The sequence below is a fragment of the Vanacampus margaritifer genome, chromosome 5 (genome assembly GCF_051991255.1).
Source record: "Vanacampus margaritifer isolate UIUO_Vmar chromosome 5, RoL_Vmar_1.0, whole genome shotgun sequence".
NCBI classification, from domain to species: Eukaryota; Metazoa; Chordata; class Actinopteri; order Syngnathiformes; family Syngnathidae; genus Vanacampus; species Vanacampus margaritifer.
The window spans coordinates 25,076,714-25,549,824 of record NC_135436.1 but is presented as its reverse complement, the minus strand read 5'-3'; the positions used below and the strand labels follow the sequence as shown (position 1 = coordinate 25,549,824).

The 473,111-nt window shown below is 40.1% G+C and overlaps 10 protein-coding genes and 1 long non-coding RNA gene across 23 annotated transcripts in view; 8 read left to right on the top strand and 3 right to left on the bottom strand.

Moving 5' to 3' along the window:
* Positions 1–4,219: 4,219 nt before the first annotated feature.
* On the top strand, positions 4,220–245,495 carry dph1 (diphthamide biosynthesis 1). 4 transcript variants are annotated; one of them, XM_077566298.1, is made up of 18 exons: positions 4,220–4,416; positions 61,844–61,978; positions 91,815–92,151; positions 92,656–92,843; positions 111,042–111,245; positions 164,921–165,039; positions 170,310–170,477; positions 172,444–172,593; positions 186,660–186,723; positions 209,091–209,212; positions 216,655–216,809; positions 219,973–220,094; positions 226,947–227,015; positions 228,836–228,992; positions 230,628–230,728; positions 242,131–242,209; positions 243,934–244,068; positions 244,221–245,495. In XM_077566298.1, the coding sequence occupies exons 5-18, from the start codon at positions 111,172–111,174 to the stop codon at positions 244,293–244,295; spliced, it is 1,590 nt and encodes a 529-aa protein (XP_077422424.1). In that variant the 5' UTR covers positions 4,220–4,416; positions 61,844–61,978; positions 91,815–92,151; positions 92,656–92,843; positions 111,042–111,171; the 3' UTR covers positions 244,296–245,495. The 4 variants fall into 4 exon arrangements, with proteins under 4 accessions (XP_077422424.1, XP_077422425.1, XP_077422426.1 ...); XM_077566299.1 differs by having other exon boundaries at positions 61,840–61,978; XM_077566300.1 differs by lacking the exons at positions 4,220–4,416; positions 61,844–61,978; positions 91,815–92,151; ... (1 more) ...; positions 111,042–111,245; positions 164,921–165,039 and adding an exon at positions 159,766–159,820 and having other exon boundaries at positions 244,221–245,488.
* On the bottom strand, positions 9,858–169,925 carry rtn4rl1b (reticulon 4 receptor-like 1b). Its single transcript, XM_077566303.1, has 3 exons — positions 169,375–169,925; positions 14,405–14,856; positions 9,858–12,185 (listed from the first exon to the last, which is right to left on the bottom strand). The coding sequence occupies exons 1-3, from the start codon at positions 169,385–169,387 to the stop codon at positions 11,298–11,300; spliced, it is 1,353 nt and encodes a 450-aa protein (XP_077422429.1). The 5' UTR covers positions 169,388–169,925; the 3' UTR covers positions 9,858–11,297.
* Positions 245,496–253,332: 7,837 nt separating the features above from the next.
* On the top strand, positions 253,333–308,383 carry LOC144052677 (uncharacterized). Of its 5 annotated transcripts, none has more exons than XR_013294265.1 (8): positions 253,333–254,320; positions 256,650–256,779; positions 269,093–269,197; positions 273,208–273,298; positions 290,001–290,136; positions 304,390–304,519; positions 305,977–306,075; positions 307,397–308,383. It is a non-coding gene; the product is annotated as an uncharacterized LOC144052677 (long non-coding RNA). The 5 variants fall into 5 exon arrangements; XR_013294269.1 differs by having other exon boundaries at positions 269,000–269,197; XR_013294267.1 differs by lacking the exon at positions 290,001–290,136.
* Positions 308,384–321,907: 13,524 nt separating this feature from the next.
* On the top strand, positions 321,908–359,375 carry LOC144051724 (uncharacterized). Its single transcript, XM_077565093.1, has 5 exons — positions 321,908–323,032; positions 323,361–323,525; positions 328,133–328,265; positions 352,398–352,576; positions 359,295–359,375. Exons 2-5 carry the CDS (start codon positions 323,460–323,462, stop codon positions 359,373–359,375), a joined length of 459 nt encoding a protein of 152 aa, XP_077421219.1. The 5' UTR covers positions 321,908–323,032; positions 323,361–323,459.
* Positions 359,376–370,090: 10,715 nt separating this feature from the next.
* On the bottom strand, positions 370,091–380,337 carry hic1 (hypermethylated in cancer 1). The gene is made up of 2 exons (XM_077564985.1): positions 379,902–380,337; positions 370,091–373,644 (listed from the first exon to the last, which is right to left on the bottom strand). The coding sequence occupies exons 1-2, from the start codon at positions 379,951–379,953 to the stop codon at positions 371,429–371,431; spliced, it is 2,268 nt and encodes a 755-aa protein (XP_077421111.1). The 5' UTR covers positions 379,954–380,337; the 3' UTR covers positions 370,091–371,428.
* A 10,379-nt stretch (positions 380,338–390,716) lies between these two features.
* tsr1 (TSR1 ribosome maturation factor) lies at positions 390,717–400,582 on the bottom strand. Its single transcript, XM_077566820.1, has 15 exons — positions 400,390–400,582; positions 399,944–400,047; positions 399,497–399,725; positions 398,350–398,484; positions 397,804–398,255; positions 397,577–397,721; positions 396,866–397,041; positions 395,607–395,830; positions 394,600–394,759; positions 394,423–394,533; positions 394,202–394,334; positions 393,996–394,112; positions 392,728–392,868; positions 392,574–392,648; positions 390,717–391,773 (listed from the first exon to the last, which is right to left on the bottom strand). Exons 1-15 carry the CDS (start codon positions 400,505–400,507, stop codon positions 391,595–391,597), a joined length of 2,499 nt encoding a protein of 832 aa, XP_077422946.1. The 5' UTR covers positions 400,508–400,582; the 3' UTR covers positions 390,717–391,594.
* Positions 400,583–402,123: 1,541 nt separating this feature from the next.
* taok1a (TAO kinase 1a) lies at positions 402,124–421,728 on the top strand. 4 transcript variants are annotated; one of them, XM_077566816.1, is made up of 20 exons: positions 402,124–402,475; positions 406,316–406,572; positions 408,514–408,585; positions 408,673–408,774; positions 408,851–408,896; positions 409,002–409,098; positions 409,206–409,319; positions 409,402–409,493; positions 409,574–409,667; positions 409,756–409,837; positions 409,912–410,079; positions 410,170–410,370; positions 410,571–410,699; positions 411,805–412,041; positions 412,129–412,257; positions 412,707–412,910; positions 412,991–413,230; positions 414,102–414,314; positions 414,755–414,937; positions 417,658–421,728. In XM_077566816.1, the coding sequence occupies exons 2-20, from the start codon at positions 406,441–406,443 to the stop codon at positions 418,207–418,209; spliced, it is 3,087 nt and encodes a 1,028-aa protein (XP_077422942.1). In that variant the 5' UTR covers positions 402,124–402,475; positions 406,316–406,440; the 3' UTR covers positions 418,210–421,728. The 4 variants fall into 4 exon arrangements, with proteins under 4 accessions (XP_077422942.1, XP_077422944.1, XP_077422943.1 ...); XM_077566818.1 differs by having other exon boundaries at positions 402,124–402,594; XM_077566817.1 differs by having other exon boundaries at positions 402,124–402,715.
* Positions 421,729–424,811: 3,083 nt separating this feature from the next.
* On the top strand, positions 424,812–431,219 carry paf1 (PAF1 homolog, Paf1/RNA polymerase II complex component). Its single transcript, XM_077566821.1, has 14 exons — positions 424,812–425,192; positions 425,952–425,984; positions 426,063–426,155; positions 426,235–426,356; positions 427,035–427,101; positions 427,196–427,297; positions 427,452–427,557; positions 428,035–428,103; positions 428,210–428,313; positions 428,394–428,510; positions 428,586–428,714; positions 429,611–429,716; positions 429,811–429,880; positions 429,978–431,219. Exons 1-14 carry the CDS (start codon positions 425,146–425,148, stop codon positions 430,436–430,438), a joined length of 1,626 nt encoding a protein of 541 aa, XP_077422947.1. The 5' UTR covers positions 424,812–425,145; the 3' UTR covers positions 430,439–431,219.
* A 1,596-nt stretch (positions 431,220–432,815) lies between these two features.
* On the top strand, positions 432,816–452,327 carry samd4b (sterile alpha motif domain containing 4B). The gene is made up of 14 exons (XM_077566053.1): positions 432,816–433,103; positions 435,232–435,377; positions 435,518–435,723; positions 437,285–437,761; positions 437,840–438,076; positions 438,148–438,257; positions 439,693–439,779; positions 440,575–440,842; positions 442,521–442,606; positions 444,409–444,524; positions 444,643–444,841; positions 444,978–445,104; positions 447,460–447,543; positions 447,644–452,327. Coding segments are annotated over exons 2-14 (2,028 nt in total). The 5' UTR covers positions 432,816–433,103; positions 435,232–435,375; the 3' UTR covers positions 447,673–452,327.
* Positions 452,328–452,784: 457 nt separating this feature from the next.
* socs9 (suppressor of cytokine signaling 9) lies at positions 452,785–455,370 on the top strand. Its single transcript, XM_077566952.1, has 2 exons — positions 452,785–452,914; positions 453,637–455,370. Exon 2 carries the CDS (start codon positions 453,643–453,645, stop codon positions 455,149–455,151), a length of 1,509 nt encoding a protein of 502 aa, XP_077423078.1. The 5' UTR covers positions 452,785–452,914; positions 453,637–453,642; the 3' UTR covers positions 455,152–455,370.
* A 6,723-nt stretch (positions 455,371–462,093) lies between these two features.
* Positions 462,094–473,111, top strand: part of lrfn1 (leucine rich repeat and fibronectin type III domain containing 1) — a 240,293-nt gene continuing 229,275 nt past the window's right edge. For all 3 annotated transcript variants that reach the window (XR_013294218.1, XM_077566515.1, XM_077566514.1), the window contains exon 1: positions 462,094–462,218. The gene's annotated coding sequence lies outside the window, so the exon portion shown is untranslated. The remainder of the gene's footprint in view (positions 462,219–473,111) is intronic.

Genomic DNA, 473,111 nt, shown 5'->3' with positions numbered 1-473,111 from the left:
TGCGGGAAAATGGCCAAAGCCAGAACGAGATTTAACTTTCCAAGGCGCATCACGGAGAACTGAACTGACGACTCCAGGTGACATCACACCATGATTTGATAGTTGATGATCGCAAATCCATAACTGCAGGGCTTCGTTTCTCCAAACAAAGCCTTAGACCGGTGCTTGCGTGGGCGCCACAAACCACCTTGGAAGCCGTTCAGGCGCACGCGCACGCTCAAAAAACACACACTAGGGTCACGGGCATTACATGTAAAATATGTGTTTTTATCGCACGAATTACTGTAGTGCGAAGGGCAGCATGTTTGTGTGTGTGTGTGTGTGTTTATGTGAGTAATGCCACACCGCGGGGCAGCAACACTCGCAGTGAGGGAGTGAGACAAGTTTGAACTCAACCGCTGACGCCCTGCAGCTTCCTGACTGTTGAGTGCGTGATTGGTGGTGCTCTGCAGAGTGTGAGCAAGCTTCTGATGCACCTTTCAAGTCCCTGTGAAAAGACAGGAAGACGTAGGACTTGTACCGACATGTTTGTTGACCTATTTTTGTGTTTTCTTGTATATACTGTCTTAATGGATATATAGGGGTTGCGTTACTTTTGAGTTACAGTAATTTATTTTGAGTTACAGTAATTTAAAGTTCCGTTAACGACACTCTTCTGTTTTATGCACGACCACCCCTTACTTGGAAAGCCTGTACGGGGGTAATTCCAGGCGCAATGCAGCAGACGCGTCCTCGTCAAAATTGAGCAGAAATAAATTTAATAATAATGCATAGATTTGTGGGGACTAGGGTCAAGTTGTATTTTATAATTTTAAAAATGTGCATAATTTCACAAGTTACTTTATGTTAAAGATGAGAGTTCTGAATATGAAAAGAAAAATTTACTAAAATGTACATTTTATTGTACATTTAGAGCAGATATAGAATTATTAATTAATTATCAATTGAGTTAACTGTTGAAGTCATGCGATTAATTACGATTACATTTTTTCATTAAGCTTATATGTAACATTTTTGACCACCATGAACACCATGCAAATCAACTTGCCATTGTGAGTGGTTAGCTAGTAGGGGTGTGCCAAAAATCGATTCTCATTTAGTACGATTCAGAATCGATTTTAAATGTCCCAAAATCGATTTTTTTTAAATTATTTTATACTGTCTTCCCTTTGTTTGTGTGTGCCTTTATTGGGAGCGCTGTTCATGTTGTACCCGATTTGGCCACTTAGGGGCAGTGTGGTTCCACGCGGTCTAATACACTGTTAAGTTGTAGCCACATTAGAGAGTAGAAGGAAAAAGTCACGATCAAGTTATTCCAATAAAAGTTGTTTTTTTTTGCAGTGTGGAGTGATAAAAGTTCCGCGAGTAGCGCGCTAATTAGCATTAGCGAGTCAGACTGGAGTAGATCATTACCATTGAACATCTATAAATTGAAGCAAAAACCATTGTCAATCAAATCATTTTGAATCAAAAAATCGATTCTGAATCAAATCGCACACCCAAAAATCCCCTATTAGCTAGGATACAATCATCAACCAGAAGTGTTGACATCATCCAAATCATGCGTTTTTATTGGTTTAGACGCGCAAATATGTCATGTCCACTGCAATCATATATGAACGTTTGAACATTGGAAGTGTGTAAACAAGAAAGAAATTTGAGAAAATGTTCATGCCTGTATGAGAAAAGTGCATAAAGTGTGTGAGGGGTTTTAGAGCCTTGAAACATACAATAAATGTAAAAAAATAATAAAGCTGACTATTTCGCGCATTTCATCTATTGCATTTTTTTGTTGTCAATGTGGCACTGAAAAAAAAATAAAAGTTGTGGCACTGATATGGAAAGAGAATACGACCTGCGAATTAAAGACTTTGAGGTTGTGTGTGAAAGTCTTCATTCCACTCGAAGCGGCAGGGCGTCAGCAGCTGCAGCGAGGCGAGGCGGGAGTTTTCAAGCGGGCTGGGAGGCCTTTAGATGTCTGTCCTCGGAGCGGCAGATGAGATTAAGTGGCCGGTGTTGCCGGCTCACCACAAGGTGAGTGACAAAATCAGCAGCACATCAGCATAACGTCTTCTCTTTGTAGCCGGCGGTAAGAAAGCTTCTTTGACAGGCGATAGCAGGCACTTTTTCATTTAAATAAAAAAAAAAAGAGGAAGATATCTGGACATGGTGGCCCAAATTGATAATGTGCGAAGAAGAAAAAAAGTCGTCTTTGATGAAGCAGGGCCGCTTAATGTCCCTCAGAATACTTTTAGGATGGATTTCATTTAAAAGATCATTTAACCACAGAGAACAGTCCTATAAAATAAGTCATTACTTCTCTAAATGGATGCTTATTGCTTAATTTCAAGAGATAACGTTTTGTTGTTGTTTTTTGCCCCGAGGAAAATTCTGCCTTTTCTCTTATCGGACAAAATGGAGTATCTGCAATGTCAAATTATTAACTATGGCCGTTGTGAAGTAAAATACATACCAGGGACGTTCAGTATCGCTTTTTTTTTCAGACTGATGCTCGAACTCCACTCTTGAGTAGTCACCAATACCACTCGTTCCTTTGATACATAAAATATTCCCCTTGCGAGTACCGATACCTTTTAAATAAAGCCGGATATCGGCATGATGCTCATACCTGGTAATGGTACTTGCCCATTTGTGATAAATACATATAAAATATCTACATTAACGCTCAAACTAGAGGTCGCTTAAAGCAATGGTAGTTATTATAAAAAAACGGCCAGCAGGTGGCAGCGGAGTATAAGAGATCAGCCTTTTTCCTAGTGTTTTCAATAGGTTTGTGAATGATGATGAAACTTGGCTATATTCTAATGCCAATTGCTGCAAAACAGAAACAGATACAAATATTTTTTTTTCCTCATGAAAGAAGAGACTAATCTTTCTTTTGGTAGGTTTTATAGCAATAGAAAACAATATTCTGTGGGCCTTACAAAATCAGTCAAAGTCCAGTAAAATAGGGAGTGAAGGGGGTTGCTTCAGTGAAAATGACTGGGAGTGAATGAGTTCAGACCACAAAGATCCAAACGGCCCGTTTTTCTTCAGATGTTTGCAGTACACGTTCTAGGTGGGTCGGTGTTGCTATATTTATCCAGACTCCAGACTTGGCATGAACGTGATAGGCAGTGATGTCGGTCACGTCCCTGACAACGTGCGGCTCGCCGAGCAGCAAATAAAGACAGACAGCGTGCAGGAGTGGCGAAATCCAGTAATCAAAAGACAGCCAAGCAGAGCCACCAAGTATCCGCCGCACATCAGTCATCGGCGAGACGCACGCTGAGTTCACTGTGCTGGGGAAAGACAAAATATTTTCAGATCCTTTACAGAATTGTGAAAAGCTGACTTCCAATGGATGCTCGCGCTGTCGTCAATACGTGACAACTGGGCACAATTTCAAGGTGTTCGCTCATTTTTTCAAATGAACTCCAATTATCTGTCATGAATGCATGCAATCATGTTTTCTGAGATTGTACTGCAAGATTATAAACATAAGAAATGCTAAAAATACAAACTAACAGAAAGGTCTGTTCACTATGTTCTATGTTGCCCTTCTAGCCTAAATACAGTATTCTGATTAATATTGCGTTAGTGGAATATGAGTTAAGAAGCACAATACAGCAGTTATTTATCAATATCAGAGGGCGGCCATTTTGCCACTTGCTGTCACATATCACAGTTTCTCAGGTAACAACCAATCACAACTCAGCTTCAGAAAACAGGTCAGCTGTGATTGGTCATTACCTGAGCCCTGAACAACTGTAATGTCATCTTCAGTCGACAGCAAGTCGAAAAATGGCCGCCCCTTGACATGGATAAAACCGGCAGGATTTTGTTTCATAACTCATATTCCACAAATGTAATGTAAATCAGAATGTCATGTTTAGACTAGTGAGGACACATATAACATATTACTGTCAAAAAAATGTTTAAGGTTGACTTCCACTTCAAAACAATAACCAAACATATGTGCCGCCGTTACTTGATCAGATTACAATTTTTTTTTTTTAACTGTTCCATTACAGTTACAGGAAAAAACATGTAATCAGATTGCAGGTACATTTATAAAAAATGGGGAATTACTTCGAGGGATTACAATTTCTAAAATGAGAGAGAGAGCGAGAGAGAGAGAGAGAGCGAGCACGCGCGAAAGAGAGAGAGAGAGAGAGCTCGCGCACGCCCGCGCGAGTGGGAAAGTTGCTACACGTCGGGGAGGTGGGGACAAACGAATTGACTAGTCGTGTCCTCCACACGCGGGCAGTTTGAAAAAGCTTCACGGACGGGAGGAGGAAATGACGACCGATATTCACTGGAACTTACTCGGAGCGAAAGTTTGAGCTGAGAGTCCAGCTGCATGCTACGCGCTGTAGCTTCTTGCTAGCTAGCCCGCTAGCCTACAACCATAATGTGAGTTACACCTTCCAAACAAATCTTCCTCCCACCAATTCACTATTTAAACATCATGCACAACATATACACGGCTGAACTTGTGACTGTGATAAAAGTTCATTTTGCACTTCTATCAATCTATCTATCTATCTATCTATCTATCTATCTATCTATCTATCTATCTATCTATCTATCTATGAGATGTGGTTGCTTTCAGTGACAGTTCGAAAACAGCAAATGGCCTTCAATCAATCAATCAATCAATCAATAGCCTACATGCTTTTTAATTACACGAGGATTTTTGCTATTTGTAGGCTGCCCGGGTCCCTATCACCCGCAAATAGCAAGGGCACATTGTATAGGATATATATAGTGGTGATATTTATTTTTATTTTGTCATCATGAGCATACTCAATATTGGAGTAATCCAGTTACATTACATTAAAATTATGGTACTTGGATTACGTTACTAACTACATTTTTTAGCAGGTAATCTAACTAATGGATTACATTTTAAAAGTAATCCTCCCAACCCTGCATATGTACAGTACAATAGAGATAGTTCTTTAGGTAAGCAGTTGTACTAATATGGTACAGTATGTAGTCATGAATGAGTGAATTTTTATCTTTGTTGTTGTTGTGATTACCACTTGTAGGCATACTGGCACACTTTCTAGTTCTATTGTCATCAATCCGTCCAATTGTAAGATGCTCATCCACTGTCGCGTTATCTTTACAAACGCTACGGATCTTCCAGTAATCCAACTTTTTTTCCATCATAAAGTCATTGGAACTTTTAGCTAAAAGCGAAGACCACTGCGAACGCACTGGAAGTTGCTCAAAAAACTCTCTTTTGAAATGAAGATATCGCAGGATTGCAAGCACCTCATTTGCGACGTGGCACATCCAAACTCTCATCTGGGTGGAGAAATGAAACTTTAAAGGGGGACGAAGTAGCGCTGTGCTGTCTGTCTTTGGCTCACGGCTGGAGTCTGGCGCAGCTAAGCAAAGCGGCGGAACGGCTCAATTAACTTTGATTACACGTGACGAGAGCGGTGACATAAATAGCTCAGGAGGGGAAAAAAATAATAAATCTGAAGCAGAGTGGAGGAAAAAGCTCCTCACGGTGGCACGTAAGAGCCAGCGTTGGCTGTTTTGACTGGTGAAAAGATGCATTGCACTTAGCCAGCCCGCCCTTCTTACATCTTGACAAGAGAGCCGACGTTAAACCGAGATGCATTGTCACACGGGCACACGCGACGGCGACTCTCAGTTATTTCATTTCACCCCCTCGCGTAATCTGTCTGATTCTCGAGGTGAGAGACGAGCGGATTAGCGGGCCTCTAATCCATGCAGGTGCCGTCAAGGCCTCGGGCGTCCACTTTAACGGGAGCGTAATATGCAGCCCCGACTTGCTCGCTAGAAATGGAGCACGCCGCCGCTCTTGGGGGGAATTTCAGTCGCCGTAAATAGACCCCAAAATAACCCAGCTGGGATGACAAAGTGTTTTTGTGGCGATGACAACTTTGTGATTAAATCGGGAAAATAGGTGCTAAGCATTTTGTGATTTTTGTTTTGAAAGGATTTTTCGTGGCTATTAATCACTGTGTCTGGTGTCACTCCGTCTTCGTTCCCACCTCTCGGCCTTTCCGTTTTTCTAATAGCTTGCTTTTAATCAAATGCCCCACAGCAGTGACAGTAAAGCAATTAAAAGCCAAATGGAAACCGATAGTCCGAGCGAATGTTATTTTAGTGGCTCTGCCATAAAGTGTAATGGACAATTTAATGTGGTGCTTATATAAAAGAAGCCTTCGACCACTGGCGCTAATATGTGAGCTCAAATAAACTGTCAACTATTTATATTTAGTAGCGCTGTGCAAAAATGGCTGGCGACTCGGATTGATGCTGCATTCAAGGGAAGTGGGAAGTCGGAAATCCCACTTTCGAAGGACCTCGACTTCACCGACCGATTACAGTGTGACGTCACTTTACAATGGCGACCTCTTTAGAAGCACAGACCGTGAATGGTAAAACACAATTTACTCGAGTACACAACTAAATAGCTTTCTTTATTTATAAATATTCAAGATAACTTTATGTAACACAACGTACGTGGCAGTATGCCGCTAACTTCCTGCATGAAATTTTACGGTGAACTACTGAACTGTATGAAATGCTTATGAAATAAGGTAAATGCGTAAATGAAGCAAAATTGGGACAAGGCAAGTTTGCTGGAGGTCAAATGTGTGTTAACCAAAAAAACAGTTTATCACTATCCGCCATTTTGATGTACCGCACAGATGCTATTTTTAGACCGCAAGGTCACGTGACTTCAGCTTATGAAATAAGGTAAATGCATAAATGAAGCAAAATTGGGAGAAGGCAAGTTTGCTGGAGGTCAAATGTGTGTTAACCAAAAAAAACAGTTTATCACTATCCGCCATTTTGATGTACCGCACAGATGCTATTTTTAGACCGCAAGGTCACGTGACTTCAGCTTATGAAATAAGGTAAATGCATAAATGAAGCAAAATTGGGAGAAGGCAAGTTTGCTGGAGGTCAAATGTGTGTTAACCAAAAAAAACAGTTTATCACTATCCGCCATTTTGATGTACCGCACAGATGCTATTTTTAGACCGCAAGGTCACGTGACCTCAGCAGCTTGAAACCGGAAGGAGGTAAAAAAATGAAGCCGTCTCGTTGACGACCTATGCTAGTAGTGCTTGTTTGGTTCTCGTTTATTTCAATTTGAAACTTTTTGGGCTTGGCGTTCAAGTGCGTTTTTTGTTTTGTTTGTGGCAATTTGTGACAGAGCTCAGCCCCTTTTATTAATCTCCGGGTGATTTATTCCATAAATGGCAGTCTGACTGCGATTCGCCCTCCTCAAGCGTTTCACGAGGCGCCGCGTGTGCCGAGAAAACCAGGTGAGCAGGGACGTCGTGGAGCGAGCGGCTCTGTAATTAGGAAAATCACAGCTGCATTTACGGCGGGGGGCCGCCGTGTTTGCAACACGGCAGAGCGGAGCCATCCAAACAAGTAAACAGTGTCTTGGCGGATTGGCCCTGCAGGGGAACGCGACGACACTTTGACTGAAATGTACACGACAAACACGTCGTTTTGTTTCAACGTTAATAGACACGATTTGAATATTTCAAAGGTGACTACAGTCATCCCTCGCTATAGATGTGCTTCAGTGTATTGCAGATTATTATTATTTTTTATTCTACCTGGGTACTCAAGGGTTATACTATAATAGTTTGGGAAGTTTCATTATAGTGAATATTTTTTTTTATTTCGTTTTGAGTTCATTTTTTTAATATAGAATTTTCATAGTTTTCAGGGCAGGTTTGTTCGTTTTTATTGGTTTTAATTATTTCGAAAAGACTTTGCTCATCTTTTGTATTGGCTGCCGCTCGATGACATGGTAACGCAAAAGCACCAAAACTTCCAGATGACTTCTTTCTTCGTGCTGCCGAATTAAATATAAATTAGGGGTGTCAGGCGATTACATTTTTTTCAATCGTAATTAATCGCATTACTTCAATAGTTAACTCCCGATTAATCGCAAATTTCTCCCAGTACAGGCTTTCCGAGTAATAAGGGGTTGAACAAACTTTGAATTAACTCAAAATTAACTCACTCATTTTGACACCCCTAACACATTTAAAATCAAGCCCAAAGGCTCAAGTACGAAATGAATTGCCGAAAATGAAAACAAATGACATTTTTGCCATAATTATACTTCGTTTTTGTTAATTTTGTAAACGTAAAATGTTAGTTATTTTGTTCCTTGTTCCACACTGACTGTTAGTTTACAGATTAATTTATTGGTTGTTTGTTTTAAAAATACATGGGAAGAGGATCTTGAAAAAATAATTACGTTCGATCACAATTGCAATATCGAGGAGGAGGAAAAAAATTGCAATTAGCTTCTTTTTCAAATATGTTCAGCCCTAATGTAAAGCGTGATATCATATTTGTCTCACTTGAAAATAATCTTGACAGCACAAGTTTTTTCTTTTTTTTCTTTTTTAAGGAGCGTGATGGATGTTTGCATGCGTGCTAACAAGCTTGTTAGCGACTCCCACACGTGAGCGCTCGCAAACAAATACAAATGGTTGCGAGCGTGCTCACTGCTGTTCCCATTTATCATTTAACAGCTTGCTTATACATCAACGCAGACAAGAGATAATTCTTCACCACTTTGTGGGAGGGCAGTGTTTATATTTATATTGCATCAAATCCAACAACATCTGGCTGCTAATATGTTGCTAGCTGGGTGGGTTGTGCTAACGCTTAGAAGATGGTTGTTCACTGAATAATGTAATTAAACGAGGGGTGTCAAAATTAATGCGTTAATTTAAAGTTCTTTTAACACCACAAATTTTTTTTTTAACGTGTGATTAATGACTGAATGGGAATTCCAGTCGCAACGCAGCAGACACGTCCATGTCAAAATTTAGCAGTAATAAATTTAATAATAATGCATAGATTTGTGGAGACTGGGGTCAATTTTTTATTTTACTTTATTTTTACTATTTTAATTTAAAAAAATGTGCAGAATTTCAAAAGTTACTTCATGTTAAAGATTAAAGAGGAAAATGCACTGAGCAGTCACCAACATCTTACAAATGCAGTTATGCCATCTAGTGGCAGAATAATGACCAACACGAATCAATACCATACGTTTTTTTACAGTACATTTTACAATTTTAACTCAATTTTATAAATTATTATGAAATTACTGTATCAATGACTAGAAGATGCAGCAATATTTCTATTAGTTTAACATTTTTGTCCCACTTTTATGTTAACAAAAGTATGAAAACTTATATAAATAAGATATAGATATAAAAATATAGATATAAAAATTGCGATCGTAAGTTAACTATTGAAGTCATGCGATTAATTTTAATCGCTTGACACCCCTAAAAATAATTTCAGGCATTTGTGCCCATTCATCATCTGACAGAATGTGTTAATTTAAAAGGTAGTAAAAGTGAATCTCAAGCATATTATTGAAAATAAAATATTTTCCAAATTGCACTAAAGTACTTTTCAGGTGGTTTATGGAACTGTGTCAGATCTTTTTTTCCCCCCTCTTGACTCTGCTAATGATTCTGAACGTCCTTTGAGGTTTCTCGTGTATTTGAGCAAAGATCATTCTTCACTGTGTGCATTAGAACGATTTCTTTGTTTGCATTCTGTGGCTGTACTTCCATAGGGGGAGCTTGACTGCAAGTGAGAGCGAGAGCAAAAGATGAAAAACCTGAAAAAAAAGAGCCACATTTGCTGACAGAGCACTTTCTTGTTTACCTGGAGAAAAAATACATGAATTGAGCAGCAATAAAATGAGAGCGACATTGATTTATCTCCAAACAAGCTTATAAAACATAACAGCATCAATAAACAGACCCAGGCTGCCACTGTGAGACATAAGAAGATATAGATTTTAATATCTTTATAAATTTTTTTTCGGAGTCTTGGAATGACGCCACGCCTAACGCACTGGCAACATAAAGAATACACAAATGCAAAATCATAGAACAAGAGAAGATGCAGGTCGACAACTTTGTGCGTTAACAAATGAAGGTTCTGAAAAAAAATACCATGAAAAAAAAATGAGCTTGATAAAATAAAAACATCTCCCGATTTAAGGAGCCAGAACCCTGTTATCATAAATTGATGCCACTGATATTTTTTTCCCCTCATATTTTGACAGTAAATGTATAATATCAGCACTATTGTCCGTTCCATAGTTACATCATCAATACAAACACCATTGAAGTCCAACAGAGGGAGGCACATAAGCTCCAGAAGCTTGCCGGCACATCACAAACATGTCAGTCAGTCAGTGTGTGCTTTGCAGAATTCCGTCAATTGTCCTGGATCGCGACCGATCCCAGAAAGAGGGCAAAAGTCTTTCCCTGTTTGCCATGCTCCTTCCAAATTGTTTGTATTGGGTTGAAATCACACAAGTCCGTTCAGATGTGCAAATGTTTTTTTTTTTTTTTGCCTCGAGTCTTGTATGCCACTGACCAAGTAATTCAGGAAAAACATGTCTTCCTCAGTAAGTGAACCCGACACAGCCCTATTTGACATGTCCTGCTGGCCATGCAGCACGGGATCATCGCTAGCTAGGTCCACTCTGTGTCTTGGAAAGTAAAAAAAACATACGAGCACGACGTACAGACACGCTCGCGGTTTCGTCTGAAGACGGAAGCGACAGTTCCAGCACATGGCAGTCCACAGGATCCCGACACAATTAGCAGCTTCACATCCAGTGGGTTCAGGAGCGAAAGTGTAAATGAGAAGGCAGGCTCGCATGTTGGAGAGGGGCGATTGCTAGCTTACTGTGTGGCGTTAGTTGTAGCGGTTTCTTGCCGTAAATAAGCTTGTTATCCGTGCTATTTATGGCCTTGAATCAACAGTGGCTATAAATTCCATTTTGTCGGAGGAATATTTACATTCCCAGGTCTGTTAATGAATATTTTGGCTCTTTTTTGGATCTGCTGCTAGCAAGAGATTAACTGGAGCGTGACGGTCAGTCAGTTAAACTCTCTCGCGATAGAACATGTTCAAGAAGACCAAATTTATGCTTACATGTTCGCCTCTGCTCAATATTTGGTTTGTTGGGGGTCCAGAGCTGAAGATAAAGACACATGAACATGAAACCTGGCTTTAGCTGGCAGTGCACGCTTGGTCTGCATGAACCTTTTGAGTCGGGGGGGGGGGGACTCCCTGCAAGTCCTTCTGATGTTTTGTGCTCATCGGAATGGTTACGGTTCCTGTACAACACTTACACATAATCACACTCACACACATAAAAGACACAGGGGCCAGGAGCGATAGTGTGTTGAGGACTGTGTTCTTTTCAATTTCACCAGAGCTGCCGCAGATCAGCGCAGAATAACATTAGTGTTTGTTGTCGTCAAGGCAACCACAAGGACGTAGACGTATGATAAAGGTCGGAATAAGTTTGCCCTGTTGTTGGCTTGCTGAACCCCACTCGGGGGTCGAACAGTGGTCCGCGGAACACACTTGTGCTTCCTTCTCGTGACGGTGCCGTCTGGGGACGTGTGATCGTGTTTCCCTCCGTCGGAGAAATCCGGAGAGGAATCCTCCTTGTCCGCCATGACCTCCTTGGAGTGGTGGACCTCGTTGTCACCCTTCCCCTTGCTCCCCCGACTGCGGTTCTTCGAGCAGTTACGAGGCCGGCCGGCCCTGGAGGGGTTCACCACGTTGCTCTGGCCCCCAGAGCCCGCCACAACCCCGCGATTCATGGACGGCGGGCTGACCGTGCCAGATAAGTTGTTGGTCTGGGCTCTGGATTCAGAATTTGGAGAACAGTTGGCGAAGTCCTCCTTGCGCAGTTCCTTCAGGTCTTTGCCAACCATGTCCACAGGCGCCTGGCAGCCCACAGTGGACGTTGAGCCCCTAAAGCGTTTCAACCACTCCCAGAGCGTGAGGGCCTTGCAGTCACATGACCAGGGGTTGTCATTGAGACGCAGGTATTCAAGAGCGGGCAGCGTGTCCAGGCTGTCCCCTGACAGTTGCACGAGGGAGTTGTTGAACAGATAGAGGGTGGTGAGACGTTTGAGGTCATGGAACGCCAGGTGGTGAACCCACTCGATCTGGTTTTGGTGCAGGAGGAGACGATCCAGGGCACGAAGACCTCGAAAAGTGTTCTGGTTGAGTCTCCACAGGTGATTTCCGTGCAGGAACAGGTGGCTCAGATTGTGGAGGTCAGCGAACGTGTCATCCTGCAGGAACTTCAGATGATTTTGCTGAGGAGACAAGATGACAAAGTAATGTTGTTAATTGCACTACGGCTGAAAGGTTACACTGGCTGTATAAAAATCTCTTACTGTTTTGGGAATATTTTCAACAATCTGAGAATGATTTTGAGGTCTGTGTTGTTGGATAAGGGACCTTGGTTTTCAGAGGTGGGCACTTCCGTCTCTTCGTTGGCCTTGTTGTTGACAGATGCCCACATTTTCGGCAAGTGCTTTATTAGGGATGGCTACCTTTCACGTTTAAACCGGTACTGTTCCAATTCACGGTACCTGGGAATCAATACCGGTACTCAGCGCCGGTACCAATTTTCGGTACTTTTGTACTCTCTCTCTTTAAAAAAAATTATATTATATTGGTAATAAATGTTCACTATTGTTTGTTTATTTAACAGTAAAATATTTTTAAAAATCAATTTAACAATCACTTTTCAATACATTGATACCTCGCTATAACGCGGTTCACTTTTTGCTGCCTCGCTGTATTGCGGATTTTTTTTTTTTACAGTATTGTACCTGTTTTATTAAATTTATGAAGGTTTGAACATTGAGAATGTTTAAACAAGAGAGGAATGTGAGAAAATATAAATGCCTCGATGAGATGAGTGTGTGGTGAGGGGTTTTAGAGCCTTAAAACATTTACTGTATAATAAATGTAAAACATAAAGCTAACTACTTCGCGGATTTCATTTATTGCGGGTATTTTTTGGAACCTAACCCCAGCGAAAAACAATGGAACAGTGTATATAAAACTTGACAAATAACAAAGATTTTGAATTTAAAATAAATGAGCCAGAGAGGAATAGTAAAAAATAAAGGTGTAACGTTTTACAATTACTTGAAGTATAATTAATTGAAGTGTAATAAGTGTGAAGCACAGTTTTGTGCAATGAACAACACAAAGAAGTTGTTTTGGACGTAAAGCCTGCCACGTGAGTTACAAATTCAAACCCACGTTGGACTCAAATATAGCAACAAAAGCAAAAAACGATTCAGTGGGGGAAGACAGACCTCTTAGCGGCTGTGGCGAGGGCCGCGGGCGCCGCTGACACCTCCCTCTCACTGATTGCGGGGAACCGGGGACATTGCCAGCCTGCGGCCGGCACGGAGGCTGTCGTATTTCATAAACTGTATTTGTTTGGATTGGTGCCGCAAAAGTCTCGTTCGTTTGCAAACCTGGAAATGTATTCTTAGCGTGTGAAATCCTGCGCGAGTGGGTGACGTAAGTACGTAAACGTTGCGTTCAAGTGCGCCATGGAAAATCGCTGACTGTTCTACTCCCGCACACACAACTTAAGAAGTGCGTGCTTCAGAACCGAAACATCGCACCGTTTAATTTTACGTGAATCGTTGCTCGGAAGTACCCAAATCGTTCCATACCACAAACAGTACCGTCATCGGTACCCATCCCTATACTTTATGATGCAAAAAAAAGTACACGGACTGAGAAGGACCATCTATACAACTACTGACCCAGATCGACGAACAAACCTGCTTAAATCAGTGCTCAGTCCATGTTTTTCTTCAAAGGTCATGTCACAAAGCACTCGCCGAAACTCTGTGGGCATCCTTCAACAACGGGGCAGACAGAAAGGTGTGCCCACCACTGTTGGTTTTCCCAAAGGTAATTGATTTGCTTAAGTCAGGGTTTCAGTCATGTCTGATTAACAAAAACAGCCTTGCCAAAACTGTTTCTCCATTCCCAGACTGGTTTAAAATGTTGTTTTTAAAGATTTAAGGGGTGGGCGAAGGTGACCAAGTCCATCCAAAATCTATTAGGTAAATAATTAAGAAGTGTGTCTTTAATATTCTCCCCATACGGTTTAAGTGTAACTGGTTGTTCTTGCCCTGTGCGGGTGACCCGTTGCATGCCCCGTTGGCCCCAATAAACCGGCTTTTGATCTTAACTCATGCAAAATGTAGAAAACTAATGAGCCGTGCCCGATGAATAATAATGACTCGTAGCCTGTCGGAGGGAGAAAAATCAGAGAAAACATCTTTGCCCAGGCGCCTTAAAACACGGGTGGAAATGTTGTGCTGACTTCGTAAAATGCCACCTCCTCACTTATGTTGTCTTGACCCTCAAGCAAAGAAGCGGAGGCACTGCAGATGAACCGATTTAAGATTATTTAAGGAAGTGGGTTGCATTTGAGTAAATTAATATGTTGTTTCCAATTAACTCAAAGTGTATATTAGGAAAGCCTTTGGATTACCTGCAAGTGCAGATACTGCAGGCTCTTTAGTCCTTGGAAGATGTTATTCGGAAGCGAACTAAGTCCACAGCGGTACAGGTGCAGAGCAGTGAGCCGGTTCAACCCGTGGAATGTGTCTTCAGCCAGGGAGCGCAGGTGGCGATTATCTCCCAAATCCAGCTCCTCCAGCAGCGTGAAGCCGTGGAAGGTTGATGGCTCGATGTATGTGATGTTGTTGGAGTATATCCAGAGGGTCACCGTATTGGAGCTGAAGTGACCTCGGAGTAGCCGGTGGATCTTGTTGTTCTGCAGGAAGATCCGTTCGCTGTCAGGCGGGATCCCTTCGGGGACCGTCAGGAAATTGTGCGCTTGGCAGGAGACGGTGCTGGGTGCCGTGTAGCAGATGCAGTGACGGGGGCAGGACCAGGAAAACTCCAAGCCGCAGAGAACCAGCAGGAACTCCAGCCCGCAGCCTGCCATGAACATGAAAGGAAGCACATTAGAATGAGACTTTCTTGTTGATAAAGTCGAAACTAAACGAGAATCAAGAGGGAATGCTTTCCAATTTGCCAATAATTTGTACACAAACATAAGGATTGTCTCCGTTGCCCCATACAGCCCGAAGCCACTGTGTTTAGGCCCATGGCACTGCGCAGAACAAACAACAACAACAAGCTCCCCATTGAGCAACACAAATGGAGCCATTTCATACAGCCGGTGTGGCACCTTATGAGGATGCTCCATTACGAGCCCATTGCCCTCTATTCCGTTGGCGCTACTTGTCAGCCAGAGTACGTAGGCTGTGATCGGCCCATTTGCCAGTTAAATTGGCCATGGAGCGCTTATTTAAACTTGTGGTAAGAAGCTCCGAGGCACTTCCTGATCGGTGACATGATTTGCTGTCTCCTGGGGGACCGGAGATGTGACTTCCCCACATTTCTTCGCGTCCTAAATGAGCCCGGCGCACGGCAAGCTCCATCTGACAAACCCCTGGCTGGTTTCTACTCAGTTTATTATTCACCGCACAGAAGAGGCCTGATTCACTGCCTCTAATCGATACGCCTCCGTTGCCTTTTAACTAACCCTATAATCCCGGGTTTTTTATGCCGGGATCTCTGTGCCAAAGAGACAAGCATATTTCTTCTGCACATTCTCAGCGAGCTGCGACCAAATTGTGACATTGAGCGTCCGATTTCACCGACCTTTAACAGTAATTCTGCACACTGTTGTGCCACTTGAACAGGCGTATGCTCTCCTGGGCCCGGCTCTAATCCGGGTTGCTAAACCCTGCCAGTGGGCAACACACCGCATGCAGGCATCCTCCTGAACCTGCAACATTTTTCACGCTGTTGAGCACTGTCGGAATGTGTCTACCAAAAATATTTTGACCTCTATCAAAACATGGATACCATGTTTTACCCGTTCTGTTTTTCTCAGTCATCCAGAAAGCAGCTTCCGCCTTGTTGACGCCCCGTTCTCAATCTCAATCTTTTGCCATTTCTGGAGAGACGTATCATGCCTCGGCTTCGGCTGACTGAGTAAATAGGTTTGCCTGGCTCTTGGGAAATAAAGGTTTGCTTTATTTATTCGACAAGAAACATTTTTATTCTCAGCTCTTGAGCTCAGTGTGGTAATTGAGATGGATCTTTCTCATCTTGGTCCGTTTAACATAAAACAAATACAACAAACATTGGTGCAAAGTTTTAGTTTTACATTTAAATAGTTGTCATTACAGTCTCCTGACTCTCCAACGAGTCATCCATCCAGGAGATCCCATTATTCAGAAAATGATCTCGCTCTCTTTTCACTAATTATATTTCTTTTATACTATTTCCATTAACGCTTTGCTTCATGCATGTCCTCGGTAGAATTAAATAGATGTCAAAGGGTGAGAATGATCTGAGCCGGCAGGAGGAAGACGGGCAGACGGCGATAAGCGTGATACAAAAGGAGTGTGAGGGAATGCGAATGTAGATGCGGTTGAAATTGTGACACACTTTTGAGTTGCTGACGTGCATCTCGTCTTACGCACGCAGGGAGGCACATACCCCACCCCCACCCCCACCCCCCCTTCCACTCCCCTCGCTCCACTGTCTCTTCAGAATCTCCTGACAGATGCCTTGTTTTTTCCTGGCCTCAAAAACATGATATAGCATTGTAGATCAAATAGCAACATGCTTTGTATGTCTAAATCCACCTATTCATACATTTTCAATAGCGCTTATTGTCATTTGGGTCACAAGTGAGCTGGAGCCTATCCCAGCTGACATTGGGTGAGAGTCAGGGTTGACCCTGAGCTGGCCATCAGCTAATCCCAGGGCAGCTTTTCAACATTTGGTTGATAACCAATCGGTAGGGAGTCAAACTGAGTAGCCAATTGGCAATTGAAAACATACGTCGAATCAGAATTTTCGGAATGACATCAGAACGGGTTAAAGCATATTGTTGCCAGAGAGGAGAGGACTCTTTAGATGGCCGTCAGTTAGTCAATAAAGTCTAACTGACCAGGGTTAGGGAACTCCGGCCCTCATGAGCGGTGTTCTGCCTGTTTTAGATGTTTCCCTTCTCCAATACACCCGATGATGATCAGGATCGTTACCAGACTTCTACAGAGCTTGCTGATGAGCTCATCATTAGAATCGGGTGTGTTGGAGGCGGGAGATATCTGAAACAGGAGGACAGCGGCTCTCGAAGACCGGAGTGCCTTACCCCTGAGCTTGGCAGTGTGCTTCGCTGTTGGCTTTCACACCGTCCTAGCAAGGAACGAAAAAGGAATTTGTAAAGTTAGGGTTGAGCCTGAGGGATGAACTAGCTTAGCGCTAGCTAGGACGAGGCAACAGGGACGGATTTAAAATGCAACCAAAGGAAAGAAAAAAACATCCTGGCCTGGGTTGTGACGTTGGCCAAGGCATGCGTAGGATCCTGGAGATTAAAGTAAGAAAGGAAAACCTTTCCATGGTTTGATGCGCTGCGATACTTTTGAATGAGGCAAGTGAATAGGACTGTAAACGTCTGATGAAGGTATAAGGTTTTAGGTACACTCCATTTGCCATTTAATTTTGATAGAATTGATTTTTTCTTTCTTTTTTTTCTTTGGAAAAGCGCAAAATGCAAATTGATTTGATCGTTATTCGCTGATATTAATACAAATGGCGAGTGGAGATTTTGGGTACAAAGCCAAGCGCTAATGAAAACAAAGTAACGGCCATCAGTTGAGATTTTGTGAGACAGTGTTGTGACTGATCAAAAGTATATAATGAATGGCCTAAAAAAAAGACAATTCTGGCAGCTATTGGGAATACTTAGTACATGAAGGAGAACACAGAGAATCTCATTACAGCTTGCAAGGTTATCATTTAACAATACTACACAAGTTCTGAAAGAAGATTATTGTTCCTGGGTTGTGTTAGCTCATTACAAGCCGTAACCTCTCCTTACTGGCCGGACATGATAGACACACTCGATTTCTTTTTACTCGCGGAAGGTTGTTTTATCCCCTTTCACCCCTTCATCATCAAGCTCCCCTTTTCCCTGCGAGGCCGAGCAATGGAAATAGATAAAGGAACCAAATGGGATGGATATAGTCCCTTGATAGACAATGAGAAGCTATTGTGCGGAATACAAATGCAACAAGGTTCACACCGGATTTGCCCTCATGAATAAAGCATGTGTGCTAATATGAGGGACCGCTGAGCTGCATGACTGTGGCACTCATTAGACGGGACAAACGCCATTTCCTGTTTCTCTCCAAAGACCACGACTGGACTGGACCCTTCCGTATTTCCACTGGTAGATGATTGGAAAGTGTCATACCACACCACTCGAGTGTTTAAAACCGTGCTGGATGATATCTGAGCAAAATGCTGCTTTATTCATCAAGCGCAGCGCGTGTCATGAAATAAGGCTTTCAAATTAGTGTTTAAATGAGGCTTCTTTATATTTAATAGAGTGGACTGTTGGGCTGCCAAGAAAAAAGTTACATGAATATGATCATACCCTCTGATGACTGGAAGTACAGAGTATTAGCGAGTAGCTTTGTTGAATTTGCAGAATCTTACAAAATGTCTAGACAGAATGTTCAATAAAAGACCATTTGACACGTATCTCGATACAATAGAGATCCTGATGTCACGTGACTTTCTCTGAACACGCCCCCCTGCGGCAGGAAAGTATGGGCGCAGCTTTAATGGGCTACAATGGAGTGGAGGCGCGAAAATTAGCATCTATGCTGCCAAAATGGTTGCGCTAACGGCCATTTTGGGACACGTGACGTCAACATCAGGATCCCTATTCAAGGGCGTTTCGATTTTAAAGTACAATGATTCGATTTGGTTACATTTACTTGGATTACAATTTGATTTGCTAGTACGGCTCAGGTCAAGATAAGGTGATGAAGAAAGTTTCTTGTTATCGTTTTACGTACTGTACATATGAATGAACTTGTCAGCAGGGCTGTAGTTTGGACTTGACTTGGACTCACTTGCGCCACAACTTAGACCTGCTTTTAGCTGGTTTAATGTTTAGTCTACTTCCTGTCACTAAGTTGTCAGGCGCATTCACGAAAATGACGATGTGCATGTTTTTACTGTATGAAATGTATTATAGGTAAAAGCAGACTTTAGAAAAGATTATATTCTCCCTCAAAAATGCCACTTGTACACGATGCAAATCTCGCTGTGTGTCTGCAGAGGAGATTGCGGTAGTGTTGGCATCTCCTATGAATGACAAGGAAACAATCAGCGCGCAGGGATCAGATGGCTTTGTGTGTCAACATCATACAACATGCATGAACACACTGTTGTTGATCCTACTGTTGTAAACACAAGGCCTCGTCATACATAATGGCTTATGGAAAATTCTGCCTGGCACGCTGAATTAAGGCCGGAATCTGTGCGCCATCACTACCTTATCTAGCAAGCTTGTTTACATGTAGCTTATTTGGCTTTCTGTTCCCTGTGACAAACGAGCACAGGCACGCGGGCAGAATGCTAAAACAATTAGCGTAAGTGACATCAGATGATGTTGTAGTCTGTGTCAATGGAGGAATTGATGGAGGGCAGCTTAAGCATCTTAACATGTATTATTAATGGGACTTGTTCCCTTTGTGTCACAACACGCTATGCGAGTCTCTTCAAGTGCAATTAACTGTCACGGGCACAGACGCAAGTCGAGTTGGCAACTGACCCAACGCTTCGCATCAGCAGAATGAGCGTGGAGATAAAGAAGAGACCACAGTGGTGGAGCTCGGGACGCAGCTCTAGTGGGTCGTGCGTTTGATCAACAACTCTTGTCTGTTCCAGGGTTGTAATCGTGTGGATTTTTGTTTTTATTTCCTTTTGACTTTTGTTTTTTAAATTCAGTTTTTAGAGCAATTTTGTTAGTTTGTAATGTAGTATTATTATTATTATTATTCTTATTTTAAATGCTTCATTTTAGTTTACTTATTTATTTATTTATGTTAAATATATGGAGCATTAAAAAAAAAAAGTCTTGAGTATTGTGTGTTCTTTTTTTAGTTAGTTTTATAAACAGAAGATGTAGTTTCGGTTAGTTTTCATTCTTAATGCATTTTCCTTTTATTACATTTTGTTTGTTGTGTTATGTTGATTTTAGTTAGTTAGTTAATTTGTTAATTTTCATTAATTTAAATAACCTTGGTCTGTTCTGGACGAAGAAAATACAGCTGTGCCATATTGTATATGGTAAAAAAAAAATCTAGAGCAGTTAAACACCAACCGACCAACCACCAGTACCAATCTTACCATCAAAGTGTGCAGTTTGAGTGTAAACAAACAACTGCAATTGTTTTTTTTTGTTTTTGTTTTTCTGGAGAGCTCAGTAGTGTTCATTTGGTAATTTTACCGATTTGACATGTCATCATCATTGCTCTCTTTTTATTTATTTTATTTTTTTAAATTAATTTTTATTTTGTATGTGTGTGTGCGTGCGTGAGTGTGTATTCATTAGTTCACCTAACACCTATTAAAAATCCCATACCGTTCACCTAAACCGAATACTTCAGAATCCAGCTAGAGTCGTGAGGTTGCAGTTTTCTAACAGCTGATAGTTCGTACTAGTTGTAGTTTTCACCTGCCATCTTAATGAGGACAAGTGGTATAAACAATGGATAGATGGATGATGTTCCATTGCGCCGTTTTGTTGAACACAAACTGAATGATAATTCCCAAAAATGGTCAACAAAATTCTGTGTCCGCACTATTAGCATAGAGCATTTGCATCAACATTATTCGAGTTCTACTTTGTCCCATAGCACACCAACCTGAAAAAAAAAGGCATAATAATGAAAATGCAGCATGACCTGGCTCAAATTACATGACCTTATATGGCCATGGATTGAATCAAGGTGTTCCCATGGGTACGTAGAGCTTAGATTCTGCCCCACCTTGTACAATGAGAGTGCACAATTCAACAGTGGTCATTTTGGATCCTCAAGCTGTGGCTTGCATCATCTCATTTTATTGCGTTTGGAAGGTAAAATTGGACCAAGAGGATAATAAGATGCGACATCTATAAGGTTTACATAGAAACACGCTCTAAATATATGAGTTTATATAAGCCGGCGCTTCCCAGCGGGGAATACGCTCCTGAATAAAACATCCTCTTCTAAGGTTTTCCAGTGTGAGTCAGTGATTGCATATTTATTCTAATTAAGCAGCGCGCAACAGAAGAAGGGCGACCATTTGCTCGCAGGGCTTCGAAAACACCAATCATCATTTCACGTTGACATTTCCAAATGTTTATGATGATGTTAGAAGTGCTGATTGCCGCCATTAAGCTCGAGCCCGCATACGGGCACGGTGGAGACACTTGCCCCCGACGCCATATTTGTCTGCGCGATAGTGTGGATTTTTCTCTCATTTGTCATTGGCGGGGGCACAAAGACGTTTCAGATTTGAAGACTGCTCGTCCGTACACAGAAGTGAGGGAAGTGAAAGGGAAATGGCAGCCATCGGTGACACTGTGCAGCAATGGAACGAACATTCTAGAAAAGTATAATTGTGTTTTTGTTGCAAAGGCATTGACATAGCAAGTGGCTGCCTTCAATTAAACGCGCGGCCGTCAATTGTTGTTGTCTGCTTTTGCCAACGCTTAAACAGCCTCATTAGGGACCCTTTTCCCGATAACAAGTAAAAGACCCATTAAAAAAAAATTGCCTTAGCTTTGTCAAACAATGTCTCATTTTGTGTATCCCCCCCCCCCCCCCCCCCCCTATGGTTGTTGTTGTGGTCGAGCAGCGAGCTCCTCTGTGATTGCGTCAGCTTCGCTTGCAAATGATATGCTCAGAAACGCGGCATTAGAAGCCTAATGGTGTTGTGCTGCTTTTCAATTTAATCAGTCCCTGCGGTGGGAGGACGCAGGCCCCGCCCACGTCTACATCGTACCATGGATTTCTTGTCAGTCACTGGGAGCCTATTGAAAACCTGCGAAGGTGATGGCCATATCAACACATTAACGCTCAAATGTCATTTGTATTAGTACGTTCCTTGTCACTTCTCTACCCAATCACGATTTAGATTATATTGATGGCTAAAATGCAAAACCTCCTTCCTTTATATGCAGGAATTTCTGATTGGTGGATTTCATTTTAGATGATAAGAATGAGGAAGGATTTTCATGTTGAGTCTGTCTACATTGTTTGAAAAGTCACCTGACCAGAGCCTCCAATCAGGTACGCTGGAAAATGGCTATTTTGTCAACCTTGTTTTTTTTTTATTAAAAAGAAGAAGAGTTAAACTGTGTAAAAACATACAGGAGTTATAACGTGATTAAATATAATGTAAAGAATTAAGCCGTTGTAAAATTATTGGTTTAATTTAATAGACGTTTGGCTGCACCTTCTGGTTTGTGCACTTTGGCCACCAGGGGTCAGTATCGCTACACTTTCACCAGAGCCTAATCTAGAGAGAACTCAACCAACTCAGCAGTTGACCAACCACAGCGTGTTGGTCAACTGCTGGTCACATGACATCGGATACCATCTTTAAGTTTTTACCCTGCTGAAACTGAGTTGGCCAAACTCTCTCTATATACGGCTCTGACTTTCACATTTTAAAATATTAGTTCTTCAAAGGTTTCTAACTACTGCAATATTGATTTATAGTTTGGTGGGCCCATCTATGGTTTTTGGCATTACGTTAGCATTAAGTTGACAGACTTTCGTAAGAAAGTTGTGCGGTTTCATTGAATACCTATTGTTCAATTCTCTTCATCATCACGGTAGACTTTAACTGTAAGTGGCAATTAACAACTGGAAGCAAGCACACTTGGCCTCTTTTTTGCCAAACTGAACATGTCATGCTCAGAGAGAGCAGAATAGACAGCTGACTTTGAAAACCAACCCAAACTTGTCAATTGGTGCACTCATAAATCAAGGTACGACTATAAAATGTTTGAGTTAATCTAAAAAAAGATGAATGGATAAGGCCAGTCACCAAGTCACGATTAAAAGAGACAAATATTAAACAACATACCAAACAGTAAAAAAAAAAAAAAAAAAAAGTACACTTTTTTTTTTCATTTACTGTGATTTTAAATTTGTAAAAAATAAATGCCTTTTCCTCTATGGAAATGAGTAAACAATCACTGCCCCCCATTCGGCTGTCTTGTTCTTGTTGTTCCCTTTTGCAAGGAGAGATGGGTGATAAAGTAAGAGTAACATTGTTTGTGCGTGGGAAAACAATAAGAGTCAGCTGAAGGGTGCAGCCACACAGATGAAGATCTAATTTGTTCAAAGTACTTATCAACAAACACTAAACAAAAGCAAGCAAGATAAAACCAGAGGGATGCTGAACGTTAAAAAAGATAAGAAAAGTGGCTCAGGCGAGTGACAGCCAAATTTTTCAGAAAATAAGCTAAAAATACGCGCGGAACGATGGCGCTTTCAAAGGCGGAATTGAGGGAAGTTTATTATGCACATTGGATTAAATGACGACATCGTCGCTAATTCACCTGCCCACTTTGACAGGCGCTTCTTCGCTCTCCAGGCTCTCGTGTTCTCTTCATAGAAAAGTCTCTGCGGCCAAATCAGCAGCGCCGAAGGCAATCACTTTCACTCATCACGGAAACAAACTGGAAAAACGATGCACAAACATTGCGGGGCCCTCGGTGCGGTATGGCGCCGCGCTGGTGCGAGCCCCACTAATGGCTTCTTTCAACTAACATAAATCATCCAAAGTGTGCCTATAGTTCACATGCTGTAGTGCCATTACATTGATGGAAAGCATTCCAAATGCAATTGTCGCCACTTCAAAAGCCGATAAACAACTGTTGAGGCTTGTAATATGTGGTAATGTGCGCCCTAACTCAAAACCTTAACTCTGCAAATACGTCGTTTACGACCGAGTTCCGTTCGCTGCGGTCAATCACTAACCCACGCAAACAGGGTAGTGAAGTCATAATTACAGGAACTAATAAAACACACTCACATAAGCCAAAAATTGAAAATAATCCAATGGAAAAAAGAAAAGAAAAGAGTACAACTCAGTTCATGGCTGCGCAAACTAGGTCTTTGTGCATAATTTGTACATTTTAAAGTGGAAGTCAACGTTCTTGACAATAATATGCTACATGTGACCTCACTAGTCGAAACATGACATTCTGATTAATATTAAATTCAGGGAATATGATTTATGCAGTAAAATCCAGTCGTTTTTATCCATCTCAGGGGGCGGCCATTTTGCCACTTGCTGTTGAGTGAAATTGACATCACAGTTGCTCGGGGCTTAGGCAATGACCAATCACAAATCTGAGCAACTGTGATGTCAATTTCACTCAACAGCAAGTGGCAAAATGGCCGCCTTCTGATACTGATAAAAACTGCTGGATTTTGCTAACGCACTATTAACGGAAATACCACTTTAGACTAGTAGGACTGCATATAACATATTATCAAGAATTTTTTATTTTTTTGGGGGCTTACCTTTTAAGTTGTAATAACACCATTCACCACTAGATGGCAGACATCACTTAATAGCACTTCTACATCTTCATTAGAGAAGAAAAACATAGAAATGCTGTCAGCCATGAATGATTGAGGCATTCTTGAGTCACTCAAGTTAATGGAGATTCTCTCAAAAACAGAAAAGGGTTTCAATAGAATTAATCGGGATTTCATGCTAACGTGTGAACTAAATTTAACGCAACGTTTAACACAAACTCATTTTAAACTATGATGATTAAATGACCTTATGGTGGAAGAAGTCAGGTACAAAAGTACACAAACCGTTGACAGTTCGTAGTAAAGTGTGTTAAATTGTCCATCCCTAGCTTATATTACTGCTAATACCACTACTACTACTACTACTGTTCATTTCTTTAAACTGTATTCCTTATAATAGTGGGCCCTTTTAAAAGCATTCAACAGTCTGCACCCTTACATGTAAACAAAAACGTACGGATATACCTTTGCTAGCCACAACCACTGCTTATTTGCACCTAAGGGTTCAGTTTTGAACACTGTAGGATACATCGCAAAGTCTTATCTTGTAAAATGAAATCTTGTACGTTGGGACCATCGTAAAGTGATGAGTGCCTGTACTGTAGTTCATTGACTTGAAAGGACGAAAAGGTAAGATCTAGTGTGCTTGCGGTCTGTAGCAGCAGCAGCAGCAGCAGCACTGTGATCTTTCCATTATGAGTAAGTGGACCTGCACTTACTTTGAGCGCCGGATTTCAAACCTGCCAGCATATGTTTGATAAAGCTGTTGAATGCTTACCGGCGGTAAGGTCAAACTCAAGGGTTTAAGTATGAGAATGTGTCCGAAGGGGGTTTCCATTAGCGTAACACGGAGCAAGCAAGGTTCTGAAATCTCTTTCCTAACATTAGTCTTCCTGTAGGATACAACATTCTGTGGCCCCTTAATCGGCTGTAACATGATCTTTGTAATGGCCTAGTGCTTTGTCAATGTGAACGCAGTCGTTTCAAGGTACACGACAAATGTCACATTTCTCCATATGTTGCTGCCACACTATGAACAAGAACATGTTCATTCCCATTGTCGCTATTTTCCCGGCGTGGCCTTTTTAAGAAGTCCACAACCCCGAGGTGACGCAACGTGACGCTCTTGAGCCTCGAAGACAAGCGCTCAGATCGCATTCTCCGCGACAGTGAATGCCGCTAAAAGCTTTTCGTGGTTTAATATTTAGCACTGGCACGGTTGCACTTTGGGACCATCAGGTCTGTGTGAAACTGTACCTGCTTGAAAAATAAAGTGGGAGGGTGTTTCCACTTGAGCAACCCCCCCCTTCCCCCCCCCCTCCACCAGCTCGTTGCTCTAAAACAAACAGTAAGGCATCTCCCTGCTGCAGCTGCTGCCTCCTTGCATATGAAGCGCACTAGTTTCAAACATCAATTATTCATAGCAGGTGAGAGACGGACATGCACTGAGTTACGACAGTCTTGAGTAATGGCTTCAAAGAGGCAAGAAGAAACAGGAAATCAAGCAGAAAAGTGAGCGCGTGAGGCAGCGGTTATGTGTTGTGACTCATTAGTTTGAGCCATGGTCGGATGACCCGGCGACCAAGAGCACGCTCGCTCGAGTTGAAAGACGGACCTTGAAGGAGGTGCCAATGACGCACAAGTACAGCAACGCCCCCTCAATCGCGGGTTTTAGCGGATTTTTTTGCACATTTTGTAACTATTGTTTTGACACCTGTATATTTTGGGTGTAACTCCTCTATAGGCCACTCGATGGCAACACTCTGTTTTGTTTGAAAGAAGAAGAAATAAAACAGGAAGTATTTCAGCTCAGCCTGTTGTTGCTGAGGATTATTGAATATCGAATCGTCGTCAAGCAACGGCTGTAAGGTCTTTTTTATAACGTACGGCTTTCGGCATGATGATTGTTTTATATTGTTAGATGATATATTTGTTAGTTTGGGGAAAAATAAAATATTTTTGTATTATTTATTGCTTTTTCTCTGTTGATAGATTATGTGTTTAACTGTGTTTAACCATTATTTTAATGGTGTGTTTAAAGACCTTAACTCTTTGACTGCCAGACGTTTTCAGAAACGGGTTGTCGCCAGTGCCAGCCGATTTAAGCATTTTGACTGATCTTTCAAGGTCCACAGAAAATGTTGTGTTTGGACTATGGAAACACACATACTACCAAATGAAAGATTGGACTCTCATCTTTCATCAGAAAAAAAGTTTGTTTCTACCTTATTTCGTTCACCGAAATTCTCTGTTTTGAAACAAAAAGCGGAGAAAAAGAGCTTTTTGTGAAACGATGTTATTTCATGCACTCTAGTGAATTGTACACTTCTTTTTGTCCATGAATGATGCCACAAACACCTAAATAGTGCTTTACTTCTGTAAAACGCTTTCACCAACAATGAAAAAGTGTTTTTAGTTTGCAAAATACGTTTATTTCCATTCAACTGTGTAACAATTTGACAAAACAATTTCGCAAACTATTTACAAATGTGTGCAACTGTGGTACTACTTACAATTATGTGGATGTTTCAAATACAGTTTTTCTTTTTATAACGCTCTCCTGCGTGCAAGGAGAGGGAGCAGGATTCGCACAACAGATTAGTTTCACTTTCGCTTTGTCCGTTTCGCGTGCAGACGTTACACTTTCTTGACGGCCTTTTTTTCCGGGGAATAAATAGCAGACTGTACACACTCCTCCGATGAATATGCGTTGGACTCGGGGCACTCTTCGTCGTCCGATTGAACGTCCGCCTGAGCGTTGTGCTCCGTGTTTTCCGGTGTCAGCATCGCTCGCCCGTGAACCTTTATAACGTCGTCATAGCCGCCGCGTCAGCGCTTCCAACTTCGGCGTCAACCTCGGAGTCACCATCATCATCATCGATGATGATCATCGTCGTCATCAATGTGCTCTTTATCGTTGGTCGATGTCTTTGAAAAAAACGGCTCGACCGTGAGCTGCTTGCAAGCGGCCGCCATTATGGCTTCTTCAGCCAATGTCCCCTCAACACTCTAGCCCCGCCTCACGTCTTCTACTGACGCCCACCCAATCTTGTCAAAAGAGAGTCATCGCTGCCCTCTAGGGGCCAAAAATAGTCATTAGGCACAACAGACTTGCTGGAAACTTTCACCACAGATGCGGAAGGGTTCCCTCTACCCGTTTCAAAAAAAAAAAAAAATAAATAAAAAAATGGGTGGAAGTCTTTTAACGTCTTTGGCGCTCCTCCGTAGGTTTTTGCAGAACGTCATTTAACGTCTTTGGCAGTAAAAGAGTTAAAAGTGTCATAAATGCTATAAAAACATTTCTGGAATATTTAAAAGGGATATTTCTATATTGTGGATTTCACTTATTGCAGGGGTGTTCTGGAACACCAACGATGGAGAAAATGTTTTTATGAAAGGATATGACTGACTGTCATCTGGTCTTTCAGTATATAAATTAAACGTTTGGGCACGGGATGCATTCTGACATGAATGATCGGAGTGGAAAGCTGCCCAGAAGGTTAGCTAACCCTAACCCTAACCCTAACCCAACATTATCCACCCATAGATGTTCTGCTTGCAGTTCCATGTTCGATATTTTACATGGACTCCAGTGAGTCTATACTTGACAAGTTGCCCCATTCATTCGGAGACTCCTGAATTTCAACCCTATCTGTAATTGTTATTTCAATTATCAGGCCGGTAACCAGTTCAGGTGTAGTGCATTAACAGCATTTAGGCTGTATGGACCATGTTCCTGTTAGACGAGTCACTCGCATGATTTGTCTGGCACAGTTTTGCCCTTCCTGAAGCAAGCTACCCAAGAACCTGTGCAGTCTGCATGAAATGCAGCATCACGTACGACTACACTACAGTGCACTTGGAATATAAACACATAGAAGCACTTGTTTGGGGATTTTAGGGTCTGTAGTCTAAGTCCAGTGATACCCAGCCAATGTGTGAGAGCAAAAGGTGTCCAAAGCTGATTGCTTTCTGATAGGCAGAACAATGAAAGGCCTTTCACTAGTTCGTAGAAGGTACAGAGTATTTGGATATGTTTTGTAACGTTTTTATTTGGTAGAGTGTCGTGTGTTTTTTCCGATGTGTAAAATATGTGTTTGAGACACACTAGTCAAGTCTGTCCAGAGGCATCAGCTCTTTGGCACTATGAAGTTTGAGGGTACTATCAGCGTGACGGAATGGCACCTGGGAATTCTGCAATGCAGAGGCAGGGGTGTGAAGTTTAAGACCCGACACTCACTCTTTCTGCCCTGTTGATGCTGTCAACAAGTATTTATAGGTCACATGACAAACCGGCAAAGGCTGGTAAAGGCCGTGTCTTTAGTTATGTCTCTGATGAGTCCAATTTTATAATATTTTTTTCTACTTTGCCCTTTATGATTGTCTTTTCAGAACATAAAACTTGGCAGTGATTGAAAATTCCATTCAGGGCAATTCCTTCTGCCTTTCCAATCATCTGTTTGGTTAAACGGAATAAAAAGATGAAGTGTCATTTCTTTTATAAGACCGTTAGAACTCCACAGTGCGCTCTAGCAGTCTGCGCTCGCTCTCAAAGACACTCCACACTTGGCCTCCTGCTCACAATGAAACGACAGACTTTACATTCAATTCATTATCTCGCCACATCCTGAATGGATACCATCTTGAGATGTTTTATTTCATCGTTCCATCTCCATCTCGGGTTTCATGGAGTCCATCTTGCCAGGAGGATGACGTCATTTCATTTTGTGCAGTATATGAAATGTACCCTTCAGACATTTTGCAAACGTTTATACCTGCACATGCTTATTGAATGCGGTGCCTCCATTACGGATTTTTTTTCAATTTTCTGGTAACTAGGCCTTCAGTGGGGATTCGCTTCCTGATAATAGAACTATTTTATAGTACTTGTATATTATTTATTCATTTACAAATTTTCCAAACCGCTTAATGTATTTTTAAGCTTATAGGCCACTCCTCTTGTCTGACGTATGGCCTAGCGTAGCGTAATTCATTTCCATTTCCAGTTCTGTTTACTAAGTAGATTTTAGCTCTGTAGTCCAAACACTTAATAATTTGCCTGCTTTTTTTTTTCTTGTGCAAAAATGAATGTTCGTTTCTTTAAAGCGGTTCCAGCCAGATGTCTGTTAAAAGTGGATTTAATGATGCCACAAAGCACTTAATGTCAGTGTCCGTTTCAGTCTTGGGTTAGCTTAGCAATTAGCATGGCTTCTCCATCTTTACGTTAACACTATACTATTATACATTTTCAATATACCCGTATGCAACTGCTCCATGTGCATCTGAAACCGTTCAGAATCAATATTTAACTGAGATGCTGATTATTAAATGTTTTAATGTGTTCAGATTGCGACAGATGTGTTTTGCTCGTCGAAACTGTCTTGTTCTAACCAACCCAATGGAAGAGGATGGAAAAATGATGATGTCACTGTGGGCCAGCCAGCAATCTCATTGCTCAAATAGTTGACTGGATTCACATGAGCTTGACATGGCAGAAGATAGAGGCTAAAATCTGATTGGACAACAAAATTAAACATGCCCTGACATGGACGCAGTGCAGCAAAGAGAAATGCTACAACATGAGGAGAATGGACCGTTGAGAGTCCTAGGTAGTGAATGTTAGATTTCTAAAATGGATAGACACTTTCAAATGGGTCCAGCCTGCACGTCTCCCTTTTGCCACTTTATCCTCGCACAATTTAATTGATTCCGTTGCTGTTTCCCAAAAATACAAAGCGCCATGCTTTGCTGCATGAGACGCGGTCGCTGTCTAGCGGCGATTAAAGGAAACACGGCCTGGCTGCGAGAGATACCGCGCCGGTTTACGGGATTTAGTGAGACGCGCACAAGGCACAATACGCCCAACCCAAGATTCACTTCAAAGGGCTCTATCTCAAAACCTTTCAACATCCGGGACACCTCTTCACGTTCTTTGGCCCGAGTGGCCGCGTCGGAGGATGATGACAAATCACTTGCTTTGTGGCGACAGCTGCAGGGCTGCCGTTTGCGAGTTTCTGTTTTGCATTTGTCACGACAAACCCTCTAAGGGACTCAGACGCGCCTCCTCCTCGTCTTCCCTCGACGACACTGCTCTCTCGGTGAGTGCTCCCAAACGCCAGGCTCCCATTCATAAGTGCTCGATTTTCTTCTTACGGTCTAATTGCGCTAGCCTGATTTGGACTTTTCTGGACCAAAAAGGACAACATCATGAGTCCTAAATGGCGTCCCGAGAGATGTCACGCTCCATCTTATTAGGCCACATGATGAAATATTGTTCTGTCTCAAAGCCCCTGGAGGCCAAATAATGAGACGAACAGTCAAAAATGGGAAGAGAGAGGTGGTTTGTTTATATATTGGTGTGTGTGTGTGTGTTTTTATATATATATATATATATATATATATATATATATATATATATATATATATATATATAATATAAATAAAACTGTTTCCACATTTTTTTTTTAAGTTCCAAAGCTTGTACTGAAATTGTGTTGTTTTTGTTTTGTCAAGAGGAAAAGCAAGCTCCACTCGGACATGCGCCGACAAAAGCGCAAAAATGTCAAGCCTCCTCTGCAGTGCTGGTTGACACCAATACGGGGATCCACAAATAACAAACCCACATTGGCTCTTTTCATTAACAAAACAACACTCGGCTGCCTCTGAGGCTCTTGACTGTATTCTCTGCCACACTGGCAGCGTTCAATATTGACTGGAGGAAGAAATGGCTGCGAAAACAGTATTAGATCAGGTCACCGCCTGAAGAGAAGAATATTATAGTGTTTTTTTTAAAGCGGCATTTGGCTTAAGATAAAAGTAAAGTATGTATTCTCCTGGCATCACTCAGAATGTCTTTGCGAGTACACCAGATTTGTTTTGAGAGATGTCGGGTCTTCAGTGCATATTGTGACAAAATAGAGAATTACACACACAGTTCCAGTCCGGAGTTATGTACTGTATATAATATATAATGTATGACATGATGAGACGGTGTTTAACTGCACAGGAAAAAAAGAGAAACCCAAAAAGTTTAACATCGTTGAGGTTGTACTATTTTGGGTTTCATCCATCATCGTTATGACATCTTGCAAAGCTTTGGCAAATCGCGTGAACCCCCCCCCCCCCCACCCCTAAAAACAAGTTAAAGTTGACTGTTTGTCTTTCAGCATGCAATTCAGAACTCCTTCACAGGAGAGCAGCCAAGCCTCCGATGTGGCGAGTGTTGCACTGCACGCGCCCCATCGGGACCATTATCTTCACACCTCTGTGCCTTCGGCACCGCACCCCGACTCACCGCCAACCTCCCATGGCCGTTGCTGGGGTCTTCTCAGAAGTCAAACGAGGCCCCAGTCAACCATGGGGGAGCCGTAATGGCCAAAAAGCCCAAACTCAAACATGCCGCGTTTGCAAATCTGATTCTTTCTGTTGAACTTGACAAATGGCACTTTTGCGTGTGTGTCATGAAGGGATCATGGTGAATGTACTTTCTGCTTAGCAAGTAAGTTCATTGATGAATAGCAAATAAATTCATTAATTGATTGAAATGCAACATGAAAAATGTACTACGGTAACTTACCATTGCAGCACAGTTGGGGCTGAATGGTTTGGGAAGATTGCAATCCCGCTCCCTCAATATTGTGATAGTGATTCTGTTCTTTTCTTTTTGTTTTGTCCTCTTTGCTTGCCAATTAATGTTGAATGTTGAGTTTTCTATACTGCCACTATGGCGATTATTTCCTTTTTTTTATTTTTTATTTTATTTTATTTTATTTTATTTTTTTCAGGAGAGCTCAGTATTGTTCATTCGATTTGACATCATCATTGCTCTCCTTTTTTTTTTTTTTTTTTTAAAAAAACAAACAAATCAATTAAAAAAAATTAATAAATGGTATGGCGATTATTTCCAAGGTCCTCTTCTCATTTACAGTATTTGAAAAAATAAACGAATACTTTATTTTGGTAAATTTAAAAAATTATTTTTATTGCTGAAACTTTACTCATGAGTATTGTTTTCTTTTGCTGCCCTGTATTCTTTGCAAATAGTTTTTTTTATGGCAATGTTTGTTTAACTGGTCCATCCAATTCTATTCAATAATATTTTTATTTATTTATCTATTTATTTATTTATTACAATATAGTTCAACTTGTACAGTTTAGTTGTTGTTGGGGGAGAGATCGAGGGGTAGCGAGGGGGAGAGGGAGGGAGGGAGAGAGTGAGTGAGTGAGAAGGAAAGAGAGAGAGGGAGACAGAGAGAAATGGTGCTAGAGAGAGAGATAGAGAGAGAGAGAGAGAGAGACAAGGGGGGGCAGAGAAAGAGAGATAGGGGTGAGAGGTGGGGGGGGGGTGCTTAGAAGTGAGAGAAGTCTTGTGTCCTGGTTAGGGCAGTTTCCCCCCCTAATTTCAATGAAGCATCTCATCCCTACTCAGTCGTGAGGTTTGTGATTCAAATCTCCAACATGCATCTCCACACAGTACAACCTGGGCTGAGATTCAAACCCAGAACCTCTTGACGGCGAGACTGCGCCACTAGCGCATTGTTACCCGCAATCAAGACATTGATTTTTCCATGACGTCCTCTTGACCGTTAAACTGTATGTCAATATGAAAATGATGCTGATGGCTGTTAATGCTAATTGCCATCTATTTAATGTTTAATTTACCGACAACAAATCCCATTAGACAATCCCAATCATCTCACTGTGATTCTCATAAAAAATGTAAATAAATCATTACATAAAGCCATTTTGCGGCTTATGCCGAACGCTGTGTTGCCCTTTGCAACACAATGCTGCTTTCTCAGCAGAGCACTAAACGCCCATTAATCCTCCGCCGTACGCAACAAGTCAACTGTATTCCGCGCTCCCCTGGACATTAAACAATCATTTCAAATACTTCTTTTGTTGGGTCCCTTGCAGATTTTCTGCTCTGCTCCAACCAGCCCACCAGTTTGTTTTGCCCACCGCCACAGAAAGAGGACGTGTGGGCGGCCGGGAGACGGTACGCAAAGGAAGAGGTGGGCGGTCCGTACGGTGGTAGTTCAGCCGGGGGCACGTTAATATGCGGTATGCAAGTTATCTCGTCTGGAGAAGCAAAGGGAGGGAGGGGGGCGGGGGGGGGGGGGGTAGTATCATGTTAATGATAATTAAGAGGTAAAGACAATGAGTGCATTTCATGGTGGGATAATGGAGCGAGAATATCATTCATGATGCAAACGCTTGGCTCGGCTTTTTATGCACGGTAAAGGCTTCACGTCAAGTTTTAAAGCCGAGAGTTTTTTGGAGGGTTTTTGCAAGGTGTTAAATAATTAAACAGCGGCGCTGAAGAAAACGGCGTAAATAATCAGGCTTATTCTTAAATCATTTCTATGATGTCTATACTACTAGTGTTATAATGATCATACATTCCAAAACTAACTTCAATTTTTTTTATGCACTAATGACTCCATTCGGCATAAAATTTGTTTTTTTCTTACCTTCCCATTCGTTACACTCAGGAGATGTGTCATACAAATTCAGCGTTGTCAGGCTGGCTTAGTACAATTCAAGACCATGTTTCAGTCATTCTAAAAAAAAAAACAACTAAATAATGTAAAATTAAATTAACTTAAAAAAAATCAGTCCGGCATATTTGTTTAGTACATTTCAGTTGCATTTAACTTAAGTACAATACATGTGCATTCAATCATTTAGAATTTGTTTTATTTTAGGTAATTTTTAGTGAGCATTCCAGTAGATTTAAGTGCATTTAGGTAACTTTTAGCAAGTATTGAGTATTTCTATGAGTATTTAGATTACATTTAGCCAATATTTTGTGTAATTTTCGGTAACTTTTAAGAAGTATTTGACTGTATCTGAGTATTTAAATTATATTTAGTATTTCAGTAGATTTAAGAGTGTTTTTGATAACTTTTAGGAAGTATCTTAGTACATTTATGAGTATTTAAATCACCCTTGGTGAGCATTTCAGTAGATTTAAAAGTATTTCAGTAACCTTTAGGAAGTATTTGAGTACATCTAGAGTATTTAGATTACTCTTGGTGGGCATTTCAGTAATTTTAAGAGTATTTTGGCAACTTTTAGGAAATATCTGAGTTAATTCATGAGTATTTAGATTACTCTTCATGGGCATTTCATTAGATTTGAATGAGTATAATCGTTTAAAAAGAAGCGTTTGACAAAGAACGCTCCGCTCTCCTCTCACTTTGCAAACACCTATGAGCCATCTGCATATCGGTTGTCGAGTTTGAAAAGATTGCATGCTGTTTTCTTCTTCAAATGGTTGATAAAATCAGAAAATGTTTACCGGTTGTCAGTTTCATAACGGTGTCACTGTTAGCCTCAGAAGAATACACGTGCAAACATAAACCGGGCTATATCGTGTGTGATGTGCTCGAAAAGCAAACACACGCACACATCTTGGGTATGTTTTAATTTGCACAATATTGCATCTTTTGTAGATTGTTTTCAAAGTATGAATGTGTGATAGTCAAGGCTTATTTCCACACTGGCAACCATGCGGTGCTGCGATATGATCATGTGCAGAGGAAAAAGACTAACAAGTGGCACAACAGTTGCAGTGTGGCAGCGCAATCACTCTATCGCCTCTTTTGCTTCACGCCAAATTTCCATGCGAGAGCCGGAACAAAAGATTCAGTATTTACCCACTTTTGCCTTGTCTGCACAACCCAACTAGTTGGGTATTGTTTCAACTGGCTGCAATCAGATCATGAGATGACATCAGCAGCACACACTTTCACACTACACCAGTGCTTCCTAACCTTGTTGGAGTTTCCGAACCGTACCAGTTTCTTTATTAAAAACGTTTTGTTGTTGTTTTTTTACATCCAAGACATAAGTATTGGTTTTAGTGGTGAACTTAATGAACAGGGAGAGTAACCTTTTCATTGAATCTGGCTCTCTTCACCTTGAATTCAGAAAGTGTTGTGTTCTTGTATTGTATGAAAACAGCAGAGGCCCCAGAATTGATCCCTGTGGAACACCATATGTTCTGTTACACTTGTGAATTCATATTGCACGTATTTGTCCAACCTTAAGCACCTGCCTGGAAGTTGCATGTCAGGTTGGTACAGGGGTATGTTTTTTATTTAGTAGAGTAGAATACAGATATACGGTATTGATATTGGTGCCAGAGCCTCCCTAGTTTTAAGGCGGTAGATAGGAAAGGTTGGGGTTAGGTTTAGAGTGGATCTAGAGGGCTTAGTATTTACTAGGCAGAGTTTGGTTAAAAAAATCTTGTAGAAGCTCAGGTTAAGGATTTGAGTTAGGAGGAATGCTAAAGTTTGGCAGTCCTCGGACCTTGCGGACTTGCGTACTTATGTCCTTCACTGTTTCACTTTTCTGGCAGTAGGGTTTTGACTTGCTCTATTTCCCCATTTTGGTGTACCAGATTTCCAATGTTACTGCAGCCATCTTTCGAAAGCTAGCTACAAAGCAATTTATCCTTTTTTTTCTTTTAACCTACATACTTTATAAACTAATGATGATGAACAGTGATGTAGTTACAGCCTCTCAATCAAGAATAATTATTTGTTTTATGAATATTAGATTTGGGACTTTTTTTTTTTTCCTCCGGGAGAAAGTTAGCTACTCTGGGAAGAACTCCATCCGATTGCCCCAGTTTGAAAATGACAAAATAGAAAATGAAAGCGTCTCTTTTTCTCATCAACAAAGAAAATGTGTCGGGTTTCACGATCCACCTGCCCCAAAGACATTATCGTATTAGCGCTGATGTGCACATTTGCTTTTCAGCAGCCATAAAAGCAGCGGGAGTGCTTTTATTCCACTCGTAGTTGGTGAAATAGAATCTGTGCGGAATCAATAATTTGATATTGCATGCTGTGTGTTTGTGTGAACGCCATACTTTTCATCAGGAAATCAATATTTTGAAGCATCAATAAGAATGGCAGGCAAAACCCAGAGGAAGCTTCACTTCAGAACAAGAGCTTTCATTTCTTATAGAGAAAAAAGGGGAGACATAGTAAACAGAAAGTTTTACTTCTAATCCTGGGCAAACTCAATAACACTTAACAGTGTTTATGTTTATGTTATGTTCAAGTTTATGATCACAATCGAATATGTCAACAGATTTCCCTTAAGTGTGCACTGATGATGGCAATTAGCTTATATGATGACTGGTGTCTTACTTCCTGGTTGGGTTCTTAAACCAGAAGCAATCCATTTTGTATTTGTTTAAATATTAACAGCAGTTAAAGACCCTGTGAAGTGTTTTTAGTAATTTGTGTGTAAATACAAAAATATGGTTGAGGATTAGTGCTGCAAACATGTGCAAAGACTGAAAACAATTTAGCACTGAATTGTGGAGATATAGCATTAAACTCTTCACCATTTCAATTGTTTATATATTCCACTATATAGTACTCAGCGCCTTCATTCTTTGTGGTGTGCCAAATTTATAATAGTCTTTATTTTCACTTTAAAACAACTTAAAATGATTTTTACTCATCTATGTCTTGTTAATTTATATGTATGTGCGTAGCGTGATTTCTTGGAGCCAGCGTATCATCACGAATCATTTGAGTCGGGTGTGTGTCTTGACCTCCGCCGAAGCCCTGAGAAAGACTAACTGAACCTCTGTGGTTCGATCATACCCTGAAATCTTATTATATTATTTGTTAAAAATTGTGCATTCTATAACGATTTGTTTACATCATTAGCAATTATTTTTGCATTCATGTATACGTTTTCAAATAAGCTACAATTAAACCAAGGCAAGCTGAACATTTGTAAATTGCAATTCCCTCTATTATACTTTATTTCATATCAATAATGCTTGTTGAAATGTTATCGTTAATTGCCATTGATGCTGCTCTCATAAAACATAAATTAGATTTAGAAGCCCACGTCTTCATTCTCTTTTAAAATTGCAGTTAGATAACAAAACAAAAAAAACAACAACCCCAAAACAATAGTTTTATTATGTCTGCTTGTTAAAGGCTGGATGATAAGAAGGCGGTGAGAAAACTAGGAAACCAGAGAAAATACATGCCAGAGTTTAGTCAACATTTTACTTTGACACTTATTAAAGCCCTCAACTTCAAGAATTCCATTTCGAAACGCTTGACAAGCTCAAATGTGATGGCCTAATGCAGTGAGAAATGCAATGCAATGCAAAGTTGCTACTGTGAGGGAGAACACCCTGCATGACATTGAGGTAATAAACTTGTAGCTGGAATTTAAATGTCCCATCTGATGCAATGTCATGCATGAGTTATTGCAGGTACTGGCTGCTGGGCTTGGACTAGAATTTTCCCCCGGTTACAAAGGCTCACCTCGCAGAGCTCGGCTATGCAAGCCAGCGGTCGGAGCTCTCGCCGAGTGACAGTGGAAGAATATTTATTTGAACGGCTGTTACGAAGAAAAGCGACCGTGCTTGAGGCCCATTCGCACACCAAACAATCTTCTCAATGGCTGTCCCAACATACGACAGGCGCTCATTATCTCAGGACAGCAGCTTTTCTTTTACCCAGCTAATGATTTTCCCTCCAGAAAAAACACAAAAAGCCCAAATGATTTTTTTTTTTCTCTCTCATTCCCGTGGCCTCGCACGAACTCCTAACGGCGTCTCATAGCTCTGATCTGGTGCCATAAATTAGACGTTTAATCGTATCATTAGTAATCAACACAAGACGCGTCTCTCCCGCGCTCTCTCTGGCGCGTGTGATGAAAGCCGACGAATGCAAAGCGCTGTGATGTTTCCTCTGCGAACCTACATTTGTATTTGCAACTGCAAATTAGGCTGTCGGAGCAAGAGAAGGTACGAACACAAATAGTTTAATACTTTCTTGCTTGCAGTGGAAGGGAAATAATGAAGCAGAGCACTCAGCTCATGCATGTACTCTAGGTACTTACTGATGTTCTAATCGGGTGATGAAGAAAGTTCGGCGAGGTTTCGGACTGGACCACGATACAGTAACGTGCTATTGAAAAAGTAATTAACATAATTATAATATTCATCAATTTCAAAACGTATTATTTACTACACAAATCTGACATTGTTCATTCAAAACAGCTTAATATATTGTTTATGTTAAAAAAAATTTGGGGATAAAACGTATAAATACGTTCTATTTTAAATATTACCATGGTCCCATTTATTTATTTTTTTATGCTAGAGCATACAGAAAGCTTTGATGTAGCCTCTGAACTGAAAAGAATGCTTGAAGCAATGGTAGTTATTACACAAACGCCCAGCAGGTGGCAGCAGAGTATAAGAGATCAAACAGGGCCATGTTGCAAAAAGCTCTTTCCCCCACTGTTTTAAACAGATTTGTGAATAATGATGAAACTTAGCTTTATTCTAATGCTAATTGCTGCAAAACGGAAACAGAAATATTTTTATTATTATTAGTTTTAAATGTATTCTTTAAATATTTATTTTTCTTGATGAAAGAAGTGAGTCTAATCTTTCTTTTGGTAGGTTCTATATTTTTTATAGCAATAGAACACAATATTCTGTGGGCCTTGCAAAATCAGTCAAAATCCAGTAAAACAGCCGGGAGCGAAGGGGGTTGCTTCAGTGAAAATGGCTAGAAGTGAATGAGTTAAAGCTATTGAATGCAGAATATTCGATATACATTTCATGCAAAACTGTTGATCGGCTGTTAATGTCTTAATTTGACTAATCAATCAATTACATCATTTATTACATCCATGAAATAAGACAATACATGAATTATGTACACTTTTTTCCCCATGCATTCCAATTGATGTCAATTATACATGGGTTTTCGCTATTTGTAGATCAGTCCCTACCCCCCTCAAGTGGCGGTCGACTGTAAAGTAAATATATATATATTTTTTTTTAATAGATACATTGCTCCATCTTCTAGTCGAATCAGTGATCGGTTATTTATTTATTTTTCAAACTTATTGATCGCTGATGGGCTGAAAAATCCTGATTTGTGTAAAGCCTAGAAAAAAAAGATGAATTTATATTGGTACGTGAGCCCCGTGCCTTTAAAACATCTTACATTAGATTGCTAATAGACAGACGAGACGAGAACATACTGTCTTGACAGGCAAGAAAACATTGATGAATCTGAGCCAGAATTAATGATAACGTACTCTCTCATGCATCTTTAACTTGATTTGCTGCAATGATGTTCCTTGATGATACCAATATTTTCATATGAGCTATGGCAGGCTGTCAAGCAATGTAAAGTTCTTAAATAGGGAGACAAGCAACAAAACAAAAAGTTGAAAGGGAATGTCTGTTGTTCAGTTGTTTGCACTAACTCGCTTAGAACTTGTAATTTTCTGACTGGGCCCATCTAAATCTTTTCTGAACCTGCCAGCCCGGCTTGCAAATCTCCTGCAAATAAATCTCCTTTTTTTTTTGGAGCGCATCTCCCCTGTTTAAGATCTAAGACAAGCAATCTGGCAACAGGCAGAACTTCTCCAGTGCCAGACATTAATGGAACCCCTTTAATAGCATCTTTACGGCACTGTTGGGAAATGTTCCACTTTGTTCTCATGTTCTTGTGGACCCATTTGTCATCTCGCCGATGAATTTTTAATAACGACCACGGGAGTTGAAGATCAAAACTCGGCGGCATACGCAACAACTAAGTTTCTTGGAAGATACATAGTGAGGGGGAAAAAAAAAAAATCATCTTAAGTCGAAGCGCTCTGCACTTTTCTCCTCCGAGGCTTGATTGACTGCTGGAGGATCTTCACGCTCCAACATCGCCAGTAATTACACGTTTCTTCAAGCATCCCCGTGTTAACACGTGTTGTGGCTTCATGCGAGCTCGCATCCTTCAATTACAGTTCTCCACTTATTGGGAAAAAAGGAGCTGTTAATATTCTTTGTTGTTAACTGCTATCTTATCTTTAACTCTTTTACTGCCAAAGACGTTAAATGACGTTCTGCAAAAACCTACGGAGGAGCGCCAAAGACGTTAAAAGACGTCCACCCATTTTATTTTTTTTTTGAAACGAGTGCAGGGAAGCCTTGCGGAGCTGTGCTGAAAGTTTCAAGCAGGTCTAGTGAGCCTAATGACTATTTTTGGCCCCTAGAGGGCAGCGATGACTTTTTTTTGACAAGATCGGGTGGGCGTCAGCAGAGGACGTGAGGCGGGGCTAGAGTGTTGAGGGGACAATGGCTGAAGAAGCCATAATGGCGGTTGCAAGCAGCTCACGCTAGAGCCGTTTTTTTCAAAGACGAAAAGCATTGACCAACGATAAAGAGCACATTGATGACGACGATGATCATCATCGATGATGATGATGATGGTGACTCCGTGGTTGGAAGCATTGACGCGGCAGCAGAATACGTTAGGCGGAGCTAGATGGAGGAGGAAGCGGACAATGTTGCAAGCAGCTCACAGGAATTTTCAACGCTAAAGAGCACATTGATGACGACGATGATCATCATCGATGATGATGATGGTGACTCCGACGTTGACGGCGAAGTTGGAAGCGTTGACGCGGCGGCTATGACGACGTTATAAAGGTTCACGGGCGAGCGATGCTGACACCGGAAAACGCGGAGCACAAGCGAGCACGCTCAGGCGGACGTTCAATCGGACGACGAAGAGTGCCCCGAGTCCAATGCATATTCATCGGAGGAGTGGGTACAGTCTGCTACTTGCTATTCCCCGGAAAAAAAGGCCGTCAAGAAAGTGTAACGTCTGCACGCGAAACGGACAATGAAAGTGAAAGTAATCTGTTGTGCAAATCCTGCTCCCTCTCCTTGCACGCAGGAGAGTGTTACAAAAAGAAAAACTGTATTTGAAACATCCACATAATTGTAAGTAGTACCACAGTTGCACACATTTGTAAATAGTTTGCGAAATTGTTTTGTCAAATTGTTACACTGTTGAATGGAAATAAACGTATTTTGCAATCAAAAAACACTTTTTCATTGTTGGTGAAAGCGTTTTACAGAAGTAAAGCACTATTTAGGTGTTTGTGGCATCATTCATGGACAAAAAGAAGTGTAGAATTCACTAGAGTGCATGAAATAACATTGTTTCACAAAAAAACTCTTTTTCTCCGATTTGTTTCAAAACAGAGCATTTGGGTGAAACTAACCATTTTCAATTGTTGATTACTGAAGAACGGAATAAGGTAGAAACAAACTTTTTTTTCTGATGAAAGATGAGCGTTCAATCTTTAATTTGGTAGTATGTGTGTTTCCATAGTCCAAACACAACATTTTCTGTGGACCTTGAAAGATCAGTCAAAATGCTTAAATCGGCTGGCACTGGCGACATACCGTTTCTGAAAACGTCTGGCAGTCAAAGAGTTAACACCCGTACCATCCATCCTAGCCATCTACAGTACATATGGTATAGCATATACTGTTTTTCGAAATAATATTTTTCACCATCCATACATCTATCCGTCCATCCATCCGTCCATCTGTCCATCCATCCATCCGTCCATCCATCCATCCCATTTCTCTTTTTAATAAGCGCACATAGTGTAGCTGACAGATCACTATGGCTGAAGGGGGACAGCCTTCGCAGGGCAGGACTTGCCGCTGAGTGGCAGCTCACACAGATGTGTTCACCCTGACTGACTGCTGGCTGAACTCCATGACAACTAGACTCACTCACTCATACCTGAAATGCAAGCACCTGCAGAATATTCCATATTCAGGGCAAAGCAGGGATTTTGCCCTGTAATACATGCGTAACCTTAAAAAGGGGTCAGTATGTAAACCTCAGCATATTGTCCAAAAAAAGCAGAAATTCCATCCAAAACGCCATCCAATTAAATTTTGCATCAAAAAATGGGACCCGAGTAATTTGTGACAACATTATTAGCAAAGGTCAGCAACCCTTATTACGCTCTCAAGCTCGCTGTTTATGCAAAGCAAGAAATGTTCATTCGTGTTTGAAATTATTTCTGGAGAGATTGTAGTCTCTCAAAGCGCAATTGCTTCCTTCCTAAATGTGTCGCTGCCATGATTAATACAGTATCTAGCACACATACAGTAGCTTTCACATCACATTTCACAGTCTTGATTCTGCCTGCCGGCACTGCAAAAAAACTAAACAGTAAACAGGCCGAAAGAGAGCTTTAAGAAAATCTATTGTACTGCAGCACAATACTGTATACTGCATAGTTGAACTGATGGCAGTGCAAGAAGCGTCTTCTATCCCCTACCACTTTAAATTTAAATAGCGTTGTAGATGATTGTTTTATGATCTTTCTGATTTGATGCTAAGTTTAGCATTGGTTGTTAGTGGAAGTTATGATAAGTACACAACTATGGTTACAACCATTTATATAGGCAGTTCTATAAAGTTTTTGGGGTGTGTCATTTGCTGACTATTTGCAGGAGGGTTCCGTCCCAATCTCCTCATCAATTGTGGGGTAATGCAAACTGAAGACCTGTTGTTTCCTCCAATGTTCTTGATTTCAGATTGTACTTTCAATGCACACACTCACATTTTGTTACACGTGATGAACACTTTCTAAGCTTCCGACACTCAACATACATCATCAGAAATAATAGCCATTTCATGGATTATTGTTTCACCTCCAATTGTCTTCCCCTCATTTCTCTTCAAGCCAACATTTTAATCATTTCTTAGTTGAACCACTCATGCGGTTTGTTTTATCTGAAGCGTAAAATGACGCTCATTTATTGACTGTGGAAAAGACATTTTAGGTTTTACGTCATAGTGATAGAAAGATGAGTTCTTCCAATGCTGTCTTATTTTCTGAATTCCTGTTCATTATTTTGTTCACCTGTGGCGTGTTTGTTTGTCTGCCCTCGTCCTGTTTCCGTTGATTGTTCCAGTTCACATTCTGGTTTTGAGGGTATTGAGTCTAGGTGCTCTTTTTTGTTGTTGTTGTTGTTGTTAGTTCACAAAACCAGGACAACAAACCATTACTATCATAAGACAAGGCTTGGCTCAATTAATGAGGTACACACAGGCCGATAAACAGAATGAATTTGGAGAATAGTTTAAACTCTGTTATCGTTGTTGAAGAAGAGGTGGGTAAAGGCCTTGATACTTCCTATGATAACAACACCCCCCCCCCCCCCCCCACACACACACACACACTTTTTTTTGTCTTGCTTATCGCTTCAAGCTGTTTTTAAGCTTTATACTGCATCACCCCCTGTGCACACCCGCTTATGTTTTCTGTCTCAGCACTGTCTGTTTCACTCGCCTCTAAATTGATTTGTTGGGGAGGGATTTAAGTCGGATATATCAGCGAGAGCCCCCCTCTGTCCCCTTCTCTCCCCCTCTGCCGGTGTGCATGACATGAATAGTCTCCCGAGGAAAAGAGTCGCCGGTGAGCTCAGCACTTTGTCATATAATGAGATTGTGAGTGATTTAAGCAGAAGATAATTATAGATTAAACATGTAATCCTAATGCTCCAAAGGCGGACAGAGATACTCGGCAAGATTAGCTTGTCGGTAGCAGGACGATTGGGGACACCTGTGCTGCTTTGTCTTCCATATCAACGTGACCGGGAGATTGGATATATACATTTTTTTTGTTTGCTATTGTTTTGGATGAATTGGAATGGTAGGCAAGGGGGGCAGGGGAAAAGGACCCATTGGAGGACAGGCTTTGTCTGAATTGTTGTTTAGTTCCTAATTTGACTGCTGTGAGTTTAGTTGATTGATGCTTGTGTATTTTCGCCAAGGATGGTTGTTTTGGGGTTTACCGATGAGAGCTCCCAATTATAAATGACCCTACTGAAGTAGACCGCATGCATTTCGCTTTGTTACATCGTAGAAATGGGATACAAAATAACATTGGGGTCCCTTTTTGGGGCTCCAACCACCGGTAGAAGACCGATGTCTGTGACAACAATACGTCTTTGTATAATATAATCGTCCGTTTTTGTTATCACTGCTTTCAATTTTCACCAAAAAAAGGCATAACTGGACCACAAAGATGTTTGAAAACTGCAAAATCACTGAGCAGAGGTGCCAAATATAGGTCCAGAAAGTCACAGTTTGGCTTTAGCCTCAGCTAATAGTTAGCTAGCTCGCTAGTTAGCTTACATGTTGTTCGTTTACCTGCTAGGGAGATAACTGACTGTGGCAGGGTTTTTACTTTTTGGACCTGGATTTGCCACCTTTCTCGCTGAGTAAACAGACCAGACCAAATTTGGAGTTCTAAAAATTTGAACAATAAATTACAACCTGGCCTGATAAGATTTAACAGTAACTAGATTTACAGTGTGATGTGCAAAAATGTCAGTTTCAGGATTAGGATATAAAGTTGGTTGCACTGAGAGAAAAGTAATAAAATGTACAATAATTTTTTCCCCCCTAAATTTTCATACTCTTAACATAAAAGTGTAAAAAATGTTAAATAGAAATATGGCTGCATCTTTTAGTCATTGATAAAGTAATTTTATAATTCATAACATTTTATTAAAATTAAAAATATGTACTGTACTGTAAAAAAACGAGTGTTGTATTGATTTGTGTTGAGGTCATTTTTCTGCCACTAGAGGGCATAATTGCATTTGTAAGACATTGGTGACAGCTCATTGCATTTTTCCTATTTTAAGAGCTATGTAATCTTTAACATGAAGTAGCTTGTGAATTCCTGCACATTTTTGAAATAGTAAAATACAACTTGACCCCAGCCTCCACAAATATATGCACATATATATATATATATATATATATATATATATATATATATATATATATATATATATATATATATATATATATATATATATGTTTTTCTGCTGCGTTGTGACTGGAATTTCCCCAGTACAGGCTTTCCAAGTAAGGGGCAGTCATTAATTGTGTGTTTAAAAAAATTGTTGCGTGAAAGGAACTTTAAATTAACACACTCATTTTGACACCCCTAGTTTAAATTTCATTCCACTTAACTCCTTAACCTTAAGGTTCATTTAAATGAGGCAATGTTTGACAAAAATACGATGTGGTTGATTGATGTTTCGTGTAGCGTCTGACTTTGGGCGAGACGTGAGGCACTCTCTGGACTGGTCTAAAAAACATAGCCAAGAAATTGTGCAAAAAAAAAAAAATGCAGATGACAACAAAAATACCCCCAAACCCTCAGAGGCGTTAGAAAATGTGCACCCCAACAACAACCACTGATGAGAAACAATCCCTCTGCCTTGTCAGCACGGTCCACGAGGAGCCGTTTGCGCCGAGGAGAGATACTCGGCCATCGTAAATATGCATTTGTTGTTGCGCTCTCACTTTTGATTGATTTTCTGGCAGCGTTCACGCTCTGTGCGGAGTCGCGCCGCCAGCTCGCGCTGCATTGATCAACACAAGTCCAGCTGCAATTCCATACAAATCCATCATGACACTTTGACTGCCGTACAAGCTGCCTGACAAAACAGGTAACGGCAATGCAAAACTGCAAATGCTAAATGACTGCCAGAGAGACTTTTGCCATCACGAATCATCTTCATTCTCTCTAGCTTTTTGTCGTAATTAGATTTGCGAGTAAGCTGGAGCCTACCACAGCTGTACTGCATTGTGGACTGAGCATAGGCAAATCATTCCCACCTATAAATTAAGAGTCCAAGGTGAACCTAACATTCATCGCCCTTTATAGTAGCAGTTAGAGGAACGCGTAAACAATGGTGAGAGATTAGCACCAATATGGACATAGTGGCAGTTTAATCAGAACGGGAGGTTCTTACAGTTAATGAAAATAAATTGAATAACTAAAATAGTTTTGTTAAAAAATAAAATGAAACTCTTTTAAAAAATGAAAACTAACTAAGACTACATCTTAGGTTTAGAAAACTAACTATAGTCATGTACAGTATATTTACATTATTACACAATACTTTAAAACTACTTAAAAAAAAAAAGTAAAACAATCTTGCAAGTACGCCATATACAATATATCGCTGGCGTCGGGCTAAACCTTGTACCTCCAAAATCGTCACTTTTCAGGAATTTTCAGTTTGCATTATCAAAGAGAGCAAGCCATTTTTTCTTTCTTTCTTTTTTTTTTTCTTTCTCAACACTTTAGATTGGTCAGTAATTCGGAAAAACAAGCCCCACACGTGCGGACTGACCATAAGTATAGATTTTTGAAAAAATATGAAGTTTGACTAACTGTGATTTGGCCCAACGCCAGCGATATAGAAAAAAAGAAATAAAACTAAAACTAATAAAAACTAAAATGAAGATTAAAAAAAAAGAAACAAACTTGGTAAATAAAAAATAATAATTCAAACAACAAAAGTCAAAATGAAATAAAAACAAACTACGGTATAATAAAAAAAAATCCAAAACCATAATAACTCTGAACTGGACACAAGGACACTAAGATGACATAAAGGATGAGCATGGTGTGATAGTGGTTCGCACGTCTGCCTCTCAGTTCTGGTTCAAATCTTGGTTCCGCTTTTTGTGTGCGGTGCGCTCCTCATGAATTTCTTACAGGGTCTCCAGCTTCGTTCCAAAATTGTGTTACAGGCATTACAGACTCTAAATAGTTTTTTGCCTATTTGTGTTCTTTGATTGGCTGGCGGTCAGTAGTGGCGTGCAAAAGGTGGGGCTAATGTGGGCGTCAATCCCCCCGCTTACCCCAACCGAGTCCTAAAAAATGTATTTTGCTGGGCAATACACCAGACAACCACAAAACCACAACCACAAAAATGATCCCACCGCAGCGCATCCATCATTCATTATCCATCAACTGTTTTAGCCCTCAAGCACAGCGAGCATGTCAGTTTTGTATCATTTGATGACCATCAAATGTTGGAGCAGTTGGATGTAATGCACTTACAGTACGAATGCATGCACGGGCTGTTTTTAAGCAGGGCAGTGCCAGTTCCTCACTGCGAGAGTGACGAGTCCACCGGGAGTGCAGAGATGGATCGAAATCCACTAATTGATCTGAGGGTGCAGCAGGGCTTTCAAAGGAGCCGGACTATTTTTGCTTGAGTTATGTAATGGATCCTCTTTGTGTGTGTGTGTGTCTGTGTGTGCATTTGCGCCCGTCTGCGCTAGCACATTTGTACGTTTATTAATGACACTGCAGTCTGTCAGGGCCGATGACAAAGCACTGGTGGAGGGGCGTGTGTTTTTCTTTTCGCAGCGAAGACAGAACGCCTTGATTGAGATTTCCCTTTGTTGCTGCCGATTGTTTTTGACAGGCCTCGCCTCGCCATTGACAGCTCCTACTTTTAGTCAGTGTATCATTACTTTGGCTGTTTATCATCCGCAGCAAATGCTGACTTTATGAGGTCTCTTACAGCAATCTGTCCACAAGAATATTTTCCTGACTCTTGAGGTAAAAACAAGAACTGAACAATCTTAAGGCTCACAAGTTAAAACACCAGGTGGCACTATAATACCTAACAATTACTGTAGGATCATTTTTAGATAATTAGAATCAGTAAGGAAGGAATTTCTGGAAAATGCACTAGCGCTGGACAATGAATCACTCTTAACCCCTTCAGACCCGCATTTTTTTTCTGCTGGACCAATTATTTCTTTATTTATTTTGCTGATTTGGACTCTTTTCCCACATAAGAACGAGGATTTTTTTCTTTGAGGTTATCTCATGTTTTTATTTGTTTTAGTGGACGCCATGATAATATGTCTGTAACGTGTTGTAAATTTACCAAGCTTATAAGCAACATTTTTAACATAAACATCATGCAAATCAACGATTCTGATTGGTTAGCTAGGATCCAATCATGAACCAGAAGTGTTGACATCATCCAAATTATGCATTTTATTGGTTTAGACACGTAAATAAGTAAAAAAAAAAAAATCTGACCCAACTTTGGGTTGTTTATTGGTCATTTGTAACAAAATGGGTTGTTTTTTCCAAAAGAATGCAATTTTGGTAATAAACTGGACCAACCTTGGGTCACAATCTGACATAATGTGTTCATAACCCCCCAAAATTGAGTTGTTTTGATACAAAACAACCCAAAGTAGCAAATCAATCCATTTTTGACCAACACCACCAGCCCGGGTCGGAATTTGTCATTTTTTTTTAGCTCTAAATATTTACGTTTTCTCAGTTTAGCCATGTGACTTACTCGTTCCTGCCTTATTATTTCTCCATAGTAGCCTTTTTAATTTGGTTTAAAAATCGAATTTCCCTTGACAAAAAAACTACTTATCTAATATTACTGCAGCTCACTGAGCAGATGTGACCGTCTTCTTTGTGTATATCCCTAGCGAGAATTCCAACACTCATACTGTAAGCAAGTTATATAGTACTTTGTGTAATATGTACCACTGAATTGGCCCACATAGCCGACTGCTATTCACAGATACAACTTTTCCCCCCACCCCCACCCACTACTGCAGTGCTTTGACAGGTTGATGAATCTTTTATGTGTTTATCCATTTTAACTCCATGGCTAGTGTATTATTCAAGTGCTGGTGTGCAGCGTGCATTAACCCTCTTAGACTGAGACCAGACAGGCTCGGACAGGGCAAAGCGCCCTCTATTTCCCCCCGCGCCTCGACCCCCCCCGTCTCCGTTCGCCGTATCAGGCCGTCCATCATCTATCATCATCTGTTCATGTGTCGCGCTCTGTTTACTCTGCTTTCTCGATGCATCCCGTCGCCACCGCCTCCATTTTCAGCACGCTGTCACCGTCCCCCCTTCTGCTTGTTCACCAGCTGTCAATCAACTTCAAACTGCCCGTCTGTCTTTCAGTTGCTCGTCCTTTTGTGTAGGCTTCGACTTTTGGACGGCAAAGGGCCGACCAGAGGCGGAGAGCTGCTTTGAATTCACGACGAGGATGCGAGAGGGATCTTCGGGGTGCCCGTCTGCAGAGACGCTTATGATCTGTGACGGTGGCGAAACAACACGGGCAAGGGATGAAAGAGCGCCCGTGTGCATATGCTCGCCCGTTTGCCGAGGGATAAAACAAATAGAAGGTGCCGTAGCTGTGAAAAAGACACGGCCGACTTCGCCTTGGAAATCCACCGTGTGCGCGAGTCAGCATGACAGGCGGTGCGGTCCGTGTGACAGGATACGCCGGACAAGAGCTGCCTCATTATAGCCTCGGCTGAACCTCCTTCCAATGCCGCTTCTTGTAATCTACCCTGCCTGGCGCGAGGCTTCTAGTTACAGCTCTGCCGTTCCACTTGGAGCACGGTATTCCCCCCACGGACAGGCCCTATTGATCGCTGGGTCACAGGCTATATTATCCCGTGGCCTGGCAGGACTGGCTGAGGTTTGGCTTGATGTGGCTCAGGCCTTTTTGTACGGCCAAATAATCATGGTCAGACGCTACGAAAGTAGACATGATGATGATTTTTTTTGCTGTATCGCCCAGCCTTACCCAATGCCCAAATCTGTGAGTACCTTATGCACCTTATGATACGACTCCAGCATATTTCATCTGCACTAAAATATACATGGAATGGAATCAAAGTTGTCTTTGCTTTCTTATACTCTGATGCCACCTGCTGGCCGTTTTTATAATAACTCCTATTGCTTTAAGCGACCTCTTCAGGTTAGAGGCTGCAGCAAAGCCTTCTGTTTGCTCTATCATAAAAAAAAAACATAAACGTATGAATATGCTTTTGGGACCATGGCAATATTTAAAATAGAATGTTTTTATATGTTTTTGGAAGCAAATGAGTTAACAAATGCACATCATTATGTGTTTCTAGTGCAACACATTTTTGGCAAAATACTACCATGTTACGAAAGCAGAATCCTCTTAATTATCAAAATATGCAAAACAAAAATATATGTTGTTGCTTATTAACCATATGACTGGAAATCCACCCTGTAATTAAGCTTTTCGGTGCGTCCTTCTGAGCCCTGTCCATCTTTTTGTAAGCGATACAGAAGCCAGGTCTAAAACGCTACTTTTTAGTTTTTGTACGATCCTGCTGACTGACAAACACAAACAGCAGAAGCTTTTACTGACTACCCCCAAAAAAGCACTTGATTTATCGTAGATGTGTTTTACACGGAACATAAAAGGTCATGATCGTGTTCACAAACCCCTGCTGGGCCTGGGTGGACCTTTTCAGCCAAAACACTTGACGGGCAATCCCTGGTGAACAAGCATGTCAGACGCTGACATGCTCGCCTCCACAGTCAAGTGCGCCTGCTCATTACAATCTCATTTACAGTAATAAAAAAAGAAAGAAATCAGCCGTTATCATCATGCGATAAATGGCCCATTTTAGACCGGACACTTTGTGAAAACAGAGAAGTGCAAGCTTTTTGGAAGGAAAGAACTCATCTGCTGTTAAAACTAATTGAGGTTGTGCGTGTAAATCAATTCATCACACTTAATTGGCAACATAAAATTAAGCAGGCATAATGATTTGATTTTAATTTGTGTAACTGTTGTTTTCCCTGGCTCATATTTGTCCATATATTAGTCACTGACCTTTCCGAATTGATTTTACTTGCTGCAGTTTTTCGGAATCATTCGCCCACACTTTCCTTTGTTCACGCTCAAGCAGCTTGTCCATATTTTCTTTCATCAAGGTACTTAAATCGAACACAGGCAAATGCTCCTCGTTTTGCCAGACATGCCGGTCGAAACCCCAGATTTGACAGATTCTAACATTTCTCTGTATACATTTAGAAGCAGTTCCATTTACACAACGTAGTGTTACGACACGGTTTATGCATATAATTATCCCTTTTGGACAAATTCACAGTGCGTCATGTTCTGTCACCTACAGGATTCCCACCGGGGTGTGTTTTGCACCTCCTATTCAACACCTCATAGGGAAGGTATTTTCTCGTCTTAGCAACACCTCAACGGACATCACCATGACAGTTTCAGCTACTTAAAAAGGGTTATACAATCCTTTTGAACACATACTTAACTTAATGACTCTGTAGGTGATGAAAGGGTCCTAAAGGCAAATGCAGAAGAGGTTTCTTATATACTGAACAACATATATTAATGAGGAACTTGTTTTTGTGTGTGTGTGTGTTGACCTCAGATATTAATCGAACCTAACAGTCGGCAAGACAATTCATGTTCACGCAGACATGCAAAAACAATAAAAGCTGCCATTTGCATTCCAGGCCAGTAGTTGGCGATGTTACAAACACAATGCCTATGTGCACCAATGACTTCTGTTACCAGGACTTTTTCAGAATCATCTTTGGAATTCCGTTTTCAAGTGTGTGTGGGGGGGAGAATTGTAAAACAGTAAAATACAATTCTTGAGATATGATTCCCAGCATGCTTCGCGGCACGCTTTTTTAAATAGATGCAGTAAATCATGCTAAATATTGCATCATTTTGTTATAATCGCCTGGCGATTGGATGAATGTGGATTCAGTTACCACACATGTAAATAAAGCAACGAGTAGAGCCTCAGTTACTGCTAACAGTTAGCATCAATAGTTGCAATAATAATCTAGTAATAGATATTTTTAACACACATAGTCGAAAAACACATATAGACATAATATCCTCTATGAAAACTAAATAATAATACAGTAACATATTGAGTTTATTTGTAGAAGTAGAAGACGTCCCTGATAGTAGCTTGCCTCCACCCAGAAATGTCCCGGACAGGCCAAAACAAATCCTTCTGACTACACATTTAATTGTTGGAATAAAAGCAATGAGCGTGATGCAGGATAGATGTTCAGTAAGTACAATAGAGGGAGATAGGCTCAATAGCGGACCAAACATTAGCCATCTGGAGACGGTCCTCACATCACCTTCAAGGGACGGGACATTAAAAGGAAGATGAACAGGATTCATGAATGGTGTAGCACTTCAGCTCTTCCTCGCCCAATCATGTCCCTCGCTAACCGAGCTGGGGGCTAATAAGCCGGCAGGAAAACGGATGGAGAAGAGAGAGGGTGCTAAATGAAAAAGCAGCTTCGGTTTAACATCATCTCTTTCTGGGGCACCGCTAAGCTTTATTGGATTCCAACTCTGGTCTCTTCGTCCTGCTTCCCTTCAAATCAGGCAGAATTTTCTCATAACCTTTAGCATACGCACAATGTCAAATGTAATCACCCTCCATTTTGAAGTACCGCTGTACATGATATTAGAATAAATGCAAAGACGGGGAGGCAAATTTAGCATTCCTCTAATGCGCTTCTGCATGCTACTTTTCATCACTAATGTCGTGAACAGTGGACAACCAGCATTGCATAGTTGGAGTAAGTTAGACTCAAGTCTGTAATACTGTTTAAGAAAGTTAGCTGGCCATATTTATCAACAAAACCAGACAAATTACCAGTTTTAAGGAAACTTATTATGCATTCCCCCCTACCCCCCAAAAATCCTAAAACACTGGCCAGGGCTTGACTATATAGGCAATTAGCCATTCCACATACTGCGATGCTAATAGCGAGTCCGGTTAATTGTTACCTTGAGGCTAAACAGAGAGCCCAGAATCTGAAGGATTCTGAAGCCATTTTCACTGAAGCAACCCACTTCGCTCCTGGTTGTTTTACTGGATTTTGACTGATTTTTGCAAGGCCCACGGAATATTGTGTTCTATTGCTATAAAAACATAGAATCTACCAAAAGAAAGATTAGAGTCTCTTCTTTCATCAGGAAAAAAGTATTTGTATCTGTTTTGCAGCAATTAGCATTAGAATACCACCGCTGGCCATTATTGTAATGATTACCATTGCTTTAAGTGTTCTCTTCAGGTCAGAGGCTGCATCAAAGCCTTGTGTATGCTCTTGCATAAAAAAAAACACATAGAAAACATATACAGTAAATATGTTTTTGGGACCATGGCAATATTTAAAATAGAATGTTTTAATACGTTTTTGGGAGCAAATTAGTTAAAGGGGAAGTCAACAACCCAAACAATTCTCAAAGATAATATGTTCTATGTAACCACACTAGTCTAAATCCAGTAATCTGGTTAATATTGTGTTAGTGGAATATGAGTTAAGCAGCAAAATCCAGCAGTTTTTATCCATATCTGAAGGTGGCCATTTTGCCATTTGCTGTCAAGTGAAAATGACATCACAGTTGCTCAGGTTTCAGGTCCAATCACAGCTCAGCTTTGGAAAACAGGTGAGATGTGATTGGTCGTTGCCTGAGCAACTGTGATGTCATCTTCAGTTGACAGCAAGTGGCAAAATGGCCGCCCCCTGAGATGGATTAAAAAACGGCTGGATTTTACTTCATAATTCATATTCCACCAATGTAATATTAATCGGATGTCATGTTTAGACTAGTGAAGTCACATTGAACACATTATTGTCAAGAAATGTTTAAGGTTGACTTGGCAAACCAGTGTTGAATTTCTAGCAGTTGAATTTCCCTCCCTAAACAACTTAGTCACTGAAATCAGTACAGTGCAAAAGGAGCTAGGTCGATCAGTTGTAAATGGCCGGGCCGAAGTGATTTGTGTGGATTAGGAAAAAACATGTTAAGCCGGTTGGGCACAATTTGCCTCCAGGTTGCATTTCACTGCTTCCGCTGTTGCCAACTCGCATTAAGTCAAACGTCTCGATAAATAAATAAAGAACTGACGACAAGAGTGGGGCCAACAAAATGCATTAGGCATGCACTCCACTTCTGTTCAGCGCTTTTGATGCAAAGATGCCTTTGAGTCCAGTTTTTATGTTCAGGCCTGTCTGTTGACCAACATATTAAACAGTGAAGGAGTGGATGCCTGAGAGAGAAAAAAAAGATGACACTCAGTGGCAAAGATAATTTATTCAGCTTGTTTTTTTCCATCTCAATTTGTTCCATAAACAGCATTTTTAACATTTGAGAAATTCTATAAGGAAAAAAAAGGAAAAAGAAATAGAGAAGTTTGGCCTATTTCTAAGCAACGTTTTGTCTTTGAGCATGTTTGAGATCTAAAAGCACAGCTGGAGCAAGTTGTCTATTGAGTGGAGGCTGTTATTTGTAAACACTTTAAAACAAAGTAAAAGTAAACAATATTACTGTTATACAGGGTTCCCCACTATATAATTTTCCCCCATGTGATCTGCACTTATCTAATTTGCTCCCAAAAACGTATAAATACATCCTATTTTAAATATTACCAAAAAAACGTATTTGTATGTTGTTAAAAAAAAGAAAAGTTTTTTATGCTCGTGCATACAGAAGGGCATTGATGCAGCCTCTGAACTGAAGAGAATGCTTGAAGCAATGGTAGTTATTACAAAAATGGCCAGCAGGTGACAACAGAGTATAAGAGATCAACCAGGGCCATGTTGCAGAAAGTTCTTTTTGCCAGTGTTTTAAACAGGTTCGTGAATAATGATGAAACTTAGCTATATTTTAATGCCAATTGCTGCAAAACGGAAATTGATAGAAATATATGTTTTTTTTCCTGATGAAAGAAGAGACTCTAATCTTTCTTTTGGTAGGTTCCATGTTTTTATAGCGATTGAACACAATATTATGTGAGCCTTGCAAAATCAGTCAAAATCCAGAGCAAAGGGGGTTGCTTCAGTGAAAATGAGTTTTCTAATGTGTACAAAGGCGAGTTGTACTAAATTTAGGTGTATTTTTAATGATATTTAAGTGTGTAAAGCATCCTCTGTAGGCGCTGCTGTTTTGGTTGGCCGCATTCAATTCAGAACTCTCTGATGTCCATGTGAACAATATCATCCAAGATTATTGCGGACCATGGTGGCCTAGTGGGTTAGCACTTGTGCTTCACAGTTCAAAGGCTTGGGTTTGAATTTCTCTGGGTATTCTGACTTCCTCCCTTTTAAAAACATGCATGTTATATTAATTGAAGATCTTTTTGTCTATAGGTGTAACTATGAGCGTTAGTGCTTGTTTATCTATATCGACCAGTCCAGGGGTGTACCTTGCCTTTCACCCGAAGTCAGCTGGCATAAACTCCAGCCACACTAACGAAGACCAGAAAAGGGAAGGACGGGGATGGTGTGCCCTGCGAGAGCATCTGTTAGAATTGTCTCTTTATGTGACATATCCGCTGCGGGCTGAAATCCAAGCCTAATCTTATCAGTGCATGAAAAGCAGAGCGGCCCTGCCTCTCACTGTATCTGTTTGACTGGCTTTGCCTGAGATTTTCCTCATTCAATTCCCTCCTAAAGTCTCTGCTACATGCATGAGAGAATGAAAGAGAGAGGCACACACAGGGAGGGATTTTGCAGATGCTTCCCAGCTCGCTAACCCTACTTTAAGTCAGGCCTCGTGTTGGTCCTTTCAGTAACTTAAAGGGGGTAGCGACTAACGGGCCAAATTTGAGCATTTGGCCCCACCCACCCCACCTTCCTCGTAAGATTACCCTTAGCGATTGTCCCGTGGTGTTTGGGTGCGTTAAGGGTGATTCCCCAGCTGGGAAAATGATTAGGCCGAGAAACGTATACGCCCCACTTCCGATCAAAGTCAGCATGCAGAAGCCCAATTATCAGATGGAAATAATCCGAGCGATTCTGCGGTGGAATGCGGTGCGTTAAAAGTGGCCGAACGGTTTTGAAAAATAGTCCAATAGCAATTTCTTTTCCCCTCCGTGTTGCAATTCTGATTTAATATGTGAATATTTTTTCAAGGTTCTATACTGCATCGAGTAGACTACTAGACTCTTATTCTCTATTTTTCTCTACATTCTAAAATGAGAATTGTTGAACCAATTTAAGATTACAAATTGAATTGTTGACTAACTTAAAAAAAATGGCTTCAATTGGTAACGCGCGATTAAATTAAGTTAATCCAGAGTGAATATATTAAGTTTAATTCATTATGAGTTCATTAAACTTAATATATTCATTTTGAATTAATTTTGGTTTAATTTAATGGGGTCTGCCAAATTCCCAAACACAGTAAACTAGACTTGCCCCGGCACAAAAATGAAGATGTGCCATTTTTATGCCGTTTTGCACCTGTCTACAAAAATAGAGAATTAAGTACACTCTAAAAAGAGAATTGAATTGTTGACCAACTAAATTTTTTTCCCGCTTCAATCAGTAACACACAATTGAATTAAGTTAATCAAAAGGGAATGTATTAAGTTTATTTAATTATGAGTTCATTAAGCTTTATATATTCACTTTGGATTAATTTAATTCAATCGATTTTTTAAAAATTGTTCAACAATTCAATTTATAATCTTAAATTAGTTCAACAATTTTTTTTTTTTTAGAGTGTACTTTATTCTCTATTTTTGTAGACAGGCACAAAAATAGCGTAAAAATGGCATATCTTCATTGTCGTGCCAGCAAGTCTAGTGTACCGTGTTTGGGAATTTGGCAGAACACGCTGCGCAATGCTGGGTGTTCTGGCAGACCAATGGCGTTTTATTTTACACACCCCTAGCGCACCTGACAATTTTGGTGACAGAAAGTAGATTTTAGACCAGGTGAAACCAGGTCTAAGTTGTGGTGCATGTGGTGTAATGTGATTCTGAAAATGAGCGGAACCGCTTCCACTGATTGTGAAAGGAGCCGACTGTGTTCACTCCCACAATGGCGCCCGTCTACGAAAATACCAAAAGAAAGGAAACTCCATCCATGCATACAGTTAGATTGCACTTTAGGCTAGACTACATTGCAATATTGATTTTGAATTTGAGTAAATGTCCAGCTTTATCATCGATAAAAAGTCAGCAAAGGCCTAATTATCGGATGTCCCTAAAAGTTTATCGTGTGGTGTGCTCGTAAATTAGTCAGGGCTGACAACCGTAAATGTTAAACCTGTCCAATATTTCCGATTCCAAATCCACTAACACTGCTTTTGCTGAAGCCTGAAGGCGGAGTCATTTGGCTGGCCTGAGCCACAGTAAGGAGAAGTGATAAGTTCTGAGACGATACTCCGAGGGAGGAAACGTCCACCGTCCCTCGGACTAGCGCGATAAACATCGGGATTCTATCGTGCCGGAATGTTTCAATAGCGTGAAAGTTAAAATGGAATCACTGATATGCTGAACGAAGGGAATATGCTGACTTTGTGAAGTGCCAGCTCTTGCTCGTTGTAACTGTGAGTAAAGGACTTCCTCCCCTCCCACGGCGCCGCGGAAGATGTAAAAGGAAGATAGGTTGGCATTTTAAAATGTCTACACCTTAGTTCTGACTCCCCCCCCCCCCCCCCGTTCTCTTAGCTGCAACTTTTAAAATATGCATCCATGGATGTCTTATTCAGTAAGAGAGCACATTTCTTCTTCGCTGCAAATAAATAAATGACTGCCTTGATCTATTTTCAGAACGTTTATCCTAAACAATCGGTGATGAAAATCAATCAGTGGACCTCTGACAGAGCTTTCACGGGCAAACGTGAAGAGAAATGAAATATCATAAATGCAGTTGTATGGCAGCGCGCTGAGACTGATGAAAATTCATGGATTCATCTGCTTAATTCTTATTCCAGAAATGTAATATTAATCACAATACTGCGTTTAAACGAGTGAGGACACATAGCATGTATTAATGCAAATATTTTTTTTTGCCTTGAGTTTCCATTAGCCCGTATTATGTTAGCATTAAGCTAAAGAATATTTAAAAATTGTGTTTGTAATAATGATGCATCAGATTTATACAGCGCTTTTCTAGACACTTTTACAATACTCACATATTCACACTGCGGTGGCGGTAAGCTACTTAAGTAGCCACAGCTGCCCTGGGGCAGGCAGACGGAAGCGTGGCTGCCAGTGTGCTCCTACGGCCCCGCCGACCACCACCAAACTTTCGCACCTTCCATACACCAGTGTGATTGGCACTGGAGGCAATGTGTGTTAAGTGCCTTGCCAAAGGACACAACGACACATGACTTGGGGAGAGCGGGGATCGAACAGCCGAATTTTTATATATATATATATATATATATATATATATATATATATATATATATATATATATATATATATATATTTTAATAGGTGTAAATGCATTTAAACCCTTAAAAAAAAACATCTCTATATTATAGGTTATCACTTAACTCTTTGACTGCCAGACGTTTTCAGAAAAGGGATGCCGTGGGTGCCAGCCGATTTAAGCATTTTGACTGATATTTTGACTGATCTTTCAAGGTCCACAGAAAATTATGTGTTTGGACTATGGAAACACACATTCTACCAAATGAAAGATTGGACTGTCATCTTTCATCAGAAAAAAAAGTTTGTTTCTACCTTATTCCGTTTTTGAGTAATCAACAATAGAAAATGGTTTGTTTCACCTCTGTTTTGAAACAAACGTCTTTTAACGTCTTTGGCACTCCTCCATAGGATTTTACTAAACGTTATTTAACGTTTTTGGCAGTCAAAGAGTTAATGTGTCTGGAATATATCCTTTGCAACTCACTGTAATTAGCTTTACTACTTTGGTGCTAATGAGCTGTGAATGTACAACAACGCCTGTGCAAGAAAAGAACTACGCATCAAGGTTGCATTTGTTATTAAAACGCTAAAAAACAAACCGGGCCGACTCGCTGGCACAACCGTGACCTATCAAAGTGCTCACCTTTGAAGAATCAGAAACTATTTCCTTCCTCTTATCTTGTCCGCTAATGAAGATTTATGGCTGACGGTGTCAGATCAGCGATAATTTACATATCACAACCAGCAGCCTGCCGGCGGTTGGGGGCGGAGAAAAGGGGAACAGGGGGGAGGCCACTAACAGCTTGGAGGGTCTCTTGCGGGAACCATGAGCCACCATTAGTATGCATGCACGATATTAATACGCACGCACGTGTGCGTGGACTCATTTCAGGCAGGCGGTCATATCTGTCAGCACACGTGATTAGGAGGCATTCATTCAAATGGAATGAACTCGTAATTAATAATGACACAATTAATGGTGTGGCGGCTTGAAAATTGGCCTAAAAACGTCCTTGGTTCTCATTTGCATGTTTGCAGGTATAACGTGATAAGACTTGATCTAATTTCTTTTAGAGACAACCGTCAACAAGGCTGACTTTGATCTCAAGAAACGAAAATGCTTAAATTTGGACCGATTGTTGGTATGCGTTTAGCTAGGGAGCAAAGTTAGCTTTTGCTAAGTTATAGCTAGCAAGATATAACTTATTGAACAGAATATGCTGATAGATATAACTAACCCTGGCTTCACGTGCTGTGGGAATTGGACCTTACCAAACCTCACAAGCTCCTAATTACGGCTGAGTTCTGTTCATGTGCTTTAAAAATACACATAGCAGCTGATGTACTCTTTGCTCGTAAATCCGAACAATTAGGCAAATAATGAGTTGTAAAGGACAGGACATTGAATTGTGTATGCTACATAATTGTGTAGATTCTACAACAACCTGTTAGCGGGTGTTAACACCCTTATAAGTGTTAATATTTCTTGCCATTCACAAATCCTTTGGCGCTTTCCATCATGTTGAAACATGAAAATGTCTCTGTTCGGAGACTTGGGTATCAAAAAAATTCCCTAGTTGTCCAGTAGAAAATACGACATGAGGGGGCCTTCACGTTCAATTTTCTACTCAACATGTGGTATTTAGTATAATTTCGATACCACATGGAGGCAGCTTAAGTTATAGCTACATAGCGAGCTAGCTATATCCAGCTACCTAGCTAGCTAGCAAGCTATATCTAGCTAGTGAGCTAGCTATCACTACTTAAAATTATACTGACTGCGAAGATATGCCACTATATGACGTTATTCAGTTAAATGTATGAAATGCTTATAAGATCAATCTTAATTACGTAGCATTTTTATTTTAATATTTAATTATTTTGCACTTGTTTGACAGTTAAAACGGTTAAAAGTGTGACCCAGTATTACAAATCCCTTTCATTTTTTACGGGTAAAAATTCAATACAATTATGAAGAAATCGGAAGTCGGCACTGCAACAGTCTTAAATGTAAATGAAATTACAGTTAAGACACATGATCACTATTAAACATGATAATAAAGTAAAGCCCTTGGCTTGTATACAAAATCCTCATGTCGTTTTCAAAAGACTGCCGAGTATTCCATAGGCTAATGCTCGGAGGATAAATCGTGTGCGTTGTGCTTTTGCTCAGGTTAGCTTTAATCACAGCTGATCCCCACAGCTACCATTCACAAGCCGGCTGCGCCTCATCCTGCCCTGAGAGCTTTTGAAATGGATCGGTGTAAAACGCAGCACCACCAGCACATTCGTCATCCAAGTCATTCAGGTGGCAGTCTTCCTTTTGTGCGCCGAATGCTATGCCTCTTTTGCGCTTTTATTTGTTGTCTAGGTAGTATTTTTTTGGTTCCGTCTTCTGACGTAAACAAGCTGCCATTAAATCAATTGATCATATTTGGGCATTACTTGAAAGTGTCTTATCTCATGGATGTTAGGAAAATGACAACACAATTATTCCCATAGGAAATACAAAAAAAAAATCATGAAACCTTTGGTAAACATACAGGCAATAATCATTTTAACATTCTTAACTGTCAAAAATAATGCGGTAAATGTGTGGCTCAACAGTCTTCATTGTTGCAAGCAGGGGGCGGGTTCTAAGATCCGAAGTTTTGGGGTGCTGCCAATTTTGACACCTTGCCTAACAACACATTAGCATGCCAAAATATGCTTCTCTCATTGCAATTGCAGTGGGTCTGAGCACCTGGAATGTTTCTTGGCTCAAAAAATTGTCAGCCAACTCTGACCTTGCAACATAAAGAGTGACCTGTGGACACACGTGGCAGAAATTAGGCCTGTTAATAATAACAGCAATGTGTTGAAATTTGAGTGGATGAAGTTCTGAAATTTGCCTCTTGGCTGCCGACACGCACGATTTGGAGTACCAAATCATTTTGAAGGCAACTGGAATGGGAGGTATTTTTGTTGATAAAGTATTAAGTATTACCTAGAATGTATGGTTTTAACACTTTGAGCTTGACAAAAAAGGACATACAGTAAATAAAATTTTGGGAGCTCTCAAATTTTGGGGGGTGCTTGGATTTACCTTAAAGGGCTTGACAACCAATTTAATCAATGTGAAACTTCCCGTTACATTTGCTTCATTGGATCAGCAAAAGCATTTGGTCTGCAGTTTCAGAAATAGTAAAAAAAAAATACAAATAAAAAAATGAAACAAATTGTATCCATATCGCATGATTAACTATCACTAACTAACCATGTCACTGAAAATATTTTAAACCATTTGTATTAATATGTTGTTTTGGTCGGTATGCACTTTTTTCTGCTTTAAATTATTATTATTTTTAATGATAAACAAACCCTAGTTGTTCAACAGCAACCCTAAATCTGTGTGAGGTGACAGCTGTGTACAGTATTGCGAGTACAAGGTACAGTCCTGGGGTGTTTATTTATCACACTCAGTCTCCAGTGGGCCATTCCGGCGCGGTGCTCATCCTGCCTCTAGGGGCGAGCGCTGTGCTACAGGTGCAAGGTCACATTAGTGAAGTGTATATCAGCATGATCTGCACTCTATCGCACTGTGATGATACGTCGAGATGACATCTCTTGTGGCTTCCTAGCGTTTTTTATTATTATTATTATTTTCCCCTACCGTTTGGAGTTGGAAGAGAGCTATGAATAATTATGTCGATGTGACAAAAGTTGCAGCATTGCTTTTAATGTGTGTGTGTTTTTACTTCACCACCATCAACTGTCAAGACGTCTGCCTCCTCCATCCCCACCCCTGCCCCGTCTAGACAGGCGGTTCACCGATCCATGGATCACCCGCGGTGACACGCGCCGCGCAGAGGGGAGCCGTTGGCAAACACAAAGCAAGCAAACGAGCGCAGCCCTCGATGGAGCCGACTTGCTTCCAGTCACGGGTCACAACATTAGGTACGCTGCACGCCGAGCGTCGCCGCTGAGCACCGCTGAACAGTCCAGTCACGTCGTGCCGAATGCCTGCAACTACTTGAGCTGTGATTCCAAATGTCAAATTGCGAGTGACAGATAATCAAAATGCCAAGTTATATCACATGATCTTTGACACTAAAAATGACGCTTGAGTGCCATATATATATATATATATATATATATATATATATATATACTGTGTATTTATATATATATATATATATATATATATATACTGTGTATTTATATATATATATATATATATATATATATATATATTAGGGGTGTTAGAAAAAATCGATTAGGCAATATATTGCGATATTACAGCACGCAATTCTCAAATCGATTCAATATGCGACCGAATCGATATTTTAACATAAATTTTTTATGAGAATATTCAACAAAACGTCTTGCTTGGGGTTAGGATTTACACATTAAGCATGGAAGAATGTTCTATTAATGGAACGTTAAGCCTTAATATTTGATTTCAGTGCTGTTCAAACATGAAACAGACTGCAACCTGAATTTTCATATAAATAAATACATTTTCATACAAATCTTACAGTACATGTACAAGTTTACTGATTAGTAGTTTCTAAATTTGAGTTAAAAAAAATCTAAATGATCAATTCATAGATTCGTATCGGGATTAATCGGTATCGAATCGTGACCTATGAATCGTGATACGAATCGCCAGGTACTAGGCAATTCACACCCCTAATATATATATATATATATATATATATATATATATATATATATATATATATATATATATATATATATATATAATAGTGGTGTCAAAATAAGTGCGTTAATTTTAAGTTCCTTTAACGCCACAAATTTTTTTAACGAGCTATTAATGACCGCCCCTTACATGGAAAGCCTGTACTGGAGGGAGTTCCAGTCGCAATGCAGCAAACACGTCCACGTCAAAAAGCAGTAATAAATGTAATAATAGTGCATATATTTGTGATGACTGGGGTCAAGTTGTATTTTACAATTTTAAAAACGTGCAGAATTTCACAAGTACTACATGTTAAAGATTCGATAGCTCTTAATATGAAAAGAAACATTTACTGAGCTTTCACCAACATCTTACAAATGCAATTATTCCATTTAGTGGCAGAAAGAAGACCAACAAAAATCAATATCACACTAAATTTTTACAGTACATCTTTAATTTTAACTCGATTTTATGAATTATTATGACATTACTATATCAATGACTAAAAGATGCAGCCATATTTCTATTAGTTTTCCACTTTTATGTTAAGAGTATGATTGATGACTTAGAAAAAAACATTTTATTATACTTTTTATTGTACAGTTAGAACAGATTAATTGTGAGTTAACTATTGATTCATTATTTAATTTAATTCCGATTTAAAAAATTTAATCGCCTGTCACCCCCATATATATATATATATATAAACAAGTGCCGTTTCAAACATTACCCAGCAGCTGCACAGCAGGTTCAAATCTAGCAAACAAGGCACGTGATTGGAGAGCCGCCCAGGCTGCAATCAACTGTTGGTTCAAAAGGGCCCCTGCCCTTCCTCTGACCAATCCCGTGGTTGTAATCAGGCAGAGCCAATCAATCAGCACGTCAAAACACTGACACGGTGTCACAACATACACGGGGCAAACAAATATGCGTTATTTAAGCCCTTAGGCATTTACACACAATAATAAGTAACGGCAAAATAGATTACACTGACTTTTAATATCTGAATTGGAAGGGAAGCAAACAAAACGGGACATCTCACATGCAGAAAAAAAACCACCATCTTTGATTTAAAGCCAACAACATTAATAGAAAAATGCCACACAAGATGTGTTTGTGCGAATTGGATACACAAATGTTGACGTTACGCTTTCACTGGTGTTATCATACATTTGATTGAATCTCATTCAGTGGTGTATCTAATGAAGTGAGCACAGTGCAAATGAATGTACTGTACGACATCCCTGTAGGTGTGCCTGCTCTTTAATCAAAGCACATACGGCACATTCCTTCTTGTGAAGAGCAAGGACGGCATTCCAAGGAAAAAGAAAAAAGGGCACTCGAAGGGCAGCCATGTCCCAAGAGATACAAAGACAACACATGAATTAGTGATAGTGTAGACACACACACACATATGCCCAACCTCTCTCGCCGCCGCGTGTGTGTGTGTGTGTGTTGTCACATGACCCCAGACACACTTCAGTCTCAATTCGGGGGGTGGGGTGTCTTGGCTGAGCGCAGACACATGTTGGCACGCAATTAAAACTGGAAACAGAGATGTCGTTTTAAATTTTTCATTTTGCCGCGTGGTTGGGAAGAGGTTTGGTGGTGCGTGTGATGCACAAACACATGTTTTTGTGTGTGCAGGGAGGGGATGTAATGTGAGGATGATCTCGCAGATGCGTACAATAGAGCGTGAATACAAGGAGCATGTCGATATGTTTTGATTTTTCTCAAGCCGGATGGACAAAACATGCCTGGAGGAACACTGTCAGAAAAAAAATAAATACTGTAGGAGTGAATTTTTCTTCTCCAAATGCACTCCACTAAGATCTGCTGTTACCTGGTGTCTCCCCCAGTACATGTCAGTGTGCCCTTCCTGGTAATTAATTACATGATAGACCCGCTTTTACCTCTGTTGGAAGAGTCTCCATTAACCTGATCCTGTCGCAGTGAGATGCCATTGGGACCCTTCAAAGTATAACTTACGCACCTTTTTTTTTCCCTGACAGTGTAGATAGAAAGAAACTGTTTTGTTGGATGTGTGACTGCAGCTGCTGTCTTGTTCCCATTGAAATATTTAGGAAGAAAAACACAATTCACAGATGGAATTGCTCAAGGTCATAACATTGCACCTTGCGTCATGCGCTGTTGAATCAAAGCTATCTCCCTCACGCTAGCCTCGCATGATGATGATGATGATGCTGTTGTCGTGATTTTTGCACAAATGCCAAACATTCCTTCAAAAAATCAATAGCGCTCCTGACATCAAATAGATTCTCCTGATTTACCAACACGGCCAATCGACAGTTCCGTGATCATACCCTGAGTGCTCAAGTTAGATGGCTGCCATATTTGCAAGGGTCCTCTTTGCCTTCTTTTTTTGACTTAGGGCATGTACTACATACATTATGTCTGCCATAATGTGCTGCGTACACTCACAATAAATTATACAGTACGTTTGGGTAGTATTCACGGTCTCCATGATTGCAATGTGAAACAGAATAATGGCTATTTAGGAAGCAAACTGACATCTGCATTATTTTAATTGTTAAGTTTGAATTTCCAACTCCGACTATATGTTTTAATTGTCCGAGATGTCGTGTTTTTTTGAGCATTGGCTGTCTCCTCTTGGCCGATTTCATTGTTTTTGTTGTTGTTGTTTTCCTGGAGAGCTCAGTATTATTAATTCGGTAATTTTACCGATTTGACATGTCATCATCATTGCGTTCTCTTTTTTTTTTATTATTTTTTTTTTTTGTATGTGGATGAGTATGTGTATGTGCATGTGCGTGCGTGTGAGTGTGTTATTCATTAGTTCACCTAAAACCTATTCAAAAATCCCATACCGTTCACCTAAACCGAACACCAACCCCGGAAACATCCAAATTCCAACAACTCAGGGAGACATTGTTTTGTTACGCAGGTCCCGTCCTGCATGGCATCCCTTTTCTTTGCCATGTATATGCCAATTTATATGATAAACCCATCTCAAAAGAGAATTTAACTGTGAGATTCCTTTCTATTTACTTCCAAATTGAATGTTTGCGTTCTCATTCGAATCCGCATCGAATTGGTAGGAGGCGTGTTTTCGTTATGACGGAACTAGCAATACTTCCTGCTTCTGTGTCAAAGAATCATGGGAAATGAAGTCCTACTGCTGCAGTAGTGGGTGCTTGCCTGGCGATATATTTTCAATGTGGGACCGGCGCGATATAAACTACACAGCCAGCTTACAATAGCTGTCGAGACCAAGGTTATGTTTAGTTAACTAAAGCTAACGAAATAAAAAAACTAAAACTCAAAAAACGCTTACGTTGAAATAAAATAAAACCCAAAATGCTTTTAAAAAAAACTAACTGAAACTACATTTACAATACTAACCAAAAATAACGATAATTATAGTGAAAATGTCCTTAGTTTTTGTCTTTGGTAATTTATTTAATACATAAGCCTTTGAGGTTGATTTTAAATGTGATTTAAGTAAATTTATTTCAATATTGACTAGGATAATGACGTTCGAAAGTGTGTCACACAGAAGTGACGTCATCTAGCAGCAGCCAAAAGAAAAGCACCTTCAGATGACATTGCTTCAAGGTGACAATTTTGCGTGTTTGACTTTTGGCTTTTTTTTTTCATTTAATTCAGCCGGAATGCAACGCTATAGGTAAGAAGTGTAGAAGTAATACACATTTTTTTAAACAAAAAAATCATCCTAAAACTAAGCATTTTTGAAACAACTAAAACTAATAAAAACTAACAGCAAAACTAATTAAAAAACAACTCAAAACGAAATAAAAACTAACTATAATGAAATTTCCACTACTATAATAACCCTGGTTGAGACCGAGCGAAATAGGTTGCATAACGGTGACTGCCTTTTAGCACTGTTGAGCAGTCAACTAAGATAGCATTTAGCATTAGCTTAAGTAATAATATCCCACCTCCCCCAATCCTCACGTCGACAAAGATTGACTAGCGAGTAGCGATTAGATTATAATTGGTGAGAAACGATTGTATATTTGATTTTCACTTAAACTGTAGCGTCCCATTTTCATTTTTAAAATCAGTGCTTTGAGATTTCCTCCAAATATTAAAAAAAAAAAAACATGAACAAAGCAATATGCTTCTCTTAATTTTGCCAAAAGCTCAAAGGAGGGGATACAGCCACATAACACCATTCGTAGCTACTACAAATAGGCCAATGCTACAACGTAGCATGAGTTTAGCTATCTGTTGACTTTGGGAATATTAGGAAAATCAGTCGCAACTCTGCTCCAAATGTTATGTGAATGAGGTTTTCGGTAGACGTTGAACTTCCTCCAAATCGACGCCAGCATAACGATTTCCTCCGTGTTTTGTAATCTCATGTTATTTTTAGCCCATTCCTCACAACGCTGCCAGCCGTTGCGTAAGCGCACCTTGAAAGGCAGAACAGAACTACCCGATTCAGATCAACTTTCCTTTTGGATGTCTTTGATCGCTCACTTTTTTTTTTGGGTGGTTCCATAAAAAAAAAGAAAAAAAAGTCATTATTAATAATTGCTGGAGCGCTCAGGTTTCTCAGGAGTAGCTTTGAGCATAAAGCAATGCAATAAGATGGGCTCTGCACACACAGTCTACATTTCCTCCTCTCTTGTGCTGTGACGGCTTGGCCCAATTCAACCTAGTGCGGATAACCAGTCAAAACCCAGCTCAATGAAGCAATAGTTTTTACTACAAAACATTAAAATGCCACAAGCTTAAGAAATGACCAGATTGGAGTATTTACACCCCCCCACCCCCACAGCACTACTGGAAGATAGCATCCCCCTCTTGACCTTGCCTGAAGAGCAAGCGCTCAAGAGCTCTGTAATCATGCTCATATTCTTCGGAGTGATCAAGCTGGATGGGTCAAGAGTCCTGTGTGTGCTTTTCTTCGCTCAGAACTGGACTATTGGCTCATCTCCTCGCCATCTGCTACCTCAGGTATAACATCGCTACGCAGTATTTCTAAAGTTCACTACTGCTAAAAAGTGGGACAGCGCCGCTGTCAGACCCAAGCAGCTCATCCTGCAGCACTGCGTGTTTTATTAAAAGGTCAAGAAGCGAGATAGATACATAAATATTCACATATTTCCATACATGCGACACGTCACTGAGAATTCTACACAAATATGTGTCTGGATGAGTTTTAAAATAGAGCTAGAGATTCTTGACAATATGTTCTATCCAGCCCTACTTGTGAGGTCACACATAACATATTATTGCCAAGAAATATCAGCGCTTGTTTGTCTACATGTGCCTTCGATTGACTCCAGCTCATTCGGGACAAACTCAATAAAAAAAATAGATACATTTGTGCCTAGTTTGTCACAAAACATTACTGCTTGTAAATTCTCACAAATTCCGAGCATGTCTGCAAGGACGGGAGTCAATACTGAGCAAATAACATGCAGGTAAATACAGTGTAAACATATTGCAGTGTGTTCGTGTGGCTGACTGACTTGAGATGTGGCGACAAAAGCTCATTTTCAAGCATTGACTCACCGCCATCAAAAGGCTGAGCTCACGCAATCACTGGCTGTCAACACAGGGCCAGTCGATTGTTGCGGAATAAAATTAGCTGGTAAAGCAGCCCCGCAGTGACAAATGTTCACTTTTTTTCTCCTCCCTTCTCCCTCTGCCACACAGTGTTTTGTTGAGCTCTTTATATCTACAAGGCTTTTTGCTGCTAAATAAAGATCAAGACAAAACAAAAGATCCATGCAGATACAAGGACTCGGGGACGGTCACTCTTGTAAACCATTGCTGTCTTGTGGAAAGCATGTGGTACGTTTTGGGGGTGTCTGAGACTGAGGGGCTCTAAAAATGTTTTTATTATTTTTTTACAAAGACCAAACACCAAAAATGACTTATTTTTTTAATTTTTTTATTTATTTTATTATTATTTTTTATTTTTTTATTATTATTTATTATTTTTTTTATTTTATTTTATTTTAAAAAAAATAATAATAATAATTATTTTTTTTACACATTGTCACTAGAAACATACAGCTATTGTATTTTTCACTGGGTTACTTCTGGCTGGTGCAAATATGTCTCTATGATGAACAGATGCTTATTATTATTACATCAATGCTCGTCTTCTGCTAATGACAATGTGTAGTAAAGTCAAATGTTGCCTATGAATTTTTGAAGATGTGTAATTTTACCTGGCAGTGTTTCAATCTAAAATAATATTCAGATTAAAATTGTGGAATGCGAGTGAGGCAACAAAATCCACGTTTTCATCCATCTCAGACGGTGACAATTTTGCCACTTGCTGTCGAGTGAAAATGACATCACTATTGCTCAGGGCTCAGGTAATGACCAATCACAGCTCAGCTTCAGAAATGAGGTGAGCCGTGATTGGTCGAATCGTTAAGTGGCAAAATGACGCATACATACACTATATTGTCAAGAATTTTTTTGGGCTTGACTTCAACTTTAAAGCGGAAGTCAACCTTAAACATTTCTTGACAATAATATGTTATATGTGACCTCACTAGTCTAAAAATTACATTCTGATTAATATTACATTTGTGGAATATGAGTTATGACGCAAAATCCAGCTGTTTTTATCCATCTCAGGGGGCGGCCATTTTGCCACTTGCTGTTTTCTGAAGCTGAGCTGTGATTGGTCGTTACCTGAGACCTGAGCAACTGTGATGTCATTTTCACTTTCAAGTGGCAAAATGGCCGCCTAACTTCACGATCACCACACAGCAACAGGTAGGTCACATAAAACACTTGTAACAAAATATTGTGGTGAAAACAGACTACGGCTAATGCTAACAAAGCGCTAATGATGACTTGTCTTGATTAAGATATTGCTAAACAAACTCACGAAAGTTCACGCTACCCTCAGACGTTTGACGTAGTTGTAACGAGAAGGGTGATATCACAGCCAGGACTATTGAAGGCATTTTCTTTGTAGGAAGGCCGTAAAAATTGGATTTACGGGCAGGAATAGCATTCCATAAACCAGGCCGGTTAACTGAGAATTTTCCCAGAGCTCCAGATTGGCCATTCCGGGCTTCAGTCCACTTCACTTGTAACCCTAATATATATAAAAATGGATGGCTGGATGCGTTTAAGGACAGTTATGCCAGCCAGTGGGGTTCATGTTGTAAAATGGTGTTACTTAATAAAGCTTGTTCTCATTGGTTGATGGGCCACATTTAGAGAGCATGCAGGAGAGGAAAAGGGAATCTCATTGTTAAAAAGTCGCAATCATCATAAACTGGCTCTACTGGGTAAGGCTCCCATTCCACCCCTTAACAATTGTGCTTTACATCTGCTGCTTTTCTGCTGACTGCGCCTTGCGTAGCATGTGCTAGCATTTGACTTTATCACCCCTCCTCTGTGGACCAGCTAATTGAATTAATTGGTTTTCACCTTTTTTTATTTCCTGCTTAAATGAGCGCCTTTGCGTCGTTTCCATTTATTTCCCCGCTCGTCTTTGTCCAAGTAAATAACCAGACAACTGCTTGCTCTGCATGTGCGAAATGGTGACAAAGCGAAAGAAGGGTTCCAGTTAATCACACTTTATCAACTGCCGGCGTTGCCTCCTGCCGCGCCCGTTCCCCAATCACCCCATCACAGCCACCGAGCTGCTGCTAATAGCGTGGCACGTACAAACAAAATTAAACTTGAAAGGAACGGCACACGCATCACGGTGGAGGGATGCACATAATCGATTTAACGCTGAAAAAGCGCACCCAGGCACAAAGCAATATTCAGCATTAAGATGATCGTCACCAACATGATCCGATTATGTCGATTGTGCGGGCGCCATCTTGGATTCTGAATCCCAAAATGGCCGTAATGTCCAAGCTCTTTGGTTCATGCAGAAGCATTGTGATGTGCACACAATAGATCGCGATTGTGCCAAAGCTTTTTTTGGGACGGAGAGATTTTCTTTTGAATTACACGAGCCAGCCAGTATGGTGGAATAGTGATTTGCCTCGCAGTTCAGAAGTTCTTTGTTTGAATCGCAATTCTGTTGTGGGGTTTGCATGTGTGTGATTTTGTCATTCACATAATGAACGGTTGTAGCCCACCTCTAGTACACTGTTAGCTGGGATATGCTCGAGCTGACCCGTGACCCCAATCAGGGGCGATGACCACCGACCATAACAAACCATGTCTTTAAAATATGCATTATACTTATTTAGGGATAAACTAGGTCATTATTACACCTGCTAGCGTGTCTCTACGAACGCTATGATTTGGTTATGTGCCTCAATAGTGACCTTTCAACTATTCCAGATTTTTTTTTTTTAAAGCATCGTCTTTACCGAATTTATGTTTGCGATTTAAAGTGATTTTAAAAAAGAACTTCCACAAAAAAAATTATACGTTGCGTATACGTCATTGGGAGCTATCTAGAATTTGCTTCTTTTTTTTTTTGCACCCTTTCCTGGGGTCGCCCTCTGGACTGGCCTTACAATTGAGCTCACTCTTTCTATCTGGAACACTATTTGTTTCAAGTTTTCCATCTCATTGTACCTCTGCAATTTTGAAGGTAAGTTTGCTAACGCTGGTTGGTTAGCTAGCGGCTAGCTTCTAGCGCTATCCGACAGTCTTGTTTACTTTACATTCACACAGTCAGAGTTATTGTTGTACCAATATTTTTTAGCTGTTTGTGTGCTTATTTTAAACCTTGTAATAGCCTTGTAAATTTGTCAGCAAGGGTAAATACGACGACATATTAGGGCCACATATAAATATCTATATTTTTTAGAGAGAGGTGTAATATTCAGAGAAAAAACACACACATTTGCCAGAATAAACTAAAATATTTGCGACATTATAAAGTGGCAAATTTGCAAGACAATAACTCACAAATTTACGAGAAAAAGTAAAATATTTGCAACATTATAAAGTGACAAATTTGCAAGTAAAAAACCTCCTAAATTTACGAGAAAAAGTCAAATATTTATGACATTATAGAGTGGCAAATTTGTGAGAAAAAAACTCGTCCAGACTACTGTGATTTTTCCTCCGAAAAAGGCCAAGGTTCTTGCAGTACCTTTTCAAAATGTGAATGCTTTATATGATAAGGTTAATCTCTGTTCAAAAAATTACAATCTTTTTATTTGTAAACCTGACCGAAAAGTATCATTTAATGAGTTTTTCCACCAAAGGCATTTTGCAAACTTGGGAATTGTGACTTGGCACAAAGATCTGAGTAGGCTACGTGTATTTCTTGCAGGTTTCTGAATTTTATTTCTCGTAAATTGGTGAGTTTTTCCTTGCAAATTTGCCACTTTATAACATCACAAATATTAAAAGTTTTTTCTAGTAAATGTGTGAGTTTTTTCTCGGAATATTAGCTTCCCTAAAAAATTTTTTATGTATTTATACGGGGCCCTAATACGTCGTCGTAGGTAAATAACAGTGGTAGAGCAGAGAAATGCCTTTCAGAAATTAAATGTCAGATAATAATTTCTCTAAACGATATATAAATAATGAAACTGGGGGTGAGGGGATGCCATCAAGGGATCTCACGCCTGGCGCTATTCAAGCTCGCACCGCTACGGACTCTATGAGGGCAAGCGTTTTACAAAATGGATGGATTGTCAATACTGGCCTGACACACAGATAGACTACGCACACACACACTGTGATTTTAGTGTTCTGATTCTTTTGTCCTAGCGCTTGTGTACCAGTTAGCTTGCTGGGACTTTTCACAAATGCCTGGCATCAATGCAACGGTAATCCAGTCAAGTTATTCGAGGCACCCTGAGGATCTGTTTACTAGTGATACCATTGGTTAAAAATGGATTCAAACGTGACTAAACCCCCCCGCAAATCTCAAAAGGTTCAATACTCCCTTTGACAACCGATGCAGGTTTTAGCAGGCAAGGTAGGAGCTTTTATAGATTTAAACCGGGACATGCCTGCGCAAAGCGTTTCCTCTTCTCAACAGGTACGCAAACGTGAGGCGTGAAATGGTCTTACTGGTCGATATCAATGAGCTGTCCTGGATGATAAAGGCTTATAGCAGCAACTTTTCAATTTGAAGGCTTCCTCTACGGCTGGATGGAGCTTCCAGGCAGCTCTAATAAAATAAACTGCATCAGATGAGCGCGACAATAGAAATGCAGAAACCAGCCGCTTATCCCGATTGGTTGATGTCAGGTGGAGTTCTTTCATGGCCGACGTTGTAGAATAAATGCCCTACATTCACCAAATGTGTTCTTAAATCCTACTTTTGCGCTTTTATAAGACAGCTGTGGCATTCACGATATTCCACTGGGGATTTGGGAATTCTACAAACAGTGGCGCTGTGGAGCGTTCTCCGCATAGTGACATCAGAAGGGCCGTTTACCGTTTTGAACTGAAAAAGGCTTCAAATCGGGGTCGTTTTGAGTGAATGAAAATGGTGTTTACCACATACAAATGCAAAGATATGGGAAATGAAATGGGTTTCAAAGCTGTGTTACCTTTGCCATGTAAATACTAAAAACGGTGCATGTTGAAAAAAAACCCCCCCACCAACAATAACAGAGCACGGCGCTGTTGTATTGCCTTATTTCAATAAAACGATCATCCAGCAAGTGGGTACAATTGCTGCCCTGCTATTGTGTGCAACAAAGGGTATCCAAAAGATAGTTTCGTCTAGGACATTATTCTTTCATATCTTTGTGACTTGGTGAAATGTCATCAGTCTCGGCCTTAGTACTGTTACAATGGGAAGTACGTAAACAGTAAGAACGCATGGCATACCCGGATGTTGTCGCTTTCAAACGTTAAACTCGCTAACCAGCTAGCTCAAACCAAGAATGCATCAATTGAAGTATCACACTTAGGAAGAACGTTGTCGACTTTTCATACAGAGAAACGGCAAATAGCTAGGCTGTGCTGAAATACATCCTGTTTTGTTCTTTCGAATTTGGCGCCTCAAACTAAGTGTCCCGCCATCTAGTGGTAAAAAGTGGAATTACAGTGCACCCAATTACAGGAGAGTTTGACCAAAAGTTCATGTTAAATGTACCCACAAAAAAAAAAAATCTGTGAAATACCTGTGATAGAGTGGGGCTTGCTATATTTAAATGGATACAAAAAAGCTATAATTTTCACCATTGCTTGAAAAGTCTTCTCAGAATACACTTGAAACAAGCAAAGTACTCTGCAATCTCAATCTTATGCAGCTTTCTCTTGTTTTGAAGCATTTTTTTTCTTACTGATATTACACTCTTATGTAGTGAATGTTCCTAAAAATGAAAAACACAAAATACCATTGCAAAAAATCCCGCCTAAGGAATTGTAAGTGTGGACTCAGCACTGATATTCAATCAGCACCAGGGGGGAGACGTATGGATGGGGCTAAGCCAGTGGGGGGGGGTCAGTTGGGTCATAACTATTGATTGATATACGCAAGCGGGTACACAATGCAAACACATAAACCCGTCTTCCTCTCCATGGGATAGACGCTAGGTTTTGAGAAATGAGTCATTCCACAGACACAGCCAAGTCAGGTCATTACGTCTGACGACTTGTGTCGGGCTCCTCAGCGAAAGTGGCGCTATCTCGAGAAAAGCGAGAAGCACATCAAGCGAGTCAATCCCATGTTTGCCTCTGACGTGCCCATAAAAAGGCGAACGGCGTCTGCAGGATGGTTACTGTGGCGATAAAGAGATGAAGGGGCCCCCATTAGGCGTAACGCCGCCCCCCCTTCACTACAAGTTGAAAGCAATGACCGCAATGGCTTGCATTCACAACCGTGGGTGGCGGTCCGTCTTCATTTACATCCGTGATAAAAATGAACTTTAACTGCGTGGAGAGTGGAGACCATTTTATTTTACATCAAGAATAATAGACAGTGGCTTTAAAGGCAGAAGGTTTGACATATCCCCCGAGGTGGCAAAGGCCAGAAGGAGCAGCACAATGTCCATTGAACTGAAGCAAACAATTGTTCAATTCTTTATATTCTTAATTGTGTCATTATTGTGTTTTTTATGAAGTATGGAGTACAATATTATAGAGTGTTATTTTGATTATTAAAATGCACATTACAACATTTTTGTTGGCATTATTTTTCAGAGGTTGAGGGTTTTCCATTCCACATTTGTTCAGCATAATTTTGTGAAGTCGGTGAATGCTTAAATGACTTTAAGTGTTTGGTAAGTTAACAACTGTAATTCAAGATAAATAGACTGTCTTTCATATTAATTCTTGACGCATTTGCTTTTATTCTTATGTAAACGTAACCTACCTAAGACATTTATGCATAATAACTGAATTTATTGCTTAAAAAATACATTGGTAGAGAACCTTGAAAAAAGAATTGCATATTAACTCTTTTACTGCCAAAGACGTTAAATGACGTTCTGCAAAAACCTACGGAGGAGCGCCAAAGACGTTAAAAGACGTCCTCCCATTTTTTTTTTTTTTTTTTTGAAACGGGTGCTGGGAAGGCTTGCGGAGCTCTCCTGAAAGTTTTAAGCAGGTTTTTTGAGCCTAATGACTATTTTTGGCCCCTAGAGGGCAGCGATGACTCTCTTTTGACAAGATCGGGTGGGCGTCAGTAGAGGCGGAGCTAGAGCGTTGAGCAGGAGATCAGAATGGAAAACAAAGGAAAAATGGCGGCCGGTCGCGAGGAGCTAACGCCAGAGCCGTTTTTTTCAAAGACCAAAAGCATCGCTAAAAAAGCACATTGTTGATGACGATCATCATCATCGATAATGAAGATGATGGTGACTCCGTGGTTGGAAAGCATTGACGCGGCAGTAGAAGACGTTAGATGGAGCTAGATGGAGGAGGGAACGGGCAATGGCGAGCGTTTGCAAGCAGCTCTACACTTACAAGACGAAAGGCATCGACCAACGCTAAAATAGTACATTGATATCCATGATGATGAAGGTGAATCCGAGCTTGACGGCGAAATTGGAACCGCTGACGCGGCGGCTATGACGGTGTCGTAACGCGGAGCGCAGCCGAGCACGCACAGGCGGACGTTCGATCGGACGACGGAGAGTGCCCCGAGTCCAATGCATATTCATCGGAGGAAGTGTGTACAGTCTGCTACTTGCTTTTTATTCCCCGGAAAAAAAGGCCGTCAAGAAAGTGTAATGTTTGCACGCAAAAGGGACCAATGTGAAAGTGAAAGTAAACTGTTGTGCGAGTCCTGGCGTCTCCTTGCACGCAGGAGAGCGTTACAAAAAGAAAAACTGTATTTGAAACATCCACATAATTGTAAGTAGTACCACAGTTGCACACATTTGTAAATAGTTTGTGAAATTGTTTTGTCAAATTGTTACACTGTTGAATGGAAATAAACATATCTTGCAATCAAAAAACACTTTTTCATTGTTGGTGAAAGCGTTTTACAGAAGTAAAGCACTATTTAGGTGTTTGTGGCATCATTCATGGACAAAAAGAAGTGTACAATTCACTAGAGTGCATGAAATAACATCGTTTCACAAAAAGCTCTTTTTCTCCGTTTTTTGTTTCAAAAGAGAGAATTTCGGTGAAAGTAACCATTTTCTATTGTTGATTACTGAAGAACGGAATAAGGTAGAAACAAACTTTTTTTTCTGATGAAAGCTGAGAGTCCAATCTTTCATTTGGTAGTATGTGTGTTTCCATAGTCTAAACACAACATTTTCTGTGGACCTTGAAAGATCACTCAAAATGCTTAAATCGGCTGGCACTGGCGACATCCCGTTTTTGAAAACGTCTGGCAGTCAAAGAGTTAAATTGAAATCACTAATATATATATATATATATATATATATATATATATATATATATATAAATATAGATGACATTTAAATAATTTTTCAAATCTCTCACCCCTAATTCTTCATTATTTTGGTAGTTCGACAAAAGACCCTTTAAATTGTTTTAAAAAAAAACACTTAAAAGAGGAATATTTTTTAATAGTAGTCAGCATTTAACTGTTGGATAATCAATTAAAAAGATAAACCTTGGAAAATATGTTTAATAGCTACATCAAGTATTTCATCTCGACCTCAACAAAGACGTAAAAGAAACGATCTGGCGGTGTTCTGGTTCCATTCCCACTTGGCTTCTGCATGCAAATAACGTCTTTCTCTGGGCCCAATTAACGTCTATTTATTGAACAACGACTTCTGGATTGGAGTCCAGTACGTTCTCAGTAATGAGTCACGGCTGTAATTAGGTCAATGAATAATTCATACGTTGGTTGGTTTGTCCAAATAAAATGCACGTGACACATGCGTGGTTGGTCCTCGCGCTGCGTTTAAACGATAAGAGAAATGATGAATGAGTGATGAAGCGAGAGTGCTAATCGTCAGCTTTTGAACGGGACCACATGGAGAGAACAACTCTTTCCTGGTTTCCTTCTTGTTTTTCTGAGATGATGAAAAACGCAGTTGTAGAACTGCAGTACAGTTGGCTGGTACAAACAAGCTTCTTGTTTGAGGACCAAATGCGGTTTATATAAACAACCTTAAAAGTTGTTAAGTCACTCACTCCCAGCCATTTTCACTGAAGCAACCCCATTCGCTCCCGGCTGTTTTACTTGATTTTGTTTGATTTTGCAAGGCCCACATAAAATTGTGTTCTATTGCTATAAAAACTTAGAACCTACCAAAAGAACGATTAGACTCTCTACAAGTATATTTGTATATGTTTCGCAGCAATTAGTATTAGACTATAGCTAAGTTTTATCATTATTCACAAACCTATTCAAAACAATGGGGAAAAGAGCTTGTTGCCACCTGGTTGATCTCTTATACTCTACTGCCACCTGCTGGCTGTTTTGTAATAACTACCATTGCTTTAAAGCGACCTTCATGTCAGAAGCTGTATCAAAGCCTTCTGTATGCTCTAGCATAAAAAAAACCCCATAAATACGTTATTGGGAGTGCAGGACAAAGTATTAAAAAACATATTTGTACATTTTTGGGTTTGAATGAGTTAATGAGAATTTTTGTTGTCACGATTTGTCTGTGAAATGCTTTCAGTAAAAAAAAATCAATTGTTATACCTTTTGAAATGACTGTTTTTATTTTAGTCTCACAAAAGTGGCCATATAATTCGCCCCTTATCCTATTGGGCCATTGGTGGGTCTAGTTTTTGTTGCCATGACGACGGGGTTTATACTTGCCAAAGTCCAGATTGGGGGTAATAAAAATAATTTCTACTTGTGGAGCCAGTGTGTGTATGTGGTGCATCATCTAGTATGCTGCACTGGCAACCTCACAGAGTAATCAACTTTTTTGGTTTGACTTGCGAGCGCAGACTTGAGATACGAGCGTTGTATGCTGGCAGTGACTCAATGACTTTCAATAAAGCAACACTGGAGTGATCCAGTTCAGCGGTCCAAGAGACCTCGCAAACAACACGAAACATGCACGGGCGGAACTTCTTGTCTCGTGTGCCCTTTGCTCCCCTCATTTTGCAGCTGTCTCTGATCCATGCGCCTCTTTTACATTTCCATCCGCCGCCAGTCTGCTCGTCCTGACGGGAGAGAGAGAGCGAGTCGGGGAGTCGTCCCCTTTGAGTAGTGAAGCGATTAACGTTTGAAAGATCCAATCCCTTGCATCACACCTCGCAAAACCTCCTCCGTGGGAACCCGCCCCTCCTCATCCGCCGCCCTGCGCTCCTCGCTTTTTCCTTATCCTTTCATTCTGCTCGCACGTTGCCGCCCTCAATCCGGCCACAATGAGACGTTCAATGCATGCGCGGCGGTTACTTGGAATAGACATTTCCTCGATTGCTCATGAAGGATCAATACAGTTTTTATTCCAAGAATAAATTCAAATCCAAATGTATTCAGATCAAACTTTGTTTATAGAAAAGAAACCCATTGTGTGCTGAATAAATTCCTTGAGCGACAGTTTTGGAATTTTCAATGTAGTTATTGTTCATTTTGTTTAGGGTTTAAAATTTTTTTTTATTTAGTTATTTTTAATTAGTTTTAAGAGCAGCTTTATTAGTGTTTATTAGTTTTTATTTATTTGTTTATTTTGAAAAGGCTTAATTTTACAATTAGTGTTTATTAGTTTTAGTATTAGTTTTAGTTTTTAAAAATGTATATTTCCTGTGCGCATGATTACGAAAATATCATTTAAAACAACAAACTTTATAAATGAACCAAAAAGGAGATTTGTTACCTTGTGTCCCATTTCGGGCTGATCTAGTGGCACTTTTTTATTGGCTGCCCCAAATGCTCATGTATGAATTAATTGCCAACAAAGGTGGCAAATTCAGGTCCAGAAAGCAAAAACCCTGCCACAGTTTGGCTTTAGCCCCAAGTGCTAGCTAGCTAGCCTCCTTGCTAGCTCCCTTGGTGCTCATTTACCTGTTAGGGAGCTAGCTAGCTAGCATCAGGGGCTAAAGCCAAACTGTGGCATGATTTTTACTTTCAGGTGCTAGCTAACTAGCTCCCAAGCTAGCTCCCATCGTGCTCGTTTACCTGTTAGGGAGCCAAAGCCAAACTGTGGAAGGGTTTTTACTTTCTGGACCTGGATTTGCCACCTCTGATTGCCAAAGTCAAAAACTAAAGAAATTCTGGTCATAATAATAGATTTATATATTTTTTTTTATTTAACTAGATTTTATTTTATTTTGTGAACAATAAATATAATTTCAGTTAGTTTTCATTTATTTTTTAAAGCATTTTCAGTATTATTTTACTGCATTGATAAAAATGTTTTCCCACTTTTAATTATTTAGCAATTTTTCGATAAGTAAACCTAACCTTGTTCGGAGTTCTCCTCACAATGTTTCCATTAACTTCAAAAGTCCGCTTTGGAAATACATTTTTAATCATGTCATCTTCTGTTCAGTCACCTATTCATACAGTCATGATCAACCAATCAGAGGTCGGGAAAAAAGTGACGCTATGAGTAGTGAATCTGAAATCTGAGAAACACGGCGATTTCCATCTAGAAGAAGAATACATTTGCATGGCAACACATAGAAACTGAAATCTGATTGGACCTTAAAAAAAAATGATAGTGTTTAGAGCGGTAGAGAAGGGACTGACCGCCCGCCACTGCTGTGTGTTCACAAGAGCATATAGCATGTTATGCTAGCATCGTGCTTCGAAAGCTTCCTCTTCCAGTCTTATCAGGCTAAGGGTTCGACTGGTCCCAAAGCACAAGTAGAGCCCGGCGCTTAAGTGGCAAAGGACTAATCCGCCTTGTCCAAGTCCACTCCAGTAAACAACCTGCACATCCGAGCCGATATGTGCAGGCCACGTGCAACATAGGTTACGTCCACACTGTGTGTGTGTGTGTGTGTGTGTGTTTGTGGGAGGATTTATTGTTGACTTGCTGTCATTAAAGAGTGGAGGGGAGAAAAGAGGCTTTCTCACATATCAGCACAGCGCAGGAGAATTTGAGAGTAGGTAGAGTCCGCGTGCACTTACTGCATGAATACAAAAAAAGATAAGAAAGATGGCACAAAGATGTCATTATCCTTCATCTCCCAGATGAAGGGAGAGCGATACTGTGCTGCAATTCGAACCGCAGGCGGAAGCTCCAGAATCTGCAGCCATCAACAGTTGGAAAAGAGGAATGACGGTCATTGGGTTTGTTTTTTACTCCCCCATTTCAATCTGCATTCTATCTTTTTAGCCCGATTCAATTTCTTTTAAAAGACATTTTCTTAAATTACATCTGGAATTAAATTTTTTTTATTTTATTTACCACCAAATTAGAATTAGATGAAAGACAATTAAAGGGATGCCATTAGTGCTGGCTTGATCATAATGGGTTTTTATCTGGTTAAATTGACCACAATATTAGGTACACCTTCAAAATGTAATGAGGTCCATTACAAGAGCTCAGCAATTTAAGAAGGTCAAACAGCATCTACTGTAGAGACATGTTTGTCAAGGATATTCCAAGATGTTTGGGGAAAAAAGTCACGATCAAGTTATTCCAATACAAGTTTTTTTTTGGCAGCGTGGAGACGTTTTTTTGAGTCATAAAAGTGCCCCGAGTAGCGCATTAATTAGCATTAGCGAGTCAGACTGGTTAGATCATTACGATTCCTTGAACATCTATAAATTGAAGCAAAAATCATTTTAAATCAAAAATCTGTCTTAATCGAAAATCGACTGAATCGAATCGCGCACCAACAAATCGGAATCGAATCGAATCATGACATATTTAAAGATTCCCACCCCTAATAATCAGTCTTCTTTCATCAAGGGCTACAGAAATCAGTGAACAATCACTTTTGATATGCTTATATCAGGAGATTTGGACAATTTAAAAAAAAAAAAAAAAGATTACTCGATTATAACATATACATCTCTAGTTGGGTCGACGCAAAAATGCATGTGTCGAAACTATTTTAACTCTTTCACTGCCACTGACGTTAAAAGACGTCAAGTAAAAACCTACGGAGGGCTGCCAATGACGTTAAATGACGTCATCCAATTATTTATTTATTTATTTATTTTTTGAAACGGGTCCAGGCAAGCCTTCCAGAGCTGTGGTGAAAGTTTCAATTAGGTCTGTTGTGCCTAATGACTATTTTTGGCCCCTAGAGGGCAGCGATGACTCTCTTTTGACAAGATTGGGTGGGCGTCGGTAGAAGACGTGAGGCGGGGCTAGAGTGTTGAGGGGACATTGGCTGAAGAAGCCATAATGGCGGCCGCTTACAAGCAGCTCACGGTCGAGCCGTTTTTTTCAAAGACATCGACCAACGATAAAGAGCACATTGATGACGACGATGATCATCATCGATGATGATGATGATGACTCCGAGGTTGACGCCGAAGTTGGAAGCGCTGACGCGGCGGCTATGACGACATTATAAAGGTTCACGGGCGAGCGATGCTGACACCGGAAAACACGGAGCACAACCGAGCACGCTCAGGCGGACGGACGTTCAATCGGACGACGAAGAGTGCTCCGAGTCCAATGCATATTCATCGGAGGAGTGTGTACAGTCTGCTACTTGCTATTTATTCCACGGAAAAAAGGCCGTCAAGAAAGTGTAACGTTTGCACGCGAAACAGACAAATGCGAAAGTGAAAGTAAACTGTTGTGCGAGTCCAGCGGCGTCTCCTTGCACGTAGGAGAGCGTTACAAAAAGAAAAACTGTATTTGAAACATCCACATAATTGTAAGTAGTACCACAGTTGCACACATTTGTAAATAGTTTGCGAAATTGTTTTGTCAAATTGTTACACTGTTGAATGGAAATAAACGTATTTTGCAAACTAAAAACACTTTTTCATTGTTGGTGAAAGCGTTTTACAGAAGTAAAGCACTATTTAGGTGTTTGTGGCATCATTCATGGACAAAAAGAAGTGTACAATTCACTAGAGTGCATGAAATAACATTGTTTCACAAAAAGCTCTTTTTCTCCGCTTTTTGTTTCAAAACAGAGAATTTCAGTGAAAGTAACCATTTTCTATTGGCGACAACCCGTTTCTGAAAACGTCTGGCAGTCAAAGAGTTAATAATAATTAAAAAAAAAAACATATTTGCGGCACCTGGAAGTTGCCGGAACCTATACTTCATGTTTCCGCACGGACACGTATTGCTGACGGACTCCGACTGGCCATCACCAATACAACTACTAAGACGCTTCCTAGGGTTTGTGGTCCTTTTAGATCGATAAGGGAGAAAATGATCACCGCTACATGTCTGATGTTTGTAACAAAACAATCCGTGTCAAAATCGCTAAAGAAATAAAAGAGTTGTGATGAATTTATTGGAGACAAACACACGTAAGACGGCGGCCCTAAGTGCGTCAGCAACAAGACAAGGCGCTATCTACTATATATGTTAAACATAGAGCAAGACTCACTCTTCCAAGTAGCATGCAGGCTAAGCCATCCAGATTAATCGATGCAATAATCAATAGTCGATATTAATATCGATTTTCTTTTTTTTTTAGTGACAGTACTATTCGTCACATTGTCATCCCTTTTCCAGGTAGATGCTTTATTAAAATTCCACTTCCACGCCGCATTCCTTCATGTGCGCCGGCAAGTGACCCGCATCATCCATTTCTTCTCATGTAACGTAGTATGTGTCACCCTTTACGTTAAGGTCAACGTGTCGTTATAGAGCAACTATTCTGCTATCGTGGTGTGAAAATGTGCTCGTTACTGAAGGACATCGCTAGCAGAGGCTCAGGTTTTTGATGCTTTGCTTTGCCGTGTTAATTCGTTTTTTTACTCCCCACATCCAAAGTATTTCAACAGGTGTGAAGTCAGCATGACTGAATTCCGTTCCTTGTAAAGACGGACCAATGTGACATCAGCTATGTAGGAAGAGAGAATATAAACACTTTGAATCACATTATTGAGCAAATGGTCATCAATTATAGTAAACACAAGCACATTCTTAAATGACAATCAACACGCATTCAGAGGTGGCAAATCCAGGAACAGAAAGTAAAAACCCTGCCACAGCTTGGCTTTAGCCCGATGCTAGCTAGCTAGCTCCCTAATCGGTAAACGAGCACCATGAGAGCTAGCTAGGGAGCTAGTTAGCTAGCACCTGAAAGTAAAAATCATTCCACAGTTTGGCTTTAGACCCTGATGCTAGCTAGCTCCCGAATAGGTAAACGAGCACCAAGGGAGCTAGCAAGGAAGCTAGCTAGCTAGCTAGCACCTGGGGCTAAAGCCAAACTGTGGCAGAATTTTTACTTTCTGGACTTGGATTTGCCACCTCTGCACGCATTCAATGTCACAGATACTACAGTTTACAACATGATGACCACCTTAAGTGGGCAAAAATAATAATAAAATAACACCTAACACGCATATCGTCGGTGTCCTGTGAAAAAGACTTATGTCCATTAAAAAAAAAAGTGTTCTTTACAGGACAGTGACGATATATTTTTGTATTATATGCATGACGATTTTAAACATAATTAAATAGTAAAACAAGTACACAATCTGATCATTGGATCGAGATTGGGCGATATTTAGAATTTCATGCAAAATCGGTGATCGGCTGATCGATCAATGACATCAAAAGAGCTTGTGGCAACATGGCCATGGCTGATCACTTATACTCTGCTGCCACCTGCTGGCCGTTTTTGTAATAACTAACATTGCTTTAAACCACCTCTTCAGGTCAGTAGCTGCATCAAAGCCTTCTGTATGCTCAAAAACCCATTAAAAAACATATAAATACGTTTTTGGGAGTGAAGAACAAATGATTAAAAAAAACTTTGTACCAGTGTCGGTGACTACTCAAGAGTTGTATGATGTGTAAAAAAAAATAAATTGGTATGGAACATCCCCATTCAAATTTCCAAAGTGAGCATACAAGACTAACATTGCCAATCATTTCCCGTGTCAACAATTCACAGGAGAGATCAGCAAAAAATTTCTGCAAGTCTCTTCTCAAAGCCCTCCGTGGTGACCTTTCTCCGCTTGAATTAGGGTTAATCAAAGTTTAAACCTGTTCACATCCCTCAAGGAGTCACTGGGGGGAGACGGGATCAAAGTTGGAATAATGATGTGAGACGAGGAGATGCTGCCAGAGGACGAAAAGAGAGACGATGCATTGAATCTCAGACGGACAAAAGTATTGGGAGACAGGGTCACTACGTCGAGTAAAATAAAAAAGTGAAGGACTTAAGTATGTTCCGTTTTTTTTTTTTTGTGTGGAATACTTTATTGACCCTGAGAGAGGTCCCGTTTTTTTCCGCACCAAACTTACTCAATGTCTTTGTAAGGCTAGACAAAGTGCAATTTCTGCAGAAATTTCGTGGGAATGCTAAAAAGCTCAATGCTAAGATTTGGATGTGTGTTCTTATGAAGTAAATTAAAAGATAAATTATGTGAAAATTACACATTTTTAATTGTAGTTAAATGACAAATGAATAAAAAAGAAAACTTGAACTGGAATCTGTCTAAAATGGGATTTAATCATTTCATAGAAATTATAATCAATTTCTTAACCTGATAGTCAGTTGGTATCGAACCATCAAATGTACTAAAATGTGGTCCAAGCGAGGTTTGAACCCAGGTTCTCCGTGGTGGAAGGCAATTAGCACTGACCTAACTTGACTTGTTCAAATCCGTGGCTAATGGCGTATTTTTGGGGAAAAGTGTCATCCGATGTCCAATTTCAATGTCTTAAAAAATGAATTGAGAAAAATTTAACATTGAATTGTGCGAATATTGTAAGTAATGTGGAATCAGACGGTAGGCGTGAATTTTCAAAGCAAATGGAAATTTGAGCGGAGTCAATGTTGTTACACAGCAAAAGAGTGCGGAGGAGTAAAAATCACCGTAACATATGCGTGAATGCTGAAGCATTCACACTGTGCAGAATTAAAAGCTCAGGAGTTGGGAAACTTTTTGTCTATATCGTGTACATCTGTTGAGTCAGGAGTCTGGCTGTTCCATTAGCAGTTCCTGCACTTTTCAAGACCTCTTCACACCGCCTGCCTGCTCATCCATATTTTATAACTCAGAGGGGGGAGGGGCTCCGGAGCTGCCTTGCTCATATTCTTCTGTCCTAACGCGGAATATGAAACCTCCCGTCAACTGTGAACAAGACCGTTTCATACCGCTTATCCAAACTATTCCTGTTATTTTTGTTCCAAGGAGTTCCAAATTCAAGACTATACTTCCCATAGGAAATAATGGAAAGGGAATTAATCTGTTCCAGCCTCTTCATTGGTAACCATGATAAAACCTTTTTAGCTGTGCGATTTTAACATTCCTAATTATTGTACAGCTTTAAAGGGGAGTAAACTACTACATAATACATTTAAAAGCCACTTCCCATTAAAGGACGGCACAAAACTACTAAACAGCAAACCAACATTAAGTGCAAGATCTTAATCAACTCACATTCAAATATTTATTCCCGTATGTTTGTCCTGCATGTCATTCAACGTCCTCCAATATAATCGCTTGACTCGCTCACCTGTATAACACTTACTATAAGGTAGTAAAGTTTGTCCCCATCGCTTTGCAGGCACACCATCTGTCACGACAGCCGCTTGTCCAATTAAGCCACCGTTGTTTGTAAACCTGTTTAGCGTTGAATAAATCCATGTTTTTAGGAACTCCTTTTGCACCACACGAACTGTCAACGGTTCTTGCTTTTTGTAGGCTGTTTTGTTATATCGTGATTTTTTTTAATGGCTCATAGCACCTCTAAGCCAACTAACCAGACAGGCTTTTGTTGAAATTCGGTTTTACTTCTTATTTTAGCTGAAGGACAACTTTTTCTCGATTTTTTTTTTTTTTTAATTTTTTTTCAGACACGCTTCCTTCCGTCTTGGATTTGGAGGTTCTTCAGCAATTTCTGCTAGTGCCTTAATGTAGGGCTGTGCAATGAATCGAAATTCAATTACAATTTCAATTATTACACTCCACAATTACAAAATCAGCATAATCGTAAACAAAAATAAAATATTATTAATACTAATTTTGAGTTGTTGTTATTCATTTATTTTGCACCTTTTTTATTTTAAAATGACAAATTTAATGAATCTTGCTTAATTATAGTGATTCAAATAAATGTATTTGTATTAATAATTTTTTTTACATGTTTAAACATTTCCTTGTTTTGTACCAAAAAACATGTCAATTATTACCAAATAAATCATGGTTAACATTTTCTTCACAATCAAGCAACCCTGGGCTAATGTTCCTAAAACTTAAAAACTGTTTATATTTTCCTTACTTGAAAACTTTGAGGCAGAGTTCTCCACGATTTCCAAAAGTAGCTCACCAGCATTGTGATTTTCTAGGAATGTTGTATAAGTGGTTTGAAAATGTCAACAATGAAAGAGATTTATAGAAATAACGGGTTGCTAATATGGTATTTATCTGTTTTCTAATTATTGTGATAATTAACATGTTCCGTGTCTTCAAATAAAAGAATATAATTAATTATTAATAATAACTGTGACTCTCACTAATATTTTTAGAATTTATTATCCTATCAACAATTATTTGATCAATTATTAAGTAATCTCCACACCTCTATTTCAAGGTCTAAATATTTGTGTCGAGCAATTTTTCGCCCCCAGCCCTAATAATCACATATAATAAAAACAACATATGATTAAACATAATTTGAGCAAATTTGTCATTTCAGAAGTGCGTATCAAATTGGTAGCTCTTTGCGCTAATCAATAGCCAAGAAGTAGCTCTCAGCTTCAAAAAAGTTAGCCACCCTTAAGTACATGTGCTTGTTTGATAACCGTGCCACACTCGTCGCAACATAGGATAAGCGCTCAGGATCATCTTTTCGAGACATCCCACAGGCTTGTGCCTACGCATGCTTGGATGACTTTAAGTTGAAGAACGCCATCAAACCGCTTCGGAATGAGCGTCCTGTCATTTTCACTTCCAAGCCCCTTTTTTCACTCAAAAATGCTTTGAAGTGTTCATCGATGGCGTTCATCAGGTTTAGATCTAATTTACAATTCCAAACACTCGCTTAGAAATAAAGTAGTGCATAAACTGTAGCTGTAAAAGCCCAATTAGAGATTTGGGAGGCAGACAAAAACAAATACAACCTCAAGAGAAATGCAACGGAGTCACTTTAGAAACACTATCAATGTAAATAATTGGCTCTTCTCTTCCTTTTGGGCGCAGTTAAAAACAAGTTGTTTGTTCTAAGTGAAGCTGACGTTTAAATTGGTGTTGCAGGCTGACTACAATCATGTCATCATCAAGAGAAGCGCCCGCCGTACTGACAGGTGCAGACCACCACCGTTGCGAGAGCAGGAATGCGGACGCCTGTTTTGGGGCCAACCATGGCAATGTTTTCCCGTCTTTTTAAAATAATACAAAAGGAGGTCAATCACAACAGGCAAACACGCAAGCTATGCTCCCTTTTCTCAGTGGTGTATGTATTGACAAATGATGTTAATTTGTTCCTTAAGTACCTGGGGAACAACAGCGTATTAGGGCCACGTATAAATATAATTTTTTAGAGGGTAGGGGCAATATTCAGAGAAAAAATAAAGTGGCAGATTTGTGAGAAAAAAAACTAAAACTTACGAGAAACTTACACGTAGCATAGCTATAGTTTAATCATTTGAGGATTTGTTGGTGGTTAATGGTGGGACACTGTTTATAAAATGAAAAGGCAGGATGGAGGCGGATTCATTCTTTGACTGCCAAAAACGTTAAATAACGTTTCGTAAAATCCTATGGAGGAGTGCCAAAGACGTTTTTTTCAAAACAGGTGAAACTAACCATTTTCTATTGTTGATTACTCAAAAACGGAATAAGGTAGAAACAAACTTCTTTTTTTCTGATGGAAGATGAGAGTCCAATCTTGTTTTGGCAGTATGTGTGTTTCCATAGTCCAAACACATAATTTTCTATGGACCTTGAAAGATCAGTCAAAATGCTTAAAATCGGCTGGCACCCACGGCATCCCTTTTCTGAAAACGTCTGGCAGTCAAAGAGTTAATTGAAACTTTACTCGTCATACACGGCAGCTAGAGCGACAACACTTCCTGATCCCCTTATCAGCTGACTAACACTAACCAATCAGAAGCTTGCATACTTTTGGTAAATGCAAGTGAATGACGCAGAGCAGCAGATTCGACACATCTACTTGTACAAAAAAAAATACCAAAATGTATGAATGTGTAAATAATAATTCTGGAAACATAAATGTACAAGCAAATATTTATTTTAACCCATTCACTGCCATTGACGGCTATTGGCGTCAAAAATTCATTTGAACTATTTCTATTAGTTTTAATTTTTTGTATGAAAACCTTTATTGTACATTTTGAACAGATATAAAATGTATGATTAATCGTGAGTTAACTATTGAAGTCATGTGATTAATTATAATTCAAAATTAGCAGCGTCGGGCACTTAAAATCGTAATTAATTGCATGAGTTAACTCACGATTAATCACACATTTGTTATATTTTCTAAATGTTCAATAAAAAAAATTCTAGGTTTTCATACTCTAAAAAATGTTAAACTAATAGAAATAGTTCAAATGAATTTTTGACGTCTTTAACCGTCAATGGCAGTGAATTAGTTAATTTAAATGCTTGATCAAAACTTATAACTCATTCTCCAGTACTGGATTAGGCATTGTATATAAAGAATAAAAGTGAAAATATCTCTGGCATCTAATTCCCTCAATTTTCTTTTAAACCGATTAAGTATCAAAATATGAACATACCGTGGTGAACGCCATTATCCTGGTCACGTGATTGTGATGACGTATCTCGTTATAAAGTCTTAGATTTGCCACTTTATTAAGTCGCAAATTTACGATTTTTTTCTAATAAATTTGACACTTTATAAAGTAAAAAAACTATATTTATACACGGCCCTAATACGCTGTCGTTAAAACTAGTGCTGAATATTTTTTAGAATCGATTAATCAATCGATTAATTGGATTCATTTTAATTTACAAAAGCATTTTTCCCTGATTACCGTTTATTTACCAGTGATTGGTGTTTATTTCATACTTTGTATTCATATAGTGATAAAATAAGAAGGGGAACTGATGTGCTATGTTAGCCGGTCGGTCATTGTAGTAAAAACATGTTTGCAAATGTCTTATTTTGATTAAACACAGAAGATAATCAGTCTTCTTTCATTAATGACTACAGAAATCAGTGAACGATTACTGTTGATATACTGAAATCAGAAGATTTGGCCAATTTTAAATTAAAAAAATGGCTCCAAACGATTACTCGACTATTAAAATAATGAATTTGATAATCGATTACTTGTCAATCAATCGATTCATTTTGACAACTCTATTTAAAACAAATGCAAATTGGCCAAGACAGACATGCGAATATACTGTACTGGAGCCAAAGTAAGGCAAACATTGAGATGAAACTTGAAAGAATTGACAGCAAAGGTCGAATCTAACTATGATGAATCATCAGGAGAAAACCATTTAAAACCAGCCAGCAAAGCAGAAGAATGTCACTAATGGTGTGTGGCGGTATCAATTAAAGGCGTCAAGTGGATACGGAGGAGTGCAGGAAGGTGTGCCAGGGCACAGAAGGATAAAAAAAGAAAGAAAAAAAAAAGTGGTGAAAAATGACGAGAGGACGTTTAGAATTTTAAACTCCGCTTGAACCCAAAGGTGGGCTGTTTAAAGAAACATTATGCATTCATTTTTCCTCACTAGTGAAAACAGTTCCCGGGTGTCATCAAAAAGATGTGAATTCATGATTCATGAAACAATGATATGTAAACAAGTAAATAAAGAACGGTAGGGAGTTATAATGCAGCCCTTTGAACTCTACCTAGCAACAAGTGGCCGTGCAGGACAATTAGCTAGGCTAAAAAAAAACAAAAAACTAATCTAATTAATTAAGCAAAGAAAACTAATTTCCCTATTGTAGTGCTTCCTAAAGTTAAGGGCCCACAGCTACAGTTTGTGCGTGCGTGCCAGGTTTGATTCCCCTAATCTCTTTATCTCCTTTTGCAGTGTTAATGCGCAATGAGCTGCTGAATTAATTTTCACACCATCAGCGACAGAACTGGGCGGCGAGTGGCAGCAGACGGCCATCTTTAAAGAGGGTGGGTGAGGGGGCGACTGGTCCAGCTGCAGCTAAGTGCTGGGAAAAGTGAATGTGTGTGTGTGTGTGTGAATGTGTGTTAATGCAGTAGCCTGTCACATGGCTTGTATTATAAATGAGCGCGGCCCACAGAGGGCAGCTGGACCGAGCCAGGGGCAGCTGGATAATTTAGAGAGTTCTGCGGGCCGCTTTGTCGCTCCCGCTGTGTTAGCTGAGCTGGCAAAGTGACTCTGTGTCGCATGATAACGCGCGTGGGTGCAAACACGGGGCGTGTGCTCACATGTGTTTGCACACTCCCGCAAAAATAAATAATATAGCGTCCTGTCCTGCATGAGGGAACAGATCGTCGCGACGGAGACGACACGTGTCGATAAGACTTTATTTCTGATAGTTTGCCGAGTTGGAAAGTTTTGCATAATGCATCGTGACGGCCTCGGTGTTGACGCCTCATCTTATAGGATGCTATTATGTTGAATAAATAAAGAGAAACGTAGAGGGGGGATGTGGCAGCGGACCGCAAACAAATACATTATTCAACCTGCAATCAAACACATTATAGGTGGCCAGTTGAGTCCGGGATAAAATGGTAGCGATCGTTCTTCCTTCCTCTTTTCAAGAGTATACGTTACTTTAGGTAAACTTTTGGATGTTGTTCAATGCTGGTAATAGATAGATAGATAGAATTTTGTACAGTATTTACATCTATAATCGATCTACTTAGCTAGCTAGCTAACTAACTAGACAGATAGAGTAGTTAGCTAACTTGACAGAGTAGTTAGCTAGCTAGGTAACTGAATAAACAGAGATAGTAGATAGTAGCTAGCTAACTAGCTAAGTAGATAGACAGGCTCACTAGCTAGATAGTGTAGCTAGCTAGCTAACTAGACAGTAGCTAGTTAGCTAGCTAACTAGACAAAAAGTAGCTAGCTAGCTAACAAACTAGACAGATAGAGTGGTTAGCTAGCTAGGTAACTGAATAGATAGAGTAGTTAGCTAGCTAGGTAACTGAATAGATAGATAGAGTAGGTAGCTAACTGGCTAAGTAGATAGACTGGCTCACTAGCTAGATAGTGTAGCTAGCTAGCTAACTAGACAGACAGAGTAGCTAGTTAGCTAGCTAACTAAGTAGATAGATGTAATACTGTACAAAATTCTGAGACACCTATTGAAGCAAGTTACTTTTAGGAGACATTTTATCTCCTCATACATATACTGTATATATATATAAAAAAAGGCTTTCATAATAACTAGAACTACAGTATATCCATTTAATATACTGATGTAATGGCATAATTCATGTGGTTGTGCTTTTCTTATAGATCATCACATTTTAATGTGTACAACTGATTCACCATTTAATGATTTTTTTTCACAACTCTAGGTTAAGTTACCAATAATATTCCGCACCCAACAGCTACCACAATAAGTGTATAACCCATGATCCATCTGACTCTGAGGTTTTCTGTAGATGTCCCCCCTTTACAAGGAGTAAAATTTCATAGTACAGTCATATCATGTAGTCAGTTATGCTGAAATGCTTTATCACTGTGTCATTGTCAAAATCATTACACTGACTGTGTGCTTATTACTGTGTCTGCAGATGCTGATAGAAGACATCCCTATTGGCCACCTCCGCCGTTCTCCGGGGTGATCTCCATCTGTGGGCGTACCCGTGTGCCACTTTATACTGCAATTCGTGTCAAAATCTCTTATGTCCTCCAGAAATAAAAAAGTTTCCCTTCTGCCAGGGAATTAAGACCCTTGGAAAAGACAGAGGCATTCTTTAATATTTATTTTTAACTCTCTGCCTGTCACGACTCATGAGTCAAGACAATATGAGCGGAATGTTAATACCAGGCTGCGAGGAAGGAGCAGACGAGACGGGAGGGTGTCCCGCAATCTGAGCCCACACAGCGCCGCCACCGCCGCCAGTAAAGGTAAACGGGTCTTAATCTAGAAAGATGGGGGCGATGATAAGTGGGAATGTGTAAAAGTGACAGCTGGGCTGACATGCAGTTAATAAAAAGGTAATTTTAAAGTGATTCTGTGTGCAAAAAGCATCAACAAGCTCAATCAAAATGCAAATGTGGGAGCTAAGTGCAATGTAAGTAATGACTTTTGAACACACGTAATTACAATGGCTCTGCATACTTCTGATTTGATTGAACCTATCCTCTGTTATTTGCTTTAAAAAATAATTGGTGTTATTTTATTAAAGCCTTTCACAGTCTGAGGGGGATGCATTCATCCATCAGATGAAATTGGCTCCTGTTGAGGTATTGAAACACAATTCAAATAAAACTAAAACTCCACTGTATTGTGATGAGATACAATGAATCAGGGATCTTTTGCCTTTTTATTTTTTGATCGTTAGGAACAAAACAGCACAGTCCCATTCCTTAAAAAAAAATCCCATTTTCATTTTGTGGCTCTCACTGCAGAGCGAGAAGAAATGGCGCAACGATGATATGACGTGATTGATGATTTGGATGAAGCCCAGACGAGGAGAAGGCCAATCCTCTGCAGATTCATTTAAGCAGAGAATGTCAGTGGCGACGTGACGATCAACAGAGTTGAAAAGAGAGAAAATTATTCCTGAAAATTGGAAGACGGAGATCATGCGGAACTTGTGAGTGCTCAACTTTGACTGTCTTTTCGCCGATAACTTTGGAAAATTGGATATTGTTAATTCTGACTTTTAGAACTCAATTAGGATGGATTTACACTACAGGTCCAAGTGTTCCATTTTGGTATAATGCCTCTTTATGTATCTAATTAGCATAACCTTTAAGGAACTGAACACAAACCATGCAACAACACATACAAAAAGACAATATAACAGTACTCAGTCATATATCCTTTATCCTCTGCGAAGAATAACTAATATTAGTGCTGTGCTGATGGACTAGAGGAGTAGAGACATCACAAACAACAGTATATCTGGTGCCCGAGATGCACTTTTTTTTTTAAAAGTGAAGGCTGGAACCGATTAATAGCATTTCCATTTATTTCAATGGGAAAACGTGATTTGAGATGTGCATGTTCACAGAACAAATGTAGTTCTTATCTCAAAGTACCGCTGTAGCTGAATTTGTGATTAGTGAACGGCAAGCGCATTCAATCTGTTTGTTTATTCTTACGTGTATGTTGTTTATCGGGTATTTATCCTCATTTGTGAAAAAGGTCTGATTCCCATCTGGAGAAATCCGATTCCATGTGTTATTTTCTGCCAACACTGGCGTTACGCATATTCCAATTGAGAGCAAAAACATTGCAATTGTATTATTTCAGGCATGCAGTGTAATTCCAGCCTGCGTGAAGCCTCACCGTTTAACTTTCATCAGTGCCTCTTTGCTCTTTAGGTTAAACATGACCAAGATCCTATTTAAATTAATGAGCAGATTGTTAACTTATCTTAAGTACAGTAGTCCGGCCGCATCTCCTCTGTGTTTAACAGCACAATTAGCTTAATGCAATACGAGGTTGCAAGAGAATAGACAGGATTGTTTGGAGGATTATCCGCCTGCGGTAAAAAAGAACATGATGATTTTTCAGTTGGGTGTCATTTTGAGCCGCTGTTGGGTTGAATTGGAATGTAATATAGGCCACACAGAGTGACAACTCAAGTGTCAAGTGTGCCCCTTTCAAAACCATGAAGGAGAATATTACAGCGCTCCCGTTTGAAGCCTTTCAAAAAATGTTGAGACTTACTAAAAAGTGGGGCTACTAAATCAAATAACTCGGGATTGTAACTTTGCTACTATGTGACAGCTCGTCAAATGATGGGTGATGTTGTTCCACTCCGAGCCTCTAGGTAGCCATACTAGCGCCTCAACGATCGGTTGGTTGATTTAATCGGACGATATTCACTCTTTTAAAAAAAAGTACGTGTACCGATGCCTTACAGTAAAGAAATCCTGTTGTTTTTCATACAAACACATTTAACTTATCATCTCACAATATACAGTACATTTACTCATTTGCTCCCAAAAACATATTAAAATGTTCTATTTTAAATATTGCCATAGTCCCAAAAACAAATGTATGCGTTTTAAATTTTTTAATTTTATACTAGAGCATACAGAAGGCTTTGATGCAGCCTCTGACCTGAAGAGGTCGCTTAAAGCAATGGCAGTTATTACAAAAAACGACCAGCAGGTGGCAGCAGAGTATAAGAGATCAACCAGGGCTATGTTGCAAAGAAAGCTCCCCCCCCCCATTGTTTTAACAGATTTCATTCATTGTTCATTTATTTCAGGCAGCAATCAAAATCAACAATTTATCAGTTTCTCCAGACAATACTCAACTAAACCTAGTCTGAAAAGGAGTAGGAGGAAGAAAAACTTCAAAAACAACAACTTACATTTGTGAATAATGGATGAATAATGAAATGATAAAACTTAGCTATATTCTAATGCTAATTGATGCAAAACGGAAACAGGTAGAAAAATACTTTTTTTTTTCCTGATGAAAGAAGAGGCTCTAATCTTTCTTTTGCTAGGTTCCATGTTTCTATAGCAATAGAACACAATATTCTGTGGCCTTGAAAAATCTGTCAAAATCCAGTAAAACACCTGTGAGCGAAGGGGGTTGCTTCAGTGAAAATGGCTAGGAGTGAATGAGTTAATAATCTTGCCCCAACATGAACATTACAAAATAAATCCACTTTCTGTAGGCGGTAAAAGCAGGATGACAGCACATGACATTCAATAATTCCTGTCCGTTCTAATGTTCTTGTCATCTTGTGAAATGTCATCCATTGCGGACCAAGTACTGTAACAAAAACAAAACCGCAAAAAAAACAACTAGACTGTGCTGAAATACTTCCTGTTTTGTTCTTCTTCTTTCAAATGTACACCATCTCAAACTAAATAACCGTGCTGCCATCTAGTGGTACACAGTGGAATTACGCCAAATATAAACGAGTTATTAATTTGAAACCCCAAAAAATCTGCGAATTAGCAGGATCAGTTTAGTGTGTAGTCTTAGTTTTGAAAGGTCATATAGTATCACATTACATGGGTGTGATTTAAATGGTCCTCCAATTCACTTTTGAGCAAAATTAAATATATTGCACCACTGTTTAAAAAGCAGAACGAGAGTGTGACTCTCAACAATGCTCTTTTTCAAAAGGCTCGTGAACTCCTCAACTTCGCTCACGTGCCGTTGACAGAAATCCATTTGAAATCCCAAAACAAGAAGGTATTAAGTATGAAATCAGAGCAGTTCAGCTGTTGGTTAATTACTCCTCTCGTGTTTCTATGACGTTAAGAGCGCGGGGAGGGGGGGTGGGGGGGCATCAAATATTCAGAGCTTTTTCAAACCGTCTCGCCGCGATCTGCAGGGACAGGCCCTCCTTAAAAAGTGAGGTCATCCATCAGCGATCCGCCTGACACCTGTCCCAACAATTTTGATTCATTAATACACAACTTTGAACTTCCTGTCTGGCCATGCGCTATACATGATAAAAACGACAACGCTGTAAGAATTATGTAACCGATTTTTTAATGTCAGAGTATCCATTATAGGTTGCCGACCGTGCATGCATTTTAATTCCACAAGGCGATATGTAATGTTAGGCTGGTAAAATGGAACGCGGTCACATTTTCGTCAGCATCCTGTCTGTAAAAAAAATTGTCATAAAGATTCATTGTGAATAATCCATCCGATTCAATAACAGTTATTAAATTCCATAACAATCGAGACATAATAACAAGAAGGTTGGTGGTGATTGGACTCCCAAATGAAAGATTTGAAGATCAAGACCCCTATAATGAGACTTAGTCAGAAATGGAGGAATAAATTTCTTAAGGAAAATAAGTTTTCTTTTGTTGCCTTTATACGAAGAAAAAGATAGAAGTGGAACCCTGTTTGAGTTCAAGCAGGAGAATTTATACAACATATTGTTTATGTGAAGGCTTTGTGTGATGTGTCATGTGTACTTTGTCAAGGAGTCAGAAGTTAATGTGTTGTCATAACAACAAGACACCTGAGTACACGGCCTTGTGGATTTTAGCAATGGAACCTTTATCTTAAAACGTGAAATGAATACAGTGTATAGTAAATAATATAACAAATACAATCATCTCTGTAGCCACTAAATAACCTGACAATAATGATTTCGATAAATAAATAAACACGGGTGCGATTAAGTGCATGTGTGGTGACGGCAGTAATCCAGTTTGATGGGGCGCACGTCACAAAGACACAAGGCATGTTTTTTAATAAGGCAAGCAATTAAGGATGTGATTTCGGGGGTCCGTGAGTAAGAGATGGTTCATTTTAATTACACCAACAGCAGACACCTCGCTGTCATCTGAGAGGGAAGTCAAAATTGTTCCAGCGGAAAAATTGTTTCCTGGATGGTAGGTCCATGCACGAGTGTACTTTTCATGCTCACTAGTAATCCAATTCAATGTACTAATTGTGGAAAAAAAAGGGAAATGTAATTATAAAAAAAAAGAGAATGGATTAAATAGATTGTATACTAATAGACAAATTATATTTTAATAAGACCATATGAGTTTTTAAGGTATGTGTGAGTTTTGTGAAATTACATATCGTACCGCCAAAACTTTTCAGGAGACCCCAAAACGACATATTTTGTTATTGTTTAATGTTAGGACATTAACATTGCATCATCAAAGAGAGAGCAAGCCATTTTTAATATTTTTTTGATTAGTCAATAAATTGTAAAAATAACACGGTGGACTGACCAACAATATAGATTTTTTTATTTTATTTTAAATTTACCAAATTGTGACTTATGAGGTTCAGTCCCGACGTCAGTGATATATTTTTTTAATGCTGATTTTTCCTTTTTTTTGTCCCAACATTAAATTTTTGAACATATGGAAATAGCTTGAAGTGAATTTGGATATAGTCGCTGTGAATGAATGAATAAATCACATTTGGTCTTTCTCCTGCCCCCTTAAATAAATAAACAAACAAATAAATAAATAACAAGAATACTTACATAATTGCATCATTTGATGCTGTTAGATTACTTTGTCTTCAGTAGTTGTGACAGGAAATTATTTTTTCAGACTTATGGGCTCGACACACGGCAGGTGACAAACGACAGCGAAATACGTCCCTCGTCGCCTCCCAGTAAACACACGCCACAGCGACAAAAGTTGACCATTTTTCAACTTTCTAGTATCGCGTCACGGGCCTACGCGCGCACGTCTACTTGTACGAGCGTGAATTTTCACACGCACGAGTGTCGCGAGGGGGAGGGCGAGAAGGCGTTTTTCGTCTTGTCGCCCTGCTTCCATAGGAAATGAATTGAGAGCGAGCGGCATCGCCTCCTGTGTGCACAGCCCTTTATGCTGCATTCGAGGATGGTCGGAAGACTTTTCTCAGTTCAAACCAGGAAGTGTGTACGGGAACTCGGAAATTCCACTTGCGAAGTCGGAATAAAAAAAAAAAAAGGACCCCGACTTCAGGAAGTGACATGTGACGTCACTCTACAATGGCGACCCCTTTGGGGAAACAGACCGTGATTTACAATTTACTTCATTCTTAAATATTTGACATAACTCCACGCAACACAACGTATGTGACAGTATGCATGCATGAAATTATACGGTGAAATACCGAACTGTATGGAATGCTTATGAAATCAAATAAAAACAATAAATGAAGCAAAATTGCGAGAAGGTAGGTTCGCTGGAGGTCAACATGAGTTTTGAGGACCAAAATAAAAAACAATTGATCATTATGTGCCATTTTAGTTGTTTACTTTCGCCTCGAACGCTTTCAGGTCGAAACTGGGGAAAAAACAAGTTGGATATATCCGATTTCCGACCATCCTCGAATGCAGCATTAGTCTTTTTCAACATCCCTTGTGAAGGTGAAGGCAACTGTGTCTCAAATCAACTGTAATTTGGAATTGAAACTGTAATTTGAAAACTGTAATTTGTAATTTCTTTTTCAACATCCCTTGTAAAGGTGAAGGCAAGTGTGTCTCAAATCAAGTGTAATTTGGAATTGAAACTGTAATTTGAAAACTGTAATTTGTAATTTCTTTTTCAACATCCCTTGTAAAGGTGAAGGCAAGTGTGTCTCAAATCAAGTGTAATTTGCTGGGCTGGCCAATAACAAACATTAAGTAGACATTACATGTAAGTAGTAAAAACATTTTATTTCCGCCTCTATAAGTTTGTTTTGTCTATTCATGTTGGCAGCCATTTTGTGAAGCTGTTAGCATTTTAGCATAGCCTTGTATTGAAGAATTTTCTTAGAATCTTTATTGTCATAATCGCTGCACAGTGTGATTTAGTGTTTCGATCACAATTTTTCTTCCACACTTGTGGTGTTACGTACGTCATTATATGCACTTTCTTGTGCTAGCCTGTGTGCTTTTACTATCCTTGAACTGGATGCAGTTAGTGTTAAGTGCCGTGTTGACTTCATGGCTCATCATCGCTTATGTCCACTGGGCTCCATTACAAGCATCGACGGTGAGTTTCTAAGCGGCGACATCATGAAAATGTGCACTTTTCTGCTCCCTCCATGCGTTTCCAAAGCGATAAGAAGAAGGATCACGTGGTCAACGCTACACTTATTGCAGCTTTTGATACCGTAGTTGGAGAGATATTGTTTGGCTTTATGTACGTTGTCAGATTTTGTTTTGGAGCGAAAAATTGAAATGGTAGTAACAGTGTGAGGTCAGTGCGAATGAAAAGATAAGCAAATCAGCGGGAAGGACTCCAGCAGAGTTCTCGAAGGGAAGTACACACGCCGCACTGCCGCACAACAATTCTGAACCAGATAAGTGGATACAAGGATGTAAATAGCTGATGCTGCCTGTAAAGACACATCCACAGGAAGACACAGTACAAAGAAATGCACTTAAAAGCCCCATGGCGCTAATGCCTTAAAAAAAGAGGTAAGAAATAACTTTTCCCCCCCACCCTCGTCAGAGAATTTTGGTTGGTGGTATATTTTATACTATAGAAAAACTGCACAGAGCTTTGAACAGTAAAATGAGTGCCAATGCCAAAACTGGTGTCCTGGCTGGTCCACCATCATAATTAGGGTTAGGCTAAGTATGGCCTAGGGTTCACATATGGCCCGGTTTTAAATCCGGCCCACTGAGCATTTATATGATCTAAAGTAGGGGTGGGAATCTTTGTCTCATGATTCGATTCAATTTCGATTTTAGGGTCTGCGATACGATTCAGAATCGATTTTTGATTCAGAACGAGTTTTGATTCAAAATGATTTGATTGACAATGATTTCTGCTTCAATTTATAAATGTGCAAAGTATTGTCATGATCCAGTCCAGTCTGACTCGCTAATGCTAATAAGCATGCTACTCGTGGAACTTTTATCACTCAAAATGACGGCTATCCATACAAAACGCTTTCAAGAATGTACACAGAGAAGGCATTTGCTCTTCTTACGCAGCAAACAAAACAACTTTTATTGGCATAACTTGATCGTGACTTTTTCCTTCTACTCTCTAATATGGCTACAACTTAACTGTGTATCAGAACACGCGGAACCACACTGCCCCTAAGTGGCCAAATCGTGTACAACATGAACGACAAAGGCACACACAAACAAGGGCAAGACAGTATAAAATAATTTTAATAATATAAATTCAGAATTGTACTAAATGAGAATGGTGATTCTTATGAGAATCAATTTTTTTTTTGTACACTTAAGTCCTTTGATATTTGTGGCATTTTACTCCTTTTCTCTGAAGTTGGTCAGTTAAAATTTGTTTATATATATAAATATATATATATATATATAGTCTGATTTAATAATTGGTTAATTCATTGATTTATTGTAAAGAAGAATAAAACAACAGTAAAAATAGAGTTGTGCAATTATAATAATTTTGTATATAGTATATAGTATTAAAATAAAGTTGACAGATCAAAATATTAATTCTGAAAATATTCACATTTATTTATTTGTTTGTAATCTTAACAGAAATGAATGCACATTTTTTACATGAAATTAATTGCAGCCAAATTTAAAAAAATGCAGTTTATGTTCTATCCTCACGGACCAAATTGGACCCCTGGTGGCCCATTTCTGGCCCACGGGTTGTATGTTTGGGACCCTTGGTATAAAGAACTTAAAATAATCAAGAAATCACACTACGTACCATCACACCAGCCCAGCAGACCATGAATGGTGTTATTTTGATGTTTTCTCAGTCGTGCCAATGCTGGTGTGTCTTGGCCGGTCTACCAATGTCGTAAACCGCTGAAACAGGTGACCTGCAGGCGTCACACTAACAACGTTTGTAATACTGTTATTATTGCCGGCACGGTGTCAGCTCCAAAGCCACGATACGGCACATCAGTGTGTTTACATTCAGACGGGGCACGAGCGAGAGGGAAACAGAAATTAATCTAACGAGCTTTGGCTTGTTAAGTACGCCGTCTGTCTCCGGCTGAATGACAATGACGAGCATCCGCTTACCGCACAACGTATTCCATTGTGACTTCATGACGAGGCGAGCGGCGGGCAAAACAAAAGGATGGGGGAATTAATTCAATGACATGAAAAGCCTGCTTTGTCGGATAAGCCAAGGATGCGTCACAGACGAGGTATGAAATATGATGTGGATTGGTCGAGGTCCACTGTTGCGGCTTTGTTGCTTCCCGCATCAATAATTCAGCATCTCCCCAGCGTTGTGTTTTTGGATAAGCGCAATGTAAATGCCAGGACTTTTGAAAGGTCAGAGAGCAGCCTGAACAGGAGACAAATTAAAAAATTGATCTCCGTCTTGCAGCGTCTAGTGCGGATGATACAGCAGTGATTCATTAAGACTAGTGGTAATCAAGCTCCCACTAGTGGTGTGTGAGAGAATCACTGAATTGACCGAAACGTTTTTTTCAAAATGTCTTAAAAGATTTTTCATCGACAACAAGCACGAACGAGAAGCATGCTGGTCTAAATAAAGATTATACAATTTATCTGCATGTCCTACAAAATAATTGAGTTGCAGTTTTCCCAGTTAATCTTTCATTACACTATTTTGTAAAGTAAATTTTACTCTGAAAAAGATTTTGATTTGATTGAAATCTTTTGAAAGATTTTGTCCCAGTCTACACAGAGTAAACTGTATATTTGCAGGGAGTAATATATATATATATATATATATATATATATATAGCAAGTGGCAGCATAGAGTATAAGAGATCAGCCAGGGCTATGTTGCAAAACGCACTTTTTGCCAGTGTTTTCAACAGTATCTGCAAAATGGAAAACAGTTAGAAATATACTTTTTTTCCTGATGAAAGAAGAGACTCAAATTTTTCTTTTGGTAGGTTTCATGTTTTTATAGCAATAGAACATAATACTCTGTGGGCCTTGCAAAATCAGTCCAAATCCAGTAAAACAGCTGGGAGCGAAGGGGGTTACTTCAGTGAAAATGGCTGAGAGTGAATGAGTTAAAAAAAAAAAAAAGGGGTGGGGATTGATGTTGTACTATGTTACTAGTTCGGTCATTGTTTTCCAAAGTAAAAAGTGATGTTTGCATTGTCCTATTTTCATAAACACATAGCATAATGAGTCTTCTTTAATGAAGGACTAGAGAAATATGTGAACAATTAGAAGATTTAGACAATTTTAAATAAAAAAAAAAGAGTCCAAAACGATTACTTGATCATTACAGTAGTGGTAGATTAATTTGATCATCGATTGATTTAAACAGTCTCTAAAATTTACTGTGTAACGTCCTATCTTCCCTCTAAAATGTCCGAGGCCACCCTCGAAGCCCGGATTATAGCTCTGGGGTTTGGTGTTTGGGGGGGGGGGGGGGGGTAAGAGTTTGTGGCTGCATGTCCAGCTCCAATGAGGCCACCGGGCTATCAGGGCAGCTAAAACAGGCTTCTTTGGCAGCCGGCCCGCCTGAGCCGGCAGGCGCGCTTGTATTTGATGAGGATGTGATAAAGACGGAGCTCCGCGTTGCCAACTTCCTCTGAGTCATGAGGCGTGGACCTAGGCTAGCGCTCGCTATGTGGCCTCAAGGAAAGAAAAAAAAAACAAACAAGAAACAAATAAAATGGCAGCAAAACAGGAGATATGTGATGCTTTGAGCTGCGATCGCTGGCTGGGATGAATGAGAGGAGAGCTTTTAATGAGCGTGAGGCTATTCTGGTCACAGCTGGGGGAAAATATCATACAGCGCCGCACTCAAGTCGTTTCCCACTCCAACTATATTCCGCTGCGGATGATGAGCAGGGCAGTAGGGCGGCATCTCTGCCGTATTTTCATATTGTAACTTCCAGGGGGGGATGCGTTATGCTTTCGCGTGGGGTCCGCTGCGTGACCTTGACACTTCGGAGGCACGAAAATAGATGCACTCAGCTGACAGGAAGTGAAGAGAGAGATGAGTAATGACTGTAAAAGGTATTTGTTGTAAGGACACTTGCTGGCCTCCATAACTATGCGTACTCCTGCACAATCAAATGGTTCAAAGAGTTACGGCACATCCGCTACTCTGCTTTTATGACATAATGTCAACAAGAGACGCCTTCATCTACAGTTTTATAGCGCGTGGCTAAAAATAGGACGCTGTACGTTAGGAAAAAAAAAATGTCAGTAGGCTGCAGTGTAGTAAAACCACAATTCACCAATACACAAAAAGGACAGTCATGTTTATGGGTGCACGTGAATAATTAATAGGATAATGGAGAAACTGGAATTTACATTCCTTGTACATGAAATGTGCATGCTAAGTAACAATATGCGAATTCAAATTGACATCTCAGTGTGTCTCTGCTTTCATTTTGATCAGTCGGTAGGCTTTATTTATATATATATATATATATATATATATATATATATATATATATATATATATATATATACCGTATTTTTGGGGTTATAAGTCGCTAACCACTAAAAGAAAATGGAACAAGAAACTAAAGAGATAGAAGTAGTAGTAGTAGTTGTCATGGCAACTAATGTTTTGCTAGTTTAGCATGCAGCTTTCGCCACAACAAAGAATTACTATTACAGCACAAAAAGGCCCAATAACCAACCAGGATTCTACCTTTAGTCCAAATACGACACAGGATTCTAGTTAAGATAAGCCATTTTAAACTAAAAACAAAAACTTTACTGCAGTTATAAACGCAAGGTTCGAATCCAACCCGGAACTCGTTCACTAAGGAACAGGAATTGTAGGTGCTCGTCCGATCGATAATTTGTCATTTTTTTTAAACATTTTTATGTTATTGGGATATAACGGAATGCTGACACGCCAAAAACGTAACAATGTTAAAAATGGGGGGGATTTATGGAAAAAACTTACCCTATAGTCAGGTGTGACTTGCATATCGTCGGTGCTATGTGAAAAAACACTTATGGTATGTCTATTTATTTTTATTTATTTATTTATTTCCATTTTTATGGTTTTGGGATGAAACTGAATGTTGACACCCCAAAAACTTAAAAATGTAACAAATGAGAAAAAAAAAGAAAAGGAAAATGTTTTACCCTTTAGTCAGGTGCTATTTGAAAAACACTTATGTCCAATTTTGTCTTTTTTTTGTCAAACTGAATGCAGACATCCCAAAAACATATAATATAAAATGTAAAAAATGGACACATAAGCATCACATAGCAGTGATGATATGCAACTCACACCTGACTATAGGGTCATTTTTTTTTTAAATTTTGTTTTTACATATTAAGTTTTTGCGATGTCTGCATTAAATGTTTACATTTTCTAATAAATGTGTATGTTTTTGTGATGAAACTGAATGCAGACATCCCCAAAACGTTAAAAAAAAAAAAAGGACATAAGTATTTTTCACATAGCTGTGTCGATATGCAAGTTGCACCTGACTGTAGGGTAAGTTGCAGGACCAACCAAACTATTGGGGAAGGAAGGGGGGGTGTGTGTGACTTAGTTTTAAAATACAGTACAGACCAAAAAATATTTTGGGTCAAAACATGACTTCAGACATGATTTTAAGAGGGTGACAAAATGACTTCAAGCCTTGTGTGGCTAATACTTGAAGTCAACTGCAATATGGAGCGGCTGCCCCGTGCCCTCTTCGAGTGCCTGCCTAATAAAGGCGACTTGTGTAGGCAAGTTATTTCAGCACGTCGGTGGAGACGGAATTAGTAAAAGCCCAAGAATACGGCTGTCAAAAATCCCTTCTGCCCGCGGGCCACCTTGAATGCTGTAAATAAATGGATGAACACGTGCTGCGGGCGATAGAAATATTTACATTCAGATGCACACAAAAGCGTCTCGAGTGTTTCACAATCTCGTGTGATGAACAAAATCTTTTCAAGGGATGTTTCCGTCTAGCAAAGGTTTCAGAAATAATTCAGCGAGACGTTTTTCAATGATTAATTCACAAAGGAGATTTTTTTTATTTTTTTTTGGGCTAGGTATTCTGACACCTCTTGATTCTGAAACCACCCACTTAAAGTGGGGAGATGTCTAGACTTGGTTGCCGTGGTGACAACATAAAAAAAAAAGACATTCTTTTCTCCTTCCCTGTTACATGGTATTAAAAAAACACTCAAGTTGCAGTCGTGTCAAACAAAGACGCAATGAGTCATAAAGTTCCCGCGATTATTGATGCGCTTCCATGTGGGGACGTCCCCAAAAATAGCTTTTCGTTTGTTGTTGTTTTAATAAAGTTACGTGTTTTTGTGTTGAACACAAAAGACACTGATGCTTTATTATTTATTATGTTCTATTGCTATAAAAATATGTAACCTAGCAAAAGAAAGGTTAGAGTTTCTTCTTTCATCAGGAAAAAAGTACATTTATATCTGTTGCCGATTTGCAGCAATTAGCATCAATATTCACAAACCTGTTGAAAACACTGCGGAAAAAATGATAGTTTTATCCTGTCCATACGGAGCCGGTAAAGTGACATGGGGGAGGGAAAAAAAAGTGACATGTCTCTCATCCTAATGAGAAATGAGAAAATTCTCTCATTTGATTGAGAAATGTTCTCGTTAGTATGATAAACATCTTGACCTGCGTGCGCTAGCTTATTTAGCAGGCTACTTTTAACTCATTCACTGTAAAAAATAATCTTTGACGTCTAAAGCCGTCTATGGCAGTGAATGTGTGAAAGGGGACATTCAGTGATACCTAGCACCATCTAGTGGTCAAAGAATAGCATTAGAAGCACGCAGAAGCATGCAAACGAGCATCTCGGCGAGCGATGGCGACTTGGCAGCCGTCGTGAAGCCCGGCGAGCGAGCCGGAATTAGCCGGAGCAGCTAACAAGGGCGGCTAGCGGGAGTTTAATCAGAGCCATAAGCTGGAGCGGCTAACGAGAGCGGCTAGTGGGAGGAGCTAGTAATTATTTTTATTTTTTTAAAAAAAGCTTGCAAGAGCAAAGCAGGAAGTGACAAGCGACCGGCACGAATCACTGGAGTTAGTGACGACCACCTGCAGGCCCCAGCTGCGGAAGATTAGCGGCGGTCGACCCATTGGGTCCCACACGCGATGCAATACCACCCGGGCCAACTACATTCGCGAAGTTGTCCTTTGGACTACCGTAGCAGGAAGATGGCGGCTCTAGTAAGGTAAGACTACGGCCATGTAAAATAATTCATCATTGCTAGACCTACGATTCTATTTTAGAAAAATACCTTAATGCGGCACAAAATATATTTTTTTGGACACTTATTAACGTCTGTTTTTAAAAATGACTAAATTATTAGCTGACCACTAGATGGCGGTAGGGATCACTTTAAATGTCTCTCAGACAACATAATGGCGCCGACTTGAAAGTCAACTCCGCAGCCCGAGTCAAAGCTGCACTAGATCACATTCTTGTCACTATTTCACTTTGAGTGCAGCAGTCGCCCGAGTCGTCTTTGTCCACAGGCCGGAACATCATGTCTCCATTATGGATGTCTTGAATTTACCCCGACGCCGCCTCGCATCGGGGCGAGCCAGAGTGGAAGGACATGGAGGGAGGGGGAGCGGGTACGATATATATAAGCTGTGTGACTTGGATCCAGTGTGAAGCCGCAGATCACAAGTGATGTCGACTGGCCTACTTCTTTTTCTGGCCATCCATCACTGATGTGTGGCCACGCTGCATGATTTATGTTGTCTGCACAACACTGCAGAGAGGAGCATGGCAGGCCACACCCCCCCACACCCCCCCCCTGTTCCACCCTGCTCTAATGCAACGTATCCGTTTTCATTTAGAGAACAAAGAAGGGAGATTGGATGCCTTGCATTTTGTTTCTTTTGTTTTGTTTCCCATCCATTTAATGAGGTTAAATATGATCACGACGCCCAGAAAATCTGACAAAGCAACGCCTTCTTTGTATGGAAATAACAAAAATGCTTTCCAATATTAGGCTCATCTACAAAAGCTGGGCTGTTAGGCAAAATAATTGGTGCTGAAATGGGAGTTGAGCAAAGTAAGGCCTGGGGGGCTACAGATGGCCCACTCTGTTCTTTAATCTGGCCCACATTTATTTACTTATCAAGAGTCCCGTAATGTTTAAATTAATTTAGCTATTTTACCCCTCAAGTGTTAAAATAAAATTTTGGTTTTATTTATTTTTTTAAAAATCACATTTTTTAAATTTTAATTCATGACTGATACAATTAAAACTATTAGACTAAACAATATACATCAATGTAAATAAACATGTTTTTTTAGAGGTGCAACAATTAACTAATTGAGTACCAAATTAATTCATAATTATTTTTGCTAAGCGATGAATGGTTTAGACATCTTTGAAATCATACTGTTTTAGCAGGTGGTTCTATCTTGTGCAAATGTCAAATATGACTTTCATGACCAAACAAGCTCAGTGTTGACAACCCCCCCCCCCCCAAAAAAAAATAAATAAATAAAAAATAAATAAAATAAAAACAAAACAAAAAAAACATCGAGCATCAAATCTAGTGACATTTTTTGAGCTATTGAATCCTTCTTGGGACTCTGAACAGTTGATGCTCACCTCTCCATGTCCAAACTGCAAACGAATGGCGCTTGCTCAAAAAGATTAACTTGCTCATTTAACTCGTTCACTACCAGCCATTTTCTCTGAAGCAACCTCCTTCGCTCCCGGCTGTTTGACTGATTTTGCAAGGGCCAGAATATTGTGTTTTATTGCTATAAAAACATGGAACATACCAAAAGAAAGATGACAGTCTCTTCTTTCATCAGGAAAAAAACGACTACCTGTGTTTGTTTTTGCAGCAATTAGCATTAGAATATAGCTACGTTTCATCATTATTCACAACCTGCTGAAAACACTGGGGAAAATAAGTTGTTGCAACATGGCCCTTCCTGATCTCTTATACTCTGTGGCCACCTGTTGGCCATTTTTGTAATCCCTACCATTGCTTTAAGCCACCTCTTCGGGTCAGAAGCTGCATCTAAGCCTTCTGTATGCTCTAGCACACCCCCCCCCCCCCCATAAAAAACATATAAAAACATTTTGGGAGTGAAGAACAAAATATATAAAAAAAACCTTATTTATACAATTTGGGGTTTGAATTTGTTAATTTTGTTGGATTATGGCTCTTAATAATTCAATAGCTGACTTGAGCTAGGCCGTTGTGTCACTATGATCTGACCTGGCTTGGCGCCTTTCTATCTATCTGCATGCACTCTGGCACACTTATCCAGTTGAAACCAGTTAAGACCATCAGGTCACACATTTTCACATGGGCTAGGCTGAGCCGTCCTCTGTGTGGGTGGGCGGCCAAGACAGTATACGAGTAGGGACTATTTTGAATAGATTAGACCTTCTTCCATATTCAGTAGATAAGGCTCCACAGCTGTGTACTCGATATTTCTGTCATCCAGTAAATAGTTCAACTGAGAATATGCAGTCTTCTGGTTGTTGTTATTAGTTTAGCGAGCATTTTAGATAAAAGAACCGATATTTCATATGTGATAGTTGGAAGGCACTCTAGAGACTCAGCTGTTTGTGTATAAGCAATTGAAAAGTCAATTTTCATTATGTCCCCTTTTCTGGCCTTGTCCAAACAGTTTGAATGGGCTCTGTTGCTAAATGTGGAGCATTAAGGTTAACGTCCCAAAACTCCCGCGTTCAAATATAAATTTAAACAATTTTTGCTCGTCAACACCTCGGTGTGAAATTACAGATCCCAACTGCATTTGCAATGTGTTCATCTAATCAGAGTTGTGTATTTTGTATACTCCAAACACAATCAAAGTTCAGTTACCAACATTTACTTTGTGTCACGTATACAATTAACAAGACGACAGAACACGAGTTTGATATCAATGAGATTGCAGTGAAGACGTGTTACAATCTTTCTTTTCTTTTAGTCTTATACTGCACACAGTCAAAGACTTTTATCATTAGCGGAACAATCTGTGTGTGCGTTCCAAGATGGAGGCGAGCTGTTGATGACAGAGAGCGGGCGAAAGGGAGAAAAAACAAAACCCCGACAGAGGTGCATGTCTCCATGACCTCTTCACACAATCCTGTGCATTGATTGATTCCCAAGACCTCAACCCACAGCCAAGGACACGCACACACACACGCACACGCACACATAGATATGCTTTCTCCCCACAAAATGTCTCTGAAGTCAACTTAAATAAGAAAAGGAATGTGCCATTCATTTGGATGTTTCGTGGTTCTTTTCTCCGTTGTTATTATTTGCACAAGTGATACAAATCAAACATAATCGGAGTGAGGAGCTGCTGCCGTGTTTGTATACTCACTCGCTTAGATGCAAACACAAGTCAAACGGAAATCATGTCACAGTCTCATTTTGACCTATTTTATACATAAAAAAAACATTGGGGGAAAATGGATTTTGGATGGCATGGGAGCCTTCAGAGAACAATGGAAATTCCATGCAGTCCCCATTTTGTTCCTCCTGTACAGTGCACCTTTGTACTCCCCTTAACTCTTTTACTGCCACACGCTATCCAAAGAACAACCCCAACAGTGCCTGCAGAATTCGAGCATTTTAACACATCTTTCAAGGCAAAACAGACTTTTGTGTGCTATGACTACATAAACATGGCAGGTACCACATGAAAGATCGCGTTCCATTCTTTCATTAGAAAAAAAAAAGTATGTTTCTACCTTATTCCGTTCTTTAGTAATGAACATTAGAAAATAGGTAATTTTGAGTGACATTGAGCGAAAATTGAAAAAATAAGGAGAAAACAAGCTTTTTGTGACATTGACTTTGACTTTGGCACTAATATTTTGGTTTAGTGACGCTCTGTGAATTAGATTTAATGTGACAAAGGCTTTAATCATTCACGTCATCTTTGAAAACGTTCTATTTCATCAGATTTGTCATGTTTCATTGTAATTTCATACTACCGGGAGCCCATTGAAAAGAGATGCAATGCTGCCATCTGCTGGCCATAGTTAGTGGGTGTTTTTGATTTCACAAGCCTATTGACTAGGCAGCGCTGCGCAACAAGTTGCAATAACCACTGAGAACCCCCCCCCCTAGTAAACGTCAATTAACGTTTTTGGCAGCATTCATTTGGATTTTAGTACAGTATGTCATAAAACGTTTTCGGCGGTAAAAGTAAAAGGCAGTGGTTCTTAACCTGGGTTCGATTGAACCTCAAGTCAATCACAACCGAGCCGCACTGCTTGCAAGTGGCGCACATGCAGTCATCGGGGTTGGAATAACAGGGCAAACGGCATCAGGGGACGAGCGAAGGGTGATGCTGGCGGTGAGTCAGGATGCCACCGAGCAGCTGTGCTCTGAACATGATGTGAAGTAGGTCAGCATTTCTCTGACTGTCACCTCAATGTGTAGGCAGGTAACGGTTTCCAGTAGTAGTGTGTCACACTCGTTATCATTTTTTCGTTCCAGAGCAAGCCTAGTTACTAATGATACTGAAGATGTGAGTATCGGTATCGGTGTCAAAAAAAAGTCTCATCGAACATCACTATCGAAAATACTTTAATAGCAACCCGTTGACCGCGCATCACAACTAAGGGTGCAGACAGAGGGGACATAAAGATCCACAATTAGGGTGCAAGGCGGTCTGCAACTACCCACTTAACGTGCATGTGTGCGATTCCACCACCCTGATTTTTGGGAATGAAAGGAGCTGCTTCAATTGGCCGGGAGTCGGCTGCATTCCATCCCAAAACTGCGCATTCACCCCTCGCGCACAATTCTACTTGTGCAAAGTCGAGGAAAATACCAAAAGAAAGAAAACTCCACCCATGTGCACAGTTTATAAGATGCAAAAAAGCACCAGTACAGACTCTGAAGTGTTAAGTTAGTTAAGTACAAAATGCATTACCCACAATTATCCAAGATCCATTTTGAGAACCCAGCTCAATGAAAAAAGAAATCAAAACTTCAAATGCATTTCCTGCTGAGTCATCAGCCTTCGCTCGAACAACTGCATGTTCTTGACTTTTTTTTTTTTTTTTTTTTAAACATTTCAATGTCTCTCTTGGGCTCAGTCACAATTGCCATGTTGATGGCTGCAGCAGCGGCGGCGGGGCCTGGGGCTTTATTCACACAGCCTGGTTGCTAGGATACCACATTTCGATGCAATGAAAAAAGTACCTGTGTGTGGGGACTTGCACCTGCCACATGAATGAAGGCGACGCCAGCATCCCTCTGTGAAATCCCACTCGCGATTTGATGGACAGTCTTGTCACTCTCGGAGCTGCTTCATTTGAATTCCTACGGCCTCACTCGGGGGGGAAAAGCCAGAATCTTCGTCTTTCTATTCAAACGCACTTGCGCCGAATTTAAGTCACTGCAACAATTCTCTCGCAGCTGTTTGTTTTTCAGAAATGTCTTCTTTTTACAGGCCCTCCCCTTCTCGGTAATAAGCCTCACTTTCTGCTCATTTACTTTCCCACCCACAGGCCTTCCTTCCGCACAATGCAATACTTGCACATCGGCCTCGAGGAGGGAATAGAACCTTTGAGAGATGAAAGGTAGCAGCGCTCAATATCAACAACAGTTGACTGGAAAAATGGCTACGAGGAGCGAGAAATGTCACCGATGCCGCATTCCTCGAATGTAAGAGATCCATCCATCCATCCATCCATCCATCATTACGGTCACAGGTGAGCTGGAGCCCCAATAGGTTAATATTAAGCATATGAAGCATTATATTGCATTGTTTTTAATGGCCTACTACAGTATACTGTAGTACTGTATATGTTGTAATTTGGGGAAAAAAATACAGAAAAAAAAACACGAAAAAAAAGCTGTAACATTACAATCATATCTTTATATGTTAAATGATCACATCTCAATTCACACAAAACTCAACTCTAAACTTGACTTATACAAAATAATGTCACTTTTGAGCTCCAACTAATTCATACTGTGCTGAAATTCTACCTGAAAACTGAATAGCCCAACTTTATCTGAGTAGTGTACAATGAATATAAAAAGTCTACACACCCATGTTCAAAGGCCATTTTGCAGCATTTAGCATAAGAATATAGATAAGTTTCAACATGATTCACATTCCTGGTGAAAAAAAAAACGACCAAAAAAGCTTGTTGCAACATTGCCCTGGCTGATCGCTTATACTCTTATACTGCCACCTGCTGGCTGTTTTTTTGTAATAACTACCATTGCTTTAAGCCACCTCTTTGTCAGAAGCTGCATCAAAGCCTTATGTTCTGCTCTTGCATAAAAAAAAAAAACACGAAAAAAAAGCTGTAACATTACAATCATATCTTTATATGTTAAATGATCACATCTCAATTCACACAAAACTCAACTCTAAACTTGACTTATACAAAATAATGTCACTTTTGAGCTCCAACTAATTCATACTGTGCTGAAATTCTACCTGAAAACCGAATAGCTCAACTTTATGTGAGTAGTGTACAATGAATATAAAAAGTCTACACACCCATGTTCAAAGGCCATTTTGCAGCACTTAGCATAAGAATATAGATAAGTTTCAACATGATTCACATTCCTGGTGAAAAAAAAAAACGACCAAAAAAGCTTGTTGCAACATTGCCCTGGCTGATCGCTTATACTCTTATACTGCCACCTGCTGGCTGTTTTTTTGTAATAACTACCATTGCTTTAAGCCACCTCTTTGTCAGAAGCTGCATCAAAGCCTTATGTTCTGCTCTTGCATAAAAAAAAAAAACACATAAAAAAACTGTGAAAATTGTGTAAACGAAACATAAAAACTGTGTAAATACGTTTTGGGCGAGTAAAGGACAAAGTATTAAAAAACATGTTTACACGTCTTTGGGTTTGAATGAATTAAAGAGAGTAAATAAAATAAAAATCAGCAAATAGTGTGGTTGCACAAGTGTGCACACCCACTTGCTAGTGGGATTTGTATGTAACCAATCACATTCGAAGTGCCTGATTAACCCCAAAGAAATTTCAGATGTTTCAGTTGGCTTTTTCTGCCATTTTTTCTTCTTTCTAGCTGAAGCTTAAAGGTTTGGTACTAACACTGACTCCTATTTCAGTATTCATAATTCCTTCCACCTTGGAAGCTTTTGTTACAATGCAAAACAAAGTCAGTTATAGCCTACGAAGAGATAACAAAAAAATAATCATCCATTTTTGGATGAAAAAAAAAAAATGGGGCATCTAGCCTAAAAGCTGGCGACTATATAGCGGACAGGAAGCCGTCTTTTGCTAAATGCAATGGAATCTTAATTACTGACACCGCCAGCAAGGGTGCAATATAGCTCTAACTGACAACAAAGCTGACACTTGTGCACAACACTCTATATACGTACATCATGTATCCAGTATTTATCTGATTTATTCTTTTACGGTTTGTCAGCATGACAGTGAGTCCATGGAGCAAAATGAAAAGCAATAGTGTAGTAAAGACCTAGTGGAGCTGCAGGGAGCACATGAATGCCAGCGACAGAAGCACAAAGCGCGGCACTCGTGTGACGCCCGTCCCATTGGACCGACACTCCTCGCTGACATTTACTTACTGGGTGGATGTGCAACCTCCTCCTCCTCCTCCTCCTCCTCCTCCTCTCATAAGAAGACATGCCCATCTGTCACTTTCTTCATCTTTCTTCATCTCCTAAAGGATTTTTTTTTTTTTTTTATAACCTTGAGTTGTTGTTGCTTTGTGTCTTGTATTTCCTGTCATAATATTTATGACACCACACTTGAGCGTTGTTTCTTTTCTCATAGGACTCTTTTGGCCACCGAGCTAATGATATAATAGTGTTTGAATCAAGGTTATTTAAGTTAACGAAAACTAGCGGAAAAACTAAAACAACAATTCAAAACACAATTTCGCTAAGGAAATTAAATAAAAACAAAAATTAACAAACTGAAACTACATTTTATGTTTACAAAACTAAAACTAAAAATGTCATTTGTTTTAGTCTTTGGTCATTAATTTAATGCATGAGCCTTTGGGGATGATTTTAAGTGTGTTTATTTAACCGGAATGAGGACGTTTGAAAGTGTATCACACTGTAGTGACGTCATCGAGCAGCTGCCAATAGAAAAGCACCTTCAGATGACGTTTCATTTAACTCAGCCGAATTGCAACGCTCGGTAAAAATTAGTTAATAAAACAATAAAAAAAAGAAGAAAGAAAACTAAATACGAAAAATACTGAAATTAAAACTAAGCATTTTTTAAAATAACTAAAACTAATCAAAACTAACAGAACCAGCCTGAAAACTAATTAAAACTAACTAAATTAAAAAAACAAAACAAAACAAAATAAAAACTAAAATGAAAATTCCAAAACTATAATAACCCTGATTTGAATAGATTATTATTTTTTTTTTCATATTTCAATTAATGGGAGGTACAGTAATTCAATTAAATGTTTAATAAATTAATGTCTTTATGAAGCTTTGCAGAATTTATGATATTATGAGTAGTAATTAATTTATTTTATATTTCGTTTTTTTATATTTTTTCAACTTTTATTTATTTATTTATTTTTTAAAGAGGCTTCAAATTATTGATTGCCACTCTTAGCTGAAGGTTACTGTCAAACTTAAACGTAAAGGAGAATCACACGTTGAGTATTTAAATATAACATCCGCTAGCTTAATGCTAGCATCAATGGGCACATCGGCTAACAATTAGCATCCACGTGGCAGTGTTGTTAGGAATGCTTATCAGAAAATAAAGCGCAGCAACACGGGCAGACGGATAATCTAATAATAGTCACAGGTTATACTCTGTGAAGAATAATTTACTGCTTACTGTACGTAGTACAGTACAGTATACCTTTGTGTCTATGCTGTTCCCAGGGGCTAATATATGCTAATATCATGCTAATATACTGTATTAGCTGCACCAGCTAGGCAAAATATTACAAATGGCACTCAGTGTGATATATACATACAGTAGAGTAACATATTGTGAAAGTATTCTTCATGCAGTACTTTGTGAAGAGGAATCACATTTCCCTCTTCTTAAACCCACTGACCGCACGTGCACGTGCACACGCAGCGTTACATATAGAACGCCACGCTTGTCTCTATTCAGTACCATGGACCGCTCCCCCGAGACGTTCCCTGCCTCCTTTTGCAGTCGCGAATCCGCGTTTGCGAAGCTTCCGTCTTCGTTTCCCTACGCCGGCGACGAAGCGGAGATGACAGAAGTATGAGCGCACAAAAGGGCGAAACCAGCTGTGGCCTGAATGTGTCACGTTCAAACGTCACTTTGTGCACCGGCTGCGGGATTGAACATAAGCGGGGAAGAGCACCGGAACGCTTTACGGGGGCGCCATCAGCCTTAATGGAGTCTGAGAGGCAGCTCGAGAATCCATGCTTCTTCTGTTTTCTTCCCAACATTTGAGTCCAAAAACATTTTTTTAGCTGTTGGAAAACAACGTTTGGGCCCCAAAAATATTTCTACTTGACACATCCACGACGCTTGCTACCATTTTCCATGCTGTCAACATTAGAGTGATTTCAGTTTTGCTGTATATTCATTGTGGATGTTTACCCCTTTGGGTGTTTCATGACTTGTAGCGCAATCCTTAATATGTTTTCTAAAGTTTGGTTGTTCTTTCAAACTTCCTCCAACCTTCATTTTACCTCCACGAAAATTCCTAACATTTATGGACTGTAAAGGGCGACATTTGTAACTGTTGTAGTCAGAAATTGAAATGAAAGAAAAGTTAAGTCAAACATTTTATTTCAGGGTATTGTGATTAATATTGCCTTTGTGGATTATGAATTAAGCAGAAAAATCCACCCAGGGGGGCGGCCATTTTATCTTGTACTGACACTTGCTGTCGACTGAAAATAGCATCACATTTGCGCAAGGCTCAAGTAATGACCAATCACGGCTCAGCTTGTAAATGTCACATGACCAAACTCAGAAATCAAGTTGTGATGTTATTTTCAGTCGACAGCAAGTGCGCAGGACAAAATGGCCGCCTCTGAAATGGGGGCCCATTTGTGCTAATTCCCTAGGAGGCGTCACTGATCTGAATATATGACTGGATAGTCGATTGCCCCTACACGCCCGTTAAAGTCACAGGGCGGCCATCTTGCTCCTCCCATCTTGCGAGCAGACTACTGTATAAACTATATGGTATACGTAAAGATTAGACATATAGTAGGCAGTTAGTATAGGGACGGGGTGGTCACAATTTTTTAACAATTTATATATTTTTATAAATTAACAAGTGGACGGTATGTGCTGCTTTGAAGACCTCCTTTTTCTTTTATCGCTCAGTTCCTTAACTCTTTGACTGCCAGACGTTTTCAGAAAAGGGATGCCGTGGGTGCCAGCTGATTTAAGCATTTTGACTGATCTTTCAAGGTCCACAGAAAATTATGTGTTTGGACTATGGAAACACACATACTACCAAATGAAAGATTGGACTCTCATCTTTCATCAGAAAAAAAAGTTTGTTTCTACCTTATTCCGTTTTTCAGTAATCAACAATAGAAAATGGTTAGTTTCGCCTCTGTTTTGAAACAAACGTCTTTTAACGTCTTTGGTACTCCATAGTATTTTACTAAACGTTATTTAACGTTTTTGGCAGTCAAAGAGTTAAGCACCAATATTAGATTTGGCAGAGGCTACTGTCTCAAATGTTCTCCAATTTCAATACCGTAAATGTAAAGGATCGTATGCTGAGAAACGTTTCTTGGGAGGAGCAATATGGCGGCCTCGCGACTTCAAAAGTCTTGGCCTATCGGCAATCCAGTCGAACATTCAGATCAGTGGTAGGAGTTCAACAAAGTACGAACCCTGGAATTACTCTAAAATGGCTGCTTCAACTCAAAATGGCTGACACAATTATTTTAAAAAAATTTGTGCGCATGCTGACACCATGGGTTAAACAGTTGCCGGGGCTAATACTTTATAACTTTCTAGAGGGCGCTACAGAGTAAGCTTTGAGGGGGTTCGAATTTTAAAATGAACACTTTTTTTTTCACATTTTGTAAATATTTGTGACATTTTAGGACCACAATTATTTAGTTATTTGGAGAAGAATAAACAGCAATTCTGAAAGGAATCCAATTTTTTTTTTTAAATAAGCTTTTTTGATATGCCAAAGCAGCTGTCCTTCCTGGCCCAAAATAGTTTGTCTATCTCGGTGTGTCGGTGTCTGTGTGAGTGGACAATAATAAAAAGAAAATAAGCTCATCCTTAAGCAGTTGAACCATGCGTCACCCCCTGCGTCACAAAAATAGTAGTCCCCTGCACATTGTTGATAGCCGTACAAATCTGCATGGCATGCAGTCACTTCCTTACAAATGCCACTGAGCTTAATATAAAGTACACACAAAATGGAAAACATGCAAAGTTTTTTTTTTTTTTTTTTGGGGGGGGGTGGTGGTGAACAAATGCCATTGCTGCCTTGGAGGCATTTCAAGAGAGCAAAGTGTGAAATTAACAATGGAAAAAGCAAAAACAAACACGGGCGACAGTGAAGGAATTTATCGCCGACGCTGTCCAGCGACAGGAACATTTTTGGCAGCGCTTGCGTCAGCTCGGTGCAGTTATAAAGAACCCAGGAATATTTCTAAAGAATAAAATGAATATACAATCCGGAGTGCTTTGAGGATATAGTGCCTTTGATGCGTTCAGGGTTGATGCAAATGAGAATAGATCATTGCCGGCGCCATTTTTTTTTTTTTTTTCTGCTCCCGTCTCGTGAAAGTGATGAGTTCAGACAGACGGGAAGACGAGCGAGCGTCGGTTCCAAAAAGAGCTTGGAAACAATATTGGCTTCAGTCAATGTAAGCAGCGTGACGCTTATTAGAAGCTTATCTGAATACTCTGCACAGGACGCCGAGTAGAAAAATAGGATGTGCTCAAATTACGTGCGGCAACGTCTGCTGCAAATATCACCGCGAAATGCAGTCGAACCTGCAATTTACGCTGGGAAAGTAGAAGTTACACTTTTATTTCCTGCAAGGTCGGGATAATAAAAAAAAAGCATACAATTGTTTGCAGTTTCTTGGAACAGTTGTAGACGAATGGGAAAGAGCCGCATGCTGCTTCATGTCTCGTAAATTCCCAAAGAAAAGAGGAGAAATTGCATAGAGCATCTGGAATGCAGTATACGCGGTCTTCATAATAACAAGTGAGCTACCTCGTGATCACGGACATACAATTGCTTACTTGAACTAGAACATATAAGAATCAATTTGGACAATTAGCCACATGCTGCGTCACTTCACTGAATGCAACTTTTGCACTTTTCTGAATGCAACTTTTGATGAACAAACGCAAAAGTGTGCGTTTGTGTGCGCGCTTGTGAATTGCAACAAAAAGGGCAAAGGTGGAGCCAGATGGAAGATGACCTGATGAGCCATGTGGACTTAACTCGCTCATCTGTTGCCACCTACGACGGCTCCCTCGTGGGCCGCTTTCACTCCTAAAACTGCCAAAATGCTAAAATGCTAAAATCCAAAATGGTGCATTGGACTTCAAATTCGATTATCGGTCAGAAGTGTGAAGTAAAGTCTTATCGCATTTACTTATGAGATTGTGCCCAGGTCTTAATTAGACGAGGGGGGGGGGGGGATGAGGTTAGCTACTTGAGATTAGCAATGGTGAGGTGCTGCGATACTGGACATCCCAATTGGATATGACGCATGTCTCAATGCTAAAGAGGGCTCATAAGAGTCAAAATGTATGTGAGGGGATTCTTTCATGTCCACACGTCACGGTAAGAAACTGAAAAGTTACTTTCAGAAAAACTGTCCTTGGTGAAGTCTAACTGGATAAGTCCAGAGGTGGGCAATCTCGGTCCTCGAGGGCCGGAGTCCTGCAGGTTTTGGAGGTTTCTCGCTTCCAACACAAGCTGATTCCAATCAACAGGATCGTTATCGGGCTTATGCAGAGCTTGCTGATGAGTTGATCATATATCAGCTGTGTTGGAGAAGGGCAACATGCAAAACCTGCAGTACTCCGGTCCTCGATGCCCACCTCTGGGATAGACTATCAACCTATAGCCTAATGGTGAGCTAATGCTAAATGCTATCTCGGTTGGCAGTTCAACAGCGCTAAAACAAGTCGATTCACCATTGTCCAACCTTTTCTTCTTCTTTGTCCTGACAGCTTTTGGAAGTTAGCTGCGCCGTTTACCTCACTCATTGTAACATTGGAAATAAACCGCTACGAGGCTCAGCTTGCGTTGTCTGATCAGCGAAGGGCAACTGCAGTGGATAGCGGGACTACATTTCGCATTAAAAGCAGGAAGTAGTTGTAGTTCCGGTCAATGCCCGCAACCGATTAGATTGCGGATGAGAGCGCAAATGTGAATTTGGAAGTCCATTTAACAGTTAAATTCCCTAAATGGGTTGATCGTATGAATCTCAATCTCTATGATTTACATACGCGACGGAGACTCCGAATAAATGTAGCTAGCCGACCGCGTAAAAGCTTCCTAGTAGTATGCATGCCTTCCATCATTTGACCTCTGAGCGGTCCGAGCCGCTATCCGCTACAGATGGCCAGCGAGTCCGTTTGCTGCTCATTGCTCACCCAGGTACCGTTGCAGTCACCTTGCACGCACAGGCACACACATGCACACACAGACGAGTGGCGCTGGCAGCTGACATTGCTCGGAGAGTGCCAAAGGGCCTCGGGCGCGTCCCAGTGCTGCCGGCCAAGATCTCGCACAACTCACTAGAGAGAGCTCTCGTTGTGTAAACTAATGCCCTCCTCGAGAGCTAACTAGCGTCACTCAATGTTTATTATTCATGAGATGGGCACAGCAGTGGTGAAAAAATTTGGCCTGTGACCAACGACGGGTTCAATACCGATGAACGGCGCTGTTGCTGCTTGTAGTTACATCCGCTAACCGGTGGGCCAGTTGGCTAACTAGGTTCAGTATTAAACCTTTTGAACTTTGTGAGCCAATGAAGTCAAAGCCCAAAATAAGTCAGTAGCCCCTTTCACACAAATTGCAAATTGACGCAGAGCAAGTGTGCATTTACATACAGAGCCACAGTGGCTGATGTCTCGAACCACGGTGACGTCAAGGCCAGAGTCTGAGACTGCGAAAGTGGACTGAATCTCAGGTGTTAAACTATTGTATGTCAAAGAAAACCACCAATCAACAAAAACTTGGGTGGACAAAAGTCTCAAGGAACCATGCACCAAATTGAACAGGAGGTCAGCCATTTTGGTTTGGCAGCCATTTTGGGGGAATTCCAGGGTTCATACATTCATACCATCTTAATTTTGTACTTACTCTTACTAGGGAATTTGCCGAAATTAGACCTAATCAGAAGCAGGTATCGTAGACAGATGGCCGACGTTATCCAAATAGCTCCAAAGTCTTTCACGCAATACCGTAATCTGAGATTATACTAAATTGTGGGTGCTCGTGTCTATGTTCGATTTTACCGGAGCATCACTCAGTGGCACTGCCTGGAATGTTGGAAAAACTCCTTGAGACCAGTTTCACCGATCAACAAGAAATTGTGTGGAAATGTCTGTTATGACACAAACAAACCAGGCACAAAATAGAAGTCCGCCATTTTGGTTTGACGTAGCCATTTTGGGTGAATTTCAGGGCTCCTACTTTCATACAAACATACTTACTTTCCTACCTGCATAGAAATTCCTCCTAGGGATTCTGCCTAAATGATTCCTAATCAAAAACTGGGATCCTAGACAGATGGCCGACACTTGCTTATTGGCCTATGGCGCCATCTATTGTGGGCAGAGGGTATCTTCAAAGTCTCTCTCTCGCAGTACCGTAATCTGGGGGTAATAAGGGATGATAATGAATTGGGTGGACATGTCTCATGCCTGAAATTGCATTGGTTTGAAGCAGTCATTTTGGGTGAATTCCAGGGCTCGTGTCTTGACGAACTTCAGTTTTACCAGAGCATAGCGTCAAAGTCTCTCACTCCGTAGTTTAAAAAAAGAGAGAGAAAAAAAGTCGCCCCTATCACCAATTTCACAATCGACACAAAATTAGTTAGACGTGTCTATCATAACAGGATGCATGGGAAAAAGCACCCATGCCTGAAATTAAACAGGAAGTTGGTCGTTTTAATAGGAAGCATTAATTTCTGGACAATTCCAGGCCTGATCAAGCCCAAACGAGCCCCCGATCGGAAGCAGGTATCCAACACAGATGGGCGACGCTAATTTGCCAAGATTTTTTATTTTTTTTTGTGCCTACGCCAAACGTTGGTAGACCATGGCGTCCAAGTTTGATGATCTTTTCAAGGACTTTCCAATAAAAATGTGGCATTTAATTTTGCTTGAGTCACACTTGCCCTTCACGAGCCAAGCCATCAATAACATGACGAGACAACACGAGAGCCGCCGACATGTTTTGCCAGCTGTCGTTTCAAGGCTTGTAAACACGCTCCACCTGTACGAGCACATGCGTGCCGTGTCAGTTATTAACAGCGTCCTTGTTGACATTGTGCCACGCAAAGGGCACTTTGCGTGTTTGCACAGGGTGTGTGCGCTTTTCAGATCTTTTGACTTGCCGCGTTAAGAGTGTTAATGCGTTCCGAGTGCTGCGCGTTCTCTTTGAAGACTTTGAAGTAGTCAGACAGATGAAAGCGTTTTCGCTCACGGATGCCCCCCCCCCCCGACCCCCACCACCACCACCGCACCCTCGTCCTATAACCCCCACTCTCCACCTCGCTTTCCCACCGTAATCCGACGGCGTGCCAGGCAGGCTCCGCCTTCCGCCCTCGCCGTCACGTTGACGCGCGCCACGCTGCTCATTTTCTTTTTGAAGGGAAATGGATTTAAGAGAAGCGCTTCGGAGCACTTTTGTCAGGTGAATGTCCCTCGGAGGAGTGCACGGATGGCTACATCCTTGCTAAGAGCTGGTAGAAAGAAAAGACACCACACTTTTTAAAGCTTCCCATCGGATCCACTTCCTACCTTAAATATTTGCAAAATAGGGTACCAGTTAAAATGATGAGTAATGACCATATAAACGGAAATACAACCATGAATAAAAGCAGATGTGGGCATTCCATCAATATTGACGGAAGGACCGTCAATGCGTCAATAACTGATGCCCATTTTGTTGATGACTGACGGGAAACTTTGAAATATTGACGAACTTAGCATTGACGGAAAAGAATTTTCGTCCATCAATATAATCGTCAATTTGTCAATAAATTCAATGACGGGCATCCCATTTTGCTGATGGATTGATGGAACATTGACAAATGCCCACTTTGAATGATGGAATAATTGAAGGACGGAATCATTTTGCTGAACAAATGATGAATGACGGATTGATGGTTCGGCTTGAAATATTGACGGATTGACGATGATAGAAGCGTGTCCCGACTGTTGACGATTGCCAAATGATGGACGCTCAAAATTCATTGACACACCCACCTCTGAATAAAAGTAGCATAGACTGTACATGTCTCTATCCTGGCTGCTTAGTACAATACAGCAAAAAAATCAGCTTCATTTTTAGTCTTGATAAGAAAATACTTGACTCCCGTACACATTGCGAGTTGTCAAATCACAGGTTTTCCTTTTAAGTTTAAAATGGCTTACCTTAACTCATTCACTGCCATTGACGGCTATAGACGTCAAAAATCATTATAACTATTTCTACTAATTCAAAAAAAAAAAAACAAGTGTATGAAAACCTAGAAAAAAAATTCTTGTAAATTTAGAACGGATATAAAATTTGTAATTAATCGTGAGTTAACTAGTAAAGTCATGTGATTAATTACAATTTAAAAAAATTAATCACCTGACGGGCCTAATTAAAAATATATATATTAAAAATAAGGGGCGTTTAATCATAATTAATCGCATGATAATTTTATATCTGTTATTAATGTACATAAAAAAAGTATTTTCATTAAAAATGAAATGAAAAATTGTTAAACTAATAGAAATAGTTCACATGAATTTTTGACGTCTATAGTCGTCAATGGCAGTGAATGAGTTAACTAGAATCCCACGTCACATTGTGGCCAAAAGTAGAATCCTGGTCGTTTATTGTGCCTTTCGTTGCTTTAAATCCTTGTTGTGGCGTAAGGAAGTCGCATGCAAAACTAGCGATATGTCACACATGAGTTGCCATGAGTACTGCTTCTTTTTCTACTTTCCTCTGGTGGTTGAGGTTTCTCCTTCTGCTTTCTTTCGACATTTGGCAAATATATTTGGTACCTTATTGCGACTTTCTGGCCACCAAAGGTATTTGGCGACCACCAGTACAATTCGGGAACGGGGATTGTGTGCGCCAGTCCAAGTTATAATTTCAATATAAACAAGTGGCATGATCAGCCAAATTAAGAAAATACAATAGCTACAATGTTGACCTTAGATCAATCTGGTATTGACCAAAACCGTCTTTTTCCATCTAATTCCTGAAGGATTGATCAAATAAAGCCCTTAAAAGAAACCTCTGCAGATTAAGGACTGAGAACCAATCTTATGTTATACTACCAGGTAGGGTTTTTAAGGATTCTTACCCTGTTCCTGTACGTGAAAAATTTGATTATAAAAGCTTGGAGTAAGCACACAAACATTTATTCACAGAGCTCATGATCGCCTTGCTAACATGCTAACGTCTGTGCAGCCACACGTGATAATTTGTTCAAATTAGTGCTGATAACGCTGAGCCAAGTGAAGATCGAAGCGCTCCTCCCGAGTGCGTCATTGAAATATGCACTTTTCATAGTTAGTTGACTGCCTAATTTGCTGCTACCTAGCGCTTAGGTCAATCTACTCCCAGCAAGTCCTGTGCAACGACGGAGACAGCAGACGGCATTAGAAAGTGGAATGAGAAGTTACGTGTGCGTGGGGGCGGGGGAGGGGGTTGAAGATGGGCCATGGCGTCCCGCATTCATCAGCGTGAATGTCAGACGTTAGAGATTAGCGTGCCGACGAACTTGGTGGAGGTTAATTCGAGAGCGGGCCAAGCATTTGTAACCCGGGAAAAAAAGGGAGATTAATTACTGTGACGGCGTCCGCGCGTGGAGCTCGCCGCTCCTGTTTGCACTCGTTTTCATGCTTGGAAATGTACGCGGTGGTACGGAACAACCCTTGCTTAGCTCATGTTCGCTTCAAAGCAGCTTTTGTTCCTGTTAGAAAGGGCAGGACAATTTATTGAAGAGAAAAAAGGTTGTGAAATGTATGTTGTTAAAGACACCATGAGGACAATGTGCGAGAGGAGAACTGGAGGACAACAAAATTCAAACCAGTAGTGACAAGCATATGGAAGCTAGCCAGTAGACCAACAGTCCACTTCTTCACTCGGTGCCTCTTCTTGTCAAACGGATGGACGATACAAGTTACTGGCGATTCAAATCAAAGTCCTTTGTTTACAAAATGTTCTGACCAAGAGTCATGAACGTGTCTTATTAATTCATATGACAATTGAAGTAAATATTCTGTTTCAATTTAATTATAACTGTTTTGATTTAGTTATAACTATTTAGAATTGGACAAAATTGCTTTGATTTACTCAGTATAGTTTTGTGTGAGAATTCAAATGATGTGAGGGGCTTGATTTTCTCTTTGTTCTCTCCTGAGAACATATGGTGGGGGCAAGCGAAAGTGTAAATTAGACCCCCTTTGTTTATAAGACGGCTCCTCAGAGTCTCTCAGTCTCTTCTGTAAACAACGTCAACCCTTATCTGATTGTCTGTGTTCCATCATGTGACTATGAGTGGGAAGAAAAGAAGGAGGTACCATGTGACTCTGGGAGGGACTTTTGTAGGACAAAGGATACTACCCACAAGCGGAGCGGGAAACGACACAGTTGAGAATCAAAGATGGCGCGAGTGGCGGCTATTCTCATCTGTCCACAAATTTGTGTAATAAAATCCTTAGGTAATGCCTGAATTCACTGATCTCATTGTATGTTTTGATAATCAACATCATGAACACGGAAGAGTAAGTATTCATCTTACTACACAATATAGCAATTCACCACTCTGTGGCTACCCCGAGAAGCTAACCGAGCAGAATATGTTTTCACCCGGCACTCCTGGTCAAAACATCACAAGTGGATGATTTCAGAGAACAAAAACCCTCCAACAAGTTTTAGCAAGCACATTGGCATTTTTTCTTCTTCATATATTTGGTCTCATTAAGTTGAGTATGACTTGGGCAGTTATGCTATTAAGCTAACTATAGGGCAGCTTGCCAGTCACTGGCTAGCTCGATAAGCTAACTTCGATAAGCTAAGTCAAATATGGACTCCATGCTCAATCTTCTCAATGCATAACAAGCAGATCAAGTCAGATGCTATTTGAAACCTTTAAGTCCTCAGTGGGGCGCTTAAGCATTTGACAGATGATGTCATGATTTTGAATATATATAAAAAAAAAAATCATTTTGGAAAGAAGGACGTTATTATTATTACTGCTCTCTCACAGACACACAAAAAAGTGTGAACTGGCATTACAAATGCATATTGCTGCAAATGTTGTTTTTGGCAGGATGCTTTCAGTTTGCATGTCACCCTTTTATCTCCCCTGTGAACGAGCACATGATGGACAAATCCAAATTCAAGCATATTAAGATGTGCAAAAACGTTCCAGCAGGAAATCCGCAACACAGGATCATCATAAAAGGCATAATAATGATTGGTTTTGAGTGTAATGTTGCTTGTTTTGACTTTACACTGTACTACTTTTTTATCATCAAATGCTGCATTTCAGTAAATAATAATCCCTTTTTTCAATAAAATATTGATTCCCCAATTGGCAAAGGTCATTTAAAAAACACTAAAACAACTGCAAAGTGGCTACTAAATTGGCAAAAGGAAAATGTTTTTCTTTCACCACAGTACAATCACGGTAGCTCCATTCGTCCATTTTCTTTCACTCGAAACTTGGACTACCCTTAATGATAACTTCTTCCCTAGATTCTGGTGACTCATCGTGCTATTTTCACACACAAATTGGTCATCAAAACGAGCCTCAAAGTGGTTGAATAAGTCTGTTAGAATGTGGCGTGGCGCGGTCCTAATTCAAGCTCAGCGAGGAAGGATCCCAGGCCTCAAAGACAACAAAACAAATGTTCACGGGTTATTCCTCACCATCGGAAGCCTCCCAGCCAAGTGAGCAAATATCAGCCGTCTAATTGAGGGAATGACTTTTCACTGGCTGGCTGATGACAGGCAGGCTACAGGCCATTTTCAATTACCCGCAGAGCAAAGCTGTGTTTGAATGCCATTGAATTGAGCAATGGGCCGGCTTTGGGCTTTGCTGATGTGCGTTAACCTCTTTATTCTCGGGGAAATGGAGTGCGTAGTTGAAGTGAACTTTTCAGAAAGTGTGATAACTTGCGGATGAGTAATGAAGAAGAAAGGAGGAGGAGCAAGAATAGAAATGTAGAGGTTGTGGCAAGGGGAGGAATACTTTGGAATTTGATTTAATGGATTTATGTCAACGCTTTTGGCATGTCGATCATTAAATTAGTCACCTCGCCCCAACTTTTTTTTTTTTATCTAGTTTCATGAAATCTCAAAAAGATTTCCCTCAGGTCTTGTTTTCACAGCAGTATGACATATTTGAGCTCATCTCAAACAATTTCTTTTTGCGCGCGCTGCAGGAATGTTTTGAAACCTGACACTCAAATGAGTACCATCCAATTATTTATTTTTTTGCTATAAAAGATTTGAAGATCAATAAAAACGCTTGTCTTCAATGTCAGAAGCAGGCACCGCAGTTTCTTTAGTTGAAGCCAATTCTACACTTTAAATAATACAGGAGAGGATTAGGGCCAGTGAAGAGAGAGAACAAAAAGTTTTATTCTCAGTATTCACACTTTAAAGTCAAAATTATGTTGCATTTTTTTTTTTACTATCGAGGGATAAGCCCCTAGAGATGCAACATCTCGTTTGCAAGGGGGTCGCCACACAAAAAAATACAACAAGGCAATCATGATGACACAGCAGACATAAAAGAAGGAAAAATAATACAATAACAGTTAACAACTTTATTCTCAGAATTCTGACTTTAAAGTGAGAATAATAATAGCATTCTGAGAATGAAATCAGATTTTTTTTTAGATTTAAGTCAGAATCTTGCCAACCTTTTTTTCCCCTCCCTCTTCACTGGTCCTAATCCTCTTCCGTGAAATAATAATAATAATAAAAAACGAATAAAACCTTTTTCCCGCAGGAACAAAAACAGCGGCGTTCAAACAGAGATATTGAAAAGACCACTACGTTGCTAACCAAAACAGCAGCACATACGGCGTAAGCTGAACAATTATGAAATAATAAATAATAATAATAATAATAAAAGACTCAAATTTGCCTTCAGATATTAACAGGGTAAGAATAGGGCAACCGCCATCCGCATTTGCAACCTTCCGCTGAGCTTCATCCCACTTCCACAGCAGCTCCTAAAAAGCAATTTACCTTATTAGCGCTGCTACTGTAAAACGCACCTGAGTGGGATTGTCAACGTGCACAATGGGCTTTAAATCCAAGCGTTCCCCGCGGACACAGAGGCGGCTTAAGAAAAAAAAAAGAGAGAAAAAAAAAAAAACGCGCCAGCCCGAGGCTCGGATTTGTCTATGTCGCTCTTAAAAAATACACCTAAAGAGCATTAAGGGAAAAGCAATGTGCACAGTCACCCTTCAGGAGGGAGAAATACAGCTCAATATTCTAAACGAAGAACTCATTTGCATACATCAGCGTTTTTTTTTTTTTTTTTCATTTTTTGTTGCATGCGCTGTGGGGAGTGTTTACTTCATTATCTCGCAAAGACGGCCAGTGTTTCTGTTCCTTGATAGCTCACAATGGAGGATGAAGGGAGGGAAAAAAAACAGAATGTAGAGCGTGGAGCTTTGGAAGGAGAACACGGGAGCGAGGAGGTCCGATCCTCTGGGGGGAAAGCGTTCCCGTCACACGGACGTGGATCGGGAACGCTCTCCGTGCGAAATTAATTGACTTTCCTCTTCTCTTAATTACTTTTTTTTTTTTTTTTTGGACAAAAAAAAAAGAGCAAAGTGAAAAGGGGAGAGAGTTCATTTTTTTTCCAATTTGTCACAAGGGATGGATGGATCGTTGGGAGGGAATGGTGATGAATCCTGGAAAAGCGGCTGAATCACACGCCAGGGAACAAGCAGGGGAATAAAAGGCCGCTCTATCTGAGACTGTAATCACTGTATTGCGGCGCTCCAGGCGAAGCCAACTCTGATCCGTCATGATAAGATCGCGGCAATGTCAACCTGTAAACTCATTCAAAAGATGCTCGCGTGGGCCTACCATTTCTTATCCGGTTCAAGTTCAATTAATCAAAAAGGAAACGGCCGTGTCAAATATTTGCCGTGGTGTTATCGACGCCTCTCACAAAGGATGCTGGATTTGCCTCTGGTTCCGCTTGGTCACATTATAACACTACTAACAAAGTGATTTACAGCAAGTGCGTGGTCATGTGACCAAACCCGGTTAGCGGACTTCCTGTGCATGCTGCCATAACTAGCCTAACTTGAGGTGGGTAGTAATGAGTTGCATTTACTCCATTACATTTATGTGAGTATTTTTTCTAAGAGTAGTTGTACCACACAATACTTTTTACTTTTACTTAGTAGATGTATGAAGAAGAAATGCTACTCTTACGGAGCTATTTTGGGCTACACTAGAGTCATTACCGCTATTCCATACGTTAGATTTACCGTATTTTTACGGCCATAAGGCGCACTTAACTCTTTGACTGCCAGACGTTTTCAGAAACGGGATGTCGCCAGTGCCAGCCGATTTAAGCATTTTGACTGATCTTTCAAGGTCCACAGAAAATGTTGTGTTTGGACTATGGAAACACACATACTACCAAATGAAAGATTGGACTCTCAGCTTTCATCAAAAAAAAAAGTTTGTTTCTACCTTATTCCGTTCTTCAGTAATCAACAATAGAAAATGGTTACTTTCACCGAAATTCTCTCTTTTGAAACAAAAAACGGAGAAAAAGAGCTTTTTGTGAAACGATGTTATTTCATGCTCTCTATTGAATTCTACACTTCTTTTTGTCCATGAATGATGCCACAAACACCTAAATAGTGCTTTACTTCTGTAAAACGCTTTCACCAACAATGAAAAAGTGTTTTTAGTTTGCAAAATACGTTTATTTCCATTCAACAGTGTAACAATTTGACAAAAGAATTTCGCAAACTATTTACAAATGTGTGCAACTGTGGTACTACTTACAATTATGTGGATGTTTCAAATACAGTTTTTCTTTTTGTAACGCTCCCATGCGTGCAAGGAGAGGGAGCAGGATTTGCACAACAGATTACTTTCACTTTCCATTGTCCGTTTCGCGTACAGACGTTACACTTTCTTGACGGCCTTTTTTTCCGGGGAATAGCAAGTAGCAGACACACTCCTCCGATGAATATGCATTGGACTCGGGGCACTCTTCGTCGTCCGATTGAACGTCCGCCTGAGCGTTGTGCTCCGTGTTTTCCGGTGTCAGTATCGCTCGCCCGTGAACCTTTATGACGTCGTCATAGCCGCCGCGTCAGCGCTTCCAACTTCGCCGTCAACCTCGGAGTCACCATCATCATCATCGATGATGATCATCGTCGTCATCAATGTGCTCTTTATCGTTGGTCGATGTCTTTGAAAAAAACGGCTCGACCGTGAGCTGCTTGCAAGCGGCCGCCATTATGGCTTCTTCAGCCAATGTCCCCTCAACACTCTAGCCCCGCCTCACGTCTTCTACTGACGCCCACCCAATCTTGTCAAAAGAGAGTCATCGCTGCCCTCTAGGGGCCAAAAATAGTCATTAGGCTCAATAGACCTGCTTGAAACTTTCACCACAGCTGCGGAAGGCTTGCCTGCACCCGTTTAAAAAAAAAATAAAAAATAAATTGGATGACGTCTTTTAACGTCATTGGCGGCCCTCCGAAGGTTTTTACTTGACGTATTTTAACGTCAGTGGCAGTGAAAGTGTTAAAAGTCTTAAATTTTCTCAAAAATCGACGACACACCTAATAATAAATGCACCTCTTGTGTGCACCAAGTTCCAAAATCTGTAAATGTTCCGCTTGACTGCCTGTGAGATCATTCCCGCGTACACATTGCTTATATACAGGAAATGTGGCCCTGGTTGAGGACTGGCAGGCATGATGAAACTGCCACCTGTGGTGATTAGACTGGGAGGCAGCGCAAAGGGAGTTACGCCACAATTTGTGAATGGATTGCGCAAGCTTGGGCTAATGTGTCTGCCTGCACTGTTGTTCGAGCTCCAAATTATTATTTTTTTTTTAGTAATTTGAAGATGCCAGAATTTGCACATTGTATGAATTTTATATATTTGTCCGTCTGATGACATTGTTTTTAAAAATAAATCAGACTTTTACTTGAGTAATATCGTTTTGAAATAACCCTACTTGAGTACAATTTTTGGCTACTCTACCCACCTCTGATTGTAACGAACCCAGGATTCACCAACCTTTCAGAAACAGAGCTACTTCTTGGTAGGGCTGAACGATTTTGAAAAATTGTTATTTTCCTCAAGATTGGGATTGCGAGTTAATATGCGATTATCTTTGTTTAAGGTTCTCTTCCGGTGTATTTTTAACAAGCACAAGAATCAGTCAATCACTTTTCGCAAGTGTTACGCTCCACGCCCACTACGGTGAATTCCCGCCAAGTAGAGGACATAAAATTTAAAAAAGTAGAAAAAAAATTGGGAGCTTTTTGGGGGCGAGTCACCACTGAGCCACCACACAGTTCGCACCCTTCAAAACACGTGTCAACTTTGTAAATTTAACTCTTTGACTGCCAAAAACGTTAAATAACGTTTAGTAAAATCCTACGGAGGAGCGCCAAAGACGTTAAAAGACGTTCACCAAGTTTTTTTGGGGGGGAAACGGGTGGAGGAAAGCCTTGGCCAGCTGTGCTGAAAGTATCAAGCGGATCTAGTTAGTATAGTTAGCATCGCTAGCCGGTGAGGCTTTATGACGAGTCCAATGCATATTCATCGGAGGAGTGGGTACAGTCTGATCACGGAGAAGACACGGGTTCTGGACTACGATGCCACCATGAATGGAGCGGATAAGATGGATCAGAACATCTCTTACCACCCGGTATAGGAACTAAGAAAACTAGCAGCATAAATAAAGAATACAGTAAATCCGGAACGGGTGGGGTTGTATGAATTTTGGACCCAAATACAAAACTGCGATAAAGTGAATCCGTGGGAAGTGAACCACTGTATAAGTATATACAGTAAATGTTTTGTTCTTATAGGTTAGATCAACACAAAAATAAAGGCAAATGAATATGAAAGAGAAATACATGTATATTGTATATTGCTCCCTAAAGAGGTATCACTCATTGCCGCTGAAGTTTGTCAGTGAAACTTGAACCCTGAGAATCGAACAAGGCTCAGACTTTCGAAAGAAATGCGGCATCAGCAGTTTTTTCGAAATCCTAGGAAGGCAACATTTCATCCAAAACAACATCAAAACCGAGGTATAGATTGTCACATTGATTAGCGTTAGCCAAAAGTACAGCAAGCGAGGGAGAGGTTACCGTATTTGTGTTGATCTTTTCAGATTAGAAAAACGCTTATTGGCTGGAATTCGCGTCGGTGCTGCACCGCCGCCATCCGCAGTTAGCGTTAGCCGCGATTGCTTTGCTTCCCCCTCCCCCGACAGTCTGACAAGCCGCCACTCACAACCTTAGCCCCGTTTGCACTTCCAAACCAATTAGTCCGCCCTCGGTCGCGAGAGGCCACGCTCCGCTCGCGCCCCCGCACGCGGCACCACGCAGTCGGCTGAATCTGCTAGCATAAGTTCATTTCATTTCTGCGCTGACAATGTCGCATACACAAACACACACAAAGCCCAGAATGGGAAAAGGATATGGAGCCATAATGGATCAGCCCCGACGGGGTGGCCTTTTTTCACGAGCTTGTTGTGAGACCGCACTGGCCACATTTCTTTACAGCTGATATTTTTCCTCCCGGAATGACTCGGATGTTACAATAAATCAGCAGAAACTGCAGGGAAGGAGAGGCAAAAAAAAAAAAAAAAAAGAAGACAGAGCGCCCTTGTGTCGTTTCCGAGCTGTCACGCAGCAAAAGTCGGAGTGGAGATGTGAGGCGTTTTGAAGTTCATTAGTGCACAAGCAAGTCTGGATTGTGGCGAGAACAGCGGCGCATCGGGGATTTTTGTGTTTCCTGCTCCTCCTCGCAGGGCTTCTAATTCGCCTTCAATCGCACGTTGTCAGAGTGCGCAGGGCAGGCCAAGCAAAATGCGGGATATTTATAGAATGTTTTATGACATGGCACACACAATGTTTGCCTATTCTTAGGAAGTCTACATCCTTCGGAACCATCTTCCAGTCTCCTATCCGAGGCTCTTACAGACTGAGCCGTTGCCGCTCAAATGTTACAATTTATCCATCAATATCAACCAAAAGTCGTTTAACTTTTATCCAGCCCTGTGGCTTTCGGTTTGATCCAGCTTTTATAATGCTCAATGGACTATAAAAAGAAGTGTCCTCAGTCCTCGTGCTTTATGGTGGTCAGCGGGGGCCCGTGCTGCAATATTTGCTACAGCATTTTCCTTATGAGCTTATAAACCTGAATTACTGTTCCACTTTTTGGCAATTTGATGACTTGTTCAGTCAATTACGGCATTGAGCAGATAAAACTTTAATTTGCAAGTCCTGTTACCACAGCAACCTGTCCATCACTTCAATGCATCCGGAATGCTGAAGTCAAGGAAATAGAGGGTCACCTATAGAAAATTAATTACGTTTTATCTGAAGAATTTGCTGTGGGCCATTAACAAACAGCAAGACGTTGGGACATCCTTGAAAGCGTCAACATTTTTATTCCGCAGACCTGTTCTCTGCGTCCATATCCACCTCCCTGTAGGTTTGTATGCGGTTCACTACATCTATATTTAATCTATAGGTGTGCCATTTTTTTTAAAATTTCATTTAGTACGATCCAAAATCGATTTTAAATGTCCCAAAATCGATTATATTGAAATTATTTCATACTATCTTCCCTTTGTTTGTGTGTGCCTTTATTGGGAGCGCTGTTCATGTTGTACCCGATTTGACCACTTAGGGGCAGTGTGGTTCCACGCGGTCTGATACACTGTTAAGTTGTAGCCACATTAGAGAGTAGAAGGTAAAAGTCACGATCATCGATTGGGTTTTTTTTGCAGTGTGGAGCCGTTCTTTTGAGTGATAAAAGTGCCGCGAGTAGCGCGCTAATTAGCATCAGCGATTCAGACTGGAGTAGATCATTACCATTCCTTGAACATCTATAAATTGAAGCAAAAATCATTGTCAATCAAATCATTTTTAATTAAAAATCGTTCTTAATTGGAAATCAATTCTTAATCGAATCGCACACCTACAAATTGGAATCGAATCCAATCGTGAGACATTCAAAGATTCCCACCCCTAATTTAATCCACTATTTACTTTGTTTTGGACCACTAAAAGGAAAATAAAAACATGGAGAATCTTGGAGATTCAGTACAGAACACATTATTTTTTACATCAAATAACAATGATGTATTCCCTGTGGAATCAAGAGTCTCAATCATTTCACAGTTTATCTTGGCTACAGGTGCCCCGTTTTATGGCCGACTTCCATCTAGCTTGTCTATGCAAACGCTTCCTCTTAGTAACCAGTTTGTTTTTCTGCTGCGTTTCCACTTTGACCCTCTGTGGTTTTTACAACCAGACATGGAGTTGGCCACTGCTGAATCCCATCTGGTCCTATTGGAGCCTCAAGCTTGATAATGGACCTCAGACATGTTGGTTAGTTGTTAGAACCACACATGAATGGATCCAATTGAAAGACCCATGAGATTCAGCAACGCTTTAAAAATAGAAAAAATGCTGTGTGCACTCAAAATATGGCCCACATTCAGTAAATGCAGAGAATTAGAAGATTTGAATTATTTTTAGAAAGTAGTCAGCCCAGAAATTTCATATAAAAATACATACAAACACGATCGGCGATTAATTGACTTCAAACTGTTACCATCAATGCGGAAGGGTAAAGTCGATGCATTGACTCGCTACTTTCAGTCTCAGTTTGTATTATTCCGTTTTTCAAGCGTAAAACCGGTGAAAATAAGACCTTAAGTCATTTGCGCCCAAAAACGTGTAAATATTTTCTATTTTAAATATTACCATGCTCCCTAAGACATTTTTTTTAATGTTTTTTTTTTTTGTAATGCTAGAGCAGTTCAGAGGCTTTGATGCAGCCTCTGAACTGAAGAGAATGGTAGTTATAACAAAAACGGCCAGCAGCTAGCAGCAGAGTATAAGAGATCAACCAGGGCCATGTTGGAAGAAAAAAACCCTCTTTCCACACTGTTTTAAACAAATTTGCGAATAATGATGAAACTTTGCTATATTCTAATGCTAATTGCTGCAAAACGGAAACCAATAGAAATACACATATTTCCCTGGTAAAAAAAAAAAGAGATTTTAATCTTTCTTTTGGTAGGCTCCATGTTTTTATAGCAATAGAACACAATATCCCGTGGGCCATGCAAAATCAGTCAAAATCCAGTAAAACAGCCGGGAGCGAAGGGGGTTGCTTCAGTGAAAATGACTGTGAATAAATAATTAATAATAATAATAATAATTAATAAACAAGACCTGGGTCGTTGGCCAATGTAAGAAAGAACACAGCGATTGTGGAAATTCACACTGCAGCATCTAGAGTGAAGGCATGTTAGTATGTATGTGTATTAGGGTCATTTGTAGCCACGCATCCTCACAATGTTAATTTTGCAGTGATTAGACCCCCACCAGTGTGTAGTAATGGTTAAGGTCATACAGTTCTGTATGCGCTTGGAATGGTTTGAACCCCAGCTGACACTATTTCTAGCATCTGATCAGTCAAGTAGCTACTAAAAATAGTAAGTAATAGTAAGTTGAACTTAACATGGTATACGGAATGGGTTGCCCATAACCGGGTAAATTGGCGACCCAAAAACATCAAACATCATTTGTCTTGTATTGACAACTGCTCGCTAATGATACACTGCAAACGGGCCATCGTGTCGGTAAACACTTGTTATAACCGCCACCAACGGACAAAATATCTCATTTGCAGATTGTCGTGTTGATAAACTGCAGCCCTTGACTACTTTACAGTTGCAAATCAGTTACTAATGGAATGGAAGAGACCTCACCTCAGAGAGAGAGAGAGAGAGAGAGAGGAAAAAAAAAAAACAACCTTCAGCGTGACCATTGTTCAATATTTATAGACCTCGGCCTTAGACGAGTTTGTTTAAATCACGCTGTGACCTTCACAGGTGGCGCAGGGAATTAGGAACGTACAGTTGACGACCAGGTAACGCTTTTGTGACGGCTTCCAAGTAATGAATGTGCCCCGATACAATATCTCCGCTGTATCAAAGGCTGGCTTCTCCGTCTGTTTGTGTGTGCGCGCGTGTCGACGCGAGCGACTCTTCAAGGACCATTTGCTTTTCACTTCCATCTTCCCTCCCTGCATGCCAGCTCGTTATGTGGTCTTAGTTTTATGGCCGTAAAATACAACCGAATACCGCCGTCACGAGGTGAGTGAATCGAAAGAAGACTTAGTGCAGTAATTAGTGCTAAATCGGATCGCTATTTTTTTACATCTTACCATCAGGTTGCCATTCGGTATATATTAGGGAAGCAGTATGTTAACTCTTTCACTGCCACTGACGTTAAAAGACGTCAAGTAAAAACCTACGGAGGGCCGCCAATGACGTTAAAAGACATCATCCAATTTTTTTTATTTTATTTTTTTTGAAACAGGTGGAGGAAAGCCTTCCCCAGCTGTGTTGAAAGTTTCAAGCAGGTCTAGTGAGCCTAATGACTATTTTTGGCCCCTAGATGGCAGCAATGACTCTCTTTTGACAAGATTGGGTAGACGTCAGCAGAAGACGTGAGGCGGGGCTAGAGTGTTGAGACACTGGCTGAAGAAGACATAATGGCGACCGGTTTGCAAGCAGCTCACGGTCGAGCCGTTTTTTTCAAAGACGAAAAGCATCGACCAACGCTATAAAGAGCACATTGATGACGACGATGATCATCATCGATGATGATGATGGTGACTCCGAGGTTGACGGCGAAGTTGGAAGCGTTGACGCGGCGGCTATGACGACGTCATAAAAGGTTCACGGGCTAGCGATGCCAACACCGGAAAACGCGGAGCACAACCGAGCACGCTCAGCGCGACGTTCAATCGGACGACGAAGAGTGCCCCGAGTCCAACGCATATTCATCGGAGGAGTGGGTACAGTCTGCTACTTGCTATTCCCCGGAAAAAAAGGCCGTCTGCACCCGAAACGGACAATGGAAAGTGAAACTAATCTGTTGTGCAAATCCTGCTGCGTCTCCTTGCACGCATGGGAGCGTTACAAAAAGAAAAACTGTATTTGAAACAGCCACATAATTGTAAGTAGTACCACAGTTGCACACATTTGTAAATAGTTTGCGAAATTGTTTTGTCAAATTGTTACACTGTTGAATGGAAAAAAACGTATTTTGCAATCTAAAAACACTTTTTCATTGTTGGTGGTGGTGTATTACAGAAGTAAAGCACTGTTTAGGTGTTTGTGGCATCATTCATGGACAAAAATAAGTGTAGAATTCACTAGAGTGCATGAAATAACATTGTTTCACAAAAAGCTCTTTTTTTCCGCTTTTTGTTTCAAAACAGAGCATTTCAACGAAAGTAACCATTTTCAATTGTTGATTACTGAAAAACGGAATAAGGTAGAAACAAACTTTTTTTTCTGATGAAAGATGAGAGTCCAATCTTTCATTTGGTAGTATGTGTGTTTCCATAGTCCAAACACAACATTTTCTGTGGACCTTGAAAGATCAGTCAAAATGCTTAAATCGGCTGGCACTGGCGACATCCCGTTTCTGAAAACGTCTGGCAGTCAAAGAGTTAACTAGTGGATTTAAAAAAAATTTTTTTAAAAAAAAGAGCAATGATGATGACATGTCAAATCGGTAAAATTACCGAATGAACAATACCGAGCTCTCCAGAATAAGAAAAAAAAAATAGTGTTTTTTTTTAATGTCACTAGTCACGAGGACTGGATTGTCTTACTAGTGAGGAGAGAGCGTACTAGCCACTTTCTGACGAGCAGATGACACGACGACGCAAAAGTGATGGTGTTTATGGCAACAGGCATTTAGTGAGTGAATAATGCATCGCGTTTGTCTTTCCTGTTTAACTCCCGTGGGACGTGTACGCAAGAGGGTGCATTTTAAACAGCTATTATCCACGTACAGGAGGAAGTTTGACTTTGTAGCGCTTGTGATGGAGTGCTTTTTTATTATTATCAGTTTTTTACTCTTGCCATAGTTTTGAATAGAAGAATACATTTAAGGAAGCAGAGAGGGAGCAAGTGGGTGAGGAAATTGGCATGTATGGGAAAAATTCAAAAAGATGACCTCATGTGTTTTGGGATTCTTATCTACATCACTACCAGTCATTTAAATGTAAAAATAGGTCGACACTGATCAGCCATCCATTTTGGATAGCACTTGCTGAGCTGGAAACGCAACCCTGTGTGACCGTTTTATTGTTTTGGATTATTATTTTTATTTGTCTATTCCACTGCACTAGACACTTTAAAGCGCTGGGTTTGGTTCGACAGCACTAATGGTACCCATGCATTACGCAAAGACTTATTTGGTATCATGTCTTTGTCATAGATGCTCGTTACCGTAATATTAGCTCACTAGCTAGCGCTAGGACAAATTCCTTGCGTTTTTACATACGCTGCCAATGAAGATGGTTCTGATTCTGAATACACCTGATAAACAACCGTTCACACCTATGGATATTTAGTTTTAAATGAACATAGCATGCATGTTAGCATGGGTCAAAAATAAACCAAATTTTGGTGAAGTAGCTAACCCAGCGCTGGGTTATTTATACCCAGCAAATTGGGTTGACGGGTCACCAAATTATCAGCAGAGTTGGGCACTTGCGTCGGCCCGTCGTTGACGGATGCCCACCTTTTCGGTGAACTGCTTTATTGCGCAAAGCCTGAAAGAGGCTAATTATTTGTCCTCTTTTGCGTGTTCCAAAAATTTGAAGACAGATTTCTTGTAAGAAAAAAACACCTTGCAAGGATGATTTATTAAACAGAGAATTCTCCGGTCACCGGCAACAATTTACATCACGTAAAAAGGTGGAATTAAAGAGTGCCCAATGTGCCCCCTCCCTTGGGGAATCCAGCTTTTAAAGAATCGAGTTTTGAAAGTAAACGCCCCTTCTCCTCCTCTCATGGTTAAGTAAATATGTTATATAAGAGACGAAAACAGATTACAAAAACAGAATTCTCAGTTGCACCTGTGTTCATTCTTTTTAGACAAAATATACTTTCAGGGCACTTCTCGTACTTCTTCCCATAACAAAATCTCACAAACAAGTTGAACTGGACAGCTCCTAATGTAGTAGAGTTGTGGGAGTGCGCGCGCTCTCTCACGAAAGAATGTGTTTTCGCACAGAACGCTGAGAAGGAACTTCTAGACCAAACAATGTGTACCAGCTTAGTTTAAGGTCAAATTATACTGAGTTCAAACACTATTTTACCTACTTCACATCTATAAAACATTTCAACATGGTTAATATATAAAATAAAGAATTAAAACGTTAATAATGTCTAACAAGCCTCGTAAAAATATACAGAATCAGAAGAACCAAATCTGGTGACCAACTTCAGATCTTCAGCCTGCCCAAATCTTCTTAGTCAAAATGAAGCCAGTCTGCTCAAAATCCACTACCACTACCCAGCAAGTGTGTTACGAAAACAATCCAGCATTTTATTTATTTTTTTATTGTGTAAAGGGGGTTATCCCATAATGACAACGTGGAAAGCAAGTTTAAGGACTGGTGCAAAATGTTCAATATGATTATGAAAATAGAATAGAATAACCTTAGTACAATTTATTAATATAATAATTTAACTTTTTCAATATTCTGCTACAATTCCTTGACGACTGAGTAGTGGAGTTTTCATCCACCCATTTTTATTAGAATTTTCCAGAAATGCAAAAATAAAACTGAATGGAAATGCTAGAAATTCGAAAAAAAAGGGCCCAAAATTTGCCCCAAAAATTTTACACTTGAAGGGGGTGGATTTGGAAGCATATCGAAAGAAGGAAAATGCTAATTTTGGCTATGGAAACTGGTTTTGCCAATAAACACTGACAAGATCGGATACACGGCGCACGTTTTGACCAGATATTACGTCACACGTGCGTTTGTAGTCACAAAGCAATGGCGGACGATAAAGAAGGTATGTTTTGGGGGGACGACCAAACAGAAATATTTTGGGATTTAATTAAAGAAGCAAATATTAATGCAATTTTAGATGGAAAAGAGCAAAGAAATGCTACATTTTATCGAGAATTACAAAAGCAAACTCATTTGACGCCATTGCATGGCACAGTCGCTTCCTGTTTTTCTTCTTTTCAATTACTGGTGGATCACATCTCTTAATGGTGTATAGCGCCACCTACAGCAGCGGAGTCCCCTCTCAATATTCGCAAAATAGAGCAGATGGAAACTGGCGAAAGTTTCCAGTAAATTCCCTTAAAATAATTTAAGACAACTGGATGGAAACCTGATGAGTGATTCCGATGAGGACGTCAAAGGAAATTCCGTGATATAAACCCATGTATGTTTTCGGAATGTGGAACGAAGCTGGCCTACTCTTAAAAACCAAGAAAAGAACTTCACACGCCACTAAGGGCGGGAGCAGCGTGTATCAGGAAAATAAAATTCCACACCTGACACAGCCCCTCTTGTCGATGTATGACATGTTGTCAGTTTCACCCGTCAAAACAAGTGTTTTCTCCCCAAAGTGCAGTATCTTAGGGAAGTGGTGGATAGAATGCTAATGGCTAACTGGAATCGCATTGAAAAAACCAACAAGCTTCTTGGCGCTCTCCGGTTTCTCTTGAGCGAGGCTGATCACAAGGTGCCTCCACTGCGGACACATGAGGCCCTTAGACACGCCCCTGGGGAGGAGAGGGAGATCTTATTCCAGCGTCCCATTCTCGCGCTCCAAATTGCAGTTCCTGCGGGGGTGTGATTGGCTGCAATTAGGCAGCCTGTATTTACCCAACACGCCGTTGGCAAGCCAGCGCGGACAGATAATATCGCGACCAGCCGTGTCTGAGAGCCTCGTGAACAAAAAGCCAAACAAGGCTCCTTATGTCGTCAAGTGCGGTTGGTCGGCTAACCGCGGCGGCAGCGCAGGTGATATGCACGGGTGGCACGTACACTCTGGCCTTAAAGTAAAAAATGGGGGGAAAATGACTAGCAAAAATACAAGTACTGATTCAACTACTTTCGGAAAAAAAGTAGTGTTCATTTCAATGAAAAAATAAAAAATATATTTTGTCAACACACATTTTTCACCGGACTAAAAGTAGATTAGACTAAAACCCTCATTAATGAACAATATACTGGGACTAAATCAGTCTGTATTTTTGTCGACTAATGAAAACGAGACGAAAATGTACTTCACTTAAATAAAAACTGGACTAAAATCTATGGACCTTTTAGTTAATTGGCAAAAACTAGACGTAAATTATATGATTTTGTAAAATCTTGTCATGTGACACACACCCTTTCAAATCTGCAGCTAGCGAGTGCAACATGCATAAAAACATGGGACAGACAACAGGTAGATTCAAAGTGAACGGTTAAAAAAAAAAGAACTAAATTATAGTTATAATGTAACATTAATCCAATGGTTTTAACGTTCCGTCAATAATGTTAATTCAACCGCTAACTAATGCTGGCTAATTTACTAGCTTATAGCATGGAGCCATAGTAGCCACTTGTTGATGTACTATAATTGTGTGTCGAGTTGTTTTTCATAAATCAATAAAAAAAATTGTTTTAATGGGAAATAGTTTTAGCTCTGAAATGTTCAACATTATCTGCTGACAAAAAATATACGCGGGTAAAATGATTGTGCTGACTAAAACGTTGGCAGTTTTCCGTTGACTAAAAGTAGACGAATAAAATTATGTTTTCTTAGACTAAAATAAAGACTAAAATGTTAGATTTATAGTCGACTAAATAAAAAAAAAATTAAAAAAAGTTGACTGACTGTTAAAAACTAACATGCCTGATTGAAACTGGACTGTCTAAAACAGACTCAATTTTAAAACGGCTGGTAAAATGAACACTAAAAACAAGTACAAATGTATAAAGGATTTTTGTCATTTATCTCCAATGGACAGCCGATCAAAATTCACGAGCTTCCACGCGCATGTTTCTAGGTTTTAAGCTAGCAAGACCCAGCTAGCCTCTGCGCTACCGACAAGCCATACAAATACATTTTGTACACCATATTATCATTTACAGCAATACTTAACTCTATAATTTCATACCGTATGCACCTGCGGAGGTTGCAGTTTTCCGTCGCAGTGTGTCGACAGATCAAATAAAACAAAGTTAAAACGTCATAATGGAATACTCAAAAGTGCATATATAATCGACCTGAAATATTACAAAGCCTACTTGGTTACTTTCCACCACTGTTAAAAAGCAGCACTACAAGGAGAGTCGCCTTCTTCCCTTCAACAGCGTTAGTGTGCCGTCCCATTTCTGAAGCCCTTTTAACTCAAAACACACACACACAAAAAAAATCCAATGTTCTCATTTTCCGTCCCCCCTCTCTTCGGACAATCCCTACCGCTCGCTCATTAGCACACATTGATCCTAATAAAAGGACTCCACACCAAGACTCTCCGGGCGTCACGGTCCCACGACATCCACCTCCTCGTTTTTAATTAAAGCGCAATACATCCTCCCTACGGGCTGTCAGTACAAATCCATGGCTTCTGTGTTTTTTTTGGGGAATCTACTCTTCATTAACGACAATTGAGTAAGATAACCAAATGTGATTTTCACGGTTGTGATGGCTCAATCTCTTCGCATTTGAGTTTCGGAGTTTCAGGCCCTGAAATAACCGTATCTCTAATCATAACGAAAACATTTGAGTCGGGTGTGTGTCTTTGCAGCACACTTTGAATGACGTGCTTCAGAACCGAAACATGGCACCGTTTGATTTGGTCTCAATTTAAATAGTCAAATATTTTGTGTACGAAATAATGTTTTTGGTTTCCTTTTGGTGGAAGTAGAACAGTAGAAGTGACATAGCTCAGGTAGAGTGGGCCCTCTCCCAAGATGAAGGTTTTGTGAGTCTGTTCCTCAACACTTCTGTAACTTAAAAATGAATAAATAAAACTAATAAAATGAATAAAAGCGTATTGCATTCATTTAAAAAATAATAATAATAATTGAATTTTTATTGAATATTTTTTCCCTGTTTTTTTGAGTATTTTTTTGTAATTTTCTGAATATTTTTTTCTGTTTTACTTAATATTTTATTTCTGTCAAAAAAATATAATCAATTATTCAGAAAAACAGAAAAAAAACTTTTTTCAAAAAACTGAAAAAAAAATATTCCAAAAAACTGAAAAAAAATATTTAAAAAAAAAAAAGGGGAAAAATATTTAATAAATAAAATACATAAAACAATTTTTTTTTTTTTACATCTGAACTCCAAGTGACACGCTAATAGCGGAAGCGGACACTTTATTATTCAGAAACACAGAGGAAAATATATATTTTTTAAAAACAGAAAAAAATTACTCCGAAAAATGGAAACAAATATTCAATAAAACTGAAAAAAACAAAAAAAACAAAGCGCCCCAGAAAAACAGAACTTCTGTAAAAATGTACTCCAAAAAATCCTTATAAAATTTACTTAGATTTTCTGAGGGAAAAAAAAAACTTCACTAGGTTTTTGTCATTGGATAGGCCAATCTTCTCATACACAGTAAAAATACTTTGAGTAAAAATATTTCACTCTCTCCCAAGTGTAATTTTTACTCTTCTTAGAGTAGGACCAAATAGACTCTTTTTAGAGTCAAATGTACTCTACAAAATCTACTGTGACAATAAAAAATTAAATCAACCTGCACATAAACTGTCGAAAAATTCAATCAAACACACTCTTTCCGATGGATTACTCCAACTGATTATTGAGCTTTATGTAACCTAAATGACGTTCAAAGGCTCATTATGAAAGCAACAGTGGACATTTATTATGTATTCGGCGCCTGCAAAATAACATGCGAGTTTGAAGTGCTTGAAGAAGTACGGCTCGGCAAGCTACAGAGACCTTGCGAGTCATCGTGTCTTCTTCAATCACGCTCTCCGTGGATGCAGCTCATGTTTTCCTCACTGGCTTATTAGAGTGTACATTCAGCCAGGGCCATATTCAAATCCCTACTAGCTCTTTTTTTTTTTTTTTTTACAGAGTAGTTTTATCCAGCTCCAACATCACTGCACTACATTAATATTCACCCACAGATCATAGACAAAAGAGCCTCGGACCGTTATTTGTTGCACTGACCGGTTTGTTGCGCATTAACCAGAGAGGCACGGAGGAGGAGCATAAATGCTGGATGCATGAATTTTTCATCTGCCAGCAGCTGTTTTTGTAACCTTTTCACAGGACGGCCATTGCTGGCGCATCAACGTTGGCATCACTGGGTTGTTTTCTTTTGGCCATTTGGGGAGAGTGAGAGTGGGAGGACTCCCTCTTTCAAGTATTTGCTTAAAGTTGCACTAAGGAACTTTTCAACCATAATATTTTCAAAACTCTTCTGATGACACATTGACTTCAAACTAATTGAATGGTACCTTTGCCGTGGCCTGAGGGGGTCTGTCTCATTTTTACTGGCACTAAGCAACTTTGAGGAGGAACACTGGCCACACAAAAAACTACAAATGTGCTGACTGCTTTATGGCATACGTCACTTCCCCCTTTCCCCAATCGTTACAAAGACGGAAGTCAATCTGAATGTTGATGCACAATTATTGCTTTTCTGGCAAAAGCTGCAAAACAACGGAAAGAAAAAAGAGAGAAAAAAGAAAAAGGAAAGCTATCTGGATAAAGGACCATGGTAATATTTAAAATAAAACGTATTTATATGTTTTTGGGAGCAAACGACTGAAATCACTTTTTTTTTTTTTTTCACACTCTAGCAGTGTATTTCCATAATTTTATTTGGCCAAAACTGCAACTGTGATCAAGCGAGATTTGGACGAGCATCCCGAAGCGGGTTTGGTGCGACCTTGGAGATTCCACTGCATGTTTGGGAAGGAAAGCAAGCATGTGTGTTGTGTTGAACGGCCGCCGCTGGCAGCTTTTCCCTCTTGGGGGAGGCAGCGGGGGCGTCTGGGGCTCCGAGACAGGAAGCGTATCCCCTAAGAAACCGCCCGAGCCTTCGTGTGTGCCAATTTGGGTCCCACTGGTGCAGGTGCATGATGGGAAAAATGAAAAATATCCACCCGCTCTTACCTCCTTGTCCCCTTGTGGAAAGTACTCTGACCTGAATACAGATCCAAATGAATAATATTCACACTTAAGAGTTTTTTTTATTTATTTATTTTTTTTAAGTCCTAATCATTCTGCTTTTGGACGTTTGGCGGTTGCGGAGGACTGCTGCATCCTGGCTTGAGGTGAATGGAATAAGGAGTGATGGGCAAAGAACGGCGTGAATAGAAGAAAAACAAGCATTCCAAAAAAAAAAAAAAAAAGTTAAGAGCCCCAGATTCACAATCATACTGGGATTCACAACATGTTTTAATAATTCAAGATGAAGAGCCAAAGTCTGCAGCGAGCGAGGGAAGCCAGAGAAATGAGAGTTTGGGAGGAGAAAAAAAAAGAATCCAACAAACAACGGCGTGTGCCAAATCTCTCGTATGTGGGGCCTGTCGGAGCCGCGTGCTACAAGGCTAAGCTATTCGTCAGTTCACGTTGGAGCGCGGAGAATCCATCTGCTTCTTGTTGTTTACGACCTTGACTTGCTCAAACGCTTTTGAGCGGCGAGTCCGCATCACTTCCATGTCATCATCTTCCCATGATGCTTTTAACCAAATGGACACATCTTGCATCATGTCCTGCCACTTTGGTGTAAATTTGGCACGGTTAAGCGCAAGCAGCAAACTCCATTTTAGAGAGCTCGGCTTCGTTTGTTAAGCTTTGGGGAACTGGCATGCCTTTGAAGGTGATCATATTAAGGTGACATAATGAAATCCAGATTGAGATAACTCAATAATCAATGCAACTGTTCATTTTGTATAGCGGTGACGGGTATTGCGTTTGGCACCTGCATGGTTCTGACTTAATCCAACACTTGATACCACCAATATCACATCTAATTATAGAAACTAGGATCCCAATATGGATTTTTTGAACACATTTCTAATATATGGCAGAGGAGAATTCCAATAGGCAATTAATTAAAAATATATATATCATGAATAAAATAACTTTGTTGATTTTACAACAAAAATGATATAAATTACAGGTAGAACATTTGACTCTTCTCCAACACTCTGTCCTTTAGTATTTTTGTAAAATTTTACAACAGAAAAGAGAAAAGTTATTTTTTATTTGGTGGGCGTAATATTTAGATGTCATTATGTTTAATGCGTTAAAAAATATTACCAACATTTTGAAAATGCTAATATTGTGTGAAAAAATCAGCAAAAATTGGCCAATTTTTTTCAGATTTTTTTTTTTTTATGTGGCCATCATATTTGGATGTCATTATCTTAAATGTGTTAAAAAAAATACCAAAATTTAGAAAATGCTAACATTGTATGAAAAAATCGGGAAAAAATTGCCAATTTTTTTCAGAAAATTTCTTTTTTTTTTTGAGGTGGGCGTCATAGTATTTGGTTGTCATTACCTTAAATGCGTTAAAAAAAATTACCAACATTTTGAAAATGCTAATATTGTATGAAAAAATCGGCAAAATATTTGCCAATTATTTTCTGAATAATTTTTTTTTTTTGAGGTGGGCGTCATATTTGGATGTCATTATCTTAAATGTGTTTAAAAAAAATACAAAAAATTTGAAAATGCTAACATTGTATGAAAAAATCGGCAAAAATTTGCCAATTTTTTTCTGAATAATTTTTTTTTTTGAGGAGGGTGTCATATTTGGATGTCATTATCTTAAATGTGTTAAAAAAAATTACCAACATTTTGAAAATGCTAATATTGTATGAAAATGATCTACTCCAGTCTGACTCGCTAATGCTAATTAGCGCGCTACTCTCTGCACTTTTATCACTCAAAACAACGGCTCCACACTGCAAAAAAACAACTTTTATTGGAATAACTTGATTGTGACTTTTTCCTTCTACTCTCTACAACTTAACAGTGTATTAGACCACGTGGAACCACACTGCCCCTAAGTGGCCAAATTGGGTACAACATGAACAGCGCTCCAAATAAAGGCACACACAAACAAAGGCAAGACTGTATAAAATAATTTAAATAAAATCGATTCTGAATCGTATTAAATGAGAATCGATTTTTTTGGCACACCCCTAGTAGTTAGCATGTTGAATTGCATTCTAACTGAATCGACGGTCTTCTATTAACTTGGTTGCTCCACTTCATCCCAATTCTGGCCTAAACTTCATCTCATTATGTTGCACTAATTTTCATTTCTTACCACAGGCAACAAGGTATGAGCAGAAGTGAGGAAAATAACACCACCCCCCCGTCCTCCCAAAAAAAAAAAACATTTGTCAATTAGCATGAGTCCTTGCGATTTCTCCTCTCTTGCCAACACTTCCAATTTACATGAATTATTCATTATTTGCGATTGAGTGTCTGCCAGGGAGGCTTGAAAGAGCGGAAGCTGCTGAGGTGAGATCTTTGCGTTGTTATTACACCACTTGACATCCCATCTTTCTTATCTTTTTGTTTGTTCCGTGTGACTAATGCGTGCATCATGCTCAAATCGGTGATGTTTTGTTTCTAATTGCATTAGCGCGCAGCCGGCTAATTGCCGGATGATTCTTTTTCTGTCGGCACGACAGGCTCACGGGTTTCGATGATGTCGCCGCGGGTCACAACGTCAGGGACGCCTAATTGCACCAATCAGGTGGCTCAATATGAGAAACCGATTTTAGTGGGGTGTAGTGCAGATGTACGCCACGTGAAAGTAACACTTACAGCCGAGAAAAGGACAAAAAAATCATCACCATTACAATTGTTATTATCGTCACGATTATCAGCATTGGCATTATCATTATTTTCATTATTATCATTTTTTTGACTATTTTTGTATTTTCATCCAGATCTTGTATTAGATGTCATTAAATTGCCCCTTGGAAATATGATCTTGCACTTCTCTACAAAATATTGGATGATGTTCAGTAGGTGAATTTCTATAAATTTTGTAGTTTTTTTTTTTTTGTTACATATTCTATTCATATATATATTTTTTATATTTAAATATGTTGGCCAAAATTGAGTTTTCACATCCAATATAATATTCCCCATAGCGTGTAAACTTGTACGTTTAATTTACAGTAATGTTATAATAACAATAATAATAATAATATTTATTATTATTATTATTATACATAAGAAAGTCTTGTGACTTCTTCCCACTCCCTTTTGAACATAGAAAATCCATGTTAGGTGCACTTTGTTGACTTTTGTTTGTTTTGTAGCATTTTTTATTTTATTTTTGTTGTTGTATATTTATTACTGTTATTTATTTTTTTTTTTTACGTTTCATGTTCCAAATAAACTCAAACTCAATAATAATAATAACAATAGCAATAACAATCACAAAACTAATAATAACAATAATAATAATAAATAATAATAATAATAATAATAAAAATTGTATTTGTAATGCACTTTACACGTCAAGTGCTACAGTGGCAAATTAATTATGATTTTGTTGCTATTACGTTTCGGTGTTGACAAAGCCGCCATTTTGGCAAATGTAGAAACATCGAAATAAGTATAATTTGGAACTGAAATCAATCCCCTCCAATTAAAACTTGCCATTAAGTTTAAAGGGAAAAAGGAAACTTCAATGTAAAAACCATAAAGTATTTTTTTTCTTTTTGAAAAATCTATGCCATTAGAAAAAAAAAAAAAAAAAAGCACCGTCAATGAAAAATGACGAAGACATCTGAAGACTGACATTGAGAAAGACATCAGCATGAAAACAAATCTGCGTAGCACATTTTTGAATGTCTGTTTTACTTTTCAGCGCGATCTGTTTCACCGTCAATATATCTTTTCTCAAACGCCAACATTTATTTTCCGCGGCAAAACTCAACAGCTCCGTTCTGTAACCTCACGTTGCTTGTAAATAAATGGCCTTCAGTCGCCGGCAAGTTTTTCCTTACAAACCAGCGTTCACACTAACACAAAGCGATCACCTACTGTATATCTGCTTTCCACAATGCGCCCGCGAGATAAAACGGAGCCCCTGCAAATGTTTACAACGCGGCGGGGACCCAACGCGCTGACCCGCGGCGCCACCGTCTTTGTGATGAACACATAAACGGAAACCTGTGGCTTTTGAGCAGCGCAAACCACGAGCGCACTCCCAAGGATACACGCAGCATGTCGTGTCGATTAGGGCCTGACTGATTTGGAATTTTGAGGCCCATTCTGATATTTTGCAGAAAAAATGACCATGCACTGTAAAGTGGACGATTATTTAAAATATTTTTTAAAAAAAACAACATTCAATTAGATTTGATGTTACCTGCAGAAACTTGTACTTGTAGTGGCATCGCTCTGAAAACAAAAAAAAGTGGTCTCAAACATCCCTACCATTAAATCACATGCCAAACAAAAGTGGCGAGAGTTTGCATATATAGGGCTGCTAGATTATGGGAAAAAAAAAATAAGCACGATTATTTTGGCAAAGATTGAAATCACGATTATTCAAACGATTGTTTATTTTTTGGTACCAAACAAGAAAATGTTTAAACATTTAAAAATATTAAGACCAACTAAAAAAATTGAAAGTTCCTTTTGGATCAAACTGGATTTTATTTATTCATTTATTTATTATTTTATTTATTTATCTATTTATAATGAAGTTGGAGTGCAGCTTGTGCACTGTGCAGTAGGACGATCGTTTATTTTTTGGGCACAAAACAAAAAAAATGTTTAAACGTTAAAAAAAAAAATGAAGGCAAATAAAACAATTTGAAACACTATAATTTTCTAAGTTCCTTTTGGATGAAACAAAATTGATCAAATATGTTATTTTAAAATTATAAAACTGAAAATTAAAAAAAATGTAAACACAAAAATTTGTTTTAACTCTTTGACTGCCAGACGTTTTCAGAAAAGGGATGCCGTGGGTGCCAGCCGATTTTAAGCATTTTGACTGATCTTTCAAGGTCCACAGAAAATTATGTGTTTGGACTATGGAAACACACATACTACCAAATGAAAGATTGGACTCTCATCTTTCATCAGAAAAAAAGTTTGTTTCTACCTTATTCCGTTTTTCAGTAATCAACAATAGAAAATGGTTAGTTTCACCTCTGTTTTGAAACAAACGTCTTTTAACGTCTTTGGCACTCCTCCATAGGATTTTACTAAACGTTATTTAACGTTTTTGGCAGTCAAAGAGTTAATAATCTTTTTTTTTTTTTTTTTTTTTTTACCATTATGCTGATTTTGTAAATGTGGAGTGTAGTAATTGAATTTCAATGAAATTGCACAGCCTTATGCAGCTGTGATGCCGAATAGAAAAAGAACCCGTGACCGTGACTAAGCATTATAATGCACTGAAGCCGCATTGATGATTGACTGCTCCTCTTCAATGGTGACCAATTGGACGAAACAACAGTGGAAAAGGTCTGCGGGTTCATTAGGGAGAATTGGAAACTCTGAGTCAGAACCCCAAACTCAATTCGTTTAATTTATTAACTCACTAAAGGTTGTCACTCTCACTCTGGACTAATCCTGAGTTTTTGTGAGGACTGAATGAAGGTTAAATGGAGTGTATGACATAGCCGCTACTAGCAAGGCGCTATTCACATTCATTTCAATGACTTAACTCATTCACTCTTAGACATTTTCACTGAAGTAATCCCCCTTCACTCCCGGCTGTTTGACTGGATTTTGACTGATTTTGCAAAGCCCTCAGAATATTGTGTTCTATTGCTATAAAAACATGAAACCTACCAAAACAAAGATAAGAGTCTCTTCTTCCATCAGGAAAAAAAAAAAGTATATTTTTTTCTGTTTCCGTTTTGCAGCAATTAGCATATTGCTAAGTTTCATCATTATTCACAAATCTATTTAGAAATGTGAGTAAATGAGCTTTTTTTCAACATGGCTCTGGTTGATCTTTTTTGCTCTGCTGCCACCTGCTGGCCGTAAAAACTACAATTTCTTCAACTGTCCTTTTCAGTTGAGAGGCTGCATCAAAGCAAAACGTTTAAAATAGAACGTATTTATACGTTTTTGGGAGCAAATGCGATCATTGAGACCACAAAGCAAATTCATACAAGCTCCTGAAAAGTAATTTCGCCCCAATATGTCTCCGAAAACGATAGCGCTCAAAGACAACTTGCCAGTGGCCACAAACTCATCGGAGGGTACGAGAGTCGTTTGTTTCATTTAGCCGGCGGTTCTTAACGTGGGCTCACTGCTGCCGGCAAACGTTTTAAAGTTTTCATTTGGACTCATCAGCACCTTCAAAGTTGTAGAAAGAAGCTAACTGGAGCCGTTTTGATCAAGAAGGAAGACAACAAATGTCAAAGTAAATTAAGTGTACGGCTTCTCAGGTCAATAGTTTGTGATTATTGCTCACTTTAGCTCCCATCACCATCCAATTCCCATCCCCCCCCCCATTTGCTTTTAATGAAGTCAGAAAATCGATTGACCTCCCTCTGACCATACGTGAACCTTTTGCCTGCTTTTAATGGGAATCTTACAAAAGACTCCGATGCCTTTATTTGAATTTGGACGGCTGCGTTCGCCGTCAACACGGCAGACATTTTGCACGCCACGCTGTAAACAACATTTCATTTTGTTGATCACACTGATTGGTTTGCAGCTCGTTGGCAGCGGTGGGCGGGGCTCTGCCTGACAATCTCGAGACAAAAACATTGAAACAAAACAAAAAAAAAATATCATTCTTCCATTAGAGCCCTGACATATTGTGTCCTTGGACGCTCTCTCTCTCTGGCCTCGTACCGCACGATGTTACAATGATGAAGTCCTCTGCCTCCATTTGTGCTCTACTAGGCGAGGCACTAAACATTATTATTATTTTTTTTATATTTTTTTTTATTATTGCCCCCAACCAAATGCCCTTGGATGAGAAATGAGGACAGCGGTAGTAGTAATATTTTAACTTCTTGCGCATACAATGTGAATGCGATGATGTCCTTCAAAGACCAATCTCACGTTAAGATCACCCGGAGGACTCATTTATCGTATTATCCTTTCTGCAGGGTCAAAAAAAAAAAGTACAGGTTGGGAGGAAAAGAGAAGTAGCATGGATGCGAGCGCCTGACCGATTAATCAGACAATATTGGCTCTTTTAAAATCAGCCGATTTCTTTATTATTATTTTTAAACTCATTTAATTACAACATAAGAAAAAATTATGAAATTCAAACATCCACCTCACCCAAAAAAAATCTGTTTATTTTTACTGATTTTCCCACCTGTTGTAAAGTTAGCAGTCAAATGTTCTTTCTGCCTATAATTCATAGCTTTTCTTTTTTTTGTAACCTTATTTTATTCATTATAGCTATTTTTTAATGAATCCGCCGATTAATCGGTTATTGGAATTTTGTATAAAAAAAAAATGTAGAATTGGCATCGGCCTAAAAAAAATAAATCCAAATGGGTCAGGCGCTAATAAATACAGTTTCGTATCCCACTGAGGGATGAATGTTTGCGATGCTATCGAATGTTGATTTCACGTCAGGTTTCGCTCATGATTGCAATATTTCCTAAACGTTCTCTAACATTCCCTAAACAGTTTTAATGGTTCTCTAAACAGTCTTAACTCATTCACTCCCAGCCATTTTCACTGAAGCAACCCCCTTCGCTCCGGGCTGTTTTACTGGATTTTGACTGATTTTTGCATGGCCCACAGAATATTGTGTTCAATTGCTATAAAAACATGGAACCTACCAAAAGAAAGATTAGAGTCTCTTCTTTCATCAGGAAATTTTTTTTTGTTGTTGCAGAAATTAGCATTACAATATAGCAGAGTTTCATCATTATTCACAAATCTGTTTAAAACAGTGGTGAAAAAAAAAGCTTTTTGCAACATGGCCCTGGTTGATCTCTTATACTCTGCTGGCCGTTTTTGTAATAACTACCATTGCTTCAACTATTTTCATCAGTTCAGAGGCTGCATCAAAGCCTTCTGTATGCTCATATGCGATTAAAAAAGAAGAAAAACACAATAAAAAACATAAATACGTCTTTGGGAGCATGGTGATATTTAAAATAGAACATATTTATACGTTTTTGGGAGCAAATTATTTAATGGTCTTTCTTGTTGCAAGGACATTTTTAACTTTTTTTTTTAAACACAATTTCCATTAAAAACCATTAAGATCGATCAAATTTAGGAAACACTATGACCTTGAATGTACCCTGACGCGAACTTAACATTTGTTAGCATCGCAAATGATCGGCCTTACCATATTGTAGGTCATCGTTGAGCACAGAACGAATGCCTAACCCGGTTCTTTGGCTACATACGCAGCAGAGGTGGGCACGTTAATGAATTTTGCGCATCCGTTAATCGTCTACAATCGGGACACGCTTCCACCATCGTCACTCCGTCAATATTTCAAGCCAAACCGCAATGTAGTCGTCAATCCGAAATGGGCGTTCCATCATTGACGAATTTGTACTGTCTCGGTTATTGATGATTACGTTGACAAACAAGAGGCCACTTTAGGCAATGCTTTAGTTTATCGTCAACAAAATGGACATTAGTGTGCCTTGAGAAATCAATTCCCACTTGTCGCTGTTACAGTCCATTTGCATTGGGGTCAAGTTAATTTGAGGATACGACCAACGAAAGCTACAATCCAGTGATGTGATGATCTTTTTCGCGTAGCATCAGTGAGCACATAATCGCCATTTTAGGACTGAAAGGAAAAAAACGAACTGGCTTGTGGCGCTGTTTTAAATAATTGACAGAGCTGCTCCGGTGGAGACGGGGACAAATCGGTCCGAGTTAGCGTCTCAGTCCGGAAGGGATTTAGCACCGAGGCTCTATCAATCCCGCCTCCCGCAACGGTTTATAAATCTTATTTAACCCCAGCTCGGCCATATATATAACAAGTCAATAATCCGCCGGCGTGTACTGTTTATTGTTTGACAGGAGAGCCGGCAGTGGACGACATCCGCTTTTTTACCCTCTAGATGACTTTCCGCTCCCGAGCATTCTTTGAACATGGAGCGGCGCGACTGCATGGAGTTGGGGACGTATTAGCGCCGTTGCTGGAGGCAAACTGACTGTCGGGTCCGGGCTGTCTGGGGAAGGGGAAAAGTATTGATATGGGGGGGGGGGGGGGGTGCGCACACTGTGATTGGGCGGTCCTTCCTTTCAGCGCCGACCGCCTGCGGGAATTGAACTGCGCTAGATTGAGGCCTTGAGAGGAGCAGCCACAATGCACGACCGCTTATCTATTCACTCTGCGCATTTATTTATATTATATTCACTCTCTCGCGCTCCCGGACTGCAGGCGAGGCAAGATGCGGCTTTCTCTTCAAGGTTCCTCGCCAAAGCAAAGCAGATGGAAATCTCTCGTTGGAATGAAAACAGCTCAAAGCTTTTTTTCTTTTGCTCACTATTGAAATCATGACCCCTTAAAAGACATCATCCAATTTTTTTTGTATTTTTTTTTAAACGGGTGGAGGAAAGCCTTGGCCAGCTGTGGTGAAAGTTTCAAGCAGATCTAGTTAGCCTAATGACTATTTTTGGCCCCTAGATGGCAGCAATGACTCTCTTTTGACAAGATTGGGTGGGCGTCAGTAGAAGACGTGGGGCGGAGCTAGATGGCTGAAGAAGCGAACAATGGCGACTGGCTGCAAGCAGCTCACACTTGGGAATTTTTTTCAAAGACGAACGGCATCGACCAACGCTAAAGAGCACATTGATGACGACGATGATCATCATCGAATGGTGACTCCCGTTTCTGAAAACGTCTTGCAGTCAAAGAGTTACCAAAGTTTTTTTTTTCTCTCTGTACTTGTGTATGATACAGTCACCCGATTTGTTGGTCTCCTTTATTATCAGAAAACAGGGTTCCCTTGTTTTCCGCTGGGGTTAGGTTTAGGGGTGTGCCCCAAAAAAATCGATTCTCATAATAATCTCGATTCTCATTTAGTACGATTCAGAATCAATTTTAAATGTCACAAAATTGATTTTATTTCAATTATTTTTTTTCTTAATTTTGTTTTTTTTTAATGTGTGCCTTTATTGGGAGCGCTGTTCATGTTGTACCCAATTTGGCCACTTAGGGGCAGTGTGGTTCCACGCGGTCTGATACACTGTTTTGTCGTAGCCACATTAGAGAGTAGAAGGTAAAAGTCACGATCAAGTTATTCCAATAAAAGTTTTTTTTTTTTTTGCAGCGTGCAGCCGTTCTTTTGAGTGATACAAGTGTAGTGCGCTAATTAGCATTAGCGGGTCAGACTGGAGTAGATCATTACGATTCCTTGAATATCTTTAAATTGAAGCAAAAATCAGTCAATCAAATCCTTCTTAATCGAAAATCGATTCTGAATCGAATCGCACACCCAAAAATCGGAATCGAATCCAATCGTGAGACATTCAAAGATTCCCACCCCTAAGTTAGGTTCCAAAAAATACCCGCGAAAAATGAAATCCGCAAAGTGTTTTACATTTATTTTAAATGTTTTAAGGCTCTAAAACCCCTCACCACACTTTTCTCATCAATGCATTTGCTTTTTCTCACATTTCTCTCTCGTTTAAACATTCTCAATGTTCAAACCTTCATAAATGTTATAAAATAGATACATTACTGTAAAAAAAAAAATAATACATGCAAAATTGCACACACAAAAATCCGCAATAGAGCGCAAAGAGGACACAGTTTTCCTACCCGCACTCGACGAATAACTGTCAGCGGCAGTGAATGAGTTAACAACGTTTTTGGGATGGCTTCGGCGTGACCCTGCAACAAATGATCAAACTTTTCTCGTGAAAGACAAATGACCTTCCAGAGGTTCCGCTGCAATCTTTCTTCAAAGTACTTTCCGAGCATGGACGCGTGGATTTTAAGCTGAGCCAGGTGGGAGGAGAAGCCTGTCATTGGGATGCAAGCGCCAATCCCTGCAGGGGCGAAGCTGGATGGAATGTAAAGCAAGCAGCTGCCGGCTTCGCTGCCCCTCACTTACGCGTTCCGCCCCGGAATCGGAGGACAGGATCCTCCCCCCCCCCCCCCACCGCCGCCGCTGTAACAGCCAGGATGCGAGCGACGCGGCAAAAACGCGTTGACGTCGTTCCCTCGTCTTGTTAAAAACGGCGAGGCCGCCATGTTGTTGATCAATTAGCGCCGTTATCTCCGGAAACGACACCTTGCGCGTCAGGAAAGTCTTTAAGATGCAAGGACTTCAATACTTCCTACATGCGCTTCCTTGGTGGGGAGGGAGGGAGGGGGGGAGGGTGTTTTTCAAGGACTTTAGCCATCGGCGAGCGCACGAGAGGTGTAGATCTGCTGTTTGCGGGAAAATAGATTCCAATTACCACAAAGGCGGCGACCTTGCGCACAGCGGCGTTTTTCTACCTCAAATTTCATTAGAAAAATGACGGAGGGTGAATTAAAAAAGGGCTAATTCCACTTATCCGTATTCTTATCCGCCTCATACAAAGCCTTAATAAGGTCAAAACATGCGTCTGCCGCTGTAAATAAGTGGCTTTAAAAGCCTTCTAAGACAATTGAGAGGGATTTGCATAAACCGTGTGACTGGGGAAAGGATCTTGGCCCGCATTCCGTAATTACTGCATCCCCATCTGTCTGCGGGTTCTGCATTTTGAAATAATAGTCGCCCACTCCAAAATGAAAAATCCTCTTATGCGTGATACACACATGCCAGATTTTAAAAATGCGAAGGGGACGAGGGGGGGGGGGGGAAATCGGAAGTGTATCAATCACACTTTTTTCATTGTTTGGCTGTTTAAGATTACGAATGGAATTGTTGACCAATTCTCAAACTCTGAATATCGACGAATGGTCTAACCTCCTCATAAATCACATTTTAATGGAAAAAATATCTGCCTCAAATAAAAACCAAATACCAAAATTTATAGAAACATGGTCTACGTATATAGAATTTTTTTAACCTAATTCTGGTTACTTAATTCTGTCTGTTAGCGAGAGCCACCACATCGTGATAACTTAAATTGATGTTTCTGCATTTGGCAATTTATAATTATATATATATTAATATATATGTATATGTATATATATATATATATATATATATATGTGTGTATATGTATATATATGTATATATATTTAAAAAAAAGAAAAAAAAACATTTTTATTAATTTTTTTTAAATTTATTTGTTTTTTAAAAAAAGGAGAGCAATGATGATGTCAAATCGAATGAACAATACTGAGCTCTCCTGAAAAAAAAAAAAGGAATTGTTGACCAATTAAAAAATAAATCACTAAAATCGCTTCGACACGATTGAATTAAGTTACTCCGAAATGAATATATTAAGTTTAATTAATTACGAGTTCATTTAGGTTAATACTTTGGATTAACGTATAATTCAGGTGAATAAATTAAGTTTAATGAGCTCATGATTCATTCAATTTAACATATTCACTTTGGACTCACTTCATTCAATCGTGTTGCCAATTGAAGCGATTCTTCAAAGTTGGTCAACAAATTCAATTTGTAATCTTAAATCGGTTCAACAATGATCTTTTTAGAGTGTACGACTTGCTTGGTCTCATCAGACCATAAAAACTTTATCCCAAAACTTTTGTGGCTCATTTCTGTAAATCTTTGTAGAATCCAATCCGACCTTCTGATGAGCGGCGTGCGTGTTTCTTCTTTCCAATTCTTTATTGATGATGTAACTCACGAAGGCCGCACACACAAAACCATTGTGTCTGACAATTTACAGAAAGACGCATCCAAGCTAATCGAGAAAAGCTTCTTCGTGCAAGCGGATAATGAGCCGAAACACAACTGCCAATAAAAGACTTCATCTGGGGAGAAATGGCCAAGTCAGTCACTAGACCTAAACCCAATAGTGCATGCATTTTACCTTCCGGAAGAGGATAGTAAAGGGCGAAACTCCCAGAAACAAACAAGAACTGAAAGAGGCTGCAGTAAAGGCCTGTAATTATTTTTTTTTTAATGAAGAATGCCACCAAAATTTTAAATGTTATTCACTTGAAATTAACTAAATAATATCCGTTGCTCACTTGAAAAGTGGGTGGCTTCAAAAACTATCTTGAAGTCTCATATTCAATATTGATCCTTTTGATCTGAAACCAAATCTCTTCAGTGAACAACAAAAACACAGGAAGTGACCTTTCCGTTCCAATACTTTTGGAAAGGACTGCATATTAACATTCCGGAACACGCCGGTTAAGCAATTACCGTGAATGTGATTGCTGCTGAACCTCGGCGCGAGTCGCAGAAGACGCACGCGGGTCGCCGAAAACGCCGCAGATGCTACCGGCTCAGGTGACAGCAGGATGGCTCATTAAAGTGTGAGCGGGGAGGACCACTTTGACGGCGAGGAGACCTCGGATAGCGGATCGGCGATGATTACCCGCCACGCGCGTACAAAGCCAGAGGGATTTGATTGACGGCTGAGATCGGGATGAAAGTGCAGGTCAAGGAATTCCTTTCCCCTTGACAGCTGGCATCGGGTCCCAGTGGGGAGGAGCTGTGGTGGGAAAAGATGCGCTTTCTAATGCGCATTACCTCCACCTACTGGACAGGAATGGAACACGACTTATTTGAAAGACTATTTTTAATCCCCAAAAACGTGTCAAATGTTTTTCAATACTTTTTCCAAAAACGTGTTTACATGTTTGTTTGTTTTTTATGCAAGAGCATACAGATGGCTTTGATGCAGCTTCTGACATGAAGTGGTGGCTTAAGGCAATGGTAGTTATTAGAAAAACAGACAGCAGGTGGCAACAGAGTGTAAGAGATCAACCAGGGCCATGTTGCAAAAAGCTCTTTTTCTTAAGTGTTTTCAGCAGGAATGTGAATGATGATGAAACTTAGCTATATTCTAATGGCAATTGCTGCAAAACGTAAACAGATACAAATATATATTTTTTTCCTAATGAAAGAAGAGACTCTAATCTTTCTTTTGGTAGGTTCCACGTTTTTATAGCAATAGAACACAATATTCTGTGGACCTTGCAAAATCGGTCAAAATCCAGTAAAACAGCCGGGAGCGAAGGCGGTTGCTTCAGTGAAAATGGCTGTGCGTGAATGAATTATAAATATGGTTGATTTAAAATGTATATATATCAAATCATCTGTTAACCTTTTTGTCTAATTTAGTATTTTTAAGATGGTCACTTTATCTTTGCTCTCAGCTCACCATGCATACCACTACCCGCACTCTCCATTCCAGCAGTTCTATTAACCTCTCCATTCCCAAAGTCCACCTTTGGCATACTATTTGCTTATGTTTTGACTCTTGCCTATTGATAAAGACAATATTGTAAATATTTGTAGGACGTTGTCGACCCTGTGCAAATGTTTTCCCCGCCTTTCACGGTAGTGCAATTTTGTATTGTTAATTCAAACATGGTCCTCAACTGAGCCTCCACAGTCGTCCGAGTGTATTTCACACCCTTGAGATAATATAGCGTGAAGTGAGATCAACTTCCGAGATGAACCCGTGTTGTTGTTTTCCAACAGTGTGTTTTCATTTCCAGCCCACTGGAAAACTTTCATTTCGGAATCCTCCATAAATCCGCACGTACTCTCGGGAGCGAATTAGCCGCCGTCGGAATGAGTTCTTCTGACTCGGACGTGAATGGAGTGCGGGATTAATGGGATGCCAGATAAACAAGCGCAATCGGCGGCACGCGCCGTGGAGGATGTCTCACGGAATACCCGGGAAAACTTGGGATGATTATGAGCAGCGTGGATGACCGCGCCTCACGTTCCTTTCGCTCCGGAATGTCAATCGTCGCCCTGGAGGACACTCTTAAGTTTCAATGGCAAAAGGGCAGACGTCCAGGTGTTGGTGCCGCTGAATTGCTTTGCTCAGCACACTGAAGACATTGTCTCCGTGGACGGCTCGGGAAGGGGGACGGTGGCGGGAGAGTAACAGGATAGCATCTGGGATTCCTGTCAACTTCTGGATGCTCACTTCCCAACCACGCCATTGATCTTTGCCTTTAAACTCCAATTAGCCACTTCATCAGAAATTCATTATGAACTCATTTGCGCCCAAAAACGTATAAAAAGTTCTATTTAAAATATTGCCATCGTCCCAAAAACGTTTTTATACGTTTTTTTAATGTGTGTGTGTTTTTTTTTTTATTTATGCTAGAGCACACCGAACGCCTGAAGAGGTTGCTTAAAGCAATGGTAGTTATTACAAAAAAAAACGGCCAGCAGGTGGCAGCAGGGTATAAGAGATCAGCCAGTGCCATGTTGCAAAAAGCTCTTTTCCCCACTGTTTTAAACAGATTTGTAAATAATGATGAAACTTAGCTATATTCTAATGCTGCAAAACAAAAACAGATACAAATATACTGACTCCGTGTTTTATCAATTGAGCACAGTATTCTGCGGGCCTTGCAAAGTCAGTCGAAATCCAGTAAGACGGTCGGGAGCGGAGGGGGTTGCTTCAGTGAAAATGGCTGGGAGTGAATGAGTTAATAATCATAAGAATAAAGAAACACAAAGCTCATAGGTTGTTTGTCGCTTTCACCTCATTATCGTCTGCTAATGACAGGCCTTGCACATGATTTCCACAACAATGGCAGATGTAGGCGGCAAGAAAATGGCGGTAAAAAATGGTCAAAAGGGCACATATACAACACAGGTGCTTCCTTTGTCCACATATAAAGTAAACCCAAAATATTAACAGAGGAAAATGACAAATAGCAAAAAAAAGTGAGTAATTGAGCAGCATCACTGAACGGCTTTTGCTCAAAGGATCCACAAGCCACAAAATAAATGCGGTTTGCTTTTGAATCTCTTATGCGCAAATACGATGTTTGTGATGCGCAAACACGCCTCACCGTGTATTATGTGTAAGCAATAGCAAAAGCAATGTGTTTTTTTCTTTTCTTTTCTCCAGCATGAGTAAATGTCAGACATCCAATTATGGGAGATGCTCTTCAGTAAATTACTGTTGACGCCACACGCACCAGGTGAGATCTTCAGACTACCAATACATCAATTTGGTTACACTTTTTCATCGCTTCCTTGTTCTAGTAAGAACATATTCCCTCCAGTTGGCTTTTTTCTTGGCTCTTTTGATTGGCCTAATCTTTCTAAACGGACACATTTGGTAACAAGGCAGGAAACGCATCCCCCCTCCCGTCCTGATTTGCTTCTCATTTTTTCAGTCGGCTTATAGACAGCTTTAGCAGATTGCTTTGGGGGTTTATATTTTTGCTCCGCTCTCTACATTATCCTCCTCTTCCGAGCCCTCTGTCACCGGTCCGAAACACAAGTCCGACAATGGCGAGTTGACATGGAGTGACACTGAGAGGATTAGACAAGCCGGGAATCCATTCTCTTTAAATAGGAGGCTCGCTGGGCCTCGACGGCGGCTGAGAGCTTGCGACATAGTTAAGTGACAGATGGACATTTATTGCTCTCGTGCAAATTCATGTCATCGTACTTAATCGCGCGCCTGCTCGGGGCTCGCGTTCCGCTTCTCCGGCAAAGCGGCTGTTTGTCCTTTGTTAATGAGCACAGACCTGCTGCTTTTATTGCCGCCATCTTTTACCGTGTTCTCGTAAACATTTGACGTCTGCGAGTCATATCCGCAACCTGGAGGAAGAAGAGAGAACTCCCGGTGGGGGCGCTCGCCTCAGGCATCCACCTGACGTGCTCGGGGCATTCAATCCAAATTTCCAATGAGGTCAATTGTTCCAAATAAAAACTAAGTCGAAAATTAAATGATGTTAAGCTGGTGTTAGTATGGTAATCAAAATGCTAACCATATAATACATAGCTTAGCTGGCTAAGCTATAAAGGCCAGCTACGAGGCCCTGATTACAACGTTAAGCCCGTATCCCACTGAGGGACAAACATTTGCAATGCTAACCAATGTCAATTTCACGTCAGTGTTTGTTAAAGGTCGCATCGTTTCCTAAACATTCTCTAATCAGTCTTAATGGTTCGCTAAGGTTCTCTAAACAATCTTAATGGTCTTTCTTGATGCAAGGAACAAAATTTCCTTGTGACAAGAAAGACCATTAAGAATGTTTAGAGAGGCCCGTATCCCACTGAGGGACAAACATGTGCAATGCTAACCAATGTCAATTTCACGTCAGTGTTCGTTAAAGGTCGCAGCGTTTCCTAAACACTCTCTAATCAGTCTTAATGGTTCTCTAAGGTTCTCTAAACAATCTTAATGGTCTTTCTTGATGCAAGGAACAACATTTCCTTGTGACAAGAAAGACCATTAAGAATGTTTAGAGAGGCCCGTATCCCACTGAGGGACAAACATTTGCAATGCTAACGAATGTCAATTTCACGTCAGTGTTTGTTAAAGGTCGCATCGTTTCCTAAACATTCTCTAATCAGTCTTAAAGGTTCTCTAAACAATCTTAATGGTTACAAGAAAGACCATTAAGACTGTTTAGAGAACCTTTAAGATTGTTTCTTTCAAGTTGGAGCATTTCCTAAATGTTCTCCAAAGAGTCTTAATGGCTCTCTAAGGTTCTCTATACTTTCTTAAAGGTCTTTCTTGTCACAAGGACATTGTTAACATGTTTGAAAGAACCATTAAGTCTGCTTACGACACAATCTTGACCGAATTCTGACGAACCACAACATGAAATCACATTTGCTAGCGTCAGCATCCCTCAGTGGGATACGGGCTTCAGAAAAACGGAGCCTCACAATAACAAAGTAGCACCACATAACCTTTTTTTTTCTGTCTCAGAATCCTTGAAATGGTCATCAAACTTTAACGCCACGCTTTTCCCGCATTAAATTATATAGGCAAAAAAAAATGTCAACATATGAGCCCTGACATGGGTGCTTCAAACCAAAATGTCCCACTTCCTGTTTGTGGTAAACTATTCACTCATTGATAGAAAAACACACAATTTCAGAAATTTTGAAGCATGTTGAGTCTCCCAAAGAGGTGATTTCGTCATTAAAAGAATACACACCGCCTTGTGCTCGGTTCATTATAATAATGATGACAATAATATTTTGATTCTGTAAGTAGTAACTTGATGGGGTACCCGAACTATTTTCTCCTTTATGAAGCAGTGCAATTCACGTCAACACTCAAATGACTCCTTTGACCAAATGTAGTTTATGTTACAATTAGGTTACATTCATGGAGATTGTAGAGAGTAATTCTAAATTAATTATAATTTAATTGGCATTCACAGGCAAAGTCAAGCATACGATGCAGCCTGCAAAAACTTAATAACAACAAGACAAGGCTGTAGTTTTTTTTTGTTTTTTTTTTGTAACACTGCTTTGTTGTCTTTCTTGAAGATCACACTCATAGAAGCTCTCACATGCATTTCCAATTAGTAGAATACTGAAAAGCTCAGTTTGTGAACATTTTCTATGGCTTGGTGCATGGTTTAGTGTTTACTGCAACTCATCTCCAATCTGACAGCAAACGTGTTTTTATTGTCTATTAAGTTTTTTTTTTTTTTGCTACAGATTTGGATGTATTGTGGGCTATGACGTTTGTGGTCCGTTTATCGGTTGTTGAAAATTCCGGATGTTGTCGGGATCCAGTTTTATTTTTATACCGAGCTTGTGTCTGAGGAATTCCAAAACGGTGCGCGCCCCCAAACTTTTTCTGCGTCCCATCTTATAGGGCTGGCGAATTACTTCTTAATTAATCAATATGTGAAAATATCCGCTTACGCCACAGAACCTCAGTCCATCAATCTTCACTTTGTAGTTTTTGTATTAATATGAAGGACAGTTTATTTACTTCAATCAAAGTTAACTTACTAAACACTGACTTAAAGTCTTTTACGCGTTCACTACGACTACTTGACAAAATTCTACCAAACAAGTTTGGTGTACATGTAAATCAGGAAGTCATAAATTAGATTACACCAGTAATGCAAACAAACGTGTGGCTTTACCACTTAAACTTGTTTCATGAATCATTAACTCATTCACTGCCATTGACGACTATAGACGTCAAAAATTCATGTGAACTATTTCTATTAGTTTAACATTTTTTTCATTTCATTTTTTATGAAAACCTAAAAAAATAAAATTATTGTACATTTATAACAGATATAAAATTTGTGATTAATCGTGGGTCAACTATTGAAGTGATGCGATTAATTAAAAAATCGAATCGTCTGACGCCCTTTTTTTTAAATTAGGGGCGTCAGGCGATTACATTTTTTTAATTGTAACTAATCACATTACTTCACTAGTTAACTAACGATTAATCATACATCTTATATCTGTTCTAAATTTACAATAAAATAATCTAGGTTTTTGTACTCTTGTTAGCAAAAGTGGAAAAAAATGTTAAACTAATAGAAATAGTTCAAATGAATTTTTGACGTCTATAGTTTAACATTTTTTTCGTTAATTTTTTTATGAAAACCTAAAAAAAATGTTTTATTGTACATTTATAACAGATATAAAATGTGTGATTAATTGTGGGTCAACTATTGAAGTGATGCGATTAATTATGATTAAAAATTGTAATCGTCTGACGCCCCTTTTTTTAAAATAGGGGCGTCAGGCGATTACATTTTTTTAATTGTAACTAATCACATTACTTCACTAGTTAACTAACGATTAATGATACATCTTATATCGTCTGACGCCCCTTTTTTCAAATTACGGGTGTCAGGCGCTTACATTTTTTTTAATTGTAACTAAGAACATGACTTCACTAGTAAACGATTAATCATAAATTTTATATCTGTTCTAAATTTACAATAAAAAAAATTCTAAGTTTTCGTACTCTTGTTAGCAAAAGTAGAAAAAAATGTGAAACTAATAGAAATAGTTCAAATGAATTTTTGACGTCTATAGTCGTCATTGGCAGTGAATGAGTTAATATGTAAGTCGTGGACTGCACTTCTTAAGCACTGATATTATGGTATACTGGTGATGTACAGAATTCATAAAAGCCTTTATCGACCAGTTCTCACAAGGCTAAGGGGCATTTCGCAGGAACGAAAGCCTTCACTGACCCCGCCTCCATTTATCCTACAGAACACGTCGCCGGAATTACAGCGTGTGTGGCTTCATGGTACCGTACATACAAACGCTGGACATCTTGTACTTTGTGCTGCTGTCAGATCCTCCCATGTGCTTTCTTTACGGATCGCTGCTCTTAAGAGGAATGTGTGTGGTTGTGAAAAAGGATCTGATGGAGTTAAGCCGACATTCATGCTTGCATGGTTGCAAACCCCTCATGAACATGTTATAAGGTGTACATACAGACAGTATATATAGTACATGCTTGTATAAGCTATATTTGTACAGTGGAACCTCTGAAGTCGAAGGAATCGGGATTCAACGACACACTAAACTTTGGAGTTCGAAAACCTCACGAAACCTCAAATAAGGGAACGTCCAGGAATTAACTTTGCATGTTTTGCTTTTTCTTTGGCTTTTTTTGTTTTTGGTTTTGCAACAGTCATTCTAAAAGCAGCAACATTAGCAAAAACAATGTGAGAACGCTGGAAAATACCACTGTATGGAGGACCAAAACTGCCAAAATTAAAAATAAATAAATTACTAAATAAATGAATAAAAATGAAAATAAAAACTGATCTAAAAAAAAATTTATACAAAAAATATATAAATAAAATAAAAACAACCATATATATATCCCTAAATAAATAAAAGTACAAATAAATTAAAAAATATATAAATAAATGTAAAAAGCGAAAATGTATGCATAAATAGAATAAAATATCAATCTATAAATAAAAACGCTCTGCTCTCACATTTATTTATTTCATGCCGCAGACGCTCGGTCAGTTCGAAATGTTATTCAAATGAGGGGGCGGTCCTAAAACTGCCTTTCATTGGTCGAGTGAGCCGTCTTGCATGGAGAGAGCTCCAGCAGTGGACGACTGTCTTTATCTTGTCCACTGTCACCACAACAAGTCGTACATTACACATTGGTTTGCTTCTTGAAATACTTGCGCGATAATCAAGTGTGCTAAAAATGAACCTAATCTAATAGAAGGATGATTGACTGCTGACCAGTAATATTAAATTGCCTGTACAGGTCATGCTGATTCGATTGTGGCACTAATTGTTTCCACTTTCATTAGTTTCCCAGGGGAACCAATCAAAACATCCAAATCAGAGGTGGACCAGCGTTCCAAAGTCTCAAGTACGAGATCTCACCCACCTTGTCACAGCCGTGATCCGCCACCAATGAACAAAACCAGTGAGCAGTCCGACGTCATGCGAAGGCAAAATCGACTTTTTTTTTCCCACTTGATTAGCATGATAATTAGCCACAAGCAGCCTCCATGAAAAGTCACACTGAGCGCCGCCGCCGCCGCCACGCATGAATCATGGAAGACATTTCTTTTTTTTCCCCCTTTCCAATGTATGCGTTTGTGAATGGTGGATGTGTCACAGGACAGCGCCGGGCCCTCATGCATTAACCAGTCTCCCTGCAATGTGTTATTCTAGGTGCAAAGTCATTCACATTCATCACACAACTTGTTCGATGTTCCTGCCAAAGCTGACACATCTCTGCCTCGCCGCCGACTCAAGACATGCTGCAGTACGCTTGCGTTTTTGGCACGGGAGTGAATTCTCCTCAAATTAATTTGTCTCAAATTAAGTGGGATTTTTTTTTTTTTTTTTTTTTTGCCCCTTCCTGCATCTAGCAATGGCATAAAAATGGTAGGGCTGAATGACTTTCAAAAATAAATAGTTGCAATTCAATGAACTCATTCACTGCCATTGACGGCTATAGACATCAAAAATTCATTTAAACTATTTCTATTAGCTATAACATTTTTTCCACTTTGGTTAACAAGAGTGTGAAAACCTATAAAAAAATATTGTACATTTAGAACGGATATAAAATTTGTGATTAATCGTGAGTTAACTAGTGAAGTCATGCGATTAATTAAGATTACAAATTTTAATCACCTGACGCCCCTAATTTTCAATAATCTTTCCCTTTTTTTTAAATCGTGAGTTAACGAGTGAAGTCACACGATTAGTTACAATTAAAAATTGTAATCACCTGACGCCCCCTAATTTTTAATAATCTTTTTCTTCTTTTTTTTTTTTTAAAGAAAAGATTCAAAGGCGTCAGGCGATTATATTTATAATTATAATCATAATTAATCGCATGACTTCACTCGTCAAATGTTATATCTGTTCTAAATGTACAATAAAAAAAATTCTAGGTTTTAATAGAAATAGTTCAAATGCATTTTTGACGTTTATAGCCGTCAATGGCAGTGAATGAATTAAAAAGAAAAAATTTAGAGCATCAGGCGATTAAAATTCTAATCGTAATTAATCGCATGACTTCAATAGTTAACTCACAATGAATCACAAATTTTATATCTGTTCTAAATGTACAATAAAAAAAAATCTAGGTTTTCATACTCTTGATAACAAAAGTGGGAAAAAAATTAAACTAATAGAAATGATGTCATCTTCAGTCGACAGCAAGTGGACAAGTTTGTATTTTAATGTATTAATTGTACATAAAAACAAATTAAGTTACCAAATCAATTCTGGACAAAATATTGACTTTTTGCTGCTGAAAACGGCTCAATGAGTCAAGTTTCCCTCGAAAAAGATATTGCAGCTGATCACTGATTTTGCATTAAACGCAAAGCAAAATATCGGCCAATCAGATTGATGTCAAAAACGTTGGCATATTTTTGCTCCCGCGATGCAACCACCCCTGCTTCCAACCCCAGCCAGTCAAATGTGAAATGAATGACTGTTGCGGGGCATGTTTACACCCCCCCATGATAGTTTTTTTTACAGCGTGTCCATTAGTATGACAGGACATGCATGCTTGCTTGCGCATCAAACTCCAAAGAGAAAGAGCGCGTTCCTATATATGCATCGTGACTCACGTCGGTTCCGGCAGACAATTGGGAACCTTGTGCCGCTTCTTTTTAAACGATATGGCAGCACTTCTTGCACTAAGCTGTCAGAAGGCAGTTTTCCCGACAATGGTCCTCCCCTCCAAGCTGTTCCGGCTATAAGCGCTCATCGCCGCGGTGTGTTTCATCTCGACTCTTGGAACGGCAATAATCGATGTGGTGGCAAAGGAAAACAGGCTGTTTCTCTCGCCGCCCCTGAGGCGCACTACACACACGCGCATCCAAAACAGATTGGGTCTGACAAAGCAGACTTAAAGCGGCGAGCAGTGGTATCTATCTATACAGTGTTCTGGTGCCAGCGTGACCCGCGGCGGAGAGAAGAGACGGCGCCGTGTGTAAAAGGCCACCAGTAGATGCCTTGTTGTGGCGATGCTATAATGAGCGTTTATAACGACTCCTCAGACGACTCTTTGCATAATTCGCCCGACGTGGCAGGCTAGTTGTCAATTCTGCGGCCGGCGATTGGTGCATGTCAGAAGATCGTTTCTGCCCCGTGTTTGCTCGTGTTACAAGAATCAGGATGGCTCGTGTTAGGGGTGTGAATTGCGATTCGATTCGATTAATCCCGATACGAATCTATGAATTGATTATTGCGATTTTTTTTTTTGTTTTACACAAATTTAGAAAATACTAATCAGTAAACTTGTACATGTACACTGTAAGATTTGTATGAAAATGTATTTATTTATCTGAAAATTCAGGTTGCAGTCTGTTTCATGTTTGAACAGCACTGAAATCAAATATTAAGGCTTAATGTTCCATTAACATAACATTCTTCCATGCTTAATGTGCGAATCCAAACCCTAAGTAAGACATTTTGTTGAATGTTCCCCCCAAAAATGGATGTTTAAAAATTGAATCGATTTGAGAATTGCGCGCTGTAACATCGCGTTATATTGCCGAATCGATTTTTTCTAACACCCCTAGATTGTGTTGATACGATTGGAGAAGTCGGCGCCGCTCACATAAAAGGCGCCGAGACAACTCCGAACAGTATCTTGACATTCATTGCAAGATATCACGTCTGAATGTGAATATCCACTATGTGCCAAATATTTGATATTACTTTTTTTTTTTTATACTACCCTCATGCTAGTCAACCACAGACTTATATATGACTGGACTGTCAATAGGACCCTCGCGGCTAAAGCTCGAGGGCAGCCATCTTACGTTGCCACTTTTAGTGACAATCGGTTCTTTTTTGGGGGGCTGAAAACACTGTTATCAGAGTGTGTTTTGCGCTAGGATCCCTGTACGGCGTCACGAGAGCCTCGCAAAGAGCGAACTTCACTATTCGGAGAATATTATCTCAATATTGTGACTCACAAAAATTGGGTTTACATTTCGCAGCAGTTTTTTTTTTTTTTTTCCTGACGGGCTTTACTTTCACTTAGTTGTCGATGTCTCTGGACAACATGATGCAACCGAATCTTTGTTATTATTTTTCTTAGCAATGAAATGGGCATGTAGTGCTTCTTCCAGACTTATTGGTACAACTTTGTGTCATACACGGATTAATTTTCTCCTGAGAGGCAAAAAAAATAAATAACGCGATAACCCCGCAGAGAAACCCATGTATTCAAGTTAGGGAATGTCAACGTAAGATGGCCGCCAGTGGCGTCACTTCGGCATTGACTGTATAGTCAACAGCACGCTTGGGTTGTCAGCCATGTTGGCGTGCTAAGTCGTGAGGTGAGCTTGTTATCTTGAATCTGCGCACCAAAACAAGGAAGGATTCACATGTGTTTTTTTGTTTTGTAATCGATGTAAGGCTATCTCTTCATTAGTAAAATTACAAGGGGGAAAAAAACAGCTTAAAAGCTTATTATGTGGTAGCTACTTTTAGTATGACCTCAATGAAATCTGCATAATTAATTGTATTGCTAATCCCTGCATCTGTATACTGTTTACAGCATAATGTTGGAATATTTTGAAAACGTCGTTAGAAGAACTCAGCTAGTGGTCGCCTGTAGTTGTGCAATGATTCCTCAAGTGGGGGGGAAAAAGGGGGCGGGGGGGGGGGGGGTGGAGGGGTCTAGTTGAATTAATTCCCTTTTTGTTTAGCATCAGCATGGATTCCACTGACCGATAGACAGATGAGAGGACATATGGGTATTAATGTCTTGCTGCTGTCATCCATCTTCTGCAGACAAGCCCTTTAAGTGACTCGACAAGCACTTGCCCCCCAAAATAAAACAATAAAACAGGCATATTTTTCTACCCCACAGAAACTTGATATTAAAGTATTGTTTTGGTTGGGCTTGGTCACATATGAGGTCTTATATGAGGCCCATCATTTCGTGTGTGTGTGTGTGGGGGGGGGGGGGGGGTGACTCACCTTGTGGACCACCAAGCCCAATAATAATCACGATAACAACAATTCTTAAGCCTTGCGATCCGGCCACAGGTCATATAAACTGCAGTGCGGCATCAGTTGTGTTACAACAAGCACAGATTGTCGCGCAAAGACATGAATATTGCACTCGAACCGAGCCAGGCGGGCAGGACAGCGTCACTTGCGAAATGAAAAGGAACACGCATCGACTGCACGCGTGTGCACGTGCGCGTCAGGCATTTAGCACGATCCGGACATGAAATAAGCAAAATATGCTCATTAAAAGTTCAATGCCACTCACCCCTTTTGAACATGTTGCCGATTAAGTGAATCTGCTGCTCTGCCCGCTGGAAATCATCGATTCAAATATTCCAGACTTTCGGAAGTTGATCCGGTGACTCTCCTTGTTTTTTTTCTCTCTTCTTTCTCTAAGAGTCACTTAATTGTCACTCCCGTTGCGCAAGTGTTGCTATTTTCCGCAGAGTTCAACATTGGCAGCTTTGACACCGGGTGGCGACCATCGCGAAACGCGCAGAAATCCCTTCAGTCAGAAACAATGCTGATAACTCCAGGGAAGAGGTTTGGCGACTGAATGCTTCTCCAAATAAAAAAATGAAAAAAAAAAATCAAATCAATCCTCCTTCCGACCAGTCAGAGTCGCTCCAACTGCATCTCCCTCCAAAAATGAATAATTAATTGTTGGGAGTAAAAGCAGCCAAATTCCATGGATGCATCCTTAAAATAAAAAAATTAAAAACATACTCTGATGACATTTAGCCGTTGTGTGTGTGTGTGTGTGTGTGTGTGTGCAGAAGTCTGTGGTCTGTGCGGGTGCATTAGCGCAGCACGCCGTGGCGCTCAAGGAGGGAGAAAGTGATGTTGTGCCACCTCCTCCTCCTCCTCCTCCTCCGCCTCCTCCCCCCTCCTCCTCCGGGCACAGCCTCTCTCACTGGAGAGAGCCAGACAGACACACCAGCAGGGAAACCCACTCATGCGTGGCGCAAAAACTATATTTAAACATCAGCAGAGCGATAATAAGACACCAAGAAAGACACTTAAGGTGTCACGGAAACGGCAAGAAAACTTTTCCAAAAGCAATTACAAATCGATCGGATTTGGAATATGGAATGATTGGTTATTAAAAGCAATATTTGTTTTGTATTTTGTATATTTACAGCTAAATTAATATGGTAATGTTGATGAATTAGGGTAACCGTTGTGTCTATTCAACCGTAGATTTTCTCTTCGCTGGCCGCTTCTGCTCATCGATGCTCGACTCAGTCCAATCCGATGCTCTGTCATCGATTGCTTTGGCCTGGCTGTTTCCTGTTTTGGATTGTAGAGAAAACATGGCGGCGCCCGCGTGTGACGTGCAGCTTGCTCCTGTCAAAAAGACCCCAGCAGGTAATTGCCAAGTTTTTCTTTTGACATTAATAACACGAATGGCGGATACATGTTTAGGGTGTTTAAAGTGCCTCGTATGTAGACGACGGAGTTTACGCAAAACCGATACATGACGTAACGCAAGGTAAACATTCGACTCTGGAGTGTTTAAAATGTATCTGGGAGGTAATTGTGAATAACTGTTTCTTTTTAAAAGATGAGTATACCGTTGGAGACATATATGAGCGTTGGCTGGCATTTAGTTCTAAGCGCTCCAAAATAGCTTTTGTTAACGAGACATTGACAAAAAGGAAACTCGGCGGATTTTAACGTCACACTTTGGTTTCATACCATGTAGAAATAAACAAAATAGGAATGTCTCAAAGTCACGATTTGTTTTAGTTCCCGAGTTCTTGTCATTTGGAGCATCTGCTGATGCTGCTGTAGTTAAGAAAAAAAAGCTCTACGTCCAAAATGTCTCAGTTGTCTTGTTGTGAAACCAAATAAACAGCATTTTTTTTAATAGCACACCAATGGTGAAGCACAAAGTAGTGACACAAACAAATTACATTTTAATTTCCTGTGTTGAATGAACAGTCTTAAATATAAAATTACAGAAACGCCACTATAGTGTAGTAACCAAATACAAATCTTAAACGGTCAATAAAATCATTTTCACACAGTGTGCCAGTGTGACATATCAAAATAAAAGTAGCTCCTTAATTCCACTATTTTCACATAAAGTCACAAGTTAAACCATCCCATCTCAGGGTAGTATGCAATAAAATATATAAACCAACCTCGTCAAGTATTAAAATGAACAACAGATATTTCACATCCACGCAAAATGCCCGATGTAAGACATTACAAGTCGCTGTTGTCACTGTCCCCGTGAACAAGTAGGTGCACGACAAACTGCTTAATAAATAGTAGCTTGAATAAATTAAAACAAATTCATCATAATAATAAGTAATAAACATTTTTGTGGAATCCCAGCATCCGTGTGTTTGTAGTTCTCTTTTTCACTCCACCACACAAACTCAAAACTTTGCATTGTGTAATATAAAACTTCCCGACATTCCATTTGGCCATATATCTGAGTACCTCAAGATTTTGTCGGTTTCGAACCTTTAAAATGAAAAGAAACCCCGACTGTCATGACAAGTTTGCTCTATATTATCTATTTGCTTGTTACTAACATAACATTGAGATTCATTTTTCAAAAATCATTTCCAGTTTAATACATTTTGTAAAAACTTTATTTGGATGTACGCCGCGTAGTGACGTAGAATGGCGTTCCTAATGTAAACAACATGCGATCGGTAGAGTCACCCCCCCCCCCCCCCACCGTGCTCTGTCATTCAACAGACGCATTCAAGAGTTTTGATCGTTTCTTTAGGAACGCTACAGACTTGCTTTTTTAAATTTATTTTTTAAATTTTTTTTATTTGTTTTTATTTTTTTATTTGTATTTATTTTTTATAGCCATTCTACACACATATATATATATATATATATATATATTTTATTTATTTAATTTTTATTTCTTTTAACTAGAAACTTGTTCGTACCTATTGCGTGTATACTGTGGTGTGTGTTTATTCTTTTTGGTAGGACTAATTGAGGCTACTGCGCACAAAGATTACCTCGGGGATCAATAACTTGTTCTGTTTTTTAAACTGTGCTTTTCATGCATTGGGCTACACATCTTTCTCAAGTCAATTAAACACGCAGGCAATTAACAATAACTGTTCAGTGAACAGATGGAAAGACACACAAAGCATTTGATCTGAACAAAACGGCAGCAGCGGGCTTATCAGAAACAGCAATAATCATTCTTTAACTTTTAGCATACGTATAATCAGGTGAAAATTATGAAAGATTTTATTAGTGGCGAGGGTTTGTAAGCTCATACATGAAACTTGAGACACATTTTGTTTTTGTTTTTTCACCAGATTGACTGTTCTTGTAATGAAATGTTCTTTAGTGCGAGGACCTCGGCGGGTAGCCAATCAGATTCCAGATGAAATCCTGCAGGATCCTGAGCTGCAGGAAGCCATGAAAGCCTTACCTGCCAACTACAACTTTGAAATCCCCAAGACGGTGTGGCGAGTGAGACAAGCCAAGGCGACCAGAGGTGAGCTCAGCTGCACTGACGCCATCCTTAACGCTTGGCATGTATTGTGCCCGTTACAAGCTTGTTGTGATGGGACAAGTCACAAGCCGCTACAGTAAACTTGCCGATTTGAAACCAGCCATTCAAAAACTCACCTGCTTCAAGTTTGTCACTTTTTTTTTTTTTTTTAGTTTTCAGTTCACCTTGCATGCCTGTTTTGAGGATGTGGGAGGAAGCTGGAATTGCACAGATGGCAATGCAGTTGCTTTCAAAAGGCTGCTACCCCGTAACCGCTTTTGCTGTGTGTCTTGTTTTTTTTCTCTTTAAATCAAACTTCAACTTCCCTCTCTGAAGCAAGACAACTCGTCACCTCTGTTTCCTTCTGTTCCTCTTTACGTCCATCTGTTCCTCTGGCAGCCGTGGAGATAAACCCCCATACTGTTCTTTTCAAGTGGCAAAAGACCACAAGTGACTTTTATTTTGGCTTTCACCTTACTGTATGTGTATAATAACCACGGGCAGGATAAAGTCAAGCCTGTGAATCACATTTTATTTTAATTGTGTCTTGTTTTATCACCTCTGACCGGGTTTTCATTTTCAATTTCCTGGTTGCTTTTAGAGCCTGCCTTTTGGGTGAGAGGTGAGGTACACCCTGGACTGGTCACCCGTCAATCGCAGGGCTCACATAAGCAAAAACCATCGACACTAGGGCTGCACAATATATCGGAAAAAATATCGATATCGCGATATTGGAACATGTAATATGCATATCGCAAAGAAATGAAACACGTTTCATATGGAACTTTATGCTTTTATCTGAATTTGACCAGTCAGCCACTAACTAAAATGTCCACCGCAATCCAATAGTTAAACATTATCGAGAGGTAATTACAACTAATTAAACAAGATTATATTGAGTTTGCTTATTTTGCTGCATGGAAAAAACATTTTTTCCATTAGATAATAAAAATGTCATTTCTTTAGGCACATGTTAAATATCGCAATAATATCAATATCACTATATTCAGCAACTATATCGTATGATTTTCCAATATCATGCAGCCCTAATCGACACTCATGTTCGCACCAATTGGCAATTCACTTGAGGCTTCAGTAGGGCTGTCTCTATATTCAATATTTTTAAAATCGACTACTGTAGCCATTATTCCATCAAATAATCATACACAAATACATTTTTAGGGATAACTATTTACTAGCCAATTAGTGTTGTTTATTTAGTATCGTTTACTCACTAATAGTGTTGTTCCGATACCATTTTTTTGGCCCCCCAATACCAATTCCAATACCCAGCTTTACTGTATCGGCCGATACCGTATCGATGCCTTGGGGTTTTTTTCAACGTGAAAAAGCTGCCCTGCCATTGGTTCAGAGCATTCAAGGGCCAATAGGATATCTTGGCTCGGCATGCAGTGAACACGTCACACATGCTGCATCCAAAGTCCTATATTAGCGTCGAAAATAGTGGTATCGGCATGCTACTTGTTAGCACTTGCCGATGCCGATACCACTGTTTTAATGCAGTATCGGGTACGGTATCAGAACAACACCACTGATTAAACAAAACCAAATAAACAATGAGTAAGCAAGAGGAGAGGGAATGATATCTCGAGCGCCACTTGGGGGCGGATTCATGCAAAGTTTCTGAGGCTGCATGTTAAACAGGTTATTCATAATGCGGTTGCAAATAAAGTTTTATTTTTTCATAATAGATTAAACTGATGATTCAGTTACTGGTTTGGTCCAATAAATGTCAGAAAGTAGGGAAAAATGTTGATCTTTGTTTTCCAAAGTTAACCTTTTCTGATTAAAAACAAAATACTATATAAATATTTATTTAATAAATATTTACTTTTTAGAGGCCGAAATAGTAGGATTTGGACAATTTTAAGTTAAACAATGGCTCTAAATGTCAAAATTATTGTAATTAGATCATCAATTACAGTCATTTCCGGACTATAAGCCGCTACTTTTTTTTTTTACTTGCATCGACCCTGCGGCTAATACAAAGGTGGGGCTTATTCCATCAGATCACAAGGGGGAGCACTATAAAGGAAGCGCAAGAGCGTCAGGCAGAGCAAAACAAACCAAGTGAGCAGCAGGAGAGACAGAACGAGAGCGAGACAATTTGCGCCCTCATTATGGAAAAGAAAGTAGCGGGAACCATCGGTGCGGTCACATTAAAACAAATGCGGCTTCCAGTTGGGGTGCGCCTTATAGTCCAGAAATTACTGTAGTTGTCTATTAATCTGTTGATCGTTGCAGCTCTTCCTGTGAGCATAATGAGGATTAGTGCCTTTGAAAATGGATGACTGTGTGTCACAAAAATATATTTCCATGGCCCTGCTGTGCTTAAGAATAAGAAAATAACCGAGCAGAAATATCATAATTTACTTGATGTGTAGAGGCAATATTGCAGCTAAATCAATATAGGAGAGGAGTGATTGCCTATTTGAGAATTTTTTTTGCTGGCGGACCCTGTAATAGCTATTTGCATTGCCGCAGGTTTCCAAGGGACGAAATCTTTCATAAAATTGTTATGTTCTTCCAAAAATCCCATCCGACCTTTCCATTTTAGTGTTAGATATATAAACCGTTACCACCACGTTATGGACATCTATTATTGAAGGTGTCTTGGTTTTGGGGTATCTAGCAGATCACAGTTTTATTTGGATTTTGTAATATTAACATTTGTGTCTTTTATGGCCGTTTGGATCTAAAACGGATTCAGGGTTGAGTGAGCAAAAATGTCATCGTGCTTCATGCATGCGAAACATCGAGTGTGCCTTAAAAAATAGGACTATCAAATCAGACAGGCAGAGAAAAAACAATGAACTCATCTAAAAAAGACATGGGTGGGGCCCAAAGATGGCCAAAAAGCGGAAGCGGCCCTGAAGTGTCTCGGCATCCTTGAAAACCTGCCGTCTTTCCCAGGGAGACTTGTGGAACGCGCTGGGAGTTGCTCACTTTTCCAAGGTCCTCGCGTGCGCTACTCAGGCAGCCAAAATGATAAGCTCGCTTGGCAGTCTGGTCTTAAATCATTCCTAAGGCTAAAACACAAGCAGTGTGATGTGGAGTTGTTTTTTTTTTGGGGGGGTGCTTTTTAGTTGCTTTTCTTTTCCTTTCTGTGATACATTTACTTTCATGCTCCGTTGGGCAAAACATGGCAGGAAAGAATAGCTGCGATGATGAGATTGTTTTCATCTTAAAATGTTTCCGACGACGTTTGAATGTGGGCAGCAAAAATCCCAAAGGCTGTTTTTACAGATTTTCTTAAGATTTCCCAGCCTATTAAACAAAAACATGTTTTGAATCTCGATTGGCATTTTGGCATGTCACATTTGTGAGTTCTCTCTGTGTGATGTTCATTTAGTCACGCATGCTGCAAAAATGGCACAATCAAGCAGTGTCTCCATGTTGTTTATGTTTCTTTTTTTTTTTCTACTCACCATGCTCTTGTGTTACATACCATAGTTTCATTTGTTGTGCGAGAAATTCGAGAATATAGTCAAACTTGGTCTCTTATATGTGATTCCATATTATTATTTATTAGATATTTAGCCACTTAGCTTTGAACTATGGGTTGTGTAAGTGGAAGGGCACCAGCGACCTCTCATCCAGTATGTACAATAGATGTGACACAACGTCTCCCCCCCCCCCCCCACCACAGAGAATCCTCAAAACAACCATCAACTTTGACTTTGACACAGGTTTTTTTAGTTTGTCCTTCACTCCCCATAACGTATTTATACATTTTTTTAAATGTTTTTTTTTATGCAGCCTCTGACCTGAAGAGGTCGCTTAAAGCAATGGTAGTCATTAAAATGATGGCCAACGGGTGGCAGCAGAGTATAAGAGATCAGCCACGGCCATGTTGCAACAAGCTCTTTTCTCACCAGGAATGTGAATATTGATGAAACTTAGCTATATTCTAATGCTAATTGTTGCAAAACGGAAACAGATACAAATATACTTTTTTTTCCTTTTGAAAGAAGAGGCTCTAATCTTCCTTTTGCTAGGTTCCATGTTTTATAGCAATCGAACATAATATTCTGTGGGCCTTGCAAAATCTGTCAAAATCCAGTAAAACAGCCGAGAGCGAAGGGAGTTGCTTCAGGGAAAATGGCTGGGAGTGAATGAGTTAAAGGGCTTAGGATACTTCATTTAGTTAAATTCCAATTCCAATTCTTTAGCATGTTGTATAAAACCACACACACAAATTCATGCCAGTTGGGGCTTTTACATTTTTGAATGAATTTCTGATTAATATTACATCTATCTGAAGGAGCCGCCATTTGTCTGCTGTAGAATGAATCTAGCCCAGCTGCCCTCGAGCTCGCATTTCGAACATCGTGACCAAACCGGAAAGTGGATTTACCGTGTGTGGTACGATGACTAGCATAACTACAGGTTCATGAAATGATTAGGGATGAGCGTGTACCGATACCAGGCATCGGCCTTATTTCAATGTATCAGTACTCGCCACCCTCTTGTGACCGTTTTACGATCAGGAGCTAGAAATGAGAAGGATAGAAAATTGCCATTAATTTCATGCGGTTTTATGGAAAAATTGTCATTTTAAAAATGATCTGTCATTGTTTTTTGGGAACATTTTATGTAGGTGCTAGTAGACTGGTATCAGTACAAGTGACTATACTAAAAAGTTGAGTACTTGGTCTGGTACTAGTCTGAAAAAAAATGGTATTGATGAGCATCCCTAGAAATGATGGTTTGAACCAAAAACGAGCTAACTTTAGTTAAACTAAAATGCTAAATGCCAAAATGGCGGCCCCGAGAGGGCATATACATCATATTATTGCAAAACAACAACAATAAATAAACTGTTTAATACCCCTTTAACCAGGATCAGCTTTTAGGTGTTTTGGGGGTATGTTGCCCCCCCATCCCCCCCAAAAAAGATTAACATGTTTGAGTGATGATAATAAATGCTTTCCAAGAGGAAAGTTTTGAAATTTGTCACTTGATCGGAGTCCTGCTAAAGTCTTCTGAAACCCGAATCCACCAGCATCCCCTTCAGCCTTTTTTGTTGAAGGATGCAAAGAGACGGCGGCGGCTCTCTGCCTCCGTCAGCTGCAGCGAGGGTGCGTTCGGAAACCTTTCCCCACTAATAAAACCGCCCTTTCCCGTGTAATGACCTGTCTCTCACTGTCGGCCTGCGACCCCGAAACCTTTCCAGCGCTACGCCGCGCTCTCCCCACTGCTTTCAGCTCGGCTCCATCCATCACGCCATCTATCGCTCCATCTCATTCTTTCCTGGTTTAATGCTGCCGCAGCCAGAGTGGTGGCGATTCTTACTTTGGCGTGCGACAACAACGGCGCACTGCGGTGGCTGTCGCTCATTTGCAAGTATTCAAGTATAACAGAGGCGACGGGAATTTTTTTTTTTTTATGCATCGCCTTCGGAAAGGCTGTTTTAAAGTCATTGCTTCGTGTTTGAGTCCCTGCTAATGTGTTTTTTTTTTTTTTTGTAGCCACTTGAAAACCAACAAACTCCAAAAATCTTCTGACGTAGTAGAGTACTCGACAACAAATACAGATTGCTCTTTAAACAATCCCAAATCCTGTTGTGAATGGATTTCGAGAGCTTTCTGTTCAGCTTTGTAACACAGTGCATAATGTTAGCTCGAAATCACAGGACGAGCCTCCTTTTGCTATCATTTTCATTGTATTTATTTATTTATTTATTTTACCAAATCCAGTGCACAGTAATGAGTGGAAAACCGAATACAGTACATGTTCAAGGTACTTTAAAAAAAAACACGCTGTAAACAAATTGTATAAAACTCACAGTAATACCGTAATTAAATAGAACTGAAATACTGCTTTTCCTTAACTGCTCATTTTTTTTCCATTTCACTTTCACCGAACTTCATCTTCACCTTTTTTCGCCTCACTTTCAGCAACTTCTCCATCTTTTCACATACATTGTTCGGTATCTTAAGTATTGTTTTAAACTCTTTGGATTCAAATAATTATAATTGTTGTATTTTTACACCGTACCTGCTGTTATAGCCTTTGTTGACTCCTTCTCCTTCACCCGTCGTACATATCGTATAATTGCTATACACATTCTGCTTCACCAAGTTGACTACATGCACACCTCACTCGTGTTTCTATGACTTTAAGATGTAATTCGCTGAATATCATCTGCATCTTGTTCTCAGCACTCACTTTCTTAGGACCCGTGGATAGAAAATATAAATTGCTCAAAAAGCAAAAAAAAAAACACAATCATATACAGTACTGTAGTTTCACTGCTAAGTTAACCATATAAACTGATGGTGGCTGGATGTTTTTTCCCACCATCTAGTGCTCATTCATTGTATTGCTCGCAATACGAGTCAGCAAATTGACAAAACGCTAGCTCACAACTTGAAAAATACAAGTTGGGGCACTCCTAAGTCAAGGTACCTCTGTAAGAAGATTAGGGATGGGAATTGATAAGATAATTCCGATTCCGTTTTCGATTCTGCTTAACGATTTGATTCTTTATCGATTCTCCAATCAATTCTTTTTTGGAAAAAAGGTGAATAAACATAGATTAGCATTCACTTTTTTAATGTCTTAGTTGTATCTGTAAACAAGAAACATGTTTAAAAGTAACATGGCCTTACAAACCCAACAGTGAAGTTTTAAGAGGTCCGCATTCGAGGACTCCTCAATGGGGTGCCATGGGGTCTCCATGCAAAAAAAAAGAAAGAAAGAAAAAAGATTTGAAAATATAACATAACGACATTTTTTTATGATTATTTTATGACAATAATGTCCAAATCAGTAACATTTCAACACTCATATGAACTGAGCACTCAAAAGCGTCTCCTCTCTGCCTCAGTCAAAACGGACGCAGCCAGTAGACTGAATGAACCCTGATGAAAAAAAACAACACTCGCGGGCCGCTGCGTTTACCTTCGCAAGCCGGCGCTGTTTAGTTCAATACGGGCTTTAACATTAACCGTTACTAACGGCACGTTTCACAAAAAGGCAATCTGGCGCTAATATAGTTACTAGCAGTACCTGGAGTGTTGATGGGAGAGAGCGCTTGCATTGCTGGCGGCCGTTGCTGCTGGGTTGATCCCTCCCGGACTCCGCAGCGCTCACAAACACGACAGATGGTAATCGCATGCTGTGCGCGCAAATGCTTTTGCATGGAGTTTCCTCCCTTAGACGAAATATCCAATTTGCTAATATTGCAAGTTGTCCTGTTGTTAGCTTTTCTTGGAAGATGTCAACAAACTTTGGAACGTGGCGCCATGTTTGTTGCTCGACGCGCGCGGAAATGTTGCGCGCGTGGTGACGTCGTCGTCCCACGCGGAACCGTTAAGGGAATCATTAGCAAAAACGGCAAACGATGCCAAGGAATTGAAACACTGGGAGCCGGTTCTCAACAAGAACCGGTTTTCGATGCACTTGTAAAGTCGGTTCTTCTAGCAAAATGGATCAGTTCCACTTGGCCCCTGATAGCCAGGATTTGCTCAAGGGCGTTGATAAGAACTGTACATATTTGATGATTCGTTGACCTCTTTGTGCACAGCTGTTCTACTCGTATGAGTGAATAGCGCTGTCCTCCGTTTGCTTTGAACAAGGCCACCCCTTGTCCGAGGTGAGGACACGGTCCACGGGCCTAAAACGCCTAACTCAATGTTGGCGAGTGGACAGGTGATACATCGGAATTGCTGCAATCTTTTGAGTGTGAGGCAAACCATGAAGTCTGCGCCATGTGACACATCCATTGATCACACTGCTTACTCGTGTTTTGCCATCAACAATCCAGCAGGCCAGCAGCTTGTAAAGCACCTTCAGTCAATAGTCTGCCCTGTTTCCTGATAGTTGCGCCTGAGCAGAAGTGGGGAAATATGTCGGTTGCCAGGAATTATTAGAAAGTTCTCTTCAGGGTGGAGTTCATCTTCTCTGATACGATTTGTGACTCATAAGAGAGCATCATCATCGATGAAAGGATCCAAGGCTTTGAGATTGCATTTTTTTGAGAGCCTTCCACCTTTCTCGATAGAGGCATGCGCTGAACAATTGATGGTCCTTTCAGCTTGTGCAAGTTTCTCAACAGCAATTGCTTTGTGGCAGTGACGCCAGCCTCTGCAGCGATTAGCTTTTACTGCAAGATTCTTCTGAAACATGGGTGCGACATGAGGGAGACGAGCGATGGCACGTTCCTGAGATGGGAATGTATTCATAACTTCACTTTTGTTTGAGGCGTTTTTTGTGTATCCTCAAGTTTGTGTCTAACGGAACTTTTTGTGTACTCTCGGGTACCTCTAATGTGGCCTTAACGGAGGGAAGTAAATTTAACCTATCTGCGTAAAAGTCACGGTTGGCGAACTGCCTGACACCAAGCTCAACATTCTTCACTGGCTGATTTAGATAACGGACGGCCACTTTGTTATCAGGGAACTTGGGATGTGGAGTCTTGCTCTTGTTATTTTCCAAATTTCTCTCCATCATTTGCAGGATTGTGATTCTATCAATTGATGGACGTACTGCGTTGTCTCTTGTCTGCTCTAACATTGTAGAGCCCTGGCCATCGCCTTCCATACTGTATCCCTTTGAGAAGGTTCCATTTGGATGATAAGAAGTGGGGACCTGGCTGTATGCCTCCTTTAAATGAATGAGCTTTAGGCAGGGCTTCAAGACTGTGGTACACTTTTGTTCTGTAGTAACGGTGTAGAACACATTCAGTGTGGCAGGCTTGTGAACGCCTCCAAAACAAGTATTTCCAACAATCACCCATCCAAGGTCCAGTTTCTGAGCATAGGGCGCATCACGTGGACCATCCACTTGCTTGCGCACTTTGTGGACTGAGATGATGTCTCTGCCGAGAAGAAGCATGATGGATGCATTTGGATCCAGCTCTGGGATGAGGAAAGCAACCGATTTAAGGTGCGCATGGTTAGCTGCAGCGCTTGGTGTTGGAATTTCGGATCTGTTGTTCGGGATACCCTCGCATTCCAGCATAGTCGGTAAGGAGAGGCACACTTTTCCATCCATAGATTCAATTTTGTAGCTTAAAGCGCATCTCCCGGTGGTTTCTGTCACCCCAGAGCAGGTTTGGATGGTGTAAGGAAGAGAAGGGCCTTTAATGTTAAAGACATCAAAGAACTCTGATCGAGCGAGGGATCGATTGCTCTGCTCGTCGATGATTGCATACACTTTCAAAGCTCTCTCAGGACAGCCACTTGGATAGACTTTAACAAGGCAGATTTTTGAGCAGGATCTGTTGCTCTGATAACCAGCCCATACCTCTGTACGACGAGTACTAACTTCTGCACAAGGTTCCGGTATTTTCTCTCCACCATGCTGTGTAGGAGGGCTTGGTTGCCGGATCCTTGCTGCAGGTTCAGGATGAAGCGCCGAGATGTGCTTGTCACTCTCACACTCTGTGCACTTCATAATGAATTTACAATTCTTTGCATTGTGTTGGGCAGATGTGCACTTGAAACACAAGCCGTTCTCTTTCAGGAAGGCCTTGCGTTGCTCCAATGGCGTTTTACGGAAGGCCCTGCAATTTCGGAGCAGGTGAGGCTTTTTGTGAATAAGGCACCGTTTCTCAGGATCATCTGCCCGGAAGCGTGCTTTGGCAGGAGTAGGAGAAGCAGAAGACAGAACGTCAGTCTTGTGAACTGAGACTTCATTGTGCCAAATCGGCTTTTGTTGGGTTTTGTGTGGTTTAGTGTCAAGTTGAGCTGTGAATTTGAAGCCTGGGTCATTTCTAATCCTAGCTTGTTTTTCAATGAAGTCAACGAAAACATCAAAAGGGGGAAAGGATACACGGTGTTGTAATTTGTAGTTTGTTCCTACAGTGAGCCATTTTTCTTGCAGGTTGAATGGTAACTTTCGAACCAATGCGTTAAGACCTCGTGCTGTGTCTAGATATGTAAGACCAGGCAGGTCTCCATCTTCTTTGGCTGCCTTCAATTCTATGAGGAAGTCACTCAGCTCATGGAGCTTTAAATAGTCTCTGTTGGAGATTTGGGGGAAGCTACTGATTCGCTGAAACAATGAGTCCTCCACCATTTCAGGTGCGCCGTAACAGCTTTCCAGTCTCTCCCATATTCGTCTTAGTCCTCTGTCTGCCGAGTTGACATGAACAGCCCTGATGCGTTTGGCGTGCTCGGCTGACTCCTTCCCCAGCCACACAACCAACAAATCCATCTCCTCACTGGACGTCATGTTGAGGCCCTTGATCGTGTTCATAAAGGACTGTTTCCATGCCCTGTATCTGCATGGCTGATCATTGAACTTTATCAGGCTTGTCGAGACGAGCTCACGACGGGCAAAATATCTTGCAAAGTCAATCACTTTGGCTTGGTCAGGAATAGGCTGATTAGCTGTATGGCTGGAGGGCAGGTGATAAGGGCTGTCGCTTGATCTGTAAGCTTGATGACTGTCTTGCATGTTGTTTGAATATGGGCGGGTGACAGGAGTGTCCCGTGACTGCGCAGGTGTTTTGTTTGTGGAATCAAAGCCATCTCGAGGTTCACTGTGCCCTTTCTCGAGATGCGGGCGATGGCCGGAGTACACATCTGGTGATTCGTAACGCTGCGTTTCATTCCATATCAACGGCTGTTGGAGTGGCGTTTCAACCTGCTTGGCTACGTATTCTTTTGTGCGCTCTAATGTGTCGACTGGAGGTTCAAATAACTGCTGGAGGTGGAGATTGGTGCTGCTTCGAACGCTGCCTTCGACAGCAGCTTCCAGGACATCTGCTTCGGCCACAGCGGCTGCTGCTTCCTGCTGCATTGAGAGCACATCCATCTTGGCCTCAACTTGCGCTTTCTCTAACTTGAGTGTCATTTCTTTTTGTGCAAAAGACAGACGTGCTTTCGCTGCCTCTGCTTTTGCACGAGCTTTGGCGGCTGCGGCCTCGGTGGAGGAAGCTTTTGACCTCGCTGAAGCATGTGATATAGAAGATTTTGTCCGTATTGAGCCTACTTTGCTGTCCATTTTCTATCTTATTTGTGATTTTTTTTGTTGCTAGTGCGCCACCCTTGGTTAGTGCTAATATCGTGGATTCATCCCAACACTTTTCTTTGATTTAACACTCTGTGAGCTTCTTTCTTGTCCACAGGTTTATTGACCAGAAAGGGGTAAAACTGCAAACACACAAGCACAAATAATGGTTTAACTATTATTATGGACAGAAGTTGCAGACACACACATATTGACTTTTACTACTTGTGGATTGTCAATTGAGGTATTTTGTTGTATTTGGTATTTCGTCTATAAATGGCTTAGGTCTTAAATACGTTAAGAAATGCTAGTGGGGCTCTGAGATGCAGACTCTGGTCAATTAGTGGAGTCCAGAGTTCAATGCAAGCACGGTGAAGCAACACTTAGCTTTTAGGCTGCACGCAAGTGGAATAACCTACCAACAAAAGTGAAGTCAGTCCTTAGTGTGAATGTTTTTAAATATAGGTCACTCTCAACCACTCTCCACCATTGTGGATTTTAAAATGTTATATTTGCCAACAAAATGTCAGGGAAATGTAATGTCAACAACAATGTTTTTTTAAAAGTAGGAATTTAAACTTGCTGAATGCTTCAATAGGTGATGGCGTTATTGCACTTTCGACTGCACCGACACTGAACGGCGGGCGCAGCAGTCGTGGTTGCAGTTTAAATGGCAAGGCAGATTACAAGGAGATTTGCATGTGGTGAGAAAAACAATGTATTTTATATTTGTATTCATTATGTCGACACCGCGCGGATACTTTGATTTGAGAATTCAGGAGATTGTATTCCCAGCCCTAAAGCATGTTCTCCATTTCTTGATGGAATGAGATCAGACGGTTCATCTGTTAATGCTATTGATAACTGCGTTAGCGTTGCTGCTGTTGCAATTAAAACATGACAAATACCGAGATGTGGCTGTGGTTTGAGTAGAGCTCTGACTACAAAAATTCAGATGATGACTTTGCTTTTGTTTGTTTGCTTTGTGTAACCTTTTCGTCAGGGAAATTAGTTGTAAGGTTAGGAAGAAGTCATTGAAAGTAATTGCTATAAAAAAAAAAAAAAAGAATCCTGAAGTTGCTGAAGATCAGTCAATGTGATACATTTCACTTATTAATATTCCCATCTGTCGCAAGAAAAAAAAAGTTGCAAAAGAAGTGAAACATCTGGACTTTATGACGTTCATTAAGTTATTTTATTATTACTGTTGTTGCTCATCCAGGATTAGTCTCATTTACCGCTTCCCTATTTCATAAAAATGTAACATTTCCGGTTGTTGCCACCCCATGTCTCCACGGGGACAGCCCTGGTACCCGTCTGTGGTGTGGAGAACACACTTGTGGATTTACTCTTTCAGATGCTCACTGGTGGTTTTGCATGACTGCGGTTTAACTTTCAAGGTTATTTAATCATGGCTTAGTTCAGTTTCCTGTGTAATTATTAATTGAAGTTTAGTAACTCCCATTGTCCCCCGGTGTTGCAAATGCCGAGTGCTTCATAGGCGTTAGGTTTATTAAACTCTTAACTGCTTTATAAGTATTTCTTCTCAAGGTGCCTGCTGGCTTTTAGAAGTAGCACCCCTTTCATGCATCACTGGCCCCCGCATTTACATGAGCAAATCTTGCAGAATTTGCACCCAGTCATCATTTGTGTAATCCTTCCTTAAATTAGTATGCATGCGGAAAGATCAGCCTTTCACCGCCTGCTGTCAGGATGCAGAGGATGATGACAGCCAAGTTGGTTTGGCTGCTTTATTAAAATTTGTCTCTTGACGCTAACATGAAACCAGGAATAATGTTTTTCATTATTGGTTCCTCTCAGTCTGGGCGGCGCATCAGGAGATTGGATGGCCCTCATTTGTAAACATGTGAAACCATCAGTTGGACCATCAGTAGTTTATCAATCAGTTCATCCATATTTTATGTTTGCTTTGGGCCTTGTTGGCTGCATTGAAGAGCAAAAATGTGGAATGTAGATCGTATTCACATGACGTCATGTGACCCCACATTGTGCGCCATTCACAAAATGGACAAAGGAGTGTCCGGAGACTCTGAGAGAATTGCAAAATTATTTTGATTAGATAGATTGTGACTAAGGTAGTTGTCATTGTAAGATGGTAAAAATGATTTTTACCATGATGCGATCGTGATATATGTGAGCCGCTAGCCGTGGCTAAAAATAGTGGTCAAGATGTTTGATCTATTTTCCTTTCCCAACAGCCCAAAAGTTGAAATTGTTGTTAAAGTGTACGAAAATAAGTGATGAGTCCACAATGTTTTTGTTGTAACAGTCGGGGAACTAGCTAACTTGGTTTTAAAATATACCGAGATTCTTCGCCTCTAATTCACAAATGATAAATACACATAGCAACCAATAGAAGCCGAAAATACAGAAGACGCAAGAATGTGTTTTTGAAATCGAGCCATCATACCTCAGAGCATTCTTGATATTGCCATGTAGTTCGGTCTGGGCAGTCACATCTGCAAATGTTTGTAATCCAATCGATTCTACTAATCAAATGTTTCAACGACAACCGCTGCAAGGAGAGTTGAGCTCAACATTCCGCATACGTCTTACTACACGAGTAACGTTGGAGGAAGCTGGGGGTGACATTCCTCAATAACAAAAGAACATTTGGTGTAAACACAATAGAAACGCAGCTGAGACCGCTGGAAAGTTGACCGCGATCCCGTGGCGTCAATGAATACTATCTATATTTGCAAAGTCAGTGAAAGGCCTAATCCCGCCTATGGATGCGAACAAAACGCGAGCAATTATGATTGGCCGGATGCATAAAAAGCGTAGTAGTTATCAGGCACCGAGTGACGGGGGAAGTCGACGACTTGAGATAAAGCGGTGGCTATTGGTTCACACTATATTTCCAACAGCCCATCAGCCTGTAAAATAAACCAACATCGCTAGTGTGGCAGAGGGGAAATTGCCCTGAAATGTCATTATTCCCTGCCAGTGGTGCACACTGGCCTATGAATAGCTTTGCCGCCTCACACTTATTTGATATCGGGTTGCCATCCCTCAAAACACAAGTACATCATTTCTTTTTTGTTTGCCTCTTCTTCTCATTCCAGTGGCTCTGCAGCTTCCGGAGGGCCTGCAGTTATTTGCCTGTGTCATCGCAGACATCATCGAGAGGTACGTCGCAGCTGGGGAAATTTCCTATTTAGATGGCTTTTAGATAGTTGAGTGCCTGCCAGCGATGGGAAAGAGCAAAAGTCAAGCCAGCGGCTTTCAAACTTGAACTGCGGCGGGGCCCGCTCTGCGCTCATTAGTCGAGCGAGAGCGTTATCATGACTCAATGCGGGTTTCTGCACAAAATGAGGCGTGATTATGCCGGTCTGGGACGGACCTTCATATCACGCACTCTCGCGCTAAGAGTCGCAGAACAGAGAAGATATTATTCTTGTTAATTACATCTGGTTTCAGTCGGTGTGCGCCCGTGTTGCACAGCAGCACTCCATCACTCGGGCAGCCCAAAGTTTTTTTTTGCCTTTCTTCAGTGAGAGCCGCCTCAATATTAATGTCCTCCATGCATAATAGTTTGTCTTCTCTGTTACCCTGTGGTTTGGCCTACATAGTTGCCGAATGAAAATGGCTGTAAAAAGAGGCACACGTTGTGTAACGCACTCACCTCAGGCCCACGATGGAATACGGAGACAAAAACTGCCCGGTTGTCCTTTTTCTTGTCGTCCCTTTGGTCTTCTGTCTGCCGACGCTTCCCAGGAAGGCTGCCTGCTAAGTGTCCCCTTTAAGAAAATGCCTTCTGTCATCAAACACCCAGAGTGGGTTCCATTTATAGATGTTAAGTCGATACTAACGTGTTTATTAGATGGACCGGATAGGGGATCTAATGGCCAGTGCGTCCATGAACTTTTAAGGCTTAGTGGATATTAGATCTCACACAGGAAAGTTGGATAACAACCATTTGACTTCATTACTGCGCTTCAGTCAGAAAACGATGACAAATTATGAAATAATTAACTTCATTTGAATGTGGGTTTAGATGGTCTCATGTTTCATCTTGATGTATCACACACCTGTCACTCTATATCTATGACTCATTTCCTCACTGTATAACTTTCCCTAACGTGGAAAAAAAGGGAAGCTCTGATGATCAGACTTTGGTCTTATCAGTCCCGTTTCCATTTGACTGAGAGCTTGTCACTGCGCCGTCCGTGCCTTTAGAATCGCACACCTGCACAGTCCACATTAATGGCTCTGAATTTAACCTTTTATAAAGTCTGCTACATCAACTCTGTTTCCTCTAATGAGATCAGTAAAAAAAAAACAAATGACTTGAGTCATTTAATGCTCAGTCTTCCGCTGAATTTCTCCCGGAGATTGCTAAGATGTTTTTTTGTGACGACAATAGCAGAGAACAGATGGGTTTTGCCACTTCAGCCTCATTCAATCATTCGACAGGCTATAATCAAGACAATTTTAATAGGATATCTAAACCTCCACAGGTCAGTAAAGTGTGATGGGAGCTCGCTATCACTTTTAAATAAGAGGCCAATTCATCTTCTTTGTCCTTTTTTAGCAAAGTCATCATGCCCGGAGATCTAACACATAACAATGCAAGTATTTATCCACTAGTGTGATAAGTGGAAAGTGTTTAAATAAGATGCAAATGCTGATAAACCGTGATCCCTCTTTACTCTTCATCTCGCTCACTAAGTAGTCTGTACGATAATGGCTGTCTCAGGAAGCAGGGTCAGAAAGACCCTCATAAAAAGGGAGTGCAAGTTTTTAATTAAGATTTACACATTGAGGCTAAATGTTGTCCAAGATCTGAAAAACCTGCATTTAATGCCTCTGGTTGTCTAAATATTGAATTGGGGAAAGGTCTATCACTTTAATAGTTAATTGGCAAGAAGGATTAAAACTTTTAATTGACGGTCGCATCCTTGTAATTAAGAATTTCAGGACTAACAGCGGCGCTGAGGTCATCATGATCTCAGCTGATCTTGCGTGCAAATTAAACTGGAAGACGAATGCCATGGAAAAGTAGAGATATTGGTTCCAAACTGTTTCCCTTTGAACTGTTAACACATTATAGTACCAGGGTTGGAATCTTGTACGAGAATCGTTTATTTATCTCATTGTAATTTATCCAATTATGACAAGAACCCAAGATAATCTCGGAGTAAGTTTCCTCGAACCTATGTTTTTTTTGTCTCAAACTAACTAGGTAGGTCAAGTCACCAAAAACCAGCATTGTCAACCTGGGTGAAATGGTCTCACTAGGCATATTTTTTGCCATCCTCTATTGTCAACCTCTTTCTACTAATGGAGCAAGGCAGCGATGTAACCTTTGGGTGTTGGCCCAGCACAGGCAGACCGTCTTTTGTCACCCGGCTTATGAGCTGACGAGCTCTAGTCTTCTCAATGGGGTAGAGGTCTCCACAGCAGCCAGTGGAGATCAAAATGGCTAAGCTGCCCTCAGAGTAAGAAGCTTCTATGGGATGGTCAGCTTATTCCTACTCAGGACAAATTGGCAGCTGCAGTTGATACACTTAAAAAAAAACACAATAGCGCGACACAATGAAGCTATGTACTCGAAAATGCGAGGCCACACACACACACACACACACAAAAAGTTGACTCTTATTTATACAGGGCTACCTGGGTGGAAAATTTTCACCCAGGCTGTCTGACTTTTTTAGGTCTCAGACTCACCAAAAGACCAAAATGTTTTTAGTAGCAATGTGACAGGATTTCCTCAAATGAAAATCTGTTAAAATGCTAAGTCTGGTTGGAAAGGCCACTTTGAAAATCGGACGAAGAGTTGCAAAGAAATGTAGCTTTTTCTGTGGGGAAAAAGGACCTTTTTGGGGAATGTTTCTGTGGTATCAACTTTACAAATCTGGACAAAAAAAACTATGGCTTCATTATTTCTCAGTGTTCTCCTTGATTCTTTCATTTGGAATTCTAATCAGGATACCTCCTCAGATTTGCTGGCAATTTTTTATATAAAATAGCCACCAATTTTTCAGGCAGGTAAAAATTTGTGTCACTTGTCAAACGCCGACAATTGCCCTAAAAACTGTTTTAGCGTTTACAAGGGCAATGGAAAATTATTGGTGAGAAAAGCAGTGTGGACAGTAAATAAGGTCATGTACGTAAGCAGTTGTTTTTGTGTGAATGTATTTTTTATGGGGGATTTAAAAGGCATTTGAAGTGGTTTTTTTTTTGAAAATTCCACAATGAAGGCGGCTACTTCTCACATTGCTATTGAATGCCTGAGGCTGCGAAAATTTGCTCGGGGAAGTTCGTCGGTAAATTGACTGCCCAGTGATGGGGAATCACTTAATAGACATTAAGGTAGTGTCTAGACTACGGGAATGATGCAACGTTTGGGTGTTGGCCCAGCAGGCAGAGACGCTCTTTTGTCACCCGGCTTATGAGCTGACGAGCTCTAACTCTTACTTCTAGTATCAACGGGGCAGAGGTCCACGGTCGCCAGTGGAAATAAAAAGGGCTAAGCTGCCCTCGGAGTAAGGGGCTTCTGTGGAACGGTCAACTAATTCCTACTGAGGACAAGCTGGCAGCTGCAGTTGGTAGACTTAACACACACAGTATATTATGCACATGAAACTACAGTATGTGTTGTGCCGGGAAATTTCAGCTGGTATCGTGACACTGCGAATGTTGCTGATGGATTTCTTCGATGTTGGTGTTGTTACACTTGCCGTGTCCGTTGTTTTGCCTCTAGTGGCTGATTCCTGTCTCTCATCTTAAATCAGACTGATGTACCATGAATCGTACACTAAACTCCCAGGATCGATTGAAGCCTAAATAATCTTGTCACCATAAAGTGAATAGCAAAAAAATGATTTATGACCACACAAACACTGCTTATCTGATTTTCTCTGTGTTTTTTTTTTCCATTCGTTTGTTGATCTTGACATTGTCAGCGAGTCGAAGATGTAAACAAAAAGCTTTCAGGATAAACGATAGCCTGTGCCGACGGGCAGTGATTCATGTGCTGTCACCGCACCATATGTTTGATTACTTTTGATGGTGTCAGCTGTCTCGTAGCTTTGAAAGACACTTCTGTGAACATACTTGTGCCGCTGCTTGGGTGACAGCAAGGAAAGGAGAGCAACAGCGAGCAAGCCGCTTGAATGCTGCCGCCACCATGCCCAAATCCTGGGGACAGCCATGGCATTTAATAGTGACTTTTTTTCCTGGCATAAAATCCATTGGGTGCTACCCAAATGTATGCTTGGAACTTAATCCAAGGTCTGCTTCAAGACAAACACATCAGAAATCAATACATTGAGCATACAATCCCAAAGGTTTTTTCTAAGTGAAAAGTGGTTGTGAGTAAGGGACTATTCTTTCCATTGGCAGGTCAGCAATTCTAGAACCTATGCAACCAGAAATTGAGGATTTCATGATAGTGTATTACATAAACATCTAAACTAAGTAAAGACATTTAACTAAATGCCGGTGATCGACCATGGGGAACATTTATAATCATCTTTTTATATTATCTTCTTGGTGAGTCGTGATTTTGTTTTAAATCTGAATGTTCTGAACTCCAGTGCCTACTTGTGCTTCATGACGAGGTTAAACACGCCGCAGCGCAAATTAGTTCATTGCGTGTTCACAACCTCAAAACATGGTATCTCTGGAATCTCGTAAATCGAGGTCTCTCTATTAGTGTTGTTCCGATACCGGTATCGGCAGAGGCCCCGATACTGCATAAAAACAGTGGTATCGGCATCGGCAGGTACTAACAAGTAACATGCCGATACTATTATTTCCAATGCTAATATAGGACTTTGGATGCAGCATCTTGTGTTTTACTTGTGCACAACATTCACTGATGTGTGACGTGTTCACTGCATGCCAAGCTAGGATATCTTATTGGCCCTTGAATGCTCTGAACCAATAGCGGGGCAGCTTTTTGAGGTTGAAAAAAAAACAACAGCCCAGGTATCGGCATCAGCCATTACTACAAAACTGGGTATCGGAATCGGTATCGGGGGTCAAAAAACGGTATCGGAACAACAATATTCTCTATACCAGAGGTGGGCTGGAGAGCCGGAGTCCTGCAGGTTTTGCATGTTGCCCTTCTCCAACACAGCTGATACATGATTAGCTCATCAGCAAGCTCTGCATAAGCCTGATAACGATCCTGTTGATTGGAATCAGTTTGTGTTGGAAGCGGGAACCCTCCAAAACCTGCAGGACTCCGGCCTTCGGGGAACAAGATTGCCCACCTCTGCTCTATGCGCTGTCTTCATTTTGCCCCAATTGCTTCAGGACACGATTAATCAACACTCAATTCCACAACAATCAACACTTTAATGTTAATTGATTGTGCTGCTCATAAAAATAGATTATTTTGAGGTGAACTGATGACTCATTTACTAGATTTTAGCGTTTATAACCTTTATAATACAAATGTAATCACAGCACGGGGCTATAAGTGACACATTTATATTACTCGTGGGATGTAAAAAAAAAAAAAAAAAGCCGTCTCATCTCGTTTTTGTCTAGTTTGTTAACCAAGACCCACATTTTTTTTTATTAAAATAGAACAAGAGTAGGAAGGAGAAAAAAAGGCCCTCGAATAAGATAGACGTGTAACTAAGCCCACACAGACATGTCCTCCAGCCCCGGCTTTCAATCTTCAGCAACATTTCAGGCATTTGCAATTTGTATCCGTTGCAAAGCCCCATTATAAATAGCGTTTAAAATGCAAAAGAGTCAGAGCTGATAGAGTCACACCAAATCTCCATAATAATTGTAAATAGTGGCCAAAAGCAACACACGTTGACTCAAAGCTAGATTTGTTACCGTTTTTGTATTTGCTTGACAAATCTTTGTCGTTTCATCATCCACTCAGACTCAATCTTCCTCAACTGACCTGCAAGCTGTTAAAACGCGCGCACACACGCACACACTCTTGGCAGCTTTGTTTTACCGTATCCCGCCGGTCCTGAACCCATTTTCATCCTGTACAGGGTATTGCCTTATGGGATGTGATGCTTCAGTGTCAGATGGATTCAAGTGCCAAGAAAGGTGCAAAATCCTGCAGGAAAAAATGCAATGCCAGGTCCGCAGAGACTGTTGATATTTTTAAGAGGAGGCTCAAAACAACTTTTAAATGATCCTTTTAACCCGTTTTTACTCCTTTTCTTAGTTCCCGGTTCCTTTTATCATATTGTATTATGGACGTTTTAATTGTTTAGCACCTTGAGTTGCTTTTTATATGAATAAAGTTTGATTGATTGATTGAACTTACAAGTGAGATGACCTTTGTTGTCGAGTCCGTTAGAGACGTTGCGTACTTTGACAAAATACATCAAACGGGCTCCACGGTTCAATTGACCTACTGTACCTGTTCTTCTTTGTCCCTCTCCATCATGTACAAGTCTAGACGGCTGTCAAAACATGGGCACGAGAAGGCTCAAAGTAACACACCTGTCAGAGGAAATGTGTTGGTAAATCAAGGTACCGACGGCCCACACAGCCCCAAGGCATCTGCGGGGTCCTTCGCCATCGTCTTCTCTCTCCATCAAAATAGATCCATCTGTATTCTGGACAGCCTGTTGAATCATTTCTGTGGGAGCGGCAGCCACAGCGTAAAGTCTCCCAGGGTAAATGTCAAGACGACCATTAGGAAATGAGACTTGTTGGACCTGGGACTTGTTGTTGCCTGCGACGAATGCCTTCATATCGTCACAGCAGCCCCCTTTTATGCTGGTTGTAAGCACAGATCACTAAAGGGACTAAATGGGCCACGTGCCAGCATGGCATGTATTGATTTGCCGGCTTGTATATGACCGGTGTTGTTTCTCAATCATTTTGAAAATGGGGTGGGGGTGATGTTGTAAAGTATCAAAAAAAAAATTTGATCTCTTGTTGCCATGGTTGAGTCGCAGTTGTGCCACGAAAAAGTCTGGTTTCGGAACAATCCCAACCAGTGTTATACTGACATTTGCTGACTGAAAATTTGTTCAGCAACAAAAGGCTTTGACATAAAACAAAAAAAAAGTGATGTTTTTTTTCCTTTCTTTTTTTCTTTCTTTTTTTCTTATGCTTACTCTGTCCTGGCCGGGGTCGACGGCTCCCCTCTTTGGTGGAGGTTTTCATGCATGCTAGATCCACCACACCAGCATCTATCGAAATTCAAACACAATCTGCTTCTTCCTCTGGTCGTTGAATCGGTGGAGGCTGATGTCTGTGGATCTCACTCTGCTTCATCTATCTTTCCTTCCCTTCCTCAGTCTCGCCTTTGAGCTTTCCCTAGTTTGTTGGAATTTAGATGTTTCTGGTGTTGGTGAAAGACTCTGGTTGGTAACCCGGTGGGTAGTAGGTCAGTGCTGGATTTCACTTTCCTTTCTTTTCTTTGATCCTTCCTCGGGTCTCCTGACAACCTCACGACTCTAGCTGGATTCTGAAGTATTCGGTTTAGGTGAACGGTATGGGATTTTTAATGGGTTTTAGGTGAACTAATTAGTACACACTCACACGCACGCACACTTGCACATGCACATACTCACCCACATACAAAATAAATAATTAAAAAAATAAAATAAAAAGAAAGAGAGCGCAATGATGATGACATGTCAAATCGGTAAAATTACCGAATGAACAATACTGAGCTCTTAAGAAAAAAAAAATATATAAGAATTTTTTTTTTTAAAAAAGTGATATTTTGGATACCGTGATTAAGCTTATGTCATAGAAAGAGTGTCAACTGTGTTACTAGGAGCAATGATCCCATGGGGCTCTGAATTGAATAGTCTGCTGATTGCGTGGAATTGATTTTGAAATAATCAAATCAAAACGGGGGGAAAAAAAATGGTAACCTGGCAAAAGCCAGAATGATAATTGTGATTCAGTCAAGGGAGTTCTTCACAATAGCAATCTGGGACTGCTCCACTATAATTTGCTCGGAAAAGGCGGGACATGCTGTACAATACGTCGAGCTGATTGGACGATGCGTAAACTTGTGCGCGCCTACCAAACTTTTGTTTTGGCAACGGATTTGAATGTTGTCTTTGTCAAAGGAGAACAAAACGCATGAAGCGCCTCTCGCTGTTCTTAAAAATAGGAAACTGTGAGTAATTCTGCAAGAACAGAATTAATTGCAGTGTCCATTCGTCCATGTTAGGTTTGTTTGTTTCACCCAGGCTCGGTGCTTCCTGGTTTCGTCACAGCTTCATGTCCCACCCCAAACAACGCCTGATTGGTCCGACCTAAAAACGGTCTGTTGCGAAAAGATCAGTGAGAGCAGCAGTACAAGATGGATTCTCGTGATGTTTGTGAACAAATACCACGAGAATTCAGCTTGCTGGCAAGGTTAACAAAATGGATTGCACGATAGATTGCTCGAATATCTCGAATAGGGTACGTGACCCGGAATTAATGGTAAAAGTTGGCTGCATTTTGCCTCCATTTTCCCAAACTAATGATAAGTACTTTAAAGGTGTTTAACTTCTATAACTGTGGAATCATTTTGCTCTCTGGTCATAGTTTAGCACTCAAGTCTTTTTGAGTGACATCTTTTCTTATTACTTACGTCGACTATTCTTTAATATTTTTGACAATATAATGCTGAAATAAAGCAAGTTAATGCCCTGTTAAACATTACCCCCCCCCCCCCCCCAAAAAAAAATCGCTCCTTCGTTTGCTGGAACTCACAATGTCCACATCCTGACAAAGTGGCAAGACCAGGTATTTTTCCTTTTGTTCTTTAGGGTGAAATTGATGATATAGTTAGCTACAGTAGCAGGACAGCTGGGTGTTAAGTGAATCAGCGGCACCTTTATCCCACTGAGGCTCTTGGACAAAGTGCACCAAGGAACTCGCTTAGCTCAAATCACATCTCATCTAGGAGGACATGATGTCCAAACAGACTTGGAAACCCAATTGGTTCTGACACAGTATAATACCCTATCTTCTTGGCAGCTCACACTTGGAAATTACCCGAGCTGTCACGACGCTAAAGTAGATTCATTCCATACCGAGATACACATCGGGGAATAACACTTCTTGTTTAACTTGGACGAAGACGTAGAAAAAAGCGTGACGATTATGTTTGTTTTTTTCCTAATGCGTGCCCCGCGGCTTCCAAATGAGAAGTGGCAATTGTAATGAGTGCACGCAGGTGGCGGCAGCGGTTGCTTATTCCACTTGTGAAGATGGCATCTGGGTTAGAAGATTGAATCCTCATTTATGAAGCAATGATATTAACGCGTTTTACTCTCTTTCTCAGCAGTGTGAGCAATAAGTAGTGTTCAGTGCTGAAGGTTATGCCGCTCTCTCGCTCGCTCTCTCTCCTACACCACCGCTCCACGTGGCCTCGTACACTATCACTTGTATAACACCGTCCCTCATGTCCTTGCAATTGTGGATAGATGAGAAATCATTTGCACGGCCCGTAAAATGTATTGGACTTCATTCAGCATATGCTTGGAAAAACATCCCGTCATCGCAGTTCTGCTGACAACGCACGTGCAGTTGAAGAACAAGTTTGGGTAGGACACAAAAGCACGGCTATCTATTTTTATTTTACAGGAAAAGCAGAGAAGCTGCGATTGATCGTTTCACACGGTACGTTTGCTATTGAGAGAAGAAGGGGGGGGGGGGGGGACGGCGGCGGCAGAGCGTAAATAAAGGACAACTTCATCAAGCGGGGGCGAAAATTCCAGCTGAGTGGCCGTTTGCAAACATTAAACGATGGATGAAATGATAGACGGCAGCTCAGAGAAATTGTGACAAGCAGCATAAGAGGAGGAAAAAATGACGCGGCGGAGGCCGGAATGACTTGAACTAGCAGAGTGACAGATGACGGGTGTCGGCCTCGGGGATGAGCGAAAGAGGAATTAGATGGATGGGGCCTCATCAATTGCAACCAGAAAGGCCTTTCATAATCATTAGCGTTATTTATCATCTTTCATGCCATGAGGAGCGTGGCTTAAAAGGCAGTGGAGCACCGTGCTTGGTAAATAATGTTGTCAGAGCGTGAACGCAAAGTAGTAAGTCCATTATTTTCATGTTAAGACATCTTATAAATTGTTGCCAACAGTGGTATCGAGTGGCCACCCAAAAATGTTCTTTACATTATCTACGCAGCCATACTAGTCTAAACACGGTTTGTGGAATAGGAGTAAAGCGGCACAATCCACTCGTTTTTATCCATCTCAGGGGGGCGGCCATTTTGCCATTTAGCCTACTGTTGACCGAAAATGACATCACATTTACTCAGGGCGCAAGTAATGACCAATCACGGCTCTGCTTGCAAAGGTCACATGACGAAATTGAGAAAACCGGTGAGCTGCGATGGATGGTTACCAGAGCCCTGAGCTACTGTTAATTTTCATTTTCATTTTCAGTCGACAGCAAGTGGCAAAATGGCCGCCCCCGCCTTGAGAAGGACGAAAATGGTGGTTTTGCTACTTAATTCATACTCCACAATTTAAATACCCCCCCCCACCACACACACACACACACACACACACACACACATACACACATTATTAGTAGGGGTGTCAAAATAAGTGCATTAATTTAAAGTTCCTTTAATGCCACACATTTTTAAATGCGCGATTAATGACCGCCCCTTACTTGGAAAGCGTGTGTGTGCGCGCACGCACATGTGCAATTTAATACAATAGAATAATGGTCAGATGAATTCCAGCCGTTGGTAAGCATAAGAGTGGCTTACTCATAAGCAATAGTTAGCAGCTTCTAGTGGTGACTTTTCCAACAAGCTAGTTGGTTGCCATTTTCATTCTCTTATCTGACTCGTGCAACAGTTGGCCTTACCCCTTTACAATTATTTTTGTGTTTTCTCTGAGCCTATTGTGAGAGTAATTCACCGAGGGCTGCAGAAGACATAAGACAATGGTTAAAACCATCTTTTGTTCTTTTCATGGCATTACAATACTAACACGTTTTACCTTTTCATTCCGATTACTTTGTGCGGTCAAATCTCTCCCGGGGTTCATCTCTGACCTTTCATGGCGTGCCAAAATGCACTGGCAAAGTTCTAACGACGATTGCTTTTTCGCTCCCTTGTTTTGTTTAGCAAGCTTTAAAGATCTTTTGCTGTGTAGTTTGTGGTCAATGTTGTTGAAAGATGTCATCTTTCTAATGATGATCCCTGCACCATTCTGCTAAACAAATGTCACGGCAAATAAAATACGCTCACAGGAACGACGGTAATGTTCTTGTTTTTTTGGAAAGTTAAAGGATTATCGAATAGCATCAGCGCAAACATCTGTCCAAGCGTCATCCTGCACTAGCTGCCTCGCATCCCGCTCTTTATCATGCAGCATCCCTGGCAGATGTTCAGTTATTGCTGCGAGACATGTTCCACATTTACATATGTAAATATTCACTCTGGAAAGACGTGCGTCGTCACTCTCAGGGTGACAATAAAATGAAAGGGAAAGTAGCGCTTGACAAGGGAAACACTTAATCGGTAATTGTCCACATTGTGCTAACAGGAAGCAGAATATAAATATCAGTTTTGTTAAGGTAATACATCCATCACCGTCATCCTCACCCGATCTCTCCCTCTTTCTTTGTCATGTGGAAGACAAGACGCACGACAAGTTTTGCCTTTTTTTTTTTTTGCAGCAGATGTTTTAGCACCGAGCCCGACCGCATCTGTTCCCTCCTAAATGACTGCACCCTTGTCGCCAGGTGCGGAAATCACCCTCTAATGCTCGATATCACAGTACGTGTCCCTTGGTGGCGATAGCATCACAATGCAGCAAGACAGCACAATAGTAGCATAACAGGTTGTGATGTCGCTCTTAGCGGCGCCATTCTGATGTTATCGAATGTCAAATTGAATCACATGGTTATTTCCGGATTTATTAAAGATTGTGTCAAGGAGTTAGGGTGAGGTGAAAGTTGAATCTTTTGACGGCCGTTGGATGGATAAGTACCCATCATCAGTGTGTCACTCAGGAAAGCTCTTGTAGTTGAACTAGTGGCCGGTGAATGTGTTAATGTCAAGTAGAGCTGTGCATTTTTTTTTGTATTCCTATATAGTAGGCCTTAATAATATAAACCATTATTCATTCATTATGGGACTGCTGAGCGTAGCAAGCAAGCAGCACATATTACTATCCTAGAAAAATGGGGTTATTATTACGAATTTTAGCTCATTTTGTAGGAATTTTTCCCATCTTTAGCTCAGTGTCGAAATCTTTTTTAAGGAATGAAAGCTCTCCCCCCTGTGCGGGTTCAAAGACAGTGAGTGATAGAGCATTTTAACACACTCTGTTTAGAGTGGCGGGAACAAAGAAAAGTCTACTTCTATTTGGAAAAGCTTCACTTTCACACCATGGCCACAATCTTTGCTCACTAGACATCAAATTCTCACATTTTGTAGTCACGAGTGTCTTCTTTCATACAAACTAACTTTTATTTGGCTAAGGTGTCATTTAGTACCTTTATTTTCACCTTAAGCAAGAGAAGTCGGACTAATTCGCCTGTCTTTTACATGTTAATTTCAGGCGCCTTCCTCTCTCCATTTCTGATAAATCATTAGTTTTCAACCTGCTCTCATTTGGTCATTTTTTATCCGATTAAGAAAATGAGAACATGCTCGTGTTCCCCAAACCCCTGCCGTTTTAACGAGCCATTTCTTGAATCTGTATCTTCAACCGTTAAGTCGTGAGAGGCTTTTGTTCAAGGGGTGCTTCTCTCACGCAATCTCAATGGAATGTGGGGCGCGTGACGGCTCCAAGTCAAAAATGGGTGTGCGCTCTTAAAGTGACAGTGACATATTTTTAGATTATGGTTAACTTCCACATTTCTTGACCGATTCCAGTCATTTAAATTTTAAACTGTTCAGCTCATTTACATTTTTTGAAATACATTTTCAGGGACAGTGAGATACTTTTAGTTGATGTTCATTATGGTTAACTTCCACATTTCTTGACCGATTCCAGTCGTTTAAATTTTAAACTGTTCAGCTCATTACCAAAGAGTCAGCAGTCCCATTCAAAATTTCCGCGGGAATTTTTCTAGTTTCAAAATGTTATATTATTTCAAATGGCAAATCTCAACTTGGCATATAACAACCACAAAATAAATTTGCAACAAGTAATAATGCACTACAATAATATTGATAAGAAAAAAAGAAAAAGAAACGATAAATACAAATAAATACTTGTTTTTTCTTGCTCTGCGTGTCATGGCCTCTAAGGGGAAGTGTGCATTCATGGAGATACACATTGACATCGATTTTTAAAAAGGACCACAAGAGGATAGTCACAATGGGGTACCGCACGAATGCTATTTTTAGACCGCAAGGCCATGCGACTTCAGCAGTTTGAATGGAGGTCAAAAAGAAACCATGCGAGAAGTGGTTGTTTTGTTTGCGTTTGCCGAGTAAACGCAGCTGTTATGGAACTTGCAGAAACGACCCCAGCCACTACGAGCGTCCACATATGAAGGATTATTATATCGTGCGGTACCCCATTGAACTTAATAGAACTCAATAGAACTCGTTATCTTGTACATGTATAACCTGTCTTTATGTTGCGACATTTGTGTGTGAATATTAGTTATTTGAAGGAACTCAATGCTAATTCCATTCACTGCTAGCATTAGCACTGGCGATGTGTCTAAAAATGAAATATGTGTTGTATTTAAACGTACAAGGTGTGTCATTTTTAAGTTGAGTGTTTAGTGTACAGTAATCTCCCACCGGGTGTCATTAAATAACTTAATAACACGCACACTATACACGCTTGTGGCAAACAACACGGTGCATTCAGGGTCCTTTCACAACACAGGAATTTGCAGATACACAGCGCCGTTCGGCACATTATTTGTCTTTTATATGTTTTTAATGATGACGAGAAGCAAAATCAAAAATAACTCTAAAAGGATCTTAAATGAAAATAGATAAATGGTTGGCCACCCCAGGTAATTTTAAATAATATGTATTATCTTCTCTCCATTTGTTCATAAAATACATATTTTCATAAAAATAAAAGGAATGACCATTGGCCAAAGGAATTCCATTCAAATATCTGGTAGTAATAGATTTGTTCTTATTGTATTTCCTCAAATATCCACTCTACTGGACTTCACATGTGTTAGACAGACAGACAGACAGACAGGCATGGGTAAGTACTAGTAGAAGTTATTATTCGGGGAAAATCAGTATTATCATGACATGATTTCTCCCAACCTCCCATACCACAGTAACTTATCCAAAGGTGAACTGATGGTGGCTCTACCCTGCTCCAGATCCATTTCTGCTTGGGTCCGGTTCCAAAAGCCCACTCAGGGACACAATATAGACTGATGGTTACTGATACCTGAAATGTAATGGAATAAAAGATGAGCCGGGGGGGTGGTTCGTCCGTGACTCGGTATGCAAATGGTACCGCACATGCTTATTTGAGCTGTCAGCCCGCAAAGTACTAGTGGCAACTGTGCCAAGAGCAGTGCTGCTGCACCTCTTCGCACCTCCCTGACCTGCTTGTATTGTTGCTTCAGAGGAGAGCTGCCTTCCACCTCTGCTTTCTTTTGGTACTTTCCTTTTTTTTTAATGTCACCAGCAGTCCAGCACTGATTGCAACCTTACCTTGACCGACCACTGGGATGTTAGCAACAAGCACATGGTTGCTATTACAAATGAGTCCCTCTTGCCTGAATATGCTAATATAAGCTAATGCAGGATAAATGCTAAAAAAAAAAAAATAATTGCATAGGAAATAATTTGTTCCAGGTTTGAAATATTAAATCAAAAAACACTCCATCTAAACTAATTATCATTTGAAAACATTTGATAGATGCATAACTAACAGCAAGGACCTTTTTTTTTTTTATGTCACACACGATGATGGAATGAAGTCTATAAATTGTACCACTTTTAGGAGATGACTTTGGAGCTTCCAACTAGCACAAAAAAGGGTTCAATTGACCTAAAATTACTTTTGAGCCATAATTATTCAAGCGCTTGGGTAATTGCGAGGTTTGGCAAAGAAAATTGGAACCTTCATTAGCATGTATCTTCTTAACTCATTCACTCCCAGCCATTTTCACTGAAGTAACCCCCCTCACTCCCAATTCTTTTACTGGATTTTGACAGATTTTGCAAGGTCCACAGAATATTGTGTTCTATTGCTATAAAAACATGGAACCTACCAAAAAAGAGTCTCTTCTTTCGTCAGGAAAAAAGTACATTTGTATCTGTTTCCGTTTTGCAACAATTAGCATTAGAATATAGCTAAGTTTCATCATTATTCACAAACCTGTTGAAAACACTGGAGAAAAGGGCTTGTTGCAACATGGACCTGGCTGATCTCTTATACTCTGCTGCCACCCATTGGCCGTTTATTTTTGTACTACCATTGCTTTACGTGACCTTTTCATGTCAGAAGATGTATCAAAGCCTTCTGTATGCCCTAGCATAAAAAAAGACAAAAACATGTACATACGTTTTAGGGAGTGCAAGATAAAGTATAAAAAAACGTATTTAGACATTTTTGGGTTTGAATGAGTTACAAATCACAAATTTTAATTTTAATGTCTGGTGTCTTTATTGCTGTTGATCAGTGACTTGCTAAGTTTTATCATGGGTCCTCAAAATGAAGCCAGAACTCCAAATGTATAGGCATATTTTTTTTGTCTCAAAATACTACACATTCTTGCTGAAAATTACAGAATGCCATTTTCTGAATGATTCAGTGTTTTTCATTTTCCACCTAGTTTACCACCATAATGACCAACATTAAAATGCAGTATTTGCCCAAGTAGGCCCAAGGTATATTTGTCGTAACAAACCACTGTAACATTATGCACTGTTTAAACATTTATTATAGATATATATTTTTGTATACCACTTAAGGCGGCCCATGTAGTTGTAGTAGTTACTGTCTGGTACTTGTAGCACTCTTTGTTTGTAAAGCAATTGGACGCATAAATGGTTGGTTTGTCGATGCAACACATTCTAGCAATGGATTGTACCATCTGCTTAACGTATGCTGGAGTCCATCCCAGCATGCAGTGAGTGAAAGGCTGATGGATTTCCAATTGTTCAAACATTTGCCGTTTTACAATTTGCATTCGTTTGGAGTACAAGGGAGCTCCCGGAGGAAAGTCTCACCCCTACTGGGAGAACATGCTAAGCCAACAAAAGTGCCTTTGACTGATTTGTAAGCACACTGAGCAAATATTTTGTTGCTGCCAAAACATGAGGTTGTTGTGAGGGGATCTATACATCAGCATTACTTTAAAGGTCAGACTAATTATGCTGTAATGTTACATACATTAAATCTCCTAATTAGAAATGAATCCAGCGATTGGCTGGCAACGAGTTCAGGGTGTACCCCGCCTACTGACCGAAGGCAGCTGGGATAGGCTCCAGCATCCCCGCCACCCTTTTGAGGAATAAGCGGTCACGAAAATGGATGGATGGGTAGAAATGAGTGACATTTGTTGCATTGATTCATATTTAAGGAGTTGGCGCAGAGGTTTTCTTCAGTATATGTAGCATTGTGGTTGGAATTGGCAATGATATTAACAATGGCTCGACTGATAGGGATTTTTTTTTTTGTTGCCCGATTTGGATTCTGATGTTTGGCAGAATACAATTTTGATAGTGATTAATCAGCCAACTAGTTATGTTTTCATCAAATTTTACAATAGCAGTTGACTCTCATGTTGCTCGAATTAATGGCACAGTTGCTCTCTTTTGACGAAGAAATGGATTGCGTGCTGTAGTGCTGATGCTAGCAAGCATCTTATATTTTGCCAAATTGCTAAAAATAAATAATATATATATATATATATATATGAGATATATCGTGTCGCAACCCCAAAACAACACACCATCGTTTTTTATTTTGTCAGTCGTAGTCACTTTCTGTCACCTAGAAGTACCCTGGTTTCGACCTTTATTATTATAATTTTTACAAACATGATGAACATTTCAAGCTAAAAGAGTTAAGGATTTGATGGATATGTTGTTTAAGAACCCAAAGAATAGATTATTTGTCCAATCAGTTTTGTACCAAGTAAGTAACAAAAGATTTCAATGACATTTGCTGTGTAGCTGCAGAATATGACTCGAGGCTATATTGCAATAACTTTTGACTGATCAGGAAGTGGAAAACTGGTGTTGATCCAAATTTGGATTGTTTTGAAAAAATTCCATAGTCTACTGAATAAGTTTCAGTGTTGTTAGTGTTCCCCACAAGCGTCAATTGTGTTTAGTTTGTGAAGAGATTGGTTTGTTGAATAACAAGATTACGCAAAAACAATAGCGGGGTTTCCATCCACCCATTTCAAACAAATTTTCAAAAATGCAAAAATAGAACTGAATGGAAATGCTAGAAATTCGAAAAAGGGCCCAAAATTCGCAAAAAAAGTTTTGGATTTTGAAGCGTATCTAAAAAAAGGAAAATGCGAATTTTGGCTATGGGAATAGATTTTTCGATGAGACCAGATACACGTTGCACGTTTTGACCGAATATTATGTCACACGTACGTTTGTAGTCACAAAGCAATGTCGGAAGATAAAGCAAGGTATGTTTGGGGCGACGACGAAACAGAAATCTTTTTGGAATTAAAGCAGCCAATATTTTTGCAATTTTAGATGAAAAACAGCAACGAAATGCTACAGTATATCAAGAATGGAAAAAAAGTAAACTCATACCATGTCATCGCACGGCGCAGTTGCTTCCTGTTTTTCTTCTTCTTCTTTTCAATTGCTGGTGGATCACATCTCAATGTGTATATATATTTATTTTTTTTCAATATTTTCAAAAGCAGAAAAAAACTGATGGAAACAGGCATAAGTCGCATGTCCATTTTGCGCATATCGAAGAATTTTTATTATCCCTTTGACTCAAAATGGCGCCATTCATCCTTGCGTTGCACGCTCGGCCGTCCATCCTTGAAATGGGAATTAGCATTCCTAACAAACAAACAGATGGACAAAGAAACACAAATACATGCTAGCATCCCCGCAGTGTGGCCTTGGCGGAGCTCTGCGCCACCGAGCGCCATTCCAGGTATCTTTGTGAAGGCGGAATTATGCATACTGCTCTTCTGCTGGATGAGATTTCAAGGAAGGCATTTGTGCCTATTGTGCTATTGCCAAGTGTTAGGTGTCATTGATGAGAGTAGTTTGTGTGCCCGTGGGATGGTCTCAAGTGTCCCCCCCCCCCCCTCCCCTTTTCTCTCCCCCTGCTGTGACATCTTGGAGTGTAACAGGCAATGCCAACAAGTTTCAGCTTTTTCCAAATCATTACTCTGCTTTCATTGCATCTCCTGCCACGCTAAAATAATAACAACGCCAGAGGCTATTTTTGGCAAGCCTATTAATTTCTTTAACTGTGGTTCAAACAGTTGGATGGTACAATCCGCTCATACTGAAATCTTTGCGCGTGGGAGCGCATGTGCATCCGCGGAATACAGCCGTTCTCGACTTATGTTTTTGCGGCAGTTGGAGTTTATTACAGATTCAAATCGTTTGGTAGTTTCTCATCCGTATTGAGACTAACACTGAAGACCTAATTAGGAAGAGCTGTTATGCGGTTCACAAGCTTCTCTGACATCTTAATTAGATCTTAATGACATTTCAGTTGGCACGGAAATGAGTAGAACCATACGTAAAACTGGAAAGCATCAGACATCGGAGATAAGGAAAAGATTATGACGTTTTCATCGAATTTGTTCCTTATACGTATAAAAACTGTCGTGCAGTATTTCCTGCGTGAGAAGTAATATGACGGGGATTTGATTAACACCAATGCTCTTTCCATTCCGTCTCTCGCAGTCTTTCACTCCATCTCCTCGCCTCCGCCGCCCCTTTGGGATGCAGGACCAAGCACGGCTCGGTAATTACCCCGCCATGTCCGAGTGGCATCGCATGTCTCGTATCGGCTTCATCATCGAAATTCCGAGCGTTTATTACTGTGACAGTTTAGTATACCGGTTATGGTAATGATGAGATAGGCAGTGCCAGTTGAGATGATGTGAGAACGGTATATCTTGCAGATAGATGGCTGATTAGATACGATGCTCCCTAGCGCATTGTGCATTGTTCTGCATACTCTGCAGTGGATTATCAATCCATTTTCTTTATGAATAGAGTGCAAACTGTGTTTCCACAAATAGTAAGAATGTCAACTGCATCGACTACAATTGGGGTAGTCATCTATTAACTAGGTAGTAGTAGAGCGTACTACAGTTTACAGCTTCACTGTATTGTGGTATTTTCATTTGTGACCATAACTTCATTTATGGCGGGCTTACCTCGCTACGTTGCGGCTATTTTTCTTTCTTCTTTGTCGGCGTAAGATTAGGCCTCTTAATGATTCCGGATTCACCAGAAAAGGCTCCACAGCTGTGTACTCGATCTTTCTGGCATCCATTAAATAGCTCAACTGAGAATATGCAGTCTCCTGGTTGTTATTATTAGCTTAGCGAGCATAATTAGCATAGCGAGCAACCTGAATGTTGTGGGCCCAATCCTGACCTTCCAAGTAGTGATGGACAAATGAAGCTTCATGAAGCACTTGTGATATTTTTTTTACTCCTCTAGGTGACACTGTTGCTTTAAAGCTGCAGTGGAAATTTAAACAATTTCCATTGCACTAGCTATTATCTTTCAAACAAACATCACCATCTAGAGAAGTAAAACAAATATTGCAAGTGCTTCATGACGCTTCATTTTCACATCACTACTTCCAAGACTGCTCAACAGTTGGTGAATGAGGAAACTGTTACTACAATTGAATAATGTACTACTGTTATACTAACAATTTATTTTTAAACTACTAACTTCCCCTTTAAAGCTTGTTTATGTGTGAGAAGAGTGTATGCATACTCTTTTTGTTCTTCATGGAAAAAGTATAGCATTTTTTTTTGGCGGAGGCATATTTTTCAAGACGTACTTGACGACTAAATGAGCATCTATTGAATGGCCAGCCATTATTTGAGTACTTTTTGCATGGTGCTTGCTTATGCCAGCAGTCAGATGTCAGAACAATAGATGGCAGCGAATGAGAATGTTTGGTGAGTGTAATTATCCCCCGCAGTAGGCTTGATGCACACAACACAGACAAAACCTTGACAATAGAGAGGGTAAGTGATTCTGATTTTGAAGGCAAATATTTATTCTCCTCAGATGAGTCGCTGCATCTGTGTGTGTGTGTGTGTGTGTGTGTGTGTGTGTGTGTGTGTGTGTGTGCGTGTGTGTGTGTGTGTGTGTGTGTGTGTGTGTGTGTTGCAGGGCTCAGCTGCTACCGCCCTTGACTTGAGAGCAGCCATTAGGGGGAGAAGGGACACTGAAAATAGGCAGCGAAAACTCTGGCATGATGAGGACGATCCCCGAGAGGCTGCAAACCAGATTACATCAGAGAGAGGGAGAGATGGAACGCTAAATAGAAACTTTGACTGAAGCCCCTTGTGAGCAGCCGAACCGGGGATAAACACATCGAGTGGATGCGGGTGTGAAAGATTGGGCAGCAGGAGGCTTATTATCAACTGTCCGTCGGTATCTACAAATTGTTCAGTCTGTTTATCGCTTGCCTTCGTTCCCTAAGACTCCTTGTCTCATCTCTCCTACTGTTCTCTTACCTAAATCTGCCAGAATGAAGCCACAAATACCAGAGAACTATCGCTACCTCCATTTACAGCCACCCCCTCATCTACCTCCCTAACAAGGCCTCAGGCTCGCTCCCGCTCCCCTACCGCGTCCTCTCAGACTTTATTCATTTTACTTAACCTTTACGGTCTGTCTCAGCATTTTATTTGCCTCCAAAGAGTGATGAAAGTAGGCTCTGGTTTTTCTGTAGTGGGATGGACTATTTACAACCTTATGTAGATTTATAATCACATCATGTTTGGTTTTGTTTACCCAAAAGATGTGACGCATGCGATTTGCACAAACTGTAAAGCCTCCAAGCAATCAAGCAAGTCTGAATAGTTTCTTGTATTACTGAATGCAATAGCGTTCAGTATTCTCTTTACAGCGACATGTTTTGTTGATTCATACAATTAGTATATTCGCTAATAGGCCATTACATAAATTGCTTACATGTACATGCCACGTCTTCTTCTTTCTTTATTGCTGGGGACTTAACTGTGTTGTAAAATGGCAAGAGGAAAGTGCAAGTCATCCTTCCATGACCTGTCGTGCATAAAAACAGTGCCCCGTTTGTTGGCATAGTACCGTGATCAATTCAACTCGACTTCATTTCAAAAGTATTCCTTTATTTATGAAATTTATAGTCCACTCCCAAAAACGTATTTAGTCATTTTTTATGTTTTTGTATGCTAGAGCATACAGAAGGCTTTGATGCAGCGTCTGACCTGAAGAAGTCGCTTAAAGCAATGGTGGTTATTATTGCCAACAGGTGGCAGTAGAGTATAAGAGATAACAAGCTCTTTTTGTCAGTGTTTTCAACAGGAATGTGAATAATGATACGTAGCTATATTCTAATGCTCATTGCTGCAAAATGGAAACGGATACAAATATACTTTTTTTTCTCCTGCTGAAATAAGAGACTAATCTTTCTTTTGGTAGGTTCCATGTTTTTATAGCGATGGAACACAATATTCTGTGGGCCTTGCAAAATCAGTCAAAATCTAGTAAAACAGCTGGGAGCAAAGGGGGTTGCTTCAGTGAAAGTGTCTGGGAGTGAATGAGTTCATGTTGGACAATGACGGACCATGGAGAATAACTTTTTAACGTAAAAAGAAATGAAACCCCGTTAAAGTGTGAAAATGATAACGCTTTTTCTTTAATAACTTTCAGTAAGTGAATCAATCCATATGACGGAGTATGGAGAAAATTAGCAATGAATTAATTGATTGTCGGTTACACCAAATGAAACATTCATTAGCTATAGATTGGTCTAATTTTTCCATGCAGACTAATCATTTTTAATACTTATTAAAAAAAAATAACACAACAAACATCTACCTGTCATCCTTCAACAAATTTGACTGAATCAACAGCGCCTCAGTTTTATTTGTAGCGCTTTTCATATTGCATCCATCGCTTCAAGGTACGATTGATCAATTAATTGACGTATCGATCATTATGCCTATCCAATTTAGATGCATGTATATTCGATAGCACAGCACAAGATTTAATACATCCAACTTCAACATTAATGTGAGGAAGCACTTTATTGATTAGAACTAGAATGAATGAGTGGAATGTTAATGAACAAAATTGCAGTACTACCCAAGAGCCTCTCTTGATATAGTGGACTTGTGGAATCTAACCAGCAGACAGCTTGTCTCACACATGCCATCGCCTGCTAGAAAAATGCTCCTGATATGCTGTGACTCAGCCATTGATTGATGTCACATACTATTTGGTGATTTCTGCCCACTCGTAAGCGAATGGCAATTGATCTTATTCAACTCTCTCCTTATCACATGCCGCGAGAATCGATTCGCGCGGCGGTCAGCAGGCAAGAGGGGGGTGCGCTAGGGTTCTGCGGGCCTGCACTAATTAGTGTTCACGTGTGCATTCGCCGCAGGTTCACAGAAGCGGATACCATAGTGATGGGGGACGTAACGTACGGGGCGTGCTGCCTGGACGACTTCACCGCCCGAGCCTTGGGAGCCGACTTCATGGTGCACTATGGCCACAGTTGTCTCGGTGAGTCTTTTGTATTGTCTATATACATGTTTATCGCATATTGAGGACCAAAAATGCCCCGAAATAAATACATTGTGACAGTAAAAACGGATATAAAAGATATACGGGTCATTCAAACGGGTCATTGAAAAATTTATGACAAAAAAATAAATATAAATGGAAATAAAAACAATTCTATTATTAATTATTAGTGTTGTAAAAATTAGTGTGTTCATTTTGAATTAATTAAAATTTCCATTAATGCCACAAATTTTTTTAACGTGCAATGAATAATCGCCTTACAGGCTGACACCCATATTAATTATATATATATAGAGAGAGCGAGAGCAGAGCCGTTTTATTTATTGGTATTTCAATCTATTTATATATTTACTTTTTTATTTATTTCCACATTTATTTTTAAATTTATATTTTTTGTCTCGTTTTATTTTTCTATTTATTTTTACTTGTATTTATTTATATATTTATTTTACTTCCATTTACATTTATTTGTATTTCATTTTTGAATTATATTTTCATATCCACTTTTATTCATTTATTATTTTTTTAGTTTGACATTTTCAGTCCTCCATAGTTTATGGTATGTTTGGTATGAATTTGACTTCAACTTCAGTACACAACAAAACTGTCCAAATTGGTGATCAGCTTCAGTTCTTTTGTAGTGCTTCAAACTACTGTAGTAGAATCAACTCAGCTTCGCCGCTATTGCTTCAAGACACAGATGAATCATTATCATACAAATGGGACGGCTTACAAGATGGCTGAGTGCAGACTGAAAGAAGTATTGATCAACTGGAACATACATTGGTAGGCACATCAGACCTTTTGGAATCTAGACATGGCATTAACCCAGCAGATCAATGAGGAACATGCATTAGGTGTGTCCTCCACCTTCTCTCGGACCTTCACCCTCCGCCCGACTTGCCGTCTTTTACCGAACAAGCGAGGAAACCCAAATCGATCCCTCTGCTACATCGCTGCCTCTTCCAAATACCAGCAATAGTCTGCGGAATTTTAATGCCCTCCACTTGTTGAGATGATGTGTTACTGATGCATTTGTATGTTTACATCTCAGATAGGACACAATTGTTTATGGAGAATCCAATAAAAGCAAATGCACCTATTAAGAGCATCAATTATAAAAAAAAGTATTTCAAACTCATAATCTCCACAGTTCTGTTGAAAAGACTTAAAAGTGGCCAAGTGCCTTTATTGACTCTTCTGGGAAAGGAGTCCATCATTATTGCATATTTTCTGGACTTGCAATGCTCTCATCTCTTTCAATAGAATTTAGTTTTGGGCAGAGGCTGTGTCATTCAAAAAAGAAAAAAAAATCACATTGCTTCTGGTAAAGTAATTCATTTTCATTTATTAGGACATTAGTATTTTTTGACTAAAGCCAGTGTGTATTAAATATAAATTTTCATGTGCGTTTTGTCTTGACCTTCCCCACCCCTCGATCACAAGGACGTCACATTCGCATCGTGTCAGGCACCTGTGACGGATCAAAAGAGTTGTTGTGACTCGTAGAGGAACTGTCTTCTACTTTCATGTTCATGCTCGTGTTTCTCCTTTTGTGTGCCGCTGTCATCTTTTGTGTTTTGTCATCATGAAGCTCAACTCGCTATAGACCCTGATTCTAAAAAAAAAAAACAACAAAAAAACACCAAATCAAAATAGAATGCTTTGTAACCCTAACACAAATGTTCACGCGTCCTTTTCAATCATCGCTCAATATAAAATGATTCCAAGAGGCGCTAGTTCAAATCCAAACTAAAAGTGATACCACCTTTTTCAAGCTACATTCAGTATAAAGCAATACAAAAATGACAATTCTATATAATAACTAGTGTGGGAATGTTTGGCATTTGTTTATTTTTTTGATTGACCATAGAGAAAATGAACATTTGTTTTAGTTGCCCTGTACTACTACTAACCCATTTAAACACGGAATTATTTTTATCTTACCCAAGACAAACATGCAACAGCAGACTGAAAGACAGTCTAGCATCCTGTGTTCTTCTTTAGGCCAAAAACTAACATAAATGTAGTCAACAGCGCCTCTGCTGTTTGTAGCCCACCCCCCCAATCAATATACTTTTGTACCTTTCAAAAATCCAAAGATCTTATTTCTTGTTTGTACCAAGTAAATTAGGACATTTCAAATCCCCTTGATCAAATATTAGTTAATGTCAGTATAAACTAAGCCTTGGCTTTGTGTTAATATTTCATATAAACGTGTGTTTTTTTTATTTTTTAGTTTGGTGACAAGATAGTGAGGTGGCCAAAACAACCCATTTTGAATAAGATAATCAACTTTAGCTGCATGTTCATCTACGATATATTAACGCTCCCAATTACAGATGTTGGGAATGAGATTGACCTATCAGTTAACTCATTGATTTCCTTCATCAATAAGGATAATTAGCATCAACAACCTGCTGGAGTCCAAACAGAATTTTGAACCCCTTTATCTTCAGATCGTTCGACTACGTTAACTTTAATTACGACAGGAATTGGATTCTTTCGTCATGATTAAATAACAATGTAGGAGATTTACTTTTACTTACTTTGTAACCAAAGATTTTCCTAAATGTTTTAATGAGATGCATTCAAGCTGGAATTGGCTCTGACAAGTTGGACAACAATGAAATTATGCCGTCTGTTTAAAGGGACGTTATGTATTCCCTTAGTCCAATTCCCAGTCATTGATGTTGTGCATTGACCTAATTGCTATTGCCAACAATAATGGAGAGGGATGACACCCTCGACGACAGCGTTTTAAAAAATATTTATGAGTGCTGGAATGTTTCAATTAGACAAGATTTCTGTAGTTGTGTTACATTGAACTCATTTCATAAATGGATTAGCGCATCAAAATCTTCTAAACATTTTGACGAGATAAAACCATTCCACCCTGCCAAAGGAGCTTTTGTCATCTAAAGACAGAATTGCTGAGTCTGGCATCTCTTGATTATAAGGAATTGTATTAGCATAGCTTTTTTTACACCATGAATGCCTTGTCGGACAGTTATCATTTCAATTTTATTATTAGCGATAGAATTTGCCAATCATATTGCCAAGTTTATTCATCTTGATCAAAACTAAGCAGAATGTTTGTCCTCAGATTTTCATACTTATTCAGTAGTAGAGTGATTAACGCATTTTTATTCTATAATGCTTCATGAAAAATTTCCACAATTAGCATAATCAAATTATTTTTAAATGTTTTGTACAGATCAATTGGAAGCCTGGCATTTTTCCTGATTTTGTACCATCAATAGTGTTTTCAATTTCTCTAGCACCAATTTCTGTTTCCAGTTCTTCACAATATCCATTTGAAATATGTGGTATGTCAAATTTATGTTTAATAAAGAGAAAAAAAGTTACATTTAGTAGCCTAATCAAAGTTGTTGAGCTGACAGGTTTCTCAATGCATTATTGATTTTCATGTGATCTCTTACATTCTACAGAATTTTTGTAATTTTCAGTTTCGGTTCCAATTTGGTATTCATTAAAATGTTTGTAGTCTTAATAGACTGGCAGTAGCTCTAAATGCCGATAATTCTTCATTATCTGCTCTTAAAGTTGACTGGTTCCTTTTGGTTATTTACCTCAAAGAATTTCTTAAAACACTTGTAACCGCTCGGCACGACGTTTCTTTGACATTGAACTTTATATTTACAAATAAAGGCTTTTGAAAACTTCCTTTCATACATGGCCTAGTGTTGAATTCAAAGAATTCATCTCCGTGCCTTCCTATATAGCTTACAAATTCTTCATGTACTCTTATGTTGTGAATGCTATTGAGATGGGTCTCTAACCAATTTTTTCTTTACATCACTAACAAAAATGGTACACGGTCTAAAGTCACATTCAGGTAGTAAAATGTCTTGTGTTTTAAATATGAGGGAATTAGATCATTGTTGACTTGGAACTGTTTGAAAGTTGATAATCCGCAGGAGCATGCCTTCCTTCACCTTGGCGTTCCTCTTTCTCCATTGTCATTCAGATTCAAATTCTTTGATAAATTGTTTTATAACTCTTCTCCTCTTGTTATGTGATCAGCACCTGTTGGCCTATCCACACCAGAGTCAAAAGTGCAATGACATTTCTCACAATTGCAAATTGCCCATTTAACTCGGTGACTAACAATTATATGAAGAATTTTGAATCATCTTTATTAGGTCCATACGCATTTGGATGACCTCCTCCAAAGGTGAGTTTCTTTAAAGAAAACCTCACCTGTTTAAACTTTATAAGTTCCAAAAAACAAAGTTGGCTTTACTTCTCGAGTCATTTAAAAAGATGAAGACATAAAAGTGTAAACTTAAGCAAGCTGAGCCATAACTCAGTTGCTCAAGTTAAGCATGTAGAGGAGCAATACAAACACTAACACTAGAAAGTGTAAAAACAAAAAAAACACAAAAAACATGAATCAACATTCCCCCTCTATTCCCCCCACACCCATGAGCGCACTACATTTGTCCAACTGACTCATGTTGTGCTGAAAACTGGTCCACCTAATGAGGATGAGTCCGCCCACCATAGACTAAAGAGGGGGAAAAAAGTACCCAAAAAAGCTCCATCGCTCTTTGGAAAGAAGTTACCAAAAAAAAAAAGCTCCATCGCTCTCTGCTAGTTAGAGCAATTTCCATGCTCATGTTTGATATGAATTTTGTAAGAAGCTCAGTGATACATTTTAATTCAAACTTGCACTCATTCACGATTCCTCACAATTTGAGACCAGTTATACACTCAGGTTTGTGCTTTTACTTCCACGAACTTTTGAGCAATTCAGTGTCCAAGGTTGCGTCGCTCTTGGCTTTTAGGGTGCAATTGTTTCTTCATCTGATGCGTTCTGGTCCCAAGGTCTGGAAAGACCCCTACATTTTACCCCTAATGGCCGATTTCTTTCTTGGTCCGGCCAGTTAAGGTGACTGCCATCTTGTCCTTGTAGTTTAAAAACCTCATTATTGGTATCTTGTGTGATGTCCAGATGACCCTCATTGCTCCAATGCAGTGTTCCCTCTTCAGAACCAAAGGACATGGCAAGGGTAAGTTCAGAACCTTTGGAATGAATTGGAACAATGCTGTCAAATCTAGCAACAAAAAAAAAAGTCAGTTTCTCTTGATGCAATTATTTAATTCCCTTTCCTCCGCTAAGTTTAGCGTTGTCCCTATCTTTTGGCCGTTCACCACTGATGCAAAACTCCCGTTGGTTTCCGCTGCTTAAATTAGTGGTTCTCAACTGCAGAGCCTTTTTTCCATGTCTCCCTCAGCCAACACAGGTGTTTCAAGTAATCAGCTAATCAGCCAGCTCCGCATGAAGCCTGATACCCGGTAACGATCCTCAGCTGTGTTGGCTGAAGGAGACGTGGAAAACAGACTGGGTATGGGGTACTCGAGGACCGGGGTTGAGAACCACTCGCTTAGACGAACTTTTGACATTTTTAGGAGGACAACATGTAGCACTTGTCTTTCTACAGGTTACGACAACGCTACAGTAAAATAGTGAGCTCATTTTACTTCACTTGCTCCAAGAGCATACATCCAGGTTATAGTCCATTTTTTTTGCCCAAAGACAAGTGCGTCTAATGAGGATAGGCGCTGTAGAAAATGGATGGATAGACGAATGCTTCAAGACCCAATTAATCAAGAATCTTATTGCCACAATTGTACAATTTTGCAATTGATAAGACTACAAGTAATCTGGTATGGCCATCCCCAATAAAGAAGCCATGTTTGTCTATGTCAATGTCCATAGAATTAACTCACTTAAACTTGAAAGTGGTCTCATAAGGTAGGTATTAAAAAAAGACAAGTTGAAGGTTTGGTTAATCACAGACAATCGTTAAGTTAACGTGCACATTTTGCAGCCTCAATAAGCACATTGATGAGGTCAGTGAGTTCTGTCCATCTCATTGACTGCGTCTCTAATTGTAGCGTCTTAAAAGCCGGCTGCCATCCTCACTTCAGCGCAAATCGATTGTTTGCCCTTTACCTTTTGAGAGGACCCATAAACAATTGACAGCTGCAAGCTTGATTGTAGATTCTACTCAACTTCTCCAACCGCCCATCCCCTCTCATGATATATTAAAGTCCTGGGAGATAGCCCACTTGTTCAAATCCCAATTCCCAATCCATTCCTTTCCAGCTCGGACCGGATGTCATGAATCACTTCTGTTGTCAAGTAACTGACAACCTTCAAACACATACACTTGGTTTATAACTCTTGTAGCCCTTGTATCATACGGAATGTATACACTATGGTATTAAATGTTCTACCGCCATCTCCTAAATTTAACTCTGGCATTTTCCATCTCCCTTTAACTCATTCACTCCCAGCCATTTTCACTGAAGCAAGACCCTTCGCTCCCGGCTGTTTTACTGTATTTGACTGATTTTGCAGGGCCCAAAGAATATTGTGTTCTATTGCTATGAAAACATGGAACCTACCAAAAGAAAGAAGAGAGTTTTTTTCTTTCATCAGGAAAATAAAAACTATATTTCTATAGCATTAGAATATAGCTAAGTTTCATCATTATTCACAAATCAGTTTAAAACACTGGGGAAAAGAGCCTTTTTGCAACATGGCCGTGGTTGATCTCTTATACTCTGCTGCCACCTGCTGGCCGTTTTTTGTAATAACGACCATTGCTTTGAGTGTCCTCTTCTGGTCAGAGGCTGCATCAAAACCTTCTGTTAGCTCTAGTATTAAAACAAGCAAACGTGTATATATAAGTTTTTGGGACCGTGGTAATATTTAAAATAGAACATATTTATACGTTTTTGGGAGCAAATGAGTTAAAAGAAGAATGTCACCTTCCTCGACTACCATCCCAGCTGCTTTCGGTCCCAGTGTAGGGACGAGTCATATCTCACAGCCCTGCTGGTCTCCTCTCCCCTTTGTCACACTTCGCTCTCATCCCTTTTCCATGTTGCGCTAATCTAGGCCATGAAATACCGGCTTATACGACATGCAGCGTAATGGGCCGTTGGCTCTGTGCTAACAACAACTCCATCTGCAAAATCAGTGTAGCGCAAAAACAAGACTAATTGTGATAATTAATGCTAATGGTGATAGCCTAGCCTTCTTCCGTTTTCTTGGACTTTGCTCAACATTTAAGTCATCAGGAGTGTGTCAACATACAGTAGCTCTCCTCAAGGCGCGACTGCTTCCCAAATGGCCCGTGAAATGAGTGACATCAATAATTACCACGTGCATCTCTGCCTTACCTAAATAATAAAGCCCCTAGCATCGGCTTCACACACACACACACACAGCGAGGTTGGTCTATATCACAAGGGCGCCTATGTACTCATGATCATGTCCCGTGCACTCGTGTTTGAGGCGCCATCAATAGTGCATGTGCCAAAGGCTCACCTGACACGGCCATTTCAATTATTCATCCGCTTTCCTTTTGTCTGCATCTCCACAGTCCCCATAGACTCCACTGCCGGAATTAAGATGCTCTACGTGTTTGTGGACATCCAGATGGACAACGCGCACTTCCTGGACACGGTCAAGTTCAACTTCACTCCCGGACAGTCTCTGGCGCTGGTCAGCACCATTCAGTTTGTGGCTGCGCTACAGGTAATGCAGCGCTAGCGTGGCATCGCGCGTAGCTTTTTGTTGTGGGAGAATTTGAATCGCTTGCGGTTTATTATGCCTCCACTGGCAAGTGGATTGGCTTCACGCTGGGGATGGGCATCGCAAGACAGTTTCTTAATTCATGCAGCTGATCGTGTATTGTTGTTCTTTAAGTCCATGTCTGTTGTAATTAGTAGTTGTTTGACTAAAAATGTAGCTTTCTTAAAGACAGATTTGGATGTGAACTATTTTTTGGGGAGAGAATGTTATTATTTTCAAGTCATTTGGTCATGCAAGAACGAGGCATGATTGATCCAGAAGAATTTCTGCTGAGTTTTGAAATTTTGCTGACTTCAGCTAACCGACATTTAACAGCCACAACTTGAAAGTGCAACATGTGCAAGTCAGGTCATTGCTTGACCGCACTTTGAATTTCCATCTTAGATGGTTAACTCATGTCAGGTAGAATACAAATGCCCTTCTAAAATCCAATATATGCCCGTCTTAAAATAAAACTAATGAAGTGTCTTGAGGCTAATAAGCAAGTGTGTTTTGCGCAATGAAATCTTTATCCAGGGAAGACATTATATTCCAACAAGGCTCTTAACAATTAAACATGAACTGTTCGTTTAAAAAAAAAAAGTAATTTAATAGCACACTGCTGCTGCCTCTTTACATTGAAATGCACAAGCTAGCTCGGAGTCGTAACTCTTGATTTCTACAGCAGCCCATCTAGACAGGATTAGGCCTAAAGGATTTTTCTCAATTTGGTATCTACACACATGGGAAACATTCTATACTCAATACTACCCCTCTTAATGAAAGAAAAGCCCACGGTGATCACAGAAATAACTTGAAATGTAACAATATACAGTACAGGCCAAAAGTTTGGACACCTCATGCAATGCATTTTCTTTATTTTCATGACTATTTACATTGTAGATTCTCACTGAAGGCATCAAAACTGAATGAGCGCACTTTAAAAAAGGTGAAATAATTCCAAACATGTTTTATATTCTAGTTTCTTCAAAATAGTCATTCTTTGCTCTGATTTTTTTTTTTTTTGCACACTCTTGCCATTCCCTCGATGAGCTTCAAGACCTGAAAGTCACCTGAAATGGTTTTCCAACAGTATTGAAGGATTTCCCAGAGTTGAGAATGCCAAGAGTGTGCAAAGCAGTAATCAGAGCAAAGGGTCGCTATTTTGAAGAAACTAGAATCTAAAACATGTATTCAGTTATTTCACCTTTTTTTGTTAAGTACTTAACTCCACGTGTCCATTCTTAGTTTTGGTGCATTTAGTGAGAATCTACAATGTAAATAGTAATAAGAATAAAGCAAGCACATTGAATGAGTTGTGTGTCCGAACAATTTGGCCTGTACTGCAATTGGGGGTTCAGTAATTTGCTCAAGAACACTTTGACATGGATCGAACCCACAACCTCTACATTTGGAGACGACCAGTCTTTCCTCTGAGTCATGCCGCCTCACAATAATAAACCAATAAAAAACAGGCATTGCTTTTGACTCATGGTTCAACAGAATCATATTAAAAAAACAAACTTATGTAACTGATCTGGACAAAAAATGTTGATGGTACATAACTCAACTTCATATAGCGCTTTCATAACAACTGATAGAAAAGTGAGAATGCACAATGAATTCTTACTTGATGCCATTCTTCTTGCGAGCACCATATCACAGGAACACATTGAGAGAATAATAGTAGTAGAGTATTTCTCATCCAAAATAGTCAACGTAATTATGCACGTTTTATGTTAATGTCGCTAAAGCAAAGGCTTTTTAGAAAGTCTCCTCCGCTGTGAAACAGTGTAAGCTAAACTAGTAAGCGGAGGCATAAACCAATGATGCAATCATTGCGTTTTTCATTTCATTAATACTATGAAGTATTTGTATCTTCACTGCATAGGCACACATAAATATTTCTGCGTATTTTTCTATTTCATGATTTTCTATCCCTGCAGCCAAGTTCAGCTCAAGTGTGGGTTTGAGAAATCCGTCACGAGTTATTTTGGATTTGAAGGCTGCCGTGAACTCTGAAGCCCGCTCAGCTCCTTGCTGACATCGACTATAGAATTTTTTTTTCACTTTATTAAATTAGTTCTTTAAGTCTTAATGCCTTGTACAGACTCATAAGGTTTCCCCTAATGTAATTGCTGTTAAACTGAAACCGCGCTCTCCCATGCAGGTCACTTTTTTCCACAAGTTTGAAAGCGCCCGTGTGCGTATTTAGCTGCACCGTATGAACTTCGCCTCCAACTCGCGCAGTGTAGGCTGCCAAAAAGGTCCCGCAGTATGGGCGGCAGAAGCTCCGAGTTCGCCCTCACTCCCTGTTGACTGCCTTAAATTAGCTTTTAATCGTTCAATTCATCCGTCATCCTCCATGCGCTGTAGCTAATTTGTTCTCGGCGCTCTCATCTCTTCACTTTGCCTCAATTAATATACAGTCCAAGCGGCTGAGAAGAGGCCGTTTATTCCATGACGCGTCGGCGCTCTCAAATCAAGTTGGCAGTCGTGTGACGGAGAGGAGCGAAGTCGTTAATGACCGAGCGAGGACGACTTTGGGATCTCCAGTGTAATCTTTCCTGACCTCTTTCTCCGTCTTTTGCATCACTGCCCTATTTTAATCCCGACATTCATCCCCCTGTATAATTTTGCATACATATCCCACTTTGCCTGCTTTTGGATTCACTCTGCCTCCTGCTCTTTTTTTTTTTTTTTTTTTTTCCTTCTTTTCGGTATGGAATACAAAGAGAAAGGGTTGGTGGGCTGTCAACTGCAAAAACATGAGGAAATATGTGCAATGAACAAGGCAATCAGGGGCTTCGATGAACAATGATAATAGCCCGCTGGCGTGTGCGAAGAAATATGAACAATGTTTGCAAGCCAAGCGGCTTGATGAATATGACAGCATAAACGCCAGCGTAACATTAATGGGATGTGCGAGCTAATGAAAAAGTGATCGCCTGGCGTTGCCACGACAACATTATTGCGCACGCTTTCGCAAGGGGAGGACAGTGAACGATGATATGTTCAGCGTTGCAAATTATTCCCAGCAGAGGTTAGAGGCTGAGCGAAACAAAAAGTATGATTTTTCTTAAAATATTTTTTTTCCCCGTCTTTCCTTTTTGTTTGTGCTGTACAGGCTGTCAGCGCAGCTCTCAAGCCAGAGTACGACGTGCTGGTGCCACAGTGTCGACCTCTGTCACCCGGAGAAATTCTGGGCTGCACCTCTCCTCGCTTGGACCGCAACGTCAATGCCATAATGTAAGAAATCTTGTTTCACCTCCACATTGTTTTGGCCCCATCCGTCAGCAGATCAATTTGCATAACCCAAGATAGTAGTCCTCCTCTGCACTCCCGTTATTACCTCTGCCATCGCCATGGCCTTGTTACTCAAGGAATAATCAGCGTGACATCACACCAGTCATAGCAAGCTGTGACAAGTAGATATGACGTGTGTGCCTATTTTATTTTATGGGCGGCCAGAAGCAGGCAAAGCTAAAAATAACATCACGCCGCACGCTGCAATGGATTCAGACAAGCGCACGCGAGCACTTGTGGCTGCAACCAGCCCACATCAACTTTTCAATTATTTTTTTTATTACTTGTAATAAATTACCTTCAACGAGGAGGTGTATGACATTACTGTATTTTTTTTTTCTTACAATTTACAAACAGTTCCCAGTCTTACATGCTTCTGTCAAAATACCTGAAGAATCAATAATTATCAGATGCTTTTGTTTTTTCGCGCTACTCTATTTCTTGTCTTGCTGAAATTAGCCCCGTTTTTGGAGGGCGGCGATGCTAACGAGCAGGCCCTCGCCCCGCCTTGTATACTGCCTGGCCAATGGCAAGTCTGGCTTTCGTTACTATGATGACCGGGGGCGGAGCCTGAGCTTTGCTACTAAAGAGCCTTGTCATCACAAGTTATGAACACTACTGTAAATGTAGAAAAGCTAAACATCACTTCATGACACAAAAATTCTATGAATCGTCACCAAAATTAAACCAATTTATACCAATTTATAAAGGCCCACCCTGCACTGATTTTTTTTTTTTTTTATAAAATTAACTACTACAGGCTGTTATGTGGTTGTTACACATGTAAGTCATTGTATTTTATGTTTACTTATTTTTTTACTTATTTTAAATTTACTTAATTATTTTATGTTTTTATGTTTGTTTTATTTATTTATTTTGTTGTTCTTTGTGTGTGTGTGTGTGTGTGTGCTATTGTGTTAGTATGTTTATTTTATGTTTGTTTATGTTTATGTAAACTTAAAATGTACTAATTTTATCTGACGGCGCTCTCTTAAGTCAAAGCAAAAAATCGTCCAAACAACAGCTCATATTACAAACTCAATCTACAAAAGGGGCTTCAGCAGAAAGGGCCCATTTCTCATTAGGGGTTAAAGGGTAGATGCTTGAGCACTGCTTGGGTTCTTTCTACCTATGCACGTACCTGCTGGCCTGTGCAACAATGGGTTGTATCTCTCCGGAAAATGTGCTCTGCATGCACTGTAAAAACAAATCGTATTTTCACTTGTGGAGGCAGCAGTTCACCGTTTTGCATGGACACATCCACCTGTCTGGTGCTATTTGCTGCCCAATGGTATCGCGGGTCATTCCCCGGATGAACGAATGCAGAAGTGCATCGCCTGGTCTTTGTCGGTCCATGTGATTTTAAACCCTCCCGGAGCATGAGATTATACTGACGGGACAAGGCCAAGCTGGGCTCTATATGCGTAAGCCAGGCCCCACGGGGGGAGCGCTACAAAGGTGTGTGGCAAAGCGCGCGCGTGTGCGTTAGTATATGCTCGCCCCCCGTGCCTTTGGGGCGTGACGGAAAAAGAAAGCGAAAGGGTTAGGGTGCGTCACCTACTAATCCAATGTGCGTTTGCTTTGATGTGCGGAGGGGCTGTGATGAGAAGGAGAATCGATCGGTTTGTCTGAGATTTGGTATGCTCTGCTGTCTCCGGCTTTCCCACTGCCGAGCTCGCTCTCTGCTCACACTCATACCTGCACATCCAGTAAACGCTGACAACACGTCTTTCAAAGGCTGCATAATTGCTTTAGTAACAAAGATATTTGATACAAATCCCCATTGTTGATGATGGCTGAACATTGTGAACATTAAAACTGTGTCTGATTTGAACCAATTAGTCATGACAAGTCAATGAAGACAAACTTTCCGACTCAAAGCAGCACATTTCTCCCCAGATTGCTTTAATAGTCTTGAGATTTTACTGTATCCTGCACAGATTTAAAGCGTCCGATGTCTGTGTAGCAAAGCAGCCCAAGAGCAGAATCAAGCCGCCGCCGTGTTTTACGGCACAATGTTCTCTTCTTTTTTTACACGGTACAGACATAATTGTTGGTACCCTTTTGTTCGTCAAAAGAAAACCCAACAATTGTCACTGAAGGAAATTAAAGTCAAACTGGAATTTGTTTTATTTTGGTATGTAACGATTCACTTAAACCCCGATTCCATTTTCAGTTCCGGATTTTTATTTATTTATCTTTAATGAAAACGAATAACTGATTTTATAACCAAAGATGTTTTTTTATTTTAACACCTGCATTTTGCCATTGTTACAAGCAGTAACGTTTTGTAACTTTACCACAACACCCACCCCCCCACAAACATTATTTTATTTGTTACATCCGTACTGATGTTCATGAGTTAATCTCGAGCACATTTTTAAAATCAGTTCATTTTGTCAGTTTCACATCATTTCAATGTAAAGTGTGGGATTTTATTTTTCTTAATGGAAGACGACCAATAATTTTGTGTATAAATGCCTCTCACCAATAGACACCTGTCACTTTTTGCACAAATGTAAAGAGAGCCACCATCTGTACAACTATGGTTTATGATCTGCAGAGAAGTCGTGCGCCGATCGATCGGCCACTGATTGCCATTGACCGTTTTCTATAGAAATCTGTCCTTGATGGACATATGCCGGTCACAAAAAAGCGATCACCTGTAGCTCGTACTTGCAGCCTTGTGTGCGTAGCAGCGTTGTCCCGAGGTAGGTGGACGGATGGCTAGATAAACTTCATGAACCTCATGAGGAAATGATTCTGTCAGCATGCATCCATTTAGGTAATGAATGCAATTTAGAGCTTTCACCTCATTGATGTCTCATCCTTTCTCAAGCCGTATTCTGGCTGCTAATAGACCAATATGCAGATGTGAATGCAAAGATGGGAGCGTTGCATAATGTAACGGCGAATAACGTTATACTAAGAGCACACTTAATAAGAATATTTCATAATTGATGACGGGGGCTGTGATCGACGGCAGAGCGAGTTTTTTTGGCAAAAGCGGCCTCTGAAAGCGAGCGAGAAGTGAGGACATCTGTCACACAAGTGCAGCCGGCTTATTGTTCACCGTATAATCATACCGAGGGCCTTGGATGTTTTCAAGCAAAGAGGAGCAGTGGAACAAAGAGACCGTTGGAGTGCATTTTACAATCAATAGTCTGTGTGATGTAACGCATGCACAGAGAGCTCTTAGTGTGTGCTTTTAACACACACACACGCTCATGAAGCTATAAAATCTTGGCGGGACATGTTTGCAGGTAGACTACACAGCAAAGCATCAAAAGCTCTTTCCCAGCAGCTATAAATATTCAACAATTAGTCATCTTAATTGCACATCCTACTGTACAGAAATGAGAGGGGACATTGACCTTAGACCCTAGCCCTCTTAAAAGACAATTATTCTAAGTGTGAACCTTCAAACCTTGATTGAAGACTAGAGAATGGACTCTCCATGCATGATCATCTTTTAGTCTTAGTTTCAATCGAACACTAGTTTATTTCACCCCCTTGGCATTGTTCATTTGGTCATGTGTGTGAACATATATCAGGGATGTGATTTTTCCGCTAATTCGCGGAATTCCGCTTTTTTTATCCCCCCCCCCCCCAAAAAAAAAGTCTGATTTCTTTTTTTTTCTTTTTTTTATAGTAGTTTATTGTGTATGCACATGACTCCGACAGATAACATCTTCTGCTATAACAAAGACATTTGTGGTATGCTCTAATATGAGTTACTTTTCATTTGGTCATGATACAATTATTTGTTCATGAAATTTGAACCCCTCAACATTATTTATGTTAACTTAGTAATCACATTAGTTAGATATGATGATATTCTCAGTGATAGTTTTTAAAAGCAAAGGCAGTCCAATGTTTTTGAATGTGACTGATTTTGAGTTGACTAAAACTGCCATTTTATATGGGATAGTTCAATATACGTTGAAAATTTATGCTGTTGTTTTGTCTATTTCTTTGTCATGTGAGTACATTGAAAGTACTTAAAAACACAGAAAACCCATGAGCTCCGGGGGGCCCCCAGACCCCCGGCTAAATTTTCAGATAATTTCACTTTGGTCAAATCACATCCCTGATATATGGAGTTGCGTCAATAACATTGTGTTATTGTGACAATATGTAATTAACTAACCAAACACACTTTTGGTTACAGGGAGTTCCCAAGTTACGTCGTACGCAACCTACGTTTAAAGTTGTGTTGTTGTTACCTCAAGCAACGGACCATTCGCCATCAGGCGCGTCACATTTCGTCCGTTTGCAATGAATGTCCGTGCGGAAACACGAAATATTGGTTCCGGCGTCTTCCAAGTTGCGCAAATATGTTTAAAAAAAATTACTGTACAAAGTATTCGGATGTAAATATTGACTTTAACGGGAAAATCGGACTTAAGTCGAAATTCGTGTTACATCACCAGCATAGGAATGGAACTCCGCCGTTACTTGAGGGACTCCCTGTGCAGTGTTCCCTCATTTTCCGCTGGGGTTAGGTTAAAAAAAATACCCGCGATAAATGAAATCCGCGAAGTAGCGAGCTTTATGTTTTACATTTATTATAAATGTTTTAAGGCTCTAACACCCTCACCACACAGTTTGTACACTTTTCTCAGCGAGGCATTTACTTTTTCTCACATTTAGCGTTCAAACATTCTCAGTGTTCAAACATTCATCAATTTTATAAAATAGGTGCATTACTGTAAAAAAAATAATAATAATCTGCGAGACCGCGAAAAGTCAACCGCGTTAGCAAGGGAACACTTTTTATCGTTTATAATTACAAATATACTGAAGTTCAAATAGTACCGGTAACATTAACCTCAGTGTACGCTAATAACACTTACTAAGGCACTCACTTGCCAATTCACACACACACATTGTGAATCGAGTCAATTTGTGCAGGAACTCTAACGTGTTACGTTCCCCTTAACCTGCCCATTATGTGGGTCTTTATGGCCAAAACATGCCCAATTCAAATTAAACTGCACTAATAAACTAACCACCACAGGGTGCTAGAACTAAACAAATAGAAAACAACCTGGGCTTTTTAAGAGATACGCTGCTTTTAATATCGTAACATGACGACAATATGGTAGCAATTGTAATGCCACAAAATCGTGATACCGCGCTTATCGTTACATCCCTACTAGTATTATAGCAACTATGACAAAGACTTGTTATAAGTGTAGCGACTCTTTATGTAATGTAAGGGGTACCATTAGTGTTAGAATGCCAACCAATGACAGCTGTGCAAACGATGTGGAGTCATCAAGCAGCACAGCCATTGTTCCATTTAATATTTTTAAATTGATTGAAGCAGTCCTATAAACAAAAGTCTTAAACTTGAATACCAGATAGCCTACATTAACTCATTCATTACCAGCCATTTTCACTGAAGCAATCTCTTTCCCTCCCGGCTGTTTTACTGGATTTCGACTGATTTTGCGAGGCCCACAGAATATTGTGTTCTATTGCTATACAAACATGAAACTTACCAAAATAAAGATAAGAGTCTTTTATTTCATCAGGGAAAAAAAGTATGTTTGTATCTGTTTCCACTTTGCAGCAATTAGCATTAGAATATAGCTAAATTTCATCATTATTCACAAATCTGTTGCGAACACTGGCAAAAAGAGGTTGTTGCAACATGGCTCTGGCTGATCTCTTATACTCTGCTGCCACGTGCTGGCTGTTTTTTGTAATAACTGCCATTGCTTTCAGCCACCTCTTCATATCAGAAGTTGCATCAAAGCCTTCTGTATGCTCCTGCATTAAAAACAAAACATATAAATATGTTTTGGGGAGTAAAAGATAAAGTATAAAAAAATTATTTACACGTTTTTGGGTTTGAATGAGTTAAGCAAAGAGAACATTTTGACATGTTCTGTTGTGACTGCTCGGACTTTTCTTCTAGTTGGCAACCGCATCATGACGGGGTTTCGACAACACCTGCCGGCATAGCTCGGTTAAAAAGCTGCATGGAGCTTTTTTTTTTTTTTTCTTCTTCTTTTTTCAAGCACCTTTCCTGTGTGGCACACACAACTCAGGGAGTTGCCACCTCAGGCTATGTCCTGGCTCAAGCCAAGAATGTGTTCAATCCTTGTCCAAGCCCGGTCGCACTGTGCAAATGCTTCCTCCAAACACTCTTTTAGCACTCCACAGTGCGAGGAGTGGACTAATAAATGTCAATCCGTGGACAGAGTCAACCAACCTCTCTCTCCAGGGAGGCAATAACTGAAAACCTCTCAGTATGTGAAAGAAAAAAGCTTGAGTTTTTGTAATTAGCATTTTTCTACGTGCTCTGCGTTTGGTACTTTTCACTACATATTTTTTATTTCCATTGCTATATGCTGTGTGAAGCACTTCCTTTTCTCTCTGGAGAGAATTGTGGTATATAAATAGATATGCCTTGCCTCGTCTTTTCAGGTACCTCCATGCCTCAGTGTTCTTTCTGTTTGTACACACCACCTACGCTCGGAGTCTGCTGAATCCCCAGTAGAAGGCCAAGGGTTAATTGAAAGGGCTTGCATTCTCTGTAAACAGCATGCTCCAATCGTTGGGGGTCATGTTCCCCGGACAACATAGCTAGGTTGATCCTTCGCTTCAGCCTCGGGGCCCGAGGCCTGCTAAGTCTTCTGTTACAAGGTGGCCTACAGGGAAGGGAGAGAGAGATTTAAATTGCTTATTGGATTTACATTTGCACAAATTGTTTTCCCCTCATTTTCTGTCATAATTAATCTTAAAAAAAATATATATATATATATATATATTTATTTTTTTTAGCTATTTGGGAGATGGAAGATTTCACCTGGAGTCCATCATGATCGCAAATCCAGATATTCCTGCCTACAGGTATGCTAAATGACACGTAGCATGAACTGTGTTCTTTATTCTTAAATGTAGGAATCATATATTTGTCAATAGGAGTAAAAGCAGTAATTTGAATATATATATCAGGCATGAATCCTGCTTTAAAAAAAAATCTGCCTTTTCATAATTTCACATTGATCATGAAAATATATACTGTAAAATCTTGTGAGGAGCAATTATTATTACTTACGTTACTGCCAAACGTTATCCAAAAAAACAACCCCAGACAGTGCCAGCCGATTTCGAGCATTTTCACTCATCTTTCGAGGCAAACAGAATATTGTGCTATGACTACGTAAACATTGTGGGTACCGTATGAAAGATTGGATTCCATTCTCTCCTTAGAAAAAAAGGTATGATTCTACCTTATTCCGTTCTTTAGTAAGCACCATTTGAAAATAGTTAATTTGAGTGAAAAGATACATTTTCTGCTCAACATTGACACAAGTCTTTTTTTGCTTAGTGACGCTCTGTGAATTAGATTTAATGTGACCAACGCTTTGATCAATCACGTCGTCCTTGAAAATGTATTTCCTAAGATCCGCCATGTTGTTATGTCATTTGATCCACGGGATACCATTGAAAAGAGATACAATGCAGTCATCTGCTGGCCGTAGTTAGTGTGTGTCATTTATGAAACCCGAGCTGCCCAAAGACGTTGCGCTGCCCATTAAAAACAAAACAAAAAAAACAATGTAGTTGTCGTCAATTAACATAGGTGGCGGTGCTCGTTGAGATTTCCGTTAACGTCAATTAACATTAACGGCAGGAAAAGAGTTAATGATCCCAAATCGAAGGTGGGTAGTTTACATGGGGGTTAATAAGAAACGGAAATTGTTCATTGTTTAGACCCGGGTTGCTCAAGTTCGGTCCTCGGGAGCCTCTATCCAGCCTGTTTTCCATGTTTCCCTCCTGCAGCACAGCTGAATCTAATGATCAGATAATCAGCAAGTTTTGCAGAAGCCTAATAACGATCCTGATCATGAATCAGGTGTGTTAGTGGAGAGAAACATGGAAAACAGGCTTGATAGGGGCTCTCGAGGACCGAACTTGAGCACCCCTGGTTTAGACCAAACCTTTTCCTCCGAGGTACACATACCGAAAAATAACAGGATTCCAGGGCTGTACTTTATCAAGCACACCAAAAATCAGTCAATCAAGAAATTGCATGTTGTTTGGATATTAGTGTTTTTTCAAAACTTATACCTGAACAATTTTCTATAAGGCAAATAGTTAAGCGTTTTACAAAATTTTGGTGTGGTCGAGACCCTGTTAGCCACGGAAAATATCCGCCCCTGCACTGAACGCCAGTCGAATCCCATATTTTCCGTTCATTATATATGGGCTTACGTTATTACACAAGATTTTACGTTAACGTTCCCCATCAAAAAAAAAACAATAACAAACATGCATTAGATAAATGAAAGTCAACCAAAACTGTGATGTTTTGCTGTAGTGTCCTGATAACACCTGACGAGGACAAAATATATTTTTTATGACTTGCTGTTTATATGCAAAATGAAATTGTGTTATAGGTCTATGCACAGCTGCACAGCTCACCGTTCTCTGACACAAACAAGATTCTAATCTCAAGTGACGGCCCCTGTATCCAAGGAAAGCAGATTAGATAGTCTGAAGTGGCTCGAGTTTACACCAACTCCTGTCATACTTGATGTGTTTCCATGATTGGATTTTTAATCTTGTCTTGCATTTCGGTCCTTGGGACGGATACCTGAACAATAGTCGCTTGGATTGCGTTTGATGATGACTGTTAGGAGAATGTGTGTCGTTTTCCCGTCCAGGTACGACCCTTACAGTAAAGTTTTCTCCCGGGAGTACTACGACCACGAGGCCATGCGCGCCTTGAGGCTGGAGGCCATCGACAAGGCTCGCTCAGCCCAGAGATGGGGGCTCATTTTGGGCACGCTCGGACGTCAGGGAAACCCAAAAGTTCTGGAGGTGAGAGTGTGTGTTTTGTTTTAGCACTGTTTGTGTCCTTAGGCCTGCTTTGCAATAGCTTGTAATATTTTTCAGTTTGACATTTTTAGTAACAAGCCGTTCCAGCACTAGAAATCTTCACAATGCAAAAGCCAATGTTGTTTTTAAACAATGCTAATCATTATTACATAAACCATCACATGGACACAGAATGTTTACAGTGTTTTAAAAAATACATATAAAATGTAAATATATTATGATTAGGGATAAATTATTTTTATTTAAATTAGCCAATAGTGATTTTTTTTCTACAATATTGTGTGTATTTTTTTCAAAGTCCTCTTCCAGTGTATTTTATTAAAAACACAAGCAATAATCATCTGTATTACAATTAACATTATCAGATTTATTATACGTAAATGTTTTGGTCTTAAAGGTTAGGCATAAAATAGAGCTAAGATTGCAAGATATGTCAATATTTTGACTGCATTTCTTAAGCACTGAACATATCTAGAAACTTTATAAATAAATTTAATTTAAAAAAAATATAAAAATAGTCTACCGACTGAAATTAAACTTTTTTTTTTCCTACAGCCTTTGTAATTTGAAAAGTGCATTCTACTACATTGTGATGCCATTTGAATTTGATTAATCCCTAATTATTCTTTGACCATTTGTACAATTTATCTAAAATGTTATTTGTTCTAAAAATAGCACCAGGTCCTCCTTCCTGCTGTAAATGGCCCACAGACTTCAGGTTATATATTTTAACTATCATGAAAATCAATAGGACAGTGTGAACTTTACATGTAAAGAATTCATTCATATAAAGTACTCCCGTATGCATATTCTGATTCATTATAAATGCAAAGATTTCATCCTGGTCCGTCATTATCAAATGATCCGCGGGACTTCTGCCTTGCATGTTTTCCACATCTCAGTGCTCTAATGCCCTCACTTTAAACGTTGCTACCATTATCAAACTTTGCAGGGCTTGATAGTATCTGGAACCTTCATGCTTGAGATACTCCAAGACCACGCTTGACACTCAACGTATGATTTGCTTTAGCTCGTATGCTAATCCACTACGTGAAGCACATATAAATGTCATCGGTGTGCACTGAAAGACATATGGTGGCAGTCTTTCTGCCCGCCAGTGAGGGAGAGGTTATATTTTAGCATAAACGAGGAGGAGGAGGATTGAAAGGGGATTTACAAAGGCCGAACTTCTCTGCCATATTGATCTGTAGAGATTAAGAAGTGGAGTGCCAGATAATGTTTTAAGTATTGTCTGATTAGAAGAAGAAAAAAAAAGGTATTCACATGGACAGACAGATGTTTTTATCTTACTAAACTAACATTTTTGAGATTTCTAAATATCTGCTCAGCATATGTGTTATTCCCGTATATGCCCTTTTAAAAATTCAATTGATTGTGGAACCTCTGCGCCCTTCATTTTTGAGGAATTCAACTTGACATTTTTCCTGTTTTGGAAACATTCCCTCTCTGGATCATGCGTGGAAAAAAAAAAAAAAACGACTCCAACTGGCAAAACAGTTGAAGAAACGCGTGCTTGTATGAACGTCTTCGTTGGTTGGCTGCAAAGCAAGCGGGCTAGGTGCCGCAACCTCTCGAGAAAATCTGTTCTCTCTGCAGCACCTGGAATCAAGGCTACAGTCGCTGGGCAGGCGCTTCACCCGAGTTCTTCTGTCTGAGATTTTCCCCAGCAAGTTGGATCTGCTGCCTGATGTCGACGCGTGAGTAATGAGATGCTCATGCGCTAACACGCTACCAAAAGTAGGGCACTGCTTGAACACAGCCTTTAAGTATATGCTGGCCAATTGTTCTCATTGCCGACCTTACATCTGCACTTAGTACTTTGATGCACCCTCATTTTACCCAAAAAATAGTTGTTGGTGGACGACCTTCACTTACTCTTAAATCTGCTGGGGCGAAATTAACCCAAGTTGGTTGGACTAGCTAACCCCGTGCTGGGTCCAAAAAGGATAGAACCAATGCGAGGTTATTTATACCCAGCGTATCGGGTTGACAATTTGACCCAGCACGTTGGGTCAAGATTTTGACCTAATAAGGCGTAAAAACTAACCAATGCCGTTGAGTTAAATCTACACCGAAATTGGTAATTTATCAGTATAGCTGTGGTTAAAAAAAAATATATATATATATTACCAACATTTCTTAAGAATAATAAAGTGTATTAGAATAAAGTGTAACTGCACATCCACTACAGTAGGTGGCAGTGGCGCTCTCATTGTCAGAGGTGTACTTATAATAATTTTTATAGACAAATTATACTGTTTTAGTCACAGCAGAAAGTTGGTGGGGTGTGGAATATTTTTCTTCTTCCTAGAGGTGAGTAACAAAACATAGTTGATAAGCGCTTAACTACACACACATTAAAAAAAAAAACATTTTATTCTACAAATAGCCACTCCTTCAGCCTCTATTGAAGACAAAATGCTTCTCGTAATATCACTGGAAACATCAGAGGGCTTCTTAAGGTGGCCATTAACCCATAATGACAGGGTAGACTGCAATTTCAGTGACACTTGTAAAATGTTCAATACGGTTGTGAAAACAGAACACACATCATCATCATCAAAATTGCCTTTTTCCCAAATAACTAAACATTAAAATCCTTTAAAAAACAAAACGTTTTTGTATCATTTACCCACCTATTACGCACGCTGTATTTAGCAGACAGTGTGTGGGACATGAGGGGGGAAAAAGATACAAAACAAAAGGAACCCATTTTAAAAGACGTGTCATTGTGCTGCGGTTTCATTATTCGGCTACATTTTCATGATGGCTGAGTGATTCAGATGAGGACACCAAGTGCCCTTTATTGTGATATTGACCCTGCTGCAGCAACCATTACTTGAAAAACATTCGTTTAGGAGATGACAAGCAATATTAGCTCGGTTTGTGCCGTTTGCTTAAGGCTTGCAAATGAATGCATCATTGTGGCCTTTTCCCTTTTGGGCCGCTACCACAGTGCATGCATGGGAGGATTTAATATACTTTATTTGAAAAGGTCACAAGTTTTCACTTTAGTTTAGTAAATACAACAATGTCCTCCTATTGTGCCCGTAATACATTTAGTTTTTTTCTGGTGTTTTTTTTTTTACTCCCTTGTGTTAAATCTACTTGTGTTATAAAGAAGTGGTTGTCAAACTTTGTTTCAGAAAACACCACTTTAGACACTAAGAAGAAAACGGCCTGCCTACATCTTCCCTCTTTTTAATGTATTTTTGATTACTTTGGTAGTCCAAACACAGAAATGGCCATAAAATCCAAGGGAAATGTGCTCCAAAACCAGAACCTGTTAAGATATAATTGATCTCTTTCACCTCCTAATCTATTTTTTGTGTGTGACGTGATGCCTTGAGATATGAATTCAATTTGTTCTCGTCTCAAAATATCTTTACCCATTGAAATGAATGGAAATGCCATTAATGTGTTCCAGCCTCCCCAAAAAGACAACCAAAAATTTAATAATTACATTATTAATAATAAAAATAGCACACTATAATATTGTACTTTATAAAAACATACGGCAATGACAATTAAATAGAATTAGTGTATTATTTAATGTGCATGCCTTGGCAACCAGGGGGCAGTACAACACAGACATACAAATATACTGCAGTGGAGTTTGAACTCATATAATGGCAGTCATCCTTTGCAAAGCATAAAGAATATATGCTTTTTTTTGTTTTGTTTTTTGTTTACTTTGACAGTAACCTTCAGTCAATAAACAGCTTGAAGCTTTTTTTTTTTTCTCAAGAATATTTCCTATTGTTATCTGTTGAACTCCTGCTTGTCGGGAAATCATTTGAGTCCCTTGCCGCTATACAATGTACGGTGACAGGGTATCATACATCAGCTTGAGCTCTCAAGTCAAAGCAAGAACTCAGCCCGATTGACAGCTCGTGTCTCGAAAAACCAACCGGTCCAAGGAATACACTCTGACTCTCTGAGCAGCACTTTTTCAAAAGAACGGCTTTCTGATACATTCTGCTATCATGACTGAAACGTGCATGAATAGTTGAAGGCTGGATGGGCGTCATCAAGAATTGCTTGCTGTAACAAGAAGATAACAGACTACAGCTTCACGGATATAATTGGCATTCATGGGAACGGGGGGGGGGGGGGGGGGGGGGGTCTGCTTTTAATATTGCAGCAGTGACACTTTGTCCAGTTTCATCAACAGACAGGCAAAGCATATCAGAGGCCATTTGTATGTTACACGTCTTGTATTTGTTAAGTCGGAAAGGATTGCCGAGATAAACAAGAATTCCTTGCCATGCACACTGGGGATGTTGACGCTCGTCGGGATCTATAGTAGGTCGATAAAACATGCCGCTGATAATCCCAGTGTGAGAAACTCCCCGCCAATGAATGCTCAGGCTTGCTCTTTTATTAATCATAAAAAGTCATTTAAAAGTTGCCGGGGATTTCCCAATTTGATTGTCTTCAAATGGACAAGGACAGAAGTGGACTCAAAATGCGGAAGTTTTCAAGTCATGCTTGCAGTTAAAGCTGAACCCTGTTGAAAAATAACACCCCCCCCCCCCCCTTTTTTTTTTGGGATATTGCAAATGCGATCTGACCTACATCTAGAAGTTTTTTTTTTTTTTGCAGCCTTTGCAATTTGAAAATTTCATTCTACTACATTGCGATGTCGATTTGAGTTTGATTAATTGTTCAACCCTGCGGTGCATTAATGAGGTGTGATATGTGAGTGAGGAGTGAGAAAAAGATGGCACGTTTGAGCGAGACTGAGAGAGAGAGAGAGAGAGAGAGCAATGCAGCGGGAGTTGAAGGGGTTCGGATCTTGGAAAATGGTGAAAGTGCTTTTTTGCTTTTTGTTGTCCGGCCATCTATTTGAGATGGATGTTTGAGTACAGCTTTCAAGTTATGTAAGTCAGACCCAGCTCGCCTGTCCACAAAACCTCATTAAAGACAAAAGGACTTTTCTTTCAATTACATGTGAGTATGGCCCTGGGGGAATACAATTTAAATTCAAAGGTAGCATTTTCTTCAAACAAAAGTATCAGGACTTGGTCATTACTTTCTGTATAAATATGGAAGAAAAAAAGGACTTTTTTGATAAAAAAAAAAACAAAAACAAATCCTTAACAATATTAAGGGGAATGAACAGTAGCGGAATTCAGTTGTCCACTGATTTTCTATCTAATCCATTTAAGTCTAGAGCTGGTCATAGTTAAATGATCCCAGAATATTAAAAGAATTTCTGAAGGTAAAATTAATAAGAAAGAAATATTGATGGGATGTTTTTAAAACAATTTCAATGCAACTTTTGTGTCTTACCAAGGCTATCCAAAGCTCCCGGAGTTTGTTTCATAACATGATTGGTAGAAGTGCTTTTTATTATGTCAGAAATGTTTCTCTTAGGTCATGATTTAGTAACAAATACGGCATTTTTCTCAAATACTCAACCTTTTCAACAAGGCAAATGTATGCCATTATGTATTGATTTTTTGGTTACATTATTAATAGCTAAAAATGCCTAATAAACAGCATCACAAAAACAAAAGATCAAGTATTAATGGTGGGTACGTTTCCTTAGAATCAAAACATTCAGTGCCAAGGTCGAATTATGTCATTCTAGATGTTTTCATTGGGCAGTGTTGAAGGGGGTTCTGATGCACTGGCCCTTTAAATTGCAAGCACTTTTGAGGAGTGGTAATGAGCCCAGACCACTAGCAGAGGGAAGTGGTGCACCACTTTGGATTGAGAATGCACTGAAAACGTAATTATCACGGCGTCGCACGCAGTCAACAGACTTTTATTCAGACAATCCTGAAGCATAAATTCAAATCACGATCTTTGAGATATGACGAGGATGATGAGGTCGTCACGTGAACAGCCACGAAACGGCTGATGGAGCCATCGTGGCGATTCGGCGTCACTCCAGTGCTTGCATTTCACTAGATTAAAGCCATTCCTAAATGTTGAATTAGCTGATTTTGATGAAACCATTGTTAAATCATTCACTGCCATTGACGATTATAATTGTCAAAAAATCACTATCAAACTATTTCTAGTAGTTTTAAGTTTTTTTTCTTTTGTTAACAAGAGTATAAAAACCTCGATTTTTTTTATTGTACATTTAGAACAGATATAAAATTTGTGATTAATCGTGAGTTAACTAGTGAAGTCATGCGATTAATTACGATTAAACACTTTTATTGCCTGATGCCCCTATTTTTTAATAATCATCTCGTCAAGCAATTTAACATTTTAATTATAATTAATCCCATGACTTCACTAGTTAACTCATGATTAATCACAAATTGTATATCTGTTCTAAATGTACAATAAAAAAAAATGATCTAGGTTTTCATACTCTTGTTAACAAAAGTGGAAAAAATGTTAAACTAATCGAAATAGTTCAAATGAATTTTTGACGTTTATAGCCGTTAATGGCAGTGAATGAGTTACGTTGTTAGAGGTGTTACTAAAGCAAACATTTTTATGTCAAAATCACTGTTTTGATTGATATGTTTGTTTACACAAAAAGTAATTTTTCCGGATTTTGGGCAGTGCAGCTGAATTTCATGAAATTTACCAATCTTCGACTGCTGATTACTAGAGAATGGAAAAGAGTAGATTCCAACTTTTCTTCTGGCGAAACAAGAGAGTCTATTGTTTGATTTGGTGGATTTGATGTAAAAACAAATCCTTCAACAGAATATTCTGTGGGTGTGAAAAAAAATCTGTCCAAATGATGGGAAATTGCTGGCACTTAGTTTGTGATAAGTGCAAATGGCTGCCATTTATTGACTTAAAGAGGAAGGGAAAATTGATCAAGTGCTGAAAGAGCTCCTTCTGGTGCCTGAAACAACACGTTTAACTTTTGAGAGGCGTCCAGATGTTCCGACTGCCCTCGTTCAGTCATTCGTTGAGTCACTTTCGAGACGGAATATGGAAGGTGTCTTTTAAACAAGCCAGCGACCGCTTGCCGTTGTGTCATAATTGCATCCGTAATTTATCGGACGCGCCGCCCGCATGTTTTGTCGGCTTATCTGATCCGCTCAGCTGGAAATTGTTCAGCAGCTCTCTTTTCCCACCTCCCTTCGTCCCCTATGATTGCTTTTGTGTGAGGCCGGCCTACGATAGACACAACAAGCCACCAGGCTACTCACAATGTGCCGAATCCACCGCGTTGCTCTGTGGGAGGAATGGAAGCACGAGAGCGAATTTTCCACACGGCGCGCGTTCCCATTTTAAGCTTTCTATGCCTTTAGACACCCACATAGTCATAAAAAAAAAAAAAGCGCCGTCATTATCATATTCTCTTAAGTGTGTAATTAGACGATCCCCAAGCAGGCTTTGTACTATTGTACACATATCTGCTCGCCGCACACGCTTATCTCGACGAGACCGCCGCCATACCACCCAACGCTTTGCAGCATTTAATCTCTTTCGTTTGAGTTTTTGACAACAGGCCAATTAAATGGCGCTTCCTGCGAGCGCGTTACCTCTCGCGAGTGTCGAAAACCTAATTGCTTCAGCGGCGGGTCAGGAATGGAGAAAAGCGGCGAGGACTGCACGTGGTCACAGCAGCACTAAATGTTGTGAAGTCTCCGGCTATGTTTAGCGCTCACATGACAGCTTGTCTCCGAGTCTGGAAGCTTCCAATTTTGCATCATTTGCTTTCAATCTTGTCCATATAAGAGACGAGGCCAAAAGCTCACTACTTTTGCTCCTGTCCTCTTTCGCCGCCTTCAGCACTGCACAGCTCCCGTGAAGTGTAATTAGTAGAAAGAGAGAGAGAGAGAGTTATTTTTGGGCTCTTTTGAAAAGCTTCCATCCATCCATCTGTCTTCTACCACTTATCCTGTCCAGGGGCCTGACATTGGCCAAGAATCAGGGTACGTCCTAGATGTGGCCCCAGTTAAGCGCAGGGCACATAGAAACAAACAACCATTCACATTCTCAGCAATCAATGATTTAGAGTCACCATTTAACCATGTGTAATGTACATTCATACATGCAAAAAAAAAAAAAAACACGCAAGCACAGCGAGAATTTGCAGAATCAACAGTGACACTTAAACCAACAAGGAAAAAAGTAATGAAATGAGGAATATACGATTTAAATTAAGATAAATGATCTACCAATAGAACAGGATTTTGTTTTTAACAAGTACACATCTAGCCTCAAAACCTTCCACAGATGTCTTGAAATTTCTCATTTGTAGCACGTCCGCCTTGTATTTTGGAGGTGGTGCAGTAAGAGACGTCGTTAAATCCAGGGAGCAGACTCTGAATTTATTCTGGAATCCAGAATCCGCAAGTGTCTCTCTATGAGCAGGTCATGACCCAGAATTGCCTCAAAATCAACAGGAAGTGCCCCACGAGCAACAGGAAGTGCTCCAAAATCAACAGGAAATGACATAGAATTGTCCCCAAATTGAACAGGAAGTGTTCCAAACTTTTTGAAAATAAAAACACATATTATTTTCCATAATTTTTCAGTGATTCAAATCATTCCTACTTTAAACTATTCAACAAATGTGCCAATCCGGATTTGTAAGAGTCACCGGTGAAATTCAAAATTTCTTCAGGATTTTTTTTTTTTTATGCATTTCCCACACCGATAAATTATGCAAATAATCTACTCTATAGATCAAATATTCACAATCGTAAGACTTTATGTATATTATAGTGCAATCCACGCATTAAGTCAGACAATGACTAGCTAATTTTACGTTTTTCCAGAACTCGGACTCGCACCAAAAATCCGCATTCGCTGTTTGTATTGACAGCCATAGAATGGCCGCATCATTTTGAATGGGTTACTCAATCGTAGATGTATCTTTTAAAAAATGTGTTATGCTTAGTAAAGCAGATCAAAGGATGCCTGCTTGCTTTGTCTTCTTCTGTTGTCATCTGGGTTCTTGTTCAACTTTATTGACTATATAGTCCTTCCAACTGCGGAATATTCTGGACCGTTGCTATTTTCTTGAATGGTCACCAGGCGGTTGCAGGGCAATTCCATTTTTAACTCTTTGACTGCCAGACGTTTTCAGAAAAGAGATGCCGTGGGTGCCAGCCGATTTAAGCATTTTGACTGATCTTTCAAGGTCCACAGAAAATTATGTGTTTGGACTATGGAAACACACAAACTACCAAATGAAAGATTAAACTCTCATCTTTCATCAGAAAAAAAAAGTTTGTTTCTACCTTATTCCGTTTTTCAGTAATCAACAATAGAAAATGGTTAGTTTCACCTCTGTTTTGAAACAAACGTCTTTTAACGTCTTTGGCACTCCTCCATAGGATTTTACTAAACGTTATTTAACGTTTTTGGCAGTCAAAGAGTTAAGTGTCCACAGCAGTTAAGTAAATATTTAGAAAAAAAAAAATAAGCTGCTCCCCACTCTTTTTTTTTTCTTTTCTTTTTTAATAACCTCGAGTTCATAACTTCATCTGACTTTCCTCCTCGACCTTCTTATTGCTTACACAGTGGACTGAAGTCTTGCTTTGCTTTTTAAGTACTATTCTGCTTTAAACAACACTTCCAATCCCTTCCAGCTGACTGTTGTACATACAGCAAGTTGCATACAGCACGTGAGGGATGTTGCGCATCCACTCCAGCACAATCAAACCCTTTTTTTGTGATCACAGAGCAGATTGCCTTTGCCGGTGCAATGTTAGGCCACATAAATGCTTCCAAATTATTCACCTCAACTGATGGACTTAAAGGTCTTATTTCCAATTCACCATCCCGCTCGGTCGTGCACACACACACACAAGGAGATTGCCGCCAGTGTGTGTGACTCAGCTGGCTCTCAAATTACGAGGGGTGGAAAAGAATTCGCTCTCCGGGAGAGAGTGAGAGAAAGAGAGAGAGAGACGTTTAGAAGCGGGAAGAGAGAAAAAAAAAACGGAATTTGAAAATGAGAAAACGCCACGCGTTCGCCCAAAGGGCGGGCGGAATATTTCTGTGCCGAGCGGGAGTCAACTGTGCAATCAATTCAGCCGCTCAGAAACTTTGCCAAAGTTGGCAAAAGGGAGAATAGACAGATGGGCAATTTTGACATTGAAGCGATTAGGCTTTTATCCCCCACTCCCCCCCCCCCCCACCTTTCGCCATCTTTGCCTCTTTAAGCAGCATCATACATCTGGCCTTCTCTCCTTGGCCTTTACACACGCCGCCCGCTTCATCTTTCCTCATCAATAGCTTCAGCTCCATCATTGGAATTAGTGACAACGGTGGGCTGCCTCACTGGCAACGGAGCCGTGCATAGGATTGATCTGCGAAAGCGAACCTGACCCCCACCAACCCCATTGTTCATTTTTCTCCCCTCCAGCTGTTTACCAACACCCCCCGCCCCCTCCCTCACCCTTCATGCATTTTCAAGAGTAAACACTCTTCTGTGGCAGACAATCTTGCTGCTCTCTCTTCTCCTTGCCTCGTGCCCCTCCGCCCTCGTCTCCATCTGCTCCATCTTTATTGCTCTTCCTCCCTTCGCTATCTGCGTCTTCCTCGTCTCTTTCATACACAGACCCCACCCAGCAGTCGTCCTTACTCCCTCCCACCCCTCTGTCTGCCAGCTATGTAGGCTACCTCCATGGAGACCTGAATGGTGCTTCTTTCTTTCTTTCTTTCTTTTTTTTTTTTTAATTCACACTCACCTAACCTCTGCTTTTTTTTCCTCTCACTGCATTTTTCTTTGTCCCCAAAAGCCCCCCGACCCCTCACCTACCCCCTTTTGCAGCATCACTCATCCCCTGAATGCTTCCGCAGTCATAGAGCGTAGCGCGGCTGTTTGCGAATCAGGACACATCTCACCAACAGATGCCTGAGATCAGGTGGAGGCTGCACGGCTGCTATGTGTGAGAGTGGACGCATATGTGCCCCGCCTCCATAATAGGATCTCGGTGTCTTGTGACTCAGGTGAATTTACGCTTAGATCCCAAAAGTATGGGGATCATTACACCGTTGCCGCCAACATAATGGAGTTGAAACAATTGAAGACGTCTCATAAATGTGACATTTAGAAACATTTTTTTTCGGGTGGGGGGATAATCACGATTATTTTAGTTGATATTGAAATCATGATTTCTAAACACGGTTGTTCATTGATTTCAAAATTCAAATTCTACCAAATTCAAGTTTAAATATAACTTTCCGTTGAGTGTTAACTTAGCATTAACTCATTTGCTCCCAAAAATGTATCAATATGTTTTAAATGTTTTAAGTGTCCCAAAGACATATTTATACGTTTTTATGTTGTTGTTGTTTTTTTAATATATGCTGCAGCATGCAGAAGGCTTTGATGCAGCCTCTGAACTGCAGAGAATGGGCAAAACTATGGTAGTAATTACAAAAACGGCCAGCAGGTGGCAGCAGAGTATAAGAGATCAACCAGGGCCCTGTTGCAAACAAGCTCATTGACCCACAGTTCTAAACAGATTTGTGATTAATGATAAAACGTAGCTATATTCTAATGCTAATTGCTGCAAAACGGAAACAGATAGAAAAATACTTTTTTTTTTCTGATGAAAGAAGAGACTCTAATCTTTCTTTTGGTAGGTTCCCATGTTTTTATAGCAATAGAACACAATATTCTGTGGGCCTAGCAAAATCCGTCAAAATCAAGTAAAACAGTCAGGAGTGAAAGGGGGTTGCTTCAGTTAAAATGGCTGCGCGCGAATGAGTTAGGCAAGGCAATTCTTGTTATTTTGTTGTGCGCTTAGTTTTGCAATAAACTCCAATTGTGGTGTCAATAAAAATCTTAAAAATCATGTTTAGGGTAGGCAGAAGAACTTTCATCACGTTAATTATTTTTCTCATATTATAATGTTTTTATGATCGTGGGGCAGCATGGCTCAGTTGTAGAATGGTCGTCTCCCATCCGTGAGGTTGTGGGTTCGATCCTCACCCCTGGTGACCATATCGAAGTGTCCTTGAGCAAGACACTGAACCCCGATTTGCCGCCAGTTGTTCACCATTAAATTTTGATTCATTGCCCAACCCTAGTCTTCCATGTTCAATATGAACATTTTCTGAAAACTTCAAAAGTATCTGAAGAAATCATTTAATGGCTTGATTTTCGTCACATGTGCACTTGTATTACAGAACATCCCGCGCAAATCCTGGTACGTTTTGGATCCTGACCTTTTTCCACATTTTGTCATCCCATCATTGGCATTCAAGTTGACCTTTCTTTCGTCTGTCCGACGAATCTGATTCCACAACATTTCATTGATTGGAATCCACGGCCCACAAGCGTTATATTTCAACAACCACAAACAATGTTCCAGATTGTAACTAGTGTTTATGTGGTGGCACGACTAAAGGAGGGAAAACAAAAGGATGCAGAACTCTTTATTTTTAATTAACCGGAATGAAAACGTAAGCAGCACATTCATGTCAATGCCGATACATTGTCCATGGCTGGCTGTATTTTGTTTTTATTTTGTTCTACAGTTTATGTAAAGATGATTTTAAACCAGTCCATCCACTTTTCACTCGTTTAATTGTTCACAGTAGTTATGAGCTCATAACGAAAAATATTGGTATCATCTGGAAAAATAACACAATTTAGTCCTTGTGATTGTTAAAGATGTCATTGATATACAAATGAAAGAGTTTTGGCCCTAGCTCGGAACCCTGGGGGATCCCACAAGAAATATTAAGTTTATTGAATGTCTACTGCCCCATTTTGACATATTGCACTCTATCCTTTTGACGACTATTTAACTACTGTCCAGCAGCAACTCCTCAAATTCCATATTTTTCAAATGTATTGAGTAGGATTAATTGTCAAAAGCTTTTTTGAGATCAACACAAACACCAACCACATTTTTGGGGGAAGTCAGTTGCATTTGTAATTTCTTCTATCGCTTTGATTATTGCCATTGAGGTAGTTGTTTGTGTTCTGAAACCGTACTGACCATTTATTAGAAACTTCTCAAGTGAAAATTGAGGCAATAGAGAAATTGGTCTATAGTTAGTCAAACTTGTGATTGACATTTTACACTTGAATCCTATCATTGTTTTTATTTCAATCCCATTGTGACAAATGACTAAATACTTTCACTATGAGTTTCCATCTGGTTGATTTGTGGGAATTTGTGTGCCTTCTTCCCTCCCACAGGTGGGTGCAGATTGCCTGTCCTCGGCTATCCATCGATTGGGGTTCGGCCTTCTCCAAACCGCTGCTGTCCCCCTATGAGGTAAATGACCCACTCAACTCTTGCCGTCCACTTGTACGGCGCGGTTCTATAAACGCCCACACGACGCCACTAACGGATGCCTACTTGTGTGCAGCGTTATAGCAGCTACATTGTGAAGGGTGGCAACAGTGTTTTGAAATGCTGAATTTGCGGCAAGCGGCGGAGGAGCTCCCCCTACAGGCTCCCTGAACGCATAGCAGCCGCCCCTCCTTGCTGCTCAGCCGATAGAGCGAGAGGTCCTCAACAAGATCCATTTCAAAGCCTGCTGCTGCTGGATTAGAGAACCCCCCACCCCAAAAAAAAAAAGAATGTGGATTGTGATGGCTTTGGGTTTTGTGGCGGCGGTTTGGTAACGTGAGCTATTAATTCATTCAGACATTCTTGTGAAATGTCTCTGAGGGACTCGCCGCTTTGAATAGAAAATGCTTATTGTTTTTGTTTGGTTATACAGTAAAGTGTTTTTCCTCACAAGCTCCTTTTTGTGTGGCGCTCTCCCTTGCAGCCATTTTTTTTTAAAAACATCTGCATCCAGATCATTTGAGCTGTAAGGAACGCATCCCCTCTCTCGGCAGTGAGTGCTTTTACATGTGCTGTGGCATTTAGAGAGAAGATGACAGCGGCGGCGGGAGGGAAAGGAGCTGAGAGGGCGGAGTGAGCCCAGGGAAGAGGGGCTGGTGGGGCGGGGGCACTTATTTTCAGGGCCTCTCATGTTATATTTATAGTCAATAAGACGCACTCGGCTCTCTTGTCGGAGTGGGGATTAGCGGCGCAAGCCAGCATGCGCAGAAAGGAGGCGGGGATGGAGAGGCGGGCTGCCAAAATAAGGACAGAGAAGAAGAGCGGGGAGCATAAAAACGTGAGATGGTGAAAAATTCGTCCTTTCAGTTGAGTTGAGTGTGTAGATTCTTCTTCATGTAAAGTCGAAAACTGACTTGCTGTCATTCAAATAAATCAGGCTCCTGTTTTGACATAAAAATGGCACCTGATCGAGAGAAGACCTCCGCCAAGGCCAAACAAACCTCGCTTCAGTGCAGGATTGTTCACCTTCGTTGGGTTGCTGCCCGATGGCAATCGGGTATATCACATTTCAGGAGCCATAGGAACATTTTTGGACGGAGAAATATTGCAAAACAAAAACACACACACCACAAACCAGCATCAAAAATTCAAATTTGTATTTTAACAATTTGGTGGGCTCACTCACAGCTGCTCTGTAATATTGCATGCTCAACTTTTTTCTTTTTTTTTTATGGAGTACTTTAACTTTTCAAACCACCTATGAATGTTTGAGGGAGGACTGGCTGACATGCATGGATTACAAATACAATGCAGCAAATACAATGGAACTGGCAAGGGCCCTAAAATTGAACCCTGTGGAACACCATGCAGCAATAACATAACTCTGTGACTGTTAACATTTCTAAAAGATAAACAATTAGTTACAAATATTAATAACAAGTCAAATTTAAAATAAAAAAGAGCAACATTTCTTCTGCAGCCGCTCCTGTGTTGCATTTTGCCATGCAGCCACCGACAACTTTGTGACAATCTCACCTGTTCCAAGCTCACTTTTTTGACACCTGTCTCATCTGTACTGTCAGTCTCTCTTCTTACCCGCACATCAAAACACTCTGAAAAATTCACTTTTGCTGGAGAGAAGCCATCAAATCCCAAACCTTTGCGGTCTCTCGTTGATTTTTTTCCACTCTCCAACCTTCCCTCAGGCGGCCGTGGCCCTCAAGGAAACGACCTGGAAGGCGGTCTACCCCATGGACTTCTATTCCAATCAGAGCCTGGGGCCTTGGACCCCCAACCACCCGCTCAACCAGCCTGCTCGGCCCCCTCGCGCACAAGCCCGGGTGAGGCAGAGGCGGGATATCTTCATATACGCGTGGCCATACTGACACCTAGTGGCGATTGCGCCACGACCTTGAATTCCACAGGCTGCAACAAATCTCCTCATTTGGAAAACTGTGATTCCGTCTTGATTTCACGTGATTTATTATTTCAGGTTGGCGCTCCAGCTGCGTCCCTGCAGGAAGCCAAAACGCAGTGTACCGCCCCCTGCAGCTGCCAAGGGGAATGACAGAGTGACGGCGCAACAAAGCGGGTATACACTTAAGGCAAACCTGCCAGAAAGAATCCCCTCACCTTTTCCAGCAAATCACGTCGCAGCATTCGGAACGCATGTGCGCGCACTTGAGGTAATCGCTTGTACGTCCTCATGCATGTTCATGAGTTCCTTTTGGAAAAGCTGCCGGGTTTTTTGCCCGCAAATGTAATGTTAGAGATGCCTTTGGGGAGCGTGCGGAGGAAAACGAAAGAGAGACAATGGCCCAGCTTGCCGTTACAGGGGGCGACGTTGCTCGGGTGCGACCTATTTGACCTTGATTTAAACGCCGTACGTCGCAGCGTGCTTGGAACACTTTAATACTGCTGAATAGATCCGTCACAACAACATTGTATTCCTTACTTTTAAGCCACTTTTCAACACAATAAATGAGAAAAAAAAAAAAGTGATTATTTCTGTTTGAGTTTTTGCCAGCTTCGTCTGGAGCGAGAATATCCGCCAGTCACGACTGCTCTCCGTCCTCATTATTTATTGATGGTGGATTCTGTCGATAAATAAATAAATAAATATGTCAAAACACAAATTTTGCTGCAGGAAAAGCCGACTGTCCTCCGCACAACCTGAGAACTCCTCATCCCCCCCCTCCCCCCGCATCCCTCATGGGTGGGGCTTAAGTGTTAACGCCCAAAAAATCCAACACTTTTCTCATCACTGCGTCTCCTTGGCAACACGTCCGTCCTCTTCGTCATGTGTCTCACGTTCAGGCTATGGGCGGACGCACGGCAGCTAAAAAGAAATAATCGGCCTCGCAAAGACCTTAATGTTTGTTTTTGCAGGTTTTTTCCCCCATCAGGGGAAAGCAAGATCATTTAATTAAGGGCCTTGCCTAAAACGGAAGTGTGGCTCTTTTGATTTCATCTTCAACTCTGAAGACAGGATCAGAAAGGAATTTTTCCCAAAGCTGACTAAAGAGACATTTTGTTTGAAAGTTTTAAACAGGAATAACAAAATTTTCTGAACAGCAAAGACCTAAAAGTTGATTCTTCTTCCTTAACGACATAATGTATTGTGCAATTTTCCCCATCATTTCAAATGTTTTTATTTTGTACTTTCTTTAGGTGGATGCAATTCTGATATTTGACTGTATGACATTCCGATAATCGATTCATCAGTCGAACAATTTTTAAAACGTTTTTTTTGGTCCCTTAATACTTACAACAAAAATATGACTTACAGGCAGATCATTTGACTGCTTTACACCGTTTTTTTTATTTTTATGTTTTTACTTAAAGCAGAGAGAGAAATCGGCCAAAATCTGCCTTTTGGGGGGTGGGGGGGCACAGGGGATTACGAATGTAATTAGGTATGTCTTATGGTATTAAAAAATAAATTAAAACTGGCAAAGGAAAATCTGCCATTTTTTTTGTTGTTTTGTTGCCGGGGGGGGGTTCCAGCGTTTTTTTTTTAAGACACTTTTGAATGGGCTAATATTGTCCGATTAATCAGTCGTGCTTTGAGTTGCGCGTGCCTGTGACATGCTTTTGCCCAAATATCCTAAGGATCAAAATTTACAGCACACTTTCCACACCCTGTTTCTTGACTTGCTGAATTTAGCCCCATTTAGTGTTGGGCCAATGTTGAGTCTGTCTTTGGTTGCCAGGGCAGCCGGGGGTGGAAAGCCCAACAGTTTGTGTACAAGCTAAAAAAAAAATGTCCTCTTTAAATCAAGAATTTATGTATTTTGCTCTTATTGTATTTTACTGTTGGCATAGTTTGCTTGCGCTTTAGCAATGTCAAATGAAAAACCTGCTAAAACTATTTTTCTTTTTTTCCACTTTTGTTAAGTTTCATTGAGCCAAATATCTCAAAAAAGGATGTTGATGATATATAGAGTGTTGCCAATACACTTGCATGATAGAATCATCAAACCCCCTTTTTTTTTTACCCAATTATTTAAAATCTTCCCTTTCAAGATGTTAAAAATGGCTGCGTGTATCCCGTTTGTGTTCAACTGCATCACCAAGCGTGACCACCAGGTGGTAATGTTGGCATAGTTTATTTACAACGATGTGAGTCACCCCTCTCTCGGGAGAGGCCTTGTTGTCAAATCCTCCTACCCATTTTTGTTACTTGCTCGCTATTAATGAATAAATTTGTCACCGCAATAAATATTTGAAGCGGTCCGTGCATGGGATCTGTTTGGCAGGAGTTGCACGTGACTCAGGAAGTGCGTTCTGTCCTCTCGTATCTTGATTACATTTAAAGACGCTCAATGGGTTGCGTGTGAACTGTCGGGACACTTCGTAGGTGGGTGACAAACCGCAGTGAGAGAAAATACATGTGGGAGGAGAATCGATGTGGCGGCGCCGCCCCGGCAGGCTGTTGAGTTTGTTGTGACAAGAATGATGACAATCAGTGTCTGGTGCGAATGTACATCTTTGTCAGGTATTTATGAGCTGCATAGCGTCTTTGGCGATGACATTCCTGTGAGATTTGCACTGTTATGTCAGTTTGGTTTTGGTTTTCATGAATGCAGTTTCACAACGTGGCAATATAATGAAAATGTATTTCTCAATTTTCTATATGGAGACATGCTTGAGCAATGTATGCAATGTGTGTACAATCAAAGTTTACACTGTTTACTATTCTTATAATTAAAAAAAGCATCTAAATGAAGTTAAAGTACAGTATAAAGCTAATTTTAGTATACTGGTTATGCTAAATGCACATAAACCTTTTCAACAGAACTATTGTAATTAACAATAAAAATTGAATCAAACGAATTGAAAGCACTAAATAAATAATCTCCATTATTTTAAATACTGATAACTCAATAGCTACGTTAACATAATTAAATAAATAAAAATATAAACTTTTTTTTTCTTCTTTTTTTTTTAACTACAACACATTAAACTGAATCATTCTGGTTAATAATAAAAAGGCATCTAGACAGAGTGAAAAGGTTTTGGTCAAAAGCCAAATCTAATGCGGCTGTTATGCTAAATGCTAATAAGTTAGCAGCTAAATTACATCATGTCTTGAAATTATCATATGATATGCAGTTTAAAGCAGTACATATCTTTGTTAATATAACCCATTAAACTGAATTATTCTAATTAGTAATGAATATATATCGAAGTTGAGTGAAGTTTAAAAAAAAAAAAACAGTTAACAGGTGAATTACATCATGCCTTAAAAAATATGACCGCAGTGAATTTGTATTTGTTGAAAAGTACAACCCATTTATCCAAAGTATTCTATGTGATAAATGGTCATCTCAACGGGTGAAAAAGTTCTGGTCAAGAGCCAAAAAGTACTGAACCAACGGCGCTAAATGCTAACAAGTGAGCCGCTCAATAACAGCCTTCAAGCGTTCTTCATCCGACACAATTGAAAGCTGCAAACTTGTATTTGTTGACATGTACAACCAATTCAACAAAAGTATGCCTAATTCTATGCTAATTGTTGCCATATATTGAAATAAATCATTTCGGACATTTTGAGTGTACTTCCAAAAACACTCGATGTTGACGTTAGCATTAGCATCTGTGTTAACGCAGATGCTAATGTATTATCCTGGCTGGCTCGCCAATATTCTAGACCCCTGAAATCGTCGGCCCCGAGTGGGCTTACGCGCTTCTCCTTTATTACAAACCGGGTGTTCATCGATTTGAAGGCGTTATTTCAAGGTGCGAATATTGGGTGCCGATGCATGAAGCTTGAAAAAGACTCTAATGACCAATCCTGTGTAGGAGCTCACTTTGTCCCTGATGCTTTGGACCACAACCCCCCCCCCCCCCCCCCCCCCGACACACACACACTTAAATAAGCTGCACAGTGCCGTCCCACTCCTTCCACAGCCCGCTGTCCCTAATTTCCCTCTCCATGACCCACTTTCACCATTCTAAGGGAAAAAAAAGGAAGTGAAAAAAAAAAGCTTGTGTATTCCATTGCTTGAACGGTCACATGATTGCGATGCCCTTTGAGGGGTGATTGTTGTTGCTTTCTGTATCCCTTGTGATCCTCCAGGAACAAGTGGCGTTGTTGTTATGACAAATAATGCTGATTTAGAAGAACTCCCATTAGTCGGCTGAGTCATTTTTTAAAAAGGCTGAAGGGAGGGGAGGGGGGAGGGGGGGCAAACAACAGTAAGATAGCGAGGAGGAAATGTGACTCATTGGTGACTAATGGATGCTGCTGCCCACTGCAAGTAAAGCCGGAGCAACATCTCACGCTCCAAGATGTCTTGGCTCGCTGTGTGACTGGCTTGAAGGACGTCAGATCCGGAGGGTTTTTTTTCTTCTTCTATATTTCCGTTTCTTATGACAGTGTTTGCTAACGAATGCGGAGGCCTATTTGAAATTGAATTGAAATTTGAAGGACTTTAACCATTAGTGACAAGTATCCAACATCCTGTTTTTAAGTGACATTTTCCAAACTCTTGGTGACTTTTTAGTAGGGATTATCGGCCGGTGCTGATATTTGGCATTTTGAAAAAATACCGGCATCAGCCTTTCTACGAGTCTGAAAGCCGATAAAGCTGGTATCTCACTGAGCGCTGAATGCTTGGGAACGTAGCAAATTTGGGGGGTTTTCAGCATGATTTGTTGTAATAAGTCACAGACAGTTTTGACTTGTTACAAAGAGTTTTTGAACATGTTCAGACAATTTTTCAGTCTGCGAAGATTATTTGAAACCTTTTTACGAACCCTGACGAAAACTCCAAATTTGCTTTGTTCGCATGCATTTGTCACTCAGTGAGATAGAGGGAACTTTTTCACTTATGGATTCATTTAGATTTCCACTTTACTTTATAAAATATGATGCTGACAATGAGAACGCCCAAAACTTTATTTTTAAAAAAAATAATTTTGGGGGGTTAAAATTAAGAAATTATGTTGAAATTTTAAAAAACTTTATTTGCACTAGAAAACTTCAGGGAGTTATTTACTTGCTTAGTTTTTAATTTAGTTCAACACATGGTGATGACCCGGGAAGCTCTCTGTAATTTTTTTTTAAATTTAATTTGTAAACAAAGCTGTCTATTCCTTATATTTAAAATTAAAAGAAAAACCTTCAGTGTTGAAAAAAAAAAAAAAGTGTCAAACATGCTTAAAATGGCAACGTTAATTTTTTTTAATTTAAATTTTAAATACCATAGCGCTCTCTAGTTTTCTACAGTAAATATTTTTTTCCTAAAATACCTGAAATATTTAAAAAAAAAAATGTTTTAATGTTGGACAAAAACAAATGGTACCGAAGGTTCCCAAGGTCATAGCATCTCTTCTAAAGTCATCTGAAAATTTAAATAAATAGCTCCCTGAGATTAAAATTGTTTTAGATTGACTTTATATTGGCCGTCAGACTTAAAAAAGGCAGATTACCCATATTTGTCAAAACGTCCCTAAAATCCTGCAAGGCAGAGAATTTTCTCAGCTAACCAGCACACAATTGCAGTTTTGTGCTGCTGAGACCCACAGAGAGAAAAAACGCTTCCTCTGTCTTTAAACGTTGCTTGACAATAAGTAGCATTTTGGCTAATAGTGAACAATTCTTGAAGAAAGAAAAGTTGTTTTTTTGCGATTCCCAATTAGACTTTGCAGTCAAACAAACAAACAAACAAGAAGATAATTTCCAAAGAGAAACAATGAAAGCCAAATTTTTTCATGTGCACTTAATGGAGTGTCTGTGGAGTGTTGAGGATGCTGCAGGTGCTTCCTTTCACAGATCACGGACATGAGCCCCCACGGTCATGTCACAGGGTTCGGCTCCACCCACAGCCCTTGTACATGACGGACGGACGGATGGATACGCGTCACGTAGCAACCTTCTTCAGATGACTCAGCAGCGCCAACAACCAGTTAAGGTCAGTTTACGTAAAGTATGATTCACGAGAGCTACGGGTTTATCGGCCAGGCAACAATTGGTGCGAGTTCCTTAGGGGAGGAAAAAAAAAAATAGCGCTACCTTCAATGTGGGCGCAGGGTTAAGGAGGTAAGTGAATAATGACACATTGTTATCACAAGGTACTGGCAATAGGACGGAATTCATTTTGGAGAATGCCTCGTCTGTTTAAGCGGCTTCATAACTTGCCCGACAGTAAAAGCGGACTTGACTGAGTGTAAATGTTCAAAAGGGATTGGAGACGTGCTGGAAAAATATTTAATATTATTTATATAATTTATATTTATTTTATATTTAATATTTATTTTATTGTCATTCATTATTGAGCAAAAGTTGTTGATTTAAGAAAAACTTAAAAGATTTCATGGGTGCAAAAGTGAATCTTAATCAGACATTGCACCTCCTTTTTTGCAATGAGAACTTCGTCCAAACACTTTCTTGAGTGACTTATCAAGTCTTTCACATCTACTTTGGGGGATTTTTGCCACTCTTCCTTGCAAAATGCAATTTTGGATTTGAACTGGGCGCATTCAGAACATGAATCGTGTTGTTGTTCTTCAGCCATTCCTTGGTTGTGTACGCTTTGGATTATTGTCTTGTACGGTTCCAAATGAAAGGATGGGAGATACCTGATGACCAAATCTGTACAAGCAACTCATTTATTTGGAGAGGGAAAAGTTTGCTCGGTTATTTTATTACACTTAAGCGACCGTCACAATTGTGCGCTATTGATGTTCCATGTTGGAGGGATTGCGGTTATTCTCAATCGAACCCGGCCCATTGATTTTGGACATGCTCGGTTATTGTTACTTGTTGGGAAATGGCGTTAAGATTAATGTCCGCTGTATTGGGAGTTTAACTTTCTTGGGTTGCTTCCTGAATCTTTACCTGACAATGATGCATAACTTTTTTTGAATAACAGCAGCACAAGGGATCTCATTTTTTGTCAAATCTGAATATGGAAAACTATTTGATAATTTTGATAATGACGCTTTGTAATTCTCTGTACATACTGTATCTGTGACCTTGCCCTTTTCTTCCCCTCCCCTTCTCTCTCCCCTCTTATGTTTGTACCTATTAGTGTTTTTAAGTATTAAAAAAAAGAAAAGAATGGAGCCCTGTGGAACGTAAAAGAAATGGGATTTAGCGTTAAGGGGCATCATGCATAAATCATGTTTTGCTACAATTTCAATCATTTTGCGTCAGTACTGTATTCATCAGTTCATTTTTTGGTGAAAATTCCTCTGTTTACAAGTTTAAAAAAAATGCAAAATATTGACAACAATGAAATGCTCTGGTTTTAATTCATATTGTTGTGTTATAAAAGCCCAAAAAAAAAAACTGATTTAATTCAGTCTATATTTGGAAAATAATCAGCCAATTAATCGGTTATTTGAATTTTTTTACTGCCAAAAATTGGAATCAGCATCAGCCTAAAAAAAAACCAGTTGTGTCCTATTTATATATATATATTTTTAATTATATTAAACTTCTTTTTACTATTACAAAAATGATTTCAGAATAGAAAGTACAGATGTATCTCACATTTCAGTGCCACCTTGTCGTCCCCACCCCCCCGGCGTTGTTTTTTTTTGCCCCCTAGCGACCATGGCTGTAGACTGTTACCACCGGTGCCGTTGCTACAGTAACAATCTAATGCCACGGTCGCCATGGAGACAGAGTAGAGATGTGAGTTGCTGCCATTGGTCGCTCCGGCAGCTGACGTGGCGCCGGTGGTGTCGACAAAAAAAAAAAGAAAAAAGAAAAGACTTGACAGGCGTCCTCCTCCCCGCTGAGCTCTCGCCAGGCGTCAGTAGCCATGACTGTAGACTGTTACTGTACTGCAGACGACTTTTAGCAGTAAGCAGTCTAGAGCCAAGGTGTTGATGCACTGACCACACTTTTGACTGCAGGCTGAGAAAGAGAGGGAGAGAGAAGACAATGATGAGAACTTGACTAGCAGCTCACTTGGCTGGTAAGCAACGAGCTGGCAGCCAGCCGGACGACAACAACAACAACAACACAGCATTCGGCTGAGTTTTTTTTTTTCATGTCCTATCGATTTGGATGCCAATAATCCATGAGTCACACACATAATAAGGACGTCCGGGAGCGGCGTGGCTTTGGCGGCTTATGCAAGCCCGACTGACGTCAGCCAGCGCTCTCGTCTGATGTGTTTTTGTCCTCCTCTTTTTTTCTTTTTCTTGTGTGTGTAGGGAGCAACAGCTGGGGGCCGCCATTTAGTTGGCAAGCCTTGCTCTTTGTGGTTCTAAACTGATAGAAATAACAATGGTCACTGTCCATGGTACTGAAAAAGCTTTCAGTTTAGAGTGGACTGTTCAGGACTCAAATTGATATTTTGACGTGGGGATGTTTAGACATAAATGGAAGGATGTCAGGGCAAATTCACTGGTCTGTGTTTGTATATAAAATGAACCCATTCGATGCTCACTGCTCACCGTGCATACCACCACTCCACTCTCAATTCCATCCGTTTTTATGAGCCTCTACCTTGCCAAAGTCTGATTACTTTTGCGCGACCCGGTTTTCAATTTTCTGCCCAAAACGCTCAACAAATAATAAAACTCACTTATTTATCCCGGTGTCATCGTTTAAAAAGTTTGCAAGGAACACTAACTTTGATCACTATGAGCTTAAATTGTACACTTTGTTGTCCATGTATTTGCTGAGTTACAGCAAAGAATGAACAGTGTGAAGGATTAAAGGATTATTATTTTTAAACATGGAAGATGGATGAATGTATTTTGACAGTTGATACTGTAAATGAGTGAGAAGATGGACGACTACGTTTGAAAAATGGTGGCGGCCTGACAGTCATCTTGTCAAACGATGCTCGTTCAGCACCATGGACAGCGCCGCTCGGTCATCCTCGTGTTTTCCCCCTTCTCGTAGTCCACGGCCGGATTGGGCTCCGTGGGTCTCCCCCTTCGCCGCCTTCATTGTCATTCTGCTCAGCGCACTCTTCCCCAGGAGTTACCTCGGGGATTTTGCATCACAACCCCCCCCCCTCCCCTCTCTCTCTCTCTCTCTCTCTCTCTCTCCATCCTCCATCCCCCTCCCTCCCTCCTCTTCCTGCTCGCGCCGCAGGGTGCCGGGCAGCGCGGACGTCAGCCGTGCAGCGGCGGCCGCTGGTGCGCTGTCTCTTTAAGGCCCGCTGCCGCCGCCTGATTGGCTGGCGCGTGCGTGTGCGCAGGAGTGACGCAAACTTGACTTCATCGCTAACGCGTCACGATGTCACCCCCCCCCCCCCCCTCCCTCCTTCTCCAAAGATGAAAAAAGAAAAGGGAGATGAGAGGGGATACAGAAGAGAGGGAGAGTCAAGGAATAATATTTATATAAATATGATTTTATTATAGGTTTTAGGGAGCAATGAGTTAAGTCGTGCTGCCTTATTAACATGCAACACACACACACACGCACACGCACAGCTGTGACGACCCATGTGCGCCAAAGTGACTCACACTGCAGTAACTTCCAGCCTCCTTCCACTACCGTAAAGCTTCTACATGATGCGCATGCCAAAAATAAAATAGAAGAGACGGGAGAAAAGTGTATTTAGAAAATAACAATATATACACATTTATATTTTTATTTTAACTTTTGGGACGCTTTTCAACAGCCACTTTGCCCCCCATTTAAAATTACAATTATTTTGAATCCGAAGTAGCAAGAAGTCTTACCTTTTTGTGTCCACGTGTGATGGAACTGAGCAACCATATAATGTCCTTGCTTCCAAAATTAATAACATAAATGTCAGACAACCTTCCTTCCATTGGCTGCATGCGTGTGCCATCCGCTGAAATGGAGCGCCCGGCTGTCTCGTGGCTGAGCTCTTATAGACATGCTGTAGTACTAGCGACGGGAGAGGGGAGGGGATGCGGGGCGGGGAGGGGCGGCTGTGGGGGGGACGTTCATTCATTCAGAAGCATCACCTCCGCGAACGACCTACGTCGGCTCCCTACGTCATCGAGGAAACTGGCAAAGGGGGGCGGGGTTATTTTAGCCCCAGAGGCCACAATGCACACGCACTCAAAGTTAAAACTCAAAACTATTTTTATCCAATCGCCTCACTGGTTTACAGTACTGCTGCACCTGCTTGTGAGAGACAACATACAGTAAGTAGATGTTACGTTTATGTATTGTATGTATTTTATTTTCTGAACAGCCATGTATTTTTTAGTGTTAGTATGTTTTGTATGTATTTTGTAATTTGCTCATTTACAATATGTTTGTATAGACACAATGTGTTTATGTATGCTTACTGTACATGTAATCTGTAAATTTATATATCAGAGGTGGCAAAACCAGGTCCACAAAGTAAAAACCTAGCCCCTCGTGCTAGCTAGCTAGCTAACTCCTTAGCTAACTCACTGGGTGCTTGTTTACCTGCTAGGGAGCTAGCTAGCTAGCACGAGCGGCTAAAGCCAAACTGTGGCAGGGTTTTTACTTTCTGGATTTGCTTTCTGTTATTTGTATATTTATTGTCTGCATTGTAAGAGGTACAGTATGTAGTTTGTATACTATTATTATACATTTTATATACAGTATATATATATATTCTGGTTAAGATATGCTATAAATAAATTAAAAATCAATGGTTGGTTTATCTTTTTTAATTTAGAAGAAAATGGAATTTGTTAGAAGCTAAAGAACACATCGTCTTAACAGGTATATATATATATATATATATATATATATATATATATATATATATGTATATATATATATATATATATATATATATGTATATATATATATATATATATATATATATATGTATATATATATATATATATGTACAAACATACAAGTTTGCATTTTAATATGAAGTATTTCATTTGTAATTGTGTCTAGCTGTCAGTAAACATATTATTATTGAATTAGCACACATTTTCATTTTCTAACATGGCTGTGGGCACTTCTCGCAATGACTTTCCGAAAACATGGAACAAAACACGACACTTTTGCATTCATTTGTGTTGTGAGTTTCACATTTGGGGCGGGTTCAAATCTCACATTCTTTATATAATTATTAAGTTATGATACACGAGTCAGTAAAAATCCCTTAAAAAAAAAAAAGAAGAAGACGAATCATTTGTGATTGAGGCGTGAGTCATACATTGAAATGTGCGTGAGCAGATTTCATATGTTTATGATGGCATCGGCAGATGCTTTGGCGTGTCAGGACAGGAAATAATAACAGCTAATAATAAGCAGGGATGACACCCACATTTTTATGCGCCACTTCAGTGGAAGCCAAGCAGGAAATAATAACATTGACATCCAAATCGCATCACTAACGAAAATGGGAGACCAGAATTAAACCTTTTAAAAATAGATTCAAATTGGTTATGGGGTTTGTGACGTTTCGGCATGTCGTCACAAGATTGTCCGCTGGGGGACATGAATAATAAACGCTCACCTGAACACTCTCCAAAACAAAGCAAATCTTTCCACTGTATTTTTCTACTTTACCTTCCATATTTGTCTCCGAAACACTCAATCATCATTATTGCCTCACACACACTCTTTTGATTTCCTTTTCTGGCTAAGCTTTCACGCAGCATCCCCACAATCCGTTCCACGCCAGACAGATCAGATCTTTCAGTACATAAACACTATCCATCAAGTATACTTTTTTTTTTTTTTTTTTTTTTAAATACAAAGTAAATAAGATAATGATGTTGAATTTTGATTGATGATTTGTTTTGAGTGTCGGAAAAGTACAAAGAAAACTCCAATTGAACATTTTGGTAGATAATAATATACAGTATGTCTAAAATCAAGCAAAAATTCTTACACTATGCAAAACAATCACTGCCTAAGTACACTTCAGTATTTAAAAAAAAAAAACTTTTTAGCACAATATATTTGTGTTAAATATTTAAGAACTTTTTTTTTTATGTTCCTATATTTCAGTGCAATAAGTTCAAACTGCATTAAGCTTGACCTATGTATAAAAATACACTAGGCATAAATTCATATATACACACACATGTACACACATTTACACTTTAAAAAAAATGAACCTTTGTTGCACAAATTTAAAATCATGCTTCACCAAATCATTCTCAATTTTTTAAGTTGCATTATTCATAATTACAATTATTTCATATTCATAGCGTATAATAGTTCATTTTACAATTGTTTAAATTAAGGAGCCAGTTAACAAGATCATTAAATACACAACGACAAAATACAATATATGCAATATGATAACATTTTAATTAACCACATTTTACGGTCAAACTGTCTAACAAATATTACAGGACTTTTCAAAATGTGATCGGTCCAATTATTAAATAACTATACTGTACAGATTTGCCCTCAAAATTAAATAACTATAAATCACAATGTCAAATGTAGCTAATCAATGACCATGTAATTGACATTCAGTCACACAAAAAAATCATTTCTTACATGTCAATCACGTGTCCTCCACAGAGGCGGTGTTCTTCCGACGGCCGTTCCCGCGTCGGTGAACATACGAGCAAGTAGCAGGATGTTAAAAGGATTGATGAGGCGCCCGCGTCACTGATGATTCACCTGCAGCACCAGCAAGGCGAGCGGCAAGGTAAGACAGACACGCAGTGTGGAGGAGTCGAACTCAACAAGGGCGGTCAAACGCGTCACAGGTCATCACATGATTTGATTGACAAGAAGCCTGGATGGGCAGATGTCCTTTCGGATGGACACAACATTAGGGACACTAAAATGATAAAAAAATAATAATAAAAATTGAAAAGACCTGCAAGTAAGTTTAATATTTTTGAAATATGGTTTGTGCTTAAATACAGTGGGAAAACTTACTTAAATGATGACTATTGGATGGCTTGGCTCAGTGGTAGAGTGGTGGTCTCCCAAACGGGAGATTGTGGGTTCGATCCTCAGATCTTGTGATCATACCCAAGTGTCAGTTTTTTTGAATTTTCTGAAGAAATAAAAATGAGGCTGATGTTTTACAAAAACAGCCAATTTTAAAAGCGTCCGATTAATCGGTCCGCCCAACTTCTGATACAGTTCCGCGTTGCTCTTTTTAATCATAACGTATTCCATGTGAGTGGCATGACTTTGATAGGATTTGATCAATATTTCATGAGCGCCTCTGGCCGCTCACCTGAGGGATTGCAAAGCCAGAATGCTGTCAAACATTTCGCTAAGCTTCAACTACTCTTTAAATTGTTTGGCACGACTCCTCAATCGAAGCCTCCCTTTCCCAAAAAAAAATGATGAGCGGTTACACAAGCTAATGAGGCCAGAATGAGTAATTCGAACCCGTGTGAGGAATCAAAGACAGCGCTGGTCAGCTTTCGCAAACACACACGCACGCACGCGCTGCATTCCACCGTGCCTCTCCTTACGGGGTTTCATGAATAAATGATGTCATACGTCACTTTTCACCCTCAGGCGTTATTTCTCAACATCACACACACACACACACACACACGCATGTATCCTTGACTTGTAGCGCTTCAGATATATTCCCTCTTCTGGATTTGTGTTTTATTTGCATTATCGCTCACGTGGCTCCCACATTTTCAGAGGGAGTCAGCATTGGCACACTTTGCTCCACTCTTCAGTATTCCGCTTCATCGCTCGTCCTTCTTCACGCCTCGTGTCGCTCCGCATCACCGTCGTACAAACGACACACAGAAGATATATATAGATATATAGATAGGCCATATATATATATATATATATATATATATATATATATATGATAAAAGCGGGGGGAAATGTTCAACTAATAGAAATATGGCTGCATCTTATAGTCATTGATACAGTAATTTTCAGTAATAATTCATAAGATTGAGTTAAAATAAAAAAGAACTGTACTGTAAAAAAAAAAAAGAGTGATATTGATTTGTGTTGAGGTCATTTTTCTGCCACTAGATGGCATATTTGCATTTGTAAGACGTTGGCGACAGCTCAGTGCATTTTTCTTTTCATACTAAGAGCTATCTAATCTTTAACATGAAGTAACTTGTGAATTTCTGCACATTTTTCAAATTGTAAAGTACAACTTGACTAGTCTCCACAAATATATGCATTATAATGAAATGCATTACTGCTAAATTTTGACGTGGATGTGTCTGCTGTGTTGTGACTGGAAATGCCCCTGTACAGGCTTTGTAAGTAAGGGATGGTCATTAACTCTTTGACTGCCAGACGTTTTCAGAAAAGGGATACCGTGGGTGCCAGCCGATTTAAGCATTTTGACTGATCTTTCAAGGTCCACAGAAAATTATGTGTTTGGACTATGGAAACACACATACTACCAAATGAAAGATTGGACTCTCATTTTTCATCAGAAAAAAAAGTTTGTTTCTACCTTATTCCGTTTTTCAGTAATCAACAATAGAAAATGGTTAATTTCACCTCTGTTTTGAAACAAACGTCTTTTAACGTCTTTGGCACTCCTCCATAGGATTTTACGAAACGTTATTTAACGTTTTTGGCAGTCAAAGAGTTAATTGTGCGTAAAAAAAAAAAAAAGTGTGGCGTTAAAAGAACTTTAAATGAACTCAAAATTAACACACTCATTTTAACACCAATAATACATATTGTATATATAGAGCAGTCAAGTAATTAAAATTTTCAACTAATTAATCGCATCATTTTCCGTAATTAATCGCATCATTTTCCGTAATTAATCGCATTCTTCTACTTTTCTACAAAGCTTGAATCAGCCATTTACTTGAGTAAAATGTTGGAATTAATGTAAAATGACCAGATCGAAAGCATATTTAGAATCACTGTGACTGTGTTTTAATAGCTTCCTTTGATTTTTGAATAGAATTCTTCTTCTGTAAAATACAACTATTGAGCAAAACGCTCAAAATGGACTTCTGGCTTGCAGGTTTATTTGTGCCCACAAGCAGCACATTTCAGAAGGGTTCATTTGTGAGGCCCCCGAACAGGGAATGAGACGAAACCCTAATAAGTGCGCAAATTACTTGAAAGTGTCAAGCAAGTGAAACGATCTGACATAATTAACATGAGCAGTCTAAGAGGTCAGAGGGTGCCTTGACATGAATGTAGATGTTTGAATATTAAAAAAAAAAAAAAAAAAGAAAGAAAAATAGACGCTTAAAACAAAACACTGATTCAGATTTAAAACTGACGTGCAACAACCAGTATATAAGTGTTCAACAAGATCACTGTCGGCCATTTTGGAGCCAACCAGCAACCGTTTCATCCGCTTTGTATGAGAGTGTTCTTTTCATGTTAACCCCCCCCTGTGAAGCGGCACTGGCATGGAGACGGCGTGTTCGTCACAAGTTGGACGGAGGTAGAATATTGAAGTGCACTCCTGTCTGACTCATGAGGAGGAAAATAAACCACAACAATTTGGACAATGTCGTCACTCTCGTCAGCAGCCAAACCAAATGGCGACTTAACTCGTAGCGTTGGCGTGCGTGCGTGCGTGCGTTAGACGTATGCAAAGTGAGAGCAGAGGCTGTGTGGCAATGCAGCAGGTGTTGAAATAAGTGACTTGTCAGGGAAGAGGAAGTGTGTGTTTGGCGAGGTGCGAGTGAGCCGGTGAATGCCGATGATGTGTTTTCTTCTCGGCGCATCACGACGCGATGCCTCGTCTTCAAAGCGACATGCAGATCTGTAAACCCGCACGGATTGCGCAATCAACGTCCACTCATCTACAGTGAAAAAAAAAGTTCAGTGTAAAGACTATTATAGACAAATCATGCCAGTGATGACTCCCTTGCACTCATCTTCTTTTGACCTAGTTTTTTTTATTTTTTTTTAGGTTAAATAAAGAACCCAAAAAAGCTGGGTCAAAAACACACAAAACAAAAACAAAAAAAATGGGTTGTTTTGTACAAAATAACCTGAAGTTATTTATTTAACCCAGAGAGTTGAGTAAAGTTGGGTTAAATAAATAACACAAAGTTGGGTCGGTCTGTTTTTGACCCCATATTGGGTTATTTATGTTTTTTGTGTGCTTCTTCCACTCAGATAATATTGGTAATAAAATGGCTTTTAACCAATTTCCTGGTAGCTTTAACCCATTAGTATGGGTGATATTTACGACATATTGGATCAAAATCTTGACCCAACGTGCTGGGTCAAATCTTCAACCCAATGCACTGGGTGTAAATGATCCAGGATTGGCTTGTTCCTTTTTGGATCCAGCAGTGCTGAGTTAGCTTTTTTAACCAATTTGGGTTACTTTCAATCCTAGAGTGTGTATAAGTACAAATTGGGTTAAATAAATAACACCCCCCCCCCCCCCCCCCAAAGAAAATGTTTAAATTTAAGCCGGGAATTTGGGTGAAATAAATATTTTTCTTTTTCTTAGGGGAAAGTTACTTATTCCTTTTAGATAATTTTGGTAATCAATCAAATTTATTTCATTCCTTTTTTAAATAAAAAAAGACAATAAAAAGCAATATTCAAATTCAAAGTAAAGCAAAAGAATAATAATAATAATCAAATATGTAAAGTATTCGTTTTAACCACAGCTATCCTGATAACCTGCTAACCCATTGGTAGCTTTAACCCATCAATATGGGTTATTCTCAGACCTTATTGGATGAAAATGTTGACCCCGATGCAAATCCTTTTATTGTGGATGTTTTGCTTTTCAAGCAACGTTTGAGTTCCATCTTAATAATAATAATTCCACTTTGACTTTAGATGTTTTCTGTGTCTAATTTCTCTTCTACTGTGAAAGCATGCCTTGAATATGGATGAGACCCCCCCCCCCCCACCCACCCTCCCCAAACCAGTTCCAAGAGAAAGCTGCGGGAATAAAGCCCAATTGGAGTGTACTGCCATTAAAAATGTATCAGATGTAGCGTAGCCACAAATGTAGCACATCTGCTTACTGTATGCAGGCGGACAGGTGGAGGGATTGTTGGAAGGTGTAGCCACCCACCCCCCTCGCCCCTCCATCCATCCATCTATCCCTGAGCTGTCCACACACAATGCACATGACTCATCCAGATGAGTCACCCCCCCACACCCCCCACCCCCTCCCCTCCCCCGCACGCACACATCTTTGTATCATCTCCCCTGGATAACCTTGACAGAGTGTGCGCGTGCGTGTGCGTGTGCTCAAAGGCGTCGCTGAGGATCTGCTCGGTGCCAACTACATCTTATCTTGTATTTTTTTTTCACACCGGGATGGAATTTGGCCAAAAGGGATTCGAATTGGGCTTCAAATGTCTTATCGACAGTCAAGCACTGAGATCTGAAGCATAACAGAACATTCAATTGAATGTACACTACATGGATAATTGAGGTGGTTCATTTACTGTTGTATTTTTTTCTGAAACATAAAAATGCATATACTGTATATTTTTCACAAATCTGTGAGAATTCAAAACAGAAACGGCATCAATAGGAAAAGAGGTACCCCACCACTGGGCTTAAAAATATCGAACAAGCACATATTTTGATAAAAATATTGAGACAAACACACAGTATTGCAATTCTTTTTATATATTAATACTTTCGTAAATTGATTTCTTGTAGAATCCGTAGTGAAACAAAAACGTTACATTTATTTATTTATTTAAAAAAAGAAATCAAACTACTGCATTCATAATGAAAAGAAATACCGGTATAGAAAATGACAAGTTAAAATGTGCATGAATGATTTTATTTACAAAATAAACACATTTGAGTCATTTACTTGGCACGTTTTGCCTTAAAATAGTTCAGGGGTCGCACATGTTTGTGAAGACTGCAAGTCAAAGTGCTTTGGAAATTCAAGTGGATTTAAAAAAAATATATAAAAATAATTAATTCTTGACTAAATTATTTAATTTTAGTTTAAGTGTATATATATATATATATATATATATAAATAAATAAATAAAAATGAAAGATTGTTTTATTGCAATACAAATTCATTTATTGCTTGTGTTTAAAAATAATCGCAATCTCAATGATGTTCAGCTGTAAAGTGTAATAATCTACTGTCCCAATACTTCTGTCCACTTGATTGCTTGAAAAGGTTTTGTGCACAAAACCTCTTCTGACTTCTGCACACTTGTAGTGTGACTTGTCCACCAGCAGATGTCAGTGTCGCTTTGGCCAACTTGGGCCTGAGCACGTCGTGCTTGGACGTGCTGCCGTCACACGAATAATCCGCAGGAAGTGCAACTTGTTCAGCATCACAAGACAAAGGTGCGAGTGTGTGTGTAAATGTATGAGTTGGCTTCTTGAAAGGTCCGGAATACTGAATTCCCCAGGATGCCTGTTTGGAGTGTGGACCAGACTGAACCACGCTTTTGCTGGGAAAAGCGTGTTGAGCCCTTTTACAAGAAAAATGAGGGTGTTGACCCCTTTTGCCCAAAAAAATGTGGGTGTTGAACCATTTTTCTGGAAAAAGTGTGGATGTTGAGCGCTTTTTGAAGAATCATTTTTGCCAGGAAAACTGTGGGTGTTGAGCTCTTGTTTTAGAAAAATAAATAAAAGTGTGGGTGGTCGGACATGGGTGTTCAGCCCTTATTGTGGAAAAGTGTGGGTGTTAAGTTATTTTTGGGGAAAAAGTGTGGGCACTGAACTCCTTTGCCATGAAAAATGTGGGTGTTAAACCCTTTTACTAAGAAAATGTGTGGGTGTTGCACCCTTTTAGTGGGTAAAGTTTGGGTTTTGGGCACTTTTTGTTGGGAAAGTGTGGGTATTTAACCCTTTTGCCAAAACAAAAGTGGATATTCAACCCTTTTACTAAGAAAATGTGTGGGTGTTTTTAGTGGGTAAAGTTTGGGTTTTGGCACTTTTTGTTGGAAAGTGTGGGTGTTGAACCCCTTTACCATGAAAAATGTGGGTGTTAAACCCCTTTACTAAGAAAATGTGTGGGTGTTGCACCCTTTTAGTGGGTAAAGTTTGGGTTTTGGCACTTTTTGTTGGGAAAGTGTGGGTGTTGAACCCTTTTACCATGAAAAATGTGGGTGTTAAACCCCTTTACTAAGAAAATGTGTGGGTGTTGCACCCTTTTAGTGGGTAAAGTTTGGGTTTTGGGCACTTTTTGTTGGGAAAGTGTGGGTATTTAACCCTTTTGCCAAAACAAAAGTGGATATTCAACCCTTTTACTAAGAAAATGTGTGGGTGTTTTTAGTGGGTAAAGTTTGGGTTTTGGCACTTTTTGTTGGAAAGTGTGGGTGTTGAACCCCTTTACCATGAAAAATGTGGGTGTTAAACCCCTTTACTAAGAAAATGTGTGGGTGTTGCACCCTTTTAGTGGGTAAAGTTTGGGTTTTGGCACTTTTTGTTGGGAAAGTGTGGGTGTTGAACCCTTTTACCATGAAAAATGTCGGTGTTAAACCCCTTTACTAAGAAAATGTGTGGGTGTTGCACCTTTTTAGTGGGTAAAGTTTGGGTTTTGGCACTTTTTGTTGGGAAAGTGTGGGTGTTGAACCCTTTTACCATGAAAAATGTGGGTGTTAAACCCCTTTACTAAGAAAATGTGTGGGTGTTGCACCCTTTTAGTGGGTAAAGTTTGGGTTTTGGGCACTTTTTGTTGGGAAAGTGTGGGTGTTAAACCCTTTTGCCAAGACAAATGTGGATGTTCAACCCTTTTACTAAGAAAATGTGTGGGTGTTGCACCCTTTTAGTGGGTAAAGTGTGTTTAGTAAGAAATGTGTGTGTACTGAAACTTTTTACTGGGTAAAGCGTGGATATTAAACCCTTTTGCTGGGTAACATGTGGGCATTGAGGGCTTTTTGCAGGTAAAGTGTGGTATTGTACCATTTCTTGAGTAAAGTGTGGGTGTTAAGCCCTTTTTTGTGGGAAAAAGTGTGTGTATTGAAACTTTATACTGGTTAAAGTGTGGGTATTGGACCCTTTTGCTGGGTAAAGTGCGGATGCTGAGAACTTTTGAGAAAATTTGTGAGTGTTGCACCCTTTTAGTGGGTAAAGTTCAGGTACTGGACACTTTTTGTGGGAGAAGTGTGGGTAATGGACCCGTTTGCCACAAATATGTGGGTGTTAAGTCCTTTTACTGTGAAAATTGTGGGTGTTGCACCCTTTTAGTGGGAAAAGTGTGGGTTTTGAGCCCTTTTAGTAAGAAAACATGTGTTTTGAAACTTTTTACCGGGTAAAGCGTAGGTATTCAACCGTTTTTTTGTGGTTGTTGGGCACTTTTTGTGGGAAAAGTGTGGGTATTGCACCCCAAGAAAAATGTGTGCGTTGAACCTCTTTGTGTGGGTGCTAAGCCCTTATTCTGGGAAAAGTGTGGGTGTTAAGCTCTTCAAGTGTGAAAATTGTGCGTCTTGAGCCCCACTGATGGGAAAAGTGTGGGTGTTTCAACAACCTCTTCGTGGCCGAATTGTAATTCCACTTTTCTTTCACAGCCGCTGGCAAGTATTTCTCATTCACTCGGGCCGATGTTCCACAAGTGCAGTGTGACGTATTCATGCATAATGGGAAAAAAATGAAAAGGAAGGGCCAGCATGACTGATGCATATTTGATCGTGCTTCACATCGCAGGTGACTGTATGGTGCGAACGTCGGCACTTAACATTCCTGCAGTGAGCGAGCGCGGGTCACGACGCGGGGCGCGTCCGGGAGTGATTTAGTGGCGCACGTCAACCGGGGCGCCGCACACGCTGCCTGTGTAATCCAGCTTTGGTCAGCCTCTCCCACAATGTGCCAACACACTCAAAAGCCACCCAGTGGCGTCCTTTTCAATTTGGGGGCGGCCCGCTCCACAAGGAGACACGCACGGGGGGGTTCGGGGTATTTGCGGGTTGTGCTTTTTGGACCGGGGTCATCCTGCTCCAAGCCGGTGGCACTCCCCTTGCACGCAGCCTGTCATTAGGACAGTTTAGTGGGATTTCCAACGAAAGGTGATTGGTTTTGTCGAAAACGGCCGTATTTTTATAGCGGGGAAAAGGGCTTTGTTATGAAAATAATTTGGCCCGACCTAACCGCAAAACCATAATTGCTTAGAAAATATGGCAAAATACAGTGCGCCTGTGGTCAAATATTGCACTTTTGTGGCAAAATATAGCATTCTAAACGCAGCGTGGATGCCGTGTTTGTGGAGCGCTCTGCAGGAGTTATACAGTGAAGCTCATGTAGATAGAAAATAGTCCGTTTGCAGCATGCTTGCCTAGTGGTTAGCCCCACAGTCAAAGGTTCCAGGTTCGGATCTCAGGGCCTCGTTTGTGCAGTTTGTGACGCAGATTTTTTGATAGCATTCAATGATATTCAACAAAAACTTGGTTGTGCTGAAAAACAGTTCTTCCTGTTTCATTCTGCTTCTTTCAAATAAACACCATCTCAAACTAAATACCATAGCTGTCATCTAGTGGTTGATAGTGGAATTGCACCTGATATTTACAACTAATTGTCCAAAGCAGCATTGAGCCGGTGCCTCATTTTGTTTGCAACGGTTAATTGGCTAAGGATAGACCTTGGCCATTTTGACGAATATCGTATCGGCCTTTTTTTTTTTTTTTTAATCAGGCAGCCGATAAAAGGTCAAATCTAAAACCAATTTAATCTCAGGGAACCATTTATTTAAATTGTCCTGGGGAACCTTCTGAACCATTTTTTTCTTTGACATCAAAACAAAGAAATGTGATTTCAGGTATTTGGCCCAAAAATATTTACTGTAGAAAACTATCGAGAGCTATGGTATTTACTTGTTTACGTTTCCATTTAACTTTTTAAGACATACTGATAACCTTGGGAGCTCCCTGAACATTTTAATTTAAAAGGATGTCTATTGTCTAAGACAAAAAAAAAACATCTACATTTTGAAAAGTCGGAAAATGTGTTCAATAAACATGCTTTAAGACGTTACAACAAAGTAAAGATTTTAAAGATATTTTAAATTTTTTTATGCCAATATTTTTTCCCCCTTTTTTTACTGAAAATGAATCGGCTTCCTTGACTACTAATATTCGGCATCAGTATCGGCCCTGAAAAAAAAAACATATCGGTCTATCTCTACAATTCGCTACTCAATTTGATTCGTCAATAATGGGTGCACAATCGTATTATGTATCAATTTACACGTGTCCTTAAAAATGCTCTGGAAGTGGAAATTGTCATTTTCCATACTTTGTATTTAATATAGAACATGCACAGTGGACTCTTAAAAGCAGAAGTTTCATATAACATTTAGATGTTATGCCACCATGAAAAGAAGATAATAGTGTACAATTATATATCAAAAAGAAGAACTGAATCAGATGCCACCCATGAGTCATCCTCAAAAGGGAATGCGAGTTTACTGTTGTGTGCTCGAGTACGTATTAGTATGCAACACTGCCAAATTTGGGCGTTCCTGCGATACGCTTTTATTATTTATTTATCATTTAATGCATTATATTTAGTAAGCAAAGATTTAATACAATGAAAGAAAATTAGCTCAATTTACCATACATATATTTTTATTAATATATATATATATATATATATATATATATATATATATATAATTTATATTAATATTAGTATTCTTATTATTTTATCATTTACTATTAAACCATTAACCACCAAAAAACTGTCCAGTGTATCTGAAACTAACTAGACTTAAGCGCAAATGTAGAGTATTTGCCGTGACGCACGACGCGCGCTCTCTGTGGTCGGCCGCCATGTCGAGAGTCACGTCGACCGTCGCCGAGCTTGTGGGAATGTGGCGAGTTTGGCCATAAAACACTTGACCTTGGCACCGGCCCACTTCCCTCGCAGACGGGGAAGTGGCGAGCGAAGGGGAAGCCACACGGGCCCGGCATATCGGGCGCTTCACTACAAGTGACACTTTTTCTTGACTTTTTTTGTCGTTTCACACTGGTTTGACCCGGGGTCACGACCTTTTGGCTGCTGCCTGTTGTGGTGTGGCGTCTTTTGACTAGTTTCACTTCATCTTACTCAAACGTCAATTAAGAAGGAAATTTGTCTTGTGTCATTCTGCTCATTCTGCATTATTTGTATTTTGGGGGAGTTAATACAGTTAGAGGTATATACCCCCCCCCCCCTCCAAGTTAGATTAGGATATTAAAATGACCACAAAAAATGTTGAAGAGCACAACTTTATCTACACCGCTTCTGCGTAACCCTGCTAACAAACGATGCTATGTTTATGAAAAAAAATAAAAAAAAGGATGCGGTGACGGCGCAAAATGCCGGCTGCGCTAAATGTAAATGAAAAGGTTACACAGTTGACCTTTTGTTCTAGAAGTGACTTTTTAGTGCTTTTGCGGTGCTGTTGCAGTGCGCAAGCAACTTTGCCCTGTGGGTGCACTCTGTGGGCCCCCCCACGCACACACACTCAAATTTAGAGGGTTAATTAAAAGCAAAAGCAAATGAGCAGCCAGTGGATGATTTATGCCTCATGACATTCCACGGAGCAGCGGGCCACAAGTGTAACTTATCGCTGACAGCGCTTCATTTTGGAGGAAGTGAAGATGCTAAATCGAGAGTTCACAAAGATCAGCGTTACATTGAACGCGCTAACGCCAAACAACATCTGTGTGCGTGTGTTAGTTTTTTTTTTATATAATTTAATAAGTTGTCAAGAAGTTATTTATTTATGTATTTATTGTTGCTGCTTGGTAACATTGTTTCCTAAATTTTAATGAACTTTCTTTTCCTTTATTTTTAGATGGCAAACAAATCTGCCTTTGAGATGTTAAAACCATCCGACACCTTTTATGTGTATGATTCTTTGGTTGAATTTTATTTTATTTACATTCTTACTATGTATATTTTCCACCAGCTATTCTGTATGTAGAAATATGAGATAGAAAAACTGCAGTAAGCATTAAACTGAATTACTTTTTTAACTTTTTTTTTTTTAATATCTTTTTTGATTGTTTGTTTGTTTTTGTTTTGCAAATACCTGAAATCACTTAAATTGTGGGCCCTAAATCTATAATCTATGAAAGTTAGATTTTTTGAATGGAATTACAGAAATTATTCAAATTTTTGAGGATTTTCTAATTTTTGGACGAGCACCTGTATATCAGCCACAAGAGACTTGCCGATATTGGTATCTGTCGCCATCGCGAATACTGATACCTTGAAATAAGGCCTAGTATCGGCTTAATACAATACTTGGTATCGGTACTAACTCACTTTTTTTTTTTATTACTTGTAGTTAACATTTTTCTACCTATTTATTATTATTATTATTATTTTCCAGTAAATACTGTAAGAATAATTTCCTTCCAATTAGAAAGACATGAAATGACATCATTTATTTTTCAATTTTGTGCCATAAACAGAGGAAACCACAGATGTCCATGTAACTTTAAAAAAAAAATCATAAAAATTGATACTCTTGGCTTGGGAGAAATAACGATATTATCTTTGACTTATAAAGTAATATAAAGGTGCTCTATTTATTATTATTATTATTATTTTCCAGTAAATACTGTAAGAATAATTTCCTTCCAATTAGAAAGACATGAAATGACATCATTTATTTTTCATTTTTGTGCCATAAACAGAGGAACCCACAGATGTCCATGTAACTTTAAAAAAAAAATTATAAAAATTGATACTCTTGGCTTGGGAGAAATAACGATATTATCTTTGACTTATAAAATAATATAAAGGTGCCCAGCATGAGGAGTCCTACTTTTTTTGTGTGCCTTATTATCATTTAATTTTATTGCTCTTGCATGCTCGGTCATGACTTCCATTGAATTTTGTGCGCCAACAAAACGTACGTAACTGCTTGAAGTCACTCATTCGACAAACACATCAGCCAAGACGCGTTTCTGTGTTGTTATATTTTTCCTATGCTGACTTTTACATGCTCGCGATTGTTCCAGAGAGGCTGATTGGACGTGGTTATGATGTGCTGTCAGGTTGTGGTTCCAGATCAAACAACACGAGCAGATGTTGTCGGCCTTGACCGAGGCTCGGCTGACCACCGCCGTCTCTCGTTGCCTTTCAAACAGACCTTATCTTCCTCGGCACGTCGGACGCCCGGGAGGCCCGGGGAGCGAGCGCATGGCTGGATAACACCTGTACGCTGGCGCGCAGCTGCGCACGGGAAGGCGAAGGTAAGCTGTGGAATCATCTGGAAGATTCTCCACAAGATGGATTCAAGCTGCGCCTTTGCGCATGTTTGGATATTGCTTCCATGTGGCGTTAAGGCCGGCCCAGCAATTTGCTGCGTGTACGAGCAAGGTTTAGCTACAAGGTGGAGACGGCGGAGGTTTTCCATTGTCAAATCAATTTCGTGCACTTGCGGATAACAATTACAAATATGTCTCAGGGGCCTTTTAAACTCACGGACGATAGGCAGAGTCTCAGATCACGTGTGTGACACAAAAGGAACAGCAGGCAATGCGGTAATCAATCATCATCTATTATCATAAACTAGAGATGAGCAAGTCAATGAATTTAAATTGACATTGCAATGTAGTAGTAGGAACATTTTCATTTAAGTTTATTATTATTATTATTTATTAAGTTCAATTTTTATTTAAGTCAGTTGGTTAGCTTTTTTTATTTTATGTTATTATTATTATTTATTCAATTAAATGAATTTAAATTGTTGGGGGAAAATGTTAATTTAAGTTTATTTATTATTATTATTATTATTATTATTATTTATTACGTTTATTTTTTATTTAAGTTTCATTGAAGTCAGTTGGTAGTCTTTTATTTATTTTACGTATTTATTTATTATTATTTATTTATTTAGTAAATTGACAAATCTAATAAAAGTAGGTTTTTAAAATGTCTTTGATATTACTTTATAGTTCTTTTGCCTTTATTTTACCATAGACCTAACCTATAAGACCAAAACATGTATGTACTGTCAAATAAATCTGATATTGTTTGTTGTAACATACATTAATTTATTACTTGTTTGCAACAAAACACACACATATACACACACACACACACACACACACAAGGGAAAAGGGCCTTAAAAAATGATCACAAATCAAAATCACAATATTAAGGCTGAAAACAATTCGATTATTTTTCAAAATCATTCCGTTTTATGATAAACTGAGTATTTATTCGTCTTTTGCAAGCCAATTTGGACAATTTATGCTGCCTTTGGGTCATTCCTAGAAATTTGGTTTAGTATTATTTTTTTTATTTATAAATTTAGCATAATTGTAAAAAACATTTTTGTTAATCTTTATTTGAAAATATCTTTTCTTTTTTTACAACCCATCCATTTGTGCATTACCCGGCAATAAAATTATGTGGCCATAGTGGGTCCGAAAATGTGAGTCAAATCTTTATGATGCCTTACTCTAAAAATAAGCAACTATCGTTTATTAAATTTGTGCATCTCACTCTTGGGCCATTATGGGTAATCACTTTTGCTTATCATGACTCACCACAGTAGCGGCGTAACTGCAATGGCTATCAGTAGGTAGAGGGAGGCCGCAGCAGTGCCAAGGCAGCTGTTGCTATGGCAACTGCCTCTCGTCATTAACACACTCACTACACACGACGAGCGAGGCTCTTACGCAGACAAGGCCACTTCTAAGTGCAACACCAGACAACTCTTTTCATTATTGTCAACACACAATCGTCGTAGCGCATTCAAGTGTGCGTCACTGTGCTGTTTGCGCATTACGAATGTTCCGAGGGGTCTCGTGTACCTTTTCTCCAACTCTCGTGCAATTTTGTTTGAGTCTATTTATCATAACGTTTTCTTACAATTATTTTCAAAACCTTTTTATAACACAGCAACACAACGTAGATGTTTAGAGGTCGTCTTAAGCCCGTATTCCACTGAGGGATGAACGTTTGTGACGCTAGCGAATGTTGATTTCACGTCGGGGTTTATTCAAGGTCGCAGAGTTTCCTAAGCATTCTTCAAACCGTCTTACTAGTTCGCTGATGTGATGTGAAATCAACATTCATTAGCGCCGCAAATGTTCTCCCCTCAGTGGGATACGGGTTTTATGAATTAGCCTAACAATTGGCTCGTTGAAATTGTGTTGAAAGCAAACTATTCTGAAACTGAAGGAGATGAGCTCGCTACTTAGCACATTTACAAGCTTGCGACTGGTTGGTAGTTAGCATACTAGCTAGAAATATTTTGCTCACAAGTACGTGAAAAAGGATTAAATTAGCCGGCTGAATCAACTAATCAAAAATGTGATTACAACTAAGTGCTAAAAGCAAACTACTGACGCTGAAGCAGATTAGCTCGCTACTTAGCATAGACACTAACCTGCTAACCATTGCTGACAATAGCGAAACATTTATAACTAGCGCAGCGGTTCATTTTGCTCCCATGCTTAAGACAAGTTGCTAATTACCAAGCTAAAATTCTTGTGTGAACTTTGTGTGCAAACAACAAATAATTTGGTCATAAATGTAGGCAGGTTTAAGATCATTTCATAGTTGGTAATAGTATACGAATTAGCCCACTAGCTCATTAGCCTCTCTAGCTTGTATGGTAAGTGCCATGTACAATGTCTTGGGCATTAGAGAAAGGCAAACAGGTTAGCTTGCTACAGTTTGTTGACAAGTATTCGTTAGCATAGTAACGAACTATCTTGCTATGGTTTGTTTAGCAGTTCCAAATAAGATAGCTAGCATGCAAAATAGCTTGCTACATTTTGATTACTCATAAAAAGTTTGGCTTTGCTTTGACCTTGCAAAGTAGCTTGTTAATTAGCACATTAGTCACTTTTCCAGGTTTTGCTGACTAGCAACAGAAATTATTATTATCACATTTCCGCTATTCATTGTATGTATTAACTAGCTTATTTTATTTGGTCAGAGCCCAAAGTAGTGTACATTGTACTACTGTTAAAGTTTATATTTCAACTTTGACGAAGAACCAAAGTAGAAAGTTCAGCTGTCACCAAAGTCATAAAATGTCCTCGTTGAATGTTTACCAAACGTCACTGATCGATCCAACCATTTTTTCTACCGAAAGCCACAAATGTGAACCTCATGGCGCGGGGAAGGAAAATCCCCAATTGCCAAAGTGATTAGGGTGTCACCTCAGGGTGATAAATGTCTAACCAAAAAAATCTGTCTTATCAATTCTGATTTCTTGACCTTTTTTTCAATCTGGGTGAAGTCACATTGTTAGCGAGTCCGTTAGCATTGTTAGCTCATTACATGTCTGTTTTTTTTTTTTTTACAACAATGACTGTAGTTCAAATATAAATGATGTAGAATACATCTGGAAAATATTCATGGCGCTTCACTTTATAGTGCTGTTTTAAAATGGAATATATTCTTTTTTATTTTCCTTTCAAACTTCTACCTACTACATCCTGTAAGGACAACGACCCTTAGCACACTGTGATATCAAAAGAGTGGCTTGAGGACAGCTTTGAGAATGTCCTCGAGTGGCTCAGCGAGAGTCCAAACTCGAATCTGATTGAACATCACTGGAGAGATTTGATAATGGCCGTGTCCCCATCCAACCTGATGGAGCTTACTTTGTGTGTAAGTGTCGTTTGTCAGACTCAAAATTGTATAGTGGTAAGTATGCTGGATAATTAGAAAAAAAAAATGTTTTTAATACTAAATAATTTTCACTGCCATTGACGGCCATAGATGTTAGACTATTTCTATTAGTTTAACATTTTTGTTCCACTTTTGTCAACAAGAATATGAAAACCTAGGAAAAAATTATTGTTATCATTTAGACCAGATATAAAATTTGTGATTAATCACAAGTTAACTATTGAAGTTATGCAATTAATTACAATTAATCTTTTTTTTTTTTTTTTTTTTTGAAAAAAGATTTTAAAAAAAGAAAAAAAAGAAAAGATTATTAAAAATTAGGTCGTCAGGCGATTAAAATGTTCAATTATAATTAATTGCATGACTTCAATAGTTAACTCACAAATTTTATATCTGGTCTAAATGTACAATATTTTTCCCCCTAGGTTTTCATACTCTTGTTAACAAAAGTGGAAAAAAATGTTAAACTAATAGAAATAGTTCAAATGAATTTTTGACGTCTATAGCCGTCAATGCCAGTGAAATAGTTAATTAATTGTTTTTAAATGATTAAACAATGCCAAATGAACAATAATTGGTTAATAAACTTTTCTTTTTTTTGTTATAGGCAAAACCATTGGAGATTTGTCTGCTGCAAGATAAATGACCTCACCACTCGCCAAAGTGGCAGACCCCGTCCACTGTATACACACCTACAAGTGAGTGTGTATAATCTACGGAAACACTCTCAACGTTGTGTTGACACCGCAGGTGATTTGTGTGTCTGCACGGGCTACCGTATAAACTCGTTTTAATTCTCCCCGCTGCCGTTAATGCCCGTCGGCGTATTAAAGTCGCTGACTAATGGCCCGCTGTTCTGGTGCCCGATGACGTCTTAAAACGAGCCCTGCTTGGCCTGCTTTGTCTCAACTGGCACGTGAAGTTACTAGAGTACGAATGCCATGTTTGCATATCAGTTAACGATGTCTGGGTTGACCAAAATGGCAATCGAATTAGAAAATATAGGATGAAAAGAAATTGATTTCATCCACTTTTACTTAATTGGTTTTAAGGATCTGAATATTCCCGGAAATCCACGTCAGACAAAATGTGATAATTATTAAGTGTCCTTTTTCCTCACAGAAAGAAAATATTTTTTCTAAGCAAGGTTAACATTAAATAAGATAACAATTTTAATAATGAAATCATTAATATATATTATTTTATTATACAGTTGTGCTTGTGAGTTTACATACATACCCTGTCAGAATTTGTAAGACATGTGCCATACTTTAAATAACATGAGTGAACAGGAAAAACATATTCATTTTATTTTTTTTAAATAAAAGTTTAAGGCTTTTCAAAATAGCACAATCAATAAAACATGGTGGGAGAAAAACTTAATAATATGGTGCCCAAAATTGACAGTATTTCACAACTTCTGCCAGGTTATGAACACAACTTATACAGTATATTTAAAATGCGTAATATATCACAATAACATAAACTCTAACAAAATTACAGTATGAAAAACTACAATCACATGAGGCGTGTATTGGAGTCAGTTTAAAATTATTTTCTTCACTAAACATCTGCAGTCTTCCCTAAGTGTTAGTTTGTCCTCATCACAACCTCACATGGTAATTATTTTGGAATAAAAAAATCTGCAAAATTAGTAGTTTTCTGTCAGTGTATTCGACGACAACAACAACAACAAAAACAGCCATCTTTTCCTTGTCCCTGCTGCCTTTTGCACATTCTACATGCAGTTACATGCTTGCGCCACTAAGGGGCAGGCTCCCCCTGTGACAGGCAGGCCGCTGTCAATGTTAGCCGCGCAACTGCCGGCACGGAGCTGACTGACACACTGACACGTTAACACCCTCCGGCAGCGTGTGAATTACACTCCATTGTGTTGCTTTGCCGTGACGCGCTCTTCTCTCCTACGTTATATGCATATGCGCGTCCACATCCGTGTGCGCGTGTGTCAGAGGCCTTTCAATGAGCGCGTGCGTGACGGCGTCAGTGAGCTTTCACTCCGTTCCCAGAGTCAAGTTCCCCAATCTCATTTGAAGTGTGTGTCGCCTTCAAACGCATACACACATTCCCCACTCGTGTGTCTGCTGCTTTTTTTTTTTTCCCCCGCCCTGTGGCGACGCGGGCAAGTCTGAGCACTCTCACCAGCTCGGTCGGCCTCCCTACAACGCTTTTTTCATTGGATTTGCCCCTCGGGGTTCTTTTTCGGGAACATCTACCACCAACGCGGCGTGCTTGTGCGTGTGTGTGTGCCCTGACCTGCACTTGAACCTTCACCCCAGTGTGCCTGTGGTGTTTCGAGAGAGCTGCCACACCAGGCAGAAGTGAAACCTGTGTGTTGCTGACTTGTGTGCGTGTGCATGTGTGTGCGTGTGTCTATGTACACGTTTGTGCCCACAGACGTACCTCCGTTGCATCTCTGACGCCATCTTTCTCGTTTTCTTCCTTCAGTGCGGTCACAACTACGCGCACTTTAGCAGTCCCGCGAGGTCGGAAGTGTCTCATGTTCACACACGCAGACACACGCGCGCGCACACACGGGTTCAGCATGGAGGCCTCTTGTGCCTTGCTGCAATAAAGAGAGCACACGTTGTCTTTTTTTTTTTTTTTTTTAACGTCTATGAGATAGTCGAGTTTGTTGCTACTGCGTTTTCACACGGCCAAAGGAGCGAACGGTCTCATTGTGAAACCGTGACAGCGACTTTCAATACACTCTCAACAGTTTTTTTTAGAGGGGGGCGAAAAAGAAGACGGTTTTAGATAGGGGTGGGAATCTTTCAATGTCTCACAATTCCGATTTTTGGGTCAGCGATTCGATACAGAATCGATTTTCGATTAAGAGCGATTTTTGATTCAAAAATGATTTGATTGACTGATTTTTGCTTCAATCTATAGATGTGCAAGGAATCGTAATGATCTACTCTGACTCGCTAATGCTAATTATCACTAAGGCACTTTTATCACTCAAAAGAACGGCTCCACGCTGAAAAAAAAACTTTTATTGGAATAACTTGATCGTGACTTTTTCCTTCTACTCTCTAATGTGGCTACAACTTAGTGTGCCCCTCAGTGGCCAAACCAGGTACAACATGAACAGCACTCTAAATAAAGGCACACACAGACAAAGGCAAGACAGTATAAAATAATTTAAATAAAATCGATTTGGGGACATTTAAAATTGATTTTGAATTGTACTAAATGAGAATCACGATTCTTATGAGAATCGATTTTTTTTTCCGAAAACCTTCGCAATGTAATATATTTTAGAATGATTAGGGGTCTGGCTTTTATTTTTTACCAAAGGATAGTAAAAAATGTTACTAATATTTTTATAGTGCAATTTTAAATGGCAAAATTAGCACTCAAACGAGAGTTTACATTTTCCAGATACGACGCTGCGTTTTTATTGCCGATTGTATTTTTGTACATGAACGCGATCATTTCCGTTAACGCAGGGACTAACTGTATTTTCTCTCTGCACCATTTGTTCTGTCAAAGGGCTGAGAAACTATTAAAATGTGACAGAAAGACAAACACAGCGGGGGAGGGGGGGCTCCGAGTGCACTCGTCGCTCGCTACGGCGCAGCTGAGCGCCATCCAAGCCGCTGATGGACTTTCCAGCCAATCTCTTCTCGGCTTTCCGCCGGCCTGCCAACGAGCACAGAACAGCCCCCGTCTCTTTCCTGCCGCTGGCCGCTACCTGGGGGGGCAACTAGAGTCAAACTCGGCAGGGGAGGTAAAGAGGGAGAGGAAGGGGGGGTCAACGGGAAGTGGTATGTGGGTGGCAGTGCCAAGGGAGTGCGGAGGGATGGGACGAGGAAGGTGGGCGGGGCACTCAAGAGAGAGAGAGAGAGAGAGAGTGGGAAGAGATTTTGAAATGTTTTTTTCCCATCTTAATGTTGCAATTGCGATTTAATATGTGATTTTTTTTTTTTCAAAGTCCTCTTCTCATGTATTTTTTTTTTTTAATCAAACAAGCAAAATATCTGATTTTGACTTCGGGGGGGCTGAGAATGAGGGAGCCCGCCGGCCTGGTGGCTTGACAGATGCCAAAGTCCAGACCCGCAGAGCAGGAAGTCATTCATACTGAAAAGTGCTTGTTAGCAGCTGTCTACAGTCGCTGTGACACATCAGCTCTAAATCTGGAAGGTGGACAAATGTTTTGTTTTTGTTATCTCAAAGGAGACAAATTGAGCATTTTTTTCACAATTTAGTACAATTTAAAACTGTTCATTGGTGTTTTAATAACATGTCTTTGGCATGTGCAGTGAACTTGAACCCACTTATTTGCGCTTTGGTGTATTTTTTTCCTTCTTTCTGCAATGCCCAAAGATGCCACAAGATGGCTCCAAAGCTGCGGCTAATAGGAAAGTAGTAGTTGACGTCGTGGTGGAGATGCAGTTTTGTTCTTTTTTTCCCATAAATAATCTGTAAAACATTAATTTTAAAAGGAATATTGTAAGAGGCATTTGAAATGTGTAGCTGACGGTCACAATCGTCATGGTCTACATTTACCTGCCATAAATAAGATAAGTGGTCCTGTGGCACCATGACTTACAAAAAGGTCAAAAAATGAAGAAAGTACTGCAATGAAAAAATGATTAATGTGTTATATTTCTTTACAATATGTTCTATGCAGCTCCACAAGTCTAAATATGGTATTCTGTTTAATATTGTGTTAGTGGAATATGAGCTAAGCAGCTAAATCCAACAGTTTTCATCAATATCAGAAGGCGGCCATTTTGCCACTTGCTGTAGAGTGAAAACGATCCTGAGTTAACTGTTGAAGTCATGCGATTAATTACAATGAACAATTATAATCACCTGACGCGATTTGAAAAAAAAAAAAAGAAGAAAAGATTTTGTAAAAATTAGGGCCGTCAGGCGATTACATTTTTTTATTTGTAATTAATCGCATGACTTCACTGGTTAACTCACGATTAATTGCAAATGTTATATCTGTTCTAAATGTACAATCAAAAAATTCTAGGTTTTCATACTCTTGGTAACAAAAGTGGGAAAAAAGAGTGAACTAATAGAAATGGTTCAAATTCATTTTTGACGTTAACAGCCGTCAATGGCAGTGAATGAATAAAAAAAAAAGATTATTAAAAATTAGGGGCGTCTGGCGATTAATTTTTTTAATCGTTATTAATCACATGACTGCAATAGTTAACTCACGATTAATCACAAATGTTGATATCTGTTCTGAATGTACAATAAAAAAAATCAAGTTTTTCATACTCTTGTAAACAAAAGTAGAAAAAAAAGTTAAACTAATAGAAATAGTTAAAAAATCATTTTTGACGTCTATAACCGTCAATGGCAGTGAATGAGTTAGGTAACAGAAACTACGTTATGTTTACAAAATGAAGTATAGCGGGGATCCACTCTTACAACTTTTCGTATAAAATGCTATTAAATCCATGTCGTTTAAGCCGCAGATATACCGTAACCCTTCACTACAAATGAGGATGCACTTTCCTTGTCAAAATCTCTCCGCGCAGCGAGCAGTCAAATGGGGGCCGACGCGTCCCACCCCTGCTATTAGTGGTGCGACACCCGCTCCAATCAACTTCATGTTCGGCCAGACGAGCACATCAGCTCAGCAAACAGCCACTTAGCCGGCAGGCTTGCGGCTTGATGGAAGTCAGCAATGCGAGTGTGTGTGTGTGTGTGTGTGTGTGTGGGTGGGGGGGGTTGCTCACATGAGTAATGAGAATGGATGGGGAGGGAAAAGTTTGGGAGGTGGGGGTCTCGTTGGCAAGGAAATGCCGCTGTGTGCCAGAGAGAGATCTGCTCATCTCATTGCCCTCTCAAACACTCGTACAGTGCGGACACATGCTCACTCTTAAAGCCACTTCCTGCGCACAGGGCATGGGAACTCCCCTGATTCCCCCACCACATTACCCCCGGCCCCCCTCCCCTTTTCTCTCCCCTTGTCCTCCGCCCACTCGTTGCTCTTCCTCCACATCATCCCTGTCCTTTCGCTCACCCCCTTCCCCTTTTCACCCCCCCCCCCCCCGTTGCATGCGTCGCCCTCCACCGACCACCGTTGACCGAGAAGAAACGATTTTGAAAAATAAGATAATTGTGACCCCCCCCCCCTTCCACCTCTTAACTCATTCACTGCCATTGGCGGCTATAGACGTCAAAAATTCATTTGAACTATTTCTATTAGTATAAAAAAAATTCCACTTTTGTTAACAAAAGTATGAAAACCTAGAAAACATTTTTTTTATTGTACATTTAGAACAGATATAAAATTTGTGATTAATCATGAGTTAAGTAGTGAAGTCATGTGATTAATTAAAATTTTAAAAAATTAATCGCCTGACGTAATAAAAAAAAAAAAAGATTATTAAAAATTAGGGGCGTCAGGCGATTACAATTTTTAATCGTAATTGATCGCATGACTTCACTAGTTAACTCATGATTAATCACAAATTTTATATCTGTTCTAAATGTGCAGTTTAAAAAATTCTAGGTTTTCATACGCTTGTTAGAAGTGGGGAAAAAATGTTAAACTAATAGAAAAAGTTCAAAATAATTTTTGACGTCTATAGCCGTCAATGGCAGTGAATGAGTTAATATTATGTTGTCGTTGAGAGAAATGAAGCCACCTGCGGCCATCTTATGTTGCCATTCACGAAGCCTACCTAACTTGACTTGACTTAACGTTATTTTCTGCCTCTATGGTGAAATTATTCTATTTATTTGTGGGGATGGAGACCAGCTCGCAAAAATTAGCATATAATTGATTCCTATTGAAATGCAGAAATCATTAAAAAAAAAAAAAATTTAAATCCCAAAAATTCTACAAAAAACGCTGATAAACCCCCAATCTATGTTAACCCCCCCCCAAAAAAAAGAAGTGAAAAACAAATCTGTGAATGCCAACCTACAATTATGCAAAGTCCACAATATATAAAAACAAAAGCCGGATCAACCGAAATGAATCATGCATTCTACCACATCTCGATGTCTCGACGTCGATTTGAATTCGATTAATTGTTCAACCTTAACCGAGGAGTCTCCTCATACTGATTCCTTCCTCCATCTGTGTCCAATTTATCCGGCGCTAATTTGTTTTTGATTCCCGCCGAATTAGGAAAGCATCGCTCTCTCTGAGGTCGAGTGCGCATACATGCACATGCACATTTTTTTATTGTTTTATTCCATAAAAGTTCCTATAAATCACTTGATATTAATCGGCCCCAGACGGCCTCTCCCTCCCTCCCGCCCCCTTCTCCCCCTCGCACAAACACAGACCAGATGCATAGGAAATGGGATGGCAAAAAAGGGCACCCAAGAGACGGCCTCATTTTTTTTTTTTTTTGTCTCTCCTCCTCCCTCCTCATTCCTTCTTCTCTGAGAACGCTAGTTCACGCGGCAATGCCCGGACCCCGCCGGGTCTCGCTGAGGACATAAAGCCCCCTCAACTAAATTAAAGTTTGGGAGAAACAAATGAAATAATAAATACTTAGACCTGTGTGGGATGGAGGTGAAAACCTCAGCGGTGAATTCATGCACAGCTGTTGTTGAGTCAGTACGCACACACTCACACTGGAGAAAGGTTACGCTGCTCAGTTGTTGCACCTGCACAACCGAACCCAATCTGAGGCCTTTTTTTTTTTTTTTGCCTTATCTCAGCACCGCATCCAAACTGACGCTTGTCGCCTGCAACAAGTTGTCAGATTACGAGCTGACAAACGGTACTGACGCATTCTTGTCACGCCGTCCTCGACTCCTCGGCCCTGTCCATCTGATGTTTCGAGGTCATGAATTCATTAGCGGCATTGAAGTGAACTGAATCGAATCGTTCCACTTAAAAATATATTGACATACGTGTCGAATCGTCTTTTTTAGAGAGATACATCTTTGAAGGAAAGGCTTACAGCAACCTACCTACCTACTTAATTGATATACATGTCAAATCTCGGCATACAATCCAATACATTTACAGTATCGAAATATATATATATATATATATATATATATATATATATATACTAGCTTACTATACTAGCTTCTGTACATGTCTACTCTGTATGTATACGTATCGTTCCTATAGTAGTCTGCTCGCGAGATGGGAGGGGTAAGATGGCCGCCCTGTCGCTTCAATGGCTTGCACGGTTGGGGGTGTGGGCTAATGGCTATGCAGTAGTATATACAAATCAGTGAGACGAACACCGGAGAAGTGACAATGGCGGGCGATTACAGTACAACATCACGCAAAACATTTGGCTGTAAAAGCTAAGGAGGTTGCGCAAAACGACGGCGACACGGCTAGCTGCCATTTTTTTGACAGACTGGCGCGTTTTAAAATCTTTCCACTTTGAAGCCCGGTTCCAAAAGTGATCGGTTTCGAGCCGTGTGGACGAACTGCCCAAACGGTAAGAAACTTGTGCGGATACATTGAGACGTGCTTTCGTGTGGACGGGGCCTAAGGCACACCTGTGCACTAATCAAGGTGTCCAATCAGCATCTTGATATGGCACACCTGTAAGGTGGGATGGGATTATCTGGGCAAAGGAGAAGTGCTCATATAAATAAATAATTAATAAAATAAAAATATCTCATGACATCATTATACTCCTTGTGCTTGATGTTTTGTTATTCTTGGCATTCGCCGTCTTTATTACAAGAAGACAAATAACATGGAAATCACGATTCTCTGTTGACCAATCAACAGACTGTGATGTGTGTGTAGCTCTGTTTAGGAGAAATTTTCCAAGGCCCCCCTCATAAGAAGATTTCAACATACCATGCAGAGCCCCTAAATCCCATAGAAATTAATAATTATTATTTTAATGTTGAATTTGACAGTGAGCAAAATCCGAGGGGAGCATTAAACGTCTTCACAGTCTAAGCTTGCATCTCAAGGCAAAAAAGTCAGGTCACTTGTACCTATCTCAAGGTTAAGATAAGCACAAAAGATGAATAACTGAGGACCGGTTCCAAATAAAAATCTGCGAAATCCGTGAGTTGCGCTTTAAAACAGCAGGGCGGAAAAAAGAGGACGTAATCGCGCAGTCCAACACACCTGCACTCTGTTGGCTCGCTCCGTCAGAGCGAAAAGGGTAAGTAACCACCAGAGAGAGAAGATCTGGACGCAGGCAAAAGTGAATTATAGCCAGACATCGAAGAAAGGGAGACAGGTCAGGGAGGGGAGGGGAGGGGAGGAAGGAGTGTATATGGATGTAATGTTAGCGAGAGGATGACTTTGTCCCACCCTGGGCTGGCAAAGTAGTGAGGCGGCTGCAGCTGAGAGTGAGAGAGAGAGAGCAAGAGTGTGAGAGAGAGAGTGTGTGTGTGTGTGTGAGAGAGAGAGTATGTGAGCGAGAGAGAGAGAGAAAGTGTGTGTGAGAGAGAGAGAGCGAGCAAGCGCGTGAGAGAGAGTGTGTGTGAGAGAGTGTGTGTGTGTCAGGCAGAAAATGTGAGAAATGTGAACGTTGGCGGACGCGGACGAGTGGGAGAACGTTGGTTTTCAGGCACGCAGGGACAGCCTGCAGAGTTCTGCCAAGAGAAACACGGAGCTGTGGTGCATATGCAGGAGCTGTGAGGGATGAGAGGAGGGAAAGGGTCGAGAGAACGACTGCGTGTGTGTGTGTGTGTGTGTGTGTGTGTGTGCGTGTGTGTGTGTGTGTGTGTGTGTGTGTGTGTGTGTGTGTGTGTGTGTGTGTGTGTGTGTGTGTGTGTGTTTTAACAAGACGTGGGCTTCCCTTGGGCACTCGGCTGGCCAAAAGATGAGCACGATATGAGGAGACTGATGAAACGGACTTTAATGATAAACATGACATACAGTGGGTTTAAAAAGTCCACACACCCCTGTTCAAATGCCAAGTTTTGTGATATATATAGGGATGGGCGAGTACTCATATCAGGTATCGGGCCGATATCGGCCTTGTTTAAGGTATCGAGTTGGCGTGGAGGCTGGCATCTGCTGGCCATAGTTAGTGGGTGTTTGTGGTTTCACACCAAAAACGTAATAAACGTCAATTAACGTTTTTGGCGGCATTCATTTGTATTTTAGTAAACGTCGTTGAACGTTTTTGGCGGTAAAAGAGTTAAGGCCAAAAAAAATCTGACATTAAGTAAGTCGTCCTCTGCAGTAGTTGGCGCTATACTATGGCAGTTTGACACATTGGCGAATCCTCTGCATCAGAAGGAAAACATCTTTGTACTTTTTCTTCTTTATGTGAATGATATTACAACTATTTTGAAATTGTTCAAATTTATTTTGTTTGCAGATGACACCACTTTATTTTATCCCGGGGAAAATATACTGTATATAATGTATTACAAGTAATAGAGAAATAGTTTCAGAATATGATGAAGTCATTGTGTTAAATGAAATTTTATATTATCAAAATCGAAAATTCCGAATCTATGTTTAAATAAAATGAAGTATTAAAAATTTTTTTTACGTTGGAACGTAACTATTACGGTACACAACCTGTTCTGAACACAGCCACAACCCCATTTATAAAAGGGTGTGCACACTTGTGCAATCACCTTTCTCCAGTTCTTTAAATTTACTTCCCCTATGAGACCACAAAATGTAAAGAGTAAAAGTAAAAGTTCATCCGTAAACAAAAACCATCTCCAGTAAACAAAGTAATTTGCCCTCGCTCACTCCCACAACGGCCTGCATGCACACCACCACACTTTCCCAACATCTCCTTTGTCCAATAACGAGCGCTGCGGCGCTGTCAGCCGGATAATATTTCGTCTGCGTGGAACGATAAGGCGGCGAGGGAGCCAACGGCCTTTTGCCAAAATCCCGGGCCCAGATGTCCACTCTCAGCCATCCCTGCTGACCAGCGCCTCGCCTGCCAGCGCTCGCCTGCATATCCCCACTTCGCCGAAAATATGTAAATATGTTGACTCGGGGAGATGTCCTCTCCTCTTTTTCGACCTTGTAGCACTTTTGGAGAGGAGGCGAGACGGCGGCCGGGAGACAAAACAGCTCCAGAGCGCCATATAAGGGCCGGCTTTGGGCTGCGGCACCGGCTTCTCATCACTTTCTACTCCGCTGGGCCATTACACGAGCAGGGGAACCGTGCAGGAACCCTCAGCTTCAAAACTTGGACACGCACATATGCGCACACACACACACGTGCGCGCGCAGGCGAGATGCGCCGTTCCGGGTGTGGCATGGAAACGCACACACAGGCCAATGTACACTGTGTTCCACACTCCAGTGAAATGTTGCTTTTTATTGTAGCTCAACTAGTTTCGCTTTGTAAACACGGTGGAACGAGATGCAGAGTTATAAAGTTAGAGTCGGCGCTTTTACTCCAGTTTGGCTTTAAAACACTTTTACTGCACTGGGCTAGCGGACCTGTATTTACATTTACAGCGTTCCCTCACTTTTCGCGGCTGATACGTTCCATGATCAAGCAAATGGTGAATTTACACAGAGGCTGACTTTTTTTTAAAACCCACATTAGATTATGTTATGCTCACGAATGAAAATCCGTGATAGAATGAAGCCACAATAATCGACCCGCAAAGTAGCGATGGAACCGCTTTCGAAATGAAATCTTGTGGATGTAAATGACAAAAAGTTGTTTTATTTCAATAGGCCCGCACAACTCTATATACAGTATTTTGGTTATTATTGCGTTAGTGGAATATGAGTTAAGATGCAAAATCCAGCAGTTTTTATCAATATCAGAAGGCGGCCATTGTGCCACTTGCTGTCGAGTGAAAATGACATCACAGTTTCTCAGGTAACAACCAATCACAGCTCAGCTTTAGAAAACAGGTGCGCTGTGATTGGTCGTTGAGCCCTGAGCAACTGTGATGTCATCTTCAGTCGACAGCCAGTGGCAAAATGGCCGCCTTCTGATATTGATAAAAACTGCTGGATTTTGCTGCTTAACTCATATTCCAAAAATGTAATATGAATCAGAATGTCATGTTTAAACTAGCGAGGTCACATATAACATATTATTGTCAAGAAAAAGCAACACTAAGGAACTTTTAGTTAACGTTGATTATGGTAACGCCGTGTGGACAAAAGCGGTATTGTTATGTCTGAAGGAAGACCACATTTCCTATGAGGACAAGCGCATTGGGTTGTTGTTTAACTCACTCCAATGAGTGCAATCCAGGCCAGGCTTGACTGTCCTTTCATCCGGGGTAGGTTTTGACGTATGCCATAAAGAAGTCAGCACAATTGTAGTTTTTTGTGTGGCAGTGTTCCTACCATCCTCCTCAAAGTTGCTTAGTGCCAATAAAATTGAGACAGACCCCCTCAGGCCATGGCAAAGGTACCATTCAACTAGTTTGAAGTCGATGTTTCATCAGAAGAGTTGTGAAAATATTGTATTAAGGTTGAAAAGTTCCCTAGTGCTAGTTTAAGGTTGATTTCCCCTTTAAGAAAAATGTGAGGTCAAAATACTAGATTGGAATTTAGGTAAAAAAAATTAAAATAAATAAGTTGTAGTTTTATGACAAAAAAAGGCAAGAAAATGTCCGATCAGATCATTTTATAATAATTATTTTTTTTTTAAATTCAAGAAAAAAAATCCTAATGTTGCTTTTCAAGTTGCAATACTCCGAAACTTGATATTAATGAAAAAAAGTTGCATTATGAGGAAAAAAAAGTAATTGTCTTTCATAAATGGGGAACAATATAGTTTTCCAAGGAAAAAGTTATCACAAAAAAGTAATTACGATATATTCTTGGGAGGGCAGTGTTTCAGGAAAAAATAGTCAAGTTGTGGTTGCAATTTCATAAAAGTTTGTTATGAAGAGAATCATTTTCTTGTTGAACATGTTTGCCATATTGTGACCGGAACAAAAATTCTTATAGTGAGCATGTTTCAGTGTATACTTAAAATCTATTGGCCAATAATTTTTTTTTAAAAAAAAATCTTAACCCCACGTCGATGTTGCCCCCCCATTGTGAGTGTGGCATCGCCTGCTTGGAACGCCAGCGCAGATGTATGCCATCATGACAATAAATCTCCGTCCCCCCCCGGCATGTAACTCCGCAGCGCCGCCATATTTCACAGCCGTCATCGCCTGTGTCGCTTACACAGCCGCTTACGTGTTGCGCGTCGCTCATGTGTGCAGCCGCTGAACTCTGCGTGGCCTCTCGGGCCCCCATCGTTCGGAGACGGAGAGAAGACAGAAACCTCACTCGCTCTCATTTTCCACAACTCTACCTCTTGACTTGGTATTTGTGGTTGGCGCAGTGAGTGTGTGTGTGTGTGCGGTGGGTAAAGTCATCCAGGCCTCTCTGGCTTGTGGTTTGGGTCTGTTGGTGAAGAGCAAGGGTGAGGGTGGCGGAACATTATGGCTACCACACTGCCACAGACATACTGGCACCACTGGCCCAGTTCGACTTCCCCTTTCCAAGATATAGAACCACCACTTTGTGTGTACGTGTATGTGTGAGAGCGTTTCAGCTTCCTGGCACACGTCGTGACCTTTCGAACACGTCCCTGTTTGTGAATCTTTTCATTCGTGTGGGTGATTATATTCTCAGGGCATTGAATCTATAGGCCGTGACAGGGCTTTTCCACAGCGGGACAACGAGGCGCTCTAAAGCGGTTACACCAGCCCGAAACACACATCCACACATTGGATTTCATGTCAGATGGGTTTTTTTTCTCTCGCTCCTACACTTTTTCTACACGGCGTGCACACACTCACGGCAGACAACGAGGCACTCTAAAGCAGCTATGTTAGCTAGAAGCCCCAGTCCCCACACTGGCTGTCAAGCCGATAACCGCTAATGCAAATACAGACGCTTCAAGAGATGCTTGACTCATTTAGCCATTTTAAGCAGTATAGATAATATTTTGTCACTTTTAATGTCCAATCAATGCCTTTAACTCACTCACTGCCATTCACGGCTATAGACGTCAAAAATTCATTTGAACTATTTCTATTAGTTAAAAAAAAATAATCCACTTTTGTTAACAAGAGTATGAAAACCTAGGATTTGTTTTTTGTACATTTAGACCAGATATAAAATGTGTGATTAATCATGAGTTAACTATTGAAGTCATGCGAATAATTACATTTAAAAATGTTAATCCCCTGATGCCCTAATTTTTAATAATCTTTTCTTTTTTTGAAAAAATATTATTTTATGAAGAGAAAAAAATAAAATGAAAAAAGATTATTTAAAAAAAGAAAAGAAAAGATTATTAAAAATTAGGACATCGGGCGATTATTTTTTTTTATTGTAATTAATCACATGACTTCAATAGGTAACTCACGATTAAGCACACATTTTATATCTGTTCTAAATGTACAATAAAAACTTTTTTTTAGGTTGTCATACTCTTGTTAACAAAAGTGGAAAAAATGTCAAACTAATAGTTCCAATGAATTTTTGACGTCTAAAGCCGTCAATGGCAGTGAATGAGTTAACACCACATTTTGCCACTTGCTGTTGACTGAAGATGACGTCACACATGCCAAGGCAACAGGTCATGACCAATCATGGCTCAGTTTGCAAACGTCACATGACCAAACCCAGAAAACAGGTGAGCTGTGATTGGCCGTTACTGGTTTCCTGAGCAGTTTGTCCAATCATGAAAGACAGGAAACAAAAGAGTGGTGTTAAGTTCAGGAAGTAGTCGAGCTCAAAACTAACCGAATCTTAAAAAAAAAAAGTCAACATTAAGTAAAAAGTAATTATATGGAAAAATGTATCACATGACTAGTGTATACTGTAATTCCAGCCTGTTCTCTGAAAAAACAACTAAATATGTCTCATCTTGTTTTGGAGTTGTCCCAAAAAACTCATAGCACTTAACATGATAATTAACTCTTGGTCTCTGTCCAATGAAAAGCAAAACAGCACTTAAGCACACATTCATGCATGTTAGGAGAACTAAAGAGTCTCAGTTGTCCATACGTAGGCGATATATATATATATACTGTATATATATATATATATATATATATATATTTTGTATTGTTGTAGTACAGATGGCAGTAGATCACTCTTGCCAACTTTGACTTTTTCTGTATTTTTCTGCAAGGGAGTTTGTCTCCATCCCTCCCCGGGGGCTGCCAGCAGTCTGGGCACTCGTTTCACCACTTGGCCCTGAACCCGGCAGGATGTGGATGATCCAGGGTGTGTGTGCGTGTGCGCGCGCATACGCCTCAAATCTTTTTCCTTTTTTTTTCCCCCTCTCCTTATTCTGATTTTGCGTCTTGGCTGACTTTTTTACCTCTCGAAGAATTTGGAAAGGCTGTGAGACCCCCCCCTTCCCCCTATTGACTTTGAGCAGCACTGCCTTTGTCTCTCTCTCTCTCTCTCTCTCTCTCTCTCTCTCTCTCTTTCTCTCGGCTGATTCCTCCCTCGCTCCCTCTCAGGCCCATGTCTGCTGTGGCTCCTCGCTAATAGATTTCATATGTTGCTGCAGTTGACATCAGTCTTAAACTATTCTACATGTGATCCCAGATATTTCCTCAGGAAATCTGTCAGATATTTATTGAGGGCTAATAAAACAAACTTGCATGTCCTTCTACCTTCGAACGATCTCCTCTCGCTATTCTCTGCGCGGTTCTCAAGTTGATTCTATTATTATGACTCCAGCTTTCTAACTTGGCTTTCTTGCTTCCTTTTTTTTTTTTTAATGGAGACAATTTCCTTCCATTCATAAGAAGCCGGCTGGGTCAGACGAGCGCATAGGTTGGGTCTGTGTGGGGCTGCTGGGGGTCTTCCCCTTCCTCTGTTTCTTTATTCTTTATCTCCACCGTACATGCCATAATCAGCGTTTAATACTCATACTACATGTCTTATTCATATAAGTATGCACTGCTTACTTTGCATTCCATTTAAGTTCATTTATTACCAAGCCGCCTGTATGTGGTGCTTTTTGTTCTGAGACGTCTATTAAAGGGGGGTGTTTATTTTTTTTCTTCAAGTGGGCTACACATGGGGACTATTTAAGTAGGGGGCCTCTATTTGAGGAAATAGAATAATTTTACAAGACACTTAAAAAACGTTTAGATGATAAAAATGTAGAAATCTCTACATCAATACTCTGGCATATTGGGGCATATTTATTATTATTGAGCCGTATGAAAAACAAGTGTCTGCATTAACCATGGGTAGAAAAAGAAGGGGAAAAAAGAATAGTTGATCTACATGAAGTTTTCATTACAAATGCAAAGTTTTAAAAATGAATCAGAAGTTTTGTTGGGTTTCTATGTGATTTGTGACATTTGATTAGAAGAGAAAATTGACAAATAATACAGCAAACTCCACCTCCATCGTAGGTTCCATGTTTACAGTCCCACAGTTTCATGATTTTTTTGTTTGCTTAGTTAAGATGAGTACGAAGAGCCCTGACTGTTTTACTCTGACTGCACCTGTCAGCTTTTCTCTTCCCTTTATAGTAGCGTGTGCGGACCCTCACACTCTACGCTTTCTTCGAGGAGGGGAGTGTTGCAGTTACGCTTTGGGCCAGAGGTGGCAGTCATGAGTAAAAAAGTGACAAACGGCACAAAGATCCTTTGATAACTCCATTTTGGTCTAACTCACACTTATTTGGTTTGAGCTAGTCTAAACTTGAAAGAAGAACAGAGAAAACGTAAGGACACAACATAGTTTTTGTTGAACATTATATTTGCTGTAATCCTGCTTTTTATGCCTACAGAAAGCAAATGCTGTAGGTTCATTTTATAATGTACAATTGTGACATGACAAGTTATGTTTGTTAGTTTGGAAAAATGGAATTTGTTTACTGTAAACAGAGGGATCGACACATTGTTGCTGTTAAGATGGAACCCTAGTGCAGCAACTACAATGAAAACAGCATAGGCCCCAGAATTGAGCCCTGTTGAACACCATACGTTCCGTTATACATGTAAATCCATATTGCACATATTCCTCCAACTACTTTTTTTTATTTTTTTGCTCGACATAGTATGAAGGGATTGTAATAATAAAGAAATCACATCAGTCACAAGTCGACCACTGAGCGCGCCACATTCCCTGCGGCAAATAAAGGCCAAGCAATGTAGCGTGATCACCAGCAGCCAAATGATGGCCAATCATCATCATGGATCATTTGAATCGTGTGTGTGCGTGTGTGTCTTGACATCCGCCGAATTCTCGAGACTGATTCACCGCACCCCTGGGTTTCAATCGAACCCAGGTTAAGAATCGCGGAAATAGGGTATTTCTATATTACACATTTCACTTATTACGTGTGGAATATAACCGCCGCAATAGAGAGAATTTTACTGTACATAAGAGAAATTTTTCCTGGTAAGTGGTTGATTTTTCCAAATCAAAACAACAGCGGAGGTATTCTGATGTTTAATGTCAAGTTAATAACAAGTGATGTTGCACAAACATTTGCAATAGTGCTGTTTTCCTTCCACCTTTCCAACTTCCAGCTGCCTGCTGCGTGTCAGCCTTGTCAGGCAGGTGATGGAGGCAAGCCGCCATGTGGCTCCACCGCCCTCCGACGTGTCCCGTGACGGGCCTCCGCGTTCGGCGCGCCCGGGGCCTGCCGCTGCCTTATAAAGACAGGTATTCACACTTGGCGCAAAGTGCTGCACAGTGTTAAAAAGTCGACAGGACGCCACTGAAACCACGCCGTGAAAAGTCGCAGATTGAACACGCGCCATGAAAGGGAGACGTTTCAAAATGCTTTCAGGCTAGCGTCGAGCTACGAGTTCAACCGACCGTGTGTGCGCTCACCTGCTCCTGATTGTTGCCTTCCTCACCTGCCCCTCATTATCCCTAATTACCTCCTGTATTTAACCTCGTGTCTCATTGTGTCTCATCATCAGTCCATTGTAGCTTCTCGTCACGTTCTAGCATTCCTCGTTGTCACCCCTGACTCATAATTAACTTCCAACCCGTTGGACTTTCGACCTTGGCATTTCGCCGCACGTTTTTGGATTCGGCTGCCTTCGCTGACTGCCTTTACCCTTCTACTAAACCCAAGCAGTGTGTTTTTAGGTCCTACCTTACATCCTCTTCTTGACAGGGTAGTTTGACCAGGATGGGGTAGATACCACGGACTTCCGGCTCCCGGGTTTCTCACAACACTCGTACCCTCCCACCCTCTGCGCCGCCCATCGGCGGACGCACGCGGGGCGTCTCAGCTCTCTGAAATCGGACGGCTGAGAAAGACACGCTCGCACCCGTCGACGGGAACACGCAACCGAGGGGCACAAAGGCGGGAAGCGCAAGAACTTGGACGGAAACGAAGCTGATGCGTAAAACCCGGAAGTCGGAAGTCCCGCCTCCTCCGTGGCATATATCCGTGAAGTTAGCGTAGAGTAGGGTTCAGAAATGAGTACGATTTAAGTCATTTGTTAAAATATATATTTACTTATACATTTATGTTTCCAGAATTATTATTTACACATGTACACATTTTTTATTTTTTGTTTTTTTAATACAAGTAGCTGAATTGATGCGTTAAATCTGCTGTTCTCATTCACTCGCATTTACCTAAAGTTCTTATTGCTGCTGGAAACGTAAATTTCCCAGACGGACTCATCCCAAAGCAGAGGTGGGCATCGAGGGCCGAAGTCCTGCAGGTTTTGCATGTTGCCCTTCTCCAACACAGCTGATATATGATCAGCTCATCAGGAAGCTCTGCATAAGCCTGATAACGATCCTGTTGATTGGAATCAGCTTGTGTTGGAAGCGAGAAACTTCCAAAATCTGCAGGACTCCGGCCCTCGAGGACCGAGATTGCCCACCTCTGTCCCAAAGGGATCAATAAAGTCAAGTCTCAGCTCATGAGTGGTTGGTGTTAGTCAGCTGATAAAGTTTTTTTTTTTTTAACCAGCTTTATTGAACCATAGAATAAGTACAAAACAGTATACCCGAAATAAACAAAATGAAACATTATATTAGTATACTAGTGTCAAATATAAAGGAAGCAAATCAAAACCACAAAAAAAAAAAACACGATAATGCCAGGGGTTTCCTTTATATCCAAATAACTTATTTTTTGTTTTTTTACAAATATTAACAGTTATCAGAGTCTTTCTGTTATGAGAGTCAATTATAAGGCGTCAGGAAGTGTTGCCGTTGTAGCTGCGTGTGTGATGAGTAAACGGCGTTGTTCCACAACTTAGAAATCCGTCTCCGTCCTGCTTTCTCATCTTATAAAGAGCGTTCCATTAACCACCAACGAACCCTCGCGTACCTGTCTGTGATTTTTATAGTGACAGATGAAGCTAGATTTTGTAGTTGTTATTTTGGGGTTGCTAACCTTGCATGTTGCTATTTTCTTTTCCCCCAATGCTATCAAAATCATTATCCTTGAACCCAAGTATAAAATGGCTTCTGACTCCATACCACAGCATACTAGTGGGTGTCTTGGCGGGTTTGAGTGCATAACATAAAAATAACTTTTCTTTGATCATCAGGAAAGACTTGTCAAATCATGTCGTTTTTGCTATTCGAATCCCAAGTGCTAAAATTGGCAAATTCAACCCAACATGGATCAAGTCGTGTAACTCCAGCCCCCATATTGAGTACAGTGAAACCTGCCCCGCCTACAGAGTGATCCCCAGAGATGAGATAAGGACGTACAAGACCATTCCTTAGTGAAACCATCATTTAAAAGAGTTGAAAGTCTGCATGTGATTTATCAGCGGTACCCTTTTTTTTTGTTGCTCCGGCTCTTTGTCACTGCCCAAAAGAGTCGTGATGGAAAACAAACACATCAGCGTTTGGCATGGTGAACCCTGATCACTGCCCTCCCTTTCTCCCCCCCCTTCGCTGGCTCACTCTTTCATCCTTCTCCCAAAAGTACGCTCGTTATGTTCTTTCTGGGTCCCCCTGGCTCCAGTGCCCATAACTCACCCCCGAGCATCAACAGCACACTCTGGCTAACCTTTATAGCGCTGCCAGAAAAGAGAAAGCGAATAGTTGCAAAACAAGAACATGACGACAGACGAGACGAGCGGGACCCCCCCCCCCTCCTCCCCGTCCCGCTCGGGCATTGGGAGAAGCTGCGGGACAGCTTGATGGATGCTCGCGGGCTCAAAGGGTGCCACGGAAGCAAGGGTGAAGGTTGCGAGGCGGGGATGACGAGGACCAGTCGGAGATAGCGCTGGCAGAAGAGGCCATCGTCTGCGTGTTTTTTTTGGTTTTTTTTTTTTTCCATTTGTGTCGCTTCCGTAATGCATCCCATACTCAGTGCCACTATCAGAGAGAGAGTTCAGCGACTCTCTGCTTGCAACGGGGCCTCTGTTTTTTTGCCTCCTCTATGAGCTTGTGACCCACTGGGACCTCAAATGCAACATTTTCTTGAATGTTAAGCTTTTTGTGAGGATTTGGATTAGGAGGAAATGAGGCTCGTAATCGTTCAGGTGCACTCAGGAGTGGTGCAATAATGTTCTTGGATTTATTTTGGCCTTTTTCTTTGTATGAGTAATGACACACTAGTGGGCTTGGAGGTCTGTTGCAAGCAAGGATGGTGGAAAATCATTTAGAATGAGAATGAACTCATCTTCAAACTCCTTCAATTATTTTTTATTGAATATCTTGTTGGAACAACAGGCTTTTTTTTTTGTTGCCTCATTAATTAAATTATATTTTATATTTTTTTTATTAATTATTATTAGCATCATCATTATTATTATTATTATTATTATTTAATATTTATTGCACAGTAAAATCTCAAACAAACGAAAAACTATTGAGGGCTTCCAGGGTCACTGTCCCGCTAGTTCACGGATTTCTTTTGAGTTAATAACTTATTTTGGTGTAACCCTCATTTATATTGGGTGTAATTCCACTGTTGACCAATAGATGGCGGTACCCTGATTAAGTTTGTGACTGTATTCATTTGAAAGGAGAAGAATTCAATAAGAAGTCTTTTAGTCCAGTCTAGTTTTGGTTGAAGGGACTGAATATCATTTATTATAATCCTGCTTTTTATGCCTACAGAAAGTGACGGCCGTAGCTCATTTTATAATGTGCATCTTTGGGTACGATTATTGATGTATATTGTGGGCAAATGTTCTAGTTTGGCACATTTTTGCGCTCTCTCAATTTATTATAAGTGTTCAAATGTGATTGTACAATTTTAAAAGTGTGCTAAAAGACCGTAAATGCCATTACAGCATGCCTAGCTAGAGACGAGACTATACATAGGGTAGCAAATTGCGGCGGTGGTCTGGTAACCTGCGTTTGTATTTCCCATTATTACTTGGGCTATAAGACAGAAGTCAGCACGGACGAACTCGCAAAGTCCACACAGGAAGGAACTTGAACCTGGAAGCTCATAACTGTGAGGCAGACGCGCTAACCACCGGGCCATCAGGCCTTCACACACAGCTCCCGTCTGATATATTTATCCACTGAAGGGGTACGTTCTCCACTTGGATTCATTGCTCAGTGATGACAGTCATCACTGCTGGCACCTTCTTCCCCCGAGTGCAACCATACTACGCAGCCCAGCGTCGACCCGAATATGTTAAACAAACTACAGGCTTGACCTAAATGCTAAATAGAGTGTTTTTATAGATGGCTCATTGTCTGTCAGCCACTTAAGATACCAAAATTATGGCCTGTTTTTGAATGAAATGCGAGTGAAGTGCAGTGTGCGCGGCAACTGCGTTCTGGCTGCGGTTTCCGTCCGAGCGTCTCCGCGCATCGCCTTCGTCTCGGGGCGACTCGGGGGCCCGCATAACAAAGGGAGTGCTTGGAAAGCGGCTAATGCGCAGCATTGTTGTAAACGAGTGTGACCGAGAGGTTAGATACCATATGGCAATGAAGTCATCTGGCTTGGCCCTTCTCTGGAAGCCCCACCCGGGTCCGGGGGCCGAGCGAGCGGAGCAAACACTTTTTTTTTTTATCGATTATGATGAGCACCGTTTTAAATCAAGCTCCCCCTCGCTTCCCCTCGCCTCGGCTCTCCTCATTTATTCCAGCCCACTCCAGGGTATTCTCTTTTCTTGGCAGAACAGTCCGGCAAGCCACCTGCAAAAACCAAAGCCTAACCCGCTTCACTCCCACCTCTTGATCGCACACACATGGATGCACAATACAACACTTGCTATCAATCAGACACGCACAGACATTGCAACATGCGTGCGTGTGTATGTGGACATTCCCACTTGAGACACTTTTATAACTAACTTCCAAGACATGTATTCTTTTTTTATCGGGCTCTGTGGTACTTTTCCCCTCTTAAATAAGTCCATGAGTTCAAGCTGCGACAAAAACAAAACAAAAGGGAAATTGTGTTCATTAGGGGTGTTAAAATTAGTGCACTATTTTTTTTGGTGCGAAACAATTTTTAAATGTGCAGAATTTCACAGGTTACTTCATGTTAAAGATTAGATAGATCTTAATATGAAAAAAAAAAACGCCTTCTAGTGGCAGAAAAATGACCTCAACACAAATCAATATCACACTCGTTTTTTACAGTACAGTTCATTTTTCTAATTTTAACTTAATTTTATAGATTATTATGAAATTACTGTATCAATGACTAAAAGATGCAGCCATATTTCTATTAGTTTAACATTTATTTCCACTTTATATGTTAACAATGAAATGAAAACTTAAAAAAATAAATATTTATATATACATATATATATATTTATATATATATATATACTGTATATATTGTGCATTTTAAACAGATATAAAAATTTGTGATTAATCGTGAGTTGACTATTGAAGTAAATTACGGTTAAAAAATGTAATCGACTAACACCGCTAGTGTTAACATCAGCATGTGTAGAGGGTCGTACAAAATTTGTTCGCCATCTACACTAGGTCAAAACACGTCGGACGTGGCCAAAAGACATCACTTCAGCTCTTCGCTGATTGGCTCTTTCTATTTAGTTACTCTTAAAACAGTTGGGTCAAAAATGACCGATCTTTGACTTGGGTTAATTTGACCCAACTTTATGGCTTGTTTTATACAAAATGACCCAATTTATTTTGACCCAAGTAAAGGATCTGACCAATATTTATGAGTTGAGGAGAAGACCCATTTCTTGACTCTTGATCGGTCCATTTTTGATCCATAATTGGGTTATTTTTTATCCAACCGTTAGTGTAGGTTTGCCCCGCCTTAGCAATGCGCTTGACGGCGACTGTTTTACAACTAGCATGCGTCTGCGAAAACAGCTAACCTTTGCCTTGCCCGCCTGCCGACCAACTCTTGATTTCAGCAAAAGCGTCCCCGACCGGCAATTAATCGACCGCCACTGCAGAGCAGAAGTCGATGCGTCGACTAATCCCCGGTTCCGTTCAACCGCTAGCTTTGATAAATAACCTATTGCCGTGTTTCTATTCCTGCACATCATGTTCCTTGTAAAACTACTGACGTAAGTTTTGCTCTCCAGTCAGACATATTCCAACATTTTGTCCCCCTCAGTGATGAATGCGCACGATCCCATGAGCCTGTGCCGGTGTGAAAAATGACCGCTGTCCACGTTCCTCGCTCTGACATGTTTAAATTCCACCTCGTCATCCGTCACCGGGGCCTGCGTCTGCTACCTGATGCGGCAAAAGAGGTCGGGCCGACGGGAGACGTAAGAAGGGGAAACCTTCCTTGGGCCGGCCTTTTGCCGTAGCAGCGGGTTGACGCGCCGCTGTTTGACTGATTATAAACCCAGTCGTCACTGGCCAGTCTCAGCGCCGGCTTTAACTGCTGGGGACGGACGGCGGGCTTTAGCGGATGAGCCCGTCGTAGCTCATCCTGGCTGACTGGAGGACGTGTTTACACAGCGTTCGTTTAGTCCCTCTTGGTCGGTGTCAAGTGTGTGTCACGCACGCGCAGGTATGACGGCGCAGTCGTCAAGTGGAGGAGTTTACAAAGCGGTGTTTGAGCAGATGGTGCTTGACTTGTGCATGACGGTCCGACATTATTATTCGCAAGAGCACACCTCGCAGCGTCCCGTGTTCCTACCGGAGACTTTGATGCAGGAAACAATCAGCTTATACTTAAACACACTGTAAAGGGAATTCAGACATTAGTTTCTAAAAAAAATAGGTTACGCACGTTGGAAGGTAATTTTTGAAAATGTGTAAAGATGAAGAACAATGTAGTGCTGAATTGTGCACTCTAAGAACAGTTGGGTCAAAAGTAACCCAATTATGGATCAACGTCGCACCTGTCAAAAGTTTGACGAAAGCGGGATAGTAATACTTTCTCTTTTACACCTTTTCAAACCCGTATATTTGGTCCTATACATGCATATCGGTGCACCTTCTTTGAAACTGAACAAGCAAGCTTAACTTGAATACATTGATTTCCCTGCTGCTGATTTCTTTTCTGTCTCTGCACCGAAAATGGAACAATAAATTTTGCTTGTATAAAAAATGTGCATGTCTGGTGGGCAATCCACCAGAAATACAGTAGCAGAGGTAAGAAAAAAAAAACGTGACGACGCAGGATATATTATATGAATATAATTTAGTTTATTGACCATACAAAGTTAAATGTATTATTTGTGTAATGACGTCCGTGTGTCGCGGTTGGATCGTGATATGTGTACGGGAGTAACTCCGATTACAATAAACTCAATAAAGTCACTGATATTCACCTATCGTGCTTTGCTACTATTCTATACATTTTTCATTTAACAGTAATTCCACAAAAATTACCCGACTTGTTCCTAACATATGGTACGGTTTTTACATTACTTTTCAACTTTGATTTCATTAAATAGTTTCCTTTAATCCTTCAGTGAAAATGCATAATCCAAAAATTTGTCAACTTCCCATGAAACCGAGGTTTGTGTGTGGCCCAAGGTTTTATTCATTCATGGATAATCAAATGTGGGACTCGTCACTTTTGCACTCCATTTGGACTTCTTCTTGTCGTGCGTGCGTGCGTGAGTGAGTGTGTGTGTGTGTGTGTGTGCGTGCAAACGGCATGTTGTAAGGATGGATCAGTGATCATGTTTTAGAAGCTACGCTCTCTCTGTCTCTCTCTTGCTCTGTGAATCGGAGCAGTTTTGCGACCGCAGCCAAAACCACATGAGACCAGCAGCCGTGACGCAAGACGCACGCCGGCGAGAAGCCTGGGAAAAAAAAGTGTGTCACCGAGAGTGCAGCCGAGTCAACTTCCTCCTCACGTCTGTTACTGAGACGGGAAGACCTTTAGGTGTCATTGTAGCGGCTATTTTGAATGCATACAAACGACCTTCTACCTGGCTGGGTTATTCTCCTCTATTTTTATTTTATTTCATATAGATTCCATAAAATCTACAACTTTTTAAGTTTTAGACCCATAAATATTTTTCTGAATAAATTCTTATGTATGGAAATTGAGGCGCAAACAAAATAGGAGCGCTAGTAACGCTTAGCTGGCATTAGCACTGTAAACAAGCTGACGTTAGCCATGGATGCTACGTTGTTAGCATGGTTTATTATGTTGTGATAACACTCAAGGTTAATGGTATGCCGTTTTATTTTTTTCAGATCAAATTAAAAAGAGGTGATAAACATACCTGTTGATCAGAAATGTTGCTAATTCCACTCTTCTGAATCCTCTCAGCTGCCTGAAGTTTGCTAGTCTTGCCCACTTGTGAGCAAATGTGGGATGGGCATTTTCCAACTATTTCAGAAAAGCTCCATGAAGGCCAAGCTAACAATTTAGTGTTAAGCTGCTAGGTTACATAAATAAACCAACATTACTGTTTCACGACTTTTGAATTGGAGTGATATTAAACTGCTGGTTTACTTCCACTGCTTCTGTGAGGTACGCAGAGGAAATCGTTTTGCTGCGGAGGATGTGGAAAATATAAGAAGAAGAATGCTACTGTAGCAGTTCACTTCTGAGGTGTTTTCTTTGGAATAGTGCAATTCCAGAACTGCGTTCCCTCCGCAAATCACAGGGGATCATAGCGTTGTAAAATCTGGTCATTTGTGTGCTCTCGTGCTTGTCAAGTTCATGTTTTTACAGCTTAGTGGGCACACTCGTTCAGTTCCGCTTGTCTTTTTTCTGAAAATGGGCGGTACAACATAAATTTCATTTTTATTAACGTGAATGGAGGTGTGGTGCTGGTGTTGGGCCTGTAGTCATGCTGGGGTTATTTCAAGCTAGTTGGATACATGAGGACATGCAGTAACTTTCTCCTCCAGGTGTTACATTATGCAACATTAGCATCAGTCACAATAACAAACACTGCATGAAGCGCTCTGATTTGCTTATAAGATTATAACACTTTACTGAGTGAGGAAATATTATTCATTTACTGTATTGTTTTTTTCAATTGTTTATTTATTATATACTTTTACTGGGCTATTAAATTTAGCATGTATTCATTCATAATATATCCCCTTCATTGGCCACGGGATTATACATATATACTGTACATACATATATAGGGATTATTTCTTTATTTATTTGTTTGTTTGTTTATTCAATGATTTATACATTCATTCAAACCTTTAAGATGTACTGTAGCTCTTTGTGGGAAATAAACTCTTCATTATTGTATTGGTACTTAATTATTTTTTTAATTTAGCCCTTTAATGAGCAATTTATTTATTTATCGGTACGTGTTTGTTTGTTTGTGTGTATGTATGTATTTATTTTTATCGACCCTTGTGAGGCATAAGCGGTTCAGAAAATTATACCATTTATTCATACATTCATCTTATTGGGGAAAAGTATTTTTTTCCATTTGTAAATTATCATCAATTCCTTTAATTGGAAAAGCACCAATTGTATTTATTTGTATATTTATTGATGAAAATAGCCCTATGTACAAGAATTTTTTTTTTTTTTTTTGCAAAATATTTTTTGATTAAGTTTTAGTTTTATTTATTTGTGATATTATTAATCAGAATTAGTATTTTTTTTTTTTTTTTTAGAAAATAAGAAAAAAAAAGGACGAAAATGCCATTTGGTAGAATTTATTGATGATATTCCACTCCCGTCCTGTAGTGGGTGCCAAATGGCTCTTATGGGTCACTTAGCCCCAATGCAACTGTAACTACAAAAAGTGATGATGACCTTCGTACAGTTTAATCCAGATGTGCACTGAAGTTTTATGGATTCTTTGTTTGGGCCTGTGCAGCCCCCCCCCCCCCCCCTACAAAGTTGTGTAGAAATCGATTTTGCTGCGTGTGCATGTGTACGTGGTAAATGAAGTCGACTGAATTCTCAAGAGTTTCGTAGTTCATGTTGTGTCGAAAGCGCTCACAGGGTCTGCCAAGCTGAATGCAAAACTTTGGCCAACTCACATACATACAGTGAAAAGTACCGACAAGCGGATGAAGTGTTTCACCTTAAGTCCAAACGATGAAGTCATGAGAAGTTTACCGTGAGGGCTGGCTGGTGAACTTGCAAAATGATCCCCCCCCCCCCCCCCCAAAAAAAAATAGCAATTTCACAGTTGAGGGTCACGTACAAAAAAAAAAAATAGAAATGTGTAGTTGATACACATTTCTTGTATTTAAGTGTTTACCATCCAGCATCATGAAGTACTTTAATGCGGACTCTTTCAAATTTGTCACATGCAACAGAATGATGTTAAAAAGTGAAAATCAGGGCGGGGTACCAGTGGACGGTGAACTAGCGGTTAGCAATTCCGAGATTCTGGGTTTGAATCTTCTGTTCTCCCCATACGTGAATAAGAGTACGAATGCCATTTCTATCTATTCCGTGTGATTGGCTGGCGACCATCCCCGAGTGTACCAGCGAGTGGGAGCGTCAGGCTCTGCTGGTACTCACAGCTGCTCCACGTTGGTCTTCCAGAAAGAGTTTTCAGCACGCCGGCGCTGGTCTGCTTACGCTGTCCTCCCTCTCAGCTGCCCCTCGTCATTCGCAGCTGGGTTCCTTTGAAAATGTGCTCGAGACAGTGAGGAAGTCTGTGGCCTGATTCTATCAGAGCGTTTGGATTCCATTTGGGTGGCGAGTGGCCCTCAGAAGCCAGCACAATTAAACTGGCCTCTAAGGTAGCCACAAATACGCTAATTTGAACATTTCCATAGCCCCAAATCAAGACTATTTACTGAAAAATGCACCAATTTGTGTACCTATCCTTGCATTTTTGTTCTGTAACGCCCTAAGTTGCCGCACAAATGCCCTGCTCCTTCTAAGCTACTATGTTAGCAGAGATGTAGCTAGTAGTTAGCGTTAGCCACCGGCTGATAGCTAGCTGGAAGATTCCAGTGGAGGTCCAAATGGCGGGTGCGGCTCATTATGGGTGGCAAACTTCTCAAGATGATACCGACAAAGGTCCAGATCGCTAACTCCAGTGGAAAACGTCGCACCCCCATTTGTCAGTGGGAGGTCCCGTGTGTCCAAGGAGGGGCGTGCCAGTCTATTGGTGCTCCTGGAATGTTTCTCTTTGCTCGCTGCGAGGGGTTTCATGTTCAAAGGAAATTCCCCCGAAAACCAGCGTGAAGTGTGTGTGCACGTTTTTGTGTGTGATTTCCTGAAAGTTGAAGAATTGTGACTCAATGCAAAAGGGAACCAAATGTCCCAATCAAGAGAGAGAGAGAGAAAATGGAAAGCCAAAAATGACATTTGAGCATCTTGTGGCAGATGTGCTGCTAAATCAATCGAGTGCTTGTTTTGGCACTGGGACAAAATCACTAAACGTTTGAAGAATGGTAAGCATAATCATAATATTCATCCGAAAGGAATAGAGTTCTTGCTGTGGTAAAAAGACTAAACACTCCCTTGAAGTTGTTACAGATTGCAAGTGCAAATAAGGGTCTGCATTTGTTATCTTACCATTAGCATCAAGAACATAAAATATAAAATGCTAATATTAGTTTTTTGGCCGTAGCATCATAATGAAAAAATAGAGTTCTTGCTTTGGTAAAGACACTAAACAGTTCCCTGACTAAACATGGTACCTGCAATTAGCTTAGCATTAGCTTCAAAAACCACAAGGCAATAGTAAATAATATTAACATTAATCTAAAATGAATAGCGTTCTTGCTTTGGTAAAAAGAAAAAAACAATCACTTGAAACTGCTACAGTCAGTGGTACAAATGGTTAGCTTAGCATTAGAATTAACAACATGTTATGAAAACTAATATTGCTTTTCTGGAGCAGCATTTTGAAAAGTAACAATATTGTGTAAGAGTGGAAGAGAGAAAAATAAATCCTACTTCAGTCAAAACTCCCTGGAAACTGCTCCAATTGATTCCAATTGTGGCGACTGCTATAGTTAGCATTAGCTTAAAGAATATGCTAAGCAATGGTAATATATTGTTATGTATATAATATCACAACAATGACTGAAAGAATATTAAGATCGAACATTGTTCACTTAGTTTAGCTCAGTATAAGCATTTAGATGCTAAGTAAGACTAATACTGTACTGTATTATTTTTAATGGCGCAAGCATAGTAAGGTTGTAATATTAGCACGTTTGCTAAAAGCTAAAAAAGCTAAAAGCAAAAAAATGTTGACAGCATGACTGCCTTTAAATAGCTGCAACTACGCCATCTTCACCAATTATTAACATTGTTCTCAGTCACTTTGTATTCTCGCCTGTGACTCATCTTTTCCCCTCCAAAAATGTTCCACTGCGTTCAAACTTAGTGTTGTTGTGTATTTTGATATGAGTGGTACAGATCGAGATAAGAAGCGGCCAAAACGGCCTCGGGAGTCCGCCGTCACGGACGTCTTGCAGGCAGGCGGGAGAAAATGTTTCCAGAGAGGCCTCGGAGAGTCAGCTGTGTATATATTCAGTGGGGATCTGAAAGTGGCCGTGTACCCGTCCTCCCTCGCCTCCCACCGTCCTCCCTCGCCTCCCACCGTCCTCCCTCGCCTCCCACCGTCCTCCCTCGCCTCCCACCATCCTCCTCTCCTGTGTGCGTCTCAGGGCAGATTTCTCCCACAGTTGGGAGCGCTGGTTTGTGTGGCGGCCTGTTTATACTGGAGCGTGGACTTCCTAGTGGCAGCCTGCACCTATCTAAACATCCCCCCGGCCGCTGCTCTGTGTTCCCGGCCTCACACTGCACTCCCCCCTTCCCCACTCTGCCCGCCTTTGCTCCCCTCCGCAGCCTCCATGTGCGCTCTCACGCCCCTTTTCCGCTTTTTCCTCTTCTTCCTCGAAATGCGGTACTGTAGTACTATTGCATTTGTGGAATATGAGTTAAGAAGCAAAATCCACTCATTTTTATTCATCTCAGTGGGCGGCCATTTTCACACTTGCTGTCGACTTAAAATGATGTCACAGTTGCTCAGAGCTACTGTTAACTCATTCACTGCTCAGCCGTGATTGGTCGTTACCTGAGCCTACAAAGGCATAGGCCCCTTTCACACTGCCCATCACAGTCGTCTGGTTTGCTGTTTGTGTGAAAGGCGCTGATAGAAACTGGGGAGGTGGAAGTCAACCATCGATTTGTTAAAGGCAAATTCCAAATCTTCAATTACAAATCTGATGATTTAATTTAACTTTGCCTCGGAGTACATGTTTTTAAAATCAAATTAATAAAAATGAACTTAAAAAAATTATTTAAAATGTATTTAATTAATTATTAATTAAAATGTATTAAAGTAATTATTAATTTTAAAAAATTAAATTAAAAAAAATAATAATAAATAATAATTAATAAAAAAAACTTTAATTTTTTTTTTTTTAATTTTAATTAAATTATTATTAAATTCTTATTTTTTTTAAAGAAAGGAAGGAAGGATATGCTCTAAATATGTACATACAGCAGTTGCCTTTCACTCTCTTATTAGTATGCGTTTTTTTATATACAAAGCAGTGATTAAATTGCAAAATGCATGTGTATAAATAAACTTAGTCTTCTAATTTTATTACTGTAAATCCCTGAGTTTTCGATGCAAACATCCTACTGGATGTGACTGACATATGCCACACCCCCTCGCCCCCCTTTGGCCAATGAGAACGCGACAAAGTGCCTAGCAACACAAACACCAAATCAAACAAAATGAACATTGCTGCAGCTGCTGTATTAGTTTCTTTGTGAAATCTGATAATTAATCCCCATTAAACTTAATCTGTAACATTGCTGTCAGAAACCCCCTCGCACGTTCCTTTGTTGCATTGTAATTGATTGCTGAGCAAACTGTTTTAAGAAACAACAAATATAAACAGTTGCAAGCTTTTTATTAGCATTGCAATTTTCCAAGCTGTCACTACCCACGTCAAATGGAAATTTATGCTGATAATTTTCCAGGAAGAATATATCAGCATACTCATGGTACGTTTTCACACCAGTTGTCGTTCCTCTCTCTACAACTCTGGAATCAATAAATGCAATGCCAGCATGCATTATTTTCTTTCAAACAGTAAACCATCAATGACACTGGTTTGCGGCCATGCAAAGAATCCAAAGCAGGCCAAACTGTGCAAAGGAAATAAATCATTCTAAAGTATAGAAGCTCAGAATTTCATGACATTCCGTATTGTTTTATGTGATTCATTAAAAAAAAAAAAAAAAAAAAAAAAAAAGACCGCAGCAACCAAAATGTTTCACATTTTCACTGGTTGATTAAGAAAATTGTTCAAGTTAAAAGTGGACAATGCTAATCTAGGATTTTGTGAAATGTGTGATTTTGCAATGAAACCTGTTGACTTGTCTTGATGGATGTGAGATGAATGTATTTGGTGGGGGGGGGGGGGGGGGTTGGTCACCTGCCCGGTGGAGGCCCACATTTGCCACCAAAATTGTGATGCTGCCGCACCGCTCACAATCGCAAATGAGCACCACAAAAAAAAAAAAAAAAAAAGTGTTTTCAACACATGCTGATGTCAACCTCAGGGGGTTTTTGAGTAGCGGTATGAAGTACGATGGCAATCAGTCAAATGGTTTCTGGAGAAGTGTGCTTCATATTTCCTATTCAGGTCACATTTCAGTCAAAGCCGAAGAGCGGCTGACCTCAGCGGTCCCATGAGCCGCACCCTGTGAGCCGTTGGAACTGCTGACAAGGATGACATCATCATGGTGATAGCGCTCAGAGGCGCTTGTTCGCATGTAAGACGCCTCCTTTTTGTTTTTGTTTTTATATGGGTCATTCCAGTTTTGGAGGTCAGTAGGCACCAGCATTTTTGAGAAACGCACCATATTTGGGTTTGTTTTCAGGAAAAGCAGCTTATAAACCATGTCATTTGATTGGACCAGCTCAAAAACATAAACCGTACTTTTATATGAGGTATTTTATTTGTCATGTGCTTTACTTTGCTGTGTTTGGCCAAATATTGTTACGGATACCTACAAACCCAATTCCCAAAAAGTTTGGACGCTACACAAATTGTGAATCAAAACTAAATGCAATTATGTGGAAGTGCCAGAATAGAACTTAGAGAACAGGTCAAAAGTTGAAACTGAGCAAATGTATCATTTGAAGGGAAAACTATGTTGATTTTAAATTCCATGGTGTCAACAAATCTCCCAAAAATTGGGACAAGGCCATTTTCACCGCTGTGAGGCATCGCCTCTTCTTCTTACAACAGTCCGCAAACGTCTGGGGATGGAGGAGACAAGTTTCGAAATAGGAATGCTGTCCCATTCTTTATGATGCGCCAAATACGTGAAAGAAGTGGACTGCAGGCTGGCTGACCATTTCAATACCCGGAGCCGTGATGTTGTAATCGGTGCTGCATGTGGTCGGGCATTATCGTGTTGATAAAATGAAAAATCTTCTCTGCAAGTGATGATGCCTGAATGGGAGCGTCTGTTGTTCTCCGATCTGAATATACCTTTGTGCATTGACGATGCCGTTCCAGATGTGGAAGCTGCCCATGCCACACGCACTCATGCAACCCTATGGAACAACTTGGGTTGTCCTTCAAATGATGCATGTTCTCAGTTTAAACTTTTGACCTGTCATCTAAGTTCTATTCTGAACAAAATATTGAAATTTGGCACTTCCACTTAATTACATTCAGTTTTGTATAGTGTCATAACTTTTTGGGAATTGGGTTTGTACATTATAAAAACATGAAGATAAATTACATTACATGAATCCTAAGTTAAATTTGACTCTTACGTCAAATACAGCAACAGGGTTGCAAATCAATGCTAATGTTAGCGTTTTAGCTTAAGTGTACTTGCTAGCTGTGTTAGCAGCTATGCTAACTGGTCAGAACAAACTTAGTTAGTTAATAAAAAAAAAATGTAAAGTCTTTTTCTGATATGAGTAATATATATATATAGCTGAATTTGCTTATTTTGGTTGTATTGTCTGTTAATTTTTGTGTTATTATTATTGTTAACATTAATACTAGTAGTAGTAGTAGTAGTAGTAGTCGGACGCTTTCTAGAATAGCAGAAGCAGGCTGTGGTGCAACACAATAGCACAGCCTGTTCCTTCGCCTCAGCGCCTCGGGTTGGTGTTCATGTTCGCAGCACATTTTGCGCATTTCTGCCTCCAGGCTAATGCTGCATTCCAAAAAAAACTGGGAAGTCTGAAATGTCTTTACTCCGTCTAGGAAAAGGCAATGGAATTCCACTGGAACTCAAGCTGGAGCCTATCCCTGCTGATTTTGGACGAGAGGCGGCGTACACCCTGGACAGGTCGCCAGCCAATCGTAAGGCACCTGTAGACACATTTGCAGTCACATGTGAAAATGGTTCGACTTGTGATTTAAGTTGCTAATCGCTTTTTTACACATAAATAATCACTAACTCGTTGGGAAAAGTCGACAACACTTAATCTGCTTTTGTAAAATGGTTTCATGCTCAAAAAAATCATTATCAGCATCAATTAATCGCCAAGATGTAGAATGCAGTATTGGTGTGCAGCGTTTACGTTGTGAGGAATGTCCAAATTGAAGCTCGTGGCCGGACAAAATGTTGTATGAGTGAAAGCGCCGCCGTTGCGGCCGTTGACAGATGAATGACTCTTAATTAGAAATCCATAACATCCTGCCACATGGCCGCCTTAACCCCGGCGCGCTTCCTGCTCTGGGCCGGCCTGACGACAGACACTTGCTCCTTCCGTCACTCAAAGCCAGTGAGTGTCTCCACCAGTGCCTTATCGACACGACAACCCCCCCCCCCCCACCGCAAGCCCCCTCCTCTATTTGTAGCCACATAAGACATGCGTGTTTGTGTGTCATTCGGCTCTTTTGTGTCTGGTTCACAGCTCAATTGTCTCTATCGTTTCCTCTGGGGGGGCTGCATGGCTGGGGGGGGTCCACACAGATTTTCTCAAATTTCTTGGATCAATAAACTTTGACACTTACTAAAGCCAATACTGGAAAATAGCTTTTTTTTTTTACTTTGAATTGGGCTCATTTGACCCCGGCATGTTTAAATATCCAAAAGGGCCCAAAACGAAGAAGAGTTTCATACCTAAAAATGGCTTATTTTTGTTTATATTTCTTAAACTCTCAAATGGGCCAATTTGACCCGCACCATAAGATGAGGTTTAAATAAAAATGGTATAAAACAAATATATTGTACTGTATTTGACAATTATACTGTACTTGATTAAAATAGTGAATGGACTGCTTTTTTTTTTATATAGCGCTTTATCTACACAATATGGTGCACAAAGCGCTGTGTAAAAATCCTCACATTTACCCATTCACACACCGGAGGTTCACTGGGAGCAAATTAGGTTTCAGTGCCTTGCTCAAAGACACTTCGACATGATTACAAGGGCTGAGGATTGAACCCACAACCTCCCGGTTGGGAAACATCCACTGCGCCTCGAGATAAAATAAAAATAAAAAAGGAAGAAGAAAATATTTTCCATCCCCCCCCCAACTGTCACAACTATAAAAAGGATCATCTGTATATTAAATTGTTTTAAATACACAAGGTAGATTGGAGCAACAGGTTTATTATACATATTATATAAAAGTCTGCACTTTTTTAATGTGATTTATTTTGCGGCCCCGCAAGCTCCAGCTCGCAGACCCCAGGGTGTTCCCGGACCGCCGTTTGAGAACCACTGCTCTACCACCTCCCCCCCACTGTCTGTACCGGCCCAGGGCACGGGTTGAGCAAGTCCAGGGAGCAGCGCTGGGAATCCAGATGATAACACAAGTTGCAGGCCTGCAGGATTCTCCAGGTGCCAACTCGGAGGATACACAGCAGCAGCAGGCCGGGAGAGGATCTGCTGTTCCCATTAAACAAGACATAATGGACTTTCACGAGACATCATGAGCGCTTATACAAAAGCCTAATGGCCCTGCTGCAGCGTGTCGGCATGATTATGAGGCGAATAGCGTAGTGACGGGGGCGCCCGTGCCCGATGTCTCTCACACTGCTGCCTTGGTTATTTCCCACAAGTTTGTATGTTGGTGTGGGGGAAACGACAGAAAGGTGTCACAACACTCTCAAATGCGCAGCAACTCACAATATGGTGAACTTCTGCGGCTGTTGGTCTTGATGGAAACAACATTTTTGAGGGCCGGGAAGCGCAAACTGCCTTTCAGCGAGCAACCACAAGCTTTATTGTCACAGCGTGAACTGGAAATATGCAATTCATGCTCACGCAATTGTGTTTCCCACACACACAACAACAATGGTGGACGACTGCGCTGCAATTGTGGCTCGCACAATCGATAGTTTCCTTTCATTTTTAACTGTGTAGTTACAGTCCAAGGTCACTCGGAGGAAAATGTTGTCATTTTATTGACCGGCGACACAATGTAGGTCAATGTGGACTTGGAGTGTCTAATGGAAGATTCACATTGCACAATTTAAGGGGGTTACAGTGATTGGATTTAATCTGCAAGTCATTTATCATGAAAATGTTCTTAGTGGTGAACAACAAGTCCGGTGAAATTGTTTTGTGTTTGCTGCAGGTTACAAATTGCCGGCATGGTGATGAAGCGCTGCCTCCCTGAGTGAAAATACAATTGGCTAGTCGTCATGGTAGCAAAAGCCGTACTTGCCGTTGGTCCGGAGTACAAGGGGGGGGGGGGGCGTGGTGAGTAGTGGTGAGCCTCATTTGCATGAGACAGGACCGCCTTTTCAAAACAGGCTAACTTCCCACCTTTAAGCCCTTTTCACACTGCACTCGCTAACGTACTCTCATGCAGTTGTAATGTCACAAGATTTGAATATGAAAAACTCTTCTAGTTAATCTATAACAATCAAACAAAAAACAGCTAACTAATGGAGGCTTCTTATACTGTATAGCCAAACTAGTTTATTGTGCGCTATCCGTCAATATGTCATGCCGGGACCAGTATAAAACAAGAGCCCAGTTTTAAGTCATAATGCTAAGCTAATACGTTTATAATGGTCCTTGAATAAACTCATGAAGGAGGTATCTCACTTAGAGGCAAATGCTTGAGAATGTTTGCAATTGTAGCAAATGTTTTTTCATCAGGGTTTGTAAAATGTTGCAAATATGTTTTCAAGACATCCACAAACAGTACAGAGTATGTTAAAAAAAAATCTTGAGGACAAGAAATACTGTTATTGGCAAGTAAAACTGTTTGCAACCTTTTACAACCTTTAACAAACCCTGATGAAATAACATCATTTTCTACGTTCACAAACATTCACAAGCATTCGCCGCTCAGTGAAATACCACCTTAAGGGTAAGGAAAAATATATATTTTTAAAACTCATAATGTTAACAGAATGACATCGGAATGTTATGAAAAAAAACCAAATGTTATGAGAATCAAGCCAATAGCAGCATAAAAGTTGTAACCGAGTAAGTAAACGTAAACAAAATGAGATAAAAGTCATAATTTTAGATACATTCTTAAAGTACTTGAATAAACATATACGGTTAAAAGAAGAGGTTGTCCTTTCATAAGCAAAAACGTCATGTTACGAGAATATAGTTGAAATCTTCAAATGAAAAAAGTGCAATGTCATAATAATAAGTCTTACAACATTAAAGGAGATGTCAAACCAAAGCTGAAGACATCAATGTTGCTCAGGTCTCACGTGACAACCAATCACAGCGCAGCTTCAGAAAACAGTGAGCTCTGATTGGTTGTCGCCTGAGCCCTGAGCAACTGTGATGTCATCTTCAGTCGACAGCAAGTGGCAAAATGGCCGCCCCCTGAGATGGATAAAAACGGCTGGATTTTTCTTCTTAACTCATATTCCACAAATGTAATATTAATCAGAATGTCATGTTTAGACTAGCGAGGTCATTATTGTCAAGAAATGTTTACGGTTGACTTCCACTTAAAAAAAACTATATAACTCCAACTTTATTCTTGTAAAATTCTGAATGTTTATTCCAGTCAGTTCGTAACCCCCCTCCGCCCCGTCCATTGACAGGCCAGTAAAAAGTCCATCAAAAAGCACGTCAAGGGAGGATCACAGGGCTACGGAAAGCGTGGCGTGAGGTTTTCACGTTGTTTTTAGCTTCATCAAAGTGTTCAATCAACTCCACTTCCCTGCGGCTAGAAACACTGTCTTCCGTCTATGGAGTGTTGGGGGGGAAAAAAGCTTGACTAGTGAGAAACTTTCCGAAGGATGGAAGCAATCAGCGGGAAATGGTGTTGCATTTGTTGGCATTTATTGTGTCATCCGAGGGGGGAGATTAGACCAAAACCAGAGCAGGAAAACTCACAACACCTGCTTTTCATCTGAGTTTTTTTTACCCTGCATTTGATCCTGGCAAGTGCTTTATTGCCTGGTACTCTAAGCTGGTATTTCATGGCTGGATTTCAAATGAAGTGTCACGACCTTTAACGGAGAAAAAAAAAAGCCCCTGCACCTGAGCTTTTTAGGGTGTAATTTTGTGCAGACGCGCTGATGCGATGCACAGCAGTCGCCTGCACCCAAGATGTGGAGGAAAAACATTCGGGTCCAAGGCAGCCTGGACTGCGCTGGACGTGGCCGGCTTATTGTTTTCATCCCCTTTCTTTGTCTTTTGGGTGACCTCGCGTACACATGCTCACACTCACAAACACATGCGAGCGCCCACACACAGGCACCTTGTGGATTTCTTATTTCACGTCTCAAGTATGCCGTGCGTGCGTGCGTGCGTGCGTGCGCGCCCAGGGGCAAAAGTGGGACAGGCGCGAGCGTCAGAAGGAAGAAGTCCATAGAACGACGCCGCTGAAAGCAGCTGTGGCACTCCCAGATTTCTCCCTCCACTACCTCACGTAGACCCCCCCCCCACCCCCCTTCTCCACCCTCCAACCCCCTCCTTGATTGCTTTCAGCTGGTACTTGAACCTTGGGCCTTTTGGGTTTTGGAGACCAGCCCAGATCCCCCGATTCCCCCCCACCAGCACCCCATCCAGCTGCATGACCCCTCTCTGACCCCGAGCCGAGGATAGGAAAATAAGAGCCGTGCCAAGCCAGAGAGACGCTTTTATTTTGCCTGCTGGCATGCTGCCGGTGACCAGGGCTTACATAATGGGAAACATAGCGGGACCCAGGAGAAGGAAGGCAGCCCCCTGCCCCTCGACTCCCTTTTTCCTCCCTTTTTCTCCCCATCTTTCTTATCCCCTCTTTCTCTTTTGCTCTGTTTGTCATATATCTCCTTGGGCCCACTCGCCCAGGAACATTTATTACACGTAGACACAATCCTGAAGCCGAGCCACCAGCAACATCAGCGCGCACACGCGCACACACACACACACAAATAAATGCAGTTGAACTCGCATGTGGGCGTGCATTTGCATACTGAAGAATGTACAGCTTATGTATCCTGGTGTGGAGAGCTTTTAATGGGATTTGCACACAAAAATGCTGGGTTGTTTTCCTAGCTGCAGATTTTGAGCAGATTGGGCTACCTTAGCCCAACGTTGGGTTCATTATTTTGACCCATCTGATTGGGTTGAAGATTGGGAAGGCTGATGAGCTAAAGTTGGTCGCCAATCGAAATAAATTCCTACGAAGATGTTGGTGGCTGGAAGGCTCAGTGGCTGACTTTGGACATGCGGATCAGGGTTCAAATCCTGGTTAGGGTCCCCAGGCAAGACCCTTCATGCCATATGCTGGTTCCCAACCGCTGCCGGTCCCCAGCCTGGATAGAAATGGGTGGATTGCGTCAGGATAGGCATCCATGGTAAAAACTGCGCCAACACCCTGACCAGGAGAAGTTGAATCTTCTTCTTGTTTTTAACCACAGCTCTACTGATTACCTAGTAACCCAACAATTCATCAATATTGGTAGCGTTACTCATTGTTGGGTCAAAATCTTTGACCCAATGAGCGGGGTCATCCTAAACCTGCTGGGTATAAATAACCCATCATTGACTTGGACCCTTTTTAGACCCAGCACTGGGTTCGCTATTTGACCCAATTTGGGTTACTTTCAACCCAGCAGTTTAAAAAGTGTAGGACTGTGCAGTGAGAGACCCACCTAACACTCTGAAAACAGTTGGGTCAAAGGAACCCAATTATGGGACAATTTGACCCAATTTTTTGACCCAAGTAAAGGATCTGACCAATATTTATGAGTTGTTTTATGCTGAAAGACCCATTTCTTGACTCAAAGTTTGTAGAGGGTCGGTCCATTTTTCTCCCATAGTTGGGTTATTTTTGACCCAACTGTTTTTAGAGTGTATCTACTGTGTATGTTCTTGCGGTGATTTGATCTGACAAAAATTGGATTGGGATTGCTCGAGCGCCGAAAAGAAACTTGTGTTTACTCACGTGGCCTTAAAGCTTAGCTAACATACTTGAAAATCAATTTTCAAGTTCTTCTTTGTGACAAGAGATATTCGCTCCTGTCATTCCTCAACCATTTGCTGACTCCACAAGTCTCAAGAAAGTCGTCCGAAGAAGTTTCAAGATTGTGATTGCTCAAGTGTTGAATAGAAATATGACATTTTTCATCCGACCATAAAACTCTGCTCCTTCTAGCGTCTTCGATCAGACATCCTCCAAAATCTGCTGACTTCCAGCTGTGACAAAGCTGAAATTCCACCTGAGAGTAAAATATGGGGACTCCATCAAGTTTGACGCACAAAAGTTGAAGATTCCTAGAGCGCCCAAAAGGAAAATGTATTTACCCATCTGGCTTTAAGCCTTAACTGTTACTTTAAAATCAATTGAGTTTGTCTCTGTGACACAGAAAGAAAATTCAACTCGATTGTTTCGTTTTCAGATTGCTCGAGTGCGAAACAGAAATACGGTACGTAATTATTCATCTGACTTGACAAATCAGCTCCCACCAGCATCTTGGATCGGATATCCGTCAAAATCTCTCGACGTCCACCCAGACCCAGCCAGAGTCAAAATTGATGGACTCTGGTATGGTTGCGGTTCAGACCCGATTTTGGTCATTTCACAGACAAACGCAGGCCAGCGGATCTGCGAAAGGGTTGCTGTACCGCTGTGGGGGTGGTCATAGTCACTTCAGTCATGGCCAATCAAAACGCTTGTTCAAATGCAGCCCTAGTAGAGTCTCGACGTGGAGTAAAGTTTAAAGAAGGATGGCTGACAGTTTGTGACTGCTAGAGCGCCGAAAAGAACATTTCATCTTTCACATTGATCTCATCCTGCTATCCCCGTATAAATCTAACAATATGGCATTGCTTTGTCAGAGTGTAGTAACCACTCTGGTTCTGTTTTGTTGCGCGTGTGTTGCTTGGCGTCACATTTGTACGACTCGCAAGGATATCGAATGGCTCACTACTAATAACGCATTTGTCTATTTTCATTACATTCCGCTCTAGTTTGGCTTCTTTTGGCTCACACGTCTGTGGTCGTTGGTCAGGCTTCATTTGATGGGCCCCTCAAAAGAAGTCGGCCGTTTGAGCAAAGCTGATATTTTAATGTTTGGTTTTTCATCTTGCCGTGGCAGAGCGGTGCTGCTTGTCAAAGCGGCGTGACTTTTCCAACCCGGTGGAAGCCAACGGGAGCCAATTAGGAGGCGATGGCGAGCCAATTAGCAGCACAAGTGTTTTTTTAGGTTGACCTCACCAGAGTGCCGTGCGGCAGTTTAGCATAGCGGTACCGGATGATGTGGAACCCACAGAAATGGGGAACGGAATAAGAAGTACAAGATCCAATTCAAAGCTATGAAAACAAAATGTTATGTTGTAACCTCTAACAAGATTTTTCTTTCCTGTTAGGTGAGCAGACTGTCAATCACAAGACACGTTTTAAAACGTGACTAGCCGCTAAGTGCCATTACAGCCGGAACAATACAGTATATTAAGGGACCCTTCAACCAGTGGCTTCACCGTATATTTACCGACGTCGGCATCGTTGAATTTTGTTGCCTAAAGCCTCTCAGCTCAGCATCCTTAAAAATATGCAGTGTTCTAGTTGTGACGCAGAGCTTTAAATTCCGAGATTGTGATTACTCAAGCACTGGAGGAAAAAATAGAACATTTCACCTTAACTAAATCAAATGTTTTGGTTCGATAAATATCCTTCAAAATGTACAAAGTTCAAGTTGTGACAACGTTTGAGCTCTGTGTGAGCCCAAGTTCGGACTAGGTCGTTTGGAGATTTTGATTGCTGAAGTGCTAAAAGACATTTATTTGTGAAGTCTGACCAGCAAGCTTAGCTACCTTCATCTTCGTCCATCAGACAATCTTGATCGCAATAAAAGCATCTGTTAAATTTTGCATTACGTTTGAAACATGTTGGTGGAAAAATTCAAATCACCCTCAATTTTCAGCTTCGGAGCAAGTTTGAAGGTCAACTGAAAATGTTGGACTTTTAGAAAATCCTGCCGAAAAGAATCTGGCATTTCACTTTAGCTACGTCACACATAGCCTTCGGATTTTTTTTTTTTTGCCACACAGCAGAAATTCCACCTAAAAGTTCAATTCCAATCAATTCCATCTGAGAGTAAAATTGCACCTGAGACAAAAATTGTAACTGAGAGTAAATTCCAAATGAGAGTAAATTTCAACCTGAGATTAAAATTCCACCTGAGAGTAAAATTCCACCTGAGACTAAATTCCACATGAGAGTAAATTCAATCTGAGAATAAAATTCCACCTGAGACAAAAATTGTAACTGAGAGTAAATTCCAAATGAGAGTAAATTTCAACCTGAGATTAAAAATAACCTGAGACTAAATTCCACATGAGAGTAAATTTCACTTGGAGTAATAGTCCACTTGAGACTAAATTCCACATGAGAGTAAATTCAATCTGAGAATAAAATTCCACCTGAGAGTAAAATTCCTCCTGAGAGTAAAATTCCACCTGAGAGTAAAATTCCAACTGGGACTAAAATTCTTCTTACGAGTAAAATTCCACCTAAGAGTAAAAATTCCACTTGAGAGTACAATTCCACCTGCAACTAAAATTCTACCTGAAAATAATTCCTTCTGAGAGTAAAATTAAATTTGAAAAAAGTAGAAACTGAACAGAAATCTCCAACCTTCTGGATTTAAAAAAGTGAAAGTTCTCCAAGGCACTTTAATCATTTTTTTCCAATACCTACAACATATTTTTTCACCCGCACCTACCAGCTGGCTCTTGGCTTCCCCTCCCCTCTCGCTCACGTGCTCCGCTCCTCTCACACTTCCTCCGCTCCTGGAAACCTCTCAGTGGAAGCGAGCGGAATAAAACGGATTCACTGGGCTCGCGTTGAGGGAAAACGCTGACCTCCTCTCGTCCCTTTTTGCACTCTTTCATTTTTCACTATTTGGCTCTTTGTCTCCCTTTTGGCGCTCCTTCAACGCTTCCTGCTCTCCCTCTTCGGCCCTTCTTCTTCCACATTGTAATAACAGTCATAACGATAATAACGGCGATGGGCCCAGCGACGGTGATGTAAAGAAACATAATATTAGAATAACAAACAGCCTCTCCAACCAGTGGACATCATTTGACCTCTGCGCACATGTGTGCGAGTGTGCGCGTTTCTCAACGTCAGACTTTGCGTGCCGTGTGTGTGAAGACGCAGAGAGGGAGTTTGCTGGCATGCTGTATATACGGTCACTTCCTCTCCAGTTTAAACAGAGCAGGCTGTGCTGGCAACCTCCGCTCCCCTTTCTCCAAATGGTTTGCATCATGTTTGAACCCCCCCCCCACACACACACCTCCCCCCTTCCTCTCTTCCCCTGCCACCACCCACCCATATCCCTCCCTCTGCTCCCTCTCTGCCTTCGTTTGTCTATAAATCATCCAAATCTCAAAGTTTATGTGCCTGAAAACAGAGACAATCCTTCTCCTCGGAGAGAGGGGCACGCATAAGAAAAAGCTATAAAACGGATTTCTTTCCACTTCAAACGGGGGCCTCTCCGCTTACAGCCCCTCCGCATCTCTGGCGGCCCGGGCCAGCAGCTCGTCACCCCGGCAGGCATCCTGCTCGTGGGTACTTCCCTGCCCAAGCGCCACATCAGAGGAGCTTGCTGATCTCCTGATCCCCCCCCCCTCCTCTTCCCTCCACCCCACACCTACTAAAAGTTCTCCATGGCGAAAGCTTGTCGCTTGTGGTCAAACACGTCTCCGGCAAGACCGGGTGAAAATTGTCATCACTCGGCTAGTCCGCCAAGGAAGATAAATGCGCTTATTCTGATCTTGGGACCTCAGCTACATCAATCATCTCGAGTCGGATGTCCTTCAAAAATGTTTTCAGGGTGACACAGATCAGTCATCTGTGAAAGTCCGCCGCTTGAACTCTCGATAGGCAGAGCTCTCCAAACGAACCCGTTTCAAGACAAAACAATGAACCTGACTTAAGTTACGGTCGTGTCTTGAGATACAAAGGACCCCAACTTTTCAAGATACAAGCCATCGTTCAACTCACTTTGCAACAACTAGCGGTTTTCCAGATACTGAAGTTTACCATCAAATTTAACACAAAATAAACAATAATAATAATAATATTGAACATTGCTTTCTTAAAGTTTGCTTCGCTCGATGCTAACAAACGGCGCAAAATGGTGGGTTGAAAAGATGCGTTGTCAAACTCAAGGCCCGGGGGCCAGATGCGGCCCACTGCATCATTTTATGTGGCCCTCGAAAGCAAATCATATGCGTCAACTTCCATGATCTGGGGCAACATCTGTATCAAAACTTCAAATTTGGCATGTGTAATAAATGATAACATTGAGTTTTGGCAGGATTTTTTTTTTTTTGTCAGTTCAAGTCAATTCAAAATTTTTATTTCATTCTTTTAAAAAAAAAAGAGAGAAATGAAAGGGGGCAGAAAGAAGTAAAAACTTGTTATATCTGCCCCTGATGAACACCAAAAATAATCAACACAAAATAAATAACAATGTAACAATTAAACGAAATAATTCAACGGCATGACCTTGTATTCTATGTATATTTTTTCCAATAATTGTTCTTTTATACAGTTTTCGTTTAAAAAAAAAAAAAAAAAGCATTTCCGTGTTATTTTATTTTATTTCATTAACAATTTTTTTTTTTTTATGTTTTTTTTTTTTTTTTTTTAGTTTCTTCGTTAGTTTTCATTAACTAAACTTAGTCGTGACACACTTAGCATGACACCTCGGGAATAAAAGTCCTTTCAGCTGTCAAGACACCTTTTTTGTGACGAGCTGCAAAAGTGCATCAAATGTGCGCAAATGTAAGCTCACTTCGAGCCTTGAAACTAATAAATCAATTGCCACGCAACACATTTCACGTACGATAACGAAAACGGCGTTTCAAATATGGGGGAAATAATTAGTTCGATTATTACAATAGTTTAACCCCAACACTGAACGGGGCTGAATTTGAACCCCAATCCGAGGTCATGACTTTATTTGCCGCATCTGTTTTCTTTCTTTAATTATCACTGGGGGAGGTTTTTTTTTTTCTAATATTTCGCCATCCATTCACATGCAGAATCTTGCTGCTCTCCGCACCGCAAGCCACAGTGACCTCAAGAATCGACATAAAATAGAGTTATTACCTTTTGTGACACAACAGACGACAACATGTCAAAAAAAACATCCGCCGCTATGTAGCGTCCCGGCCTCGTTCTCGGGATGCTTCGGATTCTCGCCAATTGAACGAGACGTGTGACTTATTTGTTCATCATCAAAACAATACAAATGAGCCTTTTTTGAAGTGAGAAGCCGCCGCAGTGAAGGCGGCCAATGCTGAATGCTTTCAAGGCGGTGGCGCGCCAGAAGCGGGATTAAATGTTCCTCGGTGACACGGGTCACACTTACTGATTATCCGATCAGCATGTGTTTCCTCATCACAGTCTTGCAGGGTTTCTTTTTTCTGGACGTTCCTGTGGGAGGCCCGGCGCTGCCTTGAAGTCATAAAGCCCAAGGAATCTTCATGAATCAGACGGGATGGGCTGAGAGTCGTCTCAGCCCGCTGGTGGTAACAAAAAACGCGCTTGCTAATCGATACGAAAACACGTCGAGGAACAAGTTTTTCGATGCACCAATCCGACGTCGGGAGTCGGACGGCGTTGGTAAAGTCAGATCGAATTGGAATACGTCAGTGGGGCGTTTCCAGCTAATTCCACATGTTGAATCGGCGTCGGGCTATTTGATCATTGTGATTGGCTGTTAGCTAGCGAATCAGCGCACGGGGCAAGAAGAGGACGTGACGAACACGGATAAACAGTACTGATGGAAAGTCGTTGCCTTAGTCGCTGGAGTATCCAGGGTTTTTCCCATTTTGCTGCCTTAATCTTCGTACCATCACGAGCGGGGGGCTGTAGGCCGGGAGACTGAGTTGGGCTTGGGGCACGGGTCGTGTTGAGGTAGGGGGGCGCCTGGCTTTCCGGCCAGTGGCCCCTGCGGGTTGTGCTTGCTCTGTCCTGGCCGGGGTTCGACGGCTCCCCTCTTTGGTGGAGGTTTTCATGCGTGCCAGATCGACCGCACCAGCATCTACCGAGGTTCGGGCACGGTCTGCTTCTATCCCTGGTCGTTGAATCGGTGGAGGCTGATGTCTGTGGATCTCGCTCTGCTTCATCTGTCCTTCCTTCCTTTCTTCGGTCTTTTCTTTGGTCTCTTGAGGTCTCCCTGATTTGTTGGATTTTAGATGTTTCTGGGGTTGGTGAAAGACTCTGGTTGGTAACCCGGTGGGTAGTAGGTAATGTCTGGTCGGTGCTGGATTTCACTTTCCTTTCTTTTCTTTGATCCTTCCTCGGGTCCCCTGACAACCTCACGACTCTAGCTGGATTCTGAAGTATTCGGTTGAGGTGAACGGTATGGGATTTTTAATTGGTTTTAGGTGAATTAATGCGCACACACTCACGCGCACGCACATATGCACGCACATACAAAAAAAAGAAAAAGAAGGAAAAAAAAGATGTCGAATCGGTAAGAGTACCGAATGAACAATATTGAGCTCTCTCTCAAAAAATCTTCGTACGATCACAAGAGTGAGGGTTGACAATGACAGCATTATACAATAATTGTGCAAAAAGCCGGAGGGTTTCATTCACGTGGGAGGACATCATGAGAGAAAAAGTAACCGGTATGCAATGTTTACGTTTTTAGATCCCGCCCCCGTAAAGAGGTTTCCGGTTTCCTTTGGGAAGAATGACTACCGCCGCCAATAGTATGGTATTATATATATATATACATATATATACATATATATTATATGATATTAGTGTTTTTAAAATCTGCAAAAATCAGCAGATTTTTCTTCCAGATTTTCAACACTTTACAACAAACAGTAGGGCCTGAACAATTTATTCAGTCGATATTAAAGTTTTGAAAATGAGCACAATCAGGCAAGTTCTTTGCCTGATTTTGTTAAAACACTTTACAACATAAGACAAGCATAATAGCATTCAAATATATATATAAAATATAAAGGGACCAAAACCAAAGTTATTTTATTTGTTATTGCTTGTTGATATGTTTCATGTGTCTATGTTAGCGCTTTACGCAGGTATTGTGCCAGTGTTCATCAATTTGCATTGTCTCTTTCAAATCCACTAAATACTGTAAATACATCTATAAATACATACATAAAATGTAATGATTCAGACGATTAATTGGAAAATTCTTCTGCAGATTTCCTGAAAAGAACATCGGTTATGTTCCTATGTTACCGCACTGAAGCCTGAACGCGGAGCGCTTTCCCCGCGCAGATGGCATCCCCGCTACCACGCAAGCATTCCGCTCACTCAGCAATTGATCGGCTGTGATAAATCAGCAGGGGAAATCACCGCTGTGGGTTTTGCTGCTATCTGGAAGAGGAGATGAAGAGGAGCAGACGTTTCTATTTCAAACAAACAAAGTGTTGCCCTGCAGCGCGTCTCAGCCAATTGGACCAGGATCAAAACGCCATCCACCGCCTCAGAGAGTGAAGAAAAGCACACAACCCCACAAGCACACCAGGTGTGAAGAGACGCATGTGAGTCTGAAAGCCTTATTGAATATGTTACAGTATCTCACAAAAGTCAGTACACCCCTCACACTTATGCAGATGTTTAATTATATATTTTCATAGGAGAACACTGAAAACATAACACTTTGATATAATGAATAGTAGTCAGTGTAAACCTTATATAAAAGTGTCCATTTTTTGTTCAATTTTTGTGTGTGTACATATATATTAGGGGTGTCAGGCAATAACATTTTTCGTAATTTTATTTTTTTTTTCTTTTCTGGGAGATCTCAGTATTGATCATTTGACATGTCATCATCATTTTTCTCCCTTTTTTTTTTTTAATTTTTCGTAATTAATCGCATGACTTTAATACTTAATTATATCTGTTCTAAATGTACAATAAAATGTACAATAATATATATTTTCCTAAGTTTTCATACTATTGTTAACACAAAAGTGGGAAAAAAATTTAAACTAATTGAAATATGGCATCTTTTAGTCATTGATACAGTCATTTCATAATAATTCATAAAATTTAGTTAAAATTAAAAAAAGATGTATTGTACTGTAAAAAACAACGAGATTTATGTTGAGGTCATTTTTCTGCCACTAGATGGCATAATTGCATTTGTAAGACATTAGTGCATTTTTCTTTTCATATTAAGAATCTTTAACAACTTGTGAAATTCTGCACATTTTTAAAATTGTCTCCACAAATATATGCATTATTATTCAATTTATTACTGCTAAATTTCAATTTTGACGTGGATGTGTTTGCTTCGTTGCGACTGAATCCCCCCAGTACAGGCTTTCCAAGTTATCATTAATTGCATTAAAGGAACTTTATATTAACTCAAATTAATTTAGGCACTAAATTTGAGATTCCTAATATATATATATATATATATATATATATATATATATATATATGTATATACATATATATATATATATATATATATATATATATATATGTTATTTTAATATTATATTTTTTAATTATTTTTTTTACTACTGAACTAAATCAACATTTCCGCAACATTGTAAGTTCTTGAAATGAACCTTTATTTATTTCAGTTTTAATGAGACATTAGCTCTGACTAGCACTCATTGATATTTTTAGCTGGGTGGCTGTGGGAGCTCAGTGCCATGTGTGAGCTCTTCCAACAGAGAATAGTGATTAACCCGGAGTGTGGAGGGGAAAAAGAGCATCCCTGCACTTTTGCAGCCCAGTCGTAAAGCATGCCCTGCTTAAGGAGCCTCTGCCATGTGCGGTGCAACTGTGGTGGCAGGCCCTGCTTTAATTAGCCAAATTAAATAGCAGTCAGCGCTCACTTTTCCTCACGACTTCTCTTTCGTAATTAAAGTCATCCCGAAAACCGCTCGTGCGCGGTCGTCTAAAAATAATGCCAGCATGTGCCATTATTTTACAGTGTGACATCGCGCCACCGCTTCATTTTGGGATGCGGGGAGCGGGTCCAAAGGTTAGCTCGGTGCCAGGGTTCACTGGCGAGTGAGCCGGAACAGCAAAGGAAAAAAAAAAAAACACTTTTAAAACATTGCGTTTTCATCCAAAATTAGTGAGTCAGACACCGCGAACAGAGTCCACGCTAGGTCTACGGCCTGCGCTAATAGAAAACAGATGACCCCAAAAGTGGAGGTTACTACGTGATGTTACTTGTGGACACACATAACATACACACACCTTATAAGTGACATCTAAAAGCTAGTTGATATACTGTACTCTACAACAGTACTGAGATTTTTGACTTTGTGTCACTCATTAATAGTCGGTGATTATGTAGCCTTCGCGCCCCAAAGATGAACATTTCAAGGAAATCTGAGAAGTCCGAATTAAATTAAAGACACATTAAGTGTACAGGCAGGAGGAAATACTTAGCCAACATGCTAACGTGGCTAACAAGTAAACAATTGGCTTCATTTTACATTTCTGGAGTGCTTTAATGTGTAACTTGCACTCGTGGTGGTGCGTTCACTAAATGGCGCAACTTAACATGGGTGTGAAAGTTTAAAAATGAAAAAAAAAAGCTTTATTTGTTTCATTTTGGTTTGTGGGGTTTTTTTTTTGTGTCAGTGATGCTTTAGTTAGCATGCTGTGCTAACAGCTAACTCCGTGGCTATAAAAATACTGTCTGCGGCACGATTTGTGTTGGTGGAGAAGAATAACTGATTAAATAAACACCCAAATCCCAAATTGGTCTAATTTATTACTGTTAAATATGAAACGAAGCTTGTAAAACTGTGGGCTCGCGCCTATGACTAAATCAAAACTCACTCCCTCACATGTGATACTGCTAAATTAATATGGATGCGTTTGATTTTTTATTTTTTTTTATAAAGAAATTAAATTTATTTAATTTATTTTTTTACTTAAATAGTTTTTTTTTTTTTTTTTTACTTTAATTGGTAAATTACATTTTTTTCAGTCATAATTTTTTGTCATGTAACCAATTAAATATAAGTTAATTGATTTAAGGTAAATGATGCTTATCCCATGCAAAACAACACTTCTGACCTTGATTAATTATGTTACATAATTCATTAGGTCACATGCACAGCACATTACATCTTTTGAAACAAAAGTGCTCATTTTAGCGTTCGGTTTGTTTTGACACCCGTTCCGAATAACTCCAGCATTTTACTCCTTTATAACTGAATATGTGGCCAAATAAAACGTTAAAACTAAAGCGATGTTTTCAAGTCAACCAAAAACAATACGTACATCAAACACAGTATGCCATCTTTAATATTATGAATATATATTTTTTATATGAACATGCCAGATTCTCAACATTCACGTGAGGATGACGTCCCTTACAGTATGAATCAAAAGTGGGATTTATTACCATCATTTTTGATACAGCTCTAGCATCGCATTTCATTGGATCTTTTTCTCACCTCATCCTGCACATTCCTGTAAATTTCATATTGATGCTTTACCAAGACCGTCCAACCGTCTGCCTCGAATGTCCTCCAAAAAAGATCAGAATTTATCCTTGAGGAAACATTTATGTCTGCTCTTAAGTGTATGCCAATCCGTCAAGAAGAAGGTGATAAGTCAAAGAAAAAAAAAAAAAAAAAAAAGAATTGTGAGTTTTTCAGAATGTGCCCCCTGGGGAGGACTGATCGCTATACCACATTGATGGCAAGTCATCTAAAGGGGGTGATTTCATCGAGGATTCCTGCACCTGCTGCTCGCTCACTTTGAATACATCGAAAGTCTTCACGTTGGAAAATGCCAGGCGGCTTGTGACGCCATTGATTCCTCACGCCGGGTGCAAAGACAGTCGTCACATCAGGAAAGCGGCGGCGGGCCTTCGCTATTAAACGAGCTTCGGGAAGACCCTCCGGTACGTCAGGTGTGTGCGTGCGTGTGTGATTTCTGGCCTCTCTTGTGGCTACAGGTGCTTCACATTACGCCTCATAAAAGCCGGTGAGAGAGGAAAATTACAGCCACAATTTGTTCAGGGGGTTGCGGGGCGGGAGGCTGGGAAGCGAAAGGGGGCTGCGGGGGTACTTGAGTCCAGCCTTATGGATAAAATATTGACATATGAATTTGTGACTGTGTTGCGTCTGCTAAACGCTTCAGCATTCCAATCCTGTGCCAGGAAAGGCCATATTGTTTTTGAATGGAATGATTTAGCGCGTGTGTGTGTGTGTGTGTGTGTGTGTGTGTGTGTGTCGCAGGGCCAGCTGGCACGCTCCCCGGCCCACGGCGTGGATGCCATACGCGGAGGGGAGGAGGAAGGTCACGGGGGTCGCGGGGAGTGCACGTAATCCCCCGTGATGGCTGGCAGCTTCCTGCCTCGCCTTGGGTGTGGAATTCCATCCGGATTGGTCCGCACACTTGAGGTGAGCCTGTAAATCATTTTCTGCTTGATTTGACTTCAAACTCAAAAGTTGACTGCGTGTTTGTCTTTCTGACGCTCCATCCTGGCTCATAAAAAATATATAAAAAAAATCATGTTCATCTATCGATGCTAGTGACATATAGTGACAGACCGAGTGATTAACTCATTCACTGCCATTGACGGCTATAGACGTCAAAAAATATTTTGAACTATTTTCTATTAGGTTAACATTTTTTTGCCACTCTTGTTAACCAGAGTATGAAAACTAGAATTTTTTTTTATTGTACATTTAGAACAGATCTAAAATTTGTGATTAATCGTTGTTTTCTACAGAAGATTAGGGCCAGTGAAGATGGAAAAAAAAGGTTCTCACTTTAATCTCAGAATTCTGATTAAGTGAGAATTTTCACTTAATTCTGACTTTAAAGTGAGAATTCTGATTTTGACTTTGACCCCCACAATTCATAGCTTTATGTCACAAAGTCAGAATACTCACTTTAAAGGCAGAATTATGAGATTAAAGTCCAAATTCCAAGATAAAATTTTAAAATCAGAATTATGAGATTAAATTCAGAACTTTTTTTTCTCTCTCTCTCTTCACTGTCCCTAATCCTCTTCCGTAGTTTTCTGGGATAATTTGCTATTTTTTTTCTCAGAATATTTAGACTTTCTATAAGCCTCGCAACTTTATCATCTAATTTTTTTTTCTTATATGACTTTATGTATGATTTGAAGGGGGTGGGCACCCATTGTAAAAATCCCAATTTCCTTATAATATTACAATTTTAGGAATACAATGTTTGGGACAGGGATGAACCGTCATTGAGCAAGTTGGAGTTCCTAATAAACGTGCTTTGTGCACACCGGCATGAACTCCATTTTCCGCGCGCCTCTCTTGGGCTGAATCAAGTGTTCACTCCCACAACGGCGTAAACCAAAATTTCTAACTGCGCCTGTCTCTGGAAATACCAAATGAAATCAAATTCCACCCACTGGCACAGTTAGACGACAATAGCGACCTTGCGTTGACCTGCTTGTTATCAGCAACGGAACATCATGTGATTGATGAAAGCTGGAGCAGAACCATTGACAGAAATATTCAAAAGCGTCCCCCTCAGCACTAAAATGCGCGTTGTGCATCCGCAGCTGTGATTGCGGATGGAGAAAAAACAGCGGTCGTGTCAACAAGTTTTCTTTGTTGATTCTTTTCCTCCGAATTTGCACGTCGGTGCCAAACAAAATCACTCGGTGGTCAAGTATGTTTGGGCTGAGCCGTGTTTTACGAAAGCCACCCTTGATTTGGAGCAAGAAGGCAACACGTCTGCGTTTTCTCCAAACTCGCCACCACAAACGCATCCAACGCAGCGAGCAGGAAACAGTCGTCAACGTTTCAAAGTAATCTGTCACTTTTTTTTTTTATTCTGTTTGCTCGGCTTTGTAAATGACTTTTTTTTTTTTAAGGTCGTTCACGCAACGCTGTGACCTTTTCGTTTGTCCCTAAGTGGGGAAAAAAAAATAAAAAATCCCCACGTTGTGAATGTCTTTTAAATGATGGCATTTTGATTCTTCATGCTTTCATGTCTTTCGATTTCTTATTGAAGTGGTTTGATCAGCAGCCAGTGGATGTATCGCAGGCAACAATTCACCACTTTGAGGGGATTTCCCAAAGCTCTAAAAATCCTTCTCTGCCATTTAGTACAATTATTAGCATGACAATTGACAATCCAGCAAAAATAAATAAATCTTGACATGGCTTAGATGATTACGCTCAACTTTGAAATGATGCTGTTTTTGCACAGCGTGGGCTTTGTTCACCCCCGTGCTTTTTGCAACTTTTTACTTCATTTTATTTATTTATTTATTTATTTATTCACTCATTTATTTTGGGTTAAGAAGTTTCTGGGGAATAGCGCTAGTAAACATTCACTCATTCCCCAATACCTTGGCAAAATGTTTTAATAATAATAATAATAATAATAATAATACAAAACATATTAATTTTATTTTAATTGTAAATTGTATTATGCAGCTTTTTTAATTATTTATTTATTTGTTTGTTTGTGTATTTATTTATTTTAATGGCTTAAGAAGGTTCTGGGGATTAGCGTTAGTAAACATTTTCTCATTCCCCAATACCTTGACAAAAAGTGTTTTAATTAAAATAATAATAATACAAAACATATTAATTTCATTTTAATAAAATGTTATCATGCAGCCTTATAATTGTGAAATGATAGTGAAATAGACAGTGATTATATGAGTCCAGTGTGTGGCGTTCCACAGGGATGTGTTCCCTCGCCTCCCAATTTGAATTCTCATATATAAAAAAAATTCTGAAATTGCACTCTTTTTTTTTTCTTTTTTTTTTTTTACTTTAAGTCTGAATTTAGACATTTATATGACCCTTGTGAGGATAAGTGGTTCTGATAATGGATGGATGGATATTAATTCCAGTTGATCCTATATTTACAGTAGCATTAGCTTAGCATTAAATAGGAAACGCCCACCCATTCACAACAGGAGGATGCAAACTAGCTATTTAATGAAAAATCAAGTTACAATGGAAAAAAATCAATATTTTTTGATATTTTTAAAATAGTATTGTAGAAATCAAATTTGAAACCCTGTGCGGAGTTCCTCTGGGGTATGTTCTTGAGCCTGCATTATTGAATTGTGATTTATTTTTTGTTGATACAAATATTATGACTTCAATCCAACCCAATAGATTTAATAATTCTTTTGACTCTTTGAAACTTGACACAACTGACTTTCAAATTTGTTATATTACTTTTTTTTTGCTTACTTTTGTTGTGCCGAAAGCTTTTTAAACGGAGTCGGTTGGTGCGCCCATAGACTATATCTGCACACTTTACGAACCTGCACAGCTGCTTTATGAGCTCCAGTAGTTTACAAGTTGTTGTAATTACTGGGTCTACCCTTGTTAAAAAAAAAAAAAATGTACCAAAAGTCGTTATGGATTACAACTCAAATCAAATGAAACGGAACTTACATACTGTGACTCATTGCTTTTGATCGGCTTCACTTCAAACCAGATTAGAAGTAGCCCAGAGGCAACAATAAAAAAAAAAAAAGTAAAAATCATGAAATGTCTTTGAAAAAGTAGCAATATTCCACAGCCTGAACGGTGGGCGTGTGAGATGTCACCTGCAGCACACACATGGATGGCATCAGCGTGTTGGGTCATGTACTCACAAGTACTAAACCACTTCATAATAACGCTTATTTCGCCTCCTCATCCTCTTCTTTGTCTTTTTCAATTCTCTACAGTATGAGAAATACTCGTCCTTATAAATAATGTCTGTTTTTTTGCAATTTTTCTCCCAATGGCAATGTTGGCAAAAACACCCAAAAATGATTTCACCGTTTCACAGCTGAAATAAAAGACATAAGTAATACGGTATGGTATGACCCACAACATAACAGAAGGGTTTTTAAATATATCACTTCCATCTTGCCGTCTTTTTTTTCTTGCTCTTGGTTCTTCCATTTTTGCCACAATAAAAACCCTCAAGTCTTGATGGTTTAAAAAGAGTTCTCAGGAGTCTTAATAACATTTCTGTGGCATGCTTTCATCGAAATACCCCAAGGATCAAGAATTGTTGACATATTTTGACTGCATGTTTCTTGCTATGCTGAAATTAGCTCATTTTAGGGGCTCACGCTCTAAAAAATACTTGGGTTATTCAATTTAGCCATATGTTGGGGCAAATTAATAACCCACAAAACAATCCATATAATTGGGTTTCTTTGTGGGTTATTCATTTAATTTGACCCAACTTTTTTGGGTTCAATAACTCAAAAGGTTGCGGCAGTTCATTTTTACCCAATTCATTTGAATTATTGAATTAAGCCAAAAAGTTGAGTCACATGAATAACCCACAAAACAAACCCACAAATTTGGTTGACCTGTGAGCCTTTAATTTCATTTGAGCCGCCATTTTGGGTTCAATAACTCAAAAAGCAAAAAACATTTTTGACTTAATTCAATTGTGTTATTCAATTACGGTAACCCAAAAAGTCGGCTCAAATGAATAACCCACAAAACAACGCCAAAAATTGAGTTGCCTTGTGAGCCTTTAATTTCATTTGATCCAACATTTCGGTTCATTTTTGACTCGATTCAATTGTGTTATTCAATTAACCCAAAAAGTTGGGTCAAGTGAATAACCCACAAAACAACGCCAAAAATCGAGTTGCTTTGTGAGCCTTTAATTTCATTTGAGCCGCCATTTTGGGTGCAGTAACTCAAAATGTTTGGTCGGTTCATTTTTGACTCGATTCAATTGTGTTATTCAATTAACCCAAAAAGTTGGGTCAAGTGAATAACCCACAAAACAACCCACAACATTGGTTTGCTTTGTGGGTTATTCATTTCATTTTAGCCAACTTTTGGAGTTATTTAACCCCAAATTTGGGTTCTTTTTGACCCAACGGTTTACGCATTTTCAGAAATGAGCAAAAATGATTCAATTTCATGCTTGATGGGAGGGCGAGCACTCCTGAGACTCAACGACTTCGATCCGAACATTTTATATGAAAAAAAAATAAAAAATCCATCATGTTATGCCACTTTCATGTCTCCTCCAGGAGGACCATCTACAGCACTTCTCCTCGTTCCTCTTCCAGGGCTGGAGAGCGCGTGCTCGCACCCCCTCCTTCACCTCCCAGCCTGGGAACGGAAGCACTGAGCCTGGCGGAGAAAAAACACGCAGACAATCAGGTAGGCTGTAGAGCAGGAGAAGACAAACCGGGAGGGGCCGAGCCAATGCATTGGTCAACGGACGAGCGGGGGACGACCACGTTTTTAGGAAAAGTCAACACACGTAAACCGGCTTTGTTTGTGCGAGCATTTCCTCCGCCATCAAAGAAAGCGTAAGGATGTGTGTATTTGTGCGCTGAAACACGATCTGATATTAGAGCCAGAGATTGTCGAAGGCAGCGAGCAGCAGAGGGCGGACGGGGTGGTCTCGGGACAGGGTGGCGGGACGTCCCAAAGGGAGGAGTGGATGTTTGTGGTGTCCGGGAACTCTACATGGGGGTTCCTGTGGGCCGGCACGTATTCAAACGCGCTTGTTTGAACCCGCGTCACGATGGAGGGAAGCAGATCTGTGATGCAGTCAAATGGAATCCATTCCGGGACTAAACTCCATCCACTATTGGGTCGGATGTTCCCATTTGCTAACTATACGGAAAATCTTTTAAGAAACACGCGTTCACTCGTGAGTGCTAGCATTGGTGTCAAAATCAGTTAATGGACAAATAATCGAAATTCATCTGCAACTATTTTAATAACCGAGTAATTGTGGGAATGCTGGAAGCAACTCCCACATAATACTTCCCATTTACACCGTTCAAATTGTAACTTGCTTCAAAAATTCGCGCCTTCCGGGGTATTTAACGTCTGATTCCACGTTACTTTACGGTATTGGCACAATTTAAATATCAACTTTTCCATATTCATTTTCAATGGGACTGACATTGAATTTGAAATTGAAAGTCCTACTTTCCGCGCCCACTTCCATACATACAACTTCTCATCATTGCCAGCTCGGTGGAGCACTTGGTAAATTGCGTAGCCCAGTAACCAGGAAGTCACGGGTTCGAATCTTACCTGCCACTGTACATTGCAAATATATCCATGGCAATTATGCAAAGGGATATACACGTATACCGACTGGCTATCATAGTTCCACTTTTCCATCTAAATGAATGGACGGTACTGCATGCCTAGGTGGCGCTATTGAGTGATTTTTTTTTTCTTTGCATTTTTCCATCTAAATGAATGGAGGGAACTGCATGCCTAGGTGGCGCTATTGAGTGATTTTTTTTTTCTTTGCATTTTTCCATCTAAATGAATGGAGGGTACTGCATGCCTAGGTGGCGCTATTGAGTGATTTTTTTTTCTTTGCATTTTTCCATCTAAATGAATGGAGGGAACTGCATGCCTAGGTGGCGCTATTGAGTGATTTTTTTTTTCTTTGCATTTTTCCATCTAAATGAATGGAGGGTACTGCATGCCTAGGTGGCGCTATTGAATGATTTTTTTTTTCTTTGCATTTTTCCATCTAAATGAATGGAGGGTACTGCATGCCTAGGTGGCGCTATTGAGTGATTTTTTTTTTCTTTGCATTTTTCCATCTAAATGAATGGACGGTACTTTCAGATAACACTTATCTATATGAGTTTCACCTTGCTTAAAAAAATTCAAGTGTTTTTATTCACTTATCTTTCAACTGCAATTAATACTTTGTCATTTTCACATAATGTATCTTTCAATTTACTTCATAAGCATTCCGCTTAGCATTAAGCTATTAGCATTCAGCTTTCAGCATTCCCACGCAATTTCTGCAGAAATTGCACTTAGTCTAGTTGTTTAGAGCCATTTTTCAACTTAAAGGGGAAGTCAACCTTAAGCATTTCTTGTCAATGATATGTTATTCGTGAGTCTAAACATGACATTCTGATTAACATTACATTCGTGGAATATGAGTTATGCGGCAAAATCCAGCCGTTTTTATCCATCTCAGGGGGCGGCCATTTTGCCACTTGCCTGTTGACCGAAGATGACATCACAGTTGCTCAGGGCTCAGGCAATGACCAATCACAGTTCACCTGTTTTCTGGAGCTGAGCTGTGATTGGTTGTTGCCTGAGACCTGAGCAACTGTGATGTCATTTTCACTCGACAGCAAGTGGCAAAATGGCCGCCTTCTGATATTGATAAAAACGGCTGGATTTTTGCTGCATAACTCATATTCCACTAATCAATATCGTATTTAGACTAGTGGGGTTGCATTGAACAAATTATTGTCAAAAACTTTTTGTGGGTTGACCTTTATTTTAGCCCAATTCCAATTGTCCGCTTTTAGCTTTTCGACACTAAGTATTCTGATTTCTGTTCTCCTTCATGGAAGCAGACTGACTATCTTTAATCAAAATAAGACATTTGCAAACAATTGTTTTTACTTGTCACGATGTCCAAACAATCTCTTTCAAAAAAAATCCCTCTCGTGTGATATTGCTTCATTCTCCTTTAGTTGTTGTTTTTTTAATGACTAAACAATATCCAATAAACAAGATGAATCGCTTATTAAACAGTAATCTGGAGACAATGGTTTTGTAATACACTTTAAAATTATTCAAATTAAAATTATATCCGATTGTTGGATGAAATAATCGATTGTAAATATATTCGATAGTGACAGCCTTATCTAAGTGTGTTGTAAATGTGAAAAGTGCACCGTGGCTCCCCTTTCCCACATGCCAGGGCATACTTTAAAAACCCGTTTCCATAAAGTTTCTTAAAAAAAATGGTGGCGCAAACGATGAATTTATTAGAGCACTGTACATGAAAAATGTTGACCTCAATGGCAATGTGAATGCGACCTTTTGAACGGCGAAGCAGATGTGCTAACCACGTGTCCATCACGCTGCCTCTACTAAGAACCAATCTAGTTTTGATTGTGTTTTGGTTGCATCAACTGTGCAAAACGCAGCCGCTCTACTCGCAGATGTAAATCTGACAGCCGTCCAAGTTGGCTTTGGTTTGGTTTGTTTGAATAACATCTGCTGAAAGTCAGGCTAAAAATCAAATGTTTGCTCTTCTGGAACATGAAGGTTTTGTTTTTTCCCCTCATTTCCCGCCCACATTAAACTACTCAACAACTTAATCATCGTCATAAATCACCTTGTCTGCAAACAACTGCGGATCAAAAAAATATAATAATAAAAAAGCTTCTGGCTTAAGTTCAGTTGTTTAGGATGCCGATTCTCATTTTCAGGGGGGGGGGGGGGGGGGGTCATTCCCTTTAGTCTGTGGCTGTGTGCCCCCCCCCCCCCCACCTCCACCAAGTAGCTAGTACTAAGCAGTTGCATCATTGCTGACTTTTAGTGATGATATGACGATCTAGAGTGGTAGTATATTACGAATTTTAATTAATATAATTGCTAAGTAATGTGGAAAAACTGCCCCCCCCACCCAAGAAAAACACGCAACAAGCTATCAAGCTTCAAAAGTTAACTTTTTATTTTATATTTTTTGCAGTGTCTAGCGCAACTGTTGCAGGTACTCAAGCGCGTGAAAAACATATTTAAAAAAAATATTGATTAAAAAAAAATAATTTACTATTCAATAAAGAAAATTACATTTTAATTGAATACTAATTTAATTTGAGTATTACGTGAATTACAGTAACTGGGTAGCAAACCAATGCTAATTCAGTGCTACATGCTAGCGCCGTTAGCTGCTATGCTAAGTTGTCGGGAAAAGACGCCTATATACTGATAAATATTTTTGGGTGTTTTGGCGGATCTGTTGCACCTGAAAAACATACTTTTCATAAATCCTCTGCACTTTAATAAAGAAAGTTACATTTTATTTGAATGGTAATTTAATTTGAGTCATTACAGGGTAGCAAATCAATGCTAATGTTAGATGTGTTAGCTGCTATGCTAACCGGTAAGGAACAAACTTAGCTTTGAACTTAAGGCTAAATGTTTGATATTAACATGTCTTCTGATAATATGAATAACACGGATATGTTGGTTTGAGTGAGCTGAAAACAATGACAAATCGGAAAAACATACAAAAAGAGTCATTGAATTATTATTTTTTCTAGATTGCTGAAAAGGTTTTAAGTAAGTGGTTGAAATGTTGAAAGACACAACCCCCAAATGACACGAAATGAAACTTGTCAGCTTCAATTCTAAATGCACAAAATGGACGTCGGTTTTTTTTTAGTAACGTGGCACTTTTTACCGGCCTTTTTGTCCAGAATAGAAAAGTCTTGTTGAAGCTGCCGTTTCATTAAATAGGTTGAACATGTTTTAAGAGCTCTTTGCGGTCGCATTAAACCATAAAGCTGTCACGTCGCTCGCTCCCTGCCTGCTTTTTTTAAGGAGCTCATTGAATGATCTGGTCTGAATTTAAACCAAAACTTCTAAAAGAATGTTGAGGTGATTGATATTTTTACAGCAATTTACCTTTCACATTATTATTTTTTTACAATAGTTTTGCAGCTGTTATTTTCCCCCTACTTTTATTATGTATTGTCGTGAATATTTAAGTGATTTTTTAAAAATGAATTTTTACAGTATTCATACATGCCAAGTCTAAATTTAGAGTTGTGTTGGGTATTGATGTAGATGAAGCTATAATTAAGATCAAGAAGAAGAGGCAGAGAAGGTCCCCTACTAAGCTGCAGTAATACTCTTTCCCACAGAGCTGAGAGAATACATGTAAGATATTTCTTGTATGCTCGCTTAAAAGTTGTTTAAAGGTTTATAATAACAGGAAGATCAATGCTAATTTCCATTAGCCAGTCTATGGCGTTTTACATTACATGTTAGCATAAAGCTAGCAAACTCCCGTTATGAAATCTATTGCTTTATAGTTTGGTTGAACATTTTGATTTTTAAATATACAAACAGTAAAAAAAAATTTTTCAATTTTTTCAATTTTTTCTTTTTTTTTTGTTTGTTTTTAGGTGTTTACACACATTTATCTATTCTCTCAATGATTTGCATGAGTTGCAGCTAATGGCTACAACATGTGCCTACTTTCTCCTACTTTTATTGAGTTTTAAGTGATTTTTTTTAAATGAATTTTTACAGTATTCATGCATGCCAAGTCTAAATTTAGAGTTGTGTTGGGTATTGATGTAGATGAAGCTATAATTAAGATCAAGAAGACGAGGCAGAGAAGGTCCCCTACTAAGCTGCAGTAATACTCTTTCCCACAGAGCTGAGAGAATACATGTAAGATATTTCTTGTATGCTCGCTTAACAGTTGTTTAAAGGTTTATAATAACAGTAAGATCAATGCTAATTTCCATTAGCCAGTCTATGGCGTTTTACAGTACATGTTAGCATAAAGCTAGCAAACTCCCGTTATGAAATCTATTGCTTTATAGTTTGGTTGAACATTTTGATTTTTAAATATACAAACAGAGTAAAACAATTATTTTTCAATGTTTTCTTTTTTCTTTTTTGTTTGTTTTTAGGTGTTTACACACATGTATCTATTCTCTCAATGATTTGCATGAGTTGCGGCTAATGGCTACAACATGTGCTAGTGCGATGGTGAACTCTCTTAAGTACGTGCACTATTGACTGTCCCAATTCACAGCGGGATCGCGGCGATTGAAGTGTGTGTGTGTGTGTGTTGGGGGGGGGGGGGGGGGGTGGTGAGATTAGACAGCAGAGGGTAAAGGGAGGGTGCCGATGTGTGTGGACGTGACATCCCCAGCTGGCCCGTGACATCACTGCGGCCGGGGGCAGGAAGTGAGGGAGTTGGGAGGGTTCGGGTACAGTAGGTGACATCAGAAGAGTCCGTCTGGGTCTCTTCGGCTCTCCAGCTGGGTAAACTCGAGACAAAAGGGCCGGGGAATGCGCGCACACACACACACACACGCCCTGGAGCCCGGCCGGCCCGCGCACCATCCACCCCGCCATCCCTGCCTTTGTCTCCGTCTCGGCACCCGCTCTTATCCGCCTCCTTGTTTGTAGACACGGGCTGCCCTCTCGCACCGAGCATGCCATGTGTTTCCTCGCACTGTCTCCCTTTAGCTCACTCTCCCTTTTATGTGTGTTTATGTTTGTGTGTGTCTGCTCCCCATCCGCTCGCCCCGCCACCCTCCCGTCCGTGTTATACAAAGAAACATATTCACGCAAGCACATTTTGAAGAGGATACGTTGAAATCTTGTGTTCCACTTTGCTGTTTACAACTTTTAATATTCGAAATAGTCAGTCACAGGTCGAGCTTTTGCAGCATTTGAGAAATCTGGGAGGTAGGCTATTTTGTTCTAGTCGAAAGTAAACATGGCTGTTTCCTCGATAAGCCGGCCTCCGAGCATCCGAGGTACTTTGTCATGGATATGCTGAAAGCTAGTAGGTATGCTCCAACAATTTCATTTGAGTTGAGTAATACGTTAATTACAGTAACTGGGTAGCAAATCAATGCTAATTCAGTGCTACATGCTAGCTCCGTTAGCTGCTATATTAACTTGTCGGGAAAAAACAAAGATAAATATTTTTCGGTGTTTGGCGGATCTGTTGCACCTGAAAAACATACTTTTCATAAATCCTTTGCACTTTATTAAAGAAAGTTACATTTTATTTGAATAGTAATTTAATTTGAGTCATTACAGGGTAGCAAATCAATGCTAATGTTAGATGTGTTAGCTGCTATGCTAACTGGTAAGGAACAAACTTAGCTTTGAACTTAAAAAAGATACATCTTTGATATTAACATGTCTTCTGATAATATGAATAACAGGGATATGTTGGTTTGAGTGAGCTGAAAACATTGACAAATCGGAAAAACATACAAAACAAAACATTCCTGCTGAGTCATTAAATTATATATTTTCTGTTTCAAAATTGCTGAAAGGGTTTTAATTCAATCTTAGTGAACTCCCACTATTTTCAGGGGTTAGGGACCAAGATTGATTGATGAAGGGTCGTTGTGCTTGATGGGTGTACAGTTCGAAAAACTGCCATCCGCAAAGAAGCGCCACGATATTGATAGATATGAAAGGTTGTGGATTTTTTTTTTTAAATAAATAAATTAAAAAAAATAAAAACATTTATTTATTTTTTTTTAATTTATTTGTTTTTTTTAAAAAAAGGAGAGCAATGATGATGTCAAATCGAATGAACAATACTGAGATCTCCTGAAAAAAAAAAGAAAAAGGTTGTGGATTATGATGGTGAAAAATGTGGAATATGAAATGGAATTGAAAGATTGGTTGATATGAAATGGTTTGTGGATGCTGAATAATGTGTAATGATATTGAATGATATGTACTGCTATTGAAAGATGTGGATTGATGTGAAATGATTTGTTATTGCTAAAGATATGCACTATGATGGTGAAAAATGTGTAATATCATATGACAATGAGAATGTACATTGCTGTGCAGTGAATGTTATGGAATGCTATTAGAAGATATGGAATGATTTGAAATGGCATGTGTATATTGAAAGACATGGAATGATATCAATGAAAAAGTTGCCATATGTTGGTTAATGTTAATATTGAATGATATGGAATTCTATTGATTGACATGGAATGATGTGGAATTGTTTTGGTGAAAATATGCAAATTGTGGAATTTACGGCATTCGAAATTCCGGAAATAAGAGTTTTGAGTGGGAATTTTGGGGAAATTTGTATTCATTGGATTGAGGAAAAATATCACCCCCACTTGGCGTAAACTTTTAAAACACGTTGAAATCGTCAGCCAAGAAACGTGCAAAGTGGAAGTTTGTCCAAAAAAAGTGTGAGGAGTAAAATACAACAAGCAAAATTAGTGATGTGTGAATGTGTCCAGCATTCACAAAAACTCTTGATGGTGATTTCTGTCAAAAATGTGTTTCAATCAAATGATGGGATAATGACAAAACAATGGACACAGAAAACTGTCCCGCAAGAACGAAAGCACTTAACCTAAGCCCGAAGCTGCAACAAATCCTGCTCCTTTTGTCCGCATCGTGTACGCAGTTGAATGCATAATCAACATGGTCGCAGCATTTTCCCCTGCGCACCCCCCCCCCCAAAAAAAAGTTGCATTCTGCTGGTTCTTTCCGAGAGCGCGCGACGGAGCGAGCTGCCACTCAAATGCGGCGCTCGGCCCGTCGGTTTGCGCACATCTCCGTTTTTTGAATGTGAAACACATGTTAACGTGTGGGTGGGAGTCATGAGAATAGAGGAGAGGGTATCCATGTCTCGATATGAAAACAGCCAGTCCGTCCATCTGCGGGAACATTTAATAGCACACCAGCAGACCTTTTTCCCATTCTTCCCACCCCTCCCCATCTTTTATCACACACGTTTTTCGATTCTATTCGTTGGCTGACCTTATACTGTATGAATGAAACACGCATCCTAATTCAGTGAAGCAGTTCTGCATGACTGTGCGCTTCCGTTGACATTTTCCCCACATGTGTATGGGAGATTTTGTTATGGTTTGACCTTTTTGACCCTAACTCCAAAAGGTATGTTTCACCACTGAAGTGTCATGCGTTAGGGCTGTTTTTCTTCAGCTGGACAAGGTTTGAATGTGATCATCCACAGTTATAAGAGGGTGTGCACACTTGTGCAACCACGTCATGGCTTTGTTTTTTGTTGTTGTTGTCGAGTCATACGGGTTAAAGGTCATGTCAATGGAGGTGGAAAAAAAAGTTTAATTGATGCACAGTATATCACAACAACTTGGAATATGAACAGGGGTGTGTAGACTTTTTATATACACGATTACATTGGACCTCGCATTTCCATCCATCCATCCATTTTCTTGGCCGCTTTTCCTCACAAGGGTCACGGGGGTGCTGGAGCCTATTCCAGCTGGCTTCGGGCAGTAGGCGGGGTACACCCTGAACTGGTTGCCAGCCAATCGCAGGGCACACAAAGACGAACAACCACACTCACATTCACACCTAGGGACAATTTGGAGTGTTCAATTAACCTGCCATGCATGTTTTTGGAATGTGGGAGGAGACCGGAGTACCCGGTGAAAACCCACGCAAGCACGGGGAGAACATGCAAACTCCACCCAGGAAGGCCGAAGCCCGGACTCGATCTCACGTCCTCTACACTGGGAGGCGGACGTGCTAACCAGTCAGCCACCGTGCTGACCTCGCATTTACCAGACTTTTTTTTACTGTTTTGGAAGGGAGACAACCCTGTTTTCTTGGAAATTGCCTAATGATATATAATTTTTGTTTTTTTCTCCACATGGTACACTCTAAAAAAAAGTTGGGTCAAAAGTAACCCGATTATGGATCAAAAATGGACAGATCCACTTTATGGGTCAATTTGACCCAACTTTCTGGGTGGTTTTATACAAAATGACATCATTTTTTTTTACCCAAGTAAAGAATCCGACCAATATTTACGAGTTGTTTTAAACTAAAAGAAAAGTTGGGTCAAATTGACCCAAGTACAGGATCGCTCCATTTTTGACCCATAGTTGGGTTATTTTTTACCCAACAGTCTTTAGAGTGTACGGTATAGAAGGGTGTGAAAATAGCTGCCGCTTAATTTTTTATCCCAACTATGTTTTTTAATGGACATCAATCATAGATTTTTTAATACATTCGATATAAAAAAATTATATATATATATATATATATATATATATATATATATATATATATATATATATATGTTTTATAGAAATTAACAGACATTAATATAAAAATTTAAAAATAATGAAAAAAGACCAATTTTTACATGATAATTCATTGTCAACAAAGCATTTAGTCTCTAGTACAGTGTAACAGTACAACATTTTTTTTAGGATTAATGTTTTTTTAAAAATTCATTTAATATCCTTCACTGCTCGATGTTCTTTTTAAATGAATATAAATACTGATTTTCATGATTTGTGATTGATCTATGACTTTGCTACCTTTTTTTTTTTAAACATAAAATGGTCAAATCGTGTCCTTTTAATGATTTAAACCATTTATAGGCAACCATTAGTATATTTACAATTATATATTTATTATTACAAAATACAACCCCATAAAAGTTAGAGTACACTTTGTGGTTACTTTATTGACCAAAACTTTTGTATTATTATCGTGACCTCTCGCTGCTGATTGGCCGAGGAAGAATACATAAGCGTACGTTTTCTCCCCAAACTTTCTCCCCAAATCCCTTGGCGCAGTATTTCATTCCATCAAATTTGTGACAGTGTGAAATGTGAGGGAGTGGGCGAGAGCCAAGTGTGTGCGTGCATTAATACGCTCTGCTCTTGTCGTTAGAGTTAATCAAGGGCTTCCTGCGCCCGGGCTGGATGACCAGGGGGTCGATTTACGGGCAAATGTGAGACATGGAAGGGACAAACACCTGCAGACAATCGCAAACATTTGGCTCTACACCCCGATATTTAGCCTCTCTATGGTGTTTTGCATTGTTTTTAGCATTAAGCTAAATAGACATCGAAATCAAAACTGGTTCTGTTTCAATTGGTTTACAACGTTTGCAACTATCAACCATCAGTTCCTCTCATTTGTGTTTTTTTTGGGCATTTCTAAAAAACGAGCTGGAGTGAGCGCACCTGGCCCAACGTGAACCCGCAAAGGTGGCAGGTTGGGGGGGGTGGGGGGGGGCGGCACAAGAGACGCACATCCTGGAATGTGGAAAACAATGACGCACGTGCGCAGCGCATGATTGCGCGGGACGTTTGGCATGTCGCGCACCTACAAAAGGCGGACATCTGCACGCGTGTAATGCGAGTGTGTGTCATGTCATCTGGGAGCGTTTAGCGGCTGGGAGTGCGTACGGCCACCACGCCATTTTAGACATATAGCTATGGATTCTTTGGGCAGTGAATTAAAAAAAAAATAAACGCACAATAGGAAGGAGAATTAATTCCACAATGCAAATGTCATAAGTGGCCCCGGGGCCTTTTTCCTCTACTTCGTTTCATCGCTTGCGCACCACTTCAAGATGAATGAAGGCACACGGTGGGCCAAAACTAGTTAGTTGTTTTTAAAAAATAATAAAAAAAATTTAACCTTTACTTGAGTATGTTTATGAATGCAGACAGATTCTTATTTGCAGGCTGTCAAACGAAGCAAAAAGAAAAAGAAAAGGAGACCCAAAAAGGTGCCAGCAAATGCTTTCCTTCCTTCCTTGCTTGCCTCAAATCTTCCTTCTTTTCATCTTTGATTCATTCATTCCTTCGCACACTCCCTCTATTTCCTTTCATCCGACTTCCTATCAACTTTCCTTCCTTCGTCCCTTCCTTCCTTTCATACATCCTTGTTTCTCTTCTTCCCGCCTGTCCTACAGTGCTCATTCCCTTTGCTTGTTCCCTTCCTTCCATTCATCTTCCCTCCTTCCTCACTCTACTATCGTTTCCCTCCTTGCCTCGTTGCTTCCTTCCTTCCTTCTTTCCTCTTTCTTTCATTCTTTCTAACAGTCATCCTTTTATTTTCTTCACCCATCTCTTTTCTTCTTTCTTTCTTTCCTTTCCTTTTTTCTTTCTTTTTTCTTTCTTTCACGTTCCTTCCTTCCAACATAGTCACCTCTTATTTTCTTTCATCTGGTTCCTTCCTACCTTCATTCACAGATCCTTGTGTTTGTCCACGAACCTCCTTCCTACCTTTCGTACATCCTTCTTTCCTTCCTTCCTTTTATACTATGCTTTTCCCTTCTTTCTTTCCTTCCTACTTTCCTCCCTTTCTTGGATTCTTTAATCCTTCCTACCTTCCTTCATGCATTCTTTCATTCCTTCCTCCATTCTTCCCTCCTATCGATCTCATTCCTTCCTTCCTTCCTTCTTACCTTCCACGCATCCTTCCTTCTTTCCTTCAGTCCTTCTTTCCTTTCCTTTTTTCTTTCATTTTTCTTTCTTTCACGTTCCTTCCTTCCAACATAGTCATCTCTTATTTTCTTTCATCTGGTTCCTTCCTTCCTTCATTCACACATCCTTGTGTTTGTCCACGAACCTCCTTCCTACCTTTCGTACGTCCTTCTTTCCTTCCTTCCTTTTATACTATGCTTTTCCCTTCTTTCTTTCCTTCCTACTTTCCTCCCTTTCTTGGATTCTTTAATCCTTCCTACCTTCCTTCATGCATTCTTTCATTCCTTCCTCCATTCTTCCCTCCTATCGATCTCATTCCTTCCTTCCTTCCTTCTTACCTTCCACGCATCCTTCCTTCTTTCCTTCAGTCCTTCTTTCCTTTCCTTTTTTCTTTCATTTTTCTTTCTTTCACGTTCCTTCCTTCCAACATAGTCATCTCTTATTTTCTTTCATCTGGTTCCTTCCTTCCTTCATTCACACATCCTTGTGTTTGTCCACGAACCTCCTTCCTACCTTTCGTACGTCCTTCTTTCCTTCCTTCCTTTTATACTATGCTTTTCCCTCCTTTCTTTCCTTCCTACTTTCCTCCCTTTCTTGGATTCTTTAATCCTTCCTTCCTTCCTTCATGCATTCTTTCATTCCTTCCTTTCATAAAGCCTTGTTTCCTTCCTTCATTCCAACATGCCTTCCTCCATTCTTCCCTCCTATCGATCTCATTCCTTCCTTCCTTCTTACCTTCCACGCATCCTTCCTTCTTTCCTTCAGTCCTTCTTTCCTTCCTTTTTTATAGTATTTTTCATCCTTCCATCCCTCTTTCCTTCCTTGCTCAATGAAGTGGATGAAGGTAAGTGTACATGTCTATCGTCTACTGTTGGGCCCCCGTGAATTGAAGATGTGGGAATCAGCTTGCGAAATGTTTGCCCTCTCACGCACCTTCCCTCCCGACTGCTTCAAACTTTTTTTTTAGCAGTTCCCGTTTTGCATCATTTTTTTTCATCCGTGCCCTGGGCTTTGCAATTGATAGCCGCCGCCCCCTCCCCTCCGCGCCCCACTGAACCCCAGCCAGCCCCAGCTGCCTGTCCAGATGTGGACGCGGAGGCAACAGGGAGGCGAAGGAACGCTGGAGGACGGGGCTCGGCCACCTCCGACGGGAAGACGAGAGGAGGAAGAGGAGCGGACGGGTCCGAATGGCAACAAATTGACAATGTGGATTGTTAAACGCAAAAGGAGGCGAGCGTGACTTATTCCCATACCTGGCCTTCTCATTAGAGACCACCTACCCGGCCAGAACAGCCGCCCCCACTTTGCAACTCCCTGGAGAGCCAGCAGGGGATAATTCAATGTTTCACCAGCTTCACAGCACTTTTCACACTTTTAATCACTACACGAGCGCAAAATGGCCCTGTTGCAAAAAAACAACAAGATTCCAGAACATGCGTTTTGCACTCGGTGGGCAGCAGGCTTGATTTATGTGCCGGGCCCACGCTCGCACCGTTCTCCCGGGGGCCTGTCTGATTAGAGATAGGGGAGCGAAACCATGCGGTCACACACCCCGCCATTTGGTTCTCATTACACACATGTAAATGCACACCGCACACACACACACACACACATATGCTTGTGCAATGCTGAACTTGCAGGGCAACTCCTCGTTAGTGTTGTGAAAGCGCAGGGCACCGCCGTGGCGGTTGTAGTGCGGATGAATGCTTCATGATGAGCAACGATTGTGTGCAATAAGACACGTTACGCAATTTGGATGATGGACAGAATTCAGCGGAACCGCCAAAGTGGAACAATTTGGAGTTTAAACCATCACTGTGTGTGACGTCGGTACATTTTGCCGGACTTAAGCTCAGTGAGCATCTAAAGCAAATGGTTCCGCCCCCCCAAAAAAAACTCTTCAGGTACCAAAATCATGTCATCACCCTCTGAAAATATAGTCATATTTTGACCAAAAATATTGATTTATCTTGTACTAGCCACCTCTGCTAAAATCAGCTTCATCCTTATCAATTCTACTCCCGAAATGAAATGTTTAATACATTTAATCAGTATTTGGTTCAGTTTTTCATGTTTTATGGAAAAACTGAAAACAATTTTTTACCAAGGCCAATATTTTAGAATAAAATGTCGCATTCCTAAAAAGTAAGTTTTAAAAAAAGCAATCTTAATAATAAAGTTATTCTTTGTTGTAAATTGTTGTAAATTTATTTCTTGTTTGTTTTCTTTAATGTTAATAAAGATACAATGTCATGTGGAGATGTTCTCATAAGAGTTTTATAGATAATTGATACTATTTATGGTTGCGTCGGAGAGATGGGGGGTGCACAAAATGTCCTTCTTTTATTAATTTAATAATTATAATTATTTTATTATCGATCTTTTTCATTTCAGTAGACTACATTTTATGAAGTACAGTTCAGTTGTATTTAACTTTGAGGTACAGTGGACACCTGCTATTCATGAGGTAGAGGGACTTGGCTGTCAAAAATTGATGCCGTAGAAAATTTGTTTTAAAAAAAACAGAAGACAAAAATTATTCCAAGAAACAGAAAAAAATATTAAGAAAAGCAGAAAAAAACTAGTTAGAAAACTGCATAATTAATTAGTCAGGAAAAAAATACATTCAGAAAAATAGAAGAAAAAAACCCTGAAAAATTGACAAATATTATTCCATAAAAAAACATAAACAAAAAAAAATATATTTATTATTATTTTTACTCTTCAATATAAATGCATCCACACCTGTCCTTTACATTACATTGATTTTGGTACCACTTTTAATGTGTTTTTGTGCATTTTTATTTGTTATTTTAAATTAAATCAGAGCACCACTACCACATACTGTAAAAAAAAATATTTAAAAAAACAGCCCATTCCCTGCCGCTGCCTTCCCCACTATTTGAGGGAGCCTGCATTGAAACGGAAGTCAAATAAATCGTGTTCAACTTCAGAGGTTTGGCTTCAAAAATCTCATTCCTCCTTTTTAACGCTCTGCCCAATAAAAGCAATAAGTGTTAATGACCTCTCTCCTCGGGGTTATTCTTTACCACATCCCGCTTTTAAAAAGGGAGATGGATGTCGATCTTTTTAGTGCCATCAGGCCCACTTTCGTTTTTATACCTGCCTGCAGGACGAAGCCCCATGCTGTTTAACACCAGTGTTAATAAGACTCGACTGTAAACACGCCACCACGGCGTGCGCTAAGGCCGCGCGAGGAGGCTACGTGGTTCATTTATTTCCCAAAAAAAAAAAAAAAGGCTGATTTGAAAAGCTAACCTAATCTATTTGCAGCCCCTCATCCCCTGACCCAGACGCCTCAACCCCTGAGTGACATCAGCCTCGGGCGAGTGAAGCAATGGCTGGAAGCACGTCACAGCCCCTTGAGAGGTCGCGCGGACCAAACTGTAGCGCTGATAGGTAAACCAGATGCATGCACGCACATGCCACATACATGCAGCACACGCGGAGAGAGAAAAGTCAAGAGAGACCCTCGAGAGGAGTTCAAGCGATTATTAAATGAACTTTTGCACTGCTTGTAATTCAGCAACATATCTAATAAGTTTTGTATTTATCGCCTATGGGTGAGGAAGTGTGTGTGCGTATGCGTGAATCTTTCCAGCCTGCCTTGTTGCTGTTATTTTCAATGGAATTCATCACCAAGAGGTCGTAAATAACTCTCATATGAACGCCGCTGTGTTATTTTGGAACTGCTTTAATGAATGGTTTGTGATCAACGAGGGTGTAAATAATACAAATAATGCAACGCTCCCCGAGTAGGTCACTTGGGTTCACTCAGAACAAGGGATATCTTCTTAGGGATTATGCAAAGCTCAGCAGAGATAGATCAATCTTACTGGGAAACTCCCTGGGGCCAATTAAAGCTCACTAGGGGCCCTAAAGTATGTTAGGGCCCAATCTAGGTGCAAGGAATACCAACATGGGGCCTTCAATGGCCCCCCTGGGTCTGGAAAATCTCGCATGAGGGTGAAGAAATCTCCCTGAGGAACTTCCTGGTGCTGAACAAAGCCATGAGGGGCCCTACGGTTTGCTGGGGCCCAATATAGGAGCCTGCAAAACCAACATGGGACCGTCAATGGTCACCAGAGACTGGTGAAGCTCTCACCTGGGCTTGGACAACCCCAGCAAAAGCGAACAATTCTCAGTGGGGAACCTCTTAGGGTTGATCAAGGCCTACTTGGGGTCCTAAAGTTTAAGTTTAAAGATAAGAACCAGAAAAAATAAGATGGAACCATCAAAGCCCACCAGGTGCTGGCTAAGCTCTCATGGGTGCTCAGAGAACTCCATCAGGGGCAAACAATTCTCAGTGGGGAACTTCCTGGGGCTAATTGAGGCCTACTAAGGGCCCTAACGTTTGTTGAGGCCCAACCTAGATACAACATGGGACCATCAGTGCAGGCTGGCAAAACTCACATGGGTGCTCAAATAACCCAAGCAGCAGTGATCAAATGTCACTGGAAAACTTCCTGGGGCCAATCTAGGAGCAATCAATTCCAACATGGGGCCACTCGGGCTGGTCAAGTCCAACAAATCTCTTTAATCTACTAATAAACCCCAACGAGAGGCTAGTGAATCTTTCTGAGGGACAGCAAAAATCCCCAGGGGGCAATTTTATATGTTCTCTGAGGGCCTCTAAGGGTATGTTTACAACCTAGTAAAAGTTATTGGTGTTCGGGGGCCCCATATATGCTGTAACCCCCCTCCCCGCAATAGCAAAATAATTTTAATGTACATTACATGGAAAAAAAAGCTTCAGCTGAGAGCCGTGAATGCTAAAAGCTATTGACACGCACTGAAACTCACCATGGGACCACTAGAGGTGATCCGGGGGGGGGGGCAGTAAAGATGACCGAGAAAGGCGAGGGGGGGGGAGTTTGTCCCCCTAAGGTGTGTTGTACATTAGGGATGTTGAGGAGACAGATCACACTCTGCTGAGAGGCTGTTGATGTCTGACAGGAAGTGCCGCGCAGCGTTCAAGGCGTGCTCGTGTTGCATGTGTGTGCGCGTGTGCGCCCATGACGGCGGATGACGGCGGGTCACGGCTGTACAGTCAGCAGGAAGTGACCCCAAACGCAAATTGCGCATGTAGATTGAACTCCGTTTGAGTTGCTCTCCACGCCATTGTGCGGCGTCTTAGCACGTGCACGCAAGTACAGAATCATGTCGTAGTATTATTTTTCGGTCTCGTTGGCACGATGACATCATTCTTGCTTATGAAGTAACAAAGGAGCGTACGTGAGCTTGTAAGAATATTTCAAATACTTGAGCGGAGATGCTAAATTTAGCCTCCCCTTGACTTTCCCTCACTCAACCTCCTCCTCCCGACACGTCTATTCTGAAACAATAGACCCCAAACCCCCACCACAGGTCCCTCCCCCATCACACACACACACACACACACACACACACACACACACACACACTGGACGTTCCCGGTGAAGGTGTGTGTGTGTCCATGTGGCCTCTGGAGTGCCATAAGGAAGAGCACAATGTTTCAGAGCTCCTGTACTATACTCACTTTGCAAATGTCGTCTCTATGGCGATAGTGACACAGGAAGTGACCCCGTGGAGGGCTTAGAGCAGGGGTGGGCAAACTTTTTGACTTGCGGGCCACAATGGGTTTGAAATTTTGACAGATGGGCCGGACCAGGAGCATTTGGACCTCATAGCACAGTAAAAACACACAGATAAATGTACAACCCAATTTACTTATTATGTGCACTTAGGACTGCGTTTTTCAAATGTGCAAAATTCACATATTTAAAACAGCTTTTCCAATAGCTTCATTTTTATTGTTTTAGCTCAACTTTTGCTGTGTTTTTATGCTTTATAAAGTGACCTTGTGTTCTGAAAGGTGCTGTTTTTAAATGAAATGTATTATTATTATTATTACTATTATTATAAAATAGCCCTAATCCAGGTAGTACGTTTGCCTCAATGAATATGCAAGATGCGGCATTTACACACTATTTGGCAAAGTGGGAGGAGAAATGTAAATAGATTATAATAGCACATACACTGTGATCTGTCAAACCGGGTGACTGCATCTATTATTAATAGATTTCAATTCAAGGCGTAAAGTTAAAGAATTTTTTTTCCATTGGCCCACCCATTTTTGACATGCTGAGTGTCAAGCAGAGTGGCAATCGGTCCCATTTTTATAGTCTTTGGTATGACCCGGCCGGGAATTGAACCCACGACCTCCCAGTCTCAGGGCGGACACTCTAACCACTCAGCCACTGAGCTGGAGAAAAAGAAAATAGAAAAAAAAAGATTTTGAATTTTTTTCTAGCCTTATTGGATAAATTCGGCGGGCCGGATTGAAACGCATAACGGGCCGTATTTGGCCCGCGGGCCGCGGTTTGTGGGGGGGGGGGGGGGGTTGTTGGGTTGGCCGGTCAGCGAAAAAATTATTCGATTGCCAGCCTTGATTGACATTATGAGCCCTATGAAAATCAGATTGACTTTAATGGCAATGGACGGTAAATTTCGCCACGTTGTTATGCAACAGAAGGGCTCATTTATAGGGGTGTGCCCGAAAAATTAATTTTCATAAGAATCGCGATTCTCATTTAGTACGATTCAGAATCGATTTTAAATGTCCCAAAATCGATTTGATTTAAATTATTTTATACTGTCTTGCCTTTGTCTGTGTGTGCCTTTATGTGGAGCGCTGTTCATGTTGCACCCGGTTTGGCCACTGAGGGGCAGTGTGGTTCCACGCGGTCTGATACACTGTTAAGTTGTAGCCACATTAGAGAGTAGAAGGAAAAAGTCACGATCACGTTATTCCAATAAAAGTTTTTTTTGTCAGCGTGGAGCCGTTCTTTTGAGTGATAAAAGTGCGAGTATCGCGCTAATTAGCATTAGCGTGTCAGACTGGAGTAGTTAATTACAATTCCTCGCACATCTATAGATTGAAGCAGAAATTATTGTCAATCAAATCATTTTGAATCAAAAATCGTTCCCAATCGAAAATCGATTCTGAATCAAATCGCAGACCCAAAAATCGGAATCGAATCGTGAGACATTCAAAGATTCCCACCCCTACTAATTTACATAATAACCACCCCCACACTGATTTTTGGGTGAAGATGAAAAGCCATTTTCATGTGATAACTGTAGTCTGGTTGCCATACAAACGCTGTCTGAAATAGTATCATGTAGATGCACCGTCATGTGCCCAAAAGGTAAGCAGAGCTGCATTGATTTTGTTTTGACTTTTGAGGACCCCAAAGTATGAGTTTTTTTCATTAGATTTTTTTGCTTTTTGTTGCCAGACAAATTTTCTTCTTGTTGTTAGAAAATGTTGGTAGTAAAATCAGTGTTATTTTTAAGCACATCTATACTGATAACCGCCTACACATACTTCCGCAATATGTCTCCTTTCGGTGGCGATCAGAACCCATCGGAGGCGTCGTGCCTATCAGTCCGTCCGCCCTCTTGCCCCCCGGGCACGCCGGTCCACGGTAGCGCACAAACAAGCGCTGACAGGGTGAGCCGAGGTTCTTCCTGTTTTGGCCGATGGCTGCGGCCTTGACACTCGCGTCACCTCGCAAAAAAACAAGACGGCCGTTATCGTCGTCGTTTGTGAGGAAGCGTCATGGCAGCTTGTTAGTTCCTCGTCTTTTTTGCCTTCACTTCCTCCTTCGCCCTTACGCACACGACCCACATTCAAGGTACTGGATGTAAACAAAGCAACAACTCCGCTGGAACTGTTATCTCGGACGTTATCTGGAAAATGTGTATTATTTTTAACCACAAAAAAAATGGGGTCAAAAATAGCCCCAGGTTCTGCTACTGGTCTGTAAATCACTTAAAAGTTTAGCTCATAAATATGTAAATAAATGCTAATTGTATATAAGCCCAAAAATCTGTACACGCAGAGTTCAAAGCAAACATGGTGAAGCAGCATTTAGTTGTTATGCTGCACGCCAATGGAATAAGCTGCCAAGTGAAACTCAAGTGTGAATGCTAAATGCTAGTTAAAACTCTAGTTATTCCCACATACTACCTAACTAGCAGTAGTAGGTCCGTGATATTAAAAGTTTGTTTGCACATTATTCGATTTTAATGAGCAAAAATCAGCAGACGGCTCGCAGATCAAGATTGCCTTCCGCTCAACGCACGCCCCCAGCATCTTTTCCTAACCAGCCGCTTCCTTTCTGGTGGTGTTCCGCTCTCACTGCACAAATCTGTGTGTAAATGTGTGTGTGTGTGTGTGTGTGTGTGTCGGTGACCATCTTTCATGTGGCAGCATTCCAGTAACAGTGAGCCAGCAAGGGGTCTTCGTCTCACATCCCTCTTCAATCAAACACAAACACTCGCGTCCGGCCAGCCTGGCCCACGCTATCTTTCTCCTGCCTCCTTGTGCCAGATGCACACACCCTGTTGCTCCTTACCCCCCCCCCCACCCCCCACCCCTCCCTCCTCCAATCCCATCAGGGCTCCTCTGCTTGCCCCCCCCCCCTTCCCATTCCTCCTCCCACACTGGTTCAGCACCCCAGTGCATCACATTGTCTCCTGGCTCTTCATCTATCCCCACTTCCTGTGTCCTCCTCTTTGTGCCCCCCCCCCCCAGCCTACTCCTTCCTAATCGCATCCTCCCCTCTCACCCCTGCCTACGAAACCCCAGTCGCTCTCTCTCTCTCTCTCTCGCTTTGCGACGTGACTTTCGGCACGGAAAGTCGGGCGGCTGCCAATAAACTGGGGCAGAGCGGGTTGAAGATGTCCACTGTTGTCCGTCCTCGAGCTGGACTCAAGTAGGATGTAGTGATTTTTTGATATTGCTGAATGCAATACGTACCTCAATACATGGGGTGGGATACAATTCGATTCAGTTTGGTTGAATCAAAAACAATTCAAATCGGTTTTCGTATACGAAGGAAAACAGAAACATCTTTTTTTTTTTTTTTTTCCTAATAAAAACAAAAACAGTTTAAACTGGAAATCGGTTGTGATTTTAAAAATGTGCGAATCGAACCAAATCATCGAAATATATCGAGGTACATATCGAATCATCTTTTGAGAGATATATGTGGGAAATGTCACATTTACAATAATAACCTACTGGCAAAATGAGCCGTATCATATCTCGGATGGAATCGTAATCCCACTGAATCGAGTTGAATGGAATCGTTGCCCTTGAAAATAAACCATCCTTGATATTTAGGGGTGTCAAAATGAGTGCGTTAATTCAAAATTCCTTTAACCCAGCCATTTTTTTTTTTAACACGCGATTAATGGAAAGCTTGTCGTGGGAGAATTGCAGTCATAACGCAGCAGACATGCCCACATCAAAATTTTGCAGTAATACATTTAATAATAATGCCTATATTTGTGCTGCGATTGGCTGGCAACCAGTTCAGGGTGTACCCCGCCTACTGCCCGAAGCCAGCTGGGATAGGCTCCAGCACCCCCGGCGACCCTTGTGAGGAAAAGCGGCTAAGAAAATGGATGGATGGATGGATGCCTATATTTGTGGAGAGTGGTCTTACAAAAGCAACTATGCCATCTAGTGGCAGAAAAATGACCTCAACACAAATCGTTATCACACTCTGCTTTTTAATTTTAACTCAATTTTATGAATGATTATGAAACTATTGTATCATCGACTAAAAGATGCAGTCATATTTCTTTTTTTTTCTCCACTTTTATGCTAACAAGAATATGAAAACTTTATTAAGCACGGCACATCTGCGCAATTTGCCCAAACGTTGCCTGTTTTCCACTTTGCGGCGTCCTCTCGATAGCAGTCCGAATATTTACAGCAGATGGGGGCACCGCGCTCGTGACTCAGCACAGAAACACTTCGCAGTGAGATCGTGGGAACGCCAGAGAAGCGCGAGAGCGGGGGGGAGATTTTGCAGCTGGTACACTCAGGAAATAGATAATGTGATGCCAGTGGAGGGCACACACACAAAACGCACACCCGGCCTGTGTTGTGAGTTATCAGGAGGGAGAACATACAGGACCATCTCTGTCTTTGTGTTTACGCTTCATCCAAACAGCAGCGCATCCACTGAGGCTAATGGGCTCCTAATCTACAAATGGATTACACAATCGTCCTTTCCTATTAGTGTTTATGAAAAAGCCACAAGTGCTTAGTTCCATATGTGCAATGACTTTTCCAAACGGAGGCTTGGGTTTGGAGTAGGGAAGAAAATATCACATCAAAGTGAATCTAATCTGACTTAAGAAAACTCAGTGTTTATAAGATTGAGCTCACCTCATTACAATAACATATAAATACAGACACAAACAAAAAATAAACTTGGTACATTGGAGGTATACAAAAAAAAGAGATAGCTTGGTTTAAGCTTGGGTTTAAAATTAGTTCATGAGGTTGGCTGAGGTGAGATTTGAACATGACTATATATATATATATATATATATATATATATATATATATATATACATATACTGTATATATATATATATATATATATATATATATATATATATATATATATATATATATATATATATATATATATATATATATATATATATATAGTACCTGGCGATTCGATTTGTATCACGATTCATAGGTCCCGATTCGATTCGATACCGATTAATCCCGATACGAATCTATAAATTGATTATTGCGATTTTTTTTTTAACTCAAATTTAGAAAATACTAATCAGTAAACTTGTACATGTAAGATTTGTATGAAAATGTATTTATCTGAAAATGCAGGCTTTTAACTGAGCCACCGCATTTACCAAACAGGTTGCAGTCTGTTTCATGTTTGAACAGCACTGAAATCAATTATTAAGGCTTAATGGCCCATTAATATAACATTCTTCCGTGCTTAATGTGTGAATCCTAACCCTAAGTAAGACATTTTGTTGAATATTCCCATAAAAAATTTATGTTTAAAAATCAATTCGAGAATTGCGTGCTGTAATATCGCAGTTTATTGCCAAATCGATTTTTTCTAACACCCCTAATATATATATATATATATATATATATATATATATATATATATATATATATATATATATTTATGCCTCCCAATTTTTTAACGATGGTGGCCAACTAGCTGGCTACATGTTAGTATTGAATATTCAGCCAGGTTTGTGTGATAATCAAAACACCTCAGTCACGAATATAGCGATTAACAGTGAGTTGTAATTCCAAGTCATCCATTTTATATAGCAGAGATCATGCGCTGGAGATAAAGACCCATGAGCCATGACTTATAAATTATAAATTCAATTGGAGCTGTTGCGTTGCTAGAAAGTTAGGGCTGACTTTAGGCTTGGAGTTGAGTATGAATCGTGACGTGCCACTGATATGGCATGACTCCTTCTTGTGACTGTCTCCAAGTCAGCCCTTTCATCACTCAGAGGCTCCAAAATGTCATTTCTCAGTCCTGGATATGTTTTGTTTCTTGTCATGCCGCCACGTAAGGCTACCAGTGATGACAAAGAGGGAAAATGTGGAAATGGAACACCTCCCTTCTCCTTCTCCGTTACCGTCCGTCAGGCGGCTTTAAAGTATTTGACTTTTATTTTTGTTGTTCCAGGAACAAAAATGCTTCAGTCTCACCTTCACATGTTGTGAATCACACATTTTTCATTCGCATGAAGTCTTGCTCAGTGTGATAAACTTCCACAAGGTTGACACCCACGAACCAACACACACACACACACACACACACACACACACACTTGTGTTTGAATTGACAGACGCACAAAGGTCATCAATTGGCCTCTGAACTTCACTTCCTTGCATATTTGCTAATTACAGTTAAAGGTTTTCTATCCACACATTATTCATAAATACAAAGGATTATTCGCAAAAATAGAAAAAACGACAGGATTTATTCTTGTAAAGCAACATTTTTTTTTTATAATATTATGACTTTATCCTTGTAAAAATTCTGACTTTTTTCATAAAATTGCAGTTTTTTGTTTACATTATTTATCTCAGATTTGCATACAATTACACCTTATTTTTCAAAATGTTTAATTTAACACTTTAATCATTATAACCTCATGAATTTTGACGCTTTATAAAAATTACAACTTTTTCCTTCTTCTACAATTTATGTACATGAAATAGAACTATAGTGAAGTCGATTTTTTTTTGTTCATTGACATAAAAAGATTTTTGAACACACTACAACTTGAATCAATTAATTTGTGTTGTAATACTCGGAAACAAACAAAAATAGCAAAAATATGCTGGATTATATTTTCTCTGATATTACAAGTTAATTTGCATAAAATTGGATTTGTTTGTGAGATTACTTGACATAAATAACATTAAATGCTTTTTGATAGCACTTTTTTCACTACAACTAGCCAATGTGAGGTAAAACAAACAATTTGAATTGAATTATGCAAGTTGTATGACATCATAATGAGGCTGGAATTCATTATATATATATAATAAATTTTTTAGTATTCCCATTAAAACACACACACACACACACACACAAGGGATAAGATCCAGTAAAAGGTTTGTTTTGGCTTTGTTGAAGTACGTCTCCCTTCTCGCTTCCAGTATCTGCTCATGACGAATTGGTGACGTCCAAAAAAAGAAGTCTGTTTGTCAACGTGCGGGCTTCTGGATGCGCCCCGATTACTGGAAGAGACTTTGCGAGGTTGAGCTTGTGCACTGAAGCGCTTGTACGCAGAAGCGACTTTCCAGCAGAACGTACAAATACAGACATGTTGTCAAAGGTAAGAAGTAGAAACGGCAATAGTTGACGAAAGTCGAAAAGTAAGGAACTACTGTTCCTTTTTCTTTTTTTTTTAAACTGATAACAGAAACTACATCTTGTGGTTATAAAACTGAAACTAATTATTAGAATAGCAACAACAAAAAAGTCCTTCATTTTTGTCTCTGTTAATATCAGATATGAGCTTTCGGGTTTGATTTTAAAAGTATTTATTTTTGTTTTGCTGTACAGAGGAAATACAGTCAAATTGCTTTTGAGAATTTTATTTATTTATTTATTATTTTTTTAGAAGTTTATTTTTTACTTCATTACACAATTCTTGGTGTCGTTCTTTATCTCACACTCAACAAATACTCCATATATTAAAAAAATAAAATAAAATTGTGTTGTGTATCGTGTAGTGTTTACATAAACAGTGCTTGAGAAGTCTATGAAACAGGAAACGCATCATTGAAATATAAAAAGTTGAAGTGATAAAACCACAGATTTCTTTGATTATTTTTGTCATCTGATTTATGATTTACTGATTATGTTTATGCCACACTTCTTTGGTAGAGTTTTGTGAACTTGTAGTGAACGCTTAAAAGACTGCAAGTCCAAATGTTTAGTAAGTTAACCACTCTTTCATATTACATGTTTCATTTTGTTTATTTTAGTGTAAGCATAACCTAAGTGGCAAATCCAGGTCCAGAAAGTAAAAACCCTGCCACAGTCTGGCTTTAACCATTGATGATAGCTAGCTAGCTAGCTAGCTCCATATCAAGTAAACGAGCACCATGGGAGATAGCATCCCACAGTTTGGCTTTAACCATTGATGATAGCTAGCTAGCTAGCTAGCTAGCTCCCTATCAAGTAAACGAGCACCATGGGAGATAGCATCCCACAGTTTGGCTTTAGCCCCAGGTGCTAGCGAGCTAGCTCCATAGCAGGTAAATGAGCACCATGGGAGCTAACTAGCTAGCTAGCACATGGGGCTATAGTCAAACTGTGGCGGGGTTTTTACTTTTTTTCTGGACCTGGATTTGCCACCTCTGCCTATAAAACCAGAACATTTATGTTAAATACATCTGGTATTGTTTATTGTAATACAGATTAATTTGTTGCTTATGCTTGTTGAGACATTCTTGGGGAAAAAGAGCTTGAAAACAATAAACAGATATTAAATCGCAATCTCAGTATTTAAAAAAAAATAATAATATTTTTCAAAAACAGCAGCGACGTTTTTGCAGACAAGCAGGCGGGCAAGTGTGTGAAGTGAGTGAGGCGAAAGACAGGATGGGTGGACTGGAGGTGCCCGCATGTTGGTCAACGTGCAAGCAGGAAGTTGCAACTGGCACACACACACACACACACACAAGTAGTGGCCACAGTGTACGCCCACACTATTTGTACCGGCGCCCCCTCGGCTCATGAAGCAATACTTCCTGTGTGTACGTGTCCTATTGCTTTACGCCGTACCCACTTACAAGTCTGATGTCACCATCGCCTGATCGCTCACACCTACGCTTGACCCGTGACACCTTCAACTCCTCTTCTGGTAAAAAAATAAGTTTTGGAGGCTTACTTCCACTAAAAAGGTTTTGTCATTTTCGACAGCCGTTATGACCTCCCTGAAGGAGGTTACTGGAAGTGTTCATCAGAGTTGGTTGGTTGTGACACCAGGATTTAATAACACTAGCAAGGGATGTTTAGAATTGCCTGTTTTCGTTGTTTTTCTTTACGGTGGATTAGGGTTAGTATTAGGGTTGAGTTACAGTTAGGGTTGGCAAACGTGAGACCAATTGCTACGGCTAAGCTAGCTCACAAAGATCAACATTCGGTGGAATCTGAGTCAGTGAACATTCAATTGAGTACCCGCCCTGAGTTTTAAAGGGAAAGTCAACCCCCCCCCCCAAAAAAAAATGTGTGAAAGTTTTTTGACAATAATATGTTCTATGCAGCCCCACTGATCTAAATATGGTATTGTGGTTTATATTGTGTTACTGGAATATGAGTTAAGCAGCCAAATCCAGCCGTTTTTATCCATCTCAGGGGGGCGGCCATTTTGAGTGAAAATTACAACACAACATCACAGCTCAGTTTCAGAAAACAGGTGAGCTAGGATTGGTCGTTGCCTGACCCTGAGCTACATTGATGTCATCTTCAGTCGACAGCAAGTGGCAAAATGGCCGCCCCCTGAGATGGATAAAAACGGCTGGATTTTTGCTTCATTACCCTTATTCCAAAAATGTCATATTTATCAGAATGTCATGTTTAGACTAGTGAGGTCACATATAACATATTATTATAACTTTCACTTTAACATCTGGGTTGGGGGGGGGGGGGTATATAGCCTAAAATAGGCTTCAGGATTTAGCTAAAGTCTTTAGGTTTAGAGTAGGTTAGCATTAGCTAAGGTTGAGGTTTAGGCTTTGGTTAAAATTGGCGTATGGATAGAGGCTAGGGTTCAATTAGGATTGGAGATTCAGGTTTGACGATAGGATTCCAGATTTGATTTGGTTAGGGATCGACAGTTATCGCGATGGTTCGACAACACCGTTTTCAAACCTGTGAGTGATGTCACTGCATTGCCAAAATGATTATAGTTATAGCTGCTAGGTTTTTTTTAGTTTGTCAAAAGTCCGACCGGTGAGAAGCCAAAGCAAGCGTCACCGAGGGAGCCGCTTTTTTTTTTTTTGGGGCAAAGCTGACGAGTGGAAGCGAGAGAAAAGTGGAAAAGCCTTCCACATGTGGCTGAGAACACGTTCTCATGCGCTTCTTCTTTGTTTTCAGCTGCAGGCCGGCCCCACCTTTTAAAAAAAAAAAGGAGGCCGGGGCGCGAGGGAGCGCTCTGGACGCTGGAGGAGATGGGAGCGGTAGATGGGAAAGCGAACTGAACTGGATTGAACCGAACTGGGCACACTGAGCTCGCAGGCAGATGTTTTCCATTGACTTGTAGGGAGTGTAGGCAGGGTGGAAGAGACGCCGTAGACTTGCCAGGACGCACAACATGGAAAGGTCACCACCACCACCGCTTCCTTTCCCCCCCTCACTCGCAAACAACTTTAACTCTCATGAAAAAAAAAAAGAGCCAAAAGTTAGCGCATCAGTGATTCTCAAACCGAGGTTCCTGAACCCCCCAGGGGTCATGCGAGCCAAATATTTGGGGCCGCAAATTGACTTGACTTTTATTTTTTCTTATTGGCGGGAAACCAGCGCATGATGCTTTAGCGGCTAGTAAATGAACCTCATCTTGATCTATGGGCTGACTAGACCACAAAAAAAAAAAAGGTGTGGCGACATGGCTTCACTAGAGAGGATCTTTTTTTAAATAAAAACACACATAAGAGGGCGAGGAAGTCATGAAAGCATCCTTTTCAGGGATCGCCAGTCTTTGGAGAATGTGCCAGACTGGAAACTCTGAAAGGTCGTGAACTCTTGCAGACGTTGTGCAGAAGCTCCTTTTTTCAAAGTGGTCGCACTGTGAGCACTAATTGACACGATGAAGTGATGTTAAGTTCCCCTTCTGTTTTATGGCTGATTATGATTATTATTATCATCAATTCCTTATGTTCTCATTCAGAACTATTATGAATGAGAGGAATCCGGGCCAAGAAAAGAAATATAACATTTGTTGCGCAAACGGACAAAAGTCATTTTTCTTTTTAATTTCCTATTAAATAATGCATGACTCCAATTGGAAAAAAAAAATCCAATTGAAGTGCTTCTTAGATTTATTAGCACCCAATAGAAGGTGTATGCCACAGCTGCCCTAAATGAACATTTTTATAAGAATTTTTAAGGTTTCTGTGATAGTTTCTACACCAGCAATTGGAAATTCTATTGTATTCAGAGATTTGCTTCGAAGTTCTGTACATTGTACACGTTTGGCGATAACTGAAAAACGTGCCACAACAATTTAGTTCTAAATGATGGAGATATAGCATTTAATAGTTTTCTACCACTTCAAATGTCCTGATTTTAACTCCTTCACTGCCATTGACGGCTATAGACGTCATAAATTCATTTGAACTATTTCTATTAGTTAAACATTTTTTCCACTTTTTTTAACAAGCGTATGAAAATCTAGATTTTTTTTTTTTTGTACATTTAGAACAGATATAAAATTTGTGATTAATCGCGAGTTAACTAGTGAAGTCCTGCGATTAATTACGATTACAAATTTTAATCACCTGACACCCCTAATTTTTAATAATCTTTTGGTTTAAAAAAAATTTATAATTATTTTTTCCGATTTTTAATAATCTTTTTTTTTAAGAAAAGATTCTTAAGAATTAAGTTGTTTTTTTTAAATCGTACTTAATCGCATGACTTCACTAGTTAACTTACAATTAATCAAAACTTCTAGATTTTCATACTCTTGTTAACAAAAGTGGGAAAAATGTTAACTAATAGGAATAGTTAAAATAAATTTTTGACATCTGTAGCCGTCAATGGCAGTGAATGAATTAATATCTTCGTCCAGATCAGTGGCTATCCGGCAAATTACTTAATTACGTATAAATTCCAGGCTAGCTTGTGAGCTAGCTTGTGAGCTAGCTGGTGGCTAGCGCCTTTCGTCAGGGTGTGAAAAGCCCAGCGCCAACTTGGTGAGATAAATTTCAGCCTTGGGAGGTTTTAAACAGATGTCTTTTCGTGGCTCAAACATGTCGGGATGTGTCGGCATAAGAAAGATTTGTCATATTTGATTGACGGTTGACAAATGAGCAGGGCGTGGTTTCGGTGCCTTTTTAGCGGAAACGCGCTAACAGCTTGATGGTCGTATTTGTGAAGCCTAAAAGGTGAATTCAGTTTGAAATTTCTCATTTTTGTTCAAAATGGCAGCTTACTGTCAGTATAGTATGAGAGCTGCGCTAATACATTTGCTAAGTACTGTTTATGTAGCAAGTGGGTACCCATGAAGGTTTGGTGCTCATTCAAAGGGATGTTTGGCCTTGGAGGAGGTCTGCGCTTTACTTTCTAGCTTTGGTCTCTCTGTCTCTCTCACTCACACGCGCACACTCACTTCCTAATGGCTTCCTCTCGGCGTTGACAGCTGACCAAGATGAAATGACTCGGCAGTCAACACCTTTGCCCTTCTCGGGTCCCATCGTCCACTCGATGGGATTGAAACGACGCCGTTTCAGTCAGTCAGGCGAAAAGGATGAAACACACACGGAGAATGTGTCACCACTCCGACTCGGACCATCACGCTCTCTCGCGTTCCTGCGGGAGGAAACATACACGGCATTTAAAGAGCACACGCGCAGACACAGACACACGTTCAGGTTGGTGAAAACAGAAAAGCGGAGCATTGAGCCCCTTTGTCGCCTTTTGACATTAGCAGGCAGGAGCAAGTCCGGCTGACACCAGACACCCTTTTGACATTTGACATTTCACGTGTGGAGTCTTAAATTTAGATCTACACCCACCCCTGCCACAATTTTAGGTACGCCCACAGTCGGGAAGTAAGGGATTACAATTACTTTTAAAAGGTATCTGTACTATGGAATTTGTACGACGTCCCACCGCTGTCATCAAAATGTGCGACCAAACTCCCGCATCTTCACCTTTTTCCAAATCCTCACCAAAATTGGAATGGCTTCTTTATAAGCAGTGTTTATTTATTGTTGTATTTGTCCTGCTATAAGCGATATACAAAATGGATGGTGAAATTATTGAGGCCAGAATAAGATACTCTTAACTTGAGTGCTACTTTGATGCCATTAAGATATGTGACTAAATTCACGCATCGGCACCTTTTTTCCAAATCCTCACCAAAAGTGGAATAGCTTCTTCGTAGGCCCACATTTTTTTCCTGTCCTGCTACAAGTGATATACAAAATAGATGGATGCTAAAATGATACTGTTTGAACAGAAAAAAATACTTAACTTGAGTGTTACATTGATGTCATCAAAATGTGCGACTAAATTCCCGCATCTCCTCCTTTTCCCAAATCCTCACCAAAATTGGAATGGCTTTTCCGTAGGCCCAGATAAAAAAAAAAATTAAAAAAATCTGTCCTGCTACAAGTGATATACAAAATAGATGGATGGTAAAATTATACTGTTTGACAGAATAAGATACTTGAGTGTTACATTGATGCCATTAAAATGTGCGACTAAATTCCCGCATCTCCTCCTTTTCCCAAATCCTCACCAAAATTGGAATGGCTTTTCCGTAGGCCCAGATAAAAAAAAATTAAAAAAAAATCTGTCCTGCTACAAGTGATATACAAAATAGATGGATGCTAAAATTATACTGTTTGACCAGAATAAAATACTTAACTTGAGTGTTACATTGATGCCATTAAAATGTGCGACTAAATTCCCGCATCTGCTACTTATCCCAAATCCTCACCAAAATTGAAATGGCTTCTCCGTAGGCCCAGTTAAAAAAAAAAAATAAATCTGTCCTGCTACAAGTGATATACAAAATAGATGGATGCTAAAATGATACTGTTTGACCAGAATAAGATACTTGAGTGTTACATTGATGCCATTAAAATGTGCGACTAAATTCCCACATCTGCTACTTATCCCAAATCCTCACCAAAATTGGAATGGCTTTTCCGTAGGCCCAGTTAAAAAAAAAAAAATCTGTCCTGCTACAAGTGATATACAAAATAGATGGATGCTAAAATGATACTGCTTGAACAGAAAAAAATACTTAACTTGAGTGTTACATTGATGTCATCAAAATGTGCGACTAAATTCACGCATCTGCACCTTTTTTCCAGATCTTCACCCAATCTGTAATAGCTTCTTCCTTGGCCCAGATTATCCACAGCGTCGGACTCGGAGGAAGTGAGTACGTGTAACTTAAAGTCAAGCGTGAGTGTTAATCACTTGCTGCACCTGCTAATTTTCCCCCTCTCACGTCATCTGTCGATGTGTTTGATTCATGTTTAGCATCTGGATGATTACTTACGCACCGCTGACAATGATAATAGTAATAATAATAGTAATGGGATTTTTAACACCATGGAAAAGGACATATGTGTGTGTGTGTATTTGTGTAAACCTGTTGGCCGGTTACGCCGCGGCTGACAGAGTAATGGATCGCCTCGTTGAGGCGGGCGGACGCAACATGATGTAATTAATTTAAAATTCTCCCACTTAAATGAGGCAAATCCGCTCACAGGCAAAACTTCGGTTGTATTTTACAATTTTTTAAATGTGCAGAAAATTACTTCATTTAAAAAATTTGTCAGTCCTTAATATGAAAAGAAAAATGCACTGAGCTGTCACCACTGTCTTACAAACGCCATTATGCCTATTTTTAATTTTTTTCATGAATTGTTATGAAATTACTGATTCAATGAATAAAAAATGCAGCCATATTAATATTAGGTTAAAATTTCTTCCCACTTTTATGTTAACAAGAATATGAAAAATTAGGGGAAAAAATATTGTACACTTTATTATACATTTTGATATAAATTGAGATGTAAAATGTGTGATTAATTGTGAGTTAATTATTGAAGTCATGTGATTAATTACAATTTTATAAAATCATCTCCTCACACCCCTAATTAAAAAAAATTATACATAATTTTTCCTTCTTTCACAGGCTGAAGTTTGGAGTATTTTGAAAATTTTAAATTAAACAATGTCTCTAAACAATTATCACACAAAAAAAATCATTAGATATCAATTAACCATTGCAACGCTAATATATTGGTATACAATTTTTTCATGTAATTCATAAAAGCAAAATGACACAAAGTCATTTCTCCCACCCTGTGCAGCTAATTTTTTTATAGGGGAAATATTTGACAACTGACAAAAATCAAATCATAATTGTAAATAATTTAATTATAAGTAATTAAAAGTAATTGTAGTTCATATTTAAATGTATAGAGTATACATTCGGTATTCAGTGAATTCATTCACCTTTACACGAACAGTGGACAAAATACACATGAAATGTGTTATGCAATTGGACTTTATTGCGAGAAAGATTTGGATTATAGTGACAAAACAAATTGCAACATTTTCACATTGCCTTTTAAAAAATAAAAACCTTATCAACATCACTTTTTTTTATCATAATAAAACAAATTTTATATTTTTATATATATATTGTATATAAAAAAAATCCACAGTTGTAATGTACACAAAAAAATACCTATAAAACATTTAGACATGCAATAAATACATTCATTTCATTAAAAGCATATTGACATTTTGAAAAAAAAAAATTTTTTGAAGAAGGCAGAAATACTGTTTGGTTGTATTGCTTCGAAGGTGCCTGCAAGACAACAAGACGACTTCATGCCATCTGAAATGAAAACATTTCCATGGCAAATGTGTGTCTTTGTGTTTCCATGCGCTGCCAGCGTGTCCTACAGCTGAACTTTCTTCTCCCTCAACCGCAACGCAGTTGGGCACAAGACATGGCAGTCATCCTCATTAAATCATAATCCAACCTGTCGCCCCATCCATCAATCCTACACGTAATCTCTGATGCATGCGTTTGTGTGTGTGTTTGTGTGTTTGTGTGTAGGAGGAGGAGGACCCCGAGGCTGTGTTACGATCTTGTGTTCGTTCGTGTGTTCCCTCCGATCTCCCGCTCCTCAATAATGACTTTTTCTACAAGAAGCGACACTCCAAACGCGGCAGGGCAACTTCATTAAAGATGATCTAATCTGGAAGTCTGCAGGCCAGCCTTGTAAGTGTGTGTGTGTGTGTGTGTGTGTGTGTGTGTGTGTGTGTGTGCGTTCTGGTCTTTATCACAAAATGGGGACAAAAGTCTGTTAAGATAAATGATCTTCCATAGTAGGACCAAAAGTCAAGTAAAGCCAAAAACACAGCTGTGTCTGTTAACTTTTAGCATTGATGTGTGTGTGTGCACTGGTTTTCACCGTTACGTAGGGACAAAAGTGGTCACTTTGTGAGGACAAAGCTCGGCGTAGGCAACCAAAAATCAAGGAGAGCTCCAAATATTTGTTTTTACTGTCTGTGAGAGTGTTTCAATTAAAGCGAGTTTAAACTGTAACCCATTCCTGTATGCGTGTGTGTATGTGGTCTTGTTTTTGTGACATAGTCGGGCCAACATTTCGGGATTTCACAGAGTTGTGGGGCCCATCCGTCCATGTGGGGCCATGTTGCTCTTTTTAAGGGTCAAGACTTGGTTTTAGAGTTTAGGTTTGAATTGGGTTATGGTTGAGGTTAGGGTAAGGAATAGGCAATCATTTTTGATGGTTGGGGATGTCAATGAGATGGCCCCACAAAGCTAGTAAAACAAACGTGTGTGTGTGTGTGTGTGTGTGTGTGTGTTCTGGTCAGCATCACTTTATGGGACCAAAAGTCAGTTTACACTGTTTACATGTCAGAGTGGGGATTAAAAAAAATATGAGCTCAAAATATGAATGCATTAACTGTTGTAGATGTTTCTGTAATTTATTTTTTAAAAAAATTTAGAATTGTAATATTCACAAATATGCATGAATGTTTGTGTCTTTATGAGCATGTGGGGACGAAAATCTAGTAAATGCAAAATATTATTTATTACTATTATTAATTTACATTTGAATTAGCCCCTTTTGTCAATCAAGCTCAATCTTACGAGAATTTAGTCGAAAATTGTGCAAAAATGTCACGCTTGCACTATAATATAGTATCTAGAAAAAGTAAAATATTGCCACAAAGATGCTACATTTTATCTGCTACATTCCCCATCCCCTAAAAAATCGTACAAAAAACAAACAAACATATTTTCAAGTACTACTGAAATGTTCCCTATTAATTGCATTGCATTTTTGTCCAGAATCCTACTAAATTCAAGGCTTTATTTTCATACATGTAAAAAAAATATGTTTTATTTATATAGTGTATATTTATATATTGTCTCGATAATTTTAGTGCAGTCCGCATGTTCACTTTATTTCATGGAACAAATATCAAAGCCATACATTTGATTTACGACTTACAGTATATTTATGCCACTTGTTTGGTAGAATTTGTGACATCATCCTAGTGAAGGCTTAAAAGACTTAGTAAGTTGACAACTAATTGAAATAGGCTAGAAAATGGTTTGTTATTATTTGTAATACTCTAATGCTTGCGTTTAAATACATGGAAAGAGAACTTTGAAAAAAAAAAAAGAAAAAAATATTTTTCTAAATCATTCGGCCATAATAAAAAGTACAAAAATGGCTGTTCTCCCTTTAATAGATGCTATCAGCCAGAAGCTGCACTTTTTGCTACTCGTCAGGCGGTCTTGGAGCTTCACTGACTGCGAGGGCGAGCTGACATGACGGATGAGCGCCAGAGAAAGCTGACAATGAGCCGCATCATTTCCTGAAGCTAAGCACACTTTCGAGTTCACCAAATAGGAAAAGAAAAAGCAGGCCAGGCAAGACGCTATATTTTTTCTCTCCTCCCCTCTATCCTTCTCTTTCTTATGTTTTTTTCTTTCTGGCTTGGATTCTTTTTCCTCTTGTTGCCTTCATCTGGGCGCATGACTTGGCTGCTGTGCAGCGGCCCGGGGGACCCCGGAGCAATTGTGCAATTTCATACATGTTTACTTTGCTGGCATCTTTCTGAGCAGCGTTCCTCTGGTTTTAATCTCCTTCTTTTCTTGGCGGGGGAGGGGGAGTGCACGGGCAGGCGCTACCATCATACACCGAAAGGTCAACGCATACGGCGGCGGGGTTCGTTTTTGGAAATCGATCAGGGTTAGCGAAAAAGAAAGTAGCCCTCGGTGTAAACATTTAGACAAGTGTCTTCTTCAGCATGAGAAACAGCTGGGAGTAAGTGGATCGGGGCGTGGGAGGGGGGGGGGGGGGCAGCGGAAGGTGATTTAGGGAGGGAGAGTTGGGGAAGGCAAACGTGGGACTTTTAGGGGATAGCATAAAAATGAAAATTTTTATGCTATCCCTTGCTATTCCCTTTTTTATGCTATTTTATGCTATTAAAATCTGAAAATTTGAATGTGCGAGCTATTTTGGAGTATATGTAGTGTTAATTTCATCAGCGAAAACTCAGCAAAAATAATTTCTAACAGATTTTTCACCACACTAAAACTAGATTAGACTAAAAAATCATCATTATGTACAATAACTGCGACTAAATCAGTATGCATTTTTGTCGGCTAATACGAGACGAGAATTGCCATTGACGGCTATAAACGTCAAAAATTCATTTGAACTATTTCTATTAGTTTAACTTTTTTTTCCACTTTTGTTAAGAGTATGAAAACCTAGAATTGTTTATTTATTGTAAATTTAGAACAGATATGAAATTTGTGATTGATCGCGAGTTAACTAGTGAAGTCATGCGATTAATTGCGATTAAAAACTTTAATCGCCTGACACCCCAAATTTTTAATATTTTCTTCTTCTTTTTTTATTCATTCACTGCCATTGACGTAAAAAAAATCATTTTAACCATTTCTATTAGTTTAACATTTTTCCCCCACTTTTTTTAACAAGAGTATGAAAACCTAGAATTTTTTATTGTACATTTAGAACAGATCTAAAATGTGTGATTAATCGTGAGTTAACTAGTGAAGTCATGTGATTAATTACAATTAAAAAATGTAATCGCCTTTTGCCGAAAATTTTTAATAATCTTTTTTAAAAATGAATTTATGGCACTGAATGCGTTAATAAAAACTGGACTAAAAACTACGGACATTTTAGTTCATGAACAAATATGAGACGAGAATTAAATGATTTTGTAAAATCTTGTCTCTGCTAATCTGTCATGTGACACACAGGGACACGCCCCCTTTCAAACAGACGGATTCACAATTAAGTTTAAAAAAAAAAAAGAAGTGAATTATAGTTATAACGTAACATTAATCCAACGGATATAACATTTCGACAAAAATGTTAATCCGACCCCTAACTAATGTTGGCTAACTTACTAGCTCGTAGCATAGCGCCATCGTAGCCACTTGTTGATATACTGTAATTGTGTGTCAAGTTGTTTTTCATCAAAAAGATGATAGAAAATTTCATAAAAACGGGATGAGGTTGAGTTACTATGATAAAAAATAACAAGCATGATTGAAACTGGGCTCAAATAAACTAAGACTAAAACTGAGACTAAATTTAAAAACGACGAATAAAATAAACACTATTATGGAGGAATCTGTTAAGTTTCTCAAATGTATCCATTTAGGACAAAATGCCAGGTTACATGGTCACTTCATGGGGACCAAAAATCAGGGAAAGCTCAGAATTTGAATCCATGAGCTATTCTGAAGTAATTTGTTTTATTGCCCTCATTTGTGTTTGTGTGTTCTGGTCTTTATCACTATATGGGGACTTAAGTCCGTTTCTAATTGTGTTGCTGTCTTGGAGATTGGCGACCAAAAATCATGGAACGCTCAAAAGGTGCACAAAGACATCAGCTACAATGCTCACTTTTAGTGACCTAGGAAAAAATCCATTTGTAGCTCCCAGAATGAATATGTGCATTTTTTTTTCTATGTAATTGGCACTTCATAATAATAAAAATAAAAAAAAAATTAAAGAAGAAAAAAAAAGCAAATGGACAATAGTGGCTTTTGGCTCCTATGATTATCCACACTAAAAGGCAACGTTGCACAGCCAGGGCGTGAATCCATAAAATTGCAGACACTCATAGATTTTCCTTTTTTAAGTAATGTCGGGTTAGCGCTTCTCTCCTTTGGATGCGGCTAAAATGTTGTTTTTTCTCTCTTTTCCCTTTTTGTGACGTTGGCAGGAAGCTTTAAAAGACAACGTCTATCTTAGACTTCCTAGAATTCGTCCAAACTTTTTTTCTTTTTTTTCATGATTTCTATACTGTTAGTGTTATAAGAGTTATGAGTCTTTCAATGACGTTTAAAAAGGAAAGGAATGTCGTAAGAAATCAAGCATGAGCAAATAAAAATCGAATCGCCCACATCGCAAGGGTTTTTATTTGGATTCGTGTAATTAATGGAACTTGATAAAAGCCTTATTTGTCACTTTCAAAACGGCCTCATTTAAAACCATGCTGGAGGCCAATGGAGCTTTTCTGTGCCAAATAAATGCAGTTGTCAACAACAAATTACAACAAATATATGTATATGGACAGCACATATATACACATATTTTCATAAATGGCTGAAAATGGAAATACTTCAATACTGATGGCGCGACAATTCTTGTGATGACTTAGAATGGACCATTGCTGCTGTTTGTGCAATTTATAAAATTAAAAAAGAAATGTAAGGCATTAATAATAAATAAATACATGTATGGTATGTAGCTTAATCTGTGTAAACCTGCTCCATAATCCAAAATGTGCTATTTCTAGAGTAATTCCTTACAAATTTCCCATTGGTCGTTGGGGCAGGATTGGTTGAGCCCTATGAACTCTACCTAGCAACAACTAGATATGCAGCGAAAATAATTTGAACAATATTTTTAAACTATGTCTCTGGCAAACTTTTATCTTCACATTTTTACTGTTTGTGCGATTTATTACAACGCTGATAAGTTGATGTTTTGGTATTTTTTAACGTGTATAAACATCCCTAAGTAAGGGACAGTGGTTGAGCCTTATGAAATCTGCCTAGCAACACGCAGAAAATGTGACGTTGAGTAACAGAGCAATGCTGAGCAATGCTACATAGCTAATTAAAATCATTCTGATTTATTTTCTTAGTCAAGTTTCAGACAGACTTTTAAAAAGTTTTAAACATGTCTCATAATTGTACTTTTTTCTTTTCTTTTCTTTTTGGTGTGTGTTGGTCTGTGGGGCAGGATTGATTGAGCCCTATGAACCCTGCCTAGCAACAAGTGACAAAAGTGAAGGAAAGTCATTTGTGCACTTCAAGTTGATCCATGTTGCTATTTCTTCACAAATGTTATTACAGTTGTGAAGTGTTATAATGAATGAAAAATGATTTGTGTAGTCTGTGCGGTTTATAACATTGCCTTTGGAAGAGAAATTACTCTTCTTTTTTTTTTTGAAGTATACTGCAGTTTTCTTGGTATGTAGCCTACCTAAATGCTTGGTATCCCACCAATATTTTTCCCCCCATAACGATGAATCCACAACATCCTCGCCACAAAGCGCTTGAACGCCTTCCAGTGCGTGCGGCCGTATCACCGTGACACCGAGCACGGGTTTATTCCCAAACGGAGCGACGAGGGGGAAGGAAAAGCAAAGATAATGTCGACTTGTTTTGTGAATGGAGCGTTTTAGAAGTTCGTGACGCTTTTTCATAGGCGGACAATGGCTCGGGCTCCACCCCGCTTGCACTCCTCTCCCTCTCTATCTGCCTCGATACATCCTGCACCACGGCCAAAAGTTCACTTCCTGCTTCTCGGCTCGTCTCCTTCGCACCCGCCTTAATTCCCAGGACGTGTATTAGGGCCTGCTTCGCATGCTCCGATGGCATAAACAGACAAGCAAACGCTTCCGGCCCGCTGACTCCTTTAGGTGATCGACATCAGAATGTCAATCACTCGTGTGTTTGCAGACGATCCTTTAAAAAGTAACTTTGGAAATACTTTTTAGGTAGCCTTTCAAGATTATACTATATATATATATGTATACATATATATGTATACACACATATATATATATATATATATATATATATATATATATATATATATATATATATATATATATATATATATATATATATATATATATACAAATATATGTATACACATATATATATATATTAGGGATACACAGATGATCTGCGGCAATATTTAGCATTTTGATTAATATTAGCATCAGCCATTTTGAAGAATCATATGCCCGATAATAGATCAATTTAAAAAAGTGTTAACTTCAGGGAACAATTTTTTTTTTTTAATTGCTGCTGGCCCTGCACCTTCTGTTTTTGTCTGAAATTAAAACTAAGATAAGTAAATTTTTAATATAGTACTTCAGATATTTTGAAATTTTGGAATACTTTATTTACTGTAGAAAAAAATAATAAGAAAAGTTTTTATTTTTTTTTTAACTCTTAAAATATTTAACAAACCCTAAAAGTTGTTCAATAAACATATTCATATTCATACTCCCAAAATTAAGAGCTGGAATTTGTAGTTTTTCAAAGTTTTTAACATTTTGATGCCAAGATTTTCCCTTTTAGAAAATGAATATCGGCTACAAATATCGGTTATCGGCATCCTTGACTACTAATATTCGTATCGGCCCTGAAAAAAAACCATATCGGTCTATATCTTTTATATATATATATATACACACTAAGCGATGGTGTAGTTGAATTGGAAAAATATTGATTGCATTATTATTTCAATGTTTTATATCGAGCACGTTGTTAGCTGTGGTCAGGATAAAAATGTGAATTTTAAATATGTTTATAAAAGTGGCAAACTTTTTTTGCTGTGTCAAATTATCAAGATAAATATTGTCTAATTGATGGTAAAACTTCATGTTTATGTTTTACTGTTAGAGTGAGTACATTTTAGAATCTGTACTTTTTTTACACTTACATAAAAATAGTTAAACCAGTCGTTCTACTTCTACTTAAGTACAGGGTGTGAGTACTTTTACCACCTTTGACTCTTGATACTCATATGAAGACAAAGTGGGGACCTAATGCAGTGTAAGCAAACCTTATAACTGAACCGTGTGTGCGTGCGTGCGTGCGTTTTGGAGCTTCTCCTTGAAAAAAAAAAAGGTTTTATCTGGCTTTTCCCCTCTCTGCTTGGATTCGGGGCTACAGAGGAAAGTGTGTGTTATTTTAACAAGGGGGTGGGGGGGGTCGATTTTCATTAAAACTAGTGAATGAGCGTCTGAAATTCCCACACTCTTTCCTAACACAAACGCACATCAGAGAATAAAACCCCAAAAAGAAAAACACGTCCTCCGAGCACACGCCGGCCTCCTATGTGTGTGTGTATGCCGTATATATGAGTGTGTGTTGCCTGAAGCTCTCTAACATTGTGTCAAACGGGCTGTGAAAAGTCCCTGGAAGCGCCACTCTGAACCCAAACAACATCAACATGGCATGGCGCTCGGCCCCGAGTGCGGTTCTGATGTTCACAGACAGCCCGTGAAGACAGCCACCGACCGGGGCAGACCCGCAGACGCCTCTTTCTTTTCTTTTTTAAAAGGGCAACACAATGGAAAGTGTACGCAGCATCGTAATAATCATAATAACAATACAAAAAAAAAAAAGCAACATCAAATGTCATCGCTCTGCTGTAAAACTGTAAAGTATAAACAGACAATAACCACAGGTTTAAAAACTGCGTGTTTGTGTGTGTGTGTGTGCATATGTCTTGTGTGAGTGTGTGTGGTCCTGAGGTAAGCACCAGTTTTCATGTGCACTCCTTTGGTTGGACAAGAAAAAGTGACAAACAACAGGTTTGCTAATGGACACATGTTACACAAATGAAGCCGCTTAAAGCAGGGGTGGGGAACGCATGCATGCGGGTGGATTATAAAAATAAAAATAAAAAACTCAAAGGAATTCTTATAAAAAGTCCAAAAACATTTAACCCGCAAAAGCTTGTCTGTTTTTTTTTCTCCAAATCTTTTGTAGAAAGTTCCCCACCGCTGCCTTAAAACAACTATTGCATAAAAATAAAAAAAATATAAAGCCCAAAACGTAAGACACATTGTTTTGTTTTTTTTTTTTTTTTTGGTTAGCTTTTTCATTTAAAAAGTCACTCGGTCCATCACAGTGTGTTTATGGCTTGAAAGTCTTCACATTCCCCCTCTGAGGTTGACATTGGCACTATAGTGGTCAGACAATCTGAATTAAGGACTAGTGAAAGTATTGAAGAAGAAAAAAAAAAAGCAAAAGTTCTCGGGATGTTTTTGGGGGATAAAAGCATTTTGAATTGAACAAAAATAAGAGCCATCAAACCGCAAGCTTCAAGTGCTCTTTTGTTTTCTGCTCGGGCCCCGATGCAAAAACAAACAAAAAAAAAAAAAAGCTTTTCATTGTTGTTTTTGTGGCTTTGATATCAGTATGGGGAGGGAGTACAGCAGGGAGGGTATTCGAGACTTCAGACGTTACTAAGTAGCGCTGAGGGGATGGCAGGCATGAAATGGGACGTGGTGCGCGCAAATTGTCCAGGAGAAAAGCCACATTTCACAGGGATTAGCGGCGCACAACAGCTGGGCCGGACTACAAGCGGGGCCCTCGCGCTCGTATCGCTGACAGATTAGCAGCTTCGCTAAGTGTGTGTGAAATAGAGTGGGGAGGGGCGGGGAGATAAGGCGCGTGTGCGTTAAACACTCACTTTGGCATGTCAACGGTAGCGGCCGACGCTACACTGCGGGGGGCCAAATCCCCGATTGCCGCTGTGCGATTAATCGACCTGATTGGAGCAAATAGTCCTGGAGGCGACACCCACGTTGGCGGACAGCGACTTTGGTGTGTTCATCACCAGTCGGGTATGTGCGATTGTTTCGCAGCTGTGAGATCACGAGGCGGCAACGCCTCGCTAAGAATGCGTTTGGGGTTGTCAACAAGCAAATGACTAAATAAAAAAAATTGGGAAGATGGAGTGTTATCAACTGTTTAATACCCCCCCCCCCCCCCCCCCCCCGCCCCGGCCTCCAGTCATACACATTTTTGAGGCCACATTGTGTTCAGGATCAGACCTACCAAACGGCACCCTGGACTGGTTGCCAGTCAATCACAGGGCATGTATAAAGACAGAAAACCGTTCACAGTCGAACCCTAACCACCATTCACACCGTCACCGTGTGGGAACTGAATCCACGGCATGCGATCGGTGACTCCAAATTAACTTCTACTCTATTTTTCGGACTAAAGAGTAAATTTGACTCTATTTAGAGTGGGACCAAATAGACTCAGTTTTAAAGTAACACACAGGAATTGGGAAAAAAAAATTAAAGTCACTCAAGGTTTGAGGAACGAACCTTCAGCTTGGGAGACAGCCGATCTACTCCCTGAGCCACGCAGCTCCTGCTGTGTGTTAGTATAACGCTTATGTCAGTTGGAATCTTTCTAACTCCAAAAACAATGTTTTTGGTCCCCTCTTGGAGAAAAGCAAACAGTAGGAGGGGCATAGCTCAGGTGGTAGTGTGGCAGTCTCACAAGCTGAAGGTCGTGAGTTTTTTCCTCAACCCTTTTGTTTTTTTTCAATTTTTTTATTTTACTCTCTTCCAAGTGTAAATATTAGCCTATGCTAAAACTGAGTCTATTTGGTCCCACTCTAAAACATTTACTCTAAATAAGAGTACAGAATTTACTGTTTAACTCGCATTTTTGGGACCAAGAAGATTAGAGCTCAGACTGGCACACAAAATCCCAATTCCCTACTTTTGGCTACAATGTGATGGGGAATTCTAGCTAATGTAAGCCATTTTAAACTAAAAACTAAATCTTTTCAACAGAAACGGAATTTAAAAAAAAAAATCAACCGTAACTCGTTCATTGTTACCAACACAATAAGGTAACAGTAATTCGGGGTGGCAGACCGAGCTCCAACTATAGAGAAAGGTGTGATTTATAGTCCAAAAAATACAGTAGTAGAAAATTCAAGACAGAAGAACTCCCATTGTTTTAACGTCCAGCAGATCTGGACACAAACCCTGAATCTTGTCCATTTGCTAATAGCACAGGTTTAAGGGTTTAAGCTTCTCTTTGGATGTCATCATAATACGAAAAATAAATAAGCATTTTTAGAAATTTTTGATGCTTTGGCTCAATGGCTGGAATAGTTTTTTTTTTTTGCATATACGCAGACTTAAATACTGCTCTCAAGCAAGTGTCCCTTGGTCACAGGATAGATAGCACAGTGCTCCTTCCGATAGGAGGCTTCAAAGGTTAGATGCATAGAAAGGCACTTACAGTCGACACAGTCTGAGGTGCGGTGGTGAGGGGTTATTTACTTGAGGTGAACGGCGTAAGAATACTGCGTGCGGCACGTGGCGATCGGTGGCCTTAGCTGGGCGAGTAGCGGTCAATGGCGCGGGCCTCGGAGAGGGCCTGCTGGGGAGGGGGCAAGGCTTGGCACAGGATGTCCATCTTGTCGTGGCCGAGAGCCCCCAGGTGCTCCGACGCCAGTTTGGAGAGCGGGTAGAGGCTCTCCATGGCCTTGGCGTCGGCCACCAGCTGCTGCTGCGCCTGGAGGAGGAGCTCGTTGGCCTTCTCCTGCTTGAGCCCCAGATGCTCGGCGGTGTACTTGCTCAGGGGGTAGATGCCCTCGGCAAAGTCCAGCTTCAGCTTGCCCTCGGCGGTCAGGCCGCCGGCCGCGCCCCCGCTGCTGTGCATCTTCATGTGGCTGATCAGGTTGCGCTGCTGGGCAAACTTCCCGCCGCACACTTGGCACTCGTACGGCTTCTCCCCGGAGTGGATGCGCATGTGCTCGGTGAGGCGGTACTGGCGAGTGAAGCGCATGCCGCAGGAGTCGCAGGCGAAGGGTTTGAGGCCCAGGTGGCTGCGCATGTGGCGCGTCATGGTGCCGCGCTGCGTGAACTTTTTGCCGCAAATGCTGCATGGGTACGGTCGGGTAAGCCAGTGGGTCTTTTCGTGCTGCCGCAGAGTTGCCGGATCCTTGTAGGACTTGTCGCAGGAGGAGCAGCGGTACGGACGGATCATTTCTCCGATGGCCCCCGAAGCCAAAGCCTGGGTAGACTTTGTCTCCAGGTGGGAGAGGCTGTTCAGGGCGCCGCTGCTGCCGGTCAACCCGCCGTAGCCGTTGGTGCTGCTGCTGATGTTCTTGCCACCGTTCCCGTTTCCCAGCTCGCTGCCCGAGTTGCCGTAAAGCTCCTCTTCGGTGTGAGTCTCCACATGCGCGTTGAGCTGCTCCGAGCTCGGGAAGCCCTTGTCGCAGGGGATGCACACGTACAGATTGTCCCCGTAACTCTCCGGCTCATATGGAACATGGAATCTCCCCATGGGACCGGAAGGGGACGGGCGGCCCTCGCTGCTGCCCGTTTCTTCAGTGCCGGAGCCGCTCTTGTCGTCCGGCCCCTCGCTCTCCTCCTTGTGGTGGTTGTGCCGCCGCTCTCCGTTTACGCCCCCTTCCTCCTCGTCCTCGTCTTCATCCTCATCCTCGGCCGTGTATGGCAGCGGCTCGTGTTTCACCCAGCGGTAGATGTTTCCCACCTCTCTTTCGGCCTCCCCGACTTCGGTGAGGGTGTCCGGGCTCGGCGGGCACGGGTAGCGGTCGGTGCCCTGTGTGCCCAAACGATGTAGATGGGGCAGATGGGGGCCAAGCGGTTGGTTGTGGGGAAATGGTGGCGGGGTGAGAGCATTCGTCTGATCTGCCGTATCCATTTTTTCAGAAGAGAAGGCCCTGCCGTTGGCTCCCTGCGTGGGACTGGCGCGCCCGCTCGGGGTCCCGTCTCGCTCCTCGTCATTGTGGGTGCTCACAACATGGGACTGGGAGGGGGTGTGCTGAGACTGAGAGTTTGGACTCTTCTTGGAGAGGTCCAGACCATAGTTCGGGGAGCAGTTTCTTTCCGGGAGCGCCGAACGCAGGCCAAGCTGAGCAGGCAGCACCGACTGCATGGACGGGAAGGCCTGGGGGCCTTGGGTGGAGGTGGGGGCGTACAGCTCCCCGGCATGGATGGCAAGCCGATGGGGAACCAGCTCCTCGAGCGGCAGAGCACGGGGCGTGTGGCTGTTCATAACCCCCCCAGGAGGACACGACTGGATGACAGGAGTGGAAACCCTGTAGCGGCCTCCGCTGCCTAACCCCATGCCGCCCATCTTTGCGTAAGGCAGGAAGGCGGGAGCGGCGCGAGGAGGGTACTTGCCATTTCTTTTGAGTTTCTTTTTGCACAGAGCTACTAAGTCAAGCAGCTGCAGGTAGCTTGCCGCAGCCAAAACAGCACCCAGGTTGGGTTCGGTGGGAGAGGCGGGGTCCCCCTCGGTGAGGCGGCCCGTGTAGATGTAGTCCAGAATGACCCGGAAGACCCCAGGACTCACCATCTCGTGGTCGAGGTTGATGAGATTGTCGTGGACCACCAAAGACTTCAGGTAGAGGCTGCTGGCCGCCAAAATGTTCTTGTGCGCCCGGAAGAGAGCGTTCTGCACCACAATAATGACATCGCACAGGAATCCTTTGGTGCGCTGGCTGTTGAGCTGCAGGAGAAGATCCCGAGCGTGACTTGGTACTTCCATGGCATCCAGCATCATCTTCAGTCCACCACCTGCAAAAACAGAGAGCAGTGAGACATCTTGTTGTGGATTCTTAGAATTATATGAACTGGGTATACCCTGGACAGGTCACAAATTAATCTCGGGGCGCATTCATACTCACATTCACACATGCAGTATGGACTATTTTTAGAGTCTCGTCTAATAAGTCATATTTTGGAATGTGGCAGGAAACCGAGATTTGAACACAGACCCTCTTAATTGTGAGGTAGACGTGCTAAGTTGCTAACCACAAATCTTATGGTACTGTAATAGGATACTATGTATATATTTTTGGGGGGGTTGACATATTATTATTATATCCAAATGTAAGGCAGATGGATATTCATTTATCACTGCTACCTAGCTAGTTAGCTAACTAACTACCTAGTCAGCTGCAATGGATTTGGATAATGGAATTGAAAGGAAATGTTGTTCAGCCAGCACTGAACTAACTAACTATTTAGTTAGTTAGTTAGTTAGTTAGTTAGTACTTAACCAATTTCATATCACTTTCAATTGGCTAGCTTATTCATTTGATGCATGTCTTCAATTTATTAATCAATCAGGTGTTGTCCTTTATCTTCATCGGTCATTTCAGACAATTCTATGATTCCAGGTTTGTGAGAACCGTTTGGGAATGTCTGGTTTCTGTTCCCCATAGTACAAAGCATGGTCCATCAAAACACTAGAACAAAGATGGTGAGCCTGGAGGCCCTCTCTCAGGTCCTACAACGTTAACAGACAAAAATCTTCACTTGTCGTCGATGGAATGGCCACATGTCACAAAACAACAGAAGAAGTGAGTCACAAAGCTGCATTCATGTATGAAAGTCATTAATCTGTGGTCCCGCTAACTTCACTGGCGGAATTGTTTGACATATGTCGGCGGTCGTGTCGACGAAGCAGCAGAACAAGCGGGCTGCGGAGCGACTGTGTGAGAAGCGCATACCAGAGAGAGAGGGGCTCGCTCGCTGAAAATCAACGGGAAGCGAAAAAAGGTGCGCACCGCCGCTGCGATTCTCATCATGAGAAAAAACCCAAGTCCGTCATGCGTTCACTTCCTCCGCAGCAGCCGATACATGAGAGAGAAGTCAAGACAAGAGGCAGAGAGAGGGGAAAAAAACGTGCATTTTAGAGGCTGCTGGTGGTTTTGTGCAGAGATTTGAACAAACGGAACGCGGTGAAGGTTTCACAAGTATGATGAAGCACACGTAGACTAGCGGTTCCAAAAAACAGTTACTCAATAGGCTAAATGAAGGTCAAATTTGTGACATGTTGACTTTTTTTTAACATGAGAAGACAGACAGTTTTACTTAATTGGTCCAAAAAGGATTAAGAATCTTTGTCTATTTATTCCAGCTTGCAGCATTTTGCATGTTTAGCTTAGTCGGACATGACCCTAACAAGTCTTGCTCTGACCAAACAATCACAAGACAGACAAATCCTGATGTTCTTAACTCATAGCTAGCTGGTCCTGTGAGGACAATTTGAAATGTAATTGGTTAAGGAAACAGCCCAACAACTGATATAGTGAAAGTTACATTTGTTACTATTGACTCTAAAGGCAGATTTGATTGACACGGCAACACGTAGAGGTTGAAATCCAAAAACTGGGAGCGGTGTAACCAAGAGAAGGAAGAGATTAAACAGTTGGGGATACATTAACACAATTTTATGGAACAAATATTAGAAGTTACGTTGTAAATGGGTCAAATAGGTCAGCGGAAAATCACAACGCACAAGGTAGTTAGTAGAGTAACATTGACAAATGAAGACTTGACACAATACAATTCTTACGTAATGTAATTGTTTACACTATTATGCTGCATTCGAGGAAGGTGCGAAGTTGGATTTATCTCACTCGGATTGCCTCAGTTCCGACCTTGAGGCGAATGTAAACAACAAAGATGGCTGATTTAGCTCAATTGTTTACTGTTCTGCTTAATGCAGTCAGTCCAAATCAAGTGACTTATTTTGAAAAACATCATTTTCAATATTTTGGAGTCCGAGTTCAGAGGCGCGTTCTCGTGCACAATTCCTGTTAGGAGGTCCCACTTCCCACCTTCCACGAATGCAGCATTAGGGCTCTAGAACTGATTGGTAAAGGCTGTGCAAATGATGTCACTGTTAAAATAATATTTAAAATTTAGGACACGGCCCATATGGATTTTTTGGAGGCAGATGCCGATTCCGATATTTGGCAGAATAAAACTTATAACCGATGAATTTTTAAAAATATATAATAATAAAATAACTTCTTTTTTGGCCTGTTAATGCTTACAACGATACTATAGTATTTATTTAACTTTACAAAAGAGATAAAAATCGGCTGATTTGCAATGGTGGGGAAAAAAAAAAAAAGTTTATTCATTGTTTGCATTTTCTAGTAAACTTCTAAGGAAACTGTCCTCTATCTAAATAAAACCACAACAGCAATTGCGGCCTTTTCCACTGTACTATAGAAGAAACCCCAAAACGCACAGGATACACTGTCCATTTACATTAGATGGCGCAATGCTTCACACGGTTCACTCCCCAGGGAGCCAACGCACAGACACACACACACACACCCACACACACACACACACACAAACATTCCCGCACGCTCAAATATGACCACTTCACTCCTCCATCAGGCCTAAAGTAAACTACATCACGCATGAAACATGACGTCTCGTTCCAGCAGAGGCATCTGAAGACAGTTTACAATACAAAATGACCCTTGCGGGGCTTTTTCTAAGGCTGATGGGAACACAAGCAAGTCAATAAATAAATAGCATGTCACATTCTTCCTCGCAGCGGGACAGAAAGTGAAAACGTTGCCCCTAAAAAGTTCCACCAAGCTGCGTTTTTGCAGCATGGTTCTGATTATGTTGATTGTTTAGAATCATAAGAATGGGAGGAGTGCAAATAAAAAGTAATTTGCAGTCACAATAAACATGAAAGGCTAAGAAAATATTTGTGTGAAGAGGAGAAAATCAGCTTTAATTAAAAGTAATGACGTGGTAAGAGACAATAAATATAGAGTAGAAATTACAATTTAGAAATGCATTTTAGAATCTCATTGTATAACAATCAAATGTGTTTTGTAAACATGAAAAAAATAATAAAATATGATCCATTTCATCTGGTGTAAAAAAAATAATAAAACAATCTAATGTGAAAGACAAATTTGACATCACGCTCCATCCTTTCCCAAGCTGTCATTTGGAGCGTTTCCACTTCTGCTTTCCATTACGGGGGCCATCATATTTTAACATAAATTTTCAACCGCGGTCGCATCAAACCCGAGAGGGCCAAGCGTACCCCTTTGGTGAACTCTCACAGTCAAGTGAGGCCTCACTGCCTGTGCAAAAAAAAATGTAATCCTTCAAGTGTTTGAACATCCTGAATGTATCTGTCACACACAGGACATTTAACACTTTTAAAACGCACTGTAAAAAAAAAAATAATAATAATTATAGTTGGCTGAACTTAAAAGTACAATTTTAAGTTTAAGTTTAAATTTTGTTGTGAAAATTGTCTTTCCCGCATTTAACTACAAGGAAATACACTCTAAAAACAGTTGGGTGAAAAATAACCCAACTATGGGTAAAAAAAATGGACCCATCCTCTGCTTGGGTCAATTTGACCCAACTTTGAGTCAGAAAATGGGTCTTTTAGTATAAAACAACTCATAAATATTGGTCAGATTCATTACTTGGGTCCCAAAAAATGGTGTCATTTTGTATAAAACAACCCAGAAAGTTGGGTCAAATTGACCCATAAAGTGGATCGGTCCATTTTTGATCCATAATTTGGTTACTTTTGACCCAACTGTTTTTAGAGTGTATTTCCTTGTAGTTTGAATTTTCACAATAAAATGTAAAACATTTAGTTGTATTGCCCAACTTAAAATTTTACTTTTAAGTCCACCCAACTATAAATACTTTCTTTTTTTACAGTTTTTAGAGTGTACAAATCATTTTTATCTTTTTCCAACTTAAAGCCAAAAAAATACAAGTTTCGTTTTTTACAGTGTGAATAATGGTGACGACTTGCCTCCATCACATCTGCTCCATTTTACAATCCACAAAAGTGCTTTTAAAAAAAGAGGATCTACTTTGCTAAACCCCCCCCCCCCCACCACCACCACCACCGCCGCCACCCTGCTTGTTTCAAAGGGTACCGAAAGGTGAAAAGGTCACGCTTCAGTCACATCAGCAAAGCGCATCGGAGTCAACTTCCTGTCTGATTGCATCGAAATAAATCATCACACCATCGTCGAAAGCGGTGACAAAATAGTGATGGGAACCGGGTTAGGCAACACGTACGTCGCACTGGCATCAGATCACAAATTGTCATTTTGATACACCGACTTGACACGTTTTCATGGTCGAATGAGGCCTATCTTCTCCCCCTCGTGTCATTTCTCGCCCCCAAAAAGAATAAACTCTATACTGCACTTGTGTACTAATGAGACATGTCAACAGAGCGCAAAGTCACGCTGACAAATCAAATCCTTGGCTGTCAGCGGGCAAGCCAGAAATTAAAAGGGAAAATATGACAAGAAAATGAGAGTTTAACTATTCTGAAAACACACACACACGCGGAGAACACACGCACACAAGCGTGCTGGTATATTGGTCAGAAACCTCAATAGAAAAGCCACATCATAAAAATAAAAAAGGTCAATTGGAGTGGCATACGTATGCTATAAAACTGAAAAATACATAAATAAAGGTTGAAATGTTTTACTTGTACGTTTATGAATTGTTAATGGATGGATTCATGTTGTGCTTTGGACAAACTGTTAGAAACTCTCCACAAGTCTGTAAGCGTTCACTCGCATATTTTGTTGTTTCTTTTTCTGGTTTCTACATTGAAGGGTTACTAATCGATTAGAACGTTTTCCTCTTCCTCAAACAAAAGCGCGTAAATGTGGGGAAATGACACTTCGGCACCATGACTGGCATGTGATGACAGTTTCTGGTTTCTATATTTGAACATAATTATTTTGGGTACTTTTCACGAACTTTACTTTACTTTTCGGCACTCTGGGTTGCACATAATTGTTTTCTGTATTCAAGGATAGGATGATTGTTCTTGTGTGTTACAAAAAAGGAAAATTTCATCTATTTTTTTTTAAATAAATGAAGATCATTTCCAGCACGTGTTGCAAACAAAAATGTGAAAATATGGAAAAATGTCACGACTTCAACTGCAACTTGCAAAATGCTCGTCTTTCTACCTTTAAGGCTAAGTTATTGATAAAGATCCATTTTAGTAACTGCCAGCATTGACTTTTTGGAACAACCATGAAAATGGAGAGACTTGACATGCGGCGTATGAGTGACACAAGATGACACACTTGATGACCATTTTACAATTTCTGCATTCAATTAGGGATCTCAACTACTTTCAAAACAAAAACAGAAAAAAATATTTGACAACTTACTGCATGTTTAAGTGGAAGGTTTTTTTTTTGTTTCATATTTTTTTCCTGCTTACTTTTATCATACTTTTCCAAACAAAAAGATGATAAATTGTTAACAGTTGTATGAACTTTTATGAATGAAAGCTATTTTCAGTTTACTGTATTTAAGGCTTACTCATTAATGATAATCATACTTTTAAGAGTAAAAAATGGGAAATGTTGGTGACACTTGTGTATTGAGTGACCATGAACTTTTATAACTTAATGATTTTTCTGATAACTGCATTGAAGGATTAGTCATTCTTTTAAACACGTTTTTAAAGGGAAAAAGGTGAATATTTGATGACAGTTTTTTTTTACAAGTGGCATAATCACGAACTTTTATTGCACGTTTTTTTTTTTATTAGATTATTTAAACATACTTTTAAAAATCCAAACGTGAAAAGCGTGCCTTATTCGTTCTACTCGTAACACTTATGGTTGACTTTTTTTGTTTTTGTTTTTTTGCTTACGATAGTTAAGCATTACGAATCAACAATAAAATAAATTAAAATAATAATAATAATAATAAAAATGAATGTGCCAACAGTTACACTTTTATTATATTATGCTTGCTATTTTCTCTTAATAAAGTAATAATGATCGGAAACTCGTAAAAAAAAAATTGACAAAAAAACAACAACCACATTTTCTGCATTGAAGCAGGCTCAAACAGGTGGGGGAGCAAATCGTTAAAAAAAAAAAAATCAACGGGGGGGGGGGGGGGTAACTAATAAATGTGCACTATTAAAGCAGGCTGGTTGTTTAAAAATGCCTTTTTAAAAGTGTTGCGTTGCAAGTGTCCTGTCTTACCTGCATGCCCGATGTCTGCTGCCATCCCATCCGAGTCTGCCTCAATGATCATGTCAGCAGGCTGCTGCAGACTGCAGTCATTTCTGACGTCCAGAGTGCCAGCCTCCACTGAGCCATGCCAGCGTCCTTTTCACCAGCTCTTTTTTATCATTATTAATTGATAGGAAAAGCTCTCGTCGGCGGGCTCGCGTCCGTCCTCCCACCCACTTTCTCTCTCTCTCTCTCTCTCTCTCTCTCTTTTCTGCCCCTCCTCTCTTTTCTCATCCCCTCCTATCCAAACCAAAAAAGCATCAGTTTCCTCCCTGTTTTTTTTTTTTTTTTCTCTCTCTCTCGCCTTTCTACTAATTTCCTCTGCTATTTTGGAGCGGCAATAACGCGCACACGGAGCGGCGGCGGTGATGATAATGGAGCCACTGTGAGCTCGCCTGCAGTGTGATGTCAGTCTATAATAAAAAAGCAAGAAGGTAACGCGGAGGGCAGGAACTTCGGATGACCCCAACTTGAACTTCTCCACGCACATCGTCTTAAAGGGACAGGCAGCGCTTTACTGGAGGGAGTGCTACGCTTCTTTCCTTCCTCGTTGTTGCGTGGATGGAGCATTCAAATGCAGTTTAATGATTAGCTTTCGAAAAAATATATATATTTTTCCAAGACAGTAAAAGTGAGATTTGTAAAAGTTTGTAAAACTTATTTTTCTGTTGTTTATATTTTCTGAAAAAGTCCCCCATTCGCGTGGATAGCGAAAATCTGCGTTTACTTGACGCCCAAGAAATATTGCATTTTTTTTTTAACTCCCCCAAATTCTGGTAAACAGATAAACAAGCAATAAGCATTTTAAAAAACAGAGGATGGCTCCTCGGGAATTTTTTTTTTTTTTTTAGAATAATAAAAAATATCAGCGAAAAAGCTAATGGGGGTTCGTTGTAATAGTACACTGATTTTTTTTATTTATTTTTTTAGGGGAAACCAAGTTGTCTGTACCCCCATTAGTCTAAACACGACATTGTGATTAATATTGCGTTTGTGGAATATGAGTTTAAAGCAAAATCCACCTGTTTTTATCCATCTCAATGGGCCGGCCATTTTGCCACGTGCTGTCGAGCGAAAATGACATCACAGTTGCTCAGGACTCAGGTAATGACCAATCAAACGTCACATGACCAAACTCAGAAAGCAGTGGTAAAGCATTGTAATGTATGAAAATATTATTAATAATAATAACAAATTAACTGATGTTAAATAGGCATGGGATTAATGGTTGATTCATCATAAAACTATATATATATATATATATATATATATATATATATATATATATATATATATATATATATATATATATCATACATCCAGTGGGGGATCAGATTGAGACCGGGAGCATACACGATCCAGATGTTGAAGCTTTTTCTCAAAAGCTCTATCGGAAACTTTTGGGTTTAAATGACTACGTTTGAACAAATCATAGAAACACACAACATTTATTTGACTTCACAGTGTTTGTGTGTCTTCATGTTGTAAAAGCCAGTGTAAACATCAACTAATTAAAAATCCAAGTTGAAAAATATGACCTAATAGAACCAAATTTATGCTACTGTGCCCCTTTGTTTGCGATCAATGGCCTTAAATAAAGTGAATTATGGCGAATTGACAGGACTTTCATGAAACTTGTCTTGTGACCGACTTGTTCTGCTGAGGTCCGCTCGGCCCACAGACAGACGCTGACACTTTACGCTCCACAGCGACACTCGGTGGTCGAAAGGTGCAACAGCAGGAGGAGCCCGTTGAATTGAAACCAAATTCAGTTGATGTGCATATGAGTTATTGCTATTTTATTTTTGAATGGCAATTCAATACACAAACGATAAAGCGACAGAGTGCACTTTGATAGTGATTTAGCCTGTTTTGCTTGGCAAATCAAATAACAGCAACACCACGACTACTATTACGTCCATTATTTTTATTATTATTATTATATGAAAATATTTTCTAAATAATAGTTTGTTACTCAGGAAGGAACAGTTTAATCCAATCAACATTAGTAGGATTTTTCCCTCTTAAAGATATTCATTTATTAGTATTAATAATACTGGGATTTATCTTTTTTTTATTTTTTATTATATTAATATAATATACAAAAATAAATGAAATATATAACAATAGAAAATGTGTATGTGTGTGCTTGTTTTATTGTCATATGCACGCAGTGCTTGGTGGTAGTATTCAAGAATAAGTGAAGTGGGGGTTTTAAATGGTTGCATAAAATTGGACCAATTCAAAATCATTAAACAAATGTCAATCACAATATAAATACAGCACCAAAATCCTGTTTAAAAAAAATTGGGGGTGGGGGGGGGGTTATTTCCTAATTTTTCTCCTGCCTAAAACTGAAATTTGGGATTAACCTAGATTATTTCAATGCGTGATGAACAAGCCTAATGGCCCAACGTCACTTTCTGTTCCTTTTTACACCACACTTACGAGAGGTCATGACCTCCATAAACAGAGACTGTGCCTGAGATTTTAATCTGCTCAGTGTCAAGCACTCGGCCCGATTGGAAGGACCCGAGCTGATTAAACGTCTCATTTTTCAAGCGCGGAACAGCTCGTTCGTTAGTGCGCCTTTGTTTGATTTTGATGGCAACGGCTTGCGATAATGTCACAAAGGCCCCCGGTGGCTTCCTCTGGGCGGCTGATCCCGGTTCAAGGTGCTGGCCGCTGGTGCGCGGAAGTGATCCGCAACACCCCGAGTAAGCCCGGGCCGAGCGCATTGTCTCGGGCTTCCATGTTCCCCTGATGAACTGCTGATAACCTGGCAGACAGACATGGAGCGGCCTGGAGAACGCATACGCTCCGTGGAGGATGTGACTTTTTCATCCAAGGTCCGAAATAGTTTCCACACGCAGTACAGTGTCATTACAAAACTTGTCACACAGATTGTCTTGTGTGGATGCTGACTGTCCTTTCTATTTGCAGTATAGTGGTGAGGAGAGTGCAAGACATTTGTGCTTGTGGGCCACATTTTGATTTTTAAAATGGACCGCTGGGCTAAATTATCCACAGATAACAGGGGAATGAAGTACATTTGTCATTTTAAACATGAATACAATTTTTTTTTAATTTCTCTACCGGTAATAGAAAAATCTGTTTCCATTTGTGCATCGAATTGAATCGTCTTATTATTATTTTTATTTATTTTATTTATTTATTCTTATTACTTATACTTAAAGTATAAATGTTTGACACCTTAAACATTTATTGGCAATAAATGTTGAGACCTCACTGGTGTAAACATGACATTCTGATTAATGTTACATTTGTGGAATATGAGTTATGAAGCAAAATCCAGCCGTTATGCATCTAAGGGGGCGGCCATTTTGTCACTTGCTGTCGACTGAAGATGACATCAATGTTGCTCAGGGATTTTGCTGCTTAACTCATATTGGGCTGCAAAGAACATATTGTCAAAAAATAATATTAATTGGGTTGATTTCCCCTATAACTTTGAGTTTAACCGAGTTTTTTGGGGGGATAGGTTGTCATCGTAATAGGCCATATTGACTAAATAACTACTGATAAATAATTTTGGACCTGGTTACCAGTTCAATTTGACTTTTGATGTTGTAAGTCAAATTTGCGACTAAATGTCTGCCAAAGTTGGAAACAAATAGAAAATGTGCTACTTTGTTAAATGAAGGATCAAGTGTTTTGTGCTAATTTGGGCGTATGAGGGAGTGAAAGTGAGTGTTGAGGCCAAGGAATGAAATGGTATTAATTTCACAATCAAGCTTTTTCCACCCCCATCCTTGTGTGATGTGGAAAAAGTGTAAGAAAGTCCGTGCATAATTGCAAGTGTGCCTTTTGAGCACAGCTGTTGTCTTTGCAGACTTTATCTGACTTATCAGTCAGCCTCCTGAGGCCTGTGCTGGACTTTAAACTTGTCAAAACACAATTTTAGCGAGCCGTAGTCTGGCGCTAATAAACCCCAAACACTGAACTTTTTATGAACTGGAGAAAGATGATTTTTTTTTTTTTAAACCACCAAATTGCTGGTTGTAAGCAATAATTGGGTTACACTGCTAGCGCCAGGAAGAGCGTTGCGTACAGGGCAGCTTTCCACCCAGAAGAGCAAAAAAGTGGAGATAAGACAGGAGGGCTGTGGCTCACCCACTAAATTACACAACATTCCTGCAAGTGTTACAGGCCCACGGCATGTCACGCGGTGCGGATCTTGCCCAGGGCTCGGGCCCGAGAAGATCAAGTGGAAAGCAGCTTTCCACGCCGACGACGTCTGGGAGCAGATACGCCGCAGGCCCCTCGGCTGCCTGAGGCCCCGTTTCACTTTGAATTTCCACTTGTCTTTACTGTCATGCGGCGCGACGCAGACACACGGCAGGGGCTTGACACGATGCAGCACGCGCCACATGTAAACTTAACACCTCAAAAACAGGCGCCATCGCCATTTCAGTCCCAGGTCGAGACAAAATTCTCAAAGCTGGTGTCTCCTCTTTGTTACGTTGCCATCAATCATCGCCATGTCCAAAAAAGACTAGAATAGGCTGTTGAGCAAAAACATAGCTTGCTAGCTTGCTAAATAGATAGCTAGATACAGTACTGCAGCTGCTGCTAGGTGGATAGCTAGCTAGCTAAATAGATAGATACTGGGAGCTATATGAATAGCTATCTAGATAGCTATTTAAGATAGCTAGCTAGATAGCTATCCATCTGTAGCTAGATGGATAGCTATCTTTTTAGCTAGCTAGCTAGACAGATAGCTATCTTTTTAGTTAGCTAGCTAGCTAACTAAATAGATAGCTAGATACTGCAGCTAGATGGATAACTAGCTAGCTAAATATTTACCTATAGCTAGCTGACTAAATAGATAGCTATAGCCTACTACAGCTAGACGGATAGCTATCTTGCTTGCTAAATAGAGTTTTCTGACTATAAAGTAGCAGTTTTTTTCATAGTTTGGCTGGTCCTGCGACTTGTACTTAAGTTCAGCATGGATTCAAATCTTCTCCTAACTACGAAAAATAAAATAAAATTGTTTTTCAATGGCTTACTCGTATCCTGTGTCGCATTGTCGCCATAGGTAGGATCCTGGTCAGTTATTACGTCTTGTTGTGGCAGATACCGTGTGAATGAAGAAAATAGTTGGCTCTAGTACAAGACTGTACACTTGTTATTGAGAAATGGCCTAAAATAAATGGAAGGAGATAAAGAAAGAATAATAGTATTAGTGGTGGCGGTAGCAGCAGTCATGGCTAAGTCAGCCAGGTTTCTAGTTATGCTAAACTAGTAGCTAGCTTCCGCGACAACAAGCATTCACTCTTTACAGCACCACAAGGTGCCATAACCGACCAGGTTTTTAACCCTTGGCCACAATGCAAGGCGGGATTTGAGTAATTTATATTAAAAAGAAAAACGTTTCTATAGAAAAAAGGCTTTTCCGTACTTAAAGGCAGACATTTTAGATAGATAGATAGAGCCGAGGCTTATCAAGTCAAAATTTTCTAGATTTTTTGGGCAACGGTGCTTATAACACATTTGGAGAATCACTGCGACGGACCAATTTCACGCAAATGACCCTCTTTCATGAAAGGGTTTATTACTGTGATGGTAGTTTCCAGTGGATGTTATTAGTGTGCAAGTGTACCTAATAAAGTGGCCAGTGCATGCGTGTGTCCGACACATGGACCCCAAATCTTGGCCCCTCCTCGTTAAGCCTCCCACACGTACAGAGCAGCAGCCTCTCACCTCCTCCCCTCCACAAAATCTTTTGTTTTCTGCGTCCGACTTGCAGCCACACACACACACACACACACACACACACACCCTTCCCAGACCTTCTCCCCTCTTTCCGTCTTGATATTGCTGAAAACCATATGGCGTGTGACATCATGAGGGCAGGAAGCGAGGGGAGAGATAGAGCCAAGCTTGCCAGGTTTCTGCGAGGTGATGTCAGCTGCAAAGCACTCTGGGAGGCCCGTCGGGGGTGCGCGCAGCGGACGTTGGAAATTGTATATTGCTTCTTTTCTTCCCCCTTCTTTTTATTTCATTCCCACCTGGATAATCAGGTCTGTGGAAAATAGGGAGGTGGATGAAAGGTACGCGAACCTTGAGGGGCAAGGGGGGACTCGAGGCCAAATAATTAGCGGTTACATAGCAGGTCGCATCATGCCAACCCGGCTCAGCTCAGATTTGACTTTAGTGCCAAAATATCCAAAGAATGTTGCGTTCAATGAGTCTCATGTGTGGTGGTTTGCAATGTGTTCAGCAGGCCTGGTTGGGGTGTCACCTCCTTGTTCTGGAGTTCAACTTCTTCTCATGTCCTTGTACAATATTAATATTGTACAAGCACACACATGAACTACCATGCATGACAAAAGTGTGTAAGCAAGCACCTGTTGCTCAGGTATCATTTCATCGGATTTGCATATTGGCAGTTTTTTCACACACAAAAATGGGATACTGTACTTTTAAATACTTGCTGTCAATTGAAGCGTTAACTTTGGAGATTTAATTTAAATGTTATAATGTGTTATAAAACAAATGAACTCTGCCCACTTCTCAGCTAAAGAGGCGAACGACTGGCACAAATATGGACTTTTATGTCGTTTTTACTACATTTTCGCGCTGCTGGAATTTGGTGCTTGTGGGCAAGAAGTTTTGAGAAATTATACTATGAGAAGAATACAAGAAAATGTTGCAAGCTTTGTAGAAAATAGTTAAAAATGCAATTAATTATCGACAATTTTAAATATTTTTTGGGGTAGGGGTTCCCATTTGCCCCTCATTTTTCAAAGAAACGCATATTGAATGTTTATCAGTTATTCTATGGGTTTTATTTTTGTTTTTCTTTAATGTTTTTCCGTGGCTATTGGAGCAGTCTTTCAATCAAAATATGCTTTGTATTTAATTTTTATAACCAACTGTTACAAGCTTTGTAGAAAATTGATGAAAAATTCGATTAATTTTTATGGACATTTTTTGCTATTTGTTGGGGTGTGGGGGTTCCCATTTCCCGCTCGTTTTTCATTCTTTGGGTTTAATTTTGTTGTTTTTCTCCAAGTTTTTTTAATGACCAATTATTTCACATCTATCCCCTGCAAATGAAAACATAATTAAAAAAAATCTGACATTGCTTCTTCAACCTCTTTGTGGCCCCCTCCATCGTTTATCCATCCCTGAATTAGTCTTCAATGAATGTAACCACTTAACCACTAGTCAACTGTGCTAACTCATTCATGTGAAGACACCTCGTTGCCCTTAGTTGTGAAAACGAGCGATTGTTTGTTTATGTTTCCCACGATTGGCTGGCAACCAATGCAGGGAGTGTCCCCCGCCCGTTTCTTTTGTAGGGTAGCTGTAGGACTTTTTGAAATCATTAACTTTTGATTAAATGTAAATAAAGCGTATCGGATGGAACTCAGCATTTTGGGGGCGTGAACCCCAAGTGTAACCCCCCCCCCCACACACACACAGACAAATATACGGTACAGTATATACCCCAGTGCCCTCCACTTGGGTGACGCCGTGTGTATTTGAGGCTCTTGTTCTCTCCGGGTTTTTTACGGCTTGTGTGCTGCGGCTCTCTGACCTTGCACTCACCCCGGTGCCACCCAGCCGGTGCATGATTTAGGCGCGCAAGAGCCCTGCCAAAACCCCACAGCGCCACATCTGCAATCCATAAACGCCAGCCACTCTGTGCTCTCCCACATTCTCGTTTTTTTTTATATATTTTAATTTTAATTTTTTTTTTTTTACACACACACACTTCCTCTTGTTTTCTTACATTCCTCTGACTTCTTCCACTCAGATTATTATTTTTTTTTTAGATATATATATTATTATTATTATTAAAGCTGGCCTTTGTCTTATCTCTCCTGCCCTCTTTTTCTCCTCTTCCGCCCTCTTCATCCGAGTCCAATGGAAAAAGCTCTCACCCGTTATATCTTCGGCGGGGCGCCTTCCAAGTGTGGTGGCAGTGAAGTGGGAACCGCAAGACATTCTTGGGCCAACGAAGCACTAAGTCACCAGCGTTCATGTCTCCTGACTGCAGACATGTGCCAAACACTCAAGTCATGGCTTGGATGCGCCGCTGTGTACCACGTTGCAGTTGGTCTTCGGAAATGAGCTTTTTTTTGGGGGGGGGGGGGGGGGTGTATCCCAATACAGCACAGTGGAATGTGAAAAAATATATACATTTGGAAAAATATGCCTCAGGAGTCCAACAAAACTCAGAGCTCAGGAGTTGAAGGATGAACTATTTTTTTTCCCGTTGATAACCATAGAAGAAGGAACTTTTTGCAACGTACAATAATTTGCAATACCTTATTTCAGTAAGCCTTTAAAGCAAGGGATGGGCAAAATTTCTCAAACTGACATATGGGGCCGTATATTCATAGATGAAAATCATGTGTGTGTAAAATACTTCATTTTAATAACTCTTACCCAAAGCTTGAGTAGTCACCAATACCAGTAGGATTTTTGATACATAAAATTCCCCAAAGAAAAAACAATGACCGATAATTTTAAACAAAGAGGTCTGTATCCCATTATAGCATTTTTCCATAAAAGTACATGATTTCAAATGAATGGCAATTTTCCATTCTTCAAATTTCTAATTTGCGATCATAAAACGCCGCCATCACGAGTACCTCGATACTAACGGTATCAGTACTCAGCCATATAGTTATTAGTTTAATGATGATTATTTGCCAAGAATTGTACCCCCCCCCTAAAAAAAAAATAAAAAATAGTACTTACTTTGTATTATTTACGACAATTATTAACTAATTTGCTCGCAAAAGTGTATAAATACATTCTATTGTAAAAATTACCATGCTCCCAAAGATGTATTTATACGTTTTTTATGCTAGAGCATAAAGGCTTTGATGCAGCCTCTGAACTGAAGAGAATGTTTGAATCAATGGTAGTAATTACAAATACAGCCACTGTTTTAAACAGGCCTGTGAATAACGATGAACATTAGCTATATTCTAATGCTAATTGCTGTAAAACGGAAATGTTTTTTTTTCCTGGTGAAAGAAAAGACTCAAATCTTTCTTTTGGTAGGTCCCATATTTTTATAGCAAGAGAACACAATATTCTCTGGGCCTTGCAAAATCAGTCAAAATCCAGTAAAATAGCCGGGAGTAAAGGGGGTTGCTTCAGTGAAAATGGCTGGGAGTCAATGACATGAGATAAACTTTAAAAATGGCATGTAATACATTTGAATTGATTTGAGTAAAATAAAACGGTTAAATTAATGACATACTTTTCCCAACAGGATAAAGAATTCAGTCCAAGTATTTTCTTCTTCTTCTGATGCACTAAAAGTGGTCCCAGTAAGACAGAAGAAAAAAGTGATGATAATTAGAAATGGGCGGGTACTAATTGGTGCTGATACCAGCCTTAGTTTAAGGTATCGATACGGTACTCCTAACGGTAGCCATTACCAGTATTTGGTGCTTTCTTGTGGCCTTTTAACAATTAGGAACTAGAAATTAGAAGAATAGAAACTTGCCATTTATTTATTTTGGTATTAGAATAGAGTATATCGTTATTTCTTTTAAATTATCTGTCATTGTTTTGGGGGGAATTTTATATACTAGTGGTATCGGTATTAATTAAAGTTCCACACATTTTCATTTACCTTTAAGAGGTATTTGTTTCCTTCTTTGTCCTTTGTGGGTGATACAGTTGAATTGAATCGCTGTCAAATGTTAGTTCAAGCCTTGCCTGTACAGTTGAGGTTTTATGATGGCGACAGTTTGCGCCTGGAACGAATTAATTCACTTTACATGATTTCCTCTGGGGAAAACGACATGGAAGTCAACTGTGTTGGCCTTTGGCACGTCCTAAATGTTACAGCATTTAGGGGATATTGAATTGCGCCTTCCCTCACTGTGACCTTGAACCTGAGTGCGCGCAACACACACGTACTGTATCGCCGTTATCACCTAATTCATGCAAAACGTAAGAAATAAAGTGAGTGTTGGCACAAAGCATGCCGCACATCCAAGAAAGTTTGATAAATCAAGCAAGTGTATCGTCTTTCTTTTCTAATAATTTGTTGGGGGTTTTTTTTAAGCACAAGGTGAACTTTTGCTCTACTTTGGATCACGTTGCCTCCATTTCAATGTCTTCGCCCTGTACTTGCTCATGCAGACATCTTGGCATGCCCGCCGGGATGAATCATGTTTCTGCAAGCATGCAAAAAAAAAAAAAAAAGGGGGCCTGCGATTTGCGATAAATACTGAGATTCATAAATCAAGCATTTCCCCTATTGCAAAAAAAAAAAACGCGGAGCATTTTTTTGGCCTTCGGTCTTGACAGCAACAATGAGGCTGTGAACAGTGCGGTGAAGACGGGTCTCTATCGGGTCAAACGAGGGGCAAGCCACACTCCCCCCCCTTTTTTTTTTTGCAGGGCATAACCCTTTCTGGGTTTTTTTAATAAGTCGGAGCCTGCATAGCTCAAAGGATGTGTGCAGAAAAAGTATTGTTCGCATGGGTCTGATGGAGGTGCCAGGTTTAACAAGGCTGTGATAGGTTCAAAAAATGGAAGGCTTTTTCCACCCCTCTCACATACTTGGGCTATTGTTTCATACTGTATCCAATTTCATATGGGACAAGTGATTAAATACATTATAAAAAAAAAACGACTAAGTGCATTTGTGAATTCAGATGAACAGCTGACTAAAAAAAAAAAAAATAAAAAAATAAAACACTTTTAAAGATGTTGGTCTGTAAGGGACAACTGATGAGAAAGTGGAGCATTTATGACAAAATGTACTATTACAAGAAAAAAAAATGTTAATTGTAATTTTAATATATTGTAAGAAATAACTCCCCCGCCAGTTTTCCAGGAATAATTCTGGGAATAGCAAAAATTCAACATGGCCATCATTTTACAAGTAAAAAAAGGGTTGTTTTTACATTTTGCAAAAAATAACATCAAACTTCACCTATTTAAAAAAAAAAAAAGAGGTAATTTTGAGAGAAAATAAAAGAAAAATATTAGAAGTGGACAAAAAAGAAGAGAAAGCTTGTTCACGATGTAAAAATTTTAGGGGAATAAAAGTCAAATTTTTGTCAAATTTTTTTATTAAAATTAGGTATATTATTTTCAAAGAGTTGTGCTGATAGGGATAACTCAGAAAACTTAAATTGCAGGTCAACATTTTATTATTGGTAGCCTACATAGTTGCCTTTATAAGCAGATTCATTTTTACTTTATGCAATACTGGATCGATAATCTCTAATAGATAAATAGTTATTGATAAGAGCTATATGGAAGTTATAGTTCTCCTTTTGCCAGGAAAAATATGACATCATTACTACTAAGGTTTATACATTGCTGCCCTCTAGCGGCCAAAACCTCAATACCAATGTAAAGGCTACAGAGCCAAATTCAACTGGCGTGCAAGCGTCAGATTACGACCCAATTTTATTCCTTAGGTGGCGAGTGACGCAACTAAATTTAATTCATACAGTAACGCAGTAGTTCAGTTATAATTGCAATGAATATTTAGATGAAAAGAACATTTAGGCCATACATATAAACAACCAAATCAAAAAAACATGAACTGGGACCCTACTGCGTGCATCCCAATCACAAACCGCAAAATGCACGGGCTAGTCTTAATGAATTTAATTCACTACCAATCATGTGTTTGTTCTCTCACGCTACTCCATGTCCAAGTCCTGCAGGTCCACCGTCGACTCCCGTTTAAACCAGGGCAAAGGCAAAGGTACGTAAGGGTCATACGTCCAACGAGGATAGATCCTCTTGTACAAGTTCATCAGGACCGTGTCTTGAGAGCGCAGCTGACTATCAAACACGCACTTCATGTGGCCGTGTGTTCCTTAAAAAGAACAAAAAACATCATCTAAAAATAAAACTCGTACATTTTTTTATTAAACAAAAATATGATTTTCATATTTCTTCCCCCTTTCAATAAAAAGAAAAGGCAAATAACATTATTGAAATCAAGTTCTGCTTAATGTAAAACAGTAAATCCATAAATCACCCAGCGCTACATTCACCACATTAGGGTGAATGCTTAATTTTGGATTTTCTTACCTTTTTTAAAAAAAAATATATATATATATACATATATATATTTTTGTATGTGGGTGAGTATGTGTATGTGCGTGTGTGTGTGCGTGCGAGTGTGTGTGTATTCATCAGTTCACCTAAAGCCCATTAAAAAAAAATCCCATAATAATAATATAATATAATAATAAATTGCCAAATGCAGAAACATCAATGTAAGTTATCACGATGTAGTGGCTCTCGCTAACAGACAGAATTAAGTAACCAGAATTAGGTTAAAAAAATTCTATATACGTAGACCATTTTTCTATAAATTTTGATATTTGGTTTTTATTTGAGGCAGATATTTTTTCCATTAAAATGTGATTTATGAGGAGGTTAGACCATTGGTCGATATTCAGAGTTTGTTTATTTTTCCAGTTAACAAGAATTGTTTTTTTTAGCGATAGTAAGGGCTACAAGTGTAGATTGAAATTGTTTATGTGGTAAGTCAGTTGTTGTTAGGTCACCTAGCAAACAAGTTTGGAGATAAAGGTATCCTACAATCCAAAATAGCGGAAAGTTTTTCTAAGACTTTAGTCCAGAAATACATAACCTGGATTTTCTTACCTAACGGCTCCTTGATGTGGCCCCTCCGACCCCATTTCGTGCGCAGCTCCACAGGTTTGAACCACATGATGTCATCTAGCCCGCAATGGGGACAAAAAGAGATCGTTAGTAGATACGGTGCGGAAAACATATCAAGGAAGTAAAGGAGACTCACCCCTGTTGAAGAACATGTAACGGACGACGGCAGAGCGCCGGTTAATTTTGAACGGGTGTCCGCTCAGGACGATCCTCTTGAGCACAACGCGTTGAGGGTCGCAACTGAGCAGGCTGCCTGTAGCCACCAGGTCCTGCACACCTAGACACAAATAAATGACAAAGAAAGGCGGAATTAATGTTTGTTGTAGTATAACTTTTTGATTTGATTGATTTAAAATGGCATTTTAAAAGAAGAAATTTTGCCCACCATGAGATCAGTTCAGTGAGATTAAGTGCTGTAATTTATTAAAATTATGTCAACAGTTCTCCCTCTCTCTTTTTTTTTTTTTTAAAAACTCAATTTTGTGACCATTGTTAAAAATTGGGACTCTATTTGAAAAGCCAAACCCTAACTTGAAATGTCTACTTTAAAACCTGACAGTAGAATTTAACTCCATTTTGTAAGTTAAAAATTTTAACAGAGAATGTGAAACCTCAGCTTTTAAAGTATTTTGGCTTTCCAAGAAGGGTTACCATTTTTAACAGTGTTGATAAATAAAAAATAAGTTTTAAAAAAATCAGCTGTCAAGATGTGTGACCTCAGGTTTCAAAGTAGGGTTAAAAAAACAGGTATTACTTACAAATAGGTTACAAAATTGAGTTTAAAAAAATGATTCAGCTGTTAGAATGTATGGCCTCATCGTTTAAAGTAGAGTTTTAAAGAAGGGTTGGACTGTAGGGTCCCAATCTTTAACGGTGGCTAAAAATTGTGTCTAAAAATTCAGCTGTCAGAATGTGTGACCTCGGGTTTCAAAGTAGGGTTTCAAAAAAAGGGTAATCCCCTTTTTTGAAACCAATTAGGGGCCCAATTTTTAACAGTGGTTACAAAATTGAGTTCAAAAATAATAATGCAGCTGTCAAAATGTATGGCCTCTGCTTTTTAAAGTAGGATTTCAAAGGAGGGTTTGGCTTTTTAAGTAGGGTCCCAATTTTTAACAGAGGTTATAAAATTAAGTAAAAAAATTCAGCTGTCAGAATCTGTGACCTCGGCTTTTAAAGTAGGGTTTCAAAAGAGGGTTTGGCTTTCCAAGTAGGGTCCCAATCTTTAACAATAGTTACTAAAATTAGTTAAGCAATCATTCTTTGAGCATAAATAGATACATTTCGACTAGAAAGTAACTTTCAACTAGTCCTGTAAGAGAGCGCCACAGTGAGTCGCTGGCATTAGAGTAGCAATTACCTAAGAATCAAGTCAAATTGAAATTGTAAGATTTCTGCAGATCTCACCATCATCCCTCTGTTTGAAGAGCAGGACTCCTGTGGGGGGGAAGGTGATTGGAGCGTACACTGACACCACAGTGGGGGTGTCCGGCTGGAGGAAGCGCTCCATCTTGTGTTTGTCCGCTGTATCGCAACAACAGTTCCTCCCTCAGAAGTCAACTCGAACCGTCAAGAGAGTGTGAAGGAGGTTTAAAGTTCTCCCTCCATCTTACCTGAGGTGTGCTGAGAGAAGATAGGTGAGGCCCTGAACCGCCGAAAACCGCAGTGGATCACCAGCTCCTCTTTGGACTTGATGGGCTCCGTGTTGCTGGGGTGCCTCCTTACCAAAAGGTGCATCACGGACATCTAAGAACAAAGCAAAAAAAAAAAAAAAGTCAAATATGTTTTTTTAATACCTTTTTCTTTTTTTTGGGGGGGGGGGGCGCATTGGGACCTTCTGTTCATGGGGGAGGAGGGACACCAGCACCAGCGGCCTGCCTGCCTGCACACTCTCCATCACCGAGGAGGGCACATCAATCACATGGAGTGTGACGTACCAGCCAACCTGCAACATAGTAGATAGCTTTAGAATATTATTCAGAATAAATATCATTATCAGTACTGGGTTTACCATGGCGCCTTCCTCCTCTTCTGCAGCTTCAGCCAGGGTGCGACGGCGGGTGCGCTCGAAGCTCTGGAACTGGAAGATGCGCGAATAGTTGTGGGGCAAGTTCTCCATGGGATCCCAGGGGGACGAGCGGAAACTTTTAAGACCCCTGTAACGTTGGAACCTGGAGGCAGAGGACGGCGATGCTCCAAAAAACTAAATCAAGTACTTTTAAAGTGCCTTTGAGACCAATTTCTAAACTTTTTGTTTGGCAAACAAATATATATTGTACACACTCAAAAAGATGTGACTGCTGCTTCACTACTGATTAAATTAGAATAGTTTACTAAAACTAGACAAAAGTGCAATTTCTGGAGAAATTGCATGGGAATGCTGAAAGCTAATTGCTGAATGCTTATTAAGGAAATTGAAAGACAAAATTTGCGAAAATTACAAAGTATTACTTCTAGTTGAATGATAAATGAATAAAAAGAAAACGTGAACTGCAATCTGGTGAAGGTGGGATTTGAACCCTTGCCTCCTGTGTATGTCTTGCTGATTGAATGTGAATGTGTCATTGAAAATGAATGTAGATTAAGTGGGTTTATAATGTCGAATAACGCTAAAACTGGAGATCTTACGACTGAGGAAAAATAGTGCCAGGAAAGATGTGAATTTTCGAAAAACAAAGTTGGAATTGTTTCAACAGGATGAAAAATGGGCAAGTTGATTGACTTAAAGTTTTGAAAACCCAAAAGTGAGGAGGTTCCTTAGTCCTTTCTTATGCATAAAAGGCTTTAAATTAGAGAATAAACTGAATATTATAAGAAAGTCCTATTTTCACAGGTATTTTTATGAGAAGTAATAATATTAGGAGAATGAACTAACCCGTGCAAGTCCTTATTTTACAAGAATAAAGTCATAATGTTATGACGGATACATCACAATATTCTAAATAAAAGCAGTCTTCTTTTTTTTTTAAATGAATTATTTAAGGACTTTTATGCACTTGAATAAACGTAAGAACCGACCTGATTCTGGCGGTCATGTCGAGGGGCGTGTCCACCTCGTCGGGGAACATCTCATTGGCTCGCGCCTCGCGGTAACGTTTAAGACCTTCCTCTTCCGCCGCTTCATCCATGTGTTCGTCGTAGCGTTGGTCGGCTCCCGCTCGCTCTGTGGAGCACACTTCTTCCTCCTCCTCTTCTTCTTCTTCCTCCTCCTCCTCTTCTGAGGCGAGGTCTGAACCTGCATCCTGAACAACGAGGAGGCAAAGAGAACAAGATTATTGTAGCTTCACAGCTACGCCACCACAAGCGTGCGAGGGAATCCTGCAATGTGGGGACATAGGTGGGAAATTACGCATCGGCACTTCTGTCATAAAATTATCCGATTAGGAACCGTAACAACAATCTCCCACTTTTACTGGATTCTGTATAAAAGGCAAGGGCAGATAAATGCCAGATATTTTGTTTACGCTCCGATGCAGCAATTTTGCAGAATGTGTAAACAATGCAAATGTTTTGATGCAGCTCCTGCATTATATCGGAGTTGTTTTGTGTTTAAGTTGCAAACTAGCGGCCGTCATGTACTGAAGACAAATCACGTCAGGACACAGCAGGAGGTTTCAGCCAATTATTCATAACATTTCTGCACCAGAAAAAGAAAAACAACCAGCATTTGAAGAACCCTATTGTTACTCACACATAATCTCCTGTGTGTGAACTTCAACATCAAACAAGTGCAAGCGATTTTTCTTTTTTTACTCTCTGAAATAAATCATTTGGGCGAAGCCTCCGTTCCTCTCCCCTTCTCCTCCTCCTGTCCAGACAGGAAGTGAGTTGTATTGGTTGAGCAGGAAGACAGGAGGCTCCTCTTGGGACCCCTGTGCTCCAAAGCACAATTGTTGTGGCCTGTAGCCTGCTGCGGCAGACGCTTGGATAAACAAACTAACAGCACCTCGCCAATGTAAGGTGCACCAAGTGTGGGTCACGTATGCACAGCAACACGTTTGCCACTCAAAACATCACAACTTTAAATTTGTATAGTGGGGAATTGCAATTACTTTGAATACATTGTTGTATTTACCAAAGGCACAATTAACAATAAGGATTTTTTTAAGTGCCAAACATAAACTTTTCCCCCTTAAGTAGGGCTTATAGAGCCTTAAATAAAATAATTTAAAAAGATGATCATACATATCTGATTTACAATAATAATTTAAAAAAAATAATATTTTCAGGGGGAACATTTTATGTTAATGCTCTATATAAACCAAGGCTACAATTACTTGCGAGTCGTTGTCGTTCCCGTCAGGGGCCTCATCCATCATGTCGACGTCACAGTCATCATCGTCACTGCTTTCTTCATCCAGGTCATCGTTTTCGTCATTATCCACAATCCACGCCGCCTGGTAGTCGGATGTTCCTTTAGGTACTTTCATCACGCGTTTGCTCTTTCTGGCCTCTAAAAGACAGCAATTATATTTGAATTATTATTTGTTACGTGGTATAATTGATGTATAATTTCCATTAATTGCATTAACTCTTTGACTGCCAAAAACGTTAAATAACGTTTAGTAAAATCCTACGGAGGAGTGCCAAAGACGTTAAAAGACGTTTGTTTCAAAACAGAGGTGAAACTAACCATTTTCTATTGTTGATTACTCAAAAATGGAATAAGGTAGAAACAAACTTTTTTTTTCTGATGAAAGATGAGAGTCCAATCTTTCATTTTGTAGTATGTGTGTTTCCATAGTCCAAACACATAATTTTCTATGGACCTTGAAAGATCAGTCAAAATGCTTAAAATCGGCTGGCACTGGGGACAACCCGTTTCTGAAAACGTCTGGCAGTCAAAGAGTTAACAGACACAAAAACTATGTTTTCATTTCCATGCCATCAAGCACAGCAGAACCTTATACAATATTTGTTTTCATAGGATACAATTGAAATTGAAATAAATAAAAATGCACAAATGCACACTTTGTTCCAATTTGTACCTTCAGCATCAAGCAGCTCCGATTCTGTGGGCCAAGTCTGCTCTCCATCCATGGGGTCCACCACAGCCTCGGCCTGCAGGCTTTCCCTGCAAGAGGGGTCTGCTTTCATCAGCACCCTCACAGGGTCCTCTGCTTCGTCACCATCCTGCAAAAGAGCACACAAATATAAAATATGCTAAAATATGCAAGTATCAGCAAAATAGCTACAGAAAGTGTAACTCATCTACCATCATGTCAGCATCTCCTCCCTTGCCGGGCTTGGCCGCTCTGGGTGCAGTTGTGTTTAAGGGGAGCGGGTCCATTGGCGCGTCGATCTGACTCAGCTGAAAATCTCCGTGTCCACTGATGTGCACTAGCCTGTCCGCTCGGAGAGGACGTCCGCGGACATACCCCGAGACACAGAGGGTGCCGAGGCCAGTGGGGCCACCCGGCGTGCCAGAGGCAGCATTTGGCGTAAAAGTGACACGCTGGGCCACAAGATGGGAGCGTCTGGACCGGAAGCCGAGCTTTCGTTGTCTCTGCGTGCCCAAATGTCTGAGAAGAAGGGTGACGTCCTGCTCTGTGTCCAGAGGGAAGAGACGGGCCTCGGGGAAGCGGATTTCTATGACTTTGGACAACGCCCTGCGGGAATCCACCTTCTTCTTTACGGGGAGGTCAGAGACGCCCTGACACACAAGAGCTACCAAGGTGTGGAGTTTTTGGAAAAAGCAGACAGCATTAGAAATTAAAAAATCAAACAGATGAAACATGGCCATTGTAAGGGTAAAACTTACCAAAGCTAGGAAGGCCCTGGGCAAATAGGCAGGAGAGACAGTAGTCTCCATAACTGTCCCAGCCTTCAGTAGAATCCAACACAAAAACAAGGCTATCCGCCATCTTTGCTACATCGAGCAGCGAATGTATGTCACCTGGGTAGGAAGAAAAAAAAATACAAAAAGGCTTCAAGTCAATGTTTATAACAAAGTGAAAGGCAACTTAACACCAATTTTAACAGTGTGAAAATACCCAAACAATTCTGATCACATGTATTTTATTTAGGTAAACAATCAAAAAAAGATATTGCTAATGTAATTTTTAAAGGATTTGCTCAGATTTCGGAACATTTTTCCCCATAGGGTGTCTTAAAGTAAGATGATTTTTTTTAACTATCAAGAACAAATACAAATTAACTTTTGAATACACTGAGCAAAAATTTAAACGCGGCACTTTTGTTTTTGTGTAACTAAAAGATCTAAGATTTTTGTTCTATGTACACTAAAGGCCGATTTTGATTGGCTTTACACAATCAGGATATTTGGGGACGATCAAAGCTTAAAAAAAACACTACAACAAACGAACACAGATTCAATCAGGAAATGGAGCAATATGTCTACTTGACTAACTTGTTCAATTACGTATGCAATTTCTTGAGCATCAACAGAATGTTTAGCAACTGCTGCAAAGCCCCAAAGAAGGATGGGGGGGGGGGGGATTGTGATTTAATTAACAAATGAGCAGAACTTTATTTTTAGTAACAATGAAGCTGGTTTCAAAACGTGCAATAGAAAAAAATATTACAACTAAATACTTTATTTGAAACATTCTTTTAAAAAAAAAAACTGAATCTAGCATGACATTCATTTGCCCTGGAGCAAAAAAAAAAAAAAGTGCTACATTTATATTTTTGTTTAGTTAACGAACATATATATATATTTCCTTTAGCACTTGTCCTTATTTGGATTGCCGGTTAGGTGTATGTTATCCCAGCTGAGATGGGGTTTATTGCTGAAAACAAATAACCATTCAAATTCCCGTTTACATTTATGGACTTTTCAGATTCATATGATTCATTTTAAATGTGTATAGAAACTGCAGTATCTGTCCACAAGAGGATATGGAGAACATGCAAACTCCAAACACAGAAGCACGCACAGTACTTACCTGTGTTGGTTTTAAGAAAGGTAAATCTTTGTTTAAAACGAGGCACAACCAGTCCAAAACTGTCACTGGAACCGCTGACAGACTGCTCCTGGTGTACAATGCCGCCTGCACCCTCTTGACAAAGAAGTTTAGTAACAGCGCCAGCGTCCACTGCGGCATGAAGAGGTACCACGGCGACCAGAATAGGAGGACCATCCCTGCTGCCTAAACGCCGTTTCTCTGTTAGGACCTAGAATGATGAGAAATATTCAAACCCAGGTGTACTATTCAACAAACTATTGTGGATGTTAGGTTGGATTTACACTGAATGGTTCAACTGAAACAATTTAGATTTTTGTTGTTGTTGTTCTTGAGTGGCACAATAACCCTAACCCATGTCATGGCAGGGGAAAGGGCACATGGACCTGCAATGTAAATCCAACCTCATTGATTAGCATTTGTAAATACCACATCTCTCTTGTTCTTCCGTAGTTGATTGGCTTTGTTCTTTCTGTCCATCTTTCGTTGCTCTTTTCTCTGTTTTTTAGTGAGGGCTATCACGGACACCCTTCCTGTAATGTAAGACATCATTTATGGTTTGAATAAAGTGGAAACCCTTTGCGACAACACAAGACGTGTATACTACAGTAATAATCAAATAACAAAAACAATTTGAGTTTCTATGTGGGAATATAAACTAGCCATTATAAAAAAGATTAAATGTCTGCATTCTAAACCACTGTAGCTACAAAAATACAGAAACACAGTGTAGGACTGTGTCAAAAGTCAAACGACAGCTCATTCAACATCTTTATTTGGGTCAAGTGGCGATGATCACACGTGTTTAGTTGGCCGCTAGAACACAAGCTAACGTAAGCTAGTACATGTCTTATTCAAAATAAAACAAAACTCACCTTTGTTTTCTCTTTCAATTTCACCTTTCGTCCGATGCTTGCCATGTTTGTGGCCTTTGTTTTTCTGCTTATAAACGCCTGATCTGTGGCTTTGCTGTTTTTCCCCGTGTGCCACCATTTTTTACCATGTGGGCTGGAACAATCAGGTTAATTTCCGCACTTGTGACGTGACGTCATGACGGAGGTGCGTCCACTGACTTCCGGAAATCGTTTCTGCTCCGAAAAAAAGCTCTTTATTAACCCCTTCAAAATAAAAGCTAGTTTTAACTTCTTTTTTTTTTAAAGGAATTCAGATACAGGTACAACCATTTATTTTATATAGCGTTTGGTAAATTATTTAGTATGTACTACATACGTACTGTAGATTTAGTGCAGAAATTAAAATGTAAGAGGAAAGGCATGTATTACATGACAAACACTAGGTGTATAATATGTAAGTGAAAAGAGCCCATGTTGCAACGTAACCTATCTTTCATTCAAAGAACTAGCTCTTGTATAAGCAGCTGTTTTGCCACAAGGAAGTGAAATTAGGTTTGAGAGCATTTTTAACATGGAAATTTGAGCCCTCTACTGAGAATAGCTGCGGTGCCTTTCTGCAACAAAATAGCCATCAAAGCGTATATTGTCATTTGTTACATAAAAATATGAATTTTAAAAAGTTTATTTACAGGACCATCTTATAAATAATCCATTCATCAATCCATTGAAAGAGTGTTTGTCCTCATTAGGGTAACGTGGGAGCTGGAGCCTATCCCAGCTGACTCTGGGCGAGGGGCAGGGTACACCCTGGACTGGCCACCACTTGATTGCAGGGTACATACAGACAAACAATGATTCAGTCTTCTCCCAAACAGTATTATATCACATATCAAGCTAGTGAATGCAAAAATAGCATGCGTTGCCCTAAGGCAGAACGTCATGCTTTTGTCTTCTGATGAAACTTGGGAATTGGAAGTTGTCTGTGTGTGAAGCCAGTTATTGGGGAAGTGCATTGTTGACGATGATTCTAACTTTCCAGTAATTCATTAGTTTGGCAGATACAGCCGTTGTAACTGGAATTACAGGTGACGTTTGGCCTCTATGGCACTGCACTTAACTGATTAGATAAGAGTTATAATCGAAAAAGGATTGCCCAAGGGCAGGGAAATAATTTTATTCAAGCAGAAGTGTTGTACAATATTTATATTTCTATAGATGTAGTCTCATCTATCCATCCATTTTTATAAACAAATGGGAAAAAGAGGATATAAAATTCCATAATGTTATGCAATTTTAAGGAAAATACTACATCGTGATATATAGGTCTTTCTTTGTCAATTTCCTATCATTGTATTTTGGGAAATTTTAAATATCTAAAGTACTAGTGGTATTGAACACCCCTCACAGTAAGTCCACCTGTGTGTTGTTTTTCATTAATGTGTGTGCAGGGGTCTTCCTTTCTTTCTTTCTACGTGAGTGTTGTACATTCAACCAAGGTACGCTACTGTATGAACATATAATTTTGCATAACTTCACATTCTTCTTATGCAACCCTCCACTGTCCACCTTTGGTGTAAAAATAAATATCAAAACGGGAAATGTTATTTAACGGAAGAGAATTAGGGCCAACATGATTTCACTCAACGACATGGGTCGAGAGTGGTTTAAAAAAAAAAAAGTTGTATTTTGTCTTTGAAGCTTTATTGGCCTGGAATGTCTCCACCTCCTCGTGTTTGTGGGTCAGAGAGAGTTGAGTGCAACAGGCAGCAGGCAGGGCGGAACTGCTCGAGTGAGTCGAAGCGAGGCGGACGCTGCTCGGCCCGGAGTTTGGTCCATCCAAGTCGAAGTTAAGCATGCTGACGTGCTCGGCCTTTTTCTGACGTAACCCGAGCGAACCGCGGACACTATCGTGGCTCGTTTTAAAGGCCGTTTGGGGCGCCGTTTGAACTTCACGGACGTTTTTGCCCTCAACTTGTTTTTTTTTCTTTTTCTTTTTTTCTTTTGACGACAAGGGAGGCGGCGGAGGCAGCCCTCGGCAGCCATCTTTGGACCTGCCTTGCCTGGGAGTGGGATTCGACCATTCTGGCAGCCCCAGTCACTTCTAAGGGTGTGGATTCTCTTTTCTGGCTTTTCTAATTTTATTTTTTATTTTTTAACCTACATGAACTCAGTCGTCTTCATGTGGCCATCGAGTGACAGCGTAGAGAACCGCAAGAATCCGACACGGTAATTCGGCCACGGGGCCAGGGGATGAGAAAGGAAAGAACACTTAGTTGTTTTTTGTAAAGTGTCTTGAATTTGACGACATTTCTCCCGCACCGCCCGAGAACTGGCCTGTCACTGGAGGGTGAGTTCGGAGCTAACGTGGCTAAGCTAACGTAGCAAACATCCCCGTAGCTCAGGCTCCAAATGTCCCTTATCTGTACTAAACGGACTCGAAGTGAATGTTATTCCCCTCGATTCACAAACGCCGAACTATACGATCACTTTTGAACATTACGCGCATTGTTTGGGTTGTTTCATCATATGACACGTAACTTAATTTTGCTAACGTCAAGTTTGGTGCTAACATCACAGCCACCGCTGGGCTGGCTACCAGTCGTCTCTGTCGAGGATCTGCTCAAACCACACCGTTTGAAACACTTTGTAACAAGGCTAAAGTGGGTTTATTTTCACGAGAGACTGTCGTAGAAAAGTGACAAGGATAAGATAATCTCTAAAGCTACTTGTGTTGCAACTTCATCGGGCGGGGGGGTTTACTTACTAACCACAGGTAATCTCGTTTGGCTGGCGATAATTGCTGGTCAAAGTGGGCTACCGAGTTAGCATTATCTCTAAAATATATGCGACATGTGTGGGTCGTAATGAATGTTTTCGATGCGTAATTACCAGAGATAGTTGGCTCTGGTTTATCTTAAGGGTGGATGGATACGTTACAGGCTCATCCACTCACAAAAACGTATTTGATCCTTTGATATTTAGATTGTTAAAAGGAAATGAGTTGACATAATCTAAATAAACTGTTAAATTATATGTTGACTAAATGTATGTCCTGCAAGTCGATAAGCATGATCCAAAGGTCTGAGGACTCAATACTACTAAAATATATAGAATATTAAAAGATCCACATATCCTGTTCTGAAATTAATGAAGAGGAGCAAAACAGACATGACATTGCTCCACTCAAACAGTCACGTAATCATGAAAGACACATTCTAGTTTCATTTCTGACCTTACTTCTGTAATTACTTTTTAGCCCAAATATGGAGATCCTGTAGCATTAATTGCCTTATAGCTCAGAGAACAGGAAGTGGTGAGAAATGCCGCATGGCGAAGGCATAAATTGGGAATACCAACCCTCCAGCTCAGTTGTCTCGTCCTGCCGCATTCTTGCACAAGTGTGTGCTGTGGTGCAAAAAGGTGTCGCGCGTAAGGTATGAGTCCTCATTCACGCATGTCGGCTGAGAATACCGTCACGGGCTGTGGCAAGAAAGCTCAATCACCCCACGACAATTGCTAGGTGGAACAATGGCAATAAAGAGGCACAGTCACCTATATGGTAATTAGGACTTAATGGAGACATATTATGCATTTTTTTTTAAAATAATAGCAGGTGTCATAATAACATGCCTGTGGCACGCTTTCTTCAAGAGTTCTAGAAAATTACAGACTAGTTGTATGGGTGGAGCTGCCAATTTAGTGAGCCAGCCTTCATATTGCCAGGCTAATGGCAATCCCGCCTTGCATTAGAATGACCACTACTCAATTTTCATCTTAATTTTCCTCATTCAATAATGTAAATCTAAAGATAATGATAATGAAAAGGAGTTTTTTTTCCCGAGAGGCAGATAAGACTTAACATGGCTGTTTAATTTGACAGAGAGCTGACGATATGTATGTATACATAAAAGTAAATTTTCCGTAATATTCCCACATGAATTCGTGGCCTGCTCTATCTGCGGGGAGTTGCGACTTATTCAGTGTTGGGAGACAAAAAGACGATTGCTTGATCTGAGGCGCTGGTTCTCCCAGGCGGGCAAAGAGAAGTCTTGTGACTCCCGCCTCGGCTCCGCATCTGCTTGCAGCTGATCATCTGAGCCACATTGGCCTAAGCGAGCCTCTTCTGCTGATCTTTTACAGTCTACATCTGTATGGCAGTAGCAAGAGACGGCATAAATAGCACTGCGTTAACGACATGAAAGTTTTGACATGACGGGATTTGTTGACCCCGTCGACACCGCCGGCTGTATGTAATTTTAAACAACAAGCAAGAGGAACCCACATTTTCCCACTAGCCAATGTGAAGTTTTCTCACATTGCTCCTTTTCCCTATCCAGAACTAAAGTGAGTTACAAAGATTTTTTTCAACTGGAAAGAACCTCACATTTGACAACTCAAAAATCACTAGCTCGTGGTATGTTTGAGGACATGTGTTTTCCAGGAGTGTACAGGTTTGACGAGAAGTCCCATCATTGGAATGCTTTGTCTCAGTTAGGCATCTGACAAGTGAGGCAGTGTGCTGTCACCTCGGGACTTTTTGTCAGGGGGTGACATGGGTCTGTCCGCATACCACTGGCGGCGGCGGTGTGAGGTGAGGGCTTTCAGGACACAGCCCTCCTGATCTCATGACTGCAGTTGCCGCCATGGCAACCAACTTATCTTGTGCTACCCCAGGATGTCCTCTACCCCCAAACTAGACATCATTGTTCCCATTACAACTCATTTAGTCGATTATTTCTCTCGCTTGCTTTAGAGAACTCTGGTTCATAGCAGAGGAATGTAACAAATTATAGGGCAAGGGAGGCTTACTTCGTGGAATAGTCAATATGTAAAAGCAAAAAACACAAATGTGTAATAACCCTTATGCTTCATGTAAAGCTAATTTACTGGCGTGTATTCTTATTCTTGTTATGTTCTCGACAAGGCAGTTAAGTGTTATCTCTTTTATGGTTGTTGTCACATTTTTTCCTCTTATATACACATGGGAGTCTTGTGTGAAGTCATACACAAAGTGGTTCAGCCTCTGAAGATTTGAGGCTTTTATTTATTTATTCTCCCTCCCCCTGAAAATGTCATCTGAATTGTATAATTTGAGCTAGGGCTGCTCGATTTTGAAGAAAATATTAATCATGAATAATATGGTAATAATTGCCATCACGATTAGGATGATCATTTGTTTTTGGGTACAAAACAAGAAAATGTTTAAACGTAAAAAATATGAAGTTTCTTTGGAACACTATAAATTATGCAAGTTTCTTTTGGACCAAACAAGATTTATTAAATTAGTAATTTTAAAATAAAATTGAAAAAAAAAATATATATATAAATTAAAACAACTCAAAGTTAGTATTAACTTTTTGACTGCCAGACGTTTTCAGAAAAGGGATGCCGTGGGTGCCAGCCGATTTAAGCATTTTGACTGATATTTCAACAGAAAATTATGTGTTTGGACTATGGAAACACACATACTACCAAATGAAATATTGGACTCTCATCTTTCATCAGAAAAAAAAGTTTGTTTCTACCTTATTCCGTTTTTCAGTAATCAACAATAGAAAATGGTTAGTTTCACCTCTGTTTTGAAACAAACGTTTTTTAACGTCTTTGGCACTCCATAGGATTTTACTAAACGTTATTTAACGTTTTTGGCAGTCAAAGAGTTTAATAATATTTTATTTTTGTTTAATTGTTGAATTTTGATTAATTTGCTCAGTTCTTACTTGAGCATATAAATATTTATTTATGCTGCTGCTGAATTGCCTTTATCTGATCCAAAATAATCGTGGTCTAAATAATTTCTAATACACTATGCCTGTAATACTTGTAAAAGCCAAAAAAACAGACACCGGCTTTGCACTGTTTAATATATACAGTATATACTTAATAAAGCAGCTTTTTTTTTAATTTTTATGTATATGTGATTTGTGTTATTTTTCTTTGCTTTCAGTGGTGACCACATATGAGACGACTGTCCTGCAGATGAGCCGTCGGTGGGGGCTTTTTAGTCGCTGTCGCAGACCCAGATAGTTTGGCGGCAGCGGCATCACCCCCCCACCCCGCCATATCCCCACTATGCCCAACAGCAGTCGGACGGGGAGCCTAAAGGACCCCGAAATCGCGGAGCTCTTTTTCAAGGAAGACCCAGAGAAGCTCTTCTCGGACCTGCGCGAGATCGGACATGGCAGCTTCGGGGCTGTCTATTTTGTGAGTATTCTTAATAAAGTGAACATGTTGTGCAAGATTAACATCACAAACATTGACATCAGCAAGGATGAGATGAAAATATTTTTTATAATTCAAATTAAATGTACTGTAAATATAAATTTAAAAGATTCTGAATTGTCTTAAAGTGCAATAAGCAAGATCTTTCATAAATGTAAGAAAATACTTTTAAATTCATGTGAACAATAAATTGTAAGAAAACAGTAAGATACAAAAAAATAATAAAATTACATATAAATGTATGGGAAAGAGATCAATTAAAATTATCGATTCATGGTGTTATGAATCAATATCAGGCTCGAAAAGGAAAATCAATTCGATATCGTTTATATGATTTTTTTTTTTTTACCTAGCCCTATTTTTTAAAGGAGGGGGACACACTTAAATTAGAAATATGCAATAGGTTTAGGGTTGCTCTAAACTAAAAAAATGACAAAATAAAGTTTTATGTAATAACTTCAAAGTGGAAGTGGCGATGCTAGTTATACTACACACTGTAATGTATTAATTATTCAATTTGCAAATGACGCTTGTGTGAGTGCCTGTTTTGTTGTACAAAGTGGCGTTTACGGTTTGGTGCTAAACTAGCACTGAACAAGCTTAACCCTCATCACAGTATGTCCCAACACTACTTAACGGGAGCAAAGCTTCTTCCACTAAATCGTTGTGCGCGGCTCAACTTGTCTCTTTGCACTTTAACTTAGCTTAGCATAGCTTGTTCCGTCGCTAAGCAGCGATTGAGTGTGAATGTAGAGTGACGTGGTTCATGTGGAAATTGTGTGTGAAAAATAAAGACCAGGCGAGTGTGGCGCTCGCATTTTTTTTAATCCTCATGTCCACTGTCAGCAGGCCATTGGAGTGGTTATTGGTAGCAAGGGTGTGCAATGAGAGAAATACAATCGATACTTTTCTGTGTTTATGGGTGCTTGCGTTGATTTCCGTGCTGTACAAAGCATACTGGATTCTTGGGGTGATTTGTGCAAGACAACTTTATTAAGACACCTGGGAGCTATTTCAAAGAGTGAAAAATTAATTATTGTAACAAGCTTGATGTTGTCTTCAGTCTTGGAGTAATGCAAATCAAACCCCAATAGATACTTGCTGGTTACAAAATTAGGTACACCAATATAGAATGCTGTAGAGACATGGAATAAGAAGTATATAAAGTACTCACATTAAAGTTCTGGCAAAGGTTTACTGTGGCAGGGTTTTTCCTGGCAAAGGTTTACTATTCATGGCAGGGTTTTTCCTGGCTTAGAATGAGGCACTGACTATGATGGGTGACTACCGATACCAAGTATCAGTATCGATGCCAATACCAGTTTTATTTTAAGCTACTCGCGCCGATAATGGTTTGTCGGCCACCCTCCGACAGCCATTTTACGATCGGGGACTAGAAATGAGAAATTATATGAATACAAAGTTGCCATTTTTTTAAACTACAATCATTGAAAATTCATCCACTAGTACATATTAAATAGTAAATATAGTTCAGCGTTGTTGTAAAACACTATTATATTTATTGTATAGACTGTGTTTTCATGGCTTTAGCGATGACTGGAGCACGCCACCTCTGCCTCACAACCAGGAAATTGGCTTGTGTAACTGTTGCTCCATGATCTTTCTTCTTCGGTACATTAAAGTAAAAAAAAAAAAAAAAAAAGGAACACTTTTTTCATTCGGTTGTTGCTTCAGGTCTTTCCGGTGCACTGCTGTTGATATAGCGCCTCCACAATGGCGCAACACTGCAACTGCAGTTAAAATGCGTTGCTGCCAAAGCTCAATCAAGCCAGCTGGAGCGATATCAGTGGCTCAGGCTGGAGGTGGCGAGCATATTACGTGGAGGTGGCCGCCTCTGAATTTTGTAGACAGGAAAAACCCTGTCGTGTGGATGATCAGTATACTGTTTGCTTTGTCATTCAGGCACAGGATGTGCGAACAAGTGAGGTGGTGGCCATCAAGAAGATGTCCTACAGTGGAAAGCAGTCCAGTGAGGTACGACTGCCCAGAGTTGTTTTACTGCAGTCATTATGTGGCTTTTGGTTTGCCGTCTGACTTATCTTCCTTCTGCACTCTGCTCAGAAATGGCAAGACATAATCAAGGAGGTGAAATTCCTGCAGAGAATACAACACCCAAACAGCATCGAGTACAAAGGATGCTATCTGCGAGAGCACACGGCTTGGGTACGAAACAGAATGTGAAGAGTGGAGTCATGAATGCTTTTGATGAAACCGTTAATATACTTTTTGACTATTACAGTTGGTGATGGAGTATTGTCTAGGATCTGCTTCAGATCTGTTAGAGGGTGAGTCAAAGTTGAGCAATTTTCACGAGTCCCGGACTTTTTTTTTCCCTTCCTGGATTTACAAAGATGCCGTTTTTTTTTTTTTTTTTTTTTAACCTTCTGCAGTGCACAAGAAACCCCTCCAAGAGGTTGAAATTGCTGCAATTACCCACGGTGCTCTTCAAGGTTTGGCCTATCTTCACTCCCACAAAATGATTCACCGGTGAGTGTTCAAGAGCGTGTTGCAAGAGCCGATGGCCTCGGGCCGTCTGTCTTCTGAGTTGTTATCATCTCACCCCCCCACCCCTTCTGCTCGTGTGTGTTTGACAGAGATATCAAGGCAGGAAACATCTTGCTGACAGAGCCAGGCCAGGTGAAACTCGCTGATTTCGGCTCGGCCTCCATCGCCTGCCCTGCCAACTCCTTTGTCGGGACGCCATATTGGTATGCTGAATAATGTGAGCGTTGAACAGCACACACATTTTGTAGAAACAATCATCATTGATATGGTTTTGTGTGCTTTTAGGATGGCCCCAGAGGTGATACTGGCTATGGATGAGGGCCAGTATGATGGCAAGGTGGACATCTGGTCTTTGGGAATAACCTGCATTGAATTGGGTAAAGTCACTGACGTAAACAAATATTTCAAAATGTCAAAGCTATTTTATCTCTGCCTGACATGTTTGTCTGGTTTGTAGCCGAGAGGAAGCCTCCACTGTTCAATATGAATGCAATGAGTGCCTTATATCACATAGCACAGAATGAGAGCCCCATGCTGCAGTCCAGTGAATGGTGAGTTGCTGTTTCATTCCCGTTTCAGGTTTGTCACCTCAGAATATCAGAAAAGTGACTGTTTGTGTCTTGTATTACCTCATTTTAGGACGGATTATTTCAGAAACTTTGTAGATTCTTGCCTTCAGAAATGTCCCCAAGATAGACCCAACTCTGAGGAGCTCTTAAAGGTCAGCACAAATAAAGTCACTGACAAGGAATAATAATCATTCCTAAATGTTAACCCAATGTTTTCTTTCTTTAGCACGCGTTTGTCCAGCGTGAACGTCCCGAATCGGTTCTGATAGACCTAATAAATCGGACGAAAGATGCAGTGCGAGAGCTGGACAATTTGCAGTATCGCAAAATGAAGAAGATCTTGTTTCACGAAGCTCACAACGGTCCCACAACTGAAGTTCCGGACGAGGAGGAGGTCTGTATAACTTTGCATCCTTTTCTATTGTTGTCATTGTAATATATAGAGCATTTGTTTTTGACACCGTACATGTGGTGCTCTTCTCAGGAGCCAGAACACAGCGTGGGCAGAACGGGCACGGTGAACAGTGTGGGGAGCAACCAGTCCATTCCTAGTATGTCCATCAGTGCCAGCTCCCAGAGCAGCTCTGTCAACAGCCTGACGGATGCCGGCGATGACAAAAGCGAGGTGGACATGGAGGGGGACCACACGGTCATGTCCAACAGCTCCGTCATACATGTCAAACCGGTAAAACAAGTCTTGCTGCTTCAGCCATTGTATTTATATCCTACTATATTGGAGCTTTAACATAATACTGTGTGCCGTGTGTGTTATTTTTATAACTTCTAATAGGCCTTGCTAAAAAATAAAGTTCGGAAACTCTGATTTAGTAGATGCTTGTTTTTATGAAAGCTGTCATCCGAATGATTGTCTTGCTTGTCTTCCAGGAGAAAGGAGCGCACAACAAAGATTCAGAACTTCACGTTCGGTCAACTGAGCCTCAGTCCCAGCCCACCAACGCCCCGCGGCCGAAACGGAACCGTGAACACTTTGCGACAATACGCACAGCCTCAGTGGTAATGACTGTACTGTGTTGTTTTTAATCAGAATTATGGAAAGCTGTTTGAGCTGTTATTTGATATATTTAAAGTGGAAGTCAACCATAAACATTTCTTGACAATATGTTTTATGTGACCTCACTAGTCTAAACATGACATTCTGATTATTATTACATTTGTGGAATATGAATTATGAAGCAAAATCCAGCCGTTTTTGTCCATCTCAGGGTGCGGCCATTTTGCCGCTTGCTGTCGACTGAAGATGACATCACAGTTGCTCAGGTCTCAGGTAATAACCAATCACAACTCGGCTTCAGAAAACAGGTGGTTGTTACCTGAGACCTGAGAAACTGTGATGTCATCTTCAGTTGACAGCAAGTGACAAAATGGCCACCCCCTGAGATGGATAAAAACGGCTGGATTTAGCTGCTCAACTCATATTCCACAAATGTAATATTAATCAGAATGTCATGCTTAGACTAATGAGGTCACATACAGTATAATATTATTGTCAAGATTTTTTTGGGAGGGGAGGGGGGGTTGAATTGCCCTTTGACTCATTTGCTGCCAAAAACGTATAAATACGTTCTATTTTAAATATTACCATGGTCCCATAAATTTGTTTCTACATTTTTTAAAAAATGTTTTGAGCATACAGAAGGCTTTGATGCAGCGTTTGAAGCAATGGTAGTTATTACAAAACATTGCCAGGAGGTGGCAGCAGAGTATAAGAGATGAACCACGGCCATGTTGCAACAAAATGTTTTAAACAGATTTGTGAATAATGATGAAACTTAGCTATATTCTAATGCTAATTGCTGCAAAACTGAAACACATAGAAATATCTTTTGTTTTCCTGATGAAAGAAGAGACTCTTTCTTTTGGTAGGGTCCATGTTTTTATAGCAATAGAACAGAATATTCTGTGGGCCAAAATCCAGTAAAACAGCCAAGAGCGAAGGGGGTTGCTTCAGTGAAAATGGCTGGGAGTGAATGAGTTCATATCCAAGTCGTACAACGACTGTCTTACTAGTAATGTGTTTCCACTTCTCTTGCTACTATTAGCCTTATTAATGTAAACAATTAAATGTTAAAAGTTCATCCTATCCGTCCATGTTGACCAGCTCACTCGGCAGATAAAGGAGCATGAGCAGGACTCTGAATTAAGGGAGCAGATCTTGGGGTACAAGCGCATGCGGCGGCAGCACCAGAAACAGCTGATGGCCCTAGAGAACAAGCTTAAGGCAGAGATGGACGAGCACCGCCTCCGTCTGGATAAGGAGCTGGAGAACCAGAGGAACAGCTTCGCGCAGGAGATGGAGAAGCTGATCAAGAAGCACCAAGTGTCCATGGAGAAGGATGTATGCCTTTTTGAACTGTTTCGGTTTTCTTTTTTGTATTTTTTTTCTTGCCACATAACGGTCCTCGTGTGTTTTGTCTTTGAACAGACAAAAACGTTCAGCAATGACGAGAAGAAATTCCATCAACACATCCAGAGCCAGCAAAAGAAGGAGCTCAACAGCTTCCTCGAATCACAGAAGCGGGAGTACAAACTACGCAAGGAACAACTGAAAGAGGTAGTGAATCCTAACAGAACTTGTTGAGGTTACAAATAACACAAAGTGAATGAGTTTTCGCAATGCAATTAGAATGTTATCACATGGCATACCAAGGCACGCTTAGTTACCAACATACTTGTTTTATATTTGTTCCATACAAATATTGACTTTTTTTTTTATGACATTTTGAGGTTATCAAAAGGCTTGCAATGAACTAGTTTGCACAGTACCGTAAAAAAATTGTTATAATGTGCCACAAGACAAGCCTAGAAGTGTTTTTCATAAAAATATTTACTGTAATTATGACTTAACTCCAGAGTTAGATATATTACGGTGGGTTACGCTGCCCTCATAGGAACGGAACTCAACTGTCAAACAAGGACCCCCTGTACCTTCAAAAGCATACAACTCTGCCACAAAGCAAGCCTGATATGTTGGTTACCTGTAATGTGGTTTTCCTTTCGTAGGAACTGAATGAAAACCAGTCAACGCCCAAGAAGGAAAAGCAGGAGTGGTTATCCAAGCAGAAGGAGAACTTCCAGCACTTCCAAGCCGAAGAGGAGGCAAACCTGCAGCGCAGACAAAGGCAGTATCTGGAATTGGAGTCCCGTAGGTTCAAACGGAGGATCTTGATCGCTCGCCACAACATCGAGCAGGATTTAGTGCGCGAGGTTAGTGGTTACTTGTATTACGGTGATGCTTGATTGGTTAATTGACTGATTGTCTCAAACTATTTTTTCCCCACAACCAGGAGCTGAACAAACGTCAGACCCAGAAGGACCTGGAACACGCCATGCTCCTGCGGCACCATGAATCCATGCAAGAGCTGGAGTTCCGCCAGGTCAACACCATCCAGAGAACGCGGGCCGAGCTCATCCGACTGCAGCACCAGACGGAGCTCACCAACCAGCAGGAGTACAACAAGAGGCGGGAGAGGGAGCTGAGACGTAAACACGTGATGGAGGTTCGTCAGCAACCCAAGAGCCTCAAGGTGAGAAGTGTCCTATGGTGCCTTTTGCTGCTCTGAAGCTTGCTCATATACCTGAAAATTTGGCTTGCAGCACTATAGTATGCAAAAATGCTAATTACCGGCATCCGTTTATTTTTGTGCTTTTGCTTCATAATAGTGGCTGTTTGATGTATTTATATATTTAAAAGTAGGGGTATCAAAATTAGTGCGGTAATTTTAAGTTCCTTTAACGGCACTAATTTTTTTAAATGTGCAATTAATTACCGCCCTTTACTTGGAAAGCCTGTACTGGGGGAATTTCCAGTCGGAATGCAGCAGACACATCCACATCAAAATTTAGCAGTAATACATTTAATAATCATGTATATATTTGTGGAGACTGGTACCAAGTTGCATTGTACAATTTTGAAAATGTGCAGAATTTCAGAAGTTACTTCATGTTAAAGATTATATGGCTCTTAACATGAAAAGAAAAATGCGCTGAGCTTTCACCGTCTTACAAATGCAATTATGCCATCTAGTGGCAGAAAAATTACCTCAACACAAATCATTATCAAACTAGTTTTTTAATTTTATGAATTATTATGAAATTACTGTATCAATGACTTAAAAAATGCAGCCATATTTCTATTAGGTTAACATTTTTTTCCAATTATGTTAACAAGACTATGAAAACGTTGAAAAAAATATTTTATTGTGCATTTAGAACAGATATAAAATTTGCGATTAATCGTGACACCCCTCTTTATATGTAAGCCCATAAAACCCTAACCTGGTTATGGGAGTGGAACAGACCAATTTTACTTCCATTCATTTAGATTGGGAAAAAATGACTTACTGGAACAAATTAACATCATGAAGAGAGATTTTGACAGGTATTCTATTTTGACAGTCCAAAGAGCTACAGATCAAGAAGCAATTCCAGGACACCTGCAAGATCCAGACCCGGCAGTACAAGGCGCTGAGGAATCACCTGCTGGACACCACACCAAAGTCAGAGCACAAGGCTGTGCTCAAGCGCCTGAAACAGGAGCAGCACCGCAAACTGGCCATCTTGGCCGAGCAGTACGACCACTCCATCAACGAGATGCTGTCTACTCAGGCGGTGAGTTCAACTATGCGTAAATAGCAAAGGGGTCAGATATGTCGCTTTGTTTGGTGTATTTTACTCAATTAGAGCCTATATTGAATGGCTAATAAAGGCGTGTAGCCACTACTAGGACCTTTGATGCGGGTATGTGTTGTCATTACCAAACGTGCCCTGTTAATTTGTACAAATATTATGTAAAGCTGCTGGTAATTGATTTACTTAAAGGTTTCAGATAAAAATACAAATTAAAAGCAAGCAAATTTTAGAAGTGTTAGAGAGCAACAGTGTGTATTATCACACATTATGTTGTAAACTGCATTTGTACAAAAAGGTCTGGTCTTTAATAAAATCCTCATTATAAATGATCATGTTGCTCAATAACAAACGTCTGACCTCTGAAATTGAATTTTGTCTTAAATAATAAGGCAATGATTTCTTCTCTCAATCTCTTCCAGCTTCGTCTGGATGAGACTCAGGAGTCCCAGTGCCAGGGCCTTAGAATGCAGCTTCAGCAGGAGCTGGAGCTTCTGAACGCCTATCAGAGCAAGATCAAGATGCAGACAGACGCACAGCACGAGCGCGAGAGGAAAGATCTGGAACAGAGGGTGTCGCTACGAAGAGCATTGCTGGAACAAAAGGTTCGTTCTATCCATTAATTGTTTGCGGTGCAGTGAACCCTCGCTGTTTGCGAGGTTACAAGCTATGACGCTAATAACACATTTTCAGGTGATTGAGCTTTTATAGTGCTTATTTAATTTTTACAAGTCTTTAAACACATTTTAAAGTAATAGAAACTAGGGGTGTCAAAATGAGTGTGTTAATTTTTGAATTAATTTAAATTTTCTTTAACGCCACTTACAGTGAGGAAAATAAGTATTTCACCCCCTGGTGATTTTGTGAGTTTGACCCTTTACAAAGAAAGGAACGGTCTATAATTTTCATGGTAGGTTCATCTTAACAGTGAGAGACAGAATATTAAAAAAAATCCCAGGAAATCACATTATATTAATTTTAAACATTTATTTGTCTTTTATTGAGGAAAATAAGTATTTCACCCCCTACCAACCAGCAAGAATTCTGGCTCCCACAGACCCAGGGACAAGATTGTAGACCTGCACAAGGCTGGAATGGGCTACAAGACCATTAGCAAGCAGCTGGGTGAAAAGGAGTCAACTGTTGGTGCGATAGTTAGAAAATGGAAGACACACCAATTGACCATCAATCTCCCTCGGTCTGGTGCTCCACGCAAGATCTCACCTCGTGGAGTGAACCGGATCATGAGAAAGGTGAGGAAACAACCCAGAACTACACGGCAGGAGCTTGTTGATGATATCAAGGCAGCTGGGACCACAGTCACCAAGATGACCATTGGTAACACACTACGCCGTAATGGATTGAAATCCTGTAGTGCCCGCAAGGTCCCCCTGCTCAAGAAGGCACATGTACAGGCCCGTCTGAAGTTTGCCAATGAGCACCTGGATGATTCAGAGGAGGCTTGGGAGAAAGTGCTGTGGTCAGATGAGACTAAAATCGAGCTCTTTGGCATCAACTCGACTCGCCGTGTTTGGAGGGCGAAAAAAGCTGACTTTGACCCCAAGAACACCATCCCCACCGTCAAGCATGGTGGTGGAAACATTATGTTTTGGGGCTGTTTCTCTGCTAAGGGTACAGGACGACTTCACCGGATCGAGGGGAGGATGAATGGGGCCATGTACCGGGAAATCTTGGGTGAGAACCTCCTTCCCTCAGCCAGGATATTGAAAATGGGTCGTGGATGGGTGTTTCAGCATGACAATGACCCAAAACATACAGCAAAGGCAACAAAGGAGTGGCTCAAGAAGAAGCACATTAAGGTTATGGAGTGGCCTAGTCAGTCTCCAGACCTTAATCCTATAGAGAACTTGTGGAGGGAGCTGAAGCTTCGAGTCGCCAAGCAACAGCCTCGAAATCTTCAGGATTTGGAGAGGATCTGCAAAGAGGAGTGGGCCACAATCCCTCCTGGGATCTGCGCAAACTTGGTGACCAACTACAAGAAACGTCTGACCGCTGTGCTTGCCAACAAGGGTTTCTCCACCAAGTACTGAGTCATGTTTTGCTAGGGGGTGAAATACTTATTTTCCTCAATAAAAGACAAATAAATGTTTAAAATTAATATAATGTGATTTCCTGGGATTTTTTTTAATATTCTGTCTCTCACTGTTAAGATGAACCTACCATGAAAATTATAGACCGTTCCTTTCTTTGTAAAGGGTCAAACTCACAAAATCACCAGGGGGTGAAATACTTATTTTCCTCACTGTATTTTTTAAACGTGCGATTAATGACCGCCCCTTAATTCCAGTTGCAACGCAGCAGACACGTCCACGTCAAAATTGAACAGTAATAAATTGAATGCATATATCTGGAGACTGGGGTCAAGTTGCATTTTACAATTTTAAAAATATGCAGAATTTCACAAGTTACTTCATTTTAAAGATTAAATGAGTCTTAATAGGAAAAGAAAAATGCACTGAGCCGTCACCAATGTCTTACAAATGCAATTATGCCATCTAGTGGCAGAAAAATTATCTCAACACAAATATCACACTCGTTTTTTACAGTTCAGGACATCTTTTTAATTTTAACGCAATGTTTTGACTTATGAAATTGCTGTTGCAGCTATATTTCTATGAGTTAAAAAATTTTTTAACGAGCGTATGAAAACTTTGAAAAAAAATATTGTACATTTAAAACAGATATAAAATGTGTGATTAATCATGAGTTAACTATTGAAGTTATGCGATTAATTATGATTAAAAAAATAATAATCGCCTCTCACCCCTAATAGAAACATATTGAAAAGCATTTAATACATTGAGAGAGAGAGCAATGGATAAGACATGAATATTCTACAACCGTACCGATCCCTGTCTTTACAGTAAATAAATTCTCTAAACAAACGTACAATCTCACAATATACATCAATAGTCCAGCCCAAATATGTACATTGTAAAATAAACCAACAACCGTTGCTTTTTGAAGGCGTAAAACGCAGGATCATAGAGAATTGAGACCTTGAATCGCTTTCTGATCCCTTCAGCAAAAATTAGGCTGATCTTGAAACACTTACTGTTCTCTTTTGTAGTTTCAAAATCACGATCGTTTGCTGCCACCTGGGTCCCAATAGTGGAATTCAATCCAAAGATAATGAACAAAATTAAGTTATAACTAGACAAAAAACAAACAAACATGAAATAGTGGGACCATGAACCTGAAACCCGCAATGGTGGGGGGGGCTCACTGAGTATTTTGCTTATAGCTACCACCTAAAACTAGAGAACATCCTTGTGTTTTGTTTTTGACCACTTTTGCCTTTCAGATCGAGGAGGAGATGATGTCCCTGCAGAACGATCGCTTGGAGCGAATCCGCAGCCTGCTGGAGCGTCAAGCGCGAGAGGTGGAGGCCTTCGACTCTGAGAGCATGCGCCTGGGCTTCAGCAACATGGTGCTATCCAACGTCTCCCCTGAGGGCCTCGGCCACAGTTTTCCCGGATCGCCGGCAAGTTGGAGCGTCCACCTTCAGCAGCAGCAACAGCCGTCGCCATCGTCGGGGAGCTTTCACGGGTCACACTGGAGCAGCGGCAGCTTGGGCGCGGGGTCGAGCCGCCAAGGCAGCCATCGCTATCACTCCAGTCCCGGCGGGCCGCCGACGCCGCAAAGCTGGGGTCAAGGCGTGCAAGGAGGCGGGGCTCCGCAGCCATGGGGTCACCCGTCAGCGGCGTCCCTTGTCTCGCGCAGCGGCGCCGTCGTGCAGAACAGCCCCCAGGGCATGGGGAGGACACCGCCCGGAGGCCACGGCGAGCAGGGCATGAGCAGGAGTACCAGCGTCACCTCGCAAATATCCAACGGCTCCCACCTGTCCTACACATAAGACAGCCGGCGCACATGTCAAGTCCAACTAAACACAGCAGCAAAGAAATCTCCCCTCCATTTCTTCTGCTGTGCGCACCCACACGTGGATGTGTGGTTGAATCAATGTTGCTCAGGTCAAATGGGCTGCAAATAGCCGCAGCCCCTCCTCCCTCCTCACAGCAAGCATACAGATCCTTGAGGTTGGCTACTTGAGCACATTTTTACTGATTTTTTTTTTCTTTTTCTTCTAGTATATTATTGTCATTCACAGCTCTTGCTCCCATTTTGCACATGAAAACACTGTTGAAAGCCTTCCCATCAAACACAAATAATATATGGCCGATACCGAATTCCCCCTGGCCCATACTGATTAAGGTTCGACACGTGCTGTGATGCCAGCCTGCTGCGATGGCCATCGGGATTTAGACCAACTGTCACCATCAAATAAGCATTTTCCACAAGCTTGACGACGGTGCCTTTTCAGCTTGTTTGAATGAAAACATAGGTCTTAAATCTTAATTGTGCGTTTAAATCCCCAATGGGCCAGTTTGGTCATGTGCATACCAAGGTTCTTCTTTTTGGTGATGTTAAAATAGACAGCCCATTTGTTTAAACGTAAGACCGCCTGGTCTAAATGTTAGCACTGTGTGAGTGCTTGTTTTTAGAATTCTTAGAATCCTTCTTATTTCCACAAGTCCCAAATATATTCAGATATATACGCAGTGGTGATGTGCCGAGTAGTCTTATAAACTGTGAGAAATGGAGAGGAACATGTTGCTTTTTTTCCCTTTTTTCTTTTTTTAAAGTAGTTTTTTTTTTTTTTTTAGAGAGATGATGTGACATATCAGTGTCCACGATGACACGCCTGCCTTCAAAAACAATCAAAATCAGATATCTTGATTTTTATCAGTGCCTTTTTTTTAAATATATATATATATATATATATATATATATATATATATATATATATAAAAAGACAAAACTGCTGCCTTTTCAAAGCACTTTATGATGAATGCAAGTTTTTTTTTTAAGGTAATAGTTGAAGCACCTGGCAGGTGAGTGTTGTTGTGACGAGGAGTCGGGGTGCAGTACACGACGCGAGTTGAAACCCACTTTAGCGGAATGTGTGGAGCCATTGGAGTTGTGGTTTTGTTTTGCGAGCAGGTAATAACCATGACCATGACAGCAGGCTGGGAGCCACATCACAGCCCCGGGGTGAGGCGACAACGCGGAGGTGCTGCTACATTTAAGAACATGTTGGGACTGACTGAATCGAGCGTGCGTGTGCATTTGTGAGACACCACGCAAGTTAGAATATGAACAAATGTGGCATTGAGCACTTAGCCATTTAATTTACACGCTACGGGAGCGGCCTGCATTGCGTGATGGAATCTTAAAAAAAAAGGGGGGGGGGCAAACTCTGTTTTTGTTGTTGGTCGCATTGTAGTATAGTGTGGAAAAAGCTAAATCTGTATTTAAAAGTATATTCACTTATATAGAATGGAGAGGTCTAATTCTCATCGTTGGTACGCCATGGTGGACAAAATCTTAAACCTCTAACTAAATTTGAATTTTAGATTTGTCTTATATATTTTTTATCATGCTAACTTCCGGTCAGCATGTAAACACAAAGTGACAACATGGGGAACGTGTAGAATTTTTTTAAAAACGAATGACGTTCTTCAGCATTGTGTTGAGACCGCCTCAAAACTGAAAGATCTGAAAAAGTTGTATGGAGGAAAATGTAAATGAATTATTAAAAAATAATAGCACAATTTTTTTATTCTGTTTTTGACAGTGGAAGTGTAGCCAAATAAAAGTGCAAATTTCCGTGTTATTTTTTTCGATATTGTCTTTTGACAGTGGAAGTGTAACCGCGGTGAAAATTAGACCTCTTCATTCTTTGTAATCTGGAGAATTTGTAAATCGGTGGTCTATCAAACACTCATTTACAACACTTCCCTCAGTGAGCCATTAATGACTGAAAATTATATAAATTTACAGGATCAATGGCTCCTGCAATCCTTTGAATCTTCCATACCACAATGTTCCGTGACTTCTGATGTCAAAGGAATCGACAACTCTTGTCCAAATTGTTAAGGAGTTTTGGTTAGAAAAAGTGAAGCAATATTAAAAGTAAGATAAATTGGCCGTTTCTGTACATACTTTGTGCCAAAAATAAAAACATTTTATTTGCGTTAGTGGGCCACATCACATAAATTGCGGCTGGCCCGCTGGGCTTTTGAGTTTCACACCCTGTGTTTTAAACCAGCATGAAACCTGATTGTGTAATGTGGAACCTCAGAAGTTGAACAATCCAAATGATGGAAAAGTTTCAAAACGGTGTTTACCAGTGGAAATCATGTCAAATGATTTCTGTCAACATTATAAAAGCTGTAACTGTACAGCAGTACTTCAGGGTTATTTTTTGCCACAACCTTTAGGACTCCAGGAGAAGAAAATATAATATTCAAATTTTATTCTAGTGCAAAAAAAATGTTCCCAGGAGTGAGATGACCCCCCCCCCCCCCCCCCCCAAAAAAAAATATTGCTCGCCCCCTATTTGAGGACTGCTGTGTACACAGGCGATTATTATTTTTTAGTTCAGAGAGAAGTGAACCATGCATGCCATACAGCCAGCCATCAATTTACTATAGCATTCGAATTTAGAGGTTTCACTATATACACTTTAAAAAATAATATAATACTTCTAATATAAAGACAACAAAGTAGGCTTTATAGCTGGCATATATATGAATAGAGCAAGTCCATCATCTTACCGTGCCCTCATCCCAAAGACTCAAATCACTTTGTCAAATGGATCAGTGAAGAAAAAAATGGGAACGTATTACTCCTTGCTCACATCAGAAGCCAAGAGCTTGATTTTTTTTTTTTTTTTTTTGGCCCAGCAGAACCTCACCCACAACCTTCACTTTGTTTTTTGCTTTTGTCAGTGTTTTGTGTGTGAATAGTTGTAAATGGCCCATCGGTTTACCAACCTGGATTTTTTTTCTTTTTTTCTTTTTTGGGGCGTCCTACTGACTGACTGACTGAACGCAAATACATGATTCTGAATGAGGCAACAGATAAGAGGCCAAACGTTGTGCCATAGTTGCCAAAACCCGGAATAACCCCCTCCCACCCCCTCCTCAGTGATCATGGGCTGTCACATCTGATACAGAGGCCAACACACAAACACACACATATACACACAAATGCTTCAGTGACAATAGTGACAAGAGATTGCATTTATTTTGAAGATGTCAGTATTTTAATTTTTGTTGGCACATTACCACTACAACTTGTAACCTGTATTAAATTGTATAGATGGTCCTGAGAGTTTATGAAGATGCTACACGTAACGAGATGCTCAAATACTTAAAAATCGATTCAAATTGTATTGTATAAAAAAAAAAGATTCATTAAACAGAATAAGAATAGAATCAAATCTATTTTGTTTGTATTATAATGTACCATTGTGTTGGCAGAGGGATTATTGAAAAGAAATCAGCTGTAATAAAAGTAATTTTAGTATAAACGGCGTTGTGTGATTATAACCCCCACCCCCTCCCCCAACATGGGATAATGACGTCATGAAATGACCGCTCACAATTTCTGCGTTCTGATTGGTCCTCGGACCGGAAAAAGTGAGCGTGGTGGATGACGAACATTGTAAACAAATGTTGAATGTTTGAAGTAACATTTTGTGGGAGGAATGCCACCTAAAGAAGATCGATCATGTTTGAGTGAGTACGTTTGCAGAAATGTACGCAAGAACATTCCCATGTAATAACATTAGCCACAAAGCTAACAACGGCCTCGCAAAATGAGGGCAAAACCAAAGTGCTGTCTTTGCGTCCTTCACGTGTGGGCAAAAATATAAGCTTGGTCCTTAAAACGTGAGTGCAAATAGTGATCCTTGAGAATTTATATTCCGTAAGACTTAAATACCTAACTTGGTGCTAGTTAGCATGAGCATGCTAAAGCTAATTTAGAATCGTATGATAGATGAGTTAACATGGATTAGAGTTGGTGTTAAAAAACGAATGACACATCCAATAGGTCAGAAATTCAGGTAAATAGAGTAACAATTATTGGTAAATAAATAATCTTCAGTAACTGTTGGGAGTTAAACACTACATCCGATGAGAGCTGTTGTGAAATTCCATTCTTTTTTTCTTTGTAAATTCCAGGATGTTGTTCGAATTACTTTTCACGTCAGTGTGGTTCCTGTTTGTCATCTTCTGGGTGGAAACCAGTGTGTGGTTCTTCCTCTCAATGTTCTACCAAGACAGAGCCTTGTATCCTTGGGGAGATGGGTAAAACATTTACTTCTCAGAATAACAGAGCTGAAGTCTCATATGTTAGTCCTTAAGGCATAAAGTGGATATTAATAGTCTGCACACCCCTGTTCAAATGCCAGATTTTTGTGACCAAGAAAATTTCCAAAATGTTTCCAACATTAATGTGACCTGTAACATGTACTGATGTACAACTGAATTGTTTGCTTGCTTGTTTGTTATAATCTTTTTTGTCTTAGATATTGTGGTTGCAAATACCTCTGGGCAGCGAGGCCAACAAAAACATTGAAGGAGCTGCAGAAATTTCTAGCAAGTAGCCTAATGGCTGTTTACTATATGTGACAATGATTTTCTGCCTTCTTGAAGACGTCCTCATAACATCAAATGTCAAAAGAATTAACACATAACCAGTGTTCTTCAAAAATGCTGGGGGAAAAATGTTGATAAAAACCCATTTTTATTAAATGATTAATCAAAATTCTAAGATGTGATTAATCTGATTAAAAAATTCAATCGTTTGACAGTTCGAGTTATAATGTAAAGAAACCAAGGTTGAACTTTATGGTCACAATTCCAAACAATTTGTCTTCAACACTAAAATAACATCATACAGTGAAACAAGGCGGTGGCAGCATGCTTTTAGACCATTGGGGTTTTATCTAGAAAGGAAACAATTGTAATTAAAAAAAAAAAAAACCTACTAAAACATCTGATGTTTATTTGGGGTTAAACAAATGTACCTCTGAAGGTGATTGTTGGCTCCAATTTAACATTTGAATGTGATTACAATAGTTCATTCTGAGCACAGCTATATACCCAGTTATGAGAGGGTGTGCACAATTTTGCAAACAGCATGATCTCAGCTGTTTATTTCCATTCTAAAAAAGATGTATAGTTTATAGGTCCTATTATTGGCGTGAAAAGTTTTGAAATGATTTATCTTGGTTTTTATATTTTTATACCGTATTTCAAAAAATGGTACTTGAACAAGGGTGTTTTGACTTTTGGATATCCTCTGCTTAGCACGCATTTTGTGTGTGTTTTTTTATGCTACCTTCTCAATGTCAAATTGTACTGAACCTTTGTTTTCTACAACAGTGCATTTTCAGATGATTCTGGCCAGCTGATATACATGCTGAACAGGTATGGACCTTGTTTTGATAAGTGTAAAAAAAAAAATGTTTTAAAGCACTATATCAATAAAATTGAGTTGAGATTGATTGAGTGCGCCAGTGGCTTTAAAAAGGAAGTTGTCCAAAAAATTCTGTACATTAATATGAACTATGCGACCCCACTAGTCTAAACACGGTATTCTGATTAATATTGTGTTTGTGGAATATGAATTAAGCAGCAAAATCCACCTGTTTTTATCCATCTCAGTGGCCGGCTATTTTGCCACATGCTATCGACTGAAAATGACATCACAGTGCCTAGAAAAGTGCAGAAAGCAGGTGAGCTGTGAGTGTGGCCATCCCTCAGGAACTGTGACGTCATTTTCAGTGGCAAAATGGCTGCCCCTGATAATGGATTTTGCTGCTTAATTCATATTCCACAAGCGCAATATTAGTCCGAATACTGTGTTTAGAAAAGTGGCGGCACATATTTTTAGTGTCATCTCGTCTTGTGTGTCTTCACAGAGTTGATTCCCACTTGCAGAGAGAGATGTAGCCCTGGCACATGACAAACATCCGGAAACGATTCCTGAATGCACTCTTTTGATTTGTGTGCAAGCACACTGCAGTTTTTTTTTTTATGCTAATGCCGTCCTCTTGTATATTTAACTGTAGTAGGTGCACACTGATCAAAACGGTGGCCAAAGAGCTGAGAAGGAGCTCTGTGTGAACCGCTGCTGTAATGTTTATTGTTTGTCTTTTTGGAGGCATGAGTGCTGCTGGAAAAATGATTAGCGACTACTTTTTGTTAAACTCATTTTAATTTTGTAGGATTTGCACAAAGATGTTTTTTTTTTGTTTACTGAAGTTCTATGCAGCTGAAGTTGTCACTATTTAAAGCCATGTATGAGATTTAAATCAATATTTCCAGTAATGTTAATGCCAACATCTCGTTTTGTTAAGAATTGTAAATGTACATATCACAGGTGAGCTATGATCAAATACTAACGTCTTGTAATGTCTTTTAATTGTTAACAAGATTGTACCTAAAGAAAATCTACATATCCATCCATTTTCTATTGTCTTCATTGTCAGCTCATTTTATATTGACAAATATAAATTTATGCCCACATTCAGTGCTTTGGACAATGTAGAGTCAAAATAACACACTTTTCAATGCTCAGAAAAAAAATCGACAAAACAAGAATTTTAAACGTATGTAAAATTGTTAATTTTGCTGAAATTTTTTATCATTCACACTAAATCCATTACGAATTCGTTATTTTAAATGAATGACCCCCGAGTTCACCCAACCCAAGCCTTGTGTTCCACGTCAACAGACAACAGGGGGCGCTCACAAAAACAGCGACTATGTTTTATTAGAGCGGTTCAGTGAAGTCCTTCCGGTACTAAACATTACCCTCGGCAAATGGAGGGTAAATTTCGATAGTGTCGCTTTTCTTTACCTTTGTTCGGAGGTATCCACTCGTCGTATTTATTCGACGGGGCTATTATTTAAAGCGCGCACCGTTTTGTGCTATCATGGCGCCGACGATCCAGACGCAAGCACAGCGCGAAGACGGCCACAGGTAAAAACACGTTACGTCTTTTAGAGCCGCTGCTAGTTTGCCACTTAGCCGAAGTTTAATCAGTGACTAACCTGTCAGGCTGTCAGATTAGCGAGTATGATGGGTTTATGTTGCAAAACGAGGCATATATGTTATTATTTACTTATATTATTGTAATCCGCTGTAACGCTAGGCACAGTTTGAACATTGATTCCACCTCTTGCATTGTCCTACTTCCACGTATCCAACCTTACAAATAATCACAAAATTCAAGATACTGTATTCGGGCTACTATTCTTCCTTCGCATTTCAAAAATCACCACCAGTTTTTAGTTACATTAAATATTTGTGTGAAAAACACTTCTCATATGCAAGTAAATGGATTTTTGTCCAAACAAATCACCCATCTTCTGTTAAACTTTATACTTTCTGTTATAATAAACTACTAGTTTATTACGATATTTCTTGTTTCTGCCTTTTTTTGTCTTTTAGTTAGCAGACAGAAGGTCTAAAGTTCTCCTGCTAAAATGTCTTGATAGTTTGTTTTCCAGTCAATGATAGAACGTCCAGACCCTGAGTTAGCAAATCAGACTATTTTGTATTGACTTCGATGAAGCTCTGATCAAATTTTAGGACTGATTTATGGATGCACTGTTGTCAAAATCTTGTAAACCGACATCCCCTGCCCTGTATTAATTCACAATGACACTGAGTTATTTAGTCACTTTTCAAGTGTTTCGTTTTGTTTGTTTTTCTATCTCTTTTTCCCCACTCTTTTAGTCGGCAATCATCGCACAGGACTGTCCCAGAGAGGTAAGTAGTGTTGGTACGTATTTTACTGATGTAGGTGAAAATAACTTGTAAATGACAGACATTTTGTGTCTATGACAGGTCGGGTGTGGTCTGTCGAGTGAAATACTGCAACAGCCTGCCGGACATCCCGTTTGACCCCAAATTCATCACATACCCATTTGATCAGCACCGGTACTGTAAATGCCACTTTCTATAATAACCATTATGGACATAACCCCACTAAGTAGCTTTCTTGTTGCCACGGTAACAGGTTTGTACAGTATAAAGCCACGTCTCTGGAGAAGCAGCACAAGCACGAGCTCCTGACCGAGCCGGACCTCGGTGTCACTATCGATCTCATCAACCCGGATACGTACCGCATAGACCCTAACAGTAAGTCAGCTGTCATGTAATCATGGCCTCCATTACACAGGAAGCAAAGTTAACTCACTCACTGCCATAAATTCATTTAAAAAAAAGATTATTAAAAATTAGGGGCGACAGGCGATAACATTTTGTAATTAATTGCATGACTTAACTGGTTAACTCACGATTAATCATAAATTTTATATCTGTTCTAAATGTACAATAAAAACAATTCTAGGTTTTCATACTCTTAACAAAAGTGGGAAAAAAATGTTAAACTAATAGAAATAGTTTAAATGAATTTTTTCAATGGCAATGAATGAATAAAAAAAGAAGAAGAAAACATTATAAAATATTTGGGGCGTCAGGCAATTAAAATTTGTAATCAGAATTAATTGCATGACTTCACTAGTTAACTCACAATTAACCACCCATTTTATATCTGTTCTAAATGTACAATAAAAAATTCTAGGTTTTCATACTCTTGTTAATAAAAGTGGGAAAAAATGTTAAACTAATAGAAAGAGTTCAAATGAATTTTTGACGTCTATAGCCGTCAATGGCAGTGAATGAGTTAAATACAACTCAACTGTGCTTTGTTATTCTTTTGCAAACCAATAGAGGCAGCACACTTTTCTCAACTCTTATTCCAGGTGATGACATCATGGTTTTATTGTTTTTACTATTGTGATTATTCCCCCCCAGTACCCTTGGATCCAGCTGATGAAAAACTGCTGGAAGAGGACATCCAGGCTCCGTCCAGCTCCAAGAGGTAAAGCTACAAAGTTGAGCTCGCCGAGATTGCATGTTTGGAGATTTTTACTTATTTTTTTATTTTTATTATTATTATTTTTTCACTCTTTTAGATCCCAGCAGCACGCCAAGGTGGTGCCGTGGATGAGAAAGACGGAATATATTTCCACAGAGTTCAACAGATACGGCGTCTCCAATGAGAAAGTGGAAGTCAAGTGAGTTGACGATCAAGTGGGAATGTATGCATGCGTTTACAGTATGTATGAGAGAATATTGACTGTGTGTGTGTGTGTGTGTGAAAACAAAAGAAAGTGTGTAAGCGTGAGCGGGTACAAAAGCTTTCCAACCTGAACGTGTGTTTGTGTTTAGGATTGGCGTGTCTGTCAAACAGCAGTTCACAGAAGAGGAAATCTACAAGGACAGAGACAGCCAAATCTCCGCCATCGAGAAGACATTTGAGGACGCACAGAAACCGGTGCGAGAACACTCAGTTGTACACCCCTTCAAATTGCAATTCAGTAACCCGGTCCTATTTATGTATTTATTTATTTATTTGGGTGTGCGTTAGCGTCATTTAGAACAGATATAAAATTTGTGATTAATTGTGAGTTAACTATTGAAGTCAATTAAAAAATGTAATCGTGTGATGCGATTAGAAAAAAGAAAAGATTATTAAAAATTAGGGGTGTCAATCGATATTTTTTTTAAATTGTAATTAATCGCATGACTTCACTAGTTAACTCAGGATAAATCACAAATCTCACAAAAAAATCTAGGTTTTCATTGTCTTGTTAACAAAAGTGGGAAAAAATGTTAAACTAATAGAAATAGTTACAATGATTTTTTTTTTAACGTCTGTAGCTGTCAATGGCAGTGAATGAGTTAAAAAAAATTGAAGTGCCGTAACTTCTACATTCTTGGTACATATCTCAAAACATTTGTTTGTGTTCAGATTGTGCAGCATTACAGCAAACCCCGAGTTACCCCAGTGGAGGTTCTGCCCGCCTTCCCAGATTTCAAGGTAAACTGATAACTTTTCATCTGCTCTGACATCTATTGTTACAAAGAAAAAAAGTAGCAGCTAGTCGCGTATTGCCGATTACAATGTCTTCCCTGTGCCTCGCCAGATGTGGATCAACCCGTGCGCTCAGGTCATCTTCGACTCGGATCCCGCTCCGAAAGACATGTCGGGACCGGCGGGCGTGGAAATGATGTCTCAAGCCATGATCAGGTAGCGTCAAATCAGACCCGCCGCCTGCATATGAAACGATTGGACGCAGGACTGACAAGTGATGAACGCGTTCCACGCAGAGGCATGATGGACGAGGAAGGAAACCAGTTTGTGGCCTACTTCCTGCCCAACGAGGACACGCTTCGCAAGCGTAAACGGGACGTTGATGAGGGGCTGGACTACATGCCGGAAGATCTGTAAGGAAACGGCAAGACTCAAAGTCGCACGGTTGGGTGCGCTTGAGATTTCAAGCCACTTCTTTGCCTTTTCAGCTACGACTACAAGATCGCCAGGGAGTACAACTGGAACGTGAAGAACAAAGCCAGCAAAGGGTACGAGGAGAACTACTTCTTTATCTTCAGAGATGGAGACGGGGTTTACTACAATGAGCTGGAAACAAGGTACACTCATCCAAAAAAGCACACACACAAAAAACATACAAGTTCAAGAAAAAGCAAATCATGCTTGTGGAGTTAATAAATTCTTAAGATGCTTTGTTTTTCACAAAAAAAATTTGGGTTGAACACCAAATCCACTGGAAAACCTTTGTAAGCATTAACCATATATATATATTTAAAAAAAAAAAAATCATTATAGTGAGGCTATTATTATTTAGAATCTTCCATTATTATATACATTTTTACTGTTCCAAATATAAGTTCAAATTTTGCTAATGTTATTATTAGTAATATTAGTATTTTTAAATGTATTATTCGTCATAGTAAGATCATTATTGCATTAATTTAAAAAATGTTTTTAAACCTTCATTATTTTTCATTGTTTGTATTATTTAAAATGCGTTAGTTATCATTCAAAGATATAGTTTTTATTATTAATAATTAGTTTTTAAAATGTATTCGTCATTATTTTATGTTTGAAATGTTATTTAAATGTGCATTAATTTCAATTAAGTTCAAAATAAATGATTAAATGTAGTGTAATTTTAAATGTGATAATGTTTTGTTTTCAAATTTGCTATTAGTTTGTGTGATTATCTTAACAGTTTCTTTAAAATTTTAAGGTCATGTTAAAGCTAAGTTGTTTATAATACTTTTTTGTTATATTTTAATCCATTTATTCTAATTACTCTAAATTTTTATTACATTTCAAATATTTTGAATTTTCTGTATTTATACTGAAAATGTTATTTTTCATGTCTTTTAATGTCTGATTTATTTTTCTGTTTTTATTTGAACTCCTTTTCATCATGCACTTTTGAATCCATTTTTCTTGTTGTTGTTGTTATTGTGCCAACGGGCGTTGTGCGTTGATACGGCGTGTCGTCTGCGTACCGCAGGGTGCGTTTAAGCAAGCGACGGGCCAAGGCGGGCGCCCAGTCCACCACCAACGCCGTGCTGGTGTGTAAGCACAGAGACATGAACGAGAAGGAGCTGGAGGCCCAGGTCAGTCTCCATCTTGAACCCTTTTGCCATCTACAGTACATCAGCCTCGGGTTGCTTTTTACGACTAATGACTCTTTGGCGGGTTGACTGGCAGGAAGCTCGTAAAGCTCAGCTGGAGAACCACGAGCCAGAGGACGAAGAGGAAGACATGGACAAGGACTATGGTCAGTCATCCGATTATTCTCTCGATGCGGCGGTACGAGGACGTAAAAATATTTGGCGCGTTTTATTACTTTTTATTTTTCGCCTGTTTCCCTCCAGGCGATGACAAAGAGAGAGTCAGCGGCAGCGAGGCCGACAACTCCGCCAGCGATTCGGACAGAGATGACGAAGAGCCAGGGAAGCGGGCGCGAGATGAAGATGAAGACGACGAAGACCGAGACGGGGCGGCCAAGATTAACCAGAACAAGAGGAGGCGGTCGAGCGGTAGCGAGAGCGGCGAGGACCGCACCCGCGAGATGCGCGACGAGGAGGAGATCTTTGGGAGCGACGACGACGGCGGCGCCGACAGCGACGACAACGAGCCCAAGAGGAGCAGCGGCGACGAGGGCAGCGACGACGATGATGAGGGAGGGGAAAGAGGAGGGGGAGGAGACAACAGGAGTCGCAGCGCCTCTCCGGCTCACAGCGAGCGCAGCAGCGACCACTCGGAGGCTCAGGCGCAGAGCGGGAGCGGCAGCGAGAGGGCGTCGGATTCCAGCGACGCCAGTGACTCGGAATGATTGCATCATGATACACAAACCTGCCAGTACTTTTGGACTGGAGCTATCGCTACTTTTAACTCATTCACTGCCATTGACGGTTATAGATGTCAAAAATTCATTTCAACTATTTCTATTATTTTAACTTTTTTTCCCCCACTTTTTGTTAACAAAAGTATGAAAACCTAGAATTTTTTTAATTATACATTTAAAACAGATATAAAATTTGTGATTAATAATGAGTTAACTAGTGAAGTTATGCGATTAATTACAATAAAAAAATGTAATCGCTGACGCCCCTAATTTTTAATAATCTTTTCATTTTTTTTTTAAACGTGTCAGGCAATTTAAATTTTTGATTGTAGTTAACTCACTATTAATCACAAATTTTTATATCTGTTCTAATTGCACAGTATTTTTTTCCCTAGGTTTTCATACTCTTGTCAACAAAAGTGGAAAAAATGCTAGATAGAAATAGTTCAAATGAATTTTTGACGTCTATAGCCATCAATGGCAGTGAATGAAGAATTAAGAATCTGTAGATGTAGCTGGTACACCTTGTTGCTATGCGGACCTCATTCTTTTATTTCTTTTGTTTTTGGGGCAGCAGTTAAATTGTTTTTTTAAATACCCTCTGAAAAATGTACCCTCTGATTTATTTTTTTTACAATATGTAATGGATTTAAAAACAATAAATATCACATTCATTTTTCAAAATTCCACTTATTTCCTGTCCTTCAACGGAATCCAATTAGTGTTACTTTCAAAGCAGGCCACAATAGACCCTTTTCAAGATGACGTCACAGACTTCTGGGTGGCGAGGGATGGAGCGGTCTCCGATTGCGCCACACGTTTGTCACTTGACAAAGGCAAAGTGATTGCAAAAACAGGGTGAAGGACTTCCTTGTGTGAAGTGTCAGTTAAAGGATGCTGCATTGGGTATGATGTAGGGCTGAATGATTTTGAAATATTGATTTTTTTTCAAATTCATTTGAACTATTTCTATTAGTTTTAAAAACAAATCAATTTTTATTAAGAGCATGAAAACCTAGATTTTTTTATTATACATTTAGAACAGATAGTAACGAAAGTGGGAAAAAATGTTAAACTAATAGAAACAGATTTTAAACTGAGGAAGTAAAATTGTGAGTAAATTGACAAAAGATTCTTTCAGTATTGATACTTTGTGATTTGCCTCGAGATTCTTCAGTTGTGCCATGGCTCAAAAGTTGGAAGAAACTTAAAAGACAGATACAAAGTCGAAAAGAGTGATCCGACATGTTACAATATTATACTGGAATTGCATCACTTGTACCCACCATTTTCCTGTTGCTTTAACCCCACTCGGGCTTTCCGACTGTGACAGTCAGCAAAAGAAAATTAACATTAATAGTGTCATTCTACTCGCACGCACACACACAGGCGGGTTTGTTTTACTATCTTTCTGGGGCCATCTCATTGACATAATGCATTTCCAAGACCAAACACACACACATGCAGACATGCTCGCTCACTAAATACAATGCAACTTATTTTTTATTGATTGTTTTGCAGTTCAGTTCTAGCAGGAAGAACCTGTTGACTACGATGGTGTGTTCCCTAAACCTCGTAAAAAGAAAATTTCTGAGCCCTGCACAGAAAATGTTTGGGAACGCACACTCAAAGTCAAATTTTGGGGGACATGAAAGTTCTCTGACATAGATAAACAAAAATGTCAAACTGTAACTTAGAACAAACACTTTGAGGTCTGACTACGGCAGCTCAAGAGAAGATAAATTTTTGATTCTCCCGTCAGTCTGCGGTTAACAGAACACAAATATATTTCCAAAACAGCTACATTCTCTCACAGGGTGCTTTAAAATATAGACATTGTAATACGTTGTATTAGCAAGCATGCATGATTAAATTGGCACCGCCACCGGTCATGTCTTGACATCTTGAAATAATCCAAATTAAATGTTACAATTGTAAACATATTGACATTTTCAATCAATCAGACTGCTTACCTTTAAAGAGACAGCAAAGCACGCAGAGCAACGGAACAATGCAAGTGCATGTAATGGAATTAATCACGCCCATCTTCTCCGATCATCCGTTGTTGAAGTCCTGGTACATTTTTTGTTTTTTAAACTGTAGTAGTTTTGTATTGAATTAATCAAAATTGTAATACAGTATTATTTTGTTAACTCTTCAACAAACAAAAAACAATTAAAAAAATCAATGAGGAGCCTGTTTTTTCCCCTGTTTAGTCTTCAGATTTATGTTCACTGAACTAAGGTAGATTAATAGTTTATTTATTTGTTTAAAAAAAATCACATTGCTTGCAGTTTGACAACATTGCGTAATGTCCAGACGTATGACGTCAGACGCATGACGTTCGCTTACGTCAAACGGAAACTCCAAAAAAATCGATGTACATTTCTCACCAGGCGTTCACTCTTGTATTATAAACACATTTTTATTTTGGTGTACATACATTCTTTGCTTCGTCGGATCCATAGTGGGAATATCTTTCTCATGGACACCACTACGACGGAGGATCGGAATGTACGCCTCTCGCAGCTAAGGCAACATTATTGCTAGCAAAACTTGCTAAGCTACGAGGCTAGCGGATAGCCTCCGAGCGCTAAGCTATGCGTTAGCGCGTTAGCCGCAGCTCGCTAAAAGCACCGACGAACCGACAAAGGTAAACAACTTTGTGTCTCCTCCGTGCATGTTCGTGTAATAACACCGGGGCCGCCTCGGTGAACTTATTTGACGTGGCCCTGTTGTCGTTGAAGTGTAATGAGGGAGCAGCAACAGCGTCAACGAAAAACAATACAAATCCACCCCATCACTAGCAAGGCCGACTTTGCTAGCGCTGGCTAGCTCATTGCTGCTGTCGGCGTCGTGTACAAGTCGCTTTTTACTCTCCGGTGATTATTCCCGGGAACACCGTGCTGACCAAAAGCCGCTAAGGGTGTGTTGATCTCGGTTAAATAGCTCTTAATGTTACAAGTGCTACAATTTGTAGTGATGGTTGAGTTTTTGACATGCTACATTACTCTTGCCGGTCACCCTGTTGTATGTAATGCAATGCAATGTAATGTATATGTGGACACACTTTTGATTCAGTAATCTGTGTTCTATATGTGTGTATCAAGACAAAAATGTAATGTTTCTATAAAAGTACTGGCACCACGACACCGCCCATTTGATAACTTAAAAATAAATAAAATATAATTGTGATGCCCCCCCAATATTGCGATTGTGATTAAATATGTATATATTTGATATATATTTGTTCAAGGTCCATTAATTAATAAACACAAGCAATAAATAAAACTGCATATTTTTTTATTTAATAGGTTACGCAGTGGTTATTTTGCCGTGACCGGCAACTCGCCATCTGACGTTATTTTGCCCTGATTTGGAGGAGAACTACAAATACAAATTATGTGCCAGTAAATGTGTATAAGCTAGTGACTAGTAGTGGTCGCTGCTTTATTCTTTCGTGTCACAGGTTCAAATACCGCTCTGTACCTTTTTATTTATTTTTTAATTAAAATAAGTATTTTTTTTTATCATCTTTACAATTAATCTTTACACGATCAGGATTTTTCAGCTCATCAGCGAGTTTGAAAGAAATCAACAACTAACCGATCACCAATTATAATACGTATAATTGATGGCAATGCATGTAAAAAAAAAAAAATAATTCAACCCCAAGAATTCAAAAAAACTGATCAACATTGAATATAACATGAAATGTCTTATTTCCTGGAGCCGATTGAAAACATCATTGATCAATTAGGTAAATTAAGACACCGCAGCCGATCACAGATTTTGCATAAAATACGAAATGTCGGCCGACTCGATCCAGCCGATCAGTTCGTCGTAAACTCTATTTACAATTTCTTGTGGCCAGTCTAAAGTTGTAAACCAGTCGTTCTGTTTCACATCTTCATTGAAGAATTGAACAGTTATGCAGTTGAACAATTTCGGTGTAGCTTGTGACAATTCTGCAGACATGAAACATAAAATTACTGGACTGAAATTGCTCTAACGGCCACTGCTAGAATCGGGAGCCAGTTAATCTAGAAGCCGGTTAAACCGTAACACAACAGCCTGTATCACGCTAAAATAACCTATTCACGGCCAACTTACTGTTATCATAGTAAAATAGCACGGCAGGCTAGTTCTGGCGATTGACCAATCAGAGCAGTTCATGGCAAAATGATGCCAGCAGGAAAGTAACCGGTCACAGCAAAAGCCTCTAGGTTAGGCTTGTGCTAAAAATAAAGGCAAATGAGCTATTTATCAACTTCTTTTGCAGTTGTTAACTTAACACTTTGACTTGTAGTCTTTTAAGTGTTCATGACGACAACTTATCAAAATTCTACCAAACAAGTGTGGCGTAAAAATAAGTCAGTAAGTCCATGAATAAAATGTACATAACACGATGAAGCAGACTGACCATAATAAAATGTGAACAATTGTTTAGATTTTTTTCTTCTTCTCCAAATTGCAGTGTTTTTGATGTAAACTTGTACTTGATACAATATGACTAAGTAAATCAGGTATGTGCCTATGAGTGTTCATTTTGCTTCACTGTGCTGTTCTAAAAATGAAACCCAAGCGGACACCTTGGAACAAAGCCTTGACAACAACCCACTTAAAGTACATGGGCTGTATTCTATGGCATCTGGACAAGGAGTTAATATTTTATAAAGTGCTGGCATCAATGGCACTGCCTGAAGGACTTGATTCAAATCTCAAAATGTCCATGACACTTAAAATGCTAACATTCCTTCCTATGTTCTTCTTTCTTAAAGCAACCAATGTGAACCCGAGCATGCAAGAGTGACTCAACAATCTATTTGGATTCCTCCTGTCCGGATCACTTTACAAGGAATTCCCCGAACAGTCCACACGTCGAGCTGTCAACATTTGGCGTTATGTTTTGCTGCACCTGAACCATGTGAGGGTCTCCGCGTTTGCGTCTGGGGAAAAGACCGACCCTGTCTGTCCCTGAAAATTGTGCTTCCCCACCCCGCCGCCCCCCTCCCTCTTCCCCCTTACCCCCCGTCCACACGTTCCCCATCTCCTCACCTAAAAAAGGAGGCACGCCATGATGTTCAGAGACCAGGTCGGTATCCTCACGGACTGGTTCAAGGGCTGGAACGAGTGCGAACAGACGGTGGCGCTGTTGTCCCTCCTCAAGAGGGTGTCCCGCACCCAGGCTCGTTTTTTACACATATGCCTTGAACACTGGTTGGCGGACTGCACTGAGATTCACATCTTGGAAGCGGAGGCCAACAATGCAGGTAGATGAACATGTATTTCCGTAGTGGTATACGGTGGAACCTCTGAGGTGGACCACAGTTCGTTGTAGGGTGCTGGTGACCCCCCCAGTTCGATTTTTTTTTAACAAGGTATGCGCTGTAGTGCAGTTCACTTTTTGCCGCTTGTGCATTGCAAATGTTTTTGTACTTATTTTGCAGGGATTATTTTTCCGCACCGACTTTTACTGTAAGACCACATAACAATAAGATGGAACAAGGAGGAAAGAATCTATTAAAGATGGAGAATGCTCAAAGTTTGGGGTCATTTCACACTTTAAGTGCAATGTGCCTTTAGCAAAGTACACAACTACACGTCTACGGTAAATAACCTTGTTAAAGCTGCCTAATGCAGAAAATTGAATTTGGAGTCGCTGCTGCCATGTGTGGCCAAGAAATGAAACTGCACACTCCCTTCTCACGTACACAATCCAGGCTCCCCCCCCCCCCCCCCAGTGTTTTATTATCCCGGCGGCCCACCAGATAAATGATACAGGCATGTAATTCGTCGTCTTCAAGCTCAGCGGCGCAAAGTAATACTTACTGTGTTTGTCTGAAGCGGCTAAAAGTAATGTTTTTTGATGGAGATGTTGAAAAATATTTTCTGGTATAACTCATTTATGAGCGTGGTAACCACCATCAGTGGCAAAAAAAAAAAATCCTATTTAAAGTTAAACTGCCCTAATAAACTAACCACCAGAGGGTGCTAGAACTGCACAAATGGAACAGATGTGCTGCTTTTAATATCGCGACACAAAGACGGTGATATTTTAATGTCACGATATTGACGTTATCGTTATATCCCTACAGCAGATGGCCTCAATTTACATAGTAGCTACCAATTTAGCCACTAAACAGCTCGACAATATTCTCATTTGCTGACTATCATGTCACTCAACAGGTCAGGCACACACACTAAATGTGTAGAACTTAAAGTAACACTGGTTGTCACACCCAATTAAGTGGGGCGGAAATCCTTCTCCGCATTTGACCCATCCTCTGAGGGAACGGTGAGCAGCAGGGATTGAGCTCGGGAATCATATGGTGATCTAACCCCCCCAAATTCCAACTGAGTGCCAAGAGGGCAAATGGGTCCCATTTTTACAGTCTTTGGTATGACCCGGGCAGGAACTGAACCCACGACCTCCCAGTCTCAGGGCGGACACCTCAAGGCCACTGAGCTGGTGAACATGAAGATGGCGACCTCAAGTGGACAAAGTAATATTTTCAACTAACACTCACGTTATTTGATGTTTGTGCTTTAAAATAGATATTAATAGTAAATATAGATAAATAGGAAATAAAAAAGGTGGTCACTACTTTGCGGATTCAGTCTATCGCCGGAAAAACTGTCACTTGCAAACATATAATTGCAATACAGGTCATGTGTGATGGCTGCCCATTATTTGGGGGAAGTGCGCAAAAAATAGACAAAGGAAAAATCACTTGAAGGTCTCTCGGCATCTTTGGAGGTTCCCCTGTATATCCAAATTGTTGTTTGAACATACTAAAGAACCGTCACTGATTGAATGCCGTGTGTCCTCAGCCATAGTCAACCAGTGGCACCAGGAGCCCAAGGAGAAAGTGGTGTCCTTGCTCTTGTCCCATCTGCCTTTGCTGCAGCCACGCAACAGCGAGGCCAAATGTGAGTACATGAAGCTGCTGCAGAAGGTGTTGAGTCACACCATTGAGAGTAGCTTGTTTGTGGAGGAGAGCAGACAGCTACTGTCCTACGCGCTCATCCACCCCGCCACCACGCTGGACGACCGCACGTCTCTGGCTATGTGGCTCAACCACCTGGAGGAACACCTATCGGGCGGCTACGCGCCGTCCACACGGGCGCCCCCCAGCCCGTACCACCCGCGCCAGGGCTCGGACGAGTGGCCCAGCTCGGCCGAGGCCCTGGAGCCCGGCCACGCCTGGCACGACAAGTCCCCCTCGTCCAGCACGTCTCCTGCAGGGCAGAACGGCCACATGGCTTTTCCGGGCGGATTGTCCTCTCCTGTCAACAGCAATAACACAGGTTTATTTTTAGATCAAAACTGCAAATAACAGAGAATATTTATTATTCATTTGATTTTTCTACAAACCTTATTCGCAGGACTGGGCGGGCAGATGCAGCCCAGCCCCCTGAAGAAGTCCGGCGTCCCCTCCAGTCCCCAGGCGTGTGGCTCCGAGTGGCTCAGTCAGGACGACACGGGGTGCCGGCAGAACTTCCTCCCGACGGACCACGCGCCGCTCTCCCCGCAGAGCAGCGTGGCGTCCTCGGGGAGCGAGCAGACAGAAGAGCAGGGCTCGGCACGCAACACCTTCCAGGAGGACGGCAGCGGCATGAAAGGTCAGAGGATGGACGCTGTCGTGTGCGAGGCTACGTTGAGCTCAAATGACCATGTCATTTTTTTGTTGCAGATGTTCCCGCATGGTTGAAAAGTCTCCGCCTTCATAAATACGCATCGCTTTTTTCCCAAATGACCTACGAGGAAATGATGATTCTCACGGAGCATCATCTGGAATCTCAGGTTTGTAACAAAGACCTGATTTTGATTACAATGGAATCCCAAAATTTGGTCAGCCATTAAGTCGCACAGTGTGAAAACGCAGACCAAAAACTTGCAAGATTTAAATAAATGTCACGAGACTTCTGCACATCTTAGTGAAGATGAAAGGATTTTCTCCAGCAATGCGATTTGCTTATTCTTTTCCTTCTTCTATTTTGACTCAAAGTAAGCACTATTCAAGTATGGTCATGTTTGAACTTTTAGGGGTAGTATAAGCTCAAGGATGAGTTTGAGGGTTGTAATTGCCTATTGATGCCACAAGATGGTGGCAAAGTACCTAAAACAGAGGACCATAAAACATCAACACCGTGCATCTAGCATATATATCGTGAACCCATGTTACTGAAACAACTGCGTTCAGTAGTTAAATTATTTAACACAAACAAATCACAATCACATGGGTTAGGATTGTTGAAAACTTTTAATTATCCAAATGCAAAATTAGGGATAGGCCAATAATCGGCTGATATTGAGCATTTTGACGAATATCGGTTTTGGCCTTTTAAAAAAATCTGACGACCGAAAAAAGGTAAAGCTAAAACTTTTTTATTCTCAGGGAACTGTTAATGTACATTTTTAGTTAACTTTATAGGAGATGCTGCTGACTCTAGGAACCTTCTGAACCTTTTGTTTTTGTTCGACATTAAAACAAAGAAATGTAAATGTTTACGATTTCAGGTTTATTTTAATTTTGGAAATAACAGCTATGGTATTTACTTCTTTAAGTTTCCATTTAACTTTTTAAGACGGACTGATTACCTTGGGTTCTCCCTCAACTTTTAAGAAAAAAATTCTTTAAAGAAATTTAAAATGAAGTATATTGTCTAAGATTAAAAAGAAAATTATACATTCTGAAAATAAGCATGAATGCTTTAAGACATTACAACAAAGTCAAGATAAGCATTTGTATTTAACAAAAAAAATGCTGCCAATATATATATATATTTTTACTGAAAATGAATATCGGCTTCAAATATCGGCCTCCTTGACTACTAATAATCGGCATCAGTATCGTCCCTGAAAAAACATCTCTAATGCAAATGCTGGCGACCAGTTCATGTTTTGAATAATGATGGGATCAGCCCCAGATCACTCGTGGCCCTAATAAAGACGAGCTATAGAAACTGTATAGATGGACGTATTCCTCCTGTCTCATCAGCGGTAAACACTTGTGTCCTTAAAGCTGATGATAATACATCACCTTTCAATGAGGCGTGAAATTAAACAATGTACCCCGCTGGTCACATGTAGCGACGACACGATTGTTGTCCCTACCCCTTGGCTTTAATAAAACAGATGGTGATTATGTTTTGTTATGTAGTAACAGTATAGATGGTTGAGGCAAGAAATGACACGTCTGCCTTACGCACACTCTTGTTGTCTCCTTCCTCTTTAGAACGTCACCAAGGGAGCGCGGCATAAAATTGCCTTGAGCATCCAAAAACTGCGTGAGCGGCAGAGTGTCCTCAAGTCTTTGGAAAAGGTAATTTACACAACATGTTTTGTTGAATTTATTTTATTTTATTTTTTTATTTTTTTCCTGGAGAGCTCAGTATTGTTCATTCGGTAATTTTACCGATTTGACATGTCATCAATTAATTTTATTTTCTGGGACCAATGTGTATGTAGTAGGGGTGTCAGGCGATTAAAATGTGTAATCGTAATTAATTGCATGACTTCAATAGTTAAGTCACGATTGATCACAAATTTTATATCTGTTTTAAATGTACAATAAAGTTTTCATACTCGTTGACATAAAAGTGGAAACAAAAATGTTCAACTAATAGATATATGGCTGCATCTTTTAGTCATTAATACAGTAATTTTATAATTCATAAAATTGAGTTTTAATTAAAAAGATGTACCGTTCTGTAAAAAAAGTGTAATATTGATTTGTGTTGAGGTCATTTTTCTGCCACTAGATGGCATAATAGATTTTGTAAGATGTTGGTGACAACGCAGTGAATTTTTCTTTTTATATTAAGAGCTAGCTAATCTTTAACATTAAGTAAGTTGTGAAATTCTGCACAATTTTCAGATTGCAAGACACAACTTGACCCCAGTCTCCACAAATATATGCATTATTATTAAACTTATTACTGTTCAACTTTGCCATGGACTGCCATGTCTGCTTTGTGCCAAGTGGAATTCCCCCACTAATTTTGACACCCCTTGTATGTCGTAATTATTTTTTCCAAAGTATTGTTTTTTTTGGCTGGTTGGATTTAATTGACTTCTCGGACTCTTCTCAGCTACTAATGTACTCGCGCGTTTGCAGGACATTTTGGAAGGCGGAAATCTGCGCAACGCTCTGCAGGAGCTGCAGCAGATCATCATCACGCCCATCAAGGCCTACAGCACGTTGACGCAGACCCCGCAGGAGCCCGCCAACGCGCCCCCAGATGCCACCAAATCGGCGGCGGATAAGGAAGCCACCCCCGAGGGATTTCATTCCCACAGCACCCCGGCCTGCGATGGAGACTCCTCGGCGACGCCCATCTCGGACGGTGACATTGCCGGACAGTTCACCCGAGTCATGGGGAAAGGTAAGAGACACCTGTTTGGTTTTACTTCCTGTACGGTGCTTAACGACTTTACTTGCTTTAAATATACATCACTTTGTTTCTCTTATGGAGAAGCTCTTTCACCCAAATTATATTTTTAATGCTAAAATACAGTTTAAAGCGATTTTCTTGAACTTGTTCAAAATTTCTGTGTGACATGAAAATCTTGTTTGACCTTGAACCTTCACCACCTCAGTGCAATAGGTGCTTTATAAATCTTTGACAGCTTTCTTACCTTGCTTATAAGTCACAAGCTTCGTTACACAAAATAAAAAAAAATGTACAGACGCTCCCCAACTTACGAACGAGTTACGTTCCGAGCGATCGTTCGTAAGGTGAATTTGTTCGTAAGTTGCTTCAGTGCTATATTTTGTATTCTAATTTATGTTTAAAGAGAATACGTACAGTACTGTACTGCTTATGTTAGAGAGAGAGAGAGAGACACTCACACAGTATGTACATGTACGTAATAAGATAAATAAAATGAAGTTAAACTTACTTTTTGGAAGATGTACTCGATGCTTAAGGAGATGATGGAGGAGGAGGAAGAGGAGGTTTTTATATCATGAGAGGTTCTTCGTCGTCGCTGGAATGGGCTTCAAAAGTTACTTCCTCCTCCGTAACTTCAATGTAGGAAGAAGTTGAGGGTCGAGGAGAAGAAGATGAGGGTTGATGAGTATCTTCCTTGGAGGATTTACTAGAAACTGGCCGAAAGAAGCGATCTAACGACGATTGCACAGTTTTCTTCTTTTTTCATCATAAATGATGCGGTAGCACTGTATGGCATCATTCAATTGATTTGCAACCTTTGTGCAACGTTCAATATTTGGGTCTTGCTGCTCGAAGAGTGCGATGGCTTTATCTATGAGCGACAGGCGTTTCTTCTTCTTCTTCCTCCTCGACACGTTGCTGAGCCTCCAATACTGGGTGAGCTCTCACAGCGCCAAGCGTCGGTATTAGTGGCGGAAAGAAGCACTACTCGGAAAAAGGCGCGCATACAAAATCTAACTTACAGCATCTCTTTCCGAACATTTTTCGACATACTGTACGCGCAGACATGTTCGTATGTACCGTTGTTCGTAACTCGAATGTTCGTCAGTAGGGGAGCGTCTGTATATATGCACACCGAGAAACAAACACGGCGATGCTCATGACGTTCTACCAGTTGCGTTCGTCAGCTGCGTGGCCTCATCTTCTCACCTGATAGAAAGGAAGCAAAGACTCGTTGCCATGACAACTCCATTCGAGCCTTCTAATAAGATGTTGATTAGCCTTCTGCGCTGATCACCGCAGTATAACGCGTGACTGACACTTGTTAGTCAGTTCTATTTTCGTTCATCTTCATAATTCAACACTTAAGGCGTCCCGATGTGAATTTCCATTGAGTTCTGCATCTCATGTTCCACCCAATAATGGAACGAGACCCCGGGTGCTGCTCTCATTTCTCATTCAAATGAAGATATTCATTTTTCTAGCATTTGTTTAATGCAGGAATTAGTGTCTTCCTGTGGATATTGTCGACGATGTCTCAGAACCTAACTGAATGGAAGTACACTAAAGTGCTTCCTCCAGTTGAATGTATTATATAATCATTTATTAAAAGTCCTTGTCAGCGTTCTGTGCTCATTCCACATGAACAGGCTCACTTCTTTTGTTCCAGTGTGCACGCAGCTGCTCGTGTCCAGGCCAGATGAGGAGAATATCAGCTGCTACCTCCAGCTCATTGAGAAGTGTTTAATACATGAGGTGAGTGTGTGTACCTGATGCCTTTTCAGCAAATAGTGTGCAGGTGCAAAGGTGTGTTTATTGACTTTACTGCAGATGAGGTGGAGACCTTTAACTCTTTGACTGCCAAAAACGTTAAATAACGTTTAGTAAAATCCTATGGAGGAGTGCCAAAGACGTTAAAAGACGTTTTTTTCACAACAGAGGGGAAACTAACCATTTTCTATTGTTGATTACTGAAAAACGGAATAAGGTAAAAACAAACTTTTTTTTTCTGATGAAAGATGAGAGTCCAATCTTTCATTTGGTAGTATGTGTGTTGTTTTGTCAAATTGTTACACTGTTGAATGTAAACAAACGTATTTTGCTATCAAAAAACACTTTTTCATTGTTGGTGGTAGTGTTTTACAGAAGTAAAGCACTGTTTAGGTGTTTGTGGCATCCTTCATGGGAAAAAAAGGTGTCAAATTCACTAGAGTGCATGAAATAATATCGTTTCACAAAAAGCTTGATTTCTCCGTATTTTGTTTCAAAACAGAGCATTTGGGTGAAACTAACCATTTTCTATTGTTGATTACTGAAAAACGGAATAAGGTAGAAACAAACTTTTTTTTCTGATGAAAGATGAGAGTCCAATCTTTCATTTGGTAGTATGTGTGTTTCCATAGTCCAAACACAACATTTTCTGTGGACCTTGAAAGATCAGTCAAAAATGCTTAAATCGGCTGGCACCCACGGCATCCCTTTTCTGAAAACGTCTGGCAGTCAAAGAGTTAACAACGTGAGATGTAAATTACGGGAATTTAAAACTGTGGCGCAAAGAACCGAGGCAAACATATAATGGATGATCGTCTTTAATACAGCACAGGGAACTCATTTACGACATCCTGTTTTGGGGAGCAACATGAGTTGCTTACTCTGTCAATGTCTCGATTAAGAATTCCCCATAGGCAATAGGCAAGCCACACCCACTTTCTTCCAAACGAACCGTGCAATCAAATTAGTTTGATGACTGTGACGTATTCTTCGCGAGCAAGTCCATCCTCAACAATCAAAATGGCCGATGGGAGAAACGATTATTTTGCCTGCGCCCACAAGTTGCTTTTCTGACATCTCATCTGCTCTTTGCTGATTGGTTCATTCCACTGTCTGTTTGCTCACATTTGCCCCGCCTCAGAAATGTGCTTGATGAGGGGAGTTTCCAGGCCGGAGGCAGTTATTTGTTTTTCAAATACAGTGGAGCCTCGATTTAACAGACACATTGCGCGATCTGTCATAATATTGTTTGGTACTTTTTTGTTGCCTGAACATTTCCAGTACAGTGTAAAAACATTGTGAATCGATATAAAAACTGTTTTTCCCCCGCTGGGGGAAGGATAATGGCGTGCATGGGGTATGATGTTAGTGCTTCTTTTTTGCACCTCCATTACTATTAGATGCCATAAATAAGGGATTTGCAAAAAAACAACTGTGTACTGTACCAAAAATAACATGTTCAAAATACGAGCACATGGCCAGCACCTGTGTTAAAAAAAAAACATATGAATAGGAAGACGCTCATGTAGAGTAGTATCGCCGATGCTAAGCTAATGCCCATGCTTTCCATTACCTTTGACGGGACATGCACTGCTTTTGATGGGAAAGTCTCCCCTGCCAACATGGCTGCCATATTTGCACTCTTTTTAGCTTGCTAATGTGACTCTTGTTTATTTATGACATGAGGGCAGCGCAAGCCGGAAACGTGAGCAATCTCTGTTGACAATCACAAACAAATTGAACTCCTCAAAATAAGATGTTTAAAGTTTGACGTTGGTACTTTTCAGGCTTTCTCAGAAACCCACAAAAAACGTCTGGTTTCGTGGAAGCAGCAAGTCCTCAAACTCCTCCGCCTGGTCCCTCGGAAAGCCATGCTGGACATGCCCGTGTACCGACAGAAAGGGTGAGCTGAGCACACCCTCCACTCTTAGCCGCCATTTGATGTGAAGTACTTTCAGCGGAATCAAAATGGAGTTCTCCTGGTTTATTTTCTTTCACCCTGTGGTCTGTTCCTGCTCCAGCTGGGCCTACGGGTCCAACTCCCTCCCCACAGCGGGCTCTGTGAGCGGAGGCGTGGGCCGGCGGGGCCAGAGGCAGTTTCAGATAACCCCCCGTGGACTCCAGGCGGGGCGCATCGGACTCCTGAGTCCCGGCGGAATCGGCGGCGTCTCTCCTCGCCACACGCTCACTACCCCCGCACTGGCAGGCCAGGGTCGTCAAGTCAGTACAGCCGGGGCAATGTGCTACCTGTCGTTTTCTTCCGCTTTAACCATCATCGCAGCTTCGGCGACTGAGTCGAATGACAGCCGACTAATGTTGACTCATCAGGGTTTTTTTGTGTTTTTTTTTTTTTTAGAGCCTGTGGTTTGCCAACCCCGGGGGCAGTAACAGCATGCCAAGTCAAAGTCGCAGCTCTGTGCAGCGGACCCACTCGCTTCCTGTCCACACCTCCCCGCAAACCATGCTCATGTTCCAGCAGCAAGGTACTCTATCAACCCTCTCCCATCCACCCTCGACATTCTGTACTGTCTAATACGGCTGGACGATTATGGAAAAAAATAGTCATCACCGTTATTTTGATAGAGAGTGAAATCACGAATAATAAAACGATTATTCATTTATTGAAATGTTTATATTTTTTTAACTACTAAAAATCGATTACTTAAAACTATGATCGTAGCCTTACGCCCATTCATCCCTTCACGTTGAACACGTTATTTTTGAACACTGTTCTTTTGGTCAAGTATAACATAATGTTATAAACATAAATTATGAAATTCAAGCCTCTTGCATTTTCATTCTTCATTTTAAAACAAGCATTACATTACCTTCTATTGTATTTATTCACAAATTCAAAATTCCATGAATCCTTGAACTCCGCTTTAAATATGACTTAAAGGGAATGCGAGAAGTTAAATTACTAAGAAAGTAAAATAAGAATACTAGTATACAGTGCACTGAATTAGCAATTGAAAACAAATTCTGGGTGTTTCTGCGCATTTTGGCCTCCAAGGGGCAGTGTGGTGCCGTGCATCCATGGTGTACAGTGTACACTGTACACAGTTACAATGAGAACAAAAGAAAGTTGTGATTGAATTCTATTAAAATAACTTGTTTTTTCACAAATTGGGAACAATTTGTGCCTTTCAGTAGTGTTATCTTACATGTGGGTATGCGTTTCCACAGCATTTGTGTGTGAATATTCGTTATTTAAAGGAAAAACACTCCCCAAGTTTACTTGCATTAGCAATAGCGCTAGGCTCGTGATGGGCTTGCTACAAGCAACATGGTGCATTCAAGTTACTTTCACAACGTAGGGAACTTGTAAACTTGTAATCGTTTTTTCTTCTTTGATTAATCATCCAGCCATACTGTAATATATAATATCGGTATTTTTTTACACACTCACCTTTAAAAGGGAATCTGCTTATTTTCTCACGACATCCTATGTTTATCACTCTTCTCATAAAATAAACATTATTTTGCACAGCAATCACGAAAACAAATCTGTCTACTGCCAGCCAGTAGTAGCATCTGTCCTCCTTTTGTGTGGAAATGAAAAAGGTATACTGTGTATTTCAATGAGTAGGCGGGAAGCAGCCACAAACGTTTTTACAGGCGAGGCTGTGTCGCGGAAAAGGTCAGCGTTGACTCTGTTGGATCACGACAGGGCCATTAGAAGAGAAAATCTGCAACACGGCATCTGGCATAGGAGAGCTTGTGTGCGCCTTGCAGAATGTGCCAGATTGTTTACAGCCACATGCTGCTCGCCTTGTCTTGTTATTGTGTCTCTGGCACAGAGGCAGCGTGTCGCTCTGTTGCTAAAATACCACCAATGACTTCTTGTTTTTTTGTCTTGTAATGCTACAACTTTATTCTCCAAGATTAAGAATTTTTTCTTTCTGAAACGTTAAATTTAAATATAGGACAAATTTAGCCTTGTTTCCCCTATTAACTCATTTGCTCCCAAAAACGTATACAAACGTTCTATGTTAAATATTGCCATGATCCTAAAAGCACATTTATTTGTTTTTTGTTATGCTAGAACATTTAGAAGGCTTTGATGCAGCCTCTGACCTGAAGAGGTGGCTTAAAACAATGGTAATTATTACAAAAAATGGCCAGCAGGTGGCAGCAGAGTATAAGAGGTCAACCAGATCCATGTTGCAACAAGCTCTTTTCCCCACTGTTTTAAACAGTTTTTACAGGTGAGGCTGTGTAATAATAATAAAAATTACTATATCCTAATGTTAATTGCTGCAAAACGGAAACTGATAGAAATATCTCCAGTCTTTATTTTGTTAGGTTCCATGTTTTTATAGCAATAGAACACAATATCCTGTGGGCCTTGCAAAACCAGTCAAAATCAAGTAAAACAGCCGGGAGCGAAGGGGATTGCTTCATTGAAAATGGCTGGGAATGAATGAGTTAATCCTTTATCCTCGTAAAATGACAGAATTATCTTTTATTATGGCTTTCTTTTAGTAAAATATACAGCTTTCCTCCTGAAATTACACATTGTTCTTGTCAAATGTAGAATTATACCTTTATTCTCATATAGTTTACTTATTTTGTTTTAAAACCATAAATTTAGTTTCTTAAAACAGTATCATTAACCATTTTCTAAAAAAAATTGCAGCTTTATTTTCCTAAAAGTTTAAAATCAATTCTCTTATTTCTATGACTTTATCCATTTTTTTTTTTTGTCAGCGTCGCCAATGAAACTCCTTCCTACAACTCCATTTGGAGATGATGAAATAAAAAATGTGGTGCCAGTAATCCCACAGCAATTTAACGCCAAATTCTGTTGGCCCCTCTCCCTTTTCTTTCATTATTAGATTGCCAAGTTCCAGGCGCTGACCTGGAGATCAACCCAACGCTGGAGTCGCTGTGCCTCAGTATGACAGAGCACGCCTTAGGGGGTGAGTGTCCTTCATCGCTTTCACGCTAGCCTTACACCCCCCCCCAAAAAAAAGAGTGGTGAGGGTAAAATGTGTTGACACGTTCTCATCCCCACGACAGATGGAACTGACCGGACATCGACGATATGAAAAGAAGACAAAAGAGAGAAAAAAGAAGTTCCTCATCACCCAGCACAAAGATTACGTACGCTCGAGCAAACCAGGCAAAGCAGTCACTACATAATGACAAAAAAACTGTGTATATGTTCTCTAATATTTTTGTACTTTATTATATACATCTAAGTTTATTATTAAAAAAGTGGAATACAGAAAATTATTATATTGCAGGACAGGGAGGAAGGTTGACGCCCGTGTCACTTGCAGGACGGTGACATGGCGCGATTGCGAGAAAGAGAAAAGGATCGGTGCTGTCTTTCAAAACGGCCCTTTATGAGTTCCCCTTCTTTTCCTTATTCCCCACAGACCTGCGCCGCCTCGCGTGTAGATCGGCCAGATGTAAGGCACTTTTATACAAACGGCACTAGACTGTAATTGGCTTAAGAAGACCCCGAAAGTCGTCTGAAAAGGTTCCCCGCCCCTCGTTTAAATGGCGACTATAGCCGCCTTGCTGTCCTCCGCGGGTAACCGAGAGGACGAGCTTGCGACTTCACAGCGGGCCTCGCCTTTTATTTCAAGCGTTCCACCCTAAAGACTCTTCCTCGCCACTAAAGCCAAAGAGAAGGGTTGTTCGCTCGATGGCTCACCCGGGAAGGATTCCTTGCGGACACGATGGTTTAACTTTAAAAAGCGGTCGGAGAACGCTCGACCGCGCTTTGTCTCCGTTATATCTAGCTCTCTTTTTTTCTTTTCTTTTAACTCCCTACTGGCGTCAATGATGATGAATTATCGCCGAGGAGCGAGGGCCGGCACAAGAGCTGATTCGAAACGCGGTGTTCCATTTGTGGCGACGGCATAACACCAATTTGTACCAAACTAACTACCAGAGGTGGCAAATCCAGATCCAGAAGGTAAAAACCCTGCCACAGTTTGGCTTTAGCCCCTCGTTCTGGCTAGCTAGCTCCCTAGCTAGCTCGCCGGGTGCTTGTTTACCTGCTAGCTAGCTAGCTAGCACGAGCGGCTAAAGCCAAACTGTGGCAGGGTTTTTACTTTCTAGACCTGGATTTGCCATCTCTGCTAACTACACAAAATTGTTGTATCAAAACACTTGCAGGCCATAAATATAAAACAATCTAATGCAAAAACAGTAAGTACAGCGATAACTGAGTAGCGACGTATTGTTACGCGGCGGGAAAAAAAAATTGCAACATCAAAACATTGCTCTAACATTCGCATATACTGTACATAAACAAAACTGATTGAGAATCACTAAAGTCACTTACACTCTTGACAATTGGCCCCGAAAAATAAATAAAATTGACCCGTGGACGCACTTCGGCACCCCGAGTGCACCCTCTATCCTCACACGTGACGATTTGATGACTCATGCGTTTTCAAGGTGCTCCAAGATGTCCGTATTTTTCCATTAGTGTCTGTGTTTCAGTAAACCCTCGACATTATCGTGTGGTATCAGTGTTGAATTGTTTTTAAAAATAATAATATTAATAATGATGAATAAATGAACAAAAGAAGCGGTCTTCAAAACCCCCGGCGTCTGTCTTGGAATGTGGCAGAGCGGAGGTGCATGTACGTTTGAATATGGTCTCTCTTTTGGCTCACTTTGTTTGTTGGGTTGCTTCGTAAGGCAGGGGTAATAAGTCTTCAAGTTTTTATTTTTGCCGGCTGCGCCCGTGGTCAAAAGGCAAAGTTATGGTCATACAGTGGAACCTCCAAAGCGGACTTCCAAGTTGCTCTCCAGTAATTTCAAGTTTTCCTACAGGAAATAATGTTAAGTGAATGAACAAGTTCCAAAGTCAAACTGAAAGTTTGAAAATTATTACTCACTATGAACTACTAGTGATTATATCATTAAATGTTTTCCACAGATGAAAACAGCTCACAGGTGTTTAACTACAGCCCGGACGATCTGGATTTGTTTTTTTGGGAGGGAAATTCTGATTTAACGATTACTTAAAAAAAAAAAAATAGTATATCGTCGCTGCTATGTGAAAAACACTTATGTCCATTTTACATTTTTACTTTTTTGGGGATGTCTGCATTCAGTTTCATTCCAAAAACATGAAAATGTAAAGAAAAAAAAAAGACAAAAATGGACACAAGTGAAATAGGCAAATAACAAAAGATTTAATGGTTGTTAAAACCTTCACATTTGGTGGACTATTTATACACTCCATTAAAACCTCACGTTACTGTCAGATGGCTCATTTAGATAATCGTAAATAGTTGATAGCTATGCTTTCAGCTACATATTTTTCATATTCAATTTCAACTGGACACGTTCCTATGTCGCAGAGCTAACTAATATAACCAATTTGAAATTCAAATTTTGTCATTAACTCATTCACAGCCATTGACGGCTATAGACGTCAAAAATTCATTTGAACTATTGTTATTAATTTGACACTTTTTCCACTTTTGTTAATAAGAGTATGAAAACTTAAAAAACATCTTTTTTATTGTACATTTAGAACAGATATAAAATTAATTATAAAAAAATAAAAATGTAATTGCCTGATGCCCCTAATTTTTAATGATCTTTTCTTTTTTAAATCGCGTCAACCGATTAAAATGTTCTTAATTGTAATAAATCGCATGACTTCACTAGTTAACTCACGATTAATCACACATTTTATATCTGTTCTAAATGTACAATAAGAAAAAATCTAGTTTTTCACACTCTTGTTAACAAAAGTGGATATATATTTTTTTAAACTAATAGAAATAGTTAAAAAGAATTTTTGACGTCTATAACCGTCAATAGCAGTGAATGAGTTAATTTGACTTTGGAGATTCCACTGTATACACAAACCTGATTTTTTTCCCAACTCTCCCTTGATATGGATAACTTATGCTTACTTTTTATAATCGCATGTTTTTTTTTTTTTGCCACACTAATACAGCACTGTTGTAGATAAAAGGACGACATGGTGAGCGGACATCTTGCAACTAAAGTTGTGTGTATGCGCGCGCGCGCGTGTGTGTGTAACGCCTGTTTACATCTTTCTAAGATAATGCCCATGTCATGTGGGAAAAAAACAAAACCCCTTTTTTTTGTGTTTCTGTGGATCCTTTACATGTTGGCTTCATGATGTCGAGTTATATTGCAGTCATGGTTTTCTTCAGAGCAGGCTCTTGGATACATCTGACTTACTGAGAAAAAAAAAAAAAAAAAGCATCACGCTCGTGCCCGACAAGGACCTCAACACAGTCAGCTGACATTTTTGGGACTTGTGTTACATATAGCTCGGATTGTCCTTTTCAGAAGCGGCGTGCTGCAGTAGGGTACGGTACGGTGGATGTGCATCATGACGCTGCAGCGGGGCATGACGACGCTTTTCTGAGCCACGCTTGATGAGTAATCTGTCAAACACTACACAACAATACAAGGCCAAGGAGTACTCCCATGTTTACATTCCAGTGATGCACTTCCAAGCTGTGTGTTTCTGCGCTAGGACAGGGCTGGGGAACCTTGGGCCTGTTGCTCATACTACGCATAAAAACTTGAGGATTTGGGCTTTCAGGTTCAGGATGAATCTAAAATTGCACTGTTACCTTTAACTTAATGTGACTGCTCAGCATTTTACCACTTTTTGGTTTTTAACTTAGGATATATTCTTGTTGGAAATTTGCTTTCAACTCTTTGTTAGAAAACAGCAAGCTGTGCAAAAAGTCCTGAAATGAACAGTTGGATTTTTTCTTTCAAAAGTTCATAGCAGGTTAAATGAAGTCATTTTTGCGTCATCCTGAAATTTCACCCAAAAGCCGATTAACTTTTTGTGAGTAGCATACATGCTAAACATTAACTCATTCACTGCCATTGACAGCTATAGACGTCAAAAATTCTTTTGAACTATTTCTATTAGTTTTACATTTTTTCCCACTTTTGTTAACAAAAATATGCAAACCTCGATTTTTTCTTGTATTAGAACAGATATAACATTTGTGATTAATCGTGAGTTAACTAGTGAAGTCCTGCGATTAGTTACGTTTAAAAATTGTAATCGCCCGACGCCCCTAATTTTTAATGTTAAAAAAAAAATAAAAAATCTAAACATTTTTTTTTAAAGACAAGATTATTAAAAATTAAGGGCATCGGGCGATTAAAATTTGTAATCGTAATTAATCGCATGAGTTAACTCACGATTAATCACAAATTTTATATCTGTTCTAAATGTACAAAAAAAAATCTAGGTTCTCATACAACAAAACAAACAAAAATTGAAAAAAAAGTTAAGCTAATAAAAATAATTTAAATGAATTTTTGACGTCTATAGCTGTCAATGGCAGTGAATGAGTTAATCGGCTCATATTTGACCATGAATTTAGGATGGGCCCCAGAGGTCTCAAATGGTTCCCTCATCCCTGCTCTAGTGTTTACAGTCACATTGAGATCATCAATGTCGCTGCCAAGCTTGATTGATGAATTGAACACAACCGAGCTGTTGATTTTGTCTTAACACAATTTATATTTCATTCTAAAGACTTCCCAGACATTTTCTAATGTTTTATGAAATCCTGTGCATCCTGTGCTTGCTTTAGTTTTGTTGTCGTATTTTATTATTATTTTTTTTAAACTGTTAAGTCCTATTTGTGAATGGTCTGAAGTGCAGCATCCGTCGGATCATTGGCAGTCCAAATAAAGAGGTTCAGTTCTTTTTGCAACAGAATCATTGGTTTGTTTTGTTGTCTTGACTTGGATCCACATTGCATATTTAAGCTATTAATACAGCAAAAACTAAAATAAGCCAGAGGGAATTTTAAACAAAATCATAAAATAAAAAAAACAACAAACAAAAACGAACATGAAGCAGTACTAATAGTTTCTTGTTGGTAGAATTTAGTATTTATGTAATTGTTTGTTTTCCATTTCAAGATATAAAAACAGAGGTTTTGAATGACTAACTTTGGATTGATGTATATGGAATTTCGCTAAAATATTAAATTTATAGACTTTATGTATTATTATTATTTTGCAAACAGACAACACGACTATCAACATCAAAAGACAATCAATACAACATCAATATAATTGAAACAAATACTCAAGATAACATGAACAAATACAGATCAAAATAAATACAGTAACTAGTTTTTTCCCCTTCATTTTTAGTCGTACTACGTTTACGTCATTGAAAGTACTTCCGGGTTGCGCGGCTTCAATGTTTGTGAGCTAGCCACCTTTTGGCACCGTTATTAATTTACCCAAGATGAAGCCAAAGTCCTCTTAGTGCTGAATTTAATACGACCAGCAAAGGTACGTTCACACATTACGCTCTAATACGCCAACGCTTTTTGTTGTTGTTGTATTATTATTTTTTAATCGATGAGCGTGTCGTGCTAGCAAATAGCTTCCTGGCCACTCACGGGACATTACGTTAGCCTTAGCTCAGATATGTTTGAAATTTTACCGTAACGATTGCTTTGTGTGGTTTCTACTTTTTCAATTTAGGAAGTGTGCTTATATAGCTTATAACACGTCAGAGCAAAGATAAGAATTGAACAATTTTAATTAGAGTAACTCATCCAGGCTTCATGCTATTTTATACAGTAAGGTTGAAAAAGGGCAGAAACTTGAAATATTCAAAGTTGGACTTTTACCTAAGGGAATTATTTAGAACCTGAATCTATTTTATATACCGTTTTTCCAGTTCAGTGTGCTGGAGCCTATCCCAGTTGACCTTGGGCGAGAGGCATCAGACCAATCAGACCGATGGACAATATCAGGAAGCCGGAATAGTCCATGAAAATTCCACGCAAAAAGGCTTGAGACAATATTTAAAATGAGTACATCAGGGGGGAGGAAAGAAAAATCACAAATACTGTAGATTACTTTTTCAAAATGGTTGAGCCCTGCACTTACTTCCCATGTAACGTGACCAACTTTGAAAGCTCACAGAAGTTTCTAAGTTGTGCTAATTCGTACTACTGTACTAATAATGTTGTGATCTGAGTCAGACTGTTTTTTTCTTGTCCTAGTTCACAATGTCACTACCAGAGGAGTCAGGGGCTCGTCGAAAAGAGCGCGAAAAGGGAGCGAGGCCCAAGGTGCGGCTGAGTCGTTCAGAGGAGAGACGAGGCACTGGCGGAGGGCACAAAGTTCCTCAGGGCAGGTGGAAAGGCTTCACCGCACACGAACCGGCAGCCGAGCGGCCTGTAAGTGACGGCTTTGAGTATGGGGACTTTTTAAAAGAGTTGGAGGGCAGGGACCAGTCCACAGGCAGCTCGTCCTCCTCCCAGAGAGCGGCATGCCGATGTCACGGTAAGGAAGCCTCAGAAGAGGCGACGTCCAGTCTGGCTTTGGGAGCAGAGTCGGCGGTCAGCGAAGGCAGCAGCAGTCGCACGCTCCGGCAAAAAATCCAAGACGCAGTGGGGCAGTGCTTCCCCATGAAGACGCACAGCGTGGCGAGCGCGCCGTCGCTCCCACAGGTGTTGTCCCTGTCGGCAGGTTGCGCATCATCCAGGCGGAAGATCCACCTGAGCGAGCTGATGTTGGACAGCTGCCCGTTCGCGGCGGGGTCGGAGCTGGCTCAGAAGTGGCATCTCATAAAGCAGCACACGGCGCTGGACTCGGCCGCCAACGGCCTGGTGGACGACGTGGACGACCGGCTGAGGGAGCGGCGGCGCATCAGCATCGAGCACGGCGTGGAGCCGCCGGCCAACGCTGAGATCCACACTCTGGAGTTGACGTCCCAGGCTGGCGCCGCGCTCCACAGGCGGCGCGGCCCCAAGCTGGCGCATGCTGCGGCGGATGCGGCCGGAGCTGAGCAGAAGCAGCTTCTCCTCCAGCGGCAGCACCAGCTCCTTTTGCAGAGCTGTTTGGACACTCTCGATGAGGTGGTGGCGTCCTCTTGCTCCTCCTCCTTCTCCTCCTCCTCCTCCTCTTCCTCCTGCGACGTTAGAGCCGCCCTTCTGGACGAGCCGGAATCGACCCCGAGAGCCAGACCTCCCCACGCCGCCCCGCACGTCCACACTCAGATCGACTACATCCACTGTTTGGTCCCCGACCTTCTGCAGATCACCAACCTGCCTTGCTACTGGGGCGTCATGGACCGCTACGAGGCGGAGGGTCACCTGGACGGCAAGCCCGAGGGCACCTTCCTGTTGCGAGACTCGGCCCAGGAGGACTACCTGTTCTCGGTCAGCTTCCGCCGCTACGGCCGCTCGCTGCACGCCCGCGTGGACCAGTGGAACCACAACTTCAGCTTCGACGTGCGAGACCACAGCGTCTTCCACGCGCCCACCGTCACGGCCCTGGTGGAGCACTACAAGGACCCCAGCTCGTGCATGTTCTTCGAGCCGCTGCTGTCCTTCCCCATGCACCGCACGCAGCCCTTCAGCCTGCAGAGGCTGTGCCGCGCCGTCGTCAGCAGCCGCACCACCTACGACGGCATCAACGCGCTGCCCGTGCCCAACGCCTTGAAGAAGCAGCTCAAAGAGTATCACTACAAGCAGAGGGTACACATTCACAGGCTGGACACGTGGTGGGAATGACCGTCGACGATGACAGCTCGCCAGACTGGACTTAATTTATTGGACTGGATATCTTGCTGCTGTGTACATCCTAAATACACTGACAAGACCGTATGTAAGCCTACTGGTTATTTCTGCGATATTAAACCTACTGAATTTATATACATCTGTGCTGTAAGGAGCTTTGCTGATAATATGTTTAAAAATCAAATTTAAAAAATAAATAAAATTTGGACTGGATATCAATTCTAATTTCCTCAATCGATTTGATTTCACGTTTGATTCACTTCACTTTAATCCGACATTGATTAATTATTTACCATCAATTCTTAATTAAATATAAATAAAAACTCCACAAACAAACTCCAAATTTAATTTTGTAGAAGCATTAACTGGTTAAATGATTTAGTTTATTAATGAAAGTAACACGTTATAATCACAAACAGACATCAGCAAGGATGCGATAACATTTTTTTTATAATTCTAATTCAATAATTTTAAATATAAATTTAAAAGATAATAATAGTGATTAAAGTGCAATAAGACCGGTTTTAATTAAATAAATGTAAGAAAGTACTTTTAAATTCATGTGAAAGTAAATTTCAAGAAAACAAGTAAGATACAAATTGTCTTTTAAAGTTCCATTTTCTTATGAATTTATGAGAAAAAGCTATTAAAATAATCGATTCATGGTTTTATGAATCAATACCAGGCTCGAAAAGGAAAATCGAATCAATATCGATTATTCGATCTTTTAAAAACCCTGCCCTATTAAAAATATATATCAATGGTAAGATGATCTTGAAAGACAAATGCATATTAAATCGCAATGGGGGTGGGGTGGGGGGAATCACAATTACGATATTTTTCAAAATGATTTAGCCCTACTTCAAAGCTAGTAGAATCACAACGTTTGTGACGGCCAACCAGCTAATATTATAATTAATGACATGCAAATGAGGCATCAATTATATATATATATATATATATATATATATACAACGGTTAAGAAGTTTTTTTTAACTGTGGTTCTCTACTTACAACATTACGTTTACTGGCACTATTTTAATGAATTCAAGTCCGCCTCATCCTCACTTTGTCTTAACAAGCTCCTGTTGTGCTTGCTTGCCTTAAGTGCTCATTTCAATATCCTTGTCGCTGACACCTCCTGAATGTTCTTAAATATGGGGCGAAAAAAAAAGGATTTTGAAGAAAATCTAAATACGCTCACCAAGTCACCAGCCGCAAACACTTCATGCTTCTTGAAGTTGCTTAATCACTTCTAAACGAAGTTTGTATGGGATGAAACGGGCATGCTGTGAAGTAATGATGTTACAGATCTCAAGTCATTACAGGTCAAATAACGTTGGTCCAACCTGTGAGTTTAGTTTGCCTCATAACTGAAATCACCCCTAGCTCAGATCATCCTTATTAAAATGAATGGACATGTCATTAATCTGTTCCAGCCTCCCAAAACAAACAACACATTTTGTCTTGAGAAAATAGCACTCTATAATATCGTACTGGAGCTGGGTGTCATCTGCGAAGCAATGAAAGTGAATATTACATTTATGGAAAATAGCCGAGGGGTTGGCGCTGGATGATGAAAAGCAGGGGCTCCAGGACAGAGCCCTGGGGCACACCTGGAGTGACTGTGGAGAGGGGACTGATGAAAAGGACTTCAGCTGGGAGGATGAGGTTGGGGAGTGAACTGGAGCAGATTTATTACTTAAGAGCGGGCAAAAACTGGACAGGAAAGTAATTATGTAATAAGTGAGAGTGCAGTTATTTATGTATTTTAAATATAATTTTAGACATGTACGGTAGATTGATACAACGGCGTATTAGGGCCATGTTAAAAAACTTTTTTTAGAGGGAGAGGTAATATTCTGAGAAAAACGTAAATGTTTGCGACAAAGTGGCAAATTTGCGAGGGGAAAAAAAAACCCTCAAAAATTTACCAGCAATAAGCTCACAGATTTGGGACATAAAGTGGCAAATTTGCGAGAAATAAAACAAAAAAAATTCCAAAATATAATTCACGGATTTGTGACATAAAGTGGCAGGTATGCAAGAAAAAAACACAAATTTATGAGAAATAATAAACTTGCAGATTTATGACAAAGTGGCCAATTTGCGGGAAAAAAACCCTAAAAAGTTTACGAGCAATAAGATCACGGATTTGTGACAAAGTGGCAAATTTGCAAGAAACCCCCCCCCCTATCCCCCACACAAATTTATGAGAAATAATAAACTTGCAGATTTATGACATAAAGTGGCACATTTGCAATAAAAAAACGAAAAAGTTTACGAGAAATAAGATTGCGGATTTGTGACATTATAATGTAGCAAAGTTGCGAGATAAAAACCTCACAAATTGAAAGGAATAATAAAACTTGCAGATTTATGACAAAGTGGCAAAATTGCGAGGAAAAACGGGAAAAAAATATGAGAACTAAGCTCGCACGGATTTGTGACATTATAAAGTGAAACATTTGCAAGATAAAAAAAACCTCACAAATTGATGAGAAATAAACTTGCAGATTTCTGACAAAGTGGCAAATTTGCGAGAAAAAAACTCGCGGGTAATTGTGACATTTTTCACACGTGACTTGACATAAACATCCAAGTAGGCTATATGTCTATTCCTCACAAGTTTTTTTTTTGTCGCACCTGCGAGTTTATTTCTTGTAAATTTGTGAGTTTTTCTTCTTCGCAAATTTGCCATTTTATAATGTCACAAATCTCATAAATAAGTGAGTTTTTTTCTCTGAATATTAGCCCCCCCCCTCTAAAAAATATATATATTTATAGTCGTATATTGGAAATGGGGCGGATTTTTTCGTGACTTTTGGGGTCTGAACAAGGTTTTCCCCAGATACGGTTAATGGTAATGAACCAAAGTAACAGATTATAATTTTTTTGCAGCAGCTGTATTGCAGTGAGCCCAGCAGGGGGCTGTATGGAGCCAAGTTCCGTGTTGTCCTGGATTTGTGTGCCTGCTGCTGCTGCTGCTGCTGCTGGCAACAGTGTGGCAATCATCATGCAGGTATTAGAGCCCCTGAGGGAAGAAAGAGGCATTTCTTCCTGGATCAATGGGCCCAGAGGGGACAGCAGCGCTCAAGGAGAGACCCAAGCTGATTGGCTACACATCGTCAGTGTGTTTGAACCTCTCTCGTTGTCCCCCCACCCCCCCTTTCCCCACAGCAGTGAGGGTAGAGATTCTCCTCTGAGTTTAATCCCCACATCTGAGCATAAGGGGGGTGGAGAATAAGCTTGGAATGTTCACAACACCTGGGGACAATCACACTGCCAAGTCGCCCGGCGGGTCTGCGTGTCCAACAAATGCTGCAAATGGATTCAGGCTGGCACTGGACCAACTCCACTAGGTTTGGTTGACTTTTTGTGTAGACCCCTATACACTAGTTGTGACTCCGCTGTAGGGGCACGGGTTGCAGTCCAGCAACACACCAGAGCCACTAGATGGTGCTGTTTCTCCCTCGAAAAATGAATAGAGTAGACGCCATACCTCTTAATTGGTTCTTGCTGAATCATGAGCGGGTGGTGGCTGTAATAGCCTTTGCATAAACTTCAGCATCAAGGGGTTGGAGGTAGATGATGATAAGCAGGGGCCCCGGGATAGCGCCCTGGGGAACACCTGGAGTGACTGCGGAGGGGATTTATGAAAAAGTAAAAAACGCTGTCACAATTTGGCTTTATCCATAAATGCTTCCACTCAACTGCGGGTAGACAAGCTGACAGTTGAGAAGAAGCACCTGTGGCTAAAGTCAAACTTGGAGGGTTTTTGTTTTCTGGACCCCCTCCCAAAAAACGTCACATTTGTTCAACCATTCGGTTCCTTTAAACTCTGCATCTGTTACATGCGCATTGTATTTGTTTGTATTGCCTGTGTGATTTATAACAATGCAGTTGGAAGAGGATTAACAGAAAAATAATAATAAGCACTTTAGGGTATTGGTGCCCCACCATTGTTTCGGCATACAAATTCCACTGATGTAGTCTGTGAACTCAGTTTCCGCAGCGCACTGTGTATGTAGGCCATTAATTCAGGTGAGAGTGTGTGAAACAGATTTCCCGTTCCTGCAAAGACGGTTACATCGAGACATGTTTTCCTCTCATCCGCCCACCGAGCAGGCCAATATTTCTGTGACAGAGGAAACACTGCAGATAAAAGAGATTTTCACCTCCATTTTTTTCTTTTTTTGGATGGCAAATGAGGCTGTCTGAATTTCTCCTTTTTGAAAGCTAATAGGAACATACCTGCCTATTTTCGTCAAACCTTTCAAACAGAGCACTTTTTGTCAAAAGCAGGTTAAGTCATTCCCGGTGTATAAAATTGTCATTTCTTGAAAGTCTTCACGAGTCCCTCTTGGAGGTACAACGTTACACAGACTTGATGGGAATGTTTGTTTGCCTAAAAGTATGCTTTTGACCAAATATTCTCATTCACGTGTTATGTTGTGAGGCATGTCTTAAACAGTATTACTTATACAGATATCTATCTAGCTATCTAGCTAGCTGTCTAGCTAGCTATCTTGCTACCTACAGTATCTAGCTAGCTACTGTATATGTGAATATGATGATTCATACATCTTGATATATGGAGTGCGATATGATTCAAGGATGATTTTTTTAATACAGTAGTTGTACAATGTGGCATTTCCTTTATAGATATATTTTTTTACCTATCACTATAAATTTTAAATTGGAACAATTCCATTCGACTTAACTTTTAATCTATCGTTTCTCTACCCAGCTGCGTGGACAGGTTGTTGATGGAATAATGTCTTGTCCACGCAAATACGCCACATCGAGTGACGGGATTTCAGCGTGAATAACGCGAGGTGACCCTTATTCCACGGCTAATCCCATAAAGTCATTACCCGCTGCTTAATGGAAACAGTCGGGATGTGTCATCGACAAATACTAACAGCTTCCCGTATGAGGCTTTGTAAATGATCCTATCGTTGCACTTGTAATGTATCATAATATGTTTGCCGTAATGGGGGCCACGGATATAATTATAGATAAGAGTTGTTTGTTTTGAGAACAATGGTCGTTTGTTAGCAGCTTTCACCCCAGCTACTAAAAAGGGCAACATGCGTCATAAATTGAAAAAAAAAAAACAATCGGTGAGGAAAATGTATATTTGTAAAGCAGGAACTCAAGTTTAAAAAGTGCTACTGTCCATCTATCTAAAATAACTTTAAATGTTTGTCTATCTGGAAAAAAGACAATCAACACCATGCCCCTAATAAAAAGCGGTGGCTTCCTGTTTGAGGTTTTGCAAATGATCCTATCGCCGTACTTGTAATGTATCATAATATGTTTGCCATAATGAGGGCTACCGATATAATTATAGATAAGCATTGTTTTGAGAACCAGCATTCCCCTCGACTGCTAAAAAAGGCCCAGCTGTGTCATTAATGAAAGGAAAAAGAAAAAAAAAAACAGTGAGAAAATGCGTAAATGATCAATTAAATTGCTACGCACTGGCTCTCTGTGCCCAATTACTCACTTACAAATCGTTGCATTCACTGACCACAAATGATATGTGACAGTAAGTGGCATTTCCAAGTCAAAACAGTTCTGAGTACGATGTCATGAGGAATCATTCTGCGGGTGTTCATTTATTACATAAATAGTGGCTAAACCAGCATTTACGTACATTTTTGACACGATCTAAATAACAGGAGAGACAAGATATAATAAAGAAATATTCTCTCACTGGAGGTTTACAGCTGAAGATCAAATTATGCATCGTGTGTTGGTTTTACTTTGGCAAATTCGAAATGTTTGTTTGACCTATTTCGACCTTTTTGATATAAAATGTACAGGAAAAGAACAGAAAAATGAAAAGACTCAAGACATAATACTTACCCACAGTTTTTTTTTAATGAAAAGACAAAAAAAAAAACAAGAAAAAAGGTCTACCTTTTAAATGTCATTTTATTTTGCTTTTTTTTTTTCAAGCTAATAAAGTAAACTTATTCGCAGCATTTAACATTTTACCATTACAGAAACAATAGATAATAAAATGTCATGTTAATTTTCTCAAATTGAAATGAAAATACATGCAAATATAGAAAAACAGCCATTAACTCATTCACTGCCATTGTCAGCTATAGACGTCAAAAATTCATTTGCACTATTTTTATGAGTTTAACATTTTTTTCCATTTTTGTTAACAAGAGTATGAAAACCTAGAATTTTTAGAATATATATATTTTTTGTACATTTAGAACAGATATGAAATTTGTGATTAATCGTGAGTTAACTCGCCCCTGATGCCCCTAAGTGTTAATAATCTTTTCTTTAAAAAAAAACAATACATTTTTTTTAATATATATATATATATATATATATATATATATATATATATATATATATATATATATATATATATATATATATTTTTTTTTTTTTTAAAGAAAAGATTATTAAAAATTACGGGTGTCTGGCGATTACAGTTTTTAAACATAATTAATCGCATGACTTCACTAGTTAACTCACGATTAATCACAAATCTGTTCTAATACAAAAAAATTCTAGGTTTTCATACTTTTGTTAATAAAAGTGGGAAAAAATGTTAAACTAATAGAAATAGTTCAAATGAATTTTTGACGTCTATAGCCGTCGATGGCAGTGAATGAGTTAAGTTGGGAAGCTAATAGACTCTTCTTTCTTACATTAGAAGAGATGCAAATACAATTTAAAATGTATTTAAATTAGTTCATTATTACCATGACAGAAACAACTGATAAAAAGAGAACAACAATTTCTTGAAATCGGCACAAAATAAACAAACACAATTGGGCAGTTATCTTAAATTGCTCTCAATTAGTCACAAAGAGCAATTAATGGCAGGTGTGTTGCATAGCGACTGTCAGGAAGCTAGCTGGCCAATCAGAGAAGGAGTAGGGCGAGGCTAAAGGAAGAGCCAGGTGTATCTTCTAATGACGGCCAGGAGGCCTCACAACGGTGGACCCCGTGGAGGGGATACTGCCACGCAACAGAGAAGAATATACAATAAGGATATCCGTGTTAATTATCCGTCCAATATGAAGGTAAGAAGAAAAAAAAAAGGGGATGTATTTAAACTTTGGAGAGGTTAGGACCTACGCTTGATTAAATGAAGCTAAAGCTAACTGACTCCATTTGACCCAGTCCTGTTCAGTTTGTCAGGATCGTTGCATGTATTGCGCGTTGGTGTTAACCCTTTGGCAAGATGGCTAATGTGTAAAATAGACCTTCACTAATGTCTACATTTAAGCTGACAATTGCTTTGCGCTTTGCCCCCTGTTGACCTACTGCTAACGCCGAGTGAAGCGGTTTAATGAAGGGCTGCTTGACGCCCCACAGTGGAAAGTGAGACTGCAATAGCATCGTAGCAATCGCTAACATTTGATGTTATTTCTTTTAACTCATTCACTGCCATAAATTCATTAGAACTATTTCTGTTAGTTTAACATCACCCCCCCCCCCCCTCCCTAAACACACTTTTGTTAACAAGAGTATGAAAACCTAGATTTGTTTTATTGTACATTTAGAACAGATATACAATTTGTGATTAATTGTAAGTTAACTAGTGAAGTCACGTGATTAATTACAATAAAAAAATGTAATCGCCTGACGCCCCTAATTTTTTAAGAATCTTTTCTTTTTCTTTTTTTAATCTTTAAAAAAACAACTAGTGATGTCAGATTCAGAATGTTTATTGTCATTGTCACAAGGGAACAACGAAACTTCGTTTAAAGCGTCCATACAACAGTGTTGGTAGAGTGCAAAATGCCTCAAAATAAATGCCCATAAAATAAACAAGTCATGCGATTAATTACAAATATAAAAATTTTAGTCGCCTGACACCCCTAATTTTTAATGATCTTTTCTTTTTTGTAATCTCTAAAAAAGTAAAGATTACAAAAAAGAAAAGATTATTAAAAATTAGGGGCGTTAGGCGATTCAATTTTCTAATTGTAATTAATCGCATGACTTCACTAGTTAACTCAGGATTAATCACAAATTTTATATCTGTTTTTTTTTTTAGGTTTCCATACTCTTGTTAACAAAAGTGTGTGTGTGTGTGTGTGTGGGGGGGGGGGGATGCTAAACTAATAGAAATAGTTCAAATGAATTTTTGACGTCTATAGCCGTCAATGGCAATGAATGAGTTAAATGTGAATTTTTGAGCTTTTCCACTGCTTTGTACCAGGTTTGGTAAACAACGAGCCTGTTGCTGGAAAGCTATCTTGCCGTTTTTAATCACATTATTGGTGAGAGAAATGAATCTAAATGAATGCAGTAATTATGACAAAAAGCTACATTTCTGTGGGCATTGATGTTTTCTACTGCAGAGTGCAAGCAATTATGGACTTGATGTTTATTAGAAAGGAGGTGTTTTATTCATACAAATGCATCAGAAACACATTCAGTTATAATTATCTCCACTAACATTCAATTATAATTACAAATACAATATATTATATTGGTTTGAAGCATTCATGAGAAGGCATGCCTTTTTGTACAAACAAATTGTTAAAATATATGTTGAAACAATAACTATATTTAAAAAAAAAAAAGTTAAATTGTAACCTGACTGATTCACTTTCTTCCTTGTCATAACAAATCTGCTTGACAAGCTTTGCCAACAGTATCCCTTTTATGTCTTCAAAAAAAACAACAACTTCGTAAACATCAACTTTACTGACTTCATGTCATTAGCGATGTCTCGTACGAAACATGGCTGGATCAGTTGTTATGAAGCTAATCATAGCCTAGCGCCAGCCACCCTATATCAGTTGGCAGATTTTTTTCATTTTTTACCACAACTGCTTGGAAAGTGTGGCTTTAAGAGGACCTTGGGGTGCGTACAGATTAGTGAGTGTGCGCCACCTCTTCCTTCGTATATGCTGGTTCAAGGCCAGTCTGGGATTTATGTTGAAGTGGCTGCGTGGGACTGTAAGTACCTGCAGTGTATATACAGTACCCGTGTGTGATTAGGTGCTTCGTTCGTCACAAATCAGTCTATTCCAATAAATCTTAGCCACAAGAGTCCTTCGGAGGAAAGGAAACTTGTAGTAACAAGTACAACCCGGCGATGAATGCAAGTAGATTATAAAGAGGCTGTGCTCAAAGTTTTACAGGAAAATATAATGCGGGCACTGAATGAAGACAGAGGAATGTAAAAGTTGGCCATTTATTGGAAACGGTCCTTCGTTTAGAATTGGATTGGCCGGTGATTTGTTGGTGTGCGGCAAAAGTTGTAATGTGTTGTACAGTATTTCAAATGTAAAAAGATTCAACATTTTGTTACCTTTCTTTTTTTTCTCCACTTTAAAGTAAATTTAGAGTTGGTTAGTGGGACAATTCTCGTCTCAGCTTGGCCAGATATTTAAGATTCGTATGAGTGATTTCAATCGTTTCAGAGGTATCTGGGTGACAAAACGTTTGCATTTTCATTAAAGCAGTAACATTGCCATTTTCGGACACAAGCTTGTTATCAAAATAAAACCGGATCGAGCAAAGAAAGCTGTGTCATTTTCCATCTTCTTTACCCTGACAGCGTCTGGAATTGTCAGGATGATTCCACCTCAAAGAAATTCGCTTGACAGTTAACCACAAGTCAGCTAGCTTAATGCTAATGCTAAATATTGACTTCAAAATGTTCATTGCCACTCCCAGTTGAAGTTTGCTGACAAACCAAACAAAAAGAATTATACCTTGTGTATTTAAACAACCACATAGCTTAGCAGTTAGCCACAAGCCAGCTAGCTTAATGCTAATGTTGTACAGGAGAGAGGGGGAGGGAGAATTGAATCACGTTCTAACTTCTAAATGCTAAAATATTTCTTTTTTTCCCCCACGACTTAAAATAGTTCCATTCTTTTGTCAAAATTACCCATGGAACACCCAATTTCTTGTCAACCAGTTTTGAAGTCCCAGCCTCATCTCATGCATGCAAGCGACACTACACTGCTAGGCCAACAGCGACTGGCTTTCATTACTATGGCAACCAGAGGCAAAACGTTAATACTAGAGTGGCTTGTTGTTGAGGTAGAGCAGAGCCAAAAGCACCCATAACGACAGTTGAAGAATTTTTTACTCGTGAAGGCTGCACGTACACTACGCTGTGTTGTAGCTTTCAGTCACCACAAAGCATGTGCGGCTTACTGTTCAACTCAACTTGATTTATATAGCCTAGCGCATTGTACACAACAACATGCTACACTGGGAAATGGCCAACAAAATCGTTGATGACATTCTTCGTCGCAGCTCCTCCCACGGGTACCATCGCGGACAGTCCAAAAGCCCTGACGTTCTCCACTCAAAAAAATAAAAATAAAAAATAAAATAAAAATATGGGGCTGTAGCAAAAACGTTGCCTCTTAATGCGCATAAACACCAAAGCGCCATGTAGCTATAGCAATACTAGCTCCTCAACAAAAACGTCACTTTTGCAAACGTAGCCAACAAACTGACAAGGATCCAATTGACTCACAATAAAAATAAAACAGCTTTCAGATGAGGTTAATCAACTGTCAATTCCACGCAATCAATTCATTTTTATCCATTACTCCAAACTTTGTGTGTGCGGTCAATACGTTTTGTGATAATTACAACCCTGGAACATTTTGTGGATTTTTGCTACCCATTTGAAAAAGAATACACGTTGATTAAATAAGAAATTGTAAGCAGGAAGTTACAAACAAATAGCAAAGCTCTTTGTGTTCATTTAGCTGCATTGTTGCATTACGAAACACGGCACGCCTCATTTCTCATGTCGTCGCCAGGCTGAATGTGAGGTTATTCAGACTTAAATGCTAATTTAGCGCCAATTGGAAGCATTGTGCTGAATTGTCTTATGATTGACAGCAGGAAGGCAGACATCTATTATTTCAACATCTCTGTAATTGTGTTACTTGTTGTTGGTGTGTATACGTGCGTGTATAAACCGTACACAAAAGGGTGACAAAACGCATCTTGAGGCATCCACGTTAAGCCAAAGCAGAGACGACCCGCGGCGCCGCGCCTGCACTTACTGCTCCCAATTAAAACCCAAACTATTTATTTGGGGAAAACGACGGTGAAACGAGTATGGCCCCGTCCCGAAACAGCCCCGCCAGCTTGCGAGCGATGACAATCGGACAAACTTACCAACTGATTACATCTATTGGACAACTTTACGAAGCGTGACACAAACTTGGCCTGATGAGATTACGTTTTAACGCTTTTAATTTTTGGGGGCAGCAAACTTTGAATTGGATTTTTGAGATCTATCATTTGATAGCCGTTTTGCATCCCTTGGGTCAAAACATTGTCGGGCTAATATATTTTGCAAATTTTTTCCCAATCCTGTTACTTGTTTGCTGATTTCAGATAGTGTCCTTAAGATGAAATGATCTATTGATATTTTTATAACTAAGATGGTAGGATTTGTGACACACACGCTAGTGTACATGCTGTTTTTCAATTTGATCCTTTTATATTTAGAGTGTAAAAGTGTTTTTTATTTTTATTTTATTTCCTGACTTTGGACTACACTAGTCTAGGAATGGAACTCGGTCGTAAACTGAGGACACCATTTTGTTGGATTTGAACAAGAGAGTAGGGTCTGGAAAGTATAGCCTATTGCTGGTATACAACAATGGAACATCACGTGACTAAACCTGAAAACAAGTTAGCGGACTCTCTGTATGTGCCACGAGCATAACTATACAGGGTCTAACATTAGCATCAAGACATCATAGATTGTGGCCACAAAAAAGAACTGTTGCGCTGTCACCCATCCTCGCTTCTTTCCGTTGTTCGGCTGCTAGCGGGTGTTGTGGAGTAGATCTTTTCCTCCGCGTGTTTGTTTTCTTTCGGGTAGGGAGACTGTCGATTATCTGAATACAGGCTGGAGATCGATGAACAGTTCCTTCAAAGCTTTTATACCGGGCACAAGTGAGTTACAGACAATGGCTGTAGCCTCTCACAAGTGCGGAGATTACAGAGGACTTACAATATTCTTATACTATCTTGAAGGGCGGTACCACACAGTTTCCAGTAAACAGTTCAACCGGAGTTGACCGGACATGAGATAAAACTCAAGGACATCATTCAAACCCAAAGCCCATTTGAGGAATATAGGAGGTTATTCAGTCATGACTGCACCTGGCAGAAATTGCGATAACACTCACAAGGATACAGCCGCAGAACAAAGCTCTACTGGGGAGATGAGGAAATTAAAACCGTTATGATTAAATCTGGGCAGAAGATACATTTCACGGGGAAACCTTGGTGCTACATGCTCCACTCCAGCTAGCTAGCAACGAGCTACGCCTGGCTAGGTAGTGTGGCAAAACACGATACAGAGTGGTATTGATATTTGGATAAATTGAAGGACATTTTCAGCAGTTTTCACAGAAGTTTGCTTGCAAACGAGCCACCATATTATCCTGCTGCATTACGCAGCTAGTAGAGATTGCAGGACTAGAGTGAAACCATATTGCCTGGCGCATGACTCGAGTCAGGTGTTAAGGGTTTTTGGGACTTGCGGGGGGTTTAATAATTGAATTCCATTTGCGCTCCACTCTACTCTTTAATTGTACAAAGGATGGTTTCAACTTGAAAGCTGCCGCCAAGACAGTTTCTCCATCCATCCATGATTGCTTGCACAATATTTGACAGCAAAGATTTGGTTTGCAGTCACTAGGCAGCTCCTCTCACGCAGTAATTAGAGAGAGAGAGAGGAGGAGGATGAGGGATGGGCTGTGCTTAACCTTCACATCTCCTTGTTGCCGAAGCGATTCTCCTGCGCAACTTGTGCTTTATGCAAGTTCCCTTGTGCTTCATCAACGCTCTTTTCCGAGGATTTGTTATTATTTTTATGCACGTTCGTACTCTTAACAACGATATCTTCCCGATCGCAATGTCGGATTTGTCTACTCACCCCCCCCCCCCCCCCCTTGTGCTTATCAAGAGGACTTGTGTTTAATGAGTTGTAAGGCGTTATCTCCATATTAATGCCAAGGCTAATTTTGTATGCCAGCTGGGGGAGCGCTTGGCTCGCTGCCCCTCGACGTGCACGCCGGGGGAATCCCAAATTCCTGTTGTAAAAAGCTCCGCGCGCGGAGGTATGAATTGTCCTGTTATGTCTAGCCCGACCAATGACAGAGTTGCTCCAGTTTGGGCTGAATGAAGCAAGGGACGATTATTTGATTGGATCCTTAGAACTGACTAAAAGAATCAAATTGTCAGAAATGCACTGCACTGCACTTACTCAGTATGAAGAGTCACATAGTAATGCAAAATGATCGGTTGCCAGCGTGCCCATATTTCTAAGCGTTGACGTAGCAGCTTACCCGGAAATAAAAACTGACCCACCTACGAAAAAAAAAGAAAAAAGGGTGGCTTGCATCAGGTAGGGCATCCGGTGTAAATGTGCCTATCATGTTACATAACCCCATTTCACACTGCACTTACTCGGTGTGAAGAGTCACACTAACGCGAAATGATCGGTTGCCAGCGTGCCCATATTTCTAAGCGTTGACATAGCAGCTTACCCGGAAATAAAAACTGGCCCACCTATGGGGGGGGGGGGGGAAAGGGTGGGTTGCACCAGGTAGGGCATCCGGTGTAAATGTGCCTATCATGTGAGTTACATAACCCCATTTCACACTGCACTTACTCGGTGTGAAGAGTCACACAGTAACGCGAAATGATCGGTTGCCAGCGTGCCTATATTTCTAAGCGTTGACATAGCAGCTTACCCAGAAATAAAAACTGACCCACCTACGAAAAAAAAAAAAAAGGGTGGCTTGCATCAGGTAGGGCATCCGGTGTAAATGTGCCTATCATGTTACATAACCCCATTTCACACTGCACTTACTCGGTGTGAAGAGTCACACAGTAACGCGGAATGATCGGTTGCCAGCGTGCCTATATTTCTAAGCGTTGACATAGCAGCTTACCCGGAAATAAAAACTGGCCCACCTACGGGGAAAAAAAAAAGGGTGGGTTGCATCAGGTAGGGCATCCGATGTAAATGTGCCTATCATGTGAGTTACATAACCCCATTTCACACTGCACTTACTCAGTGTGAAGAGTCACATAGTAATGCGAAATGATCGGTTGCCAGCGTGCCCATATTTCTAAGCGTTGACGTAGCAGCTTACCTGGAAATAAAAACTGACCCACCTACGAAAAAAAAAAAAAAAAGGGTGGCTTGCATCAGGTAGGGCATCCGGTGTAAATGTGCCTATCATGTTACATAACCCCATTTCACACTGCACTTACTCGGTGTGAAGAGTCACACTAACACGAAATGATCGGTTGCCAGCGTGCCTATATTTCTAAGCATTGACATAGCAGCTTACCCGGAAATAAAAACTGGCCCACCTACGGGGGGAGAAAAAAAAGGGTGGGTTCCATCAGGTAGGGCATCCGGTGTAAATGTGCCTATCATGTGAGTTACATAACCCCATTTCACACTGCACTTACTCAGTCTGAAGAGTCACACAGTAATGTGAAACGATCGGTTGCCAGCGTGCCCATATTTCTAAGCGTTGACGTAGCAGCTTACCCGGAAATAAAAACGGAGATTTTGCTACTGGTTGGACCGCATCTCGACAAGTTGTATCTTTCATTTTGGTAGCAGAAAAAAAAAAAACAATGGCTTGGAGGGAACTTGGCATAGTTTAGTCGATGACACGTGGATTATTCCCATCCCTGTATTTTCGAAATGCTTCAGAATTCAACCAAAAACTTGATAAGCCGCTAGTAGCCTATGCAATTATTCAACTCTTAACAATGGGTATATGCAACAAAATATGGTTCCGCAGAATGCTATAACATTCGAAAAAAATATATATATGTGGCCCTAATATGTCATCGTACAATATTGACGGGGAGGGGGATTGAACTTGAATAATTTTTCAAAATGGTTCAACCCTAATAGGTGAAAAATCACTGTAAAAATCAGTCTGTCATTCCTTCACCCTTTTCCACTTTACTGGTGCAGTTGAATGCTAAGTTTTCATCGTCGCAAATAAAGAAATGAATGTCCCATCCTCCGCCCTGCCTAAAGGCGCCGCGGCATCTCTAATAAAATCTGCTTTTGTGCTAACACGCACACGCTGCAGAGATGTGACAGCGTCACTTGGATCGGTCTGATAGCGTCTGACGTGCGCATTATGTCCGTATTGGTCGCTCATATCGCTCCAGAGAAAATATGATTTGGACCGTGGCGCTCCTCAGAAATGAAGAGACGGCCGCTGGAGTTGCTCGCCGCATGCTAATCGGCCGCAGTGCTACAGCTTTTGATTTTTGTCCCAATAATTACATTACAGTGAAACATAGATCCTGCAGTACAATTATCCAGGTGCACTTGATTGATAAACAAACTAATAGGCTGGCATACCCCCCCCCCCCCATCTAATCTGTGTGCAAGAAGAGAATGAATTTCAAAGGTCACCCCCTGGCGCCGGCATAATGAATATGTCACTTCGTTGTGTGTTTGTCGAGGCTGCGGCCAGAATATACAAGTGTCACGACAAATATTCATCTTGAATACTCTAGCATGAAATTATATTCTCACCCCATTAGTTTTGCTGGGTTATTTTTCTTTCATTTTTTTTTTTCATAGGAGGCGATGTTGCTAAACGTAAATCGTGCGACTCTGAGAATGAAGAGCAGCCTCTTTTTCCGCCTGCCTTCCAGAGCAGAATTTAATAATAGCGCCATGCAGCATTAATTCATAATCAGCAGTGCGACACCAGCAAGCCCTTTTTTTGCTGATATAAATAATTGTGCTGGTACATGCGCCCAAGGTAAGGACACAGTAAATCACAGGCAGTCTGTGGCAAAATGCCAAATGGAATTCTTCAACACGCGTTGATGTGAGCCCGCCAGAATACTTAAAAGTCATTCAACACGTGCCAGTTTTTTTTTGCTCATTATACATGCGGGATTGGATGTTACTGCCGTGTGAAGTCGGGAATGACTGTGATGCGTTCATTTAAAGGCTGCTGACATTTTTGCATTTCAAAGAATCCTCACGATCAGATTTGATGACAGAAGTGCTTGATGGTGTTAAATGGAATTTCCTATGTTGCATTTTATTTGCGGCCTAATGCAGTCTGGCTCAGATCTGGATCAACCTTGGTTTGCTAGCGCCATTGAGATTGCAAATCCAAACCCTCTTTTTTTTTTTATCAAATTGGATAAATTGAACAGCGATAATCGATCACCAATATGATCAGATGATGGACCTATGTTTAAAATGCTATAACAATTTATTCAAATAAATCAGATAAAAAAAAATATTTTAATTCATCCAAAATGCACAATCGGGATCAAATCCGGATCATATTCAGATTGACAAGACTGATTGTGCATACACATAGCACAATTGACTAAATCTTAGTGGCATCTAGATTAGAATCAGAAGAACTTTTAATTTGCAGCCAAATGCATGATCTGGATTAAATCCAGATCATATTTGGTGTAACATTAGAAGCTTTTGACCCCCCTGCATTCGAAAGGCTTCTTTTCATTAAATTAGATAAGATTTGTCTAATACCTTGCACAGTAGAGAGTCAGAACATGTTCAGGAGTACAATCCGGATCTGATCCCGATCATCCTGGACGTTACAGCTTCTGTCCCTGCACACACATGGCACATTCCCCCAAATCAGATAAAATCTGATAAATAGTTTTGCATTTGAACATGTTCAGATAAATTTTCCATATTAAGTTTCTATCCATGCCAGATCTGCACAATCAGGATCAGATCTGGATCATATTTAGTTTGACATGACAGGCTCTGATCGTGCAAACACACAGCACATTTTTACTAAAGCTCATAGTAGCATCTGTTAAATTCGATTTAGGAAAATTTAAAGGCATAATCTGGATTAAATCCAGATCACATCTGGTTTAACATTAGAGCTTTTGATCCTGCATTCAAAGGCTGATTTTAATTAAATTAGATAAGATTTGCACCTTGCACAGAAGAGAGTCAGAACATGTTCAGCAATATTTACATTACTTTGTACGTTGCGTTAAAGCACACAATCTGGATCTGATCCGGATCATCCTGGACGCTACAGCTTTTGACCCTGCACTCACATGGCACATTCCTTCAAATAAGATAAGATCTGGTAGTTTTACATTTGGAACATGATCACATACATTTTCCATATTAAGTTTCAATTCATGCCAAATCTGGAATCAATCCAGATCAATATGTAGCTTTTAATGCCCATGTAGACGCGTGCAATGACGACGGCATTTGACGAATGCAAAGGTGTCGGGTAACGATCGCTCAATATACTGTCAAATGTATCTCATTGCGCCATATGGGTTTTGTCCCCCCCCCCCCCATCTCAAATGATCTTGACATTTTCCCAAAATAGAACACATGGACAGAGGAGAAGGGGACAAGTTGCGGTCCACAGCTGGCCGCAGGGTCCATCCCGGGAGAAGCAGGAAGGCTCACGACTTTCAACATGAAATGGAGATGAGGCCATTCATCCTTGTCTCAGCATTCCTTTTTTTTGCGAGGAGCTATGAAATTGTGGCAATCTGAGGGCCTCTCTTCGGAAAACTTTGGATTGGGTTCCATGCGGACCATGGACAACAAATGGTAGCGCCAGGGAAATCCATGCCGAATGAAGCGCGCTTTCTCTCGTATCATTGCTCTTGCAGACATACTGTATTGTATGGCTGAACAATTTTGAAAAAGAACCGTAATTGCGACCTCTCTCTTTCTTTCTGTCTGTCTTTCTTTCTCTCTCTCTTACACTCTTTCTTTCTTTCTCTCGCTCTCTTTCTTTCTTTCTTTCTCTCGCTCTTTCTTTCTTTCTCTTGCTCTCTTTCTTTCTTTCTTTCTCTCTTGCTCTCTCTCTTTCTTTCTCTCTTACTATCTCTCTCTTTGTTTCTCTCGCTTTCTCTCTTACTCTCTCTTTCTTTCTCTCTTA

What these genes read in the sequence shown, in the direction of transcription:
- rtn4rl1b (XM_077566303.1), bottom strand. An exon ending in TGCAGTATCTGCACTTGCAG is followed by an intron (nt 12,186 to 14,404) that starts GTAATCCAAAGG and finishes TTGTCTCCTCAG; the next exon opens with CAAAATCATCTGAAGTTCCT.
- taok1a (XM_077566816.1), top strand. Translation starts at nt 406,441, where the DNA reads ATGCCCAACAGCAGTCGGACGGGGAGCCTAAAGGACCCCGAAATCGCG. An exon ending in AATAACCTGCATTGAATTGG is followed by an intron (nt 409,494 to 409,573) that starts GTAAAGTCACTG and finishes TCTGGTTTGTAG; the next exon opens with CCGAGAGGAAGCCTCCACTG. An exon ending in AAGTTCCGGACGAGGAGGAG is followed by an intron (nt 410,080 to 410,169) that starts GTCTGTATAACT and finishes TGCTCTTCTCAG; the next exon opens with GAGCCAGAACACAGCGTGGG.
- samd4b (XM_077566053.1), top strand. An exon ending in TGTCAACAGCAATAACACAG is followed by an intron (nt 437,762 to 437,839) that starts GTTTATTTTTAG and finishes CCTTATTCGCAG; the next exon opens with GACTGGGCGGGCAGATGCAG. An exon ending in CACCCGAGTCATGGGGAAAG is followed by an intron (nt 440,843 to 442,520) that starts GTAAGAGACACC and finishes CTTTTGTTCCAG; the next exon opens with TGTGCACGCAGCTGCTCGTG.
- hic1 (XM_077564985.1), bottom strand. Translation starts at nt 379,953, where the DNA reads ATGATCATTGAGGCAGACTCGGATGGGATGGCAGCAGACATCGGGCAT. An exon ending in AGCAGACATCGGGCATGCAG is followed by an intron (nt 373,645 to 379,901) that starts GTAAGACAGGAC and finishes CTGTTTTTGCAG; the next exon opens with GTGGTGGACTGAAGATGATG.
- dph1 (XM_077566298.1), top strand. Translation starts at nt 111,172, where the DNA reads ATGTCACCGATGCCGCATTCCTCGAATGTAAGAGATCCATCCATCCAT. An exon ending in CTATGGCCACAGTTGTCTCG is followed by an intron (nt 209,213 to 216,654) that starts GTGAGTCTTTTG and finishes GCATCTCCACAG; the next exon opens with TCCCCATAGACTCCACTGCC. An exon ending in AGTTTGTGGCTGCGCTACAG is followed by an intron (nt 216,810 to 219,972) that starts GTAATGCAGCGC and finishes TGTGCTGTACAG; the next exon opens with GCTGTCAGCGCAGCTCTCAA.
- socs9 (XM_077566952.1), top strand. Translation starts at nt 453,643, where the DNA reads ATGTCACTACCAGAGGAGTCAGGGGCTCGTCGAAAAGAGCGCGAAAAG.
- LOC144051724 (XM_077565093.1), top strand. Translation starts at nt 323,460, where the DNA reads ATGGCTGGCAGCTTCCTGCCTCGCCTTGGGTGTGGAATTCCATCCGGA. An exon ending in GATTGGTCCGCACACTTGAG is followed by an intron (nt 323,526 to 328,132) that starts GTGAGCCTGTAA and finishes TGTCTCCTCCAG; the next exon opens with GAGGACCATCTACAGCACTT. An exon ending in AAAAACACGCAGACAATCAG is followed by an intron (nt 328,266 to 352,397) that starts GTAGGCTGTAGA and finishes TCTCGCTTCCAG; the next exon opens with TATCTGCTCATGACGAATTG.
- tsr1 (XM_077566820.1), bottom strand. Translation starts at nt 400,507, where the DNA reads ATGGTGGCACACGGGGAAAAACAGCAAAGCCACAGATCAGGCGTTTAT. An exon ending in AATTGAAAGAGAAAACAAAG is followed by an intron (nt 400,048 to 400,389) that starts GTGAGTTTTGTT and finishes CTTACATTACAG; the next exon opens with GAAGGGTGTCCGTGATAGCC. An exon ending in CCACATCAAGGAGCCGTTAG is followed by an intron (nt 391,774 to 392,573) that starts GTAAGAAAATCC and finishes GTTCTTTTTAAG; the next exon opens with GAACACACGGCCACATGAAG.
- paf1 (XM_077566821.1), top strand. Translation starts at nt 425,146, where the DNA reads ATGGCGCCGACGATCCAGACGCAAGCACAGCGCGAAGACGGCCACAG. An exon ending in CAGCGCGAAGACGGCCACAG is followed by an intron (nt 425,193 to 425,951) that starts GTAAAAACACGT and finishes CCACTCTTTTAG; the next exon opens with TCGGCAATCATCGCACAGGA. An exon ending in GTACCGCATAGACCCTAACA is followed by an intron (nt 426,357 to 427,034) that starts GTAAGTCAGCTG and finishes ATTCCCCCCCAG; the next exon opens with TACCCTTGGATCCAGCTGAT.